The sequence below is a fragment of the Delphinapterus leucas genome, chromosome 9 (genome assembly GCF_059928025.1).
Source record: "Delphinapterus leucas isolate spDelLeu-1000000601 "Yukka" chromosome 9, BTC_Dleu_Yukka2, whole genome shotgun sequence".
In the NCBI taxonomy this organism is placed as follows: domain Eukaryota; kingdom Metazoa; phylum Chordata; class Mammalia; order Artiodactyla; family Monodontidae; genus Delphinapterus; species Delphinapterus leucas.
The window spans coordinates 21,011,206-21,587,921 of NC_143137.1; the positions used below are offsets into that span (position 1 = coordinate 21,011,206).

The 576,716-nt window shown below is 41.2% G+C and overlaps 2 protein-coding genes, 2 long non-coding RNA genes and 2 pseudogenes across 5 annotated transcripts; 4 read left to right on the forward strand and 2 right to left on the reverse strand.

Annotated features, from left to right (window-relative positions):
* Positions 1-58,243: 58,243 nt before the first annotated feature.
* On the reverse strand, positions 58,244-75,944 carry LOC111182752 (cleavage stimulation factor subunit 1-like; annotated as a pseudogene).
* Positions 75,945-104,232: 28,288 nt separating this feature from the next.
* PODXL (podocalyxin like) lies at positions 104,233-149,126 on the forward strand. Its single transcript, XM_022580884.3, has 8 exons — positions 104,233-104,574; positions 134,824-135,474; positions 136,455-136,675; positions 136,982-137,068; positions 138,987-139,134; positions 139,403-139,464; positions 139,735-139,902; positions 140,994-149,126. Exons 1-8 carry the CDS (start codon positions 104,511-104,513, stop codon positions 141,189-141,191), a joined length of 1,599 nt encoding a protein of 532 aa, XP_022436592.1. The 5' UTR covers positions 104,233-104,510; the 3' UTR covers positions 141,192-149,126.
* MKLN1 (muskelin 1) lies at positions 148,027-332,562 on the reverse strand. Of its 2 annotated transcripts, XR_016394281.1 has the most exons (19): positions 332,429-332,562; positions 282,619-282,688; positions 265,464-265,606; positions 264,096-264,184; positions 255,751-255,860; positions 252,882-253,074; positions 237,945-238,022; positions 234,965-235,030; positions 223,089-223,201; positions 213,806-214,018; positions 206,608-206,829; positions 203,370-203,499; positions 182,210-182,357; positions 180,917-181,031; positions 179,326-179,465; positions 174,273-174,375; positions 165,612-165,666; positions 158,589-158,742; positions 157,012-157,104 (listed from the first exon to the last, which is right to left on the reverse strand). XR_016394281.1 is itself a non-coding variant. In XM_022580889.2 (18 exons), the coding sequence occupies exons 1-18, from the start codon at positions 332,524-332,526 to the stop codon at positions 156,983-156,985; spliced, it is 2,208 nt and encodes a 735-aa protein (XP_022436597.1). In that variant the 5' UTR covers positions 332,527-332,561; the 3' UTR covers positions 148,027-156,982. The 2 variants fall into 2 exon arrangements, 1 of the variants encoding a protein (XP_022436597.1); XM_022580889.2 differs by lacking the exon at positions 158,589-158,742 and having other exon boundaries at positions 148,027-157,104; positions 332,429-332,561.
* On the forward strand, positions 215,661-220,731 carry LOC115801690 (transcription factor BTF3 pseudogene; annotated as a pseudogene).
* LOC111178350 (uncharacterized) lies at positions 331,905-386,144 on the forward strand. The gene is made up of 5 exons (XR_016394282.1): positions 331,905-332,825; positions 362,931-363,075; positions 375,849-375,933; positions 376,732-376,862; positions 384,305-386,144. It is a non-coding gene; the product is annotated as an uncharacterized LOC111178350 (long non-coding RNA).
* Positions 386,145-500,558: 114,414 nt separating this feature from the next.
* Positions 500,559-565,917, forward strand: LOC149748357 (uncharacterized). The gene is made up of 6 exons (XR_016394283.1): positions 500,559-500,970; positions 501,854-502,938; positions 503,803-503,908; positions 504,022-504,089; positions 550,899-551,010; positions 556,220-565,917. It is a non-coding gene; the product is annotated as an uncharacterized LOC149748357 (long non-coding RNA).
* The last annotated feature ends 10,799 nt before the right edge of the window (positions 565,918-576,716 follow it).

Sequence of the window (576,716 nt, forward strand, 5' to 3'; positions counted from 1 at the left end):
AACCCATCCATCTTGTCTCCTTCCCCAGTCTGTCCTGCCTCTTACCCTGATCTGTCCTCTTCTCCCCCAACATCTGTCGCATCTCTTCTCCCTCCCAGTTCTGCTTTGCTACATACGAGCCCAGCTCTCTCCCCTGGCTCTGTCCTGCTCACCCCTCTATCCCCACATCTGGAGCCACAGCTGTGTTTCATTAGAAGAGGGCGGGGTGAGACTATTCACAGGGCCTGAAATGGGATCTCAATTCCCCTAACTTTAAAAAAAAAGCACTTGGTGCATAGTAGGTGCTCAATAAATACCAATAAACCAGTGAGTGAGTGAATAAATGTTACCGAATGAATAATTTAATAACAGCAACACTGGAAAACATAGGAGTGGAGAAAACAAGACACCGTGACACCCTCATATCGGAATACTCCACAGCACCGAGTATTTCTCAGGTGTGTGATTCCTGCTTTCTGGGGAGATGGGCCCTGTGAGAGAGATCCCCCCATCACCCATGGGAAGCCAAGTGATTCCCAAGGTTCAGGACATGACTGGCTCTTGTTTCAGATGGAGGAGGGAACAATAACAATGGGAAACACTGACACTACCTGCCTTAAAGCCCACCACCCCCCAGCCCTCAAAAACTCCCTATGGGCAAAGCACAATAGATACACAAGATCCGTGTTATTCTTCTTTCCTCAGAGGCCAGGAGTCCCTAGAAACCCTGGAACAAGTTCCCTGTGGTCAGTAAGGATCATCCTGCGACGTCATCCAAATGTTGGGCAAGGGGGGTAACTGCTGGGAAAGGAACCTGGTACCCACCTTCCACCTCAATGCAGCGGTGCCAGGAATGCAGAGGAGAGGAGGTGGCTGAGTGCAGGAACCGGGCCCCCGGGAGCTGGGCCAGGAGGGGCCAGGGCTCATGTCAGGAGTGGAGGGGCCATGGGACTGGCCGCGTCTGGGGCGGGGGGCGGGTAGGCGGGGCCAGCTCGCAGTGGCGGCTGAGGGCAGAGGTCTGGGCAGGGGGCAGGGGCCCAGGCTACCAAGTGACCCACCTGCCTGCTCCCAGCCCATCCTCTGTGCTCAACGGAGCCAACCCCGTGGTCCCTCCTTCGGGACAGGGCGCTCGGTGGACACAAGCAGCCGCTGAGGACGGCGCTGGGGGCCTCACCGCTGGTCAGCATCACCCAGGACAGCACCCCCTGAAGCTCCTGCTCCCCCAAGGAAGTCAGCACTTGGAGCCACGTCTGGCTCTCGAGGTGGCCCTGCCACACCCATCACACACGGCCCAGGTCAGGGGTTCACTCCTGACCTGCCTGCCTCACACACCGCTCCCTGAGGTGGGCTTCTGGCCCCAGTGGGGAAGCAGAGGTGAGGGGTCAAGGTGTGGGGTGCTACTGCCCCCTGCTGGCAGCTTCCAGAACATTCCAGGCTGATGTCAAAGAAGACAGCACAGGCCGCAAGGGCCTCTTCCCTTCCTCCACTGAGCGCCACACCACAGAGCCCACTGGGTGGGTGGCTCCCACCAGGGCCGTGGGACTGGCCGCGTCCCGGGGGCGCGCGGGGCCAGCTTGCAGGGCGGGCGGGAACAGGCAGCACAGAAATGAGAGGGGGACAGGGGGATGGAGAGCAAAGAGAGAGAGCTCGCCAACCTCCCCCAAAGAATAACCATCACAGCAGCTCCACTGACACCCTCCTTCACGGGACACAGAGAGACTCACATACACTAAACGTCACCTCAAATCCAAACAACCTGAAGGGCGTGACAGGGCAGCGACGGGTTTCCTGCCACTTCGCATATGAGAAAGGACGAGGCCCAGGGAGCTGTGACCCTCACCCATATCACACAGCCAGGTTGGAACTGAGACCCCCAACACAGGGTCTGCCTTCCTTGCCCAGGACTCTGACAGATAATATTAAACAATTGTTTCTGGGCCCCTGTGACAGGTCCCAGAACATCTGCAATCACGAGAGCTCATCATGACAAAGACACATGCCCCGGCACCACCAAGACCTGGCTTGTGATCTGGCGACGGCCAGGCGTGGTCTGGCCACGGTCTGTGTTCTCTGTAAGAGGCTGCAAAGTACATTAAACAGGGATGAGCAAATACCAGAGAAAACAGAAGCATCTTAGAGCCTGGAGACGCCCCCCAGCGTAGCGGGTAGACAGCCCGCAGGATGCAGACACGCCGGGCTAGTGGCTGCAAGGCCGGAGCTCCGACAGTCTGCTTGCTGGACAAGATGCTCCTGTTAACAAATGACCAGCACGACCGTCACCAAGGAGGTGCCGAGCTCCTTAGGTAAAGGTAGCCAGAGCTCTGGGCTCTCCGCAGGCCCGTACCCTCTTTGGTTTGGGAACCTTCCTCCTCTCCTCCCCTGGGGGGCAGAGCATCCCCTGGTCAGTGTCCCCAACCTTCTATTCCCTCTCCCCCCTCCTCCCTGCTTTTGTCTGGTCTCCTATGGCCCCTGCCTGAGCCGCTGCCCCGCACTGCCCTCCCCCTCCTCCTGCAACTCTCCCAGCTGCGACCAGGCCAGGGTCAAGGGCAGGGCTGGCCCTTCCAAGCAGGATTAAACTAATTGGAAAGAAACAAGCACATCCCTCATCCTTGTTTCCCCGAGTTGGCCACAAGCAACAGCAAAATGTGTCCCCTGGTCTGGATGGAGGAGCCGGTGACAAATGGGTAACTTGTTCTTCCTCTGGACTTTTTCTTTTAGCTCAGAGAGGAGAGGAGGAATATTTATTAGTAAGGAAATGGGACTTGTCGGAGCCTGTGAACGCCCCACACACACGTCTGCTCTCCAGAAAGAAGGAAGACAGGTTAAGGAATCCAGGACGCTTGTGAGCTATGGAGCGGTCTCTCCTGTGCACCCAAGGGGCTGCGATCAAAAGCTCTCGCCAGCTAGAAAGGGGAACGGCCAGAGAAGAAAAGGCAGCCCAGCTCCCAGCACCAGCGGCACTGGGGCTCGTTTCCAGCCCTCGACCTTGCCTGCCTGGCCTACTTCTGCCATCCCTGACCCCTCCCTGCCACCCTGGGCCACGTGGCGTTACAAATGCGCCCAATCTGCTCTAGGAAAGCTTCCTGTGGGAGGTGCCACCTCCATGGGGACTCTGGAATCTTTATCCTCTGTCCTCAGAACATCCACCGTCTCAGAACAGGTCGGGCCTGGGCAGCAGCCTCTTGGCCTCATCCACTGCCCCACTGCATCCTGTCCTATATAAGGAGCCGGTGTTGACCAGGACGGCACTCACTGCCCACCCCTTCCTCAGGGACCAGCTTCCATCCACAAAAACAGTGCTCAGCCCCACAGAGGCAGAGGGATGGATAAGACCCCGTCCCTGTCCTCACAGAACCTTCATGCCTGAAACAGATGATCAATGACATAAAATCACATTTCTGTACCACTTAACTGTTCAGAAAAGTGTTTATGCAATTACCTCATTTCAGATTCCTAACAGCGCCGGGTAAGAGCTGGTTTTCTAATCTCTGCTTCTCGGAAGCGAAAACTGAGTCTCAGAGAGATGAGGGGAGGTCCCAGGCAGAGCCTGACCCCAAGACTTCGGCTCAAAGCTCTCCCACTTGACTGCCCACAACTGGATGGCAGGACAGGGTCCTTCCGCAGTTTCCAGGGATGGGGAAGGGTTTGATTGATGCCGTGACAGAGACACGACCCCCCCCCCCGAGGTCCTGAGGTGTGGAACTGAGGATGCGGGGATGTCCACCCACACAAGCCTCTCTCACAAACCAGATGTCCTGATGCAGAAGCAACACAGGCCAAGGAGGGGGACAGGTCATCCCCGCTTCTGAACCGCCGGCTAGGAGCAGAGCAGACAGGCAAGAGGCCCGAAGCAGAAGCTCAGAGCCAGGTCCTCGCAGGTGCTGCCTGGAGTCACCTTCTAAATGAACCCTCTGCACAGGCCACCCCGTGTCACAATTTCCACCCAGCTCTGTAGAAGCCAGGGGCTGGGAAATGTCCGCCTAGCGAGTCTTTCTTGGAAAGAAGACTTGGGCCTAGCTTTTCCTCCCCAACCTTTCTCCCCATCTTCCTGACCTCCCAGCCCCTGCAGCCCGTGCTGTCCGAGCCTCATGCACGGGCCTCTCCTGCCCTCTGCTGGAAAGCCTGCAGCAGTGCGACCACATCCCTGTGCAATCCAAACGCAAAAATCGCCTTTCCTCCCATCACCTCTCCAGTCTTTGCCCTTTTCCCACAGGATGCTGTGTCTGGGCCCTACACCAGGGCCAGACTGCTGGCAGGAGGGAGCCTTTCTCTCTGTTCCCTCATTCCTATTCCCCTTTCCTCCTCCTGCAGATGACAATCCCTCCTTTCTGACCCCAGCACTCAGGGATTGTCTGGCTTAGCGTCCAGCTCCTTCCACGGGGCTCTGATACGGGTGGGCTTCGCCCGCACCGTGACCCCTTCTCCCCAGGTCTCCCTGCCTGGATCTCATCTCTTCCATCTGCCTGCCAGTCTGGTCTCCTCACCCACCAAAGGCTCTGACCTCAGATAAGAGCTGACTTGGCCCCAGATGCCCTTCGGTGTCACCGTGGACCTCTCTGTGCTCAAGCATTTGCTTCCTGGTCCACTTCCCTCATTTAACCAGGAGCTCCTTGGGGACAGAGACCATATTCATCTTTGGATTCCCACTGCCTGGTACAGTGTCTGGCACAGGATGGGCCTCCAGGAAATGTCACTGTGCAGGATTTTCCTTTATCCTTGCTCCCCAAAACCATCCTCTGGCTCCCCCCTACCATCGCCCCACGCAGGTTCCACTGTCTGGGTTGCAGCTGTTAAATGAATCAAAAGCAAAACAAGCCAGCGATGTCAGGCAGCTTCCTGCAGCCGCCCCTCCCCGTGCTCTGACTCAGAAGTGCCATTATCAAGAGGTAACCAGTTTCTATATTCTTACTCCCCATTTGGGCAGAAAAAAACATGAAGCAAGCTTTCTCAAGGATGGTTAACTTGAAATGTTCTGCGCCTTAAAATTTAGGTCTCCATTTCACAAATGATTCAGCCTTAGATGAAAGAAGACAAATGTCAATGTTTGATGGAGAGAAAGTTATGAAACACCACACACGTCAAATCTCCATATACCTTTTCCTCCTAATGCAGCAAAATGATACCTGTATCGCCTTTCAATCAAAGGCTTACCGAGGGAGATGGGGCTGCAGCGGTAATCATCGGATGTTTCTGGCAACCCCTCGCACCAATCTACTGCACGGCGTGGCCATTATAAACCCATGAAAGGCTTCCTCAATTCCCCTCCTGTCCTCATCAGCCACAACAGATATTTACTGACTGCCTGTATACTCAGGACACTTTGCTAGGTGCAGGGAAGGAAAAGTTGAGGAGAGACTTCCAGAGGATTTTGAAAACGGGCACATCTGTACCTCAGAAGTAAGTTATCTGAGTTGCATGTAAAAGGAGACAAATGCAGTGGCTTTTATGAAGAAAAATGGTCTAGACCAATGGGCACCGTCAGACTGCTCTGTGTGCAGTTTTGACCGAATGCAGAAAAATGATGCCATCATAATTATTCAGTTGCACGGTAACCAGGTCGATACGCTGCATCCATTTACCTCCTGCAGCCTTGCTCCGGCCCTGCCAATGTGAGCCAGTGGGCAAAATGGTTTCCGCGATCCTGTTCTCCATTTGGTCACGAAAATGTGAAGACTGAATCTATCACTGTTTTCAAGTCAAGATGATCTGCACTTTTGAGAGGGGCTGCCTGTCTCCAAAATCAGTCACGCTGAGAATTAAAACAAATGCGACGCTTTTAGGGAGAAAGGACAGAACTCTATGGACCCAGAATCTCCACATGCCTTTTTTAATGAGCATGAGAAAATGACAGAAACATCATTGTCCTACAAATGCTCACTGAGTCACTCAGCAACATGAAGCCTTTATCTGTCTTTTCTGAGCATTTCTTAAAATCTCTTTGCACATTCCAATCACGTAGCATCATTATTAGCAAAATATTAAAATTCAACTGTTACTCATTTGTGCAAGAAAATGTGAAGGAAAATTATTCAATATTTTGAACCATGGGAGTTTATATATTTGACATACACTATTTGTATATCAAGAGTCTGTGTACTAGACGGAGGTAGGCCTCTGTCCCCATTTAGAATGCAGAGCCTGAGAGAGACCAAAAAGCAATCTCATCACTCCAAAAGATGAGAAGACTGAGACCCAGGAAGGGGCACACCCATCACAGTCACAAAATGTGATGCAAGGGGCAGGACTGTCATACACTGACCCCTAGACCCCACTCTGGGTTTCCTGGGCACCGAGTCAGATGGAAAAGCCCCTCCCTAACTTCTCCCAGTGCAAAGTGCTGCACTCAAGCCCACTTCTCATTGGAATGGTGGGTATCCTCCCTCTCTACTCTCACCCTCTGCAGAGGAGCTGCCACTCCCGAGGGGCCCCAGATCTCCAGGGGCTGCGCAGCTGGTGCTCCCAGAAAACTCTCAGCAACAGCTGGAGCTGGAACCCAGACGCCCTGTGCCAGGCAGTGAGGGCTCCCTTCCCTGGTATCAAGTCACTCTCACACTTGCCCCCAAAATGAGGCAGACCCCTACTACTGGAATGCAAACCCACTGCCAACTCTGCTTTGCAGGCTCCCTTTCCCCCACCACCCACAGAGAAGTCACGCCACGTGACATTGTGGGATGTGTATCAGTCCTGTTGCATAACAGATGGGTGCCTAGATGGGACCTCTCTGTGTGACCATGGTGATACAGGACCACTTTGTGGCATGCAGAACCAGTTGGCAGCAATAGTGGGGAAGAAAACCTAGCACCCATCTCCCAATCTGCTACCTTGTTATAACTTACTTCACAATACTTCTGCACAGAAGGCAGTACATACATACCTGTAATAGGGTTCTCCAGAGAACCAGAACCAGTAGGAGATATATACATACATAGAAAGAGATAGAGAGAGAGAGAGAGATTTATTACAAGGAATAGGCCCACACGATTATGGGGGCTAAGAAATCCCAAGATCTGCAGGCAAACTGGAGACCCAGCAGATCCTATGGCATAAGTTCCAGTCAAAAGCCAGCAGCCTCAAGACCCGAGAAGAGACCATTTTTCTGTTCCGGTCTGAAGGCAGGAAAAAAATCACTGTCTCAGTTCAAATAGGCAGAAGTTCCCTCTTTTTGTCAGCCTTTTTGTTCTACTCAGATCCACAACAGATTGGATGAGGCCCACCCACCTTATGGAGGGCAATCTGCTTCACTCAGGCTACTAATTAAATATTCAACCTCATCCAGAAACACCCTCATGGACACACCCAGACACAATGTTCAACCAAATATCTGGGCACCCTGTGGCCCAGTCCAGCTGGCACATGAAATTAACCCCCATAGTCACATATAGCATTGTTATCCACGGATAGCCCAGAGGAGGTTATTTAACCTCTGAAGTTCCTTAACGGGGATACACAGCCCAGGCACAGGCAGTTAGCATTTGGGACACTCCCATGAAAATCCCACACCCCACAGGCAGCTACTGACAAGCACTCCAGCCAACTTAATCTCTGATCCACGCTAACCACTTCTGTTAATTAGTAGAATGGATGTTAGAAAATATTTTTGTTGCTGAACTGAATGCTGTTCAAGATCCATGGATTGGCTAAAAGATTTCACAGGCATTGTCACCCATGTGTGAATGGAGTGGAAAAATCCACCGAGCCCGGTAGCCCGTGCCTTTCGGAGTAGCTCCCAGGCCTTAGGATTCCACCAGTGTTTGTGGAGGTTTGTCATCTGGTTGCCATTAGATAGTTAGCTGAATCCTCTGCTCAAGCATTACTTCATCTACCCCGAGTATGCAAAGTGCAGAGAAGAATGCCCAAGGGACAGGGAGCTGGGACATCACGGAACTTTCAAGAGTGCATTTAGTAGGGGGGTGGGGAAACATATCCTTCACCTATCTCTAACTAATAGAAGGGATTGCTATCAAAGAGAAAGAGCCTAAAATAGTGATGACCCAATTGGCTTGGATGTCTGCGACGCCATTCACTCACTGCTCTTTCTCCTAAGCCACCCTGTTCACCTTACACCATCATGCGTTGTGCTCTCCTCCTTAATGAACAGAATCAGGATTCAAAACCACCTGGACAAGCTAGAATATGGACTGTGGGCAACAAAATGAAATTTCACAGAGGTAAATGTAAAGTCCCATGTTCAAGGTTACAAGCTGTCCCCTGCAAAACTGTAAGATGGGATGGGAGATGGGGTTTGCAGCCGGCTTGCATCATAATCTGTGGATGGTGACTTAACAGAAGTTTACCGAGTCAACAGTGAGGACGCTTAGGAAGAACCATTAAGTGTTTAGATGACATCTAAAGATCCAGGGAAAGAGCAATTTCACAGCATTCTGCCCTAGTCAAACCACATCTGCAATACGGCGATACAATCTGGGTACCATATTTTTAAAGTCATTTTGACAAATGAGAATATATCCAGAGGAGAGTGACCAGGAAAATAAGGAGTATTAAAATTATAACTTACGGGCTTCCCTGGTGGCGCAGTGGTTGAGAGTCCGCATGCCGATGCAGGGGACACGGGTTCATGCCCCGGTCCGGGAGGATCCCACATGCAGCGGAGTGGCTGGGCCCGGGAGCCATGGCCGCTGAGCCTGCGCGTCTGGGGGAAAAAAAAAAAATTATAACTTCCATTTAGACAAAGGACTCGTGAGATTTATCCTGGAGAAGAAACAATAAAGGGAATAGGTATTTAAACATCGAACAGCTGAAAGCTTGTTATTAGAAAGTGTTTTGTAGATGAGGGGATGGAAGACAGATGTTTGCCTAAACTAAGAAAGAGCTAAGTGTCCAGCAGTGGCAGGTACTGGCTATGAGATAACCGCTCCCTTATGCAGTAGGTATTGCTACCACCATCATCATCCCCATCACCATCACCATCAGCATCACATCCCTGTTTTACACATGAGGTACCAGGACTGAGAAAAGCTAACTCACCCCATAGCAGGTTGCTCATTTAAAAAGCCATTTCCAACACTACCGTTCTATTATTTTTAATTATCCAAGAAGCAATCTCTTCTCTTCTCTCCCTGACTGAAGAGAAGGGAAGGGGAGTCAGAGGGCCACCCTGAGGCCTCACTTTGCTGCTTTGATGTCAGACAGACTCTTTGGGATTCAGGCCCCAGTTCTACTATGTACCACTCAGGCACCTTTAAAATGTTCTTTGCCCGTCTGGTCTTCAGCACCTCATGTGTGAGAGGAATCAGTGAGAACAAACTCCTCATGGACTTACATGTGGACTGACTGAGCTAAGGCAGGTGTCAATGTGATGGTAAACACACAATAAATGTTAGCTTATTATCATCCACCTTGAACTTGCTGAGCACCACCCAGACACAGATGTGGTCGCTATTCACAGAGCTTACAATCCAGCTGCAAAGCCCTCTTCTTCCAGGAAGACTTCCCTCAAACAAATGACTGAGGGTCTGGAAAACTCTCCAGGGGGTGCTCAGGCCTGGCAGTCTCAAGGGGAACCGTTTTCCACTCCAGATCCTCAACTTCCAAAAGCCCTCCCCACTAAAGCTGATCTACCTGAAAACACCTGCCGCAGAAGCTTCCCACTCAATTTCTGTTCTCCAACTTTACGAAAGAAAGGCACACTTCCCACCCACCCAGAATCTCAATGTGCCGCCTGATTCCAGGTGTGAAAATCTCTGGGGCGCCAGGCCAAAGAGCAAGTTTCCAACATTTGCTTATGTGGTGAGAAAATAAGTGACTCCATTCACTTTTTGCAAGTCATGGTTTTTCAGTTCTTTGCTTGCTAGAAAATCCGAAGGGAACCTAATCAAACTGTTGACTAATAGGTTGTGAAAAAAAATTTTTGATGCTAGATCACCATGTGACCATGTGATTTGGGGCTGAAAAAATTAAAAGAAAATTAAAGAACTGAATAACAGGTAGAACAAAACTCCTTCTTTTCCAAATCCTCTTATTTATGTGAGCAAAGTTGTTCAGTGCTTATATCAATAAAAATCAAAATAAGAGTGGGGCTTCCCTGGTGGCTCAGTGATTAAGAATCCGCCTGCCAATGCAGGGGACTATGGGTTCGAGCCCTGGTCCGGGAAGATCCCACATGCCACGGAGCAACTAAGCCCATGCGCGACAACTACTGAGCCTGCGCTCTAGAGCCCGCGAGCCACAACTACCGAGCCCGTGTGCCACAACTACTGAAGCCCACACGCCTAGAGACCTTGCTCCACAACAAGAGAAGCCACCACAGTGAGAAGCCCACACACCACAACGAAGAATAGCCGCAACTAGCGAAAGCCCATGTGCAGCAACAAAGACCCAATGCAGCCAAGAATTAAAAATAAAATAAATAAAATGTTTAATTAAAATAAGAGTGAAATATACTGACTCCTGTCTCGTTTAAGCCACAGTAGTATTTGCCCAGACTTGACCGTCAAGTCCACCTCATGAAATATTTCCATTATTTAAGTATTTATCAAATTTTGTAATGTATCTGTTATTTTGAGCCATAGCCTATTCATAATAATTGCAAAAATAACTCAATCCAGAGAAATGTGTTCAACGCTTAAGGAGTTACGATCACAAGAAATAAAATGTAACTTTATGTTGCTCTGTGTTGCTGAGAAGTATAAGAAGACAATTTAAAATACTTTTAAAGGCAAAACATTACATCATAAAATTATTTTAAATGAGTTCAAAGAGAAAATGATGTAAAGTCTCAAACGTTTAAAAAAAAGTTGTAGGGGAATTCCCTGGCAGTCCAGTGGTTAGGACTCCGAGCTCTCACTGCCGAGGGCCTGGGTTCAATCCCTGCTCGAGGAACTAAAATCCCACAAGCCACATGGTGCAGCCAAAAAAAAAAAAAGTTGTATGTACATTTTGAATAAATGATGGTAGGTATCAAGCCACTAACATTTTAAAAAGTGATATAACTGTTTTTTTAAATGAAAATATTTCAAATACACTGGAGGTTATATCTTTTGCAATTATTTCAACTTAATTTGAACTTATTCATAAGGGAACTTAAAAATGTGCTACAGGGCACACTGGTTTTCAAAATTCTTTTAAGTAAAAGAGGGTAAAGACCACTGGAGTAGATGATATTCACCTGTTCCAAAAAGGCTACTAACACATTAAAACAACCAATCTGGCACCACTGGAGTAGATGATATTCACCTGTTCCAAAAAGGATACTAACACATTAAAACAACCAATCTGGCCCTCTCTTCCCTTCTCCTCTCTTATTCAAGAAGCATAACTCCTATTCGGTAGACAGGAGGGCCTAGGAGATTCACATTCCAGCCAGACCAGTAACCAGGACAATCATCTATTCAAGCACAGGAAATGAGACTTATCTGGTACAAGGTGGAAATTTGGAACTAAAATCCCTACATAAAGCCAGAACTCTCAAAGAGATGCAACCTCAATAAAGGGGTGGATGAGAAAAATTCATTCACTAGTACAGGGAGACTGCAAGGAAACTTATCTGTTCCTTCCTACTTTATTAGAATAAAGAAGTCTCTGCGGAGAATTCTAGGCATCAGGGCTATGACTCACAAGGGTTTGGGATCTGAAATTACACTATGGATCTGGGACCCGCCAAGAAGAGAAATTAACATGAAATGGATCCATGACCAGAGATAACCCAGGAAGGAAGCCCAGAAGAAGCAAATGCAAAACTTTCCGGAAGGAACGGGTACTTAACCCACAGATCAAGCCCCCTGAAGATGAGAGCTCACAATCCAAGATTGCAATTCCAAATTATAAGGAAACAGTCACCTCCAGCAAGAATCAGCAGACAAAACAAACAAGAATACTAGAAAAAAAAATCTTTTCAGATAAAGGAAAACTTGACAAATAAAATCAGAATATTTAAAATAATGAGAGACTATAGAACACACATCCTGAAGATGGCGGAAGCGTAAGACATGGAGATCACCTTCCTCCCCACAGATACACCAGAAATACATCTACACGTGGAACAACTCCTACAGAACACCTACTGAACGCTGGCAGAAGACCTCAGACCTCCCTAAAGGCAAGAAACCCCCCACGTACCTGGGTAGGGCAAAAGAAAAAAAAATAAACAGAGACAAAAGGATAGGGACGGGACCTGCACCAGTGGGAGGGAGCCGTGAAGGAGGAAAAATTTCCACACATTAGAAGCCCCTTCGCAGGCGGAGACTGCGGGTGGCGGAGAGGGGAAGCTTCGGAGCCGCGGAGAAGAGCACAGCAACAGGGGTGCGGAGGGAAAAGCGGAGAGATTCCCGCACAGAGGATCAGGGCCGACCAGCACTCACCAGCCCGAGAGGCTTGTCTGCTCCCCGGCCAGGGCGGGCGGGGCCTGAAGTTGAGGCTCGGGCTTCGGTCAGAGCGTAGGGAGAGGACTGGGGCTGGCGACATGAACACAGCCTGAAGAGGCTAGTGCGCCACAGCTAGCCGGGAGGGAATCCGGGAAAAGGTCTGGACCTGGCGAAGAGGCAGGAGACATTTTCTTCCCTCTTTGTTTCCTGGTGCGCGAGGAAAGGGGATTAAGAGCGCTGCTTAAATGAGCTCCAGAGACGGGCGCAAGCCGCGGCTAACAGCACGGACTCCAGAGACGGGCATGAGACGCTAAGGCTGCTGCTGCCGCCACCAAGAAGCCTGTGTGCGAGCACTGGTCACTCTCCACACCTCCCTTCCTGGGAGCCTGTGCAGCGCGCCACTGCCAGGGTCCCGTAATCCAGAGACAACTTCCCCGGGAGAACGCACGGCGCGCCTCACGCCGGCCTCTGACGCGCAGGCCCGCCCCGCACGCCGTGCCCCTCCCTCCCCACCTGAGTGAGCCAGAGCGCCCAAATCAGCGGCTCCTTTAACCCCGTCCTGTCTGAGCGAAGAACAGACGCCCGCCGGCGACCTACACGCAGAGGCGGGGCCCAATCCAAAGCTGAGCCCCTGGGAGCTGTGTGAACGACAAAGAGAAAGGGAAACACCTCCCAGCAGCCTCAGGAGCAGCGGATTAAAGCTCCACAATCAACTTGATATATCCTGCATCTGTGGAATACGTGAATAGAAAACGAATCATCCCAAATTAAGGAGGTGGGCTTTGAGAGGAAGATTTATGATTTTTTTCCCCTTTTTCTCTTTTTGTGAGTGTGTATGAGTATGCTTATGTGGGAGATTTTGTCTTTATAGCTTTGCTTCCACCATTGGTCCCAGGGTTCTATCAGTCCGTTGTTTTTTTTTTAATTTTTTTTCCTTTTTTCTCTCTTAATAATTATTTTTTTATTTTAATAACTTTATTATATTTTATCTTACTTTATTTTATTTTACTTTATCTTCTTTCTTTTTTTCCTTCCTTACCTCCTTCCTTCCTTCCTCCCTCCCTCCTTTCTTTCTTTCTACTTCTACTAATTCCTTCTTTCTACTTTTTCTCCCTTTTATTCTGAGCCGTGTGGATGAAAGGCTCTTGGTGCTGCAGCCAGGAGTCAGTGCTGTGCCTCTGACGTGGGAGAGCCAACTTCAGGACACTGGTCCACAAGAACCTCCCAGCTCCACATAATATCAAACGGCGAAAATCTCCCAGAGATCTCCATCTCAACACCAGCACCCAGCTTCACTCAACGACCAGCAAGCTACAGTGCTGGACATCCTATGCCAAACAACTAGCAAGACAGGAACACAACCCCACCCATTAGCAGAGAGGCTGCCTAAAATCATAATAAGGCCACAGACACCCCAAAACACACCACCAGACGTGGACCTGCCCACCAGAAAGACAAGATCCAGCCTCATCCACCAGAACACAGGCACTAGTCCCCTCCACCAGGAAGCCTACACAACCCACTGAACCAACTTTAGCCACTGGGGACAGACACCATAAACAACAGGAACTACGAACCTGCAGCCTGCAAAAAGGAGACCCCAAACACAGTAAGATAAGCAAAATGAGAAGACAGAAAAACACACAGCAGATGAAGGAGCAAGATAAAAACCCACCAGACCTAACAAATGAACAGGAAATAGGCAGTCTACCTAAAAAAGAATTCAGAATAATGATAGTAAAGATGATCCAAAATCTTGGAAATAGAATAGACAAAATGCAAGAACATTTAACAAGGACCTAGAAGAACTAAAGATGAAACAAACAATGATGAACAACACAATAAAGGAAATTAAAAATACTCTAGATGGGATCAATAGCAGAATAACTGAGGCAGAAGAACGGATAAGTGACCTGGAAGATAAAATAGTGGAAATAACTACTGCAGAGCAGAATAAAGAAAAAAGAACGAAAAGAACTGAGGACAGTCTCAGAGACCTCTGGGACAACATTAAATGCACCAACATTCGAATTAGAGAGGTTCCAGAAGAAGAAGAGAAAAAGAAAGGGACTGAGAAAATATTTGAGATTATAGTTGAGAACTTCCCTAATATGGGAAAGGAAATAGTTAATCAAGTCCAGGAAGCACAGAGAGTCCCATACAGGATAAATCCAAGGAGAAACAGGCCAAGACACATATTAATCAAACTGTCAAAAATTAAATACAAAGATAACATATTAAAAGCAACAAGGGAAAAACAACAAATAACACACAAGGGAATCTCCATAAGGTTAACAGCTGATCTTTCAGCAGAAACTCTGCAAGCCAGAAGGGAGTGGCAGGACATATTTAAAGTGATGAAGGAGAAAAACCTGCAACTAAGATTACTCTACCCAGCAAGGATCTCATTCAGATTTGATGGAGATATTAAAACCTTTACAGACAAGCAAAAGCTGAGAGAGTTCAGCACCACCAAACCAGCTTTACAACAACTGCTAAAGGAACTTCTCTAGGCAAGGAGCACAAGAGAAGGAAAAGACCTACAATAACGAACCCAAAACAATTAAGAAAATGGGAATAGGAACATACATAACAATAATTACCTTAAATGTAAATGGAGTAAATGCTCCCACCAAAACACACAGATTGGCTGAATGGATACAAAAAGAAGACCCATATATTTGCTGTCTACAAGAGACCCACTTCAGACCTAGAGACACATACAGACTGAAAGTAAGGGGATGGAAAAAGATATTTCATGCAAATGGAAACCAAAAGAAAGCTGGAGTAGCAATTCTAATATCAGACAAAACAGACTTTAAAATAAAGACTATTAGAAGAGACAAAGAAGGACACTACGTAATATTCAAGGGATCGATCCAAGAAGATATAACAATTGTAAATATTTATGCACCCAACATAGGAGCACCTCAATACATAAGGCAAATACTAACAGCCATAAAAGGGGAAATCGACAGTAACACATTCATAGTAGGGGACTTTAACACCCCACTTTCACCAATGGACAGATCAACCAAAATGAAAATAAATAAGGAAACACAAGCTTTAAATGATACATTAAACAAGATGGACTTAATTGATATTTATAGGACATTCCATCCAAAAACAACAGAATACACATTTTTCTCAAGTGCTCATGGAACATCCTCCAGGATAGATCATGTCTTGGGTCACCAATCAAGCCTTGGTAAATTTAAGAAAATCGAAATTGTATCAAGTATCTTTTCCGACCACATCGCTATGAGACTAGATATCAATTACAGGAAAAGATCTGTAAAAAATACAAACACATGGAGGCTAAACAATACACTACTTAATAACGAAGTGATCACTGAAGAAATCAAAGAGGAAATAAAAAAATACCTAGAAACAAATGACAATGGAGACACGACGACCCGAAATCTATGGGATGCAGCAAAAGCAGTTCTAAGAGGGAAGTTTATAGCAATACAATCCTACCTTAAGAAACAGGAAACATCTCGAATAAACAACCTAGCCTTGCACCTAAAGCAATTAGAGAAAGAAGAACCAAAAAACCCCAAAGTTAGCAGAAGGAAAGAAATCATAAAAATCAGATCAGAAATAAATGAAAAATAAATGAAGGAAATGATAGCAAAGATCAATAAAACTAAAAGCTGGTTCTTTGAGAAGATAAACAAAATTGATAAACCATTAGCCAGACTCATCCAGAAAAAAAGGGAGAAGACTCAAATCAATAGAATTAGAAATGAAAAAAGAGAAGTAACAACTGACACTGCAGAAATACAAAAGATCATGAGAGATTACTACAAGCAGCTCTATGCCAATAAAATGGACAACCTGGAAGAAATGGACAAATTCTTAGAAATGCACAACCTGCCAAGACTGAGTCAGGAAGAAATAGAAAATATGAACAGACCAATCACAAGCACTGAAATTGAAACTGTGATTTAAAATATTCCAACAAACAAAAGCCCAGGACCAGATGGCTTCACAGGCGAATTCTATCAAACATTTAGAGAAGAGCTAACACCTATCCTTCTCAAACTCTTCCAAAATATAGCAGAGGGAGGAACACTCCCAAACTCATTCTATGAGGCCACCATCACCCTGACACCAAAACCAGACAAGGATGTCACAAAGAAAGAAAACTATAGGCCAATATCACTGATGAACATAGATGCAAAAATCCTCAACAAAATAATAGCAAACAGAATCCAACAGCACATTAAACGGATCATACATCATGATCAAGTGGGGTTTATTCCAGGAATACAAGGATTCTTCAATATACGCAAATCAATCAACGTGATACACCATATTAACAAACTGAAGGAGAAAAACCATATGATCATCTCAATAGATGCAGAGAAAGCTTTCGACAAAATTCAACACCCATTTATGATAAAAACCTTGCAGAAAGTAGGCATAGAGGGAAGCTTCCTCAACATAATAAAGGCCATATATGACAAACCCACAGCCAACATCGTCCTCAATGGTGAAAAACAGAAAGCATTTCCACTAAGATTAGGAAAAAGACAAGGTTGCCCACTCTCACCACTCTTATTCAACATAGTTTTGGAAGTTTTAGCCACAGCAATCAGAGAAGAAAAGGAAATAAAAGGAATCCAAATCGGAAAAGAAGAAGTAAAGCTGTCACTGTTTGCAGATGACATGATACTATAAATACAGAATGCTAAAGATGCTACCAGAGAACTACTAGAGCTAATCAATGAATTTGGTAAAGTAGCAGGATACAAAATTAATGCACAGAAATCTCTGGCATTCCTATACACTAATGATGCAAAATCTGAAAGTGAAATCAAGAAAACACTCCCATTTACCATTGCAACAAAAAGAATAAAATATCTAGGAATAAACCTACCTAAGGAGACAAAAGACCTGTATGCAGAAAATTATAAGACACTGATGAAAGAAATTAAAGATGATACAAATAGATGGAGAGATATATCATGTTCTTGGACTGGAAGAATCAACATTGTGAAATTGACTCTACTACCCAAAGCAATCTACAGATTCAATGCAATCCCTATCAATCTACCACTGGCATTTTTTACAGAACTAGAAAAAAATTTTCACATTTTGTATGGAAACACAAAAGACCCCAAATAGCCAAAGCAATCTTGAGAACGAAAAACGGATCTGGGGGAATCAGGCTCCCTGACTTCAGACTATACTACAAAGCTACAGTAATCAAGACAGTATGGTACTGGCACAAAGACAGAAAGATAGGTCAATGGAACAGGATAGAAAGCCCAGAGATAAACCCACGCACATATGGTCACCTTATCTTTGATAAAGGAGGAAGGAATGTACAGTGGAGAAAGGACAGCCTCTTCAATAAGTGGTGCTGGGAAAACTGGACAGGTACATGTAAAAGTATGAGATTAGATCACTGCCTAACACCATACACAAAAATAAGCTCAAAATGGATTAAAGACCTAAATGTAAGTCCAGAAACTATCAAACTCTTAGAGGAAAACATAGGCAGAACACTCTATGACATAAATCACAGCAAGATCCTTTTTGACCCACCTCCTAGGGAAATGGAAATAAAAACAAAAATAAACAAATGGGACCTAATGAAACTTCAAAGCTTTTGCACAGCAAAGGAAACCATAAACAAGACCAAAAGACAACCCTCAGAATGGGAGAAAATATTTGCAAATGAAGCAACTGACAAAGGATTAATCACCAAAATTTATAAGCAGCTCATGCAGCTCAATAACAAAAAAACAAACAACCCAATCCAAAAATGGGCAGAAGACCTAAATAGACATTTCTCCAAAGAAGATATACAGACTGCCAACAAACACATGAAAGAATGCTCAACATCATTAATCATTAGAGAAATGCAAATCAAAATTACAATGAGATATCATCTCACACCAGTCAGAATGGCCATCATCAAAAAATCTACAAACAATAAATGCTGGAGAGGGTGTCGAGAAAAGGGAACACTCTTGCACTGTTGGTGGGAATGTAAATTGATACAGCCACTGTGGAGAACAGTATGGAGGTTCCTTAAAAAACTACCAGTAGAACTACCATATGACCCAGCAATCCCACTACTGGGCATATACCCTGAGAAAACCATAATTCAAAAAGAGTCACGTAGGGCTTCCCTGCTGGCGCAGTGGTTGAGAGTCCGCATGCTGATGCAGGGGACACGGGTTCATGCCCCGGTCCGGGAGGATCCCACATGCCGTGGAGCGGCTGGGCCCATGAGCCATGGCCGCTGAGCCTGCGTGTCCGGAGCCTGTGCTCCACAACAGGAGGGGCCACAACAGTGAGAGGCCCGTGCAAAAAAAAAAAAAAAGAGTCATGTACCAAAATGTTCACTGCAGCTCTATTTACAATAGCCCGGAGATGGAAACAACCTAAGTGTCCATCATCAGATGAATGGATAAAGAAGATGTGGCACATATATACAATGGAATATTACCCAGCCATAAAAAGAAACCAAATTGAGCTATTTGTAATGAAGTGGATAGACCTAGAGTCTGTCATATAGAGTGAAGTAAGTCAGAAAGAGAAAGACAAATACCGTATGCTAACACATATATATGGAATTTAAGGGAAAAAAATGTCATGAAGAACCTAGGGGTAAGACAGGAATAAAGACACAGACCTACTAGAGAATGGACTTGAGGATATGGGGAGGGGGAAGGGTAAGCTGTGACAAAGCGAGAGAAGGCATGGACATATATACACTACCAAACGTAAGATAGCTAGTGGGAAGCAGCCGCATAGCACAGGGAGATCAGCTCAGTGCTCTGTGACCGCCTGGAGGGGTGGGATAGGGAGGGTGGGAGGGAGGGAGACGCAAGAGGGAAGAGATATGGGAACATATGTATATGTATAACTGATTCACTTTGTTATAAAGCAGAAACTAACACACCATTGTAAAGCAATTATACCCCAATAAAGATGTTAAAAAAAAAAAAAGACACATGCACCCCAATGTTCATTGCAGCACTATTTACAATAGCCAGGTCATGGAAGCAACCTAAATGCCCATCTACAGACGACTGGATAAAGAAGAAGTGGTACATATATACAATGGAATATTACTCAGCCATAAAAAGGAACGATACTGGGTCATTTGTAGAGACATGGATGGATCCAGAAACTGTCATACACAGTGAAATAAGTCAGAAAGAGAAAAACAAATATCATATATTAATGCATATATGTGGAACCTAGAAAAATGGTACAGATGGACTGGTTTGCAGGGCAGAAATAGAGACACAAATGTAGATAACAAACGTATGGACACCAAGAGGGGAACGTGGCCGGGGAGTGGTGGTGGTGTGATGAATTGGGAAATCGGGATTGACGTGTATACACTAATATGTATAAAATAGATCACTAATAAGAACCTGCTGTATGCAAAAAAATAAAAAATAAAAAATAAATAATGAGACATAAACAGAATAGTTAAAAGTATAAAGGCAACACATACCACAAAAGAAAAATGAGAATGAGCTATTTTGGAAAAGATTCCAAAGAAAACTCATGCCGGAATGATGGGAAGTGCCTGGCAACTGTTAGGGCCCGCAGTCGGATAAGACCTGCAGAGGGTCTAGAGAATGTCCAGCCAAGCAAGGGAAAAGCCAAATTGTTGCAAGCTTGTTTGTGCCGTGTAGATACCAGGGTGCACCAAGGCTGCCCCCCGGAGTGCATCCATCACTCTGCACTTTGGAGCAAAGCCTGGTTCCATCTAATGACCCGTCAGCAGTCCCTTCCTAGGTTACCTCTGTTGTTTGCAGAGTTAATAAGAAAAGCTGTGGCTTGTTGTTTTGCCTTGTTTTTAAGATGAATTGTGGGGCACAGATTAGTTTTCAGGATAGAGAGCCACAGTGCTGAGCCAGCAAAACACCGAGACTGAGAAAACTGTTCTGCAGTGCAGAATCTGCAGAGAAAACTTACAGACCCACCCCGTGACAAGGGATCTTGGAGATCATCTTCTTCAACCTTTGTTTTCCATGAAAGGAAACAGGCCCAGAAAGAAGTAACTTTCTCCAGGCTCTGCACCCAGTTTGTGAAAGAGCTGAAGCTCAGACTTGGGCTTTCCATCTCCGAGGCCACAGCAGAGCTGGCCGAGAGCAGTCTTGTGCCAATGGCCAACTTGCCCTTTCTGCTGGCTCCCTCTGGTGAAGTCCCTCCTTGACCTCTCTCAACTCAGAGCCCTGATGCTCTCTTCCTCCATCAGTGCAGCCATCTAAGGGGAGAGAAGGGGGTGACATGGGCAGGAGGGAAAAATTACCCTACAATGTAGTAGAATCATATGAGAATTTTGTGTGCGTTTTTCAAATATGCTGTCTTCAGGGGAAAATCTGATAAATTGTACTGATAAGACTTTACTTCGAGTTGCATTCCAGTAAAAGAACTAACCTCTAATGGTAAAACTTCCTAGGGACAAGAAGAGACGAAAGAGAAATCTGAGCACCCACCACCACCATCTTTCAAGCCCACATCTAGGCCACTCAATCTAGCCTCTCAGCAAGCTAGCTCTAGTGAAAGAACCTAAGAGGGAGGGCTGGAAAGGGGAGGAAGGGGCAAAACAACACCTAGGAGATGAGGCAGTCAGGCAGCCTGCAGCAAGCCCACAGAGGATCTGGAAAAGAATGAGGCTAATTTAGGCTCTGAACATGACTCGAAGCCACCAGGAGCAGCTGTTATCCTGCTCTGCACCCTCCTCCTCTCCTGCCTTGCCTATCATTCACTCCCCCAGGGTATGCAAAAGATTCTGTCTGCACCACGGGACCTGCTGGCTCCCGAGTAAGGGAGCAGCTCCTCTTCCCTTGGTGACACTTCCGTGTAGGTCGCTAATCATTCGTTTCAACATGCCATGCAGTACTGGGAAAAAAGAGGCTAAGGCTTGTTCCACGAGGACTGTGGTCCCACAAGAGGGAGCAGATGAACCAGAAACTGGACCAGAGATAGGTCCCACCCTATGCAAATGATCTAGGGATTGCAAAGGGGACTTGAAGGGCAATGACGTGGGACTGAAGGACACCTGTTCCACTAACGAGAACAGGTGCAGTGCCGTGGTTAGCAGCAAGGGCTCTACAGATAGACAGACTTTCTGCTCATGTGGCCTCTGGTAAATGAATCATCTCTCTAAGCCCCAGGTTTCTATCATCCATAAAACAGGAACACGAACAGCAACCCCAAAGGGGTACTAAGAGGATTAAATGAGATAGTGCATATAAAGCACCCAGTGTGCCTGCATGCAGTAGGTACTTCATAAATGTTACTTCCCTTCCCTTTCCTTCTCCCCCAGGGGCCAGGTACCAGTTAAGATTTAAAGAATAAAAAAATGCTGACTGCAGAGAAAAGTTATCTGCAGAGGAGAAACGCTGCAGCCCCAAATGAGGATTGGGCCAGATGGGTCAAAGAAGGAATAGCAGCTAGACAGGACCAATCTCAGCCCCTTTCACTAAAGCCCGGATAAACCTCAAAAGCATAACCGCAAGTGAAAAGGGCAATTTACAGAATACGCAATGCTATTTGTGTAAATTTTTAAACATATACAGACAGCATTGTTATATTACTGTTGATGGAAATATACCTAACTGCTGAGTTGGACGAGCAGGGCACATGGGTATGATCAGAAAGCAACTTTATTGTTGTCTATTAATGTTCCTTTAAGTTTAGTTGGTTAGGCATGGTCTCCTCCCACCCCAGAATGAACTCTAGGCAGTTCTAGTCAATAAAGAATGTCCTCCAGTCAACAGGTAATGTCTACCTTAGTGTAATCGTCACAGTTCTCAACTTTATTTGGTAACTTCTTTTGTCAACTGCTGTCATAATAATGCCACATAATAAACCACGCCAAAGCTCCGTGACACACAGAAATAGGCATCTGTTTCTAGCTCATAAGTAGGGGGCGGTTTGCTGATCCCAGTCAGGCTTGCTCCAGGCTGTGAGCACTGTTTGGGACTGTTCCACGTCTTTCATCCTTTAGGAAGTGCACTCTACCTGGGCCATGTTCTCCTGATGAGGACAGAAATGCAAGAGGAAAGTCCTCAGTGCAAGCATACTGCAAGCCTTTATTCACGTGACATTTGCTAACATCCCACTGGCAAGTCACGTGGCCGAGCCCAATACCAGCCCAGTGGGGAAATACACTCCACCACTGTGGGCAGGTGGCAGGTGGCGGGTGGCAGGGGGATGTTTACAGAATCAGAGCCACTCTCCCCAGTGCCACAGTCGAGCCATCCAGTGGGGAACAAGCCTGGCTTCTTCCCCCCCCCCGTCCCTCCCTGGTACTTTTGCCCCTCCTCCCTCACTTCGCCAACCCTGGTTCCTGACCCCTCCAGGCCCGAGAAAAGGGAAGCAGGAGGAGAAAGGGGCAGGAGAGTTCTCAATTTATATGGGCATCACAGTCTCTGAGCCAAGAACCATTCCAAGGTGACCTTCACGAACACTCCCCAGAGTTCAGGGATCTAGAGTTCTAGGGCTCCTGGTGACAGCCAACACGTCTCATCTGGCTGTCACCTGCTCCTTCTTCAGCCTCTGGGCATCTGGAGATGTCCCAGCTTCTATCTGCAGAAGACTCTTTCCCCCCTTCTCCCCAAGGCTCTCCTCTTGGCAGGTCTGGAGGAGCCCATGCACCTCTCCTGCACTTGAGGCTCCAACTGGTCTCATGTTCTTCACACCAACAAACTACGGCAGTGCAGGTAGCCCCCAGTGAAGCCACCTCTCCTTTGCTCCAACTTCAAAGCAACTGGTCATCACTACCTCCCTCACACCCTTTAGATTTCTCAAGTGAGAGGCTGTCACCAGTCTACCAAGCACCCCAAAGTGCAGAGGACACTCAGCAAAGCTTGAGGTGAGATGCAGTCACCTCCCACCCCTCCCCTTGGAGTAGGGAAATGACTAGATGAGACTAACATGTAAATCAAGAGACTTTGAGGAAAGCAGATTGCCCTCCATTGGGTGGGTGGGTCTTGTCCAATCAGTTGAAGACCTTAATAGAAAAACACTGCCCTCCCACTATGAAGAGGGAATTCTGCCAGCCGACTGCCTTTGGACTTGAACTACAACATCGGCTCTGCCGTGGGTCTCCAGCCCGCCGGCCCACCCTGCACATTTTGGACTTGCCAAACCTCCACAATTGCATGAGCCAATTCCTTAATATAAATAAATAAATAAACACATACATACACATCCTTTTTTTTCTGTTTCTCTGGAGAACCCCAATACCAGGACTTCTCTGCAGATGCGCGAGATGAGCATCATAGTTGGGGGGAGTTTTCTCTTTTTCTTTGAAAACCTGCCGGTGCAGTTCCTGCCTTTTGCCACAGTGCATTTTATCTCGGGGTCAAGTTGTGTTGCTTTTGGCCAAAGACCACTTGGAGACAAATGCATTCCTGGAAACTATGTTGTAAATCCAATTGTCAAAAAGTAAACTGGACTTTCCCTTGGAAATAATGTTACATTGAATAGTAACTGCAGGGATAATACTCTGCACTTGTGTAGAACTTTTCAGCTGGAAAGGCTTTCCTACATCACATACCCCGCTGCATTTAGTCCTGGAAGGCAGGCTCTGTGTTCTCTTCATTGCACAGATGGATAAATGAGACTCAGAGAAGTGCTTTGCTCAGGGTCACAGACTATTATAGACAGAGCTGAGACTTAATCCTAATTCAGTAGCCTCTCCAGCATCTCCTTAACCAAGTAAGGTCTCAGCCTCAACCGAATCATACACACAACAAAAAGTTCTCCAAATGCAAAAATTCCAAAACTCTAGCCTCCACAATTGTTTAAAATTATAAAATGTTGCTCTGAAGTCACATAAAACAGGCAAATGGGGGCTTCCGTGGTGGCACAGTGGTTAAGAATCCGCCTGCCAATGCAGGGGACCTGGGTTCAAGCCCTAGTTCGGGAAGATCCCACATGCCATGGAGCAACTAAGCCCGTGCGCCACAACTACTGAGCCTGCGCTCTAGAGCCCGCGAGCCACAACTACCGAAGCCCGCGTGCCACAACTACTGAAGCCCGTGCGCCTAGAGCCCGTGCTCCGCAACAAGAGAAGCCACCGCAATGAGAAGCCCGTGCACCGCAACAAAGAGTAGCCCCCACTCTCAGCAACTAGAGAAAACCCGCGTGCAGCAGCGAAGACCCACTGCAGCCAAAAATTAAATAAATGAATAAATTCATTAAAAAAAAAAGGCAAATGAGCGTAATGATTACTCAAGAGACCCCCAAACTTTAAAGCAGACATGTAACACGTAAATAATCATCACTATCACCAAGCTGCTAACCCAAGACTCCCACGCATCACCATTCACGGAAACACCTCCTGGGTGATCATTCACGTAACTGAACAAATGTAACGAAATGCAAGGTTGCACAGGGGCCACCTGAATCTAGTTTTTCCAGTCTCTCCTTAGTGCCCTTTGTGCTATTTTGATCTTCCTGAAAACAGAATTAAAATTCGCAAACGGTGTGGTATGTGTCTGTCCGGGTTCGGGTGGAGCCAGCAGGGGCCAACCTGGTTAGATAAGGGCTGGGCTAAAGGCACCATCAAGTAGAGGCAGAGAGGATGTGGCTGGTGGAGCTGGGAAGAGGGGAAGGCCAGGCAGACCACCACCACCCCCGTGCTGGGGCTGGAGGGCTCCTGCCTTCTACCTCTAGCACTGCTTCCAGCCCCTTCAGGAAACATCCCTGATACCTCCGTCTGCTCTGCCCTGTCTCAGCAGGGCTGCTTTCCTGGACCTGCCTGGCTTCCTCCCCTGTCACCTCTCCCTTGGCCCCTTGCCACGTCTGCAGTTTCAGCCAGGTGCCAAGCTCTGGAGCACCCCTGCCCCTGGTGGGCCGGAAATAAACAAGACCCTCTGGAGGCTCAGCATCAATCAGTCTTGCTTCCCCTACCACTTCCCTCTGCAGGCTCCACTCCCAGTTCTGGTTCCTGCTCTGTCTCCACGTGGAAAGAATGGCTGTGGAAGCCAGCTGGACTCTGGTGCTCCCAGACCTGGGGCCAGTGGCTCTCACTGCCTGGGGGAGCCTACAGTGGCCCTTGGCCTGCCGCCTCCTGCAGAGACCATAAGCCACGGGACCGGGACTCCAACTCATCTGTGTTCCTGGTCCGGGAGCTGCCCAGGCTCTCTGCACCCCCAGCTCCGGATGGCCCCCCTGAAGCTAACTGCCTATGGGCGATAAGCCATCGGCACCCCCTCAGGCCACTGGGCTCACCTCCATGGGCTCCTTCCATCCTCACCTCCCTGTGACCCTAGGGCTGCCAGCACAGGCTGAGGGGTCAGGCACGGAGCCACACACATCATACTCTGAAGGCATCTCAGACCCAAAATACCTGGGCAGTGACTCAGGAAAGCAGCAAGAAGGGAAGGAGGGACTCCGGTGGCTGGAGCTACAGAAGACCTAAAAAGGATGCACGTAAAAATTAGATTTAAACCACCAGCCCCCAACCCAAGCCCACAGCTAAGGGAAAGAACTGCCTGGACTCTCAAATGGCCTCAGATTTTTGTCCTTATGTCCACGTGAATTTCATACATCCTGACACACGGAAGGGGGAACTCAGCACCTAGCGAAGGGGGTCACCTGGATGATCTCCCCCAGCCCTGGACGGTGAGGGCTAATTCCAGCATGTCTGGGATTCACCTGATCTGTGCCTCTAAAATCAGCCACGTCCTCAGGACTGATCCTGGTCGAGGCATGAAGCACACTGATTAATCGTGCTGCTTTGTAACAACACCCCGGAGGAGTTGGGGTGGTGTGTACCAGCTTCTCGACTTTGTGCTTTGGTAGCAATGAGATTGATGGTTTGCACCTGGTCTCGGGGAGACCCTGGAGGCTGTGCCACTGGGGGAGGTTGTGGAGTGAGGATTTGCCTGCATGCCAGCAGGTGTAAGAAACCCGGAAAGAGGCTCCATCTTGGGGCTCAGAAGTGTCCTGTGCACACGTCAGAGGTTCCTGATTTGAGAAAGAGCACATCTTGCGCAGCCACTAACAGAGGGAGGCAGTAGGGACCAGTAGGGACCAGGATTTGGTTTCTCCAGACCCCTGCCATGAGCAGCCTTTGGCTGTGATGATATCTCCACTTTGATGTTACTGCTGTAATAAACTGTAGGTTTGCAAGCACCATCATTTTGGGCCTCTGAGCCTTCTTTAGTCATTGAACCTGTTTAGCTGCTACTGTTAGCGCATCCCCACTGTTATGGATTGAATTGGGCCTCCTCAAAATTCACATGTTGAAGTCCTAACCCCCAGTACATGTGACCTTATTTGGAAATAAGGTCCTCGCAGATGTAATTAGTTAAGATGAGACATTACTAGAGCAGGCATGGCCCCTAACCCGATATGACTATCATCTTCTCTTTTTTTAAATAAATTTATTTATTTATTTATTTATTTATTTTTGGCTGCGTTGGGTCTCTGTTGCTGTGCATACGGGCTTTCTCTAGTTGCGGCGAGCGGGGGCTACTCTTTGCTGCAGTGCACGGGCTTCTCATTGTGGTGGCTTCTCTTGTTGCGGAGCATGGGCTCTAGGCTCATGGGCTTCAGTAGTTGTGGCACACGGGCTCAGTAGCTGTGGCTCACCAGCTCTAGAGCGCAGGCTCAGTAGTTGTGGTGCATGGGCTTAGCTGTTCCGCGGCATGTGGGATCTTCCCGGACCAGGGCTCGAACCCATGTACCCCGCATTGGCAGGCGGATTCTTAACCACTGTGCCACCAGGGAAGCCCATGACTGTCATCTTTATAAAAAGGGACATTTGAACACAGGGAGAACTCCATGTAAAGACTGGAGCTAGGCTGCTCCAACCAAGGAATTATCAGAAGCTTGGAGAAAGGCCTGGAACAGGTCCTTCTCTAGTGCCTTCAGAGGGAGCATGGTCCCATACACCTTGATCTCAGGCGTCTAGCCTCCAAATAAATTTCTGTTGTTTAAGCCACCCAGTCCGTGATGCTTTGTGATGGCAGCCTTAGCAACCCAGTACACTTCTGAAAGGCTTTATTCCCTCCCTCTCCCACCTGCAACAAACGCTGTAGTCAACTCAGGTGCCCCGAGATCTTCCCCGTCCATATGGGACCTTAAGACTTTCATTCTCTTATCCCTAAGCAAATGTGTTCTCTTTTTAGCCACAGGATAGAAAGAGTTTGTCCATAACGTGGGGGAGTGCTTGCCCGGAGCCCTGCATACTCTGCAGTCCAACAAGACTTGAGGGCCAGGTTCAGAATCAAAGTTTCAGGGGGCTTCCCTGGTGGCGTAGTGGTTAAGAATCCGCCTGCCAATGCAGGAGACACGGGTTTGAGCCTTGGCCCGGGAAGATCCCACATGCCACAGAGAAACTAAGCCCGTGCGCCACAACTACTGAGCCTGTGCTCTAGAGCCCGTGAGTCACAACTACTGAGTCCATGTGCCACAACTACTGAAGCCCACGCGCCTAGAGCCTATGCTCCGCAACGAGGAGCCACCGCAATGAGAAGCCCGTGCACCGCAACGAAGAGTAGCCCCCGCTTGGGTCAACTAGAGAAAGCCCGCGTGTAGCAACGAAAACTCAATGCAGCCAAAAATAAATAAATTAAAATAAGTAAATTTATTAAAAAAAAAAAAAGAATCAAAGTTTCAGACGAGCCAGGGGCCTTAGGAGTCAGGTCATAAGCCTTAGAATTTACAGGTGAGGATGAGGAAAGAAGAGTAATTGGGGCCTCACACACGGCTCATTACTAGGAGTGCTGTGGTAACAGCCCAGGAATCCTGGTGCTCAATCCAGTGCACTTCTCATCAGTTCAATCCTAGATTTCTTCCCCAGGGAGGACTTTTGTCACCAGCTGCCCCACACTGTGGCTGTCTTGCCCATTAGAAGTTAATTGCGTTTAGAAGAGGAACCTTGATGGAGGCATCTTGGTAACTTCTGTCCTCCAGTGTGAAGGTGTTGAATATTTTGATTGGACTGATCAGAACACACTTTTCTGGGAACTCCCTGGTGGTCCAGTGGTTAGGACTCCATGCCTCCACTGCAGGGCGCACGGGTTCTATCCCTGGTCTAGGGTCTAAGATCCCGCAAGCCGAGGCCTCTGCTGACTTAGCTTTAAGTGATGCATTTGCAGCCTCCACTGCAGACAGAGCACTGAGGATTTCTGGGGGTGAAGCGGGAAGAGCTTTAAAATCCAAGATGCCTCGGCCCCGCCCTGAGAGTCTAAGTTACTTGGTCTGAGGGCAACTTAGGCCTGGGGATTTTTAAGAACTCCCCCAGGTGATGCTCTGTGCAGGGAGGCTTGTGCCCACGGCTCTAAAGCTTTAAGAGACTTAAGCATCTTGCGTTAAGAAGAGGGTGACCGACTAGAGAGTTTGCACAGGACTTCCCCACTTTGAAAACTCAAAGTTCCGTGCCCCCTTCAGTTCCCGAAACACCGGGACTGTTGGTCACCCTAATAAAGACTTGAATCTGCATGCAACTGAAGATCAACAGGGCACAGATACGCCGTATTAAGCCTAAAGCAAAGCACTGAGGCTAGTGTTCCCCAGTTAGGAGCCCCCTCCCAACCCCACCCGAACTCCAGCTTCCCCATCCAGTTCCTTCCACGGAGAGGCCTCACGGGAGCTGTAGTACTGCTGCAGGGTGTGGCTGCCCCCGACGCTAGTCCTGGTTTCCTGATAACTCAGAAAGCATTTCCCTGTTGGCCTGCAGTTTCTGTTTCCTGTTCTCTCCCACACTATTTTTAGGCGCGGCAGACACTTCCTGCCTGGGTCTGCCCCACCCACCTCGGTGTCTATCCCAGCCCCCGGTGTCCAGCAGGGGGCGCCTGCAAGATGAAGGCTCTGATCCTGGGGATCTGGGGCCCTGCTGTCCAGGGGGGCAGTGGAGTGCCCAGCAGGTGGTACTGCAGCCACCCCCACGGCCGGCTCTGACTTGGTGGGGTGCCCCCAGGCTAAACTGCTTTTTTTGTTGATCTTACAAGCTTTAAAATAGCATTTTCCCATTTCCCTTTCCTTAGGACTGGCTGTTGCAAGCTTCATGTATCTTTATGCCTCAGTCCACAGCCTAAAGGCAGAGAACCCCTACAGGAGGGCATACGGGCTAACCCTGCTGCAGTCACCCAGGCTGCATAGCAAAGTTTCAGGCCCGAAGGGCTGTCTTGAGTGTCCGTTTGCCAAACACTTCCTGTGTGTCAGGCACCGTACTCATCTTAGAGTTCACAGCAGTCTCATGAGACGGTAAGAATCTCTGTTTCTGGGTCAGGAACCTGAGGTTCAGAGAGGTAGACAACTTACCCCAGGTCACACAGTAGCAGAACTGTCCCCTGACTCCAGTGTGACTGACTGCCAGTCTGCATGCCAGCATTTCCCAAACTTTTTTTCATTACTGCCCTTCTAAGGAGACTTTTTAGTCATTTTTTTCCCCTAATCACTCCCATGAAATTTTAATACCACAGATATACTGTATATCTATTTATGTACTATATGGCTATCTGTGCATAATACACAGAGGAAGATTTGTTTTCCTCTTCAAGAACCATTTCATCCCCTCGGGGGTGATATCACTCCTGCTAAGAATACCAGCAGGGGGACTTCCCTGGAGGTCCAGTGGTTAAGACTTCGCCTTAACCACTTAACCACTGCATGGGGTGCGGGTTCAATCCCTGGTAGGAGAGCTAAGATCCCACATGCCTAGGGTCAAAAAAGCAAAAAATAAAACAGAAGCAATATTGTAATAAATTCAATAAAGACTTAAAAAAAAAGAATACCAGCAGGGTCTCAGGTCTGACTGATTCGTTCCCTTAGTATTGGATGTAGGTGGAGAAGAAGAAGGGTAAACTGGTAAAGAGGGTTCTCCCAAACTAATGTTCCCCAGAACTCTAGTGTGAAGAGAAGAGCTGGTTCACAAAAAGAGCTCGATGCCAAACATGACTGGAAAAGGCTGAACGCAGCATCACTCCGCCTCCTGGAAAGTCATCTTATCAAAATCTCTGAGTAGCTACTTAAAAAAACACCAGTTTAATTATTTTTACACCAATACACATTAACGTAAAGTTGATCACAAACGTCTCCTCTCTCTCTCTCTCTGCATTTGAAATTCATCTTTACACATTAATATTTATAAATTTTTTCGCGTGTGCTTTTTTTTTCCTTTGGCTGCACCGCGCATCTTGTGGGATCTTATGTGCCCAACCAGGGATTGAACCCAGGCCCTCAGCAGTGAAAGCGCAGAGTCCTAACCACTGGACCTCCAGGGAATTCCCTTATAAATTATTTTGAATTCATATTTCTAGAACATACTTTTGGAAATGCTGCCATAGATGCAGAGTTGCCTTCTTTCCTGAAGTGACTCTTTCTGGTGATGTTTGGCCCAGAAGGTCAACAAGCAGCTTTTTCTGTGATTCAGTCAAGCCAGGACAGCCGGTCCACAGAGCTCTGACCATCAGTTCCGAGAACACACAGTGCAGACCCAGACCTCTGTGCTGAATCCAGGCAGGAGCAGGCGACAGAAAGACATTATGATAAGGTCATCAAATCCTCGTTTATTTGACACAAACATGCAGCCCACTTACTTTGTGCCAGAGGACAGAGCTGCCATGGGCGGGGGGCCCACCATCTGTGTGGTGGTGGCTGCGTCCTGGTGTCACAGTGCCTGGCACATGGCGTGGGCACACTGAGCCTCCCAGAGGCAGGTCCAGCTCTGCATCACTGAGCTACCAGATCTTGAATGCCACCGCCCATGCCAGAACCCTATGGGGACCACAGCAGGGCTACAGCCTGGTCGCAACACTTCTCCTCAAGTGGCCTCTCGGCTTGCTGGTCAAGACCCTCGGGGGCAGGTGTGTGTTTATTTATCTTGTTGTTCCCTGTGTCTAGCATGGTGCCAAGTGTGTTCTGAGCACTTAATAAATACCTGTTGCATCAGTAACCAGATGCACACATGAGTGAAAGAACCACCACCTGAGCAGGGCAGACACCAAGCCATTCAGCCGGCTGTGTCCAAAGGACCAGGACAGCTCTGTAGTGAGCAGGGAGCAGTAGTTAAAACCAGAACAACACCTGTATAGCACACCTGCCGTTAGTCACGGTGTTTAATTGTCTAGTAAATCTGCACTAGGTAATTTTGTTAGTCTCGAATAATTCCATTGTTTTTAAAATCCTTATCAGGAAAAATAAAGCAGCTGGGTATCACATGGAAATGTCTGCACCCCGTGACCCCTGTCACCCAGGCAATGCCCGAAGTGATGGAAATTCCACTGGGGTCCTGGAGGGACTGTTCCACAAACGGCCACCGGGAAGGCTGGGTCGCACGCTGGTGTCACACTGATTCCCCCCGGGGCCCCTCCATCCACAAAGTCCTTTCACGGCACCCACCGCCCATCATCCGTCTCATCCTCACATGGCGCTGGGAAGCAGGCAGCTTTGGAGTTATCACCCTCACTTATGCTTGAGAAGTTTGGGAAACCTGGGGAGAAACCCAGACGCCTTGGGTACAGAGGCGGGGGAAAAGGAAGGAGAGGAGGTAGAGAACAGAGGCAGGCAGAGCAGAGCAAGAATGGGGCGAGGAGGTGGGGTGGGAGGGGTGGGCAGCGTGCCGGAACCACAGCCCATCACCCTGCCACACTCAGCCACCAGGGGGCAGGCCCAGGCCAACTGAGCTGACACGGTTGCCGGGTAGCCGCCAGCCCGGAGGGCAGCCTGAGCAGAGGCAGAGGGAAAGGGGTGGGGAAGAAGACAAAGGACACACCACACACATCACTCACACACACACACACACACACACCCCACACCTACACACACACACCCCACACACACCACACACACACACCAAACACACACACCACACTGTGTACACATACACACACACACCCCACACCTACACCACACTCTGTACACACACACACACCACACACCACACATACACCACACTCTGTGTACACATAAGACACACCCCACACCTACACACACACCACACATACACCACACTGTGTACCCATATACACACACCACTTACATACACACACCACACACAGCACACATACACCACACTGTGTACCCATATACACACACCACACACATACACACACCACACACAGCACACATCCACCACACTGTACACACACACACCCCACACCTACACACACACACACAGCACACATACACCACACTGTGTACACATACACACAAACACACCCCACACCTACACACACACACAGCACACATGCACCACACTCTGTGTACACATAAGACACACCCCACACCTACACACACACCACACACAGTACACATACACCACTCTGTGTACACATACACACACAGCCCACACCTACACACACACCACACATACACCACACTGTGTACCCATATACACACACCACACACATACACACACCACACACAGCACAATACACCACACTGTGTACACATACACACCCCACACCTACACAACACACACGCCACACATACACCACACTCTGTACACATACACACACACCTACACACACACACACCACACATACACCACACTCTTGTGTACCCATATACACACACCACACACCTACACACATACAGCACACATATACCATACTCTGTGTACACAAACACACCCCACACCTACACACACACACACCACACACAGCACACATACACCACACTGTGTACACGTACACACAACACACACCTACACACCCCACCTACACAATACACATACCACACACAGCACACATACACCACACTCTGTGTACACATACACACACACCCCACACCTACACACACACACCACACACACACCACACTGTGTACACATACACACACATCCCTACACACACACCACACTCTGTGTACACATACACACACACCCCATACCTGCACACACACACACCACACACATACACCACACTGTGTACACATACCTACACACACACACCACACTCTGTGTACACATACACACACTCATACCTACACACACACACCACACACAGCACATACACCACACTGTACACGTACACACACACACCTACACACACACACCACACTCTGTGTACACATACACACAAACACACCTCACACCTACACACCACACACACACCACTCTGTGTACACATACACACACACACCCCACACCTACACACAAACACCACACACACAGCACACATACACCACACTGACACACAACACACACAGCACACATACACCACTGTACACACACACACCCCACACCTACACACACACACACAGCACACATACACCACACTGTGTACACATACACACGAACACACCCCACACCTACACACACACAGCACACATGCACCACACTGTGTACACATACACAACCACACCTATACAACACACACACACTACACACACTGCATACATACCACACATGCACAAACCACTTAGCACACACACACACACACCACACATACACACCACACACCTATTCAACACACATACTACACACACCACACATGCATACACCTCTTGCCACACACACACACACACTATACCACATACCACCTACACAACACACACACTGACCACACACTGCGCACACGCACCCACCACCGCTCACACCATTTTGGTAGGTGCTAGCGTCTACTTTTTCCAGCGTTTCTACCCTCTTCTCCTCCCCCTTTCTCCTCAGTGTCTACAAATTCCAAACTTCTCATCATTATCTTTTCCCAAACACTCCTGTCTTGTGCCTTTCTCTCCCCCATCCGCTCCCCAAATAGCAACATTTTCCTTCTCTCCACCACCCATTCCTCAGAGGTAAAATGAAACCTCCCACCAGCAGAACATTTTCTGCTTTGTCAAGTGCTTTCTCACCTGCTTTCTCCTCTGTCTCAACACTCCTACGAGGTCAATATTATTATTGCCATTTCAATACCAGGAAAGAGAGCTTGAGGGCCAACTGCTCAAACTCCTCTGGTGTCCTTTGGCCTCTGCAACTCCCACAGCCGACACCCCATATTCTCACCTACCCCCCACCCACCTCCTGACACCCGGAAAGCCTGCCCTCCATGCGGAGATGGAGGGTCTCTGCCCCGCAGGACCCCGCTCATTCGCGGGAGAGGAGGCTCCACTGAGAGAGGCCAAGAGAGGCCAGGCCTGCTTCTCCAGAGCCTGCACCCTCCGAAGGGCCGAGCTCAACTCTCTGGGGCCCATCATGGACGAAAGTAGAGAAGACCGAGAAGGTCACCTGAAACTTCAAATATGGGTGTTGCTGTTGAAACGTGTCCCGTGTGTTTATGCCTCAGCACAGAGGTCCCAGGCACCAGAGGTCCCGGCACACCCTGGCCACACAGCACAGAGGCCAGGACCTCCACCCACAATTCCTGGCTTCAAGCTGTTGTCAATGCAACAGAGGGGCCCAAGCCTCCTTTTGGAAGCACGAGGCATCTGCATAAGCCCTGCCTGGACACGGGTTTCTTCGTCTGCATCTGTAGACCTTCAGGTGGCACCTTGCAGGGATGCTGAGAAGCAGGAATCCACACTGAACACCTGAGACGAGGACAGGCAGAGAATGGGGTCGACAGGCAACACTGCAGGTCCCAGGGCTCTGCCTCTCTCAGGAAGCCCGGCTTTCCAGGAGCCTGGCCTCCAGGGGCTTCCCCACTTCCAATCCAAGCCCCTCACAGGGTGAGCCCCTTCAGGGTGGCTCTCAGACCTTAGGATGCAGACGGCTGTTCCTGGCCTTGGGGAGGCCTCTCTCAGGCTAGGCCTTCATCCCAGGGCCGGGGCTAGAGTGGGATGGGCAAGGCACCCAGGGCACAAACGTAGGGGTGCTCCCTCTGGGTGGGTGCTCGCTTCGGGCACCTCTCTTATGTCACCCTAGTCCCAGCCAAGCCCCAGCCTCACAGCCACCCTCTCGCCTTCCCAACCTTCCTCCTCCTGATCTGATCTCACTACTTCTATTTCCATCTGAAAAATACGAGGCACAAATTTCACACGGTTGGTACGAGGACCAAATGAGACAAAGCTGAAGTTTCCAAGCCTTTTTTGGCTATAAAATTCATTGTTTGTTTTTTATTATTTTTATCTTTTGGAACATTTATCAAAGCACTACAGGTTCATGGCTGAATCCTTTGAGAGGCTGCTCTGGTGATACAATAGGGTTCTTAAGGGTCAGGAAAGTAAGAAAGAACAAAGACCCTACTTGTGTCCCTCTTCAGTGGACGTTCCCGAAAGCGAGTGAGAATTTCTTAATGATAGGCGTCCCAGATGCTAAAAGAGCCCTCACAGCACAGGGTGGGCACTCAGTAATGGCCAGTAGATCGGAATCAGAATCTGAGCTGAACACTCCAGTGACAGAGGAATGGATAAACAAAATGTGGTATATCCATACGACAGAATATTATTCAGCCTCTTAAAATGGACAGCCAGTCACACACAGCAACGTGAGTGAAACTTGATGACATCATACTAAGTGAAATATGCCAGTCGCAAGAAGACAAATACCGTCCGAGTCACTCGTAAGAGGTCCCTGGAGTAGTCAAGTTCACGGAGACAGACAGCAGAATGGTGGTTGCCAGGGGCTGGGAGGAGGGGGCAGTGGGAAGTTGATGTTTAATGGGTACAGAGTTTCAGTTCTGCAAGACAAAAATGTTCTAGAGACCTGTTGCACAGCAATGTGGAGATACTTACTACTGAAGTGTATGGTTAAAATGGTCAATTTTATGTGTTTTTTTAACCACGATTAAAAATAAACAAATAAAAATAAAAGAATCCAAGTCAAACAGGGGCCAAGAAAGTGCTGGGTTAGAAATCTAAGACAGTGCAGCCAGGAGCAGCCCCCATGCCCACCCCACAGTCTCACCCAGCAGAAACCAAATTTCTAGAGACCACCACGCCAGCTTCAAAGGGAAAAGGAAGTCACAGAGCGCACTGTGGAGGAGGTGGAAGGGAGTTCGCTCACGGGGTGCTTGAGAGAATTTATGAGTTAACGGCCTGTTATGTGGCTTGAAGGCCAGTTTAAATATCAGCTGAGCAAGTCCCTCCTTCCCAGCCTCCAAACTGCAGACATCAGCTCGGTGCTGGTAGACCTCCATCTAATGATTGTCTGGATCCCTGGTTCCTTGCCCTGTGCAAGCCTGGGGTGCACAGCCAGGGCTCCCCAACACACTTCCAGGGCCAGAACTCCCCGCGCAGCAGCTACCCAGAGAGCCCCAGACTGTTGGCAGCCAGATGGCGCCCCCTGGTGACTGCCCTCAAATGTGAGCATGATGACCTGGCTTTGGGAGAGCAAGTACCCTGGCCAGGTGGGAGCAGAGTGGACCTATCGGGGAGACAAGTGGTAAAGACATTTCTGACCTCTTGGGCAAAGAGCCCATGCATAAGCTTGGAGAGGTGAGCCCATCATGGTAGTCGGTGTCTGGAGATGGAAGCCAAGCACCATCACCAACAGTCCTGGTTCTACCACTTAAGAAGGAAATGTTGGGCCTTCCCTGGTGGCGCAGCGGTTGAGAGTCCGCCTGCCGATGCAGGGGACGTGGGTTCGTGCCCCGGTCCGGGAGGATCCCACATGCCGCGGAGCGGTTGGGCCCGTGAGCCACGGCCACTGAGCCTGCGCGTCCCGTACCGCAAAAAAAAAAAAAGGAAATGCTTCCTGAGCTCATGATGTACGGCGGACACTTGACTCAGCTGATCTTAGTTAGACCTCATAACACCCTAACAGGTGTCTACCAATACTCCATCTCTTAGAAATGGAGACAAAGGCTCCAAGGCACTGAGAGTCACACAGTCAAGGGGGCACAGAGGAGGGACTGGAAATCGAGTCTGCCTCTGAAGTCTCAGCACCGTGGTCTCCCACTCCCTACCCCGAACTCAGGCAACCAGCCGCCACGGTGATCCAGAGCCCCGACACAGTGACTTCACCAACTTGGCTTCTCCAACCAGGTAAGGCTCGGCTCAGGAACAGCATCCTCCAACCACTGAGCAGAACAGAGTGTTAAGGTGAGAGGGTGGCGACCAGGCTCTCTCACACCTGCTCCCTAACTCCCTACCTTTCCCAAAGGCCAGCTGGTTTCCAAACCTTTTCTTCCTGCCCTTGTAACCTCAGATCCCCCGCCTCCCCAACCCCCCCTAACCCCGGGTCTTAGGGGAAAAATGACCCCACACGTTGTGTCCTGACCTGCTGGCCTGTCTCTTCTGCTCCAGCCCTGTTTCTCCCCTTCACCAGCCTCTCCTTACCAAACTGTAGGGCTATTTTGTAATCCTGCGCAATTTTCCTACTAGGAACATATTTATCCTCCTCCATCTCTCATTTTCACAGAAGAAAAACACAAAACAAAGCAGCACAACTATCACAAACAGAGACAGAGGATTCCTGGGCTGGAATCCTCCCAGGGGTGGGCTTGCGTGAGGGAAGGAGACATTCCTGGGTTGGGGGCAGGGAGTCGAGGGTTATCTCTGAGCTGATTGCACTTAAAAGTGGTGCCTCACTTCAAAGGGGCTTTTAGTGCTAGTTGTGGGTTCTGGCAATCAGAGCCTGTCCCCTGAGTGAGCAGAAAATCTGTGAGAAGGAACAGAGCCTGAGGCCCCAACACACCAGCCACTGCAGGTCCCACGCACAGAAATGAGGCTTTCGGGACAGATTTCAGAGCTATTTCCAGTCATGATAGGTAATCTGTCCTCTTCCCAGGGTAGCCCATTTTGTGACAAAGGGAGAAACTGAGGCAGAGGACAGGTGGTGCCCAGTGCTCACGGAGCAATGAGGAGACCCCTAGGACACCTGGGCCTATCGCCCTGCTCTTCCCACCCCCAAGGTCCTTGCCTCCTTTACAGGCTCTCGCCTCCCTGGCCAGAGGGACAGTGCTGATAGGAAGTGTTTCCGGGGGGACCCAGCATCCAACAGGGATACAAGCAGCACACGTGGTCCTTCACACATGCCTCCTCAGGACCTGCACTTTGGGCCCATTCTCTAGGATAAATTAGAAAGAATAATAATTGATAGCCTTTACTGAGCACTTACACCAAGGATTTTCCATACATTTTTCTCCTTTAATCCTCCTAGCCACCCTGTGAGGTCGGTGTTACACCCATCTAAAAATGAGGAAAATGTCCCAACATCAGTAATCATTAGGGAAATGCTAATCAAAACCACAACGACATACCATTTCACACCCTTAGGATGGCTACTATCAAAACAAAACAGAAAATCAGTGTTCGAAAGAATGCAGAGAAATTGGGACGCTTCAGCACTATTGGTGGGAACATGAAATGGTACCACCACTGAAAGAAAACAGTACCGTGGTTCCTCAAACAGCTAAAAATAGAATTACCATATGATCCAGCAATCCCACTTCGGGCCTACACCCAAAAGAACTGAAAGCAGGGTCTTGAAGAGATATTTGTACAGCCATGTTCATAGCAGCATTAACAACAGCCAAAAAGTAGAAGCAATCTAAGTGTCCATCAACAGATAACTGGATAAATCATGGTATACACATATAATAGAATATTATTCAGCCATTAGGAGGGAGGAAATTCTGACATCTCCTACAATAGTCACAAAAAGATAAATACTGTTGGTCAATTAATCTACGACAAAGGAGGCAAAAATATACAAGGGGAAAAGACAATCTCTTCAACAAGTGGTGCTGAGAAAACTGGACAGCTACATGTAAAACAATGAGATTAGAACATTTCCTCACGCTATATACAAAAATAAGCTCAAAATGGATTAAAGACCTAAATGTGAGACATAAAACCATAAAACTCCTGAGAGAGAACATAGGCAAAACACTCTTTGACATAAATTGTAGCAATATTTTTATCTGTCCCCTAAGGTAAAAGAAATAAAAGCAAAAATAAACAAATAGGACCTAATTAATTAAACCTAATTAAACTTAAAACCTTTTGCACAACAAGAGAAACCACTGACAAAATGAAAAGACAACCTACAGAACAGGAGAAAATATTTGCAGGCGATATGACCAACAAGGCATTAATATCCAAAAATCTATGAACAGCTCATACAACTCAATATCAAAAAGCCAAACAACCCAAATGAAAAATGGGCAGAAGACCTGAATAGAAATTTTTCCAAAGAAGACATACAGATGGCCAACAGGCACGTGAAAACATTCTCAACATCACTAATTATTAGAGAAATGCACATCAAAACAACAGTGAGATATCACCTCACATCTATCAGAATGGCCATCATCAAAAAATGTACAAAGAATAAATGCTGGAGAGGGTGTGGAGAAAAGGGAACACTTGTGCACCGTTGATGAGAATGTAAATTAACACTGCCACTACGGAAAACAGTATGGAGGCTCCTCAAACAACTAAAAACAGAACTATTGTATGATTCAGCATTTCGACTCCTGGGTATAAATCCAGAAAAAAACAAAAACACTAATTTGAAAAGATACATGCAACCCAATGTTCACAGCAGCACTATTTCACACTAGCCAAGACATGGAAGCAACCTACACGCTCATCGACAGATAATGGATAAAGAAGGTGTGGTATATATACACATATACATACATATTAGGAATTCCCTGGCGGTCCAGTGGTTAGGACTCCATGCTTTCACTGCCAAGGGTGCAGGGTCGATCCCTGGTCAGAGAACTAAGATTCCCGCAAGCCACACAATGTGGAAAAAAAAAAAAAAAAAGAAAGAAAGAAAGTTTAAAAATGAAGTATCCAGAATTAGGAGACTCTCCCAAGAGGCAAACTGAGATTTAGAGCTCACACCTACCAGGGACCAAAACTTGTGCTTTTAACCACCCAACCTCCTAAAGCCAAAGGCTTCTATAGAGTCAGCCACACTCTCCTGCTTGGCCCTTGGTGACCACAAGCACTCTTGTCCTAGGTGATACCCCAACTCATGACACAGTCAGTGTCGGGCATATGCGCCAGTAATGAGCATGTCTTTGCTGAGCGCCTGTGCTCCAGGCTCTGTACCGGGCACAAGGGCATAATGGTGAATAAGATAGTCCCCGTCTTCCCAGCACTTAAATCCTAGGGAGGGGAGCCAGATGGTAGGTACATAAACAGATAAATGTCTGAGAAAATTACAGACAGTGGTAAGAACTGTTAAGGAAATAACCATGAATATGAAAGAAAATAATTAGGGATAGGAGGAAAGAATGGGTGGCTTGAGTTAGACTTGTCAGGGAAGGACTCCCAGGGGAGAGGACATCTTAGCTGGGTCCTACAGATTGACCTGGGGCGGGGGGATATTCCAACCAGAGGACACAGTTTATACAAAGACCTTGAGCCGGAAACAAGCTGAGAAGTTGAGAAACGGATGGCCAGAGTGGCTGGCACAGAGGGAAAGAGGCCAAAGGAGTCAGAGACAGGGCTGGGTCACCAGGGCCCCCGTAGGGCTTGCTGCACAGCTTGGGTTATCTAAGGGCCAGAGGAAGCAACTGGAGGGTTGCAAGCAGCGGGGTGAGGGGTTTGATTTTTTGGTTTAGAGATAACTCACAGGTGTCTTCTACGGAAGTTAACTTTTCCTTGGGGTCATCTAGCCTCTGCTCCATCAACCAGCAGAGCTCAGGGCTCAGACCAGGACCTCTCAGAGTGACGTGCTCACACTGCCCGGCTCTTCTGCACATCTGCCCCCTGAGGGCAAAGTGACACTTCTTTCCATTTTCTCTTGGAAAGAAGAGGGGCTTGGACACAGCACCACCACCCCAGAGCAGCTGAGAACTGCTCTGAGCCAGCACGGCGGGGTCCTCATTCTGTCTGCTCCCAGCCTTGGCTTCCTCTGTCTGTAATATGGAGTCAGCGTGAATGAATTCTCCTGATTGCTCACCTCTGACCAATTATGATTCAAGAAGGGACACGGGCATTGATTTCCCTAAGCTACAAAGTGCTCTTTCACTGAAATGTAGAGTTTTTAGCATCGTCAGCTTGAGTTTCCTTAGAAGCTCAGGAGAGTCGGGAGCTGTTTACGCAAGAGCCAGCGGGATGCAGAGATGAAGTTTCTGAAGACCCTGACCCCTGACAGGATCACAGAGAGACCACAAGGGTGTCAGTCTGGGGTCGCCTGTGCCCACCTCGTCCGTGGGCAGGAGCCCGGACTCCCAGGATCCGAAGACTCGTGATTATCACACCTGCTGCCTTCTGAGGTCCATCTAGGACGTTCTAAACTCTTTACCAGCTCCTAGGCCTGACATAACACCTCTCTCCATCTGCCCAAGAGGTCAGAACTCCATGGGGAGAAGCGATGCTTCCAGTCAGGGGGCGTTGATCAAGCTCCCTGTGTGCTCGGACTGGGCCGATCCTTCGCTCTTTGAGCCCCAGGGACCCCGTCTGGGCTCTCCTCTCTCTGACCCCCAGCCCTCCTGCCAACCCCATTCTCTGGTTCCTACAATGGCTGCCCTTAAAAGCTGGCGTATGGAAGGCTCCCTCTTCAGCCCACCGGTCCCCTCGCCCTACACACCCCTCGGGTGTAACGCTCACCCCTCTGCTGATGGAGCCCAGAACACACCTCCAGCCCTCATCTAGTTCCTCCTGGTCAGGGAATGTCCTGCGGACCCCTCAAGCTTGCCTGACATGAAAGTAATCATTTCCCGGGAATTCCCTGACCACCCAGTGGTTAAGGACTCCGCGCTTCCACCGCAGGGGGGCACGGGTTCTACCCTGATCGGGGAACAAGCGTCCCGCGGGCCGTGAGGTGCAGCCAACAAAAAAAGTAATTATTTCCTTCCCCAAACTGGCTCCTCCTCCTGGGTTCCCTATCTCCCTGAGAAACCACGTCAGGTGGCAGCCAGACATCCATCACCTTGGACTTCACCCCTGCTCACTTCCCCTGAGACGTCATCAGTTTCACTTCCAATACGCCTCTCACCTCTGTCCTTTCCTCACCACCCCCACCACCATGACCCTCTCTCAGGTTTTCATCATCTGTCACCTGGGTCCCAAATGGCCCCTGAACTCCCAAGCCCCCCGAACACCTACCACCAGGGGTATTTTTCCAAAACACAGGCCTGGTCATGTTACTCCTTTACTCCAAAATCATTCCTGGTTCCCCATAGCCTTCACGCCCTTCCTAACCCAACCTCAACCACCATCCAGTGTCCTCTCTCAGCACTCTCCAAAAGCACCCTACTCCGGGCTTCCCTGGTGGCGCAGTGGTTGAGAGTCCGCCTGCCGATGCAGGGGACACAGGTTCGTGCCCCGGTCCGGGAAGATCCCACATGCCACGGAGCAGCTGGGCCCGTGAACCATGGCCTGTGAGCCTGCGCGTCCGGAGCCTGTGCTCTGCAATGGGAGAGGCCGCAACAGTGAGAGGCCCCCGTACCGAAAAAATAAATAAATAAATAAATAAAATAAAATAACATAAAAAGCACCCTACTCTTCAGCAAGTCCACACTAGTCTTTCCCTAAACACGCCACGCACTTTTCAGGCATAGTGGTCCCTCTTTCCTCTGGACTCTCTTCACCTTGTCCCTGCCTTTCAGCAGACTTGGTCCTCGTCCCTTTGTGGTGGCCTGCTCCACCAGCCTGGGAGCTCCTTAACAAGGCAGGTCCCGCCTCTGCAGCCTCAGCCCCTCTCACGGTGTTGAGCTCGTCGGACGTTCAAACACCGACAGAATTCGATTGATTCATTCATACACTCACTTATTCAGTCAATAAATGTTTATTTAGACTTAGCTCTGGGCAAAGCATAGTTTTAAGCCCTGGGAGGAGGGAGGCGTGCAAGGACGCTTGACCCGGAATATACCTGGCAGCTAGGATGTGTACGCTCGTACCTGTGCTTCGGACAACACGTGAGAAGGGCCGTGGGAAGGCTGCAAAGAGCACAGGGGCTCCCTAGAGGGAAATGTCCCAGCACAGCTGCAGCCTTCACCCTAACAATCCAAGTGGCCCACTGGGACCCAGGCAGGGGTGGCTGGCAGCCAGTGCTAAATACCGGGCATCACCAAGCTTTCCAGTTCAATTCTGGTGAATTCACTGGGCACTGTGCTGGGAGGCTCACAAAGCTGCCTCAGTTCCCACCACCCAGGTCCCAGATCCCGTGACCTTTGAGAATTCCTCCCTGCCGGCCCCAGGCCCCATGAACTCTCACTCCCGCAGACTCCGGGCGCACACACCCTGCGGCCGCAGGTGCAATTCTGCTGCGCTGGTTATTTTCTATGGGTCCTGCTATTTGTATCAGTCAGCATCTCAGCAGGAAACAAAGAGCACGCTCTCGCTAGGCTAACTGTGCGAGAGTTTTTTAAATAAAGGTTCTATTTACAAAGGTGTGGGCAGGTTGGAGAGGAACCAGAAGAGATAGGGCTCTACCCCAGGGCCACCAAAGGACACCTGTCACACCCTACCTGAAGTGGGGAGGGGAGAGACCATCACTGCACCCTGGAAGAAGAAGGTGAAATAGGATCCCACACAGGCAGAGCTGGCTTTCCTAGCCAGCACCCAGGCTCTATTGCCACCATCTTCCCCTCATCTTCCACCCCCCTAACATCTATCTGTGTCCAATGTCCTGCACCTTCAGAGCCAGAGAGGTGACCTGGAGCTGGAGCTACTTCCTGCAAATGCCAATGCTGACCCAGACCCTGATGCTCATCGAGAGGGGCCCGGCCACCCAATGCCAAGCCCCAGTGCTGGCCACACAGATGTGTTTGAATTTATCGTCTTCATCCCCTAACTCACGTAGACACTCTGGGGTCTCCCCCCAAGACTGCCCCAATGCCTGGCTGTGGAATACAGAGGCCATGTTCCCCCTTTCTGGAAGTGCCCGTGTTTCTCTTTCCATGAGAGTACATCACCTGGCTTGTATATGTCCAGAGAGGGAGGCTGGGGCAAAGGGGCCGCCGGAATTCCAGGGCTCCTTACCAACACCATTTGACATCACTCCCCAGGTTGTACCAGGAACGGGGAAGCCTGTAAGTCCACTTGAAACTTCTCTAAACAGCAGAGTTCTGGATGCAAGGCAGCTCTGGCCGCAGCCCTCACATGGGATCTTGCAAGGGGCCTGGGGCTTTGCCCTTCATCATCATGTCAGCCTGCTGAGAGCCCAGCCTCAGCAGAACCATAAACAGGGAGCGGGAGTGGAGGTGGAGGGGGTGATGGACTGCTTTTTCGGCAGCACAGCCAATTAATAAGGAAGTTTAAAGGGTCATTGTGTTATTCCACTTACGAAAAGAATGTGACCTGGGGCCACGGTTCCAGGTACCTGCTCTCAGCGGCTCTGGTGTTGCTCTGGGTGATAAGGGCGGCTCTGGGGGAGTGAGCATCTGTCTGGTCTCCTGTGAATGGTTATGCTGAGCAGCCCGCGGAGCCCACGACAAGGAAACTGTAGTCAGCAGGTTCATCTGAGGCTCTCCCCAAGCCCTCTGCTATTCCCCACAAGCCCCAGGCTGCCCCTTACAGGTCAAGCCCCCTGCCCCAGCAGGATTCCCAGACCTCTGTGGCACGTCGCCTCCTGTCTACTCTGGGTCCTGTTCTCTGTCCTCTAAGATAGGACCAAGCCCCATCTGGCTCCCAGCCTGTGCAGATATGGCCATGTCAGGCATGAGGTTTGAATGGATGGGCTACACTACACCAGCTTCAGCACCTGTGCCAACATCAGTACAGAAGCCCAGGACTGGGCAGTTGCTTGAAGGCACTGGAGAAAGAACACTCTCACATACTGGCCAATGCCTGAAATTCCACCCTTAGACATTCATTCCTTTAACTTAAACACTGAATCTTCAGAAGTCTCTGTTCTGGGAGAGAGGAGTGACCCTGCCACCCCTTCCTGCCAGGTGGCCACACGTTCATTCCAATGGCAGCTTTCCAGAGACAATGGCCTTGTCCTTGCCTGGAGTACCTGAGTCCAGGCACAGAGGGTGTGTGGCCTGCTAGTGAGGAAACGCTGCCATAGGCTGGCCCTGTTGAGACCAAATGATTCCACAGAAAGAGCAGTGGCCCAAGGATCAGCAACTGTGGATCCTCAGCTATGCGAGCTTGAGAAGGTCACTTCTCTCCGAGTCTCAGTTTTCCCAACTCTAAAATGAGGAGGAGGATGTGTGGTCCCCAAGCTTCCTCCCAGCTCAGAAATACTCGGCCGTGGGCTTCCCTGGTGGCGCAGTGGTTGAGAGTCCGCCTGCCGATGCAGGGGACACGGGTTCAAGCCCTGGTCTGGGAGGATCCCACATGCCTCGGAGCAACTGGGCCCGTGAGCCACAACTACTGAGCCTGCGTGTCTGGAGCCTGTGCTCCGCAACGGGAGAGGCCGCGATAGTGAGAGGCCCGTGCACTGCGATGAAGAGTGGCCCCCACTTGCCAAACTAGAGAAAGCCCTCGCACAGAAACGAAGACCCAACACAGCAAAAATTAAATAATAAACTCCTACCCCCAACATCTAAAAAAAAACACAGATGCGATGCCTCTTAATCAAATATATGAATTTATTTAGATCTTTCTTCCTTCCCTCCTTCCTTCTTCCCTTCCTTCCCTCCTTCCTTCTTCCCTTCCTTCCTTATTTAATCTGTCCAAACAAGGAGGCTATGATCAACAACCCAGCTAGCTGGTTCTCCAAATTCCAGAGCACCAGTAGGAAGCTTAGAAAGAGGTAAGAACAGGAAAGAAAACACCACTTGAGCCATCAATACTCTGAAGAGACAGTTCCAGGTAGGTATATAAACTGGTACCAAAAGTTTAGGATAAAATCATAGATAGTCTATCCATAGTGGGATATTAAGAGCAAAATCGCCCGTGGAGGATAAGTCCCTGATCTTAAGGGTGACATCGGGGAGAATGATCACCCACAAACCCAGGGTGCTCCTTATAGGACACACAGCCCCTCAGCTCAGCGGACCACAGACTCAAGCCAGGGCGGTCTTTCCTACGTCCTCAATGACACCTAGAGACCCTCCAGCCTGATGCAGCCGGAAACCCCCTCTTCCAAACAGCTGAATATCCACCAAATGCCTCTGCCCGGGCCTGACAGTCAGAGCACGGAGGGTGGTATTTTTTAATCTCGTTGCTTTTCTGTCTCTTTGTTCTTCCCTATGCCTCATTATCTTGACACATCTTTAATAACTGAGCAGGCCTGGAACAATCCTCCTCTTCTCCCACATGGGTTTTTGCCATCCCCTCTGTGGAGGGGGACTGCTGGAGTCCCAAGCTGCCCCGAGTATCTCCTGCCAGGGCAGCTGGCTCGCAGCCCCCGGGAGAGCACTGGGAAGCGGGGGTCCTGGAGCCACCACGGAATCCATCAGCCACAGGAAATGAGACTGTAGCAGAAAACGAGGTCTGTCCGCCAACACTTCTGCCCTGCCCTGCGCAGGCAAGCACACACATACACACACGTACACACACATGCATACACACACATGTGCACACACATACACACACAAGTACACCCATGACTCCTCCAGCTAGCAACGCCTGAGTCATTGTGTCCCACAAGTTGCTGAGGGGTTTTGAGGGAGGCGTTCTAGGTTGGAACACGCCAAATCAGGCGCTTTCCTACAGCTCAGGATGACGCTGAGAGCACATCCCCATGGACAGGACATTACTTACACGAACAGAGAGTCCCCAGCTGGTCAACATTCAAGTGGCAACTATAGCATAGAACATTCCAGATCTCCCGAATGCTTCCCAAACCATCAGGTTTCCTGACAGTCCAGGTGCGGGAAAGGGAGGTTGGTATGGTTGAGCCCACAGATGGGACACTGTGCTGGGAGGGCGGCACCAAGGAGGAAGCTGGGCCCCACCCCAAGGGGCACCCATACTTTCAGAGGGGCCACTGCATACTCAGCGGGCTGCCAGCGGGGCCCTAACAAACTAAATCCTGTGAGAGCACCAACAAGGGGCTGGGGGAGGTATCCCAAAGGCGGTGGCGCTGGAGTGGAGCCTTAAACTCTGAGCGACATCTAAGTTCTCTGCTACTGCGGCAGGTACAGGAGTGCAAGCCCAGGGTATGACTGGCCTGGCTGGGAGCGGGCCAGAGCAGCTGGACCACAAACTACTCGAGGGCTGATGAGACTAGAAGAAAAAAGCAGGGCCGGGTCACAGAAGACGTGAATGTTGTGGTGAGAGTTTGAATTTCATTTGCTCTAGGAAATGGGTTTTCAGCAAAGGCTTTCCAAGAAAGCACAGACCCCAGAGGCTGACTGCCTGGGCTCAAGTCCCAGCTCTGCCACTTACTCGGTATGTGACCTTGGGAAAGATGTTTAACCTCTTTGTGCCTCGGTTTTCTCATCCGTCAGATGGGATAACATACTTCATCAATTACAAATGCACCTTTTTTTTTCACATTTTAAAACATCTAAAGTCATCTTAGAATCACTGGCTAGGTGGGCAATAATGGCACAGTTGTCTTCAGCTAAGTGTGCATATCAAATATTGCAGAATCTATGTCAGTCATTTGAAAGAAGATCCACACTTTTAAGCAATCCTGCCTCACTCTTAATGGCACAGAGAAATTATGTGAGAAAAAAACACAGATACTCTGAGTTTAAAAACAATTCAGAAGGGTGGAACTCTGAAGATGAGGAATTTTTAACAATATCTAAATTATTTCACTTACAAACTTTTTAAGTATGCACAGGAGCTCTTTCATTAAACATAAAAGAAAAACTCTAAGTGATAAGAATACATGGGGTCATAATTTTTCTTTTTTGGTGCTACAAAAATAAGATGCATCTTACAATTAATGGCATCTTCAAGTCTGTGAGATATGGTTATAACCATACATACCTTATAAGATTGTTAGGAGAATAAAATGAGTTAATATTTATAAAGCACTTAGAATGGTGCCTGGTCCATAATGATCCCAATATACATGCTGTCCAGTAAATAATCTGATTTGTGTTTTAGAAACGTTCCTGGCAGGGTTGTACTTTAAAGGAGGACACCAGGAGCACAGGGCAGGAGACCCCTGCAGTGGTCTGGGAGAGAGATGGTGGGAGCCCATGTTCATCATGGCCATGTGGGTAGAGAGAAGTGATGGGCGGACTGGAAGAGTTTTGAAGGTGGTCCTCACACATCCTTTACTGGACGTGTGTATATGAGGAAGAGGGAGGAGGTTAAAACACCACCAGAGGTTTCTGGCTGGGGCCACAGAGCGATGCTTTCAGCTGAGACGGGAAATTAAGAGAAGCAGGTATGGGGAACAAAAGACTGAGGTGCGGGGGACAGGTTGGGCGGGGACAGCCTGGTGGAAGTATCTGGCAAGAAGCTGGAAATTAAGGCTCAGTGCCCAAAGGGCAAATCCAAGACCGTGGAAAAAGCGAAGGAAGGGAGGGAGGTAAGGAGAGAGGAAGAAAGGAGGAAGGGAGAGAGGGAGGGAGGAAGGAACGAATCAGTGAACGTGCCAACCAAGCAACCAACCAAAAAAACGAAGGAAAGAAGCGGAGCTGAGCCAAGTCCCACCCACCATACATGGCTTAGGTCACTGTCACGGCTGGAGCCCTCACCCCATTCTCTTTAATACCTGAGTTACTTGTACAGTCGTCAGTCTCCCCGACGCAACAGTGAGCTGAGCGCAGGGACCATGTCTCCTCCTGTCTGTAACTCAGCGCTCAGCCCGGCCCCAGCACATGCTGGCTCTTCCATGGGTATCTGTGGGTACCACACCCTGCAAGGGGAGAAGCCTTGAAGCCTCGTCCTCTGGTTCATTTGCCCTTCACTCTGCTCCCTCAAACCGTGCTTGGCGACTACGAGACAAAACTGGTTGGGAACCAAAATGGATCAGGAGGAAAAAAGCAGGCTTCTTGCCAGCATCCATGCCCAACAGGACGAGGAGGGAGGAAAGAGACCCAACCAGAGAGGAGAAGACAACACAAGACCAGTTGGGTGAACACAGATGACGAAAGAGAAATGAGAACGTTCCAAGGGTTGGCCCGTCCATCCATCTGCCAGGAGTCCCTAATTACTGTCCCCTGCGGTGACCTCAGTGTCCCAACACCAGGAAACCCCACCTTCCGGCTCCCAGCTCAAGTGCTTCACCACCAGGCACTGTCTCAAGGTGGGTGGAAAGAGCCACGACCAGGAGCTTAGCTGCAGGGCCGCTGGCCCCCCGCTGCAGCTGGGACATCAAGACCCGAGCCCCTCACCTCGCCGGGTGGGCTCGGTTTCCTCGTCTGGGCAGCGAGGGGTGGACGGAGTGGAGGCCGGCTCCTCCATGACTCGGAGTCTCTGATTCTCTCTGCCCTCTCCTCTGCATCCGTCCAGCACTCAGGGGGAGCGGGCTGCACCTCACCAAGTCGCCTTCCCCCAGGTGCTTTGCCAGCACTTTCCAGAGATGCCCTGTGCCTGGGGACTGGCCATCCTCTCCCGGCCACTGTGTCTCTAACGTGTTTCCCTTGTATCCACCGCCCCCCTCTAGGCTCAGCAGCCCAAACCTCAGCTCGGCCTCACAGGGTGGGTCTCAGTCAGTCATCGGGGTCAACACGCTGAGGCCTTTCCTGAGTGCTCCAGGGCAACCCCCCACCCCATGACCCAGAGCCCTGGCCGTCAGCCCCAGGCATGCCCCTGTGATCACGTCATTGTTCTGGGTGAATCACTGTCCAGTACAAGGAGAAGGTCTGAAAGGGAAGTTTGAGGCCACCCCCTGGTACACACCCTCCAGCAGAATGGGCTTTCTGAAGAGCCCCTACTCTTAGGGGACGGTCAAGCCTGCCCTGCCTGCACCCTGGGGCTCAGACTGACAACATCGGCAGAGAAAGGAACAGCCCCGCAGCAGGAAGTGAGCCCTGATAAACGTTCAATGACAAAAAAGGCGGCCGGGGCGGCCCTGAACGGCGGGGGAGGCAAAGGAAAACAGACGCTGGATGAGATCAGGGAAATGGCGTCCCACCCTGCTCCACACCAGCACTTTCCGTGGGTGCCCCAGGATGGATCCAGGTCTATTTTTGGTCACTGCCCACCCCCTTCCCGTCCCAGGCCCATTCCAGAAATGCTGGGTCTGCTCCCCAGGCGGGCACTCCACCCCTGACCCAGAGAGCAGCGAGACCTTCCAGAACCCCGTGGCGTGTTCCACCGACCCCTCTGCACTTTGCTTGCCCCCACCAGCTGAGAGGGTGCAAAGCCACCTTACTTCATCAGAGCTGGAAAGGAGGGGACACCTGAGGTCACTGGAAGCCCACGGAAGGCTGGGGCCTGGGAAGCATGGGGTTGGGCCTGGCAAATGGTGGCCGCTGGCAGCCGTGACAGTCCCCAGAGAACTAAGGGGCTTTACAAAGAGACCATGGAGCAGAATTCGAGCTGGAGGGACATTCATAGGAGGGTGGAGCAGGCCGGAAGCTCCACAGAGATATTCAGGAAGCCAAAGGTTGTAACACAGAGTTTCCTAGGGAGGTGGAGGGGAAAAGCATGAATGGTGGGTCTGAGGAATGAAAACCCCACAAGGCCCTGAGATTTGCAAAAAGGGCTTCTTGCAGAGCAAAGGTGGGCAAGCCTGCCCAAGCACCAGTTACTCCGAGGTGAAAACCTTGGGGGGACCCAGAAGAAATGAAAGAAAAACAGTCCAGACTTTGGAAATGGGGCAGAGGGACTAGGCCACATGTGGGTTCAGCTCAGGGAGACAAACATTAGCAGAAGTTGATTTTTTGATGCACTTTATGTCTTGGCGCTTGGTTTATCCAGTTGCCAAGACGTCACCTCACCCAGGCGTGCTCCTTGTGGGCAGAGAGAACATCTTTTGTTCATCCTTGTTTCTAGCAGTGTGATAACTTGAAATATGTGACAACCCGTCAGAAGAGCTATCGGCCAGCACACCACTCCCAGGACCACCGGCTGGGTGTGTACCCTAACCAGCACCCGGTCCCAGGAAAGGATGCGTGTGAGCACCAAGTTCATGAAAGAAAAGAGCAGTTTCGTCAAGTCACGGGATTGACTTGGGGACTCAAGTGACTTTCTTCTCCCCGAACTATGGTCCTAATGAGGGCTCTGGGCTGGCACCCAGGTGGAGGGCACTGTCCTGGCTGCCGGCTGCTTCCTGCCCACTGGCGAGCTGACCCTCCACGGGGGAGGCCCAAGGGTAGCAGCTGGGCCCTGCTGTGTTTTCAGAACTCAGGATGGCCTCCAGCGTCAGCAAATAGCACCAGAAGGTTTCATCAGAAAATCAGAAACCAGGGACTAAATAAAGCAAGCAAGCAGCAACAGCTGCTTGCCATCACTCTAATTAAAGACAATACACCGTCCACCGCCGTCCACCCTGGCCATGCTGCTCCCTGATACATGCACACACACACACACACGCAGGCCACCTGCAGACGGACCGAGGTCGTAGCCTGGGGCCAGGGGAGGCTCCTCAGCCCCAAGTGTGGCCACAGTTCCTATGCACCCTCTCCCCCTTCACCCCATCAGCACTGGTTTTCACGCTCTTTCTAGAACCTGCCAGACTGGGTCTCTACCTCGGAGCCTCCACGCCTGCTGTTCTCAGTGGCTGGAAAGCTCTCCTGTCGCTCTCCTGCTCTCACCGGTCACTCCTTGACTCCATTCAAACGCTCCTCAAAGATCACCCCTTAGAAAGGCCTTCCCTACAGGCCCAATCTAAAATAGCACCTGTGCGGCCTGCCACCATCTCTTCATTCTATTTTCATTTTCTTCAAAGCGCCCGTCTCTATGTGAAGTTATATCCTCCTGTTTGGCTGGCTTGTTATCGGTTCCCACCCAGCCCCCCAACTCATCCCCACGCCCACCTTCACCCCCCAGCCCCGTGCACCTGAACACCCTAAGGACAGGGACTCTCTTGCTCATTGCTGTCTGCCAAGCTGCTTGAACAGTATCTGGTACACAGCAAGCTTTCAACAGACAGGTCTTTACTGAATGAACTGGTATTCCTTCCATGCCAAGATGCCCCAGCTGACTTACCATCAGAGTTTGAGCTGCTGTTTCCAGTGAAGAGACTTCCTACCCATTGTTGTCACAAGGCCACCTACCAGACGGCAGCACTGGAAGGGACATCATGCTAGCTTCCTTGTGCCAGGCCCTCTGCTAGCTTCTCTATGTGTATCAGGTCTTTTATTCCTCACGATAACCTCATGCATTGAGCATTTTTAGCTCCATTTAACAGGTGAGAAACCCAGGGCTCAGAGAAGGAACTTGAAGTTGCCCAAGCTCACTGGGGTACTCCATGAAAGAGCCTGGACTTAAACTCAGATCTGCTGGACTCCAAAGCTCAGCCACAAAGAAGCTTTTTCCTGGGACAAATCTAGAGCAATTGAACCACCTTACTGAAAATGCTCCCTCCCTCTAGCCCTGCATCAATGAGTACCAGCCTGCCCAGGCCCAAGGAAGAGCACTTTTCCACCTTCCCTTCCCACAGCGCCCAGGGCGCTGAAGGGGTTAATGAGGCTTGTCCAGCTTCATACCCAAACTCCCAACAAGTGGAGGTTAAATGATCTCTTGTCTAAGAATTGTCTGCCAGATATCCCGGGGCAGGGGGCCTCGCTCAGACCCTCCACCCTTTCCCTGAAGCCGATAGGCATCTCCTGAACTTATCTAAGTCAGAGGAGGAAAACTGTCAGCCCAACGTCAGCCCAGCACAGCTGGGCTCCACAGAGCCCGCCGCCTAGGACAATGGGGCGGGGTTTCCGGCCAGGGCGGCTGCAAGATGGGGGGGAAAGCAGGGCCCCAGGCCGGCCAGAGGAAGGCAGAAACTCAGTGCACCGGCAGGGAGACGGCCTGGCCTTCGAGGGCTGAGCTGTGGACTCACTGCAGGTCTCAGGGACAAGTCACTTCCCCAGGGGGCACCTTTGTCCCAAAGGGAAGGAGCCAGGAAAGGTGGTTGCTCAGCCTTAATGAGTGTCCCGTGCCCAGCGCTCTCTCGGGGCACTTTTTAAATATCATCTCAGCAAGACCTTCACTACACTCTGTGAAGTAGGTACTTCTCTTGTTCCCATTTTACAGATGAGGAAACTGAAGTTCAGAGGGGTCAGACAACTCACCCCCACCCCACCCCCGTCACTTCTATGCTTCATTTCTTTTTTTCTGCATTTCTAATTTTAAGGAGAATGAGCTCAGTTCTGCCATCTCACATGCTTTCCCCTTCCCATCAACACAAGCAGGGGCCCCGAGCTCTCCGGAACCTTCCCCAGGAGAATGACGACATCTGTGTTGTCTACAAGGCCCGCTCGGCCACGTGCAGCACGGCAGCTGCACAAACATATGGAGATGTTGTCCTTTCCAACCCTAGTTATACACCTCGTGCTTTACACAGCCTCCCATTTCTGGAGATTCTGGAGTCTTTGGGCACGGGCATCTCACCACCCACATCTCACTCCGCGGGGATGGATGGGCTGGGGATCTGGAGATCGGAATTTCAGGCTCTGTCCTGCTGCTCCCAGTGGTGCAATCTCTATGTGTCAGATGTTGAGAAACCTGCTCACTTAGGGGTCCTGAAAAGGCCCACGGTGAGCTAGAGACCCCGCCCCCCCCAGGGCCATTGTGTGTAAGGTGCCCAGTGCTGAGTTGCTGGAAGGGCAGTAGAAAGAAGAACACTCTCCAGAGGGTGAGGGAGGACACGTGTGATGTCAACACTGGCTCAGCATCATCCTACTGGGGACGCTGAGGCAGAACAAGTCATCCTGGGATCCAATCTACCCAAACATAAGTTATGCCATCAATTCCTTGCTCCCTCTGGTACACTCTCCTTGATCAAGCAGACACTTTATTTGATCTTCGTATGCCCCAGAATCTAGCTTATCAGCCAAAGAGGCTCAGAAAACACAGAGAAACCTCTAGGACTGCTTCCAGCAGAAGGAACAAAATCACCTTCCTGTAAGACAACATCACCTTTAGAACACTGTCTGTCAAGAACCTGTGTGGACAGATTCCAGGGGTCATTGTTGAGGCTGAAAGCTCAAGTGTTGGTGCATCCAGACCAAAGACCCAGTTGATTTTTGTAGGTGCGACCCTGGTACCCCAGCAGACCCTTTGAGGTTCCTGTCAACTCTATTTTTGTCCCTGCGTCTGGGAAAACTGACTAAATTTCCTTTTATTTGGAACCAAGCCCAACTCTGAAGTTGGGTGGATGCAGCCACACTTCCGCACCCAAGTTTCCGCAGGTTTGAAAACAACGCTGGGTGTTGCAGGGAACAGCTGTGCTAACAAGCACAGTTCTTATCTGTCCCAGCCTAGTCCTGCCGGGGTGTCCTGGAGAGCCAGGGCACTGACTGAAGAGCGGCCAGCCACACCCGCCAGGGCCAGAGTTACAAAGAGGCTGGGTCATCAGATAAGGGCCTCAGAGAAAACCCTTAGAAAATGACCACAAGAGTCACTTCACCAGTGGGAGGGATTCTCCCCCCAAAACTGCCTCCAGAACTCCTACCAGAAAGACCGGCCTGATCATCCTCATGCCACCCAGATCGCGTCCCTCCTCAGCACTTCAACACCCAGGTCTGAACTGGCACAGGTTGGACACGGTGGGCTTCACTCTCAGTGCCCCTGTCCCTCTGTGCACAGGTTCTGGCTTTCTCATCAACTACAAGCCCCCGGACGGCAGGCACCTATGTGTGGAGTCAGCTGCATGTTCTCCTCCATAGCGTCTAGTACAAATCCACGCTGGCCCCTTTGTCAACGCTGGGGCCTCTGTGCCTCTGCCCGGCTGCCCCAGTGGTCCTTGACCCTGGCTGCACATCACAGGATCCGGGGAGCCTTAGAAACTACCCCTGCTATGGGCTCCCCCAGAGGTTCTGATGCAACTGGGGCAGGATGCAACTCAGACCCTGGCATTTTTTGAGTGTGCAGCCAGGGCTGAGGATCTCCCCTCTAGAGTGTGGACACCAACCTGGAGGCAGAGGTTGCTAACTCTAAGGGCTGGGAGGTTGAAACAGATAATCCAGGAGGGAAGTGATAGAACCTCCTCACATAGCATCTTTGGAGGAGCAAAGAGATTGATATAGTAGATCATCAGACTGGCACTGCTGGCTTGGGGAAGGGTATTGGTCCCACATTAGAATCTTCCTCCCTTGCAAGGAAGAGATTATGACTTCTGGGCGGGGAGAGATTAAACTATTTATCAATGCATGTGGCATTAGAACTGATCGGTCAAAACAGGTCACTGACCACCAGGATGGACGCCTGCTGAAAGCCAGCCCAGCTCTGAGCCTCGTGTACTCATCCTTTCAAACTCTTCTCCAGTCACTGCTCAACAAAATAGTCAGTAAACATTTGATTTTTTCTTCTTTTTTGAGAATGTAAAAGTAATGTTTGCTCGTGGTAGGAAACCATGGAAGCAGGGAAGCATAACAAGAAAACCAAAATCGTCCATAGTCCACTATGTGGAGACAATCACCATGAACACACAGGGTGCCTCTCTCCCTTGTGCTCAGGAAGCCCACCTATGTCTCCCTCTGCTCTGGCTGGTGCCGCCATTGACAGGCCAAGCGTCCTACCTGCAGTCAGAGGAAGAAAGTCCCGATGGCCCCCAAAGCCTCTCCAGGTCACTCCCCATCACTCATTCTTCCTAAGGAAGTAGGAAAGGGCAGGAAATCTTAGCGCCCTTTGAAGAGAAAGGGAAAAGCGAGTAACCTGGGTGGGATGGGACCGCCCAAGGGCAGACTGAGTCAATCAGCAAATATTCCTGGAGGGCAAGGAATCTGGGGGATACAAAGGCATGACACCCCAGTCCACGCCCTTGAGAACGTCACTGTATACTTAAAGCAACCAGACAGTGCCCCCTCCAACCACTGAGGTTAAATGAGCTAATAACTATAAAGTACTTAGAACAGTACCTAGAACATGCTAAGTGCTCTCTAAATATTTGCTTAGAGTCTTCTTTTTATTACCCAAGACGTTTGGCATGTATGTTCCAAGAGAGTGATAAAGATCAAAAGAGCTCTTTGTTTGGAGGGAAGAAAGACTGCTGAGGGTTTGCGGGGGCGGGGATGGATTCCCAGATCCTGAGAGTGGGCAAAGACCCCAGGCCTGAGCTTCCCTGGTGGCGCAGTGGTTAAGAATCCGCCTGCCAGTGCAGGGGACACAGGTTCGGGCCCTGGTCCAGGAAGATCCCACATGCCGCGGAGCAACTAAGCCTGTGCGTCACAACTACTGAGCCTGCGCTCTAGAGCCCGCGAGCCACAACTACTACTGAAGCCCACCTACCTAGAGCCCATGCTCCGCAACAAGAGAAGCCACCACAATGAGAAGCCCACGCACCGCAACGAAGAGTAGCCCCTGCTCGCCACAACTAGAGTACTCCCGTGCAGCAACAAAGACCCAACACAGGCAAAAATAAAATAAATAAAATAATTTAAAAAAAAAAGACCCCAGCCCTGAGCTTTGGAAACACCCCAGGAGCAAAGCCAGGGCACGCAAGAACTTGGGCAACCTACAACTGGTCTCTCTTCCTCAAGCTCTTTTCTTCTTTAGTAGTGGCGGGATGAAGCAGGCAGGATGCACCCAGGCAGGTTTAAGAAACTCCAGGCAGTCACAGTGCCCCTTGTTTGCTGGGTGAATCCCCAGGAGGCCTGAGGGGAGGATCTGGAAAAGGCCCCACTGCCCTGGAGAGCAGAGGGGTTTTTAGAGTCTGAACAAGGAGCTGCAAGGGAAGAGGGCATTGGCAGCCCAGGGCCCAGGAACAGGGATGCAGAGAGGGCCAGGACGTCTACTGGGCAGGGAAGCCTGACGCTGTTTTGCTGGGTGATCGGTGTGTGATCTCTAGAGAACCTCCCAGAGAATCCACACTTCCCCCAGGGCTCAGGGGCTGGATCAGAGGCTGTGACAAAGTGCTGGCTGACCCCAAGCCTGGCACGGGTGGCCACAGGTCCCCCAGGGCTCTTACTGAGGCTCACAGAAGCTGCTCTTGGTGTTCATTTCAAGCCAGTCTGGGCTCTAAGGGATAAATCAGCAGAGAAAGCAGATGGCCTGCGGGGGGTGTAAGACCCAACGGCAGTGGGGTAGGGGGCTATGCAGCCGAGATACTCGGGCTGGTCCACGCACAAGATGTTTATGAAAAGGACTTCAAAAGGAAACAAAAAATTCCCTCCACGTACATATATTATCTGTCTTGTCACTCCAGCCACTCGCTGGGTGGTGGATCCTGGAAATTGTGCTGAATGAGGGATGGGCCTGCAAGCAGTGCCTTTGATCAGTCCTTATCTACCCTAGAGGGACGTGAGGCCCAGGGCCCCCTGCTCAGCCCCTCACCTATAATTCATACACTCTGGCCTCCTGGCTTTGGAGAGGCTTTGGTGGTGAAACCACAGTCCTAGCCTGTACCAGCCCCGCCCTCCAGCCAAGCCCTGGGGATTAGGGCATGGGGGATTCCTGCATTCCTGTGGGCCACCTCACCTCCAATCCCCTGCCTGTGGGGGGCCTCTTGGGCTTCTGTGCGCGCTGATGGCCCCCAAGGCAGGTCGCATAGCATTTCAGCTAGAGAAGTGAGGAAGTGAGATTGTTTCTCCCCTGGAACCTCAGGCCCTCCTCTGAACCTCAAGCCCTTTCCCGGGGCATCCACCTCGTATAGCTGTGAGTCAACCCCAGTGCCTGGAGCCAGGAAGCACCCTCCTCAGTGCCTGGCAGACCTGCCTCAGCAGCTCCAGGAGAAAAAGAACCAGGCAGCAGCCCTGGGACAGGCCTGCCACCCACTCCCTGTGTCCCCAACAAACCTCAGCTATCACTGCTCCCTAGCGAGGCAGGGTCCTCGCCCAGGATAAAGGCATCCATTCTATCTCTGGTTCAACCCTAAGTTCTACTAAAAGCTGTGCCTTTAGTCCTTATATCCCCAGCTTGGGCAAAGGTCTCCGCAGGGAAAGGACATGAGCATTGCCAGGCTGCTTTCTGCTCAGGGCCTACCTCTTTCGTTTGCTGTTGGCCGAAGGAGAACCTGTCCTGGGACCAGAGCTGATCTGGGAATGGGAATTCCTGGGTCTAACCCGTCCCGCCCTCTGCATCACCTGCCCTGGGGCCAACCCCACACTGGGGATAGTGGTGGGAGATGGGCTGGCCCCTTGGCTGCCCAGCACACCCCACACCTGCTGGAGGCGCTGCTTTCCGAAGCCGAGGAGACAGGCCAGCTCCACAGTCAAAGGGCTGCCTCCCTTGAAGCAGATCCCAGTTAACATTTCCTCTCTCTAGAAGACGGACTGGGCTGGCGACATCAGTGTGGCCAGCCAGGGCTCCGAGCTAGGACTGCTCAGGGCTCCTGTGAATTCCTGTTTGTGCTTTGGTGCTTCTCTATCAGTAACATCAATGCTTACAACCTGGAGAGGTGAAAAGGGCAGGTACTACTGTCTCTATTTCGCCCACGAGAAGATGGGAGCCGGAGAAAAGTTTCGTGGTTTCCCCGAGATCACAGGGCCACCATGTAACAGCCAAATTAACCTGCCAGCTCCCAGCTCTTGTCTGTGAACGGCAGGCGCTAGGGAAGTGAGGTTGCCGGACACAGGTCTCTTCTCTGGCTCCCCGGGCCGCTTGGGGCACGAGGGAGGGCACAGCTGCTCCATGGACCCTCAAGGATGCGGGGGCGTCCCACACCCACACCTCCCGACAATAAGCCATTCGTTCACTCATCGAACACTTACTAAGCACCTACCTGGTACCAAGTACTGTGCTAAGAGCTGGCGGCGGAGACGCTGCTCCTTTTCAGAGGGACGTGTGAAAAGAATTCCACCTAAAATGGAAGAGGAGGATAGAAAATGGAGAATCTCACGCATGCGCACTCGGAAAAACACTTCAGAACTAGGAAATCGTAAATGCCTGATTTACCAAAACACGAGGCTTATCTGCTGACCAATGAGCATCCGCCAAGAATCTCTCCCCATCCTCAAGCCAATGAACTCGCTGCTGGGGCTCTGGCTGGACCGCCCCCTTTTTGTGCTCCTTGCCTATAAATAAAGTCCCCCGAACCCTCCACTGACTGACGGCAGCTTCCTGCAGACGGCGTCTTGCAGATTGCAAGTCCTTTGCTATTCCCGAATATAACAAACTCGCTTTCTAGTCATTTGAGCTTGCCTCAGTTTACCTCTTTATTTAGACTGATGGAAGAGACAAACGTCAAATAGCTAATGCCAATAAAGCCTTCGCTGTGGGAGTCTGGTCTAGGAGCCGGGGAAGGATTCTGGGAAGAAGTCCATTTCAGGAGACACCTGAAGGGTGAATAAGAGTTACCAGCCCATGAGGAAGAGTACAAAGTACACAGTATTCATCATCCAGGTGGAGATCTTTAGCAGACCGTTGGATGGGAGAGGGGTCTAGGCTGCATATAGAGACTTGAAAATTATTAGCCTAGTGATAGATGATATTAGCCTTTCCATGCCCCAAATCCAACAATCTCCCCAAAGAAACGGACCCTAAGTAAGAGTAGCATGCAAACAGTTTTTTAATAAGTTCCCCGTTTCCGTTACTGACTTGGGTTCTTGGACTCCTTAATCAATAGAAATTGATGGGAGGCCAGACAAGAAATTGAGGAAAGGCTTTATTTGCGCTCCTGCTGCAGCAGAAGGGAGCGAAAACAAGTAATGGTTTCCCTTGTTCACTCCCTGAGGGGACGGCAAGCTGGTCCTTTAAGTAGGGTGAGGGTCGGGGTGGGTTCATGGGTCAGGCCGGATGGATGGCTTGGGCAGCGGTCTGCCCACCCCCGTGGTGGCGCTGTGTGCAGGGATCATGCGCAACTCCCTGCTTTTGCTCCTGGCACCTGAGAAGTGGCAGTTGGGTTTTAGCCTTTTTGTATCTTGTTGTTCATAATTTGTCCTGACTGTGTATGCATGCAGTTATTTTCAGTCCTTTATAGTTTCTTTTTTTTAATTTTTAATTTTATATTGGAGTATAGTTGATTAACCGTGTTGTGTTTTCAGCAAAGTGATTTAGCTATACATATACACATATCTATTCTTTTTCAAATTCTTTTCCCATTTAGGTTATTACAGAATGCCGAGCAGCATTCCCTGCGCTAAACAGTAGGTCCTTGTTGGTTATCTGTTTTAAATATAGCAGCGTGTACATGTCAATCCCATACTCCCAATCTATCCCTCCCCCCACCCTTCCCCCCTGGTAACCATTTAGTTCCTTCGCTAAACCTGTGAGTCTGTTCTGTTTTATAAATAAGTTCATTTGTATCTTTTTTTTTCTTTTTAAGTTTCTTTGTATTCTGTTGCTTGAGGAGACCTTTGTCCAGGTGTGAGCACTGCAGCAAAGGGTCCCAAGGTCCCAGCCTATCTCATTTCTAGTTCCGATCAGCTGGCCCTACTAAGCCCTTTTCATAGGGAAATTCTAGATCCAGTGGCCCCTGTCTCCAAGGCCAACATTCTGCCTGGAGTCCACCGTCTCCCCCTGCTGCCCTTATCTCCAAACCCAGACTGGGTTTGCCTCTGTCATCCTCTGCTTTACCCTCACATCAGTGTAAGAACCTCCCGTCGTCGTAAGCCGACTTTTCTCATCCTTGTGGCTCCCTTGAGCCAGCATCCAGGTTCTCTCCTTCCTTTTCTGAGCCAGGCATGTGCCTGTTGCTCTCAGATCCACGTGTAGCCTTCCCTGCTCTCCTCTGCTCTGTGTTGCAGTGGGACTGAGTCCTGCAAACTATGTTTTCCGAGGTCTGTTAAGAACTTACAGACCTGGTTGTCCAGTGAAATTGGAGAACAAGACAGAAGAAAGAAAGAAACAAGGGGTGGGGTGTCCAGCAGGGGCTGTGCCTTATTACTATTTTCAGCTCCCATCAGGCAGTCCTGTTAAGCCAAAAAAGCCAGGTTTGCCTCTTGGTGGGTGTCTAAAGACACAACCAAGTCAAAGACCAGAAGGATGGATTTATTACTTGCAGTAAGTAAGGAGAACACAGGGATCTTTCCCAAAGCAGTGTCCCCCTAAACAGCAAAATTAGGGAAGTTTTAAGCTAAGAGTACAGGCATATCCATGAAGGGGCTTGAGCAGAGGAGAATTCAGCATAGAATCAGAACAAAGACCCACAGAGTCCAAGCTTTTGTCGGTTGTTGAAGTCACGAGGGTCAGAAAAGGTCAACGTCATCATCCCTTAAGTTCCAGTAAATCTGGTGGTTAAGCCCTTCAGGCTAATCTTTACCATTGAAACAGAGCTGGGAGTCTTTACAACTGATACATTATCCTTGCTGTTGTTACTTCTCTTGCCTGATAACAGTCCTTGGTTCCTGCATTCTTTTGTTCCCTTAAGATCATTAATTACTGAGACTATTCAAGAGCAAGCATTGTGGCCAGACTCAGATCACAGAATGGCTTAGGCCCATAATGGCTTCTCTTATGTCAAGAAAGCCATGCCTGGCTCTCTTTCTCCAGGGACCCCCTTCCATAACTGCTTACAGCCCCTGACATGATTCCAGTTCCCACTAGGTATCCCTGACTCTGAGCTCTAATTCTGCCAGATGGTCCCCCTTCATGATGTGGGGTCCCAAAAGAAAGCTCTGGCTCACGGCCACTGGAACACCACCCCCGTGCCTGTTCTTCCAGTCTCCATGGCAGGTGCAGCTCCCAGTGAAGCCACCCTCCCGTTTCCTCACCACCAACTGCTTGGCCTTTCTGCAATTCCAGCGATCTTGTGACTGGCTCCCTGCGTTATGTTCCTTCTATTGCAGTGTTTTAGGATCTCTTTACATTCTTTTTGTTTTCTTTTTAATAAATTTATTTATTTATTTTTGGCTGTGTTGGGTCTTCGTTGCTGCGCGCGGGCTTTCTCTAGTTGCGGCGAGCGGGGGCTACTCTTCATTGCGGTGCATGGGCTTCTCATCATGGTGGCATCTCTTGTTGCGGAGCACAGGCTCTAGGCGCACGGGCTTCAGTACTTGTGGCATGTGGGCTCAGTAGTTGTGGCTCGCGGGCTCTAGAGCGCAGGCTCAGTAGCTGTGGTGCACGGGCTTAGTTGCTCCGCGGCATGTGGGATCTTCCCGGCCCAGGGCTCGAGCCTGTGTCCCCTGTATTGGCAGGCAGATTCCTAACCACTGTGCCACCAGGGAAGCCCTGATCTCTTTACATTCTTAAATATCTTTTGTGATCTTGTACTTTATAATAAATATATATTTGTTTTTCATTCCCGATTCCGGGCACAGAGCTTGGAATTTCCTATGTGAAGAGAGTGCTAAAGGTATCTTTTGTTATGGTAATGAGATGACTTTTGGAAAACCCCTAAGGATGGGGGCTGGTTGCTAAGTTTTGCTAGTGGTCCAAGTAGGTAGGCTATGCCAAACCATAAATACCATGCACAGCCTAATGAGCATCAGGGGGTTCTACTTGGCACTTCTAGGCTACTTCCAACTTGCGAGGCTGTCACCTTAAATATGATATAAGAGGATGGAGCGTGGACAATACCACATCAATTCTGCCCACATCACACTGATCACTTCTATGGCCCAAACCTAGCAGCAAGGGTGTCTGGGAAACGTAGTCTGGCTATAAGCCTAGGAAGAGAAGCCTTAGCAAGACTGTGAACACATTGTATTGTCTCTACCTCGCCAATATATAAGTGTTCCCAGTGAGGTACTAGGCTATTTGCTCCTTACAGATATGGGTTGTCTAGTATATTTCTATCCCTCTCCTAGAAAGCACTAATCACATTTTCACTGACTCTTCAATTCTGGACCCACAGGAAAAGACCATCCTCTGTTACTTCATGCTCCAGGGTGACTAGCACATGATATCATCTCTCTGTCCCGGTCTCCTCTCTAATTTTTTTTTTTTTTTTTTTTTTTTTTTCCCTCTCTAATTTTGTAATATGTTTCCTAGACCAAGGAAAGGATTGGGTCATCTACTGACTTTGGACTTTACATGTGGATACAAACTTTGACCTTTAAACAGCGGATGCTCTTCAGACAGAGAACGGAGCTACGGGGAAGTCTGAGAGGCAGAAGAGTAGAGCAGAAATAGTCCTGGACTGGGGAGTCAAGACAGATGTCTTTTAATTTAGGGAGCCGAGATGTATTGCAGTGGCCAGAAACACAGGAATCAGGGTCTCATTAGCTAAGTAGTCTTCACATGAAAAATGAAGACTTACTTCATAGGTTTGTTGTAAGCGTTAAATTAAATAGTACAAATAAAGCAATTAGTACAATACTTGTTGCAATGTAAAAGACTAACAAATGATAGTTATTTTAGTTGTTAATTCTGTTACATTGATTTAATTTTCCTGTTGTTTTGTACAGTGATGTACCTCCAGTGCCTTGGAAAAGTGCTGGCACGTAGTAGGGACTCAATAAATACGTGTCCAATGAATGAATAAATGAACTCTCAGCCCTGTCAAGGACAGACAATGTGATCCTGAACAAATGACTTCATTTGTTCTGTCTGGGCCTCAGACTGTCCTGCCGTAAATAAGAGCACGAGCACAGCACGATCCGGTCCCTCCCAGGACCAGCTACCCTGTCAGCAGAGGAGTCCTGCCCACCAAACAGGCAGCACTGAGGGACAGGAGGAGAAATGAGCTCAGCGCTCCGGACCAAAGGAGGGTGGGCATTGGTGGAGGACTCGAGAGGCAATGCCAAGACTGCGGCAAGAGGGTCTGCACATCTCTCCTTAGATGGTAAGGCAAGCATTAGGGCCTGAACCCAGTGCTTTGTACCCCCAAACCTCCTTCTGCTTCTGTGGCTCCCCCAGGGTTAAAAGAAGTGGTTGCAGAACTGCAGTGGGCTTTCCCCAGCCCCAGGTTCCTGGCTGTCTGTCCAGGAAACCTCCAAACACAGAGCTTGGGCACTGCCCAGCGCTAAGTCGCCAGAGCCTGGGGCATGAGACCGAATATGTGACCTCATTCATTCACTCATTAACTATGATGAACAGGGCACCTTTCTGAGCGCTGGGGCATAATTAGCCATAAACATAATAGCCTGTACCCTCATTCCATTCAAGTCTGGGAAACAAACACAAACCAGGTGATCAATTTCAGGTGGTAATAACTACCACAAAGAAAAACAAACAGCTGGGGTAGTTAAGGGAGACTTGTCCACCGGCGCATCATCCTCTCCTGGGCTAAGATTCAGGGAAGGACTGCCAACTGGGGAGGAGAGAGAAGGAAGGGGAAAAGGAAGAGAGAAAGTAGTTCGCAGAGTGGGGCGGGGGGAGGCCGTGGGGTCCCCGCACGGGCAGCGTCAGCCTGCTCTGGTTAGCCGAGCCCTGTCAGTGGCCAGGAGCTGCTGCTTCCCTGGGGCTCACCTGGGGGTCATCCCCTCTGCCTCCTGGCTTTTACCCAGGGGGCCTCCTGCCCTAAGCCTGTGACCTTGTGAGAGTCTGCCTCAGAGGCCTGGGGAGGCCTCTGAAGGAGAGAGATGGACGCCCCAAGGGTGACAGCTGAACATGAACCCACCAGTGTCCCGAGATGACCTGGTTGGGATTATTGGTTTGCTTCTGATGAAAGAGCGAAAAGACAACAGCATTTCCCCTGGAAATCAAGCCCCCGCCTCCACCCCCACACCGGTCATTTTGAGAGGACTCAGCATGTGGCTCCCCAATGCTCCCAGGCCTGCCTGTCAATGAGCTCAGGAAAAGACCTGAACTCCAGGGGTCGGTGAGTCACCACTGCACGACACCAGCCCTGAGAGGGCAGACATGGAGGAGGACTGACGCCGGGCTGCTCTGGAGGCGTGGTGGGTGGGGTGGGGAGGACGGATGGAGGCCAGAAGGAACGGGCCGTGGCTCTAGCTGGGGTCACGTAGCTCGTCCCAGAAGGCCACCTGCTGCTCCATCTCCACCTCACGTACCTAAGTCAACCTTTCAGGCTGCTTTGTCTTGAAGTCTTCCCAGATTCTCTCACCTGGATGGGAAAAATTTGCTCTTTTGTTCATTTATCAGCAAACATTTATTGAACCTTCCATGTAGTGATGGATACAGAAAACTAAAACAATCCTTTCTTTAAGAGGATCACAGGGCTTCCCTGGTGGCGCAGTGGTTGAGAGTCCGCCTGCCGATGCAGGGGACGCGGGTTCGTGCCCTGGTCCGGGAGGATCCCACGTGCCACGGAGCGGCTGGGCCCGTGAGCCATGGCCGCTGAGCCTGCGCGTCTGGAGCCTGTGCTCCACAACGGGAGAGGCCGCAGCAGTGAGAGGCCCGCGTACCGCAGAAAAAAAAAAAAAAAAGCATCACATTCTAGTGGAGCAGGTAAGGAAAAGAGCTTGAAGAGTGTTATATGCATGTATGTACGTATGTATGTCGATACATCTCACATATGATATTGGGAGCACATGGGAGGCCACATCATGCAGCCTGGGCTGTTTTGAGGAATGATGGGACCTGCCAGGCAGAGGGCAAGAATCCTTACAAAGGAACAAAGAGACAGGGACGAGCGTGTCCACAAGAGCGAAAATGGAGAAAGCACAGCCACCTCCTCAATCTAATGTGTTCTAAATAAACCATCAGCCATAACTTTCTTCCCCATTTTATCTTAACCGAGGGCTTCAACATATCCACCATGCTCACATCCAATACACAATTAACCATGACTGCAAGTGGCAAAATAGACGCCTATCCCCTTGTTTTCAATCTCCATCTGATTATCAAATTTTAGTGGGGGAGGGGTAGGAGATAAGTATAGGAAGCTTCTTTTTTTCTTTTGGCTGTGTTGGGTCTTTGTTGCTGCACGCGGGCTTTCTCTAGTTGTGGCATACGGAGGCTACTCTTCGTTGCAGTGCACGGGCTTCAATTGTGGTGGCTTCTCTTGTTGTGGAGCACGGGCTCTAGGCACGGGGGCTCAGTAGTTGTGGCTCGCGAGCTCTAGAGGGCAGGCTCAGTAGTTGTGGCACACGGGCTTAGTTGCTCTGGGGTGTGTGGGATCTTCCCAGACCAGGGCTCGAACCCGTGTCCCCTGCACTGGCAGATGGATTCTTAACCACTGCGCCACAGAGGAGGTCCCAGAAGTTTCAAATGTAGTAGAAGGTATCAAAGATGGAAGTAGGGTGACCAACTGTCCCAGGTTTAGCCCTGAAAGTCCCACATCCCTGGAAATCCTTTGGTCCTGGGTAAACCAGGACCGTTGGTCACCCTAGAAAAGCAGACAGGAGAAGAGAGGAGAGAGAGCCAGGGCGGACTGATGCACTAAGCTCCTCGCTGAGGTGAAGGGCGGCTGTAGGCAGACAGAGAGAGGGTGTGTTTATATATGGGGAGGGAGACTCTTTTCCTTTGGAAGCATTAAACCCACCATGCCCCCAGCCCCACTGTCACCCCCGTCCTGATTCCTCCTGGGCAGTTGTCATCTGTCACTGACTTGTAGCCTCCAAACAGGCCCCCAGCAAGGCTGCACTTTTTCCTTACCTCCCACTGAACCCTTGGAGGGCACGCTGGGACTCCACGCCCTTTGGATGGATAGAGTGCCTCTGGCATCTCCTCCCCGTTCTTGTAGCACAGGCCCCCGTGGAGTTGTCTCCAAGCAGCTGTCTTTAACCCGTTCCCGTTCAGCACGCCAGTCCACTCTCTGCACACAGCGCCCCCTTTGCTCACCTCCTGCCCCCCCCATTGCAGCCTTGAATGCTGAGAGGGGTGCAGGGCGGCTTACACTACGGACAACGTGACTCTGTGACTTCCCTTCTGAGAGGAGACCTCTAACAGCCCACCCCAGCCAAGGCAGGGGCAAGGAGGAGTAGCAATGTTCCACTGATGCCACGCGTCCGCCAGACCCCACGTCTGCCTGCGAGCCACCAGTCACGCTCAATGCCGCCTCTATTGCGAGGTTGCTTGTGAAAAGCCCCTGTGTTGTGGCTCCCAGCTCCAGCGAGGTCCCCAATACAAGGTCTCCATTCATGTCAGGCTGGCCCTCCTCGGCCACACAGGGAGCCCCTGCTCCCTGAGGAAAGCTGCCCGGGGTAGGGGTACAGGGTGCATCTTCCCCCCCCCCATTTCCACAAAGGCCCAGCACACACTGCCCAGGTTCCCTCCCTCCCTCTGCTGCCACCTGCCATCCACCACCTGGGAAATCCTCAGGGAAGCAGGGCCCAGGAGCACACGCCAGCCAGTGGGCCTCTGGGGAGCCCATCTCTCTCTGTCAACAGCCATCCAAACTCCGGGCAGCCACGACATGTCAAGGAAAGGATGGGCACAACAGAGCATACAGAAGCAACTTCCTTTTTTCCTCTTCCAATGAGCAAAGAGAAGAAAAGCTGCTGTCTGCAAGGTACCTACCCCTACAGACTGAATGGAGTCAGTCAGATCTGAGGAATGGGGTTGCTGGTCGGGGCCATATCAGTTAGGGAGCCAGCTGATGGGTTTTTGAAGTTCATGCAGCGTGGTGAATCCCGTACTACTGAAACCAAGCAGAGGCTGTGAGGCCCTCCAGGGTACAAAAGCCTTTCCGTGTCCCCTGTTTCTTGTTTGTAGGAAAAAATCTCCAGCTTCCTAGACTTTCCCTGAATTCCAAAAGGCAGATTCAAACAGTTACTAATTAGGGGAGGGAAGGAACGTAGAAACAAAGGAAAAGTTGTCAAGAAACAATCATGCAGCTTGGGGCAGGGTCCTGGTTCCTCCTCAAGAGATATACAGGATGATCTGATACAAACATCTCTGAGTTCTTCTACGGGAACTAAGGCCCCCAACCAGGTGGAGGGTGATAACTTTAGGCTGAGCACAAGCACATGGACCCCAGACTAGTCGGAACCAGAAGGCTGATGACGAGATTCCTGGAACATCACCCTGTTACCTACCCACCAAGCAATCTGAAGAGTCACACAACCTGCAGCCCTCATTCCAAATTTGTCTTTAAAAACTTCCCTGAAACCCATGAGGGAGTTTGGGTTTTCTGAGCATGAGCTGCCCGTTCTCCTTGCTTGGTCCTTGCAATAAACCTTTCTCTGCTCCAAATTCCGACTTTTTGGTGGGCCTCACTCACTGTGTGTCAGGCACATGAACTTGGGTTCCACAACACTACACTGCAGAGCATTCATGCCGTGGTTCTCAAACTGGAGCGTGCATCAGAATTATCTAGAGGGCATGTTATAACACAGATTGCCAGGCCAGCCTCCAGTCCCTGGTGCGTTAGGATGGGGGTGGGGCCTGGGTATCTGCATTCCGAACAACTTCCCAGGCAATGCTAATGCTATGGTCAGGGACCTCACTTTGAGAACTATTGGGAGAGGGTTTCCCCTGACCTCAAGGAAGTTACCAATAATTTGAGGCCAATATACACCTGAGTTCCCAAAGACAATTCCAAAGCCAAAACTACCATGAATACAATGCAGGGCTCTGAGGCGGGGTCTGTCTGACACCAAGTGGGGAGGTGGGGCTGCTCAAAGAAGCTTCCTAGGGAAAAGTGACTCAAGCGAGATGGTGAATGTGATAGCGGTGAAGAAGGAGCAGGGAGTCTGTGAAGTACCATATTGAAATGGGAGTTGGGGGGAGGAGAGGAAGGGAGGTGTCCTCCATGTTGGACGGGATAAGAGTCAAGGGGTGAGAGCACTGTTTAGGGCGATGGGTGGGATAAAGGGTGGGCGAGGGCAGCCATGTTGAAGGACAATGGGTGGGGTGAGTTGTAGAGGCTAGGAAGAGGGGACTCTTGAGTGCCATGCCAAGACCCCTGGGCCAGGTACTGTGGCCAGAGAGTGCTGCTGTGGGTTTTAAAGTTGCCATTGGCGTGACCAAGCCAGTGCTTGAGGAAAGTTATTCTGGTACCCAGCAGGGAGCAAGGAGAGCCTGGGCAAGTCTACCAAGTTGGTAGGTCAAGGCAAGCAATGAGCGAGGTAATTTCACTTATCGTGTCATGTGATAATTGGTGTGGTCCTACGTGGGTTGTGTAATCCAAAGTGTTATCACTACCAACCCTTCCTCCAACAGTTATCTGTGGGTTGTTATTTTTTCTGTTTTTTTTCTCACTTTCTGAGGGATCGCAGTGACCCCCAAAGAACCCAGCATCCTACCAGGGAGGGAGGCGAGGTTGGTGTTAAATAAACAGGTAGTGAGGGCTGGCAGGCGGTCGCCCAAACTTCCGGGGGCCCCAGAGCATTGACTACCACGCTCTGTCTCAAAGGTGTTTTAAAATGAGAGCTCCCTGGGCTCCTTCCCAGTTTTCTTTACTCCCTGTAATGTTCTGGAGGCTTATTCCCATCCATTCAGCCTCCAGAGAGGAAGGAGAAAAGAGCCCCGATCCAAATGAGGGTTCCCCTTAAAGGCCTCGGTCAGAAAGTGAAAATGTTCCCATTGCCCTGGAGTGGGTGGGGTGCGTCGTCCCTTCGACCCGCCATTAAGGCGGCTATGGACGAGGGGGGCGGCCAGGCAGACACTGGTCTGCCCAGTGGAAGCCACTCCCCAGGCCCATCCTACCATCTGGGTTCACAGAGGTATCTTCTTACAGGAGCATGAGAACAGGAGGCTGAGCAGGGAGATTCATAATTTCCTTTCTCCTCAGATACAAGCTTTTAGCGAGTGGGCCGCAGGCCAGGAGAAGAAAGCCGCCATCCCCATCAGCAGTGCCCGTGGAGCTGAGCCAGAGGGTGGGGGAGATGCTGTTTGAAGGAGACGCTTTGGAAATTCCTCACATTTTTTGGCCTTTGTCTCTGGGCATTGAGATGAAGATCCATGTTTGACTCTGAAAGAGCTCCCAGTCTCTCCTTTGCATTCAAAAGGAAGATCCTAGCAGAGAGCAGAAAGAATTCGGTGGCTGTTTTCTCATCTCAAAGACCACCTGAGTCATTTGGGGGTAGGGGGTACAGCAGGGAGACCGGTTTTATTTTGCTGCTTCTTCACCTCATTTTCCTCTCGCACCTCTGGCCCCGGCCCCAAGCCCAGGTCATCAGTGATGTCAGTATATGGTGCTACTTTCTGAGAAGAGCTGTCCTCCAGTACTCTGGGTTCTCAGGGAGCATCAAAGGCACCTGTGCGCTGGCAGAGACGACTGGAAGACAGGATGCCTGGGTCCTGACGGCTCTGTCAGACCTCAAGCCAACCATTGTGGACCTGATGTCACATTTCTCCCACCTCCCAACACAGAGAAGAGTTTGGCCTCGTCCTCCCACTTCCCATCCCCAGTGTGGTGAGGGCACCAACGGGGACAGTCAGGCCATGTTCAGTGTAAGAACAGCACTCGCAAGGGACAGGGACACGATGGCTAGGCTCCATCAAGAGATTAGCCGGAAGCCCCCTTTGGCCCGTGATTTCAGACTCCACGTACGGAGGTCCAGCACGGCTTTGGTAGTTGTGAACAAGATCCCTCTGTTATCAGTTCGAGATCTGTGTCCTTTCATTCCTCCACTGAACTGGCGCCCCTCTCCCACCAGATGCTTTTGCATCCAAATCAACTGATTCACAAGCAGCTGGGGAGGAGAGGAAAGCGGGGGCTCCGTGCTGTGGCTCATCCCAGCCCGCCCCTGAATGCCGTCAGCTGCCTTTCTCCGCTCGCTTCTTTCCTGATTCCAGGACTCCAGATCGCCTATGCTCTGAAGCGCTTGAGTTACCATACCCCTTTTGTGACCAAAATGAAGTCTTCATCAAGGGACAGCTGGCCCAGAAGGAAGGGAGATTCTGCAGATAAAATGAAGCAGAAATTTCTTTGACAGTATTTTCTCAACCAACCCCTCTCAGAGACCCTTGGACCTGTTGTCAGGTTTTGTCCTCACCAGCCCTCCCCAACAGACCTGGTCTTCCCCTAAGAGGGAAAAAACAAAAACAAAACCTAAGTTAAGGGCAGCAGCTGTTGGTAAATGAGTTTGTCAGGTCACCACCAGCTCACTGCATGACCCCAGGCAAATCACTTAATCTCTGAGCTTGCATTTTCTCCTGTAAAAAATAAAGGGTTGGACAAGAAGACCTCCAAGATCCCTTCCAGACATGACAGCCCAAGTGTGAGCTCCACATCTTACCACAGGGACAACTCATCCTCTTCCCCCTTCCGCTGTTCAGGTGCTGGGCCTCCCTCCAGGACTGGCTGTGGCTGGAATCCAGTATCTAATTCCTTCATGATCTCAGTCCCTGTATGGGTGGCTGCATAGTGAGAACCACGGGCAGAGGACAGCCGCCCTTCTGTGCAACGTGGGCTCCCTAACCAAACTGACAATTTCTCCAGACACTGAAAGTATCACAGTGTTCCGCAAGGGGGTCCCTTTCCGAGTGCTGGGACCACAGACTAAACAGACACTTGGAACTCATCTGGATTCTGGCAACTTCTCCAAAAGCCTGTCTACACCTGCTTTTTGGGGTTGTGTTTTTTTTGCTTTTCAACTTTGAGGGACGTATCTTCCTATGAAAAGGGATTATACTGAATCACCCAGCCCTATTACTCACCCTGTCCTCTCCTGAAAATGAGTTCAGCGACTACTTTACCATGACCTCCTGAGCATCCAGAAAGATGGTTCTTTTCTTCTTTTTGTGCTAGACAGCCTCGCCCTCCTGTGTGCAGTGTTGGCTTCCACCACACTTGAGCCACAAGCTGTCTTCAGAGCTCTCCTTGTTTCAGCAGGTGTGAGTGTGCCGCTATATGTGTTGTGTCTCTCTGTATGTATCTCTCTGGGTATGTGTCTTTGGAGATCTCTATCTCTATCTCACTATGTCTGTCCGTGTGTACAGATGATGCTGATGCTTCAGTAGATTGATCCTATTTTCTCCTTCCATTGGCCGCCGAACTTCTCACGTTTTTCTATAGGTAACAGATTGTGGCTGGGCCCCCGGGGGGCAGCTTCTGTTCTAAATCTGTCTTCCTGGAGGTCAGAGTGAGCACAGCCAACCTTCAAAAACACATGTCTAGGGGGTGAGGGGGAGGAATTGGGAGCTTCGGACTGACACACATGCACGATTGGTACTACGTATAAAATAGATAACTAAATGAGAACATGCTGTAGAGCACAGGGAACTCTAGTTACTGCACTGTGACCTAAACGGGAAGGAGATCCAAAAAAGAGGGGATATATGTATACGTATAGCTGACTCATTTTGCTGTGCCGTAGAAACTAACACAACATTGTAAAGCAACTACACTCCAATAAGAATTAATCAAAAAAAAACCCACATGTCTAACACCAGAAGCATTGGTGAGCGATGTCCATTTCACCAAAGTCTCAGTGGGATGACAGAGATTATATCACACACCACAACACACCACAAAATTCGATCAAGCCTCCTCATTAGACATCTTTAGACATCTTTTTCTCTCCCCAGAACTCTTCTGAAAGCATCACTTTATCGTGTAGCTCACACTGGGCGGATGAACAGGCCTCCGAAGACCTCCTATAACTGCAGCTCCCTTTAAAGATGCCATGCTGCTCCGCATGAGCTATGGTAGGTGGGCTACAGCTGATTGGACCCAAGGGTGAGCACCTGACCAGGGGCTGCCTCTCTATTGGTCAGCCAGGTGTCTTATGAGATAGCTTAGGGAGCTAAGTGATACTAGAGCTAGTGATACTTGAACCAATCAAATGCAGCAGCTTAGGGAGTTTGGATGCGACACAGAGGGGGAGCCAAGTGGTTTTCTGTGAGAGAAGCGGAATGACAAAGAAAAGCAAGGACCGAGAGAGAAATCATTCCGTCAGTGGCAGCAGAGCAGAGTCGGATCAATGCTCCTGCTGGTAAGAAGCTGCAGATCCAGGGCTATGCAGACTGTGTCCCCAGTACCTACCTCACAGGCCCTCAAGCCACAGTGGTTTCCTGATAAAGCTCGTTAAATGGGGCTGTATGTGATCCTGAAACACCTCTGCGCCCTGAACCACATCCCATGTGTTTTCGCACAGGTTAGGTGTGCTGCTCGTGGGATTTCAGGTACCCTTCCTAGAGTCGCAGTCTGTGAAATTGAGGCCCCGAGGGAAGTGTGATTTCCAGATCTGAGGCTGGGAGGGAACATAACCGAGAAGCTTTCCTTTCCCACCAGGCCCATCTCAGACCCTCAGTGAGGACAGTTATCGCCCCTGGTGCCCCATCAAGAGAAATCCCAGCTCTCTCTTTCTCTCTCTTTGGGTGATGAGGACCATTCTCAAGCACCCATTATTTTGTTGGGTCCCCTGAGTCCACTCCACCCAATGTGCTCCGCTCCGACTGGGCCATACAGTTCGAGGGGAGTGAAACTGGAGAAGAATGTGTGGAAGTTTGTGGCTTTCATCTCTTAAACAAATAGCAAATTCCTTGGGCTGCTGCTGCTGGAATTAAACAATGATGTATTGGGGGGAGGCTCTACGGCGTTACCTTAGCAACACCCAGGCTGTTTTCAGGCAAGGTCTAGTAAAAGAGGAAGGAGAACAAAAATAATAAAGGGACGAGTCTGGATGGGGTCCAGGAATGGGGGTCTTTTGGCTGAATGTGTTTTGTGCTCTGCGGTGTTTACAGGCCTCCTTTCAGCGAAGTTTCCTCTGGGCTCCCCCAGTGCATTCCACCGTCAGTGAGGCTGTCCACTAGAATACTAATGTGAGGCTAAGAAAAGACAGCATGCCATGTGAGGAACGGGTTAGGAAGGGAAAGACATCACAGCTGGGACCACCTAAGTGGGAAGTGACACGTGTGAAGCCTTCCAGGCTGGCTCTTGAAATCATGAAGGTCATGGGAGAAAGAGGGCGAGGTTCTTCAAAGGTGACCAATGCTTGGACCTTAGGCAGAGCAGAGGCCTGTATGGTAGCAATCCATCAGACCCTTGCTACTCACAGCGTGGTCCATGGACCAGCGGTAGAGGCGTTACCTGGGAGTTTGACAGAAATGCAGAATATAGGGCTGCCCCAGGCCTACTGACAAGGGTCTGCATTTTTACAAGCCCCAGGTGGTTCATGTGTTCACTGCTGTTTGGGAAGCGCCAAGCGGGGCCTAAGTCTTGTCTCTCCCAGGTTCCTGCAAATCTGTCACTGCCTTTGTCATGTCACAGCAGACTACCACCCACACAAAAACAGGCATATCCAGTTTGCTAATAATGCATTTTGGGGGGTTTTTTTTTTTCATGACAGATCCATTTGAGATCTAGAAAGCACTTTAATACTCTATCCTTCTTCAAATGATCAAGAGAAATAGCAAGTCCTGTATTTACAAAACCGATGAAAATCTCCATGTAATAATCAGTGGGTGCAGAACAACCGCACAGATCTGTGTTTCCAACTTTTTCCACCAAGATTCTCCATCAAGGTAAAAAAAGTCTCGTACAAATCCCAGAAGGACGTAGAGGTGGCAGCACAACTGCCAAAGATGGTACAACGACTTACTACTGAAGCTGGTGATGGGACACAAGGGGAAGGAGGGGCAGAGTCCTCGAGAAAAGAGCCCTGTTTAACGCAGGCGGCTCTAGTCCGTGGTCGACCTCTCGTACCGAAACCGCGCCCCGAAGTCGTTGCTGCAGGTCACAAAGCCGGGGTTGGTGGGCGAGTGCATGATACAGTGCACGATGTTGTTGTGGCCCAGGGAGAGCAGGTTCCGGCGCTCAGCCATTCTTTTTTTTTTTTTTTTTTTGTGGTACGCGGGCCTCTCACTGTTGTGGCTTCTCCCATGGCGGAGCACAGGCTCCGGACGCGCAGGCTCAGCGGCCATGGCTCACGGGCCCAGCCGCTCTGCGGCATGTGGGATCTTCCCGGACCGGGGCACGAACCCGCGTCCCCTGCATCGGCAGGCGGACTCTCAACCACTGCGCCACCAGGGAAGCCCGCTCGGCCATTCTTGAGTCCCAGCAGCAGAGGCTGATGGTCCTCTAGTCAGGCAGCAGCACGCAGTCCTCCGTGTGGTTGAAGACGGACTACATCCGGTGCACCTGCTGTCTGCTCAAGCCAGCACCTGTGTATCTGACCAGGGTTCGCCCTGTTGATATTTCTCAAAGTTTAGCTACAGTCTTCTTCACTTGACAGAATGTATTTTGAATTTCTGGAAAAAATGGCAAAACAAACTTCAGCATCATCGTGTGCTTTCTCAAAAGTTGTGATGCATCGATTTGAAACACCATCCCATAATCTGATGCAGCCGTCCTTGCCACCAGTCACATACATATTGGCACTAGGATTGTAATTAACGGAACATAATGGCATCAGTGTATTGATCTTGAGGACTGCAAGAGACAAAGCACTGAAATGTGTTGATATCATAAAGTCGAGGAGTAGGCTGCTGAGCCCCAACAAGTAAAGTCTCTAGAAGGATGGAAGGAGATGGAGCATAACGTTTCAGCCTCCTGAATGTATCTGAAGGCTCTTTTTGCAGCTGGTTTGGAATAATCAAATACTTTAAGAGTATAATCCCTTTAACCAGAGGCGAGGATCTGTTCTGTTGGGTGGAACGCGAGACACGTGAATTCATCCACGTGGTCGTAAAGAGTTGGAATCACTGGGTGGTTTTCCATGTTCTGCTGTGCAGTCTCGTTCATCATGCCCTCTATTGGCATGGCACTTTTGGCCAACATTCCTTCTGTGTCAAGTATTTTTATGGAAGCATCGGCAGATCCAGTAGCTATTAATTGCCCATCTCTATTATAGGTAGCTACACGACATGGTCCTTTACGGGATGTGACATAGCATGTTTCGTACTCTGAAGCCTCTGGGGACATAATCTGGACATCTGCATCAAACTCCAGGTAAATTCCTGTGCCAGGGGCAACTGTATCTGACGGACCAATTGCATAGTGAACTGCACTATCATCGTTTTCCATTCCTTGTATTATATCACCTAGAGACACTGTTAACACGGTGGTATGAATTCTTCTGGACCTTTCTCCATGCACACAGTCGTTTCATTTCTAGTTTGATGAATGCAGGAGCTGCTCTGAGGGTGCACAGACAGACTGAGGCTTGATTTCATTGAAGAGGCCATTAGCAGTGTTGATGTAGCCGTCATAGAGCAGCTGGCTAACGATCAGCTTGTAGAGCTGCTGGCGATCCTTCAAGCCCACTTTGGTTCTGTGCATCGAGAAGAGGAAGATAATTTCCCTGCCAAGGGCGCGTTCTAGAGATTCGTTCACCTCCTCCGACTTTATCTCCTACGCGACAACCCTGACGCCAAGGAACTGCTGCCTCACGGACAAATGTCAGATCCGGAGAGCACCGCGGGTCTGGCGGCAGGTTGGCGCCACCACTTCCGGGGCCTTACGGAGCAAGTGCGCCTGCGCACCGTCTCCGCTGGGGCGTGACTCAAGCCGTGGTGTTTGTTTTTTAACACTGAGTTTTTCGTGACGATAATGACAATGATGATGCTGATGATGAAGATGACATTAGATACTGTTAGGGGTTGAATTGTGTCCCCCGAAAAGGATATATTCAAGTCCTAACCCCCAGTACCTGTGACTATGACCTTATTTGGAAATAGGGTCTTTGCAGATGAGATCTAGTTAAGATGAGGTCATTAGGGTTGCCCTAATCCAATGACTAGAGGAACAGATTCTTCCTCTGAGCCCCTAAGGAGGAACCAACCTACTAACACCTTGATTTCAGACTTCTGGCCTCCAGAACTGTGAGACACGAAATTTCTACTGTTTGAAGCCACCCAGTTTGTGATACTTTGTTACAGCAGACCTAGAAAACATAGAGAGAATTTCCTCTCTTTTTTTTTTTTCTGAAACTTTCCTTCCTTCAAGCCCTTTCACAAACAGTATCTTGTGAAAGCAGAGGCAGGCTAGGCATTTTATTCAGTTTTTCAAAGAAGAAAGTCCATTTGTTACGTGAAGTGGTCACAGGAGTGAGGCGGTACTACAGCTGCACCTGGCGGGCCTGTGAAAAAGAGCTCAGCCACAGGGGATGTGGGCCTCTGCATCTGTCCCTGGGCCTGGACAGCTGCCACCACCCCCGAGGACACTGAATAAGAGGGAAGACTAGCGCCACGGGGCTCACCCATCGCCGTCTCCACCATCTCCATCCCATGGGCTCAAAGGTGGCATCAGCAGGGTGTGTCCCAGCCCCAAGTTGGACATGGCCCAAGTATGCATCTTTCTTGTTATCCTGAAGTTTGTATCTGAGTTGTCAAATGTCACCTACTTTCTCAAACCCCCCCCCAGTTTTATTTTCCTCACAACACTTAACACCATCCATAATGCTGAGGCTTATTTATTTAATTACTTTTATACCTCCTGTCTCCTTTACTAGAATGTACATTCTGGTCCCCAGAATATAGCCTTGCCCGTGGCAGTTTCTCAATAAATAATAGGAAGAGAACCTGTTCAAAATATTATATCATGTGCAAGTACTGACATTTAAAAGAATGAGTCGGGTCCATACACAGTCCACGGAAAGGTGGCCGTGATATTATTGAGGTGAGGGAGCAATTTGCACAGGGATACACATCGTATGCTTCTGGTTTTGAATATATATCACAAATACATACCGCTGTTAGCTGTGGCTACCTGTTGGAGGTGGGGTTGGAGGGGAGGGGTGAGAGCTGGGAGCCTGGGACCAGGGCCGGCTGAAGGAGGTGGGCCATAAGGCAGTTGCTTGTGGGGACAGAGAATTTGCTGAAGCCACAGGAGGGACATGCAGGAGGGAGACCAAGGACAAGTCATACCTCCAACGCCAAGGGCCAAGGGCCACCCGGGCCACAGGTCAAGGGCTCTCTCCTCTCTTCCATTCCTGGTGCCATTGAATTATGAGAGCCCGGGGAGGGTGGCAGCTGGTAGGAATCTACAGAAAGAACAACCCTTCTGCTCCTACGTGACGCAATAGAGGAGTCCCCAAGGACTGTTAGACTGTTTGCTGAAAACCAATAATGGAAGTGATGACGAGTGGGTGGAGCTGCCCCTTGAGCTGTGGGGTGAGGGTAGCCTGGTGGGTGGGTTAGAATAGGAGAGAGAGTGTAACCAGGGGATATGCTGAAAGGGCCAGCCAGGGGTGGCCACCACCCTGGCTTATCTTTCTACCCACCACGTCCACGATGAAGGGCACACACACACCCATGCACACGGCCGGGAGTGGTCAGGGGGCGGGGGGAGGCGTCTCTCTGCTTCTCTGTCACACAAAGAAGGAGAAGCAGGGGTTCCCGCCTTCAAGGAGACTGCAGTGTGACAGGGGCTTTAAAAGTCCAACGCAAGCTCCCCCACCCACTGCCAACTAGTTGTAGAAAAAAAAATCACCCCTGATGCCATCTCCTCCCCTCACCCCTCTCCAAATGGCAACTCTTTTAGGAGTGCCACCCACAAATTTTCGACACTTAGCCAAACTGCTCTTCCTTATACAAGCCCAGGCTCTCCTGCCTCTGGGCCTTTGTTCAGCTTCTAGCCGTTTCCTCTGAGTAAAGGACACCTCCCTCCTGCTTCCCGCTGGTCTTCATGGTCCAGACAGAAGCAGCTGGGGCTCCCCCTTCAGCCAGCCCTGAGGAGGCCTCTGCATAGCGCCAGCCTGGATTCTGACCTTAGCTCTGTGGCACTGGTCCCTAAACCTCTTAGCCTCCATGTCATCATGCGTAAAGCGCTAGCACAGGGCTCCCACTAGGATTAAAGGCATCGGCACATGTAGAGACCACCCGTGGTGCCAGGAGCAGAAAAGGCGGGGTTGTTACAGCAGCACACTGGGCATCGTGGAGAAAATAAAGACGAATGAGCCGAGGTTGCACCCACCTACCAGAAGCCAGCTGTCTGCTTGAAGAAGTGAGACAGGCCTGCAGGGAGAGAAACTAGGAGCAAAGTGCCATTAGTAACGACTCCGGGCAGCACCTTGGCCTCACGTGCTCTCCGCCTAGACCCAGCCTTGGCTGCAGCACCAGCCTTGCCCAGGTGGCATCTGACAGCACCTGTCAGAGGCACCTGTGACCATTCTGCCCCAGGGCTCCTCTGTGACCAGGGCAGGCCCTCTGGACACTCACACAGGTGATAAGCTAAGCTTTGCCACAATGGGGGAGGGGAGCTGCTTGATAAATGCTGTCCTCTTGCTCCTGGGGATAATTCGGAGTCCCATTCTGTGTGCTCCTCGGAGGCTCCCAGCAGGACGGAGCCCCTGCTGCCACAGCAAGGACCAGCCTGAAAACTCATCCTTGGATTGGCCTGTCCTCATTCCCCATTCACTCTTTTCAATCCCCCACTCCTGTGCTCTGAGATCACTTCCCAAAATGCACCACCCAGCTCCAGGTCTCAGGCTTTCCCAGAGGGACTGAGGTTAAGATAACAGTGCAGCGGCTCAGGGCACAGCTTGGGGCTGTGAGCTGGGGCAGCTTCTCCCCTTTCCCCAGGAATGGCCCCTGTTCATCTTGTCTCAGTGTATTAGTCAGGATGTCCAGAGAAATGGAACCAATAGGATATAGGATGTATATAGAAGAGGAGATTTATTATACGAATTGGCTCAAGCCATGATGGAGGCCGAGAAGCCCCATGATCTTCTGTCTGCAAACTGCAGAACCAGGAAAGCTGGTGGGTAATTTAGCCTGAGGCCGAAGGTCTGAGAATGGGGGTGGGCGGATACAGATGGCCCAAGTCCTGGTCTTAGTCTGAAAGCCTGAGAAGCGGGAGTGCCCATGTCCTGTGTCCAAGGGCAGGAGAAGATTGATGTCTCAGCTCAAGCAGAGACAGCAAATCCGCCACCTTTTTGCTCTCTCCAGGTCCTCAGATGGATTGGGTGATCTCCACCTACACTGGTGAAGGCATTTTCTTTTACTGAGTCTACTGACTCAAATACTAACCTGCCAATCTCTTCCAGAGACATCCTCACGGACACACACCGAAATACAGTTTTACTAGCTCTCTGAGCACGCCTCAGCCCAGTCACTCTGCTACATAAAATTAACTACCACACTAGGGGTTGCTGTGAAGGTCACATTAGAGAGATGGGTTAGCGTAGAGGTTGAGGACACAGTCTCTGGAGCCAGGCTCTCAGATTCTTCAACTTGTTTGTTAGTTAGAAGTTACTTAACCTCTCAGTACCTCAGTCTCCTCAAATGTAACACAAGGATGGTAATAATTGTGCTCACCTCCTAGGGTTGTTGTGAGGCTCCACGGAAGTAATATATGCAAAGTATCTAAAACAGTCTCCACCTATTAAGACAGTGTCTCCAAAGCGAGAGAGAGGCATGGACATATATACACTGCCAAACGTAAGGTAGATAGCTAGTGGGAAGCAGCCGCATAGCACAGGGAGATCAGCTCGGTGCTTTGTGACCACCTGGAGGGGTGGGATAGGGAGGGTGGGAGGGAGGGAGACGCAAGAGGGAAGAGATATGGGAACATATGTATAACTGATTCACTTTGTTATAAAGCAGAAACTAACACACCATTGTAAAGCAATTATACTCCAATAAAGATGTAAAAAAGAAAAAAAAAGATAGTGTCTCCAAAGCACTTTGCAGAGTGCCTGTCACTTTGGAAAATGCTAGATAAAGATAAGTAAGTTTAAGGTTAGTACAAGAAAACCTAGGAAAATGTTTTTGTGACTTAGAAACCGGAAAGGACATCTTAAAACTTCAAAAGCACACACCAGAATTTAAAAGATTGGTTTTGATCTTGATGGCATCAAAATGAAGGATTCATTGCCATTGAAGGATACCAGGAACAAAATTCGTAGATGGAGGACAGAATGGGAGGAGGTCTAAAACTGATATAGATTTTATTCTAATTCTAGGTATCCTCTGATATCAACAATATACAAAGGACTTCTAGAAATCAGTGAGGAGGGGGCTGCAGTCCCACCAGGAAACAGACAAAAGTGTGGACAAACTATACAGAAAAGGAAACCCCCAAAGTTCAGAAGCACGTGAAGCATGCAGTGGTGGGTAACAGAGACACACAAGCTGGGAATTCGAGTGGGGCTGCCCTTCTGGAGAGCAGTGTGGCAGTGCACAGCAGGCCCTGGGCTCGGGCTGCTGGGAATCCAGCCCAAAGGAGATCTCACCCAGGTCTGTGGGGTGCCACTGACCACTCACTGCAGTGTTCTCCCCTGAAGGGTGAAGGGGCGGGAGGGGCTGGCTTGATCCTCCTGTTGACTCTAAGTCTATACCCTGCTTCGTCAGTATTTGCTGCTGCTCCTGCGGTCTAATCCGGAGGCACAAAAAAAACCTGCAGTGGAGAGGGAGGGGGAAGGAGCAGAGCACACGTGGTCGGTGCCTGGGGGCAGGGCAGCCGGAGGAGGCCCGGTTTTGAAGCCCGGGTGCAGGGGGCATGGCGGTACCCTCAGGAAAGTCGAGAACCGGGACACGAGGCCTAGTGTGACCATGTGGGTGTGAGGTCCTGTCAAGACCGGGGTGGAGGACTGCGTGATGACTGGGGTCAGCAACACTGTAGCGCATACTTGAAAGCTGCCAGGAGAGTGAATCCTAAAGGTTACCTGCCTAAACTGATGGATGGTAACTAGACTTACTGTGGTGATCATTTCCCAATGTATACAAATACCTGAATTGTTACCTTGGACACCTGAAACCAATATAACATTATATGTCAATTACACCTCAATTAAAATGTTAAAAAAGACAGCCCTAGGAAAATGTGCCTGCAGCAGTTCAGACCAGGGAGTGAGGGCCCTGCGGGATGGAGCTCAGGCCTCTGGGGAAGCCCAGAGAGGACTCCTATGGTGAGCGTGCAGATCCTGGGCCCCGGCTCCCCATGCTTGTCCTAGGGGCGTTTCAGTGCGATGGTGGCAGCCCAGACCACACCGGCCTCCTCCCGTGATGAGCTGTGAGGGGGCATCCGTGCACGATGGGCAGCTCTGGGGTGCGAGCTGGTGGAGGGCAGCGGGCAGAGGGCGTGGGCGAGGATGGCTCCAGCCAAACGTCCCGCTCAGTGTCTGGGAGCTGATCCTTCAAGGACGAAGGTGCTTTCTGAGGTGGAGAGGATGGGCAGGCCCTTCCACAGAGAGGAAACTGTCTGAACGGGGACTCAGAGACAGGAAAACCCACGCCTGTCAGAAGAGACGGGAGGTCCCTGGGAGGGCAGGCTGGCCAAGGGGGCTCGAAGGGCTTGAGCTGAATTCTGAAGGCCTCCCGGGACGTCTTGAGGAGTCTGGACCACGTCCCGTGGAGCTGAGAGCCTCTGCCCCCACAGGGCAGTGAAGGCTCAGCTGCGCTTTCACGAGGATGGGGAGTGGGGCAAGGCCGGGCCAGGAGACGGCTCCACTCACACCTCGAGCACGCGCTGCGGCACACCCATGCACTGCACACACCACCCCCAGACCCGCACTGGACACACACACACACGTGTCTCACACCCACCTGTCACACCCACTCCACACCCACAGCCACACAGCACCCACACGTGCACATACCCACCACGTCACACGCACCCACATGACACAGCACGCGGGCACTGTGCCTCCAGTAAATGCAGGTGGGCACCTGACTCTTGAACAACCTGAAAGAGTAAAACGTAAAAAGCCTGCCGTCTCTGGGGCTGTTGTCGGGCATTCAGACCCTGAAAAAGGTCTGGAGCTCCTGAATTTGGGGTGACCTCAGGGAACTCCGGTCTCCATCTCCCATCTGAGCCAGAGGGACTTCTGTCTGCCGCCCAGGGAGAGACTGGGCTGGGCCGTGAGGTGCCCCCTCCCCAGCTGGAGCCACGGCCGCTGGTCCTTTTCCCACCCCCTGTTCTCCCTCTCATGCACTTTGGCACCTTCCCGTCTCAGAGGACACGGTCCCCAGAGGGACCTCTCTCGCCAGTCTCTCAGATAAGCCGGATTATCTGTCCATCTGCTGGCCACTGACCTCTTTTTCTTCTTAGGGCTCTCTTCCTGAAATAACCTGGGGTTATCTTGGCTGCCAGAGCACGCAGGCCTCCCCACAGCCCCCCTCCCAGGGAGAGTGGCCGCTCGTCCCAGGCAGCTTTCAACGCCTTTCATCCAGGCCTGAATTCCACACACTATCAGGCCAGGCTGCAGAACTTCTGGGAAGGGCCGGCACCTCCACCCCCATCAGATACCACGACTGCAGGCCCTGCTCGTGAGAGCACAGGTGGCCTCTCCCTCCCCCCGGGGGAGGGGGTGGCCCTGCTGCTCCCTGGTTCTCTCACCCCAGCCACCCCCGGGCAGCTGGACCCTTGTACTTGTAACCCCAGTCATCTGCTCAGAATTGGCAGACCCAAGGCCAAGCTCATCCCCTGCCTAATTCCAAACCTCCCATCTCTGCCACATTTCCATCCACTCAGTCGTGTCAAAACTTTCCGAGACTCCTGGATTAAAATCTCAGGCACAGTCCAGCACCCTTCCCATCCTGGCAGCGCCCCTCACCAGCACCACAGCCCCAGCCCCGGCCCGCTGCCCTCGCAGGCTGGAGTCCTCGGACAGCTCCCCTGGGTTCTGGATTCCAGGACCCCTCCACGCAGCTGCCAGACTAACGTCTTCAATTAGCCTTTCACCCTGGCACTGCCCTGCTCGAGATCCTTCCGTGGCTCCCTAGTAACGGCTGCCTCAAATCTAAACATATTTGTCTGGCTCAAGGTACTCCTCCACTTACCTAACGTCACAGCCCGTTACTCTGGTTAGGGTTGTCTCTGCTCCTGAGAGGAGGCCAGCCCCCGCTCAGCACCCTCACACACAGGCTCTTTTGGGCCTCCATGCCTCTGCCCGAGCTGACCTGCTGACCAGCAACACCCTTCCGTATCTCCTCCCCCTCGGCAAGACCCTCCCAGTCCCATTTTCACCAAGTCCTCTTCAATGCTTTCCAGTCATTCATTTATTCAGCCAACGTTGAGCCCTTACATCAAACAAGGCGTTCGCTGACCGGCCTCCCCTCTGAGCTCTAACAGCACAAGTAACATCTGCCCCACGCCTCTGCACAGAATCCCTTGAGGTCGTGCAGGGCATCACCATTACAGGCCTGTAGCCCTCCACCAAGTCGCGGGCTCCTTGAAGGCAGTGCCCAGTGTCCTGCTCCTTGCATGTGCCCTAGACCGTGGCTCATAGACTTGGGAACATTACAAGCTGCAGGTAGTGGGTTTTTTTTTTCTGTTTGGAGGGCTAGCACAGGATTGTCAGCTTTTTGTTTCATCAGATAAAAATGTCTTTTAATTTCCGTGATGTCATAAACAAAAGCACATTTTAACACTCACAAAGTAGCACTAGGAAAGTAGGAAGAACATTATCCCAGAATAAAGGACAATCCTAGCAGTATGGAAAAATTCACCGCATTTTTCTTCTTCATTTCAGAAATAATCTCAGAATAAAAGGACAGTCCTTTCAAAGGAAGAAATTTAGCAAGCTGAAAAATTCATTGCTTCTTTTTCTTCAGTTCACAGGGGACGGGTGACTACTTCATCAATGTCCGTTCCAGTGTTTGGGAGCCCCTGTCTACAGCCCCTCACCAGGTGAGCACAGCTCAAGTGAGTGGAGTGAGGGGTTGATGTCTTTGCTTGGTTGTTGCCTGGAGAAGCCTCCGTGAGTCTCCTCTCACAAGATCCAGGCTGGGAGCCAGGGACATGGCTGGTCGGGCGGTGGTAACCCCAGGCCTTCAGTTCTGTCTCAGACACAGTGCCTGAATTTTTGCTCCTCTGTAGGCAGACAGGTATTCTTGACACTGATTGCATGGGCAGTAAAACCCTGGAACCTCAGGGGAGGCAGATGGGATGGGAGCACCTGGGGTGCTGGATAGGAGAAAAAACAAATAGGTCATAGAAACAGTCACCCACCCAATGACCTCATGGTTCCAAGCTGGTCAGGAGCAGTGCTGGTGTGAGGCCCCAGAGCCTCTGGCCTCACAGGCCTGGGATCCTGACCTCTCCCTGCCCTGTCCGAGCCGGGCTTCTTCAAGAGAGAAATACAGCCGAAACTTTCCATTTCTCAGCCCAGGACCCTCCCACTCCCACCCCAGCCACTTCCATAAAAAGCCATTGCTGCCTCGAGGGGAGAGAGAGAGAATTTTTCCAAAGGATGCATGTGTGTATTGTTGGGAGCAGCAAGCATTTCGGTGAACTCCAGGTCACGGCACAGCCTGACAAATGGCAGGAAGTTCGGGACTTGGGCCTGACATTTTTCGCACAAAGGCCCTACAGCCCAGCCAGGTGAGCTGGGCCTGGGGACGGACACGGGGCCACCGCCCAGCATTTCCTGCCCTTTGTTGGCTCATGTGACAGCCTTCCCGGCGCTTGAAATGGCCTTTCTTTTGTGCCTGACTCCTGTTCTTTATTTATGGAGAGGAGCGTCTCGATATAGAAACGGGTGGGCCCCGAGTCGGCAGCAGGATGTGGGAATGCAGACTGGCAGGATGCCCACCAACAGGGACAGGATCGTCGAGTTAAAATAATGTGGCCACATACTCCCAGTAATAAGCCTCGCTGGTATTTATATGTCTGATGAGGTGTTGCACAGGCTCCGCTGGCACGTTTCGGGGGGATTGGGAGTCTGCCCGTCCATTAGCCCGCCTGTCGGCACCACACTTTGGCTCTCCTGCCTGGGCTGCCCTCGCTGATCGTGAGTCAGTTCTGCCTGGCCAGACCCTCCAAGTCAGTGTGGGCTCCTAGAAGGAAGGGACCCTTCCTTCTCCCCACAGGAAAACCTTTACTGTCAGCTTCATCGGGATTAGACTCTTCCCCAGGTAGCTGACAGTGTGTCTGTGGGCATCGGTTCCCCAGGGCACCTCCGTAAGCTGCCGACTTTTCTTCATTGTCATCATTTACGATGGAATTCTTTCTAAAAGGAATCACGCACTCCTGGTGCGTCAGAAGACTTGGAACAGAATTTGAGTTTTTCTTGGGAACTCGGGGTCTTGGTTAGGAACCCTGTGTGAGCAGGAGAAAGGACCCCGGGCCAGGTAGGACCAGGAGAGCTGGGTGCCGTTCCTCACTCTGCCTGGCTAGCTGTGCAACCTTAAGCAAGTTCCTTCACCTCTCTGGCTCTCGGAGGTTGGCCTGATGACACCAAGTGTTCATCTTAATTCTCATGTTCTGTGGTTCCATTTGTTTTGTACCACATGGTCATACAGTGATGTCAATACAAAAGTTACTGAGGTACATAAGGCCGTTTATCCCACACAGGAAATCATAGCTGACTTTGAGTTCTCATCACCATTTTTGGTAGATATCTTTCTGGTCTACTTTGTTTGAAAAAAAAAAAAAAAAAGGGGGGGGGACTTCCCTGGCGGCCCAGTGGTTAGGACACTGTGCTTCCACTGCAGGGGGCACAGGTTCGATCCCTGGTCGGGGAACTAAGATTCTGCATCCTGCGTGGGGTGGCCAAAAAAAAAAAAAAAGGTAGCCTAAAGGCTAATTTTAGACCACTGTTTACAGACCCACCAGTAGTAGCAACTCTTTCCCTTTCAAGTTCATGACTTCTTAATCTGCTAGAACTATGTGCAAATGAAGAATTAAGAGGCTCAGAGTAAATATACAAATGCATATGTGTACTTTATGGCATGTTTCTGATAATCAGTGACTTTTTTCCCTTCCTTGACTATTCCAGAGGGATGAAGTTATCAGAAAGGTGAAACCTGGAACAGTGAGGTGCGTCTGTGCCTTTCCGTATATTCCTATGGTGCCTTCAGGGAACATAGCAGAAGTTCAATAAATTCTTGTTGAACCAGATAACCTCCTCTTCTACTCAAAATTCACCTAGAATAAAAGTCTGCCTCATCCAAGTTTATTTCTTTTTTTTTTTTTTTTGTGGTATGCGGGCCTCTCACTGTTGTGGCCTCTCCCGTTGCGGAGCACAGGCTCCGGACGCGCAGGCTCAGTGGCCATGGCTCACGGGCCCAGCCGCTCCGCGGCATACGGCATCTTCCCGGACCGGGGCACAAACCCGCATCCCCTTCATCGGCAGGCAGACTCTCAACCACTGTGCCACCAGGGAAGCCCCATCCAAGTTTATTTCTGAGCTAAGGTGTGGGGGGCAAACTGGCCTGGCCTGGCTGCATGTTTGTTTGACAAAATCCTACTCCCCCTGCTTCCTACAAAACAGAGTGTCCCCTCTCTTCCTCATGGCCTCCTTCTTCCTCTTACGTGGACCCCATCCCGTCACTCCCCCAGAAGGAAAGGCGTGAGGCACTAATTAGATTTTGCCCCTCCTCAGAGTGAGATTTGGAAAATCTGGACATTTCTAGATGCCATGCAGAGAACCTCTAGGGAGGCAGAGCTCTAAAAATGATAATAATTAACATTTGCGTAGACTTCAAAATGTACAGAGCATTTTTCCATACAATATTTCCCTTAGTCAGCCCTCCAGTCCTGAGGTGGTATCGTCTGCGTGTGGCAGATTAATTGAGACCAGCTGCAGCTGAGTGATTTTGCAGGATTAACTTGGAAGCCCGGGGCTTTTCCCAGTGTATCCAAACTTTTTGGTGGAAGGGCTACAGGGATGGTGAGAGTTGGCGTTGGGGGTCACCCTCTTCCAAGGGGGGAAGGACAGTTTATCTTTGAGTAGAGAGGGAGGTGAGGAGAAGGTGGGAGTGGGGGAGCACATGTCCCAAGGAAGACAAGAGCTTCCCCACTAGAATAAGGCAGTTTCTGGAGGATTCAGCACATTTCTTTGCCCTCAGGGTACACTGGGAAGAACCCGGGCTTTGGGATCAGAAGATCAGAAGACATGCGCAGGACCTCGAACTCTTCCCTTCACAGGGAAAATTAAACTCTCTGATCTCCCTGTCAATTCTGTCCTCTGCAAAAGGAGAATGATAACAATAACAACAACACCCCTACCGATGCAACAGCAGCGGGGAGAATACCTGCTCCTGTCCCTCCTCACAAGGTATACATGAGGATCGAGGTGAGCTGAGCACGTGGAGATGCTCTTACAACATAAACCAGAATATTCTGGCGGGTTGTCTTGTTTTCGTTCATTGCACAGATATTTATTGAACATCTACCGTGCTCTGGGCTCTGAAGTAAGCCCTGATGATTCAATGATGGAAAAAAAAATGGTACCCATGACACGTGTCCCTGTGGGTCTGTCTACTGTACCCCTTACTGCCCCTGCTTTGGTCCTGCTCGCTATGGAACAGTGCAGGCTGCCTCTTTAGGCATCAGGGTCCTTATCTGATGTAGGAATTAAGTGACTTCATTTATATGAAGCATCTCCATCTAACACCGTGCCTGTCACAGAAGGAGCGAACACTCTATAATCATTTTCTCCAGAAGTGCCCTTTAATGTCACATCTCTCTCTAAACAAGAAGATTAGGATTCTTGTGCCCTGAGCTGAGTCACCAGCTTAAAGACCTCCCTTTGCCCACACCACCACCCCCAGCCCCATCAATGCAAGTGAAGGCAGCCCTCGGAACTCTGATGCATTCGTTCAGTCTTGGGTGTGTGTGTGTGTATGTGTGTTCTTTGTGTCTTACCTCTCCAAACAGAACACGGTTCCTGGCAGGTAGGGACTCACTCACCAGCCTCTTCTCCTCCCCCACCGGGGAACCGGAAGTGACAGGCAAGCTGTCCATCGTACCAAGTCAGTGAGAAATCCCTCCCAATTCTAGTTCTATCGACTTTCTTTCTGGCTCACTACTGAAGTGTGAAGTGTTCTGACAGCACAGCAAGGAAGTGTCAGGAAGTTCCTGCGACACTGAAGGTGAACGCAGGATAATTTAATAATCTAAGGAACATCCGCGACTCTGTTTCCTCAGACACAATGAGTCCAGGGGTAAAAATGGGCCACAGAGACTATAAACGGGACAGTATTTTCCTGGCTCCCTGCTCCCAGGACCCACCCTCCTGGAGTCCCAGTCTATAACTAGGGAGCGTGCCATGTGAGAACACAGCTCTCCAGTCTGGCCACCCAACGTCCTTACCACCTGCCCTGTTGCCGGCCCAGATGGAACCTTTGTGCTAATTAGGAGAGGGCCCTCATGTTCTGGGCAGGTCACGCCCACACCAGCTTAACTTCCCAGGCTACACGGTAGCCCTCCGGGTTCCTGCCGTGATGGCCGCTACTCCATGCTGTTGATGCTGCTGCAGACCGTGCTGCTCTCTGCCCGGATGGAGCCTCTGGCCATCGCAGCCTGGGCCATTGATGCTTCCTGCTCTCTCGGTGCCTAGTGTCTCTTTTTGCCTTTCTTTTCTTTGTGATTCAGCCCCCTCTGTATGGGAGCTGGGCCACAGCACAGCCTTGGAAACAGATATTTGTTGGCCTCAGAATTGAAACTTCTCTCTGGCCTTGGCCTGTTGTTCTAGAACCTGAGAGATGTGCATGATTCTATCCTTCCTTAGGACGAGTTTCCTGCCAGGAGGCTCCCGGACTCTCACGCAGGTAAAGGCCTCTCTTTATTCAACCTGGGTCCTAGTGGAGACCCAGTCTGACTACTGGCAAAGCCAGGCTCAGAGTTGCTAGGGCTTTAGTCTAACTGCCTTCCATGCCTGCAGACCCACCTGTAGTGCCTCTGTTGAATCCCTACTGTGATAGATAGGTCCTCCTGGGGGCATCCATATGATCTTTTAAATTGCTTTCACTGCTAGAAAGTTCTTCCTATGTTCATTTGACAAATCTTTATAGAAGCCATTCCTAAGTCCCAGACCCAGCCCTTTATTCTGGGGACAGGCCAGGTGGGGTCTCTGCTCACACAGAGCTTAAGTTTAAGTTGGGCTGGGGGGGTAAGGTAGAAAACACAGAGCATACAAATGATAATGAGATGGTTGAAGAAAACCGAGCTCCACAATGAGGAAACTCCAGGGGGCAGAGGGTGGTGCCTCTGAGGATCTTCAGGGTGGAGACCTGGGGACAAGAGGGGTCAGCCACGGAGATGGTGAGGGCAGAGGCTCCCAGGGCAGAGCAAGGCTGGGAAAGAAGGCCAGTGGGGCTGGAGCAGGCACTGGGAATGGACCTTTGCCTCCACTACACGAAGGAGGTAGGAGAGGTGGAAGGAAAGAAATGGGGACTCAGTCCTCACTTTACAAGGAATCCTTCCTTTTTAGAGCAAAAGCTGCCACCACCTCTACCAGCAAGACAAACCTTCCGTCATCACCCCAACTCCCTCACGTGCAGCCACTTCTCACCTCTCACCTGCTGATCCGTCTGCCCAGCATGCCCTTCCACCCCACCCCTCAGGCCCTGGAAAACTCCTCCTTAACCGATGAGATCTCGCTCAGAATTTCCTTCCTCTGAGAAGCTTTCCCAGACTCCCGCCTGCAGGCCGAGGTGACAGCTCTTGCCCGTCCTCCGAGGAGCTTTGTCCCCTCTGCCGGATGCTGAGACAGTGGGCTCAAGAGGCAGACCCAGCCAGCTTCCACCACACCAGCTGTGTGATGTGGGGTATTCATTTCCTAGGGCTGCTCTCACAGAGGACCACAGACTGGGCAGCTTATTTTTATTTATTGTCTCTCAGTTCTGGAGGCCAGAAGTCTGAAATCAGGGTGTTGGCAATGCTGATTCTTTCTGGGGACTCTAGGGAAAACCTGTCCATGCCTCTCAACTAGCTTCCGGTGATGGCTGGTGGCCTTGGCCTTCCTTGGCTGGTAGACACATGACTCCAGTCTCTGCCTCCGTCTTCACCTGCCGTCTTCTCCCTGTGTGTCTATCTTCACCAGGTGCTCTCCTCTCTCTCTCCTCTTCTTAAAAGTATACCAGCCATATGGGCTTAAGGGCCCACCTATTCCAGTGTGAACTCATTTTAACTTACCTACATCTGCAACGACCCTATTTCCAAATAATGTTCCATTCTCAGATACTGGAGATTAGGACTTCAACATATCTTTTTGGGGAACATAATTCAACCTATAACACCTGGGTTAAGTTTAAACTGTTTCCTCCTCTCTAAAACACATTAAAAAAGGATCTTCTGGGTGGGCTTCCCTGGTGGCACAGTGGTTGAGAGTCCGCCTGCCGATGCAGGGGACACGGGTTCGTGCCCCAGTCCGGGAGGATCCCACATGCCGCGGAGCGACTGGGCCTGTGAGCCATGGCCGCTAAGCCTGCACGTCCGGAGCCTGTGCTCCGCCATGGGAGAGGCCACAACAGTGAGAGGCCCGCGTACCGCAAAAAAAAAAAAAAAAAAGCATCTTCTGGGGCTTCCCTGGTGGCGCAGTGGTTAAGAATCCACCTGCCAATGCAGGGCACACAGGTTCGACCCCTGGTCTGGGAAGATCCCACATGCCACGGAGCAACTAAGCCCGTGAGCCACAACTACTGAGCCCGCGTGCCACAACTACTGAAGCCCACGTGCCTAGAGCCCGTGCTCCGCAACAAGAGAAGCCACTGAAATGAGAAGCCCGTGCACTGCAATAAAGAGTAGCCCCCGCTCACCGCAACTAGAGAAAGCCCGCGCGCAGCAGCAAAGACCCAATGCAGCCAAACATAAATAAATAAAATAAATAAATTTATTTTTAAAAAAAGAAAAGGATCTTCCTTCTAATGCGAGGATTAAATGAGCTAATAGGTATCTAAGGCTTGCCATGGCACATAATAAACCTTCAAAAAGGTAGCTGCTAATGTTAATAATAGCTGGCCAGTCCATTATGAGTTCTTCCAGGTAGACATCATGTCTTATCCCTTTTTCTTTTCAACCCTCAGTATCTAGCACAAAGTTTGTGCTCAAAAATTTTTGCTGTCTGAATGAGCTGCTGCCATTTTAAAGGCAATGTTAAGATCAAGGGAGTGATTTTGAACATCTCTGTCCCTATCAAAGAAAATGTATTGGGAGCATTAGGCAATGGTTCAAACTTTCTTGGATGAGTTTTCAATGAGCTCTGGATACCTAAAAGTCATCTCAAATTTTATTATATTATTAAATCAAAAAAATGCCTCCAAATGATTATCTCAGAATATCTTCAAATTATTCTCAAAAAGCCTTTTAAAAAAAATTCTGAGGGGCAGAAAGAAATATGTTAATTAATCTTTTAATTAATGCTTATCATACACAATATATGTCCTAGGGAAAACTTATGACGTAGCAATGCTGTTTTTTATGTGCTGCCTGTACATTTTATGGTTCACTCGGGCCCTTTGTGTAATCGATATGATCAGTGCATTTATGTACATTTGTAAAATGCTTTGGAGCACAATTTTATTGTTTTAAGTGATTACAAAGGTTTATGGTTCTTTGCTCTTATGACATCTCCAGTCATATCTGTCTTTTGAGGCCAAGTCTATTTCAGAATGTAACCTCCAACTGCAGCATTATTTTTATGGAGAAAATGTGATCTCCTTTACAATGACTCACTTTATGGTCAGTTTCCAGGGACAGAAAGTAGAGAAAAGTAATGAATTCTCTTTTAAAACTTACTTAAGGGCTTCCCTGGTGGTGGGGTGGTTGAGAGTCTGCCTGCCGACGCAGGGGACACGGGTTCGTGCCCCGGTCCGGGAGGATCCCGCATGCCGCGGAGTGGCTGGGCCCGAGAGCCATGGCTCCTGAGCCTGCGCATCCGGAGCCTGTGCTCAGCAACGGGAGAGGCCACAACAGTGAAAGGCCCGCGTACCACAAAAAAAAACAAAAAAACAAACTTACTTAAGTCCACCCCACCTGCTCCCTTCACCTCCTTATCCCTCACTCCCCACCCCAGCCTGTCTCTGGGTGCAGGCTGGCTTAAGTGAAATAGGATACATCTCAACCCTAGGCCGAGTGGGAGCTCTTTTTGAGCAGGATTGAAGGTTTCTGTTATATTCATCTTGAGGTCCAGTTTCTATCACATAGTGGGCTTAGTAAATGTTGGATTTTAATTTATGGCCTGCTATATTATTGAATATGCCAGGCAAAGTCAATCCATAAAAAACATATATAATACATATTATGCATATATTACATAATTTAGCTATGATATATATATAGCTAATATATTTGTATAGCTAATATATACTTAATGCATATACACATATATGTAATATATATTATAGCGAAAACATGTTATTTTTTTCTTGCATAAAATATCTCTGGAAAAATATAAAAGAAAGGAATAGCACTGGTGATCCGTGGGGAGGAGTATGAGTGGCTGGCGGACTGGGTGAGGGGAGTAGTCACTATATTCCATTTAGACTTTTTTTTTTTTAACAGAAAACAGGAGTATTTATTTATTTATTTATTTATTTAAAAAATTTATTTATTTATTTTGGGCTGTGTTGGGTCTTCGTTTCTGTGTGAGGGCTTTCTCTAGTTGTGGCAAGCGGGGGCCACTCTTCATCGCGGTGCGCAGGCCTCTCACTATCACAGCCTCTCTTGTTGCGGAGCACAGGCTCCAGGCGCGCAAGCTCAGTAGTTGTGGCTCACGGGCCTAGTTGCTCCGTGGCATGTGGGATCTTCCCAGACCAGGGCTCTAACCCGTGTCCCCTGCATTAGCAGGCAGATTCTCAACCACTGCGCCACCAGGGAAGCCCCTAGACTTTTTGAATCATGTGAATTGTTACCTATTCCAAAAAATGTTTTAAGTTCATCTATGTCCAGAATCGATAGCTAGATATGCATTAAAAATATATTTATTTATTTGGCTGCCCCGGGTCTTAGTTGCGGCATGCAGGATATTCATTGCCGCGTGTGGGATCTTCGTTGCTGTGGGCGGGACCTTTAGTCGCAGCATACATGCCGGATCTAGTTCCCTGACCAGGGATTGAACCCAGGCCCCCTGCATTGGGAGCACGAAGTCTTAACCACTGGACCACCAGGGAAGTCCCTAGATATGCACTTTTTGCCCTTGCTGATGTGTCTTTTCATAAAGCCATATGTTAAGGGTGCACAGAGGATTTCCCAGTTATATCATAAACGTCTAATAGTCTAGGATTACCACTTTCACTCATTCTTTATCCTCCAAGAACCCAACAAAGTGTGCTTCTCGCCCTGGTCCCCAGAACTGCTTCAGACAGAAGCCACCACCTTAGTGTTCATCATTGTTTTAATCTGTGAACATTCGTGGAGGCTCTTCTAGGAGATGGGGAGGCGGCAATGGATATAAGGTGACATCCTCCCTCTAAAGCAAGGGCAGAGGTGCGGGCGTGGGTGGGACGGACTCAGGTGCCACAATTTACCATAGTTTGGCAAAAGCCCAACAACGGTGTGAATGAAGTGCCACAGGGGAGAAGAACTCAGAACACGGGCTTCATAGATGGGGCACTTTTGAGCCTTGAAGTATAGAGGATGGTCAGGTAGAAACAGCTTTCACTGGAGGGGCGCATCTCTCCCCACAGCTGAGCAGAACGGTTAAGAGCACGTGCAGTTGACGGCTCGGGGTTTTGAAGCCAAGCCCTGTCACTTACTAGCTGACTGCCTCTGGGCAAGTTATTAATGTTGTTTTCTTAAATGTAAAATAGGAAGAAAATAGCTCCTTCCTCACACGTTTGTTGCAAAACATTAAATTAGAGGTTGCTTGCAAAGTACTTCAAACACAGCTTGTCACAAAGTAAGTGCTCAGCAAACCTTAGCTATATAATTATAATTACTGAGTTTACCTGGCGCAGGAAGAAGACATCTTCAAGGACTGAGTTCCGGGTTAGAAATCTGGGCAGTTCCAGGCTCACTGACTCTCAATGGCCAGGGGAGTCCCCATGTGTTCAGTGCCTTATAGTTCCTAAGGAAAACCTCGCTGCCTTGGGGGGATTTTTGTTTTCAAAAGTGGAGAGGAAAACGTTGATGGGTTACTGGAGGAAAACGAGGAGACTGAGCTTGGGGGTGGTCCTCAGTGTTGAGGCCTGAGGCTTGGGAATGTGGGGCATCGGGCAGAAGGGGGAAGCCCAGGGGCCTAGGTCTCTGTATTCAGTAACAGTTAGAACACAGCACTCAACCGCTGCAGAGACAATGCAGTCTTTTGACCCTGTACGAGGTGATTGCTATTAGAAAGGCCCGCTTAGTCATCAGAAGGTGAAAGGGTATGATTTTTGCGAAAGATGGACCCCAGGGAGATGTTCTGACTAACCTTGGACCCAGGCTTTCCTCTGAAGAATCTGAAGTATTTTACTCAGTAAGCTCACAGCCTAGATAGAGCTCAGAGGCCAGGACTCCTTGGACTCAGCGACTGTGAGAGCTTTCCTGAGAGGTGAGGGAAGCTGTGAAATTCACTCTCCTGGGACTCCCTGTGAAAGGAAGGGGAGAAAGCTGCTTCATTCAGAAGCAACTAGGTACAGTCCTACCTTGAGACAGAGTGACGAACCTCTGGGTCTTGGCCCTCACACCCTCCTACATCCGTCACTGTCTCTGGGTCTAGGGGTTGGACCCAGGGTTCTGCTAAAAACAGCACAGAAAGTGCATCTATAAACTGTCCCCCAAGGGTTCAAAAGTTTAAAACAATCTTGAGGCGCTCCGTGATATAACATAGAGTGTTCATTCCTGGAGTTAAAATGATTTGCCACATCAACCTGTGCAAAGTCCAGGAAAGACTGATTAAATAATAATGAGAAATAGCTACAAAGGTTTGTATTTTTCAAACTGCAACAACTTTTGCCTCCAGAGTTTTGAAGCAACTCTGAAAAGGAGTTAGGGCTGATTTTTTCCTCCCATTTTGCAGATAAGGAAACTAACACTTCCTGATCAGAGAGTTTCCTGATATCATGAGCTAGTTGATGATAAAACAAAGACTAGAAATACAATTTTTGTTTTAAAATTACCTCTGGAATTTGATTCATTTACCCAACCAGTCTTTATTGAGTACCTACTATGGCCAGGCACCGTGCTAGGCGCTGGGATGTAAGAGTGATCACAGAGAGTGCAGTTAGGGAGCCCAGAGCTGCACACAGAGACATAAATCTAGAAATGCACGAAGCACCCCTGCTATGAAGGAAGAGGACTCAGGAGAGTACTCTTTAAACTCTAGGATTCTCTGAACCTGGGATTTTATTCAAGCCTCCGAATAAATGATTGTCAGGATTCTTTCCAATTTGAGCAGAGGGATTTACGCTGTCTCCCTGCTGCACGGGTCAGACCCTACAACCCCGGCTGTGCACTCTGAGTGTGTAAGTGTTATCAGAATGCTCTGGTAACAGGGGAAGAACAATGCTTCAGAGATTGATGAGGTCATGGGAACCTCCAGAGTTACATCCCAGCCCCGCCGTTCGTCCATATCTGGCCAGCTTGTTTATCTTTGCAGGTCTGCAACCCTGTCCCTGTAGTTTTAGTCACCTCTTTAGCAAGGAAGAAGGACACCTGGGCTAGATACCTTTTCCCTAGACCTAAGTCCCTGTAAATGGAGTGCGTCCCCCAAGAGCAGAAGTAATAATGGGGTGAGATAAACCTGGGTTTTATGAATCAAGCTACCAGGAAGAGTGGATAAAAACCTTTAACAAATACCAACCAGTTAAAGCAGTTTAGAAGATCCTTCGGAATGGGAAAGAGAGAGTTGGGGAGCAGTGGTATAAAAACACTGTGGGCGGTACAGCAATTCTGACTTTTGCAGATGGAGCAAGCAGCCCAGAGACGTGAAAAATCTGGTGATTAAATGAAAAGTTCTTGCACGTGTTTAACTTAAATGCAGGGCGTGGTCTACGGCTCATGTGTATTGTATAATGAGGATTCAGTAACTGAAAACTGTAAGGCTAAATCCATGCCAATTTTTATTTGAATTGGGCAGGCTTTCTGGGGGTACAGGGAGTGTGGGTTTTGACAAGTGCAGGAGGGGTCGCGTGGTGAACCAATCATTTCCTGAATTGAGAAAAACACTAGTTGCCTGCTACATCTACACTGTATGTTTTAGATTTTGCTCCTAGGACAGATACTTCATCTTAACAATGTTTATGAGACACAGCAGGCAAAATTATAGTGCAATAAATATCACTATTCATTGAGGTATGTATTTACTCTCTGAATACTGTGATGGTTTCAGGAGTCAGGCTGCTGGATTTGAATCCTGACTCCACTACTTAATATCTGTGTGATTTTAGACAAGTTACTTAATTTCTGTGAACGCCTCAGTTTCCTTATCAATACAATGGGATACATAACGGCACCTCACGAGGTTGCTGAAAAGACTAAATGAGGCCGTCCATGTAAAACCCCTAGCTCAGTGCTAGCACATGTGGTAAGGATCAACAAACTCTAGATATTACTCACATTGTTTTTATTATCAAAAGCCAACTTCAGCCATGCTGAGTATAGAATTGACACACAAAGTGAGGTTCTTGCCCTCAAAGAAAAAACTCATGGTGTATGTGTATAGAACTAACAAAAAACATGTGAAATTAGACAGTGAATTAAGGTACTAACTCCAGGCCAGGGGAACAAAGAGGAGGAAGTGATTATGACTTGAGAGGTGGGGAACAGATCTGAATTTCCTGCACCAAATCTGAGCCTTCAAACACTGACAGGTGGAAAGTAGGTTAATTCCAGGCACAAGGAGAAGCAAAGGCAAAGACTTGAGCATGACAGTGAGTGTCACAGTTGAATCTAAAGAGCCTTCTCCCTCTCGGTGGGAGAAGACGGAAAGGTTAGTTGGGGCCAGAATTTGGAAGCCTTGGATGCTGGGTTTAGGAATTTGGGCAACAGGAAAGCAGACAAGAGCTTGAACAGGTGAGGGACAGGATCTATCACAACTGATTCCAAGGATAACACTCTGGTGGCAGGTGGAGGGAAGGCATTAGAGGAGGGAGGAGATAAGATGCTGAACCAGGGACCGCCAAGGGTACAAAGCAGAACCAGACACAGCTCCTTCCTCCAGGAGCTCGGGGCTTACGGGGGCAATTAGACACACACGGGTCAACATCCTGAGAGGACGGACACGAAAAAAGCGACATCTACCTTCAGGTGGTTGCAGGGAAATAAGGTGTTTATTTCTTCATCTGCAAAATGGATTAACGGTAATAATTTACCTCTCCGCATTGTACGAGGATTAAATCATGTGAGGAAAGTAGTGTTAGCACATGCCCAGAATTCAGGCAAAGCTCCATGCAATCCTACTCAAGCACACATTCTGGCCCTGGTCAGCCTCCAGGTAGAAGTTAACTGCGTGCTGTTTTATTGTTTTATTGCACCGAGCAGAGGAATTAGCAGGAGGGGGAAGGATGGTCAGGGGGTAAGTGGGAGATGTGACTGGAAAGCAGATTGGGCACACGGATCAGGAAGAGTGAGCCAAAACCCATGCCCCGGGCTGCTTTTATTTCAACTTAATTAGGAATTGATTCTTATCTCCCTCCCCCAGCCCCATCTCCTCGGCACATCACCTTTTGTTCCTGCCATGGGACCTGTGGCTTTTTGACCCAGCTGCGTGAGTGTGGATACTTCATGCCCAGGCCATGGGCTATGTTAGAACAGTGGCTGGAGTTCTAGACAGGATCTGGAACCAATGCTGTTTACCAGCTGTGTGAGCGGGAACACGTGAGCTCAACTCTCCAGGCCTCAGTTTTCTTCCCATGTGATGAGGGTGTTGGGCCCATGATCTGGACCATCCACTGAGCCCCAGGCTGTCTCTGAATCTGAGGTGTTTGGGAATCCCGAAGATCATGGTTAGGTGCTAAGCCCTGTCTTGAGGGCCCCTCGTACAAGCAGCTCCATTGCATTTGATGAGGAGAGACACCCTGATTTTGTGACCCCCAGCCCTGGCCTGCGTGGAGGCAGCCATGGTGGGAAAACCTGCTGTTCTGGGGCACAACCTGCTTTTCTGCTCCAGAATGAGGGCTTCTGAGCGGGGAAATGTCTGCTAAAGAGCAGCAACAGGACAGGGCACAGAGTAATTGTCCTGTTGCCCCTGCTCTTCACAGGAGAGGCGGGCAGTGGAGTAGCTCTTTCGTGGACACAAGGCCATGACCCTCCATTTATTGAGTGTCAATGAGGCATTATGCACTCCCTCACATTCTCACGGTGATTCTGCAAGATTCATGCTATTATTTGTTTTATAGAGGAGGAGGCTCCAACTCAGAGAGGTTAAGTAAAAGCCCAAGGTCACACAGCTATTAAATCACAGCACAAAGATTCAAATTCCAGCTGACTCACTCCAAGGCCATTCGTCATCTGCTGTGACAGAGAGTGTCCCAATCCCCCAGCTTCAGCAGCGAAGTTCCTTTGCCTGAGATCAGTCCTTCCATCTCTGCTTCACATCCCGTCTCCTGTAACTTCTCCCTTTCGACTGGCTTCTTCTCTCAGCTCACACTCATGGGCATCTCTCCAATGTTACAATGAACCAATACACACAAACCTTTCCCTTGACCTTATGTGTTCCCTCCTTCCTTTCGCACCCACACTCAATGCCTCTCTTTCCTCATCTCCAAAGACTCCCCCAAGTTATTGCACGTCATTAAAATCACTCTGGGTGAAATTCCCAGTGACCCTCTCATTGCCAGATTCAATCAGTAGATTTGAGTTTTTGCAGCAGGTGACACTAGACCACCTTCTTCTTACTGAAACATCCTCCTCCCTCTGTTTCCATGGCACCCTTCTCTCTTGGTTACCTCCTAGGCAGGTCCTCGTTCCCCGTCTCCACTTCCTCAGCCCGTTCCGTGAATGTTGCCAGGCTCTGCCTCCAGCCTCTTCTCACTGCCCAGCATCCCAGGCTGATCATTCTCTGCCATGGCTACAGTCCCTGCCTGCACAGGGATGGCTCTCCAATCTCTATTTCCTGTCCTAACCTCAGATCTGAGCTTCAGTGTCACAGATATAACTTCTAGACCTGGCCCTGGAGTGCCCCATGGGTCTTCAGAGTCAACACGTTCAAAGTGGGACTCATCATTTTCTACTTCCAAACTTGCTTCTATGTTCTCCATCTCAGTTAGTGACATTCAACCTTGGCACTCAGATAATCCACGCAGTAACCCAAGTGGGAAGCCTAGACCCCTAGACTCCTTCCACGGCTCCATGCCTTCAACACACTACACACGCCACATGACACAGCACGTCCACATCCAGCGTGTCACTAAGTCCTATCAATTCTGACCACCAAATACTTCTTGTATCAGGCCCTGTAACCGAACGCACAACAGCCAATAAATCGAGATGCAAGCTTCGCAGAGAAGAAAGATGCTTTATTCAGAAAAGCTGGCAATCTGGGGAGAAAGTGGACTTGTATCCAGAGACCAACTCCAAAGATTCTGTTCAGCCATGACAATTTTTAAAGGGGAAACAATCTCAGTTAATCATTAAGGCAGGAGGTCAGATTCTCCGTCACCTTTCCATTGAGCGCAGGCCCGCTGGCTTCTCCCCATCTTCCTTGGGACTGTCTTGCCCACGTGATCCGTCTGCAATTGGATGTTCTCTTGCCCTCGTGGTCCACCTGCAAATTTACTAAGGGGAAGCTGGGGGTAGAGAGTCAGTCATTCTTTAACTACTTAATTCTTCATTCTTATTCCTTCTAATCCAGGAAAGGAATCAACAGGTTAGGTAAGGTCTTGTGTATGTTTAGAAAAGCAGAAATCAGGAACTTAGTCAAATGTTGCCTAACGATCTCATCTTTATGATTAAGGTCTAATGAAAACACGGGATGAACAAACAAAAAAGAGGCAAAGGAGCTGCTTACGGCCCCTCCTCTTTTTTCCCACCGCCATTGTCTGAGCTCAGGCCCTTCAGGGACAGGTGCCTTAGCCTCCCAAAGTGCTGTGCTCACATCCAGTCTCGCATCTGCCCCCCCAGCCTTCAGTCCACGGCAGCTAGAATGATCCTGCTCACTGGAAAGCTGGTCTTGTCTCTTCCAGCTTATGACCCTTTGGGGATTCTCCATTGTCTAAGGATCTCACCTCACCTACCTCTCCAGCCTCATCTTCCATCCCTGCCTGCAAACCCTGCACTCTACTTAGGGCAAAACACCTGCCTACAGTTCTCAGGTCCCCTCTTCACTTCCACATGTTGCTCCACCTGCCCAAAGTGCTGTCGCTTTTGTTCTTCCCCTGGTGAAGTCCTACTCCTTCTCCAAGACCCTGTTTCCTCCTCAGGAGCCGTCCCTGACCTCCCCAGGTGAAGCTGAGCCTGTCCTGCTCTCTGCCTCCCATGTGCCTGCTCATGACATTTGTTACGGCCTCTACTGCACCTCAGTTATGTTTGTGTACAGGTGTTGCTTCTCCCCTGAGAGGGTGGAAGCTATATCATCCGCGTTTGCATTCTCAGCACTGTGTACAGGGCCTGGCATTCTGTGCTGTTAGAGTAGATGCTGTTGAATAATAAAAAGTAAGTGTAAAAATAATAATAATTATAGGTAAGTGTATGACTTTGGGGAGAGGTGCCCAATTTGAACCTCAGCTGATATTCATAGAATCACAAAACTTGGCAGTCAGAGATAAAATTGGAGATAAAATTCAACCACTTCTTTATCTATTCAGCCTTTGGGTATTGAGCACCTTCTTGGGGGCGGGCACCACTGTACTGGGCACTGAGATTCCAAGATGAAAGAAATGCCATCCTGGGCCCCCAAGGAACTCAGAGGTCAGAGATTAGAAAACCAAAGTAAGAGCATCCTTGGCACCTTATGAACAGTGATGTGGCCCCAGGATGGATACGTGGGCTTTTATTTTTTATTGGGGGATGTGGTGCCTGGAGGCTCTGTCCCACCCCTAGATGTAGATGTTGTGGTTGGCGATTAAAGTTATTAAGGATGAGAGTCAGGAGAACTTTAACAAACCTGCATTTAAGGATGAGTCAGCAACATCACCAGATTGCAGGTGAGACCAAGTATCATGACTGCTCGCTCTGACTGACAGCGACCAGGGGAAAAACCACGGTTTTTAAACCTGTGCCATAGATTCCCGTGTAATACCTACCAGTTGGCATTCATGTTTGCATTCAGTATCTACATCTGTATCTGTATCCATATGATGTGCTGTGCTGTTCCGGGTGGTCTGAGGAAGTAGGTGAATAAGAGAGACCCCACATTAAGAAGTTGAAAGCATCTGTCAATGTCATAAAAGACAGAGCTGAGGAACTGTCATCAACTGTAGAAGAAAGTGGACAGGAAAACTAAATGCAATGTGGGATCCTGGATGACTTCCTGGGCCAGAAAAAGTACGTGAGAAAAAAAGGTTACAAAATTTGATTGAGGTCTTAAATTAGTAAATAGTATAGAATTGATGTTAATTTTTAAAATTTTGGTCATTGTGTCATGTTTTCTTCAGATGCTAACCTTAAAGGAAGCCATGTAAAGGGTATACAGGAACTCTCGTAGTCTTCTTGCAACTCTCTGTAAATCTAAAATTATTTCAAAATAATATGTTAATAAATATAATTGTCTAAAGCAAAAAAAAAAGTTGAAAGTCTCCTAGGGGAGCTAATGCATGCATACATATAAGCAAAATGTAATAAATCTCAGAAGGATTATGGACTAGCATCTACAAAGTGCTTTGAGTTTTGACTATAAACTCAGGCGTTCTGGGCCAGTGAACTAGCTAGTGGGAGTGCTATGTTAAAGAGGGTCCAGGGCACAGACCAGGTACCTGGGGCAGTTCTGCTCACTGACCACAGGTGATCTCTAAGCCTGGCCAGCCTCATTCCTGAAAGCTCCATCTGAAACAGGTGGGAGGATGATGGGGTGCTGCTGGCTACGGGGGAGGGTCCAGCACATCTCTGATTCTGCTAAGTCTCCAGCTACAAAGAGCTGCCCCTTTCCTATGCTTGGATGTCTGCTCTCATTTTAATTTTGCACAATCTGGTAATGGGACCAACCCCAAATCATGTGAATTTGAAGCATACACTCTCCCCTTGCAAAGTTAACATGATCATTTCTAGATTTTTGGAGCAGTTGATTGACTGCAAAACACTTTAAATCAGAGAGCACACAATACAAAAAATTTTAAATCCCAATTTTTTAAGCGTATTGCTTGGTTTCAGAAAGAGAAACAAGCCCTCTTGTTGGCATGGATATTTAGAACAGTACCAAAAAACATCAAAGATAGTCACACACACACACATCCCACAGTATTTATAGGGAACACACTGTCTTTCCCATATGTGGCACGGAAAACGGGGCCAGAATGATCCTGCAGAAACTTCCTGATGAAAACAGGCAAGTCAGCCATTCCCAAGCCTGAGCCTGCTGCCGCGGAACCCCAACCAGGGCACCAGCGCTTCCTTCGCTGCTCCAAAGATGCTGTGCCTTTCCGGCAGCGCCAGCGTGTAGCCCACTTAAGGGGCTCAAGGAGTCCACGGTCTCTGACAAGGGGCTGGGTCCTGGGGACGCCCCTTCTTTCCCCCCACCCCCCGACCCATCTGGCAGAAAGACTCCAAATTATCAACGCAGGAGTCACGTGAGAGCCAAATCCTGGCGCTCCCCCCAAGAGTTAATCACCCCTCCCTCCTCTGGGTCTGCTTCCCTTTCTCCGGCGCCACCCTTGCGCCTCCTCCGCAGGGGGTTCCAGGCTCTGCATCCTTCCAGCAGCTTTTGAAAAACAAAACAAAACAAAACGAAAAACAGAGGGGTACTTCTTTGTTCTTTCACCGGGTTTCCTCGGTTTACGGAATTCGATTCCCACCCCCATCTCAGGTCGGCAAATTTCCCCTTCCAGTACTGGGAGCGCGGGCCGCTTCATTCCCGGATACTTTCTATGTTCCTGGTCCTGTGCTAAGCGCTCGTCCTGCATTTTATCTTAGTTAACTCTCATAGCAACCCTCTGAGGTAGGTGTTGTTATCCCTATTTTACAGACGGAAAGAGCTGAGGTACGTGGAGTCACTTGCCCAGGGTTTTACAACTAATAGATGAGCACAGCTAGGTTTTGAGCTCAAGTCGGTTTTGATCCCGACGCCCTAAATCCTTATTGCTATTCTTGATAGAGCGAGAGTCAGAACAACAGCTAATACTTACTGAGCAATTACTACACGTCAGGCACTGCGCCAAGTATGTCTCCAAATTATTGATACTTTCAGAAACAGGCCTGACAGCAGTTATGTGATCTCGAGCAAGTTTCTTAAACCTCTTTTTCAGTCAGTTGCCTGCCTGCAAAATAAGGCGAAAACATGGCTGTTGCGGAGAGTAAATGAATTAATATATGCAAAGCATTTAGAACTCAAAGTGGCACATATTAATCCCTCAAAAATTTGTCTTTTTTTTAACCACCACCTCCATTCACAGGTGAGGTCGGTTCAGAGAGGTTAAGCCACTAATTAGTCCAGATTGCAGGGTGCAGACCCTACGGCGCAGACCTGCTCAGAAGGCCCGCCCGCAGGTGAGTTGCACCTGGCAAGTGAGAGACGTGCTTCTCAGGCTTTGCAGCAAAACGCGCTGCAGCCGGGAGGCCTGGAATGCTCCTGGGGGCCTCCTAGCTCCGGATCTGGGCGAAGAGGACTCCGGCAGTGAGGGGGGTCCCGCCAGAGCCCCTCAGAAGAACGGCGTGCGACACCTGCGCTCCCGGCGGGCGGCCCCGCGGGCAGGGGGCAATCCGGCGCCGGGAGCCCCCCAGCTACCCCTCCTCCCGGCGCTCACTCTCACACCCCCGCCCGCGCGGGGGCCGCCCGCCGGGAGCCCGGAGCCCGCCGCCCGCCGCCCGCCGCGCTCCCCCGCCCGCCGCGCGCCAGGGCGGAGTTTCCTCCTCTGCTCATTGTTCTCCGCCCAGCACCGCCCCGCCCGGCCCCGCCACCCCGCCCGCGCGGTCCTGGGGGAGGGGAGGGGGCGGGGGCCGGCGCGGACGGGACCGGAGTCGCAGCAGCCGCCGGCAGGGCCGCAGCCGCGCAGACACCGCCCGCGACGCAGCCACCCGCCGCTCCTCTGCCGCCTGGCTCCGCGCCTCGGCCCGGCTCTGCCGCAGCGGCCGCGAGGAGGGGCCTGCGGAGCGCGACTCGGGAGTCTCGGGTCAGCGCCCGGCCGTCCGGGCCACCGCCAGGCCTCCCCGAGAGGCGCCCACGCTCCTGCCGCCCGGCCGCCCGGACCCTCCGCCAAGCCCGCAGCCACCTGCTCCGGTTCTGAGGCCAGGACACGATGCGCTTCGCGCTGGTGCTCTCAGCGTTTCTGCTGCTGCTGCCGCTGTCGCTCTCCCAGGATGGTGAGTGGTGGCTCGGGCTCCGCCAGGACCCGTGTCGTGCCCATGCGCCCCCGGCCGGGCCCGCCGCTGGGAAACCCGCCGCTCCTCGTGGCGGGACCGGGGGCAGCCCCTACGCGCACCACTAGCTGGGGCCACACGCGGAGCCCTGACCTTGCACTATCCAAGCCCCTTCCTACCCCGAGAACGCCGCAGGTGCCGGGCTCCGAGCGTGGGTCGTCCGGGGCTCCACTGGGGTGGAGTGGCCGTGGATTGTGTTGGGGCAAACAGGGGCGCGCGGGCGCTGTTTGGCTTTGCGGTCCTAGAGCGGGGACTTAGGGCACTGCGAGGCTCCACGCTTCCTCTGGACCCTCAGGGTCTGATCGTTCTTTTTCTCCGTGTTTGTCCCCGAAGCAGGTGACAAGCCTCCAGTAACAGCCTTCGTGGCTATGTGTTTCGCGTTCGCAGAGAGGTTTTTCCAAGCATTGTGTGCCGGCTTAGCTCACCCGAGCCTGTGCTGGAGCAGGTGGAGAGGGGGAGGGAGTAGGTCATCCACAATCCCAGACTCACCTGAGTGGGGTCCCTGCCTCCATGTCACCAAAGGAACAGCTCCCTTCTCAGTGCCTGGCCAGGAAGGTGAGATTCCCTTCCAGCCCCTTTGTAGAAGCGAGAACTTCTCTCATGAAACAGGCTTGGGCTGTGCCTTAGAAACATCTCCCATATTTCTTATAAAGGTGAAAATCTGGGGGGACAGGTAGCGTCCCAAAGCGCCTAGGAACAGCTGCAGTCTCAGCCCCAGGAGAGAGATGCATTTCTTTCTTGCCCACCTGAGCAGGTGTCTGCAGGGAGAAAGAGTGATGTTTCCACTCTAGGGTCAGGAGGACTGTGGTGACAGCCCAGACAGGGAAGGGACCCTGCTGCTGGTAGGTGCTGCTGTTTGGGACTAAAGTCTTAGGGGAAGGATGGGGTGGGATGGCAGGACAGTCTCTTCTCTGTATCATGGGGAACTTTGCTGATGGGAAGGGGCTGGAGCTCAAAGAGTGAGTAGGTTTGGGCATCCTCCGGTGGGCGGCCCTGTTACTTCACAGCATGGTCTGAAAGGGATGGGCACAGCCAGTGGGTGAAGGGTGTGCACCCCTGGAGGAGGGGTCGCAGTGTGAGGAACGGTCGGGACAGCTCTGAGGATGGCAGCCACCGCGGATTTGCACAGCCTGCGGGGCTGAGAAGATGCTGGATTGTGGCTGCTCTCCTCAGCCCTGCTCCCAGGAGGGCAGACTTCAATCTGGGCTCTGAGAACCATCGAGAAGGGAGATGGGCTGTGTCAGGAGGGATGTGCTATAGTTCCCAGTGCTTCTGAGCTTCAAGAGGCTGAGCTTGGAGGAGAGGGTGGAGGTTGTGGGACAGGAGTCCTGCTGTTTTGTCCTAAGAGGAGAGACTCCGGAGCCACCCACGGGAAAAGCTCCAAGCCCATCTCCCTGCTGGCTTCAAGGCTGGGACTGTCTTCCCTGGCATCTGCGTACTGCCTCCAAACTCCGTCTCTTCCAAAATCCCTCCTCAACACTAGCATGGGGCATGGCGCATGGTAGGAGCTTGGTATGTAGTAAACAAATACAGTAAAGAAAAAAGGAACCATAACCCTGCTTCTGCCCCCACCAGCAAGTCACCTGAGCCCAGGTGCCCAGTTTCTAAAATGCTATTACAATATGCAGTGATAAAGGGAAGTGCTTTGAAAAGTGTAAACCGGCAAGGGAGTATTACCGTTATTATTATTTGCATACATTGTGGCCAGAAAAGGCTGAAGGGCACAGGCTTGGTGTTTAGTGTCTATGGTAGATTTCACACTCTCCTACAGGGACCCAGTAAGGACTGCTCCATCTCTGCCCTTCTGTAGGTTGCAGTCATCTGGGATGATGAAACCCAAAACTGCTGGAATCCTATGATTTAGTTCTAAGCAAGGTTTATAGTGGAGCAAAGGAATTATCCCCGACGGGGCCCTGGGAGCTTACCTGCTCATATAGGTGGATCACACAGCCTACAGCATCAGCAGCATTCAAACCAGGGCCAACAGCTCATTAGACCCCTTTTCAGTGCTTTTTGGTTTGATATACATTTGGTCAAACCATATGGCAAGGCGCACCTCTGAACCTGTTTCCTTATCTGTAAGATAGAAAGGGCAGAGGGACCTCTAGTTTCACTGTTACAACATTTCTGGGCTTTTGCTCGAAAGGACAGGCTGACTGAGTACTCTGTCTTCCATGGGTCTGATCGAGTCATTTGATGGATGAATCCTAGGCAAGGGAAAGGCAGCTTGAGGTGGTGGAAAACACTCAAACTTTGGATCAGACAGACCTGCATGACTGTAGACCAGACAGTGAACCTCTCTGAGTCTGTAAAAAATGACAACAAATCTCTACCTTGCAGGTTGCTCTGAAAATGAGAGATAACATATTAATGAGTTTGCCATTGTGCACAACTCCATAGTCAGAGCTCAGAAAATCCTAGCTATTATGATTAGTAAGTCATATGTGTGGAGCCCTTGATCGGTTTAAGGTGTCCCCAGCATCAGGATTCTGCTAATGTTTGTGGGTGTCAGTTAATTGCTAGGTAGTGATAAAAACTGAAGCTTAAGTGCCACACAATGGGGGAAAGGGAGGCATGTGTGAGAAAGCCGTAAGATTTGGGAAGGGGCGATCTGGACGAGGTGAGGTGGGGTTATACAGGGATTTTAAAATAAAAGGGTCAGTGTGGAGTAGGAGACTCTTCCTAGGGTGGCCGAGGCGGAATGAATTCCAGGGTGTAGCGAAGACACAGATCATAAGCTGGGGGCGTGATGGGGGTTCTTCAGATGGGGGTCAGTGAGCTGCAGGGGGACTTTGGGGAGGAGGTGAACTTTCAGAGCCTGGAAAGAACATTCCATGGGATGGGGTTAGGGGACGGTGGGTGTTCCTAGCGTGGTGCTGCTTGGGCATGGCTTTGAGGCAGGAGTGAGTAAGACATAGTGGGGCGGTACCAGGAGCAGACAGGTTTAAGCAGGCTGAGAAGAGGAGGAGAGGACGGGCTGGGAAGGATGAGCGAAGACTCCGAGAGACACCAGGTGGCAGCTTGGGCCAGAGCTGCAGGGTGTGGCCACCAGGGAGGGGCAGAGGAGCGGAGCTTGGTGAGCCCGGGAGGGTCCTCTGGGGGTCGCCCTGGACCTAGAGAAGGCAGGGCGCAGAGGTAGGGGGAGAGGCAGCCCCCGCATCTGCTTTCCCCTCAGGAATCTAGGTTGAAACGGACAGGAGGGGCCCCTGCTGAGTGTGGTTTGGATATCTCTGCCCTTTGGAAGCTGGGAGAGGAAGGGGACTCCACCTGGTTTGAATTCCCCTGGGCCGGCGGGGGTGGGAGCTGGAGAGTTAACTCTGTCCGTCCTCAGGTATCTTCTTTGCTGAGAAGCCTTCCCAGGTTTCCTAGATGGAACCCAGTTATGTTCCACAGTCTGTGTGGGTGTCTCCCCGAGTGCTGAGTGGTAAGCCCCTCAGGGCAGGGCCAGCACAGCACTGGGCACTGAGCAGTTGCTCAGGAGATGTTATCTGGACCGCGGTTCTCTGGGGGAACTGGCCCTAGCCCCTGGCTTCAGGCTCTCCGGAAGTGGGGCACGAGGCCAGCTCACACCCTGGCAGTGATGCTGGCCACTGGGCTCTTTCTGCAGCAGCCAATCGCTGGTAGGAGTACTGCAGAGGGTCGGGGCTTCTGGGCTTGGGAACCTGGACCAGACTGGCGGCTGCTGTGAGGACAGCTCAGCTCGACGCCCTCTGCTCCTAAGGGAAGTGGGAGGAACCCTTCGGACAGCTCTCTGCACTTGTTGGGAGGAGCGACGGGATTTAGGTGACCCCTACCCCGGGAAGGGCTGGCTTCTTCACACCCCGGGGGCCCTGTGCAGGTCTGCTGAGTGCAAGCTCGAGCTCAAGCTGGAACGGACATCCTCCCACATCACTGGAGAATGGGAGTGACTGCCCTCTGCCGACCCCCTGCCCAGCAGCCCGAGCCTGCCTGGAGGCTTCATTAGACCGAGAGGCCGGGAGCTCCGTCCTCAGCTCTGGGCTCGCTTCCTATTTGTGCCCATGGGGTACGATGCAGGGCATGGAGCTCAGCTGGGTGTGTGTGTGTGTCCTGTTTTGTCCCATTCCCAGGAACACCGGTGCAGTTGTGCGGGTCTCTCCTTGTCTTGTGTCCTGTCCACTTTGTGGGACTGTCGGAAGATCAGATCAGGTGGCAGATCTGGGACTGTGACTCTTCGGGCCATACTAGCCTCACGACTGTAGGTATTCTCTGTAAGGCAAGCCTTCGAGAAAATCTACGCAGAAGATCCACTACAAGGAGCCTCTTTATATTTGCGACAGCGTTGACCGTAAGATTCCTTTAAGTAGGCAGCCCGCTGGCTGTTCAAAACAGAATTCAGTTGACAAAGGGTAGTTTCCACACCACTTCTAAATAACCCGGAAAATCAGAGAGCACAATTTTAGAGCTGGGAGTGTTCTGGAGATCATCTAATACACCCCTCCCCCCCGTTTTTCAGACGAGGGGATGCAGACCAGGGGGTTCACTTGCTCAGGTTCTCGGGGACTCCTGTTGGCGGCTTCCCGGGGATGTGTGTGCACGTGTCCGCAGCCGTAGTACTGGTAACTGGGCTCAGCCTCAAGGCTCATTCTTCCCTGGGCATCGAAGAAACTCACTCCAACCCTGTTAAGAAAGGGTTGCATGGTGGTGACAACTCTGTAGTGTGCCCAGATTCTCTGCCCACCCCTCCACTGTCAGGGTAAATTGAGGCTTGGAGCCACTTTGTTTCTCAAGAGTTAGGCTCCCCGAGTACCATGTCACAGCGCTGGCCCCGTGCGTCGTGATTGTGTGTCTTGTCTGCCATTGCCTGTGAGCCTCTGGTGTCCACAGCATGCAGTCAGAATCTGGACCACGGGTGGTGCGAACCGCTTGTTGGAGGACCCGTGCAAAGGCAGCAGCATCTGCGGATTCAGGAGCGGCCCCTCCCCACGTGTCCCCACCGCATGCCCTCATGTGGCGCTGAGCCCCGCCCTGGGCCACTCCAGCAGCGGCCAGCACAGGTCCCCCGCTTAGCTCGGCCTCCCAGCCACCCATCCTCCTGCCGGCCCCGCCCCTCTCCCTGAGCGCACCACCACCACCCTCTCTTCTTTTGTAGCCTTATCCCCCTCGGGTCCGCCACCTCCAACTTCCCTAGGGCCAGGGCGCAGGGTGGCACCCCGTCCGCCAATTGTCACGGCCGGAAGGCTGTGGGCCTCAGCCCAGGGGGGAGAGAATGCGGAGGAACGGCTGCGCGGGGTTTGCCATGCAGTTCCGGGTTGGGGCGCAGGGAGCCCTCCCAGAGCCAGGCCCCTGGAGGCGCATGGGCTGACCCAGGAGCCATCAGTTGTCTGACCTCTAACCTTCCAGCTCCCTGACCCAGGTCAGCGTGGAAGGGACAGTGGGAAGGTGAGGAAATAGGGACACTTTAATTCTTCGACTAAGGGTGAGCTAGGTGTGAGCCGAAGCCACGCCCCCTTTGTAGCAGAAATTCGCGAGCTCTGTCCGAGGGGTCCCTCTGCCCCCATCCGGTCAGACTCCTGTGCTAACCTGCTCTGAACGTGCTGATTGGGGCCAGTGTCTCCAGCCAGGGTAGCACGAGGTTACCTGTGGACAGCCTTTATCTCACAGACCATTCCAGAGAGGGGGAAACAGGCCTGGGTGCCAAGGGCCACGGTGAAGAGCAGCTCTTCTCCCAGATGTCCACATGCCTCACCCCTCATTTCCTGTGGCTCTCTGCTGGAATGCCACCTTCTCAGAGAGGCTTTCTGGGCCTCCACACCCTGGACCCGTCTCCCCCGATCATTTTCTCCGTAGTGTGTATCCCCTGATGGGCACTCATTTCTTTGTCTCACTCCCGAGTGGACTGTAAGTTTCACGAGGGCAGGGACTTCTGTTGGTCAGTGCTGTAGCCGCAGCACCTAGAACAGTACCTGGCACACAGTAGATGGTCCATAAATATTTGCTGAATGAGTGAAAGAGCAAGTAGGTGGCAGAGCAAGCTGGTTTAGAATCCGAAGTCTTGTCTGCCAGTTCTGGGCTCTCCAACTGCAAGGCTCCAAATCTGATTCCGGAAGAGAGGCAAGTGGCAGGGGGGCTGGCCCCGTGCATGGAGGAGTGGACACAGAGGCATGAGGGGAGCTGCCTTGTGGTCCAAGGTGGCTACTCAGACTCCAGCTGTCAGGACAAAAAGAACAAGAAGGCTGCAGCTCCTCTTCTGAGGTTACCTGCCAGAAACCAGACACACCCTGTCCAGTTACGTTTTGTTGAATGGAACTTAGTCCTGTGGCCACACATAGCTGCAAGAGAAGCAGGGAGGAGTACTTCCTTAGGGAAGAGTGATCTTTATTTCAGGCACTCACATGCCTAACCAAAAAAGAGTGGTTTGGCTGTGAAGAAGTGAAGGATAGATATTGGAATAGGTCCCTGGCACATGCTACCGTAGTCCTGGTCCCTGATTTTCTCTGTCCTCGTTCTCACCTTGCCAGTAAGATGGACTTTGCATCTGCGCGAGTGAAACAAGGAGTTGTCCCCTGTGGCCTGAGGCCCTGCCACCTTCTGGCTCAGCCAGGTCCAGCTTGGCCCTTGTTTTTTGTGGCTCCAGCCTTTTGGTGCTGATGGAGCCAGCTCCTTGTGATGCTCAGGGAAACTGGGGTCCCTCCCTTTCTGGTCCCTCAGCTGTGAGCTGCACCAGTGAGCCAGGTGCCCAGGAGACCTCCCATGAGCAGGGCCTCAGCCAGGGCAGGCATAGGGGAACCTGCTGTCCCCCACTTGTTTCTGGATGAGAAAGAAGAATCTCTGCGCCCCATCCTCCTCTTCGCACCTCAGCAGGGCAAGTACAGGGCAGAGGGAGATACTGTTCTTAGGAGTTTGGTCCATGGACCCTTGTGAGAGCAGCAGCTGGAGGCCAGTGGCTTTTAAACCCAGTGGAGGTGTTCTGTGAGCTGTCTTAGGGGCCACCGAGAGTTTGGGGTGGGTGCACACCTGGAGGGGAAAACTAAGAGTAGGCCAATTTGTGTGTGTGGGGGCAATTCACATCCCCTGCACTTTGCCGCTCTGCCTTTACCTGTTCTGTATGGCAGGTAGGTCTCCACAAAAGAATTCCTTTGAGAGAAAAGTTCTGTCAAAGAGGAGAGAAGAAAAATTGAAATCTCTTGGCACGATGCCCCAAGCTTCAAAGTTATTCAGTCCAAGCTTTGTCACTTACCACCCTTGTGATTTCAGACTTGTTCCCTGGCCTCTGTTTCCCCAGCTATAAAATGGGCACCACGCCTTCCTCAACAGTGAGGGTTAAATATGAGCATGTAGGTGGTGTGCCTGACACATTTTAGTTTTATTTCTTTGCTTGGCTTCAGTTCTAGCCCACTACGAGGTGTGATGAAACAGACCCTGCTACTGCCTCCTCCCAAGCTGCCGCTCCTTGCTGGCCTGAGCCTTCTCCTCCATGGCCCTTTCGCGTTTAGTCACTGCCCCACAGCCAGGCCACTCGGGAGGAGGGCCCTAGTTCTGGGAGGTTAGTTCTACACCATAGTCCTGGATGAGGGTGGTTAGGGTGGGCTCGGCTGAGAAGGGGCTCCGATGGCCGGGCCCACACCTTCCTGGTTCCCACCCAGGTGCTTCTCACCCCACCCCCTAGGGGCCCTGCCCTTCGCTTTGGGGCTTCAAGTCAAAACAGGCTTTCCTGAAGCCACCTCCGGACCCTGATCCTGGCAGCCCCTGAGGTTCCGCCCATCACACTGGGAAATGGAGTTTCCCATCCCACAGGTCTTTCTCTTTTTTTTCTTCTTTTTAAAAAAAAATTATTTAACTATAGTTGATTTACAATACTGTGTTAGTTTCAGGTGTACAGGTTCAGAGTCTTTTCCATTAGAGGTTATTATAGAATACTGAATATAGTTCCCTGTGCTATATATAGTAAATCCTGTTGTTTATCTATTTTATATATAGTAGTGTGTACCTGTTAATCCCAAACTCCTAATTTATCCTTTCCTCCCCGCCCCCTTCTCCTTTGGTAACCATAAGTTTGTTTTCTATGTCTTTGAGGCTGTTTTGTAAATAAGTTGATTTGTATTATTGTTTTAGATTCCACATATAAGTGGTGTCATATAGCATTTGTCTTTCTCTTTCTGGCTTACTTCACTTAGTATGATAATCTCTAGGTCCATCCATGTTGCTGCAAATGGCATTATTTCATTCTTTTTTGTGGCTGAGTAATATTCCATTGTGTGTGTATGTGTTTATATATATATACACGCACACACACGCACATACCACATTTCCTTTATCCATTTGCCTGCTGATGGAAACTTAGGTTGCTTCCATGTCTTGGTTTTTGTGAATAGTCCACAGCTCTTTTCTACCTGGATAAGTGCTCCTCTGACCGCCGCTGCTACACTGGCCACCCCTGCTGCGCTACCCCTGTCCAGCATGTGGGTCTGAGCCTCCCCCTCTAAATAGCTTCCTTTCTCCTCATCCAACCTCACCCTGACTCTGCAGCAAATTCCCAGCGACGCATGCTGCTGGTCATTTCACAGCCACCTCTACATTTTCTTTCTCCGAGAAGGAGGGAGGGGAGAGGAGGCACATGAGGTTACAATCCAGCATCTAACGTAAACAAGGGAACTGAATATTTCCTCACGAAGTGAGATGTAGGAGGAAGACAGTAACTCCTCACAGAGCTGCCTTTGGTTTTCTGCACAATAAACGCCAGTGGGGCATTGCCCTGTGCCTCAGTTTACCCAAATGGTAAATCTGGGCTAGCACCATATGGGTTTGTTTTCTTTTACAACTCAGTGAAATGAGCTGTGTCCCAAACAGTCCATAGAGAACACGAGTAGTCCTCAAGATATTAATAGCTTTGCTCTCAGTAAATGTATGATAAATGAATAAAAGATTGTTTTATGAATAAGAGGGAACCATGATCCAGAAAATTTGGGAAATGCTACCGACTTTTTTCCCCTTCTTGGAAAGTCAACACATGTTAGGATTTTCAATGGTCTGAGATGGCCCTCATTACCTTTGTCCAGCCCCGCATTCCCCAGATGTACTTTAACTGTGGAACCTTTTCCTTTTCTCTTTTTGATGGAACAATCTATTGGGGAGCTGCTGATGTAAACATAATGACCAACTGTTCCAGTTTGCCCAGGACTGAGAGATATTCAGGGATGTGTGACTTTCAGAACTAAAACCCAGGCAGTTCTTTGGAAGGACCTGGACCAGGATGAGAGAACATCCAATGTAAAAATACAGCCGGATGCGTCTGCAGCGTTGCTAAGCGAGATCTTCTTGACGTGGTGATGTAGCCGTAGCAGGCCCTCCTTCCTTAGGGGCTTTATAGGAAACTGCCTGGAAGGTTGTGGCCACTAGGAAAGCTGCTTGTACCTGAGTGTGGGCAGGAATGAGCGACATTCGAGGCTAGTGGCCCCTCTTGGGTGCTTAACAATAAAAGTGCTTCTCCTATGGAAGTTGGAGCCGTCATGAGCAGAACTGCGGCTATGTGTGTGTTTCTGACGGTTGGTCTTTCGGCTCCGATGGGAGCAAACATGGTTTGCCGGTTGCTTCTGGCTTCTTTCCTGTTGTGCCTCCGCCCCTGCTGCTTTGAGCCCCTGATCCTGACGGCATTGCATGTCTGTTTTAAATTCAGTCTTGAGTCTGTCATCCTGCCCCAGGCCTTAGAGAAGGGGATTCCAGAGCCAGCACCCCGCAATGGCTCACCAGACGCTGTGGTGTTTGGGGCTTTCTCCTTAGCGCTAGATAAGCAGGGTGCGCTGAGGTACATGGATCTCATCCACCCTCAGGCTGTCATTTTCCTGGGATTCAGGGAGCCAAACAGCGAAAGGGGTGCATCTTGTTTGCTGAGTCACCAGCTTGCCTGTGCTTCCCAAGCTGCCACTGGTAGGTAAGGCACCTACCTTCTCTCAGGCAGATCCATGAGCCGGGGTCCCCTTGCTTAGGCAGACATAGTCCTGCACCCCAGCTCTAGGGGACACTGCCTGCCAGCTGCCCTATGCTGTCAGCCCACTCCCCAATATGCCGCTTTACCAGAAGACCCCCAGAACACCACACAAGGTTGCTTCCTGCCCTCAGGTCATCCCGGTGTCAACTTCTCTGTGGCTACAGTGGGCCAGGGCACTAGAGAGCTTGTGCCATGGACAGCTGGCTCTGGGGAGAGGCAGGTGGGAGCTGGTCCGCAGGTTCTTGTTCCCCCCTTGGCATCCTGGGAGGTTGCAAGTAGGTGGAGAAACACTTTGGCTTTGCTCCCGAGCCTGGGGGGAATCTGGAAGTCCGATCCTGACCACACAGATTCGCATCTCTGAATTCCCTGGGCACTTCTGGGCAATTGTTTCCACACACCGGCTATAACTGGCCCTGGGGTCTCCTGATAATTAAGCTTTGGGTCTCTGTGTGTGTGTGTGTGTGTGTGTGTGTATGTATGTGTATGGGGTGGGGGGCGGCAGGCGTGGAGCACATGCCCAGCAGGCTCTGTCTGAGTTCGGTGTTGAATAAAGAGCAGGGAGGAAAAGAAAACAGGTTTGCAAGGGAAGATGCTGCATGCACTCGGGGCCAGCCATCCTCCCCGTGGGCCTCAGTTTTCTCATCTGTGAGTGAGGGGCTGCTACTTAGTACTTCTCAGTGGTCTGAAAGGCCTGACTTGCCTGATGAGCTCGGCCCCAGAACTGCCGGCCTAATGGGAATGGATTCAAGTTTGTGGATCCATCCAGGAGGGCCTAGGGGAGTGGGGAGACTGGGGGGAGCCTAGACTTGACAGCGTGATGCTTTGAGCCAGCAGGGATGGCTGGGGGCGGGGGAAAGCTGTTCTCATCCCAGCTGGCTGCTGTGGACGGCCAGTGACACCGTGAATTCCTGGAAAATGTGAGCCCCTCTCTGCTCTTCATCTCACCGCAGGTCGGATGCCTCCCCCTCCCTATCTAAAGGCAAGGAGGGGAAGCAGGAGCTGGAGCCAGGAGCATATGGGCACATACCCCCCAGGATAGACAGCCACACTGGCAGCTGGACCACAGAGTCCTAGATACCAAAGGAGGTGTGACCTGGTGCCCGGGACTCTGACCATCTGTTTGCCCATCTCTCCCTTGTTGGAGGGGGATCCGCGATGTCTAGGGTCCTTCTGGTTCTGACATTATGACCCAGGGATGCAGAGGAAAGCGATGTCTGCGTGGCTTCTGGAACAGGGCACGTACCCAGACTAGTCATGGAGGGCTGTGTACTGAGCCACATCTGGTTCTGGCCGCTCAGTAGCTCTCTGCCTCTCTCTGACCCCTGCCTCCCCAGCCTGAGGGGTGGGCATCAGCTCCTCTTGCCGCATCTTTAGGCATGATGCTACCACTATAGAAGCAAAGACCAGTCTGTAAGGGACCAGCATCTTTGAAATCCTGTGGCCCCGGGTGTGCCACGTCCAGAGCACTGCACCCACTTTGCAGATGGGAAATCCAAGGCAGGAGGATCGTGGTGGTTTACACAGAGTCTAGTCTTGCACTTGAGCACTTCCGCCTTAGTGCCCGGAGCACAGGGGTGGCCACATACACTTGGTCCAGATATCTGGGCTTCTGCACCCACTCGGAGGGTAGTGAGATGCAGTGAAGAGAGTGGGGAAAGGTAGGGACAGGAGCATGTGAGGCCGAGGATAAGAGGTGGTGCCTCCCCTTCTCCAGCCAGGAGAAGGAGCCCTGGGTCTGACTTCAGAATCAATCTCGTGTGATCCAAGCAACACTGACAACCTGTCCTGACCTGCAGAACCTCAGAGGGAAACACTTCATTTTGCTTCTAGTTTCTTCTGAAGAGTTGTGAAATCACTGTGTGTGTGCGTGTGTGTGTTTTCACACCTTCTGTTGCCCACTTCAGGTGACATGGAGCCTCCTCGACTACTTTTAGGGGGTGACTTTTCAGCCATTCGGACACCTGGCTCCAGCCGGGCCTGGCCCTGGGATTCCTGATTCACTTCCCTAGGCGGAGCCCGTAGGAAACGGAGCTTCCTCCACTGGCTCTGAGGACCAAACATGAGGACCACTTAGCTTTGTTTAAAAGGAACATGGCTTTTAACTTTCCCTGCAGGCCTTGGTGGGGGGACAAGGGAGCCAGCCCTCGATTGTTTGGCCATATTCATTTAGGAGGTTTGTTTGTTCTTTTTAAGCAGCACCCTGACGAGACCCCCAGTCCCCACCAGCAAGCAGAGCTCCCCTGTCCTCAAACACCAGAGAAATCCAGATTCCCTGATCTGCAGGGAGCAGACTGACAGCCTCAGTTCCCACCTGTCCCCTCCCCGAGCGCACACACATTTAGTCTCCTAAGGTGGATTATTCTGCAGCAAGGAGGATGCAGGTGTTAATCCTGGAAGGGGAGACTTCTCTCCAGGACAGACAAAAAATGTTTGGAAATTTGGAAAGCTGAGCTTGGGGCCTTAACCTTCAGCTTCCAGCAGGCGGAAACCAGTCATTGCCTGGGAAAATCGCAGGCCGCGTTTCACAGAGCTTTCTCCCGGCGGCCACCATCTCACCGTCTGTGCGGGACTTCCCTCTGGCTCCTGGCCCTTGTTTGTTTTCGGCCGGGATTGGCGACTGGTCCCTGGCAGAGGTTTCTAGGGGCAGCCGAGAAACCCGTACACATCTGGCGATTTTCACGGCTTCGGGAGGGGGAGGGTGGTGTGGGAGGGACAACGTGCTCCTGCGGAAAAATATTTACCGAGGCTGTTTTTGAACTGGCTGCTAAGGGAAGAGCGGGAGGCCAGACGTGCTTCCTGGGACTTCCCAGAAGCAGGTGCGCCTGGGGGAGGGATGCAGCCGCCAGGAGTTGTGCCGGCAGGTGGTTGGTTGGTGCTGGGAGTGGGGCAGCCACCTCCACCAACAGCCGCCCCCCCCAACTAAAGTCCTGCCCCCCAGTCTGTGCCTGTGTCTCCCCAGCCCAGCGTCATGAGGGCACCTCCCCCCAGAGGGTGTGGGAGACCCAAATGCGATCCTGGGTAAAGCTGGCAGCTCAGTGTCTGGCCGACAGGACAGGCCTCAGTAGTGCTACTTATAAGCTTAAGAGTAATGAGGATAAACTGTTTCTGATCGGTGGTTGGTAGAAAACTGCACCGTGAGAAGAGAGAGGAAACACATACCCACCTGTGCCCTTGGCCTCAGACCTGACACAGGCGCAGCGGGACACGCAGCGCCTGCCCTCCTTTCCGGAGCCCTTGGCCCAGACATTGGCGCCTCCAGCTCACAGCAGGGTGTTGGCAAGGTTGTCAGCCCACCTTCCCATGGAACAGACCTGCCCCTCTGAAGTTTTGGAGTATTTTGACATTTTCCCCCAACACTTACACATTTTTAAAAATGTTCATTTTGTTCTAAGGTAGATATTTCTCTTTCCCCTGACTCACAGGGAGACCAAGGCCCCAGAAGGCCCCAGGCTCACGCAGGACCCGGGTCTCCCACCCCCAAATCTCGTTCTTCCTGTGGAGGCCGCCTATACATCACACAGGTGGTCCTTGAAACAGATCTTAACGCTGAGCTGAAGGCTCTCTGCCTCCTTCCCAGGGTGCTGTCCTGTCGCCCTGACCTTTGTGTGAGACTCCTTCCCGGCGGGCGACTTTGTACGGGAGTCCTTCCTGGCGGGTTCCTGGCAGGCGAGGTGAGCGGAGTCAGCCGGGCATCACCCCGCCCCCCCGTAGGCCAGGGGCTTGGCCGCTGCTGGGCTCACTGCCGGCTCAGACAGATCCGGCTTCACATGGTCGGCAGCAGGCGGAAGGATTAGGAGGCCCGGGGAGGGTGTTGTTTCCAGGGGGTTAGTCCGTCTTTCCAGGACGGGGAGCGCGACACACCCGTCCCCAGCCTCAGGTCAGCATGTGCACGCGCCTCTCATTAGGCATAGCGGCGACAGGTGGCTCAGAGGCAGGAGGCTGGTCCAGGACGGGCACGTCCTTGTGGGTGGGGGGAGGAACCAGGGCAGGGGCCGCAGGGGGCTCGGGCAGAGGCAGGGCCGAGATCCTGGGTGGCTCAGTTGATGAATTCCAAGCTCTCCTCTTATCTCTCTGCCTTCAGCGACAGAATTATGATAATGAGTAATCCAAAGAATGTATTTAGAAGCTTCCTGTTTCAGGGTGGGGCGGGTTCTGCCCTCTGACCCACCTGGAGAGCTGGTGGGGGGCAGTGTGCAGCCGACTCTGGCCCGAGACTGTCACTAGGAGGGATTGCAGAGCTCCTTGGAGCCCCCTGTGAAGGCCCCCACCCCTGTCGGCCCGGGGGAGGGGGTGGGGCAGGGCTGGTGATCGCGGCCCCTCCTCCTCTTCCAGGTATGTCGTCTTTGGAGAAATGTCTATTTAGGTCTTCTGGTCAGTACTTTTTAAAAAAATTTTTTAATTTAATTTATTTATTGTTTCTGGCTGTGTCGGGTCTTCGTTGCTGCACGCTGGCTTTCTCTAGTTGCGGCGAGCGGGGGCTACTCTTCGTTGCGGTGCGAGGGCTTCTCATTGCGGTGGCTTCTCTTGTTGTGGAGCACGGGCTCTAGGCGCGTGGGCTCAGTAGTTGTAGCGCGTGGGCTCAGTAGTTGTAGCACGTGGGCTCAGTAGTTGTGGCTCGCAGGCTCTAGAGCACAGGCTCAGTAGTTGTGGCACAGGGGCTTAGTTACTCCGTGGCATGTGGGATCTTCCTGGACCAGGGCTTGAACCCGTGTCCCCTGCACTGCCGGGTGGATTCTTAACCACTGCACCACCAGGGAAGCCCTGGTCAGCACATTTCAATACAAGAGTTTCCCCACCTTCTTCACCCAGAGTCAGACACTTAATCAGGTTCTTTCATCTTCACCCACACCCCTCAGGGTGGGATGGGGAAGGACGCAGAAGTGAGGTAGCTTCGTTTCACCGCGGAGGAAGCCCAGACTGAGAGGGAGGGGCACGTACCCAGCATCCCCTCCTGGGTCTCCCCACCATGTGGTCCCTACCACCACTCCCTGGTCGCGGAACCCAGCGGGCCTTAAGCAGCTCTCACAGAAGGGAAGCTCAGGCTGCCCAGGCTTTCCCTGCTGACACTGAGGTCTGGGGTCACTGGGCTGGCCCCAGGAGAGCCCCTCCCTCCTTCCCTCCTCTCCCCGCCTCTGCTCCACGTCTCCCCCAGGCTTCTCCGAGTTGGTGAGGAAACACTTCCTGGAGCCAGGCTCCACCCAGGCCTCCGGTTCCTCTTCCTTCCCCAGGAAGATTCTGGCTTACCCCCCTGTCTGGGAATTCGCTTGGCTACAGTCACCCTGGTGCTGATCTCCCCCACCCTCTCCTATGCGGCCATGCCTCACTGGGGAACCTGGGAAGAGCCTCATGTGCCCCCTCCCCTGCATCAAGGCCTGTACAGATGTGAGCATCCCAGAGGAAGAGGCGAGTTTCCGCATGGCTCTGTGATGGGGAAGATGCGGCAGGGACCCGACTCGGGGCTGGCATGGAGAAAGCCTTCCCCTCTCCCTTGGAACATAATCGTGGGTAACGTTACCTGAGCACTTCTGTGTGCGCTCACTGCTCTGGGCGCTTGAAGGTGTGAGTCAGTTACGGTTATTAGCGGCCTCTTCACTTTGACGGAAGCAGAACGGAGGCGCAGAGTGAAGGTCCTCGCCTGGCACGTGACCAGCGCATGGTGGGACGGGGCTTGAACCCAGGTGGTTGGGCTCCCGAGTGCGCGCTCTTAACCCCTACCCTGTCCTGCTTTCGTGGAGAGGGACGGGGGTGGGGCAGGAGAAGGGGTCACACATGGGACTGACTGGGCAGGGATGTGTGCACATCAGATCCGCGTACCTCGGGCTCTGGGCCACACTCCAGGTGTAGGGGACAGGAAAGAAGGATGAATTGCTGGCCTGGAGAAGAAGAGGTGGGGCAAGGTCCTCTGGCCACAGCCCCCTCCTCTGTGGGGAGGAAGGTGCCCAGGTGAAGCCTGCCTTTCTCTGTGGCTGGGAGATACCCGTGCTGGACAGTGCCAGCCCTCTCCCGCCCAGGGAAACCGCCGGACAGGGCCCTGCCCTGGGAGCAAGTGTCGGGCAGACCAGCTGAAACAAGCTGATAAGGGCAGAACAATTCCAGATTTGAAGAATGCCCAGAACGATCTTCCCCGAGGGGGCAGTTCTGGGCTCCTCTGGGAGAGGCGATGCCCGGGAGCTGGGCCTGACAACCCCCTGGGGTGCTGTTCTCATGTCCAGAGGCACCAGGAGGGCAGAGCTGCCAGGCCCTGGGGAAGGGACAGGGCGGCTGGAGCGTGACCAGAACCTGTGGCCACGCTTGTCTGCCCGACCGCTCGGCCTGACGGGCGGCAGTGAGGGCGGTTTGGGACCCTGCCCTTCCGCAGACACTGGAGCTGTCCTTCCTGCCATTTCTCTTCTCGTTATTAACCTCCACCTTGGGTCCCTCAGTCAGCTCGAGCTGCTACAACAAAATACCACAGACAGGGTGGCCTAAACAGCAGACGTTCCTGTCTCACAGCTCCAGGGGCTGAGGGTTCTGAGATCAGGGCGGCAGCAGGGTTGGGTTCTGGTGACCCTCTGCCATCTTCCCGTGTGTCCTCACGTGGCTGAGAGAGAGAGGAAGCTCTGGGGACTCTTCCTGCTTCTGAGGACACTAATCCCAACATGGGGCCCCAACTCCTAACACTGTCACACTGGGGGCTAGGGCTTCAACACATGAATTGGTGGGGATCCAGACTTTCAGTCCGTAACTCCACTTATGCCAGGAAAGTTGACCAGGCGCATCTCTAGGGCCCTCGGCCTGAGCAGGGGGCCGTTTGGAGGGGTATAGAGAGCAGTCGCAGAAGTCACAGTCCCCGTTCTTTTAGATGCGGACCACGGCAGGCTGGAATAGACACCCCTCCCCCCCTCCCAAAGATATGTACAGTAAATCCCTGAAACCGATTATCCCCTTATTTGGACAGAGGGTCTTTGCCAGTGTAAGCCAAGGATCTTGAGATGAGGTCATCCTGGATTATCTGGATGGGCCCTAAATTCAGTGACAAGTTTCCTCATAAGAGACACAGAGAGGAGGCAGCGATGTGGCCCTGGTGCCAGAGATGGCAGTGCTGCTGCTGCCAGCTAAGGAATGCCAGCCACTGCCAGAAGCCAGAAGAGGCGAGGAAGGGCTCCCCTTGGAGCCTCCATTGGAGTGTAGTCCTGGCCACACTTTGATTTCAGACTCCTGGCCTCTGGAGCTCTGAGAGAATCAGTTTCTGTTGTTGTAAGTCACCCAGTTTTTGTTATGGCGGCCTGAGGACATAGGACATAGGACCCAAGGCACAGAGAGGGTCCAGGCTTTACCCAAGCCCAGTGCAGCCCTGGGAGAGTGCCGTAGCCGGTTGGTAGAGGTGAGGCGAGTTGGCCTCCCTGTCCCTCTCTCCAGGCGCCCAGCCCTGACCCCTTTTCCCAGCTGCTGTCCTTTGATGCTGTCCGCCCAGATCAGGCTCCCGCAGCCTCCCTGTGCCCACCAGTGCCTGCTTAGGACCTTTTTTGGGGAGTGGGGTGAGGGCAGCTGGCTTTCTTAAAGCCACAAGGGACAGGCGTTTACAAGGGATGGGTGTAGGACTAGTGAGGTACCCAGAGCAGAACCCCAGAGCAAACAGCCTCCAAGGACAGGACCCACGCTGAGGCAGAGGGGGGTCCAGCAGGGCTTCTGGGTGGAAGGCCTGGAGTGCTTAGCTGTGCAGGAGAGAGGTAGGTGGGGAGGATGGCCAGACTCTGCTGGGGTGTGGGACTTGTAAAGACCCACCTGGAATGAGGGGTGCGGCTCTCTGTTCCTGGGAGGGAGGAGGCTCGAGAAGCAGACATCACGTACTGGGAAAATGAGTTTCAAGGTTGGGCGGCTGATTTAATAAAACCCAAGGAGCACGGAGGTGGGGACATTACATGGGGTGGGGGGCATCACATTTTTCAAAATCAAGGGAAGAGGGAGAGTGAGGGGGCTGAATGCAGGGTAAAGAGAGGACATCTGATATACTGGCCCTGGGGAAAAGTCCTGGCCAGGCCAGCAGTGGCCTGCAGCCCCTCTCTGCTCCTAGGGCAGCCCCAGTTCCCTTGCTGACCCAGGAGTTTGGGGCCTGCATCCCTCCAAAGCTCCCCCATCCTGCCCTGCCCCACTGTAATTAATACCCAGCTGCCATCCAGAAGCCTGGCAATAAATGGGCCAGTTTGAGATGGGCAACAGGATTTGGGGGCCGAGAAGGGTGGGCCCTAGACAGCTGGGAGGGGCTCAGATTTCCACCAGGCTGAACCTGAGGCAGCATCACCTGGCACCCTTCCCCATGACGCGCAGAGCCTGCTCTTGGGAGGTAAGAGGCTCTTGAAGTGGATGTCACATGCTGGATGTCACATGCTGGGAGAATGAGTTTCGAGGTCGGTCAGCTCTTGGAAAGGAGGCCCAGAGCAAGGCCTCTGAAGTGACTGTTGTCACAGCAAAAGCAGACTTACCTGTGTTCACAGCGTCATGCTTGGGAAAGTGCCAATACATCCTCGGGGACCTTAGAAGTCACCTAGCCCATTTCGCAGATGTTTCAAGAGGACCAAGGACTTGGCCGAGCCCTCGAGGATAGAACCAGGACTAGAAGGCTCCGCTCTCTGTCTTCGCACCTGCCTTTATCTCTTGACCTTTTTCCATCTCTACGTCATTCAGTTATTCCCATTTCACACCCTGAACTTTATCACCCACATACCATGCACCGCCTCTGCAATCTTAAGTATTTCATTCCTTGATCACTGTTTGTCCACCTTCCAATTCATTTGCTCAAGTACACCTAGACCATACTGCTTGAACTCAAGGCAGCCAGTCTAATCACCCATTGCTTCACTGTTGCCTATCAGCCCCCCGTCTGTCTTTATCCGTCCTGTACTTCACTATCTACCATTGTAATCCCGACCTTACAAGTATCCTCACGTCTCTTGCACCCTCTCCCACCATCATAACTCACCTAGCAAAACCCCTTCCTCAGGTGAACCGTGCCTCCACTGCTCCCATGCCTACCGGCAAGCAGCAGAAAGGAACACTGCTAAACTGGCCCAGTTTGGCACCAGATACTAATTGGCAGTCATCCTTTATTTCTCTAGTAGAGTGGTTCTGAAAGCGCGGTCCTCAGACCAACAGCATCAGAGTCATTTGGGAACTTGTTAGAAATGCAAATTCTCATGCTCCATCCCAGACCAGCTGAATCAGAAACTTGGGCTGAGTTCGTAAATGGTGTTTTAACAAGCCCCCCAGGTGATTCTGATGCTTGCTAGAGTTTGAGAACCACTTTTCTAGTAGGCTCCCTTTCCCATTTCCAAGATAAGTATTTCATACGTTTGCCTTCCACACAACTCCTCCTCTCTTATTTCATCTCTGTAGGATATTGCTGATTTCATCTAGACTTGGCTGAGGGAACTGAGGCTGTCAAATGGAAACTTGTCTTCCCGTTGCCACTGTTACCAATGTACCAGTGTCTGTGTCCACCTTCTTCCTTCCAGTTTCAAAGGCAGGTGTATCCTACTGCCTAAGATGGGGTATCTCCCTCTGTATCTTAAGGAGAGGGAACAAAACAAAAGGAGCATTCTTAACAGCTCTAGCATCTCCCACCTTCAGAAAGAAAAGCAGAACTTTCTTGACTACGGCAGCTCCCTCCAGCGACTGCCATATTTCCTCTGCTTCTTTTTATAGCTAATATTTGAAAAAGTTATTTACACACACAAGCTCGCTTCCCAACCGTTCACTCATCTTCTGTCAGCCTGAGTTAGGCTTCCACCTGCACTGTTCCCATGGAAACTGCGAGTTGAGGTTGATGGGACCGTCATTGTTGCAAATCTCATCATCTAGCACCATCAGCCACTCCCTCCTTGGGGGAAAGAAAAATCAGAAGCCCCTGTTGCGTCTCCCTATTTCCCCCTAGAAGTAGCTGTTATCCTAAACTTAGGATTAAATTCTCTATATAATGTAAATAATGTTTTCTACGTTTCTATCTCTAAAACTATATTGTTTAGTTTTGTAGATTTTTAAACCCTGTAAATAAAACCATATACACTTTTGGTTTTGTTTTTATTGTTCAGTATTATTTTTAGATGAATTCATGTTAATACGTGTATTATAATACATAATATGTATATTACATACATATAAATATATATAACAATATAAACCTTGTTCACTGATTTTCAGTGCTGTGTGGTATTCTAGTATGTGAATATACCATAACTTATTTATCACATCAGTTTTAACGGACGTTTGCTTGTTACCTATACTAACCCATGTATGCACACAAGTCTATACATTTCTTTATGTCTGTGTATGTGTATATTTATATACATTTCTTTATATGTTTATATGTCTATACATTTCTTTATATGTGTGTGTATGTGTATATTTATACACATATACATACGTGAATTCATACTGATATCTCCCTCTAATCAAGTATCACAGGGTTCGTTTAGCCTCATCCCCACACACCTTATTTATTTGTAACTTCCTTCTCCAACAGTGAGAACTCTGGCTCATGTTATTTATAATTTATTTACTTATTTGACCAAGCCTAGTACACAAGTAAAGTAGATTTAAAATTGATAACCCGTACCCTTGTGAGAAACAAATTTACCACTTAGAGTACACTGTTTATTATATAGAGTTCTTTTTTTGTTGTTACCCTTACACTATCCAGTTAGAAAACTTTTCCAGTTACTTTGGTCAACTTCTTTCCCCCACCCCTCCAGTGAGGTATGTTATACACTTGTAACATAGTTTATTTTCATAGTCCCTGTCACATCCTGGGATTTTCCTGAACATCTCAGTTTTCTTTTTTTTTCTTTCTAAGTTTGCAAAAAATAAAGTCAATTCTTTGGTGGGGGGTACTGTGGGTATCAACAAATGTGGAGTCTTGTATCCACCATCCCAGCACCATATCTAACAGTTCCATTGTCCTAAAAGTCAATTCCTCCTTCTTCCCTCAACCCCTGGTAACCACTGATCTGTTTTCTATCCCTATAGTTTTGCCTTTTCCATAAAATCATATAAATGAAATAAGATACTGTGTATAGCCTTTGGGCTTTTTTCACCTAAGATGTCTTTAAGATTCATCCATGTTACATGAATCAGGAGTTCATTCCTTTTTATTTCTTAGTCACTGCGTGGATATATAACAGTTTGTTTATCCATTCACTTGTTGAAGGATATCTTGGCTGTTTTCAGTTTTTGGTGATTATGAATAAAGCTGCTATAGACATTCGCATATCGGTTTTTGTGTGACCACAAGTTCTCAGTTGTTTTGGGTAAATATACAAGAATGGAATTGTTGGATCATATGGTATTGTAATGCTTAACTTTAAAATGAACTGCTAAACTGTTTTCCAAGTCAGGTGACTGGTACTATTTTGCATTCCCACTAGCAGTGTATGAGAATTTCTCTTTAGCATTTGCTATTGCAGGTGGTTTGGGGCCATTCTAATAGATGTGTATTGATATTGCATTGTAGCTTTAATTTGCATTTGCCTAATGACTAAAGATGTTGAGTATCTTTTCACATGCTTTTTAGCCATCTGTATATCTTCTTTGGCAATTTTTCCTTGTAGATCTTTTGCCTATTTTAACAAATTGGTTTATCTTTTTATTGTTTTAAGAAATGTTTTTCCCTCCTTAATGAGCTGGCTAGAATTTCTAGTACAAAGTTCAATAGGAGTGGTGAGAGAGGACATGCTTGCTGTGTTCTCAAAATTAATGGCAACACATTCAGTCTCTGTTAAGTATGATGTTAGCTGTAGGTTTATTTGGAGATATCATTTATTAGGTTAGGAGAATTCCCTCTATTCCAAGTTTGCTGAGAACATTTTTTTTTCTTTTTTTCTTTTTTTTTTTTTTTTTTTTGTGGTACGCGGGCCTCTCACTGTTGTGGCCTCTCCCGTTGGGGAGCACAGGCTCCGGACGCGCAGGCTTAGCGGCCATGGCTCACGGGCCCAGCCGCTCCGCGGCATGTGGGATCTTCCCGGACCGGGGGACGAACCCGTGTCCCCTGCATCGGCAGGCGGACTCTCAACCACTGTGCCACCAGGGAAGCCCTGAGAACATTTTTAAAATCATGAATGAATGATGAATTTTGTCAAGTGAATTTTCTGCATATATTGAGATGATTGTATTTTCTTATTTCACTGTTAAGATGAATTGCATTGATTGATTTTCAAATACTGAACTAGCCATGAGATGAACCTCACTTGATCATGATGTATTACTCTTTTTTATATTATATATATTCCATTAGTCATTAAGGAAATGCAAATTAAACCACAGTGAGATACTTCATGCCCACTAAGTAACTGTAATGAAAGAGACAATAACACTTTGCTGGTGAGGATGTAGAGACATTGGAACCCTTACACTCTGCTGGTGGGCATGTAATATGGTACAGCTGCTTTGGAAAACAGTTTGGCAATTCATTCCTCAAAATGCTAAATACAGAGTTACCATGTGACCTGGAAATTCCACTCCTAGGTATATACCCAAGAGAAATGAAAGCTGTCCACACAAAAACTCGTACACAAGTGTTCATAGCAGCAGTATTTATAATAGTTAAAAAGTGGAAACAACCTGAATGTTCCTCAGCTGATGAGTGGATAAACCAGATGTGGTCTCTCCCTACAATGGAATATCATTCAGCAATAAAAAGAAATAAAGAACTGACACGTGCCACAACATGGATGAACCCTTAACGATATTTAAATTAAGTGAAAGAAGCCCCACATTGTACAATTCCACTTATGTGAAATGTCCAGAATAGGCAAAATCCGTATCACGACAGAGATTAGATCAGTGGTTGCCTAAAGCATGGCTTTTCTTCTGCGTCTTCATTGTGAGGATTTGTGTTAATCTAGTCAAGAGCTGGTCTGGGTTTAAAACTTGATGCTGCACCGGGGGCTGCGGGTTTCTCAGGTGAGACCTTTGTTTGTGTCCCTGCTTGCCTGTGGGGCTTCCCTTTCTGCTGCTCCCTGTGAGCCAGTCTTTGGCAGCCGCTACCCCCAGCTATATTCCATTTATTTTTCCTTCACACTTGCTAGCATTTTGAGTCAAAGGCAGGGTAGAAGGACGTTCTCTGATGTTTTGCACAGGCACTGGAACCTGGGGCTTGGGGGTGTGGCCTTCGCTAGTGTTCCTGTCTCTTTTCTAGAAGTTATGCTGGACTTAGAGCACATATTCCTGCCCTCTGCCAGGGGTAAAGAGCTGTTTTATTTGTCTGTTCCCTTTCCCAGCTGCAATGGATTTCCACCACTTCCTTCAGGCTATCCTTTTTTACCTTTCTCCTGCAGCTGAATGCTTTTGTTTCCTAGCAGAAATAGGGGAGATGGATCTAGGCAACATTCACTGGTGTTTCATTGGTGGCTGTCCTTTTCCTTCCTCAGCTGTGGTGGGGTTTCTACCAGGCTATGGGTTTTGTTGACTTCCACTGAAAAGTCAGGCTTTTTTTCCAGGGGATCTGGGGCTATGTAGAGTTTCAGCAGTCACTGCTGTTTCCTTCCCCCAGCCAGCCCCAAGGGGGGAACCTTTCTCAAGGCTCTCCCCAGGCATCCTTAGGAACCACAGGTGGGGTTCCTGGGGGGAAAAGTCTACACAAGGGTCTGAACTTCTCAATTTATGCAGTTTTCAGGTCTCCACGCTTTCACATTAGCCCACGTTCAGCCTTTAGCAATTCACTGAACATTTTAACTTTAAGCTTCTTACCGAACTCTGCCCCACGTAAGCAAATGCTTGAGTCCAGTTTCTCCTTGTGGTTGACTGTCTCCAGTTTTCAGGCGAGTTGTTTGCTCATGACCTCAGTTCTCCAGTGGGTTCAAGAAAAGTCATCAGTTTTCCGCTTCTCCAGCTTTTTTCTTGCTGTGAGGGTAGGACATATGTTCTTTCCAGCTCTTTATTCTCATTGGCTGAAACTAGAAGTCCTGTGGTTTCTTTTGATAAACATATGTTCTTAATTTTTTTTTTTTTTTTTTTGCAGTACACGGGCCTCTCACTGTTGTGGCCTCTCCCGTTGTGGAGCACAGGCTCCGGACGCACAGGCTCAGTGGCCATGGCTTACGGGCCTAGCCGCTCCGCGGCATGTGGGATCTGAGGGCATGTGAGTTAGTTTTCTGTGATCTGTTGTCTGAGGAATGAAAAAGCCAAGTTATGTTCATGTATATAACATGCTGGAGCCAGGCCAGAGTGGACTGCTGTGGGATAATAGCCCTTTTTAGGGGAGACCCTGAAGGATAGTATAGAAAGTTCTTCCAATGAGCAGAACTTGAATAGTACCTTTCATGGTCTCCTTTGTGTGTGTGTGTGTGTGTGGGGAAGGTGAGCTACACAGAGGTGAGGCTCTGACCAGATTTTTAGGCAGTAGCTCATGATTTTTAGGAACTTAGAAGAAACAAGAATGAAGAATCAGTGCAAGGAATTTTATGGAAGAGGCATGTGGATGAGCTTCTTGGGATGATCTGGAGTATGAGAATTTTTGTCTCACATTAATCAAGTGGACAAGATGACCCATTGTGCCCATCAGTTAGTTTCTCTCTCCCTCCACCTAGTGACTGCTCTGTGGGCTCATGAACAAGTGGCCACGGTGTAGGCAGGGTGCTAAAACAGACACATTCTGGGTTTGAATGTGTTTTCTCAGCTGCCATGATCTGTCAGCAACTCTACTCATGGACTTACAGAACGCCTTCTTCACCATGATGATATTCCACACAGCACAGGGCTGCACCAAGGAGCTCATTCGAAGGCAAAATAAGTAGAGCATTAACCTTAACAGATTTACGCATCTTACTGTGGTGCCTTCATGCTGTTGCATAATGAGGCAGGGAGGAAGATGGATGGAACCCAGGGATTCCCTGTGGTGCCTCCTACTACTCTTATGTCCAGTCGTAAAAGTAGATGCAGGGACCTCTCACTGACAGCATCCCTAAAGACTCAGACCTCTCAGAAATGAAATCCAATATCCAGGACTAATGGTGTCAGTGGTGCAAAGTGACGCAGTCCTTGCTCATTGGTGGTGGAAATGATGTACTCATCAAGAGGAGTTCAGGAGAAGGGTTCTGGGTGCTGCTTCTGACTTCCTGTTTAAAGCAGAGAGGATTGCTTTCTAATATTTGAAAAGAAGAACCCTCGTTTTTATAGTGGAACAAGTGGAGGCGGGGGAGCAGATTAGGAGGTTGAATTGTGTGCTCCTCACAAGACATGTTCCAGTCTTAATCGCCAGTACCTGGTACTTGTGGATGTGACCTTATTTGGAAATAGGGTCTTTGCAGATGTAACCAAGTTAAGATGAGATCATACTGGATTAGGGTGGGCCCTAAGTCCAAGGACTGGTGTCCTTACAGAGACACACAGGGAAGAAGGCCATGTGCTGATGGAGCCAGAGACTGCAGTGATTATAACTACAAGCCAAGGAACACTAACAATTGCTAGGAAGAAGCAAAGAAAAATTCTTCCTTAGTACCTTCAGAGGGAGTATGCCTTTGCAGATTTCAGATTTCTAGCCTCTAGAACCACGAGAGAATAATACATTTATGTTGTTTGAAGCCACACAGTCTGTGGTCATCTGTTATGGCCACCTTGGGAAACTAATACACACTTCATTCAAGGTACCCTGAGTCTGTGAAAAGATTCAGTCCTGGGAATTGGATGAGTGGCTGGCTGTGTTCTCTACTGTGGTGATTCAACCCAGGTCTCAGTTTGCTGGGCTTATAGGTAGGGCTTCAGTGGACCACCCATCAGTTTTGATCCTAAAAAAAACACATGATTATTAGCCACTGTCCAGAATTACCCTTGTTCGACTATTCTGATGACCATGCTGCTCCTGCTGCCTAGGGTATCGCACCCACCTTTCTTCCTGGAAATGAAATTCTGCTCATGCCCTACTACCCAACGAACCTGCTGTCCATTCCCACTGAAACCGGCAGCATCTCTACCAGCGTACCTGACTGATGAACAGCCAGAACAATCTCTTAGAACATGCTCCGAGTCCCCTCAACAACATAGCAAATTTAAGCAAAATCCAAAGCACCAAATAATCCAAAATAAGATGCACTATTATTATTATTATTATTTTTTTTTTTGCGGTACGCGGGCCTCTCACTGCTGTGGCCTCTCCTGTTGCGGAGCACAGGCTCCGGATGCGCAGGCTCAGCGGCCATGGCTCACGGGCCCAGCCGCTCCGCACCCGGCATGTGGGATTTTCCCGGGCCGGGTCATGAACCCGTGTCCCCTGCATCGGCAGGCGGACTCTCAACCACTGCGCCACCGGGGAAGCCCAAGATGCACTATTATTTTATGAACCACTTGGGTAAAAAAAAAAAAAAAAAAAAGCACCGTCAAAGTGTGACTTATGATAATTTATAATACATCCTCATCTCAGAGACATGAAAAGACGTGCATCTTAGAACTCCTGAAATACAGTATTTCTGAAAGCCTTGGTGAAGGGAGTGTCATTTGAGCTTTCTTAAGGAACAAAGAGTGTGAACAAGCAGACCGTACGTGATAAACCACTCGGACACTTCTATCTCTCTAAGACTTTGGATTTCTTCCAAGGAATTTCTGGCAACTTAACTTTATTTAATATGTGGGCTACCACTGAGTCCAGGTTTCAGTCAACCAACTAAGAAAACAATTAGAACGACTTCTAGCTGCTTGAGGCAGCATATTGATCCAAATCCCTGGTATGCATGCCCACATTGATAAATTCAGCCTGATAGAAAACTATGATTCTCTCTCTTTGATCTAGCACCCTCATATTCTGTTAACCATACGTATTTGCTAGAGTTTTTGCAGATATTTTTTAGGGTGGAAGCCTTCTTCTGGGTCAGACTCGACTGTATTTGTCCTCGTGGGCATCTGACTGTTATTACAGGTTTGAAAAAATGAAGAGTGGTGGAGGTGATGAAGGGATATGGCTTTCTGTGTCACCAAGCTCCAGTGAGGTTATTGAGAGTTTTCAAGCAAGGTGGGAACTGCGTCATCAGACAGGAGAAGAGTGGTTGAGTCTTCCGACAAGCGAGTTCCATTGCGGATTGAGCTTTATCGATACTCTGACTCATCTGCACCCTCTCATATGTAACCGCTGCACTTCTCAAGGTCCTATTTTCAAATAAGAGACCTGGTGAGGCTATGAATTACACTAACGCTGTAATTTCGCAACTCCTGGGATCAGACCTGTAAGTTTGTCTTTTGGTCTTCTCAGCATTTTAGCTGCAAGCAATAAGAGATTCCTTTACTGTAGCCTTAGAAAATCTCTGATTTTCCAGTCTCTGCTTTGATAGGAGGATTGAGGAATTAGAATATGTTATTGTCTCCCTTTAAGCCAGTAGTTTTCACTGGTAGTGATTTTTGTCTCCCTCAGGGGACATTTGGCAATATCTGGAGACATTGTTGGTTGTCACAACTGGGAGGGATGTATGTGTCTTACTTGCATCTAGTGGATAGAGACCAGGGGTGTTGTTAAACGTCCCATAATGCATAGGACAATCTTCCGTAACAAAGAAGTACCCAGCCCAAAACGTCAGCAGTTTTGGGGCTGAGAAGCCCTGTTTTCAGCTCTTTGCTGTAGTAGGAAGTAACCACGCCACCCAACCTCCCTTGCTGATATTCCCCTCTGCAATCTCACTTTTTACCAGAAAGATACTCTGACATGATCAGTTATAAGAAGCACCATTATTTTATGAACCACTAAGAAGGAAAAACCACCATCAAATTGATTTTTATTTATTTATTTATTTTTTGCGGTACGCGGGCCTCTCACCGCTGTGTCCTCTCCCGCTGCGGAGCACAGGCTCCAGACGCGCAGGCTCAGCGGCCATGGCTCACGGGCCCAGCCGCTCCGCGGCATGTGGGATCCTCCCGGACCGGGGCACGAACCCGCGTCCCCTGCGTCGGCAGGTGGACTCCCAACCACCGCGCCACCAGGGAAGCCCTATCAAATTGATTTTTAACACACGTCCTTTTATGTGTGCTCTTCATATTCTTCTATGGCAGTAGCCACCCAGTCCTGCCAAAGCCACTTTATGGGCATTTAATTCTAGATGGCAGGTGCTACTGTGACTGCTTCTCCATGAGATGCTGTAAGATAGTAAAGTCATTTCCCTTCATACTTGCAGAATTCCAGTTACCTTTAACCCCAATAAGGTCCAATAACTAACCCTCGAATTTCTGTTGCCTGCAATCACGCCTGATTCTCATTAGCAAAATGTATGTGTGTGTGTGTGTGTGTGTGCGTGCGTGCACACACATGTGAAAGATATTGGGACACTGTCTAGCTTATGGAGGAGCTGGGCTTGCTGAAGACCACATTTAGGGCTACTTTTAATACCATCCGAGTCAGGCTTATGGAACTTGTGTGAAGAGGCCAGTACTGCTCACCAATGCCAGGCTCCAGGTGCTGTAGCTTTGGCTGTGGACACTTGCTCTAGCATCACCTCCACGGCTGCTCACACTTGAGCGTAGTTCCACTGCTCCTGCCTCAGAGTTCCCCATAGTCTACTGCCTCTTTACTCACTGGCTGGGGTGGAGGTGTCTCATTCATGGCGGTTTAGTGCATGCTTGTGCTCCGGTCACAAGGGAGGCTGGCGTTTTCAGCATCTATAATAAGAGGCAAATCCTGCTTCCATCAGTCTTGCTGTGTGGGGAATTCCCCAAGCATAGAAAAATGTTACAGATTCTGATTGGCTACAAAGAATGGCCAAAGTCCCCTACGCCGATTCCCGCCATTCTCTCCCTTCTGCTCAAAACAGAAAACCAGGAATCATCCTGGCCTCTCCTCTTCCCCTCCCTTAGTACATCAGCAAGTAGTTGATTCTACCTCCAAAATATAGTCTTGAATCCATCCTCTTTTTGGCTCCTGTGTCAATGACTTAATACAGCTGACTATTATCCACTTCATCTGGATTACTGTAACAGCCTCTTTTCTTCCCATCTCCATATCCATGTTCCCCAAAGCAGCAAGAGTATGTTTCTTCGTAAATCACCCTATAAAACTTGTTTGCTTTAAAGCCTTCAGTGGCTTCAGTGGCTTTTTTTTTTTTTATCCCCACTTAAAATAAAATCCCCTATCCTTATTTTGGTCTAAGGAGGGTGATCTTTTGTCTCGTTTTACATAGGATACAATTTTTAAGAACGCTTCCTTTTTATTCTCAAAAGGGTATGGTTTAGACAGCACGTTAGTGTCAGTTTACCTATGAGGCCCTGAGTTTTCTGAGCCCTGCTCCTTCCCCCCACCCCCACTCACTGAACTGCTCTCAGACTTGTCTTCTCTGAGCGCTTGTCCTTCCTTTGGGGACTTGCAGGTTCTTTCCTTCTTCCTGGCACACTTTTCCTCACACTCTTCACACAGCTCTCACCTCGTTGTCCTTCAAGTCTTAGCTAAGTGGTCATCTCTGAGAAGTCCTTCCTTACCTCTCTAACAGCCCTCTCCCCCTGTTCTCTGTATCATTTCCTTCTTCATTTCCTCCATAGAGTCACCAGAATTTGACATTGAGTTGTCTGTCTATTGTTTAATACTCTGTCTCTCACACTAGAATGTAAGCTGCCTGAGGGTGTGGATTACATGTGTCTTACCCTTGTATCCCAGGGCCCGAACCTGTCACTTAATGGTTCCTTCAGTCAATCAATAAAAGGCCTTCCTTCCCTGACCCCTTGACAAGGTTTGAGCTCCCGTGCTAGACACAGTCAGAGCACTGTGTACTTTTCTCCCTCAGCGCGTCTCACAGTTGTACTTAAATGGTAATTTGTGTAATTTCACTTTACCAGTTTCTCCTTCTAGATGCATGTCCAGGGGAACAGAGGCACGTTCCTCTTGCCATGCTGAGAACAGGGCACTCCAGTACGTGTGAGTCTGTTGAGTCTTCTGCAAGCTCATGGGTCTGGGAGAAGGAGGTGATGATGGTTCTCTGCTGGGGTAGGGAAACCTTGAAGGGCGAGTGCCTGGGGCCGTATGGGAGAGCAGAGCATTCAGTGCAGGCTCCCACACGCAGCGGGACTAGCTGCTTAGTCTTTCTCTTGAGCGGAATTTCCCTGGACTTCCTCTGCTTCCCTCTCAGTCTCCCTCTTAGAGGCTTCTTGAACCCCAGAAAAATCTGGGCACATCAAGGACCCAGACCCTTCAGCCAAGACAAATGGCAGGGATGGGAGCAAAGCCTCTGGATCCTGGGGAAGAGTTAGAGGAATGGGGAGAGAAAGACTTCCAGCTAATACCGTAGTTGATTCTGTGTTGTCTTTGTAAACAGAAGTCAAGCCTAGTGGTCAAACAGCTGCCGAAGAAAGCAAGCCAGACACACTTCCACCATCCAGTGTTCAAGACACAGTCAAACAAAGCACAGTCCCACCATCCACTGACAAAAATGTGACTGCGTTGGAGACCAAGGGAAGCACACCCACAACGCCTAACACCTCAAGGGCAGTGCCAACCTCAACCCAGCAAAGCACAACTGCAGCAGCCAGTGGCAAAGATGAGAAACCAGCCACGGGCAGCCCTGCTATAACTACTAAAGACTCAAAGGATTCTACAACCACACCAACCACTGTCTCGACAAAGCCTGAAACCACAAGCAGCCAGAGTGGAATTAAAAGCAATTCAGCTAAATCTGGAACCCAGAGTAGCCACAGTGTGACCACAAGCAGTGTGATCACTAAGGAAGGAAATCAGGCAGCCTCTGACCTTCCAAATCCGGGTAACACCTCAGTCATCACTCCTGCTCTTCCTTCCGTGCCCACCCCGGCAAGCACTCACCGGCCTAGCACCGTCCCTGTGACTTTGGTCCCTGTGACTTCAGAGCCTGCAGGGAGCTCCGAGGGACCAAACAAAATTACAGCAGCTACAAGTTTAGGCACAATGGCGGGTCCCACCTTCACGACGCAGGGGACACTGACCACACTAAGTAAGTAATGTCTTTCTTTTTTCAAGCAAAAAGAAGCTTTCAAATGCTTATGTTCTGTATCTCCAGCGATTCATGCATATTCATATTCATGAATATGCGCCACCTTCACCCAGCCGGTTGGTTTCCCATTTCAGTGATGAGCAGCGGCCGGCAGAGCTGTGTGTTCTGGTGAGAGCTCAGGGTTTTGACCTGCCTAGTGGAGCATTTACTTTTTTTTTTCTTAAGTGCTGGTCTTCACCCAGTAAATTAATTTCAAAACTCACTGATGGATCGTGAGCCTCAAGGTCGTGACCCAGGTCAGATCTATTGAATCAGAATTTCTAGGCGTGAACCTGAGCATCTGCCTTTTGAGGAAACCTCCACCCCCCAGCCCCGCAGGTAATTTGGGTGTGTGGTGGAGCACTAGATCGCCACACCACAAGAGCACGGTCGCCTCCGGTCGCCTCCGGTCGCCTCCGGTCGCCTCCGGTCGCCTCCTGCGTAAGAGCTGGTGCTCTGAGTTGGATACACCAGGATGCCAATCTCTGCTCTGCCACTTGTTAGCGTGTGACGTTGGGCAATTCATCGAGTTCCTCTGAGCCTCAGTTTCCTTGTTTATAGAATAGGGATAATTACAGTACCTTCCACATAGAGTTGTGAGGATTGAAAAAGAAAGTACCTTTGAAGCACTTAGGAAGGAGCCTCACAGGGAGTAAGTACTCAGTTAACGTTAGCTTTGCTGCTGGCCTTGTCACTGCTGTTGATACTTCTTCTGTCGGGTTCCTACACTGGCTCATCCAATCTGCTCATCCTGTAATAGGTTATGCGAATTGACTTCATCTGCCTGCCTCTGCCTCCCCATAGCCTGCCTCCTTCTGCTTGTGGTCTAGGTGGGGGGATAAGACCAAAGAACCTCAGAAAACTAGGAACAAAAAAGCCTATCTTTTTGTGTTAAAGGTACCACTCCCCTTTTCTCATAAACTTTGTTTTCCCAATTATAGCACCATGGGTTACCTCACAAGGAACTCAACACACCTCCAGCAAGACGCCAGCTGTCACTGGCACCTCTGAGGCTCTGCAGCCTACAGGCTCTTCATCGGGACCTGGGACCACATCTCCTGCCAGGGGACCCACAAGCTCCAACACTCATCTGGAGTCAACTGTCCCCCAAGGCTCCAGTATCCCTTCTCCCACCTCAGTAATTCCAGCAGGTGTGGGACAGGTGAGAGAGCCCAGAGTCGGAGAGAAGGGACTCCAGGAAGAGCATTTCCACTCTTCCCTCCTCAGGGCACCTGGGGGTGCTGTGAGGAGCTGCCATCATTCACTCACCCTCTCTGGCTTTGCTGGACTCTGGCGTAGACAGCAGGGTAGCCAGTAACACACCTGGCTCTCCAACTCCAGCCGGCCACACTCCCAGCTTGCTCACAACTCCTTATTTGGTGTCACCCACCCAAGGGAGGGAGGGAGAAGGCAAAGACAAGACCTTGTCAGGCTTGGCCTGACCCTTAATCCCAGTGGCTTCTTCCAGATACAGTGCGATTCTCCCGAAAAGCTGAATGAGAAGATGCTCGTCCTGAACGTCTCGAAAACCGATGTCTCGAAAACCAACATCTGTGTGAGTACCTTGCTCATCTGAGCCCCACTCTGATCTACATCCCCAAAATGCGGTTTAGCAGCAGGGTCACAGAAGGTGGAAGGGAATGAAGTGTTCCTTCCAGAAAGGAGCAGAGAGATGTTTTCATTTTCCTGCTCTTGTTTTTTCCTAGGATGACAGGACATGGTCCCTTCCCATCTTATGGAGGGTCAGAGCCAGGCTCAGACTTCTCTAAGGGAAGCCCCGCCCTCAGGGCTGCTGCAGGGCCAGAAATCTGGGCTTTCACTTCTGAGAGTCTGGAGACCCCAATCCTGGTTCCTGTTTGCTTCTAGTTCAGGATGTGACTTTAAGTCCATCTCTTTGGGCTTCAGAGGCCTCAGTTGAAAATGACAGGCTTAGTCAGCCTAACTCTCCCTGTTCTAATAGTCTGTGGTTTTATATTTCCTGGTCCATGTGTTATCTGATGGCCACCCTCTAACCTAGGGTAGCTGTTGCCGACAGTTGTCCTTCCCTTCAGGGGGAGTTGTTTGTGTATTGTTTGGGGGAGGTGGCGTCAGCACGTGCGTGAGTAAGTTTGCATGTGTAGCAGTGTGTCCACTGCCTTCAGACTGCCAGTCTCCCTAGGATTAAGGGCTTTAGTCTGGGGATGTCTGCCGCAGAGCTTAGTCAGTAGCTGAGGCCTGAGTGAGTGCTGGTGATGGATGGCTCACTGCTGCCCTCTCCTGGTCAGTGGCTATTTTGGCAAACACCCCTGGGAACTAGAATAGGATGGAAAACTTGGGTTTACAGTACTTTTATACCACCTATTTTCTGCAGTTGTTTCCTTTTGGGTGTCCATTTTGCTGGAATTTTCCAAGTGAGCTATAGAAAAGCTAGAGTTTTAAAAGGGAGCAGTGTTCCCCTAGGGTTGGGCTTATTGGACAAGGTAAGAATCACACTGATGCTTGCTCGGCCTTTCCTTCGGCTCTCTTTTTGGCTGAAACTTGGCAGGGGTGTGTTTGCGTGGTAAGAAGCGTTCTTTTCCTTTGCTGTGAATGGAAAGAGGAAAGCCCTGGATCTTTACCTGGTAGCAGGTTGGGGAATTGGCAAGCCTAAGGAAATTCCAGGTAGAAACCCAAGAGGTGGTTTGTGGGACAAGCCAGATGGAGTCCTTTTCTTCATCTCCGTACCCCTATTCCAAACTCTGGTCAGAGACACATCAGTTTGGGGTGTCTCTGGATGATGTGGCCGGGCTGGGTAAAAGCTGCCCACACTTTGCTTCCTCACCCTCAGCCCTAAAGCCAGCCAGCCACACTCTTTCTGCTGAGAAATACAGAAGACTCCCGTCTAAGACGTCCTCGTGCATCTTCAAGATACTCCCAATTTCCCCTGTGCAGTGATGGCCTCGCCTTTCTCCCGTCAGCCTGTTTATGGTTTCAGGGTCTTAGCCTAGGGAACGGGCACATGTGTTTCGACTTTGGGACGGATAACCTTGAGCTGAGAGCCAGGGCTTCCCCTCCTGAGGTCTTTGAACTCAGCATCAAGGGCTGGCAAATGGTAGGTTCAGAGAGGACTGGCCTCTTCCCCACTGGCAGTGCCTCCTCAGGTCCTTCTGGGGAGAGCGATGATGGGGGGCAGGAGGTCGTGATCCTTAAGGAGCTCTGAGGGAGAAAGTGGCACTAGGGCGAATGGTATTGCTCAACCACGACGAGATAAACAGGATAAGGAGACTAGGGGGAGAGCGCCACGTGAGGCAGAGAAGGCAGGGGCCGGCCCAGGAGGACAGCACATAACTCACCACTCCTGGCAGGCCTGGGAATGGCACCAGCTGTGGCTGGAGAAGGGAGTAAGTTCACAGCTGGCAACAGTGTTCTCCTGACCTTAGCTTCAAAGGGTGGCTCCATAAGCCTAGGCCGCTGTCACGATCCCTGAGGAATTACCTGCGGTCTCTCCACAACAGAATGCGACCGCTTCGAACGACAAACTGATCACACTTTTGTGCCGAGCAGCAAAAGCCTCCTTCAACCCAGCGCAAGATCAGTGCCATATACAGCTGGCACCTGTTCCAGAAATCCAGGCAGTGGCGATCAAACAAATCACTATTTGCAGTGAGCTGAGGGCGGGGTGGGGGTGGGGGGGTGGGGGTTGAGGCCTGTGTGGGGTGGGGGGGGGGGGGTGGGGGTTGAGGGTTGAGGCCTGTGTGGGGTGGGAATGGGGCAGGAGGTGCAAGAGCACAAGGATGGGTCAGTTGTCAACCCCTGGCCACCCGAGAGAGACACCACTCAGGGGACCGAGATTCAGGATGTCCTCCTTTGTCCCTTACCACGTCACCCTGAGCTAGACCACTGAAGCGGCATCTCTCCGTCTCCCCCTCAGCAAAACTCTTTCCCACGGACGTTTATGAATTGCTGAAAGACAAATGGGATGACCTAAAAGAGGTAAGTGGATGCCCCCCATGTGCTGGGACAGACTGGGTCAGGAGCCTGTCCCTTGGAAGTCCACGGTTTCCCGGGTCCACTGTCTCTCATTGTCGAGGAACCTCTGATTTGCAAGCATCTAGAAGATAGGAGGATAAGAGGGGACAGCAGGGCGGTAGAATGGGTTCCCCCCCAAACCCCAGGTGGAAGAGCTCATAAGTGAATGGGAGTTCTGAGAGAGGGTGACCCGGAACCTGTTTTCTGCCACGTAACTTTCTCCTTCCTGGCCAGGTGGGAGTCAATGACATGCAGTTTGAGGGTCAAGGACCACCAGAAGAGACCGAGGACCGGTTCAGCATGCCCCTCATCATCACTATTGTCTGCATGGCATCCTTCTTGCTCCTGGTCGCGGCCCTTTATGGCTGCTGCCACCAGCGCCTCTCCCAGAGGAAGGACCAGGTGAGGACTTCATTCCACTAGCTGGGAAGCAGTCCAGTTCACTGGATGACTCTCACCCCGTTATTCCCATATTAGAGAAAAGCGAGGGGGCCGTGGGCCCTTTCTGATAGGCAGAGGTCATCCCTTCTAGGAAGTGGAAACTTGCCTGGAAAATTAAAGAGGCAGCGTGGTGAAAGGGAAGAGCATGGGCTTTGGAGTCAGGAAGACTTGGGTTAAGCCCTAGCTCTGCCTCCCATTATCTGGGTGACCTTGAGCCAAGTCATAATCTGAGCGTCAGGCTTCTCATCTGCATAGTGGGCATAATACCCGCCTTGCAGAGTTGCTCTGAGGATCCATTGCTATAAATGGGCTGAGGCATACCTGTCTAACCAGAAGTTCTTTCATTTACCTTAATAGAATTCCCTCATTACGGTTTCACCCTGACCCATGGTTCTCAACCCCGGCTGCACACTGTGGAGAGTTTTAGAAAAAAAAAAATACCCATGCTTAGCTTCCTCACATACCAACTGAAACAGAATTTCTGGATTAGTATATTTGTTAAAAGCTTCCTGGGGGACTGTCTTGTGCCACCTAGGTTGTATCTTAGGTAAAAATGGAGAGAAAGTACTATCTCTAGATAGTTCCCATCTGCAGCAGAGATAGCTAGAAGCTGTGCTGTACCCATCTTGCTCAGGCTTAGAGGAGAGGTCCTCAGTCACTCGGCCAGAGGAGTCATTTTCTTACAGTTCGTTCCAGTTCAATGCAGCAGGGTGAGGAGGGTCCTGGAGAGGAAGGTTTGGTGGGGAAGGAATGGAGGAAAGAGGAGATTGGAGGACTCTGGAGGACAAAGTCCGTCTCCACTGATGTCACGGATTTGCCACCAGGGCAAAGGTGAAGCGAGCTGGGCATTTTAGGATGTGGGGCAAGTTCTTATCTCAGACTAGCCCCGAGGCAGGCCAGTAGTCAGGAAGGCCTCCAGGACCACCTGTTGTTCACCTTAGCCAAATCGGGGTTCCTGGATTATAGGGGTACAGGTGTAATATTAAGGCTGCAGCAAGGCTAACAGCCTTCAAAAATTACCCCTTTTTCTTGGGTCATCTCCCTTACTCTAGCAACGACTAACAGAGGAGCTACAGACGGTGGAGAATGGTTACCACGACAATCCAACCCTGGAAGTGATGGAGACCTCATCAGAGATGCAGGAGAAAAAGGTGGTCAGCCTTAATGGGGAGCTGGGGGACAGCTGGATCGTCCCCCTGGACAACCTGACCAAGGATGACCTAGAGGAGGAGGAAGACACACACCTCTAATCAGGTCTGCTGGCGGCCTCCGACGGTGCACAGAGCTCCAGCCCAAGCGCCTCAAGTGCCATGTGGACAGGGGAGGAAAATCCTTCCCCTTCGAGGGAAAGACTGGGGAGGGAGAGCAGACTCGGAGGGTTCCCTCCCCCCAGTCCCCACAGGCCTTAATTTTTCCCTTTTCAAGCTGAACAAATCACATTCTGTGTAGAATCCTCTTGTAAAATAACCCACTAGTGCCTGAGCTCAGTGCTGCTGGGAGATCAGGAGAGAGCCATCCAGGGGACTTTAGAGACCATCTAATAGAATCCCTTCATTTCACAGATGAGATGACTGAGGCCTAAAGAAGGTAAAGTCAAGGTCACACAGCCACTGGGTGACAGAGTCAGGATGAAAACAGATCCTTCATTCAGTGCAGGCCCACTGCCACCATGCCACGCTGCCGTGATCACCTATGCCCTCCCTCCAGAGCTGCCCTGGGCAGGGGGGATGAAGCTGCCAGTCAGCGGATGGGATGGAGGGGAAAGCAGGGCCAGACCCTGTCGCAGTGGGATCTGATTACTTGAAAGGATAGGTCCTGTTTTCTGTCGGTCTCCTGTGCCAGCCTTGTCTGCCAGTGTTCCTGTCCTCTTTGTTCTCCCCCTTCCCTTCACTCAGTTTTCACTCCCACTCTGTCCCAGGGCCCCTGGAGTCTAGTTTCCTGGCATGTGCTTATGAGATTGGGACTGACACAGCACACAAGGCTCCCAGTATGAACAGGTCTGCACATGGGTCCATCTACAGGTAAAGAGAGAAAGGGAAGCCTTTCCTCCCAGCGTGGGTCCCGGCCCACCTCCAGGGCACGCCTTGAGCAGGCTCCCCGAGCGCTGCTTTGGTCTCCCAGTCCCACCGGGGACTAAGGTCTGCAGCAGTTACTGAAGGCCAGGTGTTCCTGTGTCGTTGTCACTGCTCAGCCGATGCAACGGGGTGAAGACCCCAGCTCGGCCATCCCCGACATCCAGCGTGAAAGAGCAGCTTTAGGACAGAGCTTCCTGGTGCCCAGTCAGCAGAGAGGTGTCTGAATAGACAATCGATTGAAACAGCAGGAAGGATAGGCTTCACTTGCCATATCATAGGAAATTCAGGGGCTTTGCAGGTTGCTGAGAGTTTTGTCTTCTTTGTTTTTTAATCCAGAACTCTGCTGCCAAAGGCCAAAGCTCACATCGTTGAGACATTTTCAGTTAGATTCCATTCTTCTGTGCACAGGGCAAGAAAGGCCTAGATGCATGGTGCACTGCAAGGTGCATAAGGGGCAGCCCGGGGTCCTGGCCTTCTATTCCCAGTGACCTCTCACTGTCGGGGCACGGAGCTAGTTAGGTCTTGCTGTGTCCCCTCCTCTGTATTCCTGGTGGGGCTGGCTGCCCAGCGCTCCTGTAGGTTCTGGTGGCATCTCAGGGAAACAAAATGCTGACTGTTGCCCAGTGGAGGGGTTTTGAGGGAGCTCAGCAGGTAGCTGCTACATAGACTGCAACTGAGGACTGGGCATAGTGAGGTTTCATCTGATTTTCTGAGAAGAAGGAATCGTGTGTGGAATTTTGAACTCTGCCCATGTTCTCTATTGTTCCTGGGCATAAATTCCCTGGATCCTACTAGGAAGATACTTAGGAGAATGAAAATGGTCGCTTCAGGGCAAAAAGCCAGACCCCTAGAACCTAGGGGCAGTCTGAGCTGCAACAGTTCTGATAAAATAGGCTATCTGGTTTGGGATAGGTTATTTTTTTTAAAGGAGAGGATCTCAAGAGGAAGATCTATGTCCTTCCTTTGCTGCCTAATTCCCTCTTCATAGCCTTTAGCCATTTGATACCTAGGAGAAAAGGAAGGCCAGAGGTTCAAGTAGGACCCATGAGTTTCCCAAGAGCTAGAAAGATGCTAAGCTAACAAGGATCCTAAAGTATTTGCCCTGATTCTCTACTATTTGGAGGTTGGCAGGATGGAGAATACCAGTTTGAGAGAAAATAGAAGAAATACTGTTTCACTGGGAAAAGATCTGTTTGCTTCTTTCCTACCCAGCATTTGGTTCTTTCTACCCATTCTATTGTGGCCACTGTGGGAGAGGCCAGACTAGATTGCTCCTTTGCTGATTCTGGGTCACATTCCAGCAGCTAGGTTTAGACAGAGAGAGCAAATATGTCTCTGCAAACCAATCAAAAGCCACAACCCCCAGGCCTCTTGGGGAGACAGATGGTGACTGGCAAGGACCAGAGAGTAAAAATTATGCTTGGTCAAGAGGAATAAATGTGGCTCTGTCCAGAGAGAACCTTGAAAAGCTTTGGGCTGGTTCAAAGGTTCCTTCTTTTGATGCATCCAAATTGTATTGCTCCAGCCTTTTAGGGCAACTTGCTTTGGCTTGCTCTTGACACTAGCTAGACATCTATATCAAAGACCGTTATCGCCATGTATCTGTAAAGGTCTTCTTCTTCCCACATCTTTACTGGGTTCTGATGCTATCTGGTAATTCAGATTCTGGGGCTGAGAAGAAGAGAAGAGAACCAGGAACTCAGCATGACTTGAAACAAGTTACACCAGAGAGAGATTATAAACTCTATCTCAGTGGCACACTGGTTTCCCTAAACTTCATAAAAGACCAGAAGCCATGAATCTGATGACTGGACAAAATCCAGTGAGAAAGCACACCGTTATGTGAGTGGGGAGAGACACAGCAATGCTTATGAATGGGGTACAGAATATTCTTTGCATCGTAGGACGAAGCACAGGTTTAATCTAGTCTAGACACAAGATTCTTCCTTCTCCTCTTGATAAGGAAAGCTAGCAGAAAGTTTACTTAAACCACTTCTTGAGCTTTATCTTTTAGATAATATACTGGAGAAACTTTGGAAAACAAGTTCAAGCTGATATACATATACGTATTTTTTGATAATGTAAATACAACAGCCAAATGTTAATCCACCCTGCACTGCTCTGAGCGAATATACTTTGAAAAAACATTTGTTAGCTAAGAGAGAAGGCTTTTTTTTTTTCTCTAAACAGGAATGTAAATGTCTATTTTACTGGAAATAAATTTTTGTTTTTCTTTGATGAAAAATGAAATATAAGACAGGCTGATGACAAAGCGTCTGTCTTGCAGATTGGGCATTTTTATTTTTAAATATGATCCTCATCCCCTCTCCGTAAAGTCCCAGCATGTTACAGTAAGGGTTGGAGTCAAGACGCACTGGTTGGAAAGTGACTCTCTAGTCATAGGGAGAGGGTTTTAGAACCCAGTCCAATCTTTTTTTAAAAAAAAAACAGAAAAAGAGCCTGAAGCCCAGAAAAATAAAGTGACTTGGCCAAAATCACGTTTAGTGACAGAAACAGGCTTAAAACCTGGGTTGGAAGACCGTCCAGTGCTGTGTGCCTCAGGAAGAATCAACAAATTAAGGACTGCTAATTAAGGGCAGGCACCAGAATGATAGAAAGGACAGAATTCCCTTCTGGAATCTGCAGCAAGGCTAGGGAGAGCATGAAGACAAAAATAGGAACCTTACTGGTCTTCTGTACTTCTGAGTTATTTAGGTCCAAGACTTAAATGAACAATTCTTTTCTGCTAAGAAGTAAGTTTTGAATGAGCTTTTACATATAGATCTTCTGAGTAGGACTAAGGATCAAAGGGAACAAGACAGGGGGAAGGCAGGAGGGCAAAAGTAAAGCAATGATGTCTTTCATCACTGTCATTAGCTGATTCACTCAGGTTTGGTGAAAACCCAACACTGAGTGAAAGGAGGGGATTACTATTTGCTCTGGGTCTTTTTTAAAATTAGTGAATGTTAAACAGTTTGCCCAGGAGACTGGGGGAGCATGTGTCTTAGTGGACAGGGGTCTAAAGTACACTGGAATTTACTGAGAAACTTGTTTGTAAAGACTGTACTTAATTATTGCCGTTTTCTTACAAAAATATATTTTGGAAAATTGTATACTGTCAATTAAAGTGCTTTTGTCTAAGCTGGTTCAAGTCCTAGTATTTTGCTCTCATTGGCTTCCATTCTTCACTTGTGCACGAGGCTCATCATTGAAGCCCCTGAGGACACAGTGCAGCAACCTCTGCTCTTAGTTATGCCTCTTAACTATGCAGGTCCAGACACAAAAAGAGAAGGACGGAAGCTGAAAGGAAAAAGGGGATCCACAAGTTCTCCAGATTATCTCAGGCTGCTCTAGTGATCGTAACTGAAAGGGCCTCATTTTCCCTCACAACAGTTTTACCAATGCTTTACCCTCTTCCTTCCCTGTACTTTTGCCTCAGATAAAATTGTGACTCACCCACCACCAAAGATCCCAAGGGGGCTGCTGAACCCTGATCAGGTATGAAAACACTGGTGTAGAGACAAGACAAATAAAAATACAAAAAATAAACGATTCTGTTCTGGCCCTGTTATGCCAATAAAAGGATCTGTTTACTTGTCAGAAGAAGCCTCTGCCTGTCCCTTACCAACAGACATAGTGAAGACGAAGGAGGTTCAGGAAAGGAATTGCTCAAAGACGATTCTGATTCTCTCCCTTACCTACAGACATAGTGAAGACGAAGGAGGTTCAGGAAAGGAATTGCTCAAAGACGATTCTGATTCTCTTCATCTCCTGGGGTGGTATTATCTATTGACATGTTTCTGCACTGCAAGAAGAAAACTTTATCATTCCCGACCTGCAGAAGGGAAACCGTCAGGTGAATCTGGTCCACATTCATAGTTGGTATACAACAGTCTCTTCTTGCCTGGCATCTTACAGTTCACAAAACATTTTTACACATCTTGTTTAGGAATTGTCACCACTCTACCAATAGGGAAATTGGGTACAGAGATTACGGATTCTCTTTGAGATCACACAGCTACTTAAATGGTACTGCTAGGCCTTGAATCTACATCTTTTCCCTCTTGAGTCCTACATTCTTTTCTCAACACCACATTAATGCTCGAGTTCCATTAACAACAAAGTACGTTTATAGAATGCAACTACTGTTACAATATGATTTTCCTTTTATGCAGCAGTTCTGAAAGCAGTTAACATCCTTAAGGGTGGGCCAGAGGTATTTTGAGGTTAACTTCAAGAGTATGCCAAGGATACAGAAAGGAGTACAAGTACCAGGAACTCAGAGGCCTCTGGCCATGCTCGAGGTACACTGTTCTAAGAAGAGAATGACTCACAGTTTATCGTGGTCACAAAGACCTAAGACTCCATTCTTTTCCTGAATAGGTCATTCCCCCTGCTCCCTGCCCTGCCAACCAAGAGGCACTCTCAGTTGTCATTTTTAATTTGTTATGCCTCTGTCACTCATAACCCCCTATTTTACAAGCTCCCTCCCAAACCACATATTTATTTTGAACCCCAAGGTCAAAAGATAAAGAATAGGACTGGCTACTATAATTAACAGGAATGATACTGAGATGGCTAGTTATTTTTCAATGACCTTGGCATTTTATAGATTAAAAAGTCACTGGGATCCTAGCAAACAGGATCTGCTGCCAACACTTACTTAAAATTGAGAGAAAGGCACAGGGGTTGAGACTGTGCCCAATGCTACACAGAAGTCACTGGTGGATGTGGAAATAAGCCTAGGATTCCTGACTCCTGCCCTGGGTTACCCATCCTTACAGCCCAAGTTCAGAAGGCAGGTATACAACATGTGCTATAGACATTACCAAGTGTCCTAATCTCCCCTTTTAGGTTTTGCCAAACATCAAACTTACTAGCACAGCGGTGGCCAGACCACTTCTATAGTTTTCCTCTCTTTCTTCTTTGTAATGTTTCGGGAAAAGATATAACTGACCGCCTTTGCTTTTCCTAGGTGAGAGCCCAATGGGAGGAAAGTCACACTCACTTGACGTGGGAGCAGCTGGCATCTCAACTGTGTTAAATACAAAGCCCTCTTTGCTTATTGCTCCCTTCCCACCAGATGACAAATACATCAAGGGAGAGGAGGTGATGACCCACATTTCCATCCTTTTGAGTTAATTCTCTGGAGGATTAACCCAGGAAAGGCCAATTCCTTACCTTATCACTGCACATCGTTTTCCTGTTTTGAACACAAAGAAATGTTACTTGTGGGCCATGCTCAAAGCACACTCTAGAAATGAAAGCTATGCGGTAAGATGGATTATTTGATTTGTAAAGTGAGAAAACGTAATCCCTACTTTGAATAAAATCATTTGACAACTAATTTACTGCAGAATGCAGGGTCACACACAAAGCCAAGAATATGTAAATCAGATCAGGAGATGAAAAGGGCCAAGTGGAGAGCTCCTTGTTATTGAGAGTCGGTCTGGAAAGCTCACACAACTCAACCCGGACGATCAATTATCTTTGGCATATTTCTGAGTTTATTTTTTTCAAGGTTCAGCCCTTACAATTTCTTTCCTTCTTTGGGGACAGGGATCCAGAATTTTCCCAATCTCTGCAACACCTCCAGGTTCTCTCTACTATCTTTTCTACAATTAATTTTCTATTTCAGTTCAGTTTTTTCTTCTAGTTCCTAACCTGTACAAGGTATGTCCCCCCTCAAAGAAAACCTGGGAAACACAAGTCCAAATTTACAAAACAGATAAAATAGGACTGGTCATTAATAGCAGATTAAGAAAACACCATTTTATAAAGTCACTTACCAGTGCTCTTTAAAAATGGAAACTTCCCCTAGAAACTTTGTAAGATCCACCAGAACTTTTTTATTTCAACACTGTCTCAAAGAAAACAAAGTCTTTCTACAGTACATATTGTTTGCCTGAATAAAAGTCACCTTTTTTTGAGGGAAAAATATTAACTGCAAAGTATGTAAACATTTAAAAAGCTGACTTCAAAAGTAGTTTTATGAAACACAAGGGACATCTTGTAGTGTCCATATATAACTTTTTATTAAGAAAATGAACAAAATACATTCTTTCTCCATATGTACATTACATACATACATAATTCTACAACTGCAATTGTTCAGCAGATCACTTATTTATTCACAAAGCAGTGTTAACACATTCACCAAACCTGGGATCAGAACATTACTTGTACTAAGAAACAAAACAAACAAAACCCTAAAAAGTCCATACAGATAGGGCAAAAGTAAGATAAAACAGAGAGGATCATGAGGGGAATGGGGAAGATTATGGAACACACTCAACACAGCCCAACGATGACTTAGAACAATAATGATGTTAGGGGACACCTGATGCCCCAAAACATTTCTGTTTAAAAACTACAACTAGCTTATGCCAGCTGTTTCAGATTTCCCTCATGATTTCCTTTCTGATTTAGGTACTTGAGGATACAGAAGAGGAGGGTAAAGGAAGGAGTAGAACCCTGAAAGGTTGCAGTTTTTTCCTTCACATATTAAGAAAAGGATTCTCATGAAATATAAAACTCTAAATCTTAGCTGGTAACCAGAGAAATACATTTTTTGGAGAGACATTTGCTAAGCACAGTAAGGGAACTCTTGTTTCAAGGACTCCTTATTTATATACTTACGTTCATTTCATCTGTTTTACTTTGCTCTTCTCTGCTTTTCCTTTGGCCTTTGAAAAGTACCTCATCCTTTTTAGGTGTGAGTTTAATTACGGTTATATTAAAAAGTCCATCTAAACAGAAAGCTCTTCATGGGTATGAATATGCTCCAAATGTCTATAATGGTGCATAAAGGGCTTAAAAATTCAAATTAATCTTAGAGATAAAATTTCCAATGACCTGAACAAGGCAGATCCCTATAGCTTTTGGGTAGTATCTTACATGTATAGTTTAGGCTTAAGAGATACATATCAACAGAATTATTTTCAGACTCTTTGTCTAGAAAAGGGCAATGCTTTAAAGGAATATAGTAAAGGTAGAGAAAAATGCTTGCAGACAATGAGGAATGGCTGTGTGTCAAAATTTTTTTTTTTTTTTTACTTTTTCTGGCCTTTACCATGTTGGATAACAGAAGGAAGTCAGGAAAAATAAAATGAGTAAGTCTCACCGGTTAAATATTAGTGGCGTTCCTTCTTCACACTTAGTAATTTCCTAAATTTCTATGATAAACATTTTTATAATCACAAAAATCAATAAATGTTATTATTTATTTAAAAGTCCCATAAAAGATGTTTAACACTCTCCAACTTTCAGATGAGCTGGTTGCTGTAACACCATGTTTCCAGTCCAGGGGATGTTCTAACAGAGAAGGAGCTATCCATAGTGTTAATAAGCAGACCCAGAAGGACAGACGGATTCTTTTGGCTATGGATGGAGCTGTACCTTCCTCCTCAACCTAATTTGCAGTCCAACTTTGGTTTTGAGGATCTATCTCTACCTAAAGGGATCTCAATTTCAGGCCAATAAGTATACACACACACACACACACACACACACACACACACACACATATACACAGACCCACCCCATCTTTCCACTGAAAAGGTGGAATCATGTTTGTTGCCAAGAACAACACAAGAAAAGGAGGCCCTAAGCTTTCCTGTACTCTTTTTCTGAGGCTGCAGACTCAGCTGTACATAGATTTTGAAGTGGTGACAGGGAAGAAATCTCATTAAAAAGAAAAACCTATCTCCATAAAAGAATCTGCTCATAGAAAAATGTCATTATTTTGCAATTTCTAAATTGAGCTATACATAAAATAAAATTAATACTATACTATTTAATTCATTCAATTCAAAAGATTTTATGACAAGTCAAAAAAGCAAGCCGGCTTGAATAATACAATCACAGCATATCTTGGTCAGGCTAAACGTAATGCTTAAGAAAGTGAGTCCGGGCTTCCCTGGTGGCGCAGTGGTTGGGGGTCTGCCTGCTGATGCAGGGGACACGGGTTCGTGCCCCGGTCCAGGAGGATCCCACATGCCGCACAGCGGCTAGGCCCGTGGGCCATGGCCGCTGAGCCTGCGCGTCCGGAGCCCGTGCTCCGCAGCGGGAGAGGCCACAGCAGTGAGAGGCCCGCAGACCGCAAAAAAAAAAAAAAGAGTCCACTTTTATTTCTCTAAGTGGGTAGTTTACAATTGAGGGAGAAATCAGTTTACAACTGGTCACCAAAATCATTTTTCTGGGAAAGGAAAAAGTATCTCAAAAAGGAGACCATGTGCATGACTTTTAAAAACATATACCTTCCCCATAGAAGACTACTTGCATTTAAACTTTTGGACTTTGATATCCTACTATCAAATTTGGGTTTGGGTAGACAATTACTTTAATATGTCATAACTTTGTATTCAGTGCTCTTACAAGTATAGTTAATCTGTACGGGTAAAATTAAGCTAAGCCTTTATAAAGGTGCAAGTACCCTAAGACTTCTAAAGTAGGCAATTTAAAAAATGTAAAGTTAGTATGCTAACACATATATGGAATCTAAAAAAAAAAAATGGTTCCGATGAACCTAAGGACAGGACAGGAATAAGGATGCAGATGTAGAGAATGGACTTGAGGACACAGGGAGGGGGAAGGGTAAGTTGGGACGAAGTAAGAGAGTAACATTGATATATATACACTACCAAATGTAAAACAGATAGCTAGTGGGAAGCAGCCACATAGCACAGGGAGATCAGCTCAGTGCTTTGTGACCACCTAGAGGGGTGGGATAGGGAGGGTGGGAGGGAGGTGCAAGAGGGAGAGGATACGGGGATACAAGTATACATATAGCTGATTCACTTTGTTATACAGCAGAAACATTGTAAAGCAATTATACTCCAATAAAGATGTTAAACAAAAAGATAAATATAAAAAATAAAAAATGTAAAGTTATACATCTCTGTCCTCAGTTTTCCCCCTTTTATCTTAAGAAGGAAAAAATAGCAAACTACAAGGCAATGTGATAAAACAGTCACTTGCCAAAATCTGATGGCATGGTCCTGATGGTATAAGATCCTCTCCTTTGCTGCAAAATGAATTTACAAAGCTCTGCCAGTTGCAATGGAATTGAACTTATTCTAAATAACTTCTCTAATTAATCACTTCACAGATGTGGAGGAAACCTAAAGAATAAGCCAAAATTATTAAATACTTCTACTGCCAAGCCCAGAACTCATGTATTTCCTGGAAAAGTAGAATAAACAGAGACCCTTTGGATTATGTATAATTAATTTATTTTAAAACATGGAAACTAAACTGATGTCAGTTCAATTCTGTACGGGTTAGAAGTTAAACACGAAATGACAATTTTCTTCCTAGGGTTAGAAAATGAACACCAACCAAATGACACTAGCTAAATTGTAACAAAGGCTTTCTTGAGATTTGTTAACAAATGAGAGAAATTAAGCTCAAAATTGGCTACTTAACTCCTTAATCATGCACACAGGCCTGTTCAGTATATCACACAGTGTTTTTCCTTCCTGCCAATTAATTTGGCATTCATTAAGCACTGAGTGAAACTGAAGGATGATGATCTCCTTGGGCTAGTATTTGCGTGGCAGACAGCTCAGATATCCAAACTAACCGCTGTGAATGCTAGCATCCCAGATGGTACGGAGCTGTGTTGCAGCAAGAGCTTAAACTCCATGAAAAAGCAAGTCCCCTGGGAGCCCAAAAACTGCATGTTAAAATGTTTTATTGCTGGTTTTCCCTCTGAATCCTTATCAAGGAATTGGCTGTACGTAAGAAACTGCTCACCTAGTTTAAGAGCTAGAGCCCATTACACTGGGTTTTCTGTTTCCAGATCTCTATCAGCTACTTGGGAGACAGTGAGGAAAGCAACTAACCAAGAAATGCTGCTTTCCAAAGACTATTCAGAACCGAGCTTTGAACCCTCTGGATAGTTTTCTCAGCACTGCTTTAAATTAATTTAGGGTTAGAAATGAAGAGCTTTCTTTCTCATTTAGATCTGTGGACCTTCAAATCCATGAGCAAAAAGCTCCTATTTTTCCTTCTTTAACATACCCTCATTCTCCTCTCTAGCTCTGTTCCTGAGGTTCAATACCTCGAAGTGAAAATGCCACAGACAGGCAAAACAGAACATTGTGTACAAATGTCTAATATTGTGTACAATAATTCACTGAGACTAAACAGCAGATAAAAAGGTAAAAAAGAAGACAAATTAGTTCATAATTACAAGTGATGTCTTACAACTGGTCTACTTCCCTACTAAACATTGCCCCCCTTTTTTGTTGTTGACCCTATAGCTCTCAGATAACATCCACATAACATTCTGTTTTCAATCAAGCTAGGCAGTGTTTGAGGACATGACAGTATATATTTGTAAATCTTATTTCCAAATAATAACTATTGTGGAAGATAAACTAGAACTACCCTTTGATTTTCAGGTTTTTAAGTTCTGAATTGGGATCCAGTTCAAGATCTATAACTTCAGAGTTCTACCTAACAGAAAACACATAGTGATATGGTTTCCCACAAGGGCATCTCTCTCTGCCCCACGAGAAAACCTGGTTTACCATAACCTCTAATGACTCCTTAGGTTAAGTGCTATAAATCTATTGTCAGAGGATTTAGCTAAGAAAAATAAAAAAATAATGGAAACAATTCACAGTATTTGTGGGATAGGAAGAAATCAAGGTTTAAAAATTATGTATAAATCTCTTAAGATAGCAGTTTTTCTGAAAGATAAAAAGAGCATCTTGTGAAGAAATCAATAAACTACAATCATGAGTCCTCCCCATCAAAACAAACGGTGGCGACATCATTCAGCTGATCTAGGTGGCTCCTAACTATTTCAACAAACTTTGAAACTTCCATCTTCAGCTGAAACACCTCTAGACTAGAAGTTTTGGGCAGCCAATGTCATTTCAGCATTAATACAAATCACAGGGAGATGTAGGCCATAGTGAAAAATCACAAAAGAATAATGTTATTTGACTAATAAGGAATACAAAAATTTTGAGTGGAAGAACCCAAAGATCTAATCTACAACTACTGTCATATGCAGACCCTCTATGATTACCCCTCTAATAACTATGAACTCTTCCTGAGGGAGCCTGCATATCTTAGATTAAGGACTATCTTAAGAATTTAAAACAGTGAAAGTTCAGGCCAGAATTTCTGCAAAAGGATGAAATTACATATGAACATGTATTTTTTAAGAAAAGAAGGGTTACAAAGGGTATATTTTTTTACAGCTAGATGACGTTGCTTAAAGTACACATTGTAATGATCCTCTCTCATAGAAATCACTTCAAACCGTAATTCTCAACTGCTTTGCAACATTCAATCAGCTAGAGTTAACACAACATTCACGCAGGAAAAAATTAAATGACCCACAATTACCCAATGAATTTCATATTGTGTTAAGAATAATTATAGGGTAACTCCTTCCATGACACTGAGTTTAATTCAGAAAATAAAATCAGAAACATACTCCTTTCTAAGTGCTTTTTGATTCATTAAGCATCATTCTCAATCTCTCACCAATGATTAAGTACCTCAAACTAGTTTTTTGTTTATAGATTTTAAAACTGTTTTATTACATGGAACTCTGTTAATGTATCTCTAAATAGCACTTTTAAGGCAGATGTGAAAAGATCCACTACAAAGATAAGCTAGCAAACCATTTATATTCAAGACATAATTCACCAAAGAATGCAGTTTACAATCTTAAACAAATCACTGAGCTCTAAAGCCAACAAACTTTTCTTTGATAAATCAGTGTATTAACTTTCTAATGTTTTCTATCAGTTTTTACTTATTAGACATAGATAAGTCAGTTTTAATGAAAACCAGGTCTGAAAAGACAATCTTGCTAAAGGTTAATACTGTCAGCTTTAGCACAGAGTTAGGCACCCAAATCTGAATTCTTTTGCTTCACAGATTGATATATGTGAATTAATCAAGCTGGCCACATGAGGTCTCTGTCATTCCACAAAATGCAACTGCATTTTCAAAGTATCTTGCAAATCAGATAATTAATTTCTCATGAGGTATAAGCACTGAAAATGTTAGAGATCTAGTTTACTTCTAGTTTAAATTATTTCTAGTTTATTATTCTGGAATAATATATTCCACTGGAAAAAGGAGAAATGGGGATGAAACTGAAGCTAGGGATAATGACACTGAGCAAATTGTACCCCACTAACTAATGCATCTAAAACCAGGTGTTTCAATCTGGGGCTCACTAAGCTAGAATGAAATAATTTTTAAGTAGTAAAGCATAGATATTTGGCTACTTAAACAATGTATGTAAATACCAAATTAAATTATAATATAGTGCTGGAATACTTGGAAATACATGTGCTCCTCACTAAATATATAAACAAGTTTCATATCAGGGTTCTGATGTTGAAAGTGAGCAATGTGTCAATCTTGGTCACGGATAAAATGAAGCCTATATTCTCCTGCAATCATTACCAGCAATGCCTCATTAAAGGCCCAGGGTACAAATTTTGATTTACCTAGTCAATAACTTCCTAAATACAGTCTATGTCACTTAAGCAACACTAAACAGTTTGCTATGACTCAACCCCATTTAAACATGTTAGTGAAAAAAAAAAATTCTGTAAGTGAAGAAAAGGGAAAAGGTTCCACTTAAAGTGAGGAAAGATGAAATTAGAACAAGCATGTTTAGAAAACAACCAGTAGAGAGTCAGAGAAAAATAAGAACAAACAAAATCACTGAGTTCAAGAACTGAGTTTCCTCCAAATATGGAATCTAAGGAACGGAAAAAAATGACCCAAAAAAGCACTATAAAAATAAATGGTGGGTCTTCCCTGGCGGCGCAGTGGTTGAGAGTCCGCCTGCTGATGCAGGGGACACGGGTTCGTGCCCCGGTCCGGGAGGATCCCACATGCCGCGGAGCGGCTGGGCCCGTGAGCCATGGCCGCTGAGCCTGCGCGTCTGGAGCCTGTGCTCCGCAACGGGAGAGGCCACAACAGTGAGAGGCCCACGTACCGCGAAAAAAAAAAAAAATGGTGGAGGGAAGCAGAATTTCATTTGGTTATGGTTTTTGAAGTGCCAGAATTCACAGTGAGCAAAACTAGAGCTTTTACATTTAGAAACTCTTATCAAGTTCTTTCCTATCAACCTGTTTCCATGAAATGAGTTCAATAGGCTACAATATTAGCGATATTAATATTTTATGTTCTTGACTGTCAAGGAAATTTTTTAATGAAACTGCCTAAGTATGTAGGTAGATTCTATTTGCTCACTTGTAAAGTCAACTGGTTATTCTGCAGCTACACAACTTGGTACTTACTGAATTACGTACTATATCTTTCACAAGGTAAGAAACAAATTTAATTGTTTAATAAATCACTACTGATCGATTTGGGATGCTTGGAAAGCCAAGCAGCCCAAGATTCAAGCCTAGAAGTAGGACAAACATACTTCTGTCCTTCCCCCAAAGACGAGAAACCATGCAATAATGACAGACTGAAGAAGGACCTCAAAGTCTCATTCCTATACATGAGACTTTTCAAAAGTGCAATTCAATTTCTTCTTTCTTTGGTAAGGCCTAATCTTGCTACTCGGGGACACAGTAAATTCTCTAAAGTCATTCACTTGGAAGAGCCACTGGACTGATGGACATTTATTATACTTAGTCTGCTTTAAGCATGGTGGGTATCAGTTGCATACAGCACACTTTTTGAGCAAATGTAAGCACTGGCCAGGTTTAAATTTCCTATGCTGCATTCCACAGCACCTCATGGAACCATACATACCACCACTCCTCACAAAAAAAGGAACAGTGGAAAAGCCCATCTGCCTTTCTTTTAGTTTAATAAAAAATATTTGCACCATTATTTTTTTCTCCATTAAAAAAGCCTGGTCTATGTGTTTAATGAAATGCCTGTCAGCTGTATTCCCCTGGACAACTACAAACCATTATTCTTTAAAATATCAGTATATAGAAGCAGATGTAGGGAGCTAATGTGTATGAAAATAAACAAAAACGTAGCTCTGGAACCCATCCTCCCCAATGAAAATGCTACAAACAGATAGCACACGGAAGAAACTGAAGCCCTGGTCCTGCACAGCTCTAGCAGGGGAAAGAGTCATTTTCTTCCAAAATTACTACAGAGATATCAATGAACATGCTAATCACAACTAGAATCCTCCTGCTGGTAATTTTGAGAGTGGCTCTTAAAGGTTCTGAACTATATTCTCTCCTCAGTTTAAGGTTTCTGTGACTCAAAGCTTTGTAATATCCACTATAAAATATATCATTATAGAAATACTATATACCAATCTCAGATAAGTGTGGGGATCAATCTCAGGTTTCACTTTTTAGTTCTATGACAAGGAGCGTAAATTAGAGCCCTCTGTTCCTCCTACTGTTTAATGTAATACAAGACTCTAGTCAACAGAGACACATATATCACTTAAACATACATCAATTGCCCTACAGGACTATACACTGTTAAGAATGAAGAGGTAAACAAATGATACATATCACTTACAAGCAGCTGTGTGATTCAAGATAAAGTGAAATGGGAAGAAAGGAGAAAGAAGAAAGGCCAAACAACCCAACAACAAAATTCCAATTCTTGTAGCACTGAGTCTGTGAACAGTGCTTACTTGCCCCAATTTTATAAAAATGAAATAAAAATCAGAAAAGGGTATACTGCCTGATTATTTTTTCTTTTATACTCATGAATTCTTAAAAGTTAAAGTAATAATATATATATATATATATATATATTTAAATGGAAAGTATACCAATTTCACTTTATTAGCCTAATTTCGGAATGGGATGAGGACTATGGGGTTGAGGTCAGGTGTGAAGGAAGAGGGTTAAAATTTGTGACAGCAAAGATCCCTTCAAAATTCTGGTGCAGTCCTCAGTCACTGCAGCCTAATTGTCAGTCAATAGAGTTGAAATCCAGAATACTGAAAGCAGACTCCTGTGCTCCATTTCTGTCCAGGTACTCTTCGGTCACAGTGTGATGAGGTCCACCAGGTTGCCTTTAGGAGGAGTCATGCTGTCAGGAAAGAAATTTACTAAGGTGTCAAAGAGCTGAGTTCTTTGAGCATAGGTGTGATCCACATCGGAAAAGCCTGGTGAAGGAGAGATATAAAGAAACTCATCCACTGTGTTTAAAACTCAACATGTAACAGAAAACCTAGTTGAGAAAAGCAGCAATGTATAATGGAAAAACCAAAACCAAATCAGGCTTTGAAACCAGACAGACATGGGTCCTGATCCCAGTTCTACTACCTAGCAATGGTATGATCTTAGGTAAGGTAATCAGCCTTTCTGCAACTGTTTCCTCAGCTATAAATCTGTGATAATCCTGTTCACGTCATAGGTTTACGGTGCAGATTAAATGCAATTATGTGAAAACCACCTAGCAGAATGACTAGTACTTTAGTAACTAATATTGATTTCTCTTCTTTTCCTTATAAGCATTTTCCTCTTCTAGTCCACTGAGGAATTTTCATTCCTCTTTTCTGACTTTTTAATGCTTTTGAGCAGTAAAAATTTTTTGATAATAAAAATATAATCAAAATGAAAGAGGTCTTTAGAAAGTAGTCTAAAATCATTAAGGCCCGGAGAGCTGCAAGAAGTCTCAGAGAACTGAGTGAAAATACAGACAGCTGAGGTTAAGAAATACATCTATAATACACAGAACGATACCTGGCACATAGGAAATACCATGTATTTATGGTACTATGCATCAGGCTCTATGCTAGGCACACATCATGTGAAAAATAGAGAGCAATGTACTCCTTTTATCTAGATGAATGTTCTAGTAAAAGACATTCTAAAAAGGCTAAGATCGTTGAACCGTAAGATATTTTTCCCCCTTAATATCTAGTAAACCCTTAATTTTCAAGTTTACTCCAGCCAAGGAAATATTCAGTGAGATGACTCTTTCCTTTAGTCAGCCAGTAATAGTATTGCTCCCCCAGCTGCTTCAAATTTTTTATGCACATATGAAGAATGAAAATGAAAAAATAAACAAAGTAGTCTATCGATTTTCCCCATTCCTGAGATGGCTAACTGAATATGAGAGGGCTACTGAATGCCATCAGAAACAGAAATAGTGCCAGAAAGTTCTTTATGCCATGATAATCAGTGAAGACTATTTCAAATTGGACTGATTTTCAGTTAACTTAGAATACAGTTTTAGATGCAATCTGCCTTTTAATCTTGTAAAGAACATGAACAGAACAGAAAGAACATTGCCAAGGATACCAGTTTCCTGGAAGGAAAATAAACAATGTCTCAAGAAAGGTACATTCCTCCTTGTTTAAAAAAAAAAAAAAATTACTATTTTAAGTGTGAGGGCAAATGTTTACTACTTTGAGATGAGTTTTAGATTTAACAAAGCCTACTACTATATCACAGAAATGAATGGAAGGAAATACTCCAAAATGTAAACAAAGGTTACCTCTGAATGGTGAGATTATATTTTTTCTATTTTATGTTTTTCTGAGTTTTCTAAATTGCTTTATTTTCGACTTATTTTGAAAAATTTCAAACTCACACAAAAGTTTCAAGAATAGTACAACAAACATTCATATACATATATCCTTACCTAGATTAACCAATTGTTAACATTTTGCCACATATTTTTTCATTCTCTCTTGTTCTCTAAGTGTGTTTGTATACCCCACTCATACTTTTTTTGTGGAACTACTTGGGAGTAAATTGTAGACATCTTCACCCCTAAATACTTGAGTTCACTTCACCTAAGAACAAGAACATTCATTTAAATAACTACTATATATTAAATTTAGGAAATTTAACATTTATGTCTCAAAAATCTTTTTTATAGTCATTTTCCCCACTAATCTAAAATTCAAGATCAAACACTATATTTAGTTATCCAATCTCTTTAGCCTGGAATAGTTCCTCAACCTCTCTGTTTTTTTTTTGTTTGTTTGTTTGTGACACTGTTATAAAAAAAACAAAGAGCAGTAATGTAGTAGAATGTATTAAATTTGGGGCGTCTGGTTGCTTCCTTATGATCAGATTCAGTTTATGAAGTTGGCAAGAACACTACATAGAGATGCTGTGTCCTTCTCAATGCATCATCTTAGGAGGCATGTGGTATCAGTTTGTCCCAATACTGAGGATGTTAACTATGATCATCTGGTTAAACTGGTGTATGCCAGATTTCTCCAATGTAAATGTGTACTTTTCTACCTTTGCAGTTAATAAAATATTGATGAGAAGATAGTTTGAAACTGTGCAAATATCCTGTTCTTCAACAGATCTGCACCCAATGATTTTAGCATTAACTGATGATTCTTGCCAAAACAATTATTATGTATATCATGGTGATTTCCTAATTCGACAATTCCTTCTAGATTCATTGGATGACATTAATTGCAAAGAAGAGTTTTCCTTTTCCTTCCTTCATTTTATTTCTCTATTTGCATTAGTATATACTCATGAATCATTTTCTTGTTCAACAGGTTATATCCATTCCTGTCATTATTCATTTTAATACTCATATGTTCTCCCTCTGTATCTTTTTGAAATGTCCCCATTACTTTTTGAGTACATCCTTACTTTCTGGCACAGTAAGATCTCCAAGCTTATATTTACACAGCTCTGGAGTCCGCCATTTTCCCCAGGAACCCTAATTCCTTTTAGTGGCAAATGATATTTAGAAACCAAGATCAGTTGTGCTAATTGCCAGGGGTGGTGTTGTTTCTAGGCCTATACATATATGCACACATATTATACACACATCTATTTTAAAAAAAACAAAATCATGAGTCCATGCTTTTATTGCTAATTCAGTTTTTTAAGAACCTCACAGAGTTCTTCCTCTCCTTATTCCATTCCATGTTTATAGCTCCTTTCTCCTACTAGGAAAACCTACTCCCAGCAATATTTATCCATTTGTTAAACCTAAAACACACAAAACAAGTTCCAGAATTACTATACCCAAACCATTACCAGCAAAATTCAAGATTTCCTTGCCTTTATTGTTTTTAGAATATACTTCACTGATAGTATATAGTCTCAGCTGTATTTAAAAAGGTTTAATTCTCTTTTTTCCCCTACTGTGCAATTATGTTACCAACTTGATAAACATGTCTGTTTGTTCCTGTTCGTATTCAACTTTAGGGCTTTTCACATCTTTTATTTTATTTTCTTTACTTGTAAAAATGCTGTGGTACATTATATTTTTAAGAGAAGCTACTGATTCTGTGATAGTACTCTATAAAATAATACCATTTTCATGAGATCAAATGATTTAGGAGGGAAGGAACAAACACTGAGTCTCTACTACATGCTAGTTTCTTTACGTATGACATTTCATTGTCACAAAAATAACCCAACAAAGCAGTTACCATAAACTCCAATTTCAGATGCAACACTTAAGAGAGTCAGTCATTTAATAAGGCATCACAGTTGGTGAGGAAAGAGAATGGAGCGTGAACCCAGGTCTGACTCCAAAGCCCATTTATTTTTATTAACTGAGTGCTTATTAAATTGTAGGCAATGTGCTAAATTCATTTAATCCTCAAAAAAACCTTTTATTTTTATTCACCTTTTACCAATAAGGAACTTGAAATTTACACTCTCATTAGATGAATGGTTAAATTATGGTAGATCCCTATTATGGAATATTGTGTATCACTTACAAATACAATAAATCTAGTACAGTTTCATGTAAGCACCTCCAAGCCACATCATTAAATTTTAAAAAGTTATGTGGAGAATACATGTTTTTATATTATGTAATAAATAAAACCAGAAAACATAAAACCATACGTGTGTGTGTGTGTGTGTGTGTGTGTGTGTCCATATATACGGTTGATCCTCATTATTCACAGATTCCATATTTGTACATTTGCTTACTTGCTAAAATTTGTAACCCCCAAATCAGCATTTGTGCCACTTTTGTGGTCACTCACAGACATACACAGAGTGGCAAAAATCTGAGTCACCACATGTAAATATATGTTCTCAACTGAGGTCAACTAGGTAATGCTCTGCCTTCTTGTTTTAGCCCTCATACTATAAACAAGTGTCCTTTTCACAGTCTACTTGGTGTCATGTTCTTCAAATTCTGTGTTTTTTGTTGGTGACTTCACTGCTGAAAACGGCCCCCAAGCGTGGTGCTGAAGTGCTGGCTAGTGTTCCTAAGTGCAAGAAGGCTGCAATGTGCCTTATGAAGAAAATACAGGTTAGATAAGCTTCGTTCAGGAAATGAGTTATAGTGCTCTTGGTGTGAGTTCAATGTTAATGAATCAACAGTATAAATACAGAAGTAAGGTGTGTTCCTGTTGAAAGAAAGCAACATTATATTATTAATCAATTGACAAAAAGTCTGTGACAAGAGGCTTACAGGAACCTATCTCTGTATTTTCCATAGGAGCAAAGGGTCAGTATTCACCAGTTCAGTGTTATAGGTGACTTCATAGACTATTACTGTGAATAATGGGAATCAACTCTACCTGTATGTCGGTGTATAAAGATCTGCCAAATACAAGTGGTTACACTTGGAAGCAGGCAGGGACTGAGGGAAGTTGTTCAAAGAGAATCTTAATATTTTAAAAAAATGCATTAAAAATGGGTGGGGCACCAGGAAACTCATCAACAGCAACATGACTACTTAAATGGTAGAGACAGGACAAAAAAGGTTGTATTGATTTTAAATCTCATACTCCTAATTACTGTTTCTCTCATTTTCACCATACAGTGGAATGAGGAACTTATCGCTCAGAGTAGTAGAAACTGGTAAAGCTCAATGAGAGGTAAGTACAGTTAGTGATTTAGTTCTGAAGCCGAACTACTAAGGTGTGGATCCTGGATTTGCTACTCACTAGCACTATTCCTGGGCGACTTACTTTAGCCTCTCTGTGTTCCAGTTTCTTCACATATAATAGAAGGGGATCATACTAGTGCTACTTCATAGGGTTATTATGAAGATTAAGTGAGTTATTACATGTAAAGTGTTTAGAATAGTACCTGGTCCCACAGTAAGTGCTCAATAAATACTAGCTATCACTTTATCATTACTATTGTGACTGAAGACAATGACTGCTCTAAAAGAAAGTGACCTATTAGAAATATACTTTTAAAAAATTTTTTTCAAAAATTTATTTTATTTATTCATTTTTTTGGGCTGCATTGGGTCTTCATTGCTGCGCACAGGCTTTCCCTAGTTGTGGCAAGCGAGGTCTAATCTTTGTTGTGGTGTACGGGCTTCTCACTGCAGTGGCTTCTCTTGTTGCAGAGCACGGGCTTCAGCAGTTGTGGCACGTGGGCTCAGTAGTTGTGGCTTGCAGGCTCTAGAGCGCAGGCTCAGTAGTTGTGGTGCACGGGCTTAGTAGCTCTGCAGCATGTGGGATCTTCCCGGCCCAGGGCTTGAACCCGTGTCCCCTGCGTTTGCAGGTGGATTCTTAACCACTGTGCCACCAGGGAAGCCCCAGGAATATACTTTTAAGTTAACATCCTATACAGGCTAGGTAGCTTTTCCTATTTATGGTAATAAGGAAGAAATAGCAAGAATTCTCATTTTTCTCCTAGATAGAAGTTTCTTTGTGTTTACGTTTCTTATTTCTAAAATAAACTCATTATTATATAAAAATCACCTGTAAACATGTGGGCTAAAGACAGGAGGTTGAAGAAAGTCTCTTGCTGAAATCTAAGTTTGGTGGATTTAGTACACGTATAAAGGCTAAAAGGGCACCGTAGGGGTGGGATAGGGAGAGTGGGAGGGAGGGAGACGCAAGAGGGAAGAGATATGGGAACATATGTATATGTGTAACTGATTCACTTTGTTATAAAGCAGAAAGTAACACACCATTGTAAAGCAATTATACCCCAATAAAGATGTTTAAAAAAAAAAAAAAAAGGGCACAGTAAATGCTGTGAAACCCCTAAGGCTCCTCATTCACAAATGTCAACACACTGCCAAAGAGCACTGTACTTTAGACATAAAATATTTTAAACAGCTGTCTGAATTCATACTTGCACATCGCATACGGACTATAAAACTTCTAAAGAAAGGTGTGAAGACCAAGAAAGGCAATATGCTTCTACAGACCAGATTTTCCCTGTCACATACCTTGCTGAAAATATGCTCTTAAAATTAGCAGAAAGCCCAAGTTCAAGCTTCAAAGTGCCCACAGCCACAGACACAGTAGCTCTAAGCTAAAGATCCCCAAAGGTTATTTTTCTCCGAAGTCAGTCATTTTTCAAAACTAAGATAATGCCAGCTGTTTGCAAATCATTTTCCATCTTTCTAAATCTTTAAATTACATATAACATTAATAAATAATTCTAAGAGGTTAAGATAAACTGGATGAATTATGAAGGAAGTCAGACAGTTTGGTTGAGCCAATTTTGGCAGGACATAATTTAGAAAACAAAATATTCAGTCATCTATACATGAAATAACCCATTAGATTTCAATTCTAAGTGGCGTAAAGGTAAAACAATGAGAACCAGGAACTCTAAATAGGCATGAAACCTTATGAAAGGTACTTTTCGTTTATAAATAATATATCAAATTTCTCCTTATTAAAATTAGCATATAACCTGAATTTGCTCCTCATCCAAATTCACCAATGTTACAAAAATGACATTTATAAAGAAGGTAGTAATACGAGTACCTGAATGGAGCACTTACTAAGTATTTCATTTTGTTGTTTTTCATAATTACTTAATTCTCTCAACAACTTGAGGTAAGTACTCTGCTTACCTCCATTTTATAGATGAAGAACTTAATGCTTAGAAAGGTGAATTGTTCAAAGTCACTTTTAAAATTAGCAAGTGGCAGAGCTGATAGCTAAACCTAGATTCTGACCCTTAACCACTATACTACACTCTTATCTCTTAACTACTAAACTGCCTCCCTTCAGACAGGGAGGAAGAAACAAAACCCCACAGAAAATTTCCCTTTTTGTATTTTTTTCTGTTGTGTTTGTACGGATCTCAGTGTACCTGAAGTTTAGAATCCAACTAAAACAAACTGTTCCTGGCAAAATATATTAGCTGACAGTGAATAGGGCAGAGAAAGAAGAAAAGAGTTAAGCTAAAAGTAAAACATTCGCTGACACCAGTCTAACATATTCAAATGACTGCCAAAAAATTCTTGTTCTAAAGGCTAAATATAAGTCAGCCAGAGATATTTCAGTGCTGTCCACCATTAAAATAAAAATAATGGCTCTGGGCTGCAGTACCCATACCTAACAAGGCACACATTTATTCAAAGTGAATATCTATATGCAAGGCTCTCAGTTCCTGTTATCACTAAACCTGTTTCAAATGATAAAATTCAAAAGGGCGTGAACTTTCCAAAATAATGCCTATAACTAGACTCTCCATCTTAGGGCTGAGATTTCTAACAACCTGAAAACATTTTTTAAAAGCCCTTTGAGTGTATGGGATAGTGGTAAACAATTATATAAATTTTTAGGAGAACCTACTGGAGTTATGTTTTATAGCAGTCCTCTTGCCCTGTGGAATCCTACTTATTTTGGAATTAGAACTCACGACTGCAGTTGCCTTGATCAGTAGAGTAGCCTCAATTACTCATTAAGGAAAAACAAAACAAAGGGCAAGACCCCAAGAAACACTACTACTATTTCCATCCCAGTGAGAAACACCATCATTGTATGTCTCTGTTTTTTTTTCATTTGAGGTATGTTTCACCTTTAAGAGACAAAAGGTCAAACAATGAAGAAATTAAACTGATATTCCAAAGTGTTATTTAATTCCAAAGATAAAGAGAAGTATTTATATTACATACGCTGGAAAATTTCGATACTATTGCTGGACTCTAAGGCAAATTAAAAATAGCACCAGCATTAATGAGATTAATATGCATTCACTGTGTGACTGCATAATGACAAGAGGAAAGTTGGAAATTCCCATACTACAAAAGGCTACTATCTTGTTGAAAAACTGAAGCTATAATGACTTATCCTAACTAAAAGATCCTTGAAAATTCACCTGACTAAAGCTCTGGATTCTGGAACTTCTAGACTCCCCACTTTACTACAATCTAGTTTAACTACGTTAATAATTCATTAATACTAAATGAGAGTACTACTAAGTGAAAACTGATGCCCTTATCTGGGATGCTTGAGAAACACTTGGAACAATTAAGATACCAACATACAAAAATATCCATTTTCAGGAAAGAGGTAATTCGTTCTTCTGCTCCCAAACATTTATTTCATTGCCCACTCCATCACCATTCTGTTGACACCACACAATTTCACAAAGAACAAACAGGAAAACCATTCAACCAGCAAGTGTTAACTCATGGTAAGTATATCAGTAATACAGTCTGCATTCCAAAACAATGTTATACAAATTAATTTATTTTGATCAGGCTTCTATTGCCATCTGTTTGCATAATAACCCAGCAATTGGTGTAATAGGAACTGCAAACTGATCCATGAACTGGGGACTGATACCTGGAAAATAACCTTGTAGCAGGTTATTAGAAATTTTGCATGCTACCTTGAAACTTGCTTCATTTGTTTGGATGACATCTCATCTGATGTTTCATTTAAAAGAAATCAAAGTCCAACCTCCCAAATTCTAGGGCATATGGCCGGATAAATTACATTGGAATACTTACCTAGAGCTGTGAAATCTGAACCAGATTTAAACAGAGCTGAAGCCAGAAGCTGAAACTGTGGGCGGGGCGGGGGGGAGAGAAAAAAGCAAATTAGCTAGGTAAGCACATTGGAGAAAAAACTCCTATAATTTCGACCATTCATTAGCCATTGGATGTCTCCGCACGTGTTGCATAAGTCTATTCACCAAAAAGTGGCAAGAAGAACACCGTATTTAGATTAAACAACATGCTGACTTTTCTAGTGGACTGCTATTATCATTTTCCAAAATACTAGACCAAGTCCTGGAATTATTTTATTTTAAAAATATATTAAAGTATGTATTTATTAAGGAACAATAGGTCAACTGAAATATAAAATATTACTCACTACCATATGATCCAGCAATTCCACTCTTGAGTATACATCCAAAGAAAATGAAAACACTAATTTGAAAAGATACATGCACTCCAATGTTCACAGCAGCATTATTTACAATAGCCTGATATGGAAGCAACCTAACTGTCCATCAACAGATGAATGGATAAAGAAGATGTGGTATATATATACAATGGGACACTACTCAGCCATAAAAAAGAATGAAATAATGCCATTTGCAACAACATGGATGGACCTAGAGGGTATTATGCTAAGTGAAATAAGCCAGACAGAGAAAGACAAATACCAGATGTTACCACTTATACGTGGAACCTAAAGAATAAATGAATGAATAAAACAAAACAGAAAGACTCACAGATAGAACAAACTAGTGGTTACCAATGGGAAGATGGAAAGGGGTAGGGGCAGGACAGAGATAAGAGGTACAAACTACTATGTATAAAATAAATAAGCTACAAAGATACATTGTACAGCACAGGGAATATAGCCAGTATTTTATAATAACTTTAAATGGGATATAATCTATAAAAGTATTGAATCACTATTTTACACACCTGAAACTAATATAATATTGTAAATCAACTATACTTCGATTAAAGAAAAAGAAAATTAGGGGCTTCCCTGGTGGCACAGTGGTTGAGAATCTGCCTGCTAATGCAGGGGACACAGGTTCGAGCCCTGGTCTGGGAAGATCCCACATGCCACGGAGCAACTAGGCCCGTGAGCCACAACTACTGAGCCTGCGCGTCTGGAGCCTGTGCTCCGCAACAAGAGAGGCCACAATAGGGAGAGGCCCATGCACCGCAATGAAGAGTGGCCCCCGCTTGCCTCAACTGGAGTAAAGCCCTCGCACAGAAACAAAGACCCAACACAGCCAAAAATAAATAAACAAACCAATGAACCGACATTAAAAAAAAAGAACGTATGATGTAGAAGTAGCACCACCCTTCAAGGTGGAGAAGAATTCACCTATCTACCACTACCCCTTCTTCCTTAAAAAAAAAAAAAAAAGAAAAATTACTCAGTTGGGAATCTATCACATATAGAGAGACTGATGCCCTGTATATTAGTAAACATGAATTCTCACTTCAAAAATAAATGCATGCTACTGTAAAACACCTGATGTCTCTGTGTAAATCAAACTCTGAGAAAAAAAGCATGGTTATTATGCATAAGCCATCCCTAAATTACAACTTAGATTGGTATTCCATGGTCATATATAATTGTATTGTTATATAATTATAAAGGCTCAAAGGTCTTTTTTACATTGAAAAAATGTTGTGTTGATTAGATTCCCAGGCTAGCCAGAGTTAGTTTAAATCAGACAATGCAACTGAACAATGACAAAATAAAAGTATTGCATCACTTGTACTTTAACAAATTGGTACAGAAATAAAACTTTAGGAGAACTATTCATATTTATCTTGAATGAGGATGCTGGAAAACAGGTCAGTTAAAGGAAGGAATAAGAGTATACAAATGAGTTGAATCTCAATGGAGTTTACTTGGCACTTTGCAAGACTTGAGCAGTTCATACCACTGATTCTTCAGGATGTATTTCACACTTGTACTTGTAGCCTTCAAAATTTCAGGTATCAGTCACCTGATTAATCATCCTTTGAATGTAAGAAACTGGACAAATTAGTTAGGAAAAAAGGGGATAAAAGGAAGAGCTAAAAATATATGAAACTTCTTCATATATTCTGGGTATCAGTCCTCTGTCAGACATATCTACTGCAGATATTATTTGGTCGGAGGCTTGTCTATTTTTATTTTTATTTTTAATTTTTGGCCGCATGGTGTGGCCTGTGGGATATTAGTTCCCCGACCAGGTATCGAACACAGGCCCTCTGCCGTGAAACCGTGAAGTCCCAATCACTGGACCATCAAGGAATTCCCTCATCTATTTTTTTTTGATAATGTCTTTTAATGAGTAGAAATTTTAATTTTGTTGAAGTCCAATTTGTCAACTTTTTCTTTTATGATTAGTGCCTTTTGTGTCATGTCCAAGAAAGCTTTGCTTATCCCAAAGTTGTGAAGATAATCTGTTTTCTTCTTAAAGGTTCATTGTTTTGGGTTTTATACTTAGATCCATAATCCATCTTAATTTTTGTGTTAAGAGTGAAATAGGGGTCGACGGGCTTCCCTGGTGGCACAGTGGTTGAGAGTCCACCTGCCGTTGCAGGGGACACGGGTTCGTGCCCCGGTCCGGGAAGATCCCACATGCCACGTAGCGGCCAAGCCCGTGAGCCATGGCCGCTGAGCCTGTGCGTCCGGAGCCTGTGCTCCGCAATGGGAGAGGCCACAACAGTGAGAGGCCCACGTACCGCTAAAAAAAAAAAAAAAAAAAAGTGAAATAGGGGTTGAGATATCCAGTTATTTAGCACTATTTGTTTAAAAAACCTTTCTTTTCCTTATTGGACTTGGTGCTCTGGTCAAAAAAATAAACTGACTGCATATATATGAGTCTGTTTCTGAACTCTATTCTGTTCTATTGATCTATTTGTCTATCCTTAAGCCAGTACCACACCACCTTGATTACTATGGCTCTATACAGAGTCCTGAAATCAGGTAGTAAGTATGAGACCTTCAACTTTTTCTTTTTTCAAGATTGTTTTAGCTAGTCCAGAGCCTTTGCATTTTGACTAAATTTTAGAATAAGTCTGTCTATCTCCTCAACAACAAAGAAACCCAAACTGACTGGAATATTGACAGGAACTGCATTAAATTATAAACCGATTTGGGGAGAATGGGCATCTCAACACTTTTTAGTCTTTCAAACCACAAATGTGATTTATTTCTCCATCTATTTAGGTATTCTTTAATTTGTCATCTAAAAATGCAAACAATTTTACTTCCTCCTTTCAAATCTATATGCTGTTTATTTCTTTTTCTTACCATATCGTACTAGCTAGGACTTCTGGCACAATGCTAAATAGAGGTGTTGAAGCAGACAACCTTTCCTTGTCATAATCTTAGGGGAAAGGGTTTAATGTTTTACAGTTAACTATGGTACTAGCTGTATGTTTTTCACAGATGCCCTTTATGAGATTTATGATGTTTCCTTTATTCCTGATTTGTTAAGAATTTTTATCATCAATGGGTTTTGCATTCTGTCAAATGATTTTCTTCACTTATTGAGGTGATCTGTGGTTTTTCTCTTTCATTCTGCCAATGTGGTGAAATATACTGATTTTCAAATGTGAAACCAACCTTGTACTCCTAGCATAAACCCCCTCTTGGCTATTGTGCATTAACCTTTTTATATATTGCTGGATTCAGTTAACTAAAATTTTCTTAAGAATTTTGTACCTACATTCACAGGGCTATTGGTCTGTAATTTTCTTTGCTTGTAATGTCTTTTTTGGGTTTTTACATCAGAGTTAAGCTGCTTCATAAAAGGATTTAGAAGGTGTTCTGTCTTATTCTGATTTCTACAAATCTATACCAAATTGGCATTTTTTTCTTCCTTAAAGGGTTGATAGAATTTACTGATATAGCCATCCAGGCCTAGTATTTTCTCTCTTGGAAAGTTTTCAATTACAAATTCAATCTCTGTAATTGATATGGAGTTCCTTAAGATTTTCTAATTCTTCTTGTGTTAGTTTTGGTAAGTTGTATCTTTCAAGAAATTTGTCCATTTCATCAAGTTGCTGAATTTGTTGACAAACTTGTTCATAATATCTCCTTAGTACACTTTTAATGTAGGTAGGGCTGTAATGATCTCCCCTTTTCATTTGTGATGCTGATAATTTATGTTTTCATTATTTGTTTCCTTGATAAGTCTTGCTAGAGGTTGACCAATTTTAGTCACTTTTTCAAAGAACAAACTTTTCACTTTTTATATTTTTTCTACTGTTTCCTATTTTACTAATTTCCTATATTCTAGTGAATACTTATTTGGGGTTAATTTGTTGCTCTTTTCTAACTTCTAAGATGAAAGATAAACTTCACTGGCTCTAAACAGAAGGATGGGGAGAAAACTGTTACTTTAACCATCCAATTAAATAAGTGGCACTGCTATGTACTGGCCTAGACTTTTAACAGGTACTGAGTAATAGTACACAATCTGAATAAAGTCAGTCCTCTCCCCCCAGCTTCAGACTTGAACATCCAACTATCACTTCAACATCTCAAGCTGGCTGTTTCACAGGCAACTCAAACTGAACATATGCAAAATTAAACTCCTGATTCCAGTCAGGAGGCTCCACCTTCTCATTTCAGTTGACAGTAACTCCATCCTTCTAGCTTTTCAGGCTCAAAACTTTGGAGTCATTTCCTTCAAACCCTACATCCAATCATAAAATTCCGTTGGTTCTACCTTTAAAATATACTGAGGGGACTTCCCTGGTGGCGGAGTGGTTAAGAATCTGCCTGTCAGTGCAGGGGACATGGGTTCCATCCCTGGTCCAGGAAGATTCCACATGCCGCAGACCAACTAAAAGCCCGTGCGCCGCAACTACTGAGCCTGCACTCTAGAGCCCGCATGCCACAACTACCGAGTTCACGCACTGCAACTACTGAAGCCTGTGTGCCTAGAGCCCATGCTCTGCAGCAAGAGAAGCCACCCAATGAGAAGCCCGCGCACCGCAACAAAGAGTAAACCCCGCTCGCTGCAACTAGAGCAAGCCCGCGTGCAGCAACGAAGACCCAATGCAGCCAAAAAAGTATATACATACATACATACATGTATATAAATAAATACATATAGAGAGAGAGAGAGAGAGGGAGGGAGGGAGGGAGGGAGGGAGGGAGAGAGAATCTGATCTATTTTACTTCTCACCATGTCTATTGCTACTACTTTGCTCTGAGCAACAATCCCCCTTGCTTAGATTTCTACACCTCCCTCATATTCTCTTTGCCTCCATCCTTGTTCCCTTTTAGTCTATTCTCAATACAGTAGTCAGAGTGACCTAACTAAAACATAAAGCAGATGATATCACTCCTCTGCATGGACAATACCCTGAACCAGCTCCCTATTCAGAGTAAGAGCCAAAGTCCTAATAATGACTTATGAAGTCATTCATAACCTGTTCTGCCAATCCCTGCTCTTACCTCTTGGACCTCATCTCTGACTGCTTTCACTCTCCTTACCTCTACTCCAGCCACGAGTGTCTCCTTGCTGTTCTAAACAAAGCCAAATACTCTCCATCCCAGGGGTCTCTGTTCTAGCCCTCCCTTTGCTAGGAATTATCTTCCCCAAATTATCTACTTAGATCACGCCCTCATATTCTTCAAGTCCTTGTGCAAATCTGATTTCCAAATGAGGTCTATCATGATTATTCTATTTAATACTGCAACTGCCCAATTCTTACCCCTTATATATATATATATATATGTATATATATATATATATTTTAAAAGTAGATTTTATTTTTGGCTGCGTTGGGTCTTTGTTGCTGCACGCGGGCTTTCCCTAGTTGTGGCAAGCGGGGGCTACTCTTCGTTGCGGTGTGCAGGCTTCTCATTGTGGTGGCTTCTCTTGTGGCAGAGCACGGGCTCTAGGCGCGCAGGCTTCCATAGTTGTGGCTCGCGGGCTCTAGAGCACAGGCTCAGTAGTTGTGGCGCACAGGCTTAGTTGCTCTGTGGCATGTGGGATCTTCCCGAACTAGGGCTTGAACCCAGGTCCCCTGCATTGGCAGGTGGATTCTTAACCACTGCGCCACCAGGGAAGTCCCCTTACATTTTTGATCTCTTTTTAACTTTCCTACAATACTTATCAAATTCTAATGCACAGTATAATTTATTTAATATGTTTATTGTTCCCCCCCACTAGTATGTAAGTACCTCCTGGGCAAGTATCTTGTTTGGTTCACTGGTATATCTATTGTACCTAGAAGAATGCCTGGCATATTGTAGGAACTCTACACAATATTTTAAATAAATGACATCAGTACATTGGAAACTCAGTAGAAAGACAATTAATACAAAGTGTGCAATACTGGCTGAAAACTTGTTTCTCTTGTTCCTTCTCTATTATAGAATCCTCTCTGAAAATGGTAGAATCAGTTTAAGCATCCTTTTCTTGGCCCTTTTCTAGAAAAAAATACAATGCTCATAAGCTTTATTATAAGCTCATCACCAATTTAGAACCCATGCTCTGGAGACTGGAAGAAAGCAAAGAACCATTATTAGTTGATAGTCCACCAGCATTTTGCGACTAAAAGACACAATGATGACCCAGAAAAGGGGGAGAAAGATCTAAAAACCACTTCTGGTTGCTGATAAAATCATTTAATATAATGAAAAATTTGTAAAACGTACATAGAGAACAAAACCCAAGCTACTACAGAAAATGAAGAGCAGTAAGGCCTTTCTCAAAAAGGGGAATGATTTCTTACAATGAAAAGCGAAGATCTATATGCCTCACTAACAGATACTGTAAGTACATATATATACACTGGAGCTGTCCCCAAGGGATTTCTTTCCCCAAACGAAATCTGTTCACACGTTTTTAAACAAAAGAATAACCTTACAGACCACTAATTCTCAATTTTTTAGGTGTGTTTTCAGTTTTCCATTGTAAAAGAGCAGACAGAGGAGACTCTTAGGGTGAGGGTATTGTTCTGAAAAAGCTTCTAAAGTGATTCTTATGCTGACATACACATGAATAACATCATTTTTACTAACTTCTACTAGGGTTAAACAACTCTTGATAGATACAGCTTTTCAGAAATGGAGTGGAAGTCTGTGGCATACAAAATCACAATTTGATACTCTTCAGGAAAAGAGAAACCCACTACCAAAATTCTTAAAATGACTGTTTGAACTTGAGATACCTCCCTGTCCTGGACTTTCCTACTAGCTTAGCTTTAAGAGCAAACTGTCTGTTTTCTTTGGCCTACTTGCAACTCACACAGCTGAAATTATTTACTTTGAAATATTTTGTTTTGGTTTGGTTTTAAAAAATAAAAGAAAAATGAATGTTCCGGATTACAGCCATTTTAGACAGACTATGGTGAAAACACAAGAAAATCCATTTATAACTCTCAAATGCATGGTCTAACAAAATGAACATTAACAGACTCTTCACAACTATGTTCAGTTTATAAGCCATAACAGATTAAACCAAATATATTCTGCTACTTGGCAAAATCGTGACAGTTCTCCCTATTTCAAATAGTATCATGAATTGACTGAAGACTCAAGAAAAGACAATTAACTGTCCTTTTTCAGGGGGTTTTAAAATGTGTTCTGCTGATTCTCCACCTACTGAAGGGTTGTAACCAATACTGAGTGAGAGAACTAGGGCTTATTTTCACAGAAGGCAACTATGAAAGAGTATTTCTTTGTTTTGGTGCCAAGGACATGCAGGCTCTTCTGCTTGAAAGTACAATGAACCTGGTACCTGAAAGTCATTCAGTCTGATACCTGTGTCAATGCTGAACAGAGGAAAACACTGCTTGATGTTGCTATTACAAAGCCAAAGCACAACAACAGCTAACAGGATGTAAGGAACAGAACTACATATAATCACCAATTCTGAGAATGGAAGGTAAAATGGATTGCAGTTCAGATGTTGCTAGATGAACTATGAACAAGAATAGTTAGCAAAAGGAAGAAGTGACAAAAGGAATCTTAGAAGTTGGAAGAGAGGTTGTAAGACCATGAAACTCATTGCAGGTATATTCACACACTGTGGATATGCAAATATGCCCTAAGAATATTAAATCTTAGAAACAGCTGCTTCCATCCCATGTTATGTACCACAAAAACTGAAAAGTAATGATCTGTTACTAAGTTCTCAAGCTTAGGGGCTACTGATGAACGAAGTTAGTAGCCTATGGTAAAGCTGTACTGCTACAACATTCATATAACTAAATAACAAGCCAGCAAAGATTCTACTCCCACCAACCTCTCTTCACTTTCTCCTTACAATAAAGGAGAGTTTTCTTTCTTCTTTTAGGGGAATTTTCGAGTATCAGTAGAAAAAGTTTATACTGAACTTTATGTAACCCTTAAGTAAAGGAAGTATGGAACTATGGCAGAAGTAAAATTTTTCTATTTCCTTTCCAGTACAAAATCTAATGACTACTTAAAACTTTATACCTGAGAATCCTTTTCTGAGTGGATCACAGGTTTTTGTGTGACTTGAATCTTAGATTACCACATGAAAATACGTCTACTCAATTTTTATTTCATCTGCTCTGTACCATTTTTAAGATTTTTAGTGTCATCATATTTTCCTCACTTTCCTTTAAACATCCAAGAACAAAGTCAACAAATATAAGTTAGAAAGACAATTTTTCAAATGTTCAATTTCTGAAGTTTATTGCCACCTTTACCTCTTTTGTCTCTTCTGGGTCTGAATGATCCACAGTTATATAAAGATCATTTTGTAGATATTTCAGAGCACTAAGGGGATCCATTTGGGCCTTCTCTTCAAACCTAGAAAATGTAAACAAGAATAATTGTCTAGAGTTATGAAAAAACATCAGAAATGCCTTTTAAACCCAGACTGGAATACTCTGTATCTGAGAAGATACTGTGGATATCTAAAAATCCTGTGCTTAAGAATCCAGAAGTAAGAATACTGACACATATATAAATAGCGTACATGTGGAGTCCCTGGAGATGTAATGGTAATGTCAGGCTGTGGTGCTAGAGACTGGATAAGAGCATTTCCAACCCTCCTCTTAAAACTATAAGCTAAGATTAAATCAACTACAAAACATAGTGAATATGTCAAATATTTTATATAACAGAAGTGCAAAATAGCCAAATATGTTTCATAAATAAAAATAATTTCCTAAATTTCTGTCATATACTCTCCACTGGAGGTGTTTAACAGATACTTCAGAAAGTGAAATGAGTATAGTTTCTTTTTTTTTTTTTGCGGTACACGGGCCTCTCACTGTTGTGGCCTCTCCCGTTGCGGAGCACAGGCTCCAGATGTGCAGGCCCAGCGGCCATGGCTCACGGGCCCAGCCGCTCCACGGCATGTGGGATCTTCCCGGACCGGGGCACGAACCCGTGTCCCCTGCATCGGCAGGCGGACTCTCAACCACTGCACCACCAGGGAAGTCTGAGTATAGTTTCTTTTAATGAGTATCATTAACACTGATTAGATATTTTTAATGAGACTATTTCCATGTCTCAGTAATAACAAAAACTGTAGCAATCATTTATCAATCGTTTGTTTTGTGCTAGACACTGTATCAAGTATCTTACATATATCATTTCATGTATCCTCCCATAACTCTATGATGAGAAGTTTATCATCATTTAAAAAAAAAAAACAGATGAGGAACTGAGCCTAGTAAATGAACTTGGCCAAGCTAAGACCTAGTAAGTGGCAGAAGTAGAATTAAACTCAAGTGTCTCTGATTCCAAAGCTGAAAGGAAACAAAGGATTTTCTTAAATTAAAAAAGTCTGCTTGGGACTATATATCTATTTAAATAATGATAATTCCTTTTTTAATAGCATAATTAGATATGTATTTATTTCTAATAAACTGGTATGCTTTTCAAAATATTATACAGAAAGAAGACATTTAATTTCATTTGGGAAAGGAAAATAGTGAAGAGCCTTTCACAACTGTGTTCAGCTGATGGCATCAATAATTTCCTGTCTTTAGAGCTAATCTCAGTGATAGGGTACCTGGAGGGGCAAAGACTGGCAAAATATTACAGTTTTCTTGTACCAGATAGTACCCTGATTGTCAGCCAGCCTTACAACCCTCAGATGAGAGTCTTAGGTCCATGTTACTCTACCATCTTGTCCACAATGAATTAGACCAGAGTTTTGGCACCTGAGCCAAAAGCAATCATCTTGAGTTGATGAGCAATTTTTAAAGTGGCCTGGCAGAATTCTTTCCAATAGGGATACTCTCTCTAGGGAACTTTCTGTAAGAAGATACTCTCTTAGAGAATCTGAATGTGAGATACACAAGGACACAAAAAACATACAAAACACAGAAGGCAATAAGCAGAAGATATGAGATGACAGATTCCTTCTCTTCCTATCCTTCTCTCCCTTCCTTCCTACTACCTAGCTACCTAGCCACCTACCGAAGCCATAAGAGAAAGCAGAGTCAGGAAGTAGAACAGGAAAAGCAGACAGAAAGAAGCAGAAAGAGAGAGGCTCAGTTACAAGGAAAGCTACTTCAGTAGCTTCTAGCTATTAGAATTGTCTCAGTATCCTAAACAATTCTCCACCAGGCCTCACTGTTCAAGTGCTGAGGAAGCACCTTAATTCTCTGGATATTCTCATAATAAATTGTTTTTCAGTGAGATATCCTAAGTATGTCTTTATCCTTGTAACCTGATAACTTAACCAACACACACCTACTGTACTATTAAATAAATCCAGCAAAGGGATCCATTTTCCTGGAAGGTGTGTTCTCTCTTTCCTTTTTTAAGCTTTTTTGTTAGCCCACAAAAACTTATTACTGGACTTGTGTCTGCAGTCTAGAATTATATTTCAGCCAACAATTCTGCCCTCTACCTAAAGGAACAAGGAACTAATCATATTAAAATTTTTTTCTTTTGCCCCTTTCCACCCCCAAATCATCAATATATTTGGAAACTTGAATGCTATACAAAAAAACAGTGGCATTTTATTTTCTGTATTATGTGGCACCATTAAGAACAAAGACACTTTCTTGGCATTCAATATACTTCTCTCCCTTCAAATTTATACTTTAAAATTTATATTTTAACTAAATAGTAGCAAATTTCAAAGGCTGATTATTTGCTACCTTGAAGCAAGGTTGAAACTTGCTACCTTTCAACTTCAGTCACTTTATTTCATGAATCATTCTCACACTCACAAGATTTGCTAGTCTTTCATAATGTAATTAAAAATTTAAATAATTTGTTACTGATTATTTAAATAATTTGTTACTGCTTATTATTTTCCTTATCCACTTTCAGCCTTTACTAGCACAAGTCACTAATGATGTTTTGTACTTGAAACTTAAAACATGCCATAATATATATATAATATATATAAATTTCAGATTCCCATAAATCGTCATTTCACCTGTCCACTGACAGATTTTTAAAGGAGAAAAATGACTGCCAAAGATGAAAAATAATACTTCTTAGGATAGGTTGGTTGTGGGAAAATGAATAATTCTACTTACTTCCAGAAGGAATGAAAATTAACTTTCTGGAGGGCAACGTATAATTCATCAAGTCTATCGTTACCCTACAGAAATTTTGATAGGGGTGCATATGGAAGTATATAATAACATTAACTAGAGTGTTATTTATAATTGCAAATAGGTTGGAAATAAGCTAAATATTCAACAAAAGGAGACTAGTTAAGTAAATTACACAGAATAGAACACTATGTTGCCATTATAATTATGATTTGTATTTTTATTTTTTAACATGGTAATAACATCACTCATTAAAAGACATCAGATTCAAAGCAAGATGATCCTTATTTTTTAAACAAACAAAAATTCTATTTGTGCACATAAAATTCAAGGGATACACACCAAAATATTATTTTCGAATGGTGGGATGGGGGATGATTCAATTCTTTGTGGTGGGGAGAGAGGACTTTTTTTTTTCTTTATTAACCATGGATTACTTTTCTAATTAAAAGCCAGAGGAAAGGGCTTCCCTGGTGGCGCAGTGGTTGGGAGTCCGCCTGCCGATGCAGGGGACACTGGTTCGTGCCCCGGTCTGGGAGGATCCCACATGCCGCGGAGCGGCTGGGCCCGTGAGCCATGGCCGCTGAGCTTGCGTGTCCGGAGCCTGTGCTCCGCAACGGGAGAGGCCGCAGCGGTGAGAGGCCCGCGCACCGCAAAAAAAAAAAAAAAGCCAGAGGAAAGTGTTTATAAAGTAAGTTTGAATTCTTTACATACAGCACTAGACAACCTTCTTTAATCTCTAGTGGACTTTTGGTCAGGAAATTTTTTTTAAAAGCTCAACTCAACATTCTAACTATAGTTGTTGTATCTGAAGTAGGAATAAAACAAACATTATGATTTCCCCAAATTTGTCTTATTCGTCTTAACCTTTTAAAACAAAGTTTAAAGTTTTTTTAAACTTTTAAAAACAAACTTTAACATTAAGTACCAAGGAATAATATTTTAGCAACGTAAACATTAGCTGAAGGTACCTCAAGCTTAAATCTTGTTAATAAGACAGAATTTATCTCTTGCCATCCAGCCGTGACAATTCAGACCTTTTCTCCTACAGATTCTGTAGGAAATACTCTTTAATTATTCATAGTAATAACAAAGTAACAGAAGCAACTAGCTTTTGTTATCAATTTATCTCTCAAGCACAACTTGTGAAAGCAGAGAGAGAAATAACAAGCAAACACGATATGATAAAGGAACACAAATCTAACTTACACCTACACAGAGATTTTTATTTATTTATATTCTATATAAAATATAATACGTAATTATATACTAAACATATAAACACACATGTGTGCATGTCTGTGTATATACCGATGTGTACGGGGTGGTGGTGGTGGTGAAGTGGTAACTCCGGAGTCAGAATACACAGCATCAAAGCCCGGCTCTGTCACTTACAGCTGAACAACCTTAGGTCAGTTATACAACCCACTTAAAAACGCTTCCATTTCTTCTTTTATAAGAGAGTAATAATAACAGTACCTACTCCACTGTCTTATTGTGAGAATAATATGCAGGATCTAGCACACAAAATTGCTCATAAATGGTACCTATTATCATCATTAAAAGCTGAACTTCTCTCCCTCCAAATTGTAAATTTTTATTACGATCTAACACTACCAGAAACCAAAGGGACAGATGTATTTTTCTACATTTTTCAGCTTATCACCTGCTAAGGCTAAAAAGCAAACATGACTGAGGAGACATATGAAAATGTTTGATTACTTGATTTTGCAATTAAATGGCAAAAGTAATGATGTAAGGCTATAATCATATTTGAAGTTGTATTCTGAAACATCAAATTATAAAGAGATTATTTACTCAACTATATCATCACATTCACTGTTAAGAGAGTTATCAACAGGTCAGTCACATGCCAATAATCTCCACATGCCAATCATCTAGAAGTGATATAATCTGTAGTGGTTAGGCCTTGAGTTACTTTAAGGTAGGTTCATCACGTTCATAGAAACTTTTTCCATTAACAGCTGCAAAATATCCTTGCTCTATCTTTAATAATTTTTAGCATCAAGATATATCTTCACTTTGTACCATCCTTTGAAAGAAGAAAGCAAAACTAAGGAGAACAGGGCATTTACAAAAGTCATGATCTTCACAGTACTTACAGTGTCATGTTACTAAATTTCCAAAGACAAAGTCACATCTCCAAAGCTTAGGTAATACCAACAATAGCTGATAATGCTAAATAAAAGTTTTCAGTGATTTATTTTTATACCTGTGTTTTCTTATGAGGTACTTGCAATGCCTCAGTAAGTAATCTTTTGAAGGCCTACACAATTTCAGTGACCAGAAGTCATCTAATCTCATCTTTGGGGAGCAAGATTTTCCTGGATTCCCACCAAATAAATAATGAACCTGTAATAAATAAAACAAACCAGATTTTAAAAAAATGCATGCATACTCAAGAAACTACGAAAGTCAAAGTAAAATTTCTTCATTTTGGTAGTAGTGTGTAACAAGTAACTTCTTTAGCTTTACTAAAGACTAAAACATTATTACATGTCTACTAAAGGCTGCTTCTGCTTTTTCTCAAGTTTCCATTTTACTTTAAAGTACTGTGACTACTTCCTTAAATTACATTTTCTATTAAAATAAGTTGTATCACCACAGTTACACTGACAATGGAAGACATAAAACAAAGCAATGATAGTAAGAAGCTATTCCAAGATACTGAGTTTGCTTAGGGCAACAAATAATGGGGATTATCAAGTTAATCAAGTGTTGATTGTAATAAAAAATGGTATCTTTTAAAAAACTGACACACAAGTTGAATCACTGAAGGTCAACAGTAACTAGAAACTTTAAAAATTTTAGCATCTTACTTTTGCTTTAGCCTTAATGCTGAATATTTTTAAATGGCATATATGACTTGTGAAATAACTTTTAAAATATTTTTCTATTATTCAATTAATATCAAATAAGAAATGTAAAAGGAATACTACAATGATTTCACTATTATAATTACAGCTTTAGCAATATTCTGTACTCAAAGTGTTAAAGCAGTTCTTGAAAATTTTGAAAACATTTATAACCAGTAGTGTTACACAACAGAGATATTATTTATTTCTATCCTATAGATGGAAATTCACTTATCCTTTAATTTGGGAGACTCTCAGAGAAAGGGCTTTTATTTACTCCCATGGTATCTTTTACCTAAAGTTCTCAAATGATAGAGGATTTAAATAATCATCTATGGCCTAAACAGAAAGAATACAGGTTCTGTCAGTAATTTACTATGTAATCTGAGCCCAATCGTCAAACATGTAAAATTTAAGGGAGAAATAGCTAAAGAAACCACTCTGAACACTTAGGGACACTAAAACTTCAGAATTCAGGACTGTTTTCATAGGCTGATGGAACAGATTATGTCAATCATAGATAGGAAAAATAAAGATAAAAAGACTTCTTACACAATGGGAAAATCTAAAATCAGGAAGTTATATATACCTTTTCATATCATGGAAAAAGGTATACAAGTGCTGAAACCTGTACATCTTCTACTTGAATATTCATATTGTATTGACAGAAACAATAGGCCATGCTATATGTATCAGATCTATGCAGCTAAGAAGCAGCAACCACTGGCCATTTTCATAAGAAAAGTGTCAGGAACTGTGGACTATGCAAAAATGTTTATTCTCTTAAGGAATTTTAGGGACAAGGTGATATCAAATGTCTGCTACGTATTCTAGTAAATGTCAGTCATTTTTATTCAAATCTACTTAAAAATAATCAGAAACATATATTTTGAGATTCTTTCCAATTGTACATCACAGAAAGTTTACAGGTCAATGTAGTTAGTATACCTTGTGTAACTCATCGTATACAAGCTGATGGGCAAATCTTGGACATGGTTCTTCCTCCTGAAGACTTTTACTTGGATTATCCTTTGCAGCTTGATCATTCTTATAGACGCAAGACCTGAAAGACATTGCTTTTAAGGCATTCTATCTTAGAAAACTAGCAGCACACATAATACAATTGTAGCAAGCAAATTAACGCAATGTCTAATTACAAACAAAAAATTATAAATTTGTTCACATCAAATCTTAAAAGTTCTGGTCACCCTCATAAAATAATCTAAATTTGTTAGAACTGAGTTCTGAGGTTCTTTAATGTCCATCAAAAATCTCTCTCAAGAACAAACTACTTCGTGTTATGAAACAGGATCAGCATATATGAAGGCTTAAACCAACGGCTGAAAGAGATGATATCACATTTATCTATTCACAATAAAAAAGCTCACAACAGACTTCTTTCATTCTTACTGTAAATAAATGTCTTATTTAGAAAATAATAAATTCCTTAGCTGCTGAGCACCACCCTCCATTACTGAATGGAGGAAGTTCTCTGAAGTTCCTCTGTTTTGGAGAATATTCACTTATGTAGTAATCACAGAACATTAGAGCTGGATCCTCTAGGTCAGTGTTTTTTGTTTTTTTTTTTCTGCGGTACGCGGGCCTCTCACTGCTGTGGCCTCTCCTGTTGCGGAGCACAGGCTCTGGACGCGCAGGCTCAGCGGCCATGGCCCACGGGCCCGGCTGCTCCGCGGCATGTGGGATCCCCCCGGACCGGGGCACGAACCTGTGTCCCCTGCATCGGCAGGCAGAGTCTCAACCACTGCGCCACCAGGGAAGCCCTAGGTCAGTGTTTTTCAAAGCAAAATGTGCAGCAGTTCTATGAGATGCTCTGTGACAAAAGGGCTAGTTTGAAAATGCTAAATAATAATGCTCCCCACCTTGCTCTAGTCAAACTGCTTCACTTTATAAAAACTAAGAAAAGACCTGGGAACATTAAAAATACATGGTTCTCAAGTTTACACATCTACTTGGTAGCAAAAGCTAGACTAAAATACAATTCTTTTGACTCTCAGACAAAGAAACATCTACTAATTGAAATAATTCAGTGGTAAAATCCATTTGCTGAACATCGCTGTATACACAGGCACCAGTACTGACTTTTCCACTCCCCAATATTGATATTAAAATATATGACGTCACAAATTAACATAAGCCTTCCATCTCTCTCGTCTTTTGAATAAACCAACAACCTCAAATAAATGTTACACTGTGATTGCAGTACAGACAAGAGCTACTTACCAACTATTCCTTACAATGTCATAAATCCAGAATGAATTTCTGACATTTTCTTCCCTCTTTTCCTTGTCTTTGCTGAGTCCAGATAAGACATGTATTTCATTCAGTTCTGGATCAATGGTTGCTCTCTGTGTGAATCCTGTCATTGGAACTATAAATTGAAAGAGAAAATAAGATGACAGTATTAACATTACTTAACAGATTAGTACTACTCTATAAAAGATTACTACATCCTTACCCTGCTCTACTTGTGTCCACAGCACTTACCTTCTAACAGACTACATAACTTTTATATTAAACAATAATCAGTTGTTTCTTGCCTTCTCCCCACTCAAACGTAAACTCTATAAGGGCAAAGGTTGTTTGGTTCACTGTTTTGTTCCCAGTGCCTAAAACAATTGCCTGGCATATAATAGTTACCCAACTATTTGCTGAAATAAATGAACGCTAACTACCAGAATGGAGTTAGAAGGAGGGAAGAGATAGAAAGAGGTATGCAATGTAATCATTTTTATTGAGGAAAAGGGCAATGCTTTATTTAACTGATTTATTATCTGGGTCAGCTCTAATTTAATAGCAGAGACAAAATATTCAAATCTCGACCAAGAAAAACAAAAATTTGACACGCCGGTTTGTTCAATAAGGTCAAAGTCATCTAAAATACCTGTTCAAGACCTACAATGAAATGACATAATTTCCAAGAAAAATAAAATAAAATAAAATATTTGGGGCTAAAATATGCCATTTTGTTTTCCTGAGTGGCTCAAATTCCCCAGAGTTAATTTTCTGAGAAAATATTTTATTTCCTGAGAAATCCATTAAATGAGTGATGGTCATTCAGCATTATCCAGTAATTTGTAAAACACTGATATAGCAAATGCAAATTTTCTCACTATTATTACTTGGAAATATTAGTTGAAATATAATTTTATGATTCACAACATACTTGCCACAGATTTAAAAATAATGCCACTGTTTCAACACTACATTTCTTTTATACACGAACAATTATCATATGCTGAAAAAGCTAAACAAACATCAGATTGAAGTAAAACATTTCAATCAATCCAGAATACTATGGGAGGAGATGCTAACCACATTGATATTTATTCATCTTTACCTATTTTAGCAGGGCCAAATGATGCAATATGTATTTTTTCCTAGTTTAATTCATGGGTTCTTTCACATTCATATTCAATAAATTTGTCTGGAACATTTCAGAGACTATCCAAATGCATCCCACAGTAAATATATTAAAAAATTATACACACATATATAACACAATACATAATTTGTATGCATCCATACACAAATACATTTATCTTTATACACACACATCAACCTATTCTTAACAATAACCTCAACCCTCATAATACACAGTCTTTAGTGGTTATGTAAAGCCTGGTATTTTCTAATTAAGCCTTGGTAAACTTTCAAAAGTACCCAGGTTCTGACCTCTCTTCCTGAGATAACCTTGGAAGAAAGATAAAACAGTAAAGAAATGAAATCATTTTCATTAGTTGTAGAAGTGGAGGACATAACTGCCTAAATTTATTGCACTTAAATTTCTTCATCCCATGTAGAATTCTATAACATGGGTTGACAAACTATGGATTGATCTGACCTGCCTAGGGTCAAATCAGGCCTCAGTCATTCATTTACATTTTGTCTGTGGCTGATTTCACCCCACAATAGCAAGGCTGAGTAGTTGCAACGACAATAATTACATCTGGCTCTTCATAGAAAAAAATTGCTAACCCCTATTCTATAATCTTTTAAAATGCAAATATGAGAGATGTATGACTTATTATAAATGAATGCAACAAACTGCTTACCTAAAATAAGGACCCATTTAAATACCTTAAATAAGGAACCGGAAATTTCTGAGTGGAATGGAAATCCGTGCAGAGGGAAAGAGATTTTTGAATTCTATAAAATGGGGCTGGGTCACCGAGAGGAGAATAAAGGAGTACTGGGAGGCATGTGAGAATGTTACATGCTTTCTCTTCCATACTGTCACATTTTACCTAGAAGCAGCTTTGTAGCAGAAGAGAAAAATGACAAGTGTTGCTTCTCAAAAATGAAAGCAGTGGGCAGGTTTACAATACTCAGGGAGGTAAGACTACCATGTTTATAACATCTGTACTATAAGAATTATAAAAAATTACTTTGATTATAAAGCAGATTAGAAAGTATACACTTCCCATTTCTTTGATCTTTCATATACAATATGCCTTTTACTCTGCGAAATGTTGACTTTTGCCTCAAAGTTACACATTTAAGTCTTTTATTGGCTTTTCAAACAGCTTTAGAGAATATCATTCACATACCATATAATTCACCTATTTAAAGCATACGGCTTGGGTTTTTTTTTAGTATATCCACTATAAAACCATCATCACAATCTAATTTTAGAATATTTTCATTACTCCAAAAAGAAACCCTGTACCCATTAGCAGTCATTCCCCATCCCCTTTCACATCTCCCCACAGGGTCACTGCATCATTTGACATGTCTATCAACAATGCAGCATAGACAGGCAAAGTGAGAGGCTTGTGAGATACATAGATCAATTAGGAGGCTGTTAACAGTGCAATGGTGTGGACTGGACGAAGGTAGTAAGGAAATATTAATAAAGAAGCACGATTTCCATCAGCAAAAAAAGGGAGGAGATGTTATGTCAAAAGTACAAAAATCTCTGGACTGGCTTAACAGAGACCAAGCTTGGAGTAGAAACTTGTGAAAAATAAGAGTAAAAATGTTTCACTCGGGGGCTTCCCTGGTGGCGCAGTGGTTGAGAGTACACCTGCCAATGCAAGGGACACGGTTTTGTGCCCCGGTCCGGGAAGATCCCACATGCCATGGAGCGGCTGGGCCCGTGAGCCATGGCCACTAAGCCTGCGTGTCCGGAGCCTGTGCTCCACAACGGGAGAGGCCACAACAGTGAGAGGCCCGTGTACCGCAAAAAAAAAAAAAAAAAAAAAGTTTCACTGAAACTTTTTCGAGGTATCCAAATATTTTACTCTAAGAATATTCAAATGTACAATCTCCCAAGGACAGAATTTCTATTACTCCTTAAGTTTACATACCCTTACAAATGTAATTTTTATTGCATACTAATGACAAGGTAAAACGTTTATATATGAGTACGTGAATTGAAGAAACATAAAAGAACATACACCAAAAGATATATAATAGTTATTGGAGAGGGGGAAGTTAGGACATTTTAACTTTCTATTATAGAATATGAAAAGTTTCAGTATATATTGATTTTATAGTTACAAGAAAAGAAGAAAAATCTAAACCAAGATACAGAAAAAAAATACATCTGGGTATAAATACTGGGGACGATTAGTAATAAGTGAAAAATTCTCACACATCCTCCCAAATTTCTCATGAACAAAATTTTACATTAATATTTGGAATGCTGTTATTTAGATGGAAAGGGAATTCATAAAATTGTCAAAAGACAGTTCTACTGGCACTAAAAACAACGTTTTTAAATCATTTAGTTGCAAAACTAAAACTAGGTATTAAAAAGTATTTTTGATTTTTTTCTCTAAAATATAAAAATGAAAACTTACATCTGAAGAGTTCCTAAAGATCAGGGGGTTAATTCAAACTTACACTGAATGCATCCATGTTAATGGCCTTCTGCGTAAATTTTACAAATTGTACTTAAGTTTAATTCCTATTTCTACTCCATTCCACATACAGTAACAATTTAAAAAACATTTCAATACAAAAACCAATAAAAATAATTTTTTCCTCTGATTTGAAAAGATATGTGCACCCCAATGTTCACAGCAGCACTATTTACAATAGTGAAGACATGGAAGCAACCTAAATGTCCATCAACAGACGGAAGGATAAAGAAGACATGGTGTGTGTGTATGTGTGTATGTGTGTGTGTGTGTGTGTGTGTGTGTGTGTGTATAAAATGGAATACCACTCAGCCATAAAAAAGAATGAAATAATGTCATTTGCAGCAACATGGATGGACCTAGAGATTACCACTAAGTGAAGTCAGAAAGAGGAAGACAAATATCATACATCATCACTTATACGTGGAATCTAAAATATGATACAAATGAACTTATTTACAGAACAGAAATGGACTCACAGACATAGAAAACAAACTTATGGTTACCAAAGGAGAAGGCAGGTGTGGATAAATTAGGTGCTTGGGATTTGCAGATACAAACTACTATATACAAAATAAACAACAAGGTCCTACTGTATGGCACAGGAAACTATATTCAGTATCTTATAATAATCTATAATGGAATCACTTTGCTGTACCAGAAACTAACACAACATTGTAAATCAACAGTACTTCAATAAAAAAATAATAAAGTTTTTCATATCTACCTTCAAAAGCAGTCTGGATTTCTCCAAGAAACTATTAAAAATGTCCATTTTCTGTAATACTCTAAATCTAATGTGTTATCTCCTTTGTAAACAGAAGGAAAAAACCCCCATTTTTCACTTTAAATGAAGATTTTATGCATTCTTATTAAAGAAAATTAAAATGTAAAAAATTACATGTACACATGCATCAAAGAATTATGGTCTAGCCCTAGTAGGCATTTTAGACTTGAATTTTTACTACTGACAGAAGCTGCTTATGAAATCTAAAGGTTGGGGCTTTTGGTTTTAGACAGAAAACTAAACATTAACTACATTACCCCTCTTTCCCATCATCCCGCTTGAATTGGCAGAAACAATATTCTAGCAAAAAGAAAAACAAAAAAAAAAGGTCTAGAGAAGAAGAAAGTATGTCAGGAAAGTATCAATAGATAAGAAATTTTGAGGAATCTTGAGAAATAGCAGTTGGGGTTATACTGACAGGAAATCACAGCCAAGGAAAAGAGAGCCCAACTCACCAGAGATAAAAGATGGAAAATTTCAGAATAAGTCATCAAATACAAAAAGCAGGAGTAGACCTTGAGAAGCACTCCTGTGGGAGAGCTTCTAATAAGGACACAGGGGTCTATTCTCAGTTTACGCATCCTATAAAAAAGCCTGCATGTACCATGCATTTATATAAAACCCTCAGTCACTGTCTGATTTAAGGGAGAAGGCCACTGGGAAAAAGAGACATACAATGCACAGGAAACCACTGTCAACTACCTTTCTTAACTGATACATAAACTTATTCATAAATTTTAATGTTTAGACAGGAATCACGTGACAATATGAGAAAAAAATCAGCAATGTAAGGAGAGGGACCTAGATGAACAAACAGAACAACAGGAAAAGATAAATCATAGAAAAGAACAGAACTTAGAAGAAAAAACGCAAACTCATCCTTGTAGGGAGTGAAGAGAACGTTACATGTGTAAAACAAAAATAAGCTTCCTTAAAAAGAAGCAGAGTATGAAAAGATGTTAAAAAGTAAAACTATGACAAAAAAATGAAATAACAAAATGAAAATAAAATGTGCACAGTTAAAAACAAAGTCAGTCAAGATAAAATTGATAAATTACCAGAATATATAGCATAAAGATATAGAAATTATGATAGAAATGTTAAGAGATACAGAGGATAAAGCCATTGAAGTAAAAACTTTGTCTGAAAAGAGCACCAGAAGGAGAAATGAAATAATGTAGAAGAAGGAAATAAAGAAAATTTCCCTGAATGGAAGAAAAAAAGTGGGTGTCCTGTTTGAAAGAGCCTGGGGCACTAAGCACGTTTTATTAAAAAAAAAAAAAAAGGTGGGGGGGCTTCCCTGGTGGCACAGTGGTTGAGAATCTGCCTGCCAATGCAGGGGACACGGGTTCGAGCCCTGGTCTGGGAAGATCCCACATGCCACGGAGCAACTAGGCCAGTGAGCCACCAACTACTGAGCCTGCGCGTCTGGAGCCTGTGCCCCGCAACAAGGGAGGCTGCAACAGTGAAAGGCCCACACACCGCGATGAAGAGTGGCCCCCGCTTGCCACAACTAGAGAAAGCCCTTGCACAGAAACAAAGACCCAACACAGCCAAAAATAAATAAATAGTAAATTAATTAAAAAACAAAAAACAACTAGCTTGGCTATTAAAAAAAAAAAGACTTTATATACATATCTCCTAGTGAAACTTCAAAAATTCAGGAATTAAAAGAAAATTCTAAAAGCTTCTGGGGAGGGGAAAAGTAGGTTATTATATACAGAGGAATAAGTATCTAACTAACATTAGACCTTTTATCAGTAACAAAGAATGCTAGAATACAAAATGGAGTAATAACTTTAAAATTCCTTGGAATATAAAAAGATACGGAACTAAAATTCTACTTCCTGTTAAACTAGCAACCCCAACAATGAGGTCAACATAAAAGAACTTTTGGATCAGCAGAAATATTAAAGTTCATATCAATGACTGCATCTGAAAAGATTCTTTCAGGAGCTATTCCAACAAACAAAAATGAATCCAAGGTAAAGAATGACATGGGATGTAAGAAATACTGGCAGTGATATGACACAGGAAAAGAAAAGGAAGTTTGAAAGAAAATAAAGACCCATTAGGTCTTAAGCCTTGTACAAGACATTTTGGAATGAAAAAGTTTTAATAATGCAGAACATGTTCTTCCCTGTAAGTCCAATCACAACACCTGAATTTATACGGTGCCCCATTCCCCTCCCCCATCATATTTTCACTGCTTAGAATTTTGTTCGTCTTCAGTCAACAATAGACTTCCTCAAGGTAATTTGATCACCACCTCTCACTTCTAGATTCCTCATGAATCTTGCTTTCAAATGGGTTTCCAATATGGGTTTTCATATTGAAAGCTTCGAGGCAAAAATACCTGATAATATTTTATTTTATCCTTGTATGAAAGTTAGGAGGATATAAATTGCTTGGTTCAAAGACATTTTCCTTGAGTATTTTTAAAGTTTACTATTTTCTTCCATTCACTATTGCTGTTGAGCTGATACCTAGCTCTCTATCTTCTTGTTCCCTGCAGGTCATCTGCTCTTTGTCTCTGAAATCTTTCAGAATTTCCTTTATGTCTTTAATATTCTTAATTTTACTTTAATAAATATGCCTAGGTATGTGTTTCTCCGTATTTTTCCCATTTAGCATACTACACGCCCTTTCACCAGTCTGAAGCCTTTCACCTTTTCTGAATTCTAGGAAATTTACCTCTTATTTCATCAATTATTTCAACTTCTTAAATTTTCATTTTTGTCTTCTCCTGGAATTGCTGTTAAGACGCGCAGGCTCAGCGGCCATGGCTCACGGGCCTAGGCGCTCCATGGCATGTGGGATCTTCTGGGACCGGGACACGAACCAGTGTCCCCTGCATCGGCAGGCGGACTCTCAACCACTGCGCCACCAGGGAAACCCAATGATTCTTTGTTTTCTGATATTGAGTTGTATGAGCTGTTTGTATGCTTTGGATATGTATGCTTCTCCATATCCTTTTTTTTCTTTTTTTTTTACATTTACAAGTATCTATTCTCTTTCAAATTCTCTTCCCATTTAGGTTATTACAGAATATTGAGCAGAGTTCCCTGTGCTAAACAGTAGGTCCTTGTTGGTTATCTATTTTAAATATAGCAGTGTGTACATGTCAATCCTAAACTCCCAATCTATCCCTCCCCACCACCCTTCAGGGGCCCCCTGGTAACCGTAAGTTCATTCTCTAAGTCTGTGAGTCTGTTTCTGTTTTGTATATAGATTCACTTGTATTATTTTTTAGATTCCACATATAAGTGATATCATATAGTATTTGTCTTTGTCTGACATTTCACTAATCATTATATTCTCTAAGTCCATCCACGTTGCTGCAAATGGCAATAATTCATTCTTTTTTATGGCTGAGTAATACATATACATATACACACACACACACACACCCCACATCTTCTTAGGCCAATCATATGTTGACAGGCACTTGGGTTGCTTCTATGTCTTGACTATTATAAATAGTGTTGCTATGAACATTGGGGTACATGTATCTTTTCAAATTAAAGTTTTTGTTTTTTCCAGATATATACCCAGGAGTGGGATTGCTGGATCCTATGACAGTCCTATTTTTAGTTTTTTAAGGAACCTCCATACTGTTTTACATAGTGGCTGCACCAGTTTACATTTCACCAACAGTGCATGAGGGTTCCCTTTTCTCCACATCCCCTCCAACGTTTGTTATTTGTAGACTTTTTGATGATAGCCATTCTGACAGGTGTGAGGGGATACCTCATTGTGGTTTTGATTTGCATTTCTCTAATAATTAGCAATGCTGAGCATCTTCTCATGTGCCTGTTAGCCATCAGTATGTCTTCTTTGGAAAAATGTCCATTCAGGTCTTCTGCCCATTTTTTGACTTTTTTTTTTGCGGTACGCGGGCCTCTCACTGTTGTAGCCTCTCCCGTTGCGGAGCACAGGCTCCGGACGCGCAGGCTCAGCGGCCATGGCTCACGGGCCCAGCCCTTCCACGGCATGTGGGATCTTCCCGGACCGGGGCACGAACCCGTGTCCCCTGCATCGGCAGGTGGACTCTCAACCACTGCGCCACCAGGGAAACCCAATGATTGTTTGTTTTTTGATATTGAGTTGTATGAGCTGTTTGTATGCTTTGGATATTAACCTCTTGTTGGTTGCATCATTTGCAAGTGTTTTCTCCCATTCCGTAGGTCGTCTTTTCGTTTTGTTGATGGTTTCCTTTGCTGTGCAAAAGCTTTTAAGCTTGATTAGGTCCCGTTTGTTTATTTTTGCTTTTATTTCTTTTGCTTTGGGAGACTGATCTAAGAAACTATTGCTACGATTTATGTCAAAGAGTGTTCCACCTATGTTTTCTTCTTGGAGTTTTACGGTGTCATCTTACATTTAGGTCTTTAAACCATTTTAGTTTATTTTTGTATATAGATGAGTTTGAGTTTATTTTTATTTATTTTTTTATGAGGCAATGTTCTAATGTCATTATTTTACATGTAGCTGTCCAACTTTCCCAACACCACTTGTTGAAGAGACTGTTTTTTCTCCATTGTATATTCTTGCCTCTTTCGTTGTAGATTAATTGACCATTAAGTACGTGGGTTTATTTCTGGGCTCCCTATTCTGTTCCATTGATCTATATGTCTGTTTTGTGCTAATACCATGCTCTTTTCATTACTGCAGCTTTGTAGTATAGTCTGAGGTCTGGAAGGGTTATACCCTCCAGCTTTGTCCTTCTTTCTCAGGATTGCTTTTGCAATTCTGGGTCTTCTGTGGTTCCATATAAATTTTAGGATTATTTTAGAACTTCTATTATTTTACCTGAACCTGGGTTTCTACCACTCATTATTTGCTTTTTGTAAAATTCCAACTAGCTTTTGACACTCAGTGATGTAGTACTTACTGATCTATCTCAGTTGCATTAAGCTACAAAGAATTCATCTCACTGAATAGATCAACCACAATTTATTTAACTGGTTACCTGTTGGTGGATAATTAAAGTTGTTTCCAGATTTTTTAATTTTGCAAACAATACCACAATAAGTATCTCTGTACAACTTATTTTTTATGCATCTGTACAAGTATGTAAGTAGGATAAATTCCTTGAAAAAAATGCTTGGTCAAAGAGTATATGTATTTTATATTTTACTAGATATCAACATTCAATGAGTGATCTTTTAATTTACATTTAAAAATTTTTTTAAATGAATGAAGCTGAGCATCTATATAGAAGTAAGTTTGCCAGCTATTTGAATTATTTTTTTCTTTGAACTACCTAGTTATGTCGTTTGCCATTGTTCTACTAGAAAATTACTCCTTTTTTTATTGATTTGTAAGAGTCTTTTGTTTATATAGTAGGATATTAACCTTTGTCTCAGTTGCTATTTTGTCATTTATTATCTGACATTTAAGTATTTTTCCATATAAAATCTTTTAATTTGCAAAAAATCAAACTAAATCTCTTTCTTTATAATTTCTGGGTTTTGTGTCATATTTGGAAAGGTCTCCCAATCCTAAATTATTCAAAACAATTAGACTTATTATTTTTTTTGCGGTACGCGGGCCTCTCACTGTTGCGGCCCCTCCCGTTGCGGAGCACAGGCTCCAGATGCACAGGCCCAGCGGCCATGGCTCACGGGCCCAGCCACTCTGTGGCATGTGGGATCCTCCCGGACCGGGGCACGAACCCGCGTCCCCTGTATCGGCAGGCAGACTCTCAACCACTGTGCCACCAGGGAAGCCCTAGACTTATATTTTTATTTCTTAAGTATAAAACTTAAGTCTACCTAGAATTTTTTGTGATAAATAGACATCAATTAGAGTCAGGGTTTTACTTTTTGCTTATTGCCAGGACTTAAGTGACATTTCAGTGTCATTTATTGCATAATCTATTTTCCTTCTCTGACTGGAAATGCCACTTTACCATATACTAAATTCTCATATGTACTTAGGGATATTTTATATTATCTGTTGTATTCCATTCCATTAATCTGTACAAAATTGTAGCTTTATAAATATTTAGTAGTATTACATTACCTTTCATTTTCAAAATTGTCTTTAGTGTTCTCAAATGTTTGCTTTTACAAGTGAACTTTAATTCACATTTACTATCGAATAACCTAAATTTTACATTAAAAATGTGAGATACTTTTATAGGCTTATAACTAGCAAAAACACCCCTGTGAGAGTGAAAGGTGGAAGTTATGGAAAGTTATTATTACCAGTAACGTTGAGAAGAAAAAAAGTACATAATCCAATTTATCAGAATAATGGCACACCTAATATAAAAGATTCTAAATAGAAAGCAATGAAGCCTAGTTACATTAAAAATAAGCACTACCATTTCCTAGCTCAGTAACTAATCTTTATTAATGATAGCAAATCATTAGCTTCAGAGTCTTCTATGTATTGCTGAACTGGCCTTATTTATAGTTAACTCATAGAAGTCTAAAAGGGTCAAAAACATAAGAACTTATCTCTCTCTCTCTCTCTCTCTCTCTCTCTCTCTCACACACACACACACACACACAGATTAAGAAAAAGAAAAAAAACTCAATGTCAATAAGCACAATAAGGACATTCCCAGGGCTGAAATGAAAATCAGTAAGATTCTGCTTTTAAGGTTTTCACGAAAATATGTTTATAGATAAATCATATCTTGCAGACATAACTAACATAGCCCTCATTTGTTATTTTCACAGCCTGATAACAGCAAAAAGGAATGAAATTTAACTGTCAAAATTCTGGAGCCAGATGAGGCCTTAAGATCAACTGGTCCAATCCCCTCATTTTCAGATGAATAATCAAGTCCAGAGAAGTTATACAACTTTGCCAAAGCTACTGAAGGATGAGTGGCAGACCCAGATGAAGAGAGACCAAATCTTCTGACTCTGAATTCACTATTCTTTCAATTATATCAATCTGCCACTATGCTCAGGACAGAATGGAATAAACAGTGGCAGATGTGGGAAAATACAGTCGACAGGATTTAAGGAACACAACAAGTAAACACATTAACTACTATAGAACAGGGATTAGACTGTAAGAGCTCTGTATCATCACTGCCCAATTTAGTATCTGGCAAATGTTGAAGACACAATATATGTTTGTTATCTTGAATAATACAGATATGAGAAAGTAATCCCAGTATAATACACTGAGTTTCTTCAGCAAACCATAAAGTTCTGGTGGTGTGACAGACCTTCTAAACATAATTTTCAACTAGTGTTAAACAGAGCTTACATATGGAGAGTCTGCTAAACCCCTTGTGTTCACATACTTATTGCCAAAAGTTATTCAGAAATAAACCCAAATTTTAGATGTGCTGAATTTTGATGTAATTATGTATGTGTTAGACACAATACTAATAAATCCCTTCTTTCCAAGCAGCTGTCAGTCCACTGATTTAAATTAGTTTCTTTCTGAGGGGAACATAAAACTGTTACACTCTAGTTAAAAAAATGAGAGTTGAAAAAAAAATAAGAGTTGATTTTTTTCAGATCTTAAAATGTTAAATCTGAGATAATTCATTTAAGTAATTATAAAGAGCAATCATTTAAGATTTTACAGTATCTGACTCAATAAAAAATTATAACAAGCAGCAGCAATTTTATAATTAGATATACCGTCTCTAATTGGTCTCAACAGTTCACACAAATTTCTTCTAAGATTGCAAACAATCCAATTTGAAACTCACATAAAAGCAGTTTTAATCAAGTAACCCACATTACTGAACTGCAGATAAACATAGTAATTATGTGTTAAGTCCATTTCAAATTATAGTAATTAACTGTAATAAAACAGGTTTAGAAGAACAGTTAATAAATAGAATGTTTAAATAAGCTAGAGCATCCATATAATAAAATTGGTATTTTCTCAGAATACTTAACAATGTAGAGGTTTAAATAGTACCCTGTCTTGTCCTTAAAAGGATTCTGAATGGCTTACATAATAAGTAATAATCTAGTAGGATAAAATTAAAATTTAAACAGACTTTTAAAAATCAGGTAAAAGTAACTCTATGGGAAGACAATACATATACCATAGTTCTGACATGAGGTTTTCTGATTTGTCTAACTTAATCCAGTGAAAAAACTTTTAGATCTAGAGTACTGAAAAGACTGAATGTTCTTCAGAAATCCTGAATAAAGTCTGTGTATTTCAGTTGAGCTTTTTTACAGGTTTTGAAAAGCAGAGTCAAAATTATACTGCCAGATGAATATTCAGAATCGTGCTAACAATTAAGGTTAGAACCATATGCTCTAATTCCTAACTTGGGTTTGAGGAGTTAAACAATTTCAGGAGACAATGATCTATAAGCTAAGATCTGAAAGATGAGCGCAAGTTAGCTACATTTTGGAGGTAGGAGGAAAGAGTGATTCAGGTAGGGAAAAGAGTATGGGCAAAAACCCAAAGGCATGAAAAAATATGTTATCGATAGAGAATTAATATTCAGTGGTCATAAAACAAAGAATTGGTGGCAAGCTGAGGGTGGACACCAAGAATGGGGAACTACCTAAGCTGAGGCATATCATAAAGGAATCTGAGTCAGGCTGAGTTTAGACTTAATCATGAGGGCAAAGAGGAACGATAAAAAGAGTTTAAGCAAGGGAGAAGAAAAATCGGTTTATATTTTTTAAAAGATATTTTCTGGGAATTCCCTGGCGGTCCAGTGGTTAGGACTTGGTGCTTTCTCTGCCGGAGGTCTGGGTTTGATCCCTGGTTGGGGAACTAAGATCACATAAGCCTCGCAGCAGGGTCAAAAAAAATTTTTTTTTTCTTATCTTAGTACTAAATCAAAAGGTAAGGTGTCAATCTACTTCTTTTTCCTCCCTATACACAACTGTAAGATCCATGAAGTTAGAGCTTTTATTCACAGTTGTAACCCTAGTGCTTAGATTATTATCTGGCACCTAGTAGGTGACCAAAAAGTATCTGTTGAATAAATGTTGAAGTGTATGGTTCTGTACTTAATTGGTAACGCAGAACAGCTGTATTCTGCTCAAAGTGTGGAGAATGGGTTGGGGGAGGGATGGGGTACACAGGAAGAAGACGACTAGAAACAGAGGCCAAACAGGTGTTGGCAGTCCAAACTAGTGAAATAGCAATGGGAATAGAGAGAAGATGGGAGGTAAAATTAACATGACTTGATTACTGGATAGATCAACCTGTAGGCAGTATTGACATATACTTGTGAAAACTGATATACCCAACAATGACACCAGCCCAAACTAGAGAGTCAAACCACCTCTACTCCTAGAGTAGCCATAAGTGAGATACAATTTTACTTAAAATATAATTTGGGTCACTTACAGACATGCAAAATAAGGTGAGACATTAAGTAACTTGCCGTGGGTTATCTGATCAAGGACTGAGATAGGCTCTGGAGAGCTAGAACAGTGATCCTCTATCCTGGCCACTGTTCAGAAACCCGTGGGGTAGGAGTGGAGGGTGCACAGGAAAGACAGAGAGAGAACAGGAGGCTTAAGAAAGAGAGCAGAGAAGGGAAAAATGGGAAGGAAGAGAGGGAGGAAGAGAGAAGAGTAAAGGAAGGAGGGATGGAAGTGACTTATGGGAAGGAGAGAGGGAGAGAGAAAAAAATAAGAAAGAAAAATGAAAAGAAAGTAATTTCAGTTTCACTCTAATATGCCAACAGAGCCACTGAGGTTCCACAATTCTAAGTAATGATGGCAACATTTTTAGGCAGGAAAAATTTCCAAGTAGTTCTAACCAGATACTCAATTCTGCCATAAAAATCCTCAGTTAAAGCACTGGTTGTACATATAGGCTTTGGACAATGCAACTTATAGGCATACTGTCAAAATTAACCACTTGGAAAATGTACATTTAGACAAAAGTGATACTTTCAAAACTTTAATCAGATCAAAACCCTAGCATTCATTTGCAGCAACATGGATGGACATTCTAAGTGAAGTAAGTCAGCCAGAGAAAGACAAATATCATACGATACTACTTACATGTGGAACCTCATGTAACAGACTCACAGACATAGAAAACAAACTTATGGTTACCAAAGGGGAAGGGGGGTCAGAGGGATAAATTAAGAATTTGGGATTATCAGATACAAACTACTATATATAAAATAGATAAACAACAAGGTCCTACTGCATAGCACGGCGTACTTTATTCAATATCTTGTAATAAAGTATAATGGAAAAGAATCTGAAAAACAGTATATATACACACATATATGTATTGGGTTGGCCAAAAGGTTCGTTAGTTTTTTCCCATATGATGGCTCTAGCAGCAGTTAGTTGTCTTTAACTTCATTTGAAACAATTTTGTTAGATTGTGACAGCTGTCATATCAGCGTGCATTTAAAAAAAGACATCAAAACTGGTGAATTTCTGTGTAGCCATTTTAATATTTAAGATGGAAGAAAAAAGCACCATTTTCAGCATATTATCTCAAGAAAGGTAAAAACACAACTGGAATGCAAAAAAAGACTTGTGCAGCGTATGGAGAAGGTGCTGTGACTGATCGAACATGTCAAAAGTGGTTTGTGAAGTTTTGTGCTGCAGATTCTAACTGGACGATGCTCCACGGTCGGGTAGACCAGTTGAAGTTGACAGCAATCAAATTGAGACATTAATTGAGAACAATCAACGTTATACCACACAGGAGATAGCCGACATATTCAAAATATCCAAATCAAGCACTGAAACTCATTTGCACCAGCTTGGTTATGTTCATCGCTTTGATGTTTGGGTTCCATGTAAGTTAAGTGGAAAAAGCCTTCTTGACTGTATTTCCGCATGCGATTCTCTACTTAAATGTAATAAAAACGTTCCGTTTTTAAAACAATTTGTGATGGGAGATGAAAAGTAATAATATGGAAGGGAAGAGATGGTGGGGCAAGCGAAATGAACCACTACCAACCACACCAAAGGCCGGTCTTCATCCAAAGAAGGTGATGTTGTGTATATGGTGGGACTGGAAGGGAGTCCCCTATTACGAGTTCCTTCCGGAAAACCAAATGATTAATTCCAATAAGTACTGCTCCCAATTAGACCAACTTGAAAGCAGCACTCGATGAAAAGCGTCCAGAATTGGTCAACAGAAAAGGCATAATCTTCCATCAGGATAACGTTAAGACCTCATGTTTCTTTGATGACCAGGCAAAAGCTGTTACAGCTTGGCTAGGAAGTTCTGATTCATCCGCCGTATTCACCAGACATTGCACATCTGATTTCCATCTATTTCGGTCTTTACAAAATTCTCTTAATGGAAAATATTTCAATTCCCTGGAAGACTGTAAAAGGCACCTGGAAGAGTTCTTTGCTCAAAAAGATTAAAAGTTCTGGCAAGATGGAATTACGAAGCTGCCTGAAAGATGGCAGAAGGTAGTGGAACAAAAGGGTGACTACATTGTTCAATAAAGTTCTTGGTGAAAATGAAAAATGTGTCTTTTATTTTTACTTAAAAACCTAAGGCACTTTTTGGCCAACCCAATATATATACATACTACAGAAAATTGAAACACTTTGCTGTACACCAGAAACTTACATAACATTGTAAATCAATTATACTTCAATTAAAAAAAAAGAAAAGAAAAGAAAAGAAAAAACCACCTAGCATTAAACCTTTCAATAACCTTCTATGTTATTCGGAGGGGGGGGGAATCCAAATTTCTTGTATTTGTATTGTACAAAGCACTGAATAATCAGACTTAACTATTTCTCTAACCTCATTGTTCACATCAACTTGCCTCACCCTCGATCTGCACTAGCACCCCCTCTGTTTCTGGAACACATTAAATTCTTTCCTGCTTTGATATCTTTGTACATGCATTTCTCTCAGTTTTTAACATGGTTCTTCCTAATTCTCTCCTTCTTTTCTTAAATCTTAAAGATTACGTCCTCAGAAATGGTTTCCCAACCTACTCTAAATGGGACCTTCCATGATGCTCATTATTATAGCATCCAATTTCTTTTCTTCACAGTACTTAGAAGGCAAGTGCAGGTCTCTCTCCATTAGAATGAGTCCTTTGAGAGAAGGGATCTTGTCCCCTAGGTCCATAGCTATGGATCTAAACATACTTGGCATATACAAAGTGCTGAAATATATTGGGAGAAGGTCAAACTTAGATGCTAGTAGGTGACCAACAAATACTATTAAGTTAACCAACGAACTTGTCTGCATTGTGGGATAAATTACCATATCAATTAAAAATTAAAAAACACATAGCAAAATTGGTGATTCTGATTTTATAAAAGTTGATTATAGCAGTAATTAAGGAATGAATCCACTTGTCTTAGTAATAAAACCACAGTGATGAAAAAAATTACCACAATTTAAGTTTAAAACTAACAGAAAATTGTGCTAAATTTTATAAAATAAATACATTTAAAAGACTAGAAGGAAATACATTAAAATGTTAACATTATGTCTGGATGGTTTGATATATTTTCTTTTTTGCATCTTTCTGTATTTTTCAAATTCTCTACAATGAGCATATTATTACTCTTATAATCAAAACAAAATTGAACAAGAACAATTATCATACTAAGCTGGCTCTAAAGCTATCCATAGCCATGAATGAAACATACTGACCAATTTTGCAAATTACTAAATAATAATATCTCATTTTTTAAAATCTTCAAATGACAGTCATTAAAGTCTACTTATTATTATAGTGCATTTTTTGCTAAATCTTTACCACTATCACTCTGCCACTTTTTCCTTTTAATCTTGGAAGTAGTTTAGTATGGTCAAAAACAAAGCAAAACAAACAAAAAAAACCTTCTTTGCACTCCAACTTCTAAATCCCAGCTCTATCATTATCTAGTTATGTATTACTGAGATACTACTTCACTGAGTTCAATTTTTCTCATCTGGTAAATGAGAATAATACCACCAATTAGAACTATTTATAAAGCTCCATGCTTAGTGACTGGCTTTTAGTAGGGTCTAAATAAAGAATAGCTACTATAATCCATCAGAATATTACCTAGTAGATAGATTATAAGCACTCTGAGAGACCATGACCATCTAGCTCCACTATATCCCTCCCTAGTCTAGCACTGAGCCAGTATGTAGGAGTTTTCAACACATACTTGTCAAACCAATTACTATCTTCACTACCTTTTTCAGGTAGAGCTGCATTAGGATTGTAGGGGATTATTACCTCCATCTGCCTAGTTATTTTAATGGAAAATTAGACTAAATCTTAAAAACTAGAGGAAATCAAAGATTAAATCATATACCTCCACATTATCCTATGGTAGTAGAAAATAAATGAGTAAACAAATAAGACAGAATTTTAGATAGGATAAGTAATATTATTAGCCATTTCTTATAATATTTCTTTCCATATTTTTACATAACATCACTACCTACTGACCTCCTGTTATAGTAGATGAAGAACTTTATCAATACCACATTGACGCTATCCTCCCACTAAATGTTATCCCAATTTTTGGTTAAATTGATTGTAGTTTTTGCATTATTATGATTAGGAAAATACTGCTCACTGTAGAGCCAAGAAATGTACTATGATGATGCCTGATTTTAAAAAATTTTTCTTTTCCTACTATGTTCATATCCTTACTCTTTTACATCAGGTATTATTTACTGATTAACACCTTTTTATTCCAATTGCTCAAACATATCTATTTAGTCTACTTTTATCTGGAAACCTCACTTTTGGTGAGGAAGAGAGATCTACTTGCCTGTGTCCTCCTGCTCCAATTTGAACTGGATGCTCATAGCTTTGCTGTGCAGGTATCATCTTGGGATGGCCCTTCACTGCTTTCCTGTGTTAGATTCTCTTTTCCTCAGCTCTCAGCATGTTTTCTTTTTAACTACTTTTACTCCCTTTTGTTAGTGTATATGGTGTACTTTTTAACTACTTTTACTCCCTTTTGTTAGTGTATATGGTGTACTTTTTAACTACTTTTACTCCCTTTTGTTAGTGTATATGGTGTACTAACTTCCTAAAAAAGAGTGCATAAAAGATCTATCATTTTTTTAACCTGTGTGGCAGACACTCTTAATTACACGATCCAACAGCCATTTCCAAACCCCTTCCCCTATGTACTATACAAAGGCTGGAAAAGCTAATCTCTTGCTTTCCCAGACTCTCTTGAAGCCAGGTTTCACAGTTCTAGTCAACGAAATGTAAGTAGGGAGCTTTCTGTGTACGTTTTGCTCTCCTTCCTTTTTTCCTATCTGGAATGAAGACATGATGTTTGAGGTACTTCAGCCAACTTGCCACCGTGAGGCTACAGCGGGTTAAAAATAGAAAAACAAAGACTAAAAAGAACCTGAGGGCCTTCATGACATTTCTTGAGTCACTACATCAGTCCCAGATTATCTACATCTGGATTTCTTGTCCAGTGAGAGAAAAGATTCCCTATTTTTTAAGCCATTCTTCTCTTGGTTTTCTATTACTTGCAAACAAACACATACCCCACCAATAAACCTGTTATATCTGAAAATACTATTTCTTCCTTCTTGGCTAGGAATAGAATTCCAGGTTGATGATAATTTTCCTTCAGAATTTTTAAGACCTTGTTTCCCCTTATCAGCTTCCAGTGTTGCTGAAAATTCCTATCATTCTAAGACCTGTTCCTTTGAATCTAACCTTATTTTACAGTGGCAGCTTCTTAGATATTCTTTTTATGGCTGGTATGTAAAATTCCACAACGAACAATGATGTGCCTTCCGATTGAGAAGGTTTTTTTTTTTTTCTTCTAAATTCAATGTACTGACTTCCAAAGGGGGCCATTTATAATTTGCAGACCAATACTTTCCAGTTTAGGAAAATTTTCTGTTAATTCTTTGTTTTATAATCTAGTCTCCTCCATTTCCTTGTTCTCCATAGTTGGAGAAACTATTATGAGTTCAACACTGGACGTCCTATATTGATTTTCTAATATCCTTGTTTTCTCCAATTTCCATCTCTGTCTCTTTGTCTATTTTTAGGGAGACAGATGTCTTACAACTCTCCTACTTTTTATTTTAACAAAATTTATTTCCAAAAGTCTCTGATCTTTCATTACATCCTATTATTGTTTTATGGATGCAGTATCCTTTTCTCTACCAAAAGTGATCTTGATCATTATTATTTTCATGTACTTGTGTTCAGTGCATCACTCCAGATTTCTGTTTTCAGGTTTGTTTTGTTTTTGTCTCTCTCTTTCATAGGGAAGGTCCTAATACAGAAGATACTTAACCGACAGTTCATTAAGAGTGAAGAAATAGGGGCTTCCCTGGTGGCGCAGTGGTTGAGAGTCCTCCTGCTGATGCAGGGGACATGGGTTCATGCCCCGGTCCGGGAAGATACCACATGCCGCGGAGCGGCTGGGCCCGTAAGCCATGGCCGCTGAGCCTGTGCGTCCGGAGCCTGTGCTCCGCAACGGGAGAGGCCACAACAGCGAGAGGCCCGCGTACCGCAAAAAAAAAAAAAAAAAGAAGGAAATGCTTCTTGAGCTCATGATGTATGGCAGACACTTGACTCAGCTGATCTTAGTTAGACCTCATAACACCCTAACAGGTGGCTACCAATACTCCAAAAAAAAAAGTGAAGAAGTAAAATTTAATTGAAAACAGTATGTGTACAACTGTAGGCAACACAGTAGGGGGACTGGGCCACGAAAGTAGCCACTGTACTGGCGGCCAACAGGCAAGATTAGACATTTTATGGGCGGGAGGGAGCATATCCCCAAACAATAGTATCTGGAAATCTTTTTTATGAGGCCATATTTTTCTCCAGAGAAAGTGATACTAACCTTTTGTAGGAGACACATGCCTAGCGTCATGAGAGCAGGGAAATGGTTAGAAGTTCCACTGTTCAGTACCTGGACTTAATTCTATTTTCTACCCTGTTCCCTCTGCCTCCACAGAGCCTCTAGTTCCCTCAGAAAATAAAGCTCTAGCCTCTTCCCAGTAGGCAGTATGGGAGAAAGATCCTGAGGGTCAAACTACTTCACATGCACTTTTATACAATGGTGCTATCTTGTTTTTTAAAAAAATTCCTCCTAAATATAAACAACTATTTTAAAATATATATATATATTTATAAATAATAGATAAAAGGAAAAGCAAGCTGATCTAATTTCTCACCCTATTGCTCTAATTAGGCATTTTAAACCATTGGGTCTTAAACAAATACCATTCTTCTGTGTATACCAATCACAAGCAAAGTGACTACTAAGCAGGGTAACTATGAAAATTATCCAAAATAAGACACTTTTGAGAGTGAATGGGGCACTATTAATAATTATACATGAACTGGCATTATCTCAGGCAAACTAGTTACCCTATCACCAGGAGAATAACTTCCTGGATGCAGAGCTTGTAAAACTATACGGCATTACCAATGAATTATGTGAAGTCTTCCCTCAGAACAAAGACATACTCTACTATATGTGCCTAATATACAAGTCACTTTAGTGAGGTGGAAAGAATTAGCAAATACAGGATAATACAGTTTTTAAGTTATTAATTCTTACTATCACCCATTACAAGCACACACATAATTCCTTTAGAAATTCACACACTGTCTTTCTGCTCAAAGGAAATCACAATAATAATTCATATAGTATTTTTAAACAGGTTGAATTAAATAGTTTAGCTGGTAGAGGGTTTTCTTCCTCTTAGAATCACTTCAGTTAAACAAATGGGAAAAGGATAAAGAATGGTTAGAAAGAAAAGAAAATGGGATATAGTCTTCTACCTAAAGTAATTAAGACATGAGAGAAGAATCACTAAACGCCTTTACCCATTCCAGAGTCTTTCTTGGTACCATCTGATATTATGTCTACATGATCAGAATCCACATCATAACTAAAGAAATCATTCAAATAGGTCTTTGATCGCTGGCCACCAAATACATATAAGCAACGATTTTTCTGAAAAAAAGGGCAAAGAAGAAAAAAAAAGTCATTTCCACGAAGAATTCAGAATGATCCTTTTAAAATTTAAAACTCTAAAAAAGTAATTTCACGAGATTCCATGCAATGGAGTACTATACTGGTACAAAGCAGAATGAGGAAGCTCTCTATATACTGCTAAGAGGTAATCTCTAAGATATCCTATTAAAGTAAAAAAAAAGCAAGGTGCAGAATAATGGCTATAGGGTGCTGCCTTTGTGTAAGAAAGGAGAAAAAGTAATGTGTGCTGTGTTGTTTCTTTCTTCAAAAAGAAACAAAAACAAAGGAAACTAATAAAGGACAGCTATAGGGGAAGTGACAAAACAGGAAGACAGGGATAAAAACCATATATCTCCAAAAGGATACTGACGGTTTTGCCTTTAGAACTATGTATATGTTTTTACTTAATTAGAAAACAAAATTAACTTAAAAGAAAAAATAATCTTTGAAAAAAAGTGAAACAAATAAGCCTATATACAAAGCCTGTATACAAAGATATGATCACACAGAGACACGTGATCACACAGAGAAGTAGTATTTCTAGTGATTTTAATTCTTGTTTTTGACTCCCATCCCTAGTAGGCAATATTCTAAACAGAACAATAATCAGAAAGCAATCTTAAACAGCACTCAGTGATTTTGTTGTTAGTTTTGCTATTCTGTAAACTATTATAGAAAGACAGAGCAAGTAACATATCGTCATTAGGAAGTAGGATTTTAACCTTAAAAGATACACAAAAACAAAATCAAAGATATTAAATTTTAAAACTCTATGATCTTAAATTTGACTTGGACATATCAGTATGAACTCATGATTTTTCTCTTACTAAAAAAGACATACATACATATATGCGCGTGTCCATATATGCAAAGGTATACTGGGAGGTGGGCACTCCCACTGGCTGAAGATAGAGAAAAATTAAGGGATCAAAAAGAATAATGGGTCTTCCCTGGTGGCGCAGTGGTTGAGAGTCTGCCTGCCGATGCAGGGGACACGGGTTCATACCCCGGTCTGGGAAGATTCCACATGCCGCGGAGTGGCTGGGCCCGTGAGACATGGCCACTGAGCCTGCGCGTCCAGAGCCTGTTCTCCGCAACGGGAGAGGCCACAACAGCGAGAGGCCCGCATACCGCAAAAAAAAAAAAAAAAAGAATAACAACAGCATTGGATTAAACACATAAAATAAATTCCCAAGTTCATAATAATACTTAAAAAAAAAATTGGTAAACTCTAGAGCCTCAGCTCATTAACATGAAAAGGTGACAGAGGAAAAGAATCAAACATTTATATTACCTATCCTGTGCAGTTTACATATTAGGGTAGCCAGTTAGTTAACGAGGATAAGCTTTTATAGTACAATCACAGTTAATAAATGAAGAAATTATGTGATTAGAAAAATGACCATTTTTCAAACCCTACTAAAATCTATGACTATAGATTAGTCTATGACTATAGTCACTATAGTCTATGACTATCAGTGGCTGCTAAACCCATCAGATAACAAGTTGACAGGAAACTTTATAATTGATCAATCAGGCTGTTAACACCTAAACCCACCAGAACAATTTTAACATCACCAAAAGTATGACAACTACACATTAAATGTCTCTTTATATCTTGCAATCAGACCAGCTGTGAAGTATTCTTGCAACTCCCCTTTTGGCCCGCCCTAAAAAGCAGAGTGAATCTAAACTAAATTCAAGCCTCTGGATCTACACACCAGCTCACAGGAAATACCGAAGATAGAGGATCATGTTAAATGACACCATGAGTATAAAATAGGTCAAACTAAGAAAATGGGAAATTCTAGATTTACTTGCTTTAACAAATAAGTGGTATACAGAGGGAAAAAAATAGGAGAGGGGAGTACTGTTATGGATTAGAAGAAATTTAAGAGCTTTAACAACCAAATGCAATATACATAGACCTTTTCTGGATCCTGACTTGGATAAAACAACTATGAAAAGGTATTTTTCAGTATTTTAGGGAAAAAATGAATGCAATATTAAATGATATAAAGAAATCGTTTTTGTCAATACTTTGGTTGGGTTTTATAATGATACTATAATTATGTTTTTAAAAAGTCCTTACCTGTTAGTGATACAATATGGTATTTATGGGTGTAATGATACAATGTCTGGAATTTGCTTCAAAATACCCCAACACAATAAAACTTAAGAATAAACTTAAAAATCAAAGAAACATTAAAAAAATAAGATATAAGTGGGTTAGATATATGAAAGATGAACAGTCGAATAATGCTAACTGTTGAAACTGATAAATAAGTTCATGGGAATTTATTATACTCTTCTCTCTACTTTGGTATATGTTAAAAATATTCCACAGTGTATTTTTAAAGTTATGTTCACAGCAAGAAGCCCAAGTTTTCACTATAGCACATAAAAAGGTTAAAGAGGGCTTCCCTGGTGGCGCAGTGGTTGACAGTCCGCCTGCTGATGCAGGGGACACGGGTTCGTGCCCCGGTCCAGGAGGATCCCACGTGCCGCGGAGTGGCTGGGCCCGTGAGCCATGGCCGCTGAGCCTGCATGTCCGGAGCCTGTGCTCCGCAATGGGAGAGGCCACAACGGTGAGAAGCCCGCGTACCACAAAAAAAAAAAAAAAAAAAAAAAGGTTAAAGAAATGTCTGTATGCTGGTTTTTGCTGATAAATTTTAATTCTAATTCCATTAAGTCAATTCTTAATCCTTTGCACTTAATGGAGAGTAGCAGAGGGGAAAATAAAAACAGATAAGAAAATTGATCTTCTAGACACTAAGAGAAAACAGTAAGTAGAAAGGTATATAAGAAAGAGAAATAGCTACTACATATAAGCAGTGAAGTTAGTCATTAAAGTGCCTAGATTAGTACTCAGCTGATAACTACTTAGGAATTATTAGGTTGACAGAAGAATCTTATAATTAGCAAACAGTTCCATGTTAAAGGTAGCTTTGTTTTTGTCTATCATTGCCAACACATTTATTTCTAATGAAAAATTTGCTCTTACTGAAGAATTAGATTTCACCACTTCTCTTCCTATTGAGAGATACATGACACAATAACATAAGACAATGTAGAGAATATTCTTACTGAGTGGAATAGCATGCAGTGTCCTATACGAGACTGGATGTCCTCAGGCCCAGCATTACAGGAGTCCTCTCGAAGAAGTTTCCAGGTTTGACACTGACAGTTGAAAGCAAACAATCCACTGAATTGTGGTTCACTGGCTCTGCTGTCGTCTACACTGCCATTACATGTCAAAATTCTACCACCAAAAGTGTAGATCATATGTTTTTCTGAGTCCATACACATCTATAGAACAAGGCAACAGATTGAATAGTTTTAGATTGTTCCTATCATATGTGCTAAAATGAAACCAATGTGTGCGGTTTTAGAATCTCAAAGAAAGTGAACATTGTCTTAATAACACCAAATACCATTCCTGATTATCATATGCACTTATTAAAATACTGCTCAACACCTGGCAGAGATTCAGGATGGATTTCTAAATACCTTTTCAGGTTTCCATTTTTTTTCCAGTGAGAATAAAATATGCTGGGTTAAGGAGCTTTATGCTTTCTTGAAGCTGCATAATTTTTACCAAATCAACCAATAATACATTAGGTACTGACTTATAACTAAGAGTAAACATTGACCATACTCTGTGGGCAAACAGTGATCACATCCTCCTTATAAAAACTCCCTTCTCTCCATTCTAGGCAAGCATTCTATTCCTCTTGCTACCATTTAATAAGAGAGAAGATATGTGAATAAGAGTGATGCAGCTTAATTCACCTCTCTGCATTTATTTTACAAAATTCTTCAAATTATGTTGTTACCAAATAGCAAAACAAACACAAGAAAAGACATTTGCAGCAATCAGTCTCCAGGTGAAACAAATTCTATTTCGAAGAATATGTAAGTTCAAGTTGGTAATTAGATGCTGAATACAAGTGGCATTTGTGTTTAAAGAATAAAGTGTATGTAAAACACCTATTTTTTTTATTGTTGTTGCTAAAGCACAAATACTAGCCATTATATGTTCAATTCTCTCCTCCCATCAATTTACTCCTGCTACTTATCTATTTTTTGTATTGTTTTAATAAGAAACTATTAAAATAATTGTAAAACTTATTTTAAAATTAATATTAAATATTAAAAAGAAAGGATTCTAGCGCCTCCTAATCTTTACCTACCACTAAAAAGATTCACTCACTTGCCATTTCCCAGGTTTCTGGCAGACTTCCATAAATTAAGATGAAAATCTACAATTCCTTAAGGGTGAAATCTTCAGGAACACGGTTGAAAAACTGAGATGTCAAAGCTTTTATGTCCCTGGCACTACAAAGAAAAGTGATCCTACCCTTTAATCTTAAATGATTATATCATGAAAAGCAATCCATACATTGTTGAGGGACACACATAATGTGAGTCTATTTACATTTTCGTAAGTTCACAGATTCATACTAATTTGGTTCAATCTCTGTTATCTAGCCCCTATGGTTCTACTTTATATGGCTACAAAGGGAGCTTCTCTTTCCTTTTGGGGATATTTAAATTTCATTTTGATATAGCTATTCTCATTTGTTATCAGGGGAGAGGCATAAACATCTTTATCTTAGTAGCTCTTTCTTGCATAGCGGACCAAACCAACCCAAAAAGGGACTAAGATACTGTTTAGCTTGATTCTTTCCCATATCTTAGAACAATGACACAAAACAGAAACAATTTTATTCCTTCAGCTTGGTTCTTCCCTGGATAAGATAGGTAGTTTCAATGAGGGTCAATTATCAAATAACAAGTTTTTTTTGTTTGTTTTTGGTTTTTTTTTGCGGGTACGCAGGCCTCTCACTGTTGTGGCCTTTCCCGTTGCAGAGCACAGGCTCCGGATGCAGGCCCAGCAGCCATGGCTCACGGGCCCAGCCACTCCGCTGCATGTGGGATCTTCCCGGACTGGGGCACGAACCCGTGTCCCCTGCATCGGCAGGCGGACTCTCAACCACTGCGCCACCAGGGAAGCCCCAAATAACAAGTTTTAATCACTCTAGGAAACTTTATGTTGTTCGTCAGTTTATGGTTTCCTTTTAATTTTTAATCTCTGAAAAATGTTTGAAAATCCAATGGCTTATTAAACTCTGTGAGATCATAGAATCTTTTCCCTCAAGACTTGAAGAAATCTTTTAAGCCTACTCTGTCAGGTTAGGTATATTTAATTTCTAAAAGCAAATAAACAGGACTTCCCTGGTGGCGCAGCAGTTAAGAATCCGCCTGCCAATGCAGGGGACACAGGTTCCAGCCCTGGTCCCAGAAGATCCCACATGCTGTGGAGCAACTAAGCCTGTGGGCCACAACTACAAAGCCTGCGCTCTAGAGCCCGCAAGCCACAACTACTGAAGCCTGCACGCCTAGAGCCCGTGCTCTGCAACAAGAGAAGCCACCACAATGAGACGCCCACGCACCGCAACAAAAGAGTAGCCCCGCTCACCGCAACTAGAAAAAGCCCGCGCAGCAACAAAGACGCAACACAGCCATAAATAAATAAGTAAATAATAAATAAAATAAAATAAAATAAAAGCAAATAAATAATGGATAGCCACTTATTCCCCACCCCATCCCCAACTGCTTTTTAATTTAAAACCGTCCATTTATTTTACTTTATCACATGAACACAAAATTGGCTAGGGTTAGGTTGGGTTCAAGATAATTTCCTCCTCACAAAATTTGAAGCTATTGCTATAAAGCCTTCTAAGTAGTATTGTCCAACCCACTACCCTACCTCCCGCCAACCTCCAAAAATGCCTCATGTTAATCTGATCCTTGCTTACCTACAAAGGTAACCAGCTTTCTCTGTAGCTTTTAGGATTTTCTCTTCTTCCTTGGTTCTGAAATTTCATTAAGGAAGTATCTAGGTAGGGATATTCTTTTTTCATTCATTCTGATCTGCACTTGGAATTTCTTTCATTCTGAAAATGATCTTTCTTCAGCTCTGAGAATTTTCTTCATTTTTACCTTGAGTGGTTTGTTCTTGTTGTTTTGGCCTCCATTCTCTTTCTAGAACTCCTATAAGGTGGATGTTGGAACTTCAGACCCTTTTCTCTGTTTAACTTTTCTCTCATAATCTTACCTCACTAATTTAGTAACCATTTAGAGGTATGTCCACACTGCTTTTTAATCTATTTACTGAGATTTTAATTTCACTATCAAATCTTTAATTTATAATTTTTCTATATATTTCCTTTTCATGAATGCAATAGCCTCCTGAATTGCTCTAAGAAATCACTTAAATTTACCTTAAAGACTTCTTCAATTTACACTACAAACTGTTCTTCTTTGTTGATTCTTAATCTGTTGAGTTCAGAACCTCATATCTCATAGTACTAATTATCTTCAAATATTTGGATTTGGGGGTTATTGTTTTAGTCTTCTTTGTATCTGAGAATCCCTATTCATCTGCCTGTTGCAATATACAGTAGTCTACCTCAAGGGACTGGGTAAGGCAAGATGAGACATGATGCTGTGAAAGGTTCTGCAGCAGCTCTCCAGTGCCTCTTAGGAGTATTGCTCTATCTGTCCAGCTCCAATGACCACACTGAACACTTGACCTATTAATAATTATCACAGTTCAATGCTACTCAGTCAACCTGGAAAATGTCCTGCTGTTTCATCTCCAACTGATCATCTACTGTTTGCCCCAACTACATGCTTTGAGACTCAAGTTGCTGCTATCTTAGGTTGTGGTTTCTTCTGGTTGGATCTGATCCTACCTGCTTTCTTTGAGAAATTCCCTCAAATATTTTAAATTCCCTAAGGGCATTCTTTCTTTTTCTGCACTATTACTAATATATTCTCTTGTCATTTCACAGGATGTTGGGCAGGAGGAGGGTAAAAATATATGTTCAGCCTGCCAATGATCCACAATGACCCAGGGAGAATGCCAACGAGCTGAGATCTCCAATACTGTGATTAAAGTTTCTCCTGTCATTTCTTGATTAGCTCACATTCCATTTTCTAGCAATTTCCTCAAAATGTGCTTATATTTGAAGGACAGTTTGGCTAGATATAAAACCCTTGGCTCACACTGTCTTTTCTTTGAATACCTTCTAGATATTGCTCTATTGTCTCTTGGCACTGAATACAGCTGTAGAGAAATCTGATATCAGTCTCATTTTACTTCTGGATCATTTCATCTAGTTGCCCACCAAATGGCCTCTTTATCTTTTAAATTCAGTGTTAGTAATATATATATCTTAGAGTTGAATGCCTAGGTCAATTTTCCCTGAATTTATCAATATCAGGTCCTCTTATACTATGTGGAATAGATTTCCTTCTTGAATTTTATGTATAAATATTTCTTCTGTTCCATTGTTTTGGTTTTCTTCTTTAATGTCTCCAATTATGTGTACGCTGGCTCTCTTTTGCCTGCCTTCTCTATCTGTAATTTTCTGGCTAGCCCTTATATCTATATTTGTTTTCTTTACCTGCCTTTCTTATTTCTTATGACCCTAACCTATTCTTCTTTATGCTCCTTGTAAACTAGTCTTCATTTTTTGAAGTGTTACTATATTTTTCTTCAATTTCTTTCTTGAGATTTACCAGGTCCAGCAGATTTACACCTGCTCCTATTATTTGGCCATCTCATCTGCATTCTTGAATGTATGCCTTGTAGTTTTCTTCAGAGTTTCAAGCTTCATTAAGTCAATTAATTCATGTTAGAATATTGGAATATAATTTTCATCTGCTGTTGCATGAAAGAAAGTTTTTGCTGTTCTTTTTCCTTTTATTGTTTTTCTTTAGAGTACTTCTCTAAAGATTTGGTGTTTACTGCTTTTTAGTTTTTCATATTTAAAATGAGCTGAATTCCCCTGGACCAGATAATACAAGGTCCCTATGGAAGTGTGACATTCTTGCTCAAGGACTTCCTCCTCTATTGCTACTGAACTGAATGGCTTCTTCAAAATATGGCGCTTCTGTGAAGCCATCTTCTCTAACTATGAACCTCATCTGGTTTAGGGGGCTTCTATCTCGAGCCTTGAGCTCCCCCAGTTCCTTCAACGGACATGCATAAAGAGCCACTGTCCCCACTTGTCATAGTGTTTCCTTTGCTTTTGGAAGATGGTGCTTTCTGATATCTACCACTTATGGGCCTTGCTAGGCACTTTCCACATGGTATTTAACTGACTCCCCCAGTGGCTGCACTGGGTTCAATTTCTGCTCTGCTCATGACACTTCCATTACGATGTACTTCTGCTAAGCTTCCTCTACATTCCCAGTTCTCCCCATTACATTGCTGTGAGTTTCAATACAGGTTCTGGGTATTCCAGTTGTTTTTGGCTAAACTTACAAGGAATTGGGAGCTGTGGGTTTTCTTTGGCTTCTGGTTTTGCTGAATATGTGACTTGTGTTTTTTTAAAATCTTTTTGTTTGGTTCTCATTGTTCCTGAAAGATCACACAAAGCAACAACATGGAAAGCTTCAGAACTAAGCTGCCACTGTGTCCTTAGGAAATACAAATGTCTTTGAATTTTAAGTTTTTTAATATGTTAAAATTCAAAATGGCAAAGTAACTTTTAACCATATCTTCAGGCCTCTAACTTTCTCACGTTCCTCTCAAATTTGAATGTTAAGTGTCAAATCTTAAAGTGTCACAAACAACTCCAAGTAATTTTTGGAGTAGGTTCCAACTTATAACTTTATTTTCATGAAACAGAACAGAAAATGGAGGCTTATACATTGTGTTAATTGTTCAAGGTCACAGAAGCAGGTGGTGGCTGAATTAGCACTGAAATCCTGGCTTCTTCACCCCTAGTGTTCTGTTAATAACAACTAATGAGTTGAAAACCAAGCATTATTGAACCTAGGCTTCAGGGAACATTCTGTTTTACCAAAGTCAAGAGAAACAAAGGCCCCCACACAAGGACAGCATATGTGCTATACTCAGACTACCCCTAAATTATTCTTTTTTTCAACCTGTAAAAACATAAGCCTCTTTTGGAAAAGAAATTTGTAACCAGTTGGAGGCAAGAAAATGAACTGTTTCCCTAACAACGTTATCTGCTGATGTTCTGTTTTTAAAAGATCAGAAGAAGTTTAACTTTTTTGGGAGTTCTTATTTTCCACATGAACAACACTGAGGATGTCAGCAGAGAAGTGCAAAGCTTTACAGAGCTCGGTTACGTGCAGCCAGCACAAGTTCCAAATTCAATCTAGGGAGTACTCTGAAGACTAATGTTTTTGATTTTCCACCCACCACGTACTCAATAGACATATAAGCCACTCCTCTTTTCCTTACCATTCTATTAAAACTACTTGTTAGTATAAATATGGCAGGAGGAAAGTTTTAAAGCAAAGAATTAACAAAAACTGGTAAAGAAACAATAAATAAAGACTTGGGTTTTAATGCCTAGATATTAAGCATAAGCTAGATTCTGTCATAAATTCTAGCACCACTCCCCATTTCTCAAGTAATACATAATGCTTTGTTCATCAATAGTGTTACAGATTTTTTAAAAGTCTTTTTCGTCCCCATACTCCAAAAACCTTTGGATATGGGTTAAGCCAAGCAAAACTGCCTACAGAATTCAAAGTGGCTACTCTTTTGTTTGAGGTAGTACTGACCTGTACTGAACTGATATAAAATAAGTTTTCAAAGACAGATAACAACGATAATGGGGATGATGATATGACAGCTACATACATATTCATATTTAAATGGTTTAAGAGATTGCTGTATAAAGTCTTCTTGTCTACAACATCATTCTATGACTTCTATTGGTGCTGAATTTAAACTTCATCTAGTACACGCCAAATTCTTATCTGTTTTATACTGAGTTTGTGATTATATACAAAAGTAAATATATTTCACTCGCATTGGAAGAAAAACTCTACATTTCCAATTCTTGAACTCATTATAAAATAATTTAAAATTTTCCAGGAATGTAGAATAAAAAGTTTTAAAAGGGCAAGTTGTTATTGGTATGATTTATGAATATCATAAAACTAAATCTGTTTTTCCTAATATGTATTGCTCCATCTACTCTCTATAAATTTTTTATAAATTAACAACTGTGTTTTGAGATCTTAGTATTTTATTCTGCACCAAACAAGAGAAAATAACTTTTAAAGAATAACTTTATATCTACTGAAACAGTAATTCTTTTTATTATCTGTCATAGGTATTTGTAGTAGAAACCACCAATAGAAAACTCAGCATAACATGTGAAATAAACTCTAAGAGCAACAGTCACTGAGCACTAATTAATTCCACCATACAGTTATCTGTGCACCAAACCTGATGATCAAACACCAGTTTCGGTCCTCCATCAGCAGCAGTATCCTCACTGAGTAACATCCATGTGTTTGTGTCAATGTCATAACGATAGAAATCACTTTTCAGAGATTTGCTGTTCCTCACAGAGGAATCCAAATAACGCCCCAGTGTGTAGATTTGCCTTCGTTGAATGTCAATGCACATTTTATGACATGATCTAGCACTAGGACCATTCTGTGGAGAGCAAAAAAAAGAATGAAAAGAAAAAAATTCAAAGAATAAATAACAGAAGACAAAATTAAATGCCCTATTTTGTTTACTTTCACGAAAAGGTTTGCTCAGAATCTTGTATCAAGTCCAACTAATATATATGTCCAATACTAGGCTTAAATCTCTAGGGGAAAATAAAAGAAGCAGTAGGAGACACAAATCTTACTTAGAAAAGCTTAAACTCTACCAGGAAAGATGAGATGAACTATTCTCTATTCTATGGCACTCTGTTTATAACACTTATATGGCTTTTACTATATACTCCATTACATTTTAGTCATTTGTGTATAGACCTTAATTCTTTTGTACATGTCAATCTACTTAAAGACACATTTGGTTTTTCAAAATATTTTTGTATGCTTCATCAGAATCTAGCATAAAACAGGCACTCCAAGAATATTTAGAATTTCATAATTGGTAGGAACCTTAATCAAAGTGTAGTTTAATGATCTCCTTTTAAAGATGAGGAGATATAAGCTCAAAGAGGAATGATATCATCCTGAAAGCTAGTAAACTAGTGACAGAAGCAGAATGAGAATCCAAGTCTTGACTTCTTCATCCAGCCTTTACATTATATAAAATTGACTCTCCTGACAATAAATGACTCAGCTGCATTAAACAACTAGGGAACAAAATGAAGAACAATATATTATCAATAAAAATTAATTAGTTGAGATCACTTGTATCACAGGACAGAATAAAAGGTAAAAAAAAGAAAACAAACAACAAAAAACTGTAGTATAAGGCCCAAAAAAGGAGTTCATGAAAAAATAAAAAAAAGGAACTTCAATTGGGTAGGACTGGATTATCTGAAAGAGGGAAAAGGAAAGTGAACTAATATTTGTTAAATATCTACTAAATTCTGTCTATATTATTACTATGTATGTGTGTATATATTTCATTTATCCTTGTAACAACTCCATAAAGAAATAATACCACCATTTCACAAAGTCTAAGTAATCTGTCTATAGTCACAAAACTAAGATAGAGAATCTAAGCCCCAGTGTAACCAAGCCAAACACTGTGTTCTTTCCACTCTTCCAGATTGTTTTCTCCCGAAGATAAGAGAAACAAAAGCAAAAATACACTAAATACAACATGTGGGGTTATGACTGAGATAAAGAATTCCTGCCACAGAAATAACAGAGTTGAAGTATAAGGTAGAAACAGAAAGCCTGTGAATGACTGACAGGAGAACTGAATGTAATCTTGCAAGCATTAAAAATTATTATAGGTTTCTAGAGAAGGATATAAAATAAAAAAGCAGTATTATAGGAAGAGTAATCCAGCATTATTTAGATTAAATGAAGGAATAAAAATATTAGACAGGAAGAACAGTTTGACATTAGTGTTATTAATCCAGATATTAAGTTGATTTAAATCTGCAATTTAGTGTTCACACTAATTACTATTTTAAAAATTATTTTTAGAGATTTTTGTGAAGGGAAATCTTCAGCAGATAAGGTAGAAATGTTACTTAAAGAATTTCCGCTCCAGCTGCCATCTTGCATCCCTGTGTGTGTGCTCCTAACCTCAGCTGGTCTGCCCGAGAACCCCTAAGTGCCAACCCTAGTCCCCTACAAGGCCACATTTCCACTGCAACAAGATGAAAGAAACTATCATGAACCAGGAGAAACCTCGCCAAACTGCAGGCACAAATGCACAGTGGTGGGAAAGGAACTGCTTGCAGAAAGAAGGTGGTTCATAGAACAGCCACAGCAGACGACAAAAAACTTCAGTTCTCCTTAAAGAAGTTACGGGTAAACAATATCTCTGGTATTGAAGAAGTGAATATGTTCACAAACGAAGAGACAGTCATCCACTTTAACAACCCTAAAGTTCAGGCATCTCTGGGAGCAAACATTTTCACCATTACAGGCCATGCTGAGACAAAGCAGCTGACAGAAATGCTACCCAGCACCTTAAACCACCTTGGTGCAGACAGTCCGACCAGTTTAAGGAGACTGGCTGAAGCTCTGCCCAAATAACCTGTGGATGGAAAAGCACCACTTGCCACTGGAGAGGATGACGATGATGAAGTTCCAGATCTTGTGGAGAATTTTGATGAGGCTTCCAAGAATGAAGCAAACTGAACTGAGTTAACTTCTGAAGAAGATAAATCTTGAAGAAGTTACTGGGAGCTGCTATTTTATATGACTGCTTTTTAAAATTTTGTTTATGGATCTGATAAAATCTAGATCTCTAATATTTTTAAGCCCAAGCCCCCGGACACTGTGGCTCTTTTCGGTTTTTGCTTATATACAATTCATTCTTTGCAGCTAATTAAGCTGAAGAAGCCTGGGAATAAAGCTTAAAAAAGGTTAATAAAGTTCTTTGCTTAGTAAAAGAAAGAAAGAAAGAAAGAATTTCCTCTGTAATTAAATAATCTGAAAAACAAGTATCAGGTAAGATATAATGTATCGATGCCATATTTCCTAGAGTGTAAAATCTGAAGTTTTAATAGGAGAATAACAGAATTTCTTGCTTTGGCTTAATTAGCACAAGTGCTATTAAAATGATGAGCAAATTACTTCCTAACTAAGGAGAAAAAAGGGAATAAAGATAAGGCTAGAAACCAAGAGACTACAGAACAGACAAAAAAATAGAGAAAATTAATAAAGTTTTTTTTTGAAACATTCATAGAATTATAAACCACTAGCAAGACTAATTTTTTTTTAAAGGGAGAAAATACAAATTGCCAGTATCAGAAATGAAAGCAATACTATCAATAGAAATTAAAAACAAAATAAGGAACTATCATCGAAAAACATAGTAAAATTTGACCATGTAGATAAAATGGACATATTCCTTGGAAAAAATATAACTTATTAAAATTGACACAAGATGAAAGAGAAAATCTGAAAACTTGGATTCATAATTTTAAATCTTTCCACAAAGAGAAGGCCAGCCACAGATGCCTACACTCGTAAAATTTATCAAATACTTAAGGAAAAAATAGTATCAATTTTACACAAAATTTTTCAGAAAACAGAGGAAGAAAAAGACCTCCTTTTTTAAAACTTGTATTCTATTCATTCCTAACTTACATATTTTATGAGGACAACATAACACTGAAACCAAATAACAATATTACAAAGGAGGAAGAGCAGAAGTAACATACAGGTAGCTAGTATATCTCATGAATACAGAAATAAAACTAATCTTTAACAAGACATCAAATAGAATACAGCAATATATAAGAATAATATTTCATAACTACAAGGGTTTTATTTCACAAATGCAAAGTCAATTTTACATTTGAAAATCAATCAAGGTAATTTTCCACATTGAAAGTGTAAAGGGGGAATTCCCTGGTGGTCCAGTAGTTAGGACTCTGTGCTTTCACTGCTGGGGCCTGGGTTCAATCCCTGGTCAGGGAACTAAGATCCTGCAAGCCGTGTGGCGTGGCCAAAAAAAAAAAAGTAAAAGAATAAAGGGGAAAAATACACAATCTTATCAATAAATATATTGTAGAACAAGCACTTGATAAACCCAACAAATATGCATCAGGAAGAACTCACAGCAAACTAGGAATAGAAATGAACTTCCTCAATCTGATAAAGAATGTATGAAAATCCTAAGTCTAATTTTCCCTTTAATGGTGAAATACAGAATGCTTTCCTGCTAAGACGTGAAACAAAATAAGGATGTCTATTCTCATCTCTTCTATTTAATACTGTACTGGAAGTCCAAATCAGTGCAATAAGGCATTAAAAAATAAAATTAAAAGTTATGACAGAAAAAGAGAGTGGAAAGAAGTTAAAATTGTCTCTATTCAGAGATGACAGGACTATTTGTTTAAAACATCCTAAGAAATCAACATATAACAGAAGAGAAACCGTTAGAAATAATAAATGGACTTAGAAAAGTGACATGATACAAACAAGTTGAAAATTAAAAATGTTTAAGTTTCATTTACAGTAGCATGGAAAAACAAAATACACTGGGATCCATTTAATAAAAATAAAAAGGACCTCTAATCTGCAAACTCCGAGTGCTGGGAGGTAATGAATAAGACTGAAATAAATGGAAATTTAACCCTGTTCATGGATTAGAAGGCTCAGTATCATTAAGACATCAATTATCTCCAAATTGATTTATAGACTGAATACATTTCCAATCATAAGTCCAACAGTTTTAGAAACTGACAATATGATTCTAAAATTTATATGAAGATGTAAAGGACCTAGAAGAGTCAAAATAATTTTTAAAAAGAAGAACGAAAGTGTCTTACATTACTTGACCTGAAGGAGTGTCATACTGGAATATGAATAGACCAAAAGATCATGGAGCAGATTAGAGTGTCCAAAGAGAGACATATACTTATATGCTCAATTGATTTTTGAGAAAGGTGCCAAAGCAGTTCAACAGGGAAAGAAGACAGGGAGCGACCAGAACTCTCATAAATTTCTGGAAGGAATATAAAATAGTTCAACCACTTTGGGAAAAGCTTTAACAGTTTCATCAATGGATGCTAGAAGGGCAAAAGTTTGATGAGTAACAGAATATTTTCATAGTCTCAAAATGTCTCCTCACAAATTACTTATTAATATGGAGTGGGAAATCTGGTGAGCACCCTTCTTAACCAAGTGATCAAAGCTAACATCAGACAAACTGACATGATGTGCCTGTCTCCTGACAGGACATAACTTAGGAGGACCCGGTGTCCTCCACATGGCATTCCTGCTAAAAATGCTTAACCTATATCCTATCCTGGGGAAACATCAGACAGATCAAATTGAAGGATAGTCTACAAAACAATTGCCCTGTATTCTTCAAAAATGCCAAGGTCAAGAAAGACAAAGAGAAGTCAAGGAACTGTTCCAGACTAAAGGACACTAAAGAAACATGACACTGAAATGTACTGCATGATCATGAATTGAGTCCTGGGTCAGGGATAGAGGTTGGGGGTAACAGTAAGATACCTATAAAGGACATTACTAAGGCATTATTTGGGTAACTGTTTATATGTGAAAAGGGAATGTGGATTAAAGCAGCAGTTCTCAGTGCAGTCTGGGGTCTTTAGGGAATCTACAAAGTTATTTTCATAACAATACTAAGATAAAAAAATGTGTCTTTTCACTCTTACTCTCTTATAAGTGTATGTGATATTTTCCAGAGGCTACATGACTTTTGATATAACAACAGACTGAATGCAGAAGCAGATATGAATCTTGCTGCCTTCTATTAGGTCACAATTAAAGAAATTTAGAAAACTATAAAACAGTGCTACTTGATATATGATGGTTGTCTCAAGGAAAAGCATTTTATGCAATTGTTTGAGCTGCAAGCTGACGTAGCTGCTTTTTCCAGGAAACATGATATTTACTCAAAAGAAAACTAACAATCCAAGTATGGTTATTCAGACATTTTCTGAAAAATAAATGAAGTAAGTATGTTATCCTTGAAGAAAAACAACTGATAAAATTTGTTGCCAATAATAAAATGCACATTTTTAAGCAAATTTAGAATTTTAGAAAACTTCTACCTGACACTGCGATCTTGACACCTTCCCAACACTTAAAAGATGTTTCTAATGAGAGTGATCATATGTGGTTTGGGGGATATTGTATAATAATATGTCAACATTTGAAGACCTGCATAACTCAGGGAACCAATATTTTTCAGGTGACCAACACACTGAGCAAAAAAAACAAGCATGGGTAAAAGATCCATTCAAAGAGCAACACAGATCAGTGGATTTTAATGTAACAGAATTACAAAACATTAGCTGATATGGTTTCAGAGACTACAGTGCAATTATTTTTAAGAAGCAAACAACAACTTGTCAATTTGGGGTATAAGATCAAAAAAGTACATGTGCTATTATATAAAAAGGCTACTATTAAAATAATAGTTTCCTTTCCAAGGATGTATCAATGTGAGGTCCAATCTTCTTCATATATCTCACATAAAACAACATGTTGCAAAAGATTAAATGCAAAAGCACATATGAGAATCTAGCTGTCTTCCACTAAGCTAGATATTAAAGAGATTTATAAAAATGCAAAATTAAAAATACAATTTGTCTTGAACTGATAAAAACTTACATGCATATCTACATGAACATTTAAAATAATTATTCTAAAAACTGAGCCATTCTATTATCTTTCAATCTACTACATGAGCTATTAGATACATTATTTAGTCTAAGTAAATTAAAGTGAATTAAATTAATTTTGGTTTTTCTGTGTGATTCAATATTTTTATAGATTATACTCCATTTAAAGTGAGTATCAAATAACGGTTGTATTTCCCTGTGCTGTACAATATATCCTTGTTGCTTAATTATTTTATACATAGTAATTTTGCTTTTTAATTGCATATCATACTTTTAAAACATATGCACTGGGGTATCATCAAACAATAAAACTTGTACTTACTGGTGTAAAAAACAAAATGAAACTCTGTTCAATTTTGGAAGGAATGAGCATTTTGCTGGAGCCATATATCCTCATTCACTTCACTGCTGGATCAACAAAAGATTTTTAGGTGTTTAAATGAAGAAAGTAGTAATAAATTATAATAAATCTGAATTCCAGTACTGGATCACCACTTTACTTATCTCTATGGACTTCAAAATAACAGAAAAAAAGTATTCTCATCAAAATAATTTCTGTATGTTCCCAGTACTAGTTTTAAATAATTATTAATTGCATTCTAAATATAACTTAGAATATTACATTAACATTACTTTTGAGGACCCCTGTAATCCATCGCCCCTTCCTGCCAAAACAGCCACTCTCCTGAATTTTGTATTTGTCATTCCTTTGCTTTTCTCCAGCATTAATTTTTTATTTAACTTATCTGAACTATTTACTCACTAAGGAGTAAGCATATGATCCACGCCTTAAGGAATTCAGAGTCTCCATAGGGAAACAGAAATGTAAACCAATCATTATAGTAACCCATTCAAGGAATGTAAGGGGTTAAGTGTTCACACCTAAGAAAGCTTCTAATTCTGGTTAGGGAAGTCAAGAAAGGCTTCAGAGGAACTGAAGTCTGAACTGTGTTTTAAAGAGTAAGTAGGCATACACTACATAAAAGCTGGGTGCACGGGAGGAGCAGCCTCTGTTAATTCCAAACTGGGAAAACACTATTACAAAGAACACAGGTGAGAACGTTGAATAATTCTAGCAACTATAAGTATAGCTAGCACATAAAGTCAAAAAATGAGGCTAGAAAAGTAGATGGGGACCAAATTATGATGAGAAATTTGAAGTTTTTACTCTAATCAAAAGGAACTAAGGTAGATAAACTTCATTATTGTTGTTGCTGTTATTACTCACACTTCCCTGTATCTATGCCCTTGGATAGTGCTGCCCATCACCCAATAACTGTGGATTTGGTCACATGACTTCTTTTGGGAAAATGGGACAATAATATATCTAATTGAGCGCTCATGTCTACTTCATCCTCCTTGCAGCCCTGCCCCTACACGAGAACAAGACTCATGCTAGCCAACAGGAAGGTGAGTGGCTATGTAGAACAGAGCCAAGTAGTCTCGGAAGCTAATCTAGACTAGCTGACAGTCAGCTGACTCCCAGCACATGAGTGAGCCCAACCAATCTACAGACTTGTGAACAAAATAACTGCTTATTACTATATGCCACTAAAGTTTTGTGGGTGCTTGTAATGTAATATATGGAATGCAGTAGATAACAGAAACAGGGACTGAAGCTAACCATAGGGTTTAAGCAGAGGTGTCACATGGCCAAATGTTTTTTTTTTTTTAAAGACTGTGCTAATGAATGGACAATAGACCTGGAGATCAACAATGGAAGCAAAAACGTTTAAGAAAGAAACCACAAAGTTGGAATTAGTGCCAAAAGGAATAGAGAGGAAGAAACATCTGTAACGCAATACTGAGTGCTAGAACCGGTGGAACTTTAGGCCCTAATTAGATACCCTCAATGAAGAAGGGGGAGGATTTCAGGATGAACTGTAGGCTTCTTGCAAGAATAATTACAAATACAACTAACTAAGATTTAAAATAGTTTAAGAGAAATCAGATATGTATTCTTTTAAGATCTGTCTTTATTTTTGTTGAGGATAAAAATAATCATTTCAGAAAATGGTACTTTAATATTGAAAAGGCAAAGTCCATTTTCACAGGGATAATAAATAGAAATCAGAATTTTAAGGTCTCTTTAAAAAGATAAAAACTACCCAAATGATTAACAAAGGAACACACCAAGTAAACAAGAATCTAATTTCCTAAGATTAAAGACATAGCACCAGATTTTAAAAAAATGGTCTTCCTACATTAAAATCAGTGGTTTTGAATTAGGTCTTTTCCTCCCCTTTTCATTTGCTGCTACTACTGTTTTGTTTTAGTTTATTTTTCACCTTGTAATCTGAAATTGCTTAGAGGGAAAAGTACAATAAAAAATTCTATAATGATTAAAAAAATAATATATGAATATGTGCTTTATATCAGGGTATAATTAATTATGCACTTATATAATTCAAAAAATTAAATAAAAGAATGCCGTAAATCCAAGACATCCTATTCACTATGGAAAAGCTTTATGTATATATGTATCAATAGACAGACTCACACATGAATACATACATACAAGTTTAGTTAAAAATAAAATATACATCATTTGTGAAAACTGATAAGATAGTCAAATAGTGAGGGGCCAAAATAGTAAGATAGTGAGGAACCAAAAGCACATTTTTCCAGAGGAAATAAAAATAAGATAAATGTTCAAAATAAGAGTAGAGGTGACAAGAACATAAGAAAAATAATAGTTACACAGTTACATTTTAACTAAAGTGGTTAAAAACTAAATTACATTAGATACCCATTTCTATTTATCTCTATAAAATAGATTTGTTCATGTACCAATAGTTGAAGAACCAGGTATAGAAGCTGGAATGCAAGAATACTTAAACCAAACTTGTCACCACAAATTCTTCTGCTATCACTGCTGATAGACATTTACAAAGAATACAAATCATTCAGAAAAAGAAGTGTACGACCACACCCCTATCGTAATACAGATGGATGAAAAGTCTGAGAACTTGCCTCTTTCTCAGTGTCTCTAGAGATACATGTCCATTGGTTCTCTTTCACACTGTACGCCCAGAAGTCAGCAAGATCTTGTGTTCCATCCCAGCCACCAAACAAATAAACAGTCTCTGTGAAAATTAGAAAAATATGTGCAAAAAAAATAAACTTAAGAACAAAATTTAAGTATAGGCACCCAGATCAAGCCATTGCTTCTAAGATCATTTAAGAAGGTACATCTAAGTAAACTTAAAAATGAGATTTTTAAACTGGTTAACATTCCAAAATAAATACTAGTATTTCCTAAATATAGGCATACGGAAGGGCTGCTGCAGAACCACTATCTTGAGAGATTTATAAATACAAAGGTAACTAGGAGGCATCCCCTAAGATTCAGATTCCATAGGTCCTCAGTGGGTAAAAAGAGTCAGTACTTTTTAAAGTGTCCAGGGGGAATCCTGATGTGCAGCCAGTTTAGGAGTTTCTGTGTCAGGCCACAAAAAATTTACATTTACCAGCTTCTTAACAAAGCAGCTTCAGATAGTTAAAAAAAAAAAGGGGGGGGGCTTCCCTGGTGGCAAGTGGTTGAGAGACCGCCTGCCAGTGCAGGGGACACGGGTTCGTGCCCCGGTCTGGGAAGATCCCACATGCTGCGGAGCGGCTAGGCCCATGAGCCTGCGTGTCCGGAGCCTGTGCTCCGCAGCGGGAGAGGCCACAACAATGAGAGGCCCGCGTACCGCAAAAAAAAAAAAAAAAAAAAAAAAGGGAAAAGAAAAAAAAGAAATCCCAAAGAAATATACAGTGCAAAATATAATATAAAGCTATCTAGCTACTTCTGAAAAAACTTCACATTAAAACTGTTTTCTATTACAATACAAAAAACAATGGTTAAAACTAGCTGTGAGTTAAAGTTAGGTATCTTCAGAATAAAGTGATGCATAGCCTTGATATTCCCATGGAAACTGGGGGAAATTTTTCTAAATATATTATGGTAGATTTAACTCCTCAGAAATCAACTTTTAAGTCATTCCAGGTATCTTGAGAATTTGGTTTCTTCTAATTCTGAAATGTCTATTATACCTATGGACTTTATCATGTGATAAAACATTTGCTCCGTGACCAGTGAAAATTTTTACCTTTCTTTATAAAATAATAGTGCCTTTCCTTTCTTCAAATATTTCTTCACTTTGTAAATATCTTATGTCTACTTGTTATAATGCCTACCATTTTTTAAGTTACATATAATACATTACAGGAAAACTATAAAGCCATCTACTCTCTGACATGCCCTAGGCCAATATATGCGGAGACTGTCATCTAAATTACGTCCCATCATGAAGGGTTGAAATGCACCTGGAAATATTGTAACACTACTTAAGAAAATTCTTGCCATTCATAGAGATGTCTTATAAGAGATTTTTGTCATATTTTCATATAATTTCAAACTCTAAGTGAATTTTCTAAGTGAAAGAACCTAGGGGAAATTAAAACAATGCTTCTGGATAAGAACAGACCACTGGAACAGTTCTAGTGCTAACTGGGTAAACAGGTATAGGTCACTTAACTTGCCTGGGTCCTGATTTTTTCATTTACAAACTCTCAGTGTGGTGGTAAAGTTCTTCATATATAAGTTACATGAAAACATTCTGAAGGGTGTCAAGCATGAACAGCATTTCTACCTTTAAAACATGCACATATACACAAAATACTTTGTAGATACTAAATACCACTGATGCAATAAAAACAGTATTATTGTATGTTTCCATGTCTAACCCAGTACCTAGAACACTTCTGGCTCTATATAAATGTGAAATAATGGAAACTATTAGAAAACTGCCATCTCTCAGAAGTATAAAACAATCCATTATCATTAGTTAAGTAACATTCTGTTTCCCAAATGGCACACAGTAATGCCCAGATACTGAGAATTCTACAGGAAAAAAATTAAAGAATTTTCATCTGACTTAAAAATTATTTGCCAAGGCCTCACTATAAATGCAATTAACCCCATTAAATTCTGAAGCCTGGAGAGGGAGGGAGTATATAACTAAAATAGCAATAGCAATTGACCTTTTGTTTTACAGTGTTTCTGGGCACCCTTTGGATGAGGTTACCCTGGTTCACTAACTTTAATAACCCTTCCTCTTGGGATCTGGGTTCTCAATGTTCTTTCTGAAAAGCAGGTCTCTTTGTACGCATAAATTCTCACAGCAAAGAAAACCCACATTTCCACAACAGCCTCATTGATAGCTGAGCAAAATAAAATCTGGCACAGAGCAAGCATCCCAATGGAATTAATCCAAGATGTCATTCTTGTTCGTGAATGCTCTGTGGTCCCAGTTAAAGTTTAATAGTAAAACTGAATGAATCAGATGGTAACAGGACCTTTTGACATACCTGAATGAAATGTATAACAAAATTTTAATTAAATCATTTAAGTTAAATCATTCAGGAATGAAATATTATCCAAACACCAGCAAAAATATTACTTAATGCATAAAGGAGATCAAAAACTTTTAAAGATTATAGAAATAATCAGACAAAACTGTAGTGAGAAGAAAGTAGAAAAAAGAAAATGCTATTATTTGCAACATGGCAGTAGCTTGGTTTACGATGTCCACTCTCATGCTTATAGGTTATATAACAATTCAGGCACATCCCTAGGGCAGTATAATCCTCCTCATGCAGCAGCCCTTTCTCTGTATTTTTTCTTAAAGGAGCACAGGCTACAGAGGCTATTTCTCTCAGACTCACTGAAATGTTCACTCAACATTTTTTGAGTACTAATCTGAATTGGCAAGGCACTTTAGAGAATAAAAATAAAGAAGACATCATCCCTACCCTCAACGAGCTTACAATTTAGTGAAGAATATAAAACAAGTACATTAATCACCACAATGCAATGTAGACTAAGTGCCGTAAGAAAGGTAAAAAAGCACCACGGGAGTTCAAAAAAGGGAAGAGAATATACCAGATTGAGGAGACTCAGGAAGATTTCATGGTGACAGTGGTATCTGACCTATGCATCAGAAAGTGGCTTTGCTGGTAGAATGAAGGAAAGAGAAGAGGACTTTTCAAGCAGGGTGAAAAGTAAAACAAGGGTACAGAGACAGAAAAACACACAAAAAGTGTTTTAAAAGACACAGAATCTAAAGTCAGGCAGATCTTGGATGGAACTGCAGCTCTATCACCACAGCTGTGTGACCAACACCTAATTCCCTAACCACTGGTTTCCTCAGCTCTAAAATGGCACAGAGTACCTATCTCCTAAAGCCACCATGAGAATTAAATAATGCATGCACAGTGGTGCAAACTGTGTGGTGAATAAACGCACTGTTCATTTTAAAAGAACAAAAAAAAGTAGTGGAGTGGAGGTAAGTTAAAAAGACAGGTAGTGGCCACATCATGAAATGGGTTAAATGACAATATAAAGGTTTTGAACTCGACTCCACAGACAGTACAGTATTAAATAGCAACAGAAGATTTTAAGCAGAGATGTGACATGGTCAGATCTGAACTTGCAGCATATAGGACTTACTGAAAAGGAGGAGCCAGGGAAACAGAAGGATCAGAAATAAAGTGACCAATAATAGCCTGTGTTCAAGATATCAAACCAATTTCATTTTCAGAGACTAAATGAATCAATCACCAATCAATCAATCAGTTATTACTCAGGCCACAAAAGCTAAAATGCAACCAGTCTTTTTTACAGGTCTTTTTTCGTATCAGTACTAAATAACCCCTACAACTACTTACTACCAATAGTACTAATCTATAAATCTTATATACACTAAGAAAAAGGTAGAAATGTTAACACATCAGTATCTTCACACCATTTTGCACAAAGAAGCAGGCTTTTTATTTTATGAGCCCAACTGCAATATCTGTCCTCCTCTGATTCTTAGGGGTAAATCAGACTATGCTGATTGCATAATCCTCCACAAGATGGCACACTATTTTCGTAATTAAATCCATCTTTCCACTTTGAAATAGTATAGAATGCATATACTATGCACTGACATAACATGGGCCCAACCTTAGATAAAATTCAAGTGTCAAAAAGAAGAGGTAGGTGGAGGGTTACTAGGCTTGTAAAAGGGGTTAGCTTAATTCCTAGTTTAATGTAGACACTAAGAGAAAAACAAATGAAATTTTAAAAAAAACTTTTAAGAAACACAAATTTATATTCAAAATAAAAATGAACCCTGTCAGGACATTTAGTTTAAGAGTTTAATCCTTCTGAAAGTGTAGTTAATAGGACATTAGATTGACATTAGAATTTTTGAAGGGAAGAATAAGTTAGAAGGGGAAAGATATTTTATATACTCTTTAACCTTACCTTCTTTAGCCATTCCCCTGAACTCTCAAAACCCAGGAGATTATCAACTGGATTCATCTGTCTCTCTTTATAAAAAGAGCTATATTTCTTTCTTTTTTTTTTTAATTGGTGAATTTTTGTGTAGCCTTTTTTTTTTTTTTTTAGTTAATTTATTTATTTTTGGCTGCGTTGGGTCTTTGTTGCTGCGCGCGGGCTTTCTCTAGTTGCCCTGAGCGGGGACTACTCTTCCTTGCAGCGCACGTGCTTCTCATCGCCGTGGCTTCTCTTGTTGCGGAGCACGGGCTCTAGGCGTGAGGCACGCAGGCTCAGTAGTTGTGGCTCATGGGCTCTAGAGCGCAGGCTCAGTAGTTGTAGCACACGGGCTTAGTTGCTCCGTGGCATGTGCGATCTTCCTGGACCAGGGCTCGAACCTGTGTCCCCTGTATTGGCAGGCGTATTCTTAACTACTGTGCCACCAGGGAAGTCCCGAGAGCTATATTTCTTACATAAGGCTATGATTACAAAACTAGAGACTGATCTTTTGGGTGAATTCAACATATGGTTGTAATTTCCCTGCTAAAAGGTTATATTTTCTGCCTATGACAATATACTTTGTATTAGGGCTATATTTGAGAATTCCTTTCTGATAACTGTGTGAAAGAAAAAAATTCGTGTCATACGTAGCTACAGAAATACAACCATATGAATATATTTGTATTTAAAAACTAAAACCCATGTTTACCTACTTTCTTCAATAGCTTCTTTAAAGAATATCAAGAAAAACCATTATGTGGCATTAAAAAAAAAAAAGAAAGCACGTTACATATAATTGGTACAGTCAGAGAGGTTCAGATTTCCACAGAACGGTTCTTTCAAGTGACAAGCAACTTCTTTTATAGATACCAAACACTGGGATTTTGCCGAAATCTTACTACCTATTCTGCTTGAGAGACAGAAAAAGGCTGGTACCGTAGGTTCTTAAAATTCAATGAGAGTTGAACAAAGAATTGCCTGGTACCATGGATATTTTAAGTTTTCATCTAGACAGACTTCTACACTGAAGCAAAACAGACATGCCTTTTTCTCTTTTTGCCTTATTTTACCCAGAGTTGAAACCCAATTCAGAGTTGAATAACCTAAGTAGAGAAATGCCAGGTATAGGAATAAATCAATAAAATTGACATACACTCCCAAGTAGGACAAAATACTACATTCCTTCTCTACTACATTCAATACAATACTACATTCTTCTCTGGTAAGAATAATAGAATTCACTTAGGATAGAAGAAAGCTTTGAAAAATCAGAGTAAAATTTATGCCACCATGTACTTTTTAAAATGGTGAGTCTATCCTTACAGCTGTAGCAAAATGAAAAAAATATCTACAGACTGAAAAAGGAAAAGAAAATTCAGGGACTATTAATTTTTAATATTTAAGAAAACAAGATAAATGAAACACTGGGAAGCAATAATTGCTTCGAAATACAAGTCACTTTAAAAGAAGCTGAAATGAGCTCTATGAAGTTTCAGTCTAGTGAAATACCTGGCACATTGGAAGCACTCAATAAATGTTAGCAATTATTAGGTCAGCTATTGTTCCTCACTCTTTATATCTGCAATAGCTTTTAATAAGGATGTAAAGGAATCAACTATGTTTTTCAATTTCACTTTATGGTATTTTATAAGTGAAGTGATATGCTTTATTAGTATTTATGTATTTAAAATTTGCTGAGGTCTCAGGACTTAGCCCTCACAATCTACTGTATTTTCTGTTTTCACCTATCATACCTGAGATTTTCACTGTATCTTCCACATTAGGAAACTAAGAACCACTATAGTAACAGCAGCAAAAACATGGGCTTTGGAGCCAGACAGTCCTACAGACCTGTGTTCAAATCCCAGCTCCACAGCCCTGGACACAGCACGACCTATTCTGTAAAATGAAGGTATCTACCTTTTCAGCTGTAAATGAAACGTATGAACATATAAAAGTGCTAATCGCAACCTCTACATGTAGTAGGTATTTAATAAATATTATTACTCCTCAGGTTAAAAATAAAAAGTTTTAGTCTAGTGAAGATGTTCTTAACTCGTTGATGATCTGAATTCATGGATTCTCTTCCAGAAAAATGTACATACAAAGAAAATTTGTATATAACTTCAACAGATTAAGAGCCCTTGCTTAGGAAACCTTCAAATTGCATATTTAAAATAAGGACTGGGCTTCTCTAAACTGTATTTCACTACTTAGGCACCAACCTTATAAAGAAAGAACTTCTAGTTTCTTCAAATTCTACTTGGGGAAAGTCACTCTACTACTAAATTAACCTAATCCTTAATAAAAAAGTTCTTAAAAGGAATTTTAATATTTTTTCCTAAAAATCTAAAAGTATATTTATCCTTTCCTTTCTAAAACATCAATAAGGGCAATATATACAAAAGATGAAACAATTATACCAAAATACTATTGGTTAGTTAGAACGTGGAATTATGAGTGAGATATTTTTTCCCTCAACACAGCACTGCTTTTCATGTTGTTTTAAATTGCTTTTCAAAAATTTTTAAATTGTTTAAAAATATTTCCACTGTGAGATTCTGTCAAAAAAACAAACACAAAAGAAAGATCTCTAAATTTACATCAAATTCTCTCAGCAGAACTAATCAGTATATATTTGTAGATAAATATGTTGCATATAAAAATACATATTATATAAATAATATATATTGATACTTACATATAAGACATTATTTCATTTAACTCTCACAGCAACTTAATTTATTATTCCTGTTTTTATTGTCATTATAACTCATTCAAGATCAAACAAAAAGTCGGTGGTAAAGTCAGGACTGAAATCCAGGTATGTCTCTCTCTCTCTCTCTCATACACACACACTTCCTTCCCACACACTCAACCTCCAACCACTATATTTAATTGTTATATCAGTAAGCCTGGACTAGAAAAGGTTCTTTCAGAGACTTAACAAGAAATACAACTTTGAAGATAATTAAAATCAACCTGATGATAGCAGTTATAAGACTCTGGTACATAAATGATAAAATAAAAGTATATGAAACCACCTTGGTAAATTATGCTATTAATAATTTTACAATAGAAGCAGAATTTCTAGAGAAAAAAATCCCAAAGATATCCCAGATTCTGCTCCTACACCCAAATTAAATTCAGAAAGCACCAACTGTTACCCTAAAAAAATGCAAAGTCTACATAACCTTTTTCTACCTAGATTCCAAGGTAATAAGAACTACAGCTTTAAGGAAATATAGTCTATATACTAGAAAAGAACAAACAGAATCACCAGAAAATTTAAATATATTAGAGTATAACCAATAACATAAATTCACCTCAGAAAAATATTAGCATATTACAACAAATGACATCATGACACAATCCAGTCATCAAGGTTTAAAGCAATATCAGAGTGTAGTTTCCAAGTAAATATTTTTCTTTCAACTCGAAGGAAAATGGATTTTAAAATTTTGATTCAGTTCAACAAATATTCAGTACACACTTACTCCATACCAGGCTTTGCGGCCATAAAAATAAATAATGCAAGATTCTTGTTTTTCCCCTGTCAATAAGAATATTGGGGATGGGAGGTAGAAAGGAGAAAGCTGAATAGAGAGGAATGGGATACATAACACCTACACAAGCAACTCTAAAACAATTTGGAAATCATTATAGTAAAAATAATAGTATGAACAAAGTGCTATGTAAATACAGAAAGGGAAATGATTATTCTGCCTGGACCTGTCTTCCTGAACCCCAAACAATATATCTAACCGCTTACTTGACGTATCTATATACTTGAATGTCTAACTGGCATCTCAACCTGTCTAAAAACAAGTTGCTGAACAACCCACCATATTTAATCCACTTGTTTTACCCATCTTAGGGAAAGGCTATACTATTTTCCCAACTACTCAGGTCAAAACCTTGAGTCATTCATTACTCGTTTCACTCACACCTCATAGCCAATCCATCAGTAAATCCTGTCAGCTGTATGTGACATCTTCAAAATACATCCCAAATCTGACCAATTCTCAACACTGTGATCACCACTCTAGTAAAAGCCAATGCTATCATCACTTCTCTGGTAAGGAACTGCCTCGTTAAAGGTCGCTCTGCTTCTGCCCTTCACCCAATTTGTTTTTTGTTAAAATGCAAAGTCAGTAACATTTCTCAAAACCCAACAATATTTTCCTTTAATCATCTCACTATGAGTAAAGGTTAAAGTTCTTACAAAAGAACTCAATACAACTGCCCCTCACTACCTCTCTGACTTTATCACCTTTACTCTCTTCCTCACCCACCTTATATCTAGCAACAAATAATCTGGGAAAAAAACAAGAGTAGAGGAAAGGTGGTCAAGAGTTTACTTTGGAAACACTATTATTTCAACAATGAATACCACTTACACAGAGCAAGGAATTTCATTTGAAATTTTATATGAATACCAGCAGTATTTACTTACCATGTAATGTCAAAACTTAATAGAAATATTTAACCCTTTAAAAAATATATAGGTAATGAATCTTCCCAATAAACTCCACAAAGGCAGACAAAAATATTACATACCATTTCAAGAGTATTATGGGCCTCCTTAAAGCCCACTCATGAAGCCTCATCTAAGAACAAGGAAATACTAAAAAGGATAGAGCATGGTGATAGAAAGGAATATAGATAGCAATGGTTAACTGAAACAAAAGAGTCGGAATGCCAGGGTATGGCAGTTACTAGACTTTTGAATGGCATTTTAAAAATTCCTTTTGTTTTCTCTTGATATATCAGATTCCTGGATTACCCACCCTCACAACCAGACACGTGTTTAAACTTAACCTAAACCACTATTCTAGAGTCTTATGAAAGTTCAAAGCTTTTTCTGACTTGGTTGACTCCTAGGGCATCTTTCCTTACATTTCTCTCTGCTTCCAGACACCTGAATCCTCAGAAGCTGCATTTCTCCTCTATCTCAATCTGGATCCCAACCCTAATTGCATCACCAGTTCATTTATATATATTTATAAAGAATTCCATACCAATATGTTTTACACACCATCCCTATAACTCATACTCCCTATTACTCATATAAAGGATCATCTGAATGTGGTTAAACCCCTTCAACTTCACCGTTCACATAGTACTGTTTCCACACTATAAGTGGTAATGGTAACATACTGACCATCAAGCTCACTTGAGTTATGGACAACTTTATATTAACTATCATGATATTAACTATCATGATTATTTAGTTTTACCAGACTTTGGTTCCTGTTAAAGGCTCAAAATCTCATTTAATCATCACACATGGACCTAAATAAAGCTTGACCCAGCATTCAGAAAGTTTGGGGGGTGGGGTGGGAAAAAAGCACTGAAACAGACACAAAATGGCTCTAAATAATAATCCCTCTATTGATGGCTAAGTCCCTAAATTTCCTATAGTAGAAATATTTGCTTAAAAATATATTCACAAAGTACTTTTATTACATTTTTATCAACTAGTGCTCATACAGAAGTATGGATACTGATCAATTTTTCATTGTAGACCTTTGTCAACCTATAATAAAGCCTCAGAAACTATGAGAGATTATGCCTTTAATGATTCCATCTGGAATATATCCCATGCCTATAATAAGTCATTCTTATTTACAATGACTTACTTTAAGTCATTGCTTTCTTATAATTATTGTTTCTAAAGCAAACCAAGTAAATACTGAAACAACACTTTTCCTCTCCTTGAAATATTTTTTTAAAGGGAATGGGGATAAGGACCTTGAGTCTGCTGAAACCCTGCCCTTAATGCATAAAACCAAGATATTACAGAAAAATATGTGGACCTTTATCACTATATGCTGTAAGTATTTTACTTAAAGGATCTCTGACCTGAAAAGTCAGCATTTAATCGTCAATGACTCTGCTCACACAAAGTTCTGTCAGGATATTTGCCTATCATTTGAATCTTCTCATTTTCCATTCTCAAATATCATGGATTACAAAAAAAGAGAAAAACTTCCTCTTTTCTTACACATTTATTTTACCTATTTTATACAGTCCATATTCCATAATAAGCAACACAGTAAGCACTATGAAAATTCCTTCTGCTCCCTGATAAGGTGAACTTTAAATGTTAAAGTAAACCACATTACTTTCGCATTTAAGGAAAACAGCATTTTGTCTAGAAAATTAAAGTAGCTTTTCAACACTCTTTTCTAGTATTTTATTAGCAATTAAAAAAAAGAATTTAATAATATTTTCATCATGACTGAGAAGAAGAAGAACAGCATTATAAATTCCACTGTATGTTCAAAAGAGGAGAAAAGCTACTGTGGACAATCTAAACACAAATTTTCAACTCTTTTTTTATACCGTATTTAATTTTGGATTAAAAAAACCAATTTCTGTATAGATCTGGTTCTTTGAGAAATAAGCATGTGCATATTTACTGAACTCTCAGGTAGAAAAAAAGATGCTTAGGACTCTACAGCTGAGTCAAGCCTATTTTTGTGGGAAGGAAGGGGTCTGGGAAGAGGGGCCAAGATAAGGAAAGCAAATTCCTATGCCTCAAAATGAAACTTTTCCAAAGAGACCCTAATAATACTCCCAAACAAACTCACAGGTTACTACACAAATTTAGCAGTTAATTGTAAATATTATAATTCCTCCTTTTATTTATAAAACATTTGTGAAAATACATTAATGCCTAGATGATTATTATCTGCATTGCAATAATCTTAGTAATTATAATGAGTCAAAAAAACCTTATTCCTGAAGCACTATTGTCAGCATAATACAATAATAGAACAGAGTTTTTATTACCCTTGGAAAAAGTAAAATATTATTTGGGTGGATACTGGCATTGTATGTGGTAAAGTTTTCTAAAACCAAATAACAAAATAAAATTATACAAAATTCTTGGTATTATTTGCTTTTCAAGATGGTAGTTTGAAACCTATTATAATTTTAGCATTAACCTCTAAATATAATGGTATTTAAGCTGTTCTAGGCTGTAGAAACCTAAGCAAAATTTTCAGTACCAAGTTGCAGAATAAAATTAAAAAGAAGACTAAAACAAATTATTTATAGGCTTGTGGACAGTGTTTAGCAATTTATGCATCTACCAACACTTAGGCTACTTAATTTTATATTCTCTCCCTCTAAAATATATCTTAATTCTCTTTTACTGCAACAATTCCCATATTACGGCATTAAAATATAAATGCACTAAAAATCCAGAAATACTCCACAGTATACTATGGAAATCAAACACATATAAAACTACACACACACACACACACACACACACACACACACCTCTAAAGGGCTGCACGTTACATTTCTTTTAGGTTATCTAATTTCCTTTGTGCAGCAGCCTCCCCTCCCTGACGTGCCATTGCCTAGTTTAGGTTATTACCTGTAGATAATGGCAATTTTCTTTGCTACTTGGTTATGGCCAATGACATTTAACTTGGTAAGGAATGGAAAGAAGTACATTTATGACTACCTGATATTTAAATGTATAATTTTTTTAAAGAATTTGCTTTCCATTCCAAGTAGTCCTCACCTGTTTGAACATCAATAACCATCTGATGGCCTCCTCTCATTCCTGGTCGGTTATCTTCTCCATCACCTGAAGTAGAAACAATATTTTCTTTAAAGAAATACCACAGAACAACTGCATATCCAGAGTAACTTCATTCATAAGTCTGTAATGAGTAGTGAGAATAACACACACTTATTCTTTCAATATTAAGAATAAGAGGACTCGTAAGAGACATAATATGACATAACTAAGTTTATAATAATTATCTTGCTCTTTTTTTCTAATTGCTTTCAGGCTCTTAATGCAACTGGAAGCTATTTTCAACTTATTTAGGACCAATGCCATAAATCAGCAAAGACACAGGATATTCCACAAAAATGTAAAATCTCTAAACTAGTGAAGTGACAAAGTGAAGATGGAAAACAATCACAGAACTAGATCACAGGTCTATAACTCCAGGCATGGTTTATTAGTATAATGAGCAGTTTTAAAGTTCATAAAACCAGCTACTGAAAACTAAGATGCTATCAAGTTTTACATTAATGATAAATTCATCACTGTATTAATTTTGTGCCAATATTTCAAAAATCATCTCCCACATAATCTACCAACTATTTTATTTGAGTAGTACTGTCTGACAAAATGTAAGATTTGCTTCCCTTTGATTCTTATTTACATCACAAAGCTTAATAGGCAGGTTTAAATATAATCAGTGAAAATTTTAAACCTCTGAAGAAAAAAACTATTGTTTAACTTATATTTATCTTATTTTATATCAGATCTTTTATATATAACTTAATTTCAATGGTTCAAAAGGTTACAGGATTCTAATGCCTTACTTGATGTAAACCAGAAAACCTGAGGTTTTCTTTGTAACTCTCCCATTAACTGAAATACATTACTTTAGGTAATAACTTTCCCTGTATCAGCTTTCTCCTATGTAAAATAGGGAACATCCAATTTTTTTTTAATTGTGTTTTTTAGGTAAAGGGCATTTTTATTTTTATTTTTTATTTATGTATTTTTTGGCCACGCCATGTGGCATGCGGGATCTTAGTTCCCCAGCCAGGGATCAAACCCATGCCCCCTGCACTGGGAACCCAGAGTCTTAACCACTGGACTGCCAGTGAAGTGCCGGGAACATCCAAATTTTTACTAATTCCACAGGGGTATTATGAAAAAGACTGAAATACCAGTTCTTGTATATTATAAATAAGATGCAAAACTGAAGCCGTATTCAAGCCCTAATCATTCAAAAGTTTCCTGCAAATTCTTTCTCCTTTTTAATAGCTAGGTTTAGAATTTATAGCTCATTATTGTTGAAGTTTCACCCTTTTTTCCCTTCTTCCCCCAATTAGTAAAGTCAGTATTACCACCTTCAAGAACAGATTAAGAGGGAATTCCCTGGTGGCACAGTGGTTAAGAATCTGCCTGCCAATGCAGGGGGACACGGGTTCAATCCCTGGTCTGGGAAGATCCCACATGCCACGGAGCAACTAAGCCCGTGCGCCACAACTACTGAAGCCCGTGTGCCACAACTACTTAAGCCCGTGTGCTCTAGGGGCCGCATGCTGCAACTACTGAAGCCTGAGCGCCTAGAGCCCATGCGCTGCAACGAGAAGCTACCGCAATGAGAAGCCCGTGCACTGCAACAAAGCGTAGCCCCTGCTCACTGCAACTAGAGAAAGCCCGCATGCAGCAATGAAGACCCAATGCAGCCAAAAAAAATAAATAAATTTAAAAAATAGGGCCTCCCTTGTGGTGGTGCAGTGGTTAAGAATCCAGCTGCCAATGCGGGCGACACGGGTTCGAGCCCTGGTCTGGGAAGATCCCACGTGCCGCAGAGCAACTAAGCCCATGTGCCACAACTGCTGAGCCTGCTGCGCTGTAGAGCCCGCAAGCCACAACTACTGAGCCCATGCGCCGCAACTACTGAAGCCCGCACTCCTAGAGCCCATGCTGCACAACGAGAGAAGCCACCGCAATGAGAAGCCCGCGCACTGCAACAAAGAGGAGCCCCCACTTGCCGTAACTAGAGAAAGCCCGCGCGCGGCAAGACCCAACGCAGCCAAAAATAAGTAAAATAAAAATTTAAAATAAATAAAAAATAAAGAAGACAGATATTTGATCATTAAAAAAAAGAACAGATTGTCAGTATGTTTGCATTTTATATATTTAATCCATTAGTTTTCAAATATAATAGTCTGCTACAACATGCACTTCTGAAGAAAATTACCTCATATATGACTGATAAAGCAGGAAAATGATGCTTATATAACTCAGAAATCATGGAGGTTCATAAGCAATTTTCTCCAGTATATTAATGTTTAACACTATTTGAGGAAAGCTTTCTCACACTTAAAATGAAGGCTTTAGCAATGTATGAAGACCACAGGAGGTGGTCTTCAGCTTGAGGGTCTATAGCTCAAGGAAAGAAGCATGAGCCCTAGGGCTTAAAGCTCCAAAATCACTGTGATGCTCAATATAAATGCCTATATTTAACTGTACTAGTATTTATTTTTATTAGAATTGTTATTTTTTATTATTAGTATCTGGTTATATTATTAGTTTTTATCATTAGTTTTTATTATTAGTATCTGATTATAAAGTTCCACAGATTTAGAATGGTATGTCCCATTTCTACTTCTCTCATAAGCCCCATTAGCTTTTGTGAGCAATTCTGCAGAACTTAAGGTTTTTCAGGGACACGTTTGGGATTACAACACAATAGCCTATAATTTTATAGTGTCTCTATAAAAGCAGTTTATGATGGTATTCTGTGTAAAAAATGCCCAACCTTCTGTTATAGCAATAAAACAAAAAGGTTTAAAAGAAAAATTTAATATAATAAACTTCCTCTGCCATCTAGTTGAGGAACCTATGTCTTGTTTTAAACACCTGCTTTTCGTTAATAGGGTACAGTGAAACTTGAGCTACCTTCGGATACATGAAACTGGGACATTAAAGAAAAAGCACCCACAACCTAGAAGGTAGGACTTACCTTTGGTGCTTTTGGGAATGATTTGACTCCATCGTGGCTTATATTCCTGTTGACTGATATACTGATTGAACAAGCCATCTGCAAATATCAAAGAAAGAGAGAATTACACCCTAACAGCTTACACTTTTTATTACAGCAAAAAAGACCAAAATGTAGAAGCCTACATTAAAGAAAATTACTAATATGTCACTAATACAATAGCACATTTTCATAAAATATGTGTCAGTTCAGTTTTTATGCTACCTCAAATATAAATAGCAAAGTATTAGTTGACACAACCATGTAAACGAATTGTTTTAGTGGCAGCTCATACTAAGCTTACTAAGTTTCCCCCATTTTTGTACTACTATACAAAAAAGCTAGAGAAGGAAATGGGAGCTCCAACAACTTTGGTCTAGGCCCTTGTATTTTCAGGAAAAAAAACAACTAATCCTTTAAAGTGAAAATACCATTTTTAGAGTTTTCTTTGAGTACAAAACTACATAGAGATAAAAGCACCAGTAATAGTAATAGTATATTTATTGAATACTAAATGTTAGAATCTGTGCTATCTTATCTGATTTAATTCTAAAAAACAGCCTTATGAATTGGGCATTATCATCTTCATTTTACAGATGTGGAAATGCATATTTAGAGAAATTAATGAATTTAACCCAAATCACACAGCTCTTGAGTGGTGGGGCTGGGACTCATGTTTCACTATGCTTTACTTACTTCATTAATAAATTCTAAATCTCCTTCTTAAGAGGAGTTGTTACAGTACAGTAACTAGTTGTTACACTAGGTACTACTATGGTCATGGGGACTGAACTCCCCACATATATCCATTCTACCCCAAATTATCATCAAGTCCTAATCCTGTGCCCCTCAACAAAGATTAGTTTAAGAATGGTATGAAACCCAATTCTGGCTAATGAAACATGAGGATCTCTGGTGGGGGTGGGGTGGGGGGGGCCTTCAAGGAAATGTTTCCTTACTTTTAAATGACTCTACAGAGAAGAAGAAAGTACTTTTGTTCCTCTGGAAATGTTCAGAATCTGTATGAAAATGTACATTCCTGCTATAGCCCATTTGTAGAGGTCTGATAATGAAATCAACTCTATAATGATGACAGGGCAGAGAGAGATTAAGAAACTGGGTCACTGAATTGACTAACCATGAAATTTACCTTATCTCTGGACTTCTTGTTATATGATAAAATAACATTTCCTTACTTTTTAAACTAGGGTTTTCTTTGACATGAACCCAAACAGATTATAATTTATAGAGTTACCCTTACTATAATTCTGTCATTTGACTCTGATTTCAATCTGAATAAAGGATTCCCTTTTGCTTCATTTAGCCACTGAAAGCAAATACTTTTCCAAAGAATTTATAAGTAAAACTGTCTGTTCTCTGTGACTTGTATACTTGCCAGAGACTGCGTAATTTACAAAAACCTCCCTAATCTCTTTCTTTTCTGGGTAATTATGAAACTCAGTGGTAACCACACCCTTCAGCTTTCAAGTCTTTCCAGATGGCTTTAACTGAAAACCTCTATCCCATAAACTCATCTAGTTTCTTTTTTCTTTGCCCGTGGGACTTTAAAAAATTCTTGCAAAAAAGAAAGTTCTCTCCTCTTAAATTAGCACTCACAAATTAGCATTTATGTTTTAATTGTTAAAGTAAGGGGGAACAAGTGGATTCACAACTTATTTTAGTGAGGGTGTTTCTATCATATCACCTACTCCCCCATGGGCTTTTCTGACAATTCTTGCCCCATCCAGCCTACTCTGGCCAATACTGGTTTCCCATTACAAGAGCTGGAAATCTTTTCTTTTTTCAGATAAAATGTTGTGGGGCTCCTATTAATAGCAATGATAAGATGATAATAAAATATTAATCATAAATTTAGTATTATATAGAAGTAAAACACCGTAATTAAATTTTATTCCATTTTGTGAAAGGCACATAAAAGTTAAATGATCCTTTTTAAAAACCTTAAACAGAGAAGATAAAATTAATCAATATAAACAATGACTTTAAAATATTAATTCCACATAATGGCTAACTGAAGAGGAGAGAGAGAAAAAAGTAAAGATGGGAGTATATGGAGATGGGTAGAAAACTGAGGGAGATAAGAAAACTCAAGACATGAAAAATACAAAGCAAAAATAGAGACAATTAGAAAAGTAATAAATTTCATACTTTTTAATAGTGCCCAATTGCCATATTACTAAAGTGTCCCATACTAGTTAGTTACACGACTTTTGATAAGTCAAACAAGTTCCTCATCTGCAAAACTGGTGTTTAAGAGTTGGACAGGGCCTGAGGTTCCTTCCACACTGTGGCATACTAGGGTCCCACCACTGTTAGAACCAATATATTTACTCGAACTGTGTGTGTCTGGCTGATCCCACCTATGTTCATCTTAGAAAAGTCTCCATCTCCTCTTTCTCCTTAAGTCTTCTGTGACTATTCTGAAAAAGAAATCACAATCCACTGGGGGAAATTCTTCTAAGAGCTCTTAAGGCAGTAATCACAGGAAATAATCTGACGGATGACCCCATTCCTGATCTTTAAAATCATTCTGAACACTGCAGGTAAAATTAAATTCTCTAATTGTTTCTTCAACTAATCCTTCTATCCCCACTCTTAACTAACCTGAAAAACTTACAAATACTCTACCCATCAAGAGCTTCACAGTTTCTCTTCTATCAAACACAACTGTCCTATGAAAATATTGTCAGGAATTTTCAAGTAAAAAAAGCAAACTCTCAAACATTATACCATTTTTGTAAAATCATTTCATAAACACACAGATGAAAAGAAAAAACACTGACATACATCAAAAAGTTAAAAGTGATTTTCTTTGGTTGGCAGGATTAGGATGATCGTGATTTTTGGTTTTGGTTTTTGCCTTTGTACTTCTTTGTTTTCCCAATTTTTTTGCATTGAACTCTATTATTACTGGAAGAAAGGTCACAAAACAACTAGATATGTGGAATTCTTTTCTAAACTTTGGAAAAACTTCGTAACATATTGTTATTACCAATATAAACCATTTTCACATACTTTGTTACCCCTGAAATGTCTCTTCTTCACAGGTCACTAGACACATTCACGTTTCTACAAGCAGTGCTTTGTACACTGACATTAGCTTGTTTTAACAAGGACAAAGAGAGCTAAATATGCACAAAGGATTTATGATCAAGCATGCAGAGGAAATTACTTCCAAAATTTAAACATTAAGTAATCCAAACTTAAAATATTAGAAATTATGATGATTTTACACTAGATACAATTAATCCTCTCTTGAATAATGACAGTTAACAGCATAACATCAGAGATGCTCAGTATATAATAAATGCTTAGAATGGAAAAAAGAGCAGGGGGTGGAGGGACTTTCCCAGCCACATGGTTGACATTTCCTTTGAGTCATCTTAATCTTACTAAGTTCCTTACATTACAACAAACTGTACATAAAACTTCTACCTCCAATAAAGCATACTCCTAGTACATAATGGCACCCTGACAAGTCACACCAATCTTGTACAGTAGTCAAGCAAACATTAAAAAAAAATTGCTTGGCGAACTTTTTGCCTCCTTCTGTCTCAAGTAAATTCCTTTTCTCTTCACTAGTCTAAAGTTCACACAATTCTCTTTGATATCTCTTACTTTTCCTTGGAGACTATTAGAAAACCTGAAGAAAATTATTTCAATATAGCATTATCAAATCTGGAAGTAACTCTCTAAAAAGATCTTACCAAAGAAGAAAGAGTTGACTTTTATTGCACACTTACTGTGTGCAAGACATCACAAAGGTTAATTCATTTACTCCTTAAAATAAATCTACACAATGGTCATTATTAATTACTGCAAAGATTAGAAAATCAAGGTTCAGAGAAATTAATATCATGCCCAAAGACTCTAAACAAAAGGTATAAAACCCAATTCCAAAGTCTAAAATCTTTTCAACTCTTCATAGAATGCATGTAAATAAATACAAACACACAAATAATAGTTTTTAAATTACAATCTAAGATTACACACTATAATAACAGACAGCAAAATTTACCTATTCAACAGCACTTCAATAGACAGCAAAATTTACCTATTCAAAAGGAAGACTGGGAAACATAACTCACCATACCAGATCATTCTACTGCAATATTAAACTGATTATAATAGAAGAGGGATAAAACTAAAACAGTTGAAATATATTATAGTTAATTATAATTTAAAGGAAAAAATGTAATCTCCCTCTTAAATAAAGACATACTGGTAACTGTGGCTAAAGTTTACTTTTTATGTTTCGTTTCTTCTCTGGAACACTGGTTTGTCACTACTCCAGATCACTTTCTCACCTTAAGTATTCATTCATCTGGAAGTTGTTCCAGACAACAAAATGGCTAGTTTGAGAAGCTAGCTGTTCTACCAAAAACCAAAATAAAAACAAAAAACAAAACAAAACACCTCTTTTGGAGAAATCCTGGCTTACCATAAGACACAAAAGCTAGAAACATAAATTCCAGCCCTCTCACACCTCTCTACACTACTATTCAACTCTATTTAATTAACTTCTTGATACTTTCATTTTATAATATTAAACCATCTAATCACTCAAAATAAAAAATGACTTAAAAAACTATGTTGTACTTTGCAGAGAAACATGATAAATTAAAGATTACCCTCATTTAATCTATTACAATACATATTTTATTGCCTCTTGCCAGGGAAACTGGGTTGTCAATAAATAGTCCAGATCAGATCTGGAGCAAGTTATATTTAGTAGCTATTTTCAATGAAATAACATGCTTAAGAATCTTCTTTCACGCTCTCAAACAGAAAAGTAGTAATATAATGTTTTCTTGGTGAACAGTCATTTCAAGTGCTAAAGAAACTTTATTTTTTAATAGAACAAATTAAATTTTTCAAAATCAAACAGTCATAAGCTTGAAATCCTTGAGGTGATCAATAAAAATGCTACAAACATTAAAGCAGGGTAAAGATTTTTTTAAAATACATTGCTTTCAGTTCCTTGTTTTAATGTTAAAGAACTCCCTTTCAAGACCTAAAAACAAATGAAAAGCTGACACCTCTGCAGCCAAAATAATCTCGCCATGTTCCTTATATTTCTAATTCTTGAAAGGCCGCCTTTTGTTTGGTATGCTTACTTGCATATATTCTATATGATTCAGCAAAAAATCTGAGCTTTCTATTGAAACAATGACATTCTCATCTACAAAAATATGAAAACACCTCTTAACACTGTTTTAAAAGTCTCAAAAGCAAAAAAGTAAGGCATTTAAATGTTTATGAACTATTTTTAAAAATTACTTCTGTATTTTAAGAATTCAGGCAGTTGCTAATATTTCTATATGTCTACTTTTGACAAAAATCTAAAGCAGAAAATCAGAAGTGTCTGGCAAAAGTAAAACTATCCAAAAGAACTGAAAATATGACTTAGGAGAAATCACACTAAGACCCAGTTGCTAAGAATTTTCAAACTACTGAAAGGCTCCCGGTCCAATACCATCTCATTTTTCCCCTATGATTATGACTATAATAACTAAACACGTTTCATACAGTCCTAATTAGGCACAAGCTGTTCTTGTCTCTAATGGTGAAAGTACATAATTTTTTTTAAAGAAAAAAAATATATTCAAGCCTCATCCAAGATTAAAAAAGAAAACAGCACAGAATACAGTACTGCTGCCTACATTGAAACTTTTATCAAACTGATTTTTCACCAACACAGAGATTTTTTTTTAAAGAAAAAACTAAAAATTCACTTACAGGTACAGCATAAAAAAGTCTTTATAGTTCAAGAATAATAATGGCTGGGTAAAAGAGATTTTTTTTTAAAATTATGCATTTCAGCAGTTTGATTAAATTCTGAAAAGAGAAATACATGAAATACAACAATTTATGTTACAACAATAAATACTGGGGAAACTGAACCAGTAAATATTTACTTGGATGGTAAAGCATGGTGGTAAGATGAATAGATTCAAATTTTAGCTCTGCCACTTACCAGCTATGCTGTCTTAGGCAAATTACTTAATCACTGACATTTATTAAATTGAAATAATAATACTTACCTAGAAAGCAGGTACAAGAATTAATTCATATATAGTGCTTATTAGAGTAGATGGCATATCGGCCTTTGAATACATGAATAGTTATAATAATGAAGTAATATTTGGAACTATACCTGGCAAAAAACTAATAATTTTTTATGCACAAAATGAGAAATATGGTACAAAGGCAAATAGGAATTAAGAGAAGGAGGAGCAACTGAGGTGCAAAAATAATTTTTAAAAACTAGCTTGAAAGAGCTAGACTTGAAGAATGAGTTTTAAGTGAATGGTGATAAAAAGGAAAAGTAATCAGGGGAGGGAATACAACATAAACAAAAGCACAAAGGCATGACCTAAATGGGAAGGAAATCCAAAAAAGAGGATATATGTATATGTATAGCTGATGCACTTTGCTGTACAGCAGAAACAAAAACAACATTGTAAAGCAACTATACTCCAATTAAAAAAACAAAAAAAAGCACAAAGGCACGAATGAACAGGAATTAGGCAAAGAAGCCATCCTTCAGGAAGCAGTCTGATGAAAAAAAAAAAAGAGAGATTTTGCATTAGGAGTACTGCTGAGAAGAAAGTGTCCCGAGAGAAAAGCAATACCATAAGGAAAAATCTTGCTGTTCTAGAACACAGTCTTAAGAACCTATTTAAAACAGGAAAAACTCATTTCATTCAAAGATTAATAAAACTCAAAAACAACCAACTCAGAATTTATATAAAAATATAAAAAGGAAAAGAAAAAAAATTTTAAGTGGCAAAAGAATCTGATTCAACAGAAAAATGTAGTCATGTAATTGATGAAAATGGCCAAATACTTTTCCATGAATATAAAAGCTAAGTAAGAAACTCTCTTTATAAAAGATGAGCACAAATTAGAGATACAGTTAGAAAACAGATATAAATAGTTGAAAGAGATATGGTATGACAACAAAGATAAATAAAACATGAATGTCAGAGTTGAAGGAAAAGAGGAAGAAAAACAAAATGAATACATAACAGAAATGAAGACCAAAATAAGAAGGAAAGAAAACACTACTAACAATATAGTAATGGAAAAGAGAGAAAGAATTTAGAGAGGGTTGAAAAATTCAACATAAATGTGCAATTAAAATGAGAAGATAAAAGATATACATCTAACTGAAAGAAAACAAAAATACATAATAGTTAATTGACAGTGTCACCACACTGGAGTTGCCCTGTTTATAGAACTACAAAATAATCTAAAACAAAGATATGTTTAATATATTTAAATATTTAAACAGCCAATAGGCAAAAACAGAGATTGCATTCAAAAGAGCAATAGTTGAAACTGGCAACAATGGAAACTGGTTAACAGCGAAATGACATTAAAAATGTATTTGGAGAAGATAATTGTCAATCTAGAATTCTATACCCAGTGAAAATATCCTTCAAGAAAAGAGACAAATTTTCAAGCAAACAAAAACTGAGAGAATTAATCTGCATTAGAAGAAATTCTAAAGGATGTGCTTAAGGCAGAAGGAATATGATCTTAGGTATAAAATCAAAGATTCAAATAGTAGTGAAGAGCAAAAAATTTAGTAAATATTTGGGTAAAATTAATGGACACTGTATAAAACAAGAACAGTAATATCTTCTAGGGTCTCTGAATATGGTATCAAAATAAAGAAAAACAACAGCATATGAGTTGGAAGGTAAGTAGATGGGAGTTCAAAGTCCACTAAGTCCTTGTACTGATAAATTTTGTTAAGTATGTATATTTGTGGTTATTTATGGACTCACCATAAATAAAATACAGAGTGTGTTACTTCCAAATAAAAAAATGAAAAGATTAAAAAGTTTAAAAAGGTAAGAGACAACAACCAAAAACAAGAAATAAAGGACATGACAAAATATATTAAGTAAAATGGTAGGTCTGAACCCATATATTTACCAGTAATTCAATCATGTAAATGAAATAAATGTTCAAATCAAAAGAAGGCAGAGTTTTTAAAAAACAACTAAATTTACAAGAGATACTTCTTTGAAAAAAGGATACAGAAAGCTTGAAATTAAAAGATGGAAAAAGATATGTAAATATTTACCAAACGAAAGCAGACATTAATGTAAGACAATTTATAACTTAAGGCAACAACATTAGTAGAGATAAAAACACACTTAAAGATAAAAGATTTCATTCAAAATAAAAGAATTTAAAATTTGTATTCATCTAGAAACATAGCTTCAAAATATACGAAGCAAAAACTGCCAGAATTATAAGAAGAGACAATTCCATAATCATAGTAGGAAGTGTTAACACATTTTTCTTAGTAATTGAGAGAATCAGACAGAAAACATTGGTAAAGCAGATTTATGCAACATGATTAGCAAACTGGACCAACTGGACATATATAGAACACTGCAGTAACAACTAAAGAACTGGATTTCTGTCCAAGTGTACCTAATATGTTTATAAAAATTGAACAAAGTGGGCCATATGGTAAGTCTTATCAAATTTCAAAGAATTGGAATAGTACAAAATATGTACTCTGACCACTATGCATTTATGCCAGAAATCAGTAATGAGGAAAAGAGCCAGAAAATCTTTATGTATTTGGAAATTAAAAACTATATTTCTATATAACTATGACTCACAAAAGAGCAATATCATTTCCTAATGAAATTACTGAACTGGACAAAAATGAAAACACTTCATAGCACAACTGAAAAAGAAGAAGAAGGAAATTTATATCCTTAAATGCATATATGGGGAAATAACAAAGTCTGAAAATTAATAAGCTAAGCATCAATCTCAATAAATTATAAAACGCATATTCATCTCAAAGAGGGAAAGAAGACAACATTAAATAAATAGCATAAGCCAAGGACATAAAAGTTAACATAAAGAATCAACAAACCAGAAGTTGGTTCCCTCAAAAGATCACTGAACTTGCTAAGCTTATGGTGAAGGCAATAGATTGGGGGGACTTCCCTGGTGGAGCAGTGGTTAAGAATCCGCCTGCCAATGCAGGGGGCACGGGTTCGATCCCTGGTCCTGGAAGATCCCACATGCCACGGAGCAACTAAGCGCATGTGCCACAACTACTGAGCCTGCGCTCTAGAGCCCGCGAGCCACAACTACTGAAGCCCGCATGCCTAGAGCCCGTGCTCTGCAACAAGAGAAGCCACCACAATGAGAAGCCAGCGCACCGCAACAAAGAGTAGCCCCGCTCACTGCAACGAACACCCAACACAGCCAAGAATAAATAAATAAAATAAATGTATTAAAAAAAAAAAGAAAGTAATGGATTAGGGAGGGAGAAAGAATTCATAAATAACCAATATAAGGAATGAAAAAAAGAGACATCTCAAGTAATTCTACAAACATTAAACAGATAATAAGGGGATATTAGGCACAGTTTCACATCCATAAGCTTGAAATTTTAGATGAAACTGAAACAAACTACTAGAAAAGTGTAATTTGTTAAAGCTCAATCAACCAACCAAACAACTCTGAAGAGTCCTACGAAGTTTCAAGAAACTGAATTGGTAAGCTAAAAATATTCCTGCAAGCAAATCTCAAGCACAGATAGCTCAATGGTAAATTCAACCAAGCATTTAAGAAAGAAATAATTCACATCTTACATTTATTCAGAAAATAGGAAGAAAAGGTTAACTCCTCAACACATTATGTGAAATTAGCCTAATAATGATACTAAACCTGAACAGGAAGATATGAGAAAGAAAAGGTACAAGGTCAACCTTACTAACAAAAATAGTTGGAAGAATTCTAACAAAACATTAGTCAATCTAAACCCAAAATAACTTTAAAAAATACATAACAAAGTTAAGTATATATGAGGTTTAACATTAGAAAATCATTTACTATGATTTCATATATTAATAGGGTAGGAAAATCATATCACAAAAGATAGAGAAAAAGTGGCAAAATCCAATATCCATTTATGACACAAACTCTTAGGAATCTTGGAATCTGATACAGAATCTCCCAAAACCCCAGATCAAAAATATATTTAACAATGAAATGTAAAAAGCATTTCTTCTGGGATCATGAACTACACAGGGTTATCCACTATAATTATGCCATGGCAATCTTTTTCTAAAGATCCTGGCAGAGATTAAACACAAGGGGGAAAAAGTTACCAGGGTTGGAAAGAAAAATGTGTCATTATGCCTAAGTACAGCTGACCCTTGAACAAGACAGGTTGGAACCGCACATGTCCACCTATATGTGGATGTTTTTTCCAATAAATATATTAGAAAATTTTCTGGAGATTTTCAACAGTTTGAAAAAACTCGCAGATGAACCACACAGCCTAGAAATGTCAAGAAAATTAAGAAAAGGTGAGGTAAGTCATGAATGCACAAAATATGTAGGTACTGCTCTATCCATATTTATACAGGCATAAGGTGAGTGCTATTTAATATAAAATTAATAATGTGTTGGTTTTCCTACTGTTTTATAACTTTGCTTTCAAAGAATTACATTACTGTACAGTATGCCCCCCTCCCACCCTCTCTCAACTGGAGAAACTATCAGCCTATCATCAGAGGTAAATAGTTTTTAGAAAATATAACAATGTTTCCAATACTGTATTATAAATATGACTAATACTGTATGCCATAAAAATTTTATAACAATTCATTCATTAGCATAAAGACTAAGCTATTGTGAAGCAATTGTATCAATTACACTAGACTACCGTAAAGCAATCATATTGCTGCTGCTTCATTACCAATGCATGAATTGTTAGACCTGTAAACAAATATGAATTTCTTTTTCCACATTAACTTTCATCTTTGATGTCTAGTGTTAGTAATGCATATAATACGTACAGTGTTTCGTATCACTAAGACAATATTGACACAGGTACTGACAATTTATCTTGTAAACAGATAATGTAAACTTACGATATTAATAAACATAGTACACACTGTAAATGTTTTCTCTTCCTTATGATTTTCTTAATAACATTTTCTTTATTTTATTGTCGGAATACAGTATATATATGTAACATATAAAATATGTGTTAATTGACTGTTCATGTTATTGGTAAGGCTTCCAGTCAACAGCAGGCTACTAGTAGTTAAGTTCTGGGGGAATCAGTTACACGTGGATTTTCAACTGTGCAAGCGGTAGGACAGGGGAGGGAGAGCTGGCGCCCCTAACCCCCACGCTGTTTAAGGGTCAACTGTATTTTAAACTGAATGAAAATGAAAACAACATAGCAAAATTTGTGAGATACAACTAAAGCAGTGCTTAAGGGAAATTCTTAACACCAAATGCTTACATTAGAAAAGAAGAATCTCTAATGGCTTCAGCTTTCATATTAAGAAGCTAGGAAAAGAAGAGCAAATTAAAACCAAAGTATGTGGAAAAAAGGAAATAAAAAAGATACAGAAATCAATGAAATAGAGAGAAAAGATAAAACAAAGAAACCAAGAGCTGTTTTCTTAAAATAAAACTGATAGATCTCTAGCCAGACTACCAAGAAATGAAAGACAAAAATTACCAATATCAAGAACATGATATGACATAAAGGACAATAATGGAATATAAACAACTTTATGCCAGTAAATTCATCAATTTAGATGAAATGGGCATATTCCTCAAAAGACACAAACTACCAATATTCCCTCAATAAGAAACAGAATATAAATAGCCCGATATCTATTAACAATACTAAATTTGTAGTTAAAAACCTTGCCACAAAAGTAACTCCAACAAGATTTGAGATCTCAAAAAAATTCTAAGGAGAGGGAAATAGGCCTACCATATAATTAACAATTATGGCATAAACCAAGGTATGGGAAGGAAGAGATACAGGGTGGGGTGGGGGTGGGCAGGAGTGTGGGGTGGAGTAGAGAAAAAAGAAAGGAGGAGGGGAAGAGGGAAGAAGGGAGGGAGAGAGATAAAGACCTCAAGTTTAAACTTTAGGACTACTTTATTAAACTTTAAACTTTATCTCCCCCTTGTCTCACAAAAGCAAACTTTTATTTCATTAACAAATAAGATAAACACTGCAAAGGGAGGTTTTCTTTAAGTATTTTCTGTTCCTGGGTGATTACTTTTGCCTATCATCACTGGATTCTACCTTTTTTCCCTGGCATTGTCAAAGAGGAAGTAGCAATGATTGGTTCAGGCATCACCTCTAATGAAATTAAACGTAAATGCAGGGATGTTTCTAGGCAAATAGGAAGCCTATTAGAGAAATAAATATAGCCCAACACTTTCTTAAAATATAGACCATACTTGAAGAAGAGCATACTAATATACCAAATACACTAAAAGTAGCTTTTGTTTCCTCCACTGTAAGAAATTTGAAAGATGCTTCTGATTCCCTAGACTTTCTTATTTACCAGGCAGGAACTTCTTACCCTTCTCTTCTATGTTTTTAACAGAGCAGAAGCCAAAAAACTTTGCAGTGTTTACTTCCTTATTTGTCCAACAAATCATCATCAGTGCAGTCAGCAGCAAACTGAACAACCCTGGAAGGAATGTTTATTAACTAAACACTGTTCCAAGCCAGTGAGGAGTATAAAAAGTATGACTTGGCTGTTAAGTCTCAAGAATAGTTACTATCAATTTTCCTAAACTTGGTTTCTTCCTGGAGTCAGAAGGATAAGTTAAGTCTCTGCAGTAGCAGAGTTGCACATGATGCTAACAGCTTCTCGTAAATGAGTATATTGCTAAAGAGACAATTTTAAAACCTGTTTTTAGCTAACTAATTACACAAAATTGCTGGTGGTTCTGTTGTTTACTTTACCTTAACAAAATATTAAATGCCTTAAAGATTTAAAACAAAACAAAAAAACCATAAAATTACTTGTGCCTTCTTCATCCTATAGTTAAAAAAGACAGAATTCATTCTCAGAAATGGCATACACATACACACACACACACACACACACACACATACTTTCATTAGTGGCATTTTGATGGTTTGGTAAGAGATTATTATATATGTTCCATTTCGGTATACTCCAAAGTATATTCTATTTCAAACGTAGTAATCATTTATTTGCAAGTATCATCATCAATTAAATAAATAGTAACAATATACAAGGCTGAGAGGCATGTTTGTTATTATAACACAATGGAGCTGCAAGCAATTCATTTTGAGTTAACTTTAAATTTATAAACTCAAAGAAGGCAGTACTGGTTCTGTTTAGCTGTAAAATATTCAACCAATATCTGATAAATGAGTAACTAATAATAATAAATGATAGTGATAAGACTAAAATATACGAAAACAGAGCACTGAGAAAGTCTATTATTCTTTCTTTCTTTCCGTAAAAAGAACAGAATTTCTATACAACTTTGTATCATTCCACAAGTTTCATAATTCAGCATTAAGTTGTTTTCACTCACAATGCTTCTTACTCCAAATGTGTGGGTCTTCTCCTTACACCAACCATTTCTCCAATTCTCTGACTCCAACTTGGTATCCAACCGAGAATCAATTCAATTCTGACACTATCTACCTGGAGTCAGTGTCAGATCTCACAAGTTAAAGGGCTCAGTTCCACAAGACTATTCCCACTTCAGATGCCAATCGCAAATCCCAAGCCACTGGTACTTCTGACCTACCAGCTATAAATTGGGGGTTCCCACAACCCCCACTCAGGTTCGATAATGCTAGAGTAACCACAGATTTCAGGAAAGCACTTTACTTACTATCACTGGTCTATTATAAAGAATACAAGTCTGAAACAGCCAAATGGAAGAAAGATGTAGGGCAAGGTACAGTGTGTGTGTGTGTGTGTGTGTGTGTGTGTGTGTGTGTGTGTGTGTGTGTGTGTGTGTGTGTGTGTGTGTGTGTGTGTGTGTGTGTGTCAAGCTCTAGGGCTTTTTTAGAGGTTCCATTATGTAGGCATGATTGATTAAAACATGGTTTTAGGTGACTGAACACCATCTCTGACCCTGCTCCTCTCCCCAGAGGTCAGGGGTGGGGTTGAAAGTTTCAGCCCTCTAATCACATGGTTTGATCTTTCTGGAGATCTGAAGCTATCTAGGGACTCCAGCCACCAGTCATCTCAGCATACAAAAGACACTCATCACCCTGCAGATCCCAAGGGTTTTAGGAGCTGTGTGCCAGGAAAGAGAAAAGACCAAATTTTTATTATACCACAGCACCTACTCTGTTCTTTGTTACTATGAAAGTGTAGGTTTTTTTTAAAGGATGCTACTCTATACTGCAACAACAGAGTTCCTTATTTTAAATAACAAAACATACCAGACCTTAAGTATTCAATTGGTGTCATCCTCCAAAACAATTACTTTGGGAGATTATATTATGTTCCAATATTCACATTTCTTTCAGAGCCAGAATACAGGCTACCCAAGAAAATCAGTAATTATGTAGCATCCACATCACACAGACGATGTTTCCAATACAAATCTCCTCATTCATTATTAACTGTATAATAATAAAATTTTTTGACTTATCCAAGCACTCCTCACCCTCAAATTACACTATTAAAAAAAATGACAATCTGCTACCAACAAAAATATGTAAAGGAATAGGTCACTGATACTGAAGGTAACATTAAAAGACTTTTTCTAAGTGGTTCAGTACTAATCAATGTTAGCATTTGTAAGTGCATGGTTTTCCAAGATGACAACTTAAATTTAGGTATGTGAGTTCAAGTATGTTACTTTCTTATTTTTCAAGTCTCATTATTACATTATGGACCTGTCTTACATAAAATAAGTCCTTAATTCAAAGAGCTAACACCTTTACAGGGTAAAGAGATGGGAGGGAAAAAAGAAAGAAAGAAACTAAGAACTGGCATAAACCTATATTCTTTTAAAACACCTGCTTCTTGTATATACTTAAAATCACCCTAATAACCAATCTAAGTTTACATGTTTATGACATACCATTTACAGCTTTTTCAATCAATTCTTCACAAGCATCAAAATCACCCTTCAGTACCAATTTATCGTGCAGATCTGTTAACATGGGATGTTCCAGGGCAATCTTGGTTTTCTTTTGCAGTGATTCAAAGGCCTCTGTATAGTTATGTTGTCTGAAGTGTTTTAGGCAAAGGCGAATAGCTTCCTGTTCACGGTACTACTGGAACACAAGAGAAGGTATGAAAAGAAGAGATCTGGTTAGTTATTACTGTAGGAAACAATAAGTGATAATTACTAACGTAAAGTGAGCATTTGCTAAGCATTAACTAAGTATACTAAGCATAACTAAGCACTGTACTAACCCTATTCATTAGTATCATTATTATGTCCACTATTAAATGGCAAAACTGAAGCTTAGTCAATCGTAATAACTCACCAAAGGTCACAAAGTATATAGCAGAAAGATATTAAAGAGATGAACGTATACGATATATCAGGCATATACTTCATGAAGATAAAAGATATTAAAAGATGAAACCAGGCCTAGTTCTAGAGCCTGAACTTTCAAGAAAAGAACCAGAAAAACTATTTATCAAAGCTTACTTCAGATGGTAAAAATGATAACTTCCAAGGCTTTTACTAATCAGATAACAATGTTGGTACTGAATGCACAGAAACCATTAAATAATATACATAAATGTTTATGCTCTTTGTTCTTGGTTCTTAGTAATAAGTTATTACTTGAATGACAAATATTATCAAATGTTCATAAATTTCAAATTCACAAACAGGTTTTATGATTCAAAATCATCAGGAAGAGACTATTTAAAGTTTTATAATTTTTTTTCTAAACCTAGGCTACCTCATCGATTAAACAGCTATAAAGTAAAAATCTCAATTAATTACAATCCCAAAAGAAATATTCAATTTACTAAATCTCCCCCCCCAAAGGATGCCAAAGAATGCCAAAAAACAAGCTCATATCAAGAATTTAAAAGAAAATTTAATTCAAGAATATATTATTTCTACAATTTCCTAAATAAGAATTAATAAAATAAACTGATGACACAGAAGCAGTGCATAATAACCAAGCAAAAATACAATTTACTTGTAAGCCTTACTCTTTAATAGGCAGGAAAATTTAAAGACTTGAAACACTAATCACTTTATAGTCTCTGATTTTTTATTAATAAAAGGTGATCAAAACATTTTTCCTTAAACACTCTAGTTAACTAATATTTTCCTTCATCAAATAACAAAAGAATGATTCTATATCCAAACTAACTTCACATTAATAGTTTCTTATGCTTAGCCTCTAAATAAAGATTTATCCTAACTATCTGGAACCATATTAAACAATAATACCTTTTTATCATGCTGACTTTAGGAGTATGAATCACATCCACATTTTAAATTTTCTATCAGGCTGCATACAGATACATAGTAGGAGAGGATTTATGAAACGAAATTATAATGCTTTGAAAAAGGATTGAAATTCAAAGAGGGTGAAGACTTTAATTTCTAGAGGTTCACAATAAGTAGAGAGAACTTGACAAGTCAATAATTGAACAATTTTAAGTTCTCAAATATAATCTGTCCACAGTGTTGGGGAAAAAAGGTGAAATTTGCAGCTTCCTACAATATCAAGAGATTTGTGAGTATATTAAAGAAGACACATATACACATCATAGACTAAAGAGAAAAAACAATTTTTAAGTATCAGAAAAGCTTACTCATTATTTTTTTAAGAAGAACCAATAGAATTTAGAAGATTATAAGATATACTAAGCACTATTATGTGTATAACACTGTAAAGGTGATTTTTAATGTTTAAAAATATCATCTCTACCTTGAAAGAATTTACAATATTACAGGTAATCCAAGAATATATAAAAAACATATAGAAAATACAAAAAGCCAGCATCTATTTTAAATTGAATATAACCGAATGCCAAAAATAAATCAAACAGAAAGTTCCTCAATTAAGCTGACCAGAAAAGGGCTGAAATTCTATATAAAAAAAACCTTAGGAAGAACCTATATTGCTTCCCAATCGCCTATGAGTTGACAATTCAGCCCTATCTGCAAATAAAGATATCAGGAAATAGTGATTAGACTAAAGCTTTATCATTCCCCTAACAAGAAATAGTCCTCCCCCCACAAAAACATAGCCAAAAGAGTCAAATAGATATACATCAGAAACAAAGGTGAAGCATTAAAGGTGTTCAAAAAAATCAAAGATCTATTACTTAATCATTTAAATTCACATTTTTCAGGCTGCATTTATTGTATAAAATGACCTATGAATAAAATTATTAAATATCACCTTTATACTCCTTATAAGAATAAGATCATAATATTTATAGAAACTATTTCAAATTTTAGTTAAAAGGAAAAGTAAATATTCCTATTTTACTCAACACAAACACAATGGAGGAATATATAATATAAGCAATCTGGAACCAAAACTACCCCACTAAAAACTATGTTTAAATGTTTCTATCAATATAGGTTAAAAACAAAATTCAGAGACAGATGGGTATAATAATGTAATAGCAGACTCTGGTGCCAGACTGAGTTGATATACTGCCCTGAGCACTTTACAACTGTGTGGCCTTAGGCAAAATACTTAACCTGTGTTTCACTTCATCACCCGTAAAATATGGATAATAACTGTACCTATCTCATAGAGTGGCAATGAGTAAATATGTGATAAAGAAGCTTAGAACCTGGCAAAACGTAAATGCTTAATAAACGTTGATTAATCTTTATAACTATTATTACTATTCTCAATATTTTAAATTATTCTCAATTAAGAGAAGAGAGTGACACAATTCTCTCTTTATTATAGGCACTTGAAGCATGAAATCAGGATTTTAAAATACAGTCCTACCTTACTATACCAGTTGAGACAGGGTTGTACTACATCGGGATCATCAATGCCACTAAGTTCAACATACCAGATGCTAAAGTTAAAGCTGGGTCCCCACGATAAGAGTGGAACTTTGAGGAGAAAAATAAGAAAGAAAAAGAAAAAAAATTAACATAGTTCAAATAAAACTTTAGCAAAGTAAAATCACTATTCAAACTTATTAGGATTCATTCAACAAATTTACTGAATACTTTCTATATCCCCAGCACTGCACTATTGGGTGCTGGGGCCACAGTAGCAAAAAGAAACATATGATCCATGCCATCATGAGGTTGCTTTAATTATAAAAACACTGAAGATAAACTCAAAGTGGTCATTTATCTATCCCCCAAAAAACAGGACCAGGGTTAGATGATTTAGCAGGTGAATTTTACCAAACCCACAGGAAACAAGTAATTACTATATAATTTAAACTGTATCACAGCACAGAAAGAGACTGAAAGTTCAATTACTTATCAAAGTGGCATAACCTGGAAAACAAAACGGGAAGAGAAAGGTTTTAAGGACAATCTCAGCTATGAGTATATATTCAAAATTTTAAAAAATAATAAATTTTTTTAAAAGGCTGAAAAAAAATTCTACCAGATTTTCACTGTAACTAAATAGAGTTCATTCCAGGAATGGAAGGTTTGTTCAACAGGAGCAACATTAATGTAATTCACTATGTTAACAAAGTAAAAGAGAAACACATTTGATTACTTCAACAGATGCTAAGAGCAAACGAATAAAATTTACTTAAAAAAAAAAAACCTCAATATATAAGGAATAGAAGGCAAAAGAAAACTTTGTTACCTAGATTTTTTTTTAAGTATCAAAAACCTCAAAAAACCCCAAAAAACCAAAACCAAAACTAATGGAGAAACATTAAGTATTCACACTCAAGTCAGGAACAAGACAAAGAGGCCCAATATCTGTACTACTCAACGCTATGTGGGAGATCCTAGCTAATGCAATCAGGAAAAAAATTTGCAAATTAAGAAAAAATATTATCACTTGAAGATGGTATAGCTTATCTATCTAAAAGATTCAAGAGATTTAACTGAAAAACTTTTAAAGTTTGTATGCAAGGTAAACATGAAAATCAACTTTCCCTGTATCTAGAAAACCCAACTAGAAAATGTAATGAAAAGTCTCCTTTGTAATAGCAAAAAAAGCTTAAAATATCTTAGAATAAAGTTTAAAATATGCAAGAAAATAAAATTTTAAAACATAAAAATTTTACTTAATATGTTCCTAGATGGGAAAACTCAATTGTAAACATATTAATTCCCCTCAAATTAATTATAAATTTAACGTAGTCTCATAATCCTAATGGTATATATCCAACTTTTTTCTTGACATGTAACAAGACAAGCTGATCTGAAAAAAATCAGTAACACAAAATACCTAAAATAATACAAATAATAAGAAAATAAACATACTAAAAGATACAGTAATTGTAAGTTTGATATTAGCAAAGGAAAATGAAGTAAAATCACTGGAGCAGAAGAGTGTATCCAAAAATCTCTCAAGGATCCAGAGGAATTTAACATAGGATGAAGATAACATTTCATACCAGCAATGACAGGACAGAGTAGAGGTTTTTAACCTGTGATCCATGGGCTCCTGGGGATCCCCACAACCCTTTTAGGAGGTCCCATGTGGTCAAAACTATTTTTCATAATAAGACTAGGGCTTTATAGCCTTTTTTTTTTAAAACTGTACTGACATTTGCACTCATGGTGCAAAGGCAATGCTGAATAAAACTGTTGGCATCTTGGTAGTGCCACAAAAAGTAGCATGAAAGTGTCCCAGTATTTCTTAATACAGTATGAATTGAACTGTGTTCCTTACCATCACACACCTGCAGTTAAAAAACAAAATTCGTTTAAGAATGTCTCTGATGATGTGTAAGAATAAATTTTAATAAATTCCTATCATTAAGTACACATCACTTTAATATTGTGTGATACAATGGAAAGTACACATAAAGTACTTTTGCTGCATACCAAAGCATGAAGGCTGTCTCAAGAAAAAGAACCTGTGATTATTTAGATTTGGGTATTTGACAGATGTTTACCTGTCATTTCAAGGATAACAAATGACAGTTTTCTTGCCAAGGATAAAATTCAAACTTTTGAGGAAAAATTAGAATTTTGGAAAATTAGTATTCACCATTGTGAACTTAGCTACTACCCAATACTTTTCTGATGAGATTGGTGGTGATAATAACGTTGTGATTTTTAAAAAAATATTATATAATGAAATGTTCCAACATTTGAAAGATGTGCATAACTTAGGGAATCATATTTTCTAAATGACCAATGAATGATTTTACAAAACCATGCATGGATGAGAGACTGATTCAAAGTACAAGACAGGCCAATGGATTTTAATATAACATTGACATGGTTCAGGCTGAGTAATGCAACTACCTTTAAGAAACTAACACTTGCCAATTTTTGATTAAGTATCAAAACAGAATATCCACAATATCTGATATCAGGTCTGCTTATTTCCAAGTCCACTGCTCTTTTCTAGCATATCAGACTCAGTGAAGAGCTAAGATGTACTAAGTCAGATGCTTTTCTATTCTGTCCTCTAAAGGAAGCTGTGTGAGTCAAGACAGAAGCAACAGGAACCAGTCATTAGGATATATGCAGGACTCCTAGGATGTTTAACATGGCCTTCAGTTTATATGTGCAAACAACACAAATTTCAAAAAGGTTTATACCAACGAATACTGAATTATCATCACTGTTTTGGTGTTCATTTCTTCATGTAGCAGTACCATTTAAAAAGTGTACTACTATATCACTGCAATAACCATTAAGTAATATAAAAGTCAGAATAAAACAGGATTCGAAACTCAAGGCCCCAAGAACACAGTCTATAACTGTGACCAGAGACATATAACATTAGTTAGTGATCTGAAATCCATTCTCAAGTTCCAGGTCCAAGTTCAATAAAATTAGGAGGAAAAAAAATCTTCCTACTATATCTATTCAAGAAAGTAAAACGTTCTTTTATTAAATCCTTTGAAGCAATTGTGGGAGGGAGGTTAAGTAGGCAGTCATCTCACAAGATCATATATTAGATGAATGAAGACTATAGTTAATTTTTAACAGACTGAAGGCATATATACAGAATGAGCAGAATGATATACACCCATTTCAAATTTTACCAATGATTTTTGATGGCATTAACAACACTAATACTGCATATTAGACATACTCCATATTATATATCAGAAACCTAAATGTGAATTGGAGCTCCAAGCACAACTTCTTCGCTCCCTAATGAAAGATGCCTTTGCTCTCACCTCAAAAAAAAAGATTAGAACCTCCTAATACACATCCCAAGGCTAAGAGTTTGTATCCTAAGAATTCAACCATCAGTTTTTCCAATGGGATAATCAGACAAGGACATGATCAGGATCAGTACCTCTCATACGTTTTCCATAAAATGGCATGCATAGAAAATGATAAGATATTTAGTACACAAGCATACTAGGCTGCAGGATTTGGCGACTGTATGATTGGTGGGGGTCAACATCTCAACACAATTAAACATATATGTGGTACATTCAATATGCTTTGGTATTATCACTTGGGAAGCTACTGTCTAGACAGCTAAACAGCTCTTAGAAGATGCTAGTACTTTTAAGATCAGCTTCTGGAAGATCTTAAAAATTTAAGATTAACCACTCTGAAAGAGTGCATCTATTCTACTTACAGATTAATAAGTACACAAAGCACTTAGCACAGTAACTGGCACATGGTAAGTGCTCAATAAATGTTAGCTATTATTATTAGCTCTTATTACTATATTAATTTTCTTCCTTTTTAAATTGATTTTTTTATTGGAGTATAACTGCTTTACAATGTTGTGTTAGTTTCTGCTGTACAATGAATACACTGTATGTATGCCTATATCCCCTCCCTCTTGCACCTCCCTCCCTGCCCCCCATCCCACCCATCTAGGTCATCACAGAGCACTGAGCTGAGCTTCCTGTGCTTTATATTTATAGTATGTTCCCACTAGCTATAATTTTAAAATGTTACCTTTCCGCATGCTCTCATGAAGGCCACCATCAGGGCACCTTCCCGCCACCCCACCCCTACCCCCGCCCCCAGAAGACAGGGTACTCATCCAGCCAAAGCTTCTCTGAAGCTCCCACACCCATCCAGGCTGCAAAAATCCAAAAAATTCATAGAAATCCAAGTCATCCCTCTACCAAAAACCAGGACTCCTCCAGAATCCTTCCAAGAATCAGTACCTCCTTCTGCCTTCAAATCACTTTATTTCCTGATATAACTGTTATCTTGGCTATGAATCAAGATATAAACCTTTCTAGTCATCTATAACCAATACTCTCATCCCATTCAACTTTATGTTTTCAGTCATCTGATCTAATCTCCAACTGAGGTTTTCCCTTCCAAACCTTTAACTTGCTCTCTTGAATCTGGCCTCCCAATCAACAACTCTCCTTCTTTACTAAATTTTCTTTTTACTTAAAAACCTTACCCAAACCCAAGCTTCTTCCTAAGGCCAACTCTCAACTTCCACACTAAACCCTATCAAAGATTTCACTCCAGCATGGGCTCTTTGGCTTTTTTGTGTGGTGAACCCCCTTTGGCTATTCAGTGAACCCTGTGACCCAATCCCTCTCAGATTTAAATGTAAAATGAAAAATACATAAGATTATAGAGTAAGCAAACTGTATTGAAATATAGTTATAAAAATAATGAAGATACAAAATTATGATATAGAAATATATATGCTTTTTTATTAACACATTAGATAAGAAGATCTAGTGGCAGGTCTAATAATTATCATTTCAAAGTTATGATGATATTTGCCATGGTGTAATGTGATGGGAAATATCTATAACTTCTATCTGTGACAAGTCACAGGTATTACTAATACTATGAGTTATTGCCTATATTCATAATTGAAGGAAATGCTCAGTACATTTGTTAGAGGTTAGACACCATAAAGATGTAACTTTTCCTCCATTAAGTTCACAGAGCCATTGATTAATCCCTATAAATTTCTGTACAATAAACTCAAAAAGTATATATACGATGTCTCTAGTGAGGCAAGCAGTTTGCTTGTTGCTTCTGAAATCTGAGGAGGCTGAAGACAGCTGCTATCCCCTAGGATTTTACAATCTACCTGAGGAAACAAAACTTACATATATCACACAGTAAAAGAACTCAACATTCGTAAAAAGACTTAAGTTTGTATACCATCTCTACGTTCTACTACCTGTAAGGTCTTGGCCTAATCATTTAATTTACCTCTAAACTTCAGTTTCCTCATCTGTAAAGTGAGCGTAATAATACCTATTTCACAGCGTGTTAGGCAGATGTTTCATAAACAATATCTATTATATTACTTTAAAGCAATACAAGCACACATCCAAAAGCATATACCAAATGCTATGTCTTTGATCCATCACTTACTAGCTATGTACCCTGGGACACATCATTTGACTTCTACTCTCATTTTCCTTAACCAAAAAAGGAAAGATTTTTATCTTCCAGTATAGTGCTCAAATGAGATACCACATGTGAAAGCACTTACAAACGCAAAAACAATAAAAACATATAAGAAGTTCTAAATAATGATTGCTGAAATGACATGATGGTTCAAATTATATTTGTGCATGTATTTTTTCTATAGTACTTAAAATACTACATGTAAGAAGGCATGTAATCAAGAGCTCTATGAATATAAATATATAAAAAAGAGACATTCAAAATGAAAATATTTCCTCCATAAATATGATCTTAAATTAAAATTTATAAGACTACCACTCATCCACAAACTACAAAAGAACTCAAGAAAGTGTCCAATATAGCTACCTATCCTATCATTAGACAGAGAAAGTATTATCATACTCATTTTATACAAAAGGTAACTTAAGAAAGGAAAGTAAAATTTACTTAAAGGTCAGTTCAGCTATGCTGGCACTGTGGATTATCTACAACAGATCTTAAAAACCTAACCCCTGCCATGCAGTAAAAATGAAGGCTTACTTTCCTTATTAATTTGTAAACAAACTTACTTAAATTGGGTCTAAGCCAAATTTAATGAATAAGCTATACTCTTTATAAATGCAAATTATCATATTTAGATGTCAGTGCATGATTTGGAGATTATCTGCCATTGAGTTAAGCCTTGCTTCTGTTCCCCTCCATTACTATGAATAACTGAAGGCTGACTGTATTTAGAAATTGTGTTGTTTAAGAATAAACTTTTTTTTTTAAATAAAGCAAGATCTTTCAAACATATCATTATACAACATAAATGTGAAGTATTCAAACACATTTTTTCTTTTAAGAATTCCAGCAATTTATCCCAGCCAGGTAAACAAGTATCTGTGTGAATCACCACCAAAAGAAAGCTACACATCACTTAAGTGTTTTATCGAAATTATTTTTAAAGAAAACATCAAACTAAAAAAACTAGTTTAAAAACATCAAGCTAAAAAAAGCCTAACACAGGCTTTAAGTTTCACATTTTCCTTATATTATTTTAAAAAAACAAAACTTATCAAGAGAATGTGGGGAAAAGGTTGAAAAGCAAAAACAATGCAGACCACTATTAACATTTTTCAACAGAAAAGTGAGAAATATGAACTTATATAAATATTAATACCCTAAATATCAAATGAGTTAATAAGTGTCTTCAATTATTTGGAAAGCTCTAGTTAACATTTTGCCTGAATACCATAAAACTAACCCACCAGGGTCAAGTCAAACACATCATCATGCCCTACAACTAGAAGGCTGATAGAAAGGGCTGGAAAGAGGTCCAACTTCTTGTTTTCAGGCATCTGAATGTCTAACTGATGCATAAGAGACCTCTGTTGTCCTATAAATTTTTTAAGGGAAGAAACTATTCAAAATCCTTAAACAGACTTTTATTCATAGTTCTAATGAAAAAAAAAGCCAAAAAGAGAACATTTCATTTTGCATGACTAAGCAATTAGAGGTTGAATAAGTACTTCAAAATTATAAAATCTAAATTTACTACATGAAAATATAAGATATTTTCACTGCTTCTACATTTGGAATGTAAGATCATAGAATTGTTCAAGCTATGCAAGAATCTATAAGAAATGGGTGGTCTGCATACTGAGGAAAGAATTACTCATTAGCATGAAAGAAGAAACAATCAAGAATTTATTTTAAAAATCTGCTTGTTCCTAAATTCTCACAGGTAAACAGGATACAGGTTTTTTATTTACAATTAATTATAACAAAAACTATATTTATAAAAGAAAGTAATACACCAAACAGCCCAATGATTCTCAAAATAGTTTCCCCTCTATAAGTAGTCTTTATAGATCTCAGATATTCTTTTCGTCTAATGGAACTATTTGACTCAATGAAATGAACAGGCCAACTCTTGATAGACTGGGAAACAATGACTATGGAGCTGGTCCTTCCAAAAGAGGAATTTTCTCCCAAATCAAAACATGGGATTCTGGCCTTTATTATCATTCTTAAAGGGATATGACTCACCTTAATCTCAATTTTAACATAATATTTTCAAAGGTATGAAATATAGATGGAAACTAAAAAAGTCAAGTCCTCAACCTTCCTACCTTCTAACTAATCCATCTTATAGATAAACAAAATAATCCTAAAAACACTAGTTTTGAGGAGGCATTACACATACTTTCTTAACCAAAAACACTTGCTAAATAAACACAATAAATGCTTAGGTAGCATTTTTCAAACATTACTTTGAAACTTATTAATGGGTTATGAAATTAGTTTTATGAGTTTGACCAACATTATCACACACACAAAAAATGAAATATAAAAGAAAAGAATAGAAAATAACCATAATATATGGCCTTAAGGAATACGGCAATATTTGGTTTTAGAACGATATAACTTCAGAACTGATAAACCTTCCATAAAACAATCAAGGCAATCAAATCCATATATCTCATAAAATGAGAAAGTATTTAGAAAAGGTTCTAAGAAACTTTCAAATGAGAAAGCAGAAAAGGTTCCATTTGAAATAACTGTCACTTAGTTACAGATTTATAAAGTAGGGGGTCAGCCAAACAGTAAACATTTTGGACTTTGTGGGCTAGGTGGTCTCTTGCAACTACTCAACTTTGCCATGTAGTGCAAAAGCAGACAAAGACACTATGTGAACAAGTGGCATGGCAATGTTGCCATAAAATTTTATTTTAAAATAAAAACAGGGAACCTGCAGGATTTGGCCCACAGGCTGTAGTTTAGTTTGATGACTGATGGTATAAAGAATTTATTTCTACTCCAGAATGCTGAAAACCTTACCTATTTTAATGAATCGACAAGGAAACATCTGTTCATCAATTTTATGCTTCAAGGTAAATGTTTCTTTGTTATAATCATTCTTTAAGCCACTGTGAAAAAAAATAACGTTATCAAATCTGATTTCATAATTTAGTAAATGCACTAAAACAGATTAATATCATACTCTGATTTTAAGGTCAACGAATGCTCAGAATATATGACAGGGACAATGTAACGAAGTAGTTGAACATGAGAATATAGGACAAAACTTGTACATTCATATCAACTGCACTATACTGTATTCTCTTAATTAAATGAGGGCTAATGAAAAAATGTTGTGTTAATTAAAGAATGTGACTACAATACATGAAAATGTGTGACAAGACCTAGTGTCCCTAATGTATAACTAAATACAATATAAAATATTCAAGCAGTAAGAAGAAAATTTAAAAACAATTCATATTCATATCTTACAACTTAGAGCCAAATATTAGAATCTGTCAAAGAATTAAGTTATTAAATTCTAAGATGCCAATGTTCCTTTTATAGCTGAATAAATTTTCAAAGACAACCTTGCTCTGTTGGTTTAATAGCATCTGCTTTATCCTACATAAAAATAAACCCGTATCACTTCTCTACTTAAACAACTTGGGCTGACTCAAGTATTTATGGGAAAGTCACTAACCGTCAGGTTGCCTTATATTCTGATATACTTTCATGACTTAAATCAAATGTAGTCTAGGTGTAATACATACTTATATAAAATATTGTGGTAAAGGGACACACCATGTCACAAATATATTCTAAAACTGCATGGCTTTATTTGTCCACTCCATCTTCTATCCCATTTTTCATCATCTAGAGGGCAAATTAACATTCATTCCTGGTGATCTATGTTGTCAAAACTCAAATTTACTGAGCTCCTTCCAAGAGGTAGGCACTGCAGTAGGTGCAGTCACATACTTTTACTCTGTTTAGTTTCCAATTTATACTAAACTCCCAGAATATTACTTCCAGATTAGGGCACTCAATCTTAATGTTCTGGACAGATTCTATATTTTTACATCAAGGATTACAGCAAAGATTTTTATTATAGCTGAGAAGTATATGTGAAGTCATTAACAATTCAAAAATAAGACTGAAAAACAAGAAGTAGAAAAAAACCCCCAAATTTTATTCTTTCTGCTTTGGTAATAATATTAATTAGTATCTGGTGGGAAAAAGCTAACTAAAGCACAATATTAAAATAAGGCACTAGAAATAAAATAGTAGAAATACTCTTTTCTCCTTTGCAAGAAAAAACAAACCATGCAGATTTAGCTACAAAGAGACTAAACTAAGACTGCCAGATTGTTTAGAAACTCTTTCCTCCCCATAATCATAACCCACCTGGACAATAGCTCTGTCATGTTTTCTTCATTCATTCCACCAAAGACTTTAAATTTCTTCAAATTGCAGACATGAGTTTTCTCATATTTTCCAAACGTGATATTCTGGACTATAGCAGGCCTTTCAAGCTTCAGAATCAAGTACTACAAAAAGGAACAACCAAATTATATCCTCCTCCATTTAAAACAAATCGCTAGACAACACGAATAGTTAAAATTTTGGCCAGTTAACTCAAGAACGTGTGTTCATCCTGTCCATCCTACACTGGCAGATTTTTTTATTTTTATTTTTTATGCTAAAGGATAGTATGCAACAGTCAAGCTACCATAACATCACCACTTTCTCCCAGGAAACTACATCATTCTCAACAATGTAGATGAAGGAGGGAAAAAAGGACTAGTGAGATAACTTCTAATCAAGGAATGACATTCAGTAAGATATAACAGACTATGAATAATGAAATAAAACAAAATTAGAATGCAAAAGTAACAATTACATATTCTCACTGACTACACTTCAATAATAAATTCAATGTTCAAAATCAGTGGTAAAATTTTAAACCTAGAAAAAAACAGATTTACTATTCACCCCTGCCAATTTTATAAATTAAAAAACTCAGACCTACCATAGATATATCTAATATAGCTCAAGTTTTGCTATTATACACAGGATAAAATGGCGTCAGTTCATTAGGGAACACATTTTACATTATGCAGGCTGTCTTCAATAATAAAAATTAAGAAGGAAACTACTGCTTGTCAAATACATCGGGAAAAAGCTATTTAGAAAACAACTCATGTTACATGTTGGAGTGGCTTCATGCTTCACAATAATGGGTAATACTCATGATAAAGGAGAATAGAAAGAAGTTGGTGGTCCCACTTTGTACCATACACAAAAATTAACTCAAAATGTATCAAAAGTGATCCAAAAATCGAACCAATACAGTCAAACCTAAGACATAAAAGTAAGAGGTAAAACTATAAAACTCTTAAGATGAAAATAGGGGTATATCTTCATGACTCTGGATTTGGCAATGGATTCTTAGATATGACTCCAAAGTACAAGCAACAAAATATAAAATAAACTGGACTTCATCAAAATTAAAGTTTTGTGCATCAAAGGACACTATCAAGAAAGTGAAAAGACAACCTATAGAGTGGGAGAAAATACTTGCAGAAATGTATCTGATGAGGGTTTAGTACCTAGAATATATAAGGAATTTGTACAACAAGAAAAAGACAGACAACCTAATTTAAAAATGGGCAAAGGACCTCAATAGCCCTTTCTCCAAAGAAGATAAACAAATGGCCATCAGGCACATGAAAAGGTGTTCAACATCATTAGTCATCAGGAAAATGCAAATCAAAACCACAATGAAATATAACTTCACACACACTAGGATGGCTATAACCAAAAAAAACAAAATAACAAGTGTTGGCAAGGATGTGAGGAAACCAGAACTCTTATACATGGTGCAGACAATGTGGAACACAGTTTGGTGGTTCCTCAAAAAGTTAAACATAGAATTACTACATGACCCAAAAGTTCTACTCCTAGTTAGTTATATAATAAAAATAAATGAAAAAGGTATTCAAACAAACACCTGTACATGAATGTTTCGAGCAGAACTATTCACAATGGCCAAAAGATATATACAACCCAAATGTCCATCAACTGATGAAAGGACAAACAAAAAGAGAGTATGTCTGCACAATGAAATATTATTTAGCCATGAAAAGGAATGCAGTACTGATACATGCTACAACATAGATAAACCTCAAAAACATGTTAAGTGAAAGAGGTCAAATGCAAAAGTCCATATATTGTTATGACTCTATTTACATAAAATATTCAGGTAAATTCATAGACGCAGAAAGCAGGTAAATTCATAGAGGCAGAAAGCAGATTACTGGTTGCCAGGAGCTGGGTTAAGGGTGAAAGGAGAAACTGCTTAATTGGTGCCAGGTTTTCTTATGGGGTAATGAAATAACTAGAAGTGATGGCTGTACAACATTGTGAATGTACTAAATGACACTTAATTGTACACTTTAAAATGGTTAGTTTTATGCTATGTGAATTTTACCTCAATAAAATAAAAGAATGAAGCTGGTGGTAACATAAAAGATGATATAATTAATATCCTGTGAGTACTAACTCCCTTGTCTGACAAATTACTCAGATTTTTATGCGTATTATCTCATTTTAATAGGAGTAGGAGGAACAGGAGTAGTATTTTAATAACAATAATCATCCTCTTCATCCTCATTTTAAAAATTCTAGCTTAGAAAGGCTACATAACTTACTACAGTTACACAGCTAAAAAACGGCAGAGCTTAGATTAAAAATCAGTCAATCTGCAAAGGAGGCAAGAATATACAATGGAGAAAAAAGACAGTCTCTTCAATAAGTGGTGCTGGGAAAACTGGACGGCTATATGTAAAAGAACCTAAATTTAAGACCGGATACTGTAAAACTCCTGAAAGAAAACATAGGCAGCACACTCTTTGACATAAATCACAGCAGTATCTTTTTTGGATCAATCTCCTACAGTAATGGAAATACAAACAAAAATAAACAAATGGGACCTAATGAAACGTAAAAGCTTTGCACAGCAAAGAAAACCATAAACAAAACAAAAAGACAATCTACAGAAAGGGAAAAAATATTTACAAACAATGAGACCAACAAGGGGTTAATTTCCAAACAGCTCATACAGCTCAACATAAAAAACCAAACAACCCAACCAAAAACTGCCAGAAGATCTAAATAGACATTTCTCCAAAGAAGACATACAGATGGCCAACAGGCACATGAAAAAATGCTCAACATCTCTAATTACTAGAGAAATACAAATCAAAACTGCAATGAGGTATCACCTCACACTAGTCAGAATGGCCAACATCAAAAAGTCTACAAATAATAAATGCTAGAGAGGGTATGGAGAAAAAGGAATGTTGGTGGGAATGTAAATTGGTACAGCCACTACAGAGAACAGTATGTGGTTCATTACAAAAAATAAAAATAGAGTTACCATATGATCTAGAAATCCCACTCCTGGGCATACATTCGGAGAAAACTATAATTTGAAAAGATACATGCACCTCAGTGTTCACAGCAGCACTATTTACAATAGACAAGACACGGAAGCAACCTCAATGTCCATCGACAGATGAATGGATAAAGAAGGTGTGTGTGTGTGTGTGCGCGTGCGCGTGCGTGTATGTGTGTGTATATATATATATGTAATGAAATATTACACATCCATAATAAAGAATGAAATAATGCCATTTGCAACAACATGGACAGACCTAGAGATTATCATAAAGTGAAGTAAGCCAGACAAAGACAAATAACATATGTTATCCCTTATATGTGGAATCTTAAAAAAAAAAATGATACAAATGAACTTATTTACAAAACAGAAATAGACCCACAGACATAGAAAACAAACTTATGGTTACCAAAGGGGAAAGGATGGGGAGGGATAAATTAGGAGTTTGGGATTAACATATACACACTACTATATATAAAATACATAAACAACAAGGACCTACTGTATAGCACAGGGAACTACACTCAATATTTTATAATAATCTATTAAGGGAAAAGAATCTGAAAAAGAATATATATATATATATATATATATAACTGAATCACTGTGCTCTACATCTGAAACTAACACTGTAAATCAACTATAGTTCAATCAAAAAAATTTTTTTAATCAATCTGATTTTGTCTGATACTGTTGGTTGGCTGACCCAACCTCCATTCTCAATCCAGTTCTTCCTAGCCACCTTCTGGCCAAAAATAGATACATGGTAAAATTCTGGTCAATGAGATAAGCAGAAGTTTGTTGTGGGATAAGTTTTGTTTTTTGAAACAAATGCTACCTCTTTACTATCTGAACAGTTACAGCTGTAACATCCACTGTGCAACAATGAAGAAAAAGATTAAGAGAATCTCACAGATAGCCATCCCTGAGCCACTCAACTTTCAACAGTAACTGCCTAACTCTAGTTTCCTTGTGTGTGGCAGGGAAAGAGATGGGGTGATGGCGGGAAAGAAACTCTATTTGTTTAACCCACTGTTATAGGGCTTTCTATTATTTGGTGCTAAAAGCATTCCTACTGATTCACTAACCCCACAGTCAAAACTTTATTTAGTGACTACACAATAACAACTGTTTAGGTTTATATGAGGTTTACATTCTAAGCAGCTATTAAGATTTCTTTACTATAGAAATTGCCATAGGAAAATTGAGATTGCTATTCTTAAGTTATTAATCCTTTTTATCCATATCAAATTAATAGGTGTGGTAATATGATTTTTGGTAACTGAGTTTCTTAAGAATACAGCTGTATATTAGAGAACAGACTACACAGCTAGGCAAGGGACTATTTACATCTCTTTGTCTTTCTCATGAACTCCCACTTCCTCCCATCCCTTCCTCCTCCTTTCTCTCTTTGGTCATTCTTTAAAGTCTCAGTTTACAAGTCAGTTTTCTCTGATAACTGGTTAGTTAGATACAATGTTGTAACTAGTAAAAATGGATCTTTATACAATCTGTTGTACACCATCCATCATCCCACATACAACACCTCTGAATACAACCGAAAGCATTTGTCTATACAAAATTTTATTTATAACCAAATAGGATTTTGTTATTAAAAATTACATAAGTAAAATGTAAATTCTCTAACTGAAGTAAAGCACAATGATCTGACAAATACATTTTAGGTAAAATTTTTAATGTTTAATCACATTATTGATAAATTTTATAACTTTATTTTTCAAACTCTTGGGCATCAATGCTGAGTACTGTTACTACTAAACAGTGTTATCCCATAGTGAAAGAGGTTTCCATGACTTTTAATTTGGAAAAATAACTGCTGTAGATTTAGTAATAGAAACTGTAAAAAAAAATAAAAGTCATAAAGAATGAACATTTTAGAAAAACTATTTTAGATCCTTTATTATCAACCTTTAAATTCTGTATATGTGAATATTAATAAATTAATTTTAAAATAAAACAACGACTCACAATCTCTTTATCAAAGCAGAGGGTAGGCTCATAGAGGATCAAAGAACTATCTATCACATGGTCCTTAATTTAGCCATAGAATTAAGGAAACAATGAAAAAAATTTAATGTTCAAAACTGTTCACAATTTCAGCCCAAAGAGATTTTTTTCAGCATGAAAAACAATTTAAAAATCATTTTTAATCATATGGATGTCAACAATTTATAAGAAATAAAGATGATATAAAGGAGAAATGATGATCTATCAGCATCCATTAGATTAGATGGATCTATCAGCAAAAGTATATCCCAGGAGGTGAGTCTTAAAGGATGAGACAGAGTGCATTAGTTTCCTCAGGCTGCCATAACATATTACCACAAACTTGGTGGTTTAAAACAACGGAAATTTATTCTCTCACAGTTCTGGAGGCCAGAAGTCTGAAATCAAGATGTTAGGAGGACCATGTTCCCTCCAAAGGCTCTAAGAGAGGATCCTTCTTTGTCACTACCCGTTATCCAGTGTCTCCTGGTGTTCCTTGCTTGTGGCAGCATAACTCCAATCTCTGCCTCCATCTTCACATGACCTTCTTCCTTGTGTCCCTCTGTATTTTCTCCTTTTCTGTGTCTAATAAAAACACTTGTCATTGGATTTAGGGCTCACCCTAATCCAGGATGATCTCACTCTAAGATCTTTATCTTAATCACATCTGCTAAAACCTATATTTCAAATAAGGTTACATTCTGAGGTTGCACATATCTTTTTTGGGAGGGAGGGGCACTAATAACCTACTACACAGAGTTAGGCAGGCAAAAAGGCTTATGAAAAATGAGTTATAGAAGCTGTTAAAAGGCCAGCATGGTTGGAGCCTAATAAGCAAGGTGGAGAATGGTAATGTTGAGATTGAAGAGGTAAGCAGTTACCATATCATGCATTATAAATTATAAATGCAATGGAATCCATTAAGCACAATGGAAAGCCAAGATCTGATTAACATCACACACACACACACACACACACGCACACACAGAGTCTGCCTTGTACAGAATGGATTGGAGGGACTGGCAGATGAGTTAGGATAGTTACAATAATTCTGACGAGAGATGACATGAAGGAGACTTGAACTAAGGTGGTGCAGAGATAGAGAGGATTAGACAGTTTTGACATATATTTTGGAGACAGAATGAATGGGGTTAAGTGATAGCTGGATATAGGGAGGGGGGAAGGAAGTATCAAGATGATGGTTTAGTTTCTGACTAGAATAACAGGGTAGTTGAAATATCATTTACTCTGATGTGAAGGACTGACAAAGAAACAGGCAGCATGAGAACAGGAAATAACACTGGAAAAGTCCAGACTGTATATCTATGTAAATCTCAGACTGTATAATAAATCACCCAGTGTCTTAAAACAATAGTGATTTATGATTTCTCATGATTCTGTGGGTTCAATGGATAGTTCTTCCATGATATCTCCTGGACTTATTCATGTAGCTGTATCAGCTGGTGGGACTGGACTTAGTTGGGGTAGAGAGTGGGGAAGCTGGACTTAGCTGGGATGACTGGGTCCCTCCATATAGGCTTTTATCCTCAAGGAGGCTACATGGGCTTTCTTCAGAGCAAGTGGTCTCAGAGTTCAAGATACAGAGAACAGAAGCTACAAGGCCTTTTGAGGCCTTGCTTAGAAGTTGCAATAACAATTCCATAGAATTTTCTGTTGGTTAAAGCAAGTGACAAGGCCAGCCAAGATTTATAATGTAGGGGAACAGACTGCACCTCTTACTGGAAGGAGCTGTAATATGTGACCATATTAAGAAATTTGGACTCTATTCTAGGAGAAGTAGAGAAACATAAAAGTGTTTTAAGATATGGGAAACAATAAAATTCAATACCCATTCAGGATTAGAAATTCTCAGAAAACTACAAATAGAAGAAAATTTTCTCAAACTGACATAGGACATCTATAAAATATCCACAGCCAGCATCATACTTAATGAAAATTCCCCCTAGTACTGGGACATAAGAAAAGTTGAGGCTGGGGAGCCACAGAAGGGGAGGAAATATTTGCAAACCATGTATCTGATAAAGGACTTATACACAAAACATACAAAGGCTCTAAAATTCAATAATAAGAAAGTAAACAAACAAATGCTAAAATGGACAAACCTTTTGAATAGACATGTCACCAAAGAACATTTAGAGAGGCAAACAACCATATGAAAAGATGGTCAACATCAATAATCATTTTTAAAATGCAAATTAAAACCACAAAGACTTGTTCATTAATTTTCAATGCATCTTTATTTGTAATTGCCAAAAGCTGGAAAACAATCCAGTGTCCATCAACAGGTAAGTACATAAACAAACTGTGATATGTCCATATGAGAGAATTCAGTTGGGCAACAAAAATGAATGAATTATTGATGCAAACTACAACATGGATGAATCTCAAAATAATCACTTTGAGTGAAATAAGTCAGACAAAAAATGCATACCATATTTCTCCACTTATATAAAACCCTAGAAAATGCAAATGAATCTACAGTGAAAGAAGCGTGGTACCTAGAGATGGGGGATGGAGGTGAGTGGAAGGGATTAAAAGAAGACATGGAAAACTTTGGTGGTAATAGTCATGTTTAGTATTTCAGGAGTGGTGGTATTTTCAAGAGCGTACACATATGTTCAAACGTATCACACTGTACAGTAAAAATATAAAGTTTATTGTATGTCCATTATACTTTAATAGCTGTTTAAAAATAATAAAAGTTAGTGTTAAAGAAATGAATAAGCAAGTCACAGACTGGGAGAAAATATTCACAATACATAACTTACAAGGAACTTATACCCAGAATATATATAAACAACTTCTACAACCCAGTAATAAAAAAAGAAAATAACCCCACTCTTTTAAAGGAGTAAAAATTCACAAGAAAGATAAATGAACAGCCATAAGCAAATGGAAAGAAGTGCTTAATATAAAGAGTCATCAGGGAATTATAAATTAAAACCATTTTACACCACCAATAAACACTAAAATTAAAATGTGTGTCAATGCCAAATGTTGGTGAGGCTATGAAGCAACTAGCAGTCTGATAATTTCATACAAAGTAATGTACAGCTGACCCTGAACAACATGGGTTTGAACTGCACAGGTACACTTACATGCAACATTTTTGCAGTAAATACCTTGGAAAATTTTTTGGAGATTTGCAAAAATCTGAAAAGACCTAGAAATTTGAAAAAAAACTGAAAAACAGACAATTTGGAAAAAGCCTAGAAATAACAAAAAAATTAAGAAAAAGGTATGCAATGAATGCATAAAATATATGTAGATACTAGTCTATTTTATCATTTACTACCATAAAATATATACAAATCTATTATAAAAAGTTAAAATTTATCAAAACTTACACACACAAACCCTTACAAACTGTATATGGTGCCATCTGCAGTGAGGTGAAATGTAAACAAAGTTGCAATGTTAAATCGTAACTGCATAAAATTAACTGCAATATATACTATACTACTGTAATAATTTCATAGCCACCTTCTGTTGCTATTGTGGTGAGCTCAAGTGTTGAGAGCATCTGCCTAAAATGCCATGTGATGCTTATCATCTCCATGTGAGCAGCTGTCTCTCCAGTAAATTGCATATCACAATAAGAAGTGATCTCTCGCAGTTCTCAGGTATTTTTCACTGTTTAGTGCAATACTGTGAACCACAAATAAAACCATGAAACCCATACAAAGTGCCACTCGTAATGCTGGAAGTGCTCCCAAGAAGCAAAGAAAAGTCATGACATTATAAGAAAAAGTTGAATTACTTAATATCTACCACAGATTGGTGTCCGCAGCTGCAGATACCCACCATTTCAAGATAAATGAATCTCAAGTAAGGCCCATTGTAATAAAAGAGAAAGAAATCCATGAAGCCATTGCTACAGCTATGCCAGAAGGCACAAAAACCTTGCAGTTTTCGTGAAATACCTTTTAATCTTATTTTGAAAATGTAGCTTTTATGTGGGTGCAGGATTGCTATAAGAAAGGCATTACCTACAGACTCTAATGATTCGAGAAAAAGCAAAGTCATTACATGACAACTTAAAGCAAAAGGAATGTGAAAGATCTAAAGCTGGAGAATTTAATGCTAGCAAAGGATGGTTTGATAATTTTACAATAGAAAAAGGTTTGGCTTAAAAAATGTCAAGGTAGGGCCTCCCTGGTGGCACAGTGGTTAAGAATCTGCCTGCCAATGCAAGGGACAAGGGTTCGAGCCCTGGCCCAGGAAGATCCCACATGCCGCGGAGCAACTAAGCCCATGAGCCACAACTACTGAGCCTGAGCTCTAGCCTGCAAGCCACAACTACTGAGCCCACGTGCCACAACTACTGAAGCCTGTGCGCCTAGAGCCAGTGCTCCGCAACGAGAAACCACAACAATGAGAAGCCCGTGCACCACAACACAGCTCGCCACAACTAGAGAAAGCCCATGCACAGCAATGAAGACCCAACACAGCCAAAAATTAATTAATTAATTTTAAAAAATGTCAAGGCATCAGGGGAATCAGTGCACCAGCCAACCTAGAGGCAGCATATGAGTTTCCAAATGCCATTAACAAAATCATCGAGGAGAAAAAATAGCTGCCTGAACAAGTTTTTAATGTGCCATATCCTGGGGAAAAAATTCCACAAAGGATATTTAAGAAAGGAAGTGAGCACCAGGATTTAAGGCAGGAAGGGATAGGCTGACTCTACTATTTTGTGTAAATGCAGTCGGGTTTATGATCGGGACTGCCCTTTTCTATAAGGTTGTAAAACAAGAAGGCCTGGGCGAAAACCCTTTTTCTGGATTGGTTCCACTGATGCTTTGTCCTTGAAGACAGGAAGCGCTTTGCCAGTAAGGGACTACCTTTTAAAGTTCTTTTGATATTGGACAATACCTCTAGCTACTCAGAACCCCGTGAGTGCAATGTCAAAGGCATCAAAGTGGTCTACTTGCCCCCAAATACAATGTCTCTAACTCAACCTCTAGATTAGGGAGTCATAAGGACCTTTAAGGTTCATTACACACGGTACTCCATGGGAAGGACTGCCAATGCTATGGAAGAAAACTCTGGTAGAACATCATGGAAGTCTGGAAGGATTTCACCACTGAATATGCCATGGTTATTGTAGAAAAAGCTGTGAAAGTCATTAAGCCCAAAACAACAAATTCCTGCTGAGGAAAACTGTGTCTAGATTTGTGTATGATTTCACAGGATTTATGACAGTCAATCAAGGAAATCCTGAAAGAGATAGTTGATATGGCAAAAAAGGTAAGGGGTGAAGGGTTTCAAAACATGGATCTTGGAGAAATTCAAGAGCTAACAGACACCACACCAGAGGAATTAACAGAAGATAACTTGATGGAGATGAGTGCTTCCAAACCAGTGCCAGACGATGAGGAAGAAGACACAGAAGAAGCAGTGCCGGAAAACAAACTGACATTAGACAATCTGGCAGAAAGAAGGATTCCAATTATTCAATACTGCTTTTGACTTCTTTTACAACATGGACCCTTCTATGACATGGGCACTAAAACTAAAGCAAACAGTGGAAGAAGGATTGGTACTGTATAGAAACATTTTTAGAGAAATGGAAAAGCAAAAAAGTCAGAAATTACAGTGTATTTATGTAAGGTTACACCAAGTGTGCCTGCCTCTCCTGCCTCCTCTTGGAACTCCTCTACCTCTTCCACCGAGGCCACTCCGGAGACAGCAAGACCAACCCCTCATCTTCCTCCTCCTCCTCAACCTACTCAACATGAAGATAACAAGGATGAAGACCTTTATGATGACCCACTTCCACTTAATGAATAGTAAATAATCATCATGCTGTACAATCAATAAACCTCTGCTGTATATATGTGTGCGTCTTCATGTGAAAATTTAGTAAGTGTACAGCAAGAACTATATGAAACGTTTCTGTGTCATCATCATTGCCTAAGTATTCATTGTGTAGAACACCATGCACAAGACTTGTTTTGAAGTGGATAGCCTATCCTTACGTAGGCATAAGGTGACTGACATTTTACACAAAATTAACAATGTTAGTTTTCTTACTGTTTGATAACTTTGTTTTCAGATGATTACATTATCATACAGTACGCTCCCCTCTCTCTAGTAATTGGAAAAACTAAGTGTCAGCCTATCATCACAGGTAAGTAGTTTTTGAGAAAATGTTAACAATGTTTCCAAAACTGTATTATGAATATGACTTAACACTGTATACCATAAAAACTTTATAACAACTCATTCATTAGTGTATAGGGTAGGGTGCTGTGAAGCAACTGTATCAATTACACTAGGCTACCAGAAATCAACCATATTGCTGCTTCTTCATTATCAATGCATGAATAGCTATACCTGTAAATAAATATGAATTTCTTTTCCACATTTTACCTTTTCATTTTTAGTGTCTAGTGTTAGTAATACATATAACATCTACAGTGTTTTGTATCATGTGAGACGATATTGATGTAGGTACCGACACACAATTCATCTTGTACACAGACAACATACACTTATGATATTGATAAACATAGTACAGTAAAGTAAATGTACTTTCTCTTCCTTATGATTTTCTTAATAACATTTTCTTTTCTCTAGCTTACTTTATTGTAAGATATAGTGTATAATACATATAACGTACAAAATACGTGTTAACCGACAATATATCTTATCAATAAGCCTTCGGATCAACAGTAGGCTATCGGTAATATTTGGGGGAGTCAAAAGTTACATGCAGATTTTCAAATGCATGGGGGTTGCCACCTCTTCACATTGTTAAAGGGTCAACTGCATCTCTACCTTATGATGCAGCAATTCTATCTCTAGATATTTACCCCCAAATAAGGGAAAGTATGTATTATTTTTTAAATCTTATAAAAGAATGTTTATATAAGCTTTATTCATAATCACCCAAAACTGAAATATTGCAAATGTCCATAAACAGGAAAATGGATAAACAAATCTTGGCATGTCCATAGAACAGAATGGTATTCTGTAATGAAAAGATATGAAATATTGATGCACATAAGACATGGACAAGCATCCCTCCACCCCAAAATTCTGAGTATAAAAAGCCATATATAAAAGAGTATATACTCATTTCTATTAATTTTAGAACTGGTAAAACTAATCTACAGCAAAAGAAATCCAAACAGTGGTTGCCTCTGGGTAGAAGGTGAGAGAGTTAAGGATTCACTGGTAAGGGACAGAAAGAATCTTCCTGACCCGATGAAAACATTTTTTATCTTGATAGGGGTGTAAATTATATTAGTGTGTGCATTTTTCAAAATGGATACTATACACTTAAGGTTCATGCATTTCACTATATGGAAATCATATTAAATAAAAATGTATTATTCAAAACATACAATGTTCTTTTCACACACTTGGGCAAAATACCATAAAGAAGCTTCATAAATTTACTGGTATCCTGTTTCCACAGATAGAAATTACATTGAAATGCATATATTTTCTCCTTACTTTGCAAGTAACTCTTATTCCTATAATATTCTTGTTATGGTTCATCAAACAGAGAAAGAATAACGTTAAGTGTACTGCAAAAGCTGTAACACACACACATACACCCAACTGTATTAAGTAATCACTAAAGTTTTTTTTGACCTGCAAAAGCAGAATTCCTGCAGTTTGTTAAACAACTTTAACTACTCTCTCTCTAGCCCCAGAAAGCAAAGAATATTACCTAATACCATACTTTTATTTAAACTACCTTAGAAGGAACTTATAATTGTAGTAGAAGAATTATGATCTAATCTTTCTTAAAGCAATTATCAAGACATATGTAACTGCCTGTACATTTCAACCAACCCTAGCGTATTCCCCAGTCACCTTGAAAGACATATTTTCCATGGCAGTATCAGTAACTTCTATAAAACATATCTGATGTGGGAGAAGGGTGAAATTACTATCTTAAAGTATTTATAGGGTTTTCATTCATGCTACATTTACTCCCTCCCAGTACAGAGAGAGAATCCAGAATCAACAGCAATGTTTTCTCATTAGGTCTAAAAATATTTGCTCCCTACCACAATGAAAATGGCTTTCATTTTTTTCCGTTTATATAAATTATAAATATAAATTGAAAATGAGAATCAAAAGAGATAAAAGTATAAGAATAAAATTGAAAAGAAATTTAAAATTACCTAAATGCCATTATCCTGACACAACCACCACCATTTTGATGATGATTCATTTGAACTCTATGCACACACTCACACAGACACATACTTTACATAAGTCGAATATCAAATATTTTGACGGGAATAACTTTTTAAAATAATTGTTTTCTCTCTTTTTCCTATCTCATCTCCTCCTCTCTTAAATAACCAATGCCAACAACCAGATGTATATCCTATCATATCTTTATCTGGGCTCACTGTATCAAATAAAAATATACACATGTACATACACATATAGTGGTGAGGGAGGGAGAGTTGTTATTCAGGTAACAACAGTAGGATCTTATTATAGATGTTTCTCTGCATCATGCTTTTCTCATTTTATAGTGGAAATTCCTCCAAGTTAACTGGTATGAAGCCAGTTCATTTCATTTAAATGGCTGACAATATTCCATGAAAAATGTATTCAAGCATTCCCCAGTAGATGTGTTCTCTTTTTTTCTCCTGCGTCAAAATCTGACCCTCACTAACAGGGTGAAATAATAAATGTTTGTTTTTAACTGCTAAATTCTGCGGTCATTTGTTACACAGCAATTGATGACTAATACAGCACCCAAGGTCAAAAGAAATATCAACAGTTCTATTTCTTAAGTAGTTAGGTCCAAACAATAAGTATAATACTTATGCCCTGACAATTTAGTAGCCATCCAAAAAAAAATAATCAACATATATTACAAGAAAAATATTTGTATTTTTACCTACCCCACTCATAACCCAACACAAGCTTTTGAGAGAAGTGTTTAGGGTTCATTCACTCTCAAAACATGCCATACGTCCTAGCATTCATGTACACACTTATAGTTTTTTCTCATTATGGGAAAAAAAGGAGTAGCTGAGAGGCTTTGATTTTGTTTTCCACCCCTCTCTAGATAACTGCACCATTAACTTCCTTATCTGCTTAAGCTGCATATACTAAACATAATTAAAATTTCTTACTGACAGAATCAAGCACTGTGAGCATCAAACAGTATATCCGAATAACAGCGATGCCTTAGATCTGTGCAGTCTAATACACAGCCACTAGCCACCTGGGGCTATTTAATCTAAAATAATTAAATAAAATTTAAAATTGCATTCCTTAGATGCACTAGCCTCATTTCAAGTACTCAATAGCCACCTGTGGTTAGCAGCTGCCGTATTATACAGTGCAGATTATAGAGTATTTTCATCGCTGCAGAAAGTTTACTAGAAACACTATCCTAGAGGTTAATGAAATACAGAGTATTCTTGCACTAAAGACCCCCTATATGTTACACTTTTGGTTTTCTATTTGTTACTTAGATTTTTCTGTCTTCCCCCTTATGACACTTTGTCAGTTGTCAACTTGCTGTTAATGTGCCTATCTTTCACAGCTACGCCCCCCATGCACAAAGCTGCTTCCAGTTGCTGAAACTGAAAGAAACAATCAACCAAACAGAATAACATTATATCCAAAGTGGATTCTTAAGAAAAGGCCCTTAGAACCTAAAATCTCATCACAATGCTTTTGATTTTTCAGAGTCCTCTTTTCCTTTCTAATTCTCAGGCCTGTTCAAGATATGGTAAATGAATTGTTAGTTACAGTATAGTTGTTCCTCACTATTCATGGGTTTTGCACTTGTAAATTCATCTACTCACTAAAATTTATTTTTAACATCAAATCAATACTCTCAGTCATTCCTGGACATGCACAGAGCAGCAAAAAATTTAGGTTGCCAGAAGCACACTCTCCCAGCTAAGGTCAAACAATGGACCCTATGCCTTCTTGTTTTAGCTCTCATACTACAAACAAGTTTCCTTTTCATGGTCTATTTAGGCACATTTAAAAATATTTCTGTGTTTTCTGTTGGTGTTTCACTGTCTAAAATGATCCCCAAGTATAGTGCTGAAGTGCTGTCTAGTGTTTCTAAATGCAAGAAGGCTGCAATGTGCCTTACAGAGAAAATATGTGTATTAGATAAGCTTCATTCAGGCAAGAGTTATAGTGCTAATGGCTGTGAGTCCAATGCTAATGAATAAACAATATACACAAAGTAAGGTGTCTTTAAACAGAAATGCATATAAAGCAACATTATGTATTGACTGGTTGATGAAAATCTGTAACAAGAGGCTATTACAGTGAAAGATCCACCAGACTGGTAAAATCTAAAAATCATCCATAGAAGTGATGGGAAGAACACAATGCACAACAACTTTCATACACTGCCAGTCAGAGTATAAATTATACATCTATTTTGTAAAAACAGTTTTGCATTACCAGATAAAAGTTGGACACACATATCCTCTATGATCCAGCAATTGTACACCAAGGTATATACCCTAAAGAAACTCTTGTATGTGTGTACCAGGAAAAAACATAGAAGAATATTCATAGCATCTTGTTCCTAAGAGCAAAAACTATAAAAAACTCAAAAGCCTATCAACTGAAAAATGGATAGATATATTTTGGCATACTTATATACTGGAATACTAAACAGTAGTGAAAACTAACAAACTATAATTATACTCGGCAACATTAATATCATAATGTTAAGCAAACAAACAAAAAGCTAGCCAAAGAAGATGTATAATGAGTGATTCAATATATATTATATCTATATAAAGCCAAAGCCAGACAAAACTTAAATCACAGGAATTTATAAACATATACATATATAATACTGTGAGAATATGCTTAACAAAATATGAAATAATAATTACTGGGGGGGATTAGAGGATAGATATAAGATGGGGCTCACAGGAAGCTTCAAAGGTTGTAGCAGTTTTCCATTTCTAAAGATGGTTGACAAGTAAACAGGTATTTGCTTTATTATTCTTTATATTTTATATATAAATGTGTGTGTATTCTTTGGATATATATTTTGCAATTAAACACTTAAAACACCAGGTGATCCAAAAAGGTTTGTAAACTGTAAAAAAAACAATTAAAAAGGAAATATAAGTAGAGACTAGGTTTCCAAGAATTACACTAGAATAAAAAAAAAATAAAGTAAGTTTTATTTACCCATCTTCTTTACCTATCAGAGCATTACTTTCCTCAAGGATATGGACATAAGTGCTAATGCTGAAGTGTAATATAACTGAAAAATGATTATTTTTTAATTCAGATGACATCAGACACCACTTGTCAAGGAAACAATTTAGCTCATGGTCCTAATATCATCTAAATATACTAGTTTAGTAAAATAACAAACTATATTAAGCTTATTTTCCCTAAAAGGCAGTTACTGAATCACTGAGTCAAAGTTGAATTTACTAACATCTCCTTAAATATTTACAGAATGACCTGAGTTTAAGTGCAGTAGAAGTCACAACCTCTGCTCAGATCAGTACTCTGATCAGTTACTACTCAGAACACTAACAGCACCTTAACCAGTTCTTTTTAGTTAACATTTTCCTCAAAACGTAACAAGAAACTTAGTTTTGCATCATTAGTAATCCAGAAAAATCATAAATTAGATTTTAAATGTTCCAGTAGAGAGAAGTATAAAGTCTATGCTTCATCAAATTCCACACTGTATTTGCCTATGAAATAAAAATTCTTCCAAAATGTAAACAAACAAAAAAAGAGGAAATAAAATTTACCTCTGGGACTTCCCTGGTGGTCCAGTGGTTAAGACTCTGCGCTCCCAATGCAGGGGGCCCGGGTTTGATCCCGGGTCAGGTAACTATATAAACCCGGGTCAGGTAACTATATTCTGCATGCTGCAACTAAAAGAGCCCAAGAGCCCGCATGCCGCAACTAAGACCTCACGCAGCCAGATAAATAAATTAAAAAAAAAAAAAAAATTTACCTCACAATTTCAAAGACTGAATAAACTATTAATGGAATCTAGATAACTGATATCAGTTAAGTGCATGCCTATTTAAAATCTGACTTCTGAATGGTATCAAGAGCTACACATAATCTTACCTGGGGAGGGTAGTTGCTCTCTGAAGACCACCGTGAAGACTGGTCATTTGGCTTATCCACTAAAATGTTCCTGAAATAAAGAAATGAAAATTATAGCAATTAATTAAAAGAATAAGTGAACAGGCATATACAAAAAGAGAAATAATCTACCAGATGCTAAAATTATCACCAAGTTATATAATGCCTGGAAATTGAATAAGAAGAGAAAATTAAACAGAATAAGAAACACAGAAAATGTCTAGTAATTTAAAAATTTTTAAATATGATAAAGGTAGCATTTTAAACAATTGAAAAAAGTACTATATACATATGCATATATGTGTGTGTGTGTGTGTGTGTGTGTATAGCTCTACTTCACATCAAGTGACAAAATGAACTATAGTTGTATTTAGGAATTTAAGGTAAATAAAGTAATAAAATATCTAATAATTAATAAAATACTCTCTCCCCCTCCCTCCCCCTCCCTCCCTCCCTCCCTCCCTCCCTCCCTCCCTCTCTCTCTCTCTCTCTCTCTCATATATATATATATATGTATATAAAATCAATCTTTGGATCAAAAAGGTCTTTTAAGCCGAGCACCAAAAACAGAACTGTGAAAAAAGGAACTGATATAAGTAACTTTGGAAGACAGTGCTCTCACTGGAAACTGTAAAGTTAAAGACAAATAGAACCATACACAAAAACTGTATTTTACGGACTTCCCTGGTGGCGCAGTGGTTAAGAATCCGCCTGCCAATGCATGGGACATGGGTTCGAGCCCTGGTCCAGGAAGATCCCACATGCCATGGAGCAGCTAAGCCTGTGCACCACGACCACGGAGCCCACGCTCTAGAGCCCGCATGCCACAACTACTGAGCCCACGTGCTGCAACTACTGAAGCCCGCACGCCTAGAGCCCGTGCTTTGCAACAAGAGAAGCCACCACAATGAGACGCCCGCACACCACAACAAAGAGTAGCCCTCGCTCACCGCTACTACAGAAAAGCCCGCACACAGCAACAAAGACCCAACGCAGCCAAAATTAAATTAATTAATTAAAAAAACTGTACTTTATTTGATAAAGTTATTTCTCGGAGGGATATGGGTTAATTCTGAAACACTTTGTATACTGGGGTCAAACAAATAAGTAAATGAACGGTAGATGATGGAAGTCAAGCTTCTCACTTCGAGTGGGAAGCTACAGAAAAGCAAGGGCATGGAGGTTGGAATGATCCTGATGGTACTGAAATAGAGTCAGAGACATCAGTGTGAACTCATATTTAGGTTTATATAGATACAGATTCAGAAGTAATTATATGTGAATGTGCGTACATATACCCATGCACACTGACACAAATAGTATTCCTAGCTCTGTTCACTAATAGAGACTAGAAGCAGTGACACCCCCAGTAGCAGTGAGTACACCAATGCCGAATCTTGGTTTCTACATACCACAGTCCAATAGAAGGAAACAGGGATTCTTGGGGAGGTAGCTGATTCTAGGATTAGAGCAGGGAATCCAGAAGATTAGCCTAGAGCATGTTGTAGTGCTCAAAACAACAACAGCAAAAGGAAGGTGGGGGCATGTCAAAGGGACACAGAGGAGCCAACATGAAAGAATGAATGGCCAAAGCTAAAATAAACAACAAAATAAATAACGTAGTATTGGACTAGAACCCAAAGTATAAATATCCCTGAGTCCATACCGATATAAATAACCCCAGTCTAACAATCAGAAAAACACCAGACAGATTCAAATTGAGGAACATTCAACAAAATACATGACCAGTACTCCTCAAAACTCTCAATATATTGAAAAACAAGGAAAGACTGAAAAACTGTCACAGAGCAGAGGAGAGTAAAGAGACAAGACAACTAAAAGTAATGGTATCTTGGATGGGATCCTGGATCAGAAAGAAAACAATGGAAAAACTAATGAAATCCGAATAAAATGTGGCATTTAGGTAACAGTAATGTATCAGTGTTGGTATCTTGGTCATGACAACTGTACCATGGTAATATAAGATGTTAGCAATAGGAGAAACTAGGTGAGGGGCATAGGGGAACTTTGTACTATCTCTGCAACTTTTCTGTAAATCTAAAATCATTCTAAAATAATGTGCCTTCTCAAAGGCCCATTTATTTATCTACCTTAAAATATAGATCTATACCTGTCACAGAGAAAATTATTCTTTTTGACTTAATAAATGTCAAAAAGAATAACTTTTTTTAAAAGGCAGTACTAGAAGGAAAAGAATTTTCTTTACATACACATCTCACAAAGGTAAAACATTAATACATAAAATAACCTCAAACAATACTAAAAGGTAAAAACCAACTAGAAAAATATAGGCAACATAAAACACAAAAGGCTAATTAAAATATGAATGAAGAGCACTTAAACATAAATACCCCATATGAAAATAGGTAAAACCCAAACATTCGAAATCAATAACCAAAAATTAGAGATTAAAACAAAGATATATATTAACCCTATAAAATTGGGCCTACACTCTCAAAACAACATGTGTTTTAATCATAATTGCAGCTGTTGGCCAGAGCTGGTAAAATGCCACTCTCATATTTTGCTGGTAGAAATGCAAATTGATACAACTTTTCAAGAGAGAATTTTAATATTATATAAAAAAATCATTTCAAATATGCATATCCTTTTAAATAAAAATGATAATGACGTCAGCCACGATGACAGTGATGATGTTTGCATCTAACATTTCTGAGCTTTTATGACCTCTCAGACACTGGTCTAAGTGCTTTCCATACATAAACTATTACTGTCAAAGCACAGATTAAGAAACTGAGAGAGATAAATTAATTTGCCTAAGCATACACACCTAAGAAATAATAATTTGAACCCAAGGCAGTCTGACTCTAAAGCCAACGCTCCTAATCACCAAACTATACAGCCTCAGAATTACTCCACTTCTTGGAACTTAACCTAAAAAATAATCCAGGGGATTTAAATCATCCATATTCATCACAATACAATTTATAATAACAAACTGTGAACAACCTAATTGTCTAACAACAGAGGATGCCTTACAACAAATTATGAAATATCTGTTACAAAATACCATGTAATCATAATGTATTCTGCAGCCTGACTTTAATATTGTTGGAAAATGTCCACTACATAGTGAGTGAAGGGAAAAGGTAGTTTATATACTGTAAATCAAGTGTTGTAAGTAATAATAATATTCATGCATGAAGAGAAAAGACAAAGAAGATATACTAAATTGTTAATGTAGTTCTCAATGGTGAGATTTCAGTGACTTTTTTCCTTCTTTATGCTTTTTTGTACTTTTCAAATATTCTAAAATTAACACATCTGATACATTATCAGAAAAAAGGTGTGTTTTATTAAGAATGAATTACAAAGCAAAGATGAGAACTCTATGAAAACACTGCAGTACAGTTAAAAGCTAAAGCTAAAAAACTAGGAAAAAATCACTCTGACATGAATGTTATAAAGCATGAAAGAAAACCTAATATATTATAACTACGATAAATTGGGACCACAAAAATCACAAAGTATAATAAATTGGAGGAGGGGAGATCAAATGCAATGTGAGTTAATTTCATCATTTTTCATAGCTCCTAAGAATAATGTTTCTGAAATTAAGAAAAAAAGAGACTCAAACATACTTAAGTTTAGAATAAAAACATACTACATATCTTATAAATTATTTGAGACAGAATATCAACAACAAAAAAAAGCAAAAAGAAGGAAATAAAAGATTAAATGAAAGCAGGACACATTAAAAACAGAAATTTTTAAATAAAATGACAATATTAATACCAAGCATCTAGTACAGTCATACATATAAATGGTCGAAAATAACATAGTAAGATATCCTTTGGACTGGGTGAATAGTAGTAACATTACTATTACACGAAGGCACACACACAATAACAGTGACTCATGACAGAAAGATATATAAGGCAGACACAATCTTTGTAAAACTAGGAGGAAGTTAAAGAAAAAGTATTAACTGGGATTAAAGGGGTCAAAGGTAGAGATAAAAAAATACAATTTAAAAAAGTATGAACTGGATGAAAACAATAACTATAAAATAATAGTTCAAGCCAAGATTGTGAGTCTTAATGAATTAAACAAAAACAAAAATAAAGCAAAACACAGTAAATATCAGAAGAAACTGATAAAAAAACAGTAGCAGGAGATTAAAGTCTCTCAGCATCTAGAAAATTAATAAACAAACAACTATATAATGTCAATGTAGTGGTAAGGATTAATAGTACTATGAAGAAAAATAAAGCAAAGTAGAAGAGAAACAGACCTGAACAATATGAGGGAGCTAGCCATGTCATAATCTGAAAAATGAGCCAGATGGATCACTAAACACAAAGTTAAGGGGGCAAACAGTTACAATATGTTATGGTCTTGTGAATATTTTTTTTTTTTTCCTGTGGTACGTGGGCCTCTCACTGTTGTGGCCTCTCCCATTGCGGAGCACAGGCTCCGGACACGCAGGCTCAGCGGCCATGTTTCACGGGCCCAGCCACTCCACGGCATGTAGGATCTTCCCAGACCGAGGCACGAACCCATGTCCCCTGCATTGGCAGGCGGACTCTCAACCACTGCGCCACCAGGGAAGCCCGGTCTTGTGAATTTTGAAATGCCTATTAAACAGCCCATTAGAGATCCAGCAGTTGGATTATCTGAGGCTGAAATTCAAGGAAAATGCCAGAGCTGAAAAAAATATAGAGAAACATCAGTATATCAAATGCTAAAATATTTAAAGCTATGACACTGAGTGAAATGACTCAGGGGATAAAAGAGAGCTAGAAAAGAAGCTGAAGGACTGATTAAGCTCTGGGGGCCCATTATTTAGGGGGTCCAGAAGAGAAAGATCAAGCAAAGGAGACTGAGAAGGGCCAAAGGTGAAGAAGATGAAAACCTAGAAACTGTAGATGCCAACTGAAGAAAGTATTTTGAGAACAAAGATGTGAAAACTATGTAAAATGCTGCTAAGAAGACAGGGTCTGGGAGGTATTCACCCTCATATGCCTAACTCGAAACTTAAATGCTGCCAAACAGAAAGTGCCTAATAAATATTTGATAGATATGAACAAATAAATAAACAGTACTAAAAGGAAAAAAATTAAGGTGGTTCCATCAAAACATAGAGTATATGAATCCTTATTTATTATCTGTAATTTAACGCTTATACTAAGATAAAAGAGAAATATGTATACTTGAAACTAATATAATATTGTGTATCAACTATACAATTAAGAAAAAAGAGAAATATGATACAGACCAGAAACAAGGTGCAGCCTAAGGGGGCTTGGAAAGATGGAAGCTTGAAGATATTCCTCATGATCTCCAGCCCAAGACTAAGTCAACTACTAAGTACCTCTCTTAAGCCCAGAAGGTGACAGAGGCCAGAACCAGAACTTTAAGAATTACCACAAAAGCTTGGCCCTAGGAGGACCATGAGATCCATGGATGCCTCTTTCCCCAAGAAAAAGGCATCAACTAAACGAGCATTCCTGGGACAACAGTCTGTCTCCCTGGCCCACAAAGATCTTCAGGAGAGCTTTAGCCCTCTAGATGAGAATGTACTTGCCCTCTTAGCTGAGGACACCTAGTTGCTGAGAGGTCTCTCCTGGTGACCTACAGAGAACTAACAATATAGGATATGGTATATCAAAAGCCACAAGACAAAGACTAAAGACTGCCAGACTGCCCACTCTCTCTGAGGTATCGGAAGCCTCACCCAAAAAGTACACAGTACAAAAAAGTTTGTATAGAAAATTGTACAAAAAGAGCCAAGAAAATTTATGAAAAAGAATAGTGAGAGCTTCCCTGGTGGCGCAGTGGTTGAGAGTCCGCCTGCCGATGCAGGGGACACGGTTTCATGCCCCGGTCCGGGAAGATCCCACATGCCGCGGAGCAGCTGGGCCTGTGAGCCATGGCCGCTGAGCCTGCGCGTCTGGAGCCTGTGCTCCGCAACGGGAGAGGCCACAACAGTGAGAGGCCTGCATACCGCAAAAAACAAAAAAACAAAACAAAACAAAACAAAAACAGTAGGGATTGGTATAGGAACAGATCAATAGCTAAGAAACAAAAATCCAGAAATTGAGCCCTGTGTGGATGAGACTTTAATACTTGATGAAGGTGATATTTTATTTCAATGAGAAATGACAGTTCATATTTAAGAGACGCTTATACAACTGAATATCCACTGGAAGAAAATAAGTTAACCCCTATCTAATATCATATACAAAATTCCAATTAAAAATTTAAACATACATACATACATAAACATATTAGAAAAAAATTTGAGGGCCAATATGTACAACCAAAAGCGTTAGTGAGATCTCAGAAGCTTTAAAATGAAAAGGTTATTTGATTACAAAAAACTTTTGAATTTTGTATTGTAAAAAACACCATAAAGAAAGATAGGAAACAAGCAATAGTTTAGGGAAAAGTGTTTGCAACCCATATGACTAATAAAGTATTCATACCGAAGATATGCAAAACACTGTTTCACATTGTGAAAAATGAGCAGAATGCATGTCACTGAAGAGTCATTAAAATGGCTAGTAAACAGCAACGAAATTTTTTTTTTCTAAATCCCTGTGTATTGTTTGTGTCAGGGAAAACAAATTAACGTAGTAAGGTATCTTTTTTCACCCATCAAATTGATGAAATTAAATCCCTACTTAACAGGAGATCAGGGAGAAACTGTGGACATGTCCATTACTCCAACCTTGATGGAAAGTCAATTTGCAACATCTATCAAAATTCTAAATGTACATATTCTTTCACCTGGCACTCTCAGAATCAATCCCATAAAAATAAGACCATCAGTACATAAAGATCTATGTATAGAGACTCATAAATGGGTCTGTCTAATGCAGCATTTTTTGCAGTAGCAGGGAAATGATTAAATCATAAAACATATATCATGGAACACTATACTGCCATTATAAAGAATACTTCAGATCTATGACAGGTAACTTGGAGGGATTTTTGCAATATAAGATACAAAGAAGCATGTATGATTTCATTGTTAAAAAAAACACTATTATTTATATATATTTGTTTACAATTATATTAACAACCATGTGTGATATGATCTAATTTATATTAAATTATATAAAGCAAGCACACATATAAGCCAAAAATGAAGCATAAATATCATTAAGGGGTTTAGCTTATCTTCTTATAATTGTTTTATTCAGATTTTTATAATAAACATTATTTATATAACATTAAATTATTTTAAAAATATTACGGTTGAGATGACAACAAGCTTTCCATATTTATGGAAAACTGACTACATTGTCATCAGATGATCAAATCAGGCTCAACTTTTCTTTCTTTTTAAAGACATAGGAGATGGAGAAGCAATTAATAAAGGCTTACTGCCTCTTAAAATTTTTAAGTGACAGATGATCTCTCAAAGCTTAGTCAGCTGTAGACTGTTTTTAATTCTCCCTCCCAGATGTTCCTTCCTGAAATCCAGTTCCATTCTCCTGGAAAGCAAATGAGAAACTAGTTGAGGGCAGTGACTATTAACGTTAGCCCTTCATCAACAGAAACACAGCCAGTATGGTAGCATTCTATAAAACATGTTCTTCTTTACTATCCTTCCTCATACTTCCCAAAGACCTATAAGGACCACCATCATTACTGGTATAGCTTTTCCTTCCTCTAACTCTCAGTAGAGACATTAACCTCTTTTACTACATATTGTTAATCATGATACTAGTTCACTATCCCTGACCTCTAGTTCACTATCCCTGATCTCTAACAGGGGAAATATCCCATCCACAGCCTCTGCTGAAGGAGCAATCATAGACACGTTTTGTACTTGTGACTCTCCCTTACAACTATCTCAATGACAGCCAACCTAGGTTAGCTAATGACCTATGATGGGAGATGGAATGGGCCAGTACGAAATAAAATTATAAGACAGAAAAATGTATAAGTAAACAGAACCAATGAAACAGAGAAAAGATATACAAAATAAGTATAAGAGATACAAGAGAAAGAATAAGCCGGTCAGTAGTAAGATAAGACTGTAGGAGACATAAAACAGCAGAGACTCCAAGGAATAACAGAGAATAGAAATTAATGGCTTTTTAGTTCTAGCTGCCAGGAGGCTCTGTTTCTGGCAACCAAAAGAATGTGATCAAAACACCCTTCTAGGTACTCCATGACTAATTTTAACATTTTAACTATTGTCTGGGAAAATAAATGATAAGCAAAAAAAAAATGTTACAGAAGACACAATTCATATAGTTTCATATAGAAACTATATGATCCAAACAACAAAGATTAATCTACTAAGATTAAGCTCAATATATGCCATTGTAAAATATATTTAAAATGCAAAATGCAAATAATAACTAACGGAGAACTGGTCAAGAAGAACTAATAAAAGAGATGGGCTGAGGACTAAAACGGTTTCCTTTTTTCATCAGTGTTAATTTAATTTTAAAAAGGTACATTTTTATTCCTACCAATGCAGTATGAAAACCGAAGGTAATAAAAATAAGCCACATTAAGTCTCTTGAACATAGATAGACTACAAAGGCAAGGCTGTGAGTAATTAATTTTTTCAATTAGGACTATAAAAATTTATAGTGAAAAAAAAATTTATAGTGAAACACATGGACAATTGAAATATGGAATACAATGTTAACTTTTTCCAAGTTACATGTCTCTATTTTGCAAAATTTTTAATGTAGTATATCTATATAAACTACCAACTGTCAGGAACAAACTATTAAAATTCATCATGAGAAGAAAATTTATTGGACATTTTGGGTTCAATTCAAGTCAGCAAATTAAAAATCTTTTTTTTTATTAAACATGCTCAAATCCTAAGTCTGCTTGGCAATATCTTTTAAATTGCTGCTCTTAAGAATACTTAAAATAAACATAAAAAGCAGCACTTGAGCAAAAAAATGGAGCACTTAACGTTTTTTTCTGCTAATGGATGCTCAAGATACTTAACAGTAAATCCAGTTAATTTTAAATCGAGAGTTTTGGATACTGAAAAGCTACCTCTAATTTTGATGTGAAGAAGTCAGTCAAGCAGAGTATGTAAAAGAGTGTGGAAGGATTCAATCTGTGAATATCTTCCTTTTGGTAGTTTTAAAACACCCTACTAAAACCTGTGCCCTTCTGTTGAATGACGTGATAAAATGCATCTAGAAGAAATCAGCTTTGACTAAGAATCATAAGACCCTGGAGCTTGGTCACTAATTGGTTGGATAACCTTAAGCACATCATGTAATCTCGTAGGACTTTAATTCCTTTATCTGTAGTGTAAAAGGAAACGTTGAATTCCTTGATCTCAAGTTTCTTCCAGCTCTAATCAGGGCAGTGCATTGCACAACTCTAGGAAACACCATTCATGAGGCCATGTTAACATTCTACAATTCCATGAAAAGATTTCACATCCTTCATTCAACGTATCATGTAAAATCCTCCTCCTACACAGCAGTCAATAACAACACACAATGCATTGATTATAATACAGCTTCCATTATCTGTAAACACTCTTCCGGGGTAACACCACAAAAGTACAAGAATGGGTACCTGTGGCCAAGGGGATTATGATCTTTTTTAAATAAATAATAAATGTACTTAGCATAAAATTTATGACACAAAAACATATACAATAAAAAGCCAATTCAAAATGCAAAATAGAAATCAACTCAAATCAATTCTGAATAGTCACAGCTGTACTGTGTTAAAGAGTATACTATAAAAAGTATAGCTTCTCCAAAAATCACTTGTACACTCACTTTCAAATACTTCCCAATCTTCACACCAAATACTTCCAAATTTTCACACAGGAGCATGGTAAAGAGGGGGCTCTACCATAAGCTGGGGTTATTCAATGAATATTTACTGATCCCTATATGCCAGACATTGTGCTAGGCTCTGGGAATACACTGATATTTAAGATAGAAAAGATCCCCACTTGCGATGCTAACGTTCGAATGAGAAGCAGCAGAAAGTTAACAGGTACAGCTGCAAACAAGGTAATTACAGATTGTGATAAATGCTATAAAAGAAATAAACAAGGAGCTGCACTAGGACAGGGGAGTTCTTTTACTTGAAGTGGTCCCCAAAATGCTAATTATGCTAATTAGAAGGATCCACTCATGGAAAAATGAAGGAAAAGTCAATTCTTCACAAAGAAGCCAACAGCTCAAAATCACAGCAACAGGAAATAATCTGACCATGGAAATCTGAGAACTGGATAAAGTCAGATAATGTCCTCACAGGTCCCAAGATAGGGTAAACGCAAAGAAAGCATGAAATCTCTAAGGGGGCCTGAGAACATTCATAAAATACTGAGTCTAGACCCTAAGAGGATTTCAGAACTATCCTGCAAATATTTTCTTACTTTTAGAAGGACAGAAACCCACTCTGAAGAGAAACTGCAGGGAATAGAAAATAAATTAAGCAAAGCATAAAGAATGACAACCCCCAGGAAAGGTAAGATTTATATTCTAGGTGGGCAAAAGGTCCAAGCGATACAGAACTCAAAACATATCACACAGCAAAATACATTTAAAGGTTCCTCTCCAGAAAGCAAAATACTTGCAAAGCATAGATATAAAAGTGAAAAGCTTTACTACATCTCATAAGTCCAAATTTAAAAAATATTTCACAAAGTAGAGAGATCTTGAGCCCCAAAAGCTCAGAACTACACTTGTCCATCCCTTCTGCCTACAGTTCTTCCTTCTAAAACTACTGGAAGGGAATTCCCTGGCAGTCCAGTGGTTAGGACTCCTCGCTTTCACTGCTGAGGCTGCAGGTTCAATCCCTGGTTGGGGAACTAAATCCCACAAACCGCACTGCGCGGCCAAATAAATAAAATAAAACTACTGGAAACCCGTACTTGCTTAAACACTAGAAACTTAATATGAAAGCACACACTAAGAAATTATAGGAAAAATAATATATGTGAAATAAATAATATTCTAACAGATAATAAAAACACATGAGAAAAATGTGGCCACAAAAAAAGATGAACATTATTAACTATTATTTCAACATGAACTAAAAGAAATTAAGAAAATAGCTGAAGGGCTTCCCTGGTGGCACAGTGGTTGAGAGTCTGCCTGCCGATGTAGGGGACGTGGCTTCGTGCCCCGGTCCGGGAGGATCCCACATGCCGCGGAGCGGCTGGGCCCGTGAGCCATGGCTGCTGAGCCTGCGCTTCCGGAGCCTGTGCTCCTTAATGGCAGAGGCCACAACGGTGAGAGGCCCGCGTACCGCAAAAAAAAAAAAAGAAAATAGCTGAAGCTTTATTAAGCAGTAATAAATCAAAATTACAACAGTTCAGGGCTTCCCTGGTGGCGCAGTGGTTGAGAGTCCGCCTGCCGATGCAGGAGATGCGGGTTCGTGACCCGGTCCGGGAAGATCCCACATGCCGCGAAGCGGCTGGGCTTGTGAGCCATGGCCGCTGGGCCTGCGCGTCCGGAGCCTGTGCTCTGCAGCGGGGGAGGCCACAGCAGTGAGAGGACCGCATACCGCAAAAAAAAAAAAAAGAAAAAGAAAAATACAACAATTCAGAAATAATATGACTAGACAGTAGGAAGAGCTAGTAAGACTCAAATGAGGGAAAATAGGTTTTTTCAGAAAACAGACTAAATTAAAAAGAACTAATTAGACTAGACTGTTAACTAGACTTATTGTGGTAACCATTACATAATATATACAAATATCAAACATGCTGCACACCTGCAATTAATATAATGTTGTATGTCAACTGTACCTCAACTAAAAAACACACACACACAAAGAATATACTCCCTCCTCCCCCAACCCTGCCCAAAAAAGCCCAATGAAGAAAAAACAGATTAGAAAGTGAGTAAAAATAATGAAACATACAAAAGAAAGCAACAGTAAGTAGGTGATCCAATAAATATGTAATTGGAACCAGACAGTATTTCAAACTGTGCTGCAAGCAAATCTTCCTAAAATAAGACCTGAATCTACATACTGAAAGGATACATGGTATATTAGGGAAATTCAACTGAGAATATTCCTACTATAAACTATTAGATTTTAAAGACTTTAAGCATCCAGGTAGATAGACCAAGTCTCTTATAAGAAAAAGAAAATTATAGTTTCAAGAAACTTCACAACAGCTGTTTTGTACACAAAACAATGAAACAAAAAGTTGTAAGATCCTCCAGCACAAAAAGATGTGAGCCTGGGACTTTACATACAGTCAAACTGTCCTTCAAGTTTACAGGCATAGATAGTTAACAACATATAAACATTCCTTGAGCCCTTCCTGAGACCTACTAAAGAACAAACTATACATATTCAAGAAATGACTTGAAAAGTTTCAAAGTAAAATCAACTACAGAACTAAAACTAACCATGAAGATAAGGATGACCTAACAATATGTAAGTATGTTCTACAGCAATGTAGAAAGGATAGATCTATGAAAAATGGGAGAAGAATGTAGAGAATAAGTAGAAGTCAGAATATGCTTCACAAATACTAACCTTTAGAAGGAAAGATCATCATTTACAATTAGATGCTGGGATAGAGGGAAGAAAGAAGAGGAGGTTCCCAGCTAAGTTCCTCAGGGAGACTTAAGTGTTACATAAAAAGACACTGGATTGAAGGAAACCAAAAAACAAAAATGCAAGCCACCCTAAATGCCAAAAGAAACTTGTTTTAATAAGAAAAAGATCAAAGAAAAAAGACAACATAGTGAAAGATTTTGCATGTGTGCACATTTGTGTAAAATATGCCACAAAACATTAGAATAGAATTGACATCAAACGTATCAATAAACATAAATGGCCTTAACACATTTTTTCTTAATTTTTAAGAAAAAAGTTAACAAGGCAAAAATCCAATTCTGTAACATATATAAGAGACATAAGTAAAACAAAGTGATTCCAGAAGTTATATATTTTTAAAGGATTAGCAAAGACACATCAAGCAAATGCAAGTAATAATAAAGCAGGGTTCAAATTTAATTTCACATAAGATGAAATTCAGAGCCTTAAGCAAAAATAAAAGAGTACTTTATAATAAAATACTATATTTTATAATACACATTAATGGTAGATATTACTAACAAAAATTTTTTTTAAACACTGAAATGAAAAAACACCCCTTCAACTGAAAATAAAATTTCTATTAAAAATTATTGGGTCAATGGGACTTCTCTGGCAGTCCAGTGGTTAAGACTCCAAGCATGCTTTCACTGCAGGGGGCATGGGTTTGATCCCTGGTCAGGGAACTAAGATCCCACATGTGGCGAGAAGCGGCCAAAAAAAAAATTATTGGGTCAAAGGAGAAATACAAAGCAAACTGCAAAATTTCTACAAAATAATGCTAACAGCAATGTGACATATACTGTCGTATAGCAGCAGTTTCCAAGAGAACTTTCTGTGATGATGGAAATATTCTGTATCTACACTGTCCAATCCAATAGCCACTAGACACGTGGCTACTGAGTACTTAAAATGTGGCTAATGTGACTAAGGAACTGAACTTTTAAATTTAATTTAAAATCCATTTTAAGTTGCTACACATATCTAGTAATTATCATATGGAACAGTGTAGCTCTCTACAGTACACCAAAAATTCATAAAATTTATTAACTCTGTCAATATGAACTAAAAATTAAATATTTGAAAAAATTAAAGTGAAAAAAACAGGGAGTAAAATCCAAGTATCAAAAAAAATAAAAATAAAGAAACCCTGCTAGGCAGAGACTATTTTAAGAATCACACAGCTATTCTGCAAAAGTCTATGGAGATAAATTTGAAAACTTAGATGAAATGTATAACTTTCTGTGGAAAAAAAATGTACCAACTGACCCTAGCAGACACAGAACTGTGAAATAGAGAAATTTCCCTAGAAGAAAAAGAGTTATCGGAACCCAACCATCAAAAAACACTAGGTAGGTACAAATAGTCCCAGCAAGGAAATCTTACAAAAACATTTAATGATGAATGTACTCGCCAGTACGATCTGAAAAAGGAAAGCAAAGGGACTTCCAGATTCAGCTCCAAAATGTTAAGAGCTTAGAACTGTCTCTCACTCTCATCTAGACAACAAGATGAAAGCTGAACAAAGTGAAAATCAACAAGTTTCCTTATATCCCTCAAAGAGCTGAGGTTACTGAAGAAACAATCACCCTGTAATCTGGTGAGATGGGCAACAGACAGAGAATCAAAGCTGAGGTCACCTTACCTGAGGCAGAAACCAGTAGAGCCAATAATCGGTAGGAAAAATTACAAGGTCATTTTGACAAATTTCTGGAGACTGAAAGTGGACTAGCTTGATAGTTAGATACTCCCGGGGGCATAGTTTTAGGGATCCCCCATATTTCTGTGGGTTTTACTTCCAGTAAAAGAAGATGAAAGGAAAAAACCCTGCCTGAAACAGGGTAGGGGAAAAGCAACCATTTTTCAATATCCACAGAACATTCTTCATAATGAAAGCCAGCCTTCTAAAGGCAACTTCTTTACCAGAGCCTTATCCTACGTGGGAAGTAATAAGCCAACCCCAGCTCCCTCTAGCCTTCCTTTCTCACATGAGAGGAGAAAAAGAAGGGCTAAAAAACACTCTGCAAAGTAAGAGTACAGGGACTCAGACCCAGTAAAAACTGAGATTTTCATCATAAGATTAAAGAATGCTTCCCCTCCTTCACATCTAGCCACCACAACTGGGGTAATGTATTATTACAGTAGACTACAACTGAGAGCTTCAAGACACAAACTATTTAAGAACTTCTTAAGGACCAGCCCCCCAGCCCAAAAAAAGGAGAGAGAGAAAAAACATGGACACTAAAGGAAATGAAGCCTCTGGCACCTTGGGCTACATCAAACACTAAACAGCCCAACTTCTAACCTGATGAACATAAAACTTCAAACTAAAAAGCCTAATTGATTACCTCTCTTCCTATGACCTAATACATCCTAGCTGGCTTCCAACAAAAAACTTCATGCTGAAAAACAAGAAAAAACACAGTCTGAAGAGATAAAGCAAGCATCAAAAGCAGACTCAAATACAAAACAGATTTTGGAATTATCAGATAGGGAACTTAAAATAACTATGATTAACATCTTAAGGACACTAATGAAAGATAGATGGGTGATGTACCAGGGCAAGAATCAGGGAGCTTGAAGTTAAGTTAGCAGACAGTTCCCAAACTGAAAGAGAAAAAAAATTTTAAGGAAAAGAATATCAAACAACTGTGAGAAAATTACAAAAGCTATTACATATGCATAATTGTAATAACAGAAGGAGAAGAGAGTAAGGAGCAGAAGAAATATCTGAAGTAATAATGACTGGAAATTTTCGAAAATTAATGACGAACACCAAACCACAAATCCAGGAAGCTCAGACAAAACCAAACAGGATTTATGCCAAAAAATCTACACAGAGGTATTATCATATTCAAACTCCAGAAAACCAAATAAAAAAATATTTGAGCAAAGCCAGTGGGAAAAACTCCTTACCTACAGAAGAACAAGGATAAGAATTATGTCAGGGTTCTCACCAGAAACCATACAGTCAAGAAAGAGTAGAACAAAATACTTAGAAGTGTTGAAAGAAGAAAAACTACCAACCTAAAATTCTGTATCCAATGAAACTATTTTTCAAATGTGAAGGAAAAATAAAATACCTCCTAAAACAAAAACTGAGAAAATCTGCCACCAGTAGATCTGCCTTGCATTAATGTTAAAATAATTTCTTTGAAGGAAAATGACACAGGTCAGAAACTTGGATCAACACAAAAAGGAACAGAAAAGGACTATATGAAGCCAACGTAAAACCCTGTATTTTCTTATTCCTAACTGAGCTAAGAGATACCTGTTCAAAGAAATAAAAGCAGTAATGTATTGGGTGATTATAGCATATGGAAAAGCGAAATGAATGAGAGCAATGTTATAAGGGAGGGAGGAATTAGAAATACTTTGGTATAAGGTACTTGAACCACCCATCAAGCAGTATACTGTCATTTAAAGCTGGATTAGATTAGCTGTAAATGTAGTATTGCAAACTCTGGGACAACCACTAAAAACATGTTGAAAAGAAGTAAAGCTGACATTCTAAAAGGAGAGAAAATAAAAGCATACTGAATGTTCATTTCAAATCAGAGAAGGCAGAGAAAAAGGAGAAAATAAGAAAACTAAAGAAAAAGTGCAAAGAATGGAAAACACAAACACGGTAGATGTCAATAATCAATTTAAATGTGAATGATCTTAATAACCCAATTGAAAGACTGAGACTGTCAGAGTGGATTAAAAAAACAAGGCCTGAATGTGTTGTCTACAAGAAACCCACCATAAATATAAAGACATAGATAGATGAAAAGTAAAGAAATAGAGAAAGATATACCATGCTTTCAAAAGAAAACTGAAGAAGCTATATTAACATCAAGCAAAAGATTTAAGACAATGAAAATCATCAGGGATAAGGAAGGGCATTACATAATGAAAAAAGTGTCAATTCTCCTAGACATAACAATCTTTAATGTGTCTGTATCCCAAAAAAAGAGTGTCAAAATACTTGAGGAAAAAACTGACAGAAATGCAGGAAGAAAAAGACAAATCCACTATTATAATTAAGACATCAACAACTCTCTATTAGTAATTGACAGATCCAGGAGGCAGAAACTCAGCAAGAATATATTTCAATTGAACAGCTCCATCAATCAACTGGATCTAATTAACATTTATAGACTATTTTACCCAACACAGCAGAATACACATTCTCCTCAAGCTCACACTGGAACATTCACCAAGATAGACCATAAAATACATGTTAATAAATGTAAAAGAAGAGAAAATTATACAAAGTACAACCTCAGGCCACAATGGAATTAAACCTAATTGAACTTAATGAGTAAAATTAAACTTAGTAACAGAAAGATAGGTGGACGATCCCAAAATATTTGGAATAAACAACACTATTTTAAATAATACATTGGTCAAGTCATAATATAAATTTTAAATTATAGTGAACTAAATGATAATGAAAACAAAAAACCAAAATTTGTACGATGCAGCCAAACCAAAGCATTGAATATAGCACTGAATGCACATATTAGAAGAGAAGATAGATCTAAAATCAATCACCTAAACTTCCACTTTAGGAAACTAGAGAAAGAAGAACAATTAAGTATAAAGCAAACAGAGAAGATAAATAATAAAAAAGCAAAAATTAATCAAACTGAAAACAGGAAATGAAAAGAGAAAAATCAATAAAACCAAAAGCTGGCTATTTGAAAAAACAGTACAAGTGACAAACTTCTAGCTATGCAATCCAGAAAAAAAACAGAGACACAAATTACTAACATCAGATATGAAAGAGGGGTCATCACTACTGATCACCTGGATACTAAAAGCTTAATAAAATAAATATCATACACCATTCTATTTCTACAACTTTGTAAGAGATGAAATGCACCAATTCCTTGCAAGACACAAACTACCAACACTCAAGGAGAAATAGATCTTCTGAATAGGCTGACAGCTACTAATGAAATTAAATCAATAATTAATAATCCTCTAAAAAAGAAAGCACCAAGTCCAGATGGTTTCACTGCTGAATTCCAGCAAACATTTAAAGAAAACCACTTTCAGTACCACTTCTCTGCGACTTCTTCCAGAAACTAAAAGCAAAGTGAAAACTTCCTAACTCTGTATGAGGCCAGCATTACTCAAATATCAAAACCACATGATGACATTACAAGAAAGAAAAACTCCAGCCCATCTTATGAATATACATGCAAAAATTCCCAACTAATAAGGAGGGAACACAGCCCCACCCATCAGCAGACAAGGGGATTAAAGTTTTACTGAGCTCTGCCCACCAGAGCAACACTCAGCTCTACCCACCACCAGTCCCTCCCATCAGGAAGCTTGCACAAGCCTCTTATATACCCTCATCCACCAGAAGACAGACAGCAGAAGCAAGAACTACAATCCTGCAGCCTGTGGAACGAAAACCACAATCACAGAAATACAGACAAAATGAAAAGGCAGAGGACTATGTACCAGATGAAGGAACAAGATAAAACCCCAGAAAAACAACTAAATGAAGTGGAGATAGGAAACCTTCCAGAAAAAGAATTCAGAATGATGATAGTGAAAATGATCCAGGACCTCAGAAAAAGAATGGAGGCAAAGACTGAGAAGATGCAAGAAATATTTAACAAAGACCTAGAAGAAAGAAAAAACAAACAAAGATGAACAATACAACTGAAATGAAAAATACACTAGAAGGAATCAATAGCAGAATAACTGAGGCAGAAGAACAGATAAGTGACCTGGAACAGAATGGTGGAATTCACTGCTGTGGAACAGAATAAAGAAAAAAGAATGAAAAGAAATGAAGACAGCCTAAGAGAACGCTGTGACAACATTAAACGCACCAACATTAGCATTTATAGGGGTCCCAGAAGGAGAAAAGAGAGAGAAAGGACCCAAGATAATATCTGAAGAGATTATAGTCGAAAACTTCCCTAACATGGGAAAGGAAATAGCCACCCAAATCCAGGAAGCACAGAGAGTCCCAGGCAGGATGAACCCAAGGAGAAACACACTGAGACACATAGTAATCAAACTGACAAAAATTAAAGACAAAGTATTAAAAGCAACAAGGGAAAAACAACAAATAACATACAAGGGAACTCCCATAAGGTTAACTAACAGCTGATTTCTCAGGAGAAACTCTACAAGCCAGAAGGGACTGGCATGATATATTTAAAGTGATCAAAGGGAAGAAGCTACAACCAAGATCACTACATCCGGCAAGGATTCATTCAGATTCAATGGAGAAATCAAAAGCTTTACAGACAAGCAAAAGCTATGAGAATTCAGCACCACCAAACCAGCTCTACAGCAAATGCTTAAGGACCTTCTCTAAGTGGGAAACGCAAGAGAAGAAAAGGACCTACAAAAACAAACCCAAACAATTAAGAAAATGGCAATAGGAACATACATATTGATAATTACCTTAAATGTGAAAGGATTAAATGCTCCAACCAAAAGACACAGGCTCACTGAGTGGACACAAAAACAAGACCCATATATATGCTGTCTAAAAGAGACCCACTTCAGACAAAGGGACACATACAGACTGAAAGTGAGGGGATGGAAAAAGATATTCCATGCAAATGGAAATCAAAAGAAAGCTGGAGTAGCAAAACTCATATCAGATAAAATAGACTTTAAAATAAGGAATGTTACAAGAGACAAGAAAGGACACTACATAACGACCAAGGGAGCAATCCAAGAAGAAGACATAGCAATTATAAATATATATGCACCCAACATAAGAACACCTCAATACATACAGCAAATGCTAACAGCTATAAAAAAGGAAATCAACAGTAACACAATAATAGTGGAGGACTTTAACACCTCACTTACACCAATGGAAAGATCATCCAGACAGAAAATTAATAAGGAAACACAAAGCTTAAATGACAGCATAGACCAAATGGATTTAATTGAAATTTATAGGATAGTCCATCCAAAAACAGCAGATTACACTTTCTTCTCAAGTGCACATGGAACATTCTCCAGGACAGGTCACACCTTGGGTCACAAATCAAGCCTCAGTAAATTTAAGAAAATTGAAATCATATCAAGGATCTTTTCTGACCACAACACTCTCAGATTAGAAATAAATTACATGGGAAAAAAACGTAAAGAACCCAAACACATGGAGCCTAAACAATACATTACTAAATAATCAGGAGATCACAGAGAAATCAAAGAGGAAATCAAAAAATACCTAAAGACAAATAACAATGAAAACACGATCCAAAACCTATGGGATGCAGCAAAAGCAGTTCTAAGAGGGAAGTTTATAGCAATACAATCCTACCTCAAGAAATAAGAAAAATCTCAAACAATTTAACCTTACACCTAAAGGAACTAGAGAAAAAAGAACAAACAAAACTCAAAGTTAGTAGAAGGAAAGAAATCATAAAGATCAAAGCAGAAATAAATGAAATAGAAACAAAGAAAACAATAGCAAAGATCAATAAAACTAAAAGCTGATTCTTTGAGAACATAAACAAAACTGATAAACCTTTAACCAGACTCATCAAGAAAAAGAGGGAGAGGACGCATATCAATAAAATTAGAAATGAAAAAGAAGTAACAACGGACACTGCAGAGATACAAAGCATCATAAGAGACTACTACAAGCAACTCTAAGCCAATAAAATGGACAACCTGAAGAAATGGACAAATTCTTAGAAAGGTATAACCTTCCAAGACTGAACCAAGAAGAAACAGAAAATATGAACAGACCAATCACAAGTAATGAAATTGAAACTGTGATTAAAAATGTTCCAACAGGGCTTCCCTGGTGGCACAGTGGTTAAGAGTCCGCCTGCCGATGCAGGGGACACGGGTTCGTGGCCCGGTCCGAGAAGATCCCACATGCCGCAGAGCGGCTGGGCCCGTGAGCCATGGCTGCTGAGCCTGCGCGTCCGGAGCCTGTGCTCCGCAACGGGAGAGGCCACAACAGTGAGAGGCCCGCGTACTGCAAAAAAAAAAAGTTCCAACAAACCAAAGTCCAGGACCACATGGCTTCACAGCTGAATTCTATCAAACGTTTAGAGAAAAGCTAACACCCATCCTTCTCAAACTCTTCCAAAAAATTGCAGAGTAAGGAACACTCCCAAACTCATTCTACGAGGCCACCATCACCCTGATACCAAAACCAAAGATACTACAAAAAAAGAAAATTACAGACCAATATCACTGATGAATATAGTTGCAAAAATCCTCAATAAAATACTAGCAATCAGAATCCAACAACACATTAAAAGGATCATACACCATGATCAAGTGGGATTTATCCCAGGGACACAAGCATTCTTCAATATATGCAAATCAGTCAATGTGATCCACCATATTAACAAATTGAAGAATAAAAACCATCTCAATAGATGCAGAAAAAGCTTTTGACAAAATTCAACACCCATTTATGATAAAAACTCTCCAGAAAGTGGGCACAGAGGGAACCTACCTCAACATAATAAAGGCCATATATGACAAACCCATATACAGCAAACATCATTCTCAATGGTGAAAAACTGAAAGCATTTCCTCTAAGACCAGGAACAAGACAACGATGTCCACTCTCACCACTAATATTCAACACAGTTTTGGAAGTCCTAGCCACAGCAATCAGAGAAGAAAAAGAAGTAAAAGGACTACCAATTGGAAAAGATGAAGTAAAACTGTCACTGTTTGCAGATGACAAGATACTATACATATATAATCCTAAAAATGCCACCAGAAAACTACTAGAGCTAATCAATGAATTCGGTAAAGTTGCAGGATACAAAATGAATGCACAGAAATCTCTTGCATTCCTATACACTAATGATGAAAGATAAGAACGAGAAATTAAGGAAACAATCCCATTCACCGTTGCAACAAAAAGAATAAAATACCTGGAAATAAACCTACCTAAGGAGGTCAAAGACCTGTACTCAGAAAACTATAAGACCTGATGAAAGAAATCAAAGATGACACAAACAGATGGAGAGATACACCATGTTCTTGGATTGAAGAATCAATATTGTGAAAATGACTATTCTACCCAAAGCAATCTACAGATTCAATGCAATCCCTGTCAAATTACCAATGGCATTTTTTTACAGAACTAGAACAAAAAGTCTTAAAATGTGTATGGAGACACAAAAGGCCCCGAATAGCCAAAGTGGTCTTGGGGGAAAAAAAGGAGCTGGAGGAATCAGGCTCCCTAACTTCAGACTATACTACAAAGCTGCAGTAATCAAGACAATATGGTACTGGCACAAAAACAGAAATATAGATCAATGGAACAGGATAGAAAGCCCAGAGATAAACCCACGCAACTATGGTCAACTAATCTATGACAAAGGAAATGAGGATATACAATGGAGAAAAGACAGTCTCTTCAATAAATGGTCCTGGGAAAACTGGACAGCTATATGTAAAAGAATAAAATTAGAACACTCCCTAACACCATCCACAAAAATAAACTCAAAATGGATTCGAGACCTAAATGTAAGACCGGACACTATAAAACTCTCAGAGGAAAACATAGGAAGAACACTCTTTGACATAAATCACAGCAAGGTCTTTTTTGACCCACCTCCTAGAGTAATGGAAATAAGAACAAAAATAAACAAATGGGACCTAATGAAACTTAAAAGCTTTTGCACAGTAAAGGAAACTATAAACAATATGAAAAAACAACCCTCAGAATGGGAGAAAATATTTGCAAACAAATCAACCAACAAAGGATTAATCTCCAAAATATATAAACAGCTCATGCAGCTCAACATTAAAAAAACAAACAACCCAATCCAAAAATGGGCAGAAGACCTAAATAGACATTTCTCCAAAGAACACATACAGATGGCCAAGAGGCATATGAAAAGCTGCTCAACATCACTAATTATTAGAGAAATGCAAATCAAAACTACAATGAGGTATCACCTCACACTGGTTAGAATGGGCATCATCAGAAAATCTACAAACAACAAATGCTGGAGAGAGTGTGGAGAAAAGAGAACCCTCTTGCACTGTTGGTGGGAATGTAAATTGATACAGCCACTATGGAGAACAGTATGGAGGTTCCTTAAAAACCTAAAAATAGAATTACCATATGACCCAGCAATCCCACTACTGGGCATATACCCAGAGAAAACCATAATTCAAAAAGGCACATGCACCCCAATGTTCACACTGCAACACTATTTACAATAGCCAGGTCATGGAAGCAACCTAAATGCCCATCGACAGACGAATGGATAAAGAAGATGTGGTACATATATACAATAGAATATTACTCAGCCATTAAAAAAGAACGAAATTGGGTCATTTGTAGAGACGTGGATGGACCTAGAGACTATCATACAGAGTGAAGTAAGTCAGAAAAACAAATATCGTATAGTAACGCATATATATGGAATCTACAAAAATGGTACAGATGAACCAGTGTGCAGGGCAGAAATAGGGACACAGATGTAGAGAACAAACATGTGGATGCCAAGGGAGGAAAAGTAGCGGGGGGGGGCGCGATTGGTGTTGGGAGATTGGGATTGACATATATACGCTAATATGTAAAAAACAGATAACTAGTAAGAAGCTGCTGTATAAGAAATAAAAAAATTTTTAAATATCAATGAAATCCATCACATCAACAAGCAAAGGAAGAAAAGTCATGTATCAACAGATGGAGAAAAAGCATTTCACAAAATCCAACACTGATTCAAAATTAAAAATCTCTGCAAAGTAGAAGTAGAAAGGACCTTCTTCAAATTGATAAAGAATACCTAAAAACACCTATGGCTAACATAACGGTGAGAAATTATAAGCTTTCTCCTTAACATCAGGAACAAAGCACTCCTATTCAACATCATACTGGAAGTTCTAGCTAATGTAATTAAACTAAAAAAGGAAATAAAAGGTATACAGATTGAAAAGAAAGAAAACTGGCATTGTTCACAGATGACATGATTGTCTATATAGAAAATCCCAAAGAATCAACAAAAAACCTCCTGAACTAATATGCAATTATAGCAAGGTTGAAGGACAGAAGGTTAATATACAAAAGTCAACTGATTCCCTATATCCCAGCAATAAGCAACTGGAATTTAAAAGTAAAAACACAGGACTTCCCTGGTGGCGCAATGGTTAAGAATCCACCTGCCAATGCACCAGACACCGGTTCAAGCCCTGGCTCGGGAAGATCCCACATGCTGCGGAGCAACTAAGCCCGTGTTCCACAACTACTGAGCCTGCGTGCTGCAACTACTGAAACCGGCGAGCCTAGAGCCCATGCTCCACAACAAGAGAAGCCACCACAGTGAGAAGCCTGCGCACTGCAACGAAGACCCAACGCAGCCAAAAATAAATTAATTTTTAAAAAAAAGTAAAAACACAATACCATTTATATTAGCACTAAAAATAATAAAATATTTAAGAATAAGCCTAACAAAATATGTATAAGATTTACATAAGGAAAACTATAACTACTAATGAAAGAAATCAAAGAAAATCTAAATAAATAATGGAGAGATAGTCCATGTTCATGGATATAGGGCTCAATATTGTTAAGACACTAGTTTTTCCAAGTTGATCTATACATACAATCCAATCCCAAACAAATCCCAGCAAACTATTTTGTGGATATCAACAAACTGATTCTAAAGTTTATATGGAAAGACAAAAGACCCAGAATAGCCAACACAATACTAAAGAAGCACAAAGTTGAGGAATGACATTACCTGCCTTCAGGACTTACTTAGAGCTAAAGTAACCAAGACAGTGTGGTAATGGTGAAAGAACATAGATCAATGGCAAAGAATACAGAGTTCAGAAATAAACCCAAACAAATAATCAACTATCTTTGACAAAAGAGCAAAGGCAATTCAATGGAGAAAAGAGAATCCTTTCAACAAAAAGTGCTGTAACAAATGGGCATCCACATAGTAAAAAAAAAAAAAAAAAAAATGACCATACACCATTCACAAAAATTAACTCAAAATGAATCTTAGAGCTAAATGTAAAACACAAAACTATAAAACTCCTATAAGATAATACAGGAGACAATTAGGTGACTTGGGTTTGACAATGACCTTAAACACCAAAAGCACAATCCATGAAAGAAAAAAACTGGTAAGTCGGACTTTATTAAAATTAAAAACTTCTGCTCTGCAAAAGACACTGTTAAGAGAAATAAACAACAGACCACAGATGGGGAGAAAATATTTGCAAAACCCGCATATGGTAAAGGTCTGTATCCAAAGCCTACAAAGAACTCTTAAAACTCAGCAATAAGAAAACAAACAACCGAATTTAAAAACAAACAAAAGATGTGAGCAGACATCTGCATATAGATGGAAAATAAACATATGAAAAGATGCTCAACATCACATGCCATTAGATAATTACAAATTAAAACATTAATGAGGGACCCTGGCAGTCCAGTGATTAAGACTGTAATCCCAATGCAGGGGGCACAAGTGCGATCCCTGGTCAGGGAACTACAACCCGCATGCTGCAACTAAAAGAGCCCTCAAGATCTGCATGCCGCATGGCGCGCCCCCCCCCCCAAAAAAACCCCCAAAAAACAGTAATGAGATTATCACTACATACCTATTGGAATGCTAAAATCAAAAAAAACCTGACAGTACTCGCTCATATGTGGAATCTAGAAAAATGATACAGATGAACTTATTTGCAAAGCCGAAACAGACACAAAGACGTAGAGAACGGACGTACGTATGGATACCAGGGAGGGAAGGGGGGTGTGTGGGATGAATTGGGAGATTGGGATTGACACATATACACTATGTATAAAACAGATAACTAATGAGAATCTGCCGTATAGCACAGGGAACTCTACTCAATGCTCTATGGGGACCTAACAGGAAGGAAATCCAAGAAAGAAGGGATAGGGCTTCCCTGGTGGCGCAGTGGTTGGGAGTCCGCCTGCCGATGCAGGGGACACGGGTTCGTGCCCCGGTTCGGGAGGATCCCACATGCCGCGGAGCGGCTGGGCCCGTGAGCCGTGGCCGCTGAGCCTGCGCATCCGGAGCCTGTGCTCCGCAGCAGGAGAGGCTGCAGCGGTGAGAGGCCCGCGTACCGAGAAAAAAAAAAAAAAGAAAGAAGGGATATATGTATACATATAGCTGATTCACTTTGCTGTACAGCAGAAACTAACACAACATTGTAAAACAACTATACTCCAATAAAAATTTTTTTAAAAACCTGACCGTATCAAATAGAAATGAGGATTCAATTCCCACAGCTGGTGGGAATGCCAAATGGTAGAGTGATCGTATCTTACCATACGATCCAGCAATCAGACTCCTAGGTATTTACTCAAACGAGTTGAAAACGTACATCCAAACCAAAACCTTCACATGAATGTTTATAGCAGCTTTTACTCATAACTGCCCAAAACTGAAAGCAATCAGTATGTCCTTTAATAGGTGAAAGGATAAACTGTGGTATGTCCATAAAATGGAATATTATTCATAAATAAAAAGAAATGAGCCATCAAGCCATGAAAAGACATGAAGGAATCATAAATGAATGCTGCTAAATTAAAAAATTATATGAACATCTGGAAAAGACAAAACTATAGGCAGTAAAAAGATCAGTTTGCAAAGGGTTAAGGGGGAGAAGGGAAGGAACGAACAGGTGAAACACAGGATTTTTTAGGGTGGTGAAACTATTCTGTATGGTTCTGTAAATGGCGGATATATAACATTATACATTTGTCAAAACCTATGGAACTCTACAACATTAAGAATAAACCTTAACGCATGCAAGTTAAAAAAAAATTAGGAAGTTAGAGGCTTCCATGAAAGAATGCAAACTGTGACAAGAAAATCTAACTATATTACAAATGTATGAAACAACGCCACTTAAGGCAATGGGGAAAAGGTACTGACCTAAGTAACTCTGTAAATGAATGGAGTATGTAAGACTAAAGGCAGAAGAAACTGTACATGAGTTCAGTTAATAAACTTGAGTCCTACAAGGTACAGATAAACAATTCTGATACTGCTATACATGTATACTAGAACTGAAAAATTAAGATGCTTTGCAAATGGTTAGAGCCAGGTTTATAACTACTAGAATGGAAATTTACAGATCAGCAAAGGGAGTAGTCTATAATTATCCATGTAGTAATGGAATAGAGTAGGAGACATCAGTAGAAACTTATGTTTAATTTAATATAGATACAAATAGTTACATATAGAAATATTTTTAGATACGTGCATATACATAAATTTGTATTACTATACATGAATTTATTGCTTCACTTTGTCAGCTGAGAGTTACTAAAATAAACAACACCCCAGAAGCAAGGAGCTTACCTAATACCCAAATCTTAGTTTCTGATATCATTTTCCAATAAAAGGAACCAGAGCTCCGTGAAGAAATGGGGGTACGAAATATACAAGATGAGTCTGGAGCATCTTGTAGTACCAGAAAGTAAACAAGTGCTTAAAAAGAAATCAACTGATGGGGGTTATGTCAAAAGAGCACAAGAGGGCTTTCCTGGTGGCGCAGTGGTTGAGAGTCCGCCTGCCGATTCAGGGGACACGGGTTCGTGCCCCGGTCTGGGAAGATCCCACATGCCGTGGAGCGGCTAGGCCCATGAGCCATGGCCGCCGAGCCTGTGCGTCCAGAGCCTGTGCTCCGCAACGGGAGAGGCCACAACAGTGAGAGGCCCGTGTACCACAAAAAAAAAAAAAGGGGGTGGGGCACAAGAGCCAAATCTGGAACAATTTCAGCAACAAAATAAACTAGTATTAGATTATAACCCAAAGGACAAAATAAGTATACATGAAGTCCAAATTGATATAACTTACTGAATAAATTAATAAATGGCAGAGACTAAGCTCCCATGCAGAATTCTGAATAAATTACATAGGTATTCTACCCTAAAGGAGGAGAGCGTAATTCCCCACTCTATGTGTGGGCTCTACAGTGGGTTACACATAGTAATTTCCTTCCAAAGAGTACAGTATGGAAAGAAGAAAAAGAAATAACTTTACAGTAGAGAAACTTGACAAACACTATCTCGACCAGGTAATCAAAGTCAAAATCAATAGTGAAAAATCATGATAATAGTTATGTACATAAAGTGATGAAAATGGCACTTTATCTCTTTGATTTTTCTCCCAAAACACCCATCTTAATCAGGAGGGGAAAAAAGAAAAATCACACAAACTCCGAGAGAGGCACCCTGCAATACACCTGACCAGTCCTCCTCAAACTATAAAAGTCATCAAAAACAAAGTCTGAGAAATTGTCACAGCCAAGAGGAGCCTGGGAGACATGACAATTAAATACAATCCTGGATGAGATCCTGGAACAGAAAAAGCACATTAGGTAAAAACTAACAAAATCTGAATAAACTATGGACTACAGTAATAATAATGTATCAATGTTGGTTTATCAATTGTAATAATATAGTATGTAATCATAATATTAGTTATATAATTAATAATAGTAAAGACTGCTGGTGAGTATATGGGAACTCTCTGTACTATCTGCTTCATATTTATGTAAATCTAAAACTGCTCTAAAAACTAAAAGTCTATAACTTAGTAAAAAAGAGGCAAAGTAATTACAGCATACATATTAGAAAGGAAAATGAAAAATTACTTGTTTGCAGATAAAATTACATTATCTAGATAACACCAAAGAATCAATGGAAAAAAAATACTATAAATTTAGTTTGAAAGAAATATATCAAGTTAAAATACAGAGCCTTCAAACTTAAAAGCAAAAAGCAGTTAGAAGACATAATGGAAGAAAAGACCCCACTTACAACAGGAACAAAATAAAATACTAGGCATAAACTTAAAAATGAAGTGTGTAAAACCTATGAAGAAAAATTTTAAACAATCCTAAAAGGCACATAAGTAAGCCTAAAATAAACTCAAAGGCATAGTATGCCCCTATACAGGAAGACTCATCATCATAAGGATGTCAATTCTCTCCACATTAATTTATAATTTAATTATACCCAAAAATAAGAACAAGTATTTCCCTGAAACTAGACAATAAAGGTGATTCATGCAGCTCGATATAAAAAAAAAACCCAAATAACCCAATCAAAAAATGGGCAGAAGATCTAAATACACATTTCTCCAAAGAAGACAAACACATGGCCAAAAAGCACATGAAAAGATGCTCATCATCACTAAACAGTAGAGAAATACAAATCAAAACTACAATGAGGTATCACCTCATACCAGTCAAAATGGCCATCATCAAAAAATCTACAAACAATAAATGCTGGAGAGGTTGTGGAGAAAAGGGAACTCTTCTACACTGTTGGTGGGAATGTAAATTGGTACAGCCACTATGGAGAACAGTATGGAGGTTCCTTAAAAAACTAAAAATAGAACTACCATATGACCCAGCAATCCCACTCTTGGGCATACACCCAGAGAAAACCATAATTCGAAAAGATACATGCACCCCAAAGTTCACTGCAACATTATTTACAGTAGCCAGGACATGAAAGCAACCTAAATGTCCATCAACAGCCGAATGGATAAAGAAGATGTGGTACACATATACAATGGAATTATGACTCAGCCATAAAAAAGAACAAAATAATGCCATTTGCATCAACATGGATGGACCCAGACACTGTCATACTGAGTGAAGTAAATCAGACACAGAAAAAAATATCATATGATAAAACTTATATGTGGAATCTAAAAAAAAGGGTACAAATGAACTTATTTACAAAACAAAAGTAGAGTCACAGATGTAGAAAACAAACTTATGGTTACTAGGGGATAAGTGGGGGGAGGGATAAATTGGGAGACTGGGATTGACATACACACACTACTATATATAAAATAGATAACGAACAAGTAATGGCCAAAAGAATCTTAAAAAAAAAGAGAGTTGATATATGTATAACTGATTCATGTTGTGAAACTAACACAACATTGTAAATCAACTATACTCTAATAAAAATTTTTTAAAAGGGTGATATAATTCACATAGTTAATAAAAGTTTATATAAAAAATTAAGCCAGCCCCAAAACCCTGAAAAAGAACAAAAGAGCAACAAGGGAGGACTAGACCCTACAAGATGTTAAAGCAGATTATGAAGTCTTTATGATTAAAACAGTGGAGGATTTTATACATAAATAGACATTTGGGAACAAAAGAGAAATTATCAAAATAAAAGTTCATAAAAGTCAATAAATGAGCAAGGTAGCACCAAAAGTCAGTGGGGAAAATATGAAATTCATAATAAGTGATGTTGAAATAACTGGACAGCCATTTGGAAACATGATTAAATTTATACCTCACTCTTGTATATCAGATTAAATTTCAAATGGATCAGAAAATTAAATATAAAGTACAAAAACATAAGTACTAGAAGAAAACACATGTAAATCCATTACAACTTGACACTGAGAACACATCCCCTATATATCAATTCAAAATCCAGAAAAAAAAGTAAAACCTAACAATTGAACTAAATAGAAATACAACTTTCAGAAAAGAAAAAATGAAACTGTCCGTATTTGCAGATGGCATGATTTGTCACATGGAAAACCCCAAGGAATTTACCAAAAACAAACAACAAACAGAAAAAACTTCCCAGAACTTGAGTTCAGCAATGTCACAGGATACAAGGTCAATAACAGTCAACTGCATTTCTACATCCTAACAATAAATAAGTGGAACCCAAAATTAAAACCACAAAACCATTTACAATGGTTTCAAAGGAAATAAATATAAATATAGCAAAACATGTAAGGAGGCTCTCTGCCCTAAAAGTTACAAAATGCTAATGAAAGAAATTAAAGACAACCTAAATAAATGGAAAGATATATCATATTCATGGACTGAAAGACTCAACATAGTAAAGATGACATAGGAAAAAATAATAGAATTGTAAAATTATGGAAGTTACAATCCATCCCATAAATCAAATTTGAACTGGAAATAGCAGTATGAACTCAAGATATTTTTCTTAAAAAAATATTTATTTCCTAGCTATGTCCCCTAAAAGGGTCTAAAAGAAATGACAATCCAGTAACAACAAGCATTCCTAGTTTCCAGTTGTGAACTCTAAACATCATTCCCTCATCAGGGCATGATAAACAAAGGATACCTTGCCATACCAAAAAGCAAGAAAACAAAGATTAATGAGGTCATGTCAAAGGAACACAGGAGTGGCAAGCCTGAAGGGGCTCCCATTTGCCAAAGACGGAACAATCTGGCACCAAAAAGAATGACTACTGAAATTTTTAAAAATACAATGAATACATAAAAAGTCTAAGGTTCATAAATGCTTTTCTTTTTAAAAGAGAAAAAGTCAGACACCTGGAGGTATATATCAACACATTACTTTGAAAATTGGTCATTAAAAGGAATAAAGCATTTATCTTGCTTTTCCAATAAAACTATTTCAGAGCAACCAAAAAGCTCTAATGAATGAAGGAGAATTCTATACAAAAAAAATTCCAGCTAATAAATGTGAAAGGAATGGCAGACTCAAGAAAAATCCAATATTGGTAACTTTAACGAACTAGCTTATTCTAACAATGGTTATCTTTGGAGATTAAAACCATTAATGAAAGGTGGATGGGAAACTCTACCATAAAGGGATCAAGCTGTCACCCCCAGACTTTGCGTCTCTTGAAGTGATACAAAAACAAAGTACGTGGCACCACCTAGGGAAGAGTCTTTAAAAAAAGAAAAAAATGACCCAAAATCTAAAGAAGTCTTTCCGTATTAACTCCCAATCAATACAAAGTATGACAGAGGAATTAGTCAAATGCTACTACAAAGAAGCAACTGGACATACCCAGAATGTGGGAGCCTCTTCAGAACAAACGACCTGGTTTCTTCAACAAAGCAATGGATGAAAGAAAAACGGTTGGAGAATAGTAAGAATAGTTAAGACTATTCTTGATGAAAATAATTTTAAAGGGCTACAACGAAAAATACAATGAGTGTTTGGATCCTGATTCAGGTAAACTATAAGAAGGCATTTTTTTAACAGAGAAAACTGAAAATGGACTAGGTATTAGGTATTACTAAAGAACAATTGCTAAATGTGTTAGGTAAAATAAAGGCATTGTGGTTCTAAGAAAAATTGTCTCTAGCAGGGAAATTCAAAGATGGCCCCAAATGACCCCCTACCTCCTGGTATTCCATGCCCTTGTGTAATCCCTAGTAACTTGCTTCTAACCAACAGAATATACAGCAAAAGTAATGGGATATCATTTCTGGGACTAGGCTACAGAAAACTGTGACTTTCATCTGTTAGCATACTCTTCCTACTCTCTCCCTTGCTGGCTTTGATGAAGCAAAACACCACTTTGTGGAGGCCCACATGGCAATGAAAAGAGGCAGCCTCTGGCCAACTGTTTTCAAGAAAATGAATTCTGCCAATAATCACATTAACTTGGAAACAGATTCTTCCCCACTCAAGATAACAGATGAAACCCCAACCCTGGTCAACACTTTGACTTAGGAGCCATATAAGAAACCTGAAGCAGAGGGTTCATCTAAGCTATTACTGAAATCTTGACCCTATAAACTATGAAATAATAAATGTATTGTTTGAAGCTGCTAAGTTTGTGGTACTTTGTTAGGGAGCAATCAATAACTAACATAATGTCCTCTTTTTAATGCATACCAAAATATTTAAGAATTAAATGACATAACATATTTATCATAAAATACACCAGAAGAAAGAAAAAGAGGTGGTGGAAAGAGACTGAAGAAAAAAAATAGGCAAGCAAAATGTTGGTAATTGTTGAAAGTGGGAACATTAGAATTCACTTTTCTCTCCTGCTGGGTATGCTGGAGAAATGTTCATTGAAAGGTTTTTTGAGGGCTTCCCTGGTGGCGCAGTGGTTGAGAGTCCGCCTGCCGATGCAGGGGACACGGGTTCGTGCCCCAGTCCGGGAAGATCCCACATGCCGCGGAGCGGCTAGGCCCATGAGCCATGGCCGCTGAGCCTGCGTGTCTGGAGCCTGTGCTCCGCAAAGGGAGAGGCCACAACAGTGAGAGGCCTGCATACCACAAAAAAAAAAAAAAGGTTTTTTGAAAGAATGAATGAGGTAGCTGTGACAGCAAATATACCCAACTCTTTGGAGTTTAGCTGTGTAGAGAAGCAGATAAATGGGAGACGTGGGGTTAACACAAAGTTTTTAAAAGATTGGTGAAAGTTGGTCTGATGGACACTGAATTATGGGCAGGGGTAGGAACTGAGTGGTTGATAATATAGGAAAGAAGAGTTAACTGAATGAACAAAATGAGAACAGGATCTAAAGTATAAGAGAAAAAACTAATCTAAAATGATCTCTCCCATTTTAACAGATAAAAAGATGGAGAAAATGAAAACAGATCAATTTTATAGCACTAAGTATAACCTGGACATATAATAATTTCACTTTCATTGACAACAAATTTATATTAAGTCTAAATGAGATCTAAAATTGTCTCACATAGTTAATATGCTCCAGTCATGTAGAGAATATGACTGAATTTATAAAGATGTGGATTTTAAACTCAGTTCTAATGCTTACTTCATAAATGACCTTGATTAAGCTATTACACTCTTATTGGCCTTAGTGTGCATTTATAAATTAATACCTACACTACACTTTGAAGAGTCACTGTTGAGAATTATAGGATGTCAATGATCTAGTAAATGGTAGGCCATCTGCTTACCATCACTCAGAGAAAAACTCTACTCTGCTTATTATTACCAAGCACTTGAAAATGTCTGAGACTGTAGTAGTTACCTCTAAGGACTCAAAGCACATAGGGAACATATACCTACATACACGCTCTACACAAAGAACTGCGGCAACCAAGGGGGAAAAGAGAACGGGAACACAATAAACAAACATTCCTATATGGAAGAATGGTAAACTAGGAAACTCTCACTGGCCAAAAATCAACTTGGAAAGCTAGCAAATGTGGTTTGGTGTCTGCACCCACCTCCCCCAAAACAAAAAAATTTGCTGAGACATTCATATAAAAATAGTTCTCATTTGCTGAATATCTGAGAAGGCTGACTCATCAATCGTTTCTGAAATTAAACATGAGCACCTTCAGAATACATTTCAAGACTAAGAACGGCCCCTCTCTACATAAAGCAAAGACTATTAAAGTTGGACATGATCTGGGAAAGGTTTACTGCTGCTTAATATGCACACTCTTCAAATCTCAGACAAAATAACAATATACCCACAAAGGAATCAGAAAGATGTAAGATATCAAACTGTTTGCAAGCACCTTCAAAGGTTTCATTTATATGTAAACAATTTTATGGAAATAATCACTATCATCTTCTGATAAATGAAGTCCTCAAAGTATCTTTGCTGGGCAACCAATTACTTTAATTTGAGTCACTTCATGTGTCATTCATTTTTAAAAACTATTCTGTAATACTCCATGCTATCCTGTGCAAAAAAGACCTTAAGCATCTGATCCTCTTGGTTTGTATGAAAATAAATAAAAGGCTAGAGAAACTAATGACTGATCCAAAAATAGCAATTAATTGATGACAGAACTGGGATTAGAGCCCCAATCTCCTGTCCTTGTTCACTGTTCTCTCTATACTACACTATTTCAATTTTCTTCATGTTTTCCTTTGTACCAGATCTAACTTTCCCCCCCAGCTTAATGTAGTGATTTAAACTGTACTAATGGTGAGAGGTCAAACCAATATTAACTAATCCAAAACTTCATTTTGTGAGAATTCTCCCCTTATCCTCATAACAGGTTAACTTTGACCAAGGCCTAAGTCCTATGGCAAAGCATTTTTCAAACTCTGTTCCTCAGAGAGAATCCACAGGATCTGAGCTTTATAAAAATATTTTTAAAATATTTTATACTAATCTTAAAACTATTAAAAAATTCAAAAATATTATAGGCCAAATATTACTACAATGGATACCACCCTCCAAAAAAAGTTGCCTACCTTGTTTTTGTGCCAACTTTAGAGTAAAATTTCTCCTGACATCTCTGTATCTCTAGAACTTTTCAAAGTACGTCACTGATTAATACTGCTGTAATTGTATGCCAGTCTTTTAAAAATTCAGTTCTACGTATGTCTGTTCATGTAAAATTCACAAATAAATTAACTATAACATAATTAATAATTGAACAAGGTTCAGAGCTGACTGTTTATGCTTTCCTCAAGGATTAGTAAGACGTCATATGGCAAGTCTCATTACAGACCACTGTAGCACTGAATCTGAATTAGAATGCTGTTCTGACTTTATAAAATTATTATATGGAATGTGAGCAGTTTGGTGGTATTAACTTTGAAAACAAGTTTATTACAAGTGATAATCAACTTTCCTCATTTAATTTTCAGATGACCCACACTTTTGTATCTTATATGCTTAGAGCTCTGTCTTTCCTTTATCAAATTCAGAATGCTCATCAGTTGATCCAACCAATAGTTCAAGCTATTGTGCCAGCCGATATAACGCATGCCGACATGCCCCGTATGCCAGCCAGCATTTGTTTCCAAAGCACTGCCATCTTTATAGTTCAGTGTCCATTTTTACAATCTTTCAAATATTTTATTGCGTTTCTCCTATTATAAGAATGGAAAATGAAAATACAAAAGCCTACTAGTAACATTAATTCAACTGAAACAATAATGGGCATCATAAGGTAATCTAAATGAAGAAAACTTCAGACACTAAGTAGATGCAGCTAGCTTAAAAATAAAGGAAATGCTGAGAATAATAGTTAAAAGATCGTATCAAAAGCTGAAGTATAGGTGTGCCAATTATGGATTTACTCACTCTCACGTCTAAACTCATCCTTTTTGCCTTTTCTTGGAAATGGATATGGGCTCTTTAAGTATTTTTCCTTGGCCAGCTGGCACAATGTTAAGTTTTGTCAGTAGAGGGGGGGCAGGAGAGTCATCTCAGGACACAGTGGGTGTCTTTGCTTCCTCCCTCATGAACTGAGGGGTGTTTTTGTTTCCTAGTTCAGGTATCCTTGCCCAAAAGACTCCCTCAGCACATGTAGCTTTCTCCAGCTCTCAGTTTCCACAGTACAGATGCTTCTCTAGCATCCTACTCCTAGAGTATACACGGCTCCCCCAAAGCCCAGCTGATGTATGCATGCAAGCAGCTTCTCTAGCACCAAGTTCCTACATCAGAATGTATATTACTTGTGGGTACTTTTTTTAGTCTCTTCACATTTAGTAGGCCTTTTCAAACTAATGAATGACTTGAACCGTTCTTGAGCTCAGAAATTTTTTCTTTTCTTTTTTTTAATTTCTTCTCTATTTTTTCTGGTATCTTTCTAGACTTATTAGGTAGAGGTGCTGGGCTGCTGTATCACGTTGTACTTTGCACAAGATCCCACTGAGGAGGAAAAGCTGAAATCCAGCCTGAGTCCCACTTACCAAGTCCTGCATCCTGATTAAAAACCATCACTTTCTCACTAAGCCATGTGTTGTGAAAATGAGCAAGTGGACCTTCTGGATCAGGGCTAACCTCCACGTCTCAAATTTTAACTATTTTCCTTATCTTTTTCCTTTTGTTCTAGATTTCAGATCACTTGCTATGTGTATGTATGTAATTACTGAAAAAAAAACAGATGTGTATGTACATAACTATAGAAAAATTACCATTTTTGTGGGAGCTTCATCGTAAGTCTAGTATCTTGGGCCTAGGCCCAAAAGAACAGATTGTTTTATGACCTGGGGGCCTCAGGATTTTTTAAAGCTCCCCAACTCATCTGAATGTGCAAACAAGATTGGGATCTACTGCTGTCAGTTAATGGTACTCAAGCTTTTTTGCTCAAATATTCCCTAAAATAATTTTGAAAATCTATGCATATTCTTACCATTTTTAAGTTGGCAAGCAAAATTTTTCATAGCTTATAATGATTATAAAACTTGTATTTTCCGGTGTACTCTAAATATTGTCATTTTAAATAAAGCTATTATGTTTGTTCTTTCAACAGTACCAACAGAATAAAAACATCATCTATTTTTTAAAAGTACAGCTCCTTCCCATACAGTCAAAAATTTATATTATTCTTGCTTTTCCTTAAACTTTCCCTACAGAATTTTAACTAATGTAGTAATTCTTTTATGCTGCAGGGTCTTTTATATTTCACTCTATATGACCTCTCTGGAAAAAAAGTATAAATTAAAATTAAACTTTTTTGGCTTTGATCAAGAAAGTTAAAAAATTTCTTTTGGATGCTATTAGAAGTACACTATCGACCAAAACAATATAAACATATTATGCACTTCGACAGATAATGATTAAATATGGAGCAAAATGGTATTAATAGTGATTCTCAAAGATATGGGCAGGATTTTTTCTGTTTTTTACAATTATTTCATGTATATACAGATGAATATCACTGTTAGAATAAAAATGAGATTCAGCATCAAGTCTATATCTGTTTTTATAGATGTATGCATTGAAAACCTTGCTTATACAAATACATGGGAACAGAAGGAATTTCTGCTACTACTATTTATTTTTTTACTACCTTCTGAATTATATGTCAAAAAATCACATAGGGCTTCCCTGGTGGCGCAGTGGTTGAGAGTCCGCCTGCCGATGCAGGGGACACGGGTTCGTGTCCCGGTCCAGGAAGATCCCACATGCCGCGGAGCGGCTGGTCCCGTGAGCCATGGCTGCTGAGCCTGCGCGTCCGGAGCCTGTGCTCCGCAACGGGAGAGGCCACAACAGTGAGAGGCCCGCGTACCGCAAAAAAAAAAAAAAAAAAGAAAAAAAATTTTTTTAGTTTAATTGAAGTATAGTTGATTTACAATGTTGTGTTTAATTTCTGCTGTAAAGTAACTCAGTTATACATATATATATTCTTTTTCATATTCTCTTCCATTATGGTTTATCACAGGATACTGAATATAGTTCCCTGTGCTATACAGTAGGACCTTGTTGTTTATCAAGAGTGTTTAAATTTTAAACCACTGACTTAAGTCACATCACTTTTCCACTTAAAATTATTTGATGGCTCCTCACTTTCCAAAAAATAAAATTCAAACTCACTAACATGGGGTTAAGATCCTTTAATTTGTGTTTATAAACGAACAAGCAAATCACATACACTCACACACTACCTCTACTTTTTTTGTTGTTGTTTAAATGTATTAATTTGTTAAAATAAAATAAAATTTAAAACTTTGGGCAATGTCCAGAGAAAAGGCATTAAAAAATAGAAATCAACACAATTACTACATCCCAAAGATAATCACTGTTAAGACTTTAGTAAATTTCTTTGCAGTTTTTTCTATATGCATAAGCATACAAAAGGGGGTGGGTGTGTGTGTTTAAAGGTAAATCAGAGCAACCCATTTAATAAGGCTTTTTTTTTTTTTTGATCTGTGGGTCTTTTATACGCTATTATATCTGGAAGATTTTCTCTACATAATTAAAAAATATTCTAAAACTTGCTTTTTTTTTTTTTTTTTTTGCAGTACGCGGGCCTCTCACTGTTGTGGCCTCTCTCGTTGCAGAGCACAGGCTCCGGACGCACAGGCTCAGCGGCCATGGCTCACGGGCCTACCCGCTCCACAGCATGTGGGATCTTCCCGGACCAGGGCACGAACCCGTGTCCCCTGCATCGGCAGGCGGACTCTCAACCACTGCGCCACCAGTGAAGCCCTAAAACTTACTTTTTAATAGCAGTCTAATAGCCCATCATAATTCAAGAACATCTCAAAAACATTGTTCTATTAAATCTAGTAAATCTAATGGCAATAGTAACATTTCTATCAATAGTATTAGATACTTGCTAGAGGATTAATTTGCAATTCATGCATTACATTTTGGATAAATATAAACATAATCACTGCCCTAAATGCCCTGGAAAAGCAGGTTAGAATACCGTAAAAAATTCATAATATCTTACTAAATTTCCTCAAAAGAATAAAATAAAATTCAAAGAGTTCTGTTTTCATTACACTTAAATTTCTGCAATAGGGAGCAGCAAGTCTCCTAAATGTACATTGATAAGTTAATGCTTATTTCTCCTAATATGCAAAATCATAAAAGTATAAATAAATAGAGGGGAGGAGTTCACTGTCAAATAATGGGTAGGATAAATGTTAGCTGTTCAGAGGGGAACAGAATATAGCAAGTGACTTTGGAACACCATCAGCCAAGCCACCTTCAGTAAACAGTATCTTTTGTAACTGTATATATGAAACAAACCTGAATAAAAAGAAAAAGATTTACTTAAAGTACTACAAACTGGTGATTCTGGAGAGAAATATGGGCAGGGACACCAGTCCACATATATAATATATAAGGAAGAAGTACCTGACCGATGATCCAGCCTGTATCAACTACCCTGTATACTGTCTGGGGAAAGTCTACCTCCAAGCATCTTCCTGGTTCTGATATGCTACACTAACTCAACAAATGCCAAATGTTAACCCAATTTCCCAAATAGGAGTTCTTGAATATGCACAAGGGTAAAGATAAATTCCTGAATTCAAGAAACACGAAGAATGGTAAAATAAATTAGATCTGTACACAAAGGAAATCATAGCTCATTTACCTCTTCCAAGAAGTTTCTCCTCAAGCCCATGCCAACAGTAGAAGCTCCATTCTCTGAATCTCACCTCTAATTTCTGTAGCATTTACTGCTGTTATCACTCACCTGAACTTAGCTTTTCCTACCTTCTATTTACTATTATAGGTACAGATAGTTCATCACCAGAAATTCTCTCTCATAACTTCAAATAGGCTTGGCTATTATTCAGGAGTTAGAGGCACCCAATAATTTGTTTATGGCACAGATAGCCAAAAATGTGAAAAGCCATAATTGTGACTCAAATACCACAATGTAGCAATAAAAATAAAAAACAAAGTTTTCTTTAACCTGTCACCCATAGTAGCATTTTAGGTTGTAGAAAATGGAGATGATAGATGTCAAGACTTAAACTTTCAGACCTAGATATGTGAATTTTCTAATCATCTAAAATTCTAAATTCTAGAAGAAACTATTCTGTCATACTTGAAGTTATTTTCAGCTCTTTTAAAATCTATGCCTCAGTTTGTTTAAGGAAAGAATTCATAAACAAGTTTCATAAATACCTTCCAGTCAATATTTCACATGTTAACTATATAAATTTTAGAAAAAAAAATACCAACTTTCAACTAACATCCCCACCATGAACTACTTACCAAAGTATGTGTGAATGTATGTATGTCTCCATGTAAGTATGTACACTGATAGGCAGGTAAATAACTTAAAAGATGAAGACATGGAGCCAGTCCATATACATGCATTCTGAACAAAAATAAAAGAAGATAAAAGACTAGCTCAACTGTCACAGAAAGTTCTCAAAGTAAAAGACTTGAAGTCAAGTGATTTGCTATCTAATTCCAGGTGGTCACTTTCCTTACAGGGCTTCAATTCATATGCACTAATCAGTTTGACACTACCTCAATAACAGAGGGGGGGGGAAAAAAATCAACCAAGAACAGCCTGACAGTTCCTTAAACAGTTAAACATAGAATTACTATATGACCCAGAAATTCCACTCCTAGGCATTTACCCAAAAGATATGAAAACATATAACCACACAAAAAACTTGTACACAAATGTTTACAGCAGCCAAAAAAGGGGATACAACCTAGATGCCCATCTACTAATGAATGGATAAAAATGTGGTATACCCATATTATAGAATATTACCTGCCATAAAAAGGATGTAGTATTGCTAAATGCTACAACATAAATGAACCTTAAAAACACTATGCTAAATGAAAGGAGCCAATCACAAAGATTACATATTCTATGACTTCATTTATATGAAATGTCCAGAATCTATAGAGACAGAAAGTAAATCAGTGGTTGCTCAGGGATAAGAAAGTAAGCAGATCATAACAAAGGTATAGTTTCTTTCTGAGGTTATGAAAATGTTCTAAAATTGACTGCAGTGATGGTTGCACATATCCATGAACATACTAAAAACCACTGAACTACACTTTTTAAGTAGCTGAATGCATGGGATGCAAATTACCAAACCAAAAACATTACTATGTTAAAAAGTCAACTAACTTTTTATATTACTTTTCCTATTTTCTATTAAATACTTATATTTAAGGAATTGGAGGAAATGATCCTTATCCTAAAATTAATCAAAATATTGGCAATATACTCTAAAACTATTAAAAGCTATTAGCCAAATCAGATTCTGTAATAAACTAAGCTTTAAAGTTCTCAAGATCTCATTAGAAAAACTGCCCATAATATAAATAACCTTAATAATAAAAACTTTTTAAAATAGCAAGATAGATAAGAAGCTTTCTCTTCCAAGTTCTTCCAAATGCAATATCCCCACCCCAAGATAACCAATTTCACTTAAAATATTCTCTGAAATTGCTAAAAACTATGAAAATCATGAAAGTTTATAGCACGGATTTAAAACTTATTATTAAAACTAAATATTTTAATATTTTTAACATGGCCAGTATATGACTCCATCTAACCCAAGAACAAAACTCTATTAAAAGAAGAAAAGTAGTCTAAATGCTTAATTAACTCATGTATGCATTTAATAAACACTATGCTGGACTACAATGATGAGGGGGGAAATTTTCATAGTCCTTATGGAGCTTGTGGTCTAGCTGGGGGGGGACAGCTATTAAGCAAACAATTATACAAATAAATTCATAATTATAAACTATATAAAGTGATACATGAGAAGGGTATACATTTGTATGAAAGCATTTAACTGTAGGGGTGGGGAAGGGGTGCCAGACTTCTTTGGTGGGACAGGGGTAAGTCAGACTTTGCTGTGAGTGACATTCTAGCTGATAGCTGAAGAATAAGTAGGAATTAGGTTTTAGGGCTCTTCTGATCAAACTACTTAGATCAAAAGGGAAGAAAGGGGACAATGAGAGGAAGGGGAAAGGGGACATACTCAAGGATGCAATAACTTAACATTTCTATTTATACAAAACAACATGCCTTAACAAGTACATAGGTGATAACTATAATAAATACCAGTCATATTGAAGAAATATAAGGATATTTTAAAAGTATTAAATACTAACAGTATTTACAACCAAAAAATTTACATTACACCCAAGTATCTTCCTTCTGAACAATGCCTTCACATAAATATTCCCATGCAAGTTCTAAAAAAAAAAAAAAGGTAAATAATATAAAAATCACATTATAGGAAGGGAAAATAACTATATACTATGACAAAGATAAAACTCTCAATTTCTGGACCTCATAAACAAGTCTCAAAGGAGAATTATGAATCATCAATAAAACCAAGAATAAATCTCATTTTAGTCAGTTAGTATTTAAAACAATTGCTAACAAATAATGTTATTCATAGTCCCTAATTTTTCCCATCAGATATTAGGAATAAGCAGTTAAGGTGTCAAACGGCAAAATGAAGGAAAACACTGCACAAAAAAATCTGGGGCCCAAGTGTTAGGATAGTACATTAACATAACCATGAGGAATTCATAAGCCTAAAAAATATAAGTCTATTTCATAAGAACTAAACACAGAAAGATTTCTGCGTTTTCTGCGATCTGACAGAATAGCCTGCAGCAGACCAACACATTACCTCTTACAACTAGAAAAGCTTTTTAAAATAGAAAAAAAAAAGTTCTTAAGGTATCAGAGACTTTCTGAGGCAGTAAGGATTTGAGATGCCAAAGAACTTGTTAAAGGGAGCCCCACATTCTGGGCAGCTTTCCCTCTCAGGACGTTCCACCTATTTCTTTAATGGCACGGGAAAGGAGCTGAGAAGCCAGGAAAAAAAAGCTACTAAAGGTCAGAAAAGTCAGCAGAGCTTTTGGCAATTTCAAGGGGGTAGGGGGACAAAACTTGGTATCTGGGTCTTGCCATGACATCCAAGACCTGAGGGGTTAAGATCCTATAGAAAAGGTAGGTACAGAAGAACAAACCTGACACTGCATACTGATTTTCCTCTTAAAGCATCTGTCGATTCTTAAACTGCAAAAAGCAAGAGGCTAAAAAGCCAGCAGTAAGCAACTAAAAGCAAGGAGCTCCTCCTTTTAGGAGTCTCATGCTGCTGGAAAGGCAAAAATAGGAGAGGCCCTAGAAACACCTAGTCTCTCAGTTGGGTTCCCTGGAGGGCTACCAAAGTTGTGCAAACTAGATGTTCACAAAACCCAAAACTCAGCCTCAAGTCAGCTCAGTTCCTGACTGTTGAGGTGATCTGCCTCTATTTTATCTGCCTGCCAGAAGATGGGTGAATCCTCTCTAGAGAAATGCTACAACATTAGGCAACTAACTGTAATTTGTAATTGTATCTAAAATTCTAAATATAATGTGTGGTATTCAGAAGAAGTTACTCCCCAAAATAATGGTAATAGTGATAATAATAATAATTATTATTACCAGACACACCAAGATAAAATGTGTGATAAAAGACAAGAGAAATAGACCTACAAGAGATCCAGATATTGCAGTTTTCAGACACAGACTTTTTATTAGCAGCTTGATTGATGTCACAATGTGGAGATTTTCACTAGAGAATTAGAATCTATTTTTAAAAAGAGAGAGAGAAAATCAAATGAAAAGTCTAGCACTAAAAAATAGTTGAACCCAAGAATAAAAAAGATGGGATTAAAAGCTGACTGGACATACCAGAATAGAGAATCAGTGAACTGGAACACAGGCAAGTAAAGCCTATCCAGAATGAAATAAGAAAAGAAAAAAAATGATAAAAAAAAAGACAGAAAAAAGCATAAAGGACATATGGGACAGGACAAAAGGTAGAGTATGGATTTAATTGAAGTCAGAGAGGAAAGAAGAAAAAGAAGGGTGTAGAAAGAATATTTGAAGACTATCAAAATTTTTTCAGAACTGATGGGAGTCATGCTATAAATTCGAGAGGTGCCAGAAATCCCAAACAGAGTAAATACAAAGAAAACCATTCTTAGGTGCTAATAGCTACATCTCTAAAATTAAAATCTAGAAAATCTCTCATATTTCCAAAGATGACTTCTGAATGACTGACATATAGCAAAGTCAGATCACCACAAACAGCTGAAATGCATCTTATCAATGGCAGAACATCACACAGTCCCTGTATCAGTCTCAAAAAAAAGCTGATGCAAATAATAGAGCTATCTGCCTATATGCCAAAAAAAAAGAAGAAAAAGAAAAATTAAACATAATACTAAACCTCCCAACATATGATCAAGATAAAAAGTATTTCTACACAGAAGGAAAGTGATGATACTCAGAGAAGAATCATAACTTGGTAAAGTTCACAAAGATCCAATCCTAGGAGCCAGCTCCACAGATTCAATCTCTAGCCCTAGACCCACCTCAAGCTCTTCCTCTATCCCGGGTATCTTTATTTTCCTAAAGCTCTAATATCATCAGACTGAAAATATCAGTCTTAGAACTTTCACTGGCCAGTAAGGTTCCCAAGCCAGGCCAGTACTAACCTTAGTTTAGGGAAAGGGAAAAAAGGGAAGAAAGAAACAGAATGACAGTCTCCAGTCTCCAGGGTGTTGAATACCTCCAACTAGTGAAACTAGTGACTCACAACTTCTGGGTTTCAGATGTCTTTGGGGTTGTAAAACTCCTCAAATTCACATGCATAGTAATCACTGTCTATACACCAAATAAATAATAAATCTCACAAATGTGTTCTATTTTTCAAATGTATGTGATTAATAAAATAAAAATCCATTTAAAAGCTAAAATGGGGGGGGAGGAAAAGAAATGATAAGGAACAATGTCACTTTTGAATTATGTAAGCACTCTCCAGACATCTCTAAGGACCTATCTGACCAAAACCACATTCTTAATCCCGAATTACTAAGGATAATACCAAAGTAAACCCAGGGTACATAGAAACAGAGTTCCCTACACAGACAGTAGGAAAATAAATTGATACCTTTAATCCAACAATTCAGCATCTCAGAACTCATCATAAATGAGTTCAAGATTTGTTTCTGTAAGGCAGAATGTCTCATTACTAATGAGACATTAGTATACTTGTCAAATTGTATCACTTTTACTCCATGTTGTTCTAATGGCCAAAGAACAGCAAAAACAAAACAAACCCAGAAAGACTAAATGTCCCAAAATAGGGGGCCGATTAAATAAAATGCCATAAAATCATTATATGGATTATAATGTATCCAGAACAAATGATAATATAGAAAAATATTTAATAACATGAGGAAATATTTATCATATATTAAGAAGGAAAAAGAATACATAACAGCAAACAGTACAATATCAAATTGGAAAATAGATATAGACACAACAGAATATCTGGAATGATATATATCACAGGCTGATTAGTTATCTTTTGGTGGTGGGATTAAGGGTAATTTAAATTTTGCTTCTGTGGGTCTATATTTTGCAAATATTCCTCAAGTAACTTAGGGTGGGGTTTTTTTGGCAATTAGAAAAAATATATATTCACTTTTAAATGTGGAATTTTAAGATAGTTGAAATAGGTTCACCTCCTAACCTACTTGTCAAATTATATCACTTTTACTCTGAACCATGAATCACATATTCACAAAGGTACAGTTTTAATTAATGTCTGATTTTAAGTAATAAAGTAGACTAACAGGAAAAAGGTAAATACTTAAAAATGCATCCAATTTTACTGTCTAAACTAATGAAGTCTTTCACTAACTTGTAAACAAAAGAAGGATCATTCTACAACAATAAAATTACCTAATGTGTAAATATACTTTCAAAGGTCCTCCCAATTTTTATATTAATACATTAAAACCTTAAATGTCGAGATAAAGTATATCTAAATATCTTTCCCTCTCTCCATTCTCACCTTATAGCACTTTTTATCTGTACTCCCAATTAGGAACATATTACAGCCATGTAAATACTGAAGCAGCAGTATTCTTCTTTGATAACAGAAGTCAGGAGGTCCAAGATCAGAGTCCTATCTCCTACCCTTTCAACTCTTAGACCTGGACAATTTAACTTACCTCTCTGAACCTCAGTTTCCCTAGCTGTAAAAATGAATGATAATATTTATCACAGAGTTTTTATAAATATGAAATCAAAAGAACACAATCTAAGTCCTAAGCATGGTGCCTGACAAATAGAAGGTACTCAAGCGGTGGTTGTTACTAGAGGCACACGCAAGAGTTTTTAAGTCCAAGAACTTGCCAAGCCTCCTGAAAACTAAATGACCTTGGGTAAGTTACTTAACCTATATGGACCTCAGTTTCCTCATATACAAAATAGATACAATACCTATCTTGCAGGTTTGTTGTAAGGATTAGGTAAAACTATATACAAAAATCATCTTGCACACAGTAGGTGCTCCATAAACTGTAGTTAGTATCACTATTAGCTAGAGCAATAAACATTTGAGTATAGAGATTAGCAGTTTAAAAAATATTTTTACATATAAGAGTGCATGTAATTCTAAGAATTAATCATCATTTAAATAGACACATTTCTCTTAATTCCCAAATTAATTGTAAACTTCAGAAAAAAGTAAAATACAAGCAAACTTTTTTAACCACACTGAAAAATAAAAGGCCACTTCATTAGTTTCAAAATAAAAATGTGTTATCTATAACTTGATCTGCTTTAACATTTTTAAAGTCCAAATAAATCTAAAAGGGTTAGAAGGGAAAATGTTCTTTTCTGACTTTGAGAGAAGGAAAACGTTTTTTAAGTCTGCAGGAGAAAAAAATAGAGATCCGAATTTTTCTTTTTTTATGACTTCATGTCTTTCACAACTAAAATGTTAAGTGCCTTTAACACAAGAACTCTTTCAAATCTCTGAATTCTTGTCTCCACCTTTGTGCAGAAGCAGATTAGCTCTACAGTTAAGACCACAGAATCTGGAGTCAGACTACCTCGGTTCAAATCCTGATTCCATCCAGCAGTGTGACCTGAGGTAAGTTTTAACATCTCCCTGTCTCTTCAGCTGGAAAATGAAGATTCCTCATATAATTGTTTTGAGAATTAAATGGGATAATACACTTAAGTGTTCATAAGAGAGCCTAGCAAATGGAAGGCACATTATAAATGTTTCCCATTGTTGTTACTGCTTTATTATTATCCCCTCAAAATGCCTTGATCAGTGACTTGTAATCAATAAATATTTGCTATTCTGTAGACAATTTCAACAAAAGGCTTTACTTAAAATTACGCCTGTTTATGAAGTACTTTAAGGACTTCCCTGGTGGCACAGTGGTTAAGAATCCGCCTGCCAATGCTGGGGACACTGGTTCGATCCCTGGTCCTGGAAGATCCCACATGCTGTGGAGCAACTAGGCCCTTGTGCCACAACTACTGAAGCCCGCGCGCCTAGAGCCCGTGCTCCACAGCAAGAGAAGCCACTGCAACGAGAAGCCACCGCAACGAGAAGCCCGCGCACCGCAAAGAAGCATAGCCCCCTCTCGGCTCAACTAGAGAAAGCCCGCGCGCAGCAACAAAGACCCAATGCAGCCAAAAATAAATTTAAAAAAAGTACTTTAACATGACTGTCACTGCCAGTAAAGATACAGCAATTGCTGTTAGGATTTTAGGGCAAAAGTAAGTAAAGTCAATCCCTTTCTCACACTTCCTATTATACAAAGTATAACATCCTCACTTGCTAATAGAAGTTCAGTGCCATCCTTACTTGCAATTAGAAGTCCAGGCATGGCACACACCAATCCAGCAGACACAAAACTCTCAAACCCAAGCTCCATAATACTCAACTATACTCCTTCAAAGAAAAAGTTCAGATTACTCCTCTATTATAATAGTTTAGTGCTTTAAAATAAAAACTATACTGGATAAGTCAATAGAATATTATAAAGACTAAAAACACTGTATATGAAAGTGTTTGAGAGTTAAATATGCACTAAATACTAGCTTACAAATATATTTGAGAAAACCGTAACAACAGATTTCTCCTATTTCAAACGGCTGCCTTCTAACTCCAAAACTAGAATGCTGCCCACTTTAAATCTAGCACCAGGATAACGAGACATAAGTCAAAGTAAAGCTGCCTCTTTATTCCTGTCCTGCCCCAGGTTCATCAGAACTTTTTTTTTTTTTTTTTAGATTCCATATATATGTGTTAGCATATGGTATTTGTTTTTCTCTTTCTGACTTACTCCACTCTGTATGACAGACTCTAGGTCCATCCACCTCACTACAAATAACTCAATTTCGTTTCTTTTTATGGCCAAGTAATATTCCACTGTATATATGTGCCACATATTCTTTATCCATTCATCTGTCAATGGAGGACACTGGGAGGGGGAAGGGTAAGCTGGGACGAAGTGAGAGAGTAGCACTGACACGTATACACTACCAAATGTAAAATAGATAGCTAGTGGGAAGCAGCCACATAGCACAGGGAGATCAGTTCGGTGCTTTGTGACCACCTAGAGGGGTGGGATAGGGAGGGTGGGAGGGAGACGCAAGAGGGAGGAGATATGGGGATACATGTATACATAGAGCTGATTCAGTTTGTTATACAGCAGAAACTAACACAACATTGTAAAGCAATTATACTCCGATAAAGATGTTAAAAAAAAAGTAAAGTCGTCATCCCACTAAATCATTTCCTGCTTGAAATGTACTCTTTCTTTTTTATTCATAACTCAGATGGGACTTGTGATATCCAAGTCTCACCCCTACGACAGAAATTTAAGGAGTGAAACCCTAGAAGTAGTCTAACTTAAGACCAGGAAAATATCTCCAGAGTTATTAGATCAAACAATGCCCTTCCAGTTCCCAACTATCTGTGATCCTAACCTGGGTATAGAAAAATTCTGATTACCTTCAGACTCAATTTGTTAAGCCCTGAAAATCAGAAGTCAGGTACCTAGGGCCACATTTCAACTCCAGCTGAGGGCTAGAATGTTTACCTGGTTCACTCTCACATTAAAAGCTGGATGCCAGCATCAATCAGGGACACAGCCATACAGCAGCCATCAACAGGCCACACAGGCCAGATTAGGTCACAGGTCACCTGGCACCCCTCACTGAACCACATCCTACTGAAGGCCTGATTGCCAACCCTTGACCTGGAGAATAGGACAATGGGCCGGCAGTCAAGAGAGTTAGATTCTCCTAGTCACAGCTCCAATTTTAGATTTGACTGATTTGACCAGAGAAATCAAATTGGAGAAAATGTGAAGACTTTTTGAAATATAGGTGGAAGACTTTTGAGTATGCGTCACATATCTAGTCACTTTGTTCAGTAACAAAAACATATTATTTGTAACTTGTTTTGTTCATAAAATCATTCCTGGACTTGTAAAATGACGGTCCGGGGGACAGCTAGCACTTTTTTTCAGGGTCTGCACAGATCTTAAAACTTTACTAAGCCATTTCTATCAGTATGTAAAAGCGGAGTTCGATCTGCTCCTTCTCTCAGACATAAGCAAATACTGAATGAAAGTACTGTCAGCATTTCAGAAGCAATCTGCTACAGAAAAACGCACGATTTTTCTGTAACGCACTGGAACTCTTTTCAACACCTAAATTGGGGATCCAGACCAAACGAGTGTTGGAAGTCAAATTCATTAAAGTCATACTTTTCTGTCTATATCTGAGTTTCTGGGCTGGGAAACTGGTCTGGGTCTACATAAATCCATGCTCTGAGCCATCATACAGAGGAACTCCTCTGTAATGTCCCTCCTGCCCACTCTCTTTTTCAGAACTACCAGCCGGAAAAGATACCCTCCGCAAATCCTACAACGTCTCCCCACTTGCACAGATAGGCTCCACAACTCTTCAGCCGTCGGTGACTTTTACCACTCCCCTGGAGCTAATCGCTTTTAATGACCACCACCCTCTCCCCCAGGAACAGTCACTCTTCTCAGCGTTACACTTTGTACCGGCAGCAATCGACTTAACCATCCCCCATCTCCCACCACCTCGGACGCCCTTAGACATCCTCACCAGTTTGCCCGCCGTCCGGTCCCGAAAGCCCCAACTCCTGCTCCACCTTCATGAGCCGCCCGCCCCCAAGCCCTTCTCAACCCCCAAACCCGGCCGCCGCATCACCTGGCTCCCCGTTGTCCTACGCGCCTCGGCCCCGCCACACACCTTGCCCTTCCACCCGAATCTCGCACTCTGGATCCTAACCCCTCCCGGAGGCGGGGGCGGGCAACGCTCTCGACTGCTGGACTGAGACTCCGGAGGCCGCGCGTCCCCCTCACCAGGCCCCGCCTGGGCCTCTCGACGCGGTTGCCCTCCACAGCCCCCCTGGCCCAGCCGTGCTTACGCCGAGGAGTAGGGCAGCCCGAGCCCAGGGCCAAGCACTTACTCAGGAAGGTAGGTGGAGGAGAAGGAGCTCCACTTGTGTAGCGCGTAGGGCAGAAGCCGGCACTCGGGCGTCGCAGAGACAGCCCCGCCAGCCGCCATCTTGTCAGCACCGTAGCGCCCGCCGCCGACCGCCAGCCGCGCCGGGAGGGGGAGGGGCGGGGCCTGCTCTTAAAGGAGCCGCGGCCCGCCTGGGCCGTCAGCTCTCCCGGTCTCGCGTCGTTACCGCTGCGTGAAGCGGTAAGTCGCGCGCGGGTCGGCGATTCACTCTGGGGGTCTCCGCCGCTGAGCCCTCCTGAAAGACTGACTGGCGGAAACTGGGACTGGAGTGTGAGCATCTGAGGGGCTCTCCAGTGGGGCTTGGAGAGGAATGTCTCAAATGACTTTTCTTGAAAGCTGAGGTAAGGGGAAAGCCAAAAACATTATGAAAAAAATAAATTGTAGTTATGGGACAGGAAGGGAAAATGAGAAGAAGTTGGAGAAGGGACGCCTTTGAGACTTTGGAAACCACTGCTCTCTCCAGTTTCTAAATTCTGTAAGGAAACAGCATTGAAGGGAATTGCAGTGGAATAGCTAATGGCCTTTCCTTCTGGAGTTGTCCTGGTTTTAAACGTCTTGTGTCGCCCCCCCCCCCTTCCAGAGTCACATGGAGACAGGAAAAGGAAATGCTTGTGTGTCCTCTCATCCTGTTCAGTTTTCAGTCTGGGATGCCCTTCGTTGTAAGCATTTGTTGAGAGCTCTCTCATACCCATCTCGCGCGATTGGTTTGCTCAGTAATGACATTCACCCACAGACCAGAAAAATCCTAAAGGAGTTGGGAAGCTGGGTGTCGTCATTCTTACAGCTGGTAAATCTACCTATTTTTAACTGACAGATATTTAGCCCCCAAATTCTGAAAGAGCAAGAGACAGAGAGTTTCAGGCTTCCCTGGTGGCGCAGTGGTTGAGAGTCTCTCTGCTAGTGCAGGGGATACGGGTTCGAGCCCTGGTCTGGGAGGATCCCACATGCCGCGGAGCAACTAGGCCCGTGAGCCACAACTACTGAGCCTGCGCGTCTGGAGCCTGTGCTCTGCAACAAGAGAGTCCGCGATAGTGAGAGGCCTGCGATGAAGAGTGGCCCCCGCTTGCCACAACTAGAGAAAGCCCTCGCACAGAAACGAAGACCCAACACAGCCAAAAATAAATAAATAAACAAATGTGGGGTTTGAAAAAAGAAAAAAGAATATTATTTTAAAAAAAAAAGAGATAGAGAGTTTCAAGAAAATGATCACAGAGGGAATAACAGCCCATGTGCTCTGAATGCCATATGGGCATCATACCAGCTCCTTATCTAAAAATGAACACTTGCTCTAAATATCTAGCAGCTTTAGATAATGTTCCCATCAAATACCTGTAGGTCAGCGTTGTGCATGTTTATTCCTTGGCTTAGCCACTGCATTACCAAAGTACCCTTCTCTCACCGTCTAAGTGGTTCTACCCCTGGAAGCCTGCGCAGCATCTTCATCTCCACCTGACCAACGGAAAAACTCAAGCAAAGGGTTTTTTAGTGAATGACCAAGTGAGTTGAAACACCTCAGTACTATAATTGTATTCTTTTCCCATTATAATCATTAACCTGCCCAAACTTCCTCAAATCCTTTCCTGACTTCCTGTTTCCACAGAGAAAAACTTAGTAGTAGCCTCCACTAGCATATCAGATGGAGAATGCCAAATAGAAAGGCCACAATATGTTAGCCTTTAAAATCACATGTGCTTTGTGTGTTACAGCATACTGGGAAAGTATTTGTTCCTTGAGGGAATGCTATAATCCCAGCAATGAGGTTAGGAGTCCAGAGACAGTGAAGAGGCCAGAGAAGGTTGATTAGTTCCAAAGATGATTAGTGGTTATTTGGGGGGGGAAAGAGATACTTTTAAGGGGAAAAGATTAAGATGGTGACTCAGTTCAATTAGTTTGGGGCTCCAAATTTGCTAATTACACCTCTTACCCGATTGTAAGTGAGTCCTTGTTCTTTTCCAGACACAGAGTTATGGTCCCTGAGTGATCTTTTTTAAAAAAACACATAAGTCAGTTCTTCCTAAGATGACTCTCTCGGACTTTCAGTGACTTTCTATTTCCTTTGGGTAACACTGAAAGTCCTTAGCATAGGTCTTTCATATCCTGCCTTGATTACCTCTCTAGCTTTTCTCTTCTCTTTCTCCTCTGCACTCCCTACTCCAGGCACACTAAACTAACACACTGAATTGGCTTCTGTAAATTCTGTGCTCTCTCTGGTCTCCAGGGCTTAGTGTAAACCAAGCCAGGAATACTCTCCCCCATTCTTCACCTGGCTAACTTCTGCTTGTTTTTCAGATTATTTCATTCTGGAAAATCAGTCCTCATCACCTATTTCGGGGTTAGGTGCCTTTTTTTTTACATTTTGTCACCCTGAGTTTCCTTCCTTATCTTAGCAAACATCACAATATATGTTTTTTAATTTTTTTTTTAATTTTAGATTTTATTTATTTTTGGCTGCATTGGGTCTGTTGCTGCGTGCAGGCTTTCTCCAGTTGCGGCCATTGGGGGCTATTCTTGGTTGCGGTGCGTGGGCTTCTCATCGCGGTGGCTTCTCTTGTTGCAGAACACGGGCTCTAGGTGCATGGGCTTCAGTAGCTGCAACACGCGTGCTCAGTATTTGTGGCTCGCGGGCTTTAGAGCACAGGCTCAGTAGTTGTGGCTCGTGGGCTCTAGAGCGCAGGCTCAGTAGTTGTGGCTCGTGGGCTCTAGAGCGCAGGCTCAGTAGTTGTGGTGCATGGGCTTAGTTGCTCCGCAGCATTTGGGATCTTCCCAGACCAGGGCTTAAACCCGTGTCCCCTGCATTGGCAGGCAGATTCTTAACCACTGTGCCACCAGGGAAGTCCCACAATATATTTTTATTTCCTCTTTTTTTCTCATTCTCTCTCCCTAAACTGTAACTCCCATGAAGGTAGGAGTCATGCATATCTTGTTCACAGTTGTATCCTTAGTCCTTTTAGAGTGTCTTGCATATAGTGGATGCTCAATAAATATTTACTGAAGAATGAATTAATTGTGCTAAAAGAGTACTTGGGTTGCAAAGGAAAAAAAATGCCAGAACTTCTCAGACTACAAAAATGTATCCCTGAGGTATGATTGCCACAGAGAATGTAAAGACCCCGGAAAGCGTGGCTTTCCTGCAGCACAGATTTTACAAATGGTAAAATAATATAAAGCATTCGTATGTTAACATAAATACAGATAGATATGTTAACATACAAATGCTTTAAATTCATAGATATATTATGATACTGAACCCCAAATTTGTATAAATGTTAAGATAAAATAGAAGACTAAAGAAATTTTAAAATCTTCAGGAGTCTGCCGTACCTCAGATCTCCTACGGGTACACATTTACCTCCACTGCCTCTGGGGCATTGTGTTAGTCTATGGGGTTTATTGTAAGGATACATGGGGAAGGTCTGGAGACTGTCAGCAGCCATTTAATCTCTCTAGTTCCCCTACATTACTATATTGATGGCCTCATGGAGAACTGGACAATGGATCATCATTTTTCAGGGATCAACAGCTCTAGTAATCCAGTTATCTTGTCATCTAAAAGAAACCGTCTTTTACTCTCTGATGATGTCTCAACATGCTTCTCATAGTAAACACTTCCCAGAGAGAGTAACTGATTATATTCGGTTTGTCCCCATTCACTATCTTTTCCTGCAATAAAAGATTTATTGAGAGGCTGTGATATGCCAGGCCCTGTCCTGGATGCTAGGGAGGCAGGGACAAACAGAAAAGCCAGACAAGGGCCCTGCTTTCAGGGAGCTTACATTCTGGCAGGGCAACATATAATAAATATAATAAGTCAACTAGATAATTTTAGTCTGTGCATTTTAGGTGCTAGGAAGAGACTACACTGGAGTAATATTGGATGGTAAAGGAAAGTGTCTCTAAGAAGGTAATATTTGCGCTAATACCTGTGCAGTGAAAAAGTGCCAGCCATGCAAAGGCTGGACAAAAAACATTCTGGGAAGAGAGAATAAGCAAGTGCAATGGGCCTGAGGCAGGGAAGGGGTTGTTAAAGAAAAGAAAGAAGAGAGTGTGGTGGGAGCGTAGTGATGAAGAGAGAGACTGGAGTCAGAACAAGTAGGGCCCTAACAGTCATGGTAAGGAGTCGTGACATGGAAATGTGAAGGGGAGACTTGTGCGGGGATTCAAGCCAAGGAGTAGCGTGATCCATTTTACATTTTGTAAAGATCGCTCTGCAAAACAGAAAATGGGTTGGAGAGAGGTAAGAGTGGAAGGGATGAGACTCTACAGGAGGTTAAGCCAGGCAAGAAATGATGGTGGCTTGTACTAACAGGAGATGGAGAGGAATGGTTGAATTGGGCTGTATTTTGGAAGTAAAGTCAGCTAGACTTGCTGATGAGGGAGGGAAGGCAGGAGGAAATGGAAAGAATTAAGGATAACTCTTGGGTTTTGTGTTTGCACCACTGAGTAGCTAGTGATGCTTTTATTAAAAGGAGAAGATTTGGGGTTAGAACAGTCTTGAGGTAGAAGAAATCAAGAATTCCGACTTCAGTGTGGTATATAGGGGATACCTAATAGATATCCAGGTGGATTGTCAAGCATCTGATATGGGGATCTATATTGGTCAGAGACATATCAAACCACCTCATAGGCATTTGACCTTCTTCATATATAACCAATCAGTGCTTTTTTTTTTTTTTTTTTTTTTTTGGCTTAGGCACTGATTCCTGGGCCAATCAGTTTTCCTCTAAACAGCAGAGTCAGCATAGCTCTGGGTATGGCAGCTCTAGAAAGAAGAAACCATCTGTGGCAGCCTTCTGCAGAAGGGGATCAAGGGGTACAGAACAGTCTAGGGAAAGAAACCCAGAGTATACTCAAAAATCTTGTTTGCAGTCCCAGTTCTGATACTTTTCTAGCTATGAGACCTTGGGAAAGTCACTTAACTTCTCAGCGTCTCATTTTCCACAGCTCTAAAGTGGTTTTAATAAAATCTGTCTACTTCACAGTGGGGTTTTGAAGATCAAGTGAAGGAAGAGGGCCTAGCTCGTCTGCTCTAAGTTCTCATTTAGCTCTCACAAAAACTCTGAGAGAGAAATATTATTATTCCCTTTTTCACAAATGAGAAAAATAAGACTCAGAAAGGTTAAATAATTATTTGTTATCTTTGTTTTGTCCCTCCAGATACATGGGAGGGAAGAGCGTGAGGTTGGGGTATCCCTTCCTCTGACTCCCTGCCTGTATACACAGTGGGCTGACTGGCCCTTTCAACCAAAGGTCACAAGTCCTCCCAAGTGGCCTCTCCACACTACTCTCTCTGGTTCTGGGTTCCAGTAACCACTCCCTCCCCTGCTCCCTGTGGTTTCCCAGTATGTTCTCACATCTTTAGAAATAGTCCCTTTATTAAACCTCTCAAATTGCCCAATTTGAGAATGCCATCTGTTTCCAGCTGGGACCCTAACTGTTACAGTAACTTATCCAAGGCAGTATAGCTAGCCAGTAACAGAGCCAGAATCTCTCCGTTTCAAAAGCCCATCCTGTTGGATTGCATCCCATTCCTCTCAGGTGGGAAGAGACTTAGTAAACTGCAAAGTGCTATTCAAATATAAGATATGGTCAAATAATAGTTAAAAAGCAAAGCAAATCCAGCTGATTTTATTTATTTCCAGGCAAAGGAACATACCAATTGACTGAGGGAGAAATGAAGGTGTTTTTAATTTTTAGGAAGGGGTATCATGGCGTGTTACACTAATTAAAGATTAAACAAATACTCTAAATAGGCTGGAATATAATCCACAGCTTTGTATATGATTGCTTAAAACAAGCCCCATACTTCATTGGTCAGGAAAAAAAGTCCTCAGGTAGGTCCTGTAAGGGTCTTGCCTTAGCTCATTCAAAGGATCATTCAAAGTTCATGGTTTCTTTAACAACTTCCAGCTGGTTAGGAGAGTTGAAGCACAACGCAGTACTCAATGTGCTATGTCCTAGGCAAGTTCTGCTGTAAAAAGAAGAATTTCCCTTCACAATATTATTATGCAACAGATGAAGAAACTAATATCCAAATATGTCCGATGTCACATCTAAGGTCATTTGTACAACTGGGCTGTTTGCAGATCTGAATCTAGAACCTAAGTACCTAATTCTCAGTCACTTTTTCCCGTAACGTAATTAATGGAAACTTTTTAGGTCTATACCTACATCATTCTTCTTTAAATCCTCTATAACTAGCACATAGTAAATACTCCAGAAATATTTCCTGAATTGAATCTCTTAGTTCCTCCTGAATTTCTTCTCACTCACTGTCTTAGTCAGTTTAGGCTGTTATAACAAAAATACCATAGACTGGGTGGCTTAAACCACACACATTTCTTTCTCACAGTTCTGGAGGCTGGGAAGTCCAAGATCAAGACATCAGTAGATTTGGTATCTGGTGAGGGCCCTCTTCCTTGTTTGTAGACAGCCAACTTCTTACTTTCACCCCTGGCCCCCAAAATGCATGTCCTCACAGACAAAATACATACAAAATACATACAAAATACGTACATACTAACCCTAACCCATTCCATCCCAGCAGCCCCAAATGTCTTAACTTATTCCAGCATCAACTCTAAAGTCTAGTCTCATCTAAATCAGATATGAGTGAGACTCATTCTGAGGCAAAATTCCTCTCTAGCTATGAACCTGTGAAACCAAACAGACTAGGATAGACATTCCCATTTCAAAAGGGAGAAAGAGGAAAGAAGGAAGGAATAATGAGTCCCAAGCAAGTCTAAAACCTAGCAAAGGAAACTCCATGAGATCTTAAGGCTAGAGAATAATCCCTTTGGCATGATGCTCTGCCTTCTGGATGCCCCTGGAGTAGTCCTGCCCCAGGAGCTCTGCCAGGCCAGAGACACACCCACCCAGGGCTCTGCCAGGCGGTGGTCACACCTTGTAGGCTCCAGGTGGCCTCACTCCCAAGACTTTGGTTGGAGGCTGTCTGGCCTGTTGAAACTGAGGTGATTCCTCCCCACACACCTCACCTTTTGAAACCCTGATTTCTGAGTTGCCTTCAGGGTCATTCTTTCCTTGTCTTGAAGAATAGCTTATGTGCCAACTGAATAGCTCTATGTAAAATCCAAGAAGTCCGTCAGTCATGCTTTCTCATTTTTAGTAGTATGGACAGGCTGAGAATTTTCCAAATCTTTAAGTTCTGGCTTCTTTTTGCTCAACAGTTCCATCATCAATTCATTTCTCTCTTCTTACATTTTGCTATGCAAGCAGTCAGGAGGAACCAAACAGCTCCTTCAACACTTTGCTTAGGAATCTCCTCAGCTAGATATACAGTTTCATCACTTGCAAGTTCTTACCTTCCACAAAATGCTAGAACACGAACATAATTCAGCCAAGTTTTCGACACTTTATAACAAGAATCATCTTGCCTCCAGTTTCCAATAACATGTTCCTCTTTTCTGTCTGAGACCAAAATGGCCTTTACTGTCCATATTTCTACCAACATTCTGTTCATGGTTATTTTTATTTTCTGAGAAGATGGAAGCAGTCTCTCCAGCTCTCCTCTTTCTGAGATCTCACCAGAATTGCCTCTAGGAGTCCCTTCATAGCAATACTGACTTTGTCTAGCAGGCACCTCAGAAAGCTTCTGCCTCTGCCCGTTACCCAGTTCCAAGGCTGCTTCCATAGTTTTAGGTGTTTGTTACAGCAGCACCGCCACTCCTACATACCAATTTGTGTCTTAGTCAACTTGGGCCGCTCTAACAAAAATAACATAAACCGGGCAGTTTAAACAGCAGACATTTATTCCTCACACTATTCCTCAGGTGAACACTGAGACTAGCTTCAGGTATGAAGCTCGGGCCTGTCTTCCCCCAGAAGGTGGCAGCAGCAGCCTCAGCTTGCTGGAGAAATCAGAATTCATCCTTTTGCCTGTTGGCATCCAAACCTAGAAATTCCTGGTTCCAGAGACCACTTTATCCTTCCCTTGGTTTGCTGAGCTTGGTTGAAGCCAGAGCACAGGGAGTGCAGGAACTGGCAATGAATCCTCTCATAAGTGCCTAGTTTTTTTGTAAACACTTTGGTCTGGGCTGTGACCTTGAAGCATGTGTGAAGGAGGACCCGGAAGTCTCTGGTCAGGGAAAAGAGCTTCAGAAAGAAACAAATAGTAACTTAAACACTTACATCCACACAGGCATAAATCCAGAGGACTCCAGCTCACAGTTTGGTGCCACACAAAGAATACAGATTCTAGACCCGGCCTCCCAGCTACCAGCAACTGACCTTGTCATTGAATCTGTCAGAGCTGCAATTTCCTCTTCCACCAAATGTGGACTAGATGATCTTTAAGCACCTGATAATTTTTAAATTATGAGTTAGTATACTTTCATTTTTTGGATTAAGTATGGTTGGGCCTTCACCCTTTCAGAGTTTTAAAAATCCCAGACACAACAAAGCACTACTGGTTCCAAGTTAATCCCAGGTGAGCACAGATCCTGGTGAACACTGCCAGCTGCCTAGGCGGTGGGCAGGAATCCCAGGAAATGTCTGAACACCACACAGCTATGGATGAACTGCCAACTGCTGGGGGTTGCTTTGCAAATTACCACATCTAAACGAAGCTGACAAAATAATATTCCAAAAAGCAATTAACACTGATTCTTAGTGTATTTGGAACCAAACGGCCTTTTGGGAAAAGTGAAAGTGGCTCAAAAAAGAAGTATCCCAGCCCTCTGGGTAGAAACATTTGAAGTTAAGGGGATTCATCAAGTCAGAATCTTTCAGTGTATTTGTCCCATCACCACTGTCGGGGCTCAACCTGGTCTTTGTAAAGGAGGAGACAGAACTTGCTCCTCTCATTTTCCCCCTGCTTCGTCCTGCCTGCTCTCACTTTCATTGCCTGTACTGCTTAAACTTTTATCCGTCCATTCAGTAAACACTTGGGCACCTCCTATGTGCCAGGTGCTGGCATACACCTAGCTATTAAGGAGCTCACAACCAAGTAATCAGATATTAAACAGGTTAATCCACAAAGCATTCAGAAAGAATTAGCCTATAAAATATAAGGTCATAATGATGGTCATAGTCGTGGTTAGCAGTAGCATTATCTCTGTAAGGCCAAAGGCCAAATACCATATTTCCTTATTAAAGCTATCTCCAGAACATAGTAGAATCATCTAGAGATAATCCCATTGGTCTAAAGGCGTTGGCTCCTGTGGGTTTTCTATTTCACATGAAAGTCATCCTATTAGAATCCCTTCCTAGGTTAGAAAGCTTTGGCTCCAGAAGGACACTGTAAATGGAAATATATCTATGTTACCTGGCATGAAAGGATGAGGCTGATTGGGGATGTCCAGTTTCCTCTACCTTTTCTTTTTTTTAATACATTTATTTATTTATTTTATTTTTGGCTGCGTTGGGTCTGTTGTTGCATGCTGGCTTTTTCTAGTTGAGGTGAGCGGGGGCTACTCTTCGTTGCAGTGCACGAGCTTCTCATAGTGGTGGCTTGTCTTTGCTGTGGAGCACAGGCTCTAGGCACACAGGCTTCAATAGTTGCGGCATGTGGGGGCTCAGTAGTTGTGGTTCGCGAGCTCTAGAGCGCAGGCTCAGTAGTTGTGGCTCACAGGCTTAGTTGCTCCACGGCATGTGGGATCTTCCCGGACCAGGGCTCGAACCTGTGTCCCCTGCCTTGGCAGGTGGATTCTTTGCCACTGTGCCACTAGGGAAGTCCCTACCTTTTCTCCTTAAGAATATTAGCATAGGTGATGGGCAGGTTAAATAAGTTCCAGTGTTACTGAAACAAAGAGAACTGGACAGAGGGAACTGGGGAATAACGGAAATAGGAGAACATGGTGATAGCAAATTCTAGGTGGCTCCACACTAGAAAAGAGAACCCAAACAAGCCAAAAAGTAAGAGAGCACAGGGATGTCCAGCGGGACAAGGGACTGAACTGAGCTATATCGCAGAACAAATGAGCATAAAAGAAGCAAACTATTTCTCCTGGTTCCCAATCTGAGATCCATCTGAGGATATCAACTGAAGTTTGTCTTCAAAGAGACACCAGATGTTGGAATCAGGTCAAAGTATTTCTCAAATGTAAATTTTTATAGAGACTTTCTTACCATGTTGATCATTTTGATTTATTTTCTTCCAGTATATTTCCAAATAAGTTCAAAATGATCTCCTTCTCCCCCCACTTCCACAACCAATTTTTAGCAATGCCACTTACTAAATATATAGTACAAAGTTTGAGAGCCTCTGGCCTTTGGCCTAATTTTATCTGATTTATTGTTGGAGACACTGCTCTCGTAGCCCAAACAATAACCAGCGTTACAATGGGATTCTCTGATGAGCACATTTCTATGGTTGAGAACTTTTTCCCGTTAAATCTTAGGAGAGTGGCAGGCAAGAAGCTGTCTATAACTGACAGCTGAGCTCTCTCCTCCCTTTGGAATTTCTCCTGAGAAGTCAGTCTCCAAAAACCAGATACTGCAATGGCAGCTAGCTTGGACATCCACTTTGTAACGTGTCCATTTCAACTTTCCCACCTTATCTACCAGGTCTACAATTAAAATGATTTTAGCGCTTAGAGTTGTGAACAATAGTGAATCAGCATTTCAAAGAGAATTGGTAACAGGTGATGGTGGTATAAATGCCACATTCTAGAGGTCCCACATTCATTTTAAAAACAAATCTAAATGCTTTTTTCAAAACCCCTACACTACTCAGTCTGTCGTCCCCTTTGTTTATTCATGTTTCTCCTCCCCTTCCTCTCTCTTCCTGCCTAGCTATCTCCTTCACCTGTTCTCCCACCTTATTACTGTCTTTCTGTCTTATTCCTCTTACCTCTTGTTTATCTGTCTTGGCCCTCTGCATCTTCCTGTTCCTTCTCCATCTGATTCCATTTTTTTTACTCTGTACTGTCTCCCGCTTACCCACAACACATACTTCTCTCCTCTATTTCACCATCTTTCCCACTTCTGGCTCCTTAGTTGACTACGCTATAGAACAAAACCATTGTCAGATATTTATAATTATTAAATAAGATATTTTGTTAATTTTAAAAGCAGATAAGTTCTGAAAATGCTATATTTTTTTCCTCCAAGGAGAAAAAATTTTCTTGCTCATGGTTAGCAATCCTTACATGCTAACTATAATAATTATTTTTCTTATAACTTCCTGTGTTGGCCCCAGATTACTTTTTTCTTGTAGTTCGGTGACCCTCAATAGAAAAATGGTTCTCTGTTCTTCAGTAATCCTGACAACAGCAGCTGACATCAATGTAGAAAGAAAAGCAAGCTAAAAACAGTAGTTGAGTGTATGCATCCTGAATTGCATATTCAGTTGCAAAATCATCATCATCATTATTATTATAATTGCAGAGGGGAGGCATTTAAATAATTGTTCAAAGTGTCTTCTTGAGGAAGTAACTATATCAGGGCCAGCTGTCACAAACCAACCTATAATAATAATCCCGTATGTGCATCTTCAGTATTCATGGCAACTGTTCAATAACAAATTTAAGCATTCATCTAATGTCCTTAAACAACCTAGAAAATAACAAACAAACCTTGATCAGACCCAGTGTCTCACTTGGTAGTGACCTGTGTTGTTTTTTTTTTTGCGGTTCGCGGGCCTCTCACTATTGTGGCCCCTCCCGTTGCGGAGCACAGGCTTCGGACGCGCAGGCTCAGTGGCCATGGCTCACGGGCCCAGCCGCTCCGCGGCATGTGGGATCTTCCCGGACTGGGGCACAAGCCTGTGTCCCCTGCATCGGCAGGCGGACTCTCAACCACTGAGCCACCAGGGAAGCCCCGGTAGTGACTTGTGTTTTTAAGCAGTGTCCCAGAACAACCTTAGAGTCATAAACCACACACACAAAAAATTGCACCATCAATTCAATGGCAAACTGGGGGGATGGGCCCAGCATCCACCTGCTATGTTACGGCAATAAATCTAGGCACACAAGTAGAGTGGAAATCAGATAGGTACATCAGCAGAGAAATATCCACAAAGGTAGACATGTTTTATTGACTTTAAATTTGTAAATAAATGGGAACTGTGAGAAAAGAGGGACGGTTTTATTTTTAGTTTACTTGTGAAATCACCCAGAAGTATTTGAGATTTTTCTCTTCCCAAGATACAGCTATGAAATGACTAATAGGAATTAAGTGAGCCTGCACCAGGAACTGAATGTGCCACTTCACTGGGAACAGAAAATGTTCCCCTGATAGAGGCTGTCCTCTCAGATTAGTACCTGGGGTGTTTTAAAAAGAGACTCAGCCAGACGCGAATGTGGAGCATTTATAAAGAGCAAGAATCATCCAAATGCCTTTGCAAATTTTCCCCATATCTAGTACTTTTGAGTCATGTTTATATCTTAACTTCTACGTTCCTGAAAAAACTCAGGAGAGAGGGAGAAAAAATTTCCTGTCACATTGTTTTTTTCTTGCTGGCTACGGTGGCTTTCCAACAGGAGTCTTGCTAATGGCTTGGCCTGAGCAATTTTAGAAAGGTGAATGACCCAAGACTGCCTAAGAAAGTTGCTAACTGCTCTGATCCAGCCTAACTAGGTTCTAAAACTCATATACCTAGTTGCAGTGGCTCAATACTATTTGCATATTTGCATCCCCCGCTAAAATCAACTTGCCTATACACGGCCTCATCCTGTTTCAGTAATTTAAATATTTTCTACAGAAGTATCAGAAGGGGCACTGATTGACATTTTAAAGGTTGTTTCAAGGCACAATCTGTGTATAGTTTTTTAATTGTAAAAGTAAAACACCACCATAATGAAAATAAATTCGAACTTCAAAAAGGCTTAAAATGGAAAGAAAAATCTTTCCACTTTTATCCCAACGTAAACACTGTTAACTATTTCTTGTGTATTTTTTCCACATAGGCATATATAATATATATACACCATTTTTCCACAAAGCAGATCATATAATATACAGTGTCCTATTGTGAGGTAATATAAAATAAATACATTGAACTGTGCCACAGTTCCAGCACAGAGCTCCTAAAACCCTTGTAAAGCCTAAGTGATAAGAACACTGGGAGCATCTTTTGTTCTAATATTTGGTCTTTGACCCTGCTTCCTGACACAGAGTTCCTAAATCTCTTTGAATTTCCTGGGGGTTTGTAGCCTCTTTTGTTCTAGTGAGGTGAGCTATTGGATGGCTCCTGGATGAGGGCTGGCCCCAGAAAGACCAAGCCAGGATTAGAAGCTTGGAATTTTCAGCCCCACCACCCATTCTCCAGAGAGGGAAAAAGGAATAGCAGTAGTATTAATAATCGATCATGTCTATGTGATTAAGCCTCTATAAAAATCCCAGAGGCTTCCCTGATGGCACAGTGGTTAAGAATCCGCCTGCCAATGTAGGGGACATGGGTTCGAGCCCTGGTCCGGGAAGATCCCCATGCCGCGGAGCAACTAAGCCCATGGGCCACAACTACTGAAGCCTGCACTCTAGAGCCCGCGTACCACAACTACTGAGCCCACATGCCACAATTACTGAAGCCTGCGTGCCTAGAGCCTGTGCTCCGCAACAAGAGAAGCCACCACAATGAGAAGCCCGCTCACTGCAACAAAGAGTAGCCCCTGCTTGCCACAACTAGAGAAACCCCACGCGCAGCAACAAAGACCCAACGCAGCCAAAAATAAAAATAAATAAATAACTTTTTAAAAATCCCAATAGTATGGGGTTTGGGGAGCTTCCAGATAGGTGAGCACAACCACGTAATTGGAGGGTGAAGCACTCCTGCCCTCGGACCCTCCCAGACTTTGCCCTGTGTATCTCTTCATCTGGCTGTTCATCCATATCCTTTACATTGCACTTTATCAGATAATAAACTGATAAACTAAGTGTTTCTGTGAGTTCTGTGAGCTGCTTTAGCAAACAATTCAATCCAAGGGGTAGGAAGTCATGGGACCTTCCAGTTTGTAGCCAAGTCAGACAGAAGTTGTGGGTGAGCTGGGAACCTACTGCTTGAGACTGGCATCTGAAGTGGGGGGGGGGGCAATCTTGTGGGACTGAGCCCTTAACCTGTGGGATACTGTCCAGGTAGATAGTGTCAAGATTGAATTAAATTGTAGGACACCCAGCTGATGTCACAGAGAATTGCTTGGTTTGGGGAAAAGTCCCATATCTGGTGTCAGAAATGGTGTAAGTGTGGTAGTGTGAGAGTGAAGGAGAGACACACAGGAAGAAGAGTGAGTTTTTCCTAAACACCTATACCTTGCTTTATTCATTTAATAATATATCAGAAATATTTCCATGTCAGCATATATAGATCTTCCAAGATCTTTTAATCATTGAATGTGCCATAATTTATTTAACCATTGCCCCATTGATGAACATTTAAATCATTTCCACTTTTTATTATAAACAGTGTTTCCATGAACATCTTTATATGTGTCATTGGGAATTTGTATGGCTCTATCTTAGGATAAATTCCTGTAAGTGAAATTGCTGGGTCAAAATATATATATATACATTTAAAAATCAGGTTAGATGTTGCCAAATTGTAATCTCCAAATAGTTGTTCCACGTCTGTCAACAGTATAAGTTCACTTATGCCCTTGTCAAAACTGAGTTTTATCAAACTTTCAACCTTTTGTCAATCTGATAGATAAAAATGGTATCACATTGTTAGGATTTGCATTTTTCTAAGCACTAATGAAGTTGTATTTTTTTCCAAGTAGTTCTTGCCATTCTTATTTTCTTTATGAAATATCTGTTCATATTCTTTGCCCTTTTTCTGTTTATTTTTTTCCTTGTAAAACTGTAAGATCTCTTTATATAATAAACACTTTTTCTGTTGGGTTACAACTAATTTTTTTCTTCTGTGCCATTTGTCTTTTGGCTCAATTTATGGTATTTTCTTGTTGTTGTTGTCATATTTGTTTTTACCATTAAAAAATTTTAAGTGTTTTACACTAAAGCATTTATCAGCATTTTCCTTTTTGGTTTCTGAGTTTTGTCTATGTTTTAAATTTTAGCTCTCTTACAAGATTGGTCTCTTTACAGTTGCCTAAACTTTAATGCAGCAGGGCATGATTTGAATTTCACTACATCGTAAGTACAGGTTCAAAAATTTAGATTTTACTTTGGAAAAACTTACAAAGTCAAGGTCTTTAAGAGAAGGGAGGGCTGAGAGACCCCTTCCTCTTAGTGTCCCTGGCTGACCTGTTGGCCTTACAGAATGGTTTTCTAGAGAAGGGAATTCTGCCCCTCTTTTGGTCTCCTTCTAGTATACAGCAAGTTTGAGAGTAGCCTTATCAGTGCAAGGAATAACCAGACTGTCTTGGCACCAGGCAGCCTGGATTTTGGTGCCAGCTCTTTACCAAAGTTGTCTGGGAAACACACACAAGCTGCCTACCACCTAGACTTTTGGTCCCATGGGATGTTACACAAGAGAAAGGAAGCCAGTGGTCCCATGAGAAGCTGAGCTTGTGTACAGTTCCTCAGGCTAGGAGAAGCCCCCTTCCTCAGCTTCAACCCCTCATACCCTGGTTTGAGCTAACTTATTGTCCAGGCAACACAGAATGAGCACCCAGATTCATTTAGAACAAGCCTGCTCTTTGTATCATATTAAGTCAGTAAAGAGTCAGGCAGTGGAGGTGAGACTAACACTTTTCACCCCCAACATTTTATTTAGAAAAATTTCAAACCTACAAAGCTTAAAAGAATGATACAATAAATGCCCCTATACTCTTCAACTAGATTCACAAATTGTTAACATTTTGTCACCTTTGCTTTATCTCTTTCTATAAAAACACATTTTTATCCATTGAAGAATTTGAAAGTAAGTTGAATACTTTATGAAGTTTCACTCAGATTAAGCGTACATCTCCTAAAGATAAAGGCATCCTCCTACATAACTGCAATACTATTTTTAGATCTGGGAAAATTAATGATTCAATATATTTAATTCCACATTCAAATTCTTATAATCATCCAAAATGTCTTTTATAAACATCTTTTTTTGTTTGATCCAAGATCTTAACAAGGTCCATACATTGCATTTGATTCTGTCTCTCAAGTCCAGTGCCCCAAGGTGGACATTTAGCAATGCCTGGAGATACTTTTGATTGTCATAACTCTGAGTACTACCGGCATCAAGTGGACAGAGGCCGGGGTGCTACTAAACATCCTAAAATACACAGGACAACCCCCCACAACAAAGAAGTATTTATTCCAAAATGTCAGTTAGTGCTGAGATTGAAAACCCTTGTTCTAATCTATCTAGAAGTCTCCTCACTTTTTTGTTGTTGTTTTTCATGATACTGACTTGTAGTATTCAGACCAGCTGTAACGTAGAATGTTCCACACTCTAGGTTTTTCTGATTCTTTCCTCATGATTAGTTTTCCATTTAAACATGTTTAGCAAGGATATAACATAGATCATTTTAACAGTTAGTTATTACTGCGTAGCAACCCACCCCCAAACTCAGTGGCATAGGTATTTCAGCTGATCTGGGCTAGGCTGGGTTCAGCTGATTTTGGTTACACTCATTCATGGATCTGTAGGCATTTGACAGATTGACTGGGGGCTGCTGGTCTAAGATGACCTTAGCTGGGGTTGACTGGGCCTAGCCCCATTCATCTGTCACACTTAGCAGGCTAGCACTGGCCTGTTCTCATGGAAGAGGCAAGGGTCTGAAAGACAGTGGAAGTGTGCAAGTTCTTTTGAGGCTTAGAACTGGCACTCTGTCACTTCAATGGCATTATGTTGGCCAAAGAAGGTAACAAAGCCAGCCTAGACTCAAGTGGTAGAGAAAGAAACTCGACCTCTTCATGGGAGTTGCTGCAAAGTCACATTGCAAGGTATGTGCCTGTTGCACTATCAAATTGATATTGCGTACCTCTAATTGCATGATATCGGGTGTATACGTCAGGTTGTCCCACTGGTAGTGATGTTAAGTTTGATACTCGATGTTAAGTTTGATACTCGATTAAGTGGTAACTGACAGAGCTCTCCTTTGGACAGCTCTATTTTTCATATATGCAAGGTGATACTTTGGTGCACTGTGTCTATCCTTCTTGCCATTGTATTAGTTTCCTAGGGCTGCTGTAACAAAGTACCCACAAATTGGCTAGCTTAAACCAACAGGAATTTATTCTCACAGTCTGGAGACTAGAAGTATGAAAACAATGTGTTGGTAGGCTCCCTCTGAAACCTTAGGGGAGAATTCTTCCTTGCCTCTTCCAGTTTCTGTTAGCCCAGACATTCCTTGGCTTGTAGCTGCAGCACTTCAATTCAGCCTCCACCTTCACATAGCATTCTCCATATGTATCTGTATCTTCACATGACTGTCTTCTTACAAGGACACCAGTCATATTGGATTAGGATCCCACCCTTCTGCAGTATGACCTCATCTTAACTAATTACATGTGCAATGAACCTATTTCCAAATAAGATCACATTCTGGGAGCCTGGGGGGGAGGCTCCATTTTTTGAGAAACATAATTCAACCCATGACACCCATCAACCCTTCACCAAAAGGTTTTATCATCCACTGATAGTCCTTGATTGAATCAGTTATTACACTGAGGATTGTACAACAGTGTTTCTCTTAAGCCTCATCATTTATTCAACGTTTATTAGCTGACATTTTTCTGTAATGAAGGTTTTGTTTTCCTTTTTCTCCCCTATCTCTTCTTTCCTCCCTCCCACTTTTTAAATCACTTTCAATGTGTGACTTTTTTTACAACCATCATTTTTATACAACCATACAACCATACAAACAATATTTTGGTGATCGAATTGTCTCAAATTTGGCTAATTAGAGCCCATAAAGTCAACTCTTAACAAATAAAAGTACAATAAGTATTTAAACTTGTATTAAAATTTAAATTCTTCTTTTTTAAAATGTGGCTACTCCCACTAATCTATCCCATAGGACCTACTTCTGATGTCCAAATAAATTGGGGCCCATATTTTTCTCCGTGGAGAGGCTATGTGATTGTTCTCCATGGGAAAAGTCTCATCATCATTCCCAAAGTATAGCCATTTTAAAAAGCTGTCATTTATTGAGTGCCTTGCTTTACATATGTTATTTTCATTGTCATAATAACTGTGCCTTAGTAATGTTACTACATATTACAAATGAGAAATCTGAGGTTCAAAGTGAGATACTAGAAAGAGCATGGATTTTGCAAGCTCATAGTTTGAATGCTGGCTCTATCACCTATTAGGTATATGATCTGGGGCCTCTGTAGGCCTTGGTTTGTTTATCTGTACTATGGGGATGATGATATTTTACTCACAGATTTGACCCAGCAGCTCATCTAACCTAGAGCAGGTGTTTATTAGTTCTCTTCTTTCCATATACTGATGATGGGCCATGACTTCTAGGTCATGTTGGATAAATGACTGTGCCACAGAGTCCACTAGCAATTATTGAGGAGTTGATCAATTTTATTAATTAAGAATATGCTCATTACTAATTAGATAGCTTTACCTAAGTTCCAGCTAAAGTTTACCTTTAAATATCTTTGGGGGAAAAAAACCAACAATTTCTTAAATAATATTGTGGGAAGGAGATCATATCTATTCAACTTAAGAGAACAACTTTGGGGGAGATCTTCTGCATTTGCATAGGAATCTTATTTACAAATCAGTATCATTTACAAATCAATTTTCAAACTATGTAGGCTCAACTTTCTTTTTGAAAACAGTGCATTCATTCATTCCACAAATAGTATTGAGCATCTGCTATGGCCCATGCAATGGTCTAGGCATTTGGGATACATCAAAGAATAAAATAAATATTTCTGCCCTTGTTTACCTTCGATTTGGGGGAGATAGGTGAAAAACAAATAAATTTGAAAATTGTACAGAGTATTAAAAGTAGGTAAGTGCTAATGAGAAAAATAAAGCAGGGGTGTACAGGAGGGGATTGCTATGTTAAGTAGGGTTATCATCATTTAAAAGGTGAGAGCTGAGCGAAGACTTGAAGGAGGTGAGGAAATTGGGCATGTGGCCATCTGGGAGAACAACAAACGCAAAGGTCCTGAGCAGGAGTGCGCTTGGCCTGCTGGAGGCACAGTAAGGAGGCCAGTGCAGCCAGAGTGCAGTGAATGAAAGGAAGTATTTTATGCAGCTAACACTTAGATAGCCCTTACTTGTAGCACTATGTTAAGCACTTAAAAATATTAACTGGGGCTTCCCTGGTGGCGCAGTGGTTGAGAGTCCGCCTGCCGATGCAGGGGACACAGGTTCGTGCCCCGGTTCCGGGAAGATCCCACATGCCGCGGAGCGGCTGGGCCCGTGAGCCATGGCCACTGAACCTGCGCGTCCGGAGCCTGTGCCCCGCAACGGGAGAGGCCACAGCGGTGAGAGGCCCGCGTACCGCAAAAAAAAAAAAAAAAATTAACTAATCCTCAACAACTATGTGATGTGGGTACTGTGTTTTCTCTTTTCCAGATGAGGAAACTGAGGCACAGGAGGGTTAAATAACTGCCTCCAAATCACATAACTAGCAAATGATAGAGGTTGAACTGGAGCTCAGGTAGTCGGTCTCTAGAGACTTTTGGTACTCTTGAGTACCCAAGTATGCTATCCTGCCTCCTAGTTCCTAAGAGGTGAGGTCCAATAACTGGAGACTAGATCCCCAAGGTCATTAAAGGCCATTGAGGATTTGAATTTTTATTCTGAGTGATACAGATTTTGAACAGAAGAGTGATATGTCTGTTTTTGTCATTGTTCCAGGAATTTCCAAAGTAGTTACATACTTTAGGTATGTGTTACTCTGGGCATTTAATATGCCTATGTAAAGTCAAAAGGATTTCAATTTATGGGAAGAAAGAAATTTTGATATGTATAATTTAGAGATGATATCCCATCAAATACCATTTGTGTAAGAGTGATCTCTCCTGTTTTTAAAGTCTTACAGGAACCTCTTTATTGTATGGATCTAGCAATACTTATGTACTTGGCTGTGCTTTCTTGGGGCACCAAGGCAAAATTTTGACCAAAAAGCTTTGTTTTTCTATTTTGAAGGGAAAAAAATTTATAGGAGCAAATGGTTATTTAAGATATGTCCTATCTACATACCAAAGGTGATGGGTTAGTGGTGCTAACTTCTTGGGACTTAATGGATCAGCACCCTGTAGGGGGCCACCCACCTTCTCTGGGGTTTCATGACCTCAAATGTGGAGTACTCTAGAGGCAACTGCCCCTGAGAGTAACTAAAGGATGCAGGCTTGAGCCACCCAACCTGCTCAAGATAGATTTAGGAGCAGCACATGGCAGAGTCAGCCTGGAGAAAAGAAAGCATTGGGAAGATTACACTGTCATCCAAGAATGATATTAATAATGGTAATTGTCATAATGTATTTAGCGTTTACTGTATGCCTAGCATCATGCCAAATGCTTTACAAACACGAGCTATATAGTATCATCATCCCCATGTTGTGAGTAAAGAAGCTAAGGCTTAAAGAGATTAAGTAAATTGCCTAAAATCATATACAGCTGTGACTTAAGCTCAGCTCTGCCTGTCTCCAAAGCCCATGTTCATACTCATTTATTCTATGCTGTGTAGGAATATAATTCTCTATGGTTATTCCATCTGTAACCCTCAGAACACTGTCTTCCTGGAGGTGGTTCTGTCTCAGCCACTACTGCAGCTGACTTGCTTTGTTTGGGCACATGTAGTCCTGCTACCTGGGGCTGGAGCTTATCTACCACTTTCCCAGCCTGGCCTTCCCCCTGATTGCCACTGAGCAACTAGGCTCATCAGCCACACCCCATGAATTTCTGGCTTCTCTCTCTACTCCCCAACTAGGACTAAAGGCCATACCATAGAGCCTTGGCTGTGGCTTGCTAAGAAACTAACAATGGGAACATACGATGACATAATGTAGAAGTATGAGGAAAGAAACTACTGGTGTGGTAAATTTTGATCAGTGGGAAATAGGAGATGGGAGAAAACCATGAAGGTAGATTACTTTTCCTTTCTCCTTCCCAAGAACTTACCTGAGCATGTTTTCACCATGCAGCGTGTCTGGAGATATTCTGCATGCACATGCAGGTGTACCTACTGTCTCTGTAGGCTGTTCAAACATCACCTTGCGTTGCTTCACCTCTTTCTCGGTCTCTCTTCCCTTTTTCTCTCACTCTTACTGCCCTGGGATTACATCTCCTAAATAAAATATTAGCCTTAATTCTTGGTTTGAGTTCTATTTTTCTAGAAAACATAGGCTAAGACAGGGGTCCCTAACCCCACCCCTCCCACCCCGGGCCACACAGCAGGAGGTGAGCAGCAGGCAGGTGAGTGAGGGAAGCTTCATTTGCCGCCCCCCATCACTTGCATTATCGCCTGAACCACCATCACCACCACCCCCTTCCGTGGAAAAGCTGTCTTCCACGAAACCAGTCCCTGGTGCCAAAAAGGTTGGGGACCACTCGGCTAAGATATTCAGACCCAATTTCTCTCAATGGAACCACCACTGCCTACATTCCCTTGGCTCAGAGCCAAGCTTCCAAAAATGTATTCCAAAAGGTAATAGCTGGTAATAATATTGTCATTCTTATTAGTATGCCTGATAGAATTCGTGTATTCCTCCAAAAAGGTGTCATTTATTTGGAAGAAAATAAAAAATAATTAAAAGGATCCTTGGTGGTAAAAAGATTGTAAACCAGTAGCTCAAAACTAGCCTCAATCCTAAATCCACTTATGCTCTGAGGTTCTCACAACTAGCTTTCCCTTCCTTTCTAGTCTTGCCCTGGATTGGGTCCCCATTATCCTCTCTTAGACTATTATAACACCTTCCTAATTTGTCTTTCTGTTTCCACATTTTCCTACTTCTGATCCAATCTGAATACCACTGCCATCAGTTAAATAGCCCTAAAAGCTGATTTTATCTTGCTCTTCCACGTTCAGAAACCTTCAGTAACTTCTCACTGCCCATAAAATAATGTCTAAAGTTCCTTCTAAAACAAATCTTCACTCAAGGCCCTCCACAAACTGTCGCGACCTACATTTCCAGCTTTAATACCAATGCTAGTGTTTCTCTATTCGAATTATACCACCAGCTATTCTGGGCTGCTTGCTTTTCCCAAATATGTGTTTTGCTTTTCTGAGACCACCATGCCTCTGCAATTGAACTGGACAACAGAAGTACTTGTGTGTTTTGATAAACCCCCTGGGAAGTATCAGAATGCTTGCCACACCCATAAGCACTTCCCAGGAATTTCTAATTGACAAGACACCAAATTATGTATCAACTTATTCTGCCATTCCAAAGAAAACCATTTAGTCCAGGAGCAGGCACCTACCCTAGGGCAATAAACTTATGCTCATATGATGACTTGTCAAAGGAAGCTCTGCCTAACTGCCTGTACTTGATGGTGAGCAGCCAAACCAGTCAGGCCCTTTGGAGGGGTTGAATATGAAATACAAAAAGATAGTCAGGAGTTAGCAATGGGGAGAAAACTAAAAGATCCACAGAGGGAAGAAAGCTGACATCACATAGCAGAAACCATGAAGCAATAGAAGCTGTGAGATAGAGAAAAGAACAGAAAATACTTAGTAGGAAGGGCAACAGAAGCAGAGTCACAATAACAGCAGATAATTAGAGTACAAAGCAACAGATACTTACTGCCAAGAGCCCGCAAGATAACCCAGCTGCTATGGCTATATTGTGTGCTGAATCACCTTCCAGTCCCCACTGGTCATTACTTAAACTTAGATCGAGGCAACCTGAGTCTATCTCTGTTCTGGAAATTAAATTTTTGCCTCTCAGTGTCTGTATCAGTCAAGATTGTGGCTGGAAACTGAAGGCACACTCAGCTGGGATTTTGAACGTAATTTGATGAAGACACTATTTACAAGGATGTAGGCAGGGTTTCTGGAACTTAAAAGTATTGAGGCACCCAAGGACTAGCAAGAATGGAAGCCCAGGGCTGAAGAGACAAAGCACGGAAATGGTGTTATGGGAGTCCCGAAGGAGCTCGAGCTGTGAAAGGGCATAGCTACTGCCAGAACCCGGCGCTAAAGCAGAAAAATAAGAAGAAATACCCCCAAACTCTTTTTTCTCCTGCCGTCTGATACTTGCTGATGCCTCCCATTGGCCAAACCCAACAGTAAGCCAGAGGGCAGTGGGCCCAGGTGAGTCATCTGTGGATAACAGCCTCACAGGGCACAGAGCAGGGCAGAGGAGGATAGGAGGCTGTCGTGGACTACCTAGTGGCACCTCAAAAAAAAAAATGTCCAGAGGCTACTGCCTGGAACCTGAGAAAATTATACGGCAAAAGATGTGATTAAGTTCAGCATCTTGAGTGGAGGAGCGTATCCTAGTTTATGTGGGTGGTCCCTAAATACAATCACATATATCCTAATAAAAGAGAAGCAGGGGAGTTCTGAGAGAGAAGAGGAGAAAGCAGTGTGTCCATAGAATCAGGATTGGAATGAAGTGGCCACAAGCCAGGGAAGCCTGGAGCCATCAGAAGCTGGAAGAGACAAGGAACAAATTTCACCCCTAGCACCTTCGGAGGGATCCTGGCCCTGCCAAAACCTTGATTTCAGACTTCTGGCCTCCAGAACTTTGAGAAAATAAAATTTTGTTGTTTTAAGCCACCCAGTTTCATAATTTGTTACAGCAGTCACAGGAAACAAATACAGGAGCCAAATGGAGAATAACCAGCACAAAATCTATTCATCTCAAGTGCCATGTTGACCACAATGATATCCCTGATCACCTTGGCTGAAAATTCTTTTGCCTACCTTCTGTATTCCCTATGGTACTTCTTTTTGGACCACTCATATAATTCAAATAAAATGGTCCCGAGTTATAGTTACTTTTGCATACAAATATCTTTTCCTCCTAACCAGATTATAACATTCTCCTTTAGAACACGAAACTTGTCTTGCACATCTTTGTATCCCATGAAAATCCTAGCACAGTACTTTGAACAGAGTGCACATTCTGTAATTGGTAAACGAGCAAGAAAGCCTCCATTTGTCCATCTGTAAATGGAAAATAACAATGTCCACTGACTTGCCTTTCAGAGATAATAATGGCAGTGTTCCCTGGAAACAATTTCTGTACCTGTAACAGAATGATATATCTGAAACACCCATTCCTGCTGGAGCAATTCCTTTAAAAAAAAAAAAAGGTTTGGTTTTAGTGTGTCCTCTGTTCCATGTGGAGCTAAAAAGGCTTGGAGTTTCACCCCAAGGAGGAAAAGGCAGGGGATAATTAAGAAAATATAAAAGCTCAGTATTGGTGTTTTCTCAGGAACTTTGATTCCTCTAGTAAATATTTATCGAAGGACTATTATGTTTGGGGCTTCCCTGGTGGCGCAGTGGTTAAGGGACACGGGTTCGAGGCCCAGTCCGGGAAGATCCCACGTGCCGCGGAGCAACAAAGCCTGTGCGCCACAATTACTGAGCCTGCGCTCTAGAGCCCGCGTGCCACAACTACTGAAGCCTCCGCACCTAGAGCCCGTGCTCCGCAACAAGAGAAAGCCCGTGTGCAACAGCGAAGACACAACGCGGCCAAAAAAAAAAGGGAAAATTATGTTAAAGCACAGTCCATAAATGCTGGGGAGACACACACACACACAAGCACATAGAATAAGACGTAATTCCAAGTTAGTAGTTGTCACACAACATGATTAATGCTTTTTATAAAAACTTGATGCTATGGGACCAGAAGGAAGGGAATGATTAACTCTATTATAGAAGGTTTCACCAAAAAACATCACATTCAAGCTGGTCTTTTAGGACTTTATCAGGCAGAGCAAAGTCAAGAGCATTTGGGGACCAGGAGAAGTAACTTTGCTTGAGCTGTTGCCAAGCAAACCACACCCTCAGTTCAGCCCTATTGTATCCACAAAGACCTATTTTTATTCATTATCTTCATAGCTACTTTTTAAGAGAGGAAGAGAATGCCGAGTACTTCCCTATTTTGCACCTAGATATTTTTTGTAATAATTTAATTTTATTTATTTAATTTTTGGCTTCGTCGGGTCTTCGTTGTTGTGCGCCAGCTTTTCTCTCTAGTTGCCATGAGCGGGGGCTACTGTTGGTTGTGGTGCGCGGTGCGCGGGCTTCTCATTGCAGTGGCTTCTCTTGTTGCGGAGCACGGGCTCTAGGTGCATGGGCTTCAGTAGTTGCAGCACATGGGCTCAGTAGTTGTGGCTCATAGGCTCTAGAGTACAGGCTCAGTAGTTGTGGTGCATGGGCTTAGTTGTTCCACGGCATGTGGGATCTTCCCAGACCAGGCGGGTTCTTAACCACTGCACCACCAGGGAAGTCCCACAGCTAGATATTTTATATGTCACTGACAGGAGATTATCAGGAGGGAAAGCAGAGGTTGACTTCTGACAGGCCCAATAATGATGAGTCCAAGTAGCCATCCAATAATGAGTTAATGAAAACGCTTACCTTTCCTGAGCTTCTCCCTCATTTCTGAAAATTGAGGCAGGCCATGCTGTGAGAGTGTGTGATACCAGGGCATGAATAGCTCTGAGGAAAGCAGGTGAGGAATGAGAGCACTCCCTGCCCCAAACCAGGAGGCACTTCTTTGTGGCAAAGCCCCCTTGAATGGGGATTATGGCTGAAGCCCTTTGTCCTCCCCTAGGCTGACCTTCAGATGGCTCCTTGAGGAACAGCTCTGTCTGGGGCATGGCCCAACTTCTCTCCCAGCCCAGCCCTGCTGGGCCTCTGAGACCTCGTCCTCACCCTGCAGCTTCCACTGGAAAATTAGGAAGCTGGGCAACCAGAAGTACACATCGCTTGTCCTTGTTTCCTCAAGAAGCCCTTCACCTTCCAGACCTTGCCAGGAAGCTGGCGGCATTTTCATGAAGCAGTAATAACAAGGACAGAGCGTTCTAGCCTGCTGGAGCCTGCTGGCTGGTCACTCTTTCCACTGCCTTTTGTTTTCATGCAGCATTCCCTCACTTGCTTCTCAGATTCCTCAGGGCTTTGAAAAAGCCACAAGTGCTCCATACAGTGACACCACCCAGCGGGCTGGCAGACGTCGCTGACACACACCCTGCCCTAAGCAATGGAACGTAGGCAAGTCCCGACTACTGGCACCCAGCCATGCACCTAGGAAGAGGCAAGACAGCTCCCAGAAAGCCAGCATTGTCCCCCATCAGCCCAGCTGGCAAAGGTGGGACTTTAGGTTAAGTACCAGCCAGTGGACTGGTCAACCACGTACCCCTGTTTGATTCAAAACGCATCTGCAAGGTATGTTAGGCGGTTGGTACTTCTCTACCTATCTTCAAGGATCTAAATGCAGCCAACATAGATGTTACCAACAAAGTGCTAGGGCACTTTCACCATACCAACTCACATACCAATGTATTAGATTGTGTATACATACATACGAGCTGATGATCTCAATGATATGAATTCATTCATAATCCCCATTCATTTGTGTTTCAGTATCACCTGTGGCCTGTTTCAAACCACACTCCAGAGCTACCCTAACAGGGTCTATGAAAATAGGACCCAGATATGTATATTTTTTTAAAAACTTGACAGTGTTGGTTAGAATATAGGATGAGAGAAATTCTCACATATCATTGATGGGAGTAAAAAATAGTTCAGCTACTGCAGAGAGTAGAGAGCAATCTAGTAAAGTTGAGAATGTGCACACTCTATTCCCTAACAATTTCTGTTCTAGATATATTCCCTAGCAGAACTCTCAAACATGCGCCCAAGGAAGCATACACCAGAATATTAATTACATCATGATTTGAAATAGCAAAGGACTAGACATATCAAATATCCATCCATAGAATAGATTCTAGAATATTTATGCTATTGGTCTATTGCAGAACTATATAGTATACTATTACTATATTATAGAATGGACTAGCTCTACAAGTGTCACTTGGATAAATCTTAAAAACATGATGTTGAAAAAAAAAGTTTCAGAAAAATACGTACACTATTTATATACATGTTCAAACATCTAAAACATATTGTCTAGTAAAAATATAAAAGCATATGTGGGAAGGATTTCCACCATCTTCAAGAGATTGGTTATCTCTGAGGAAAGATGGGATGGAAGGGCCTTTTTTTGTAACTAAAATGTTTTACCAACAGTCCCCTACATATGAACGAGTTCCGTTTCAAGAGCGTGTTTGTAAGTCCAATTTGTTCGTAAACCCAACAAAGTTAGCCTAGGTACTCAACTAACACAATCGGCTATATAGTACTGTACTGTCATAGGTTTATAATACTTTTCACACAAATAATACATTAAAAAACCACAAAAAATATAGAAAACATTTTTAACCTTATAGTACAGTACCTTGAAAAGTACAGTAGTATAGTACAACAGCTGGCACACGGGCTGGCATCGAGTGAACAGGCAAGGAGACTTACTGACTGGAGGAGGGAGAGGAGGGGGGAGATGGCAGAGCTGAAGGATCGTCAGCAATAGGAGACGGAGGGCAAGCTGCAATTTCACTCACTCCTGACGTTGATGGCACAGGTTCTGGTTCCTTGCTGGATTCAATTCTTTCTACTCTCTTGAAAAAACAATCCAGTGATGTCTGGGTCGTAGCTCTTTTTTTCTCATCATAGATGACATGGTAGCACTGGATTGCATTCTGAACGGCTGCTTCAACCTTCTTGTCCCGTTCTACGTTCCAGCCCTGTGCCTCAAAAATTAACATTGCCTCCTCAAATAAAGACCCTTGCCATTTCCTGTGCCATGAATCTCTTCAGTTCTTCAGTTACTTCTTCTTCCTCTTGTCTCTCTTCATCCTTTCTCTGGGCCTCCAATTTCTGACGCTTCTTAGCAGTACGAGCTACATCACTGCTGCTTTTACGCTTGCTCCCGGACATCCTGAGCTTGAAATAAAGATATTGTACTACTGTACACTATACAATACTGTACAGTAAAGTACACAAAAGCACAACCACTTGTAGAGGATGCACACACATGACAATGTACGCCAGACATGTGAACTAACTTACGTGATCGGACATGTGAATGCGTGATCGCGTCTTTGAAAGTTCGCAACTTGAAGGTTCGTATGTAGGGGACTTACTGTATTTATAGTTTAATTTAAGCAAATATGGCAAGTTGTTATAATTTATTAAATCTGGATAGTGCATATATGTTCCACTGGTAACTCAGAGGGTCATCCATAGCAGAAGGATCTCTTGAGATTTTTGGGGTTACTGAAATTAAAAGTTTGTTTATGGGAATGGCTCATATCAGTGAGCCTTCAGATCCTTTCTACTCTGTTTTTTCCAGACCTCTCCAACTTTTAATTGTCTCTCTACCCCCTGAACTTTGCTAGAGCTCTAATTATCTGTAGTGTTCACTTGGCAATTCTGTACTTTCCTGTACATTGCTGAAACAGGCTATTATTCACTCAGTAGGTTTATGTCTTATTTCTTGAATTAGGCTATAAGCTTCTTCAGAACAGGGACCATATCTTGTTAATTTTTGTATTTTCTATAATATCTAACACACAGAGTAAGCAGTAAAGCATCGTGATTAAGAAAATAAGATAAAACGAGTTCAGAAATGTGGCAGGATATAAAAGCAATATACAAAAATCAGTTGTATTTCTATACACTAGCAATGAAAATTCAGAAAATGAAATTCAAGGCAATCCTATCCAGATCCTATCGCTCTTTCTATCTTCCTTTTTTGCATAAATTGACAAGCTGATGCTACATTTTATATGGAAATGTAACCCAGAATAACCAAAACACTTTTGAAGAGGAAGAACAAATTTGGAAGATGCTCATTTCCTGATTTCATAATCTACAATGAAACTACAATAATCAAGGTCTAAGGCATAAGGATACATGTGTAGACCATTGGAATAGAATTGAGTGTCCAGAAGTAAACCCTCAGGTATATGGTCAGTTGATTTTTTGACAAGGGACCCAAGACAATTCAATAGGGAAAGAGTAGTTTTTTCAATAAATGGTGCTGAGACAACTGGCTATCCACATGCAAAAGAATGAAGTTGGGCTACAACTTACACCATACAAATAAATTAACTCAAAGTGGATCATAGACCTAAATTAAGAGCTAAACTACAAAACTCCTAGGAGAAAACATAGTAAATGTTTATGACCTTGGATATGGCAATGGTTTCTTAGATATGTTGCCAAAAGCAGATGTGACAAAAGAAAAACATAGATAAATTGGACTTTAAAATTAAAAACTTTTGGGGCTTCCCTGGTGGCGCACTGGTTGAGAGTCCGCCTGCCGATGCAGGGGACACGGGTTCGTGCCCTGGTCCGGGAAGATCCCACATGTCGCGGAGCGGCTGGGCCCGTGGGCCGTGGCCGCTGAGCCTGCGCGTCCAGAGCCTGTGCTCTGCAACGGGAGAGGCCACAGCGGTGAGAGGCCCGCGTACCGCAAAAAAAAAAAAAAATTAAAAACGTTTGTGCTTCACAGGACACCATCAAGAAAGTAAGAAGACTACCCACAGAATGGGAGAAAATCTTTGCAAATTGTATACTGACAAGGAACTTATATCCAGAATATATAAAAAGATATTACGACTCAATAATAAAAAGACAACGCAGTTAAATCATGGGCAAGGAATTTGAATAAACATTCCTCAAAAAAATTTGTACAAATTGCCAATATGCACAAGAAGAGATACTCAACATCACTAGTCATTAGGGAAATGCAAGTCAAAGCCACGATGAGATACCTCTTCATACCCACAAGGATGGCTATAATAAAAACAGACAATAACAGGTGTTGGTAAGGATATAGAGAAATTGGAACCCTCATATATTGTTGGTGGGCATGTAAAATGACGCATGTAAAACTTTGGAAAATAGTTTGGTAGTTTCTCAAAATTCTAAACATGGAATTACCATAATACTCATCATTTCCACTCCTAGGCATCTACTCAAGAGAAATGAAAACATACCTCCACACACAAAAGCTTATACATGAACATTCATAGCAGTATTATTTACAGTGGTTAAAAGTGGAGACAACCCATGTCCATGAGTTGATGAATGGATAAACAAAATGTGGTATATCCATACAATGGAATATTTTCAGCCATGAAAAAGAATGAAGTACTGATGTATGCTACAACATGGATGAACCTTGAAAACATCATGCTAAGTGAAAGAAGCTGTTCATGAAAGACTATATATTGTAGATAAGGTCTTTAAAGAGGTTAAGTTAAAATGAGGTCTTTAAGGTGGGCCCTAATTCAATATACCCAGCGAGACACCAGGATCAGCCATGCCCAGAGAAAAGAACATCTGAGGACACAGCAAGAAGGCAGCCACATGCATGCTAAGGAGAGAGGCCTCAGAGAAACCAGACCTGCTGACACCTTGATCTTGGACTTTTAGCCTCCAGCACTGTGAGAAAATAAATTTCTGTTGTTTAAACCACCCAGTCTGTGGTATTTTGTTATGACAGCCATAGCAAAATAATACAGTGGTTCTTTTTAGTGTGTAACAATGATGTGTTGTATAAGAAAGGCCTATGCTTTGAATTATTGTATTTTGCAGGGTGGCATCTTCTGATCAATCATGTCATCAATTGCTAGAAATATGAGAACTCTCCAGAAGATCAAGTACCGTGTAGTAGTTACCATGCACAGGCCCCATAGAGCCCTGGCCTTGGAGAATGCCCTATTCACCAACCCAAAAGAAGGTAAACATTTAGAAGATTCCTCCAGACCCACGGGATTTTCATAAATTGGTAGAGATTGATCCAGATGTGCTTAAAACCAGGGAAAATGTCATTTTAAATGATGTTAATTACTGAGAACTTTTAATGACATGGGGAAATGATTATATTATAATATTAAGTTAAAAATTCTGCATGCAAATTTAACAAGTATAGATAAAATCACCTTATCTGTATAACAATATGCATAGAAGAAAGACTGAATAGAAATATAGCTAAAGTTAATATTAGTTTTTCTTTGTGATGAGATTTGGGGTTATTTTTGGTTTTTTCTTTATACCTCTCTGTATTTCTGAATTTTCCAAAGTGAGCATGTATTAGTTTTATAATCACAAGATATGCTTATATTTTAAAGATTAAAAATTGAGGTAGGGCTTCCCTGGTGGCGCAGTGGTTGAGAGTCCGCCTGCCGATGCATGGGTCACGGGTTCGTGCCCTGGTCTGGGAAGATCCCACATGCTGCAGAGCGGCTGGGCCCGTGAGCCATGGCCGCTGAGCCTGTGCGTCCGGAGCCTATGCTCCGCAACGGGAGAGGCCACAACAGTGAGAGGCCCACGTACCACAAAAAAAAAAACAAAAAAAATTGAGGTAGAGGGTATATAACCCAATGCTAGGATTGAGAGTCATCTCCAGGAGATGTGGTTCCAGGACTCAGAGGTCAGATATGTGGGAACCCTGATGCCTACTTGTCCTCTTGGGATCTGGCCATAGTGTGTTGCCCCACCCCTAGAAATTCTGATTATGCTCCTGCAGTGCCCTCCTGTCTAGTTCAGGTCTCTGAACACTGATCCTCCCTCCCTTCAGACCTCTAACTCCTGACTCTGAACTTAGACTTTTCTTTCTGGATTTATGTGGCCACCCCTCTTTCTCTACTAATGACTCAACACAACCTCTCCCTCCCTCTCCCACACCTTTCTCCCAACCTTTTGTATTCTGAGGCTACCCACAGTACCGACAGCTGTGTCCTTCATGAGCAGGGTGGCTAAAAAGTAGCAGCACAAAGTGAGAGGAGGGGGACAAGAGAAGGGAGATGCTTCTGAGGTTTCCTTCTTTGTGGGCGTTTGGCACTTCTGGCGTCTGTCTACTTCCCTTATTCCTCTGCCTTAGCGGAGGGGCTTAATCTGCTTTGAGAATTGAGAAGTACACAGGGCAGGCTCAGCTTAGCTCCTTCTTTCTTCCACTTAGGTATCACCTGCCCACAGTGAGGGTGTCACCTTGGTCTGCTCCTCTGGGAGCAGGGTCCCCTTCCTACTCCCACTCCTCCCAGCGTGAGAAGTCCTGTCCTGGTCAAATGTTACTTGTGACTGGGTGAACAAGTCAACCTAATTCTGAAACTCATTTAGTATTTAGTATCTCTCACAATAAACAGACTTTATCAGCAATCAACGTGGTATTTCGGTCTGCATCTGCTCACTCTTTTGTTTCATTTCACATCTTGACCAGAAACCAGGATGGGGATTGAGGAAAAGAATAGGAACTTCTCAGAGACCTGAAAAGGAAATAACAGTTGTTAAGAGCCAACTGTGTGCCCAGCACCAAGACAGAAGCTTTATGTATGTTCATTCATTTAATCCCTACAACCACCTTCATAGTTTGCATTATTTTCCCATTTCACATAAAAGGAAACTGAGGCTCAGAGATGTTAAGAACTTGCCCAAAGTCTCACAGTTAGAGAGTGGCTGATGTCTCTTTGACTTCAAAGCCCAAGCACTTTCCACTGCATTAGACGTTGTCTTTGGGTGCCACCAAGGCACTCCTCAGGGACTGAGGCAGCAATCTCATCTTTGTTAATACTTCATCCCAACCATCTGCCCTATCAACTGAGCAGCATGCAAGGGAGAAAACCATGATACATCCAAAGGATAAGGAGTGAGGAGATTATAAAATGCTAGACAAAAAAACATCAAGAAACGTATTTTTCCCCAGATTTCTTGGGGACTTTTGGATAAATGACCTCCCCTGCCCCCCAGCCTGTGCTCTGGCTTCCTCAGTTGTAAAATAATTCAATATTACCCAGTCCTCCTTAAGTCAGGCCACATGTCATGCTTTCCTGAGACTGGCCTCAGCACAGTTGTCCTTTTGCCCCCACTTGCTATTAAAAAGCAAATGTATGTCATATGGCTCTGGGTGGCACAAGGAGTAAAAATAATGATAATGAATCAGCTTAACAATATATGAAAACCAGAGGTAATGAACTGATGAACAGAAAATGATATTAAAGTGCCAGCCGTAGGGGCTGACCTTTTAAAGAGACAAGCTGACGAAGATGTTTTGATGTGACCCCTGAAGGACAGTCAGCTGGCTGGCTAAACCACAGTCACTGAGAGGGCCAACAACTCCCCAGATGCCTAGGGACCAGGAACATTTCCAGGAGCTCAAACCACTGCTACCTTCTTCTCCTCCTCCCCGCAAAAAGCTCAGAAAGTGCAAGGGCACCCTACAGGCCACTAAGCACATTCCCAATTGTCCTCTAGGGAAATCTGATGCTGAAAAATGGACCTTGTCCAAAATAGTGGTTCAAGCCAGATAAGGAATTACAGAGAAGACAACCTTCCATGGTAAATACCCTGCCTCCAAATCCCCAATGTCTTCATTAGGGAACTGAAAACACAGGCACACCAGCTGGTCTCAACTGCTTTGAAGCACTGTGGCACAGTGGAAAGAGCAATGCTGTAGGGCTGGCAATAAGAGACTAGCCTTCTAGTCCCCAGCTCTGCCCAATTTTAGCTGGGTGACCTTGGCAAAGGTACTTAACTTCTCTGGACCTCACTTTCCTCATTTGTTAAATGAGGTTTGACTAAACCATGATGTCTTCTGGTTCTGAAATCCTATCTTTCATCCTTGGATTCGCATCTTACATTTAAAGAAAATTAAAGCAGCTTCTTGGGTGTTGTGTTTCTCAGAGATCTTGCCTCTCACCTTTTAAATGTTCTTCATTGGCTTTCCTATCACAAGATTAAACCTGAATTCTTCAGCGTGACATTCAAGGTTCTTTGAGATCAACCCATGCCTATCTATTTTGCCACCCTCCTCTCACTCCCACCAATCATGTATTTTATACTCTGGCTATAATGGACTATTTGTACTCCCCCATAACACTTTTCCTGCAATTTCAAATACTGAGTATGTACTCTGTGCTAGACCTTACATCAGTAAGCCTTTGCACATAATGTTCACTTTGCTTGAACTGCCTTACATTAATTAAGGTAGAGCTCACTGTTGTAACAAGCGAGTTATATAATATCAGTACATTAAAGCGCTAGAATGTTATTTCTTAGTCATATAACAGATCAGTCTGGCAAGCTGCCTTCCACCCAGGGTCCTTCTATTTTGCAGCTCTGCCATTCTCTAAGCTTTAGAGTCCTTTATTTCCAGAGCTAACAGCTGGGAAAGAGAAGGAAGAAAAGGCACACCTACTTCTTTTTTTTGGCTGCGTTGGGTCTTCGTTGCTATGTGCAGGCTTTCTCTAGTTGCGGTGAGCGGGGTCTACTCTTCATTGCGGTGCACAGGCTTCTCATTGTGGTGGCTTCTCTTGTTGTGGAGCACGGGCTCTCAGTGCGTGAGCTTCAGTAGTTGTGGCTCGCGGGCTCTAGAGCGCAGGCTCAGTAGTTGTGGCACACAGGCTTAGTTGCTTTGCAGCATGTGGGATCTTCCAGGACCAGGGCTCGAACCCGTGTCCCCTGCATTGGCAGGCGGATTCTTAACCAGTGCACCACCAGGGAAGTCAAAGGCATACCTACTTCTTAACCTGGTCTAGAAATGATGTACATCACTTCTGCTCACATCCCATTAATGAGAACGGATCACCTAGTTCCACCTAGATGTATAGGGGATTGGAAATTGGTTGGGCCAATTCGCAGAAAAAGTTGATGCTATGGAAGGAGAGCATGAGTCTCTGATGGTCAACTAGCCATCTCATGACCTTCCTTGATTTGTCTTCTTAGCAAAGTCTTATTCACCCTTAAACCTCAGTCCAAGTGCTACCTCCTTTGTGAAGTCTTCTCTGACCTATGTAGGCAGATCTAGGTCCTCCTCTTCCTATGCCTCACTGCACTTTTCCCATTTCCCCATTATGACAATTAACATAATGTACTGTGTGGTTTGCATGTCAGTCTGGACTATGAGCCTTGAGGGCAAGGATATTGTCTTTTCATTTTTGCACTTGGAAATCTTAGCATAGTACCTGGTAAATAGTAGTTTTACAATAATATTTAATGAATTGATGAATATTATCAGTGAATGAATGACCGTTACCCTAAGGAAAATAAGTGGGTTTTTACAGAGGAACAAAGACTTCAGTTTAAAAAAAAACAAACAAAAATTATTGGTGATTCAAGATTATCCATAATGCTAAAAGGAAAATAAGCTTTCCATACAAATGTTACAATTATAATTAATATTTTGCATTATTATTTACTTAGAGTCTGTCTCTTGCATAAGCTCCGTGAGAGTAGGGACCTTATACATATTGTTCTTTGCTCTGACTCCAGCATCTAGCACACTATCTGGCACACAGTAGGTACTCAGTAATTATTTCAGAAAGAATGAATGGATAAATAAATGAATGAAGACTGCACCCTTAATCCCATGAGCCATATAATAAGTGCATGTCTTACATTGCAAGAGGAAATTGTCGATGGGGTGGTGAAAACTTACACTACAACTAGAAAAGCAGAACAGAATCAGGACTTTACCATCATTACCTTGTACAATCTATGTCATCATCCTCTTTATATAAAAAGATAGGGCTTCCCTGGTGGCGCAGTGGCTGAGAGTCCGCCTGCCGATGCAGGGTACACGGGTTCATGCCCCAGTCCGGGAGGATCCCACATGCCATGGAACGGCTGGGCCCGTGAGCCATGGCCACTGAGCCTGCGTGTCCGGAGCCTGTGCTCCGCAACGGGAGAGGCCACAACAGTGAGAGGTCCACGTACCGCGCAAAAAAAAAAAATAAAGATGAACAGGTCTTCCCTGGTGGTGCAGTGGTTAAGAATCCGCCTGCCAATGCAGGGGACACGGGTTCGAGCCCTGGTCCGGGAGGATCCCACATGTCACGGAGCAACTAAGCCCGTGTGCCACAACTACTGAGCCTGTGCTCTAGAGCCTGCAAGCCGCAACTACAGAAGCCCGTACACCTAGAGCCTGTGCTCCGCAACAAGAGAAGCCGCTGCAATGGGAAGCCCGCGCACCACAACGAAGAGTAGACCCCGCTCACTGCAACTAGAGAAAGCCCGCATGCAGCAACGAAGACCCAACACAGCCAAAACTAAAAATAAAATAAAATAAAATAAATAAATTTATTTTAAAAAAAGAAAGATGAACAAACATTTTTGGAGGAAACTAAAATCTCGATGGCAATAGTTGCCTGTGAGTAAATGAGGAGAAATGGATGTCTCCAAAATGGTTGCACTATGAAATAGCCTTTGTAAATTGGTTAATGAGAGAAGCAGGAAGCAAGAGTGCAGACAATTACAGAGTCGTGACAACTGAAAAATACACTGATTGAGAAGAGACAAAAACATGTTTTTCATAGTTTTTGAAGAGGTATGGAGACACTTTTTCAAATGTTTATAACACATTTGTTCTCCTCATAGGTCCCACGTGACAAAGTTTGGATTAGACATTACAAATGGCTTCCAATGGACTACTTGCCAGACTTTGTCATGGGAACCATCTGATGAGCAGAACAAAGCGCAAGTGCATAAGCAACTTCCAATGAGAACCTCTGTATGGGCTTGGCCCAGGGATCTTGAAACCCTGGGAAGACCTAAATATAAACAAGTAAGTTTGCAGTGTGGACTGATTTGTGGTGGTACCAAGGTTGATGCTGATCTTGACAGGTGGACTTTTTCTAGGAACTGACCAAGATGTTAATGGTAGATATAGGCATTAAGTGACCTAAAAATAGGACAGTACACTTATTTTGCAGACCTTTGATGATATACAAGCATGGAACCATTGGCCTGCCCTGAGGAGCTGTCTGTCTCCCCTTGTGGCAGAAACTGCTATGAGCTCAGCACACAGCTAGACTAAACTTCCTAGCCTCTCTTGAAGTTGGGCAGAGCCATGTGCCAGAGTTCTGGCTAATAGGATGTGGATGGAAGTGATGGGTGCCAGTTCTAGGTCTGGTGCATGAAAAGCCTCCTGTGCAATACACGGCAGGCTCTTTCCCCACCCACTGGCTGAATGGAGAGGATTCTGAAAACCTAGAGGAAGCTAGAGCATGTCTTGGAAGAAGACCGTGAAATACTACATAGGCTTGACCTCTACATTCCATACATCCCCACCCCTCCCAATCTATATTGTACTATGACAAGAACGATATACTTTTATTGGGCCAAACCATTATATTGAAGTCATTTGTTATAACAATTAGCCTATCTTGACTAACACAACCCTATTTCCCAACTTTTTTCCTGGTCACAAGTAGGAAGAAAGACTAGGGTGAATTTCGGGAGTCTCAGTCCACAGCTACAGAGGATCAAGACAAAAGAAGGTATCAGAGACAAAGCTCAGCATCAGGGAATATCACATTTAGTGGGATTCTGGAGTTAATTTTAAAGCTTAGACATTCCCACAGAGCTGAAGCCATGCATGTGAGCCTCTGCTTACCTAACCAGTCCCTTCTGGATGTTTTCAAACTCTTGGGAGAACAGTGAATAACCATTTCCCGACCATAGTTAACATATGAACCCCCAATATAGTCTGTTTGATTTTATGCGCTTAGGGTCTAGTCAGATAATACCACATTTAAAACCTGTTTTACTTTTGCTTTTTGCTAAACATGGTAATTAAGAAGAAGAAGAAAAAATCAATTAGTAAGTAACTATGTTTGAAGTTTTATATATATATATATATATATTCTTTTTTTTTTTTTTTTTTTTTTGCGGTACGTGGGCCTCTCACTGTTGTGGCCTCTCCCGTTGCGGAGCACAGGCTCCGGACGCGCAGGCTCAGTGGCCATGGCTCACGGGCCTAGCCGCTCCGTGGCATGTGGGATCTTCCCGGACCGGGGCACGAACCCGTGTCCCCTGCATCGGCAGGCGGACTCTCAACCACTGTGCCACCAGGGAAGCCCGAAGGTATATTTTTTATGTGATTATGCAAGGTTTGGTTGAGCCCAATACTAATGGACAATTATGGGGGAGCCAACCAAGCACTGTGGCAAAAAATGAGGTCTTTTGGTGCTTGCCTGAAGATGTTATTGGGAAACTTTTGTTTACTTATCAGACTTTGGAAATTAAATCCTTCTTCAAGTAGCCTCGGGTCTTAAGGACAATAAGTAAAGATGTGCTGACTGAAAACATTTTAAAAAACAACTTGTTATAGCTTTTAAAATAACAAGGGATAAATTCAGCTTAAACCAGGATATTCCAAAGTCATTTGGTCTGCTCAACAGAAACACCAAGCTTAAAAGCTGGATTCTATAGTTCATCTTTGTGCAGATGCTGTACCAAGTGAAACTTAGCAGGGGCCTGGGACAAGAGTCCTAGAAAATGCTAGATAGCTTCTACCTGTAAACCGAATCCCATTATAGGAAAGAGGCAATTGATCTCCCTATCCTGGGAGTGCAGACAGAGAGGGATGAACTGGGAGAGAGTTAGGGCCCAGGGGGATGAAGACGTAAGAGATTCAGGAGAAAGTCTCATTTTTTGTAAGAGTCGCTTAGGGCTGAGATGAAAGAGTCGGTCTTGGGATAGTACTTTTCTTTTCAAGAAATATATTCTACTGCCCTATTTTCAAGGGGTGCAAACTAAGCTATGATGATCCTCATCTCTTCCTGAAACTTCATCTTTTATCCATCTTCCCAAGGCACTCCATTCCTTTGTCTTCCCACCTAAAACCCCTGGCTACAGTTAGATAGCCATGAGCAGACCTGGTACTTCTTGAAGCTCATCACCTGAGCTATGTCAAAATCACATAGGAATCCAGCAGACAAACAGGTGGGCTTAAGGAAATGTTGCTAAGGTAACAACTGAGTATCCCCCTCAAGACAGGATCTGTTGATTAACACAAAGGATGTGTGACCTCCTTGTATATCCCCTAATCAGAGCCCTCAGGACTTGGCAGGAGTTCTTAAGGGATCTGTGTGGCCATGTAGAACTATGTTATATGAGTGCTTCCCCTCCTCTTCTGTCAGTGATCTCATTTTTTCCCCCAAAGCTATATGCTTTGAAAGATTTTTAACTACTAAATAAATCACATTCATAAAGAAAATACATTAACTATTTATTATGTACCAAGAATTGTATTAATGAGTGCTTTACATAGATCATCTAAAATCCTCAAGGAGTCTGAAAAATAGAAATGAACAGCCCCATTTTACAGATGAGTAAACTGAGGTTCAGAGATATTAAATAAATAGCTCAAGTCTTATTGCTAGAAACTCAAAATTTTTTTGGCCATACTGCACGGCTTGTGGGATCTCAGTTCCCTGACCAGGGACTGAACCTGGGCCATGACAGTGAAAGCCTGGAATCCTAACCACTAGGCCACCAGGGAACTCCCTAGAGACTAAACTCTGATTGGCCTTACCTCCATACCCACATTCTTTCCAACAGACTTTCTCTACCCTATAGACAACACACACAACCAACCAGAACTTCTTACTGTGAAGATACAGTCTTTACAATGAGTTAGTGTGGCATAATCTCCCCCATCTTCCAACCCCCTGCTCCCCCCAAGAATAAAGAAGCTTTGCATTACTTAGTCAATCTGTTCAGGCTTTATTGTGAATAAATACACAATGTCTTTAGACTTCCCTGGTGGTCCAGTGGTTAAGAATCCACCTTCCAATGCAGGGGATGTGGGTTTGATCCCTGGTGGGGGAAATAAGATCCCACATGCTGTGGGGCAACTAAGCCCACAGGCCACAATTACTGAGCCCTCATGCTCTGGAGCCCGTGGGCCACAACTAAAGAGCCCACACACCGCAATGAAGACCCAGCGTAGCCAAAAATAAATAAATTTTAAAAAAAAAGTATATATATATATATATATATATATATGTCTTCTAGGCTTTTTTGAAGTATTGGACATGGTTCAAGTAATTTCATTAGTATCCTTATAGAGCTCTGAGATCCCAGAAAACCAGAATGGAAACTGGAGCTGGCATTCAAAACAAATGGAAATTGGACAGAGGGAGTTCAGAACACAGATCCAGGCACAGACCTCCTCTTCTGGGATTCTCCCACCGCTTTGATTCTATTGAGTATTCAGTGACATACCACTGGCTGGTGTGAAGCAGGGAATCCTTCGGGAACACAAAATTTGGTGGGAACGGGGGAGTCATTAAAGTATGCCAATCTAGAATGAGTGGCAAAAGAAGGGAAGAAAAACGAAGAATGAGTGAAGAGGGAGAGGGACATGGAGAGAGGCAGAAGGAGGAGGAGGAAGGAAGAGAAAAGAAGGGAGGATAGTATAAAGAGGAGGGAAAAAAAAAGAAGAGAAAAGGAAAAGAATGGATGACCGTTTACATTGTCTTTTCTTTTAGCTAGTGGTGAGGTATTCATCACCAAATATAGTAACCCCCAATGGAGGTAACAGGCAAGGGTTGCTAGGTCCACCAGCAGTGCTATTGTGGAAGAACTATTTCCTCAAAGGGACCTTTACCACATCCCCTACCCAACTGGTAACTTGGAAGCCAGAATCTTCGAAAATTACAGTATAAATGGAGAAAAAGGATATTACTAATTCCAGTAGTAAAATGAAAACTGTTAGTCCAGTATCCTAAGGTTAAGTTCTGTCCTGCTATGCAGAAAATTCACAACAACTCCCTTGTCTTTGTGATAGCTTAAAAACAAAATAACAAAAACAAGCAATAATAACAGAAAAAACCCTCTGGGTATCCAGAAATACAGGGCAACCTTGAGCAAAGTTTAACTGACTTGGGTACTTAATTGCTGTAAAATGAGAGTGTTTATTTGGAGATTTAAAAAATAACTCATTTTCCTTAGAAACCCAAATTCTTATTTTTAATAATGAAATTCTTTAACCTAGTTGCTTATATTTTCAATGGATTATTTAGTTTATGGTAGCTAAAAGATAAGAGTTAAACATCAACCAAAGAGAATAGATGCATACTTTTTCCTCACTCTAGAATTTAAACAGTACTCAAGAAACATCTAAAGATCCGTCTATTCTGCATCCAAAGAAAATGCTCTTCCTTAATTTTTTACTCTAGAGTTTAAAGTGGGGTTTTTTTTGGCGGGGGGCGGGGGAGAATAGAAGGTGAAGGGAGAGTTATTTTAAAATGCCATAAAAGAGTCTTCCGTATTTGAACTCCCAAAATGTTCTGACTGTCTTTAAGAAGTGTTAGCAAAAAGATCTGTTTATTCATAGTTAAATTCTGGCTAATGACTAGTTTCAGAGTACCTTCTTCTGGGCGCAGTCTCTGCTAGACTTCATATTCCAGAATGTTCTGCCCTGATTGACCTCCCTCAGAGATAAACATGAACTCCTGCATCTACTCCCTAAAGAGGACAAAGCCTCAGTCTTAATCCTCTTATCCTTTACACAGGATAAATGCTGTCTCCTAGGTACCAGGCAACAACTCAGAGCCCCTTTATCTGAACATTCAAAGTAGGGATAATCATTTTAAAACAGTGCAAGTAGTCAAGTTCCCATTTTAAAAAACCCATTTTTAAATAGGCTGTCATCACCTTCACCCAGTGAGCAGTATTAACTTCATTAGTAGTCAGACAACCAGACATTACGTAGGGCCTAATACGAGGCAGTAGGAAGTATACAGCATTACCCTATGAAGAATTCTTACCAAAATGTTTAACCTGATTCCTATCAAGCCTTGATCTAACTTTGAGCTTACAAGAAATACAGAGGACAGAAGAACAAGTTTAACAACACCATGAGAAAACAGACAAATCCCACAGGTGGGACATTCTGCAGAACAATTAGCCCAGAATCGTCAAAAAGTCAATGTCAATGGGGGGTGGGGGGGTTGGGAGGTGGTGGGATGAACTGGGAGATTGGGATTGACATATATACACTAATATGTACAAAATAGATAACTAATAAGAACCTGCTGTATAAAAAATAAATAAAATTCAAAAATAAAAAAAAAAGATTACTTAGAGATAACGGAGATAAATCCAAAATACAGTCAGCTAAAAGAGTTGAAAATGGATGCCTCTGCAAAAGTGGAAATGGGGGAAAAGGTAGTGGACTGCCTTCTGTTTTCATAGAAAACCTTATAATACTTGTTATTTCTTTAAACCATGCATATGTATAACTTTTGTTTTTAAAAGAATATAAGTTTCCTGATGGCAGGGACCATGAGAGTCTTGTTCTATTAAAATCCCCCGTGCTCCACCTGAAGTAGGTGTTCAAAAAGTATTTGTTATTCAAGTAACTGAAGTCACTGTTCTTGAAGCTCTAAATGGCTCCTTGTAAGGCACAGCATTAAGATCACACTGCTCGTGATGCCTCCAGGGACTGCAGGCAGGGTCTGGTCCCTGAAACACTCCTCTCCCTGACTCTTCCTCTAGTGCCTCTTTCAGGTGCTCACATGCACATTGTTCCTTCCTGCCTCAGGAAATTTGCACATGCTGTTCCTTCTATCTAAAAAAGCTCTTCACCGCCGTCACCTAGTTCTCTCCATAAATCGGTTAGACTTCAGCTCAAATGTCACTTCCTCCAGGGGATCCTCCCTGTCTCCTGTCTCCCTCTCTTCACCAGCCTGATGGGGCCATGGTAGGCCTATCCCAGGATCCCCAAGGACCTTGTAGGTTATGTTAAGGCATTTACTCTTCTATCTAGAAGAGAATAGGGAGCCACCAAAGTGTTGCCAGCCAGGAAAGATAAGATCAAATATGCTGGTAGGTCTGGGGCTCAGAGAATTATGAACAGCAGCAAGCAGCTTACCTGGGACACAGATGACCCTTGCTTAACAAACAGTGGCCTCATCCTACCTCCCCAGGGTACCTCCAGTAATTCCCTATGGTAGTATTTTCCAGAATGGGGCACGACTATCACCGGGGGCTCTAGGGATAATTTTAGTGGCATATAACCAAATATTTTTCAAAGATTAACATATTTATTTCAATGGGGATTCAAAAATAAAGCTTGCATTCTAACCGCCCCCCCCCAAAAAAAGAAGTCAATGTCATGAAAATAAAATGCATGTGGGTATGGTGTGAGGAGACAGGTCTAGATTAGGAGCCTTAAGAAACATAACAACCAAATAAAATATGTTTGAATTAACCATCTTTAAAAGTCATTTGGGAGGAGGGGGAAATGGAGAGTTATTCTTAAAGGGTATAGAGTTTGTTTGGCATAACGAAAAGGTTCTGGAAAGAGTGGTGGTGATTACACAATATTGTGAATAGACAATGCCACTGAACTGGACACTTAAAATGGAAAATTTTACAATATGCATATTTTACCACGTTTTTTAAAAAGAGATTATGGGAACAAGTAGGGAATATTTGAATGTGGGTGGATATTACATGCTATTGAGAAATTATAGGAATCATGTGAAGTGTGAGAATGGAATTGTATTTACCTGATAAAGATGTGTTTATTATTTAGAGATAAATGTTGAAATATTTAGGGGGGAAACATATATGTTTCTATAACTTGCTTTAAATTACTTCAGCAAAAAAAAAAGAAGAAAAAGGAAAAATGGAGAATATATGGAAAAATTTTAGCAATTGTTTGATCTAGATGGTAGATATTGGATGTTCATTATACTGATTATTCTGATTCTTTCTATGTATTAGAATTTTGCAAAGGAGAAGGGAATCATGAACAAATCACCTTTCTATAAGACACCACAAACGATGACTGGAGATCTGAATTGGAAATGTAAGTTACTCTAAGGTGATGCTCTCTGGAAGGCCAGACTTTCCAGGGTAAGAAGGTGGGTGGCACAGGAAGAGTGTTGGTGGTCAGAGTCACATAACCCTAATAGAGGTGTTACATATGAAAAGCAGCTGAAGAGAAAGTTCAAAAGGATGAAGAAAAAGTTTCAACCCAAAACGGGAGGGCAGGAAGTCTGCACAGAGAATCATTGCTCTCAGCTGTAACTGGCTTTCCTGTTACCCCTGTGTCCTTCCTTGGGGTTTGGGCTGCTTAATTGCACTGAAAGGTCAAACTGTTGCAGTTATGGGAGCTAAACAGAGAGGAAAAGGATTGTTTTCACCAAAGACACTGCAGGTCATTTTCCTTCTACAAAACTATGCACCATAAAGCAAGTCACTAGGTTGTATCTCTTCTATACAGTTTTGAAGTTCATCTCCATCCTCATTTTTCTTCGTGAACAGAACTTTAGTGTACCCTGACTAGAAATGCATTCAGAAGAGAAGGGAAGAAGACTTTGAAAAAAGAACCACCCAAGGCACTAATACAGTAAATGCATGGCTTCCCCTGCCTAAAATACCTGATAACATCTGCAAAGCACTTCGTTTATACCAACAATTGTAACCTTGCCATAAAACACAAATTGCTTTAATAACTCTGCAATTTCCTTATGGGTTAAAATCTTACTCAGCTTCTTCTAATGGGTCTTTAATTTTCATGGAACTGTGAAACATTCTTACTCGCCAAGGCATTCTGCTCAGGTTTGGTTTGACCCTGTCTTCTCCACTACCTACATCTCTATAGGTATCTCTGTCAGGAATCTTCCTCTGACTACAAGCTTCAAGGACAGGAACATCAACCTTCTCTCTATCCTCTCCTTCCTATTCTGCAAGAGGAGACAGTACTCTAATTGCAGGCAGAGATCCACATTTACGGTGAGTAGGGTCACTGGGCCTTTCGCATCCCCCTTCTTCTCCCCCATCCCTTTCCTTCCCTCTCTTTCCTCCTTCGTGGTGCCCTCAGTGTTAGGAGGGCAATTCTCCCTCACACCATGAAGTTCAGCTATTTGGTTATCCTACATTCTCTCAAATGCTCTCGACTGCTCTCTTATTACACACCCAGTGGAGGGTGATAAAATTGCAAGATGCAGGTTTGGGCTTAGGGCAAGGAAAAATGCCCCCTAAATCTTCTATCTTGGCTATGATCTCTAGGCCAGTTTAACAGAGAGCTCTGCATTAGCATTTTAGGTGCAACCCGATTAACAAAATGTTACATTATTATTGACTCAACTGTCAGGGCTAACAGTGGTACCTGGGCTAAGCCTGGGTTTAGGCATTCTTTTATCCCTTGTCCTAATAATGCCTTTATCTATCTATCTATTGATCCATCCATTTATCCATCTATCTATCATCCATCTTTCTATATATATCTAACAGCTTTATTGAGATATACATCACATACTATACAATTCACCCATTTAAAGTATACAGCTCAAAATTTTTTAGTATTTTTAGAGTTGTGCAAACATAACCACAATCAATTTTAGAATATTTTGTCACTCCCAAAAAGAAATCTTGTACCCCTTAGCAGTCACTCCCCATTTCCTCCTAACCTCCCCTATCACACCTCAGCAATTAGGCAATTGCTACTCTATTTTCTATCTCTATAGATTTGCTTTTCTGGACATTTCATATAAATGGAATCAGGCCTTTTTCACATAGCATAATGTTTTCAAGGTTTATATCCATGTTGCAGTACTTCATTCCTTTTCATCGCCAAATAACATCTATTGTATGGATATACCATATTTTATTTAACCAGTCATTAGCTGATAGACATTTGGGTTGTTTTCTCTCTTTCTCTCTCTCTCTCTCTCTCTTTTTTTTTTTTTTTTGAGACTGGAACAGCACAATCTTTATTCAATGGCCAAAGAATGGAGAAGCAGGAACGTAGTTTGCAAATCAACTTCTCCAGACTGTTTCTAATTTTAGACTATTATGACTACTGCTGCTATGACCATTCATGTGCAGTTTTTGTGTGGACATATATTTTCATTTCTTTTGGTTGTATATGTAGGAGAGGGGTTGCTGTGTTATATAGTAACTCTATGTTATAGTCTTTTGAGGAGCTGCCAGACAGATTTCCAAAGTGGTGTATCATTTTACATTCCTACGAGGAATGTATGAAGATTCCAATTTCTCCACATCTTCACCAACCCTTAATACTAAACAAAGCCCCTATTTTGACATTTTTAAATGTACAATTCGGTGGCATTAAGTATATACATAATTTTGTGTAACCGTTACCACTATCTCTTTCCAAAACTTTACCATCATCCAAAACAAAAACTCTATAACCATTAAGCAATGATTCCCTATTGGGCCCCAAATGTTTTTTAACAACTTTATTGTGCTGTGAAAACTCTGCCTACCAGTCAGGACAATAGTTTGGCTGCTGCAAGTAAGAAAACTAGCTCTATCTTGGTTTGGTCAGTCGCTTTCAATTTAGATCTGGGGTTTTTTGGCCAAAGAGTCCTCGCCCTGTGGGTGAGCTTGTTAAACCTAATATCTGGAGGGAGACCAATTTTAACCACCTTAATGACTGATGGGACTTACTAATCTTGATCTCCAAGGTATTCAAATGGCTTGTGGCAGGCTTATTAAGAAGTCAGTAAAAAGTAAGTCAGGGCCACAGGCCCTTGCAAAGATCTTATTGGAGGCAAACTTTGTTCCAAAGATAGCTGGAAGATGAATTGTCTAGGAACAACTTCATTTTAAGTGACCAAAAATAATAGTGCCTGGGGAGGATGAGACATGATTCTGGCTTGGAACAGTAGACTAGGACCAAAAGATCAGAGCCGGAAATTCCAAGTTTCCTACTGCCTTTTCTTTCACAAATTAAAACATTTAGTGAGGGTAGGGATAAACTTTGTGATTTCCTTTCTTCATCCAACAAGTTCAAGGTGTTTAGAACATGATGCTTATTAGACAAGACTCAATCTGCAGTTCACAAATCCAAAGTAGCAATAACTCTCAAAGCCCAGGCAGATACTTCCCAGATGCATGATGTCAGTCACAGGAAATAGCAGGATGGAAAAAGAATAGGGAAGATTTAGTGAAAATCACTCCACCATAAATACAATCTAAACTACATGCCCTATTTGCGGACCAGCGATGAGACAAATACTTGAACACAATATGCTATTCCAGGGAACTAGAGCCCAGAAGAGGCTGACTGGCTTATGCTGCGTCACCTAGAAATCCAAGAAGAGAGCTAAGATTTAGTACCCTTGTTTCCTGATACCTGGTTTAGTGGTTTATTTTTATCAGTATCTGTTGGTATTCTGTGCTTGGAGTGCATAAGGGAGATGGTTCTCAGAGATTCTCTATGAAGTTTTCATCTGGTCAGGGGTGATCGATCAGTACCTTTACCTCAAATTCACCTCCAATTTAGTCTTCATATCATACTTGTTCAGAACCCAAATTCTGAACAGTTCAGAAGAATGAGGGGATCAGTATCCAGACCTGCTACAATATATTATCTAAAATGTCCAGTTTTCAACAAAAAAATTATGAGACATTCAAAGAAACAGGAAAGTATGATGTGACCCATACACAGGAGGAAAAAAGCCATCAACAGAAACTCCCTGTGAGAGGGCCCAGATATCCAACTTAGCAGACAAAGACTTCAAAGCAGCTATCATAAATATATTGAAAGAACTGAAGAAAACCACGCTTAAAGAATCAAAAGAAGGTAGGGTAACAATCTCTCATAAGATAATCAATAAAGAGATGGAAATTATTGTTTTTAAAAGAACCTAATGGATATCCTGAACTTGAAAACTGTGATAATAGAAAAAAAAATTCACTAGAGGGGCTCAGCAGTATATTTGAACTGGTAGAAGAAAGAATCAGCAAACTTGAAGATAGAAAGATAGATGATAGATAGATAGATATTATTTGACCTCAAAAACAGAGAGAAAAGAGGATGAAGAAATATGAACAGAACTTCAGAGGAATGTGAGAATCATTAAGCACATCAACACATGCACAATGGGAATACCAGAAGGAGAAAGAGAAAGAGAGGAGCAGAAAAATATTTAAAGAAATAATGGCTGAAAACTTCTGAAATTTGATGAAAAACATTAATCTACACATCCAAGAAGCTCAACTAATCCCAAGTAGAATAAACACAAAGAGATCCACATCAGACACATCATAGTAAAAATGTTCAAAGTGAATATCTAGAAAACATCAAGAAAAAACCCCAACACATCACAAACAAGGGAACCCAAATAAGATTAATAACTGACTTCTCACCAGAAACAATGGAGGCTAGAAAGCAGTGAGATGCCATATTCAAAATGCTGAGGGGAAAATCCCTGTCAAATAGGAATCTTTTATCCAGTAAACTATTTCTCAAAAATAAAAGTGAAACAGACAATCCTAGATAAACAAACTCTGAGAGAATTCACTCTTAGCTAGAGTTACAAGAAACAAGGAAGTTCTTCAAGCTGACTCAAATCCACACAAAAAAACAAAGAGCACTAGTAAATATAATTATACAATTATAAAAGACAGTATATCAATATATATTTTTCTCCCTTTTTTCTCTTAAATGATCTAGAAAGCAGTTCTATAAAAGAACATGTTTGAAAATGACAGCACAATGGAGGTGGGTGGGAACAAAGCTGTAGTGAAATAAGAAATGAGTTACAAGACGGTAACTCAAATCTGCAGGAACAAACGAAGAGAGCCAAAATTGGTAAATAAGAAGGTGATATAAAAAACTCTAAATGTAACTTGCTTTCCTTTCTTTTCTCAACCTTAAAAAATGACATAAGATTATATTAATGAATAATTATGACAGTGTATTATTCAGTTTGTAACAAAACTATAAACCAGTTAGACCTAACAGACATCTATAAAATGCTCCAACCACCAACAGCCAAATACACATTCTTCTGAGATGAATATGGACTATTCTCCAGAACAGGTTATATTCTAGATTATAAGACAAGCCCTAATAAATTTAAAAGATTTGAAGTTATACAAAACATGACTTCTGACCACAATGGAAATAAATTAGAATCAGTTAAGACAAGGAAATTTGGTAAATTCACAAATATGTGGATATTAAACACTTCACTCCTAAATAACTGATAGGTCAAAAAAGAAGTTACAAAGGAAATTAGAACATACTTTGAGATGAATGAAAATGGAAGCAAAACATACCAAAATTTATGGAATGTACCAAAGTAGTATCTAGAAAGAAATTTATAGCTGTAGATGCCTGTATTGAAGAAAAAAGAAAAAGATCTCAAATCAATAACCTATTCTTCCATTTTCAGAAACTAGAAAAAGAAGAGCAAACTAAACCCAAATCAAGCAGATGGAAGGAAATAGATTAGAGTGGAAATTAATGGAACAAAGGATAGGAAAAACAATAGAGAAAATGAACAAAACCAAAAGCTGCTTCTTTGAAAAGATCTACAAAATGACAAACCTTTAGCTAGACTGACCAAGAAACAAAAGAGAGAAGATTCAAATTACTAAAATCAGAAATAAAAGAAGACACTACTACCAACTCCACAAAAATAAAAAGGATAAAAAAGCGAATACTATCAATAATTGTATGCCAATAAATTAGATAACTTGGATAAAATGGACCAATTCTTTGAAAGACAGAAACTACAGACTTCTCTGGTGGTACAGTGGTTAAGAATCTACCTGCCAATGTAGGGGACACGGGTTTGAGCCCTGGTCCAGAAGATTCCACATGCCGCGGAGCAGCTAAGCCCATGCGCCACAACTACTGAGCCTGTGCTCTGGAGCCCATGAGCCACAACTACTGAAGCCCGCGTGCCTTGAGCCTGTGCTCCGCAACAAGAGAAGCCGCCACAATGAGAAGCTGTGCACTGCAACGAAGAGTAGCCCCCGCTCCACTCAACTAGAGAAAAGCCTGTGCCAGCAGCGAAGACCCAGTGCAGCCAAAAATAAATCAATTAATTAAAAAAAAAAAACTACACAAACTATGCAAGAAGAACAGAAAATCATAATAAACCTGTAACAAATAAATTGATTGAGTTAGGAATTTAAGACTTCCCACAAAGAATAGGTTAGGCCCAGATGAGGTCACTGTTGAATTTTACCAAAATTTAAAGAAATAATACAAAATTTTCACAAACTCTTCCAAAAAATAGAAGAGGAAATAACACTTCCAACTCATTCTTTGAGGCTGGTGTTACCCTGATTCCAAAGCCAGACATCACAGGAAAAGTACAGAAAAATATCTCTTATGAATAAAAATTGTCAACATTATACTAGCAAACTGAATCCAGCAACATATAAAAGTGACTATACACTTAGAAGAAAACAGGACAGAGCTTTACAACATTGGATTTGGCAGTGATCTCTTGGATATAATACCAAAGGCATAGGTAACGAAAGAAAAAATAGATTATGTCTAGAAATATAGAAAGAACACTTACAACTCAATAATAAGACAAATAACCCAATTTTAAAATGGACAGGGAACACTCCTACCCTGTTGATGGGAATGTAAATTGGTATAACCATTATGGAGAACAGTATGGAAGTTCCTTAAAAAACTAAATACAGGACTACCATATGATCCAGCAATCCCACTCCTGGGCATATATCCAGAGAAAACTATAATTCAAAAAGATACGTGCACCCCAGTGTTCACTGCAGCACTGTTTACAACAGCCAAGACATGGAAGCAGCCTAAATGTCCATCGACAGATGAATGGATAAAGAAGATGTGGCACATATATACAATGGAATTACTCAGCCATAAAAAAGAACGAAATAATGCCATTTGCAGCAACATGGATGGACCTAGAGATTACTATACTAAGTGAAGTAAGTCAGACAGAAAGACAAATATCATATGATATCACTTCTATGTGGAATCTAATAAAAAATGATATAAATGAACTTTTTACAAAACAGACTCACACATCTTGAAATCAAACTTACGGTTACCAAAAGGGGAACATGGGGGAAGTGATAAATTAGGAGATTGGGATTAACATATACACACTACTATATATAAAATAGATAACTAACAAGGACCTACCGTATAGCACAATATTCTGTAATAACCTATATGGGAAACGAATCTGAAAAAGAATGGAGATATATATACACACACACACACACACACACACACACACCCCTGAAACTAACACAACATTGAAAATCAACTATACTCCAGTAAAAATTTTAAAAAACAAATAAGTAAATAAAGCCATGTGAACCAATCTTAGGACAACACCAGGCATGCCCTACAAAAGCAACCTGGTTTCCTCCCAAAATGGATATACCCTGAAGACCCTAAATTGCTTATAAAAACAATTAAAGCCAATCACATTTGATACCCTAAAAAATAAAATGGACAAAGAATTTGAATAAACATTCCTTCAAGGAAGATATACAAAAGGCCAGTCAATAAGCACATGAACAGGTGCTTAACATCATTAGCTGTCGGGGAAATACAAATCAAAACTAAAATGAGGGCTTCCCTGGTGGCACAGTGGTTGAGAGTCCGCCTGCCGATGCAGGGGACACGGGTTCGTGTCCCGTTCCGGGAAGATCCCACATGCCACGGAGCGGCTAGGCCCGTGAGCCATGGCCACTGAGCCTGCGCATCTGGAGCCTGTGCTCCGCAACGGGAGAGGCCACAACAGTGAGAGGCCCACGTACCGCAAAAACAAAACAAAACTAAACTAAACTAAAACTAAAATGAGATACCTCTTAATACCCACTAGGATAGCTATAGTCAAAAAGACTTTGCGTACCACACACAAAAAAAAGGCACAATAGTCAATTTCATGTTATGTATATTCTACCACACACACACACACACACACACACACACACATACACACCCCTTGGGGCCCCACTGCTGCTGGCTCTCTGTCCAGAATGTTCCTCAAATTGTTTAATAATAACATCTAATCTGAGGCTTTGCCAGCACCTGAGGTTCCTGAAGAGCTCCAAAGATTTCCTGAGTATTACTGCCAACAGCATGGCAAACGGAAAAAAAATTAACTTCCCATATCTCTGCCTGTTTCCCCAGAAACTTGGAAATAATCTGTAGCTACTTAGAGTCCAGGGGTGCAGAAAGGCTTAAGAAGGGTGTATTGACATTTGGAGTTAGTCTGAGTTGGCATCCACTTCTGTGTACCCTCATTAAGTGGTACCTGAAATAACTAGCAGGATCATTAAGTGGCTTAATCCTTCTAAATTGTTAGAATTAATCTAGAATTATGATGATATAACCCCAACTAACTGCCAATAGTTTTGAACATCCTTTTCTGATTGACTATGTCTTTTTCCTGTTTATCTGTCAGGCCACTGCAGCCTTGTGACCCAAGGCTCTGGAATGGATCAGCCCTCCTACTCACTCCCTCCTGCACACACCGTGTCTCCATGGAAACAGCTTGTCAGGCCCTGTTTGGCTGCAGGTTCTGAAGACCTCTCATCTGCAGCCCCAGTCCTGCACAGATTCAGTCTTAATAAGCCAGGCTTCTAAGGAGGAACTTGTACTAGGAGGCCCATCCTCTCTAGCTGGTGGGGTCTGGAATTGTCCTTAAGTCTCCTTTGGAGTATACGTGGGGAGTCCTGAATGCTACTGAGTTGCCCTGACCTTCCAACACTGATATTCAGGTCAATGGCAGGGTTTCCATCCTGGGTTTCTGCTTCAACCTGAACTCATCATCTCCTTCTAGCAAGCCTTCTGCTCCCATCATCTCTCCCCACCCACTAAAGGTGAAAGTCATTCTGAGCTCTACAGGCCCCACCTGTGGCTAATCACCAAGGTCAGTTGGTAACTACTTTTGTATCACTCAACCTCATCTTTCTTGCATCCCTATTGCCTCTGCTATAGTTCAGGCCCACATTATTTTCTTCTTCAATTACTGCAAGATCCTCCAACCTGGTCCTCCTACTTCTATGCTTGCTTTCCTTACATCCAATCTCCATATTACAACCAGTGAGAAAACTTCCTAAAAAAACAGATCTGACACGTCCTTCTCCCACAGAAAGTCAGTGGTTCCCATTGCCCTCAGGATAGAACTCAGACCCTCTTACATACATACAAGATTACACCTTTAATCTGACCCCTGCTCACCTCTCCAGGATCATCTCTTGCCCCTTCCCAGGGGCATATTCGGATCTTGGCCACACCAAACCACTTACCTTCTCCAATGAACCACCTGTTCTCTCTTGCCTCTGTGACTTTGCACTGTTTCCTCCTTCACCTGGAGTGTCCATTCTCCATGCCCCACCCCACCCCCCATAAACCGTTCACATTCTTGGGGAAGCTTTTCCAACTGTCAAATCTTAAGTGCCTCTTCTATGTTCTCTTAGAGCTCCTATATTTACTCCCTTTCTGCTGAACTGTCAACTTCCTGAGGGCAAGGAATATGCCAACCTCTAGTTCAGGGCCTAATATATTCACTCAAATGTCTGTTGTATATGTGAAAGAATAAAGACTAAGTCTCTGGAATAAAAATGCCACCCCATGCTAATTACAAGTATCCTTTTCCAGAGTCTTCTGTTGTTGGGCATCATTCATCCATCAGATCGGATCAGGCATTTGCTACACTGCCAGGACACTGCGACTTGGACTGCTGGCCACTGTCCTTGGGGGTACATCTACAAATGGGTCAGTTGCCCCAGTTCACTCTGGCTAGTTCTGGTTGCCTCTTTTTTGTTAGTCACTGGGGAGGTCCCTGCCGGCCTTGTGGCTGAACCCTTGTGGCCTCAGTCAGCAGCTGGAGAGCCATTCCTAAGAGCTGAGATAGTGACTCAGCCCTTCTCTCATTACCGAGGGAAGATTCCTTTCTCACTGGTTATGCAATGTCACAGGCTATGTTTTCATTAGTGGAGTCCAAAATTTGGAATCGTGGTAAGAGGAGAAAATGGCAGTTAATCTCAGGAATAGATAAGATCTGTCATGTTTCTGCAGGAGAGATTTTCTTTTTTTCTCTTTTTGTTTTTGGTGGGTCATGGGTGGGTGAAGGAAGTGGTAAGGAACCTGTGTTCATATATAAAGAAATAAATCAAAGGAGGAGTTGGATGTAAACGATGCTTTTGCTCGGAGAGTTCAATGGATTATCTCGGAAAGAAGCCAGAAAAAGAGAGACTTCTCATCAGAGGTAGGTGCCCACCCATGTATGTAAAAGAGCATTTAGACCTCAGCCCTGTTCCATTCATTTTTTCCTAAATCAACACATCTCTCATCTCCCAGAAATGAGAAACCAGTCAACTTTTTGCTGTGGACCTGGATGAAATGAAAAAAAAGAATGGATTTTGCTTCAAACTGCGTTCCCTTGCTTGCAGTGTAAGGCTTACACAGAAGAGTAAGGACACTAGGAAGAGGAAGTAGCAAAGCAAAGGCACAATCTCACCTTCTCCCCTGCAGTAAGAAAGTAAAAGATCCATTAGATGAGAAAATGTATGTGAAAGCACTTAGCACAGTGCTTGGCGAATGGATGGGATTCAATAATATTGACCCTTTGTTTTATCTATGCTCAATGTAGAGACTCATAAGGCAGATTATGTGTAGGAAGAATATAGGGGGAACCAGTGGGAGTGAGGGAGTATGCTCTATCTGGATGATAGTTAAAATTTTGCTGTTAGAGTTTCTTTCCTTTGACTGTATCAAAAAACAAACACCAACTAGAGGCAAAAGACATTGTCTTCAGACATTTCTATTTGTATTTTACTATTAATCGTTCATTATATTCTTTCTCTCTTGTCTGTCTTTTTTTTTTTTTCAGGCAGTAATGGAGAGAACTTAAAGGCATTAAACATCATAGATGAGGGTGGAAGTACACGTTTTCTGTTCTTTAAGCTAGACAAAAACCTAACAGTCTGAATTGGAATACTATCACTCATAATTTCTACTATATAAATAAATAATTTTAACAAGTATAACGTCCTAGTAGACATGAGACAGTTAATGTAGAGACCAAGGAACAACTGGGTCATTTGCCTCAGTACTGAGGTAGTTTCTTAATTGGACGTGTTAAGAGTGGTAGAAGATCTCATCTGTTGACAACTTAGAAAGTTGCAGTTGAGGAGGCAAAAGGAAAACAGAAATCATAAGCACTTTTACACATATGAAGTTGTTAATAGGCAGCTTCTAACTCTATGTATGTTCGTATTACTAAAACCTAGAACAGCACTCAGAGTACTTGTAAGTGCTCAACAACTGTTTGTTTAACCAAAACGAAACTAAAAGAAAAACAAAATGAAACAAACAAAACTGGTACTTGTTAACATCAGTCAGCTATGTCCCACTCTAGGTTCATAATACTATCAGATTAATAAAAACTCTGAAACCAAAGTAACCATGTCCTGTGATTGTATAGCATCATCCCACATGTATTTCCTTTTCATACTCAACAGTTCTATACTCAACATATACTCAATATGTAGTCTTTATTGTCTCCATTTACAGGTAAAGGAACCATGTCATAACAGGTAAAGGGGCTTGCTCAGATAAGCAAGAAAATTAATGTTAACCTAGAGTCTAAGATTCTTTTTTTTTTTTTTAAGATTCTTAACTCCAAAATGAATAGACAAAATTAAAAGACAAAAAAATCCTTTATTAGGGGCAAAGAGATCCTCCTTAATATTTTAATAAAGAGCTATCACAACTCAATAATTAAAAGACAAAGACCCTAATAGAAAAATTGGCAAAGTATACAAACTAACAAATCATAAAAGGAGATCTCTGTAGTAATCAAAGAAATACTTTATTGTTAATCAGGCTCTGCTTAAAATGTGAGTTCAGAGATCGCTGGTAAAATGGCCTAGAATAGATTTCAGAACAAAGGTTAAAGATAAATGGGCCTTGGGGCTTCCCTGGTGGTGCAGTGGTTAAGAACCTGCCTGCCAACGCAGGGGACATGGGTTCGAGCCCTGGTCTGGGAAGATCCCACATGCTGCAGAGCAACTAAGCCAGTGCACTACAACTACTGAGCCTGCGCTCTAGAGCCCGCGAGCCACAACTACTGAAGCCCGCGTGCCCAGAGCCCATGCTCCGCAACAAGAGAAGCCACTGCAACGAGAAGCCTGTGCACTGCAACAAAGAGTAGCCCCCGCTCACCACAACTAGAGAAAGCCCGCGTGCACAGCAACAGAGACTCAATGCAGCCAAAAATAAATAAATAAAATAAATAAATTTATAATAAATAAATAAATGGGACTTGGACTTCCCTGGTGGTGCAGTGGTTAAGAATCCGCCTGCCAATGCAGGGGACACGAGTTCGAGCCCTGGTCCGGGAAGATCCCACATGCTGCAGAGCCACTAAGCCCATGTACCACAACTACTGAGCCTGAGCTCTAGAGCCCACAAGCCACAACTGCTGAGCCTGCATGCTACAACTACTGAAGCCCGAGGTCCTAGAGCCCATGCTCCACAACAAGAGAAGCCACCACGATGAAAAGCCCAGGCACCGCAACGAAGAGTAGCCCCCGCTTGCTGCAAGTAGAGAAAGCCCACACGTAGCAACAAAGACTCAACACAGCCAAAAATAAATAAATAAAACAAATAAATTTATAATAAATAAATGAGCCTTTTCCTTGCCCTAATCCCAATTTGAGTTTTGCAATTTTAATACCTTCCACAGGGAGTGAAGACATGAGAAAGCCAAAAGCATTGGGAAGAACAGATCAGCATTGTCTGGGCCTCAGAGATAATTATCAGCAGCTGAGGAGAAGGAATTCATAGGGCAGCATCCCAGAGCCTGTGGGCCCCCGATGTTCCTCAGGGACAGAGTCAAGCCTTGTCTGGCTCTATGAAGAGCCCTGTAGTCTTGCTCCTCAAACTGTGGTTTGTGGGCAGCAGCAGGGATATCTCCAGGGAGCTTACGGAAATGCCGAACCTCGAGCCCTGACTCCAGGCATCTTGAATCAGAATCTGCATTTTAGCAAGTTTCCCGGGTAACAAACACACACAGTGAAGCTTGAAAAGCATTGCCCTGGGGGACGTGGCTCAGGGTATGCTCATTGCAGGTGCTCAGTAAATGCATGCCCACTGAATGAAAGACTGGACAGGGTGATCTCTGCAGTCCCTTTCAAAAGTAAATCATCTGGGCTTCACTGGTGGTGCAGTGGTTGAGAGTCCGCCTGCCGATGCAGGGGACACGGGTTCGTGCCCCAGTCCGGGAAGATCCCACATGCCGCGGAGCGGCTAGGTCCGTGAGCCATGGCCGCTGAGCCTGCGCATCCGGAGCCTGTGCTCCGCAACGGGAGAGGCCACAACAGTGAGAGGCCCGCGTACCGCAAAAAAAAAAAAAAAAAAAAAAGTAAATCATCTGATTTACTGAAAACTAGTCACTATCCAGTTGAGTGAAGTATCAACCATTTTACAAAGGGCTTTAAGTAAGATTAATGAATTAATACTGGTGTTTTGGTGTTGAAGTTTTCTACAGTGAATTCAGAGTTTATTATCAGTATCATTTCACTAGGCTTCTTTATATGCCCAGGAGGCACCATCAAGGCATAAATCCTTCTCTTTTGTCCTCTCTGGTCTACCTCTCACAAAAAGGAAAGAAGTGGGAATGTAAAATAGAATGAGTAGAAATGAGAGCAAGTCTGAAAATGCTGGAGAAAAGAATGCCCACCAATGTAAAGACATTGCTCTTTTATCTGCCTTTCCAGTGAGTGGAGTCTCTAAGCTTTCACCTTGTACCATATGGGCATGTGTGTGGAGGAAGTGGTGGTGAGGAGGGAAAGAAGAGACAAGGAAGAGAAAGAAGAGACCAAGAATTAAGGATCCCTGTGCTGTCCAATGAGCTGACACAGGCAAAGGTACCAAATCTGGCCGTTAAAGTGCATCTGAAGAAACTGTGTGCACCATCATTATTATTGTCATTATCATCATTTTTAGTTCTACTTGCTGTCTGCCAACATCTTCACAGAGCAGACCATTTTAATAGTGACCCAGCCCATACCTTCAAGGTTGTCCACAGACCTGATGCTGCCAGAAAACCAGTTACAAGAAGGGAGACGAAAGGGATCCAGAGAATGGAGAGGCATTCTGAGTTCCATTAATGAGTGAGGTGACTCACGGCTGACTCAGACAAACGAAGACAAGCCTGGAGAGGGGAGACGGTGGGGGGCAGACCTCAAAGGAGCCCTGCCAAAATGTTCAAATGGGAGCTAGGAGGCCAGGGACACGGTGTTATTTAGAGAGCAGCCTGCAGCTCTGGTGTTGAAGGGAGGAGTGGATCTGAAAACAGAGGGAGAAAATTGCATTTGAGGCCAAAAACTGAGTTGTGAATCTGTAGCTTTCTTTGCTTTGACAAATGTGTAACATTCTCTGGTGACATTGACCTGCTCCTTGGTAAATCTTAGAATATTAACTCAATAGGAATTAATTGTCATCAGTTTCCTGGGGAGTAGAGGTAAATCAGGTTCCACTCTCATTTTTCTAATGATCTCAGTGAGAAAAATAAGCCTCTTTCTTTAGTATTTTACATTTGGAGAACACTGTGATCCGACCTGTGCTTATAGATGATAGATTTTTTAAAAACTTGAACATATGACTAAGCATCTTCTCTCTGATTAACGGCTAATTGAGGTTTCAGTTTGAAGATTCCAAAGTTAGATACTGTTATGAAGGTTCACAACTTCATTTTCCTATATGCACTGTACTGAAATGATATGTCCCACCACACACTATATCTAGGTCCCCTAAAGCAGGCGTCCCCAACCCTGCCAGTACTGGTCTGCAGCCTGCTAGGAACTGGGCCACACAGCGGGAGGTAAGCAGCGGGCAAAGTTTCATCTGCCGCTCCCCATTGCTCCCCATCACTCACATTACCACCTGAAACATCCGCCACCCCCCCCCGCCCCCGTCTGTCAAAAAATTGTCTTCCACGAAACCAGTCTGGTGCCAAAAATGTTTGGGACCATTGTCCTCAAGACCATGCATTTGCGAGATGGCTAGATGGAGGTATCGACTACTTGGGTGACATGGTTTTTCTCTGTGTACTAAAAAACCCACACAGAGATCAAACCCATGACCTCAGCCTCATTAAGACAATGCAAACCAACTGAGCTATCTAAAAATAATTTTGGTCGATTACACATTTATATATGATTTGATGACTATTGTCTCAAATGTACTTCACCAGAATGGCACGATTGTGGAATAGACAGGGGTTCTTTGCCAGCTTGGCCACCCGTGAACTTTCACTAAGGTGAAAAATAAGTTGCTCCAAACGCAAAACTTTTCAACTTTGCCTGCCCCCAACAGGCAGCAATGGCAGTTGGACGTGGTTGTTTTAGTCTTGGCCAACTAGTTTTCTACTATCAGCAGGTCTACTGTATTTAATTGGGGGCGTTTTGCAACATTATTAAGCCCAGTATGTCTGACAATTGCAAAAGCAATGAGAATGTTGAATGTGCTATTAAGAGGCTTATGATTATGATGAAAATCAAAATGAAAATGAAAGAGATTAACAAAATGAATATTAGGAATGGTAAGGAAAATCACCAGTGTTGCATGTGGGTAAGAGATAGATCATTAGTCAATAGGGGTGATTATGAAAGACAAAGAGAGCTTCAAAACGTGTGAAAAACGCTGGCTGGGTCAGTGCAATGAACATCACAATCAGCAAGAAATGAGGAAAAGTAATCCAAGCAATGGAAACAATTTTTAGTTTGTGATTAGAGACCTGGCATCAGCTTTGAATGCCTATAATCCAAATATTAATTCAGGTAAGGGCTAAAAAATATGTTCAAGCATTTAAAACCCAGGTGTGGTAAAAGTTCTCATTCTGGGGCTTCCCTGGTGGCGCAGTGGTTGAGAGTCCGCCTGCCGATGCAGGGCACACAGGTTCGTGCCCCGGTCCGGGAAGATCCCACCTGCCACGGAGCGGCTGGACCCGTGAGCCATGGCCGCTGAGCCTGCGCGTCCGGAGCCTGTGCTCCGCAACGGGAGAGGCCACAACAGTGAGAGGCCCGCGTACAGCAAAAAAGAAAACAAAAAGTTCTCATTCTGGATCCTTTGCTGAAAACCAGTGATAGTTCCATAGATTCAAGATCTGTTAGTTCTACACAACATTAAATTCCCTATGGAAGCTGAGAAGGAGTTTTATGACACTTGGCAAAGCCCACCAAAGCCTGCCTTGACCGCCTTTCAATTTATATGGACTGGTCTATTTTGGATAAAGAAGCCCAGTAGGATGGCTATCAGCAAGGAGATTAGAATGCTCTCTAGTCTTAAAGCTTTGAAGGACCATCAAGCCCCTTTTTGGCAGAGACATGTCTTCCTAAGCTTAAATCACTAACAGCCAGTTTTGTCTTACTACAGTTTTTCAGAATTCACCTGTTTATAAGATATAAATGTGTGTATACATTCCTCTGTACACTTTTTGGATCTTGCTTCTTTATTTAACATTGGACAGTGGGATTTTCCTTTAGCTTTTAGCTAATTGTTTAACATGGTCTTTCAATGGAAGCTTGGTATTCCACTTCCTTACTGTCATTTGATCCACCTTTTGCTGAGTTCATAAGAATGCTATGATATTAATATCATTTGGCATAAATTGTTACGTTTCTCTGATTATTTCATGAGGATAAGTTAGTAGAATAAAGTTACTAGGTCATAGTGTTATGAATATATTTAAAGTTTTAATATATTTCTAAATTTTCCTTCAAAATGATTTTGCCAACTGATATCCCTTCAAGAAAAATATCAATGTTCCTGTTTCCATGTACCTTTGTCAGTATTAGATACTATTTTTCTTTTGCCTCTACTCATTTTGAGGAGAAAACATTTTTTAATGTTTATTTATTTGTTATTGAGACCTCTTTCTATGATTTTTAATGCATGTCCTTTGCCAATTTTTCTACGGGAACACTTTCCTTTTAATTATGGATTTGTAATCATTCTTTATATATTAACCAATTTTTTATTTGCCTTTTAACTTTATAATAGTCACCACCATTGTTTTTCATCTCTAAAGGTAATACCAGTTGCAGTTAATTCACATGGCTGATGGGAAAACTGAATGAGAAAATATTTGTGAAAATGCTATAAAACATAAAGGATTTTAATCACATACTTCTAGTGTTGATGCTATCCAGAAATCAAGAGGACTGGACTACAAATCTAACATGAATTTGTAGACAAACTACAAGTCTAACATGAATTTGTAGACAGTCTAACATGAATTTATAGACGAACTCCTATTCTTGACTCTGACAGTATCTTACGAAATAAGAATTATATGTTTTGTAGCATAGTTATTAGGAATGCCATAAAAATAAACAAAGATATCAGCTATCAAAACACTCTAAGGGGGGCTTCCTGGTGGCGCAGTTGTTGGGAGTCCGCCTGCCGATGCAGGGGACACGGGTTCGTACCCCGGTCCGGGAAGATCCCACATGTCGCAGAGCGGCTGGGCCCGTGAGCCATGGCCACTGAGCCTGCACGTCCGGAGCCTGTGCTCCACAGCGGGAGAGGCCACAACAGTGAGAGGCCTGCGTACCGCAAAAAAAAAAAACAAAAACAAAAACAAAACACTCTGAGGGACTTCCCTGGTAGTGCAGTGGTTAAGAATCCTCCTGCCAACACAGGGGACATGGGTTCGAGCCCTGGTCTGGAAAGATCCCACATGCCGCAGAGCAACTAAGCCCATGCCCACAACTACTGAGCCTGCGCTCTAGAGCCTGCAAGCCACAACTACTGAGCCCACGTGCCACAACTACTGAAGCCTGTGTGCCTAGAGCCCATGCTCCACAACAAGAGAAGCCACTGCAATGAGAAGCCCACCCACCACAATGAGAAGCCTACACACCGCAACAAAGAGTAGCCCCCGCTTGCAGCAACTAGAGAAACCCACTTGCAGCAACAAAGACCCAATGCAGCCAAAAATAAATAAATAAAGTAATTTTTAAAAAAAAGAACAACAACGCTCTGAGACTTTTAGATGAATCCATAAAACCAAGCTGTTGCACTATTTTACTTTCTTTTGAAAAAGTTAATTAATCCAGTATAGGCCCACTGTAACAGGAAAGACTCCATAGTCATCACTATTGTTACCTCAGGTTCATAAGTTATGCCTGCTCACCTTTCCAAACGGTCCTTTTCTCAAGTTTTTTTTTTTTTTTTTTTTAATATTTATTTATTTGGTTGCACCGGGTGTTAGTTGCAGAAGGTGGGCTCCTTAGTTGTGGCACATGGGCTCCTTAGTTGCGGTAGGTGGGCTTTTTAGCATGTAGCTTGAGGGCTCATTAGTTGTGGCATGCAAACTCTTAGTTGCGGCATGCACGTGGGATCTAGTTCCCTGACCAAGGATCGAACTTGGGTCCCCTGGCATTGGGAATGCAGAGGCTTAACCACTGCACCACCAGGGAAGTCCCTCAAGTTTTTTTTTTAACGTGAAAACAAAAAGAGATTAATCAGAGAAAAACTCTTCTCCAACAGAAAGATTTTTAAAAACTATATAGTTTTATAATTAATGAAGTAAACAATATTTAAAGGCATACATGGAGAAGCTCTCTCCCAGTGATGTCACCATCCTCCCTCTGCCCACACCCTCATCCTGATGGCTTCTTGTGTATCCTGCCAGTGTTTCTGTATACATACGCAAGCAAATACAAATAAATATTGTCATTATAATTCCTCTTTTCATTCACAAAAGTAGCATACCATATACATTGCTGTCTACCTTGCTTTTTAACTTAATATATTTTGAATAGGAGCCCTCAATAGGAAGACATTTAATGTAAACATGAGACATGATATTGGCATTAAACAAGAAAATTTTTAAATTCCTGTCTTGGTTCTGTCACCATAATTATATAAGCTCAGAGTTGGACAGTGTGCTGGAAGATTTGCTAGTCAGTCATCAAACCATTTTCCTCATTTTCCTGGGCACAGGACTGCCTCCCCTGCAGTTAGGTGTGGCCATGTGACTGAATTCTACTGGATAGAAAGAATGCGAGCAGAGCTGACATGTACCACTTCTAGGTCCATCCCCTAAAAACCTCCCCACACAATCCTCCACAATCTTTCCCTGTCTGTCAGCAGGATGTCAACGCCTAAAGCAACCTTATAACAGCATGTTGAAGATGGCAGAATTATGAGATGGAAGGGCCTGGTTCTTTGAACTACCACTTGGAAGAGAGCCACCCACCATCAGGATCACCCATTTTGGATGTTATATGAGTGAGAAATAAATTTCCTGTCATGTCTGAGCCATGAGACAGTTTTAGGTTTGATACACAGATTTAATACAGCAGCTAGTATTGCCTTAATTAGCCCAGATGACAACCTCAAAGTCCTTCTAGTCCAATGACTGGCATATAGCAGGCACTCAATAAATGTATTTGGATGCATGAATGAACATTTGAACACCTCTGGAGATAGAGAGTTAATTCACTATCCCATTGGTCAGTTTAATACATTTGGATCAGCTTGAATGATTGGAAAATTACTTATATGAAGCTAAAACCTATCAGCTTCTAACTTGTACCAATTTGTAACTGCCCTTCGCAATCACACAAAATAAGTCTGAGCCCTCTTCAAAACAGCCTTTCAGCTATTTGACAATATACCTCCTTCTATGCTCTCTGTGACATATCCTCTGGTCTCCAAGCTGAGGAACTTAATGTTTTAAGTTTTTCTTCTTAGGTTATACAGTAGTTACTAAAGCTCTTAATACCATCTTTACCCTCCTCTGGGCACATTTGGGTTTGTCATTCTTCCCTGTTCAATGGGTACTCAGGACAGAATGTCATATTCTTGGCAACACTGACCAGCCTGTGTGGGTACCAATTGCCCCTTTTAGTCAGGACTCCATACCTCAATTAATGCAGCTTAATATCATAACAGTCTCTTGGGTGGCCATATCACCTATTGACTCATTTTGAGCTTGCGGTCAAGCTTCCCACCTCTCTTCTCTCCTCTTCCTGGCCCCCAGCATACACACTAATTCACTAGATGACCTTAAACAAATCACCTCTCTGGGACTCATTTCTCATGTGAAAAATGAGGGGGTTGGACGAGGTGATTTCTGAGTTGTTTTTCTTTCCTGTTCTAATATTCTTTGAGTCTAAAACAGGAAGTTCCAGGAGAGCTCACGTTGTACTTTTACGTAGACTCTTTCACCCATAGCAGCATGAGAGTGTGAATCTGCCTGGAAACATTAAGCTTGTCAAACAACTTGAAGCTCCACAGGTACTTTTTCTCAGCTGCGTTAAGCTTATATTCATATGCTTATATAAGATATGTGGACAGTGTGTGGTAGATTGTATTTATACACTAAGGCAATGGACTGTGCTGAACTGTAGTAGTGAGGGAGGGAGAAAATAAGGCTCAGGCAGAAAAAAAACTGAGAGCATGAGGGCAAACAAGGTGTGGTGTTCTCTGATGGAACTCTCCATAGCTATTTTAAGGGAGAGAGACCATGAAAAAGAGGATATACATTTCACTCAGCTGAAAGCCTGGTGTGATGTCTTGTCAGTTTCCTCATCTCACTTCACACACTGTCCTAACGTACAAAAAAAAAAAAAAAATTACTCTCAGCCAACTGGCAAATAAATGTGTTTGCTGTTTGGGGTAATCAAACTATATCTCCATACCCCTTGCCCTTGGCCAATTTCTTATAAAGCAGACATTTTTCATGATTTTAGCTGACTAATTCCTCCTGGTATTTCTGCCTGACAGGCCTCGATCCATGCCTAAGAGGTTGGATCCACTTCCTACCCTAGACTAAGATTCTACCCATTATTATTTGACCTCTTTTGAAAAACTCATTGCCAGCTTTATAACCTGATCTGGGCATACTCCCCATTGGGGCCTGCATTTCCTGTGGGTGATGCATTGGTTTCCTAGGTGACGGCAGGAAGGAACAGACCTGTTAGCTTGTGGCTTCTGACTCACTCACTGCAATGGACGTCACAGAATCGTGGCTGAACAAGTGGATGCTGATAAAACATGTGCTTAAGCGGGGCACTGGTGGTTAAAAACCATCCCATTGTACCAGCTCTCCCTCCCACTAAGCAAGCCGACAGACTGACATAAATACCAGATGTGAAAAAACAGTCAACAGATTTGGAACCTCTCTGAACTCCCAGTCCTATAGAAGTGCACAGTGGAGACCTATTTACAACCCCAATGTTTTGTTCCTTTCCCTGTTTAGAATTTCCTCTTCTTTTCTGGAATGTGTAAGTACCAGGATTCTCTAATGAAATGTCTGATGGAGGCTGAAGAGGGGGAGGTGGAGACAAGCCAAAAAGTCACCAGAAGCCTGTTTACTAAGGTGACATCTCCTTTTGATCTTTCACATTTGTTCCCTGAGAGGGGAAGTAAACTCACAATGAACTAACAAATTATCAGAGTCCAGAATAAAAAACACGTTTTGTTGGGCAAATTTCATGAAGCCTAGAGACAAGGAGAGACACGCATGCGCATGCACACAGACACACACGCACACACATACAGAGATTAACTTTCTAGTTACCTCTTTTGCTATCAACTGATCCCAGCAACGTACAAGTCAAAGAAGACTGCCTGGGATAAAAAACACAAAGAGCTCCTTTGTCCTTCACAACCGAACTACTGAAGACTGAATGGATTCTTTCGATTCTTGAATTCCTTAAATGACCAACAAACCTAAAGTTTCCCTACCTGGAATAATGCCTCTTGTTTTCCATGGAGCCTTAAGGGATGCTTTAAATAGCATCAGCAAGCATCCGAATGAATTAAGACAGCAAATGTAGGTTAGCTTTATTTAGACAGATAAAGACAAGCAGAGAAAGTCGTCTGGTTCAAGGGCAGTGCAGCCTGACAGGACAGCATTTCTCAGAGGAGGGGAAATTGCTTTCGGAGAGAGATATTTCGGGCAAAGAGCAAAGTTCCTTGGATCACCATGGGAAGTGATGCTAAATTCTTCCATACAGAGGAAAAGGAATTAAGAATGGCTTGCCACTTGTTGAAGGAAAGATCTATGGATTTAAAATGTAAAACAGAACTTGGCATCCTCTTCTCTCTTTCCCATTCCTTAGGCAGACCATCAGAAAGGACATGTTTCCCAGAACATAAGCTGGGGTAGGGAGTTTATGAGACTACTTCAGATGGGGATTTGAGAGCCTCAGCAAGTTCTGAGTCAGAAAATGCATCCAGTTGGAGGGGTCCCTGGAGATGTGGAAGCCCAGAAAGCAGGGAAACTGTCAGATATGGAGGCATTCACTTACTAAACAAAAATGTAGATGCCTGGAAAAAAGTTGCAGTCAATGGCCATTATCTTGTAATAACTTTTAAAGGAGTATAATCTGTACACTGAATCATAATGCAGTATACCTGAAACTAATATAATATTGTAAATCAACTATACTTCACTTAAAAAAAAGTTGCAGTCAGTGAGTTTTGTTTATTTTATTTTATTCTTCCTTTGCCCACAACCCTTAGATTATTTCCTGAAAATAAACTCCTTATGGAAAGAAGTGGGTCTAGAAAAAAATATAAGCTTCTGTGATGTTTATGGTTTCTTCACTTTCTAAATATTTGCTGGTTTCTTCTCAACTGAAAAAGCCAAATGAGGGACTTCCCTGGTAGTCCAGTGGTTGGGAATTTGCCTTCCAATGCGGGGTGGGGGGTGTGTGGGTTCCATCCCTGGTCGGGGAGCTCAGATCCCACATGCCTTGAAGCCAAAAAAAAAAAAAAATCCTAAAAGCGTAAGACAGAAGCAATATTGCTTTGTGAATAAACCAATTTATACATAATACATTATTATGTTCCTAAAGTAACACTGAATTTAGACTTGTAAAAAAAATTCAGAAAATCTAAAAGTTTAGATATGCATTGATTTCTATTTCCCCCACATCTAATTTTTAGATGTTTTCTTTCTCAAGGGCCTCAGAACTTCTAAAAATTATACATCTTTATATATCACCAAGGCAGGTATCATAGTGGAAATATGTTATAACTCTGTCACAAAGCAAAATTTAAATTTCATTTTGAATTAGGTGTTTATGCCACTTTCTTTATAGTTACTATTCATTCACTCATTTCATTCTTTCCTTCCTTCAACAATTATTTACTGACTACCTACTATGTGCAAACAGAGTGAGCATCAGTCTTACTTGCTTTGCTTCTTCTTCACCAGGTACTTTTCTTTCCCTAGTCAATTCTTCTCAACTCTGTCCGCCCCAAATCCATTCACTAGTTACCTGGTAAAATAGCATATTGACTAATAGTTCATCCAGTTGGGAAGTACTGTTTCGCACTATAACCAAAGCACACACAATTTCCCTAGTTCACTGCCCAAAACTGCACATGCCTTTTTTTTTTTTTTTGAGGTTGAGGTACGGTTGATGTTTGATATTATCCAAGTTTCAGGTGTACAACATAGTGTTCACAATTTTTAAAGATTATATTCCATTTATAGTTATTATAAAATGTTGGCTATATTCTCTGTGTTATACAATATATCCTTGTAGCTTATTTATTTTATACATAGTAGTTTGTTTCTCTCCATATGCTTTTAACTCTTTGTGAGACTGGAAAATCAGTTAATCATTTGAAGCCATTATAATTCTAAGAAGGTGATGGAAAGCCAGTTCCTTTATTTATAAAGTAATAAATTCAAAAGATTCATATGAGATCTGATGCCAAGCTTATTTCAGTATTATATTAACTTCTTATAAAACCTCCTCACCTAAAGCCAATTCTATAAATTTTTCATTTGTGTGGTTACAAGAATCTAATCAAAAGGAAAACTACTCTTTCACTTCTTTTTGGTAAAGAGACTAACATGAATGGAAACGAAAAACTTAACATCTCTGGGATCTACATTTCTTGCTCTGACACCTTTAGTCACTTAACTATTATTAGAGTATCTTTATCAAAATAGTGTGATTTGTGCTAATAATGAGACTTTAAAAATGTTCTTCAGTAAGTCAATCTCAGAACTTGTTTTTAATATTTTTTAAGTGCTAAAGGAAAAAAACCAACTCATATATGGAAGTAGAAGGCAAAGTTATAAGCAATCACTGATCCAAATAAATAAGATACTATGAATATAACTTTAAAAAATTACAGCAATTTGTGTTTTCCTGTGTTCTCCATGTTTGCAGCACTAAATATTACTAATATTAGTAATACTAAATATTACTATTTCTGTAATTTTAACATGCTCTATCTATAAAGAAGAAAACATTGTAATAGTAGTTGACTAAGTAAAATAAGAATCCCACATTTTATTTTTATTTTGTGACATTTGTGGCTCTTCAGCATGAAGCTGGCATTTTTCCTCTTCTGATGTAACTTCCTTCTCTGTTTCATTTTGTTTTGGTCGGGGTTATTTCAACCTCTCCCTTCTCTGAGCGGTCTTTCAGCTGTCTGTGGGATCCCAAGCTGTCACTTTGCTTCCTGAATATCCACTTCTGTTTTCTGTGGCAACACCTGCAGATAAACATCTAGCCGGCCATCCAGGTGGACACACACCTCCACACTCTCAAATTCATACATACACAGACACAGGTATACGCATGCGTGCTCAACTCCTCCACCCTCCCCCAGGGAGCTCAAACTACTCTAGCTGTTTTTTGGCCTTGGCAACAAAAGCAGCAGCAAAGCTTCTAATGTCAGTTCTCTGATCAGAACCAGTAATAATAATGTTGTTGCTGCCAAGGAAGAACTTACGTCCCCTAGACCAAGGAGAAGACAACTCTATAGGGTAAAGATGGTAGAGCCAGATGCGTCGGGCTGCACACAGTGATCAGAGGGGGAGGAACAAGAGTTGGGGTTCCTCTACCTGAAGTGCTCTGCCTTCATTGTTGACAGCCATGTACTGATTTTTCAAGACTCGGCTCAAGTATCACCTCTTTCTGAAGCTTTTCCTGACTGGTTGACTGTCCTTTCCTCTGTTCCCATACAATCCTTGTTTGGTTAGATGCTTATCTTCTCCCCTATTCCCCCAAAACCCATTAGATTGAAACTTTTAAAGGCATGGACCTTGGCTGATTCATCTCAGTACCTGACACATAGCAGGCATTCAATAAATGTTGTATGGGTGAACAGGGTCCACTGCTCCCCTCCCATGGGTGAAAGTAGCAACTGACTTTTGGTGGAGGGGGAAAGAAAAGGTTGTCCTAATGGTGTGTTTTCTCCTCTTTAAAGTTAACATTGGAAGTAAAGAGGGCAGCGTGATGCTGTGAGGATGACCCTCCATGTGTGAAAATAACTGAGCAACGAGCAGAGCAGCTGTCTCATCATTGTCCCTATCACTGGGATTTCTTCAGGTGACCAATAGATAAGTCCAATCCTACTTACAAGGTAAGCCTTTGAAAACCTTGCAAGTGTGAATGAGAAGAAAGTGTTGTATCAAGGAAGGTTGTATTAGGAATGGGAAAATATGGCCCATATATGTTAAATTGATGAATATGATTCATGTTCCAGAGTAAAGTGTTGGAACATTTTAAATGTTTTAACATCAAGGAAGGGTAAGGATAAGACAGAACTGTGTTGGGTTCTTTACTTGCCTGATCTCATTTTAATCCTCACAAAGAGATCTTATTGTCTTTGTTTTATAAGTGAAGAAAGTGAGGCTTGGAATGGATTAAAACTGGGAAGCCACCTCAGTACTAATACTTAGCAGAGCTTAGATTAGAACCCAAATTTGTCTGACTCCAAAATCCTTCTTACTGTTGGTTCCTCTCAAGAGCTATTTTTTTAAAATTATTTTTTCTTTTTTTTTAAATTAAAAAAACTTTTTTTTCTTTCTAACTAAATTTTTTAAAATTATTTATTTATTTATTTTTGGCTGCGCTGGGTCTTTGTTGCTGTGTGTGGGCTTTTTCTCTAGTTGCGGAGAGCGGGGGCTACTCATCGTTGCAGTGCACGGCCTTCTCATTGTGGTGGCTTCTCTTGCTGCAGACTACGGGCTCTAGGTGCACAGGCTTCAGTAGTTGTGGCACTTGGGCTCTAGAGTTGACTTTAAGTTTTCAGAGAGGTTGAAAAATATATGTATTGAGCACTGACGATAGGCCACACACAAGGCAGGGCAGCATGAGGGTATAATAAACCATCCTCTGCTCAAGGTGCTGAGTAGCTAGTGCAGGAAGCTGACACATAAACATGGGCTGAACAATAGATGATGAAATCAGGGCTACTGTGAAGGGAGGTGTCACGAGCTGCTTGAGAACTGGGGGAAGGAGTGGTTGGTCCTGGTCACGCGTGGAGGGCGAGGAATGTTCTACAAAACACGGGAAGATGGCATTTTGAGGAGGCCAGGGAGGACTCAGCAAGCATTGGGGTGCTGCAGAGTAAGGAAGGGAACATATAACAGGAGTGGAGTGACAAGTTCAGTGAGGTCGGCGTACAGGGGTGTATGGTTGGAATAGTGGAGGGTGAAGGTTGGTTGGACCCAGACCGTGGAAGGCTTTGAATAGGAGTCTGAACTTGAAATGAAGAGTTACTGAAGGTTTTGAAATAGGGGAAGCCAAGGATCCAACCAAATCCTTGACTAAAACATCTGAAAGTATTGCTGAATCCATCCTGACACCAAATCACAAGTACAAAAAGTACACAAAACAGAAAAATATAGAAAATCAATATTCTTAATCAAGACTCAACAAAGTGGCCTGCTTACTTCTGCGGAAACAGCAGATGAAGGGATATGTGACTGAATCACCAGCTCAAACCCCACCTGCCCTCTTCCTTCTGCTTTGGCCAAAGGTGGTCCCGTTCTCTTGATTCCTAAGACTACCTCATCAACAAGAAGACCTGGGGCAACAAATACAATCCCTTCCTCCCCCCAAAAGGAAAAATTCCCACAGGGAAATGAAAATTCCCCTCACTTCCTTCCTTTCTTCAGAAGTCAGCCCGTGAAGATTGCTTAACTGTTCTGTCACCTCAATACACCAGACAAACATCCTAGAATGGGAACTGGATCCTGATGGCTTAATTGAGTTAAAAGGAAAAGGGTAGATCTTCTAAAAGCCTCTCAATGGTTTCAGAGTGCCTCTCACGTCTCTGAAAGCCCAGTGGTTGTTCTCAGTTCCTCAGCAAGAGTGAATGAATTTCCTAGCACAGAATTCAAAAGCACTGGAAGTCAGCAGTTCTGAAAGACTGCAGAAAGGTCTTGTTTACATTTTTCTCTTGGGCTGAAACCCATCTATTTAAACTTTAACTAGAGGCAATTATAAAACCGTGGCGAGGGACTATTTCCCTGGTGGTGCAGTGGTTAAGAATCCGCCTGCCAATGCAGGGGACATGGGTTCGAGCCCTGGTCCGGGAAGATCCCACATGTCACAGAGCAACGAAGCCCGTGTGCCAAAAGTACTGAGCCTGCACTCTAGAGCCTGAGAGCCACAACTACTGAGCCCGTGTGCCACAACTACTGAAGCCTGCGCGCCTAGAGCCCGTGTTCCGCGACAAGCCACCGAAATGAGATGCCCGCGCACCGCAACGAAGAGTGGCCCCTGCTCGCCGCAACTAGAGAAAGCCCACGCGCAGCAACGAAGACCCAACGCAGCCAAAAAATTAATTAATTAATTAAAAAATAAAAATAAAACCTTGATTAGCCGAAGATGGGCAGCCTGCACAAGATGGGGAGACAGATGCCAACAGACTGGCATTGAAGGAGGAAAGAGAGGGAATATTTTGAGAAAGGAGTCAAGGAAGAACTACAAAGAAGGTTTTGGAAACAAAAGGTATCACCTAGGAAGCTGCTTTTCAGGAGAATAGGGAGAGAAGTAGTGGGCGAGGGGAGGGAAGAAGGCAGGAGAGTGGGCAGGGAAGACAGGTAGGTGGGTAGGGCTAAGGTTGTCACGATCCCACCAGTTCACAAGTGCCACGCTGTAAGAGCTGATTGCTGTAGCTCCTACTCTTTATACCTTTTTTTTCCCTCTTGGGTCAAAAGTTCATTAACCCAGGGCATCAGTGGGTCTGAGAGGCCTGCCTGGAGCAGACATGCCCGGCTGCCAGGACACAGGCTCTCTTCCCCGAAGGCCAAGCCTCCTCTTCGATTCAGGTTTTCCTGGCAAAGACCCACCTTGGAGTTGATGAGCAGTCCAGTGACGTCAGAGGAAATACCCCACTTGACAAAGGACCCTGCTCCAGCTGCCAATAAACTGAACTCATTAGCATGCCCTGATCTGGGCCCTAAGATTTGGTGAGCCCGAAGAACAAACTCAGAGAGAAATAGCTGTTGCTCCAAAGTGAATGTTTTTATTCTGGATTTGAGGATGTCTGTGGACCTGACATTGACACTAGGGCCAGTTTTAGATGCATACACAAATATGGGGAGATCTACAAGACACAAGCACCCCACCACCACCCCATCAAGCTCTCTGTGTAGAGGAGCCTGACATTCTACCCCTAGATATTCACTCCTTTGAGTTTCCTAACTTTTTGGTTTTGAATGTCCTTATTAACATACAAATGCAATACACAGAAGAGAGCCCTTGTCTGAGATGTAATCAGCTAATTTTTTAGCAGGAATTCACTTTCCATCAATTCCATTCAGATTAGAACTAGGGCTCTGTGGGAGGAAGATCCAGACAAGCATCGTGGAGATGGAGAATGGGCAGAGGCCTCGGAAATTATAAGCAGGGAAGCTGGCAGGCATCACAGAAGATGCCAGAGACAACTGAGACCGGCACCTCAACATAAGTCAGCAGCTGAAAGCCAAGCTCATCTTAATGTTTTGTGAAACTTTCTTCTCTGCTAACCCAGCTCTTAGCAGGGAAAGCCATTTGGGGCACAGCCAGAGGATGACAGGGAAGGTCAGAGGATTTGCACATATTCAGGGCCTGGGCGGGGTCTCCCAGGGCACAGAGGCCAAGGTCGTGGGCTTCTCTCCAGACTAGCTTGCTACTCTCACAAGAAGATCTGTCCTACAGCTCTGAGCTGTACCCCCAAGTCCAGCCAACCATCTAAAAATATCATGATGCTGTTTGTAAGGGCCTGGGTGGAGAATGTGGGGATGGCTCCCTGCAAGCTCACTCTGATTCGGGACAGACAGATCCCAGGGTAAGATTCTTGCTTATGTGTGTGTGGGTATGAGGGGAGACTTCATAAGAGGACTATCGATATTTTATTGTATTAAACATACACTGAAATTTTATTTCTTAAAATTTGTATGAGTAGAAATTGCTTTTTTGCACCCTTATCCCTAGAGAGAGAAAGTCTGCTTCTGATGTCGTGTTCAGGAGGTAGCCTGTGAACGACTGCTAGCAGATATCCCAAGAGCTGCACAGAAATTTCAAAGGGATATACACATTGCCCAGCACCTACCAGAGGGTGTTATACCTTGGAGAAGATATTTTGTAAAATCACACATGAGATTTTCAAGGGAAATCCTGGGGGACCGTACATAAAACCAGACAGGAAACATAGTATAGTGGTAAAAAACACAGATTCGGGAGCCAGGCTGGCTGGGTTCAGATCCTGCCAGTACCACTTAGCTCTGTGACCTTGGACAAGTCACTTAACCTCTGTGGGCCTTAGTTTTCTTATCCATAAAATTCAGATAATAGTAGTTCTCAGTTCACAGGGTTGTTATAAGGATTAAATAAGTTAATATTTAAAGGGTTAAATAAGTTAATATTTAAAAGCACTTAGAACAGTGTTTGTCATAGCAAGAACTATTTAAGTGTTACATGTGAAAAGTAACAAATCAAATCTCCAGGCCTGGAAACCTCACTTGGTTCTATGATTGACCCTGTCTCCAAGAAGGCCTTTGGTTGGCTCTGGCCTGCACTTAACCTCCCACCATACCAGCATGAGGAGACAGAAGAAAGATACCCTGGAACCTTTCACCTCCAGGCTTCCCCTCAAGCACTAGGCAAGGCACTTGTGTCCTACTCTGAAGCCTCGCAATGTGCATGCCCAGGGCTGAGGCCAAGCCAGAACCACCAACGGGGAGCTCTGTCTGGTGCCTGGGCCAGAAATGGGAGTTCCTCATTGCAAACCCCTCAAGCCCTTGGCAGGCTCCTTGCTTGTGCTGTCACTAAATGCTGCCCCAAGCCAGGGTTACAGAACACAAGGAAAAGCCCTAATTGAGAAAGGCAGAAAAGGAGAGAAACGAGCAGGTGGCAGGAAGAAGGATCAGGGCAAGAGGAGACCTAACACACACGGAAAAAAGTAGAAAAGCTCTAGTAAGTGCAAGGAAACTTTTTTTGTCTATTTTTGATCAAGTGAAAAACACAAGCACAAGAGAATAAACTGAGCAACTAGAATCAGACTGAGCCAGTGAAGGGAGGGAAGAGGCAGCAGAACTGCAAATACATGCTAATTACCTCACCCTTCCTCAGGGACCTGCAAGCATGGCCCCAGAGCCATTTGTACCACAGCCTAATAATGATTTCATTTCACGGACTTGCTTCCACTTTTTTTCTTAACAAAGTCCATCACAACTCTGTTTTGGGAAGTAGAAACAGTATCTATCTTTAGGAAACTTAACTGCCAAAAAAGCTCGGATAAGCATAATTAAGAAGTAAAGAATAGTTGGATAGTTGGTGTGACTAGGACAAATACCAAATCACAAATATTTTAAATTCTTCCCCTTCTGGGCCCTAAGCAGAGAGGTGCCTTTGTTTGCTGAATTGGCTTACAGATGACTTGGCTTTTGTGTGTTGTGTAGGATGTTGAATGGGGAGGAGAAACCAGAGGAAGGTCAAATATTTGTCAAGTGCCTACTATGTATCAGGCATTCTGCTAGATGCTAGAAATTCAAGAGTGAACAAAACAGGCAGGCCCCTGTCCTCATAAAGCTAACACTTTTCTTTTTAATCGTAGTAAGTTACACATAACATGAAATTTACCATCTTAACTCTTTTCAAGTGTATAGTTCAATAGTGTTAAGTATGTTTACACTGTGGTGCAAATACTCTCTAGAATTTTTCCATCTTGCAAAACTAAGACTCTATGCCCATTAAACAATCCCATTTCCCCTTCCTCCTAGGCTGGGGTGACCAACATTCTACTTTCTGTTTCTATGAATTTGATTAACCTAGATTTCTCATAGAAGTGGAATCATGTAACATTTGCCTTTTTGTGACTGACTTATTTCATAATATCCTCAGGGTTCATCCATGTTTAGCATGTGTTGAAATTTCATTCCTTTCTAAGGCTGAATAATATTCCATTGTATGTATAGACCACATTTTGTGTATTCATTCATCTGTTGATGGACACTTGGATTGCTTCCACCTCTTGGCTATTGTGAATAATGTTGCTATGAACATGGGTGTAAAATATGTCTCACTCTTTTAAGGAGCTTATCCCATCATATTTGGATTATTTATTTGCCCATTAGTTGGGCCAACTAGATGGGTAGCTGCACAAGGACCTATGTTATTTATCTTTGCATTCCAAGTTCCTGTATAGTGCTGGCACATAGTAGGAACTCAATAAATATTTCTTGAACAAAATAATTTATTTTTACACTTCTTAGTCACTACTGCGGCAGCTGGCTGTTTTACATATCTTAATAAATCAGTTTTGCAATTTTTTTTTTTTTGGTACGCGGGCCTCTCCCTGCTGTGGTCTCTTCCGTTGCGGAGCACAGCCTCCGGACATGCAGGCTCAGCGGCCATGGCTTACGGGCCTAGCCGCTCCGTGGCATGTGGGATCTTCCCGGACCGGAGCACGAACCCGTGTCCCCTGCATCGGCAGGCGGACTCTCAACCACTGTGCCACCAGGGAAGCCCTAAGTTTTGCAATTTTAATGAATGCTATTTTGATTATATTTACATACTAAGTTAGTTTATGTAAGGGGATTAGTATTAAAAAAATCTAAATCTCAATCAAAATTCACTTTTTAGATGAAATGCTACTGACAATTCCTTCCCACTCACTTTGGTTAAAATCAACTCTTGCTGCTCTTATTTTTCTCCTTCCTTTTCTTTCTTTTCCTCAAGTCATAGCATTGCATAGATCTTGAGGACTTCATTATGGGTCTTCTTAATTCAGGGGACATCCTGATGAATAGAGCTAGGCATGGACCTGGAGTTTGGTTTTCTCAGCTCAAAACCTTGCATTGAGGGTCATTTTCTACAAGGCACAGCATGAACAAAGCACAGCCCTACCTCTGGAGGAATCTATCTTATTCTTGGCCACAATTAAGTAAGAGGCCTCAGTTTTCTCGGGTGTAGAAAATAGTATTTACCTCCATTCCCTACTACCCACGTGACAAACACAGACACAACTCTAACATTTACAAAACACAAGGAGCTGAAAGACATTGTGAAAATTCTGAGTAGCACTGTATTTGATGATAATTACTATAAATAGTATCATCAGTTTTAGAAGCTAGCTCTGTAAATCCTTTACAAAATAGACATTTAGAACTGTGATTTCTAGTCAAGGTAGCATTGTTGTACAAATCTTTGGGGTACTTATTCAGCTCCAAACACAAAGCAATGGTTTTTAAAATGTAAAAGAGAAAAACGAAAGACACATTTGGCCCCAAGTATAAACTTTTCTATGGGCCAGAAATGCAAAGCAACGAATGAGAGGGAAGACATGGGCCTGTTGGCCTCCGGGTATGAAAGGAGGTAGAAAATGCTCTAAAGGGGCTTTTGCAGGGGAAGGGAGACTAAAAGTGATCTGCATGGGGTGAGGGAAGTGGATGGGAACCAGACCAGATTCACTGCTTGAAACTATGGACTACACTGTGAACCCTCATTCCCATACTCACAAACTAGCTTGTTAAAGAGCTGACCACTGCCTAATGATGGGCCTTTCATGAGGGAATGATGAGGCAGGAAGACAGGACACATGATAGGAAACTGGATCAAGCAACCACAGACCTCCATGACTGACTTATGACATCTCCATCAACACAATAAGGGAATAAATAGATAAACTCTCTTTATAGATAATATGATTGTCTATAAAGAAAATCAAACAGACTATACTGAAAAAAATATTATAACTAAAAAGACAATTCAGCAAGGTTGCTGGGTATAAGATCAACATACAAAATTCAATTGCAATCCTATACCTCAGTATTTATCCAAGATAATATTTAATAGCAAAAAAGGACACTATTCTTAATACTAATAAACAATAAAGTGCTTAGGAATAACAAAAACATAAAATGTGGATTTATATATAAAAAACTTTTATGGAAAAAGTTAACTAAGATTTAAATAAGTAGATATGTATCATATTCATGAATTCAAATATTCATTATAATGAAGATGTCAGTTCTCCTAAAGTTAACATTTAACTTCAATGCAAACCCAATTTTAAAAATCCCAGGGACTTCCCTGGTGGTACAGTGGTTAAGAATCCACCTGCCAAGGCAGGGGACACAGGTTCAAGCCCTGGTCCGGGAAGATACCACATGCTGCGGAGCAACTAAGCCTGTGCGCCACAACTACTGAGTCTGTGCTCTAGAGCCTGTGAGCCACAACTACTGAAGCCCGCGTGCCTACAGCCCATGCTCTGCAACAAGAGAAGCCACCACAATGAGAAGCCCGTGCACCGCAATGAAGAGTAGCCCCGGTTCGCCACAGCTAGAGAAAGCCTGCACACAGCAACGAAGACCCAGCGCAGCCAAAAATAAATAAATAAAATAAAATAAATAAATTTATAAAAAAGAAATCCCAACCTGCTTTAGTAACATGGAACAATGATCACAAAATTCATGTGGAAGAGTAAAGGGTCAAACTTATTATAGTAGTTGGGGATTCCTTTGGCTGCAAGTAAAAGAATGTAAAACTTAAAGTGGCTTAAATAATAAGGTTTATTATTTTACATCTCAGGATGTCCACGGATAAGTGGTTTCAGTATTGGATAATTCAGCAGCACAGTGACATCATGGGAATCTGTGACCTTTTCATCTGTCTGCTTGGCCATTCTTGGCGTGCTGGACTACACTCCTCCCTTCAGAGTGGCAAGATGGCTGCCACAGTTGCAGACATTACATCTTCCTCCAAATCTATAAAAAGAGAGGCAGGGCAAGTCTGTTCCTTATGTACATTTTAAAAATACTTATTTATTTATTTATTTACTTACTTACTTTTGGCTGCGTTGGGTCTTCATTGCCATATGTGGGCTCTCTCTAGTTGTGGTGAGCGGGGGCTCCTCTTCGTTGTGGTGCGCGGGCTTCTCATTGCGGTGGTTTCTCTTGTTGTGGAGCACGGGCTCTATGTGCGCGGGCTTCAGTAGTTGTGGCTCGCGGGCTCAGTAGTTGTGGCTCACAGGCCCTAGAGCACAGGCTCAGTAGTTGTGGTGCATGAGCTTAGTTGCCCCACAGCATGTGGGATCTTCCCAGACCAGGGATCAAACCATGTCCCCTGCATTGGCAGACGGATTTTTTTTTTTGCGGTACACGGGCCTCTCACTGTTGTGGCCTCTGCCGTTGCGGAGCACAGGCTCCGGACGCGCAGGCTCAGCGGCCATGGCTCACGGGCCCAGCCGCTCCGTGGCATGTGGGATCTTCCCGCACCGGGGCACGAACCCGTGTCCCCTGCATCCGCAGGCAGACTCTCAACCACTGCACCACCAGGGAAGCCCGGGCAGACGGATTCTTAACCACTGTGCCACCAGGGAAGTCCTCTTACGTACATTTTTAAGTGAGAAGAAAACTTACCTATCCCATCCCATCTCCACTCTAGTGCAATTCCACTTAGGTCTCATTGGTAAGAGATGCAACATATGCTTATGGCCAAACCAATCCCAATGGAATGAAATTACTTTAATGGGCTTAGACTGAGTACTATAAGATAAGGTTCATGGACACCTGAAAACAATTTAGGTTCAAGTTAGAAAGGAGAAAGAGACAATATTCTTTGGTCAGATAACCAACCGCAATACCCAAGGCAATTTTGAAAAGGAATAAGTCAGGGGGGTTGCCTTACCAAATATCAAATTTTTAAGAAAAATTTTTTATTGGAATATAGTTACTTTAAACGTTGTGTTAGTTTCTGCTATATAGAAAAGTGAATCGGTTATATGTATACATATATCCCCTCCCTTCTTTTTTAGATTTCCTTCCCATTTAGGTCACCACAGAGCATTGAGTAGAGCTCCCTGTGCTATACAGTAGGTTCTCATTAGTTATCTATTTTATACATAGTACTCTCTATACGTCAATCCCAATCTCCCAGTTCAAGTCCCCTTCCCCCTCAAATATCAAAATTTAAAACCAGAGGTGGTATAACAAACCAGTAGTGAAAAGATGAACTATTTAGGAAATATGTGTTGGAATAATTATACATGTATTTTCTCTTTCATATCACAAGAAGTTTAAGTTGGTTTAAAGACCTAAATGTGAATTGTCAATTTTTATACTTCTAGAAAAAATATAAGAGATTATCTTTACACCCTTGGGATAGAAAAATTTATTAAATAAAGCATAAAATATAAAGGAAAAGATTGATACATTTTACTGATTTAAAATAAGAAGAATTCATCAGCAAAGTGAAAAGACAGTCTTAGACTGGGAAAACATATTTTCCCAGACATAAAACAATCAAGGTATTAGTATTCAAAAATTATAAAGAACTCCTACAAAGCAAAAAGAAAAAGAAACACCTAGAAAGAAAAATTGGCAAAGGATATGAATAGGCCAATTAACAGAAGAAAAACCCTAATGATCAACAGACATACAAGAAGATGTGAAATCTCAGTAGAAATTAAGGGAAAATGAAATAAAATAATAAAAAGTTACTATTTCATATCCATAAGTAGGCAAAAATTTTAATTCTGAAAAAACCAAAAGTTAGCGTCATGTGGGAAAACAATACTCTTAGAAAGCAAAATGATGATATATGTTAGTAGAAATCGTAAGGCCCAGCTGTTCCTCTTAGGTATATTGCCTAGATTAGTGCTTCTCAGCCAGCAGCGATTTTGCAGTGTTTGAGGACGTTTCTGGTTTTCACACCTGTGTGTGTGTGGGTGGGGGGGGTGCTACTAGTAACTAGTGGGTAGAGGTGAGGGAAGCTGCTTAATATCCTACTCCACAACATAGAATTATTCAGCCTAAGAGTTCAATAATGCCAAGGTTGAAAAATCCTGGCCTAGAAAAACTTTCATATGGTGTTTGTACACCAGCAGGCTGCTATTTAAGCATTAACTCCAGCATTGTTTGTTACAGCAAACAACAATAACAAACTAAAAACAACCTACATGTCAATAATGCAGGAGGATGGATAAGGAACTTGTGCATATCCTAACAAGGGAATAATGTACAACAGTTATAATTAATGAGTTAGTTCTTCAGGTTGCAACATGAGTAAATCTAAAAAATAATGATAACTAAAAAAGCATTGCAGAATGTTATGTACAGCATGATATAGTATTCCTTTACATTTTACAAATACAAAGCAATACCATGTTTGTTTATGAATATATACATATAACAGAAAAGTATAAAAACATGCATAGGAATGATTTATAGTAACTTCAAGATAGTGATTACTTTGGGGAAAAGAGGAAAGGAGAAAAAAACGGAGAAAAACAGAGAAATGAACGGGATCAGGCTTCAAGTTGTTCTTAAACCTTTTACAAAAATACAAACAAAAAACCCTAAAGCAAATAAGTCAAATATTGATTTGTTGAGTGTTGTATACTCAGATGTTTGTTAAACTATGTTCACTATTTTTCTATTTGTTTGAAATATTTTATAATGACAACATTTTAAAGTATTTTATGAGCTGCATTTGCAAGAATGAGTATTCTTTGTGTGTCTCAGGAGCATGGAGATGGTAGAGGGAGCCAGAGTTTCCAGAAGAAACTGTGTCGCTCCAAAGGAAAATTAGAGAAGGGGAAAGTGACACTTGAATAAAAAAGAGTCTATTCATCTAAAGACCCCTCCCAGGGATTCTTGGCAGGATGAGAGCTGGCTTTCCTGCTGCGCCAGTGATTGGTAGGCTATACCTCTGTCCATGGTCCTATTCCTCTCCCTCAAACAACCTTAGAAGAATTTAGAGGGAGGTTCAAATTTGCCTTGTAGGAAGACATTAAAGTGTTCTAGATAAAGCTAAGAAGCTGAGAGAAGAGGAAATATTGTGGGTACAGCAGATCTTGAGTATTTGGAAAAAAGTTCTGACAGTCTGCCATAGATGCTACCAGCAGAGGGGATCCTGCTAGACAGCCATTCTTTGTAACAATGATGAAAAGCATCTATCAGAGGAGTGAGCTCCGCTCACGCTGAGGTCTGCTCAATAAGGATGATACTGTCATCTCCCTAGCATTTCATATTTTTAAAGAAAGTTTCTTATTTCTAACGCTTTTCGTAATTTCTTTCCAATACTACTGTAAGACCAGTCGATATCCACCTCTTGCTTTTACAGAGATGGGGAGAGACTAGAAAAGCTTCTCCAAAGACTTAGGTTCTTTCTAGTAACCAATATTTTTACCTAAGCCACTAGGGGTAAATAAACAGTGAGAGTAACTCAACTGAGAAAGATATTTTATGGGCATCCCAGAGTAATCACCTATCTTTTAAAAAGAAACAACATTTCTTGAGATCCCAGGAGGTGTCTGGCACTACACAAAGTGATATGAGCGTGAGAGTGCAGAACATAATGTTTGGGAGCATAATGTTCCTCCGGGGACTTAAAAATTAATGCAGATCCAAAACCGTTAAAAAATACAAGGGTTTGTTGTAATAAATTATGGAAAAATATAATGAAAGGTGTAGGGGCAAAAATCCCAAGCACAGTGATAAGCTAGGGAACATGAAAGCAGAATATGATGGGCCAACTAACCTCAGGAAAACATAGACTCCCAATATGGGCAGAATAGAAGATACCCTGTGAAGTCCATTTTGCAGACTTGGTTACTTGTCCATACACACAAAATCAATAGCTGTTTTTGATGGGCCACTGGCAAAAAAAAATGTACTCTTCTCTTCTATAGATGGGAGTCCAAACCATCCAGCATACAGTAAAATGTTTAGAAAAAAAATATGTGGGTTGGTAAACTTTTAATCTACAAAACTGTAAGTCTAGTGGTGGATGATAGCACTAATGGAAATACGTGCAATTGGGTTTGTAGATGCTGATTTTTAGCAGCAACCAGAAACTGTGCTAAAAGCTCAATTTGGCCTACTTTACATTCCCTGGGTAAGTGAGTGGGGAAATTTTCATGAGGCTATGTGTTATATTCAGTAGAGGGAATAAAGAAATACATGAACACTGTGATATAGGTAAGAAAGTATCTTAATAGAAATATGTACTTTAGTCTAGGACGTTTCTCCACCAAAGTGATGGAAGGTACTTGGAAATGCAGGGACCTAACTGGTCCTGAAACTGAACTTTCTCTACCACCCCAGCTTTCCTGTTTCAACAACTTCTACCTTGTTAACCTATTAATGCTAAGAGTCAGTTTTATATATTGATAGTCAGCTTTTGATTTGAGCTCCCACATGGTCACTGCAACTTTGTTCACTTTTATACTTATCCTTTCACATTTTCTAGTATTACAGTAATATGAGAAGATTAAAATGTCTAGAAATTTTTATCCCTTGTATTAGGCAAGGAATTACACAGTCACATCCACATGGATATCTAATAGACATCTCAAACTGAAAATAGCCAAAAGAGAACTCTTGATTTTTTTCCCTTAATCTTCTTATATCAAATAACAAGAGGCTTAAACAGAATTTTACTTTTCTCATAAACAAGATGTCTGGCACTAGATGGTTGCTGGTGTTGGTTCAGCTGCTCAACGCTACCATCAAGGACCCAGGCAATTTCTATTTTTCTCCTGCTTCACCATCTTTAACATCATCAGGTCTTTTGTCTTGTACTCATAAGAAGCCTGCTGTGACTCCAGGCATTGTGATGGTGTTCAAGATAGCCATATCTATTCCCAGAAGGCTTTCACTTAGGTCTCATTAGCCAGAAGTGAATCACCCCTAGCTGCAAAGAAGATGGGGGAATTGAATATCTAGCAAAAGAAAATGTGATTATTATGATTGAGTTACACCACTCATGATTCATCACTCGGGGCTGGACATCTTGTCTCCTCAGCCAAGTCAGGGCTCTGTTAGCAAAGAGGAAGAGAGGAATGGCTATTGGGGAGGGAATTAACAGTCTGCCACACTTCTCATTCCCAGCCTACCTGTCTCACTAAATAGCATCACCATCTACCCAGTGCCCAAGCCAATAATGGAGGAGAGAACTTTGATTCCTTTCTTTCTTTGATGTGCCACGTACAAACCACCAGAAAGCTCTGTTGACTCCACCTCCCATATATACCCCCAATCCACTGTATTCTCCTGTTCACTGCTACCATCCTAGTCCAAGTCACCACTGTTCACCTGAATTAGTGCAGTTTCCTCCTAAAGATCTCTGTGCTTTCATTCTTGCCCTGTACAATTCATTGCTCATACAGAAAAACACTGCCTTGCTTGAAACCTCCTATTGGCTTCCCATCTCACCTAAAATCCAAATTCCTTCCTTTGATCTTCCATGCCTAAAAGGTCTAAGCTCTATCTGTCCAACTGCATCTTTTTTTTTTTTAATTTATTTATCTTATTTTATTTTTGGCTGCATTGGGTCTTCATTGCTGCACGCGGGGCTTTCTCTAGTTGCAGTGAGAGGGGGCTACTCTTCCTTGCCATGCCCGGGCGGCTTCTCTTGCTATGGAGCACAGACTCTAGGTGCACAGTCTTTGGTAGCTGTGGCTTGCAGGTTCTAGAGCGCAGACTCAGTAGTTGTGGCACGCGGGCTCAGTAGTTGTGGCTCATGGGCTCTAGAGCACAGGCTCAGTGGTCGTGGCACATGGGCTTAATTGCTCCGCAGCATGTGGGATCGTCCCAGACCAGGGCTCAAACCCGTGTCCCCTGCATTGGCAGGCGGATTCTCAACCACTGTGCCACCAGGGAAGCCCCCAACTGCATCTTGTAACCACTTATCTGTCTGCCACTAAGTTCCAGCCACTTAAGCTTTCTTTCTCTTCCTCAAACTCAAATTCATTACCATCTTGGGGACTTCTGAACCAACTATTCTCTCCCTCTAGGATGCTCTTCATTCTGATCTTTTCACCACCCAGTTCCTCCTTGTCATTTACTATTTATTATTTTTATTTTTTTATTGTTTTTTGGCCACGCAGTATGTGGAACTTCCTCAACCAGGGATGGAACCTGTGCCCCCTGCATTGGAAGCACGGAATCTTAACCACTGGACCACCAGGGAAGTCCTCCTCCTTGTCATTTAATCACTGTTCAAATGTCATCTTTTCAGAGAAGTCTTCCCTGGACATGAAAACTAAAATAGTCCTCTAGGCATCCATCACTTCATCCTATTTTGTTTCTCTGTGATGCACCTATCACTGTGTAACATTATCTTGTTTATCTCTTTATGTATCATGTCATGAAATACAACTATTTCTTTATTTTCCAACTCCTCCACACTAGAATATAAGCTTTATGAGAGCAGACACCTTGTCTATTGTGTTCACTGCTATAGTCCTAGCACCTAGATCAAAGTACATGGTAGACTCTCACTGACTATTTCTGAATGAATGAATAAATGAAGGGAAAGGTTTATAAGTGGAAACTTTAGCAATAAAAACAACATCTGTAACATATTATCAACATCCTGAGAGTTATTCTTTATAGAGCAAAATCACTTTGTTAGTTAAAGAATATAAAATGTGTTATGCTTTAAAGAGATCACAATTAATAAGCAACACTAATTTCTCCCACCCAGCCTCTTTCCTCCCGTGTCTTCCTTTCGAAATCTAAACACACCACATGTACTCTTAACTTAGCGCTCTATCAATGCAGTTATTGAATACCTTCTCCCCTGACTTCTTTCCTTTTGCCTAATAATATGGTTATATTTTCTCACTATTTTCTGAAGGTCTGGGACAATTTAAAAGAAACATTTGGGGAACATCCTTCTCTCCTTTAATTTTGGCCAAGATTTCAAGAAGGGAAAAACCCAAATGTTCTTGGAAAAAGAGAGAAATACTTAGCATCTGAAATTTCTGCCTTCTTCTGATGTTTTTACATTTCTATATGTGTTCTTTCTAAAGGCTAAAATCATTTCCACTCCTTTCACCAGAAGACCAGATTTTTCATCAGGCTGTCCTCCAGGTAAAATGCTAAAGTCAGAGAAATTAATATGCAATCCTCCTTCATCTCCCTTTCTATGATCCACTCAGCCCTTTCCACACCATCTCAATCCCAAGGTGACCCTTTGCAGGTGTAGGCTTCTGGATCAGCAGCTGGCTGGGCCCAAGGCTCAGCCTGCATTCTAGGCCTCCTGTGCATCTGGCAGGCCATGGCACATTGAAATTGTGCAACAAAAACTTTGAGACATTCACATTTACACTAGGGACACAGCATCTTAGTGAGGCTGATCCAGTATATTCCAAAATGCCCCTGTGTTTAGAAATATCTTCAAATACTGCTCATAAATTACACACAAAGAATCCCTGGGTTTTTGAACTTCCAGACTTGTCAACAGAAAGTAACAAAAGGATTCTCATCTTCTAAGTTCTTCAGTGAATATATTAAAAACAGGAATAGGGACTTCCCTGGTGGTCCAGTGGTTAAGAATCAGTCCTGCAACTCATGGGACACCAGTTGGATCCCTGGTGGGGGAACTAAGATCCCACATGCTGTGGGGCAACTAAGCCCACGCACTGCAACTACAGAGCCCACGTGCTCTGGAGCCCACATGCCACAACCAGAGAGCCCGTGGGCCACAACTAATGACCCTGTGCGCCACAATTAGAGGGAAGCCCGCACACTGCAACAAAAGATCCCGAGTGCCGCAACTAAGACCTGATGCAGCCAAAAAATAAATAAATAAATATATTTTTTAAAAAAAAACAGGAATAAACTGGTCCTCTATACTCACTGCAGCCTCAGCCCCTCCCGCTTCCTCACCTACCATCACCATCCCCCACCCCACACCCATGTCCAGCTCCACGTCTCCACATTACAATCTCTTGAACATTGACAGGCTCCTGAAACACATGTCCCCAAACAGCCTTGCAACATTTTTGGTCATGCATCAGTAAAAAATGTGGGGATGTGTAGCACCAAAATATGTACATTAAAAAATAAACCATATATATATATATATATTTTAAGGAAGGAATAAAATAAAAAATAAATTCTTTGATTCGATACTGTTGGGAACCTATATCCAAATCATATCTCAGGTTAACTGGGAAACTATTTCCTCATGGTTATCTGAATTCTGAAGATATCTTCCCAAGATTGCCAGGCCTGGTTATTCAGTCAAACACTAATCTAAATACTGCTGTGAAGAGATTTTGCAGATGTAAAGTCCCAAGTCAGTTTACTTTAAGATATGATAATCCAAGTGGGCCTGGCCCAATGAGGGGAGCCCTTTAAGAGAACTGTTTTCCTCAGTTGGTAGCAGAAGATGAAGTCAAAGAGATCTGAAACATGAGAAAGATTCCAAGGTGATTGCTGGCTTTGAAGACAGAGCAAACCAATGAGAAGGAATGTGTGGGGCCTCTAGGGGCCAGAGGAAACAGGGACCTCAGTGCTCCAGGCATAAGGAACTGGGTTCTGCCAGCAGTCTGAGTGAGCTTGAAATCAGACTCTTCCCCAGAGCCTCCAGATAAGAGTCCAGCCTGACTAACACCTTGATTTCCACCCAGTGGGACCCCAGGCAGAGAACCCCGCCAAACCTACCAGGTCTTCTGACCTACAGCTGTTGCTCCAACCCCGAAGTTTCTGGTAATTTTCTATAGAGCAGTAGAAAACTAACACATCCCTTTGGTTTTCACATCTCTAAATAAAAGTAATAACGTCTGGCTAGTCCAAGAAGCACTCAGAAAACAAATATTAATAAGATTAATTAATATGTTTTAAGTTGAAAAGAAATATATTGAATTATTTCCAAGAGGCTATGATTTTTTAACTAATTATAATACCCATTGAGGTTCAATCCAGGGCAGTTGGACTCTTTCATAGTAGTTAGGTTTGTTTTCTCATATTCATTGCAGTTGCAGGACAGGGCTAACTTTAGAAGCCATGTCATATGGGTTTAGAGCGTGGAATTGTAGCTTCAGGGGGACAAGATTGAACCTGCAGTGTTTTCATTTCACAGAACAAAGTGCTGCATTTTAGAGATGCTCTACTGGATACCACATCTACATGTCAAATATAGGGATTTTTTTTTTTTTTTTTAGCTGTAGTTCCCTTTCTAAAAATCTTGACCTCCACCTTGACAAATACGATGAAATTCAGCAAGCTATATTCTGATCCTGAGAAAATTATAAGAGAAGAGGCAAATGATGATCATACTTGTTTTAATAAAATTGATCACTGAGATGAAAGAAAACCAAAAAGTGGGGCAAGAACATTCTGACCACATAATCATGCCCTAAGTAAACAGAGATACGAATGGTGCTAAGCCTGCTAACCCAGATTTCTCCTCTTGAGAATCATAGGTAACCGTGGAGTTCTCTGAAGAGCACAACCCCACGACCAGATCTAATTTAAACAAAGTGATCTGGAGAAGAGGAAGAGGAAGGGGGTCATAGTTAAGTCAGTGAGAGGCTGTGTACAGGGTAAGGACATTCCAGTTTGCGGGGGAGACTTTATATACAAAATGAGAAGTATAGCTTGGTAACTAAAAGCCAGAATAGCTTGATAATTAAAAGCTGCACAACCCTAGGCAAGTTACTTAAATTCCCTGAGCCTCAGGTTCCTCATGTCTAGGTCAGGATAGTTTTTCAATGTTCTTAGCACCTGGCCTAGGACATGGAGTCCTCAATAAATGATGGCTGCATTAAGATCATGCAATCTCATCTTTCCGCCCTTGTCCAAAAATCCTGGATAATCATCTCTATTCTAATGGACGCTAATAGCCCTGCTGGCTAGTCCGAAGCATCACATTCAAAGGGAAAGACTATAGGCCAGTGTCCAGGCCAGAAGTCTAATGCAAACACTCCCTTAGGGCAGGGAGGGACAGAGACAGTGGGTCTGGCTAGGGGAAGCTGATTCCCCGGGCAAGGGCAGGGTATTTATTAGAGCCACAGAAGGAAGGACTGGTAGGCAAATATCCACAAATAAAAATCTTTTTCTAAAACAATTTTCTGGCCAATCAGTTGACAATGACTAGGCCATTGAAGATCATATTTTTCCAACATGGTCCATTCTCTTGGCTTTCCTAGGCCATTAATTATGACCATGTTTTCCCCAATGTGGAAATTCCCCTTGTACAGATGCCACTGCTGGCCAATCCTTCTTTCCTGAGAAGCCTCCACAGCACAAAAATATTTTTGTTTTCCCCATTTGCCCACAGGGAAAATTTCCTCACTCTTTTTTTCTCTCCTCCCTTAAAGCCCTCTGGCAATTTCCAGGAATCTAAGTAAACCAGAATCACTTAGATCACAAGAGAGCCTTTGAGATGTTCTACTTCCAACATAGAAAAAAAAAAATTCCTGAACTTTAAATTTAACATTATTAAACCAATCTTAAATTAAGAGTTTTGTCTTTTTTTTTTTTGGTTTTAATAACCAAAGCGATGCCACTGAAATCAAAATACCTCCCACTCCTGCCTGAGAATATGTTCTGGGACTTGGAAGCTTGAATTATAAACAGAGGTGATTATTTTTGTATCTGGATCAAATGCCATTATGTAAAATGTGCTTCATACACATTAAAGCCCTATACAAATGTAGGCATTTGGCACCAAAGTGGGGATATGATGTGAATAGGGAGTGATTATTCAAATAATAAAAATTCGTTAGATGATTTGCGCTGGTTACCTATTCATCTTCTGGGTTTACTAAAGTGGTTTGTGCAGGGCTGACAACAGTATAGGTACTCCGGAGATATTTTGTTCTTTACAGAACATTCATCAGGAAGCATTTCTATGCCAGAAACTAAAGTTAGTTGGTGGGGAGAGGGCGGTAGAGTGATGAATCAGACTGGGTCTCTGCCCTCAAGGTCTTTATAATCTAGTAAAGAAGGTATAAAGTACATACTAGCTCGGTGGTTCTCAACCAGGGACAATGTTGCCTCCCCCCTCCACCCCCAAACCCACCCCTGGGACATGTGGCAATGTCTGGAGACGTTTTTGATGACCAAAACTAGAAATGGGGGTGCTACTGGCATCTAATGAAAAGAGGCGAAGGGTGCTGCTAAACATCCTACAATGTACAGGACAACCTCACACCACAAGAATTATCTGATCCAAAATGCTAACAGTGCCAAGCTTGAGAAACTCTCAACTAGCTAAATTACCTAGAACAAAGGGCTGGTTGATTGACTGATTGATTGATTGATTGACGATTGTTGGTGTTGGTCCACATGGTCACTGACTTTCACCCTAACAACCCCAGTCATTTTGAATTTCTGCCTTTGCCTAACCCATTATAACTGTTCAATGTCTTTTGAATGAATGAGTAAATTTAGACAGGTGGTGAATAAAGCATGAGATACAGTGTCACTAGGCAAAATGAATGATAATTTAGAGTGAACTGTTAACTCAAGAGGACAAAAGTTTTCTAGCATGACGCCAAGCATATAGTAACTGCTCAGTGAATGTGAACTGAACGTATTCAGATAGCCTAGCAACACTCATTTGCTTAAAGCTTAAAGTGCACAATATTGAGGAATCTTATCTTTAAAGCAGTCCTAGCAGTAGCTTTTCTTCTTGGAAATACTTCACTACAGATGGCTTGAGTGGCATATTGTACCATAAAAGGATAAAACTATGTATTTTTATAATGCAGCATTCACATTTTTCACTAATTCAAATTGGTCCTTTCTCTAATGTGCCTACTCAGCTAATGTTAATGGAGTATGAAATTTCAAACATCCAAACACTGAGGAGACCCCTTAATGAATTTAGGGAAGGAGGAAGAGTTTTGAAATATGGCCTTAACTCCTACATAGAATGTGGCTCCTGCTCTTTCTATACAGTAAAAGTAAAACCAAATGGCATAGGCATGGACTTTGAGCCTACTGCTTGATTTACACAAGTATCCATAGTAAAAGAATGGTGAAGTGCCACTCTCAATTAAAATGAAATTATATCTTTAAATTAGAATATGTCAGTGAAAAAAATATTTAACGTACTAAAACTGTTGACACTTTTTTTTCTGGAAAATGGATCAGGTAGTCTTATATTCTAGTGTTTATGAGATAAACAGAGCTATTACTAGATGAAAAAATCTGTACTTTTGATTAAGCAATTACCTTCAATTGTGATATGCAGGTTACCAAGGAAATATATTGGCTTTCCTTTTCCACCTATTTGACCTGCATTTTCTCAATGTAAGTTGGTAAGTCAGGAAATGGCATCTAATTTTGTATTAGCATTAGTCAAATGTAAGTAGGAGGGCAGTGCTAGCATAAAAATTTTAAATAAAAATAACAGGGATAATCTGTCATTTGGATAATCAGCATCAATGTTCCCTGAATTTAACACACATAATGGAGACCACAATGTCCCTGCTTTTTGCAACATAAAGGAACAAAATTTCCTTCAAATTTGAAAATTTCCAGCTAAGTCTTTGCCCAAATGTGAGTTTAATGAGGGAGTTTAGGAGTAGGGGAGGAGGAATTTTACTCCTCCGTTTCCATAAAGAAACAAATAAAAATTACTTCACCTCTGCAAGAGAAGGAATCTTATGGGATACGCTCACTAATAGATGAAGTTAACAGTGACAAAAAAAATCAAAGATGAAGCAATTAAAAGAATAAACCTTGGGGCTTCCCTGGTGGTGCAGTGGTTGAGAGTCCGCCTACCGATGCAGGGGACACGGGTTTGTGCCCCGGTCCGGGAAGATCCCACATGCCGCGGAGCAGCTGGGCCCCGTGAGCCATGGCCGCTGAGCCTGCGCGTCTGGAGCCTGTGCTCCGCAACGGGAGAGGCCACAACAGTGAGAGGCCCGCGTACCGCAAAATAAATAAATAAATAAATAAATAAACCTTGGCTCAGGGAAATATTTAGTATGCTCAGAGAAAGAGGCATAACCAGTAAAAATGGGCCTTGATGTGACATATAAAGGTCTCCCCATTATTGAATAGTTTTACTTATAATGAAAAGCAATCCATTCTTTATTCTTCCTGTAGGGGAAGGAGGGTTGGCTAAGCAAGAATAATATTCTTAGAAGCGTTCTAGATCAGAACCCCTCTAAGGAGTTCTAAGCAGAGTAGGAGGGTATTGAGCTCACCTTCTCCCTTGGACACACCAAAACTACAACTACACAAAGACCAACTATCTCTGAAAATGACCTGAAAACTAGAAGAACAGATTTTCTACAACTAAGGATATAAAGAAAAGGCCACACTAAGATGGGTAGGAGGGACAGAGATGCACTCTAGTCAGAACCCACTCCCCTCGTATGGCGACCCACCATCAGGAGGGAAATCACAAGTCACAGAGCTCCCTCCCTAAGGAGGGAGGGAGCCAAGCCCCCAGGGGACCTCCACCAGGAAGATGGGCCCCCATAATGTCTGGCTTTGAAAACCAGCGGGGCTTAATCTGAGAGAGGCAGAGGGCTGTGGCTCTCTAATACATGACTATTATTATTATCCAGCTATAAAAAAAAGAATGAAATCTTGCCATCTGCAACAACTTGAATGGACCTAGAGAGTATTTTACTAAGTGAAACAAGTCAGACAGAGAAAGGCAAATACCATTTGATTTCGCTTATATGTGGAATCTAAAAAACAAAACAAATGAACAAACAAAACAAAAGAGAAACAGACTTATAGATACAGACAACAAACTGGTAGTTGTCAGAGGGCAGGCAGGTAGGGGGTTGGGTGAAAAAGGTGAAGGGGATTAAAAGGTACAGACTTCCAGTTAAAAAACAAATGAGGGGTGGAGTGATTGGGAATCCCTGGTGGCACAGTGATTGGGAATCCGCCTGCCAATGAAAGGGACAAGGGTTCGAGCCCTGGTCTGGGAAGATCCCACATGCCACAGAGCAACCAAGCCCGTGCGCCACAACTACTTAGCCTGTGCTCTAGAGCCCGCGTGCCGCAACTACTGAAGCCCGCACGTCTGGAGCCCGTGCTCCGCAACAAGAGAAGCCACCGCAATGAGAAGAGAAGCCTGTGCACCACAACGAAGAGTAGCCCCTGCTCACCACAACTAGAGAAAGTCCGCGAGCAGCAATGAAGACGTAACACAGCCAAAAAAAAGAGTCATGGGGATGTAATGTACAACATAGGGAATATAGTCAATAATATTGTAGGAACTTTGCATGGTGACAGATGGTTAACTAGGCTTATCGTGGTGATCAATTCACAATGTTTATAAATGTTGAACCCCTGTGTTGTATACCTGAAACTAATATAATATTGTTTGTCAACTGTATTTCAGTTAAAAAAAATATTCTCAGGTGAATATTGAAGTGGTGGGTTTGGATTGAAGAGTGTGTATGTGTATTTGCCTTTACTGATGAGCAGGAACTTAACTATAAGAGCAGGCAGAATCTCCTGTGCCAGGAATAATGTGATTTCCATAAATCCTGGCACCTGCTGGATTGAGCTCCTGCTACAGCCTTTCTGGCCTGAAGCAAAGGCAAAATGACTGGTCCTTCACCTGGGAAGACCAAGGTGCTGTGCATCTGCCTTTTCTTTTCCCCACCCCTGCCCCATGGAAAGCGTTTTTCATGGGAATGAAATATATTGCCAAGATATGGAAATATATTTGTGTATTCAAAGAACCACAAGTAGATGGTTTTGCTGGAGTATTTGCTACAAGGGAAAGAATGGTGAGAGTGTAGGCATCAGATGATAAATAAGTAGAAGTGTTTTTCAAACTATAAAGTGCTAGACAAGATTTTAGGTTTGCCTATCATTTCCTATTCCAAAGGTGATGTTCAAAATTTTTAATAACTGGTAGACCGCCAGCACTGGACAATCAAAATAGATGTCCAATTAAGCAGAATGGACACTTTGCCATAAACAACTGGAATGGCCAAACTAATACGTACCAGCTTGGTATCAACTCTGATTATTTTATATGGTCATGAGAGTCAGCGTAATGTTGATTTGTAAACTGAAAGCATTATGGAAACATATCTTGTTGTAATATGTTTTAGATGCAGCCAGATTGAGGGTCAGATCACAGATATATAGATGAAATAAAAGTATCTGCTTATTTCTATTGAACTCACATTCTTATAATTGCTTATGGACTGATCATTCTTCCTCACTTCACTTCTCATCACTTTTCAGATGAACTAGACATTTTTAAAAATCAGGTTTGGGGTCTTTTTAGACCATCATCAATAAGACCATGTTTAGCTGCCTGAGTGCAAGTTGTTTTTTAAAATTCTAAGATATCTCTTATTCCCATATCTGGAATAATATTCCTGTAACATTTGTGACAGTTATTTTTAGGTGGTGGGATGTGGGGTGGTTTTTGTTTTCTTTCTTGTATTTTTTGTGTGGTTTGAAATTTTTCATAGTTTTTCTTTACAATTCATTAAAATAATAATCATTAAAAGAAACCTCTCCATTCTATTTACTTAGCCAAAATTATAGTTCACAGTCTTCTATCCTATTAGCTAATTGATTTTCTAAATTTGCTTCCCTAAAACTCAACAGCATTTTCACCATTGCAATTCAGCTTAAAAGACTCTCGCATATGGCCAATGTAAAAAGGCAGGATATCTGTTTCTGGAGGGCACACTATCTTTGAAGGATTTTCTTTTGTTATTTTTGTTCTTTGTGTTGTCACACCTAGTTGTTTCAGAATACTGCTGAACTCTCCAATTTCCTTTGAAAAGAATACCATTATATGGTACAATTTAGGCAACTTGGGAACACATTTCTCAACTTAGATAGTATTTGTAAATTTTGGAAAGATCCCTCAGTAAGGTAATCTGAGGAACTTTCTTTTGTTGTATGGGTGTCAGAGTGACAAAAGGGGATGAATTAGGAAGAGATTCGGGAAACACTGTGCTACTGAGGCTTATACATTTTTTTTTTAATTGGGGTATAGTTGTGAGGCTTATAAATTCTTTACACAATTTTCCTTTTCAAGGTCTAACTCTTATGGTGTGATTGATACCGTGGACAAATAAAATCTCCAAAATGTCTTTAAGCCAAATGGTTCAGCCTCTCTTTACATTCCTCGTGGACCCTAAAGGGTTATATTTACTTGAGACTGGGGGGTCCTGGATCAGTAACAGAAATTTTAAAATAGTTGATATTTTAAAGGGTGGCAGGATTAGGAATAATTCTTTTTCTTTTTTTCCTTTTCGGCCTTGTGGTTGAACGCTTTTTGTGCCCTAACTACTCATCTATTGGTATAAAAATGAAAAAAGTAAGACATTTTCGATATTGGAAAATTTCAAGGTCAGGCTGGATGACTATCAGTTATGCTCTGCAAGAGACACATACATTTAAAGAAAACTTGATTAATGTGTCCTCTTAAGTTCCTTTCATCTTTAAATTCTGTGCTCTGAAGTTCACCCTTTAAACTTAGGGTGTTGATGCGCCATATGGAAAGGACAGGAGTCTCTTCCGGCCACCTTCCTCACTTTGTCTTGAACCAGCAGCTTCTCAGAAGGTGGCAGCTCTGAGAATTAAACAGGAGATGAAGTGGGTGGGAAAATATTCCTAGGAGACTCGGAGCTGTCCAGCAGTCAAAGGACTAACTAATGAGGCTTAACGGCAATTTGGAGCAGAGATTCATCTATGTGTACATGTATTCAGTATGCTTACATGTATGTAGAAGTATATGCCTACCCAGCCCCATCCTGAGGAGATTTTTCCTGCTTTCTATATTGCTTTTCATTTTAGATGAGGTCGGTTGTCTTTTAAATTGTGTAGGAAAAAGGAAAGTAATAATGTACAGGGCAAGATAGAAGAAGTGTTGAAGAGGAAGGCAGGCAAAAATAGGACTATTACGCTGTACAAGCAGTCTTTCAGCTGTTAATTTAAGCTCTTTAGACACACACACACACAATATGTAAACATGCCTTATAGTATTGAGCCCAATAGATGGGTTCAATTCTATAGCAGCTTCATTATTTATATTTTGCAATCAGTAATACAGTCATTGTATCATACCATTTAAAAAAAAAATATGTCGAGTTTTAGCTTACAAAGACTTTCCAGAGTGTATAACTTAAAAAAAATCCTAAATAACGTAAATTTGGCCTATGAAGTTTGCCTTCTTTTTCTCTTTGCAAGTGGCAGATGCATTCACTTTGATGAATTCCCACTTGATGGAGGTTTTGAAGACTTATTAAAAAAAAATCTTTAAGCATGTTTATAATTTTCTTATAAGTGGCTGGATACTATTCCTCTTTTATATTTTCTTCTGAAAGGAGGAATCAGTGTCTCCACAGACATCCCAGATTTGAGAAGAAAGGGTGTTGGGAAAACATCTCATCCGATTCCCATATGTTAGGCAATTAAAAAGTAACCCAATTTGGGGACTTCCCTGGTGGCGCAGTGGTTGGGAGTCCGCCTGCCGATGCAGGGGACACGGGTTCGTGCCCCGGTCCGCGAAGATCCCACGATGCCACGGAGCGGCTGGGCCCGGGAGCCATGGCCGCCTGGGCCTGCGCGCCCGGAGCCTGTGCTCCGCGGCGGGAGAGGCCACAACAGTGAGAGGCCCGCGTACGGCAAAAAAAAAAAAAAAAGTAACCCAATTTTATAGGTAAAATAACTGAATGTGGAGAGGCTAACTGTTCCGTAATAATTTGTAATAATTTTTAAATTTACAGAGTAATACATATTCATTGTAGAAGATTTGAGAAATACAAAACAAAAAAAGAAAATCAAAATCATCCTGGCGTAACTATTCAGATTCTGATGTACAGCCTCCTAAATACACATGTATGGTCATATACATATTTCATGCTCAGTATTTCTTTAAGAGAAAAAAGAAAAGGCAAGGTGAGAGAGCTGTTTGTCCATCTGATCCTAACCTGAAATTATCATCCACATATTCTAACCATCTTCTTGATCATGTCTCCTCTACCCTTGGGCTCAATCTGACATTAGATTTAAATCAAGCACCAGATTTCCTATTTAGAAAATAGCAGTAGGCTTGTAGGCAACTCCTTACCTTTCTTTTCCTGAATAGAGACCCAAGAAATTGTAAAGGAAATATGATACTGCAAAAATGATTTTATTTTTGTGAGGTAACATTGGAGGTCCCCAGGTTGACAGCTGCAAAGGCAGTCACATGTTTAACAGAGAGAAGAGCTCTGCAAGGGAAAAGTTAACTTTAGCTTTAAAAATCCGTTTATCCTCCATGATTTCGATGGCTTTAAATTTGTCACCTGAATGTGATATTAACATAATCGTCTGCATTTCAGCTAATGAATGCACCTGCTTCTAAGACTTTATTTTAGCAGTTTTAATGAGCTCTTCAAAAGAATTTGCCTGGACTTACTGCACTGCTAGAGAAATAGCAGCTGTAAGCAACTAACAACACATTCAGTATCTGAATCAAGCTCTGTGAAGTTGTTAAACTTGAGAAGGAGTATCTATCCATCTGTCTGTGATAAGGGAAATGAAGCTGAGATGTAGCTGTGGCATTTGGAAAAACCACTAGAGTAACTGGGTTTGGCCAGAGACCCTGTTTGGCCATAACGTATGGATCCCAAGCAATTCATTTAAGCTCTCTAAATCCCAGTTTCTCATCTATATAACAATGGTACCCATCTTATAAGCTTGTTGTAAGGATCAAATGCCTCACTTGTTGTAAGTACTCCATAATATTAAATTTTATTATAATTATTGTGTTTGTTAAGTAGATGTGACTTTAGGTGGATCAAGCAAGTTCTATTTGATTGGCTATAGGTTGTAAGATGACTCTTAGGTGAATAATTGCTCATTGAGACCAATAGTAAGAAAAAATCAAAACTGATCTCTTTTGCTTAATTAGGAAATCGATTTCAATGCTGAATCATCATACCTTAACCCCACAGTGAAGATTTTTTTAAATCTCCTAGAAATTCTAAAAGTCCAAATCCCTAAATAATCCTATAAGCCATTTAGAATATATAAGTATTATGTAATGATAGGATACTAGCATAGGTATTTACTTTTAATATATATTTTAATACTTTTTAATATCAAATTCATTTCATGCCTGTTACACTCTGATTTCAACACTACATTTTCATGATGGTAATCTCCCTCCTCTTTTTTCCCCATATGCTCCTGTGTACTTTATTTGAAAAGTAAGTAGTAATAACCCATCCAAAACTCAATTGAATGGAAAATGAAAAATAGGACAAATGTTGCTTTAAAGATACACACAGCAGATACATTACAGCTCAACTGGAGGTAACACCCTGGAATAAAGATTCCAGATCTCTCTCTCTCAGTCTCTCTCTCGGTCTCTCTTTCTCTGGCTCTTTCTGGAAAATAGGTAGCACAAAGGTGAAAATTCTCCTATTCCCACTTTATTTTATTTCAATTAAAAGTGAGACAATTACTCTGGATGGGATGGATGTAATTTATTTTACAGATTCCTTTCCCCCATTTTACCCTTCTGGCCAACAGTATTCCCTCAGTAATTGCAGCTAGTTCATCTATGTTTCACCCCATATGCCACAATGCTGGAGAATCACTCAGGAGACAGGACCAGCTTAGGGATCTTAACCACCTTCTTATAGGGATTTCTCTGGAAAGGCACTGAGTTCCAGAAACCACCAACTTGAACCTGCTGGAGTAAGTAGGTTTCTGGTAACTGCTTGCATCCCCACACTTTCAAAAGATCCACTTTATCCAGACTTGCATGAAGCATCTTTCCAGAAGACATTCAGTTCTTCTCTTAGACCGTAGCTTTGTAATCTGAGAAAACAACCCCAAGGGAGCTCACTTCCAGCTGTCCTTTGACTGTGTTTTGCTACGGAAGGCAAGTTGGCCTCACACTGATGAGGACCTGTTGTCTATGGTCTGGCTACTCACAGAGTGGTCCTTAGAAGGGCACCACTGAAGGGCAGCAACAGCATCACCTGGGAACCAGTTAGAACCATAGAGTCTCAGGTCCCATCCCAGATCTACTGAATCAGAATCTACAGCTTAACGAGATTTCCAGGTGATTCATATGCACTTTTAGGTTTAAGAAGCAGTGGTCGAAGAGATCTGCCTGAGATTGTTTTTTTCAGCAACAGGACTCACCATCTCCTGTTCAAAGCTCTCTCCATTCACTTTCCACTTCAAGTCTCTAAACAGATTTCTCTGCAGTGCTACTGAGCAAACTATCTCTATTTTGGATGAGTTCCCAACCAGTGGGTCTTGTAGCAATCTGCATTTCTATGGTTCAGGTGGTCAAACGCCTATATAGCACAGCCTCCCACTAACCAAACCATATCCATTCCCCTCCAAGTCATCTTGCCCTCCCTATTCCCACAGCTGTAGTGTTACCATGTTCATAAATTATTGTTAAAGAAGGAAATTACCAAAAGAAAAAAACTGTCTCTATAAACCTGCATAGTTTAGAGCTAAAGAATATGTTAAAATTTTCCATTGTGGAAATTTCCCAGCTACTGGGCTCTTTAGATTTTTTTTTTTTTTTTTTTTCAGAGCTGCAAGCAAAGAATGGAAATTTCCAATTGCAGCATCAAGGGCTGCTGTTCTGCTGACTGTCTTGCTCAGTCGGGGTCATCTGTTTCTCTAAGACATCAAGGAATGCCAAGGTAGGTCTGAGAGAACACACACACTTCCTCTGCAGGAAGGAAGGAATGTCTTTGTGCTGCCTCCAGGCTGTGATGAGGAGAGGGGTAGGAAAGGTGACATGCCCTGCTCCGTCTACCTGAGTGTGAATTTTGTTGATTGTTAACCGCCTATCAGCAGCTTATCCTATCGTTCCAATGGCAGCTGGCTGGCAGGTCGTTTTTTAAGAAATCTCTCAGGTGGAGGGGAGATACAGAGAGAGCAAAGGAACCAACATTTGTTGAGATCTACTTTTCTAAGTACCCTGCCAGGTATTTAATATGTTATATCACTTAACCTTTCTGTGGCCCGCCCAAGGTTAACTTCTGACTTTCTGCACACCAAATTTTGAAAGCTTCATCTGTCCTTCCTGAGACAGCCTTACCTCTCCCAGACCCGCCCAGAGGCTGGTTATCTTCAAGCATGCTGAAAGTTTCGTCCCCATCTCTTCAATAATGTCAACAGCTCGGTTCTTTTTCACTGTATCTAAGTTGAAATAGATTTCCCTTCACAGCTGGTCCTGATGTCTGAGTCAACAGGCATCTAATAGCTCCCTAAATTCTGTCATGTACCTCCCCATGCACTACTCTTGCTACAACAGAAGTCTGATGGTGGCAGCTCCATGGAAGGCCACGTGTAAAGGTGTCAGCTTCTTGTGAACAAGGCTTAAGCACGCTGACTGGCTCTAGGCCAGAGAGAATATTCCTAAACCTAGGTTGTGTGGCTTTGTCTGAAAGGGTTTGGGAGTTTGAGTTTTGTTTTTAAGGCTTTGCCTTTTAGTTTTTTTGGAGCTTTGGGATATTATGAGTAGAGTCCAAATAGACTCTAAGGATTTAGGGTTACCTCTGTTCTCTTCTTACTGACAGCCCATGGTACCAGGAAAAGAAACATTAAGGCAGATTCCTGACATCACTGTTGCTATTTATATTTAACATTATTTATTAAGGCAACTTTGGTAATAATGAAGATATTCCAGCAATAAATTTTTAAAAATCAACACATGGCTAGTGAGATATTTTTTCTTTTTTCTTTTTTAAAATTAAAAAAAAATTTTTTATATCTTTATTGGAGTGTACTTGCTTTACAACGTTGTGTTAGTTTCTGCTGTACAACAAAGTGAATCAGCTATATGTATACATATATCCCCATATCCCCTCCCACCCTTCCTATCCCACCCCTCTAGGTCGTCACAAAGCATGAAGCTGATCTCCCTGTGCTATGCAGCAGCTTCCAGGCTAGTGAGTTTTTAAAAGACTGTTTATTCCATCTTTTCAATCATATCCATATCCATAGATAGCAATGTTGTCTTTGACAGTGACCAATTTTAAAACCACCTGATAACGGAAGTGGAGGGGCATAGGAATGGTCAGCAAGAATACTGTAGGTCTGTAGTCTCAAAGGCTGTTTGGTTTAGCCATTGGTTACTTCTGTGATAACGATTTTCCTTACCCCCTTAACTTATTAAAACTGAGTCTGATTCCCTGGTGAAATTCATCAAGATGGTATTTTAATATGGGCCTGGGTCTCACATGGTATGTGCCACATTTCTGACAGGCTTCTTTCCACTCCTCTGCATCTGTCATTAGCAAGAAGATATTGGTCCGCTTAGTTAAAGACAATGATGATTCATATCTGTGGGTGGGGCTGAATAGACATACGATGAATACTCCTTTCCACTTTAGACCACAGAGACAACTTTGTCTTTTTTTAATTTATGGTTGGAATACATGCGGGCTAAGATGCCGATCGATTTTAATCATGGCCTCAGTTCTCTCCCTTCTGTTCCCCTCCCCCTTGCAACGTGACTTTGCAGCCCCTCCCTTCAAGAGTTAGAGTCTATTTCCCCACCCCTTGAATCTGGGCCATTTGACTTGCTTTGGCCACTGGAATGCAAAACCAGTTACAATGTGCCAGTTCCTGGCTAAGCCTCAAGTGTGCAGTACTATTTTCTTTCTTTCTTGGAAACTGCCACTGCTGTGTGAACAAGCCCCAGCTAGGCTGCTGGAGGATGAGAGATCATATGGGGTAGAGAGGAGTCATCCTACCTGAGACCATCCCAGACCAGCCAGTCCAGAGCTAACACCAGCTGATCACAAATGCATGAGCAAGCCCACCAGGATCAGCCAGGCCCCTGCTAGATTAACAGAACCATTCAGCCAACCCACAGTCTCATGAGAAATAGTAAATGGTGGCTATTTTAAGCCACTAAGTCTTAAGCAATAAGTTACGAAGCAGTAAGTAACTAATACAGATAACCAATTCCATTCTTTTTTTTTTCCCTGACTGCCAGGAAGCTCAGAGTCAAATTTGAAGACCAGTCACAGAATCTATGTTCATTGATTTATTCATGTTTATCGTACCCTTTATGGCTAAATGCAATCTTCTCTCTCCTTGGTAGTGAATTTAAAAAATTTAATAACCTGTTGTTTGCCATGTTGGTTCTAAATCCAAATCAATCCCCTGTTTTAAATATTTAGGTGGTTTTTATTTATCAGATTAGAAGAGATGACTCTAGAGCAGGGCTGGCAAACATTTTCTGTAAAGAGCCAACCAGTAAATATTTTAGGCTTTGCAGGCCATGTAGTCTCTTTCACAACAGCTCAACTCTGCCGTGTGGTGCTAAAGCAGCTCTAGGCTACATGTAAACAAATGGGCATGGCTGTGTTCCAAAAAAGCTTAATTATAAAAACAGGCAGTGGATAGGATTTGACCCTTAGGCCACAGCTTGTTAACCCCTGATCTAGAGCAATCTATGTTACTATGCAAAAACATCTTCACCTACACCATGATCCCATCAACTTTATTGTAATTCATCTCAACTACTTTGAAAACAACAGGTAAATTAAGTGACTTTACTTCCTCTATCAGAAGACAAGAAAGGGTTGACAATAAAGCAATGCTGTATAGACTAACAGCATTTGTACCAGGGGAAGGACTATACTGAACAACTTAAAATCCCCTAGCCACTTAGTCCATAACTGGTTATTTAGCTAATGCTAAAGGCCAGGGTGACACAAGTGATGTCTCACTTGTTTTGTTTCATTTCCCAGCCTCTAATCTCAAATACTCATTTAACAAATGCACACTGTATGGGGCTCCAGTCGTACTTGCCTACTCGGAGCTCCCTGAATGTATTGTGCTATTTCACGCCTCTCTAGCTCTGCACACAATGTTCCTTCTGCCGGGAACACACTTAGCCCTCTTCTCTTACTGGCTAACGCCCACTCACTGATCAAAACTCAGCTCAGTGATACTGCCTCTTGGAAGACTTCCCTGAGCGCACCTCCACCTCCTCACCCTCAGCCTCCAGTCCTCACACTCAGTCTCAGCATTTATTCTACTAAATTAACAATTAAAATAGTTTATAATGCATATATGTTACCAGGCACTTTCTATGTGCCAGACACTGTTAAAGTCATTTAACTGAAATTAGTGGTATACTTGCCTGTTTCCCCAATCCAATCACACATTCAAAAACATATATTGAGTACCTCACGGTTCTTGTGCTAGGCACAAAGAGATAAATAAAACACAAGCCTATACTATAGAGTAGAAGCACACTGTGTCTTCTTTGTTTTTACTTCTCAACACCTAACAGTGTCCAGAGCAGAGATTTTAAATTAATATTAGATGAACGAATGAAAATAGCTAACACTTATGCAGTAGCTAATATGTGCCAGGCAATGTTCTAGGCTCTTTACATGTCTAAACTCATTTAATTTTTATAACGACTTATGGGGTGGCTAGTATAATTACCACCCTTTCACACATGGGGAATTGGAGTCATAGAGAATTTTTAAGTAACTTGCCCAAGGTCACACAGCTAGCACGTGACAGAGCTGGTTCCAGAGTCCACGCTCACAACCACTGGATGAAGTGAAAGCTTGAGTGACTCAGCATAAATCCATTGCCATTCCTGGAAAAGGAATTCGAAGGGTACATGTTTGATGACATGGATGGTCCGGTGGTAGCAGTTATGTGCTTGGACCTAGCAGTCAGATAGAATTGTGTTCACATTTGCCCCCAGGTGCTCAGTGTAAGTGACCAGTGCTGTTGGAGGTGCTGGTGGTGCCTCCAAAGCACACCCTCACATTCACACACAAAATGTTACAGCTACATCCTGAACTCCAAGCTGATTTCTCCCACCGCCTCTCCTCCTCTGAGTGGGCAAGCGTTGATGCTTGAGGGATGACTCCAGTACAGCTCTGCCAGCACGTGACTGCTGTTTTGACTTTCCCTGTGGCAAGCAGGATTATAAAGTATAGGGTTGGCCAAAAAGTCCCTTCAGATTTTAAGTAAAAGCAAAGACACATTTTTCATTTTCACCAAGAACTGTATTGACCAATATATTCACCCCTTTGTTCCACTACCTTCTGCCATTTTTCAGGCAACTTCATAATTCCATCTTCCCAAAACTTTTTATCTTTTTGAGCAAAGAACTGTTCCAGGTGCCTTTTACAGTCTTCTAGGGAATTGAAATTTTTTCCATTAAGAGAATTTTGTAAAGACAGTAACAAACGGAAATCCGAAGGTGCAATGTCTGCTGAATCGGTGGATGAATCAGAACTTCCCAGCCAAGCTGTAACAGTTTTTGCCCGGTCATCAAAGAAACATGCGGTCTTGCATTACCTGATGGAAGATTATGCATTTTCTGTTGACTAATTCCGGATGCTTTTTGTCGAGTGCTGCTTTCAGTTGGTCTAATTGGGAGCAGTACTTGTTGGAATTAGTCGTTTCGTTTTCCAGGAGGGGCTTATGATAGAGGACTTCCTTCCAATCCCACCATATACACATCACCTTCTTTGGATGAAGACTGGCCTTTGGTGTGGTTGGTGGTGGTTCATTTCGCTTACCCCACAATCTCTTCCATTCCACATTATTGTACAGTATCCACTTCTCATCGCCCATCACAATTTGTTTTAAAAATGGAACGTTTTCGTTACATTTCAGTAGAGAATCACATACGGAAATACGGTCAAGAAGGTTTTTTTCGCTTAACTTATGTGGAACCCAAACATCAAAGCGATTAACATAACCAAGATGGTACAAATGATTTTTCAATGCTTGATTTGGATATTTTGAATATGTTGGCTATCTCCCACGTGGTGTAATGTTGATTGTTCTCAGTTAATGTCTCGATTTGATTGCTATCAACTTCAACTGGTCTACCTGACCGTGGAGCATCGTCCAGTGAGAAATCGCCAGCAGGAAGCTTCACAAACCACTTTTGACACATTCAATCGGTCACAGCACCTTCTCCATACACTGCACAAATCTTTTTCTGCGTTTCAGTTGCATTTTTACCTTCTTGAAATAATAAAGCATAATATGCCGAAAATGTTGCTTTTCTTTTTCCATCTTCAATATTAAAGTGGCTACACAGGTCTTCCCTGGTGGCGCAGTGGTTGAGAGTCCACCTGCTGAAGCAGGGGACACAGGTTCGTGCCCCGGTCCGGGAAGATCCCACATGCCGCAGAGTGGCTGGGCCCATGAGCCGTGGCCGCTGAGCCTGCGCGTCCAGAGCCTGTGCTCCGCAATGGGAGAGGCCACAACAGTGAGAGGCCCGTGTACCGCAAAAAAAAAAAAAAAAAAAAAAAAAAGAATCTGCCTGCCATTGCAGAGGACATGGCTTCAAGTCCTGGTCCGGGAATATCCCATATGCCACAGAACAACTAAGCCTGTGCGTCACAGCTACTGAGCCTGCGCTCTAGAGCCCACGAGCCACAACTACTGAGCCCGTGCGCCACAACTACTGAAGCCCACACACCTAGAGCCCGCGCTCCACAACAAGAGAAGCCACCGCAATGAGAAGCCCGCACACTGCAACGAAGAGTAGCCCCCACTCACCGCAACTAGAGAAAGCCCGTGCGCAGCAACCAAGACCCAACGCAGCCACAAATAATAAATAAATAAATATTTAAAAAAAAATAGAATCCAAATGTTACTGTATTTATAGCCTATTTCATACAATTTAACACTTAGTTCTTTGTTTGTTTCATTATGTAAAACTTGCATTTTTCCAATCTAGATCATAAACTCACTGAGGGCAGGGATCTTTACTTCTTTTGAATCCCCCACAGGACCAAACACAGGATGGAGGAGCGCAATACTGGTGGTCAGTGGAAAATGACTACAGGACCATGTTTGGAGGCCTGGGTAGCTTCTCTGCCCCTGCACATTTCAGCTGGGAATAAGGGCTGCAGGAAGCACATAAGCCTCTGAGATGTAATTTCCTCATCTTAAGATTGCCCTGCTTACCTTACCGGTTTGTTGGGAGGATCAAATTAGATAACGTATGTGAAAGTATTTTGTAAACCAAGATTTGCTAGCTACAGAAATGTAAGAAATCTTCAGAAGAGGCACTTAGTAAATATATGATTAATTTTTAACGATAAGGCATTGTCTTCCCTTCTCCCCTACATTCCGTTCCTTTAGGGGGTTATTTCTCAGGATTTATTTTTATTTGAGTGGCAAAGCCACTCCACATCTTCCTGAAGCTGTATGAAATGTCCCTTACTGCATCTCACCCTATAGTTACCTTAAAATTTGATTGAAGTCTAAGCAAACCAACCAAAAAAGTCACAAAGCATGCCATGGTCACATCTATCACACAGGGCTCTGGGAGATCAATGCATTTGTAACCCACTAGGGTTTCAGAGACTTCCTTGTGCTATATCGGCTCACTCAAATTGTACCCAAGGCAAGGATTATGTATATTTCTATATTCTCGCACATACTTGATACAGGTGACTGGCAGATCATTGCTCTAAGCCCAGGGCAGCTCAGAAGAAAATGAAAAACATGACACCTTGTATGAGAAATTTTACAAAGAGATGACACTATGAAACAGACTTTTAGAATTATTCATTCATTTATAGTCTTTATTTTCTATTTATTCTTAGCAGAGGAAACAATCTCCTTGTAGTAATAGAATTCTATATGATACATTAGAAAAATCTTTTTTTTTAAACATCGTTATTCCTCAAATGCTTCTGGAAGATATAAAGTTTAGTTGTGGGGTTTCTTCTCTAAATGAGAACCGAGGGAAAAACGGAGATGCTAAGACAGAAAATAAGTTGTATATTCTAGGGATTAGCTTATATAGATTTCTGATTCCCTATCTAATACTCTGGATCCACATAATGTGAAAGTAAAAATAACTAGAGAACTGATGACTTGTTTCTGGTAAGTGTTGTCATCTCTTACTGACATTTCAAAATTTTATTATCTTCAATTAATTCATGAAAGCTATGCAAGCCTGTTTTTTTCCAGGTTCAGTCATGGAGTGTCAACTGTAGGACTTACATACAGGGTTGAAGCATTTTATTGGCATATTGAATCCAGACCAGTTCTGAACTCCAATGATGAAGATATTTATGATGCTCTTTTTATGCAGCATAAAAAGAGGAATCTCTTTTTCAGAACTAACCAATCTAGAACAGTTTTCTGAAACCTTATCTTCTTTCCAAGTGTTTTTATTATGGAAAGTTTCAAACATAAACAAGGTAGAAAGAAGAGTAAAAATGCACCCAACTTCCATTCTTCTGAACCCATCATCCAGCTTCAACATATGATCAATCTTGTGAAGCCTGATGTTCACTCAACATTAGTAGCCAGTAAAATTAAACTCACTTTATATGCCAATAAATTTTAATGCTCAGATACAATAACATGTTTATTTACATATATTTTCCTAAAATAATTTTATTTTCGTCACACATTTTTCTTTCTCACTCTTAAGTTTCTCTCACTTCCCCAGGGCTGAAAGGAGGCCAGCCCCTTCCATAGTCAATACTGGAGGAAAAATACTTAAGAAGAGAAAGAAGTGGTAGATTTTAAGTGTATTAATCTGTTACTTATTCTCTTCCTGTGACACCATACCTTGCTCCCCTTGCCTAAAATGTTACAGGAAAATAGTGATGATGGAAAGGAAGCACTTCCAACAACAGAACTGATACTTTGTCACTTTGCTCCATCACTATATAACAAGTGGCAGAATGAGGGGGTCATTCCATTCTTGATACTGAAGGGAGTGAGAGCCTCAGGGGCAAATATTACAACCCAAGTGTTTCAAGGTGGAGAGTTTGCTGTACCTAACAGGTTACTTATTTATTTGATTATATGTATAAATAAATTTTTGCAGAATACAAATAGTTTGCTGTATAGAATTATTATTCTAAGATTTATCAAAATGTATACAATTTGTAGCCAAATCATATCCATAGGGAAACTAAAATAATAATTTTTTTAAAAAGACATAAATTAGAGAGGGCAGACAGCAGAAGCAAGAAGAATTACAATTCTGCAGCCTGTGGAAGGAAAACCACATGCACAGGAAGATAGACAAAATGAAAAGGCAGAGAACTTTGTACCAGATGAAGGAACAAAATAAAGCCCCAGAAAAACAACTAAATGAAGTGGAGATAGGCAACCTTCCAGAAAAAGAATTCAGAATAATGATAGTGAAGATGATCCAGGACCTCGGAAAAAGAATGGAGGCAAAGATTGAGAAGTTGCAAGAAATGTTTAACAAAGACCTAGAAGAATTAAAGAACAAACACCTAGAAGAATTAAAGAACAAACAAAGAGAGATGAACAGTACAATAACTGAAATGAAAAATACACTAGAAGGAATCAATAGCAGAATAACTGAGGCAGAAGAACAGATAAGTGACCTGGAACAGAATGGTGGAATTCACTGCCACGGAACAGAATAAAGAAAAAAGAATGAAAAGAAATGAAGAAAGCCTAAGAGACCTCTGGGACAACATTAAACGCAACAACATTCACATTATAGGGGTCCCAGAAGGAGAAGAGAGAGAGAAAGGACCCAAGAAAATATTTGAAGAGATTATAGTTGAAAACTTCCCTAACATGGGAAAGGAAATAGCCACCCAAGTCCAGGAAGCACAGAGAGTCCCAGGCAGGATAAGCCCAAGGAGAAACATGCTGAGACACATAGTAATCAAACTGATAAAAATTAAAGACAAAGAAAAATTATTGAAAGCAACAAGGGAAAAACAACAAATAACATACAAGGGAACTCCCATAAGGTTAACAGCTGATTTCTCAGGAGAAACTCTACAAGCCAGAAGGGAGTGGCACGATATATTTAAAGTGATGAAAGGAAAGAACTACAACCAAGATTACTCTACCCAGCAAGGATATCATTCAGATTTGACAGAGAAATCAAAAGCTTTACAGACAAGCAAAAGCTAAGAGAATTCAGCACCACCAAAACAGCTCTACAACAAATGCTAAAGGAACTTCTCTAAGTGGGAAACACAAGAGAAGAAAAGGACCTACAAAAACAAACCCATAACAATTGAGAAAATGGTAATAGGAACATACATATTGATAATTACCTTAAACATGAATGGATTAAATGCTCCAACCAAAAGACACAGTCTCGCTGAATGGATACAAAAACAAGACCCATATATATATGCTGCCTACAAGAGACCCACTTCAGACCTAGGGACACATACAGACTGAAAGTGAGGGGATGGAAAAAGATATTCCATTCAAATGGAAATCAAAAGAAAGCTGGAGTAGCAATTCTCATATCAGACAAAATAGACTTTAAAATAAAGAATGTTACAAGAGACAAGGAAGGATACTACATAATGATCAAGGGATCAATCCAAAAAGAAGATATAACAGAGTTATAAATATATATACACCCAATATAGGAGCACCTCAACACATAAGGCAACCACTAACAGCTATAAAAGAGGAAATCAACAGTAACACAATAATAGTGGGGGGCTTTAACACCTCACTTACACCAATTGACAGATCATCCAGGCAGAAAATTAATAAGGAAACACAAGCTTTAAATGACACAATAGAACAGATAGATTTAATTGATATTTATAGGACATTCCATCCAAAAACAGCAGATTACACTTCCTTCTCAAGTGCACACAGAACATTCTCCAGGATAGATCACATCCTGGGTCACAAATCAAGCCTCAGTAAATATAAGAAAACTGAAATCATATCAAGCATCTTTTCCGACCAAAATGCTATGAGATTAGAAGTCAACTACAGGGAAAAAAATGTAAAAAACACAAACACATGGAGGCTAAACAATAAGTTACTAAAGAACAAAGAGATCACTGAAGAAATCAAAGAGGAAATAAAAAAATACCTAGAGACAAATGACAATGAAAACACGACGATCAAAAACCTATGGGATGCAGCAAAAGCAGTTCGAAGAGGGAAGTTTATAGCAATACAAGCTTACCTCAAGAAACAAGAAAAATCTCAAATAAACAATCTAACCTTACACTTAAAGGAACTAGAGAAAGAAGAACAAACAAAACCCAAAGTTAGTAGAAGGAAAGAAATCATAAAGATCAGAGCAGAAACAAATGAAATAGAAACAAAGAAAAGATAGCAAAGATCAATAAAACTAAAAGCTGCTTCTTTGAGAAGATAAACAAAAGTGATAAACCTTTATTTAGCCAGACTCATCAAGAAAAAGAGGGAGAGGACTCAAATCAATGAAATTAGAAATGAAAAATGAGACGTTACAACAGACACCGCAGAAATACAAAGCAACATAAGAGACTACTACAAGCAACTCTATGTCAATAAAATGGACAACGTGGGGCTTCCCCAAAAGGGGCTTCCCCAAAAGGGGCTTTCCCTTTACCGCAAAAAAAAAAAAAGGACAACCTGGAAGAAATGGACAAATTATTAGAAAGGTATAACCTTCCCAGATGGAATCAGGAAGAAATAGAAAATATGAACACACCAATCACAAGTAGTGAAATTGAAACTGTGATTAAAAATCTTCCAAAAAACAGAAGTCCGGGACCAGATGGCTTCACAGGTGAATTCTATCAAACATTTTGAGAAGAGCTAACACCAATCTTTCTCAAACTCTTCCAAAAAACTGCAGAGGAAGGAACACTCCCAAACTTATTCTATGAGGCCACCATCACACTGATACCAAAACCAGACAAAGATGCTACAAAAAAAGAAAATTACAGACCAATATCACTGATGAATATAGATGCAAACATCCTCAACAAAATACTATCAAACAGAATCCAACAACACATTAAAAGGATCATACACCATGATCAAGTGGGATTTACCCCAGGGATGCAAGGATTCTTCAATATATGCAAATCAATCAATGTGATCCACCATATTAACAAATTGAAGAATAAAAACCATATGATCTTCTCAATAGATGCAGAAAAAGATTTTGACAAAATTCAACACCCATTTATGATAAAAACTCTCCAGAATGTGGGCACAGAGGGAACCTACTTCAACATAATAAAGGCCATATATGACAAACCCATATACAGCAAACATCATTCTCAATGGTGAAAAACTGAAAGCATTTCCTCTAAGATCAGGAACAAGACAAGCATATCCACTCTCACCACTATTATTCAACATAGTTTTGGAAGTCCTAGCCATGGCAATCAGAGAAGAAAAAGATATAAAAGGAATATAAATTGGAAAAGAAGAAGTAAAACTGTCACTGTTTACAGATGACATGATACTATACATAGAGAATCCTAAAGATGCCACCAGAAAACTACTAGAGCTAATCAATGAATTTGGTAAAGTTGCAGGATAGAAAATTAATGCACAGAAATCTCTTACTTTCCTATACACTAATGATGAAAAATCTGAAAGAGAAATTAAGGAAACACTCCCATTTACCACTGCAACAAAAAGAATAAAATACCTAGGAATAAACCTATCTAGGGAAACAAAAGACCTGTATGCAGAAAACTATAAGACACTGATGAAAGAAACTAAAGATGATACAAACAGATGGAGAGATATACCATGTTCTTGAATTGGAAGAATCAATATTGTGAAAATGACTATACTACCCAAAGCAATCTACAGATTCAGTGCAATCCCTGTCAAATTACCAATGGCATTTTTTACAGAACTAGAACAAAAAATCTTTAAATTTGTATGGAGACACAAAAGACCCCAAATAGCCAAAGCAGTCTTAAGGGAAAAAAACAGAGCTGGAGGAATCAGACTCCCTAACTTCAGACTATACTACAAAGCTAGTATCAGGACAATATGGTACTGGCACAAAAACAGAAATATAGATCAATGGAACAGGATAGAAAGCCTAGAGATAAACCCACACATCTATGGTCAACTAATCTATGACAAAGGAGGCAAGGATATACAGTGGAGAAAAGACAGTCTCTTCAATAAGTGGTGCTGGGAAAACTGGACAGCTACATGTAAAAGAATGAAATTAGAACACTCCCTAACACCATACACAAAAATAAACTCAAAATGGATTAGAGACCTAAATGTAAGACTGGACACTATAAAACTCTTAGAGGAAAACATAGGAAGAACACTCTTTGACATAAATTACAGCAAGATTTTTTTGACCCACCTCCTAGGGTAATGGAAATAGAAACAAAAATAAGCAAATGGGACCTAATGAAACTTCTTTTGCACAACAAAGGAAACTATAAACAAGATGAAAAGACAACCCTCAGAATGGGAGAAAATATTTGCAAATGAATCAACGGACAAAGGATTAATCTCCAAAATATATAAACAGCTCGTGCAGCTCAATATTAAAAAAACAAACAACCCAATCAAAAAATGGGCAGAAGACATAAATGTCTTCCAAAGAAGTCATACAGATGGCCAAGAAGCACATGAAAAGCTGCTCGACATCACTAATTATTAGAGAAATGCAAATCAAAACTACAATGAGGTATCACCTCACACCAGTTAGAATGGGCATCATCAGAAAATCTACAAACAACAAATGCTGGAGAGGGTGTGGAGAAAAGGGAACCGTCTTGCACTGTTAGTGGGAATGTAAATTGATACAGCCACTATGGAGAACAGTATGGAGGTTCCTTAAAAACCTAAAACTAGAATTACCATACGACCCAGCAACCCCACAACTGGGCATATACCCAGAGAAGACCATAATTCAAAAAGACACATGCACCCCAATGTTCATTGCAGCACTATTTACAATAGCCAGGTCATGGAAGCAACCTAAATGCCCATCAACAGACGAATGGATAAAGAAGAGTGGTACATATATACAATGGAATATTACTCAACCATAAAAAGGAACGAAATTGAGTCATTTGTAGAGACATGGTTGGATCTAGAGACTGACATACAAAGTGAAGTAAGTCAGAAAGAGAAAAACAAATATCGTATAGTAACACATATATGTGGAACCTAGAAAAATGGTACAGATGAACCAGTTTGCAGGGCAGAAATAGACACAGATGTAGAGAACAAACGTATGGACACCAAGGGGGGAAACTGGCGGGGGTGGTGGTGGTGGTGGTGGTGGGATGAATTGGGAGAGTGGGATTGACATATATACACTAATATGTATAAAATAGATAACTAATAAGAACCTGCTGTATAAAAAAATAAAATTTCAAAGAAAAAAAGACATAAATTATAATGATGAAGTTAGGTAGAAGTTATATGGTTTTAACAAAACTTTGATTTCTTCTTTTATACTGTTCCCATGGTAAAAACAGCAAAATTCCTACCTAGATGGTAACACATACCATTCGTTCAATTTTAAGATCCTCGATTGCTCTTGGGAACAAGTATACTGCTGTGGCATGAAGTGGAAGGTATAATTTGGAGCCAGATGAGAGAAAGAAGACTCCTTTCAGAGGTAATATATTCATGTAAACGTAAAAGTTATCAAAAAAGACTTAATAATCTTACCAAGTAATCTAAAGCTAAATTTCATAGACAAGTTCCTTATAGAACTACCACAAACTTTGTAGAACTCAAGCCTTCCATGGTAAAAGGTTTTAAAACTTCTTTTAAAACAAATGCAATGGGTTTAATCTGTTTTGGTTTTATTTTATTTATTTTTAATGCTTTTTTTTTAAACATCTTTATTGGAGTATAATTGCTTTACAATGTTGTGTTAGTTTCTGCTTTATAACAAAGTAAATCAGCTATACATATACATACATCCGCATATCTCTTACCTCTTGTGTCTCCCTCCCTCCCACTCTCCCTATCCCACCCCTCTAGATGGTCACAAAGCACCAAGCTGATCTCCCTGTGCTATGCAGCTGCTTCCCACTAGCTATCAGTTTTACATTTGGTAGTGTATATATGTACATGCCACTCTCTCACTTTGTCCCAGCTTACCCTTCCCCCTCCCCATGTCCTCAAAAAAACAAACAAACAAACAAATGCAATGGGGATAGCAAGTCACAAAGTGTAGTGCAATGTTACTTATTATTGTTTGCTTTATCACCCACGGTAACTTGTTTTGCATCTAGCAAGGACCCAGAAAAATGTAAGGATGAATACTTATCATAATTCATTCCCATGTGGACTTTTAGAATCCAGGAAGACAGCTTTCCTTTCTGTTTCAATAGTTAGGCTCTGAAAGGAATCTGGAAAGTGCTGCTCACAGGAGTGGCTCTCAGCCGAAACTGGGCTCATCTCCAGCTCTGCTTAAGAGAGTTCATTGCTGTCTACATGTGATATTGAAGGGAATGAGGAAAACAAACTTCCTTAATTAGTGTATGGTACCAATGACCTTACTTCACTATGGAAGAAATAAATTGCATTTCTTCCTCAGCATATTCTCAGTGAATATCTGAGATACAGGGAGATATGGTTACTTAGTCAGAAACATTTATTTATTTAAGAGAAATAAGCAATTCAAAGGAAAACTTTCAACTTAACAGAGAGAGAAAAAAACTTTATAAAAAGGGTCATGCCGGTAAACTTAAAGAAAGCAAAGGGAGTGAGGGAGAAACAACGAGGTATAATAAGTAGTAAAAATAAAAAGAAATGGATAAAAATAAATATATCAATTACCACTAAAAATTTGAATGAGTTGCATTTCCCTTTCAAAAGACAAACTTTCAGATTGGGCTCAAAAAAACCCAAAATTAAACTATGTATAAGAAATTCACTTCAAATAAAGGGACAAAGGAGGTTTGAAAATAAATGGTTGGGCAAATCCAAAAGCATGAATGGCAATATTAATAACAAATTCAAGGCCAAAAGCATTAAGTAGGAACAAGAGGATGGAATGATCAAAGGCACTATGGCAGAGATTGCTAGATGCCTATGTCCATTCCTTGTCACCCTCGCTAACAAAACCTCATTTTAATTTGTTACAGCAATCTGTCTTGATACAAATTATTTTTCCCATCCTCTTTTACAACTGAGCGTGGGCAATAAGTTGTAAGCAGAGGTTAATGGGTGGGGCCTGTTGAAGTCTAACTCAGCTGGAAGCTATTCCTTTCTGCCTTCTTCTTTTTCCTCCTTCTTGACTGGAATATGTACGTGATGGCTGGAGCTTCAGGAACCATCTTGCAACGATGACTTGGAGACGAGCACCACTTACTAAAGGTGGCAGAGCAGAAAGACACACAGAGCTTGCATTCCAGATGACCACGAAGCCCTGCTACTAGCCCTGGACTTCTTTTTACCATCAGGTATCTTCCATGTTTGAGAAAAACACATTTCTATTTATTTAAGCCACTATTATTTGGGTATCATTTTATATGCAGCCAGCTCAATTTCCTGCAGTACAGATATAAACATAAAAAAATATAATAGTTTCGGCTATGAAGAACTAAAAAAAGTACAAAATTAAAAAAAAATCAAAACTGCTAGAAAGACAAGCATTATTTGATGAGATGACAACCATAGAAGTAGATACCTCTTTCAAAATTTGATGTAATATGAAGTCAAAAACAAGTGAGAATGTAGAAGACTATAACCTATAAGTTTATCATACATGCATGTATAGATGAGTATATGTGTGTGGTTGGTATACAGCAAAAAACTCTAAATTTTTACCTTACAAAAAGAGAATATGCAATCTTTTCATATGTGTATGGAACGCTTACAAAATCAATCATGTATTTGGCCATAAAAGGTGAAAGCATATTGTGGTTTGGGTGCAGAAGATGTTAGAACCAGACAGTCTGTCCTACAGCTTGCCGGCAGAGTGACCTTGGGCAAGATACTTAACCTTGCTGGGCTTTCTGTCTTTATCTATAGAGTAAGACTCTTAATAGCTAGAAATGTCATCTTCTATAATTATTATTATCCCTCCTGGCCTAGCATTTTCCAGGTTGATGTCCATTTACCTACATAAAGCTGCTAGTGTTGTTTATAACCAACTTTTGGTAGGGGTGCCAGGCCATCAGATGGCTGTCATTGGTCACAGTTTCCACTGGGAGGGTCAGGGCAGGATAGAAGGTTAACATTTCTCCATTTGGCCTCAACTGAACAGTGAACACAATGCTGTCTAGCACAGAATTCAAGAGCACCAAAAGAATGTTAAATGGATGAATTGTTACTTGCAGGAAAAGAAACAGGCACCATGTTTCCAATTATTCTTCATTTCAGACAACAACTAGCTGTTTCCATTGGCTGGCACAGTAGCTGAATGGGGAACACTATTGAGTAAACTCTACTGAAAAAGGATGAATGTGGTCCAGTGAATTTTTTTGACACAGTCCCAGCTTTATTTTTGCCTACTACTGGCAAGCTAATATGGAGGACATTAGGAAACAATCGACAAAAACTTCGTAAATAAAGCTTAAAAGACAAGAATTTTATCTATGGCCCCCAATACATAAACTTTTTGTACCAACAAGGATCATTTGTGACATAAGGCAGAATCTCTAAATTTAGCTACTAGATACAAAAAGAAAAAACACATATCAATCTTTTTTTTTTAAACCCACCAAATAAAACATTTTTTAATCACAAAAGCAAAATATTGAAGTATTTATAATATTTTAATATTGATCAAGAAAATATAGTATTTTCATGAGCAAGTACAGTAATATATGAAAATAAGAACACTATTATAAATACAACAGAGAAAATACTATTAATTGTATATTATAATAATTGTTTCATAGAAGTAAATATAAACATATAGGCTATGTTATAAATGATAAGTGTTGAATATGTTTATATATTTTTAATAAAATTAAATTTAATGAAAAATATTATACAAATAAGAAACTTCAAAGTTTCATCCCTGAACTTAGAGGGAAAGCAAAAATGAACTGAAGATAGTAAGTTTATTTTAGGTCTCAAACCACTGATAAACTGATGTCAACTGGGAATGAATGGGGCATTTGTTCCTTTGCTTTTGGGGACCTGTAATACCATCATCAGAGTGGTGTTTATGTTTTTGCATATTTTCCATGTTTCCTCTCAAATATGTTGATGTATAAATAGATAAACTGAGGGTGGTTAATTTTTTGGTCCGAAGTATTTCCTAACTCTCTGGCTGGTGCTAATTTCTCTCAGCATTATCTTAGTGTATCAGTTCTTTACCAATCCCCACTCCTTCCTCTCTTTAACAAAGGTTTTGTGTGATTACAAAATCAGCTCCCATTTTTCTGCTTAGAATGACCTTCTCGCCAACTCTCGCACTCGTAAATATCCTTTCTCCGCCTCTGCTTAAGCTTTTGTCATTCACAGAAGCTCCATCTTCTTTCCATGTGCAAGAGAACATCAAACTCAGGAAGCAATTCCTTCCACCTATGGGGTTTCAGACTTACTCAGATACAATTCAAACAGTGCATTGCTTCCCAGATGAAGATACATATAGGGTGCCCATCTATCAGGGAGGAAGACAGATTGGGGAGGATAGACAGAGAGAAATCGAAACAGAGAGGAGAGAGGCAGAGAACAGACTTCCTCTGTCTGAATTGTACTAGAGGCTGAGATTCTGTACTCCTTCTGTGACCCTGTTGATTAGCACAATTCTATCAGGACTACATGAATTTTTAAAAATTCAACTTGGCAGATAGTAGTACATATTTACCGGATTAAATTGATAAAATCAATGTTAAGAACTACATCAAAATGATGGGAAGATTTTTTTTCTAGTCTCGAAGATATTTTGTAAGGATTTTTATTTAATTCCAAAAATTGTCTTCCTAAAATTTGTATGAGTCTATCTAATCATGAAAGGCACGGGATCATCTTGCATTTCTGCCTGCTCCCAACACACAGAGGTCAGATACCTTGTGCTGCCCTCATCCTCATGATGGGAAGAGATGCCACAAAATAATTTTAAAGGATAAAGAAGGATTAAGAAAAAACAGAGAAGAGGTTCTGACGAAAATGCAGCCAACATATGAAATCAGGAATCTTTCTTTCCACGGAATTTATAAAGCTTCTTTGGACCATTCTTGTCCCCTGGTACTTGTTTTCCCTTCACCAGACAGGGAAACTCAAATTTGCCTATTAAGAATGCCATCTGCGGGCTTCCCTGGTGGCGCAGTGGTTAAGAATCTGCCTGCCAATGCAAGGGACACGGGTTCGAGCCCTGGCCCAGGAAGATCCCACATGCCACAGAGCAACTAAGCCCGTGCGCCACAACTACTAAGCCTGAGCTCTAGAGCCTGCAAGCCACAACTACTGAGCCTACGTGCCACAACTACTGAAGCCTGCACGCCTAGAGCCTGTGCTCCGCAACAAGAGAAGGCAGGACAGTGAGAAGCCCGCGCACCGCAACGAAGAGTAGCCCCCACTAACCGCAACTAGAGAAAGCCCGCGCACAGCAACGAAGACCCAACACAGCCAAAAATTAATAAATAAATAAAGTTATTAAAAAAAAAAAGAATGCCATCTGCCTCTCTAAAAAAGGACAGACTGAGTGGGGTGGAGATGGTGAGGGGAAAGATGAGGGATTAAAAGTCTATAAAGTTTGAAGAAGGAGGAAAGTGAAAATTGAAAAAACTAAATTTAATTGTCTGTTTCTTCTTCAAACATCACTTCTGGTTACAAGATAATTTGCAGTAGATTAAGACCATGTTTTTACAAACCTAACTCACATCATCATTCTAGTCTCTGATATATCTCTCTTCCATTTATTGGTCAATAAAGAAATTCATCTCACCCAGAATCCAATCATTTAAAGTAAGTCACAATGCATGACTCAAGATTCAACTAGCAACAGTATTTTTCCTCATATTAGATTTAATGTTTCCTTAAAGATTGACTTGTAGGTTAGTTTATTCGCCACTCCCAGGTAGCTATAGATTTTTGTTACACTGTGTCTGTTGTATAAATACGTTCGTGTGTGTATGAATAAAATATAATGTGTACATATATAGTGTTTGAATAGTATTATAATTATAAACACATGTTTACAGAAAATATTGATTTCTCCAATTCACCCAAGGAAAGGGCAAACTAAATAAAACAAATGCCATATTATAGAATACATCTGACTTTCTTTTTTTTTTTTTTTTTTTTTGCTGTATGCGGGCCTCTCACTGTTGTGGCCTCTCCCGCTGCGGAGCACAGGCTCCGGACGCGCAGGCTCAGCGGCCATGGCTCACAGGCCTAGCTGCTCCGTGGCATGTGGGATCTTCCCGGATTGGGGCACGAACCCGTGTCCCCTGCATCGGCAGGCGTACTCTCAACCACTGCGCCACCAGGGAAGCCCCTGACTTTCATTTTTAAAATCAAGTAATTTTTACTCAAATTTTACAAATCTGACTCAGTCATTTCTCATATGCTAGGGATCAAAATCTCCCTCATACATTTGAATTATTCATCATAGATGTCAAACATTACACAAAGATTTATGGTGAAATTAATACTGTGGATCAAGTATAAGTGGCTGCTCCCCAGTTGCATTTGACAGCATTTCTATCTTTCAATGGTTCCTGAAAAGTCTAACAACAGGTTTGCGGAAGTCAGAGCCTTTCTCGCTACAGTTACTGTAGGAGACATTTTCATGGCCATTCATGGTGTGCAAGATAGGCAGACTTGAATTCATACTATCTAACTTTCTGTCATCAATTATGCTTACTGTTAAATTAATCCTTGTACAGCTATATTAATCAACCCCAAACCAAATCCTTCAAAGGTTCTTCATTGCTTCTGGTCAAAGGTGAAAGGCTCATACTCCTAGGTCTTGCATTCATAGCCTTTCTCCACTTGCCTACTCACCGTTTGCCAAATGTATCCTGTACCTTTCCACCTTCAGGCATTAACTCAAGCTGTTCTTCTCATCTGGAATATCTTCTTCCTTTTGCTCTACAAACCCAAGACTACTCATTTGCTTTGTAAATTTTGTGCATTTTAATTAAACAAAATAATGCATGGCAACATTCTTTTTAGGAAAATATTCAAACAATATAGAAGTATATGTACAGCAAAAACTGAAAGTCCCTATGAATTCTAGCCCTCCCTTTGCCTCCCCCAACACCTGCTGACTGCACTCCCACCTCCCAATTTGCTGGTATCTTTCCAACAATTTCTCTCTGCATTTAATACACATATAGTTTTTGTTTATTTCATTTTTAGGTAAGTGCAGTTAAACTACATACCCTGGTGGCTAGCTTCCTCCTCTTCAAGAACTATATTAAGTTTCCTCTCTCCCCTGGAGCCCCCCTCACTGCTTTAGCATCCTCCCCCATCCCTCATTACCCTGTTTTGAACTTTTAACTCTTGGTATCCATGGCACTCTTCTGATACGTCTCTTTATGACACTGGGTTTTTAAACTATATTTATTAAATGTAAGTCTTATCACTGGAATGTAAAGTCTTTGAGGGAAGGAACTTACCTTCATCTTTTGTGGTGTTTAGAACTGTATTATGTAGGTATTCAAAACGATTTTCTTGAGGTAAGTGAACTTTAGGTTCCCCATTTCCTGACCTAAGGTGGGAAAGCTCTGCTTAAGTGGAGAGAAAAATAAAAATGTACTATAATGAAGTACTTTAGAGTTTTCATGGTCTCTCCTAAGAATTCTCCCAATCTGTTCTACATGATGGGTTGGCAGGTTTCTACAAATCAACTGAGAAGCCCAGGAACTTTGTGAGAAGTCAGAGACCCCGGGCAAAATATTTCTTCTCTGATCTTTCAGACCAAGGACAGCTCCACCAGTAAAAAACCTCAGAGATGAAAACATTCTTATAGTGAAGGGGCATTTTCAGCACAGGCTGATGGGGGAAAGAGTTGTAAGGGAAGCACAGACTATCCAAGGAAAACACACTCTCTCAGACTTTTAGATCTAAAATTTCAACTCTCGCTGAACCACTTCTCCAATGGAATTAATCACTGGCATAACAGCCACAGCAATTCAAAACAAGCCTTTCACTCTTCCTTTTAACGTAAAAGCTGTAAAGTCACACTTGACATTCCTTTTAAAAATGTTATTCTCTCAGATCACAGAGAAGGCAAAATAACCAGTAAAACAGATCTTCTCTTTTATTTTCAAATACTGTTTCTTCAACAAGTTACTTAATACTTCTATGCCTCAGTTTCTTTATCTATAAAATGGATATAGTGCCTACTTTATTGGATACTGAACATTAAAATGAGATAATCAAGTGCAGTATGCAGCAAAGTCTGGCTCATAGTAAGTCCTCAAAAATATTAGCAATGATGAGGATGGTGATGTTATGGCTTCTCACATCTATGTCAGGAGCTGAAAGGGTTTTCTACAAGGGACTTCAGGCAAAGAAGGCAGACAAGGGAGAACACTGCTGAGATATTATTATAATGGTGAACATTATGAGTGACATTTCTTGGAAAATTCTATTCAGTTCCTTCAATCTCATTACAACAAATTTGCTTAGAATCTTTATTAAACTGACTGTTGCTTGAAATAAATGGGTTATTAAATGGAAAATCTCTTTTTGTTAAAGTTTCCTCTGAAATAGTATTAGTCATAACTGGATTTTATATTCCTTTTGACATCTTACATGTCTTCTATTAATAGTCTCAATTCTTTAGTCCAAATAACCAATTGAAAACATCTAACTTAATATTTAATAACCAAAGATTTTATTTTATCAAAAAAAGTTGCTATTGGTCCCAAAAGAGAGCTTCCAAATCCTCCAATGGAGGCCATTAATCAAATCACATAAAATTATTTTGGTTAATATGTAAATGCTTAGAATACTGCAGATATCCAAAATACTTCAAATTGATAATTTTAGGGTCTCTAATAGTTATTGAGACACTGTGGACATACACAGAGAAAATCTAAAGCAATGAGCTGGTTAATTTAGACATAAAGATTCTCAACGTCAATTAATTGAGAGTTTCAGTTTGAATTACTCAATTATTCAATTGCTTACTTCACCTGGGCAATGTGTATATAATAAATTAACTTAGGCTATCTTAATAACTAATGTGTGTTCATCGATGTACAGGCTAAGGGCATAAGATTTGAGGTCAGAAAGCTGAGGGTTTAAATTTCAACTTGGTAACCTCCTAGATCAGTGAACTTGGGCAAATTGTTTAACCTAAGCCTCAGTTTTTTCATCCCTAAAATATGAGAAACATTTATTTTGCTGATTTATAAGGATAAAATGAGGAAATACATATGAGGAATAAAATGAGGAAAGAGCTTAACTGACACTAGGTTGACATGGTATTATTTCTTTTTTCTTTTTTTAACCACTTCAGTTTCTAAACTGTGATAATAAACAAGTAAATACATAATATATCAGATGGTGATAAACTCTGTATAGAAGAGCAAAATAGGAACCCTAAAGGTCTACCGATGGGGGAAGTGGTAGTTAAAGAAAGAAAAAATAGAAGGAGACATAGATCAGGTGACTTAGCCTCACTCCATGCATATAAACATCAAGAAGCAAAGGGCAAGTTATGTTCTTTCCGCCTTTGTTGTTTCATGACTGTGATCATCATAACCAGAAGGATACAGGCTAAAATTATGCAGGCAAGTGGAGAAGAGGAAGAAGTCGGGAGTGAGGAGGTGGGGGAGCTGAGAAGCTCAGACTTCCCGTTGATATCCGACGATGCAGTCGAGAGGATGAGTTGACTTGTACCAGCTCAGTTTCTTTTGATCATTAAAAAAATGATTATTTAAAAAATAACATAACCACATTACAGAAAGGATATAACCTAAATACAGAAAATCTGAGATTTAGAAAAAAAAATAAGCCTATAATCCCATTAGCCTAATGTATTTGATATCAGCACTTGCGTTCATTTCCTCCTAGTCTTTTTTCATAAGCATATTTTTAATACATCTTTTTTGGAGTATAATTGCTTCACATTGCTGTGTTAGTTTCTGTTGTACAACAAAGTGAATCAGCCATATACATACATATATCCCCATATCCCCTTCCTCTTGAGCCTCCCTCCCACCCTCCCTATCCCACCCCTCTAGGTGGTCGCAAAGCACCGAGCTGATCTCCCTGTGCTGTGCTGTTGCTTCCCACTAGCTATCTATTTTACATTTGGTAGTATATGGTACTGACGAACCGAGTGGTAGGGCAGGAATAAAAACAAAGACATAGAGAATGGATTTGAGGGCACGGGGTGAGGTGGGGGAGGGGAAGCTGGGGCCAAGTGAGAGTAGCATTGACATACGTACACTACCAAATGTAAAATTGTATGCATATTTAAAGAGAACTGATCATACTGTATACAATTGTGGATCCTGTTCCTTTAAATATAACATTGTTTCATAAGCATTTTCCTTGTTGCTAACCAGCTTTTTATAACTATCTTTTTAACAGTGAATAATATATCATTTAGTAAATGAACAGTAATTTACTTAATTTAACTATCTCCTTATATTGTTAGATGTTTAGAATCTTTCCAGTTTCTTGATACTATAAATATTGTATCCATATACATTTTCCTGCCTATTTTCTTTTCCATATATTATCTCCTTAGAATTGATTTTCAGAATTTCCAAAACATAAAATGTTCCAGGACATCACCATTTTTTGACTCTTTATATTTATTGCCAAATTGCTTTTCAAAGGGATTATATCAATATGCAGTCCTAAAAATAGTGGGTGAGAGTACCAAACCTCACTGCACCCTTGAAAACATTGGATTGTTTCATTATTAGTTTGTTTTTACTGCTTCAGTTTCCAGGCTATGATAATAAACTAGTAAATACATAGAATGTCAGGTAGTGATAAGAGGGTTGGAGAACAGCAAAGTGGTGAGAGGGAAAGTGCCAAGGAGGGGAGAAGAGTTGGTGGGAACCCAACCCTATTTTTCAGGGTTTTATATAGGATGATCAGGAAAGGCCTTGAGGGTTCCTACTTTACTCTTCTACACAGGTATTTGAGTAAAAGCTGAAGAAGGTGAGGGAGTAAGGTATGAGAATGGTCTGAGGAAAGAGGGTTTCAGGCAGAGAAAACACCAAGAAAGGCCCTAAGGAGAATTCACGCTGGGTAGTCTTGGAGGGACAGCAAGAGGGCTAGTGTGGCTCCTGTGTATTGAGAAGAGGGGGGTGGGGAAGGAGATGAGATCAAAGGGAAAGTGGGCAGCCAGGACGTGTACAGCTTTATCAGACATTGTGAGGATTTTTCTTTTATTTTGAGTAGGATGGGAAGGCATTGAAGGGTTTTGGAAAGAGGTGAGTCAGGAATTGATTTGTGTTTTGTATGATAGCTGATTTGTTCGGAATGGATTAAATATGCTCAAAACCAAACAGCATCTTTCCTAGCAAACCTCCTACATTCTCAGCATCTCCATCTATGCTCTCACCCATCAGTGCTCAAAACCGCAGTCATCTTTCGCATCTCAAAACCAATCATGACCAACCCCTGTCAATTCTGCCTCCAGAATGTCTCTTGCACCTGCCTTCTCTATCCATTCCCATTACCTGAACCCCACCATGACAGTTTCTAACTCATCCCCCAGCCTTCTATTCTTCTGCTCACCACTCGTACTGCCCATGCTATCAGAGCAATCATCCTAGCAAAGCTGATCATTCATTGGTCTACTCTTTATCTTTCTGCCCCCCCCCACCCAAATAAAGTCCAGATTCTTCAGAATGGAATTCGAGCCCTACCACAATCTGATTCTAATCTAGTGGTCAAAGATTATCTCCCGTTATTATTCAGAATTAACTGTGCCTTCCCGTCTGACAAGTTTCCTGAACCAGCTCTGCACTTTCTTACCTACACCTTTGCTTACATTGTCTCCCCTTCCCTGCACCTTCTGTTTAAAGCACCCTTCCCTTCCAGCCCCCATCCAGAAATCCTAGCCATACTTCCAGGACCACCCCAGTCATCACCTTCTTCATCCCCAAACTCCTTGGCTAGAATTATGCTTATTTCCTCTGTGCTCCCATAAATTCTACTCCATTATCCACACATTCAGTATCATATAATACCATAGTTTTGTGAATATGCTTTCTTTCCTACTAGATGGTAAGTTCCATGTCTTGTTTATCCTTGTAACCCCTACAGCGCTTATTACAATGCCTTGACCTTAGTAGGTGTCCATTAAATGTTGTGGAACTTAAATATCTAAAAGCCTTGTTGTTGAAACAGAACTAGAATTCAGGTCATCTGATTCCCAGCTCCATATTCCTTTCCCAATACCATTCTATCTTTCAGACTTCTCTATGGTTCATTGTCATCCCATCTGAAGTACATTTGAAACCGCTAAGGAATTTTAAGGAAGGATGACTAAACAGAAAACAAATGCTGAAATTTATTTTCCATGTAGCTATTTAAGCCAAAGTGAATCTAATTTAGAGGCACTAAAATTTTGACTCTGAATTAAAAAACAAAACAAAACATGGTGCATACAGATCTAGAGACTTTTTTTAGCTTCTTAGGGTTTGATTTTTGAGCTGTGCTTAATATTTTAGGAGTCAAGTTGCCATGTTTCTTGGTATGCTATAAATTTGTAGTCTGGGAACAAAAGAAAAAAGTGTGTGTGATTTTGCTTAATGGATGACAGCAACATTTCTAGCCCCTAAAAATATGAGAGGGTTTAAATATTTGGGACGAGACCCTGAGACGAAGCATAATTCCTAACTATCCCAATCCTTCCCTTGCCTTCCCATCTTGAAAAAATATTTTAAGGAACTAGTGTTCTAAACTGGGCTTCCCCTTTGGTATTTGAAATTAAATAAGTGAATTATACTCATGATACATGTTATACACAAGTATATGTAAAATGAGAGTAAAATTAAGTTATAGTATTCACAATATAGCAATAGCTAGTATTAATATGCACACATGAAAATTATTTTTGAGTGATGAACACTGATGTCTTAAGAAAAGGAAGAGTTGACTGAGTTAAAACACATATGTTAGAGAATGGTTTAAGGTGGGGGTGAGGGGAAGGAAATGGAGTGACTCTTTCTCTCCTAAACTAAGAAGGTGTTTTGCCACCTTCTCGTCATTGTAACTTAGAAGGCGGTAGCATTGCTATGAAGAATGTCCCATTGAGGTTTTCACAAATACAAATGAAATGGGATAAAATTAAAGCCTTACATTTTACAGGAAAAAAAGGATGAAACTGAAGCACTAATTCATCTCCCTCTACTCCATCTCACTCGGAGCATTACAGCAGTGACTGACCTGTGAATATGACATGAATTGTAATATAGGATCATAGAAATGAAAGTAACCTCTGAAGTAGTTTCATCTACCTTCTATCCTTGGCAAGTAAGCCCCAAACTGTTACAAACAAAGAACTAGTATTTCAGAAACTTTCCCATAGGCAATTTTCCCCAGCTACAACCTGAATTCTACCTTAAAGAATGACACGGACAATTTTTCTTGTGCTCCACAATGGAGACGTGAAAACAGCTTTTTGCCATAGCTAATGATCATGACCATTTCTGTATCACATGGGTTATATTTCTGGACTCCGGGGAGACAGCACAGAATAATGGGTAAGAATTCAGGCTTAGAGACAGATTAGTGCTTAAGCTACAGCTGTATCACAGGCAATTTACTTAAGTTCTCTAAGCCTCCATTTGCTCACCCATAATGTGGGGATGATAATACAGTCCAGCTGATCAAATTACTATGAAGAACAGTCTAGAACAAGTGGTATCCAATAGAAATAAAGCGCAAGCTGCAAAGGTGAGTCGTATACGTAATTTTAAATTTCCTAGGAGCCCCGTTAAGAAAGGTAAAAGGAAACAGGTGCAATTGATTTTAGTAACGCAGTTTACTCAACACATCCAAAATATCATCTCAACATGGAAAAAATATCAGTGAGGGGCTTCCCTGGTGGCGCAGTGGTTGAGAGTCCGCCTGCCGATGCAGGGGACACGGGTTCGTGCTCCGGTCCGGGAAGATCCCACATGCCGCGGAGCGGCTGGGCCCGTGAGCCATGGCCGCTGAGCCTGCGCGTCCGGAGCCTGTGCTCCGCAACGGGAGAGGCCACGGCGGTGAGAGGCCCGCGTACCACAAAAAAAAAAATTAGTGAGATATTTTATATTCCCTTTTTTGTACTAAGTCATCAAAATCCAATGTGTTTTTCTTTTTTTTTAAATTTATTTATTTTTGGCTGGGTTGGGTCTTCATTGCGGTGCCTGGGCTTCTCATTGCGGTGGCTTCTCTTGTTACATAGCATGGGCTCTAGGCATGCGGGCTCAGTAGCTGTGGGACGCGGGCTCAGTAGTTGTGGTGCATGGGCTTAGTTGCTCCGCGGCATGTGGGATCTTCCCGGACCTGGGCTCGAACCCGTGTTCCCTGCATTGGCAGGCATATTCTTAACCACTGCGCCACCAGGGAAGCCCACCAATGTGTATTTCACACGTACGGTTTGACTCAACTCAAACTAACCATATTTTAAACCCTTAATAGCCACCTGTGGCCAGTGGCTACCACAGTGGAAAGTTCAGGTCTAGAAAAAAGCTGTAAAGCATTTAGCATTATGCTAGGAATGTAGTGAGTGCTAAAGTGTTGGGGCTTCCTTTATTATCCTTAATATTCTTAGAGAACTTTGTAATCTTCCCAAAGCCTTCACTTCTCCAGGAGAGACTGGACCTGGCTATGATGCTCTTAGGAGTACCTGGATGGACTAGGTTACTCAAGCTGAGCCTTTCAGTTACTTCAAAGACCACTTCCTCGTGGCCACCCCCAACTATTGTCAGGAGAGGGCCACAAAAAGTGGGATCTACATGGAGAATATATCCACTGAGTGCCAATGACCTTTAGATACTGACACATTAAACCCCAAGAAATAGGCACCACCACTAATCTGCCACCTTCTCATATAAATGGGACAGGATAGGACATTTGCTAAAGCAACCACTTGCTCCTATAATTTTCCCCTTATAAGGATTGAGGTGCTTTGCAATACACTGTGCTCAAAAGTTGGTTTGATAAATTAAACATATAGTTGGAATATGACCCATCAATTCCACTGGTATACCCAAGAGAATTGCAAACATGTTGACACAAAACTTGTAAACAAATGTACACAGCAGCATTATTCATAACAGCCAAGAAGTGGAAACAACCCAAATGTCCATCAACTGATGAATGGATAAACAAAATGTGATAAATCCATACAATGGAATATTATTTGGTAATAAAAAGGAATGAGGTACTAATTCAAGCTACAGCATGGACGAACCATGAAAACATGATGCTCAGTGAAAGCCAGACACAAAAGGCCACATATTGCATGATTCTATTTACATGAAACACCCATAATGGGCAAATCCATAGAGACAGAAAATAGATTAGTGGTTTCCAGGGGCTGTGGGGAGGGGAGAATTGAGAGTGACTGCTAACAGGTATGGAGTTTCTTTTGGGATGCTGGAAATATCCTGGAATTGGATAATGGCAATGGTTGTACAGCACTGTGAACATACTAAAAACCACTGAATTGTTAAAAAAAGAAAGTTGATTTGTTGTCCTAGGGAAGCATGGTCAGATACACAAGTACTGCCAAATCCCCAGAATACAGAAGTATTTGTAAGACTTTAAAAATAGAAGAGATCACCTGTGCCCAAAGTATTATTTGATAGGATATCATCTTTAACTACAGCACACATAATATCATCTTTTCTCTCCTTCCTCTTAAATTAAAATTGTTTTACATTTTAACATTAAGCATATTAACTACTAAGAGAGCACAAACCTCAAGGACACACACACATGTACATATAAATGCATGTACATATGTCAGAATTTTCTGAAAGAATGTACCTGTCACTCTTCTGTTCAAGGCTCTCCCATCACCCCCATCTCACCCTCAGGATGGCCCCACACGTCTCCAGTGCCACCTGCCTACCGTGTGGCAGGAGAGTGCAGCAGTTAAGACATGAGCCAGGCTGTGTAAAAGTCCAGGTCTCACTACTCACTAGCTTTATGACCTGGGCAACTTTCCTAACTCTTCTGTGGCTCAGTTCCCCTTTACAGTGAGGATGATAAGAGTGCCTGGGCTTGTGGCGAGGATTAACAGAATTAACATATATAAAGTGCTCAGGAGAATGCCTGACCTGTGGTAGATACTTTATAAGTGTTTTATAAATAAAAGTAAATAAATATTTAAAACCCTGTCCTGACAGCATGCCAACCTTGCTATAGAGCGTGCTTTCCCTCTGTCTGGAATATTCCTCATGATAGCTCCTTCCCTCTTTCCTTGTGCAAATATCACTCTATCCCTCTCCCTTGCTTGTTTCTGTTTGCAGCATTTATCACTTTCTAATATTCTATATGATAATTTGCTTTTGTATCTTCTTCATGGCCCATCAACTCCTACTAGAAGGCAGGGATCTTACCTGTCTGTTTGCTACTCGGCCCTAAGCATCCAGGACAGTGTCTGCTGCAGAGAAGGCACTCCACCATGTTTTCTGAATGAATGAATGGACAGTGGTTACTTCTGGGCTGTGGCACTGGGGACGGGGACGGGAATGAGATATACTTTTCACTGAACATAAGCAAAAGAGTGCTTACGTTGTTGTCATAACAATGAAAAGTGTGAAATAAAATACTGAAAAATAAAGAGTACGTGGACCTGAGGAGAAGCTGGTAGCATAAAACAGGAAGACTTCAGGTATCTGTGATCTGTGTAAGGATGCTCCTGCAAGCCACCTTTAGACCTTACCCCTGAGTAAAAAGTGGAATGACACCTCAGAACTGGCGCTCAGCCCTAGGCTTGAAGCACAGCATGCACACAGGTTAGGAAGAAGTCTTAATAAGATGTTCCGTATTGCGTAATATGTACCCTGTACCTATGGGTACAGTGAGAAAACTTTCCATGGCAAAAGGCCTGTTTCCAGGCACAGTAAACAGAGAATTCGTTACAGGTTGTTTGCCCTCTTCCCCCGCTGCAGTCTGGACAGGCAGGTGGCCATGGTGCGTGGGACTCCTCGGACAGCGACAGCCTGTCTCCACGGCCTGGGAATAGTGGTCTTCTCCACTCCCTAACAGACCCTCTGGAAACCTGATAAGGATTACAGGATCCCATAGAAGAGCACTGGACTTCAAATGAACTGTTCTGTAAACCTATCCCAACTAGCTGGAGGTAAAACTCTGTCTTCAGGGTCTCCCACCTCTCTTTTCCATATCTCCTTTTCCTTCCCTGAGCTTTACTACCTCTGCTCTCTCCTGTCAGGAGAAAAACAACCAATGAGTCACTAGCCCCATGAATAATGTATTACCCCTTCTGTAGGATTTTACATTTAAAAAGTGGTCGATAGGAAAGAAATTATGATGATAATGTTAATAATGATGTTAATAATATTGATGATGGCAATGATAGCTGATGATAGCAGACATTGCTTATTGAATATTTACTGTGAACCAGGGGTTCTACTAAAAAGTGGATACAATTCATCTTATTTAATCCTCCAATAATCCAGCGAGGTAGATGTTGTCATACCGACATTATAGATGAGGAATGAAAAGTCACATAGTTATCAAGTGGCAGACAAGGGGTTTAGGAGAACTGTCTCTAAAAATTTTTGCCCTAAGGAATTCCAGCATGTTATTCAAACACATGGATTTCTAAGGTGGAAACTTTGACCCTGTAAGGAGAGAGCTGGGGAGAGTCAGACAATCATAGCACCCCTTAGTAGCAATGAAATTGACCACTGAGGCTTGAAACTGCAAACAATCCACTGTGTCTATGACTGCTCGGGTTCAAATCCTGACCCTGACACTCACGAGATTACCTGGGGCAAGTCGTATAACCTCTGCACTTGAGATAATAGTTAGAATTCAATAAGATAATGCCATTGAAGTGCTTGCAATAGTGTGTGTGTGTGTGTGTGTGTATAGCATTCATATACTGTGTATGTTGATTGTTATAAATCCCTACAATTAGAATAATTTATTTCTAGCTTCCAAATAACAGAAGTTCTCTTTCACCTGATTTTATAATGTAGTTGTTGGTCTATTTTCTATAGGTTTTTTTAACTGAAAAGGTAGTGTAACAGTAGAATTTCAAAGGACAATACCTCAAATGCCATTTCCCTAACACAACAATTATTTTAATTTTGCATATTGCCTTCAAGTTTTGCTAATTCTGAGAAGCTACATGGAGAGGGCACTATATTGAGTCAGATTTGGATTTTTATCTTACTTTTTCACAAATTAGCTGTATAACCTCAGGGAAGTTACATAACTGCCCTTTGCCTTAGTTTCCCAAAATATAAAGTGAAGCAGTTAGACCAGATCACCTTTAAGATCCTTCTAGCTCTAACAGTCTGTTTTTTTAATCTGTAATCTACTTTTTTTTTTTTGCTTTCATGATTTACATGAAACTGTATACATAAGGTACCTGTAAGTAATGGTTGCAAGTTACTTAACTTTCTAAACTATATCAGGGAAATAAAACTTTATGTATAATGAGTTCTGCAAAGGTAAAGTTATAACTAAAGACCCCAGAAACTTTAAAAGTAGCTACCAAATTACCAAAAAGCTATAAAAATTAATATTCAGTCATTATATGTATGTTTGCAACTAAAGTATTACCAATTCCACATGTTAATTTATAAGTAATACATTTAGTTTGATAAAGCCATTCTAATATTTGTTGATATATAGTTATTAATTCATAATATAAATATGAAAATGTTACATTAGTGTAGTTTTTCCATGAGGTATTCTTTTTTATTTTAATAAATTTATTTATTTTTGGCTGTGTTGGGTCTTCGTTGCTGCACGCAGGCTTTCTCAAGTTGCGGCGAGCGGGGGCTACTCTTTGTTGCAGTGTGCGGGCTTCTCATTGCAGTGGCTTCTCTCGTTATGGAGCACGCGCTTCAGGCGCGCAGGCTTCAGTAGTTGTGGCACACGGGCTCAGTAGCTGTGGCTCACGGGCTCTAGAGCACAGGCTAAGTAGTTGTGGCGCACGGGCTTAGTTGCTCCGTGACATGTGGGATCTTCCCGGATCAGGAATCGAACCCGTGTCCCCTGCATTGGCAGGCGGATTCTCACCCACTGCGCCACCAGGGAAGTCCCAACCATGAGGTATTCTTAGTTTTTAAAGTTTCTCTACCAAAGAGGGAAAAACAAAGAAAAAACAGGAGTGACTCTACCTGACTTAGATCATACTGGCAGAAACATGTCAATGTGAATGTCTATAACTAGTCACGGGATGAAGCAGCCACTCTCCTGCACCGCTGCTTGGTGTGTAACCTGGTATAACCTTTCTAGAGACGACCGGACAATACTAATCAAGAGCTTAAATATGTTCCTACCCTATGGCCAGGTAATTCCACTTATAGGAATTTGTACCAAAGAAATAATAATATGGGCACAAATGCTTTGTTGCAGTATTATACATAACTATAAAGACCTAGCCTAGACCATCTTATTATACCAACTAGTAGAGGCACTATCAAAGACTCCTAGGGTCATGTCAAAATCAGTCAGGAGCTAATTTGAAGATGCTGTCACAGGCCAAATAAAGGTTAATTTCAGCATTAATAAGAATAATAAATAAGATGTGTTGAAACAAATTAAATATGTTTCAATTAATGAGTTTGAATGATAATTTAAAGACAAACAAACATAAAAAGCAAACCATTGGCACATACCAGAAGATCAATTCAAGGAATAATAGGATTAAAAATATAGCCATTTTGCAATCCTTAATAAACTAATGACTCCAGGTAACAACATAAAGAAGAGATTATTACACATTATGCACCTCTTAATGGCAAAACACATTACCTATGAAGCAGTCTTGCCAAAAAAAATAAAGAAACCACAACTGAATCTGTTAAACCCTGTAGATAGTTGCAGGTAATATAGAGGACAGAGGAACATGTTAAACTATACCATGAAGATGCAATGAGAGAAATCTAGGCTGTGGGAAGTTCTACAGGACAAACAACTTGGTTTCTTCAACAACTAAAGTGGAAGGAAAAAAATATTTCAGTGGAAACCCATTTATATTTCAAGAGATTTAACAGACATATCAACCTTTAACAGGCATATCAACCAATCTCATCATGTGAACCTTATTTGGATCCTGCTTCAAACAACCTGTAAAAATAAATTATGGTGTTTCCCTGGCGGCACAGTGGTTTAGAGTCCCCCTGCCAATGCAGGGGACACGAGTTCGATCCCTTGTCCAGGAAGATCCCACATGCTGCGGAGCACCTAAGCCCAGTGTGCCACAACTACTGAGCCTGTGCTCTAGAGCCCGCAAGCCACAACTACTGAGCCCGCGTGCTGCAACTACTGAAGCCCGCGCGCCTAGAGCCTGTGCTCCGAGCAAGAGAAGCCACCGCAATGAGAAGCCCGTGCACTGCAACGAAGAGTAACCCCCACTCGCCGAAACTAGAGAAAGCCCGTGCACAGAAACGAACACCCAGCACAACCAAAAATAAATAAATAAATTTATTTTAAAAAAATTATGACATTCATGAGACAATTGAAATTCTGAACAATGACTTATTTCATATTAGTAACATATCATTGTTAATTAGTTTAGATGTGATAATGGTTGTTTTAAAAGGCCTTATCTTTTAAAGATCCATATTGAAATATTTGTGGATGAGATGATACAATTTCTGGAATTTGCTTTAAAACAGAATAAGTGGGAAAGAAGAAGAGGGAATTGATGGGTTGGTTTGGTCATCATAGGTTGATAGGTACATAAGGTTCATTATGCTCTCTGTCTACTTTTGTTTATGTTTTAAATTTTCTATAATAACATTAATATACATTTACATATAATGGGTTTGCGTGTGTGTGTGTGTGTGTGTGTGTGTTTGTGTGTGTGAACACCCATTATAAGGGATACAGCAAAATATTGATGGTGATTATCTCTGGATGATAGAATTGTGGGTGGTTTGGTGATTTTTATCTTTTTGGTTTTACTCTACTGTATATTCTATAGTTTTACACTGCACTTATATTCTATATAATGAGGAAAAAATTATTTTAAAAGAAAATGTTTTAAATTATTTAACAATACCGTTTTTACCATTCAACTAGAATTCACTTCTGATGTAATGAATAAAATAACTTTGTACTTTTAAAATATAATTGGCCAGGCAAATTACTTAATATTTAATTATAGTTAGTTTTGAGAGGGTATAGAAAATAGTTCATGAAAATATAAGGCTAAAGTAAAGTTTGAGTTCTGGAAATTCTCTCATTTGGTGTAATAGGGTAATCTTAAATTTATAGCTTAGGAGGAAACAGTTAATTTTTTTTCTCCTTCTTACATAACACAAAAACAACTGATCCAGTTTGGCACAAACTTTCTCCTCCAAAGTCACCTTTGTGCTGAAATTCAGCACCTCAGGTTTCAGTCAAACAACTTGCAGATGAGAAAAGGTTTCTTAACAAAATTTTCTTGTAATTTTACTATCGTGTTAGTTCCTGGGAACTTGGGAGAGTCCTTTTTTCATAGTTAAGTGGGTCGGAGGAATGCTTCTTTCTCCTACTTTCTAATATGCAGAAGAGCAAGCAGTTTATATCATTCCTTTTGTATCGCTTAAATAAATGTAAGTCCAAGACAGTAGTTGCAATTAAGAAAAAGATAGTTAATGGGTATTTTTAGCATATTAATAGTTAATACGAGGTACTGCAGAGTTTGTCATTCAATTATGAGAAAATCAGTCCTTTAAGATCAGAAAAAAAATTTAAAAACTAACATAAATACAATTATATTTTGTAATTACATGTAGACTTACAATAATTATACCATGATCTGAATGTTCTATAATCAGATAATTGTCTCTTCTTCATTTATTTTGAAATAAAGACTTTTCATTTATCTAATTTTCCTTCTTCCTTTTGTTCACATGTAATTTTCTGCTACAGAAACCATAGTCAGCTCCTGTTATGAAATATACTAACAGATTATCACTTAAATAACATTTTGTTCTGAATGTAGGCTTTAAAGCAAAGTCATTGGTAGATGTAGTTTATTCATCTGGAAGTGAAATTTTCTGACTTAAAACTGGCTAGAGACAGATAATGTCAATTTGGGTTCATTTGTCCATTTGAGGTTCCACGGGTAGTTAATTATATGCTTCACATAAATTCAGCCTTCACTTGCAACTATGTGCCAGGCTTTGCACTAAGTATTTTCATATTTACAATCTCAATTATTTACTATAATAACACTGTGAAATAGTTACTTTGGAGAGAGGTTAAGTTGTTTGCTCCAGGTCAGACAGTAATCTAATTGATTGCAAATCTTTTTTTTTTTTTTTGCGGTACGCGGGCCTCTCACTGTTGTGGCCTCTCCCGTTGCGGAGCACAGGCTCCGGACGCGCAGGCTCAGCGGCCATGGCTCACGGGCCCAACCGCTCCGCGGCATGTGGGATCTTCCCGGACCAGGGCACGAACCCATGTCCCCTGCATCGGCAGGCGGGCTCTCAACCACTGCGCCACCAGGGAAGCCCTTGATTGCAAATCTTATGTTACTACTTTTAAGTTATGAACATTGGTGATTGAGAGCATTTGTAGCAGTCTTTGGTGCCTAGTATGGAGCCTTGGACTAAAAAGTATGTCAAGTCAGTTCGAAAGCTGATATTCACCCGTCTCATTGTAAAAACAGAGTTCTCTACCTCCCCCCACACCCAGACCCACTCCGGAGGATGTGCAGGAGATGCAATGTGCTTCATACTGCTTCATGCATGGAGCCAGCTAAGATGGACCATCTCTCATGAAGAAGAGGCATCAAGAAGAAGGGAGAGGGCAACCTGTTCAAAGCAGCAAAGCAGTGCTAGCTTTCTGCCTTGATCTTTTAACGAATTTAACAAGGTACAGACATCTTTAAGCCTGGGAATACACAATGTTTTGATTCGTTGACCAACAAACTAAAGGTCAACCTGAGAAAGTTGATTCTTGACATATTTCCACCAAGGGTCACTTGTTTCCATCCCAATGGACTCAAAGTTAAGAATTAAAAACCTCAACGTTAGTAAATTATATGTTTGGAATACTGAGACTTCTAATTAGACGTACATCCCCAGTGCCAGTAGAGCCCACTCTGTTCGTTTACTCATTACTCATAACCTCATGTAAAACTGTTTGTTTGGGATGTGCTTTTTTTAAAAAGCCTTCAGGCTTAGTTAAAGAATGGAATATGTGAGAAAAGAATTCTCCAACTTTTGTTGACTCAGTGATGAAAAGGAAAAATATGTTTATAAGAATTTGGCTGCTTGGTAACTCAAAAATAATTGATGTAAGAAACTTGAAATTTCACATGTTAAGTGCTAAATCCAATTATACATTTCAAACACAATTTTCCAAAGCATATCCTTGTTCTAGCTTATTAATATTACAGAATCATTCTGATGGGCATCAAATTATTAACTGTTTTTATAAGAGTGTACTAGAAATTACTACTAGGAATATTTTATTTGTGGAAACATAAATACAGGTTATGTAACACCTTGTAAGTGGACTTGAACTAAAGGATCTTAAAAATAAATAGGAACAACAAAAATAAAACATGACTAACTCTCCAGCCACCATCAAAACAAATGTTTCCAAGGACCTGAAGCCAAGAAAATAGAAATCTATAAACACAAAGGCTAAGATAAATCAGTTGCATCTCCTAGGTCTCCATACATGACAAAACAAAACACTGAAAACCAACGGAAACCAAAAAACCCCACTTGCTGTGAAAGAAAGAATGTTGAAGAACATTGACCTTTTCTGCCCTCTGCCTACCACAGAAATCCCCACCCACTGCTGATTTTTATTTTTTATTTATTTTTGGCTGTGTTGGGTCTTTGTTGCTGCGCACGGGCTTTCTCTAGTTGCAGCGAGCAGTGGCTACTCTTCATTGTGGTCCTTGGGCTTCTCATTGCGGTGACTTCTCTTCGTTGCGGAGCACAGGCTCTAGGCACGCGGGCTTCAGCAGTTGTGGCATGCGGTCTCAGTAGTTGTGGCTTACGGGCTTAGAGCGCAGGCTCAGCAGTGTGGCGCATGGGCTTAGTTGCTCCGCGGCATGTGGGATCTTCCTGGACCACGGCTCGAACCCATGTCCCCTGAATTGGTGGGCAGATTCTTAACCACTGGGCCACCAGGGAAGCCCCACTGCTGATTTTTAAATTATTGAATCTCCAAAAATTATGGGAGATGGATGTCTTAAAAATGCAGTAGATTCAATCACATAGGTCATATCCTTATTAGCTGAAGTAGTGATTACTGAGGGAAGGCTAATCTACTTCATTCATTTTAATAACCAATTCTTTCTCAGATTTACCACAGAGCCAAATCAACCTAATTATTAAGGTACAGTAATATTGTATTGAACTATTTTTCAATCCAAGAATTTTTATTATGGAGAGAAAACTTGGATAATTTTAGCAATTATGTGCTTCATTTCTCCTTTTCTGTATCTCCATTCTTGCTTATATATAAGGTACTGAATTTAACTTGCTTCATTCTTGCTGTTTCACATCTTGTCATTTTCTTTTAGAAAAATTTAAACTAAAGTTTAAAAGGCTACAGGGTAAGTGTTGGTGTCTAGTTCCTATGTTTAACAAATCATAGTCCCTAGAGCCCAGACTGCTGCCCTGGAGAACAAGAGGCCAAATTCTGGCTGCCCTGAAAAACCCCGCATATACAACTAATGCATATTCTAAATTTTACCATACCTCTCCCAAAACACTTTCGGGGATGCCTGACCTACACAACCTCTCCTTGCAGCCAGGCACACACCATTTCTCTTATTTGGATGTAATATTGCTAAAGAGCAAGGTCACTTGAAAGAAAGCTGAACTTGCAATCAGAATCTAAGTGTGAGTTCCAGCTCTTTAGGGGACCAGTTACAGGTAATTTAGTGCACTGGGTAAGTGCGTGCCTGCTAAAGCCAGAATGGGTTGGTGCAAATCCTGGTTTTTCCACTTTCTAGCTATGTGACTCTAGGCAAATTATTTAAATCTTGTGCCTCAGTTTTCTCATTTGTAAAGTGGTAATAATATTAATAATTACCTCATAGAGTTGTGAAAATGAAACATCTTAATATGGCTTAGAACAGAACCTCAGGTAGCCGAAGCACTCAATAAATGTCAGGAAGTATTATTGCTAGCTGCATGACCTTGGGGAGCTCACCTAACCTCTATGATACTCTATTTGATCTTATGTCCAAAAAGGGATCATGACTTCATATGGTCTTTATGAAGACCTAATAAACTCATGCAACGTATGTGACAGTCATTTTGAAAACATAATCAAGTATTGGACAACTCCTTCAAACAAGCAGAATCAGTTCCTTTCCACTCTGTCCCTGTAATACTTAAAACATATGCATACACCTGCTAAGCACTTGTCACACTGTGTCATAAGAATTTGCTTACCTGTCCATCTCCCCCACTAACAGTGCATCCTCTGATTCACCTCTGCACCCTCAGCACGTTGGACATACCTGGCACAGGACAGGTACTCAATAAATATTTGTTTAAATGAATATTGTCCAAACAACTGAGCAGGAATTCACAAGGCCTCTGCCAGGAATGATGGATTATCACTTTTTGCCAAGTATCCTCAGTAGACCACCCAGAAATGTGCTTGTTTTTCCTCAGACACAATATATTGAGATTCTGTCATTTCTAATGCAGCTTGTGTGGTTGCATTCACTCATTCTTTTCCCTTAATAAATACGCTGGGCTCCATACAGTGTACCACAAGTGGCAACTGCCCAGGTTAATTTAGCGCCACATACTATGCAGAAAGAACCTAGTTAGTATAGAATCATTTACAAGTGGAGATGATAAGCTCCTCGATTTGATATCTTCATTAGAGTGGTAGAATCTCAGGGTGGGAAAGAATGGTTTTTTAGAAGTGGGAGTCCTTATAGAACAATAAGTTAAATTTGGGGATCTGACTGCCTAAGTTAAAATCCTTGCTCTGCTATGTACAAGGTGTAAGACCTTGGGCAAGTTACTTAACCCCCCTAAGCCTCAGTTTTCTCATCTGTCAGATGGAGCTAGTATGATTGATACATTAAAAATAATAACCCAGGGACTTCCCTGGTGGCTCAGTGGTTGGGAATCCGCCTGCCAATGCAAGGGACATGGGTTCGAGCCCTGGTCTGGGAGGATCCCACATGCTGCAAGCAGCTAAGCCTGTGCGCCACAACTACTGAGCCTGTGCTGTAGAGCCCACAAGCCACAACTACTGAAGCCCGCGCGCCTAGAGCCTGTGCTCGGCAACAACAGAAGCCACCACAATGAGACGCCCATGCACCACAACAAAAGTGTTGCCCCCGCTCGCCGCAACTAGAGAAAGCCTGTGCGCAGCAACGAACACCCAACGCAGCCAAAAAATAACCCACATTAATCACTTTTTATGGTACCTACCATAGAGTAAGCACTTAGTATGTGTTTGCTATTGTGATTAACCCAATCCCACACTGTAGTGTTTGAACTTCCATCACAAGTGTATTCAGGACATGAGGCATGAGTGCCCAGCTTTTGCCTGAATACCACCAGGGTCAGGGAACTTACAACCTCCACCAGTTGTCCACTTGATTACTGGGCAAAACAGAATTGTTGATAAATTCTAACAGGTTTTAATATACATACTTACATCTTCTACTCAAGGGTCTTCCATCTGTCATTTGGGATTACCCAGACGAAATCTAATCTCTTCTTGCAGGACAGCCCCTTTAACTTTGGAAGGCAGCTACACGTGCTAGCTATCACCGTCCTCCTCACACACCCACACCGACTCTTAGATCCTTTAATCATTTCTGATATGACACTGATTACAAGATCCCATTTTACCCTTTTTACTCTTCTTGAATAACCTTTTATTTATCAATGTCTTTCTTAAAGGCTGAAGATCAGAATTCATAAAACAGAGCAAATGTGACCTGATCACTAGTGAGAACTAGAGAACTACTCCCCGACTTGAACACTGTATTTCTCTTAATACAACAAAAGATTGATTTTCTTTTTGTGGAAGTTACATCACACTGTGTTGACTCATCATCTATTCACAATCAACAGAAGGCTCTAAATCTTCCGACGTGAGCTATTGTAAGTCACCTTGTCCCCAACCTGTACTTGTACAATTGAATTTGGAGATCTTTGAGTACTTTATATTTGTCCCTGGTAAACTTTGTATTGTTAGATGTGATTCATTATTATATTTTTTCAGGATTTGATAAGGGGGAGGAGAATCCTGATTGCATCATCCAACTTATTTGTTATCTTTTCTAGCTGTGTATCATCTGTAAATTCGTTCGGCAGCGGTCAATGTTATCATCTTAGCCATCAATCAAAGTGTTAAGGGCAACAAAGCCGCAAACCAGATTTGCATTAGATCCCTAGAGGCCTGGGTGTGCATCAGCCTCTTAAAATTTTTTTTAAAAGACACCATTCATTCAATCAACAATATCTATTGAGTGCCTACCATGTACCAGTTATTGTTCCAAGTGCTGAGCATATATAGTGGTGAACCAAAAAAATATCCCTGTCCTCATAAAGCTTACATTCTAGTTAGGGGATAAGCAATTAATAAATATGAAGATAAATAAATAATAATAAGTCTTTTTTAAATGAAAAACTAAAGCAGGGAGGGGGTTCACAAACGTTGACAGTGGAGGTGGAGTGAGCAGTTACCCATATGCAGTGTGGCTAAAGCAGAGTTGTTTGTGAAGTTTGACTGCACTGCTCATGCCCTGCATTCTTACTGTGCATCTGGCCCAAAAGGTGTCCCCGAGTGGGAAGCAAGTCTTTCCGGTTTCTCAAAACTCACTTTTTTCTGTGTGGAATCATATTAGGAAAAATCAATAGAACGATGATAAAGAATTTAGATAGCCATGAAATAAAAAAGAAAATATGAAAGGACATAATACCTCAAGAGACTTTGCAACATTTCTTCATATGCATAGGGTATTCAAACATTGTGAGGCCAGCTAGACTAGCAGGGGAGCTGGTCATACCTCCTGATCAAGACTCCAGAGAGAGACTAAAAATTGTTGCTCTACAAGTATAGTATATGGTTGAAAATGAAATAATAGAGGAAAAAACAAAAGCTAACACTTACCTTATCCCAATCCCCATGTTCTCAAGTATGGAGTGGGTTATGAATCCAAAAGTTTATGGGAAGTCAGGAGGATGGAATGCTTGGGTGACCCCAAAACATGGCTCAGAGAGTCTGGGTATTGAACTCTAGAAAAGAAGCCCATAAGGGACAGATTTGAAATCTACCTCTACTAACTGCTCTCTGCTCATGATTCTAATGTTGATAAACTCTCTGAATAGTTTAGATAATCTTCAAATCCCTTTGATGTTAGAGGGACTTGATAAATCTTTGTTTTGTAAAATCCTAATTGCAACCTCTGATTGGAAATTTATTTTCCACTCTCACAGTGATACTTCTAATATTTATTTTCATTCACTGAGCATCTATTTTGTACCAGATACTTTGTTGGTGCTACGAGTACAAAGGTGAATAGGATAAACATGGTTCCTGCTTACAGAAACCTTCCAGTAGAGCTTGCAGTAGAGGGCAAGGCAGAAACTGGAAAGGCAGCTCCGATAAAGCAGTGTGTTATGAAGAGAAGAGTACCAAGAGCTCTAGGAGGGACATCTAACCCGGAATTTGCGAGAATTGGAAGCTAGTAACTTCTACGTGGAGACTTCCAAGGTACGAGGAGTTAGTCAAATAAAGAGGTGGGGCAGATCTGTTTCAGTGGAGGAAGATCTGTTTCAGTGAAGGATGCACGTTTTGAAGGTGACAGAAATCACTGATTATCTGAGTACTGAAAACAGTTCAGGATAGCTGAGACAGCATGGTCAGAGATGAGACTGGAAAGGTAAACAACCAATTTATACAGAGCCTTACAAGCTATGTCATAGAGGAGGTACAATCTACTGAAATCTCTGATTGCTTAAATGCTGGAGTTTTGAAGGGAAGAAGTCAAAACTGCCACTCAGGTTTTTGACTTGAACAGCTGGGTGGACAGTGACATCACTCACTAAGACACTTACTAAAGGGATGAGACCAGCCGTGGTTGTGTTTGATTTGTAATGCCTGGGGAATACTCTCCGGGCACGAGTAGGCAGGTTGATCTTGAAGTCTGAGAATACAGGCTTAGGAAGCATCAGTACACGGTAGGCAACAATAGAATCCAAGGGGATGAAAGCGATACACAGGGCGAGTGTCACCGAAGAGAAAAGGGCTCAGAAGAGAACCCAGAGGAGCACCAAAACTTAAAACATGGGCAGAGAGGGACTTCCCTGGTGGTGCAGTGGTTAGGAATTGCCTGCCAAGGCAGGGGACATGGGTTCGATCCCTGGTCCGGGAAGATCCCACATGCCACAGAGCGACGAAGCCCGTGAACCACAACTACTGAGCCCGTGAGCCACAACTACTGAAGCCTGCGTGCCTAGAGCCCATGATCCGCAACAAGAGAAGCCACCGCAATGAGAAGCCTGCGTACCGCAACGAAGAGTAGCCCCCGCTCACCGCAACTAGAGAAAGCCTGCGCGTAGCAACGAAGACCCAACGCAGCCAAAAAATAAATTAATTAATTAATTAAAAAAATATATATGGGCAGAGAAAGGATCCCTGAAAAAAGTACAGCCAGAGGGTACAAAAAGAGTGAGATACCATACAGAACAAGGGAAAAGCACATTTCAACAAGTAGGTTATGGTCAACAAAGGTAAATGCTGTCAAGAGATCAAGTAGGAAAAGTCTGAGGAGCACCTATGGAGGGAGCACCAAGGAGGTATTTGACCAGCTGGGTGAGAGCGGGGTCAGTGGAGGCAGAAGGCAGGTCACAGCAAGCTGAGGAATAAATGGAACCTGAATGTAGACAACTGTTTTAAACAATTTGTTTTAAAAGTAGAAGATATAATCCCTAGATTTTCTTCCCAAAGGTAGGGAAATGGTGCCACTACGAAGGCTCCCTCACCACTTTTTTTGTTTGTTTGTTTGTTTTTGCGGTACGCGGGCCTCTCACTGTTGTGGCCTCTCCCGTTGCGAAGCACAGGCTCTGGATGCGCAGGCTCAGCGGCCATGGCTCACGGGCCCAGCCGCTCCGCGGCATGTGGGATCTTCCCGGACCGGGGCACGAACCCGCGTCCCCTAGCATCGGCAGGCGGACTCTCAACCACTGCGCCATCAGGGAAGCCCTCCCTCACCACTTTTACATTAGCTCGGTTACCACATGGCGATGCTCTTGGTAGGCATGGCCTTTGTGTTGGGCTGGGGTCTTGCAACTGGTGCTGGAAGTGGCTAAAACTGTCCAGTAAACCAAATCTGCCTTTTGTACTCTTCTTCTGCACCTGCCCCTTCTCTAGGCCTTTAAACTTCACACAGGCTTCCTGGGCTCTGACCTCTCTGAGCAGCCCACCAATGAAATGACCTTCATGGGTATTGATAAAAACCTGATCAGACACAACTGTCACACCTATTGCCATAGCTCATGTATTGGGACCAGTCAGAGGGAGGGGAGAGGAGTTGGTCACCTTAGAGCAGATAGCTGGCCCACAGCTGGCTAGGCAGGGGTCATCTCTGAGAGCAAAATCCAGAAGCCAAAATCTCTGGATTTGGGTTGGGGGAAAACAGATGATCACAACTACCAGCAGTGCTGAGGTTGGTCCTAGGGAGTGAACGTGAGCCTAGATACAATGGGTGAACACCGTAAGGGGTTTGGATGAGAGAGGAGGAGCAGGGAGCAGTCAGAGAACAGGGACCAGGAACTAGAAGTAGGCTGGAGCTATTATGCACAGAGAGGCCAGGCATAGCTGTGCTGGACAGGTGGCCCTAGCACCACCAGCTCTGTTATCCTGAATCCTCCACTGCGTTGTTTCAGTTCTCGCCCCTTCATGACAACAAAGTGACATTTCTGACATTCACGACGACTCCCAAAATCTTATACCCTCAACCCCTCTTAGTAACCTGTATTCCAAGGAGAAGATAAGGAAGCTCTGGCCTGGATGGTGCAAACAGGGAGCGCACAGAGGCAATGGCAGTAACTAACCCGAAAGGGTTGCACCTATGGAGGGAGCACCCCGAACCTAAGAACTAGTAGCTGAATTAGCCCTAAATCAATAGCAAAACTGGCCACACGGCTTGATTAAATGAAACATTTTTTCTCAATTGTAATCATTCCAGGATATCTGTGTTCTCTAAAATGCACACTATGACTGAACTGAAAGGCTTAACTGTCTTCAGTTTGTGACTACGGCACAGAGAGGAGATAAAAAGCAGTGGTAAACATCAGATAAAGACAATATTTTTGTCTTGTGCACAGACCAGCTAAGCTGCACAAACTGACTTTTCAGCTGAAGATTTTTTTTTTCATTTTACTCAACTCAATAATCATTTACCCACTGGGTATTGCTTAAGGGGCAGAGTTTTCATCTAATTCTCATTTAACGAGATTGAAAAGGAAAAACTAAATAATAATATACCATTTGTGTATAGTGCTTGTCTTTCAAAGAAGACATCATAACCCATTTTATACTATCTAATTTACATTAACAGCCCTTTTATAGTGTAAATACTAGTAAGGGCTATTATCATTTATTATTATCATGCATACAAAGTATGCATAGAAGAAACTGAGGCATGCGGGAATGAAATGACTAGTTCAATGTAACTTCCATTTTAAAGGTGTAATAGCTGGTTTTTCCTTTTCTTTTTTTTGTTTTGTTTTACAATGAAGCCATGCTTTAGATAAACAAGCTTATTAAGGTGTACCTTGCCCTTAAATTTTAAGATGAAAAATACCTTGCTTAAAAGAAATCACAAGGGGTTTCCCTGGTGGCGCAATGGTTAAGAATCTGCCTGCCAATGCAAGTGACACGGGTTCAAGCTCTGGTCGGGGAAGATCCCACATGCTGTGGAGCAACTAAGTCCGTGTGCCACAACTGCTGAGCCTGTGCTCTAGAGCCGCGAGCCACGACTACTGAGCCCACGTGCTGCAACTACTGAAGCCCGCGCGCCTAGAGCCCATGCTCCGCAACAAGAGAAGCCACCACAATGAGAAGCCTGTGCACCGCTAGCCCCCGCTCACCGCAACTAGAGAAAGCCTGCACGCAGCAACAAAGACCCAATGCAGCCAAAAATAAAATAAATAAAATAAAATAAGAAAGAAAAAAAGAAATCACATGGGCCAAAATGTTCATTCTGTTCCACAGATCAAATCTCTCTCCCAAATCTAGATGAAAACCAATCAATTCCTATCACCCAACTCATTTTATTTATTTATTTATTATTATTATTTTTTTTTGGCAGTACACGGGCCTCTCACTGTTGTGGCCTCTCCCGTTGCGGAGCACAGGCTCCGGACGCGCAGGCTTAGTGGCCATGGCTCACGGGCCCAGCCGCTCCTTGGCATGTGGGATCTTCCCGGACCGGGGAACGAATCTGTGTCCCCTGCATCGGCAGGCGGACTCTCAACCACTGCGCCACCAGGGAAGCCCACCCAGCTCATTTTAATCAGCACAGTGCTCACCACCTTGTGCCACACACATTACGAGTCGTTTGTGTGTATCACTCTCCTCTTTACATGCATTATGCTACAGTAACCTTGTCATCTCAATTGTACTTGGAAAGTACCGTTCCATGCACTAATTCTGTGTATATGTAAAGTCATTGACACTTTCATGTTTGTATGAGCTTCCATCTGTGGGGTAACATTTTTCTAATCTTTTCATGTATTCATCCACTCATTCATTTATTCATACTCTCAAGCACTCATGCATCCATTCAACAAATATGGATTGTGTGTCCAAAATGTGCAAACACTACTCTAGATGTAAAAGATAGAAGAGGAAGACAAAATCACTGACTTCAGGAAACTCAGCCCAATGAGGGAGCCGGAAGAGTAAACAGCTGTAGTTAAGTGTGGTTGGTGTAGAGATGGAGTGACACATGAAAGTAGTGTGGGGACAACAGAGAGGGGATTGATCTCTGTCTGAGAGGGTGAGAAAGGCCTCTTAGATCTGAGCATGCCAGGAAGAAGGGGATTTGGGTATCCCAGGTAGAGGGCACAGCACAAGGAAAGGCACATATAAGACCATCCTGTGCGTTTGGGGAACCACAGGAAACATGGTATAACAGGAGGTTCTTCAATATTCTATAACTGGTTCTATTCCATAATCCAGGCCCTAGATGTCAACATAAATAATTGTATAAAGGGAAATATATGGTCCATGGGTTGTCTTCAGTCATGTAAGTAAAAACACATTCTACATGGGATCTGTATCAAAGTACTTTTTGAAACTCTAACAGTTTGAAAAATGTCACATAGGTAACAGCACAAAATCAAAGCTTGGGTCTGGTCTACCCAAAGTTTGTATTCTCCGTATTTCATCTCTAGGAGGCGGCAGGTAAGAACAGCCTCTACCTATTCATCAAATATAGGTAGGTGAGTATTTAGTCCACCTCCATTATGATTTCAGTATAAGATTTTTATATAGAAATACTTCCAAATACAGCATTTCCAAATGCACTACATTGTGTGAGTCAGATATTTCCTGTTTACCTCTTCCCAACCATTCAGCCTTGGTGCTGCCCAGCCTCCAGAAGCATGAGAGCCAGCCTTATAGACTTATCAGCACCTCTACACACCAGCAGGAGGTGTTGGAAATAGTCTCTGAAAATTCTACACCCAAGTGCCTGCAGGGACAGCTCTTCCCTGAAGATTCTGAGAAGTCCTGCATGAAGGCCTTTGTGAACCAGGTCAGTAATAGATAAAATGCAACCATTACAGAGAACTCACATAGAACCTTCCCTAGACTAACCCTACTGCCTTGGTAATCCTACTCTGAATTCCCTTGTCACTTAAGAAAAACTTTGCACCACCAAATTGCATCCTTGTTTCTATTTGGAAACTTTTCAGAGACTCTAAGAGTTCAAAATAACTAATCTATTTTGGTTCCTGACCAATTATAGAATCCTCTCTAAGATATCTTTTTTTTTGTTTTAACTTGGCCACGCCACGCGGCTTGTAGGATCTTAGTTCCCCGAACAGGGATCGAGCCTGCGCTCCCTGCATTGGAAGCATGGAGTCTTAACCACTGGACCGGCAGGGAAGTCCCTCTAAGACATTATTTCTTCATTCATCTACTACTTCACCCATTCAAAGAACATCAACTTCCTCATTTCAGACTCTCCTGAAGCCAATCCAGTCAGCCTTTGTCCCCCATTCTACTACTGCAAACACAACTGTGAAGGTTGCAGTGACCTCTCTGTTGTCAAATCCAGTGGTCAGTTGTCCATCCTCACCTTACTGCCCTCTCAGCAGCTACTTGGCACTAATGATTAGTTCCTTTCTGTTGAAACATTTTCTTCACTTTGCTTCCACCACACCACACTGGCTTTCCTTCTACTTCATTGTTTATTCCTTCTCAGTTTCTTTTGGTGGGTCCTTCCTGATTTCTGAATGCTGGGAGTCCCCTTGGGCTTAGTCCTCTGCAATTTCCCATCCAGTCCATTGCTTTATTTTATTTTATTTCTTAAATTTTTATTGGAGTATAGTTGCTTTACAATGTTGTGTTAGTTTCAGGTGTACGGAAAATTGAATCAGTTACACATATACATATATCCACTCTTTTTTAGATTCTTTTCCCATATAGGCCATTACAGAGTATTGAGTAGAGTTCCCTGGGCTATACAGTAGGTCCTTATTAGTTATCTATTTTATATATAGTAGTGTGTATATGTCAATCCCAATCTCCCAGTTTATCCCCCCGCCACTTACCCCCTGAAAACCTTAAGTTTGATTTCTACATCTGTAACTCTATTTCTGTTTTGTAGATAAGTTCATTTGTACCCTTTTTTTCAGATTCCACATATAAGCGATATCATATGATCCACTGCTTTAAATACCATATCTTTTGTCCTAATGTCTGACTTGGAAGCTGCAGAGGGGGTTTCTTTTCCTAGAGGCAGTGAAGTTTGGGTTGGGCACTGAAGGAGGAAATGAGTTGGCTGAGGAGAGAAGATACTTAGGGGAATAGGATGGGGAAAGGCACAAAAGTGTGAAAAGGCAAACTGTGTTCAGAGAAGAGAGGGAAGTCTGGTGTGGGCTGAAAATAACTGGTAAGGTAGGATGTAGCCATATTGAGAAGAACCTTGATTTACAGCTAAGGAACTTGGACTTTCCCCTGAAGACAATAAGTATGAAAGGTATCAGAGGTTCCTAAATAGGGAAGGGATGTGATTATTCATATTAAAAATAAATACATAAAAATTTAGTAGCAAGATGACGGCTGAACTAGAGTAAGGGGAGACTGGAGCCAAGAAAGCCAATTAGAAGGTCACTGTAATAGTCTAAGGAAAAGATTATGGTCTGAATCACCATAGCAGCAACAGGATGAAAAGTAGTGACAAATCCAAGGGAGATTTAGAAGTAGCATTGAGGACATAGTTATTGATTAGATAGGCATTTGGGAGTAGGGGAGAGAGGCCAAGGTTGAAGTGTAATGATATTAACTAAGCTAAATAAGAGAAGGAGAGCAAGAAGGTGGGGGGAGGAGGATGAGTAGCATATTAAATTTGCAGTGATTATAGGACATCCAATGGCAAATGAAAGACACGTCTGCAGATTGGGAGAAAAGTTTGGACTGAATATATAGGTTCAGAAGTCAGTGTCCACTGGTAGTTAAGTCCTCAGAATGGATGGGATACCCTGAGGAGGGCATACAGTGAGAAGAGTGCCAAGACCTTGAAAAAAAAAAGCATGCAGGCAGCTGTCAGAGGAAGAGGAGTCAGGGGAGGAGACTGGGAAGGAGCAGAGAGATAGCGTAAGAACGGGACAGAGGTCTGCAAGTAAAGGGAGAAGAGACCTTCAAAGAGGAAATGATCAACAGTTCTCTCTGGGGTAGGATGAGTGATAAGGTTTGGTAATTAGATCTGATGAACACAGTTTCTACAGCATTAGAAGGCAGACTGGAACGGATCAAGTGAAGACTCCTCTTGGAAGTCTGGCTGTAAGGGAAGCAGGTAATGGCTGGGAAGAAAATGGAGTTGGGCAAGGTACAGAAATTTTTTTTATGAAATGGAAGTCTTTAGTATAACAGACAGCCAGCTAGTTTCTGCTTAAACAACTCTTGTGAGCTCACTACCGCACAAGACAACCTTGTTGCATTTTTAACTAGCAATTGATCATCCTGAACAGTTCACCATATATTTGTTGAGTGCCTGCTCTGTCTAGAGCATTGGGCTTGGCATTTCAGTGCCTAAAAAGATATTCACAACATGGTCACTTACTGAAGTGGATTTAAAATATTCAAAACTCATGAAGAAGAAAATCAATTGTAAGTCCACTATTGAGATATTACCACTAACAATATTTTTCTGTGTATCCATCCAGTCTTTTTTTCTGAGCAGATATATTTAAAAATAAATTACCAACATTTTCTGATATCATGACATCTTCCATAATCTTCTTTTTACTGGATGCAAAGATTTCATCAAAGGAATATATTACAATTTATAGAATACTTCTTTTTGGACCCTTAGGTTATCTCCAAGTGTTCAATATTATAAAGAAGGCATGCTCTACTAAATATTCTTCTACATTAAATTTTGGAGTGTTTCTGGTTATTTTCTTAGAATGAAGTCTTAAAAATGAAATTACTGTGTTAAATAGTTTGCACACATTAAAATTTTTTTATACACAATGCCAAATTGCTCTCTAGAAGGCTTGAACCAATTTACATGCCCCATATTGTATAAGCATGTATATTGTATAAGTGTGTTTATTTCCCTGAATCTTTATTCATGGAAGTTATCATTTTAAAGTTCTTGACAATTTGTTAGGTACAAAGACATCTGGTTTTACTTTATATTTCTACTTATGGAGTCTTCACTTGATCCATTCCAGTCTGCCTTTAATTACTACTAAGACTGGACCAATCGAATTCCTTTTTTTCTTTTTGCCTTTTCATGTTCTTTACCCACATGGCTTTCGTGTTCTTTACCCACACTTCTTTTGAAATGTTGTATTATTCTTATAAATTTGTAAGAGCTCTTTATACATTAAGGCCACTACCCTTTGTCACATATATATCTAGTTGCAAAAGTTCTAGCTCTCATTTATATTTTAATTTTTTTTGTGGTACTGTTTCATCTACATAAACTAAAAAGTTTTAAGTAGTCAAATCTATAAATGTTTTTCTTTTACAAATCATAAACCTTTATTTTTTCACTCAGATTTTTACCACTCTAAGGTCAAGAAATGCTTATACCACTTTCATCTTTTCAAGACATGTCACTTCTCTTGTATGGGTCATTTTTCATATTTAACTCTTTAATCCATTGGAAATTTATTCCATTCCTTCTTTTTTTTTCTTATAAATTTCATTCATTTATTTATTTATTTTTGGCTGCAGTGGGTCTTCGTTGCTGCGCACAGGCTTTCTCTAGTTGTGGAGAGCGGGGGCTACTCTTTGTTGCTGTGCGTGGGCTTTCTCTAGTTGCAGAGAAGAGGGGCTACTCTTTGTTGCTGTGCACAGGCTTCTCATTGCGGTGGCTTCTTTTTGTTGTGGAGCACCGGCTGTAGGCGCGCGGGCTTCAGTAGTTGTGGCACTCGGGCTCCGTAGTTGTGACTTGCGGACTCTAGAGCACAGGCTCAGTAGTTGTGGCACATGGGCTTAGTTGCCCCGTGGTATGTGGGATTCTCCCAGACCAGGGCTTGAACTCGTGTCCCCTGCATTGGCAGGCAGATTCTTTTTTTTTTTTTTTGCGGTACGCGGGCCTCTCACTGTTGCGGCCTCTCCCGTTGCAGAGCACAGGCTCTGGATGCGCAGGCTCAGCAGCCATGGCTCACGGGCCCAGCCGTTCCATGGCATGTGGGATCCTCCCGGACTGGGGCATGAACCCGTGTCCCCTGCATCGGCAGGCGGACTCTCAACCACTGCGCCACCAGGGAAGCCCTGGCAGGTGGATTCTTAACCACTGCACCACCAGGGAAGTCCCCCATTCCTTCTTAATCATGTTTGTTCTATCCTTTTGAATCAGAGATGATGCTTTGGTTTCAAGAAAGAGAAATCTAACTCAAATTGGCTTAAACAAAATATTGAATTTATTGCCTCCTGTTAGTAGAAAAGTTCAAAGGCTTCAGGGCCATGTATGGTTAGGTGGCTCACACAATGTGGAGAGGACCTGATGGTTCCCTCTTCATTTCTTTGCTTTAGTCCCTGGTGACAGCTCCATTCTCAATAGGCTCTCCCAGGAGACTCTCCCCTCCTGGTCCCTAGATGGTGTCCAAGAACTCCCAGGTTACATGCTTCTGCATTCACTTCTAGAGGAAAGTGTCTTTGCCTTAGCACAAAAATCCTGACATTCTCTTTCGTTGATTGGACTGACTTAGGTTACATGCCCATACATGAAGTGGTCACTGGGGCCAAGGGGATGAAATTCACTCATTGACTTAGTCTGGACCACATGCGCTATCTTCTGGTGATAAAGGTGGAGTCAGCTTTCTCAAAACTACATGGATGTCCTACAGAAAGGGCAGCTGAGAAAGAGGGATTCATGTGAGAAGACAACTAAGGTAAGGACTACATCTTTAAGTATCAAGATCATTGCTTTTGATAGAAAATGACAAATCCTCTGCCATTTGAAAACACTTGTTCTACCACCATTAATGCAATAGAAACTAGAGTTAAAATCATGAAGGGACACGGTCCCTTCCTTAGGTACTAAACCCCTTACATTCCAGTTGCATAGGGACCACCTGGGCACATCACAGTTTCTAAAAGTCTAATCATATGTGACTGGGACAATTTCCTCCATGGCCAACTAATCTATAGGTTCTCTGAATTCCTTCTTTTAAACAGGTTACATAGACTCAGTAGAAGAAATAAGACCACAGCTCCAATTCTCCCCTGAATTCATTCTGGCAAAGTCTCTGTCTCCTGGCTACTTTGTTTTCTGGTTACTTATTTGGACCATTCCTGTCTTTTTTTTTTTTTTTTTAAATCTAGAAGTCTTATACCACTTTGCAATGTCTTTTCCTGGTTTGTGACCTGAGACCTATATCTTGACCTAAATATCTTCTTAGAGGAGCCCTCCAAGGGCTAACTATAGCTAACTAAGTTGGACTTTGGAGAACTGGGGCTTTATGTCGACTACAGCAGTGATTCAGAAGAGGCAGGACACAATAGTACTCATGTGCTGTGTGCCAGGCACAGTTCAAAATGTCCTGCCCAGGGCAAGCCATTATCTGACCCCATGAATGGGATTAGTGCCCTTATAAGGAGAGATGATCTCTCTCTCTCTATGTGTGGATACAAGAAGGTGCTCATCTGCATCAGATACCAAATCTGCTGGCACCTTGAGCTTGGACTTACTAGCCTTCAGAACAGAGAAGTAAATGTTTTTTGTACAAGTCACCCAGTCTATGGTATTGGTTATAGCAGCTCCAACTGACAAAGACATCATCCTCCCTGCCTCTGTGACATATCTGTACAGTGACTTGGCTTCTGTGGGCCCAGAGAAGTCTCTTTTTACCCTTTCTTAGAGGTTTTGACCACAGTTATCCTCTCTTGTCTCAGTCCTGTCTCTAGTACTTGCTGTTCTTCTATTCTTCAACTCCTTGTATGGTACACCATCACTTACTGTTTTTAGAGCCTTCCCCACAAAACACTACCACGTTAAATACATCTATTGAAGACACTTTCTGATTTTAGAATTATTAAAAATGTGTGGGAAAAGCCTTGTACCTTAGCATCTAGTAAATGCTATAATTGAATGACTTTGGTTTTTAGCTACCTATTAACATCAGACAGTCTGCCCCATTCAGTAGTTGGGTTGTGCTATCCCTTCTTTATTATTATTCTTACTATATCCATAAGCAAAAAACAAACAAAAATTGTCTTCAGTACTTTTCCCAGAGTCTAGTTTTCTCTGGACTTTAAGTCCTCTGGCATTATTTTCACAGGTCTGAGTCCTTTAGAGTGAGGCCTCCCCCTCCTGCTATCTATTTTTGTACATGTCCTTTAAAAATACGAGCTAATCAGAACACTTCTTGAGCAGCCACGTTGATCTTTTTTAGATGCTCCCTTTTCTTTATTGAAATCACTGGCTTCATAAGAATTTAAATTTCAAGTCACTTTACTCCTCTTGAGCTTTCTTTCCTAGTTCCTGGCCAGATAGAGCCTTATGTCCATATATTCTCTTAACTTGCTCAAGTTTTCTTTGTATCCGGTTAGCAAGTGAAGAATTGCCTTCTCTGGCTACTACAAATTCAAGGATACTGTGGTCACTTTAAGTTGTCTGTCACTTCCACTTCACCAACACATTCTTCTTAGCTGGTTAGAATTAAGCATAGAATAGTACCTTTTCAATAAGCAATTAGTTTAAATTTAAGTCATGCCAACTTTGACGTTCACTTTTCAGCAGAATGAGCTTGTCAGTAGATGTTGAAGTTCTCCATTACCCCTACATTGTGGCCCTGTGCTATTAATTCTGTCATTTGTATTGGGAAAGCATTATTGATGTGGCCATAACAGGATCACAAAGCATGCTAGAACTAGCTGACAACACATGGCCAGTGGAGAGACAGCATGAGCCCCGAAGGGAGTGGAGAGCTCTCCTCAGGGCATGGGCTGTGAATACAGAAGCTGGCTTGGATTAGGGCAGCTGGGCTGTTCAAGACCTGATGTCTCTTACCAAGGTGAAGTTCAAGAAGCTATTAATACTAAGAAGTCCAGCATGAAGGCTGAGGCACGGGTGTATCATAGTTTAAGGAGATCACGGCAGGGGTGTGAACAGCAGAATACAGCCCTCTGTATTCTGTATTTAATACAGCCCTCTGTATTAAACAAGACATCAGAATCATGGTCAAAAAGACCAGGGTTCAAGAGAGCGTCCCAAATCTACAGGAAGCCTGGATGCAAGGCAGAATGAGCAGAGACTGAAGGTGTGGAGGTTAAGGTGGAAGCCCAGAATTGGACAAACATGGAGTGGGAGGCATAATAGGAGGGACCTGCAGATATCCAAAGCTCACAGCTGACCTGGCTAGAAGGAAGCACGATGCTGGGGCTGATACTGATGACACACTTTCTCCCTAGTCAAAACTGGCATTTAAGTCTTGGGGAACTTGGAGAATTAGACCTATAGGCAGAGCTCCTTAGACAATCCAGCAGCTGGCAAAGGCAAGACAACTAGCCAGCTGCCTTATTGTAAGCTCCTGTGACAATGTCACTTCTGCTTTTATTTTCACCCAAATCTTCTCTACCAGGCATCAACCTTCAGGTTTGTGAGTTTTCATTTGTATTCATAAGTTCTTGACTCACAGGGCTACTCTACTTCGCCTTTTTGTGCTTCCTTTGAACAAATTACGTACCTTCATGTTGGTGTAATACAACAGCTATTGTTTACTGATTACCTATCATGTACAGGTACCATGCTAGCTGATTTACATACACTATGTCTTATTTAATTCCCACAGCTCCTCCTTGGGAGGTGGGTATTATTATGCCCATTTTAAAAAGAGGAAACTGAAGCTTATATGGTTTACGTAATCAGCTCAAGGTCACACATCAGGGAAACAAAAGAGCTCGGATTTAAATTTAGTTTTGTCTAACTACCTATCTGTGGCTTAAATGACTACATTTATACTGTAATACAATTACTGTCAAACAATTCTCACTGACACCTATCAGCCACTAGATTTTTCATCTATCTATCTATCTATCTATCTATCTTCTAACCTCTTTTAACTCTAACTCTCTAACACTCAGTACTGCACTATGTAAAAATGATTATTAATAAGTACTTACTGAGAGGTGGAGTCAAGATGGTGTACTAGGAGGACCCGGAATTCGCGTCTCCTCACAACTAGGGCACCTACCAGGCACCAGTGGGGGACCATGGACACCTAAGGGGACAGGAGGAGCCCCCACAGACGAGGTAGGATGTGGGGTGTGGGGGGAGTGAAGGGGGAGAAATGGAGGCGGGACGGGACTGGCGCCCCTGAGGGGCGGTTAGTGGAGGGGAAGGGATCCCACGCCTGAGGGGAGAAATTGGGGAACCATTGGGAGGGCAGAGGATCAAAAGGGAGCGTGGCCAGGTTTCCCCTACCCACTTGGGCCCCCAGGAACCTGTTGAGATCCCCGGCCTGATCCTCTGCCCACCCCCTCCAGCCATGTGGGTCCTGAGGGGAGTGGGAGGGAGAGAAGGGGGAGTAAAAGTAAAGGCTGGACCTCTGGGACTGGCACCCCTAAGGGGTGGCTAGGGGAGGGAAGGAGTTCCTGCACCCAGCGGGACCCACCCATGGTTAGGGGTCCAGTGGCTAGGGGTCCAGCAGGGATGGGGGAAACCCTGGGGGAGATGGTGGGGGGGCAAAAAGGAACAGAAGGGAACGGGGCCAGTGCTTTCACTGTCCACTTAGGCACTGGGGAGCCTGTCCGGCTCCAAGGCCTAATCCTCTGCCCTCGGAGCCTCCCTCCTGCAGCGCAGAGCTCAAGCCCTGCCCCTGCAAACCCACCCAGGGCCCCACCTCTACACTCGGAGACCCCCTCCAATGCACTGGGCCTAAACCTTACCCACACACCCACACACAGGGCCCTATCTCCAAACTCCGGAACTCCACACTCCAGAGGCCCTCCTTTCCACATGCTGCCTCTCCCCTTTGGGCCAGTCCTAAGCAGAGGCCCCGCCCCATGCTCAAATGTCACCCCCCCCAGGTCCTGCCCCATCCTAAACCTTGCCCCTGCCTAAGTTCCACCCCCCACCTAAACTCCACCCCCATAGCCAAGGCTTTTATTTTTTTTCTTTTTCTTTTCGTTTTTCCTCTTTTAGATTAGGTTCTGTTTTACCTTGTTGATCATTGTTGTTGATTCTTTTATATTTTTACTTTTCCTGATAAATCTTTTATTTTTCTAATTTTATTTTATTCTTTATACTTTGTTAGTGATCTCTCCTTTTGGCTTGTTCCCCCCCCACACCTTTTTTTTCTTTTTTCTGTTGTGGTTTTATTTTACCTTGTTGCAGTTGTTTCAAATATAGTTTTATTTTTCCTAAAATATTTTTTATTCTTTGATATTATACTGCTCCTTTTTTTCTTTCTTTCTTTCTTTTTATTTTTTTTAACCGCACCACAAAGCTTGTGGGATCTTGGTTTCCAGGCCAGAGGTTGGGCCTGAGCTCCTGTGGTGGGAGCTCTGAGTCCAAACTGCTGGACTAACACAGAACCTCAGACCCCAGGGAATATCAATCAGAGTGAGGTTTCCTGGAGGTCCTCATCTCAGCACCAAGACCCAGGTCTATCCAACTGCCTGCAAACTCCAGTGCTGGACGTCTCAGGCCAAACAACCAGTAAGACAGGAATACAGCACCACCCATCCAAAAAAAAAAAAAAAAAAAAAATGAAACGACAAAATATATTACAGATGAAGGAGCAAGGTAAAAAACTACAAGACCAAATAAATGAAGATGAAATAGGCAACCAACCTGAAAAAGAATTCAGAGTAATGAGAGTAAAGATGATCCAAAATCTCAGAAACAGAATGGAGAAAATACAAGAAACATTTAACATGGATCTAGAAGCACTAAAGAGCAAACAGTGATGAAGAACACAATTACTGAAATTAAAAATACTCTAGAGGGAATCAGTAACAGAATAACTGAGGAAGAAGAACGGATAAGTGAGCTGGAAGATAAAATGGTGGAAATAACTGCCAGGGAGCAGAATAAAAAAAAAAAGGAATGAAAAGAATTCAGGACAGTCACAGAGACCTCTGGGATAACATTAAATGCACCAACATTCGAATTATAGGGGTTCCAGAAGAAGAGAAAAAGAAAGGGTCTGAGAAAATATTTGAAGAGATTATAGTCGAAAACTTCCCTAACGTGGGAAAGGAAATAGTCAATCAAGTCCAGGAAACACAGAGAGTTCCATACAGGATAAACCCAAAGAGAAACACACCAAGACACATATTAATCAAACTATCAAAAATTAAATACAAAGAAAAAATATTAAAAGCAGCAAGGGAAAAGCAACAAATAACATACAAGGGAATCCCCATAAGGTTAACAGCTGATTTTTCAGCAGGAACTCTGCAAGCCAGAAGGGAGTGGCAGGACATATTTAAAGTGATGAAAGGGAAAAGCCTACAACCAAGATTACTCTACCCAGCAAGGATCTCATTCAGATTCGAGGGAGAAATTAAAACCTTTACAGATAAGCAAAAGTTAAGAGAATTCAGCATCACCAAACCAGCTTTACAACAACTGCTAAAGGAACTTCTCTAGGCAGGAAACACAAGACAAGGAAGAGACCTACAAAAACAAACCCATAACAATTAAGAAAATGGTCATAGGAACATACATATCAATAATTACCTTCAATGTAAATGGATTAAATGCTCCAACCAAAAGACATAGACTGGCTGAATGGATACAACAAGACCTGTATATATGCTGTCTACAAGAGACCCACTTCAGACCTAGGGACACATACAGACTGAAAGTGAGGGGATGGAAAAAGATATTCCATGCAAATGGAAATCAAAAGAAAGCTGGAGGAGCAATTCTCATATCAGACAAAATAGACTTTAAAATAAAGACTATTACAAGAGACAAAGAAGGACACTACGTAATGATCAAGGGATCAATACAAGAAGAAGATATAACAACTGTAAATATTTATGCACCCAACATAGGAGTACCTCAATATATAAGGCAAATGCTAACATCCATAAAAGGGGAAATAGTAACACAATAATAGTAGGGGACTTCAACACCCTGCTTTCACCAATGGACAGATCATCTGAAATGAAAATAAATAAGGAAACACAAGCTTTAAATGACACATTAAACAAGATGGACTTAGTTGATATTTATAGGACATTCCATCCAAAACCAACAGAATACACTTTGTTCTCAAGTGCTCATGGAACATTCTCCAGGATAGATCATATCTTGGGTCCCAAATCAAGCCTTGGTAAGTTTAAGAAAATGGAAATCGTATCAAGTATCTTTTCTGACCACAACGCTATCAGACTAGATATTAATTACAGGAAAAAAACTGTAAAAAATACAAACAAGTGGAGGCTAAACAGTACACTACTAAATAACCAAGAAATCACTGAAGAAATCAAAAAATATCTAGAGACAAATGACAATGAAAACACGATAACCCAAAATTAGGGAAAGAAGAACAAAGAAACCCCAAAGTTAGCAGACGGAAAGAAATCATAAAGATCAGATAAGAAATAAATGAAAAAGAAAGGAAGGAAACAATAGCAAAGATCTATAAAAGTAAAAGCTGGTTCTTTGAGAAGATAAACAAAATTGATAAACCAGTAGCCAGATTCATCAAGAAAAAAGGGAGAAAACTCAAATCAACAGAATGAAATGAAAAAGGAGGAGTAACAACTGACACCGCAGAAGCACAAAGGATCAGGAGAGATTGCTACAAGCAAATATATGCCAATAAAATGGACAACTGGAAGAAATGGACAAATTCTTAGAAAAGCACAACGTTCTGAGACTGAACCAGGAAGATATAGAAAATATAAAGACCAATCACAAGCACTGAAATTGAAACTGTGATTAAAAATCTTCCAACAAACAAAAGCCCAGGACCAGATAGCTTCACAGGCAAATTCTATCAAACATTTAGAGAAGAGCTAATGCCTATCCTTCTCAAACTCTTCCAAAATACAGCAGAGGAAGGAACCCTCCCAAACTCATTCTATTAGGCCACCGTCACCCTGATACCAAAACCAGACAAAGATGTCGCAAAAACTATAGGCCAGTATCTCTGATGAACATAGATGCAAAAGTCCTCAACAAAATACTAGCAAACAGAATCCAGCAGCACATTAAAAGGATCATACACCATGATCAAGTGGGGTTTATCCCAGGAATGCAAGGATTCTTCAATATACGCAAATCAATCAATGTGATACACCATATTAACAAATTGAAGGAGAAAAACCGTATGATAATCTCAATAGATGCAGAAAACGCTTTTGAAAAAATTCAACACCCATTTATGATAAAAACTCTCCAGAAAGTGGGCATAGAGGGAACTTACCTCAACATAATAAAGGCCATATATGACAAACCCACAGCCGACATTGTTCTCAATGGTGAAAAACTGAAACCATTTCCACTAAGATCAGGAACAAGACAAGGTTGCCTACTCTCACCACTCTTATTCAACATAGTTTTGGAAGTTTTAGCCACAGCAATCAGAGAAGAAAAATATATAAAAGGAATCCAAATCGGAAAAGAAGTAAAACTGTCACTGTTTGCAGATGACATGATACTATACATAGAGAATCCTAAAGATGCTACCAGAAAGCTACTAGAGCTAATCAATGAATTTGGTAAAGTAGCAGGATACAAAACTAATGCACAGATATCTCTTGTATTCCTATACACTAATGATGAAAAATTTGAAAGAGAAATTAAGGAAACACTCCCATTTACCATTGGAACAAAAAGAATAAAATACCTAGGAATAAACCTACCTAAGGAGACAAAAAGCCTGTATGCAGAAAACTATAAGACACTGATGAAAGAAATTAAAGATGATACAAACAGATGGAGAGATATACTGTGTCCTTGGATTGGAAAAATCAACATTGTGAAAATGACTATACTACCCAGAGCAATCTACAGATTCAATGCAATCCCTATGAAACTACCAATGGCATTTTTCACAGAACTAGAACAAAAAAATTTCACAATTTGTATGGAAACACAAAAGACCCCAAATAGCCAAAACAATCTTGAGAAAGAAAAATGGAGCTGGAGAAATCAGGCTCCTGGACTTCAGACTATACTATAAAGCTACAGTAATCAAGACAGTATGGTACTGGCACAAAAACAGAAATATAGATCAATGGAACAGGATGGAAGGCCCAGAGACAAATCCACGCACATATGGTCACCTTATCTTTGACAAAGGAGGCAAGAATATACAATGGAGAAAAGACAGCCTCTTCAATAAGTGGTGCTGGGAAAACTGGACAGCTACATGTAAAAGAATGAAATTAGAACACTCCCTAACACCGTACACAAAAATATGGATTAAAGACCTAAATGTAAGGCCAGACGCTATAAAACTCTTAGAGGAAAACACAGGTGGAACACTGTTTGACACAAATCACAGCAAGCTCCTTTTTGACCCACCTCCTAGAGAAATGGAAATAAAAACAAAAATAAACAAACGGGACCTAATGAAACTTCAAAGCTTTTGCACAGCAAAGGAAACCATAAACAAGAAGAAATGATAACCCTCAGAATGGGAGAAAATATTTGCAAACGAAGCAACTGACAAAGGATTAATCTCCAAAATATATAAGCAGCTCATGAAGCTCAATATCAAAAAAACAAACAACCCAATCCAAAAATGGGCAGAAGACCTAAATAGACATTTCTCCAAAGAAGATATACAGATTGCCAACAAACACATGAAAAGATGCTCAACATCACTAATCGTTAGAGAAATGCAAATCAAAACTACAATGAGGTATCACCTCACACTAGTCAGAATGGCCATCATCAAAAATTCTACAAACAAGAAATGCTGGAGAGCGTGGGGAGAAGAGGGGACCCTCTTGCACTGTTGGTGGGAATGTAATTTGGTACAGTGACTATGGAGAACAGTATGGAGGTTCCTTAAAAAACTAAAAATAGAACCAGCATACAACCCAGCAATCCCACTACTGGGCATATACCCTGAGAAAAACATAATTCAAAAAGAGTCATGTACCACAATGTTCACTGCAGCTCTATTTACAATAGCCAGGACATGGAAGCAACCTAAGTGTCCATCGACAGATGAATGGATAAAGAAGATGTGGCACATATATACAATGGAATATTACTCAGTCATAAAAAGAAACGAAATTGAGTTATTTGTAGTGAGGTGGATGGACCTAGAGTCTGTCATACAGAGTGAAGTAAGTCAGAAAGAGAAAAACAAATAACGTATGCTAACATATATATATGGAATCTAAATAAAAAAAGGTTCTGATGAACCTAGGGGCAGGACAGGAATAAAGACACAGGCGTAGAGAATGGACTTGAGGACATGGGGAGGGGGAAGGGTAAGCTGGGAAGAAGTGAGAGAGTTGCATGGACATATACACACTACCAAATGTAAAACAGATAGCTAGTGGGAAGCAGCCACATAGCACAGGGAGATCAGCTCGGTGCTTTGCGACCACCTAGAGGGGTGGGATAAGGAGGGTGGGAGGAAGATGTAAGAGGGAGGGGATATGGGGATATACATACGCAAATAGGTGATTCACTTTGTTATACAGCAGAAACTAACACAACACTGTAAAGCAATTATACTCCAATAAAGATGTTAAAAAAAAGTAAGTACTTACTGAATGAATTAATACAGTTAAAAAATGTGATTAGAATGACTATATCCTCTCTTGGTTTGGGTATTTACATAGTCAAGCGGTAAGAATTCTTCAGTTTGCTCTATAGAAACACTACATTCATGCACGTTGAATCATTACATGGATGAGAAGGGGCCAAGTGTTAAATGAATACTGAACTGAGGAGACATACTTTATTCCCAACTAAGTCAGATGTAGGCAAATGTGTTTATACGTTCAAATAAATTTGAGAAGTTAAAGTAAAGGGTATATATGAAACAGATTATTTTCTTCAGAACTCTGAATCTGAAAATCTTTCTCACGACATGATCTTCTTGTTTGTCTGAATCAGAGGTTGCCAAACTAGTGTCTGTGGGCCAAATACAGCCCACCCCTGTTTTCACGTGGCCTGTGAGCTAAAAATGGTTTTCATATTGTTAAGTAGCTGAAAATGATCAAAAGAAGAATGATCCTTCATGACATGTGAAAATTATATGAAATGCACATCTCATTTTCCATAAATAAAGTTTAATTAGAAACATAGCCAAGGTCATTCATTTACTTATTGTCTATGGCTGCTTTAGCACTACCATGGCAGAGCTGAGTAGTTGGGACAGAGACTGTGTGGCCCACAAAGCCTAAAATATTTCCTTTTACAGAAAAATTTGCTAGCCTCTGGTCTAACTAAATAATACAGGATGTCATAATATTTTAAATATTGTTTAAACGACATCTATTATTTTGGTTTCTAACTAAAGGACACTGGACTCAAAAGTCATGACATCTCTTTTTGCTGTGTAGAAGGTTTCCATGTTCTCAGGACAAAGTCAAACCCTCTCCTCCTTTGGTATCCTCTATATTCTCTCCTGATAGCAGTAGCACCTTTCTGCAAAAGCAATAACAGACTGAGAAGCTGGTGGTTTCTCTAAGAGGTGATATGTCTCTTCCTGCCCAAAGTCATCTTTCTCTTTGATGGGAAACTGGGGCTGGGCATCCTTATCAGTGGTTACAGTGTGTTACAGAACTGTAGTGGCCCCGAAATGGATTCTCCAGACTCCATCAACTGCTTCAAGGTGGTATGATGGAGTCACATAGGTGAGGAAAAGCAAATTGCTCTTTTTGTCATCATCCAGGACCTAAATAAAGACAAAAATGACTCAGAATGACGAGACACTGGTGAATACTACTTATCAAAATGTTTTCAGGAGGCTCTTAACATCCCAGCAATGTGGGGTTTTGAGCACTCAATCAATGTGTTAGCTCAGGAGTAAAAGCAAGGGAGTAGAACTTCTTACTTTTCCTAAGATCAGGTTTGGTTTGCAGTACAGTTCAAGGGAATATGCCTTACTTATTTTTCGAGACACAAAGACACATTCTGTTGTCTTTTTGTATCTCTTTCTGTCTCTCTCTCTCTCTGTATCTTTGTCTCTCTATCCAATTTAGCACAAATGTACTGATCATTGATTATATGTGTGAGGCACAGTACAAGCCCTGAGGATACAAAAATAAATCAAATAATCCCAACTTTCAAGGAGCTTAGGGTTTATGAAAGAAACAAGTTAAAACGATCTTCCGGGACTTTTTGGAAGCATTTAACATGAGTTGATCCTCCTTAATATATTGCTCTCTTGGTTCCTTTGGCTCCATAGTCTCCTGGTTTTATTTTTCTAGTTTCTGATTCTTGGTCTCCATTGCCAGCTCTTTTTTTCTTTTTTTCTATCCAATTTCTAAATGATCAAAGTTTAGTCGTGGGCCTGCTTTTCTTTTGATTATATCTACCCGCCTTAGGCAATCTTCTCCCAAATTTATAAATCCAGTTCTAGCAACTCTTCTGAGCTTCTAATCCATATCACAGATCTGCAGTAGGCATCTCCCCTGAGACAGAACTTCTGATCTTCCCCTGCGTTTCTGATACTATCCCAGGATTCTCCATCTCAGTAATTGACATCTCTGCTCATGCATCGGATCTTGGAAGAAATCTCAAGTCAATCATGATATTACCTCCTTCTCCATAACTCACCGTTTCCATTGAAATGTCAAGTTCTTTAAAATAACTCTTGACTCTGATCATTTCTCTTCCTGAGCATGCTACCACCCTAGACCAGGAAACCATCATCTCTCACATGAATCACTGAAGTACCTTCCCAGTTGGTCTCTCCACATCTATTCTTGCCCTGCTTTATTTTATCTTCTCACAGTTAATGTTTTTCAGGCAAAAAACCAAAAATGTGGGCTTCCCTGGTGGCGCAGTGGTTGAGAGTCCGCCTGCCGATGCAGGGGACACGGGTTCGTGCCCCGGTCCGGGAAGATCCCACATGCCGCGGAGCGGCTGGGCCCGTGAGCCATGGCCGCTGAGCCTGCGCGTCCGGAGCCTGTGCTCCGCAATGGGAGAGGCCGCAACAGTGAGCGGCCCTCGTACTGCAAAAAAAAACAAAACAAACAAAAACCAAAAATGTAAATAGTCTTTAGAAAGAAACACAATGCTAGCAAAATCCACATGTTGCTCTTCATCCTAATCTTATTTTTACTTAGTAATTTATCATGAAGATCTTTTCACATCAGAACACCTAGAACTGCCTCACAATTTTTAGCAGCTAACTACCATTCACTTGTATAACTGTACCATAATTTATTTAACCATTTCTCTATTGATGGACACATAGGTTGTCTTCAGTCTTTATCTACCATAAATAATGCTTCAGTGATGATACTAGAAGAGTCATTCTTCAATATGGGTGAGTACATCTATTGGATAAATATAGAAAAATGGAGTTTCTAGGTCAAAGGCTTTGTACATTTAGAAATTTGATAAATACTGCCAGGTTGCCCTTCTCAGAAGCTGTACCAATTTTCAGGCTATTGACAATGTAAAAAAGTGCCTGCTCCCCAGCCTGGCAAACCAAGTATGCTAATTAAACTTTCTGATTTGTGTCAACCCGATGTGTAAAAAGTATATCTCATTGCAGTTGTAATTTGCATATCTATTGTTATGAGAAAGGGTGGGTATTTCTGCATATTTTTAAGACCCATTTGTATTTCCTTAACTGCTATCTATTTGTCATGCCCTTTGCCCAATCTCCCAGAGTTTTTGATGTTTTTCTTATTGATTTGTAGGAGTGCTTTGATTTCTTATTAAATAATCTAGTTACTAGATTCTTTCAGAATCCTAGTATTTTAAAAAGTCACAATTTTGTCAATTTTTCCCTAATAATAAGTAATCCTCAAATGTTAACTCCATTATAGGGGAGCCTACATGAAAAGCTCAGTGTAGAGGTTATGAATCGATTTGCAGAAGTCCAGACTCCCTGAAAATAGACTGACGAGACTGCCTTATACCTATACCTGTATTATTTCATTTAATTTTCCTAACAGCCCTGTGAGGCATGTATTATTATTAACTACAAAGTAAAGCTCAGAGAATGTGAATGTCCAGGGTCCCACAGCTAATAACTCTTCCACTTCTGGAACCTTGAAAGCCTAGTAATCCATCATCACTGGCCATTCTTCAGCCATACCAGGCTCTGATCCTTGATAGCTCTGATTTCTAAAAATCAATTGCTCTTCTCTTTTGCTTTCTACAAACATCCAATGAACATTTTTAAGTGCCTACCATGTGCCAGGAATTCTCATGGGGTTTACATTTTAGAGGGGTTCACATTTATAAGCAATAAAAAAAAACAGTCATAAAGTTTTACTACTATGAAAAATATATATAAGATTGGTAGGAAGGGGCAAGGAAGGATACTTTCAGCAGGGGGGGCAGGAAGGGCCTCTTTGAGGAGGTGACATTTCAAAAGAGATCAGAATAATCAAAAGAGTATTCCAGGAAAAGCGAATATCTAGGGTAAGTCCTTTAAAAACAAGAGCAAATCCAATGTATTTCAGGAATAGAAAAAAGACCACTGCAACTGGAGCCAGGGGAGAGTGGTGGGAGACAAGTTTAAAGAGGTGGTCTGGGATGCCACATAAGGCTTTCTGGCCAGCAAAGGAGTCTGGACTTTATTCAAAGTGCAATCAGAAGGCATGGAAGGATTCTAAGATGGGAGCAATATGATCTGATTTATTTTTTATGATTTATGTCACTCTAGCTGTGCTGTGGAGAAAGGAGGCAAAAGTGGAAACAGGAAAACCAATTAGAATCTATTACAGGGGCCCAGAAGATGATGTTTGTATTAGGGTGATGGCACTGGAGATAGAAAGAGACAGATTGTGGAAATGTTTTGAAGGTTAAAGTTGACCTAAATTCTTCATGGAGTAGACATGAGAACTGCGGAATAGAGAAGAATCATGAACATCTACATGCTTTTTGGCTTGAGCAAATGGTAGATGGTGATGCCATTCAATTTGAAGAAGGCTAAAAGAATCCAGAACTTTGTATTACTATATTATTTCTTTCTTCCCCTATGCATCCTTAACCTCACAGATCATGATTTTCTCTTCCCAATACTTTCATTTTCCTTCCCTACTTGGACTTTATTCCTACTTATCCAGAAGAACTTCCTCTATACACCTCCTCTACTCCTATCCATTCCTCAATCCACTGCAACCTGGTTACTATCCCCATTATCCCAATAATCTCCTTCTTGCTAAACACAACATTGACCTTGCTGCTAAAACCAAGGAATTTCAGTCTATTTTTCTTGGCCTTTCTCTAGCATTTAATAGTATTGACAATTCCTCCTTGGCTTCTCTGAAACTACTTGTTCCTGGTCCTTCTACATCTCTGGATGTTCTTTCCTGTATCTTTGTTTCCTCACCTTTTAAATGTTTGCATTTTCATAAGGTTCCAGAGTAGGTCTTTTTCTCTTCTTACTCTATACCTTTTCTCTTGGGGATTCCATCTACCTCCATGGACTGTCACTCACTCTGATGATTCCAGCATAAATCTCTCTCCTGAGCTCTAGACTCCCCTGTGCATTTATATAGCAGAAAACTTCATTTTGATATCCCATGGACACTTCAAACTCAACATGTTTCAAATTAAACTAATTACCTTCCCTCCTCAACCTACATCTCCTCCTGAAGTCCCCAACCTAGTGAATGGTAACACCATCTTCCCATTTACCTGAGCCATAAATCTCCTCCTATTCCTTAATTCTGCAGATATAACCAATAATAAAATTCAGTTCGTTCTATGTCCCTAATATTTCTTGAATCCTTCTCCTCTCTCCATTTCCATTCTTGGTGCCTTAGTTTAGACGTCCATCATTTCTTTCCCCATAATGCTGAAACAGCCTCCTAACTAGAGTGTTGCACACACTAATAAATTCTCCAAACTGGAGTGATCTTTATAAAATGGACATTTGATTGCTTCACTATGCTCCTTAAAATTCATCAGTAGTTCTCCACTGGCCTTAGGATAAGTTGAAACTTCTTAGGAAGACATAAAAGACTTTTCATAATACAAGACCTTGCTGATCCTTCTGGGTTCCACCATGCATTCATACAAGACAGAAGCTACTACTTGCTGGGCACTGTCCTTCACCTTCAACTCTATGGGCCCACTTTTTTACCCCCAGGACTTTACATATAGGACTTTCTTCGCCTGGACTACATTTCTCTTTAACTTTCTCACTTGTCTGGATTATTCTACTTATGCTTCAGAACTCCTCTCTGAATTCATCTTCTATGGTTAGGGACCCGTACCTTTCCAATGAGCTCCCCTGTTGCTAGCATCTCACTGTTGTGTGATCAACTATGTACTCATCTGTCTCCTCATTAAACTACAAGGTCCTTCAGGGCTGACTGTCTTATTCATCTTTGTATTCCCAGTGCCTTGCTCAGTACCTGACACACAGCAAGCACTCAATAATGAATAAATAAAGTGGAAGAGTTGGGTTTCAAAGTCAGATCTTCTCTCTCTGGCACAAATCTCACATTTCTTTATCCTACTTCTTAACATCTTGAATCTGAAAATTTCAAGAATCCATGCTACATTTTTGCCTATCACTAATTAAAATACAGGCAAATAGATTACTAACTCCATGAGGGTTCAGTTAACCATGTATTTCTTGAAGAGCCCTTATTCATCATTCCACCATTTTGCTCATCAAAGTACTTTGGGTTAACTATATCTAAAATGACTGAAAGATCTTTCAATACACTTTTATATCCTTTCTATCTTTTATCCTGTTACTTCCACAGCACCGAAAAGCAAGCAGAGAGTAAATACATTGGGAGTCGGGTCGATTTTATTTGTCTGGCAACTGACACTAAAAAGTGATGTGTCAACAGCAAACCATTTCCCATTAACATTTCCTCCAAGGTCTCTATGGGTATTGAAGTTTCAGTGTGAAAATTTAACATTGCAAAATTCAGCTAAAATTGAAATTTTTATGTAGTGAGTTCAATATAATCACAGAGTTTTGTAAATGGAAGGAATCTTATAGATCCTTTAGCCCAGCACTTTTGTTAAGCTTCCATGAGGTAACAGACACGAGAAGACCTGTAATAGCTCACCCAAGGTCATCCAGTCTGTAGAATTTCCTAACTTTCAGTTGGCCGATCTTTCCTCAATGCCATAGATACCCTATTATTTTCCATCTAAACAAATTATCTACATCGGAACCTATCTATTTACATAGTGCTTATCTTTATGATATTGCCTTTGTGATATCCTTGTTATAAAGAGGAAGGAACTGAAAAATAAGCAAGGCTGTCTTATCCAGGAACATAAGAGAATTGGTAAAAGAGACAATTAGTACAAAGAAATGGGCTCCTATTTGTAGTGTAGCCTTGTAATCACACTCTGTTCTCTGAGTGCCCCAATGCTAAACCAAGCTTATTTGTGCTTCTGGGGCCTGGATTCTATTCAGTTCTATGCCTTATTTAGTCTAAATGATTTCCTCAGCTTCAATGTGTATTTTTTTAGCTTTATTTTATAAATATCATACTTAAATCTCCTCTCAAATTGGGTTTGTTTTAGTTCTAATGCTGAGGAATCAAGATTCTCGGTAAGAGAAATAAAGATGATGGGTTTTTCTAGGCTTTACATTTCAAGAATGGTTTTCTCAAATGGCAACTGGCAGTCTACTTTATTCCTCAAATGATGACGTTTTCCATGGGAATTAGAATTTAATTGGGATAATTTGTTTCCACGGAAAGCACAGATTTCTTCCAAGAGGATCAGTTTGATAATGTTTTACCAGCTAAAGCTACGAGACCAAATATAAACCAGTTCTGAGAAACAGGAAGTGAACCTAACTGGTCTAGTCTGCGTGTCCCTGGCAGTGACGCACATACAGAAATCAAATTAGGAAAACAAGATATGTGGGTGTGAGGCAATCGATAATAATCCAGGATGCTACAACACAAGCGAGAACGCCTTTAACCAAATGCCATTCATTTTAATAACACCCTGAGAAGTTTGATTTCCACATAACATGCTAGTGATTAGAGAGCAGGATGAGCTTGAGTTCCCTAGCAACAGCATGTGCTTTTGAGACAGTCATTAGCCTTTCAGTTAATCCCGCCAACCCCTTACTGCTAATGTATGACTGACATTAAAGAGAAGAAAAAAAAAAGAAAAGCTGTTGCAGAAAGTGCTTTGAAATTTCCAGGAGCAAAATGGAAAAGAATAATAATTTTTTTAAAAGTTGTCCTGAGAATTGCACTCAGGTAAAAGAAGTAATGTTCCTATATGCCCAGCCTGTCCCCTTGTTCACTGCTTTCAGTTCTAGATCTCTGAATCCCCTCCCGGTAAAGGGCAGCAGAGGTGAAATTGTGCAGAGGTGAAAGTTCAGAGTTTAAGGCAGTCCCCTTAACCAACATAAATCACAGTCTGAAAGTGGAGTGCATAGTGGGGTGGGCAGTTTGTGTAGGACCGAGGCTGACGGGGGTGGGGCTGGGTGGGCGGAGGGAACGTAAGGCAGTTTTCTTTCTCCTTTAAGCAGAGTAAATTACCTTGGTTGAAGCTGCTTGGGGAAGGAGGGTGGTGAAGGGAATGAAGCTATTTTTCCTATTGATTGTTTAATTGCACCAGAGGCTGTTTGTCCAAGGCCACTGGCCAAGAGCATTATGTTCGTGGCTAAAGTGAGGTTGGGCAGGTTTCCATAGCCTTTCCTAGTGTTAAACAAGACAACCCGTAAAGCTCAGCCAGGCTATAGGAATATGGTGTATGTTGACTTTTGCTAGCCAGCTGTACCCTAAAGCGCCACGGCTGGTGGGATGATGGTTTTCTAACTCTGAATCATTGCCTCTAGCTTGGTCCTTAGTTCAGGATGCACAACTTCTCTGTGTAGCCTGGGTCAACTGCGGGGCGTTATTCGAACGGTAACTATTGCCGCGGGTCATCCTTATCGTGGCCTGGGTCCCTTTCAGCTGGACACTGGACTCCTTCAGTTTGGCTGGGGTGATTCCTAGTTCTCCCCGCCTCCCCACCTAACCCCCCTGCGCACTCCCTTCCCAAGGCGACCACCTGCGCCGCCCCACTTACCATCTGCCCCGCGGGGAGGGCTCCCCGGGGTAGCGAAACCCTCCCTGCTCCCGGGCGGCTCTGGGGGAACTCGGTGTTTGCCTCCAGCCCTTCGCTGCTGGAGAGATCAGGTTCCTCCCCTCCTCCCCCTCCAGCTCCGGCCGCCGCCGCCGCCGCCTCCTTCTTGCATGACACAGCAGAACCGCAGCTGCCGCAGCAAGTCCCAACCATCCGCCCAGGAAGCGCCGCAACCCGGACTCGGGAGGGGCGGAGAGGGAACCAGGCTGGGGCCACCGCCGAGGGGGATTCTTGCCCCCACTTTGCGCCACACACTCTTTTCCCAGCTCAGGGGCAAGGGAACAAAATCAGGCTAAAACCGACCAGGCCAAGCCCTTGAGGGAAGCTGGGGTTCGGCGTTCTCAGGGATGGGACCAGAGAGAAGGGTGTGAAGGAGACCCCAGTTGAGGCAGGACATTGCAGGTAAAGAAGGGGAAGAAGAGGCCGAGAAGTCGAGGGCCAGACTGTGAAGGAGAATAAAGGAGGTCAAAGAGAGGTAAGGAGGTAGAGTTGCTGAGAAGGGAGAGCGAGCAGGGAAGGGGAGGAGGGGACCTGCTGGGGAAGGAGGATTGGGAGGGAATATATGGGGAGGCTTGAGCTAAGTATCCAGGCAGCACAGGGCTGAATTGGGAGGCAAAGGAGGAAAAGCGGAAAGGGATAGAAGAATTAGGCTTTAGATAGGAACGTAAATATTGGGGGACATATTAAGGAATCAGAAAGGATGTAGTGGAGATCATGCATCATGGCTGATGAGGGAAACTGATGAGCTGGAAAGAGATACAGTCAAGGCAAAGCCAAAAAGAAAGCATGATCTTCCGTTCCATTCTTCAGTTTCCTATAAAGTTTTTCATAATTCTGCCAAACCAACAGGGAGTTTTCCTTACAAATGGAAAAGCATGAACTAAAACATAGAAAAAGCCGTTTAGCTTAGATTTGCAGGATAAAATCTCATGGTCCACCCAATCTTTAAGGCAGAGATTTAGGACTGGGGGTTGTGATTCAACAACACTGAAGGCACTCAAAGCTGATATTACAGTTTCCACATCACTGGACTTAAGTGTTTCAAAGTTTTTGTTAAATGCTTCAGTTAAATGCTAGAAATGATGACAAAATCATTGGTTCAAAATGTCATAAAAAGGCATACACTTTCCTTTTTCTCTACACACACATATGCATGTATATGTAAATCTATATGTAATTTCTAGTGTCTAGCATGTCCGCAATGATTAAGGGGAAAATGTGTTTTTCTGATTATTTGATTTCCCACCAAACACACACTACGCATTTTACAGCAGATCAGCTGCTTCTCACCATTTTAAAGAATGTGGTCAGAAAAGTAATGCAAAAACTGCCACTGTGGTTTTGTCTGTACCTTCCAGGTCATATCGTCGTACCTCACTTCCTGACACAAACAAGTTTTTACTGTTGTCAGCAACAAAGCCCTAATATAGCTGCGGAAGAGAAAAACTGCATTGCATTTGCCTCCTGCAAGCATCATCAACACAGTTACCGGAGGAATGTAATTCCAGAAAAGCTTTAAAGCTGGTGTGATGGTAATTATGTATCAAATGCCTGATTCTATTTCTGTTATTTTGTCATTTCTGATCTACTCAACAGCAGGCTGAACTCGCAGAGGGAAAAATCCAGTTTTTCTTTTTCCCTTGGTAAAATTTAATCGGACCTGATACAAAACTCATTGCTCTTGGGGAAAATAAAGTAGGAGCCACGAAATGTAATTTTAACAGAGCGTGGGTTTTGTGACTGTAGGAAAGGATTTAAGGACGCTCCTTCTGTTCGGTTTCCTATGTAATGAGAAAAGGCTACCCGCACGCACAGACGCCACAGCTCCCGGATGCTGTGGCTCACTCATCTGGGCTTCTGCAGCGCCAGAAGCCCCTCCGGGATGCTGCGAGGGGCTCTCGGTGGGTGGTGGTACAAACGCTGCGGCCGCTGCCGCCAGTCCTGCCGCTGCTGTTGTTGCTGCTGCAGTCACGTGGGAGGCCCTTTAAGTTTCCATAGAGAGGCCTCTCCGGTGTCACATGATGGACATGATATAATGAAACAACATTGTGGAGAGGAAAGCATTAGGGGAGCCCACGGCTACAAAAACAAGTGAGTGAGAAGAGGTGGGAGGAAGAGAAACTACGCCACCTCCCCTGCAGCCGAGCTGCACGCAGCAGCAGCCCGCGGGAAGTGGGCGACGCCGGGGGGGAAGGGAGACCCGGTCCCCAGCCCCGGCCCGGGGACCCCGCTGCCCACCGCCAAGAGAACAACTTTTAGCCGGCAGCCTCGGCCAGCACTGCACCTGTCTCCGGAGCCTCCATCGCTCCTCGTGATGATCAAAGGGGCATTCTAGAAGAATATGTTCTACAAATATACATGCGCATCATTTCCCCCCTTGCGTCTCGCTCCGGAGGAAGGAAAGAGAAAGGGATTTAAGCAGCAGCGTGTGTTCAGCCCCAAGGTAAGTTCTGGAGGGTGGGGAAAGCCGGCCCAGCAGGACTTTGGTATGGGAATTTTGTTCTCCGTTTGGACCTCTCGAGGTGAACGAGGCATCCTCTCGCTGCTGGCGAGGTGGAGGGCTCGGTGGTCCAGCAGAAACATTTCCACTGTGGACTCTGTTATTTCCTCTTTCGCACGCCCGGCGGTCCCACCCTGGGACTCCCCGGGGTCCCTCGCCTCTCCCCGGAAGGGGCCGCAGGTCCCGGCCGGGATGTTGGCGAGCCGCGCGAGGGAAGGTAGGGGTTGTGGCGTTATCCGGGAATGCCGAGGCGATTTCGCCATGTTTGTGTTGCTAAGAGCACTTTTTTCCCCTTTGAGGTGGCTTGATGCCACATGGCTCCTCCGGAGCTGCTGCCGGTTTGAGAGAGTGTGTGTGTGGTTTTTTTTTTTTTCAATGTCCGCATTCCAGCTAATGTTGCGCAGATAAAATTCAAACTTGAGGTAAACAGAAGAGGACGAGGAGGAGGGGAGGGAGGGGGGGAGACTGTTTCCATTTCGAGATCCCACCTCTTCACTCCGCGGAGACTAACATCCCGAACCTCGAGAGCACTCGCTCCTTTCTCCCACCTACCCTACCTTTGCTGTCGACCAGAAATAAGGCGGCGGCGGCGGGGGGCGGGGTGGGGGGGGAGTGCTTGTAGAGGACGCGGTGTCTGGGTTCTAAAGGCAAAAACAGCCCCTGGCACCCAGGCCTTTGGCCACCTCCCTCGTTCCGCCGAGAGGGACGGAGGATGCAGTGTTGTGCTCTGGAGCTGGGGGACCGGAGGACCACTCTCCCGGGCGGGGCCGGGGTGTCTGATTCCCCTCTCACTCCTTCTTACTTTAGGGAACTGGACGGCGTCGCTTCCAACACACCCCCGCCCCCCCGGCGCAGGTTCCAGAAGGCGGGCTGGGTGGGTCTCCAGGTTTCCAGAGAGCGAGTGGCGTAGCAGGTGTGTGGTGGGCATTTGTATTCTACAAGTCTTGCATTTGGTGGGACGACGTGGGGAGTCTTAAAGCGAGTGGATGGTCAGAGCTGCGTCTTTTTTTTTTTTTTTCCGACTAGGGAGAAAAATCAAGACCACCCGCCACCCCGTTTTAAATATCTGATTCAGCTCGAAGCTAGGCTGAAGGGTGAGTGGAGATGTGTAAGGGTGAGGGGTGAGCTTCGTCATGTGGAAAACTAGGCTTCTGACAGCTTGTGGCTACCCCCGCCCCCGGGGCGGAAGATGTGGGTTGGGGGGGTCCGACAGGGGTGACGTCCCTCGGGGTGGGAGCAGCTCGGGGTCCCGAAGTGCGCCAGGGTTCGCAGCCCAGTCGTGGGGGAGTGCCGGGGCTGGGAGGAGGCGGCCACGTGAGGAGGGTCTGCGGAAGCGCCGGAGCTGAGAGATGGGGGTGAAGTGCGTAGCAGAGTCGTGACCGGGGCTGACACGAAGCAGCCGTGGGCGGCAGGCCGAGGAGGAGCGGAGACTCGCGCGGGGCCGACCCCAGTGCAGTGGCGACGGTTTTATTCCGAGCCGCGGCCAGAGCCTCCCACGCAGGGCCGGCGCCCCGTCCGCGGGTGGGTGCGCACGCCAGGGCCTTTTCCCGGGAGACCGTTTCCGGGCGGGGTCCCGGGCCCGGAGCGACGGCTGTAAACAGGGTGGCGCCCTCTGCCCTCCCGCCCCCGGCTGGCCGGGGCGCGCGGCCGGCGGCGCCGGGGGCGGCGGAGGCGCGGTCGCGGCGCCGGGCAGTGGCGGCGGGGGCGCGCCCGCTCCCCGCGCGCCCCCGCTGCCCGGCCGGCCAGCCCTCTCTGTTTTTGTTTTGATGGAGCCCGCGTGCAGCTGGCGCGTGTCGAGTCACGTGCCGTGGGCGGGAGGGGGCTGGGGCGCGGGAGGCGAGGGCGTGGTGACGCACGCGTCTGGAGGGCCGGCAGCCCGCGGGGGGCCGTCACCAAAGGGGCGAGGGGGCGTGTGCCCCAGACAGATCCGGACCGCGTCGAGTGTCAAGGCCGCATCTGGTGGAGTTTGTGGGAGTTGATCCTCGGTGAGCAGTATGCGGACGTGGGTGTAAATCCCACCGCCCTTTAAGTTCGTCGTCACAGCATCTAGGCGATCCTGGTCCGTTCGGGCTGGGGGGCGGGCCTGCGCTGATTCAGTTAGAAATCGAACAGTGTGTCGGTGTGTGTATCGGTGGGCATATAGAGACCTCTATGTGGTTCTCAGTCCAGGCTGCACGTTATAAGCAACTGGAGCGCTTTAGAAAGAACTCCGATTCCCGGCCCAATCGAAACTAAATCCAAATAGGTCCTAAACATAGTGTATTGAAAAAAAAAAATCTCCCTAAGCATTTTTGATGCACGGTGAGGGATGAGAACTTATAGAGGTAACTAGCTTGCTGGATGGAATAGATAGCTGCGAAACCATCCGTCTTTAGGGATATAGCTAACGTATTGATCTGTCACTAGATAGGCTAACTGTGCCGATGTGTGGGGACATACTTGATGAAATATTGTAACCTCTGTTTTACAGTTGGCGAAATGGAAGCTCAGGAGGTTAAGTAAGAGTTGGTCAGTGACAACCCATAACTAGTACCCAGGGAGGCTGACTCCAGAACCCATTCTTTCAATCATTATATATGCTGCACTGGAAATCTCCTTTTACCTAAGGGCCACGTGTTCGTGCGAATAGGAATATTTTGTGTTTGCCTAAGGACCAGCCAGTTTATCTACATATATTTATATATGTATTTTTATCTGCAAAGTCTTGCTTGTACCAAAGGGAGGAGAATCGCTTGGTAAATTCGTTAAGGCCTCTAGGCTGCTAACATTTTCTAGAAGTTTATTGTGAAGAGAGGAGAGAGGATCCCAGTAATTTGAAGAGAACTGATTCTGTGGAAGTTTTTGGTTTTGTTTTGAGACTTGAACATACGTGTAAAGTGAAGGGGAGTGTCCAGAAGATGCAGATAATTTCCAAGGATTTACATGAGCAGCCACAGAAGTCCTTTAGGTTGCTGGACATGATATAATTTTGTTGGTCATAGGCTGGTTGTAGCAGAAAGTGCAAGGCAGTATACAGAGTAGCAGAAGTTTTGCTATGAAAATTTGGGAGGAAAAAGCAACTACTCTGGTCTGGGGTACAGAGAAGTGTTGCTTCTCCATCCTCCTTCTTTTATTTATTTCATTTGCTTCTCTGTCAGATAAACTCTTATTGGGAATATTTAGATGCGGGGGTAATCCATCTGTTTTGAAAATGTGTTCATTGATATATACTCTAAGGATATTCCAAATAAAACAGGCAACAGAGGTTTTCCCCTGAAAACAAAGAGTTCCAATTGCAATGTTTTTGTGACCGATACGTATTATTAAATGGTACTGTGTAACAAAGAGACATGTCTTTATTCCTACTAATGATTGCTGTCTAATATTGTTAGCTGTATGGCAGACATAGGCAAATTACCTATCAAGTTTTTGAGATTGGTTTTCATGTTACTTGCAGTTTTGGTGAGGAAAGCTTATAGACTCACCAGGGCAAGCTTGACATAACTGCGAGTGGTCACGTTCTGGCATGGAAATAGCTCTCTAACCCCATCTCCCTCCCTCAGTTGTCGTCTCCATCCCTGTTGACCACCAAAGATACTTTAATCCAGCATTGCCAAACCACTTGTGGTTCCTTTGCACAGCTTTGTCTTCTGCTCCTAGGGTGCCTCCTTTAGAAATTTTCCCCTGATTTCTCCTCGAAAGACATTTAAAAATATCCTCCTGTGTCACCTTTATGCCTTGCACGTACTTGTCTCAGTGCACTTTTCACAACATATATTGTTTTTATTTATACGTTGGACACCTCTACTAAATTGACTTCATAAAAGGTTGAAATGGTGATTGTTTATTTGTGTATCACTGGCACACAGTAGGCACTCAAGTTTGTTGCATCAGTCTGATTTGAATTTGAGTTGCATTATTTGGGTTGATCACCCATCTTCATTCTTGACTGTCCTCACGTCTGTTAGCTACTAGGCTAAAAGCACACGTCCTTGCACAGAGAATTCAGAGTACCACCAACACATTCTAGTAAAAGGAATAGGAAGGAAGGGGCTAAATGTAATCAGGTTTTCACTTGTTTCCCAATTTTATTCTCAATTCGCCAATTGTTTACTCATGTACACTAGGAAGAAAGAAGTGGCACTATATTACCGATGAACATGCTTTTTATGTGTAGTAGCAGAATATGGATGCATCATCACATTTTATTACACTGTAATTTTCAGATTTAGTATTGCAGAGGTATTTGTAGAACAGCACTGTCCCACAGAGCTTCTGGGATGATAGAAAGGACTTACAATGATATATTTATAATGACTTATAAGTGGTAGCCACTAAGCATTTGAGGCTAGTGAGCCACTTTAAATGTGGCTAGTGTGCCATAGGAACTGAACTTCTCGTTGATTTAAATGCAAATAGCCACAAGTGGCGGGTGGCTACTGCATTGGACAGCACAGTTATAGAGGATTTGCTTAGCTTTAAGTCTAGTGTTTGATAGGTAAACATTAGCTTACAGTGTTCTGCCTTTAAAAGAAAAATTTTAATTCGTTTTGTAGGGCGTAGCAACATGCTTCCCGTTCATAGATTATAAGGTGTTTCCAGGGTGATATTTTTGCCCTTTGTAAGGCCTTCATATTGTAGAAGGTTTCTGTGTTCTGTGGGCTTTTCATGTGGCTCATGTGGTCTCCCATTTTTAGGAGCAGAGTGGAGTGATTATGAGTCATTATGATTTTGAGTAATTATTTGAAAAATCAAATGGAATTGAGCCCTTGGTGTATAAACGGATTGGAAGTCCCGTGAGCTTAATCAACACTTCCCTAAAAAAAAAAAACCTAACACTTCCCTAAGATGTTTTTTGAAGAGCAGGCGCTACGTTTGTCTTGCTGGCCATATATTCCCAATGTCCTTGTATAGTACCTGACACATAGCAAGTGCTCAGAAATATTTGTTAAATGAAGGAACGTTCAAATGATTTAACCCCTCTAATTTAGCCTCAGAGGGTGTGTTGTGGAGCTGAAGAGGAGACCTAGAATCAATAACTACACTGTAATTTACAATTCTTCCGAGGAATGAAGGCAGTCTCTCCAGGGGCACTCTCCTTAACTCAGTGACTTTGATTCCTCTTCTGTAAGTATATACATAGCAGGAATTGTTACCCCTAATTAATGACAGAGAAAAATAAAGTCACAAGAAGATTTGGTGCTCAGGTCACACAGAGGGGGTTGGAAGTGTAAATCAAATCAAAGTAGTTGTTTCTGTTGCCTTGTGCGCTTGTCTGTGATTCTTCCTCAAAGAAATAGTCATGCGCTGAGCCATGTTAGTTGGTTTGTGAAATTGAAGGTAATTACATATGTTAATAGAGTCTGAAAAGAGGACTGAAAATAGCTCTTGTATGGCATGACATTGAGAAAACAGCTTCTATATGAGAAACAGGAATGGAAACCTTTAAACCTCTAAATCTCAGTCTGTGGTAATCCTAACACCCAAGTGATAAACGTCTCGAAGAGGATATTTTAAAATGTAAATAGAAACAGATGTTTAGTTGTTCAGATAACCACTACCAGACTTTGAAATATTTATATAAAAAGGTATGAGATACATCAAACATCTGTTTAGAGCGAGAGCCCTAAGCGGAAAATTGTAGATTTCATTTCACATGGTAGATGCTATATTGGTGGGTTGATGACGCAGCCCCATATGTGGTCTGGTACTTGTAGAAGATGATACAGACTCTCCTCTCAGTGCTGTGCGTCAGACTTACCTAGCGTATGGGGTTATGTGTGGCTGGATTATAGGCCTGTCATCATTCCTGGGACACAGGCTAGGTTCCAATCATTCTGCCACTATGTGTTGCACATATGAAAACTGATTTTAAACTAGGGTAAGTAAAACATAATTGAAAATATAAATCTGTTGTCTAAAAAAAATCATGATACATTCCAAAATAAAATGTAAAGTTTTTTGAGGGGGATCTTTTAGCAGTTTCTGGCCTCCTAATCCGTTATGACTGCTTTCAAACGCCTTTGGTGTGTGAACCTCTTTGGTGGTGGTAGTGGGGAGCCCCCAAACCAAAAACAGACTATCAACCATGTGTCCCATAAATTCCTACTGTTGCCCTCAAAACGGAACCAAACACAACCATAACAAAACAAAACCCACCACTGCTGTCAGCAACAAAAGTTAGCCCACCCAACCAAACGAACAAATAAGAAAGCCTATGAGATTTGAGTTGTTGCTTTTGTGGAGAGGCCAATAATGTGAAGTCTCTTTTTAGGTATTAAATGTGAATTACTCATGACAAAAAAATCTATATCTGCCTGTCTAAGTGTTTAGCAGTGATATAAGAATTCCTGCTTGTGGTAGATCAAGATGTAGTCAGCCTAGAAGATCCTGTGTGGCTACTTGGATTTAGGTGTATAGTTTAAGAATCGTTTTGAAGGTTTATTGAGAACTGTCTTTAAGTGATCTCGGTCACTAACTTTGGTATAAGAATTGAAGGAAGTTGCTGGCTTCATTTCTTTCTCATCAGTGGGGTGGTGGGATTGGGTCAGTGGTTCTCAAACTTCAGTGTGCGTAGAATCACGGAGGGCTTGTTAAAACCGAGATTGCTGGAACCCACCCCAGAGTTTCTGACTCAGTAGGTCTAGGGTGGGCCTAATGATCTGCGTTTCTTACAAGTTCCCAGGTGAGGCTGATGTTGCTGGTCAGAGGGCAGGATTTGATCATCTCTTCTAAAGTTCTATGATTCTATGCCTGTTTTTTCTACCTTTTCAAGTTGTAGCACCTACCCTTGGACCTCTGCAAAATTATTTCATTTAAAGATTGCTATATGGCAAACTGAGGTTTAAAAGTTTAAAATGGATTAAATTAATTTTATTTTGAGAGTTTCTTCAGAATCCCATATATTTTGCAAAAACTCTGCGTCTGTTAAAACTCACATTGGGATTCTTACCCAATAGTGGAAGCCTCCAGTTAAAACGTATTGAAATATTACTGATGTTATTAAATGACAAAACTGTTTGCTGCTCCCTAAACCTAAATGTTTAGGTATCAAATCTAACCAAGTGCCTCTTAATATACAGCTATGGAGCATGATATATCACATTAGATAATTGTGAACTTACTAAATAAATGGTTTTTATGAGATGCAGTTCTTTTCCTAGTTAAAGCTAGTCTGTGGGTCCATAGTGGGTTCTGATAGCATTAACCTGGGCATTGTCCTCTGAGGATAACTGCCTCGTAGAAGACTCCTGGTTGCAGGAATGAGATACGCATCAGGAGATAAAGAGTAAGCCAGGGCACGGCCCTTCCCTATTTTGAGGACTTTGGGGAAGAGTGGAGGCTTTGCAGTTTCTCAGTGAAGGGGCTCTGGGGCTGGAATCTGGTAGGAAGGCAGTGGAGATGCCAGGAGATGTCTTAAAGCAGCCCTTGCAGAGCAAGCACACTGTTCTCACCCAGAGTATATGTTTATTTTGCTAGGCTGGGGTCAGGGTGGAGGGGGAAGAAGGGGAGGAATGACGGGGAGGACTTCGGGGAGGGCTTCATGGAGATGCCAAGGCATTCTAACAGGTGGTGCTCTGGAAGCATTCCAGATTAAACTAGACTCCCAGAGTCAGAATGATTCAAGGCTGAAGTGACTGGAAGTGAGGTTTGACAGTACATTTTAATATGAGTGAATTTATTGGAGAAGAAAGAGTAAGATTTGGAGGAAAATATAATCTTATCTGAGAGCAAGGAAATAAAAAAGAAGAAATGGGTAAGGAGTAAGGAACAGGAGGATGACAATGAAAGGTTTTCAGTATTAAATGTTCTAAACCTTTTTGTGGGTATGTCAAGGCTAGGTAATAGCACAGGTTTCTTTTGTTAGAAAATAAATTAATGAGTTTTCCTTTTCATTTCCGGTGAATCCTTCAAATTATCACCAGATGCTATTACTTGACTTAAATCAAATGCCTTTCCAAAGTTATGCCCAGAATTCACGCAGTGCTTACATTTTTAGATTGCTTTATGGTCGTTAACTAGTTTAAATCAAATTCCTGGAAGGCACACGTGGTGCTTATTATGGATGTGTTTTATGGATTAGGAAACATCATTTGTGTAGCACAGGCCACAAAGCTGGGCTGAGGCCACGAAATCTCCCTGCTTTGCACAGCTAGCAGTTTAATTTTTTCTTGAAATTCTTTATTTTCTGACTTCTTTTATAAAATGGTTGCATATTAAATCTTAGAGTTGATTTAGCATCCATGTAATTGATTTTAAACTATATTTCATGGATGCAGCCTTAGATTTTGATCTACTGCTGATTTCTTTGAAAAGAACTGCATGTGATTTGTTATTTAGATCTGCAGTCATTTCTTGACTGGAATATCTGTGGTATAATTTTCGTAACTAAATCTGTGAAGCAGTTTTGGATTCTTTAGACTTGGCAGTTTGAGGCTGGGATTGGCGGTCTACATGACAAGAGTGCTGGGGAAGGCCCATGGGCCCGTTTTCACTGAGCAGCCAAAAGGAGGGAGGTGCAGCTGTGTAATCCCCACCCTCCATCTCTCTTCATTGGTTCTCCACCCGCATCCCCACCCCCAGTACCTTTGAAAAACTTCCTGTGCTTTAGGGAGTTAAGACACAACACACTAGCACTTGGCAACATCTGTCTTTGTCTTCCCACATCTCTTGAGGTTCCTGTCTTCCAGCTTCTGACATTACTGTTTCTCTGACAGCCAGGTGCCTGGCCTCTAGTTGACCAAAGTCACCCATGGATGTCCTTTATGGCCCTACCTCTACGTGCTTCTTCCTTTTCCTTCTAGGTCTGTGCTGTGGCTGATCTTATTTAGTTTGGTGGAAAGAGTATTGAGGTTAGAATAATGTTACTATCTCTAATAATAATTAGTGTGTACCTGCCTCTTTGGATGCTGTGCTAGGGGCTCTATATTCTTTCCACTAGGGTCTAGTTCCCATTCGCTACAGAACTTGGGAGAGTGTCCAAGTCTGTGCCACAGGCTGCTTGTCTGTAAAATGAGGGCTTGGTGGAATGTGGAGTAAGGTATTCTGGCCCTAAAGTGCTGTGACTGAGTTTTTTCCCATTGTGGTGGGATGGTAAACCCTCACAGGAGTACTTTAGCTTTTTGAAAGATCCATGTTAATCAAGACTGGCCTCAGTGTAGGGGCATTGCTTCTGAGTCCCAGGATCAGGAGATCAGGGACTCCTTGAATTTAGGGATGGGTCTCAAGGGCACCCTTCTCCATACTTGTACTATCTACATCAGAACACCTGGAAATTAATTGAACCTGAACACTCCAGTTTGGAAGGGTTGTTGACCCCCAATTTGGAATATTCTTCTGCTTCTTTTCATCTCCATGATAGAGGCACTGGGCGATATCTAGACCACTAGGGGAGTTTCTGGGAACCTGCTTAATACTTCTGTTAATTCTTGTACAGCTCGTTAAAAAAGTGCTACCCCAGCTCTTTCTCTTGCAAAATTGTACATGGTCTGTGACCTTGAGTGCTTGTTTCCTATTTGCAGGGGAATTTTTGTTAGTACTGAATCTTTTCATAATGTTCACAACCACACTTATCTGCTCATTGTCAAGGCCATTGACAACTGTTTTGCTTTCTGCTTTTATACTGATGTATCATGCATTCATTGCACATATTGTCCATTTTCTAAAAACCTACGATTATCTTTTTTTGTTTCTCTGTGTTTCCAGAGAGATTAATCATTGTTAGCTATGCTAGGAACACTTACTTTGTTAGCTTTGTCCTTAGTGTCACTAATATTTCTTCAGCTTTTTCTAATTTTTAGCTTTTAAAAACTGTGTAATACCTACTTTTTATAGGCTCTACCCCAAAAGAATTTGTGAGGGCTCTTCAATCTTTAGTGATTATTGCCTGAAAACGCAGGTACTTGATAGCAACAGGTGAAAAGTATTTTTAAATAAAATGCCATTCATAGCCTTTCTTTGGGTTTCATCTTTGAAATCTGTTGTCTATTTTATGCCTTGTAGTTGTTGAAGGTACTATGCAGGCTTCTCCTATTTTTATGGAAAAAGATACCAAAATCCTCCTTTGCTCCAACTTTTAAAGCGTTCAAAATTAAGATTGCTTCTGCTATTAATTTAATTCTTCTGAAAAGGAACAGAGGGGTTTGTTCTTTGCCGTATGTATATCTTTGTTACTACCTAACTAGCAGTTTGGAACAAAGACTTCGTTAGCTTTGTGAATCAATAATCTGTTTAGTCATTTCATGTCAACTGCAGAGTATTTTGAAGATACATATTTTTCGTAATAGAAGATCATTTGAGATCCTAAAAAACAAATATTTCCGACAATAGATTTGCTTTAAAAAGATTTTTAAAGCGATCATCTGTAGAAGAAACCGTGCCTTATAATAGCTGTGTTTTCTTGTGTGTGGGGGGCATGATGGTGGCCTGATATCCTAGGCTCCTTCTGTGTCCAAGGTCCCAGCCCTTTGATTGAGGAAGGGGCCCGTGTGGTTGAGGGACGGCTGCAGTGGCATCCAGAGGATATGACTGGAAATGCCCTCCTTCGGACTGTATTTCATTGTTGTCTCTGGACAGCACCAGTTGAAAGCACTGAATTGCATTTGTATAAATACACATAGTACTTGGTAAAACATCTTTTTGGATCATTGTGGTCTTTCAGAGTTGAGATACAAGCTCTGGAAAAATGACTCATCAGAACATGTCAGGTCCTGGACATTCCTGGTGAACAGTGTAGTGTATTGTGGATCATGGCATCTTCTGTGTTACTGTTCATGCCTTGGAATCCTAATCCTCGACGTGGAGACTAGGAGCAGGCGCAAGTAAACGTCTTCTCTGGGCAGACTTTCTGTCCAGAACTGAACGAAAGGCAACGAAGGAACAAGAACACTTAAAGGTGTCTGCAGTCTGTCTGAAGGCTTGCGGATGCTGGCACCCCGTGTCCTTGGGGTACTGACAAGCCATTTGGGCCATTCCTTTCTTTCTGTCTTCCCATGTTCTTTACTCTCTTGATTTCCTTCCCTTTTTTTTTTTTTTTCCTTCTTGGGTTCTTTTCTGTTTCTTTTGTTCTTTTTCCTTTCCCTTTTGTCTTTCCCATTCACCGTATGAATAGCCAATAACAGCTGACAGTTCCCACAGGCACTTTTTTAGCCTGACTAAATGGCAGCTCAGAGCCAAAGACAGGTTTTACTATGACAAGATGCTGGTGCAGACTCTTTCTAAAGATTTGAGTATGTTTATACAGCGGATGCCATGCTGAATGGAAAATATATGTGAAATGTATGACTTCCCAAACTCTTTAGGATATTTAAATAGGCATTCAAATAGGTTTTAGCTTGAAGTTTAAATTTTGTGCTAAAGGACATGCTGCCAAAATTCAGGTAATAGTAATCATATAGATAATGAATTTCAGGATTCTTTGTATTTTTGAAATTTTTGGTAAACAAAAATGTGGTTTGGGCTACAATAATGTTTTTAAATTGCTTAAGCTGTAACTGAGTTTGGTATAAAAAATGTGACTGCATCAAATTTGTGTTAAATACACAACTATTACTTATGCCACTGTCAAGGATCAGAGTATATTTTTAGCCTTCTTATTCTGTAGATGAGACAGTTTACTTAATTTTACACACCTGGTTAGTGGCATCGCTGACCACAGTTAGGCCTTCCACTTCCCTAGCCACTCTGTTTTTTTGGACAGAAAGATAAATTTATGAAATTTAGACGTAAAATGGACAGAGAAGCCTGGGAAGAGTATATGAGTTCTAAACCTAGCTTGACTTTCATTTGCTAGTGATGGGGTGTTGGACTGGGTGTTTAACCTCTCTGGATCTCATTTTTTTGGAGGGTTGAACTTAAAGATCTCTTGCAGGTCTGTGACTTGTACTCAGGTGAGAAAAACGAAATAGACTTAGAATCTTCCTATTTTACATTTGTAAAATTTCAATTTGAGTCTTATTTCAAGAGGAAGCACTCCTATTTTTTAGTAGGTATCATTTGTATGTTTTCCTATTATCAACTTTTCCAAAGTGTATTGTTGTTAGACACAGGTTGTTGTCTTAGTCAACATGATAGCTGCCTCTGGCATCACCTTGATTAACTGAGGTAAATACACATTCAGAGGCTGGTCTCCCTTAGTTTCAAACTGGTGGGAGATTACCATGCAGGAATATTCCATAGACAGATGATTGTTGACAGTTTATTACAGCGTTAGAGAGTAATGTCAAATAAATAAAATGTAAGAGAATTGGCTACTCTAACTTCTAGAGTTGCTTTATTTGGGATTGCGGAACAGGTTTTTCCATTCTCAGTAGGATAATCTGTCGTTGTGTCCGCGTAGACAGTTGTGGCAATCTGAAAGGACAGGAAAGATGAGATGGGTTTTCATGACATATTGGAGAAAAAGCTGAGGAGACTGGAGAAGCTTTTCTAAGAAGACTGAGCTTTGAGACCTTTCCCTCATTGCTTAGCGGTGGTTGCTTTGCCCTTCTTTGTTTGGAGAAACCTATTCTTTCAATAAACACTTTTTGAGCTGGGTGCTGTGGGAATTACAAAAGGATTATTCATCCAGAGCTTCATCCTCTAGGTATTTACTCTCTCGCTGGGTTCCCAATGCTTAGGCCCAGAAAAGATGCAGTAAATGTCTGAGTGCCCCAAAGTATGGCTAGACAAGGAGAGAGAAGGGAGAAGGACTCAAGCAGTAGGGGAAGACCCCAAGGAGCCATGACATTTGAGCAGTTTGAGTTAAGAATAGCTAAAGAACTTGTTTTAATTTTCTTTTGGAAGAGAGTACGAGGGATGAGATTGGGTTAGGTTAGGACATAGGCCTGGGAGTTGGGAAATGACAATTTTATGTTTTAAGGTAGCAAATGAGGGGACCCTATGGGAGTACCAGAGCCTTTTTACTCCCTTTTTATTTTGAAGATGTCAAACCTTTAGGAAAACAGTACTATGACCACCTATTTACTCTTCTTCTAGATTAATCAGTTGTTAACATTTTGCCACACTTGCCTCATGTTCTGTGTATGTATGTTTTTGAATCAAATGTGGTGTATACATTTGTATGATTTTGCTTAACCACTTGAATATAAGTTACAGATACTATGACATTTCACCTCTAAATACCTGCTAAAGAGGACATTCTTCTGTATAACTACAATACGGTTATCGAACCCAACAAGTTTTGCATGGTCTAGTATATAGAAAATATTTACATTTGGGGGTGGAATGTGTATTTATTTATTTATTTAAAATCAGGTGGACTTGTCAGGCACAATGCATATTTAATGAATTTGTGGGCTGAGAGAATAGGGCCATAGAAACTGGTTTCTACATATTTTAAATTCCTGTATAGCCATTAAGATAGAAGGAGGAAGCTCTTTGTATTCTGTTATGATAGATCCTTGAAGATACAATCTTAGATAAGAACAAGGCATAGAAGAGCGTAAAGAAGAATTTATAAACAGCTGTGAATGGATGGATGGATGGATAGATAGAAAGAAAGAACATCTCTGGAAGGATAAAAAATGAACTATAACATTTCATGCCTTTAGGAGAAGGAAGTAGGTAGCTGGAGGACAGGGAGACTTTTCCCTGAATACTCTTTTTTACCTTTTGAACTTTGAGCATATTATTTATTCAAAAATAAATAGTAAGTAAGCGTAGACTTACATTGGTACTGTTATTAACCTTGTAGGGTGTAGGACAATACTTCTCGTTATGTCTTAAAGAAATTGGAGAATGAGACCTGATGGAGGAAATTTTTTATCTTTTAAATTTTGAAGTTTGATGTTTGTGTCACTTAATGGAAAAAGATGTTCCTGGTGTAAGAATATATTTTTTTCAGGAACTGCTGGTGTGGAGAGAAAGGGACTTGGTGGGGGTCTGGTATCTAGAAAGTCTGGGAATTCCATACAGGAAACACCAAGGAAGATGTAGAAGGAGTTTGTTTATTACTCTTGAATAATTTTTTCCTCCTCTAAGAATGAGAAACAAGAAGAGAATTTTGTAGTTTGTTTCAGTAGAAAAGTACAGCAGATGGCAAAGGGGACGCAGAATTTACATTGCATATATATTCATGCCGCCTTTGATGATGAAAGAAGATAAGTACATTAAAAAAGCTGCTAAGAGAAAATGAACATTTAGGAATAAGGGCTGGCTATTTTCTTTATTTTTAAAAGAGATTCTTGGGTTTTACTGAAGATTATATGAAGATTAAAAGAAAGCCGTACTGAATAAGTCCTAGAAATCTATGTTATTAGTAAATTACTTCCATTTGATAGTAATTTGATTATTTCATGTGATCGTTTTGATGTAATTATATGGTGAATTTGTGTGATATTTATGCTTAAAAATTACTTTCGAAGCATTTTGAAATATGTTGCATGAAAGTTTAAATTTAATTTGAGTTAGCTCAGCCACAATTTTTTTTTCTGTTTTTGAATGATTAACACAAAGGTATCGATTGGTACTCAGTGCTGTTTCTCTTGAAGGCCGATGTTTATTAATCAGTGAGTGTTGAATTGCTCCCAGTGTCCATTAGGCATCCTGTGGTTAATGGAGACAGATGGTCCACCCTTGATAGATGCTTCTGGAAAGTTAACATGTCAACAGTGGTAGTTACATTCCTGTCAGGGAGGGAAGCCGCTGACTGCTCAGGCAGGCCTTCAGGAGGAGGGAAACTCTGCGTGGTTTGTTTGGGTGTCTAGGGTGTGACCTTGCAGGTGAAGAATTTTGATTTTTATCAATTCATTCAGAGTTGATGAGGACTGTGAGACTGAACGATGTGATGGGTAAGCTGAGCAAGCTTACAGGCTTACGGGAGATTGGATATCCCAGTGAGCTAACTTGCCAAGGGAGGTGTACTGTGGTCACTTGTAGACTGGTCGAAAGGGTAAAATTTGGATCATAACTTTACTTGGGAAACATAGAAATAAGATGGGGAAGAATGGGATCTTTTCAACTGATATTTTCATCAAGTCATGAGAATTTGATAGAGGACTCTTTTTCGCTCCAGGGGCTGTTCTACCTTAAGAACTGGGCCTTAAAGTCAGAGCATCTCTACTGTGTGGTGCTGGATGAAAACGAATTCTTCTCTGGTGTTCTTTGTAATTAGTTACCAAAAGCCCCATTACCCTGTGGCAGATATGTTACAATACAAAGGAGAGATAATAGTAATGATAATAATGAGGGCTTACCATGTGTTGGGCACTTTGCTAAAATGTGTTGTTGTTGTTTTTTCCTATTATTCCATTAATTGCACAACAGCCCTAGGAAATAGATAGTATCATCATTCCCACTTTATAGAAAATCAAAGCTTAGGAAAGCTCAGGGCTTGGAGCCCAAGTTCAGAGCCAGGTAGCCTGACTCTAGAGAAGCTTATGATCTTAGCCACATGTGATAGAATTTCTTTTGCACGTTTCAGCTTCTTTCCAGTTGTGTTTTCCTTAGGATGTAACATGGCCATTTGGAGACTCCTTATCTCTCAAGTGAACACTTAGGAAATACAGTTATTGTTAAAATATTTAAGCAATAACTGTTAGCGTAGTTTCTTTTTGAAGATTGCTGGTCTTTATTTTATGGTGATTCTGAATAGTAGTTTCATTTAGAGGATGAACCATTAAAAATGAAGAAGGTTGGAAAAAAACCAAGGATAATGCAAAGAAAAACTATTTTTACTTAGATTCATTTACTGTTAACATTTCCCGCATTTACTTTATCATTTGTGTATATTTTCTTGCTGTGTATTTTTGTATGTATATGTGTGTATGTGTATATTTTTTTCTGAATCATTTGAGACTGTTACATATATCGTGGCCCTTTACCCATATTTTAGTGTGTATTTCCTAAGAACAGGAATTTTCACTTACACAACAGTAACTATTTTATAAATTTGTGTTAAAATATTTTCATCTGATCTGCTATCCATATCACAGTTTTGTCAGTTGACCTAATACTGTCCTTTATAACATTTTTTCCCCTGTGGTATAAGATCCAGTCTAGGGTTATATATTACATTTACTTGTCGTATCTGTTTACTGTCCTTTCTTCTAGAATATTTCTACAGTTTGTCTTTTATCAGATCGACATTTTTTGAAGAATATAGTGCCTTTTTTTTGGAAATAGTAGAAAATTCCTCCTTTTGTGTTTGTCTGAAGTTTCCTCATCGTTAGATGCAGGTTATGCGTTCTCAGCCAAATTTTCCTTTTCTTTCTCCTTATTTATTAAGTTTATTCTTTTTCAAAATCAGGAAATTACCGCTGATACAATAATATTATCTAAATATAGGTCTTAGTCAGATTCCATCAGTTATTCCCCAAATGTCTTTATAGGAAGAAAATCCTGGGCCATATATTGCATCTGGTCGCCTTTCATCTGGAATGGTTTCTCAGTCTTTCTTTGTGTTTCATGGCATTGACAGTTTTGAAGATTGCTAGCCAACTATTATTAGCATATCCTTCAATTTTGGTTTGTTTGAAGTTTCATCATGTTTAGATTCAGGTTTTGCATTTCTGGGAGAAATGCTGCACAGGGGACATTGTGTTCTTCTCAGTTCATTATATTCAGAGGCACACAGTGTCTGTTTGTCCTACTTCTGGGCATGTTGACTTTGATCCTTTGGTTAAGGCCCAGCCTGCCAGGTTTGACCAGTGTTACTCTTTCCCCCTTTTCAGACGATAACTATCTTGTGGAGTGATGTTTTTCATTAATAACCTGTTACTCCTCAGATTTTTACTTGTAGGCTTAAGAATCCATGGATGGTTCTTGCCCGACTCAGTTAGCCTTGTAATGGTTGCCCAATCGGATTTAAAATTTCATCATTCCCTCTTCATTTATTCATTGGCTTACTTCCACAAAGAGTGCTCCCTTATCTCTCATTTATTTATTTTTTAAAAATATCAGTTTAGACTCATGAATTCTTCCTTTACCTTATGGTCCTTACTTATTTTGAAGCTCAAATTGTCCCAGCTTTGGCCAGTGGGAGCCTCTTCAAGCTGGCTCCTGTGTCCTTTCGGCATACCCCCACCGTGCTTTGACACATCCTTACTTTACTGACACGGAATGATCCTCCTTGTCTATTTTCTCTGCCTCAGCCCTGGAAGCGGCCATTTCTCCAAGGAGCTCTGCGTGAGAGTGCCTAGTTCTCCATATCCTGGCCAAGGGTGACTTTTCACACTGTTTAATTTTTGCCAATCTGATAGGTCAGAAATAACATGTCAGTGCAGTTTTGATTCGTATTTCTTTTATAAGTGAAATTTAATATCTTTTCATGTGTTCATATACATGTGTGTATCTGTAATGTGTATACATGTGTACGTGTCTGTATATGTATGTGTGTGTATATTCATGTCCTTTGCCTATTTTTCTGTCAAGTTACTAGTCTTTTATTTCCTCAATTTTAAGTGTTTTTTATTTATTGTGGATATCTGTGATATGATGCAAATATTTTCTCTTATTTTATCTATTGTCTTTGGTTAATGATTTTTTTGCCATGCAGAAAAAAATTGTTAAACATTTTTATGTAATCAAATTATCAGTCTTTTATTCTTCCTGATTTTGAGTCATAGTTAGCACGCCCTTCCTTATATCAAGGTTGGAGAAGAATTCACTATTTCCCCACTTCTGGTACTTGTATGACTTCATTGTTTTACATTTAGATCCCTCATTCATTTGGAGCATATTCTTGTGTATGGTATGAAGAATGGATCTAATTTTATCTTTTTCCAAATGGCTAATCAACTGCTTTAACCATTTATTAAAAAGTAAGTTTTTGCCCCAGTGATTTTTAGACACCCCCTTTATCATACACAGTACTAAAGTTCTATCTGTACTTCAGTCTGTTTTTGAACTTTCCATGCTACTCCACTGATTTGTCTGTCTACTTGTGGGCTAGTAGCACACTTTTCATTGAGAGGCTTTATAGTATAATTTAACGTCTAGTAGGACTAGTCCTCCCCTCTCCTGTTTGGTGTATTCCTGGCTGTTCTTGCACATGTAGTTTTAATACGCCGTTCAGTATCAATTTTCCAGCTTCAGTAAAAAGAATTATTGGTATATTTATGGGGATCGCATTACATTGATAAATTAATTTACAACGAACTGACATTTTTATGATGTTGGCTTGTTCTCTTCCAAAATAAGAAATGTCTTCCTATTTGTTAAAGTCTTCATTTGTGTCTTTTTTAGGAATGTTTTAAAGTTTTCCTCAGATGGATTTTATACATTTGTTGTCAAATTTATTCTTAAATATTTTATTTTCTTTGTGAAATTTGAAACTTGCTTTTTTTTCACTTATTGTATCATGGCAATTTGAACAGGTCAGTACATGCAGACATATTTCATTTTTTGAAATGGATCTGTGGTAGTCTTTTGTACCCTAATTTAATTTTTTCTCTGTTGATGTATTTTATGTTGCTCCTGAGTTTTCCCTTTTATAAACAATGCTGTGGAAAATATCTTTGTACTTTTGTTTTTGCTTACTTGTATAATTATATCTATAAAATAGATTCTTGGAAATGGAATTGCTTATCCATAAGCCATGTAGATTTTTTTGGTAATATATTCTACCAAATTATCGTCTCAAACTATTGGACACTTTTTAAAGTTTAAACTTTATTGTATATGTCCTGTCTTTTTTTTTTTTTTTTTTTTTTTTGCAGTACGTGGGCCTCTCACTGTTGTGGCCTCTCCCGTTGCGGAGCACAGGCTCTGGACGCGCAGGCTCAGCGGCCATGGCTCACGGACCTAGCCGCTCCATGACATGTGGGATCTTCCCGGACCGGGGCACGAACCCGTGTGCCCTGCATCGGCAGGCAGACTCTCAACCACTGCGCCACCAGGGAAGCCCCCATATGTCCTGTCTTAAAAGACATTCAAAACTTTTTTTTTGAAGGAAAGGTCATAAAAGTTAATTCTAAACAAAAAGTATATCTGTGTATCCATTAATATGGGGAATATAAAGATAGCAAAGTCATGATTTCTCCCTTAAATAACTTACAGTTTTGGAAAAGAGATATATGTTTATTTATATGCATTAGAAAACAGAAAAATTTCTTTGGTAGGTGGACTTTGAACTGAGCCTAAAAGGAAAGTGTTGAATTTAGATTAGTGGGCAGGGACTTCCCTGGTGGCACAGTGGTTAAGAATCCGCCTGCCAGTGCAGGGGACACGGGTTCGATCCCTGGTCCGGGAAGATCCCACGTGCTGCAGAGCAGCTAAGCCTGTGCACCACAACTACTGAGCCTGCACTCTAGAGCCCGTGAGCCACAACTGCTGAAGCCCACACACCTAGAGCCCATGGTCCATAACGAGACGCCACTGCGATAAGAAGCCCGTGCACCACAATGAAGAGTAGCCGCCTCTCACCACAACTAGAGAAAGCCCGTGTGCAACAACGAAGACCCAACACAGCCAAAAATAAATAAATTTATAAATTAGTAGGCAGAATCAAAGAAGGACGTTTCATGTGAGACTAGCATAGGCTAAAGAAGCAGAATTTTACCATGTCATGTGAAGTCAGTGAAATAACTGGCCTTAGACTGAAGCATTTGTATTTAAAGATAAAGTCAGTTACTGGAAGACCTTGGGTGCCCAGAGAGTTTGGATTTGATCCACTTGGCAGCAGAAAGGCTTTCTGAATTAATAATCTATTGCCATGTCACAAATTACCCCTAAATTTAGTGGCTTAGGACACCAACAAGCATTTACGATCTCTTAACAATTTCTGTGGGTCAGGGATCTGGGAGCAGTGAGCTCTCTTGCGACATTCTATTCCTTAGAAGCAAGCCAGTAAGTTCAGCACGCATTCAAGGGGAGGGGCATTAGCTTCCACCTTTTAAGGAGAGGTGTGTCAAAGAGTCTGGGAGCATTTTAAAACCACCACACCATCTGTCTTCTGAAGAAGAAGAATGGCGGTATGATTTTGAAAAAGAAGAATACCATGGCAGAAGATTAATCTGGCAGCAGTGGCAAAGATGAATTGAAGGAAGGGAGAAATAGGAGGTAGACCCGAGTGCAGTAATCCAGCGGTAGAGTACTGATGGAGTTAGTCGGGGGAGATGAGAGGGGAGAAAGTAGGATGCACATGAGGGGTGCAGCACAACGAGAGAGAGGAAGATGTGAGTAAAAACAAATGCCTGCAGGATGATCAGGCATGTAATAACTGGTAAGAGAAACCAATTTTGAGGAGATAAAGGTGCTCGTCTGGTTTTAGACGTTCGAGGGGAAATTCCTAAGCAGTTGCAACATGAACCAGGGCTCGTGTTGAAATGTCTGTAGCCAAAGAGGGAAGCTTCACATTTGTCATCCCAGAAGTGAGGGTTAAATTCTTCAAGGGATGCGTATGCAGGCAGGCAGGCCAGAGCACTGAGGACCAAGCCTCGGGGGAAAGCGTGGTTTGGAGTACAGTTAGGAAGAGGGGCTAGATCTATAGCGTTAGAGAAAGAGCCCTCTGTATTCCTGGCAGGAACCAAAAAGGTAAAGTGATCGAGAGCTTCAGATATCGCAGAATCTGAAGAGAATGTTTGAAATGAATGCATTTGCCTGTAAGATTATTAGAGGTGACAGCAGTTTAAGTGGAGTAGAACAATTTTGGAAATTGGATTATAACATTTAATTCGATGATTAACTTTTTTTAAAAAAGCGCCTGAAGTGGGAGGATGAATGGCTGGCGTGCCTTTCATCACTTAGATTTTGAGATCTCACATCCTTCTTGCCTCCTTTAGCACCACCAAGCCTCCCTGGAAGGGAACTTCTGCTCAGTTCTTGGACTGAGGGATGGAATAGGATTTTACTTCACTTGTTTTCAGGGACTCTTAACTGTGAGTGAAATCAACTTACTTTATAATTTTTTTACTTCACACGCTGTTTTTAACTATTCTCATCTGTGCTTTTCACCCTCCTGCCTTCCTTTCCCTTCCCCCTGTTTGTATGACTTCAAGATCAGAACCAAGACAAGGGATCATCTGTTTTCCCTCCTCCTTACCTCCCAACTTTAAGTGCAGTTCTATTATTCATAGGTTTGTTTTTGTTTTTTGTTTTTGTTTGCGGTACGCGGGCCTCTCACTATTGTGGCCTCTCCCGCTGCGGAGCACAGGCTCCGGACGCGCAGGCTCAGCGGCCGTGGCTCACGGGCCCAGCCGCTCCACAGCACGTGGGATCCTCCCGGACCGGGGCACGAACCCGTGTCCCCTGCATCGGCGGGAGGACTCTTAACCACTGCGCCACCAGGGAAGCCCTATTCATAGGTTTTGTTAACTGAACTTGCAGGGATGATGAGTAAATATGATTAAGATAGCTGCTGACAAATGTAAATAGTAACTTGAAAGATGATTTTGTGTTCTTTTATGTTACGTTTCTGTACATGTATTTAATCAGTTTTCAAATTAGTAAAAATAATTGTCAATAAGATGGAACAAAAACGTGAAAATATTTTAAAAATTACTTTATGTGAGATAGTATATATCAAGATTTCTATAAGGATTTGAGATCAGATGGACCAAGGAATTATGTAGTAAAACACCGACATAGCCAGAAATGAAATCTGAGTTTTCTCTGCTCATATAGCAGAGAAATGTGTGATCATTTTTATTTCAATTTTTTTTCTGATAGGGCTCTTTTTCCTTTAAGAATAACTTTGGGTCTTCTAAAGAACTAAAGAAACGAAACCAGTATATCAATAGTAACTGTGCTTCTAAATTAAAGTGTAGACTTTATGCTATGAAAAAAAGTATTGATAAATTCTTTTTAGCACAAAAAGATCTGACTGACATGGTAACGTCATATTTGAATAAATAGGGCAACATTAAATGATGTATCCTAGTTCTGCATTGTGCGTGGAAGGTGAGCACAGGAAGAGCTGAAAGGGTCAGGGAGTTGGGGAGAAGGCCAGCAGGAGTGAGGGAAGTCTGAGAAACTTTGGCATGGAGAGCACAGATAAGAAGTGATTGTTGAAGCGGCCATGAAAACATGGGCTCTAAACATGTCAATACTGCCATGACCGGTCTTACATATATTTTTCATTACATGTATTAAGTATTTCTTGTGTCAGTGGGTATGAGAGAGAGGGACAGACAAAAAGGGAGTGAGAAAGAGTGTCCTGGGAGGTTGACAATTTTGTTGTTTGTTTTCACAATTAAATGTCTGGATATATTTGCGAGGACTGTCTTGTGACTTTTACTACTTGTACTTGGGCAGTGGACAAAAAGTTAGTGTGGTTAATTGCTGTATTTTCCTTCTCCTGTCTCCCACCTGTCCTATCCCTTCCTCTTTCCCTAATGTTCTCTGAGACTCACTTCGAGCACCATCAGCCCCAGAAGCTTCATCCAGTGGCCTCTCTCATACCCAGTTCCCCCCACTTGCTGGGTTCATTGTCCTCCTCTGGGCCCCTCCACTCCAGAATGTCCTGGGAATCACTCTGTCACTGGGCTCCTCCAACATGTTATATAAATGTCTGTTTACGTGTTTGTTTTCCCTACTAGAGCATGAACTCCTTAGTGGAAGGTGTCAAGTCTTACTCATCTGTGTATCCCCATGTCTAAAAAGTGTTAGTGGAATGAACAAATGAATGATTTCCACTCCTTGTAGTAGACACACTCACCATGGTACATCAGCATGGCAGTGGAGTCGCTGCGCTTTGATGGTCAGGAGATCCGTTGACTAGGGAGACAGATCACGTGAGTCATAGAGAATCTGGTGTGGACGGAAAAACGAGTGGGGTGTGGAGTTCCTGATCTTGAGGTGCTCCACCAAGTAGGTTTCAGTGATGGCTTGGGAGCAAGAGCAGAGTAAATGAGATGCTGTGTGTTAAGTGTTGCAGCAGAGGCCTCACAGACAGACCGGAAGCCTGTGATCACTTCGGCCTGGGGAGGTTGGGAAGTGGATATGTAGCTGCTCACCATGTGTAGAAGAAGGAGGAGCATGTACCAGCCATAGAGGTCCGAGGATCATTTCTTGAGACGTTGAAAAGGAGCTTGAGGCTCATGGGAGTTGGGGAGTGGGCACGTGGTGGGAAATGAGATTGGAAGGAGCTGTGTCTGTAGTCCTAGTATCTGGTGTTGGCCCTGTTGACTGTGGGGAACCATTGGAGGTTTTAAAATCAGAGGAATGGCACAGATTCACATTTTACGAGAATGTCCTGGCAGCAGTGTGAAAATTGGACTGGAAGGGAGAAAACTGAAGAGAATAGAATGGTTAGGAGATTGGGGCAGTGAGCAGCGGTCCAGATGAGCGAGATGAAGGGCCTGGATTAGGGCCCTGACAGTGGCGGTGAGCGGGGGGAGGCAGTGTGGAGTGTGCTTTGGGAAGTAGAGTTTGTGAGGCTTATTGACTGGAGCTCCATATAGCAGTTGTGAGAGAGATGGAAGAATAGCAAATGGCTATAGATTTTTTTAATCCTCTAGCCATTGGATGAGAGAGTAGAAAGGAAGCTTGGATTTGGTTTTGGACATCTGAGAAGGGGGCATCTAAATGGCAACAACTAGCAGACCGTTGGAAACGTGACTCCAAAGTTTAGGAGAGAAAGATGTGGAGGGTGGAGTCATATGTGTGTGAATGGGGTGAGATTACAAAAGGGGAGCTACCTGAGCGGGCCAAGCAGAGGACCTCTGGACATTGCAGCATCAAGAGGGCAGGAAAAGCCCATCGAAGAACAGATTCAAAAAGGGAAGTACTCAGTATCAGATGCCACTATAAGAGGTCAAGTTGGGATGAGAAGTAGAATGACGCCATTGGATTTGGTCAAGTCAGAGGCTCTCAGTGATAAAAATTGTAATACTGGCATTAGAAACTTCATTCCAGTGGCTAAGTGCAGTGGGCATTAATGAGTACAGGCAGTGAGTATGTATAGGCCATCTTAAAAAACAATTTGAAATAGGAGGTAGATTATGGAAAAAGGGTAGAGGGAGGGTCTTTATTTTGGCATAAGGTAGTATAGGTATACTTTGACGGCCTGAATGTCTGCACATGCTTGGAACAGCAATTGTAGGAATCAAGAGGTAGCTGACTAGGGACAGGCTGTGGAGTATCGCCCAGCAGCGAGGGCCTGGCTGAAGGGGAAAGCAAGTTTTTCCACCCAATGGGAGAGGTGCTTGAGTTTTCTCCCATAGCGCTCTCCTTAGCCTGGGAGCTGGAACAAGTAAACTACAACATGACTATTTATTTAACTATAAATAATTCTTTTGTCAAAAGAACTTATTATAAGGTTCTTTTAAATAACAAGTACTTTTCAGTAGTCTCTGTGTGGTAAAATATATATAGAATTGATCATTTTAACCATTTTTAAGTGTACAGTTTTGTGACATTAAGAACATTGAGATTGTTTTGCAACTGTCACCACCATCCATCACCAGAACCTTTTTGTCTTCCCCACTGAAACCCATTAAACACCAACTCATTTCCCCCTGCCCCCAGCCCCGGGCAGCCACTGTTGTACTTACTATCTCTATGAATTTAACTGCTCTAGGGACCTGATATCAGAGGAATCATACAGTATTTGTCCTTTTGTGACTGGCTTTTTCCACTTAGCATAATGTCTTCAAGCGTCATCCACGTTGTGTCAACATCCCCATCAGCATTCTTAAAATATGATTTAAACACATTTTTTTTTTTAAAGAATGCAACTATTCCACGGCCATTCTAAGTTCTCAAGACCCGCCGCATTGGTTTTACAGGGGAGAGACAGGCAGAAGAACAGAATTCGTCGCATTTACCGTGTGTCAGGTGCTGTACTGGTTGCAAATGCTTTGTCTGACTCAGTCTTCCCAACAGCTCTGGGAGGTGGATACTCCTGTTACTCTGCAGCTGAAGAAACTGAATTTCAGAGAGCTGAAGAAGCTTGGCCAAGGACACACAGCTGGCACGTAACTGAGCCAGGATTCAAATCCTGGTCCTCCTGATGCCAGGCTCCATGCTCTTTTTAAAACCCTGCAGTCTCTCTGTAGTCCTGTCTCCACTTCTATTATTCTGAAGGAGTCAAATCTCTTTGCTCTGAACTGAATGAAGATGTGCTTTTTAAAGTTTTCCTGGTGTTCAGCAAATGTCCTTGGCTCCTCGTAACATTAAACTCCCACTGTTTTGTATTTAAGCTTTTAAGAACAGAATCAAACATTTGCCCAAAGTGGAGAATCACTGGTATAATTAATATAAATAATAGTTATTTATTGATGTTATCTGGTGTATTTGTCCAACTTGGAATTTATCTGAGGTAGTTTACAGAACTAAGTTGATAGATTTATAGCGTAGATTTTTGAAGGAAAATACTTTTTTGGACTGAATTTATATTTCAACCCTCATCACAAGTAGGAAATGAGAAAATTTATATTTAAAACTGAAAAATGTATAACCATTCATTTTTAAGGATCTCACAAAACATTATTCAAGAAATCTGACTACACTATTTGATGCTTGAAAGCCACAATCTGATACACGCCTTGAAGATATTTTCTTTTAACCTATGAATGTTTCTCTGAATTCTTGAATCTTCTATCCTGTGCCAGTGAAAGACGTTTTTTTTTAAAGATCTAAGCACTGATGGTGACATACCAAGGTTGTTTGAGTGGATGATCCTGACAAAGTAAAAAAAGTCATTTACAGAATGGTAATTTCTAGAACTCGGGAGCTTCATGGAAGTAAGCCAGTGGGCTTCAGTGTCATTTGAAGGCTGTGCTTATTTCTGCATCTTTTTTTTTTTTTTTACATCTTTATTAGAGTATAATTGCTTTACAATGGTGTGTTAGTTTCTGCTTTATAACAGTGAATCAGTTATACATATACATATGTTCCCATATCTCTTCCCTCTTGCATCTCCCTCCCTCACACCCTCCCTATCCCACCCCTCTAGGCGGTCACAAAGCACCGGAACTGATCTCCCTGTGCCATGCGGCTGCTTCCCACTAGCTATCTACCTTACGTTTGGTAGTGTATATATGTGCATGCCTCTCTCTCGCTTTGTCACAGCTTACCCTTCCCCCTCCCCATATCCTCAAGTTCATTGTCTAGTAGGTCTGTGTCTTTATTCCCTTCTTACCCCTAGGTTCTTCATGACATTTTTTTTTTTCTTAAATTCCATATATACGTGTGGGCATACGGTATTTGTCTTTCTCTTTCTGACTTAACTTCACTCTATTTCTGCATCTTTGTTCATTGTTTTGCTTTGAAAACTTTGAGAGCACCACTGAGTTTTTGAGTTTCATCCGCATTCTGTGACCAGTTGTTATAGAGACCCGAAGTCTGAAGTTTGTGTTGACTTTAGAAAAGTCATTCTCTGAAGCCCATTTTTGGAGTGAGTTTAAAGAAAGAGGAGTACCAAAGCCAGGTTCAGTCTTATAGTGGATGCTTGGAAAAGGATAAGTGGTTCCCTGGGACTATTAGAGTGGATCAAATTACCTTCTAAAGTAATGATGAAAACAAAGAATAAGTCAGAGGGACTATCAAACACTCTAAGTTCTTCCTTCAGGCAAATGATACCAAATCATCAAAGTCAGATAATTGTTTTCTCTCCATTTTATTTTTTATTTTTTTCTTGAAGATTGACAGAATTAGAAATTTTACAGCCCCCATCAGTGGTACATTTAAGTGTTTTAGTATCCAGGTGATTAAGAAGTACCTGATCTCTTCTGCTTTATTTCAAGGCTCTTCTCTTGTTCTGACTGCATCCATTTAAAAGCAACTAATTAATATCTGTAGGAAAAAATTTCTCATCGTAAAAGTCACGGAAAAAGCGGGCACTTCCCTACCTAGAGTCAGGGACTTAAACTGTAGTCAAATGTTCATGCCTTACTGTTTTGTTCAGATGTAAAAGAAAACAATGCTCAAGATATAGAAAAATCTTTAAAGTATGCAATTTGTGTGACCCTTGCTGAGTCAGGTGAGTGGGTGATGCTGGATGGAGAGAGTTGTAGAAAAAACCGACTTCTAGCAAGGACCCAGGCTAAAGAGAACAGGAGTGGGGCTGAGAATATGCTCAAGGAGAAGGAATTCTTTGGAAGGGGGACACCCGAGTGGTTAGGTGGTGGGGTCCAGTGGCTGAGGAGAAAGCTTTTGAACTGAGAGGACTAGATCCGGGGCCCAGAGGGAAAAGGACTCGCTCTCTTTACCTTGGGACTTGAGAGGAGAGCTCAGGCTGCGTCTGGGAGTGGAGGTAGATGGCCTAACAGAGAGTACTGACTCCAGGGAATTGCCGCCCAGAGGAAAGGGAATATCGTGGAAGGTCTAGGAGAGTCTTTTTTTTTTTTTTTTTTTTTTAGGAGAGTCTTTTTAATGTTCTAAACCTACCATGAAATTGCATACTGTGAGACTGTTGTGCTTAAAACTTAATCCAAATGGATAGCATTTGTATTCCCGAGATACAAACGTAGTAAATATTTTTGGTGTATTTGAACAAACTCTCAAGTCTGTTATTCACTACGGAGTACCAAGTAGGGGATTCCTGATAGCAGACAAGAGAGAGAGCAGGATATGATGTCTTCACAGGACAAAACTCCGATACATTTAATTCAGGTAAGGTGACAAAACCCAAGTGTGAAATCTCAGGGGGGCAGAAAAGTACCCTTTTTTTATATAGCATTTGATCCTTAAAAATTATTCTCTAATTATCATCTCTCAGAACATGGCTGGATTTGGCTCACTTAAACTGCCATGGGTCCAGGAAGGGTAGAGATCTGGAGTTTATTCATTCATTTGGGAAGGTACCCCAGTAGGAAACATGGAATGTAGAACCTGGAGATATGATAATATAACATGATTGTCCTTAGTGTAGGTGAAATTCTAAACACTGGGTTAAGTTTGAGGTATAGAGGTTACATGACATTAGTTTATTATCCTCTGGTTTTTGTCTTCATTGTCTGCACTGTTGTTATGTTTTATGAAACTTAGTAGAGCATTCTCTTAATTTGGAGCAGGAATTATTCTTCGATATCAGGCAACACCTTAGCTAACTTCCTCAATCAGGATATGTTTAGTCAACAGATAACTCTTTTTTTAAAAAATAAATTTTATTTATTTATTTGGGCTGCGTTGGGTCTTCGTTGCTGCACGTGGCCTTTCTCTAGTTGTGGCGAGCGGGAGCTACTCTTCGTTGCGGTGCACGGGCTTCTCGTTGCGGTGGCTTCTCTTGTTGAGGAGCACGGGCTCTAGGCACATGGGCTTCAGTAGCTGTGGCATGTGGGCTCAGGAGTTGTGGCACACAGGCCCTAGAGCACAGGCTCAGTAGTTGTGGCGCACGGGCTTAGTTGCTCCGTGGCATGTGGGATCTTCCCAGACCAGGGCTCGAACCTGTGTCCCTTGCATTGGCAGGCGGATTCTTAACCATTGCGCCACCAGGGAAGCCCCAACAGATAACTCTTGACACATACTAAATACAAGTGCGTTGCCTGCTTTGGGTGGATACTACGATGAAATCAGAGGCAGACATTATTCTCAAGTTGATCTAGTGGGAGGGGAGAATGGACTGAGAGTTGGGAACTTGGGTTCTGCAGTCAGACCCAACCTGGGTTCAGATCCTGGTGTTGACATGTTATAGATACATAACCTTGGAAAAAGCTGCTCGATTTCTTTAAGCCTTCCAAGGTTACACACCTAGTACATGTCAACACCAGGATCTGTGTAGTAGCACCTATTTCATAGGAGTGCTGGAGATAATAGTTTGTAAACTCAGGAACTTAGGAAGTCCTCTGTAAACACTGGCAACACACACAGTTGAACAGAATGCTGCCCTATGGGTCTAGGGCATTATGACTTTGCTGGAAGTTCAGTGTTAGAGATAGGACTTGGGGAGTTATCTATATGGAAGCTATCATCCAGACTGTATGACTTTGAATGACATTGCCAGAGATAAGCACAAGAAATAACAGGACAGAACACAGAATCTTACTATTTTTTTTAATCCACAAAAGTGGACTAGCAATTATATTTATCTTCTTTGATGTTTTGTTTTGTTACCTTGTGATAACTCAGATGCTACGAGAGTTGAATCAGACTGATACCAATATGAAAATGACTTAACTCATCAACTCTTTTTAACACACAGTTATTGAGCCTGTTGTATACACCTGTCATGGGTTCTAGCACTAGATCTACTTTTTCAGTTCTGAAAACAAAACAGACTAAGAAGCCATCTGGGTGGTTAGCTGTCAAACTCAGGAGTTTGGCTGACTATTAAAGATAGGTGGCTTTAGATGTTGGAGAGTTTTCATGCACAATGAATGAAACTGCTAAATAATAATTTGGTAAATAATAAAGAAGTGGTGGAGATGGATTTCTTAGCTCACTATTTTGTTCAGACATTGTGGTCTCAACTTATTTAAATATCTGTAAATGTTTAATATCACTGATTGCCCTGTCTCGTGCTTTATTCTTTAGAAAAAGTTACATAATATTTGATACATGCAAAAGGTTATATAAATCTATAAATTAGTAGAACATTATCAATACATTGAAGCATTGTGAGGAGGAGCTTAACTCGTTTACTGCATTATTACAGCTTACTAAACATTATTGGTCAATAATTAAATATTTCCAGAATGCCACCTCTCTGTCTCCTGCCAAGCATCTGGTGTGGGCCTGGGGTCTTTGTTGGTCAGTCAGTTTAGTGTTTGGGAAAAACAGATGGACACGGACCAGAGGGGCGTGAGGACGAGCTGGCATCGGTGTCTGTCACCACATCTAACCAAGAAGAGAGAATCAGCGGCTGCCGCAGTTCCTCCTTCTCCTCCGTCTGAAGTGAATTCCTCTTTTGGCCAACTCTGCCTGGAGCCATTTGTGGCCAGGGATTCTGGGAAATGTAGTTCCACCTAAGTCGAGTTGATACAGTACAAACCAGCACACGTTCCTGTACTTGTTTGTTGTATTGTAAACAAGAGAGACATTCAGAATTATTTCTGCTTAGAAGATATCAGAAGAGTTATTTAAGATACCAGAATAGTTTAAAAATAGAGTTTAACTTGATTTATATCATTGTTTCCTTTTCCATTAAACTATATCTTTATTTTCAAAGCCATGAGATAACTTAAAACAGGAGTAATATAATCTTACCTTCTTCTCTTGAAAGAATTCTTTTAATTTGATAAGTAATTTGAACCTCGAGCTAAAAGAAACAAGACAAAATAATAAAAAAAATTATCCAGTACAGTGCCATCTAGTGATAAATAATTTCCTTTCTGGTTGAAGATCACTACTACATTTTACTTCTTGATAAATCAAGAACTTCTTTTTTTTTTGGCTGTGTTGGGTCTTCATTGTGGTGCGCGGGCTTCTCATTGCTGTGGCTTCTCTTGTTGCAGAGCACAGGCTCTAGGCATGTGGGCTTCAGTAGTTGTAGCACATGGGCTCAGTAGTTGTGGCTCTCAGGCTTCAGTAGTTGCAGTGCGTGGGCTCAGTAGTTGTGGCTTGCGGGCTCTAGAGCGCAGGCTCAGTAGTTGTGGCGCATGGGCTTAGTTGCTCCGTGGCATGTGGAATCTTCCTGCACCAGGGATGGAACCTGTGTCGCCTGCATTGACAGGTGGATTCTCAACCACTGTACCACCAGGGAGGTCCCAAGAACTTCATTTTTAATCATGCCAAATAATCTACTTTCTGGTTGCAGATCGCTACTACATTTTACTTCTTGATAAATCAAGAACTTCATTTTTAATCATGCCTAACTCCTAAGACATATTGGGGGACTATTCCTAAATAAACCAAATATTTGCAAATAATTAAAAATAACCAGAAAAAAAAGAGCTAGGGGGCTTCCCTGGTGGCGCAGTGGTTGAGAGTCCGTCTGCCGATGCAGGGGACGTGGGTTCATGCCCTGGTCCGGGAAGATTCCACATGCCGCGGAGCGGCTGGGCCCGTGAGCCATGGCCGCTGAGCCTGCGCGTCCAGATCCTGTGCTCCACAATGGGAGAGCCCACAACAGTGAGAGGCCCGCGTACTGCAAAAAAAAAAAAAAAAAAAAAAAAAAAAGAGCTAGGAAAGTTCTTTTATCCTCAGATTTTATTCTACATCTACATCTGCAAATGTAATGAGTCACAATTTGTCCATTTACTGGATACCATTTGGAGGAGGAAAATTTTTTTGTTTTTGAAAAGAATAGGATTATTTTAGAAGCGTGATGTAGTGGAATGAACGTGGGCTTTAAAATCAGGCAGGCAAAGGTTTGTCTTTTGACCTTATTTTTCTTATGATCTGCCAGGCAGTGTTCCAAGAACTTTATATGTACTGAATCATTAAATATTCACGAAAACCTGATGAGGCGTTTTGCAAATGAGGAAACCAAGGCTCACAGAACAGTTAAGTGTTAGGGTGCTTATCTCATTGCTTTTGGGTTATTTGTATGTTTGTTTCTCTAAAACAGAGTGACTCTTTGCAGGGAAGGTCTTATTAGTATTTGTTTTCCCAGCACCTAGTACAGGTTCGTATGTCTCCAGTTCAGCTGGTGAATATTTGATTTATTGATTTTTTTTTTGCTTCCATAAAATGAAGACACAATAGTCACAACAAGATAACATAAAATTAAATTGTTTAGTTAAAATATCAGTGTTTTCTCTGTTTTCTTTGAGTGAAAAAAATACGTAATTAAAAAAAAATTACACAGTGAGAAATCCTAGGTTCTAGTCTCTAGATTTAGTTTTAATCTCAGTTATACATGCACAGAATTCAAAGAGTCCAGGGGTTGTACAAGGCTTGTTACAAAACTCAGCGGTCTCCCAACTCTTACCCCCACCCCAGTCCCTGCTCTCTGAAGTTCAACTCTGAGACCTAATTGTTTTGTTATTTACCTCCAGATCTCCAAATAGCATGTTGCTCTTTTTCCAGTTTTAATTTTTCAGTCTTAGGCATTACCTTTGACTTCTCATGATAGGGGAAGAGGATTTATCTTTCTTATGCACCCTCACTCTATATGCAGAACCCTCCTACCTTCTCGTTATAATTAAATTTTGAATAATAATCAGTGTGTACATTATTATGACCATGAAAACATTATTCACAGCTGAGGCATATAATCCATGGTTACTTTTTCTTTCCAACACAGCTTTTTGTTTTCCCTGGTGTCAATAATTGTCTTTTTTTGGAGAGAAGACGTTTGCTTACTTAGAGTTTATGTATTTGTCACTTATTCCTCCCTAAACTCTTCCCCAGATGTCTAAATATAGTTAGGGTATGTGACCTTGACCCTGTTGTTTAACTCTTCAGCTAAAATATTTTGTCATTTATGGTGTGAAAGGTCCAGACGACATGAAGACTTACACTACTCGTATCTTTAAAACTTTATGGTTGCATGAAACAGACATCTGGATATTTTGTGCTGATCACATTCTTAGTGGACAGCACTGCCAGCCAGCACACAGTCCTCCTATCTGACCTTGGTGGTCTTTTCTTGGGTAGCTGGAGCGTCTCTACTCCAGGGCGGCATGGGACTCAAGGTCTGGCTGGAAGTGGAGCCCCACTTGTGTGTGACCAAGACTGCTAGTCAGCAAAAGCTGTGTCAAGCATGCATCACAAGCTAGCAATACCCTCAGTCCATCCAGAAGATCAGAGATTCTTTGATTAGGGAGATTTACTTGAGTCTTTTGACAGGTGGAAGCACTGGTTATCTTTTACAGTGAATAGTCATAGAAGGAGAGTGGATACATAAAGTTGCCAGGGTGAAATACAGAATAAATGGCATAGAAGATATGAGCAGACATTAATTAAAATTTTGTTTGAAACAAAAATAAAACAGAAAAAACCCTTGGCAGTAGCTTCTCAGAGATTGTTGGAAAAAATAATGTTGGAGACCTAAGCATGAATGATCCAGTGACTCTAAGCTTTGTGGATGTTTTGTTTACCTCTGTCATAGACCTGGTATGCTTGTGAATAGTGTCTGAGATGTTATTTGGGGGGATGTCATAATTACTTTATCTATGTGTAGAAGAAAAACTAGAGGACAGAATGAGTCTGTCCTGTTTTCATAGAGAATTTGCTACAGAAGCTGTCATTATCGACGGCCAGCACTAGGAGGCCACAGAGACCGTGATTCTGAAGGACTCAGGTTCATGCATCTTTCCTGTTGGAGTTGAAAAAGAAACCTAGGGTAAAAAGCCCAGTTGATGTGCTGTAAAAACTTAAAATTTAGGAACAGATAAACTAGATAGTCATCCTAGTTTTCATAATGCAGTGATAAATGAGTTGAAAATATGCAATGCTGCTTCTCTATATGCTTGTGACGTTGTTTGTAAATAAAATAAGCAAAGTGTGTCTTCTTACTAATGCACTTTTTAAAATTGTACTTCTGGTTTTTAGTTCTTGAACCTCTGGATCCAGGCCCTGACTACCTTAGGCTTGGATGATTTCAGTAGCTTCTTAATTGATGACACTTTTGGTCTCATTTTCCTCCAGTCCATTCTATTTACTGAAAACTAGAGTTTTCATCAGAAATAGTTTTGGCCACGTGTGTCCTCTGACTGGAAACCTTTTTTTTCAAACCCCAAAGACCCAGACACATGTTCGTGGTTTGGAAGACTCAATATTGTTAAGGTGCCCGTTTCTTCCCAACTTGATCTATACGTTGAAGGCCATCCTGATCAAAATCCTAACATGCCTTTTCTAGGAATTGACAAGATCATGCTTAAAGGCTTATATTTATGTCAAAATGTATTGATCCTAGAAGAGCTAAAACAGTCTTGAAAAAGAAAAAGTTAGATGAGTTACACCCACCTAATGTCAAGACAATATAAAGCCACAGTAAACAACATGGTGTTTATGTAAGGAGAAACATAGAGCAACATAACAGAAGAAAGAGTACAGAAACAGAGCTATACATATGTGAGCTATTGATTTTTAACAAACTTTAAGGTAATTCAATGGCAAAGAGCTTTACATTTTTAATAAATGCTCCTGGAACAAGTAGACATCCTATACGAAAAACTAATAAACAAACAAAAATCCTCCTCCCCCATGCCAGACATAAAAATTAATTAAAATATACCATAGACCTAAACATAAGGGCAAAATCATAAAAATTCTAGAAGGAAACAGGAGAACATCCTTGTGGACTTTGAATAGGCACACTTTTTACGGAATACCAAAAACTGAATATTAAGCCTAATTTATATTTTGGTCAGGATTAAAATAATCTGTTCTTCAAAAAGCTGTTAAGAGAATTAAAAGATAAGCCATGAACTAGGAGAAAATATTTGCAATATACTTATCTGATAAAAGAACTGTATCCAAAAATAACCTATATAATGCCTTAACTCTTACCTAAGGAGGAATAATTTTAAATAAATAATTAATTTTAAATGACGTGTTACAATGCATAACTGACGTTGTAAGATGCTTACAATTAGAGAGAGAATTATTCTGAAGGGGACAGCTGGGAATTCAGAATGATACCAGGGAGAGGGTTGCTGTCTATAACGTGAAGGATTGTTGTAAGTCTGAACAAAACTATTTTGTTTTCATGGTTTTTGAATATATATTAAAACTATGCAAAATGTAAAAAAAAAAAAAAAAAGAATAAGGTGGTCTTTTATTTCTCTGCCTTTCCTGTTAGTGCTAAATATAATATTCTAAAAAGGGAAATATTACCTTAATGACTGTAGCACATCCTACTGGCTGCTTTCCCTGCGACCTTTCACCACTCTCTTCTTTTCTAACAGAATCTCTGTTTGGGGGTTTTCTTTGATTTGCAGACAGAGGTATTTGGCTAACTCCTTCCGCTTCAGTCTCAGTTTAGATTCTCCAGTCTCTCACAGCTCCGTGTACATCTCCTGTCATGGACTTGCTGTACTGTGCTGTGATGGATCACTGTTGGTACCACAATTGACCACAAGCTCTGAGAGAGCAGGAACTTTCTCTTACTCACAGTTGTGCTCTTAGGAACTAGCCTGGTGCCTGGTGCCTGATAAGTTTTTAATATCTATATTTGTTCATATTACCCTGAAAGTAGACACAGGGTTTCTGAGGCAGGGATAGATTATTACTTACGTCAGTAACCTAAGACAAGAGGCTCTGAGTCTGTAACTCTGGAATGTCTCCATGACCCTGGTTTCATCATCCTTCTGAAATGTGAACACATACCTCAGGGGAGATCAATCTTTTACTATCTGTTCAGTCATTTTTTAAGTTTTAAGGCTTGTCCTTTAACCCAGGTCCCAGTAAATTTTCGCAGAAATCTCTGTGCAGAAGTACAAAAATACTCGCTTCATGACAGTGATAAAGTAGGTGCTCAATAAACTATTTGTTAAGTGTTGAACAATTTAAAAGAATAAATTCAACCCAGTGATCTCAACTGGGGCAGGGATTGGGGGCTTTAGTGGTGGGATGTGGGGAAAGTGTAGCAGAATCATGTGGGGGAATTTTTTCTCAACAATATACTTCCTACCCCCAGATTCTGACCTGCTCCTGTTAACTATCATATGCCTTAGGCATTTGGTTTTTTGTGGCCAAAAAGGAGTTGAGAACCCGGACATAGCCTGCCCTGTGTTTGAATCCCTTCTGTGTAGCCTTTCCTATTAAAGTTAGTAATGGAACCATTTGTCTTCACACCTGATTCCAAGGCTGCTGTGTCAGTGTTTACATTTATTCCAAATGATTCTTCTATTTCGTGTTTTTTACGTGGATTTGGTGGGATTTCTTAAAGGGTGTTTCTTTTATTGATAGCTTGCCTTTCTTCAGAGAGAGTCTGAGGCAACTCTACAGCAAAAATACATAAAATGAAAAAGCATATAACAGAAAATCAGAACTAAGATAAAGGTGAGAAACATGCTCATTGATTTAAATTCAGATTTGGTTCTGGTGTTTTTTTGAGGTATAATTGACAGACATTATATTAATTTCAGGTGTACAACATAATGATTTGATATTTGCATGTATTGGGAAGTGATCACAACAGTAAGTAGCATTAGCATCTGTCACCATACAGATTTTCTTTTTCTTGTGATGAGAACTTTTAAGATTTACTTTCGTAGCAACTTTCAAATATGCACTACGATATTATTAACTGTGGTTGTCATGCTGTACATTATCGATACATCTGCAGTGCTTATTTATTTTATAACTGGAAGTTTGTACCTTTTGGCCCCCTTTACCCATTTTGCCCACCCGCTGCCCCTCACCTCTGGCAGCCACCAATCTGTTCTCCGTATCTGTGAGCTTGGTGTTTGTTTTTTTAGATTGCACGTGTATGTGAGGTCATGCAGTATTTGTCTTTCTCTGTCTGACTTATTTCACTTAGCACAATGCCCTCGAGGTCTATCCATGTTGTCATAAAATTTCACTCTTTTTCATGGCTGAATAATATTACATTGTGTGTATATACTATTTATTTATTTTCTTTATCCATTTATTCGTCAGTGGACACTTAGGTTGTTTCCATATCTTGGCTGCTGTAAATAATGCTGCAGTGAACCTAGGAGTACATCTGTCTTTCTGAGTTGGTATTTTCATTTTCTTCAGATGGTACCCAATGGTTCTGTTCTTAACATTTTAAGTCACAGACCCCTTTGATGAAACCTGTGGCTTCTCTTCTGAGAAGAGTGAACACACACACAAACTCAATTTTGCTATAATTTCAGGCCCATCCTTCCCTGTGGAACCTTTTGTTATCAAAGAAGACAAACTATACCCATTCCTTAAAAAGGAAGAAAGTATTCTTCGTATTTATTAGGTTCTAAAAAATTTGTTTCTGTAATAACATATTTCAAACATACAGAAAAATAAATAGAAAATACAAAATCAAATAGCATTTATAATATTTGCTTTAGTTTTTTAAGTAATAAAATATCACAGACAAAACAGAAACTTACTGTTTAGCATTTTTGACTCTATTCTCCTCTCTTCCTCCTTAGTAGAAACCACTATCTTGAATTTAGTGTTTAACATTTCCACACGTATTTTATACTCTTACTGCCTTTGTATACAACTGTATACATGCATACATATAATATTTTACATGATTTCAAACATTTTTTCTTTATTGTGGTAAAAAACACGTAACATGAGATCTTCTTTCTGAACAGATTTTTAAGTGTATGGTACATTATTGTTAACTCAGCGCAATGTTGTCCAGCAGAGCTCTAGAACTTCTTCATCTCGCATGACTGAAACTCTATACCCACTGAACAGCAACTCCCATCTCCCCCTCCCCTCCAGTCCCTGGTAACCACTGTTCTACTTTCTACTTCTATGAGTTAGACTGCTTTAGCTACCTTATTATGTAAGTGGAATCATGCACTATTTGTCCTTCTGTATCTGGCTTATTTCACTTAGCATAATGTCCTCACGGTTCATCCATGTCACATATGACAAAGCTTCCTTCTTTTTATGGCTGAATAATATTCCGTTGTATGTTTACCCCCCATTTTCTTTATCCATTCACCTGTTGATGGACATTTAGGTTGTTTCCACCTCTTGGCTGTTGTGAATAATGTGGCAGTGAACATGGGAGTGCAGATATCTCTATGAGATCCCAATTTCAATTCTTTTGAATAAAGATCCACAGGTGGGATTGCTGGATCATATGGTAGTTCTATTTTTAATTTTTTTAAGGAGCAACGATTACTGTCTTCCACAGCAACTGTCCTATTTTACATTCCCACCATGCACACAAGGATTCCAGTTTATATGCATACTTGTCAGCACTTGTTAATTTCTGTTTTTTAAAAATAATGCCCATCCTAATGGGTGCGAGCTGATATTTCATTGTGATTTTGATTTACATTTCCTTCATGATTAGTAGTGTTGAACATCTTTTCATATACCTGTTGTCCATTTGTATGTCTTCGTTAAGGAAAAGTCTATTTAAATAGGGGGTTACATGATTTTTCTTTTTGCTACTGAGTTGTAGAAGATACTTATATAGTTGGGATTTTAATGCCTTATCAGATACATATATGCAAATATTTTCTCTTACTCTGTGGGTTGCCTTTTCAATCTGTTGATTATTTCTTCGGCTGTGCAGAAACGTAACATTGCTTTTTTTGGTAGCATTTATTTATCTTTGGTATTTGTGGCTGTCCTTGATTCTTTTAAATATATGTAGTATTTCGTTATAAGCCTATATCACCATATGTTTATCCATTCTCCTGTTAATTCATGTTTGAGTTGTTTCCAGTTTTTTGCTGTTACAAACAGTGCTAACAAATACTCTTACATATGCCTCCTCATGGACATGTGCCAGTTTTTTCTCCAGTGCACATATTCAGGAGTGGAATTGCCTGGTCATAGATATGAGCTTCTTTACCTTTATTTATTTATTTATTTATTTATTTATTTATTTAAAGATGATGTTGGGGGTAGGAGTTTATTAATTTATTTATTTTGGCTGTGTTGGGTCTTCGTTTCTGTGCAAGGGCTTTCTCTAGTTGCGGCAAGCGGGGGCCACTCTTCATCGCGGAGCGCGGGCCTCTCACTATCGCGGCCTCTCTTGTTGCAGAGCACAGGCTCCAGACACGCAGGCTCAGTAATTGTAGCTCACGGGCCTAGTTGCTCCGCGGCATGTGGGATCTTCCTAGACCAGAGCTTGAACCCGTGTCCCCTGCATTGGCAGGCAGATTCTCAACCACTGTGCCACCAGGGAAGCCCTGTATCTTATTTTTTAAAGCCCTCATTATAGCAAGGATTTTTTTTCTAAAAGTTTTCAAAATTTTTTTCACATTTATGTCTTTAATTAGCCTGATAATGTTTCTCAATGGCGTGAAACAGGGATTTAATTGTACTTCCTTACAGATGACCTATGTCTTAGCACCACTGTTCAATAGTTCATCCTTTCCCCTGATTTACAGTACTGCCTCTATTACATATCAAATTTCCAAACATATATGTCTTTTTCTGGGTGTTCTGTTGCTTTCATTTGTCTGTACTGTGTTACCGTGGTTTAACATGTCTTAACATTTTGGAGGGCATGTTGCCTGTGTTCTTCTTCAAGTTTGTCAAGGCTATTCTTGGCTCTCTTTTTCTTAAGAAGGACCCTGTAGAGAGTTTTATTAGAATCAGATTGAAATCCCACTCCATTTAAGAATATTTATCAGGTCTTCCATCCACAAACATGGTTTGTTTTTTCATTTACTCAACTTTGTAATTTTCTCTGTAAAGTGCTTGAAACTTTCTTGTTAGATTTATTACTAGAAATTTATTATTAGCTTATAGCTTTTAATTGCCTTCTTTCTCCTTTTCTTTTCTTTTTTCCCTTTCTTCTTTCTTTCTCTCTTTTTTAATTTAAGCCTAGTTGACATAACATTATATTTGTTTCAGGTGTACAATGTAATGATTTTCATTTTTTATGTATTGGAAAATGACCACCACAATAAGTTCAGTTGACATCTTTCGCCATACATAATTACACAATTCTTTTTCGTGATGACAACTTTCAAGATCCATTCTCTTACTTTCAAATATGCAACACAGTATTATTAACTGTGGTCACCATGCTATACATTACATCCGCATGACATTCATTTTATACCTGGAAATTTGTACTTTTTGATTACCTTCACCCGTCTTGCACCCTGCTTCCCCCCCGCCCCTGTACCACATGCAGCCACCAGGTCTGTTTGCTCTATCCATGAACTTAGGGTTTTTTTTAAAGTTTCTATTTATTTATTTTATACATATGTTGTATTTATTTATGGCTGAGTTGGGTCTTCGTTGCTGCATGCGGGCTTTCTCTAGTTGCTCTGAGCAGGGCCTCCTCTTGGTTGCTGTGCACGGGCTTCTCATTGCGGTGGCTTCTCTTGTTGCGGAACATGGGTTCTAGGCGCGCAGGCTTCAGTAGTTGTGGCGCGTGGGCTCAGTAGTTGTGGCTCACGGGCTTTAGAGCGCAGGGTCAGTAGCTGTGGTGCATGGGCTTAGTTGCTCCGCGGCATGTGGGATCTTCCCAGACCAAGGCTTGAACCCCTGTCCCCTGTACTGGCAGGCAGATTCTTAACCACTGTGCCACCAGGGAAGTCCTGCCATTTTAAATGGTAGCTTTTCCTAATTAAATTACAAAGTGGTGTTTTTTGACTTCTAGGAATTACATTCATTTCTGTGTATTGACCTTATATCCAGCAACATTGATAAACTTGTTTTTATATTACTGTTAATAGCTTGCCTTCATAATTCTCTTTATAAATAATTATCACTTGGAGAAATTTTGTCACTTAATTTAAAATTTTATATCTCATTTTTATTTCTTTTACTACATTGACGACCTCTATGCTGTCGAATAGAAGCGATAGTTGTCTTCTTGGTCTAATTTCCTGGCTTTTAAAGGAAATACTTTATTTAATCATTAAGTATCGTTTTGTTATAGGTTTTTGGTGAAATTAAGAAAGTTCTTTCTATTCTTGATATGCTAGGATTATTATTTTTTTAATCAGGAAGGTGAGTAAAGAATTAACCAAACCATTCTCATTGTGTAAGGACAAACCTGACCTTGGATGGACTTTCTACTTAATTTCTCTGAATCCCAATAAGGGGGAAAGTCAACCATGTTACTGGGCAACACTGCTTATGGTAAAAATGATCTTTATTTGGACTGGGAGGAACTATGCATGAACTCTAAATTCTTGGTTAGAAGCAGTAGCTTTGAGCTTCCCTGGGGCACTTTTCAGAGATGGGTATGAACTTCATGGGGACCCTGGAAGCTGTGGCTGGGATAGTTATTTGAGGTATTGGTTTCTGTTTGGGACATAAGGCTTCTAAGCCAGTGTGACTCTGCACTTACCCTGTGATTCTCATTTCCTTGCACCTGAGCTGTCATCTGAATGCCCAAGAGAATAGCTCCTGGTTGGCCATGTGGACTCTTAGGTGGACTCTTCCCGTGAGGAGGAATACCTGGAACTGCCTTGCTGGCGTGCTGTGTTTTCTTCTTATGCTTTCTGAGTAGATGGCTGCTACTTGTGGCCTTTGGTAAGTGGGTAGCTCAGAATGTGTAGAGAGAAGTCCCACATGGGCAGTGCACAGTGCATCCAAGCAAAATACAGAAGGAAGTGTTTACTGGGGCTGATCTGAGTTTATTGCTCTCACTTATAACCTTCAATTTCTAGTTTTCACCCATTGGAAAACTCATATTCACATTGACTACAAATTAATATTATAAATTTGAACTTATAATAATAAATATATAGAATATACCATTTTAATTTTTTATGTATTAGGTTTGGTTTATGTTTGCCAACTCAGAAATGGTTCTGCTACTAAAAAAAGTTTGATAACTAATGTTTTAGACCCGTATGGTCCAATGGGTAGGTATTTGCCCTTCTAATATAGCTTTTAAAATTAAGTAAAACTTTTTAAAATTAAAAGTGAATATAATTAAGAATTCAGTTCCTTGGTTGTACTGACCTCGTTTGAAGTGCTCAATAACCACATGTGGCTAGTGACTCACATACTGGACAGTGTAGTTTTAGAATATTTTCATCATCACAGAAAGTTCTGTTACGACAGACTTTCTAGCTATTATTTTTTACTCATTCAGATTACCTGAGAGCTTTATATTTTTACTGTATATGTTATTTGCTTTAAGAAACTGCCGGATGAGCCAGTCAAGGTATCTATCAGGGACAGTATTGAAGACCCCAGTACATTACTGTATAATGATCTGCTAGAGACATCTTTCTCAGATTGCATAGCAGGACAAATTCTGTTTCTCCTGAGACTTACCATTGCATCATGGCTAGTGTGAATTTTGTAATTGATTGGCTTTCACTTTTTGCTTTATCAACCAGATGGCGTAAGCCCACATTTATGGCCTACGTAACTGCATGCTTTTTTCTCTTATTTGAATTTTTATATTTGTAAAATACAATTTTATTGTAATGTCTGCATCTTTATAGATTGTAACAAATGCTTTGAGAAAAGAGGTAGAGTATAAAAATGGTAATAAATCAGTACTTTCAAGATTTCGATGGATACTTTTGTCACTTATTACTTTATTGACTTATTAGGAGCCGCTTGTTACTGAACCTCAGGACTGAAAAGACGTGAAGGAGCTAAAAACAGTTCTTGGCTGGTTATGATTACAGTATGTGCACATGTGATCTGGACTGCTTTACGGATGAGGCGACTTAGAATGTACACCTGTCCTAAACCAGGTTTAATTCACTTTTCTAAAACGTTTGTATTTTTCAAAATAATGTTTGAAGAACTGTCTTACTAAAATACTTCGTAAAAATTTCAGACTTTTTAATATTGCTAGGGAGGTTCAACCAAGAACCTATTTGAGTATTCAAACTGGTTAACCGGGCTTAAACAGAGACTAGAGGACTGTTTTATTTCTTTGTGGAGTCTTCTGTATCTTTTAGATAACAGAGAATTTAATTCTGGGCCTTTGTGGCTTCTCAGTGTACTTTTCTCTTTTTTAAAAAATGTCTTCTGGAACTTATAAGCAGGTCAACATTAGATATGTCTTTACTGTTTTAAACATTTTGCAACTTTCCTTGCTTCTGCAAACACTTAAAGCAGCTTACAAATTTCAGGCCAAAAGTAAAGTAACTTGATATAAAAATAAAACCAATCTCACCTGAAAGAAGTTGAAGGATTAAGTATTCCCATCCGTCAATGTTGAGAGGTTTGGACAATATATTTGATTTCACATTTTCTAGTTGCTCAAGTAAGAAAAAGAAACACAGAATTCTATCGTTTTCATGTACTGACAACCGGAAGCATACAAACATCTGCAGAAACCAAACATTTCCTGGAACTAACTCGAGCAGAAATTTATCACGTGAATCATTGTTTAAAGAACCTTGTGAAAAATATCTTCAACCACAGTTATGTGAAAGACCCAGGGGTGCAGCTCACGTGGACTGGGCTCTCCAGAGTCTGAGGAGGCTGCGGGAACCAGGGCTGGGAGGTGCGTGCGCCACAGGGCTGGGGGCGGTGGCTTTGGGAGCGCGGAATCCAGCACCTCTGCCGCGGGGAAACGCCAGTAAGGAAGGGGCTTAAGAAATCTCGATCGTCAATAGCACCCTTCTGTTGTTTGTTTCTCTAAATATTTGGTGTCGTCGGCGTGGATTTTGTATCAGTGCTGATTTTATTCTCTTGGTCCTCAAGTTCTCAGACAAATGCTTTCAGTAGAGATGTTTTATTCTGTAGATTAATGTGACGTTTTTAAGCTTTGAAGGACGCAAGCAACATTTCTTACGGAATTTCAAGAGCTGGGCTTGTATTTTTGACCATTCAGAAGTCTAGTGCACTTCAGAGTGAAGGTCAACAAGGGAATCTTTTTTTTTTCTTTTTTCCTGAAGGAGCATCTGCTCATTAATATAAGTTTTCATAACAGTAATTTGTGACTTCGCAACTTAACGTGACATGGAAGAAACAGCTTTTGCCTGAAATATTTAAGGGCCAGATATAACAAACTATTCATCTTTTCCATGAAAAACTTCAGTATCGTCATCATAGTGCAATTTCTTTAAAGAATGCTTGTATCCCTTGGATCTGCTAGGGTGAATTAACTGAAAAAATTTTAAAGCACTTAAGCCTGTCCTGTAGGTTATAAGGTGACCTTTACATGTTTACCAGATACAATAGTTTTAATATAGATGTTGATTATTAGCTGCTCATTTTGGTAAAAACTGACCAATGCTTCTTAAGATTGAGTCACAAACGTCTGGCACGTAAGAAGGTGTGGTACTGGGCTTTAGGAAGGCGTCTTGGGGGGGGGGTTGAAGTCTGGTGATATATACCTATCATACAAGGCTATTATAAGGATTACATATGATAATGTGGATAAAATGCCTGGTACATAGTAAGTACTTAATAAATGTTAGTTCATCATCCTCTCATGTTATTGATGATGGCCATACGTTAAAGTTCTTCCAGAATTTTTATGCTGGATCATAATATATATATATTTTTAGGCATGTTGGGATCTATCCTGATTTTAGCAGTGTTGTTTTATAGATACTTAAGAAAGCACTAATAACATGTGTTGAAAATGTATAGTCTCATTAAATTATAGAATGATGATAATTTAAAAAATAATGCAAATGGTTTTGAATTTCTTGGTGGAATGAGACAAGGTTTAACAGTGTTCGAGAGTAGAATAATTGTATCAGAATTCAACTTGCTCCAGGTTTATCTGTGGAATATAATTTATCACATAAAGATACTGCATTGATAAAATATTCTTACGTGGAGTCCAGTAAGAAGCAAGAGGAGGTTGGAGTCTGGGGATTGGAAATGGAAGTGTGTGCAGGCTGATGCAGCCTGTAGGAGTCATAGAACTCTTGGAAGACAGGCTTACTCATGAAAAGGACCTTGGAAACATTTGGCTCTCGGCTGAGAAGTGCCTTTGAGAGAGTTAAAGCGTTAATAGATATACCCCAGAAGTTGAAAGAAGAACTTTGTAAAAAGAAAGCAGCCAGAGCTGGGCTCTCGGTCACTGTTCTTCCTGCCATCCAATCTAAGCCCCCGCATGGCTATGAGGTCCCCCTACAGACGGTGCAGCAAATAACGTAAGAGTGAGAGCTCCAGAGCAACAATGCTCACACAATGCAGAGCATTAATAAGTAAGCATACACCTCCCCGGAGGAGGGAGCGGCTGGGTAGTTGCAGTGTAAGTTGAGGGAGCTGGTATTGATAGTTGAGACCCAGATGTCATATTTTAAGATGTTCTGCTTAAGTTTTAAAGTTAGTAACATTCATATAATATAGGAAACTAAAATTTCAGTGGGAAATACAACATATCAATGATGAAATTATATTAAGACTTTGTGTGCAAGTTACTGTGCAAAATTTAATTGTAACTGCGTGGTCCTTGCTCTCCAAGAGCTTGCTGTTAAGAGCAGTAGAGTCTGGAGATTTAGTTAAATTGCCTATCCATGATATTGTTTTCACCCATTTTTTATTCAGTAAATATATATTTGGAGACCTGTTAGGTGCCAGGCATTTTCATGCCACCGGAGGGATACGGTATTGAACAAAACAAAAAATTTTCCCCTTAAGAAGCTTAAATTCTGCAGGCGGAAGAGAAAAAAAGAAAAATGATTTTTATTCTGATGAGAAGGGAAACGGTGGGTTTTGGGGAGTGGCATGATCTGATTTTTTTTTTTTTTTTTTAATCTATATGACTCTGGCCTTTTGTTTTGAGAATAGTATGCAGTGAGGCAAGGAAAGAATCCACCGGGGGACTATTGCAATAATCTAGATAGGGATGGTGGAGGCTTAGATGGCAGTTGTGGTGGTGGAAGTAGGGAGAAGTAGGGAGAATTTAGATATATTTTTAAGGTAGAGCCAATGGGATTCGCTGATGGCTTGGTTACAGGGTGTTAGGGAAAGAGAAAAGTCAGGGATGACTTGGAGGGTTGAGTTGTCATTTACTAACATGGGGGATCCTGTAGGAGCATCAGCCTTAGGTGGGAACATCAGGAATTTGTCATGAGGTGACGTTAAGTGTGAGATGTCTCTTAGACATCTGGGAGTGATGTCAAGCAGGCAGCTGAAAATATGCGCCTTGAGTTCGTTCAGGGAAGAGGTTTGGGCTCTTGTAGGTGGTATTTAAAGTGATGAGACCTATTGGGACGACCAAGGGGAGGGAGTATAGATAGAAAAGAAGACGGAGAACTGAGAGCCTTGGGTCACTCTAACATCAAGAGGCTGAGATAATGAGAAGTCTAAGAAGGAGTGGCCAGTGAAGGAGGAGGAGAGGCAGCAGTGTGGTGTCCTGTCCTGGAAACCAAACAAGAAAGTGTTTAAAAAAAGAGAGGATCCTCCCTCTGGGGATAGCAAATGGTACCTGCCTCAGAGGTGGCTGTGATGAACTGTTTAAATGGATGAGAGAATTCATTAAAGTGCCTGCCTCAGTACCTGGCTACTGGGTGGTTCAAGGTGGAAGTCATTGGTGACTTAACAAGAGCAGTTTCAGGGAAGTGGTGGGGATAAAAGCCTGGTTGGAATGGGTTCAAGTAAGAATGGGAGGAAAGAATTGGAGGCAGCAGGTATAGTCAGCTCTTCTGAGTATTCCTATGAAATTACATTAGAGAAATGGGGAATTGATTCATGGGAATGTGGGGTCAGGAGAAAGGTGTGTGTGTGTGTGTGTGTGTGTGTGTGTGTGTGTGTGTCTGTCTGTCTCTTTCTTTTAGGTTGGGAGAAAGTACAGACTGTTAAATGCTGATGAGAATAATCCTGTATGGGGGAAAGCTTGATGATGTAGTTGGATTTAAGATAATGAGTTGTTTTGACCATAGGTAACAGGTTGGTGGAAATAACTAGATTGTCCTTTGTCTCTTTACCTTTTCTTCTCAGTCTTTCATTCATTCATTTATCAAATATTTACTGAAGGTTCACAAGGTGCCAAGGATCAAGCCAGGGGCTGGGTAAAAAACAGTTGATTAAGGGGTGAATCAAACAAACAATCTATACACTCTCTGGTGGAGTTTTTACTGTCTGGTGGAGACGGGCTTCCTAAAAACACACAAATAAATACAGATTTCAATGAATGCTTCGTAGGAAAAGTATGGAGTACTTTTGAGAGAGAGAGAATGCCTTGGTGTACTTTAGATTGGGTGGCATTCGAAGGCCTCTCAGATAGGAAAGATGGTCCTAGGAGAAAAGATGGACTGAAAAGAAAAGCATTCCAAGCAGAGGGAACAGAGCATGCAAAGACCTGGAGCAGGGGAGAACTTGGTGCTTTGGAGGATTTGAGAGGTCATCAGTATGGCCTGAGAGGTAGGAAGGGACCAGGTTGTGCAGGACTTTGGAGGCCTTCTAAGATTTGGGATTATATCCTAATAGCAATGGGAAGCTGTTGAAAACTTTTTAGGTGGGAAGTGACATGATAAGTTTGCATTGGTGGAAAAAACTACCTGTGCTGCACTGTCATGGTGAATGCATTGGAGGCAGCAAGAGTGGGAAAAAAGAACTCCAATTTAGGCAAAAAGAGAGTATCTGTAAAATAGTGAGACTGAGATATTTACAGTTTTCTTATAAAAAAAATAGAATTGAGTATATCCTCTACTTAGCAGAATTTGCTTTGAGCTTACCAGGTTTCTCAGCACATGCAAAGAGAGCATTTTCTTGTTAAAAATAATATCAACACAGAAGATGAAGATGTCAGTGATTTGAGATTGCTTAACATAAAATGAAACTTTAAAAAAGATTGCAGTAACTTGGTGAAAAATTTCAAATAATAAACTTTTTTTTCCGGAAAAAATACCAGTGACACAATATTAGAGACAGACTCTTTAAGAAAATGGATTAAAGTACTGAATATACACCAAGAATACTTAATCTACTTATGATATTTTAAGTGTTCACATAATATAAAGAAACCTTAAATTTTTTGCTTTAATGTAGCAGATGTACATTATTTTTACTTTATTTTTAGAAAAAAAACCTGTATAATAAAAACAGTTTATTGATTAATAAATAAATATTTCAAAAGCTCCCCTTGGGCTTCCCTGGTGGCGCAGTGGTTGAGAGTCCGCCTGCTGATGCAGGGGACATGGGTCCAGGAGGATCCCACATGCCTTGGAGCGGCTGGGCCCGTGAGCCGTGGCCGCTGAGCCTGCACGTCCGGAGCCTGTGCTCCGCAATGGGAGAGGCCACAACAGTGAGAGGTCTGCGTACTGCAAAAAAAAAAAAAAAAAGTTCCCCTTTTCACTTTCAAAAGTATCTTAGTGTTTTGATAAATTATGTGATTAGAGATAGAGGATCTCTCCAGTTGAAGGGTCAGACTGGTAAAAAAGCCATCAAGTTATAGTACAGGATGCATATTTTATTGCGCTAATTTAGACTTCCTCCCAAAGAGATTTCTTAAAACAGAAGGGCAGTTGTAATACCAAGTATCGCTATATCAGGTCACCCACAACTCCAGGGTCATGAATTAACTTGTTGTGAGCTCTCACTTTAAAAAAAAAAAAAAGAAAAGAAAAGAAGAAACAGAAGTTACTCCCTATCTAGACAAGCCACTCCTGAGAGTTCTATCTTGGCTGTAACTCGAGTTTTCTTTCTCACACTGGCATTTTATTTATGCTTTTCAGGGTGAAAAGAGTTGGGATATTTTATCATCTGGAGTTTCTCTGCCTCGCTGATGATCTAAGCTCAAACCTGCCAGTTTATGGGAGATGATAGAAAACACCCTCGAACATCTGAGTAAGTAGATGCTGCGGTGTGTTTTGATTTACTGCTTTAAAAAAAAAAAAAAAAAAGGATAATTTTGTGACTTTAAAGTTTTAAATTATCAGGTACTTTAATTGGGTTCTTTAAATTTTGTTGTTGAATAGTGATGTCAATTATTATAATTCCAATAAGTGAATATTTTTAAATAATGGGATTCTGGAAGAAATTAATCCCCTGATGATAAAAAAAAAAAAAAAGTTAATGAAAACATTTTCCATTAGCTTTTAAGGAACATATTGAGGACCTAAATGTATATATTAAAAATTTAAGAGCACTCTCCTTAGTGCTTTATTTCACTTTTATATTATGAATGTAAAAATATTGGTAAGACAACTGTTATGAATTTTTTAAATGCAACTCTATATAAAAATTGTATTTTAATATGGAGTGTATTTTGGCTAACTTGAAATAAATACTGGTTTGTTTCTTGGAAGTAGAATTTTAGAAGTTCTTTCTATTTGAAAATAAAGATTTTTTTCCCTTCTAATATAGATAAGATTACAAAATTTCTCTGGATTTTGACTTTGTTTCTTAATTAAAGAGACTGAGAAAGAAGGGCATTCATTCTTTCTAATTAAAACTTCTGAGTGAATTTTAAAGAGTTGAGCCAGTCATTTTGATATAAACTGTTTTTCAGAATGAAAGCTACTAGTTCTCTTATATCCATTGAATCTCTTTTGACAAAACTAGGAAACTGAGGCTGTACCAGGGCCTTTTTTGGAATGCTGAGGTGAATACAATTAATAAATACACAAGATTGCTTCCCACTACAATGGGGTTATTTAACTTTGGTCTGTATCTGAGCTGTTCAGTATAGTAGCCAATAGTAGCTATTGACATTTGAAATGTGGCTGGTCCCAGTTGAGATGTGCTGTGCATAAAATACACACCACATTTCAAGACTTAGTATGAAAAAAAGACTAAATATTTTATTAATAATTTTTGTATGAATCATGTTGAAATGATAATATTTTGGATATATTGAGTGAAACAAAATATTATTAAAATTAATTTCACTTGTTTTCTTTTACTTTTTTTTTTTAATGTGGCTGCTAGATAATTGTAAATTACTTGTGGCTTACATTATATTTCCAGTGAACAGAACTGGCCTGTTGTATATGATCAACATGCTTAGTCATCCATTACTCAACATTCTGTAAGCCTTGACCCTTCTGGGCTGTGTATGGATCAATTAATATAAATCTATATTGTTTTAAGAATATGATTCTTTGATTTATCAAATATTTACTGAGTACCTGCTATATGCCAGACAGTCCTCTAGGTACTGGTGTTAACAGTAGTGAACAAAATAAACAAAACTTCCTGCCTTCATGGAGTTAACATTCCATTAGTGAAACTAGACTAAAAACATAAATAAGTAAAATATATAATCTATTTGAAGGCTTTGGAGAAAATGCAAGGGGAGGGGTTCAATTCTAAATAGATTGTTCAGGGAAGGCCTCACTGAATAGGTGTTATTTGAGCAAAGACTTGAAGAAGGTGAGAGAAAGAGCCCTGTAGATATTTGGGGGAAGAGTGTTCTAGGCAGAGGGAATAGCAGGATTGTGCCTGGCTTGTTTGAATTGTAGGAGGCGAGGTGATTGATTGGAGGGAAGTGAGTGATGGGGAGAGAAGATGAAAGGTAATGGATGGTAACATCATGTGAGCACTGGTTATTGTCTATGCAGACACAGAGGTAACCTCTAGGGAACCAGGCCAGAAAACAGAAATAGGAATTTTAAAAACAAAGCAAAGGTATCAGAGGCTACACTTCATGGGGGGAAGACAGAGTCTACAGTTTAAGTTCAAGCTACTTACTAAAAGAACCATCAGCCCTTAGAAAACTGAGATCTGTCCACTGATGACTGGATGAATAAAATGCAGTATATCCATGTAATGGAATACTATTGGGCAGTAAAAATGAATGAAGTACTCATGCATACTGCAACATGCATGAGCCTTGAAAACATACTAAGTGAAAGAAGACAGTCACAAAAGGTCACATATTATATGATTCCATTTATATGAAATGCCAAGAATATACAAGTCCATTCATATAGCATCCAAAAAACCAAAATACTTTGGAATAAATTTAACAAGAGAACTGTAAGTCCTACATACTGAAAACCACAAAATTTTGTTGAGAGAAATTAAAGTATCCCTAAATAAGTGGGAATAAATGGAAGATTCTGTATTGGTGATGTGGCAGTTTTCTCCAAATTGATCTGGAGGTTCAACAAAGTCATTGCCAAAGTCTCAGACAGGATTTTTGTAGAAATATATTTATAGAAATTGGCAAACAGATTCTAAAATTTATATGGAAATGCAGAAGATCTAGAATAGTCAAAGTAACTTCAAAAAAGAAGGAAGTTGGGAAAAAAAGAAGAAAGTTGGAGGACTTATATTACCTGTTTTCAAAACTTATCATAAAGCTATAATAATAAGAACAGTGTAGTATTTGCATACGGATAAACATGTAGATCAGTGGAACAAAATATCTAGAAATAGATACATATGTGGTCAGTTGCTTTTCAGCAAAGGTACTAAGGTAATCCTATAGGGACAGCATAGTCCTTTCAGTAAACAGCGCTGCAGCAATTGGATTTCCACGTGAAATAAAATGTACCTTGACATTTAGCTTACAATATACACAAAAATAACTTACAATGGATCACAGACCAACATGTAAAGAAGCAAACATAGCAGAAAGTCTTGTGTTCTGGGTTAGACAAAGATTTAGTCAATAGGATATAAAAAGCATGAAGTATTAAAAAAATGATAAATTGGACTTCATCAGAATTAAAGTTTTACTTTTCAGAAGATACCATTCTTAAGAAAATGAAAAGTCAAGCCACATAACTAGGAGAAAATATTTACAAAACGTATGTCTGATAAAGGATTTGTATGTAGAAAAAAAATAAAGAACTCTTAAAATTCAGTCATAAGACAGCAATCCGATTTAAATATGTACAAAAGATTTGAAGAGTCATTTCACCAAAAAAGATATATGAATGGCAAATAAACACAAGGAAAGAGTTTCAACATCATTAGTCGTTAGGGAAATGCAAATTAAAGCCATAATGATATATTGCTGCACACCCACTATAATGGCTAAAATTAAAAAGACTAACAATCCGTGTGTTGGCAAGGATGTGGAGAAACCAGAATCCCCACCCATTGCTGATTGGAATATAAAGTGGTACAGGTATGTTGGAAAGCAGTTTGGCAGTTGCTTAAAAAGTTCAACATACACTTAACAAATTATCTAGCAATTCCATTCCTATAAATACATTGTCAGGAGAGATAACAGCATATGTCCATACAAAGACTTGTATACAGTGTTCATAGAAGCTTTATTTGTGATTGCCAAAAACTGGAAATAATGTAAGCATCCATCAGCAGATGAATATATAAATCCATACACTGGAATGCTGTTCAACAATGAAAAGGATTGGACTATTCATATATACAATGGCATGGATGAATCTCAAAATAATTATGCAGTATGAAAAAAAAGCCAGATTCCCCCCGCCCCCAAGTGCCATACTGTCTGATTCCATTTAATTGAAATTCTAGAAAATGCAAACTAATCTATAGTGACAGAGAGCAGATCCATGGTTGCCTGAGGATGGCTCAGGAGAGGAGGGAGAGAAGGATTCCAAAGGAAGGGGCACAATGAAACCCTGGGGTGATGTATATATTCATTATCTTGATTATGCATAGTAGCTTCATGGGTGTATACATACATCAGAATTCATCAAATTGTATACTTAAATATGTGCAGTTTATTGTATATCAGTTACACCTCAATAAGGTTGTAAAAAAATTATGTCCATTCAAAAACCAAGCATATGTTCATAGCAGCTTATTCACAGTAGACAAAAACTGAAAACAATCCAAATCCATCAGCTGGTGAATGGATAAACAAAATGTGTGATATCCACACAATGGAATATTATTCAGTCATGAAAAAGAATGAACTCCTAATTCATGCTACATAGTACAACATGGATGGACCTCAAAAACGTTATGCTGGTTGAAAGAAGCCAGAAACAAAGGACTGTATGTTGTATAATGCTATTTATATGAAATTGTAAGAAAAGGCAAAACCATAGATTAGATCAGTGGTTGCCTGGGGCCAGAGGTGGAAGCAGAGTTTGGCTGTAAACAGGTAGGAGGGAGCTGTTGGGATGATGGAAGTATTCTCATTGGCAGTCGTGCGGCTGTTTATGTATAAACTTACTGAAACTCTTCTGATTGTACTATTAAAATGGATGACTTTCATGGCATATAAATTATACCTCAATAAAGCCATTAAAAATGGGTGGCCACTCAAAATTTTAAATGCTCTTTAAGAGGACCGTTCAAGAAATGGGACAGTATTGCTGATTTCATTGAACTCTAGTGCTTTGGAATACTTTGGTGAGACCTATTGAATTAATTTCTATGTCAGATGTTCTTTGAATTCTAATTGTGAAACAGAAATCATTATTAGTTGTCTTTCCCAGAATTTAGTGACCAGTAACAGCTGCAGTTCCCTTGCATGTGAACATTGATTTAGAATGATTGGCTTTATGTTTAACAACGATTAACACCACCCACCACCACCCCCCCCCTCCCCCGGCCAGAAGAAATGGTAGTTTCTTAGATTGATACTCTGTTTGTGCACAGTAGTTCAAAAGTGTAGGTTATCCTCCACCTCTCATTTCTTCACAAAGGAAACTGATGACAGCTTAACACCTTTGCATTTTTTAGATGCAGAGAGGCACACCCTTCTAGGTGCCCACCCACCTGTCCCCAACACCATATATGTGGAGACAGCAAGTAATCTGGACATAAGGTCCTTGGGAATGGGAGGTAGAGTGCAACCGAGAGAGCTCCCCTGGAGCACTTTGCAGCTGGGTATGGCCATGTTCTGCACCAGAGTACGAATCAAGATCTCTGGGGAGACTGAATTTTACTTCCTTAGATAAAATCAGAAAATGAACTAATTTTAATGAAAAGATTAACAACTCTAGAACATCTTGCCTGTGATTCTGCCTAAGTCTATTAAAATAGAAAAAATTTATTCTGGAAACAACCCAGTTCTTTACCTGAAATTCATTCAGCCATTTTCCCAAATAAAGTACCAGTTATTTAACCAAATTTTTCTTTTTCTTTTTTTCCCTCGCCCCCTCCAAAGCAAATCCTTTATTCGACAAAGATTTATGGAACACTCATCTTTGTCAAGCACACCAAAGATAAGACATACCTACAAGGATAAAAGAAGCATGGAATTGAGGGTGGGAGCCTGATGATATGTAACCTGCCTCCTTGGAAGGAGGGGCGTTCAGAGAGAGGTTGGGGAAGCTTTGGAGCAGGGAACTTAGAAAGCTGAGATTTGGAGGATGAACAGGACTTGGCTGTTAGCCAGGTTGTCGGGTGTGGGGCGGGGGAGTTGCGAGGACCTTAAAGCTGTGGCATTGGGTTTAAAGAAGAGAGACTAGGGTCAAGAGATGCAGTGAGTCCGAGTGACTTGACTTTGTGACTGGCAGAATTTGAAGAATGTAGGAGAAAAAGACATCAAGGATTAGTTCAACTTTGCCCTTGGCCATCTCAACAAGTGGTGATACCATTCACACCAGGTGAGAATACAAGACACCCAGGAGGTTTATTTGTTTTGATTGTTGCTTTGGGAAACCAATAATTCACTCTAGAGGTTTTATCAGAGGAGTGCAGCTATTTGCATACACCTGACTGAACTTTAAAGATGCCCCTCTGTGACCCATCATCCCCTGGGGGAACACACATGGAGCATTAGGGAGGAAAGTGAAAACTGACGTGGTCTTGGGGATGTCTGTGTTTGTTCATTATCTCGGGCTTTAGTGGATCTCATGTTTACAGGTAAAATCACTGTTGAAAACTTCAGGGCAGTCACAGAGAGGAATAATGCTTGGACATGAAAACCTATCATGTTTAAGAATTTAGTAATTCCTTTTTATTACTTTTATCTACTTGACCTCTTGTCTCCACATTTTTTATCATATATAAAGTACATTCTTTATACTTCTTTGGTCCAAAGAAGATTAAAAGGGTAAATTTTAGAAAAGACTGCTCCATCCTTTATATGTATTAGCTCATTTAACTTTTAAAATAACCCTGTAAAGGAGGTACTTTTAATCCTATTAATTCTTGATAAAGATTAATAATAAAAGTATTTGGAAATCAACGGGTTTAAAATTTTTTGATATGCCTAAACACAAAGCATAAATTCTTATTCATATCCATTTGACATTAGCATGTAAATGAGGATGACAAATTATTATTTTGGAAATTCTAATCATTTCTACCTTGACCTTTTGAAAGAAGTACACTGGTAACAAATAGATCCATGATACACAAAATAATACTCTATACTTTTTGAGAATATTGAAAACTAATTTGGAAAATAACTCCTCTTCTTTCTGAAAATTTTTGCCCACTATGCACTTTCCTGTCTTTTTTAATGATCATGAATATATTACATTAAGCCAAAGATACTGTGTAAACGGTTGCTTTGAAACTACATAAAACAGAAGTTAAAATTAGGTTTTACTTACTGCTTCCAACTTATCTTTTAATAATATGTGGTCAGATCCTGCTTTAAATGTACTCTTGGTTGAGGTACCTTGAGGAAGTAAGTTGCTTGACCTCAGTTAGGCTGTTTCCTTGTCTATAAAAACACAGGCAATGAAGTACATGCTCCAGTGCTCTGAAACTCAGAAATAACTTCTTGGGCATGAGTGCCAATGTAAGCAGGCAGTTTTCTTTTGTGCCACAGGAGGGCGTGCCTGTGTTGTTGCTAACCGGAGCTGAGGCCTGAATTCCTTTGCAAGATGTGGCTGAAAAGTTAGGGACAAGTAGATTGCTGGGAAAATGTGAAAGAAAAAGATTATTTTGACAGTGTCAAGGGAAAGAGGTACTCGAAACATAAAGTGATGTGAAGGGAAGGATTGTGAATAAGATCCCTTTAAGATGTGAAAACTTTCGCGACATAGATCATTACAGATTTCCATTGCCAGTCAACAACCTTTTTTCTTTTTTTGCCTATATCTCAGAAGTTTTATTAATTTTGTTTTCCTCCTTCTTTGCAAATGTGTTTATAAATCGGTTATATCAAACAAATAATAGAACCCAAAGTTTAGTTTCTTAGTAGTGGTCTTGAGTGATTAATGTTGGTTAAAGATAAGTTGGATTGTTTGTTCTCAGTGCCTTGGATATGTACAAAATCTGTTTGCCCCAAATTAGGAAAATTTGAATGTTTTCATCCTGCCTCCCTCCATGCACTTTTTTCCCTTTGTTTGAGTTTCTGAGTTCTTTGATGTTTTGCTGTCATACATAGCTCAGAAAGTTGGGTGGGGGACAAGGAAGAACATTGTTCTGTGAACCAACCCTAGGGACGTGGAACTAATTTTAATATACAGTGAAATCTTTACAATTGACAAGATCAGAGCTGTACAAATACAGTGACACTGGCAGTTGTGGAATTATTCTGATAAATTTAGGGAAATCATTTCATCTCAGCTATGTGACTGTTTCATGTGAATGTTCTTTAATTTAAATTATCCAGGCAACCCCTTTATTTTGCTAGTATTTTTTATTATAAATACAAAAATCATGAGCATGTTGTGTTTTACATAACTGTAATTGTACTTTTAACACTTTTTGTATTGGAAAATGTTCTGAATTTAGAAAGAATGATCCATAGGCATCTCCTTTTACTCTGAATCCTACTTTTAGAAGTTTTCTCTGGGGTTTGTTCCTGGTAATAAACACTATCCAAGTTCAGAGGCAGACTGCCCAGGTTCAGATTATCGCGCTGCTGTGTTTGAAATGTGACAAAAGCAAAGTTAGCCTCATAATTTCTCTCTCATTTGAATCTGATAGTTTCTTGAGCAGGAGAAAGAGAAGTGGAAATACTGTAGAAAATTATGCACTTTATCTGTGTGGCAGCCAATTTCAAACCATCTTCCTGGTACACTCTAAGGAGTTAAAAACATGTTAAATACTTTGAGATTGCATCGTTTTAAAGAGAAAGAATATAAAAGAAAAAAGAACTCTGTAGCTCTGTTTTCTTTGCTTTCACCATGAAATGTGATCTTGTTTCAAAATATGGGAACACCCCGTGCTAAACTCTTTTCCACATGAATGTCATCCGTCTTCTTTATTTTGGTAAAAAAAAGGTAGAGAATAGCTGATAAGAGGGGCAAGCTCTTCCTTTAAAGTTACTTTTAAAAATTATGGAATATTTCAAGCATATAAAGAAAGCATAAGGAATAGTATATAATTAAAGTGTTAGGTAATTAGTAAAACACTGTGTGTGTCCTTCCTAAGCCTGTCTCCTTTTTCTACCTTACAGAGGTAACTACCCTGAATTTGGTTTTTATCATTCTCTTGAATGTTTTTACGCTTCTGTTACATATGGATGTATTCCTAAACGTAGATAGAATTGTGGTACCTGTATTTTTTTTTTTTACGCTCTTAACAAATTTCTTAAGTGTTCAGTACATTATTAACTGTAACTACTGTGTTGTCCAGCAGAGCTCTAGAACTTTTTCATCTTGCACAACTGAAACTATACACACTAAAACAGCAACTCCCATTTCCCCTGACAGCCATCATGCTACTTTGAACTTCTGTGAGTTTGCGTACCTTAGGTGCCACATACAAATGGAAACCATGCAGTATTTGTCTTTCTATGACTGGCTTATTTCACTTAGCATAATGTCCTCAAGGTCCATCCATGTTGTCCCATATGACAGGATTTCCTTCTTTTTTAGGGTTGATTAATATTTTATTACACATATTCTTTATCCCTTCATCCATCAATGGACATTTAGGTTGTTTCCACCTGTTAGCTGTAGTAAATATGCGAGTGCAAATATCTCTTTGAGATCCTGATTTCAGTTGTTTTGGATAAATATACAGATGTGGAGTTGCTGGATCATATGGTAGTTCTATCTTTAATATTTTAAGAAACCTCCATACTGTTTTCCATACCAGCTGCACCATTTTACGTTCCCAGCAACAGTGCACGAGGGTTCCAATTTCTTCACATCCTTACCAACATTTGCTTTTTTTGGTGTGTGTGTGTGTGTGTGTGTGTGTGTGTGTGTTTAATAATAGCTATTCTGACAGGTGTAAGGTGACATCTCATTGTGCATTTGCATTTCCCTGAAGATTAGTGATGTTGAGCATCTTTTCATATACCTGTTGGCCATGTGTATGTCTTCTTTGGGGAAAAGCCTATTCAAGTCCTTTGCACATTTTTAATCATTTAACTTATTTATTTATCTATTTGTGTATCTATTTATTTATGCTGTTGAGTTGTAACAGCCCTTAAATATCATGGATATTAACCCTTTATCAGATATGTGATCTGTAAATATTTTCCCTCATACTGTAGGTACTCCTTTTCACTCTGTTAGATTGTTCGCTGTGCAAAAGCTTTTTAGTTTAATGTACAGATGTTTGTCTATTTTTGGTTTTGTTGCAAGACCAGTGTCATGAAGCTTTTCCCCTATGTTTTCTCCTAGGAGTTTTACAGTTTTGGGTCTTAATGTTTAAGTCTAATCCATTTTGAGTTGACTTTTGTATACAACATAAGATAAGCGTACAATTTCATTCTTTTGCATGTGGATATCCAGTTTTCCCAACGTCATTTATTGAAGAGATTGTCTTTTCCCTTTTGTGTATTCTTGGCACCCTTATTGAAGATCTACTGACCTATATGCGTGGATTTATATCTGGAGTCTTTCTCTATTCCGTTGGTCAACGTGTCTGTCTTTATGCCAGTACCAGTTTGAGAAGAATTAGCTTTAATACTTCTTTAACTACTTGATAGAATTCACCAATGACCATTGGTCCTGTGCTTTTCTTTGTTGGGAAGTTTTTTTGTTGTTGTTGTTGTTTTTTCGGTACGCGGGCCTCTCACTGTTGTGGCCTCTCCCGTTGCAGAGCACAGGCTCCGGATGTGCAGGCTCAGCGGCCATGGCTCACGGGCCCAGCCGCGTGGGATCTCCCCAGACCGGGGCACGAACCCGTGTCCCCTGCATCGGCAGGCGGACTCTCAACCACTGCGCCACCAGGGAAGCCCTGTTGGGAAGTTTTTGACTACTGATTCAGCCTCCTTAACACTCTTCAGATTTGGTCTTCTTCGTGATTTGGTCTTGTTGGGTTGTAGGTTTCTTGGAATTTTTCTGTTTCTTCTGTGTTATCCAGTTTGTTGATATATAATTATTCATTGCGGTCTCTTACAATCCTTTTTGTCTCTGCAGTATCAGTTGTTACGTTTCCTCTTTCATTTCTGATTTTATTTATTTGAGTTTTCTTTTTTTCTTAGTCTAGCTAAATGTTTTGTCAGTTTTGCTGATTTTTTTCAAAAAGCCAACTCTTTCGTTAATTTTTCCCTATTGTTTTTCTACTCTCTATTTTGTTTATTTCTGCTCTAATCTTTATTATTTCCTTCCTTCTGCCAACTTTGGGCTTAGTTTGTTCTTGTTTTTCTAGTTCCCTGAGGTATAAGTTTAGCTTGTTTATATGGGATCTTTCTTCTTTTCTAATGTAGGTGTTTACCACTATAAACTTCCCTCTTAGTATTGATTTTATTATATCCCATAAATTTCAGTACGTTGTGTTTTCCTTTTCCTTTGCCTCAAGATAGTTCTAATTTCCCCTTTGATCTCTTCTATGACCCGTTGGCTGTTCAAGACTGTTGTTAATTTCCACATGCTTGTGGATTTTCCAGTTTTTCTTCTGCTATTGATTTCTAGTTTTGTTCCATTGTGGTCAGAACAAATACTTGGTATGATTTCAGTCTTCTTAAATTTGTGTGGTACATGTTTTCAAACAAGATATAAATTGTACCTGTTGAAAGGAGAGCTCCAAGGAAAGCAGACTCTGAGAAGGAAATTAACAGGCAGGAGGTTTATTAAGGAGATTTTAGGATTAACACCTGTGAGAGAGAAGGACGTGGGATTGGGCAGAGAGAGAGAAATTAGGCTGCAGTGCAGTCACAAGAAAGGTCTTAGCCAGTGCCAGAGGGAGCCCTGGAGGTGGGACAGCCCTTCAGAATTGTCCTAAGTTGGGGCGAGGAGCCAAGCATTCGTAGCCTCGCTGTGACCAGTTATCAGGCATAGGCTGCCCCGGGAGAGGGGACCTGACTTTGACAAGGTGACTCTTTTCAGCTGAGGGCTGTCAGCCTGCAGCACTCCCAGTAGCTGGGGGAATAAGCCCTTCATCCATAAAGGGAGACCTGAGCAGCACATCTCAGCATCCATCACTTGGTACATATCATGTGCATCATCATAGCTTGCCTTTTTGGTCCAATATTATTTTTCTGAGATTTACTCATGCTAATATCTATAGCTGTAGTCACTCATTTTATTTGTTTTTACAGTATTCTGTTTCATAAATACGTCACCTTTTTAAAATACATTTTCCTGTCGAGAGACATTTTAAGTTTTGCAATTTTTTCACTATTGAAAAATGTGGCTGTAAGCATTTTTTTGTATCTCCTTAGTGCATGTACTTAGTTCATCTGGGGTATATAACCAGAAAATTCCTGGGTCTTAGAATGTGCACCACTTCAAACTGAGTAACTGTAATGAAACTGCTCTCTACAGTGCTTGTACCTTGCTCCGTATCCTCACAAACACTTGGCATTGTCAGATTTCAGTTTTGCCGTTTGATGGGTATAAAATGGTATCTCACTGTGGTTTTAATAAAAATTTTGTTGATTACTAGTGAGATTGAGAATGTAGCTACTTGAGTGTCTTCAGTGAAGTGTGTATGCCAGTCATGTGCCCCCTTTTCCTATTGGTTTCCTTTTCTTATTAATTTAAACAATCTTTATTACCCCTTCTTTGCTGTCTATATGTGTACAGTTATCTTCTCCTGGTTTGGGGCTTGATCATTCACTTTTTAAATAATGCTTTTTGTTGAATAGGAGTTTCCTTGTTTTTTTGTGGTACGCGGGCCTCTCACTGTTGTGGCCTCTCCCGTTGTGGAGCACAGGGTCTGGACGCGCAGGCTCAGCGGCCATGGCTCACGGGCCCAGCCGCTCCGTGGCATGTAGGATCTTCCCGGACCGGGGCACGAACCTGTGTCCCCTGCATCGGCAGGCGGACTCTCAACCACTGCGCCACCAGGGAAGCCCAGGAGTTTCCTTTTATGCAGTCAAATTTAATCAGTCCTTTTTGCATTGTTTCTTTGTGTCTTATTTGAAAAATTCTTCCTTAGGCTGAGGTCATATAAAAATACTCTCCTCTGTTTTCTACGAAAAGTTTTGCTTTTCACAGGTTCACCTGCAATCCATCTAAAATGGAGTTGTGTGTACATTGTGAGTTGTAGTTACCTCATTTTATTTTCCCATGGACATCCAGTTTTCCTAGCAGCATTTATCAATGGTGCATCTTTTCTCTACTGACATGCAGTGCCATCTTGCCACATCAAGTTTCCATCTATGTAGGTCTTTTTTGTTTTATTGGGGTTTTTTTCTTGCTTCAGTTCTACACTTTCTTTATGATATCTTTATTTCTTTATTGTATCTTATTGTCTGGTAGGGTAAATCCTCCCTTCTCCTTGTTCTTCTTTAAAATTGTCCCTACTTTTTGCCTTTTGTCTGACATGCATTTTAGACTTAGATTACAAGAAGAATCTTCCTTGGATTGAGTTCATGCGTTGACTTTATAGATTAATTTGAGGAGTCTTGACACCTTTGCAGAATAGATGTTTCCTGTCAATGTCATCTTTAATATCTATATCTAGGTATTTGTACTGCACACATAATTTTTATACCTTACCTTTTTACTAAATACTGACATTTTGCATGTTAATAAATACATTTCTTAATCAACAGTTTAAGGTCTACGTAACCATCCATTTATTTAATCATGCCCCTGTTGACAGATTAACACAGTTAACAATGATTATACTTGAACTTACATCTTTCCCATCACTAAATTATGTATAAATATTCACCTGTGTTTTATTCTTGTAATGCTAGGCTGTTATATAATTAAACATTTATCTGAAATAGATTTAGAGGTAAGATGTGAGAAAAACATCTAACTTACCCCATGGGGTTGGCCGTATTCACATACTTTGTCCTTTTGGTCTGACTTTGCCTTTTTTGTTTCACTGTCAAGGAACCATCAGCAGTGCGCATACCGCGATAGACGTTTGAGTAAATGAACCAATTTTTAATATTTGTTGTATTTTCGGGCATGTTACTCTTCCATGGGTCCGTCTGTTGATTCCAGATACACACCACACTGTCTTAAGTACGGGAGCTGTTAGAACACCCTGCTTCATCAGCAGCAGCGTATTACTATTTTTTAGATTTGTCTGGGATATTTCTACATCATTTCTCTTTCAGATAAACTTTAAATAGTTGGTCACTTTCCCTCTAGAACTGTTATGATTTTGACTGACAGTGTGTTAGTTTTCTGAAAAAAATTTAGTCATTTGTATTTTAATTTCCTGGCCTAACGAGTACTGCATATTCATCCAGCTTATGAATTCTGGAACTTTTTGGTTAGAGAAGATAAATCCCCAGATTTCTTTTTCGATTAAAATTCAAGGCAATGAAGGAAATCCATCGCAGCAAACGGAGGCATGCCACATGTTTATTCTGTAGACAAGTGTCTTTCTACATTGAGCAGCACTTCAGGGGCTTCACCTCCCCCCTGCAGAACATGGCTCACATGGTACCATGTGCCCTGGCTGGACAGATTTTTGAAACTAGAGTTGTGTACTCCTTGGCCAGAAAAGTCTTTTAATGGTCTTCCTCCTAAAAATCTTTAAGGGAATTCTGTGCCTCCCCTTCTCTGATTTACCTTTTTTGTGGTAAGGAAATAGGACACAGAGCCTGTAGGGTATGGGAGGGAAGGCTGCATAACTCTTTTTCACACCTGCTTGGATTCTGGCAGTGCTACTTGCTAAGTGAAGGCTAGAGGCTGGTTTGTCGTGTGTTTTCACAGAGCACTGGTGGCTCCAGGCCAACGCATTTAGGCTTTGTCTTTTTTTCTTGCATAAAATTGCCTATTTTTCACTTCAAATGGGGGTGTTAGGCACTCAGAGATGTCTGTTCCTGTTTCACATGCACACCATCTGTGGTCCCTGGCATCTTAGGTTCCCAAATTGGCCGAAGTCGGTCAGCATACAGAGTGGCCGGGGTCCTCGCCTGTGTTTTTCCCTGTTGGTGCAAGCCAGTGTTGCAGCACCCACCTGAAGCACCAGGCATTGGTGCCGTGGACGGAGTTTTTAAAAGTTTGAATAAACTATTTATTTAGAATACTTTCAGAAAAGTTGCATAGATAGTACAGAGAGTTCCATACATCCCCCACCCAGTTACCCCAGTTGATAACTTTTACCTTATCATATTTGTCACAATTAAGGAACAAACATTGGTACATTGGTACATTAGTATTAACTAATTAAAATCCACATTTTATTCAGACTTCACTAGTTTTTCCGTAATACCCTTTTTCTGTTCCAGGATCCACCCAGGATATCACATTACATCTTGTCATCATGTCTTCTTAAGTTCCTCTGGTCTGTGACAGTTTCTTAGATTTTCCTTAGTTTTGATGATGTCAGTTTTGAGGAATACTGGTAAGATGTTCTGTAGAACGTTCCTCAGTTCAGATATCTCTCATGTTTTTCTGATTATTAGCCTGGGGTTGTGGGGTTTTAAGAGGAAGACCACAGAGGTGAAGTGATATTCTCATCACGTTGTGTGCAGGGAACATGCCATCATCATGACTTCTCCCTGATGTTGCTGACCTTGGTCACCTGGCCAGGGTAGTGTTTGCAAGGTTCCTCCACTGTAAATGTATTCTCCCCACCCCACCCCACCCCTTAGCATACTCTACTCTTTGGAAGCAAGTCAGTAAGCAGAGTGTAGTCCTAATTTAAGAGACTTGTTAATTGTCCTATCTGTCTGGACCCTGTTATATTTAAACCATGCCTATTATTTTTTGTACTATTTTTTGTACTTTGTGTTTAAAGCCTTAAGAATAAATAAAAACTGCCTAGGCCTAAAAAGGACTTGAAGTAGTTAGTAACTATGTTTCTCCCAGTCTTTGTATACTTGCTTTATTGGTTTTATTTAAAAATCTTCATATCCTGTGTGCTACATCCTCGTACCACGTGGGCTACTCAGTTCAAACCTTAGGAGTTCACATTACAGATTGCTTGTTGTGTTGTTTGTGGGGTGAAATTCTCAATTAATTTGATTTTTTTTGTCTGATTAGTTTTTTGAACTCAAATGACTTTACATTTTCACTTCAAGTCCATTTCTAAAGAAGAATGAAAGAAGAAGAATATTTTATTGTTTTGGCATATAATAGGAACGTTCTTGAAATGATATATATAAAAATTGTTTTTGTTCATCAAATCATCATTGTATGTGCTCTTAAGGAACCTACTATTTCAAAAAAACCCTGTAATAAGTTTGTGATGCCGAAAATGACCGACTTTGCAAATCCACATTTGTAGACACTTCATTTCATCCATAGGTGCGCACGTTTCATTAAGGTGGACTGGTTAAAGTGTGTTTTCAGAACATTAGAACTTCATGTTCCTTCTTCTTACGATTGTGAACTTACTTAAGAAATTGTTTTTAGTGTGTCAGAGGATTGTGTCTGTAAGCCCATCTTAGAATCCAGTACTAGAAGAGAAAGTTTAAAAAGTACATTTTAAGGGGGCTTTTGTTCACTTCATGGTCAACTTGGTATGACAACTCAAAAACAGAATAATGTTTTTAATCAACGGCAGGGGAAGTCCCTTCCCTGGCCCCTCAATTCTACTTTCAGTCAGTCAAAAGAGTCTTAGATTCATGTGGGGAATTCCCACGTGTTCTATAATAAGTCTCTTTAGAAGCTTTCATATATGTGTGGAATGGAGGACAGTACTGCATACGTTTTCTATCTGTTGTGTCAGTGCTGTTCAGCATACTGGTACTGTGTTTTAATATTACTCATTCTTTTTTCTAAGTATAGATGTGCAAGAATGAGAAAGGCTGAGCTTTATAAAATGAAATAGAAAAAATTAATTTGTTCTCAGGTCGGTTAAAGGCCCGTTAAATGTAAGATCTTTGGATATATGCTGGCTCTTTTTTCTGCAGTAAGTAAAGAAAACTCTAGAGAGCTTTGGAGACAGGAGGCCCCGTCAGCTGCCTTTCGCTGCACGAACCGGCCCCTCTCTGGTTAGCTGCAGGCTCTCCTGTCCTTCATGCTCAGAGGCAGGCGGAGTTTTACTGCTCAGATCTGGCAGATATGTGTCCTGCACTTACCGTCAGGTCAGATTCCTAAGGACTAGAAGTGCTCTTCAAAAAGATATTAAATGTTGAGCCATTTTGGGGAAACTATACCAGGTTGAAGATCCATGACGTACCATAGGTAATTGGTATACTCGGAAGAAGGCCAGAGAACTTGTGTGTGGACCACCTGCGCTGTGCTGCACTTTCCTGAGCTGCGTGGGCGAAGCCATGGCTTCTGGGGGGACAGGGTTATGTTTACACTCCCGTTGACTCCATTACCTTGTCCCGCCAGGGACATGTGAGAACCCCAGCAGCAAACAGGAAGCGGCCGTCCACTCCACCACTCTGCACGCGCATTTGCAAAAACAACTTAGTACCGAATGGAAGTTGTCTTCGATGAGAGGAAATCTCATAATTGGTACACAGGAGGCAGGGTGCCTGGGCGTCCTCTGCCTCGTCCTCCATGCCATGCCCGGGCCTCGGTGGGGTTTGTTGTTGGGGAAAGAGATATGGAGTACTGGGGGAGGTGGGCATGGAACAGAGGCTGTCTTTCCCTTAAGGCATTTACAAGTCCTCCCAGCCCCATCCAAAAGCCAACCAGGAGTAAAAAACAACAGCAACAAAAGTTTCTCCTGAGTTTTCCTGGTGCTTCCGCAGGTCTTTATATCTCAAAACCCTACTTAACATATTTTCACGAAAAACTAAATTTTGGTGTTCCTATGCCAGGAAGATTCCATCTCTGAGGGTACCTTGAAACTGTTACCCATCTTCTATTGCCCCCCTTTTTATGTTGCTTCTCCTCTAAGATCCCCTCTGGTTTTCCTCTGGTTGCAAAACTTCAGGGAATTGTGCATTTGAACCACCTCCTGCTGAGCTGTCTGTGCCCTCCAGTGGACTTGGGACAGTCCTTACGGGGTCCTTACGTGCCTGCTCTGAGCCGGTCTGCTGGAGAGCGCTGCATGGGCTGCCTTGTGGAGTCCAGCCCCCCTCAGTCCAGAACCACACTGCATCTCAGGGGCGGTTTTGAAGCTGCACAGTGAATACCTCATGCAGTAAAAAATTTTTTTTCAGCTTCATCTCTCTCCTACATTCATTCATTCAACAAACATTTATTACGTGCTCATTTTGAACCAGGCTCTGTGATAAGGTGAGAGATAACAGAAATAAAAAGGCCCAGCACTGTCTTCAGTAAGCTTCCAGTCTAGGGAGATAAATAGAGTGCAGTGTGGTAACAGCTTTGATACAGAAGCGCCTGGGAAGGCCTGCAGTCCAGACACTCATGGCAGATGGTTCCGGAGAAACTGATAGATGACCTAGGTTTGGGAGGCTGGAAGATGGGGGAGAAGAGGAGGGTTATAGTAAAGGAAGGAGAGTGAGAGCCAGGGGATATGTAGGCTCTGGAGGTGCTCCCGGGGGAGGTTGCTGCCTATTCAAAGGCCTATACAGTCTAGAGACTGAGGAACATGCTGGAAACCGCAGGGTGTCAGGACCTGCTTGAGGTTAGTGTTTGTTAAAGAAAACTTCTCAGACAGTTGAGTTATGAGCACGTGGCAGCGTTTTATTACAGTTTTGCAACGCAAGGGAAGAGGCCCATGGTAGGTGTATTCAGAGAATCCCTCTTGGTAGGAAGAATGATTAAATCATCATTGAAAAGAATGTCTGGTTATAAATCCTTAGACTCTGATAGCTGACAAGTCAACTGGGTGGGTGGTAGTGAGTTCCCAGAACAAACAATCTTCTTCAAGTTCATTAGAAAGTTGCCTAGAAAAAAGCATTTTATCTGGAATGCTGTTGATGTCTTTTCACTAGGATGTTGTGAATTTTACAGTAGGCAATTTGGTTCTGTTCCAGACCAGGTTTGGGGCAGTTTTTCTTTTATAGGTTCAAGGTCACAGTGGAGTGCACGTGAGTTTTCAGGGATCTGCTGGTGAAGAGCTTTGTAACCTAAGCTGAGGAGAGTTTGGATTTTTATCCTGAGGGCAATAGGGAGTCACTGAGGGAATCTTCAACCCCACCCATCAGTGTGGGGAGGGGATTAGCTGCAGTGTGAGGCTGCAGCAGCAGGGGTGGAAGTTAGTAGAATATTTTAACTCTCCAGGGGAAAAATGAGAGCTTTGAGTTCAGTCTGTCTCCTCCTTTGCCCCCCTCCTCCCCAGCCCCTCCACCTGGAGCAGCTCTGAGACAGAAGCATAGCTGCGGGGTGGAGGTGGGAATTAGCAGTTGCTTTTCCTCCAGAAGAGTCGGTTTTAACTTTTTAAATTTAAATGAAAAATTTTCTTGCCACAATAAAAGAAAAGATGGTTATGTTAGGATGAAGGTGAAAAGATTTTAGAGGAAGAGCTCAGGGAGGAGAGCCGCGACCCTTCCAGTGGGCGCTGGGCCCCCTCTGCCTCCAGCCCTGGGCCTGGTCCCCCACCCTCTCCTTCCAGGCGTGGTCCGTCTCTGTCCCGAGACACCAGAAGCAGTGTCAGAACCCAGGGTATCACCTGGACTTGGCCTCGGCCTTGAGGCTGTCCTCAGCGTCTCTGCCCTAATATGCTGTAATTACGTAAGGTTCTGTCCTCTCTCAGAAATCTGCAGGCTGAACCTGCTACTCCAGGCTGCTTCAGTGCGTCTGCTGCGGTTAAAATAGAACCTTCAGAAGTGCCCTTGCCCCAGGTTGCATACCTGGTGACGATCTGCGCTGTGTTTTCTTGTCACTATTTAACGATGTCATGGTGTCATTCTGTGCACAGGTGTAGCTAGGTTACAAGAATCCTCAGGGAACCTGAGCTCGGGCTAGGTCTCAGTCGTTTGTGGGGTCGTACCCCTGTAACCGGATTCTTCTTTGGCAGGTGTCTCTGTGGTCGTACTGTTCCAGTGTTTTCTCTGTTCTCTCATTATCATGTTTAATCACTGTCTCGTTAGCATACTGCCATAAAAATAATCCTCCATAACTACCTGCTATAAATTGTATGGGCACATTTGAGAATACGCACTTCTCTTCTAAACTTGATGTGAATAGGGACTTGCCCTTAACTTCTGTTACTCTTAGAAACATATATTCAAAATAAATAATCATTCTCCTTTTTTAAAATTGTCATCCAGGTTGCAGAAATATGTGCCTCTAAGAACTCAGGAGGACCTACTTTGTGGGAGCAAAGGTAGTGAGCCATACCTGCAAGCTTGGAAACGAGAGTTCACTTGTGCCTCTTCATCCAGTCGGGACATTTCCTCGGCAACCATTTATGCAGCAGTTAAAAGATGAGGAGTTAAGAGGTATGTACTTGGACATTTTAATCCTCAGATGCAATCCCTGTCAGATTGAAAACCTCAGTTTTCATTTTTTTCATTTAAAATAAGTAAATCAAAATGCTTAATAATTATAGAAAAGCACACTATTAAGATATGTGTATGTTTTGTGCTGTCTTTTTTTTTTTAACATCTTCATTGAAGTATAATTGCTTTACAATGGTGTGTTAGTTTGTGCTGTATAACAAAGTGAGTCAGCTATACATAAACATATATCCCCATATCTCCTCCCTCTTGTGTCTCCCTCCCTCCCACCCTCCCTATCCCACCCCTCTAGGTGGTCACAAAGCACCGAGCTGATCTCCCTGTGCTATGCGGCTGCTTCCCACTAGCTATCTATTTTACATTTAATAGTGTAAATATGTCAATTGTGCTGTATCTTCTTGATGCTCTTTCTCTGATGGGAGTGTTTGTATATATTAATGCTGGCTTATTTGGGAAAGCAGAATAGAAGATTACTGCTTGAAGTGATTTCATTTAGCCGTGAAGTTATTTGGAAACGCAGATAATCTTTTCACATGCCTGTATCTGAGTTTTTTTATTATCAGAATATCAGCATGGGGACCAGGGAAGTCTATTAATCATTTGTTTCTTCTTTCAGTGTTCACACTTAAATTTATATCTCTCCTTATGTGTTAGTTGTTTCAGCCTCCCTTAGATGGTTGCTGAAGTGTAATGCTCTGTGGCTTGAGGGAAAATGTGGAAGGGAGTGAGGGACTCTTCCACCAAGTAGACACAACCTCGGTTTGCTAAAGGTTTCCCTCCAACTCTTCACTCTCATCCTTCTTAAATAGGTTTCTACTTGGATGTCCATGAGGATATGATAAATATTCCTCTTCCTCTGTGAAACGCTAATGCTCCCAGACTTTCTTTAACATGGACTTGCACTAATGAAAACTATAATGAGATATTGTCTCACACCGGTCAGAATGGCCATCATCAAAAAATCTACAAACAATAAATGCTGGAGAGGGTGTGGAAAAAAGGGAACCCTCTTGCACTGTTGGTGGGAATGTAAATTGATACAGCCACTATAGAGAGCAGTATGGAGGTTCCTTAAAAAACTAAAAATAGAACTACCATATGACCCAGCAATGCCACTATTGGGCATATACCCAGAGAAAACCATAATTCAAAAAGAGTCATGTACCACAATGTTCATTGCAGCTCTATTTACAATAGCCAGGACATGGAAGCAACCTAGGTGTCCATCAACAGATGAATGGATAAAGAAGATGTGGCACATATATACAATGGAATATTACTCAGTCATAAAAAGCAACGAAACTGAGTTATTTGTAGTGAGGTGGATGGACCTAGCATCTGTCATACAGAGTGAAGTAAGTCAGAAAGAGAAAAACAAATACCATTTGTATGCTAACACATATGTATGGAATCAAAAAAAAGGTTCTGATGAACCTAAGGGCAGGACAGGAATAAAGACGCAGACGTAGAGAATGGACGAGGACACGGGGAGGGGGAAGGGTAAGCTGGGACAAAGTGAGATAGTCACGTGGACGTGTACACATTACCAAATGTAAAATAGATAGCTAGTGGGAAGCAGCCGCATAGCACAGGGAGATCAGCTCAGTGCTTTGTGACCACCTAGAGGGGTGGGATAGGGAGGGTGGGAGGGAGGGAGATGCAAGAGGGAGGAGATACGGGGATATATGTATATGTATAGCTGATTCACTTTGTTATAAAGCAGAAACTGACACACCATTGTAAAGCAGTTATACTCTAATAAAGATGTTAAAATAAAAATTAAAAACAAAAACGAAAACAAAACATGGACTTGCACTAAATTCCATCTTAATGAATAAGGTGGCTTCTTTTCATGCGCCAGTGAAAGAGGAAAGTCCTACTAGTTACATGACAGGCTCGTTTTCAATAGTGTCAGAGATAATCTGAAGAGAACCATAATATTAAATCATTAGTGGTGCTAATTTTAAATAGGGCTATGCTGTGATCCTAGATCAGGTGTTCTGTAGAAATGTTAATAAACCCAAGATGAAATCTAGCGATTGGCTGTTTTCTAACTGGAGACTGAGAGAAGCCACCTCCCCACTCTGAGGGCCTGAGGGCTTCATGAACGTTTCCAACTTTTAGCCACAATAATTTGAATTTTCTTTTGGATACCTCAGTCAATTCCCTTCTGTCGCCAGCAACTTTGAGACTTTTACTGCAGAAATGTGACAGATTAAGTAGGTGAACTTTGTTGCTATGGTTTTTTATCTCCTCCCTGGGTACCTAGATCTGTGGAAGAAATTATAACAAATCCCTGGTCTAGAGTCAAGCCTCTGGACTCTTTTTTTTTCCTACAGTGAAAGTGAAAATTTACTAATTCTTAGAGTCAAAATGTATCTAAGCTACTTAATTCTTAAGTCCATTTTGACAATGACCTTTTAGTGGTACTGATGATGCAATTCTACCCTTAGTTTTAACTTCTTTCATTTAATTACATATTTGAAATGTCAGGCTGTAGTTCACGAACTTCCTTAAGTTATTTTTACACTGGGGTTATAAATAAGATAATAATTTGGCTTATTATTTTTAATATCTGTGACTTTTTTTGTGAAATAAAAATTGATTTATCAGTTGATTCATGCATTCACTGAATGTCTCCTATTTGCCAGTCACTGTATTAGGTGCTGGAGATACAAAGATTAAGACCTAGTCTCTTACTTTAAAGGTGCTAACAAGTACACAAGGAGAGGCGCATAAATAAAGATTGTTATAAGAATAGCAAACACTTCTGTAGTACTTACTATATGCCAGGCACTGTTCTAAGTGCTTCCTAGGCATTAACTTTAACTCATGTATTGATAAAAAAAGCCCTATGATGTTCTTACTATTATTTTCTCTATTTTACATAAAAACAAATTAGGGCCCGGAGAGGTTAAGCACTTGTCGAAGGTCATAAAGCTCATTTTGGTTGACAGTCGAATGTAGTTAAGTGCAGAAACAGAGCTGCCTATGGAATGCTCTGGCAGAACAGGGGAGCATCCAGCTGGGGAAATGGGGAATGGAGATGTCGTATCAGTGACATCTTCCCGAAGGAGACAGTCCCTGAACAAGTGGGGTGGAAGAGGCAGATTTCTCTTTGAAATATTTATTAACATAAATGCCGCATCATAAATGAGTTCATAGGTCAAATCAGTGACAAATACCAGAAGATGAGGAGATAGTAAAAATATACCAGATCCCTGCATCTTCAATTTAAACGACAAGGAAAAAGATTTCCCATTTTGAGGCAAACACTTATTTTCAATTGGTATAAAGTACGGTAAAAACTTGGCATTTGAAAAAATCTAATAGAAATGTTAATTTACTTATACTCTGTAAGCATGTGGGATAAATGTTTGATCCTTTGGAAGATTCTAAAATGAATGCCCCATCACTGAAGATTTTATCTTGGGAAACCTGTAGTAATCTAATAGTCTACTACTAGTATTTATTTGTGTAAACGCAGGGGAAAGATTGGTTAACATCTTTCAGATTAAAAATTGGCAGAACTACCTGATTAGGTAAGTTAGTTTCATCATTACAGAGATGAAAAACTATTCAGAAGGTGGGCTGGTGGCACCCATGCCTGGCCTGGCTGCGCTGGGTCTTTGCTTTTCCACCTTCCTGTCCATCCCCTACTTTTTTGAGCATCAGCCGTGTGTTTAACCATCCTTTTGCCCCCCACCCCCCTATAAGTCTTCTCTGCTGACTTCCTCATTACTCCCACTCATCACTGATGACTACCTCATTGCTCTCCACCCTGCCCCAGCTTCACGGGATGACCCACCTCCTTCCCTGACGGCATGGGTTTTGGGGCTTGTCTTCACCAGTGATCTCCCCAACTCCCCTCAGTTCCCCACTTCCTAGACCTTGTCTACTCATGGCTCAGATCAGTAAGTCAGAAATTCCCTCCTTGACCACATCCTCTTGTCCATCCACCTTGTCCCACAGAGTTACACCCGCTGCCTCTCCTTTGATCTCACTGAGACCTCCCTAATCAGTGGACTCCTTTGCTCTGTACTTAGCCATTAGTTCCTTCCTGTCTCTGTTTCCCTCCTTGTCCACGTAGAATCCGTGGTCCAGGTTTTAAGTCACTCTCTTGCCAGAAGCTTACACCTCCTGACCTTTCTGTCCTTTTGCTTTTGCATCCAGGCTGCTGAGCAGTGTTGGAGCGAATCCTACGAGGAGGTAGTTGGTACCTGTTGGCATAAATTGAGGTGTTGCCCAACACTGCACAGCACTTGCATGATTCTGGTTAACTGTCCTACTCGTTCTTCATGGTGCCTGTTACTAAGCTAGTCCAATCCTCAAACTCATGGTCCTTCTCCTCCCCACTTACTCTCATCAGCCGAGTTCCTGCAGTGGAACTCTCTGTCCCACCTGCCACGGAGCCTTCTCTGGTCCTGATGACCTCCTGGTTTTTCATCCACCTTTTATACTGTCTTAATTGTCTTCGTAGGTTTTCATTTCCATCAAACTGACTTCTGTTATAAGACGAGTACAGACATCTGTTTTCTCTCCTAAGTACAGTAAAACATTTTTGTGCTTCTGTCCTTTGCCTTCTGCTGGAATTTATTGGAGGGTGGCAGGCCCCTGGCTTTCTTGTGCTGTGTGTGTGTGAGCACTCACGTGGGCCGCCAACCTTCGTTCTGTGACCTTAGCCAGATGCAGTGCCAAGCCTTACACAGGAGCCACCTCCCTCGGCTGCTAGATGGTTCTGTGCTCTGCAGAGATAGTGCCCTAGGGTTTATTCTGCATACGTGCAGTAGAAGATTTGATTGGCATCTTTCAGATTAGAAATGGACAGGAATTTCGTAGATAGATCAGTTTTATTATTACAGTGTTCTAAAAGCGTTGTCTTCAGCATGGCTCACCTTTGCAGATTATCGAGGTGCACTGAGGTGAGAGATTTGGCCCCCACTTCTGCCAAGTCAGCCTCAGCTCTGTTCTCGTCTACGCCTCTGTGTGCTGATTCTCTGATCCGCTGTTGGAGGATTGCTGCCCCCTCTCCTGCTGCTCCCCCGTGCTCCTGCTCCTTATAAATGCTGCTTTTCCCCCGTGCTGCTGCTCCCCCGTGCTGCTGCTCCTTGTAAATGCTGCTTTTCCCCCGTGCTGCTGCTCCCCCGTGCTGCTGCTCCTTGTAAATGCTGCTGCTCCCCCGTGCTGCTGCTCCCCCATGCTGCTGCTCCCCCGTGCTGCTGCTCCTTGTAAATGCTGCTGCTCCCCCGTGCTGCTGCTCCTTGTAAATGCTGCTGCTCCTTGTAAATGCTGCTGCTCCTTGTAAATGCTGCTGCTCCCCCGTGCTGCTGCTCCTTGTAAATGCTGCTGCTCCTTGTAAATGCTGCTGCTCCCCTGTGCTGCTGCTCCCCCGTGCTGCTGCTCCGCACTTCTCTCATTTTCTCCCCCTTCTCTTCTTTTGTCTTATCTCTTTGGTTGGCTTTCACATAAAAACGGGAACATTTAGTAGACATTATTCACTGATTTATTAATTATTTCATTCCAGAGCTGGGCATTCAGGGATGCAAAGCTTATGAGCATGACATAGTACTGCCCTTGTGGTGATCGTAGGGAGAAACATCTGACTGTGACATTCCAGTATATTATAATAAAGACTGTTAAAGTCTGTGCTGAGCATTATATTTATGTAATTTCATACAGTCTTTTAAAAAATCCTGTTTTTTTCATACCACCTTTATTCAGTTTATGGTGCATTTCTCATCACTGTGATTCTCATGCGTAACGTATTCTCACCAAAATATTTTATTTGCCCCTCTGTTACCGTCTAAGGCCAACTTCAGACTTATGCCTTGGCATACTTCACCACAAGCCTGATATCTTCAGTGCCTTATGTCTTAAAGAGAAAAAAGATTGTCGCAGAGGGTACGTCAGAACCCCTTTGAGATGGCTGAAGATGATAGTTCAGTCCAGTTTCATGCGTCACGGGCAGCTGGGGACTAGCCGCTCTGCACCCTACTGAGGAGCCTGAGCTGCTTCTGTCCTGTGCACGGACGTGCCCTGGCCTTCACTTCTTTGTGGAGGGCTCCTGTGTCCCGACGTCATAGTTCCTACCCTCTCTCCCAACTCAACTCCTTTTGTTTTT

Bases quoted from the DNA above. Each gene is read 5' to 3' on its own strand.
- PODXL (XM_022580884.3), top strand. From the start codon at position 104,511: ATGCGCTTCGCGCTGGTGCTCTCAGCGTTTCTGCTGCTGCTGCCGCTG. The intron at 135,475-136,454 runs GTAAGTAATGTC...TCCCAATTATAG, and splicing joins GGGGACACTGACCACACTAA to CACCATGGGTTACCTCACAA. The intron at 139,903-140,993 runs GTGAGGACTTCA...CCCTTACTCTAG, and splicing joins TCTCCCAGAGGAAGGACCAG to CAACGACTAACAGAGGAGCT.
- MKLN1 (XM_022580889.2), bottom strand. From the start codon at position 332,526: ATGGCGGCTGGCGGGGCTGTCTCTGCGACGCCCGAGTGCCGGCTTCTG. The intron at 174,376-179,325 runs GTATAAAAATAA...TACATTTTCTAG, and splicing joins TACCTCATAAGAAAACACAG to GTTTGAAGAGAAGGCCCAAA. The intron at 157,105-165,611 runs GTAAGTATTCCA...CTCCTTCACCAG, and splicing joins TTCAGATTTCACAGCTCTAG to GCTTTTCCGATGTGGATCAC.